A 576,716-nucleotide genomic window follows, 5' to 3' on the forward strand; every position below is an offset into this window, starting at 1 on the left:
ATAGTATGCAGTCTTACATTTAGGCCTCACAGATTTAGAGAACAAACTTATGGTTACTACGGGGAAAGGGTGGGGGGGGAGGGTTAGACTGGGAGTGTGGGATTGACATGTACACACTACTATATTTAAAATAGATAACCAATGAGGACCTACTGTATAGCACAGGAAACTCTGCTCAATATTCTGTAATAACCTAAATGGAAAAGAATTTGAAAAAGGATAGATACTTACAAAACTTGCTCAATGATAGACATATCTGAAGATGATCTCATTGTTATGATAACAAAGGAAATAATGCAACTTGAATTCATTTTGAAGAGTTTTCAAGAATTACAGTATTCTTTGACACAGCCTAGTCTCGTGTGTTAGTGGTAACTCTGGTCCCTTTTGTTACTATATATCTGTGTGTGTAAGGGTTTTTAGCATATGTTGCAATAAAAAAGTGAAAAATTATTGGACATCAAAATAAGTGGACATTGCCAAGACATAGACTCTTCTACAATTGCAATTTTATTTTTATTATAGATAAATAAAAAAAGAAAACAAAATTAAGAGGATTTGTATTTTGTAAGTGGCCACTAAATTTGCATTAAAGCAGAAGAAAAGGAAAAAAATCAAACTAGTAGAAACAGAGTAGAATAGTGGTTGTCAGTGGCTGGGTGGTGGGGGAAATTGGGAGATAGTGATCAAAGGGTACAAACTTTCATTTATAAAGTGAATAAGTTCTGGGGTCTAATGTACAGCATGGTGACTATAGTTAACAATATGGTATTGTACACTTGAAAGTTGCTTAGAGAATAGATCTTAAATGTTCTCACTACACACACATACAAAGGTAACTATGTGAGGCGATGGATGCATTAACTAACTTTTATTGTGGTAATCATTTCACAGTATATACATATATCAAATGGTCATCTTGTACAACTTAAATTTATACAATTTTATTTATCAATTATACCTCAGTAAAGCTGGAAAAAGAGATATTACTTTGGAAAGATTATTTTTACATTCAATCTTATGAAAGGAATACACTAATACTACAACCAAATCAATTGCATACAAAATTTTATGTACCTGCAGCCATCACCGCTGCTCGGCAGTTCCCATAATTGCTGTTCTTGCGTTCATTCTAATGTAACAGCAGCTCACTTCATTTCTTAATCACATAGACATAATTCCACTTGGTTCTAATTAACAAATAACCTTTGGCAAAATCACTCAGAAGATTTCTCATTAGTAAACAGAGAAAAATCTTCAATTTTATTCAGAGCTGTGTTTGTGATTCTAGAAGTTTAATTGGATTCTTCAGGTTAATCTTACAAGAATTGTGCTTTTCTCTAGCAGACACTCATACACCTCTAACATGCTTATAATCACATTACCTTCCTTAATTATTTACTTTTGGAAGGGTATAGATTCATAGTAATTACAACAGATCAGATATACAGGTTTGGTCATTTTCCACATGATTTAATAAGTCATTGAACTGTCTAATCTTTGTGCCTCTACCATGTTCAGAGTAAAAAAGGCAATTTAATTGGATGACACAGTCGTTCTTCTTTTTATACTTGTGAAATAGTTCATACAAAAAGGCATAGAAAATAGAAATATAGCAAAACACGTCTTTAATGTGTGGTGTGCTGGGTCTTTTCAGCCTCAGGCAGCATATACACTCTAGCAACCCCATTCCAAAATTTTGATTCCTTTCTCCACTGTCTTCCAGGGCAGCTCTGGCATTTCTTCATCACTCAATGTAGGCCGTCTTTTTCTCCACGCTTTCAAGAACCAGCCTAGCATATGTTAGCTATACTTTCCAAGGTCCTTGCCCAGGTATTAAGTCTTAACTCATAAGAGAGAAATCCACTTTTAATAATTTCCCCTTTATCCAATTTCATATTCCATCACCCTCAACCCAGCACTGGAGTATATGCTCCTGGGTCTTGACATTATATATTGGCTTATCCTGCATCTTCTTGGTGTATGGTTCCTTGTCTTTCTTATCCAGTCCAGCAATTTCCTGATCAGGCTATGTTGTGATTTATTCCTAGTCATTAATTTGCTGATATAGAGGGAGAGGGAGAGGGGATACTGAAGTGAGTTGGGTCATGTTGACTTGGAAGGCAAACACCTCTGATCGTCTTCAAGCAAAGAGGAGTGAGTGACTTCTGTATGCTTAGAGCCTTTTGGAGACTCTAGAGATTCAAGATTTCTGAGCACAATGACCTATACATTTCCATTCCAAGTCTCAGGGCTTACTTTACCAGTCATGATCTTGGCATAGTAGGGTTGAAAATTAAACCTTCTCTGGAGCCCTTATACCTTTATAACTAAGGGTTTTGCCTGATCCTCACCTCTTTCCATCTGCCTGCTGCAAGAGGTGAGTCTTTTTATATATTTCCAAAGAGGTCCCCTGGCTTTCATCATTCATCATAAATTGACCATCCTCAGCCTAAGCTTGTCTTTATCTTATGACTTAATAATCTTCATAGCCATCTAACTCCATAATCTTTAAAGTGAATACTTTCACCAACCCCCTCAATTGTCTGGTGTCTATCAAATTATTCAATTATACCTCATTTTAACACCAATGAAAATTCTAATAATTGCACTACTACAGTATTTCAGGTAATATCAGTACTCTAAATCCAGTCATGGGTAACTGGCCAGAGGGTGATCTCGTTCCAAAATCTTATTTTATAGTTTGCTTCTTAGAATCCCTTCCATTGCCAACATTCTTTCTCGTTTTGGGGATTTTAAAACAATTGTTTCTGTTTTGTTTTGTTTTTCCCCAGTAAACTAGCTCTATGAAGGAGATTTGTATGCAGGAGTTTTATTAGTGTGTGTTTTGGGAAACAAAACCTTTAAGGAAGTAATGGACACGGGCTTGAGAAAAAGAACGTGAACTTTCATAAATTTTAAATAGAAGCAACCAATCCCTCAGGAAGCCCTAGGGCTGCAATGGCTCTTCAGAGTCGTTCTAAATTGAGGAAAGGGGGCTAGAGTTTTTAACCACACATCTCTCAGTCACTGGATGTTGCCTTCACCAGAAAGGGGCCATAATTTTGGGCAAGATGACTCTCTTCAGCCAACAGAAATTCCTAGAGATGGACTCTGTCCTGAACTATTAGAAACTAACATTCCTAGCAGTTACTAGGAGTAACTGGGGAAATGAGTGACTTGGCCTATAAGAAGTAATCTAGGTAGTGGACCACAGTATCCACTATATATGGCTCCAGGGCAAGAAATAGCTATTAAAGATCATATTTTTAACAGAGAATAAAATTACTTTGTTTGGGAAACCAGGTATCTTGGGGACTGAAACTCTAAGACAGCTAGCTTTTACAGCTACATGTAATTTAATGTTGTTATGTGTAATTATGAACTAGTAATTTTTTATTCTAATAGAGTCTACTTTAGCAGAGAAAACTGTATGTGAATGAAACTAGTTTAGCATACATAATGCAACCACTAAAATTGTGCTTTTGTGGCATTTATTTGGCTTATCACATCATATCTATTGTAAAGTAATTTGCATGTTAGAAGTCAGAGCAAATATCAAATATGCATGTAAGATATGTTTTAAAAATTCAAGATAAATTGACTCTAAGTAATAAAAAATAAATGTGTATGTATTAGTTTGCTAGGACTTCCATAACAAAATACCACAGACTGGGTGGCTTAAACAACAGTAAATTATTTTCTCATAATTCTGGAGACTGGAAATCCAAGATCAAAGTGTTGGTAAGTTTGATTTCTCCTGAGGCCTCTCTCCTTGGCTTATAGATAGCCTCTTTTTTTGCTGTGTCCTCACATGGCCTTTTCTCTTTGCATGGATATTGCTGGTGTCTCTTCCTTCTCTTATAAAGACACCAGTCATATTGGACTTATCTCATTTAACCTTAATTTCCCCTTTAAAGTCTTTATCTCCAAATATAGTCACATTGGTGTTTAAAGGCTTTAACACATGAACTTTGGAGGACCTAATTCAGTCTATAACAGTAAGGTTATACTAATATGCTCATTTTTCCCAGAGAGGCTTCTGCACGTATTGGTAATTCTCTCACACACAAGTATAAATTCTGGGTCCTTCTGGTAATATAATAAGGATGAAGAATTCTATTTCCCTTTCCTTTCCTACTCCACCATTGTGTTTTGTTCATACACTAACACACACACACACACACACACACACACACACACACACACACACACCTCACCTCCTTGGTCCAATAGATTTTTTTAGGTCAGAGGCAGGTTGAGAAGTGAGACTACAAAGTCATCAGAACTGGAAAAGAGATGAAAGGAAAAGGGCAAAGAAAGGAATCAGAAATGGATTGGTCTCTTTATGACCAGCTCCTAGAGAAATGGAAATAAAAACACAAATAAACAAATGGGACCTAATGAAACTTAAAAGCTTTTGCACAGCAAAGGAAACCATAAACAAGACCAAAAGACAACCCTCAGAATGGGAGAAAATATTTGCAAATGAAGCAACTGACAAAGGATTAATCTCCAAGATTTACAAGCAGCTCATGCAGCTCAATAACAAAAAAACAAACAACCCAATCCAAAAATGGGCAGAAGACCTAAATAGACATTTCTCCAAAGAAGATATACAGATTGCCAACAGACACATGAAAGAATGTTCAACATCATTAATCATTAGAGAAATGCAAATCAAAACTACAATGAGATATCATCTCACACCGGTTAGAATGGCCATCATCTAAAAATCTAGAAACAATAAATGCTGGAGAGGGTGTGGAGAAAAGGGAACACTCTTGCACTGTTGGTGGGAATGTAAATTGATACAACCACTATGGAGAACAGTATGGAGGTTCCTTAAAAAACTAAAAATAGAACTACCATAGGACCCAGCAATCCCACTACTGGGCATATACCCTGAGAAAACCATAATTCAAAAAGAGTCATGTACCAAAATGTTCACTGCAGCTCTATTTACAATAGCCAGGACATGGAAGCAACCTAAGTGTCCATCATCGGATGAATGGATAAAGAAGATGTGGCACATATATACAATGGAATATTACTCAGCCATAAAAAGAAATGAAATGGAGGTATTTGTAGTGAGGTGGATGGAGTTAGAGTCTGTCATACAGAGTGAAGTAAGTCAGAAAGAGAAAAACAAATACAGTATGCTAACACATATATATGGAATCTAAGGGGGAAAAAAAAGGTCATGAAGAACCTAGTGGCAAGACGGGAATAAAGACACAGACCTACTAGAGAATGGACTTGAGGATATGGGGAGGGGGAGGGGTAAGATGTGACAGGGTGAGAGAGTGGCATGGACATATATACACTACCAAATGTAAGATAGATAGCTAGTGGGAAGCAGCCGCATAGCACAGGGAGATCAGCTCGGTGCTTTGTGACCACCTAGAGGGGTGGTATGGGGAGGGTGGGAGGGAGGGAGATGCAAGAGGGAAGAGATATGGGAACATATGTATAGGTATAACTGATTCACTTTGTTATAAAGGAGAAACTAACACACCATTGTAAAGCAATTATACTCCAATAAAGATGTTTAAAAAAAAAAAAAAAAGAAATGGATTGGTCTCATTTTATTCCCAAAGTCAATATAAGGCTTTTCTCTACAGCACCTTGTCAAAGTATAATTCTCAAAATAAAAAGAAATAATTGTCACACACTTAGATAGTAAGCACATGCCATGACTTAGGGATCTAAAAGGATGACAGAGCTATTTACAAAGACATTTTGAAAAAATGGCATTATATAGTTTATAAAAACAAAATAAAATTTGAAATACAATGTTAAAGTACTACAAAATTGATTACCTACAGAACAATAAAACATAACTTTTGATACAATCTTCTTTAATAGACAAAAAAGAAAATCACTGCATTTTATCAGTTTTCTATAAGTTAGTTTCTAGAGTTAAGAAATGTCTAGACAATCAATAGTAAGTAGTATGTTAAACAAAGTTACAATTCCCTGAAGAGTAAGATGACCTGAGGCAGGCTAGTTAGACAATGCTATAGGATGACATTAAATGCTTAAACAATCATCTTTGCCTTATTTCCTATATTGTAATATTTGTTTCTTTAATACTCTGGTATCATCTCCATGTAACCCAACCAAAGTGTGGCCAAAATTACAGGAGCAAGAAAACATCAAAATGTTTTTGTTTTATCCATTCTGGTAGGCCTAGATTCTTATTATTAGCACCGAAGAGGCTGTCATTATCTTGTAATTATAGTTGATAAATTTTGAAGTAAATAGGTCAGCCATGTTTACATTGGTAGAACTGTACAATCTAAATGTTCTTCCTCCACATTATAAATATTGAATCCCTACTGACAATAATATTGGATATATTATAATCAATAAAAATTAAGGACATGTGCAAATCTATTTTACTGCTTTATAATAATTGAACTTAGTTCTGTAAAATATTGAAAGCCAATCATTAGGGAAAAAATCCCCACAATCAATTGCGTGCAGCATATTTTAAAAATTTAAGAAGTCATTGACCAGATGGCCTTCACATTTCCCTCAGCTTGACTAAACTTTAGATGCATTTCTTCCTGCCTCTAAGTCCCTGACCTCTCTCTCACCCTGGCTTTATAAGAATTCTATAAGCATTCAGATGGCCTAGACGTAGAGGTCCTTCTCCTCCCTTTACCTAGAGAATTTTTTAAGAAACGTATGATTGTAAGTTATTTCTCTGCCTCTATGAAAGATAAATATCTTTAAAAGCCTCTTGCCAGTTTTACAACCCAAGGAATGTCTTTCTCCAGGTCCTGGGCGTCATCCCATTGAAATATAATCACCAAGGAAGATAGCACCCATATCTCCCAGTCTCTGTGTAAGCGTAGGAGCCTACATTTCATGGACACTGATTAGCAAAAACAGACGGCCTAATCACAGAGAAAAATGTTTGCAACTTCAGGAAACAACTCAATATACTTAACACGTGCCATTGATCAACCTCTTCTCTGACAACTTCCAGTACTTTTCCACTAGCTCATCCCAGTCCGTCAAGACCCTCCCATGCTTTTTTTTCAACAGCTGAATCCAGATTGAGTTCTGTTCTCTCTCCCTCTGATAATAGCTTTGTATAAATCTTTGCCTATTTAACTTTGATGAAATTTTTGCTTTAAAACCATTTTCTGTAATGACCTCCTCATTCCCCAAATAACATATTTCTAAAATTGCTCTATAGTTTTCTGTCTCCCTTTCTGTATACTAAACCAGAGTAAAATATTCAATCAACATTTTCCCTTACACTTTTTTTTTTTTTTTTTTTCCCCCTTACACTTTTATTCATAGGAAAGAAAATCCATTCAATGAGCTGGGTAAATGTTGTGATGCTTATTACTTAAGAAAAATAACTTTAAAGATAACTCTTTGATATTCTAACTCTAAAATGAAAGGAGAAGCAAAAGTTTAAAGTTTATTTGAATCAGATGATTCTTTAAGTTAGACTCACAAAAACATATAGTATGACAAAAATTTACTTTTCCATAATTTTAACTCAAAAATAAAAATAAAAAATAATTTTTTCAGTTCAGCATTTTTTTCAGAGAATTTTGAAAATAGCACACTGTTTAAAGATGCAGCAGATAATTGCAAGCCCATTAAATTTTCAATTAGTTGAAAATTATAAGATAATACATTTTTACCCTTGAAAATTGAGAGAGTATATGTGATTTTTATGATTTCCCAAAAATGTTTGGAAGAAAGGGTAATGTCTAAAGAAAGAAATGTTGATGATTCAATTATTCATTCTTATGAAAAATTAATAGACTCTACAATAGAATTGTATAAAAGTGGAATTTCTTAATTCTGGTCTTGTAATTTTCTTTTCCCAGCAGTAGATAAAGATGTTATCCTCTTTGGAGAATTGTCTGTTCAGATCTTCTGCCCATTTTTTAATTGGGTTGTTTGTTTTTTGATGTTGAGCTGTATGAGCTATTTATATATTTTGGATATTAACCCCTAATCCGTCATATCATGTGCAAATACCTTCTCCCATTCAATAGGATGTCTTTTCATTTCATTGATGGTTTCCTTTGCTGTGCAAAAGCTTTTAAGTTTAAATAGGTCCTGTTTGTTTATTTTTGCTTTTGTTTCCTTTGCTTTAGGAGACAGATCCAACAAAATATTGCTACGGTTTATGTCAAAGAGTGTTCCGTCTATGTTTTCTTATAGGATTTTTATGGTTTCTGGTCATTATTCCATTTTGAATTTATTTTTCTATATGGTGTTACAGAATGATCAAATTTCATTATTTTACATGTAGCTGCCCAGTTTTCCCAGCACCGCTTATTAAGGAGACTGTCTTTTCTCCATTGTATATTTTTGCCTCCTTTGTCATAGATTAATTGACCATAAGTACGTTAGGTGTATTTCTGGGCTCTCTATTCTTTTCCACTGATCTATGTGTCTGTTTGTGTGCCAGTGCCAACAGGCACATGAAAAGATGCTCAACATTGCTAATCATCAGGGAAATGCAAGTCAAAACCAAAAAGAGATAACACCTCACACTTGTCAGAATGGCTATCATCAAAAAGAACATAAATAACAAATGTTGGCGAGGATGTGGAACAAAGGGTATCCTTGTGCACTGTTGGTGGGAATGTAAATTGGTGCAGTCACTGTGGAAGACAGTATGAAGGTTTCTTAAAAAACTAAAAATAGAACTACCATATGACCCAGCAATCCCACTCCTGGGTATATATCTGAAAGAAAGAAAAACACTAATTTGAAAAGATACATGCACCCCAGTGTTCATAGCAGCATTGTCTACAATTGCCAAGATACGGAAGCAACCTAAGTGTCCATCAACGATGAATGGATAAAGAAGATGTGGTATATATGTACAATGATATACTACTTAGCCATAGCAAAGAATGAAATTTTGCCATTTGCAGCAACATGGATGGACTTGGAGGATATTATGCTAAATAAAATAAATCAAACAGAGAAAGACAAATACTGTATGATATCACTTATATGTGGAATCTAAAAAATACAACAAACAAGTGAATAAAACAAAAAAGAAGCCGACTCACAGATATAGAGAACAAACTAGTGGTTACCAATGGGGAGAAGGATGGCGGGAGGGAAAATACAGTAGTTGGGGATTAAGAGGTACAAACAATCAGGTATAAAATAAGCTACAAGGATATATTGTACAACACAGGGAATATAGCCAATATTTTATAATAACTATAAATGGAGTATAACCTTTAAAAGTTGTGAATCTCTATATTGTACACTTGTAACATATAATATTGTACATCAACTATACTTCAATTTAAAAAAAGAAATTAAAAAAAGATGTTACCCTTTTTGTATCTTCTCCAATTCATGGAAAAAAAGAAATAAAAGCTCAATGAATAGAACCAAGTTTATCTATCATCAAAGTGGCAAATATGTTATTTAAAACAATTGATTTGGAAAAATTGAGCATTGACCATTTCATTACATTAAGAAGAACTCACTTAAACCAGCAGGGGTTCTTTAAATAGCATGCTCTCTTATTGTATTAAAAATGTGTACTTACACATCCTTAACTGCTTGAAAGAGAAAAAGGGATAGAGAAACAACACTTAAAATTTAAGAGCCACTGCTATGTAAACAGAGATAAAAATGAGCAATTGGTCATATAATGCTTCTTAGTATTAAAGTGAGTAAATTCACAAATAATCCATTTATACCCAACTTTACAGACAGTAAAGTTAGTACAGTTTCTAATATTCTGGCATCAGCAAGCAATTTTGGGTCTCTCTGTTTTATAATTAATGCGTTTGTTACAGGTAATCAGAGGCCATGACTTATATAATCTTTAAATTATTTTCACTAACATACTGGAAACTTGTTTTCTCTCCTGTCCACCATGCACCCCACGAAAATAAACAAATGAAGACTTGGCCTCTATTTCATTCAACCATTTAACACATATGTATTGAATACCTACTATGTGCAAAGAAGGTTCTGTAGAATCTATAGCAGTAAACACGAGAGATAGGATCACCATCCATGTGAAGCTTATATTCTAGTTATAGGTGATAGTCAAAACTAAGAAGAAAAATAGAGCAAAGAAATGTGAGATGGAGCTGCTATTTTTGGTTAGGTGATCAGTGGAAGCTTCTCTTATCAAGTGGTATTTGATCTGAGATTTGAACAGAATGAGTAAGGGAGTCCCCAGATAATTGGGGAAGAGTGTTCAGGCAGAGGGAATAAGTCCTAAAGAAGAGCTTAGCATGTTTGAGAAACAGCAAAGAAGCCAAGTCTTTCTAGAAGCTCATTGCATTAGTTTCCTGTGGCTACTATAAAAAATTAACATCCATCTAAATATGATGCATTGTTTGGGCCATAAATAAAGCATTTATTCTCCAAAGTTGACATACACACAAACCCCCAGACACACATATCATATGAAGATATATGTATATATTCTTCACATAGTTAAAATAAAACTTTGAAAGTTTGAGTTTTCTTACTTGCCTGCATTTGAGTTGAGCAAGTCAGTGCAGAGCAATATTATTTTCTCTTAGTTCATATCATGTCAAACGTTGAAAGAAAAATTTTCTTCAAAGGAGCAGAGTAAACAATGCCATGAGAGATTATTTATGACTCAAATAAATTTCCCAAAAGAAGTTTGAGATTTATTTCATTTCCAACAAGAACTTAGCATGAAATATTTATAATTACCCCTTTTACCTCTATTTGTAATCAATAAAGGGAACAATAAGGATATTTTTAATACTGGAAATAAGAATGCAAACTCAAGTAAGAGCAGGTATTAGGGAGGGTCAGGGCATGTAGAAGCCTTGCTGATATTCAGCTGACAGAATGGTACAAAATGTACTTTTGACAATTACATGATGAAAGAGAAATACATGGAATTGGTTTTACATTGTTTACTGACCTTTATACTACATAAATGTTGAATTGTGGCTCAAAGGATAAAGAACTATAATTATACAGGATCTTAGGATTAGGAAAGAAAAAAATGGACCTAAGATACAGAGGTTTGTTAAACTTCAGAAGTTATGTTAATATGAATACATTTTCTTAATCTTAAAATTCAGAAACTAAAAATAATTTAAGTAAAAATGAACATCATCTTGAGCCTAGCAAATTCTTTCCAATATTTATCTAAAAATTCTTCCTAACAACCAATCTAGATGGTCAATAGAGATAGGCAATAACGGGAAAAATAATAAAAGATGCTTTTTTCATCAATAATTACTTATAAAACTTTGTCCTGAATGATGGCCAAAATGTTGTGCTTCCTCTTATGGGATTCTGTAGTCCATGTGCATTCATTAAAATTGATTCTGTTTTTTTTTTTTTTTAGTGTAGGCCTGAGGTACGCTAATTGGACATATAAAGTATGTAAATAACTCTGAAGCTCTAGTAGGGAAGAGAAATCAAATGCAACAAAATGTTATAAATGAGTACAGGTAAATGTGTTTAAGTGGCCAAAACAATGTTAGTTTAAGAAAGAGAGAGGGAATCTGATACTTCCCTGGAATTCAGCAGAAGCAAATTATTTCAGGACTTGAGAGAGACACAACAGTTTAGCAAAACTGTGGATTGCACCAGTGGAATACTGAGTTAGTGTATTTCTAAACCTTAGGTCAATTATGGACTGTCTCAGGGTCTAGAAGAAAAGGGGGGTCTTTAAACTGCACATAGATCTAGCCTGGCAACAAGGGCAGAATCCCTACAATTCTACCATATATTTTGGGCTAACTCCCTCACAGTCCATTTTCAGAACTGGTTTATTTCAAATCTGTGTACCACTTTATTTCCATTAAGATCAAAAAAAGACAAAAGACATGTTGCACATAAGAGAAGAGGTTCCACAGAATATTGGTTAGCTTTCATGGGTTTCTTTAAGCTGGCTTCCATGGAAATGGTCCCCTGTACCCTGGTAGGCACTAGGGATAAATTCCAAACAGACACTGGTCCTATCCTCATGGGGTTTATAGATTATCCTAATAAGTCACTGCAAACAGTAAGAAGGACTGTAAAGGACATGGCATTTGGGTTGAGATCTGATGGTTAAGAGTTAACTAAATGAAGAAGAAGAAAAGCTTTCCAAACCGAGTGAAGCATATGTGCACAGACTCTTAGGCTGGAAGAAACATTCTAGGAAACAAGTGTATTTACCTACCCATTTCACACAATGGCTTTCATCTGAAGAGCAGGTAAATGTCTAGCCCTTGACAAAGATGCCAAGGCAATTCAATGGAGAAAGGATATCCCATTTACAAAGACTGCTGGAACAATTCAGTGACCATTTGCAAATAAATGAACCGAGACACAGAACTTATATCGTTCAAAAAATTAAAATCAATCATAGATATAAATGTAAAATATTTACAAAGCTATGAAACTTCTGGAAGGAAAGATAAAAGAAATGCTACATGACCATGTGTTTGGTGATGAGATTTTAGATACAAGACCAAAAGCACTATTAATAAAAAACTGATTAATTGAACTTTATTAAAATTCAAAAAATTGGCTTGTGAATGTGACACTATTAAGAGAATGAAAATAGAAGCCATATACTGAGATAAAATATTTGCAAATCACATTTCTGATAAAGGTCTTGTATCCAAAATATACAAACATCTTAAAACTCGAAAGTCAGAAATGACAAACTGAGTTGAAAAATGGACAAAAGATCTGAACAGACACTTGCCAAAAAATAGATAAACGACAAATAAGCATATTGGAATTGCTTAACATTATATGTTATTACATAAATGAACATTAAAATAATGGTGAGAGACCATTACACACTTATTAGAATGACTGGAATTTAAAAATTTGACAATAGCAAATGTTGGCAAGAACGTAGTACAGCAGAAACTCTCATTTTTTGTTGTTGGAAACGCAAAATGTTATGGCCACTTGAGAAGAGAGTTTGGCAGTTAATTACAAAGCTAAATATAGCATTACCATATGATCTGGCAATAATACTCCTAGGTACTTACACAACTTATTTGAAAACTTATGTCTATACAAAATCCTGAACACAAATATTTATAGTTGCAGTATTAAAATTGTGAAAACCCAGAAGCAGTCAAGATGCCCTTCAATAAGTGAGTAGATAACAAACTTCTTTCCTCTGCCACCCGAGAGGGTCTAGAAAAAAATACCTCCATAGCAACAAACACATCTTACACTCAAATCTTTTTTCTAATATTATTTTCCAAAAAAAAGTAAGGGAAGCGTCCTTCAAGAAATAGCTGATTCTAGTGCTGGAGCAATAAATATATCAAATGAGCCTGAAACATCAAGCATTGTCTGAAAATATGGAAGTACTCAAAAAATTACACTGATGGGAGTGTGTTAAAAGGACACAGGAACCAAATGAAAGAGCTCCCATTGGCCAAAGTGGAAAAATTTGAGCAAAAAATATATATAGTAATAATAAATTATAAACCAGAGTATAAGCACCAATAAGTCCATACTTACATAAATGAGTAATTGAATAAGTAAATAAATTGAAAGAATAAACACACCTCCCATGGAGAAGAATTCCAAACAATTTTTGTAGATGTTCTGTTCTCACAGAGGTGGAGCCTAGCTACTCATCCCTTAAGTGTGGGCTATGCATAGTGACTTGCTTCCAAAGAGGATGGTATGAGAAGGAAGAAAAGAAACAGTGCAGTAACCTGTCAAGCACCACCTCAAGCCATGTGATCAAGGTTCACATAAACAGTGATGTCATGTTGAAATATGTACCCTTGATATGATGTGATGAGAATGACATTTTACCTCTGTGGTCATCCACACAAAAACATACAACCCCACTGTAATCATGAGATAAACATCAGATAAATTCCAGTTAAGGGACATTCTACAAAATACCTGACCAGTATGCTTCAAAACTCTCAAGGTCATCAAAACCAAGAAAACTCAGAAATTGTCACAGCCAAGAGGAGTCTAGAGGAGTCACGATGATGATATGTAATGTGTTATCATTAAGTAAAGGCCGCATTAGGTAAAAATGAAGGAAATCTAAAGCATGGGCTTTAGTTAATAATAATGTGTCGAGGAGACCTTCAAGATGGTGGAGGAGTAAGACGTGGAGATCACCTTCCTCCCCACAAATACATCAGAAATACATCTACATGTGGAACAACTCCTACAGAACACCTACTGAACGCTGGCAGAAGACCTCAGACCTCCCAAAAGGCAAGAAACTCCCCACGTACCTGGGTAGGGCAAAAGAAAAAAGAAATAACAGAGACAAAAGAATAGGGACGGGACCTGCACCAGTGGGAGGGAGCTGTGAAGGAGGAAAGGTTTCCACACACCAGGAAGGCCCTTCGCGGGCGGAGATGGGGGTGGCGGAGGGGGGAAGCTTCGGAGCCACGGAGGAGAGCGCAGCCACAGGGGTGCGGAGGGCAAAGCGGAGAGATTCCCGCACAGAGGCTCGGCGCCGAGCAGCACTCACCAGCCCGAGAGGCTTGTCTGCTCAGCCGCCGGGGCGGGCGGGGGAGGGGAGCTGAGGCTCGGGTTTCGGTCGGATCCCAGGGAGAGGACTGGGGTTGGCTGCGTGAACACAGCCTGAAGGGGCTAGTGCGCCACAGCTAGACAGGAGGGAGTCCAGGAAAAGGTCTGGAGCTGCCGAAGAGGCAAGAGACTTTTTCTTGCCTCTTTGTTTCCTGGTGCGCGAGGAGAGGGGATTCAGAGCACCGCTTAAAGGAGCTCCAGAGACGGGCGCGAGCCGCGGCTATCAGCGCGGACCACAGAGACGGGCATGAGACGCTAAGGCTGCTGCTGCCACCAGGAAGCCTGTGTGCAAGCACAGGGCACTCTCCACACCGTCCCTCCCGGGAGCCAGTGCAGCCCGCCACTGCCAGGGTCCCGTGATCCAGGGACAACTTCCCCGGGAGAGCGCACGGTGCGCCTCAGGCTGCTGCAACGTCACGCCGGCCTCTGCCACCGCAGGCTCGCCCCGCCTCCTCCGTACCGCTCCCTCCCCCCGGCCTGACTGAGCCAGAGCCCCCGAATCAGCTGCTCCTTTAACCCCGTCCTGTGTGAGTGAAGAACAGACGCCCTCGGGCGACCTACATGCAGAGGCGGGTCCAAATCCAAAGCTGAACCCCAGGAGCTGTGCGAACAAAGAAGAGGAAGGGAAATTTCTCCCAGGAAATTTTCTCCCAGCCTCAGGAGCAGCGGATTAAATCTCCACAATCAACTTGATGTACCCTGCATCTGTGGGATACCTGAATAGACAACGAATCATCCCAAATTGAGGGGGTGGACTTTGGGAGCAACTGTAGACTTGGGGTTTGCTGTATGCAACTGACTAGTTTCTGTTATTTATGTTTATCTTAGTATAGTTTTTAGCTCTTGTTATCATTGGTGGATTTGTTTATTGGTTTGGTTGCTCTCTTCTATTTTTTTCTATTTTTTAATTTCAAAAATATTGTTTATTTTAATTATTTTATTTTATTTTATTTTTCATTCTTCCTTTTTTTTCTCCCTTTTCTTCTGAGCCATGTGGTTGACAGGGTCTTGGTGCTCTGGCCGGGTGTTAGGCCTGAGTCTCTGAGGGGGGAGAGCTGAGTTCAGGATATTGGACCACCAGAGACCTCGCAGCCCCAAGTAATATCAATCGGCGAGAGCTCTCCCAGAGATCTCTGTCTCAACGCTAAGACCCAGCTCCACGCAATGACCAGCAAACTCCAGTGCTGGACACCCGATGCCAAACAACTAGCAAGACAGGAACACAAACTCACCCATTAGCAGAGAGGCTGCCTAAAATCATAATAAGTTCACAGACACCCCAAAACACACCACTGAACATGGTCCTGCCCACCAGAAAGACAAGATCCAGACTCATCCACCAGAACACAGGCACCAGTCCCCTCTGCCAGGAAGTCTACAAAACCCACTGAACCAGCATTACTCACTGGGGGCAGACACCAAAAACAACGGGAACTACGAACCTGCAGGCTCTGAAAAGGAGACACCAAACACAGTAAGTTAAGCAAAATAAGAAGACAGAGAAATGTGCAGCAGATAAAGGAGCAAAGTAAAAACCCACCAGATCAAACAAATGAAGAGGAAATAGGCAGTCTTCCTGAAAAAGAATTCAGAATAATGATAGTAAAGATGATCCAAAATCTTGGAAATAGAATGGAGGAAATACAAGAAACGTTTAACAAGGACCTAGAAGAACTAAAGAGCAAACAAACAAAGATGAATGACACAAAACAAAAGACCTGTATGCAGAAAACTATAAGACACTGATGAAAGAAATTAAAGATGATGCAAACAGGTGGAGAGATATACCATGTTCTTGGATTGGAAGAATCAACATTGTGAAAATGACTATACTACCCAAAGCAATCTACAGATTCAATGCAATCCCTAACAAACTACCAATGGCATTTTTCACAGAACTAGAACAAAAAATTTCACAATTTGTATGGAAACACAAAAGACCCCGAATAGCAAAAGCAATCTTGAGAAAGAAAAACGGAGCTGGAGGAATCAGGCTCCCTGACTTCAGACTATACTACAAAGCTACAGTAATCAAGACAGTATGGTACTGGTACAAAAACAGAAATATAGATCAATGGAACAGGATAGAAAGCCCAGAGATAAACCCACCCACATATGGTCACCTTATTTTTGATAAAGGAGGTAAGAATATACAATGGAGAAAAGAGAGCCTCTTCAATAAGTGGTGCTGGGAAAGCTGGACAGCTACATGTAAAAGAATGAAATTAGAACACTCCCTAACACCATACACTAAAATAAACTCAAAATGGATTAAAGACCTACATGTAAGGCCAGATACTATGAAACTCTTAGAGGAAAACATAGGGAGAACACTCTATGACATACATCACAGCAAGATCCTTTTTGACCCCCCTCCTACGGAAATGGAAATAGAAACAAAAACAAACAAATTGACCTAATGAAACTTAAAAACTTTTGCACAGCAAAGGAAACCATAAACAAGACGAAAAGACAACCCTCAGAATGGGAGAAAATATTTGCAAACGAAGCAACTGACAAAGGATTAATCTCCAAAATATACAAGCAGCTCATGCAGCTTAATATCAAAAAAAGAAACAACCCAATCCAAAAATGAGCGGAAGACCTAAATAGACATTCCCCAAAGAATATATACAGATTTCCAACAAACACATGAAAGGATGATCAACATCACTAATCATTAGAGAAATGCAAATCAAAACTACAATGAGGTATCACCTCACACCAGTCAGAATGGCCATCATCAAAAAATCCAGAAACAATAAATGCTGGAGAGGGTGTGGAGAAAAGTGAACCCTTTTCCACTGGCGGTGGGGATGTAAATTGATACAGCCACTATGGAGAACAGTATGGAGGTTCCTTAAAAAACTAAAAATAGAACTACCATATGACCCAGCAATCCCACTACTGGGCATATATCCTGAGAAAACCATAATTCAAAAAGAGTCATGCACCACAATGTTTATTGCAGCACTATTTACAATAGCCAGGACATGGAAGCAACCTAAGTGTCCATTGACAGATAAATGGATAAAGAAGGTGTGGCACATATATACAATGGAATATTACTCAGCCATAAAAAGAAATGAAATTGAGTTATTTGTAGTGAGGTGGATGGACCTAGAGTCTGTCTGTCATACAGAGTGAAGTAAGTCAGAAAGAGAAAAACAAATACCGTATGCTAACACATATATATGGAGTCTAAAAAAAAATTAAAATATTTCTGAAGAACCTAGGGGCAAGACAGGAATGAAGATGCAGATGTAGAGAATAGACTTGAGGACAAGGGGAGGGAGATGGGTAAGCTGGGACAAAGTGAGAGAGTGGCATGCACATATATACACTACCATATGTAAAATAGATAGCTAGTGGGAAGCAGCCTCATAGCACAGGGAGATCAGCTCGGTACTTTGTGACCACCTAGAGGGGTGGGATAGGGAGGGTGGGAAGGAGACGCAAGAGGGAGGAGATATGGGGATATATGTATACGTATAGCTGATTCACTTTGTTATACAGCAGAAACTAACACACCATTGTAAAGCAATTATATTGTGATAAAGATGTTAAAAAAATAATAATGTGTCATTATCCTTTCATTAGTTGTGACAAATATGCCATCGTAATATAAGATGTTAATAACAGAGGAAACTGGGTTTGAGGTATAAAGAATGTCTCTGTACATTGCTGCAAATTTTCTGTAGTCCTAAAACTTTTTAAATAAAAAATTGTATTAATAAATAAAACTGTGGTTATGCTTCAGTAAAGCTCTTTAAAAACACAGAATAAAATTCCAGAAGTACTATAAAATACTTATTATTTCCAATTTATTTAATATCCAGGAATTTCTTAAAACATATTTGATATTGAAAAGAATGCCAGCTATACATTAAAAAACCTCAATTATTTTCAAAAATGTACTGGAAATCTCAACAGAGAATCACGTCAATAATTTTTGAGGATGACTAAATAAATAATGGAATCTCCACACATCTCTAGTCATGCATATTCATAATTATTTCTTTATTCTGACCTGTGAGGGTAAAATTTAAATGCAAATGCCATGACTTTCTGATTAAAGCATACACAGTTCAAGCTCTTCAGTTATCAAATAAGTGCATTCCATCTTCTGGGTAAGCACTAAACATGCTGCACCAAATTATCTTTAGACATTTAAAGTGGTGACTCTAGGGATCACTTAATTAGTGAAGACTCCTACAATCAATTCAAAAGATTGTTTTTTCACTATGAGTAAATGGAAAATGCTTACTTTTCCTTTACCCAGGGAAAATCAACTGAGATACAGAGGTGAATTTACAGTAATTCAGTTTTCATCCAGTTTTCTACCTGTGTTGACAAGGTTGAAGAGGCCAAATTACTTGTCACATCACGATGATCCAGTTGGGATTTCATCTAATGAGGGGTGAAGCCCTCTCAAAGATTTCTGAGCAACTGCAAAATGGCAGTGAGAAGGCTGAGAAATTCTTTTTTATTTAATGGTACGTTTCATGGTTCTCTAATTAAACATGTCTACTAGAAATGTTCCCTCTGAGTTTATTTTGTTCACTATGTTCTAAAGGAAAGTTTTGATTGTTTAAATATTTAAATATTGAAATATTTAGAAGAGGTCCTCAGTGAACTGCAGCTAACTTTTGAGTCGAGAGCCACCAGTGAGATGGGTTCTGCATTCTTTGCAGCCAAATCCAATTACCTAAACAAACCTTTACCAACCACCTTATAATAAAAGGACCTTTGCTAGGCAGGAACTGTACACTTTCATGAACTAAGAAATCAACAAAGAAGATATACAGATGGCAACTTAGCACATGAAAAGATGCTTCACATCATATGTCATCAGCAAAATGCAATTTAAAACAGCATTGAGATACCACTATGCACCTATTAGAATGGCCAAAATCCAGGACACTGACAACTGCAAATGCTGGAGAGGATGTGGAGCAACAGGAACTTTCATTCATTGCTGGTGGGAATGCAAAATGGTACAACCACTTTAGAGGACAGTTTAATGCTTCTTACAAAAGTAAACATACTCTAACCATATAATCCAGCAATCCCAGTCATTATTTAAATAAAGGAGTTAAAATCTTATCTCTACACTACAACCTTCACACATGTTTCTAGCAGCTTTTTTCATAATGCCAAAACCTGGAAGCCACCACAATGTCCTTTAGGAGGTGAAGGGCTAGATAAACTGACGTACATCCAGACAATGGAATATTATTCAGAAATGAGCTATCAAGCCATGAAAAGACATGGAGGAACTATACATGCATATTACTAGGTGAAAGAAGTCACTCTGAAAAGGCTATGTACTATATGATTCCAACGATACGACATTCTGGAACAGGCAAAATCTATGGAGACGGTAAAAAGTTCAGTGGTTTCCAGGAGTTGGTGCAGAAGGAGGGATAAATAGGTGGGGCACAGAGGATTTTGGGGGCAGTGAAACAATTCTGTATGTTACTATAGTGGTGGATACATGTCATCATACACTTATCCAAACCCATAAAATATACAACATGAAGAATGAAACCTAGTGCGAACTATGGACTTGGGGTGTTTATGTTGTGTCAATATAAGTTCATCTTTGGTAAAAAATGTACCACTCTGGTGGGGGATGTTGAGAATGGGGGAAGATATGCATGAATGAAGTCTGGGGGTATATGGGAAGTCTCTGCATCTTCCACTCGATTTTGCTGTAAACCTAAAGCTGCTCTAAAAAATAAAGTCAAATTTTAAAAAAGAAAAAGTAAAAAGCACATATTAATTTTTGCTGTGATTATTTGGATTAATTAACTTATTGGCATGGACAAGTCATAGATTAATAATACATCCTCTACCATATTGTTGACAAAAATTCCACAGGCCTTCTCCTTTTCTTTAGAGAGGGGTCCAGAGAGTTTTTGATGCCATAAATCCTTTCAGCCCCCTGATGAAACTATGAGCTCCTTCTCAGAATAATGTTTTAAAGGCATAAAGTCAAAAAAAGTAAACCAATTATGACGACATAGTCATCAAAATATTTTAAAGAAGTTTGTTACAGCAATATGTATGCTATTTTTATTAAAACATTAAATAATAACACTTAGCAACAGACATAATAGCTACTATAATTTTGAAGTAATGATGAGCATAAATATTATTTAAATATAGCTGCAAAACCTATAATTTAATATGAAAGTGTGTGATTTCTAATGATAACAAAATAAGACACTTCAAATAACTATATTGTTTCTTTTCCTAGGTTCATAATTTAAGAAAATGATAGATTTCAGTTGCACTGCCCTCCTATTATTTGCTATAACAGAGCAAGCTCTTCACCAAGAAAACTTGTACTCATTTTTCATCCTGCCTTGAATTGTCTTTCTCTAAAATCAGTAGAACTGACTCCTACTTGCCCTTCACAACTGAGCTTCAGCTTGTCTTCCTCAGAGAGGCTTTCCTTGACTCCAAAACCAAAGCAGCAATTCAATTACTTCCCATACATGACCCACCCTAAATCCTCTGCCACACACTTACTCTTATTCCTTGGTGGCTTTGGTCCTTCTCTTTCACCTCTATGCCTCCAGTACTTAGAATGTTTCCTGGCATGTAGTAGTTAATGAATATTTGTTGAGTGAATAAATGGATGGTATCTTTCCATTTGTGCCCTACAGTACACAGATGCTTCCTAAACTTATAATGTGATAATCCAAGAAGGCTAATGCACAGTGGGAGGAAAAGAGGAGAAAATTCACCACGCTGCCATCATGCTCTCCAGGGGGAAACGCTCTTTTTTTTTTTTTTTTTTTTTTTTTTTTAAAACAGCTGTGTCTGGTCACAGCCTAGTGGAATTTTAATAGGAATAGTCCGATTTCTTACTCATCACTAGGACTTTTTATTTTTATTTTATTTTTTATTTTTTTTTTTTTAAAGATTTATTTATTGATTGATTGCTATGTTGGGTCTTCGTTTCTGTGCTAGGGCTTTCTGTAGTTGCGGCAAGTGGGGGCCACTCTTCATCGCGGTGCGCGGGCCTCTCATTATCGCGGCCTCCTGTTGCGGAGCACAGGCTCCAGACGCGCAGGCTCAGTAGTTGTGGCTCACGGGCTTAGTTGCTCCGCGGCATGTGGGATCTTCCCAGACCAGGACGCAAACCCGTGTCCCCTGCATTAGCAGGCAGATTCTCAACCACTGCGCCACCAGGGAAGCCCGGAAACACTCTTTTAGATATGTGTATTCCTATTCTTCTTTGCCCTTTACTTTAGCATAAGTCCAAACAATTATATACTAAAAATAGAAACACTGTAGAATCTCCATATATCTTGATGTGTGTTTTCTTTCCTTAATTTGGCTTTTCCTCAAGGGTTTAAAAATACCACAACAAGAAATAGAAAAACATTAAAACTCTGATACCATGATTTCACTTTTATAAAATTAAAGAAGTAATAGTTAATATAGGAAAAATTTCCTGTACATATATGATTGTGGCAGTGTGATTGATACCAGGAAAAAAGGATAAAGTGAATCTAGATAACAATTTGGAAATGGTTAAATAAAGAAAGAATATGTACATAGAAAAATACAAGGCAACCATTAAAATTATCTCTATAAAATATTTTCAGTAAATAATTTGCTTATGTTGTACCCGTCAGTGAACAAAGTATATAAAAATTTTATATATGGGAGAATGACATTATCTATCTATTTATCAATCATCTATTTATTTTTCTTGTATTCATTTATTAACCAACAGACTACTCAAAGCAATAAGCACATATAACTACAAAGAAATAACACCAAAATTTTAATTATCTTTGGTTGGTAGAAATATAGATGCTTTTATCTTCCACTTGCTCCTTTTTAGAATCTTTTGAATTTCTGAGTCTGCATTATTTTATAATGTGTAAATATATTTAAGTCAGAGGCAGTACTAAGATGTTTATGGGTCACATCCTTTTCCCTGCTCCATTATTACTGTCATCTTGTTCTGAGATGGTGTGGCCTGAAAGAGATAATAGAAATCTTGATTTTACATATTAAGCCCCTAAGGAAGGATGTCAGCAGAGGGTGGCTCTGAGTGGCCAAAAGATGACATCAATTCATCTGCCTCATCATGCGTATTAAAACTAAAAAGTGTGCCCAGGAGATTCTAGGACAAATGTGATTCATGCTTTTATATCTCAGAGTTCCTAAACCCTCTTTCTTATATCTATTTCCCTCACTCTTTAAAACTTTGGTTCCTAAAATTGCAAAAAAAACCCTGCTTTGTCTGTACCTTAGTTTATGAGTTTATATAACATAATTAAAACTTCTCAGAAGTGAAATTGAGCAATGCTGAAAGCCTGGCCTCTCTGCTCATGTCTGTGTCTTCTCTTGAGCTCATCTCTAATCATGACCCCAGAGCCCATGAGAACTGAGACATGTCTTTTTTTTTTTTTTTTTTAAACATCTTTATTGAAGTATAATTGCTTTACAATGGTGTGCTAGCTTCTGCTTTACAACAAAGTGAATCAGTTACACATATACATATGTTGCCATATCTCTTCCCTCTTGCATCTCCCTCCCTCCCACCCTCCCTATCCCACCCCTCTAGGTGGTCACAAAGCACCGAGCTGATCTCCCTGTGCTATGCGGCTGCTTCCCACTAGTTATCTATTTTACATTTGGTAGTGTATATATGTCCCTGACACTCTCTCACCCTGTCACATCTCACCCCTCCCCCTCCCCATATCCTCAAGTCCATTCTCTAGTAGGTCTGTGTCTTTATTCCCATCTTGCCACTAGGTTCTTCATGACCTCTTTTTTTTTTTTTTTCCCTTAGATTCCATATATATGTGTTAGCATACTGTATTTGTTTTTCTCTTTCTGTGTTTGTAATGAGGTGGATGGAGTTAGAGTCTGTCATACAGAGTGAAGTAAGTGAGACATGTCTTTTTAAGATACCTTGTATTTCAGGTGTGTGTGTCATTATTGACTCCTGCTGAGTCCTAACTGGGAAATGGAAAGATGTGAAACTTAAATCAATCCGTTTTCTCATTTAGTACCAATCTATGATAGGAAAATATTAAGTCTATACCTGAAATGATGTATAATTATAGATTTTATTTCTGTCTATAGAACTGTCCTCAATCACTGGCAAATGGAAGTTGTCAAATTGAGTGAAGCGATTACGTACAAAACCTAAAAAGTTACAGTTGAGATATTTGGGAGGCCATCTCATAAATATCTTCTGTGAGAAACAACGAAAGATGAGCTTTAGTTGATGGAATTAGATCAATAGATCCCAGGGCAGACTCTGCCTTTAAATCACAGGAGAAATTTTTTTAAAACACAGAATATTGGGTTATACCAGGTGTACTGAATCACCAGTACTCAAAAGATAGAACTGTAACATATTTGATTTTTTAAGTCTCCACAGGTGATTCTGACACGGTCCATTCAAAGACTGGTACATGAGGACTACTAAAGTAAATGATCTTTAACAATCAATCTGTTCATTTGTTCATTGATTCATTTATTCATTCATTCAATACTTATTGAGAACAAGTATGCATAAGGCACTAGAGATTCAAAGAGGAAAAGATAAACAGCGTGTCTGCTCTCACATGCACCATATGTCTTACTGTCTGCCCTAGTGTATTCTCTGATTTGAAGGAGCCAACTCATCACAGCCTGGAATTATGGAGCAATCCTCAACAATGGTGGATAACAGCTCATGGATATATGATCCAGCTCCTGTCCTTTAGGAAGAAAATTCTGGGAGTTGTTTATATCCTTCTCAGGAGGTTCTGGCAGAATGGAGTCCCCATTGCCCACTACAGTAATCTTTATAACACATCCTTATATTGGCTTTGCTTCCTTTCCTGTCTCACTTTCTCTGCTTCTCCACTCCAGCACCCTGGGATTATCTTCCAAATAAATTGAACCCAAGAAGTTATCTCAAGTGTTGCTTTAGGGAGAATCCAGACCAAGGCAAAATTGAACGGTAAGCCTCTCTTCTTCTGTTCAGGTCCTTCAAGAAGGCACCAAGATATGAAGATGGTAAAGTGTTTGGGGGAAACACCTATGAGGTAAAGGGAACTGACAGACTGTGATACAAGTCTAAACCCTGTGATGAAGATTGGGTCAGAAAACACATAGACTGATGTGCAGTTCTAAGAACATTTTGACAAAGTCACTAAAAAGTCCTTGAGCCAAGGTTGCCAGTCAAGCAACCCCACATCTCCCAAGGATAGACCTACCTTACTATCTCTTCCTGCCAGTCATTGAGAAGTATCAGCCAGTGAGAAATGTAGCCTTGTTGCAAACTCACTGATGAGTTTCAAACAAAGAGTTTGAAAACATCTATATCTATATCTATATCTATATCTATCTATATCTATATCTATATCTATTTATATCTATATATAGAAAGAGAGAGAGAGAGGGATTTATTATAAGGAATCACTTTACATAATTGTGGAGGCTGAGAAGTCCCAGATCTGCAGTCAGTCAGTGAACTAGAGACTCAGGAGAACCAATAATGTAGTTCTAGTTCAAGTCAAAGGCCTGAGAACCAGGATAGCTTATCTAAGTTCCAGTCTGAAAGGCAGCAGGCTCAAGACCCCAGAAGAACCAGTGTTTCCATTTGAGTCCAAAGGCAGGAAAAGACTAATGTACCAGCTTGATCCATCAGGCCTTCAATTGATTAGATGAGGCCCACTCACACCAGGGAGGGCAATCTTCTTTACTGAGTCTACTGACTCAAATGTAAATATCATCCAGAAATATCTTCACAGACACACCTAGAATAATGTTTAACTAAATGACTGGGCCTTCCATGGCCCAGTCAAATTGACATACAAAATTAAGTATCATACGTATCTAGATTTAATTTGCCATTCTGCCTCTGTAGAATCTAAATGAATCCAGGAGAGTGACAATGGAATGTAGACCAGTGTAGGCTTAACTAAGTAGAAGCCCTGCTTGCATCCATTGCACTAAATGTGGGGTCATTGCTAGAGTATAATCTTGAAAAACAGCTCCTGGTGTATAACTGGGTCCTGATAAAGAGAGAACACTTGACCATGGGCACCATGTGCCAGAAGTTCATTATCACCTGGCTCTGATAAGCCATTATTCTACCATGATGAACAGTTTTGGTTCTCTGGGTATCAAATCAGACACTGTGTCTAACTGTCTTCAGAATGTCTGGATATTCTTATTTCCCCAGGGTAAATACACCTAAGTAAATAGCCATAGGTTCCTTTGGGGAAGAACTGGGAGAATCTTCACAGAATCTCTTTGCCATGGTGTTTCATGCTGCTTCCATTTAGTGAAACAACCACCTCTTCTGTCAATGGGTTCTGAATTTGAAAAAGGGCTTAGTTCTAGGGTCTAAGCAAGAGAGTGACTTTTTACCACTTTCAGTCTCTTGTTCCTCCATTCTTGCATTCTTTCAGTTTTTGATATTAACCTTAAAAAAATACTTGCCACCCTACTTTTTTGTAGGGATACAAAGTTCTATTAGCCACCTCTGCAACTCTGCATGGGTCAAGTAAAGCCCACTGATATCCCTTCAACATTGATGGCCATTACAGAAATCGTTAGGCAATTATGCACCAACATTTGCGCTCTATTACTTTGGGGCCTCATCATCTCCATGGATATTAATGATCCCAAGTCTATAACTGCTTCCCCTACCATCAGCTCTGACCTACAGAGCCACCACTGGACTTCTTAGTGCTGCTGATATTCTCTTAGATCATTTCGGATAGATTTTGTAAATAGCGTGTCCTCTGAGCCCTTCCATGGCACACAATCCTCTGGGCGATTTTCTTAATTTGCATAACATATCCATTCCAGCTTTTCCTCTTCCCTCAATCTCTCTATTCCTTCTTTACCATCTTCCTAGGCAACTCAAGCATTCTACTTTGCTCAGCATTGGCCCAGTCTTTCTTTAGACCTCTAAGAGCCACCTTAGCAGTGAGTTTGCCACATTTCTGGACATCTTTGCCAGAATTTCCAGTACCATATCCTGAGAAGATACCCCAAGACAGTAAATTATTGCTTATCCCGTCTTATATTCTGCCCTTTCACCCAAATACATTTCCAGGGAGTCTCCTGGCTCCTGCTAAGCAATCAAAGGCTATGCAATAGTTATATTGCCGAGGTTCAAATCTTAGTTCCATTTACTTAGTTGTGTGGCATTGGGTGAATTAGTTAATTTTCCTATGTCTCAATTTCCTCACATGCAAAATGAAGATAATAATATTAGTACCTATCTCAGGTACTAAATTTAATAACATATGCAAAGTGCTTAGTGTATGTCTACACACGGTAAATACTGAAGAAATATTAGATGCTGGTGGTGTTATGGATCCCATATAAAGGATGAGGCCTTTATATGTGGGGCTTCTCTTTTGCCTACCATAAATGAGGTACTGGGATTTGAAATGACCCTGGATATTTCAACCACTTACCTAAATTACTGGACTACAAAAATAAGCTACTAATGACCCCATTCTAAGAACTCTGTGATGGTTATTACAAAAAAATTTAAAAAGCTGATATTTGTAATTTGCAGCCACTTTTCAAAACATTGCAGAGTAGAACTGCTACAGTGGTGTCTCTTAGCTTCCAACTCTATGTAGCCAGCTCTCATTATGGGGGAACGCAATGCATTTTAGAAGCTTCTGTCAGCTTTCCTCAGGAGTTACGGGTTCTCACTTGATTCTAAGGCTGCAAACCATGAACTGTCTGTCTCTTTTAGCACATGACCAACTGACCTTTCCCATGTAACAGGGGGTTTCAGTTGTGTGTCTTTGAAGATTAGACTGAGAACTTGGGCAAGAGAGATGTCAGTAAAAAAAGGTACAGATTGCATGTGAAATGACATGGCCCAAGAGCAGAGAATGTTAGGAAAAAATTAAGTACCTCCCCAGTGCACCAGATGAAGACATACATATAAATAGGAGTTAACTAAGTATTATGAATTAAGCTGCAAGGGGGGATGGGTATAGGACACACACAAAGGTGCACCAGAGCATACTGCAAACACGCCAAGTAGGACTTTTTCATTGATAGATACAATGGCACCAGCCAAACTGGACTGGGGTGCAGTCATTAGACAAAAGGGTGGTAAAAACAGTGAGGCTTCTGGGAGGCTACTGGGAAAGGCTTGCAATGAAAATACTAATAAAATGAACTGTGGGTATTTCCAGAATTACTCTGGAGGGTTTATGATCTTGTTGGCTACACTAAGCCCCTAACAACTCTACACTCAACAAATAATTGTTTATTCAGAAAATATTTGCGGGCATACTGCACACACTCTAGTAAGGAGTAACTGATGACTTTTACATGACTTTGAATCTCAACTCCACTATTTACTAAGTGTATGAATTAACTTCTCCGTGTTTCTGCTCTTTCACCTATAAAAACATAATCATCCCTCACAGAATTGTTGTGAAGACTAAATGACCTAATGTATGTCAAGCGACTAAAATTTTACCATGTACAATAAACTTTCAATAAAAGCAGCAATTAATATCATTATGATTATTCCTTTGGTACTAAGCTCTGAGTAAAACATGGCCCATCCCAGTTGATAATCCATCAAAATGAATAACAATCTAATAGTTCAATAAGGGCTATGGTACAACAGAACTCTAGAAGTATTTTAGCCAGGGGTAAACAGATGGCTTGATGGATTTGCTTGATGAGCAAGAATGGATGTAAGAAGTGAAAAGGTAAAGATAAATTTTGATAAGAGAAGTTGAAATTTTCTTTTTCTTGTAAAAGAAGAAAATTAGGATCAGGGACTGTCGCAGAAAGCTGTCAGAAATTGGAAGTTCTTTTCTTTAAGGAGGTCCATATAGAGATAGCACTTTGCATACATAGTACTAGATACAAGTTTTGAAATGTACTTTTTCTTGTATCTTATTACTTATTAAGTGTGGGGAAAATTATTCCCCAAACTGTACTGCCCAAAATTTAGGAACTGATAAACGGCTATAGAGAAACCTTATACTAATACTAAAGACATACTAAGTAAGACAAAAAGCTAGGGAGCATCTCTAACTCAGGCTGGGCATCGTTCATGGCTTTTAATGGTACTTTGCAAAAAGAAGCATAACACTTTTTCCTGCACTGGGCACCCTGCCAGGCTGTTGAGAGCATCTGTACACTTATGTGTAAGACTAAATCAAGAATCCCCTCCCAGAAGCTGGAAGGTAATATGGCACTGCTGGGAACTTGGGATCTTGGAAGTTGATCCTTTGTCCCAGGACGTCCTTGTGGTCCAGTTTATGCACAGCAAGTCTGAAAGGGTCGTGGGACCAGTCAGTCTTTAAAAAGCAGGTCAAGTCAGTGTTTATTGATGGGCTGAAAAAACCTATATCTGTTAGAGCCTGCTCAAGGCCCTGTTTCTATATCTTTAGAGAAGACAGAAAGTTATTTTTAAATTGGACCTTGAGATGGAAGACCCTCAGGCCTTATTGTTCCATTTAGCTGTGCTTTTTTGTTGAGAAAATTGTCATCACCTCTGACCAAAAAGTTGTGTCTTCAGTGAAATGAGGAGCAAATTGAAAATTTTTTTCTAATTCTTCTATTAAATTTCAACTTATTTATCATCCAATAGTACACATTAGCTTTATATTTTATTTTGAGATCTAGGGCTTTCTCATAATCTCATTATTAACAATTAGAAGGAAAAGTTCACTGTCTTTCTCAAAACATCCCCACAGATATGCAAGAAAGTATAATAAGGCTGTACCATTTGTTTATTTCTTTATTTTTGGGTTTTTCTTTCAGAGCTCTAATTAGAAAAACAATTTTTGACTGGTTGTCAAATTCATGCTTTCATTAATGCATTTACTCAATCAAAAAATATTTATTAAGTGCATATTCTTTTTCACAGAAGATGATCATATAAGCCACTCTTAATTTCTGTTTGTAAGTCTATATCTGTGCCTATTATGCTGGAAGCAAGAAAACAAATGTGTATGATAAAGCAAACCATCATGTTTTTCAGCTGTTTCTATAATCCATCTCTCCAGTTAGGTCATTTATCTTTTATTCAACAAATATTATTGAATATCCACGAGTTCCAGACACTGCTTTAGGCACTGGGGTTGCAGTAATAGATAAAAGCAGAGTCCTTGCTCATATTTTGAGGGAGGGGGGAATGGAGACAAACAATAGCTGAATAACAAATTATAGCATAATGGATCAGATGGCAAAAATACAAAGAAGAAAATTAAAGCAGGGTAAGGGAATAGAGGATCATGGTTGACTAGAGAAGGTGACAAAGCTAAAGTGATAAAGACTAGAGTACTGAATGGAATAAGATCCCCATTCGATCTCCAGAATTATTCCTGAGAAGGGGGTCAGCAAGGTTATGCATGATTAGCTCCATTTCTGTCTGAGTTCTCAGGGAATTCACATGAACAATGAGTCCAACTGTTAGGTAGCAGTATCCTGCACAAGGGTCTCCTCTTCCACCCACCTGAGAGGTGAATGTAAATTCGTCTTGGGGAAGAAATAATGATGGTAGTCAGAGAAGTCAGCCGTGGCGAGCCTGCAGAGCCGAATGGGGGCAGAGTGAAGCTGTGTAAGCTTTTCAGAGGACAGTCATTCTTGAGAATTTCTACTCTCTTCCGAACACAGCCTAAACTCATTTATTATCTCAGTCTTCTGAGTCAAAGCTGTGAGAAGGGAACATGTCAAGATAACAATGGAACAAGATAATGGGTGTAAAATGACAAAAAACAGGAAACCTCTTCTTGAATGATTACAAGTATTGTCACAAAGAAGTCTGTCAAGCATAGGAAAGGCAGCTAAAACTGTGGTTCAGCATCTATGAAATGACATGATAACTTTGCCTGGGTAAGAGTTCTGGTGAGTTACTGGCACAAATCATATCCAATTAACACAATAGCAGGATTGGAGGTGGGTGTGTGGATACAGTGAACTGAAACAGCAGAAGCTTTAAGTGACATACTTTTGGTTAATGATTAGCTGGGAGGTGCCTCTACTTACATTATCATAATCTTTATTTTAAACTAAGACAAAAATAGGCTCTTAACAGAATATCAGTGTTGTGTTCTAAATTATAAAGTATTTTATACAGGATATATATTTTATACAGGATTATCGATTGATCTTCTGAGAATACAAAGTTATAGTTTTCTTTGGTGAGACTGAGGGTCAATAATTGCATATTTCATGATGTACAGGAACAAAATAATTCTAGCCCTAACAAAGGAGACCCCATTGTAACAAGACAGGCTGATAAGGATGGTCACACTTACTGTGGGCACTCTCAAATTTTCCTGTCATTTCCTGTCATAAACAAAAAGTTTAGCTTGATGATAGCTTGAATATACCTTCTCATTCATTCTCAAATTCAATAAGAAAACTGACTGTGAGAAATAATTAATTTGAAGAGTGAAATAAATTCTAATAAATAACTTTTATTCAACTGTTTCAGGGGAAAACGTTTTCATATTCCTGGGATTATGCATAACTCTTTTTCCTTTCAACTTCTTTCAATTTTTCAAAATTTCTGCTATAAATACCTATCGATTTTATTACTTTCAAAGTTTGTATAAAAAAACAGTAAAATTTTTCCATATAATGATTCAAATCTGTTTCCAATTAAATTCCTTCTGCTGGTTCAGGTTCAAACTTGTAGGTCTACAACTAATTCTTTTTTAATTGACAGCTAGACCACTTAAATATTTGAAGAGAATTCTTTTTTCTCAAGTTTCCTCTGACTGTTAATCGTTTATTAATCAGAACATTTTTTGTAACATAATTAACACTTACTAATGATTGCCCTTGCAATTGACATAGCAACTTTAAAAATAGGTAGTGAAGAATACTGGCCCTATTTCTACTGAGAAAATCAAAGCGTTAAGATGGCAAGCTTGGTTCCAAATCTAGATGCTCTGACACCCAAATGAAGGTTTTTAACCTCTGCCATCCATAGCTGTCAATGATTCTTCCCCTTAATTTCTGGCTTTGCATCGCTGTCAGAAACCTCTGTGGTTGCTTTGCTTTGCTTCTCATCTTGCTTCTCCAGTTTCTTCCTCTTATAACTGGTTTAGCTCCCATCCACTGCTTCATGACTTTTCTATAAAAATACAAACATGTTAGGCTATCTTGAAAATTAGATCCTGTTATAACATCTGTCCACCTTGATTTAGGAATTAAATACATTTGCATAAGACAAAGAACACCCTCTCTTGCTTAACCTGGATTCAGTCAGAGCTCCTTGTTAGAACATTATAACATTTAAATCTGTACCAGCTGATCTGAGACATAAGGGAGAATAAAAACCATTTGGCGAGAGTCCACCCTGGAAAACTATCATATAGAACGATAATCAAGTAACCAGATTGGAAACCTAGAGAATGAGGGAATTCGGGGCCTTCTGCCATCTGACTGGAACAAGTCAACAAAGTTCAGTCTGGCATACCTGGGAGACTGAGTGGAACAACTAGCTTGTTGATGACAGGAGAAAAATATGCTTCCAGCTGGTGCTAGAGAAGAACTTTTGCTCAATGTATCCCTCCGTTCCTTTACCTGCTTCCAGAGTTCTTGAGAATCTTTCACCCCCAAATCTCCAATCATAATCTCTGCTTCCACCTTCTCCTACAGCCCCCTCACTTATTTCTGAGCAGAATTCATGGGAGGGGAAAGGAAACTGGAGGATGGATCAAGCCAGGGAATCCAGGGCAGAAGCCAAATTAACTACATGACAATGAGAAGCCCAGGATTCACACCTCATCAGTAAGAGCTCTGTGGGCATTTTTGACATTCTTTTTAAAAAATGCAGTGTTTTAAAGTTCTTAAAAATTCAGGCAATATGTATTTCTGTTTATTTATGAGGCAAATTTAAATTTCTAAAAGTTCATCCTTCATATTAATACCTGAAAATTTGATAATTATAAGTAATATAATGACGGTCACAGTTTCAGATTCTGGATATTGATAAATTCTTCCCTTTACAAAAGTAAAGAAAAAAGTAGAAAAGGATATTTGTATTTAATACACACATATCCCTTTGACCATCAGTCCTGAGTATATTGAGGTCACACAAAAAATTTCCCAGAAGTGAAATAATGCTTTTCTAGGTCATCCATATCCTGTAGAATTGAGAATAGCTAAGCTCTATCCGAATTCTTGACTCTGCCATGTGAAGATTTGGAGAGAGAGAGAGAGGAAAGGTCTCAGAGTATGTCACCAAATAACATTATTTCAGATCCCTACAAGACGCTAGACTTCTCGCATCCAAAGGCGGTGTATAGACATTCCCATACTACCATCTAGCCAGAAATTCACACTATTGTTTGAGCATTATCTACCCTATCATTTGTATAATCTCTATGGGAGGCAACAAGGTGGAAGTGTAAGGATGGCCCACTGCTTCTATAGACGTCTGACTCCTTCCCTTTACTCCACCCCACACTAGAGACTCTGTCTTCTCCATTATGATGGTGAGATCCATATGGGTCCTGACATTTCCTGGGACCAAAAACATGCCTGTAGCTTATCAGGAGGTAGGGTCTGTTGTCTCCCTCTCTGTGTCATTGTGCAGTGGACTGAGCCTCAAGTATCTACTCTAACTCAGGATGGAAATACAGTCTCTGTTCTTCTTACATCCTTTTGGGGAATTTAATTAGCAAATTCATCCCCATGATTTTTCTCTTCGAGGAGCTACATTCAAAACACTAAACAAATGATAGGGAATATGTTCCAAAAACAAAGATAATTTCATTAAGATAGTTTTGAACATCAGCATTCTGAATAACAAATAGTTAATGCTAATTTGGGACTTGGAAATTCAGGAAAGAGGTTCTTAATTCTGATTTCACTTGATTGTCTATTCCTTGGAGACATTAATTCAAACAGTGGAAACAAATACACCATGATCACTGTATGTTTAGCTTCTGAATAAATTAGTCAGTGATGGGAAAAGACCCTCCTTTTTCCTTACACAGTATGTTCTTTTAGCATTCCTGTTTAGACTAATGATTTCCCTTAAGACTTGCAAATATTTAATTTTCATTTTTATCCAGCTATCCTAATGTGATTGTCTATTTTCCCAAGAATGAGAATTTTCTTCTCTTGGCAGATATGCATCACATTTAGCAGTTCTCCTAGTTTTTTTCTTTTAAGGCACAAGAACACACATTTAATAAGAAGACAATTTTTCAAAAAGTGTCAAATTAACTGCTTTCATTTCTGCAAACAATTTTCCCGTACTACAAAGTCATATAACGTGTTGTAAAGAAAAAACAGAAAAGTTGAAACTACAAGTAACCTTGGAAATGTTTCATTACTAAACCAGTGACATCTTTTCCATTTTTCTTGACATAATGGAAGGAAAGGATCATATTCAGTTCTAACTTAAAATATGTTAAATTTCTTAAAAATATATTAAATTTTTTACCAATTTTTCTTTGTAACAAATAATCTTATCTCAAGTTTTCTTTCAGTTTTGGAACTAAAGGAGAAACATGAGAACATCTTTATAATTTTTTCTCTCCTCATCTACCTCTTGTTATCCAGTGAACAATTATAGCAGAAATATACGGGATAGGGAGAGGACTTAAAACTTTGTTTTTAATTTGGCTCAAGGAAAAAGGCCCTATAGTTATTGGAAGTCTGATCATCTCAAGTTAAGGAAAAGAGAGACCCCTCATGGAAGTCTAAAGCGGAAGTATGGAAATGATCTATGAAGCTGCACCAATCGAGTACCTTCTCCACTCCCCTGTTTTCAAGTAGATATAGTGGCACATATGAAGTGATCACTAGGTGTTCTGTATACTGTAGAAGGTTTTTGCAGTATCCGGTCCATTTTCACCCCTGCTGTATAGCAGCTTGTGGTTTGGGTAAGAGTGACCCCAGCACAAGCTCTAGTGATAGATATTTTAAATAAGCCTAAGACAATAAGTGTGTGCAATCATCTGGCTATATTGTCTGATTCAATGTAGAAATGTAATCTAAGTTGGCCCAGAGTGAAGCACAAAACTATTGCTTAATAGTTAGTGTATGGGATGTAGTCTCTCCTGCTGGAGGTGAACAAGAAAGAACAAGGTGAATAGTGAGTCGTGTTTGCTGCTTGGAGACATCCTGCAAACATCTTGGTAAAAAAACTGATACTATTGACAGTAAAGAAGAGAGACAGAAGAAATCCAGTTCTTGCAGACCAAGTTAGTCCATTGGATCAAGCCTTTTCCCCAAAGTGGAAACTTTTTTTTTTTAAACTGGCCAAGATCTTCTTTTTTTTTTAAACTGGCCAAGATCTTCTTTTTTTTAAAATTATTTTTATTGGAGTATAGTTGATTTACAATGTTGTTTTAGTTTCTACTGAAACTTCTGATTCGAGTTATTTGAGCCAATAAATTCCTTTTTTTGTTTAATCTGGTTTTTGCTGTGTGTTGTTACTTGAAGATGCAAGCATCCTTACTATATAAGGAGCATAGACTACTGATCCCAGCTGGAAGACACTTTTCCAGAGCAGAGGTTTTGTCCTGTCTTTATCTGTCTGTGGGGTCACTTCACCCTACAAACTTCTTACTTAGACACCCCTTTATTGATGAAGAGGTTTTTTTATTTAGTAATATAGGTGACATGATTCAGCTTAATTTTAATAGCTTCAGTTAACATGCTTTTCAGACTCTATTTTAGTAATTTGTAGAGGCATTATATGTATATAAAATATATAATATACAATATATTTCCTATACTATATAATTACTATAAATATATAATATACAATAATATATAAAATATAGAATGCGTAGTATATTATATCTATATATTGTCTGTCTCTGTCTCTCTCTTTCTCTCTCTGTATATAAACTTGGATATAGACTGGATATAGACTGCTTTACATTTTTCTCACATAATAATTCCTATTATTGCTATTGTTCAGTTGTATGCCTAACTTCTTTTAGTTTTTACAGATGCTTAATACTTAATTAGGATATACATATAAGGCAGAATATACAGCTAAAATATTCAGATATTTAATTTGGAAATATTCAGAAATTTAATTTACCTGTGACATTGACGAAATGCAGAATTGTGTACAATGAATATATTGCACAACAATTAAAAACTACATCTTACTTTCTTCCTACAAACATCTAAATCCATTATGTTGATTCCTTTCTCTCCGCTCCTAGATGAATTTTTAAATAGGTTCCATTTCTGAGTGCTCACTTGCATATACCAAAAGAAATCTCCAGTCACCCTTAGTTACAAGAATAAATTTCAATTATTTCAGTAAATATTTTGTTCACTCTCATGTAATAAGCAGAAATCTGAAACTTATTAAAGTTAAACCTTCTGAAAAATGTTGGGAACAATGCAAATTTCCAGAAAATGGTTGAATAACCTGTGTATCCACTCAACAGAATACTATGCAGCTGTATAAAAAAATGATACATTTCTATAAATGAATAAGGAACAATTTCCAGAATATGTTTTAAAGCAAAACACATAAAGGCAAAAAAGTATCTAAAATAAGCTGTTTGTGGGAAAAAAAGAATTATGAAAAAATATAAATATCTCTTATCCTTTGTGCAAAAACTCAGGAAAAATAAACCAGAAATCAATTAAATATGTTGTTTAAAGAGAGTAAGAATGAGGTGGAAAGGATGAAGGATGGATACAGGATAGAAAGGATGGGAGGAGGGACACTTCTTTGTGTATTACTTTTTGCATAGTTTTAACTTTTAGAAACATGTTATTTTTTCCACATACTCAAAAAATGTAAAAACAAACACAATTAGCCAGGTTGGGAGAAAATCTGAAAATGAAAAACTGTGATAAATGAAATAAGCTGTGCTTAAAATAAATTATAAGACTACATAAAAGGGGGTGTTAATCCAAGTAACTTTGAAAATAATATGTTGAGTGTATACCCTAAAGCTGAAGACAAAATATACTATAAACATATATTGAATTCTACTTAGTAAGTTTGTTTTTTGTAATAGTATATATTTGAAATTCTGAATTATTTTATGTTTATTCTTAGAATAAGCAAATATATAAATGTTGTGTTCTTTATGAGGGTGAGATTTATTACTGTTGAAAGCTAAACATATAGAAAGGAGAAAGGCTAGAATAATCCCTATGATGCCAGAGTGAAATTGAAGGCACAGTTAAGAAATCATATTTTAAATTTAGATAGATAGATAGATAGTGTGGATACAGAAATAGATATAGAGGTTTGTGTGTGTGTGTGCGTATTTCATAACATTGTCTGTGCTTAGGCCTAGAAGCAAAACACTGCAGTTACAATGAGCACACCTGTCACCCAGATCTTGATTTCTAAATATGATTTTCCAATAAAAGCAACCTGTGCTCTCAAACAAATGATTGAGTCTTGAATTGGTGGAAAGAACATATAAAGATCAGCTTAGAACCAGAAAGAAACAGAGGGCTCAGCGAATGATGGGAAAACAACATAGGAGTGACCCGGAAGTAGCTTCTACTGACCAAATCTGGGAGAATGTAGGTATCAAAAAATAGTGAAACTGGCAGATCATAACCCATAGAGTAAATTAGGACCCAAGAGTCCATGCAATATAAATGAATACAATAAACAAATGGAGAGAAAGGAAATGCTTACTTACAGTAGAATTTCAATAAACATAGAAGAAATGATAGGATTATAAAATTACCATTTCTCAGACATTACTATCATAATATTTGTTTAGGTAGGAATTATGTGGGTGAACTATAGTGGATGAACTTGTGATAAGAAACAGGATATTTACCATCACATAGAATTTCCCCACAAGATATTTATTAAGTATGAAGAGTTATAACAACCTTACAGTGCACGAATCTGGTAGATATCACCTAAGCAAGTGATAAAAGTCACCCAGTAATGAGACAATGTGAGGTGCTTCCTGATATCATTCACTGAAAAGGACACATATCACTTTTTGGGATACTCTTGCCAAAAATGCAGATCCTGAATCTAATCATAAGAAAATCTCAAAACAAACAAACACATACAATAAGAGATAGTTTACAAACAGTCTGGTCCAAACTCATCAAACATGTCAAGATCAGGTAAGATCATGGAAGACTTTTCCAGGTTAAAGACATCTAAATATAAATGACCTATAAATGTAATTTGTGATTTTGCATTGAATGTTGGACCAGGAATAAGTATATACATTATTTTGCTGTAAAGGTGACTAGTGAGACAACTGGTGGAATTTTCAAGTAAGGTTTATAGATTAGATAATAATATTGTACCAAGTAATTTCCTATTTTGATCATTGTACTATCATGTAAAAGAATGTCCTTGTTTTTAGGAGATACACATTGAAGTATTTAGGAATTAAAAGGTCTGCCATAGATTTATGAAATAAGACATTGTTAGCTTCTTTATTTCTTCCTCATTTATTCTCCACTTAAGAAACTGCCTTTGGCTCTTCCAGGGATGAAACAGGAGAGGGAAACAATGTAAGGGACAAATAATATCTTTTTAAATTGGTACCAGTGTAATTTGCATTTGTGCTTGCTGGGTTTAGTGGGTTCAACAGAGAACAGAGAAAGAATGCTTCTATTGCTTCACTAGAAACCTTCCTCCAGGACCATTTAACTGGGCTTCCCAAGAAGTGGACTGTGTATTTTCAGTTAGCTAAGTACATTTCTTTTTTTCAGTCCCTGGAATTTAGTACTTCAGCATGTATACTGATGTTGGGCATATACCCAGAGAAAAACATAATTCAAAAAGACACATGCACCCCAATGTTCATTGCAGCACTATTTACAATAGCCAGGACATGGAAGCAACCTAAAAGTCCATCGACAAATGAATGGATAAAGATGTTGTACATATATACAATGGAATATTACTTAGCCATAAAAAGGAACGAAATTGGGTCATTTGTAGAGGCATGGATGGACCTAGAGACTGTCATACAGAGTGAAATAAGTCAGAAAGAGCAAAATAAATATTGTATATTAACGCATATATGTGGAATCCGGAAAAATGGTGCAGATGAACCAGTTTGCAAGGCAGAAATAGAGACACAGATGTAGAGAAAAAACGTATGGACACCAAGGGAGGAAAGTGTGTGTGTGCGGGGGGATGAACTGGAAGATTGGGATTGACATGTATACACTAATATGTATAAAATGGATCACTAATAAGAACCTGCTGTATAAAAAATAAATTAAATTAAATTAAAAAAAAAACAAACATGTATACTGACGTTACATCCCACTTCCTAGAAGTACTACCAGGCAAGGTTTAAAGTGCCTCCATATTCTTCTGTGAGAGGTGAGTCTTTGGCTTATGGTCTCATAAACGACCCTCTGTCTTGTCCTTTATAAATACTGCATAAGATGTCTACCACCTCTCTTTGAAATGTGAGAATATTTGCCATCTATTTTTTGTTGTTTTTGGCTTTCTGACACCTTAGCTAAAACTGAGAAAAAAGTTCCATCTTAACATCTTATTGTATGTGTTACAATAGTGCTCATCTTTAAAAGCAGCAGGATCTCCTGCAAGTCGAAGATGTACTGGGAGATGTATCAGGAGATGGTCTAGAGCACATATTTATTTCCAAAATTAAAATGCATGAAATAGTAATTGTATCATGTCTCTTGGGACTTGGTGCTTTGTTCTATACAGTTTTTATGTGAAACACAGATGAAGATAGAGTGTCTAGTGGGCATCAATAACCATGTTGTCTCAAATGACAAGATCTCCTCCATTTTTATGGCTGAATAATATTCCATTGTCCCGTCAATCTCTTAATGGATGTTTGAACAAATATTTAAAGAATATTTAATGACTCCAGATTTTCAGCTGCCCCAGGCACCAAATTATTATTCTGCTTGGAGTTTTTATTTGTTTTGTCCCCTCTGGTTCTAGGCAAACCTTTGTTGTGCTAAATTTCATCAATCATCTTCCCCTCCAGGCATTAACTAAACTTAGGCTCTTTCTCCTTTCTCTTTTCTTTATACACACACACACACACACACACACACACACACACACACACACACACGCCTGCCTGTGTGCGCAGGCACTCTCATACATATTCCCTTCTTAAAACTTGCTGGCAGCAAACAATAACAGTAGAAAGGCTCTGATAAAGCAATTAACACCAGGGTGTAAATAGCCGACAAAGCCTGAAATGTGCCAAGACAGAAGTATTTACACGTTAATAAAGGACAGAGCATTTTCCCCAAAGACATAAGCTTTAATGAAGGAATTTTAACAATAGGAAAATAAGGACAATTTTGGAGTTAGGGTCTGTGTAGTTTCCCCTCTAGGTCTGTTCAATCCAACAGACAAATACTGAGCAAGGGAAGAATGACAGGTTTAGAAAATTCAGAGATATATATACAACCCAGATCCAGCTTCCAACAACGCATAATCTAATGGCAGAAGTAACTATAACAGAACATAATAATTGCCATAATGAGTAGAAAAGTACAGAAGGCTGGGAAAGAATGGGGAAAAGGAAACTAATCAGCCTTGGTAATTAAAACAAAAACTTCTACGACAAGGCAATATCTCATAGTGGTTGCTTCAGTGTTTGTGGTAGACATCTTTAACTTACTACTCTATCTTCAAGTAATACACCCCTTCACATACCGACTTCAGGGTTGTAGCAAGGATCAAATGCATTAATATTTGTAAAACGTTTAGAACAGCTCCTGACACATAATAAGTGCTATTTGTTTGTTAATAGATACATACATTTTAAAAGTGTTTGCCTTTTCCCTGTAGACTACAAGCTTCAGGAAAGAGGCATTTTTCTCTATTTTGTTCAATGTTGCATTCCAAGTGCCTAGAACATTTTGCTGACTAATTTTAATCAGTAGTTTAGTTTCAAAGATACTGATTGAGCCCAAATGCTTAGGGAACAATCTATTTTATAATTCCTTTCTTGGAATTCTTACTATCACTTATCTCATAGTGATGTGGTGAAAATGAACTTAGCTCTACTTACAACCTGAGAAACTGGTTGCTTAGGAAAACATAAAGCTATAGAAAAACTTAGCAAAGGAGAAGAAATCCTTTGTGTTGGCATGCTTTTCCTTGAGCTTATCTTTCTTATCTTGGATTTAGCTTGTCTTGTCTTTAGATATAGAGCTTGAAATATGAGTATATGCCTTTAGCAAAGATGATTTTGTCTAGTTCCTAAGTCTTTCTACTATAAGATAGAGGACTCTTGCATTATCATGTGAACAACATAGGAGACCCAAGTTGTAGTTAATTTCAAAAGATTAATATTCCTTATCTTGTCCTCTCTCCTTCCATCCCCCACCTTCCCTTCAGCCTACCAGTCAATATATTATTAATTGTTACCTGAAATAAACCTTGCAAGATCTCAAGAAATAGACTGACTTTTGAAGATTGATAGAGTTCATGCCTTAGATTGTCTCAAATCTGAAATTGACAGTCTGGTATATAAGGCAGTTTCGGTATAATTTTAATTACAAAAATTCATTCAAGCAATATGCCGTTACTTGTAATAGTAATCTACTTATTCCCTGCTGGTGGACACAAAGGCAAGAGATTGTGCTATCACTTATCCTCCTCAATATTCCAATTCTAAAAAGAAAAAAGAAAAGCAGAAGTGAAAAAAGTCCCACAACAGCTCTAATTTACTTTCTAACTGATGGAAATGGTAAATTATAAACTCAGACATTCCTGCAGTTCAACCATTAGTTATTTTTAAATGCTTTGGGGTCTAAATATAGTTAACTGATAGGAGAGTATTGGCACATATACTTTTACTTTTAATCCTTCAACTTGGGCTTCTTCCTACAGTTCTCATATTTCAAAAATCTTATGCATAGGTTACAAGGAGAGTGTGTTTGACAAAATACAATGACATCTCCAAGGAGATCAAGCAGGTGAATTTAGCACTCATCCCAAATTAAACTTTTATCATGGTTTAATGCATCTGTGCATTAAACTATGCACCTGTGCATCTGTGTGTGCGTGTGTGTGTTATGGCATTTGAAATCAATTTCATTACCAAATATTATTCAAGCAATGGTTATTTTTCATCACTCATCTCTCAGAATCCATAAACTAAATATTGAGATTATGGCCCATGACCTTCTGGTAACTTTCTGTTCTGCCAGCGTCCTGCATTTAGAACATTAGTCTCATTTCATGCCACCTTCCTAAGCCAAGACTTCCATTAGGTCAAGATTGATGTAACTAATGAGCATTCTGTGCCTCTATTTAAACCCCACCCCACCCCAGCTCATCATTTGTACTTCCCCTTTGTGATCTGTCATTATGACACAGTCACCTTTGAGATAATGGATGCTGAGCCAAATTAAAAATCCTGTCACAGGCTTGATTCTCCTTGCTCTCCTCCACCTCACTCCAACAGCCACCACCCTCTAGCGTTTATGCTGTGACTTCTGATTAAAATAATAAATGCTCCTTTAAGAACTCAGGAGAAGATAAAACATTTATTTAAATGTTGCAAGCTTTGACCTTAGTTTACCTGGCTTCCTGGTTATTTTCAAATCCTTCCTGCCTTAGAGTTGGAGGCACTAATGAGAAGAACAACTACTCCTTCCTCCCAAAATAAGTCTAATTGGAAAGTTTACAAAAGTAATTGCAAGGAATTTTTCAAAAAGTTCTTGTCCAAGCAACGGTCAAGAATTTGGTAACATAAAGGCATTTTTTAAAAAATTCTAATCCGTTGAAAGCGTAAAGCTACCTTGTCCACTTCTCTACCTAGTATCTGTGGGCAAAACTCCACTTTAAAAAGCAGTAAACTAGGCAGCTGCTGTACATAGTTGAATTAATTATATGATCTGATTTGATACAGAGTAAGCACTTCCTGAAAATGACATGTAATGTATGGGAAATACATAAGCAAAGTCATACAAACTAGCTTGCAAGCATGTAGCACATTTATTCCCAGAAATAAACAACTTTTGCCTTGGCTTTTTTTCAGTCTTCCTCAAGATGACCCCCACTTGTTTAGGTGTCAGAAGGTTAATATAGAAATTGTGTCTGCTTTCTTCAAAATGAAAGAATCCAGACTAGGCATCTAATTCTCTTGGAATCCTCCCAGGAACTCATTTCTGGTCTCATAATTTCCCTTGAAGAACTCAGATGCTGAGATGATAAAGAGGAAATGAGAGGGGAAGAGCAAAGTGGCCTTGCTAATCCTTGTACATCTCTTCCCATTTCTCACTTGCTTTCTGCCTCACTATAAAAGCACCTGGAACTGGAGCGTATCTGAAAGGCTTACCTGTGGATAAGTTCAGTGTAGAATGGAGGAAATTCAATAACTAACATGAAGCATAATTTCCATTAAGTATCTATTCCTGCAGGTTCTTATCATTCTACCACCCCCAATCCCTTTCACTTTTCTTCTTTTCCCCTTACCTAAAATCCTGATGTGAATTGAGAATCAGCAAAATACAGTTCCAACACTTAAACCTATACTGTCTTGTGTAGTTGCCTAATTAATTCTTGGTTATATGTGTCATTTCTCCAAGTCTATTAAAGTTCATTGAGAGGAGGTTATGTTGTCGATAGCACTGAGGTAGTGTAGGTAATTAACAAATGCATGTGTTCATTTGATTGATTGAACAGTATTGAAAATCCACTGGACTTGGCAGAGTGAAAGGTATAATTTCTTTTTTTTTCCTTCTCAGGTCCTTACAAGTACTACTTGACTTTTATGAAGTAAGATGTTTGTATCAGGAAGTCACAGTGAAAAATCAGAAGAAAACAGAAATATAGTGGGTTTCTTTTCAGGCTCTAGAGCATCAAAACAACATAAGGGTAGGAAGGGAAAAAGTACATGGTGGTGGGAAGGAAATCAAGTTAGGCTGGTGTCTCTTAAGGTCATGAAATGTCTCCTATCTTTTACTTGCATCTCAAGGTTGCTCTAATTTTTAGAGTAGAAAGCAGTGAAATGAAGAATCCCTGACCTCAAATTTTCCTTTAGTCTACTGAGGGTAAAAGCACATTACCAAGTTTAGGATGTCAACATTATAATAATTTGCAACCCGAATGTGCAAATTCAAGTCTTATCAAACTATTTCTTAGGTCTCTGGCCAGACTTTCTTAATGCCATCCATTTGCAGATCAATTAAATTAACTGCTCAGAATACTTTAAGAACACTTAGTAGCCCTTTAATGAATACCCAGGCATAAATAGTCCTTAAAAACACTATTTTCAGACACTAACCCATCAATAATTAGTGTGATATTAGAGAGCCTTCTCTTTAGCCTAAAAATATCAGGAAATCAGATCCACAGATAATGTATATTTTCATTTGGAAAATGAGAGTGTGTAACCATTAAAAATTTCCCATCTGTCTTTTATGATTTAAGAATCGCTTGTGTTTCAGTGTAGACTTTGATCAGTTCTGTGTGTATAATTTCACACTGGTTTGATTTTCTCAGGGATTTTTTTTTTCCCTAGCTTTCTACATAGGTATAAAATTATACATTATATCTGATAAAAGATTGATGATGCCCATGTAAATTATTTTGCTTGGTTAGAGCAGGTTTCTCCTAGCTTTACCCTTCTAGTAGTTCACTGGGCTCCCAGGATTGCCTTGAGAGATTAGCCAAACACACTTCTTAATATTTCAAAAGGCAACTTTTCTGTCAATCCAGGAATGAGACTCAAAAATTCATTTGACTTTTCTACGACCCCATGAAATATTGGACAACACATAGAACTACAGTTGTATACCTCCACCTGTCATCTCACTGTTCTGATTGAGGCATTACTGTCATTCTATCATTTAGTCTTCTCTTTTTCCCCTAAATTCCCTTACTCAGTTTGCATGTGTATTGGCATGAATGTTTTCTTCTCCTTCAGACCATATTCACTACTAAGAATTCTTCAGTTGTATATCTCAGTCTCAGGAAACCAGTCCACTATCTAAAATCTTTGTATATATACTATGTATTGTCATGAGTAATTGATCTGTTATTTGTAAAGATGGTTCTGTTTTTTTTGTGCATTTCTTCTGATTTTGGGGGGTCCTAGTGGAGGGTTCTTTGTGTGTCCAGATTCAGGCAATGAAGAATAGCAGGAGACTGAGATGGGACAAACTGTGTCTTCTTTATCTTCAATCTCATGCTTTTTTTCCCCTTGGCAAACTCCTGTTCACCATTTTCAGTATCACCTATAAGGTTTCAAAACATAGATTTCTCAGCTCTTTCCCTGAAATTTCTGATTCAGTGGGTTTGAAATGATGCTTGAAATTATCTTTTTAAGAAATAATCCTAACCTGAGGACCAAAACTGTCTCGGATTTATTCAGCATGGTAATCTCAGTCCTCAACATAGTGTTTATTCAATAAATAACTTAATTAATTAGAAATTGAGGTATTACTCAACAGTGCTGTACCTATTTTTCCGTTGATTGAAAATTGAGTGGGGTACAAAAAATATGACCAGTTTCTTGACCTTGAGGGGCTATACACATTAAATGATTAAGCAATAACTAAAGGCAGCACTTGCTTAATTATCAAAACACTGAGTCAAAGTGCTACATTTTTCAAAGACCAAGAAATTCAGAGAGCCTAGGAAAGTTACACCCATCCATTAGCATGCCATTATGAAGCACCTACTATTTGTGAAGCTAGTTTTGGGGAATCAGCAAAGAATAAGACAAAAAGTCTGATCTACAGAAATTCTTAGGCTAATGTGAGATAAATATTTAAAGTAATCAATAGTGCTATGATATCAACAAAATTCTATGGGAAATCAGAGAAGGGAAAGATTATCTGTGGCTGTGGTGGTAGTGATAGTGTTCAAGGAAGGCTTCATAGGAGAGGCTGGAAGTGAATCATGTTATCTTTAGAGGTACAAGGTCACTTATGCTTCAGTACTGCTAGTATCTCCAGGGTAACTTTGCATGCAAGCAATCTTTCCCTACTATGAAGTTGAGGGATCCCAAGGAGATAGTAGATCACTTAAGTATCATTCTTGCCTTTATAGATTTAGAAATGTCAGGCATAGAGGTCCAATATCCCAAACTTTTATACATAAATAAGTTATTTTATCACCTCTAAAGACCACCTGAAATATAGTTTCAAATCAGTTGTAAACAAGATTATTCCATTTTGAAAGGAATTTATGATGCTAATGTTAAGCTTGTAGGTTAACACAATCTCTTGCTAATTGAGAAAGATCACAGATTATTCTGGTCAGCGAGTTATGTGGCAAACAGTAATTATGAAATGAGGACATAAATTCCAAGACAAAATTATATAGTATAATTAACAGGCCTTAGAGTAGTTAAAGGAAGATGTATCTTTCTACATAGCAAAGAATTATTCTTGCTATTTTTTTAGTTGTTGTTATGGCATAGAGTTTAAGAATATTATTGTCAAAGTACTTAATCTATTAGTCTAAAACTCAACCACTAAATATTCCTCAGTCAGCCTAACGTCCACACAGGGCTTCATATGATACAAGGATTAATATAAGTGTACCTTGACGAGTGTAACGCTGGTTGGGAGCTGGGGTGAAGAGGAAAAAGAGCATGCTACCTTAGAAATAGAAATATTTTCAAAATGGAGTCCATTATGATGGTATCCGCGTTGTGTATGTGTGGGGCGATTCTCTATGGAATGCATTTTGGGGCAAATTTAGCATATTAATGGTATTGACGTAGTCTACTCTCTTCAAGACAGCTCACCCTGTCCTGAATGAAAGCAGAAAATTTACTTAGACCATTTTAGCTGTCTGGTGAGATAGCAGAAAGAAATTAGAGTAAGATAAGAATGTTTAGCATGGGACTTCCCTGGTGGCACAGTGGTTAAGAATCCGCCTGCCAATGCAGGGAACATGGGTTCGAGCCCTGGTCCAGGAAGATCCCACATGCCACGGAGCAAGTAAGCCCGTGCGCCACAACTACTGAGCCTGAGCTCTAGAGCCCGCAAGCCACAACTACTGAAGCCCGCGCACCTAGAGCCCGTGCTCTGCAACGAGAAGCCACCGCAATGAGAAGCCTGCGCACCGCAACGAAGAGTAACCCCCGCTCACCGCAACTAGAGAAAGCCCACGCTCAGCAAGGAGGACCCAACGCAGCCAAAAATACATACATTTATTTTTTAAAAAAAAGAATGCTTAACATGGACACAGGTTATCAAGAGTGGATCTTTAATCTTAATCCTGAATATTTTTAAGAATAAGATTGACTAGGGCGTAGGGAATATAACAGAATGATAAGACAGGTAGCATAAGCCGAATCACAGTACAGGAGCCTTAAATACAGGTGAGAGGATTAACATTTTATTCTGTAGGTAACTGGAGAGTGACTGCATGTTTCTGATCAGGGAAATTATATGATTGAACCTGGGCTTTAGTTGTATTATTTTATTAAGACAAGAATAACAATAAAATCTTCTGTGTTTTATCTAATTAACTATTACAATAACGTTTAAGAAACTGCCAGAATTAAATATTTAAGAAGCTAAATTATAGTCTTTCAAATATAACCTTCCTGGCAGTGCTGAAGATTTAAAATTTTCAAACAGTATCTCTAACATCTAAGCCTGTAGAGACCTATTAGAAACTGTATTTCTAAGATAATCAAAACTATCCTAGGGTTTACTCTACACTTCTTTTCTATGTAAGTTGACAGTTCAATTCAGGTTTAAATTAAGGTTTATTTTTCCTATAAGTAGGACTTCAGCTATTCAGGACACAAAATAGGAGCCAGATACTAGCAGGAAAAGAAGGGGTTAAACGTGAAACACTTTGAGGCTAAAGGAAAGTAATAGTAGCATTATTCAGTAATGACGCTTTGATTTGCTGTTCAGCATTTGTAATGAGCATACACTATTTTTTTTACTAAATATAGGAGATTTTGTTCTCATAAAATATAGCCTTGCAGGAACAAGAATTGCAGAAGGCATACAGGGAAATGAAATTCACACGTGGTTGTATATTCACGATGCTTCCTACAGAAGCATCTTCAGAATGTATTTCATGAGTCTGCTGACACAAGTGTTGTGTTTGTACATCCGAAGCTGGTACGCTGTGAAATAATCAGGGAAATTACTTCCATTTGCACAGCCACTTTTTAAAGAAATCAATATTTGCTTGACTTTTAACATAAAAGCTTGAGTAGAAAATTTGAGGCAAAAAATTATTATCATTTTATTTTCAAGTTAAAACTAGAGGGGAAAATGCCTTTAGTTAATTGTGGCAACCTGAGCCATATTTGAAACAATGTGGTTGAGAGGACAATTCTAGATTCTCTCTGAAATAAAGGAGTTATACTAAAAGTCCTTTGACTTAAGACAAGCATGTGGAGTCACTGTGTGACAGTGAGCATGGTCTACAACAGCTGTCATCCCTTTAGCAAATGTCTTTAGTTTCCTTGAATCTGATGTCCTAGAATGGAAGGTTGTATGATGAGAAGCAGCGTGTCATTAGAACCGTTATTCAGAAAGTAAGGGAAGAGCCTGGTAAATGGTCAGCAGTGAGCAGGTCAGAGATCCATTTCTACTTCTGAAGCCACTAAAGACAAGCAAAACCTAGATAATCATAACTTGTCCAACCTGTATGGCCTTTAATCTAATCTGGGAAAGGAAAGTTGGCAGGCTAAGTGCAATGGAGTTTGTATGATGTAGTTTTTCACATGAATGCATCTTGTCTTTTCTCAGGGAGAGAGAAGTAGAAAGAGAGAATCTTTTATTTTAATTTTTAATTTTTTAAACAATTTTTTAAGAGCACTTTCCATTTACAGTTATTACAACATATTGGCTATATTCCCCCTATTGTACGATACATACTTGTAACCTATCTTACACCCAATAGTTTGTACCTCCCGCTCCCCCATCCCTATATCACCCCTCCTCCTCCTCCCCACCAGTAACCACTAGTTTGTTCTCTATATCTGTGAGTCTGCTTCTTTTATGTTATATTCTATAGTTTGTTGTCATATTTTTTAGATTCCATGTATAAGCAATATCATATGGTATTTATCTGAGAAAGAGAGAATCTTAACATAAATTCCTAACTGATTTAAGTGAATGGAATGTATAAGAAAGGACATCCTATATTTGGCACCAGTACTTCGACCTTGGGAGTTTTCAACATGAATAGGTGTGACTCATGATGCATCAACTTTAATTTTGTCAATGTCAGATCAGTTTCTTTTATAAAGAAATTGATTAGGTACTCATTAATTTTTAAGATACATCTAAGATATCAAATATCTCTTAAAATGCATACAAAGAGTTTGACATTGCTAACTTTGTTACAAAGTTAATCAATTGGTTATTTCTTTGTATAACAAAAATAGCCCCATGCGTATCAGCATTCAGTAACAGGGACAAGGTAATGGAAGTAAATATGTAAAGACTTTAACTGCGATGCTTAATAAATGTCCTGAACTACAGAGAAATACAAATCCACCATTTTCCTATGATAATATCAAAGCAAGCAAACAAACAAAAAGAAAACAAAACAAAAGCGATAGGTAAAAAGAAATCCACCAGATTGAAAGGTCAGAAAGAGAAAGTGAAATATCCTGAAGCTTGTCTGGAAGGGGTGCCAGACACTGAGCCCATAACAACATATTTTGCCAGAAATGCAGTGGATTTGCTGAAAAAGATGCTTTAAGCTCACTAGAACAACATTATTTCAAGAGTTCATTTGAGCACAGCAAGCATTATCGTCGATGAAAACATTAGGCGCACACTGCCTTTGACTGACGGTATTCTGTACTTTGCTTTCAACTATAAAATATAGTCATTTGTTTTATACTTCACCAGAAAACTGTCATAGTCAAGAATATATACTGGAGGCAAACTCTTGGGGTTCAAATCCTTTTTTTGCCACTTACAAGCTGGTATCTTTGGTCAAGCTTTAACCTTTTCATGCTTTGTTTTCCTTGTCAGTGTAATAGAGAAAATAGCACCTTCTTTATTGTTATGATGATTAGATGAGTTAATAACTGTAAAGGGCTTGGAACAGTGCTTGGCACATGATAAATGTCCAGAAGGAGTCAACAATTATTACTCATAAGCCCAACATTATGAGAGTGAGATATACGAGTTAGATTGTAAAGGTCTGAGCGAATTTATTAATCTCTGTAGGATCGTATGTTCTTCATCTCTTAAATATGAATTCGAGCTGTGCTTTCCAATATAATGGTCACTAGCTATATGTGGCTACTGAACACTTGATACGTGACTAGTTTGAACTGAGATGCACTCTAAGTGTAAAATGCATTCCTGATTTTGAAGACCTAAATTACCCCTTCAAAAAAAGAATGTAAAATATCTGAATAATTTTTTAATATTGGTTTCACGTTGAAGTAATTATATTTTGGTTATATTAGTTAAATAAAATATATTTTTAATATTAATTTAACTTGTTCCCTTCTTACTTATATTAATAGGTATACTTATATTTTACTTAGGTTAATATGGATACCAGAGAATTTAAAATTACATGTGTGGCTCATCTTAAATTTCTGTTGGACAGGACTGGTTTAGAGTGTCTCAGCCTATCTCTAATATACTAGGACTGTCTGGTACCACGCTAAAATTGAGGTATGGATTACATATTTTTCTAAATAAGCCAGATAAATACAGAAGGATAACCTTAATGTCTGTTACAACCATTCATATCGCAATTTTTATTGTAAAATTTCAGGAAATTTGGAGATTATGAAATCACCAGCCCATTCCTAAAGTGAGAAATGTCAGGTCAATTTAATTCCTCAAATCCTTCAACTTCACATCTCAAAGAGAGACATTTGTAAATATTTTTGTAAATGCAATCAGCCTATTCTTTTGTTAGAAGAGCATTAAATGCCTTCATACTATGTTATCTTTAATGAAAAATTTATTGTTTATGTGTATTTCATTGACATTCCTAAATTTCATTAGGAAAATTCAATCTATTTAGTTCTACTTAGCAAAGGCGTTAATTTGGAACTCTAATCTCTCACCTTCCCATGATGATTTAAGACATTTTATAATGCAGACCCTAATATACTCTAATGTATATTATATGTTAGTGTATATTAGAAGTAAAAACTAAGAGTCATTCTCTACAAGTGCTTAGCTAATATGAAGGCTGACAGCCAAAGATACCTGAAGGTTATAGTGAAAATGGAGCCAGCACTTCTGGCTTGCCCATAACCCATTCAGGAGATGAGTTTGAGAGAGAGAATCCTCTCTTGCTCTTTGAGAGGATACAATAATCCAACTCCAGGGTGAATCTTCAGCTAGCTAGAGAATTAAGCTATTAACAGGACAGATATCAAGAAGTGGGCCAAACCTTAGTGTATGCTACTGTTAAATGTCCTTTTCTCTTTCAACCTGGTAAATTCCTTGATAGCTCCCAACACTCAGCTCTAGCATTCATTCAAAAGTTATTTATTAAGAAGCTACATATCAGATAATCTTTGGTTCTCTCTTTCCCTGCCTTACTCCAACAACTAAACTGTCAGCCAGTCCTGTCAATTCTAAATTTTAAATTCCTCTAAAACCCATCCTAAATCTATTCTCTTCCCTCTATTTTAACTTCTACTAACATAGACCCAATCACCATCATTTCACATCTGTAAATTAACTCTTCATGCTGCTTCTTCCAGTATTATTCTTCTATACTCTCCATAAAGAAATAGTAGTAAAATAAGTTAAAATGGAAACTAAATCATTTGCTCTCCTATCAAAAACTGCCTTAGAATGAAATCTCCGCTCCTAACTTGCTCTGGCTTTGTACGGTCCGGCTCCTGCTTACTTCTTTGTCCTTGTGATATGATACTCTGTCATTCAAGTTTTGGCTGCAGCCTCAAAGGTCTTTTTTGGCCACATCTATAGAGCTGTTTCTCAGTCACTATGACAAAACACTATTATATTTTAATTACAGAACTTATCACCAGCTGGTATTTTGAATACTACCTGCCTATCCCAACTAGAGTTAAAACACCTGGAAATAAGAATCTTTTTTTTTTTTTCAAAATTATAAGTCAATACCTAAAATAGTGCCTAACACATAGCAGATACTTAATAAATATTGTTGAATAAATACTGAATGTTACTCTGGTCTTTGGTACCACGGATGTCTCTAACACAATGGTTGTATCCAGAAAGATACTCTCTGATGTTTATATGTTTTCTTCTTTTCAAAGCACTTTTATATGCATTATCTCATTTGATCATGACAATCCTTTGAAACAAATAGTCAAACTATTGATCTGTTTTGTCCTTTGTAGATAATGAATTACTCAAGGGAGTCATTTTTAATTGATATATTCCACCATCTTAAACACTCAGATATTTATTACTACTGTTAATTTAATAATCCAAGTAAGAATAATTGCCCTCACCCACATGCCTTTACAACTGGAGAGTGCTATTTTTAGAAGAGTACCCAAGAGAACTCTGTGATTAAGAACTGAAAGAGAATTTAATGTTATTGTCCTTAACAGTCCCATGTACAATCACTTAAGTTGAGGTCCAGAGAAGGTGATTTACTTTTTCAAACATGTTAGTAACAGTTGAGGACTTGATTTTCACACTCCCTAACTAGTGTTCCTTTCTCATTACCAATTAACCTGTCTTAGAATTGGCATCTGATTTTATATTTTAAAAAATATGCTCTGATTCTAATTTCTTTTAGAATGCTTTCACGGATTGTATACATCAAAGCTCTTAGAAGCATCTGTAGCAGAAAACACAATAAAACTTTGGTGTTCTTCAGTCTATTTGAATGAAATATTTCTACCCATTTTAAAACAAACACTTTCAAACAAATGCAGTTGTTTTTTTCTGTCATCCTGTATAGCCAAATCCTACTGATTTGATTTCCCAAAATATCTTTCCAACCAATATTTTATCTTCACTTCCATAGGAGAGGTTCTCATTCTTTTTTATGTAGAATTTTCAAATAGCTCTGTTTTCATCTTAAGCCCCTGAAATGCAAGCTTGATATCATTGCCAGACTCTTATTCTAAATCAGCAATATTATATTATCAATATTACCCTCTTTAACGTATTTCAATAATGCTGTAATGGTTACAAGAATAGTTAAACTCCACTATATGGCACACAATACATTTGAATACGCTATTACCCCCCTCAAATTCCTTTTCTTTGTTGCCTGCTTGTCAAATTTGTCATCTCTCCTGATATCTGGGACTTAACTGCCTATGTTAATTATGCCAATAAGACTTTTCTGATGCCTTGTGTAGATTTTGGTTTCATTTTTCTCTGATGCCATAGAACATTGTGGACACCTCCATGATACGATGAATATATTGTGGTTATTTTATATATAGTTTTATCTCATTCATTAAGTTCGGTTGTGGATATTTGTTGATAGCTTTATTTCACTTGGTAGATTATTATCTCAAGGTTAAAGGCCATATCTTCTGATAATTTTTGTGACAACTATCTTTTAGTTTAGAAAGTTTAGATTGCATTTTAATACTAGATGAACATGGCCTGAATTTGTTTTTCTAGTCCCATTGGTTTCCAATACATTCTTTGGTTTCTAATTCTGTTAGTTTCTTCATCTGAAAAACTGAGGTGATATTTTATGATAGTGTTGAGAGAATTAAATGAGTTAACAGATGTGAAGTGTTTACTGTAATACCTAGAATCAAATTTTGTGCTTTTCTTTGTTAATGATGAGTAACATGAATAATGCCTTAAGTAAAAGGGTCATTCTATTACCATGCAACTTGGTTGAGATGTAATTGTATGAAAGCCTTGAAGTTGGGATTATACTTGCAGTTTAATGATGAATACTGACCAAGAGATTTTTTTCTTTTCCATTCCATACATTATGCTTATTAATCAATTTTATTACTACCTGATTTTCTGTATATATGCTTTCTTAGTAATCAGCTACAATTTACTCCACTGCATCTTTTACAGCTTTCTTTATTGGCTTCTTTGGATCAAGTGAGGCATTGCTTCACTTGACAATGGCTGATTACAGTGGCTAAAATACTTAAAATTAGGAAAAGATACCAAGGAAAGTGATAAAATAGTTTTCTTAAATTATTTTCTAAATTTAGCTTCTACCAAAGGTAAAGCATTTTCTCAATATTAAGAGGATGTACAGTCACAAATTATTATAAAGGGGAAAACAAGTATATTTTATAAATACTTCTTAAGGTGAAGTCTATCCTAGTTTACCAAATCAAGTGATGCACTGTTTGTTTCTGGCAGGTTTATAACTTTCATGATTTAAGTAATGGAATATATACATTATCTGAAGTCTTCTAGACTATGAAAGATTTTACTGCCCATTTAATCCACTTATAAGCTCAAATAATGGATTTTCTTGGGAACTGTATGAATTCAGGAGTAGAAGTTTTACTTGTTTCTTTTAAGTGCAGTTATTCCAAAGTTGATCAAAGCCGAAATAAGCTTGGGAATAAAAATAGAGGACATTTTTATCTGAGCATTCTATATTTATTCTCCCTTTCAACTAAAAGAAAATGTATTCTCTATATTGGTGATCCAAATTTGGTCATCATGCCCATCCTAGACATTAAACTGAAATAGCTCTAACACATTTAGTTTCATCATTTTCTGTATAGTATTCCAACTCTTTTAGATAATGTGGTTGTAAAAATAATTTTCCACTGAGCACACACAGAGTGCTCAAAAGCCCATTTTACAAAGCCCCCCAAATGTTGGATCAACTTTTACTAGCTTGAGGACTTTGCAGACATCCTCAGAGATGCTGATATTAGCTCTGTGGCCTGGCGCCACCAGAGAGTTATTAAACAGACTTTACTCCTGGTATGAAATGGCAGGTACTCCTTGTTATGTTTGGATGGTCTACCAGCAAAACTTGTATCCCTAAGAAACAAAATCCCAATCCATATAAATTAGTACCTGTTCCTGAAAATAAAATGGAGATATGGGTTAGTTTCTAAAGCATCACCAGTATTAGAGTGAAAGGGATCCCAGAAGTTGCCAAGAGCATGAAATTAGCATCACAAACTGACAAAAAGAAAGATGAAATAGTGAGTGTAATGAGTTCCAGCCTTTGACACAATTCAAATCTATAAGATGCCCCTACTAGCAATTAGCTGTACTTTCTGGATCTATAGCATCTGCAGGCCAGTTACAAAGTATTTCAAAATTAGACCTCCTTATTTTAAAATCCTGTTCTAAAATAAGAATCTGAGTATATCCAGCTGGAGAGATCCAATGAAGTTCAATTTAAACGAGCAGTTTGGAGACACTATGAAGCAGGTTAATTCAAAATGTGTTTTCCAAATCTTTGATATATCAAATAGCCTTAACACTGGGAAGTGTTATATATAGTGTGGATAGAAAATGTCATATCACTTTTGAAGATGGATTCTTCTCTGCATATGCCTATTTTCCATTTGCACAAATGCCCACAGATGGTCCTATAGAATCATGGCAAGCATGAAAAATATTCCAGTGACAAATTTCCATCAGAACTGACTTTCTCCTTGTGTCTTTTGTTGGAAAATGTTGTTCAGGGTCTTCTTCTCTGCTTTGAATGAGCCAAAAAATTAGCCCATGGCCTTTTCTGATAATAAGTTACACTAGGAAAAAACTAATCTGACATATGGAAATGAAAGCCTCATTACTTCCTTAAAGTTCCCTGGGGTACATCTTTATAATTTACTCAGTGAGAAAGCCTGAAATTGAAATTCTGAAAAAATCACTCTTTTAATTACCCTCAAGGCTGGCCAAGTCTAGTCTCTAGAGCCATTATCATCCTAGACAATTGTACTTCATTCCACAGTAAATCAGTGATTATTATTCACACTTGATGGAGGCTTGGAGAAATAATATAAATAATTTAAGAATAATATTATTATATGTATTATGTTACATATAATATTAATGATATATAAGTAAAAGATAAATTTCTATTTTAAACTCTTCATTTGCGGGAAACACTTTCAAGTAAGAATGTGAGGGCAAGTGGTACTAACTGACTGCTATCATTATGTAACGTGATAATTTTCACATTGGTTAATAACACATAATAATGGTGGTAATCAGGGCCACAGATGGATACTTAGCCACATCAGGAAACACAACTGAGTTTAATTTAACTCTATAGGGAAAAAATGCCAGGGGAATCCATTCCCACGGGAGAGGTGGGAGGTGGGTAGATAATTTCTGCACATGATTCCTGAAATACATTTATTAGTGTGGCTGTGCTGATTTTTTATGTTTAATTACTATATGTGACATGGAGAAATGTCCTTACTTGCTACTTTCTCTTTGAAACTTATAGGGGCTATTCATCTCAGAGTGAACTTTTAGAACACATTGCAGAAAAAAGGCACACTAAAAGACTACCAAGGAAAATAATCTTTAATCCTCATATTTCCATTACAGTCTGCATGGTTTCTGAGAAAAAAAAAACAATTAAAATAAGTATCACTTTTTATTTCATTGAGAAAGATAGCAAGAGAAAAAGATGTAGAGATTCTTTATTATGTAATGAAGCTCCTTGGATGTCTCAGACTGTTCTCTAAGGAAGCTTTCAACATGGAAAATATTCATTACAGAAGACATCTAAAGCTATTTACATAATGCACGTGTGTGCAGCTGAATATTAGCAATAGTGTATATTAATGCTCTATTTAGTGAAAAGCACCAGTGGTAACATGATATCTGAGGTGATGATATTATCTTTCCTACATTATTGCCTTTCTGCTACCACATGAAACCTGTGGTCCAACCAAACTAGACTGACCCATTTTGAGCCTGTCACTTTCCATGATTTATTTCATGCTATTTCTTCCATAGATGGCTCACTTCTACTCCCATGTGCTAATTCTATTCCTACCAATGCCTCAAATGTTTCACAGACTTTATAAACCCTGCCTTAGCTTCCCAGCTCTTGGCACTCTGTTTCTAGACTTAAGCCCAGAGACAAAAAAAAATTAAAAATTAAAAAATAAAGTCCAGCTTTTTAAAGAACTAATCACCATCCTCCCACCCCCTCAAAAAAGAAAAAAAAAAAAGATACGCAGCAATCATTAGAAGAAATACAACCATAAGTTTACCAGGGTGCTGTTAGTCGTGTTTGTAATTGAAAAAAAATTTAAAAAGCAAACAAATATGTCAGTCAGTCTCTTCACATGATTATGCATCTACAAGAGTTATCATATATCTTCTGATTCATATTGCAGTATTCAGGAACAGATTTGTTTTTACAAGGGCATTAGTACCTTTCAGTAAAAAAGGCTCAAACCTTCATTAATTTAGGGGCTAGTTCTAGACAGGATGGCCCTGTTTCCGTTTGCTGCTTTGTTTGTATTTATTTCAGAACCAAAGATTACTATGTTTCTATTACTATGTTGCTTTTACTATGGTATTGATGTGCTTAACTATAACAGAGGCAGAGAACAAGTCAGTTTTGCTTACTCAACTTCTAGAACTTTTATTATTTTAATAATCATTTGGAATTTAATCATGACGATTAGTATTATTATTGATGTTTTTGGTGTTGTTTTACCCTGACTAGAGCTCTTGAAATGGCAATACAGTGTTTTTTAAAAGAATTATCCAAAGAATTTTTGACCATATTTTGAACTCTGAGCTGACTGATGTGTGCTTATGGGATGGATCCCAGCTGATGAGAGGTATTAATCAGTAGTTGGGCATTAGCTAGTGGAGATAATAATGGAATGTATTAGTGCAATGGAGTTAGAAAGAATGAGTCACATCATGTGAGTCTATACTCTAAAGAGGCAATGATGCTTAGAGGATCTGATCAAAACCACCAGAATTAGCCTTTTATGTTTGCTTTTTACCTCCTCTCTCTGCTACCCTAGGCATAACTCATGTGGTTGGCTACTGCTTCCTTCTCCATACATAGTGCCCAAGACTTCTTATAATAACTTTGCTAAGTGAAAATTCTCAGTACTAATTGGTATCTATGGAAAGTATAAGAGATGTATCTCAAAAAAATTTTTTTTCAGTTTAAAACAGTGAGACCAAGGCAAAAAGTTCTCTAGAAAAGAGATACCAAAACATCATGAAGCTTTGGAAGACATAAGGAAATAGAAATATAAAGCCAAGAGAAAGTGAGACAAGTTATCTAGAGGTGGCGGGAGCTGTATGAACAGTCGTCAGAGGCAAGTGACTAGAGGCAGGGCACTGGAGCAAAGACTTGTAGAGGTACATTGTATTCTCGTATATTGCTTATAGCCCTGGAAAGTCTGGAAGGGAGGCCAGTTCCATGATATCTTTACTTCCATGAATATTTTTATCCACTAAATGAAGGTGTTCTGCTCCTCTCTTCCCTGTTACCTGGAAGAGGCTATCATAGACTAAAATTTAATTTCATCAAACAGTGTCAAACTTTTGCATCGGATCCAGCAGAAAGTGCCATGACATCAGTCAGTTTGCTTATTTAATGAACAGCTATTTACTCACTCATTCAATTAAAACCTGAATCATTCGACTAATAAAGAACCTACTGAGTGCTGAGAACAAAGTTTCAGTGTTTGTCCTCAAAGTGTAGAAGACAGACCAGGAACTAGAGAAATACAGTGGAAAAGGGTAGTATGTTGAAAGCTGACATGGATTGTTATGGGAATACATACGATGGATACTTAACTTCATCTGAGGAGTGATGGAAGCATTTCTAGAGGAGATGACGTCTGAACTGACCCTAAAATGATGTAGAGTGGTCACCCTGGTGAAGAAGGGGAATTTCTTTGGTAAATCATTCTTTCCATTTTTTTATACCAAATTTTTGGGCCAAGTATATTGCTTAACACTACAGAATTGCTAGCTTAGTGAGAGCAACTTAGAAACAAACAAACAAAGTACATTCTATTAATTCAAATTCTTCTGTAATCTATGTCAATCTCGTTTCATTTTCTTCTCAGTACAAACAGAGAATTCATCAGACCTGAAGAGAATGCAGCATGTTTGGGAAGCACTCCTCATTTTCCCAAGTATCAGAGCTTTAATACACCTAGAGTGCAGGTTTAGAGCCTCATCTGCAAGTATGAAATTCAAAAAGCTCTGAAATTTTTTTCATACCTTATTTAAGAGAAAAACTTGATCTGACAGGAATCAATGGGAGGTTATTTATAGTCTTTATTTATCCCATTTGTTGTAAATGTCTATATATTTCAGTTCAGATATATTAATATATTTGATTATGGGGCACCACCCATGCCACTTTGGAGATATATTTAAGGCATATATACATAACACACCTTTTTAAAATCTGAAATACTCTGAATTCTGAAACACGTCCAGCCCCAAACTTTTTGAATATCAGAATGTGACTTGTTGATGTAGGAAAGGGAAGAGAAGGGGAGCTAACTCTACCTCTTGAGTTGTGTAAAGGGGGAGGTACTGCTGTGCCCTCCTTCCTCACAATCGCCCTCCCTTCACCCCACCCAACATATACACCCCCCCCACACACACACATACACCACAAAGGGAAATCCTAATGAATAAATGGTAAAGGTAAGAGTTAGAGTTAGGTCATATTAGAAATGATCACCAGCTTGTGATCAAATTTCAAAATCCATTAAACTTCCATAAATGATGTTTCTTGAAAAGAAAGGAAAAATTGCTTATTTATGCCAGATACCACACCGTATCCTAAAAACTTGCACATGTGTGTCTCAAGCTGGACTTACTTCATATTAATTGAGACTAGAACTAGTAATCCAAATGTAAACATTAACTAATAAAAGGGTCACCTCTCTAGGAGTCAGGAAATCTGAATTAAGCTGTGATTCTGCCACTGACTAGCTATGCAGTTTAGCAGTCCCCCTATCCATCTTGACTCTTGATTTTATTTATCAAATTCATTCCATTCATTTACACAAAAATTATTTATTGAGTACAATAATCTGCCATGTAATGATGAATTTGTGCTTTATAAACTTCAAAGCTTTTTCTAGCTCCAACATTCTTTCTATTTTACCCAGTATTTAATTTTAAAAAGAGAAAGTTATGTATTTCATAAAGTCAAAAGCATCATGCAGTGAACCATGATATACCTACCACCTAGATTCTTTAGTGAATAGTTGGCTATATCACATATATACCTATCTACCTGTCCATCTTTCTATTCATCTGTCATTCCATCTTTTTTGTGTGTGTTACCCTATTTCATTTTGTGGGGCAGTTTGATGTCCACATGGATTGTTTTTAAACAAGATAAGAATACTCTCAGCTACTTCACTGCCTCCATTAAGTTAAATAATCAGCTCCTTATATACAAGCGTTTTTAAAAAAGTGTTAAGGGTGCCACATATCATAACTCCTTCTTTCAAGAAAATCAAGAATTGAGGAGATTGGAAATGGTAGAGGACAAAGGACAATTCATCCAGTGCATTAGTCATCGGGGAAAAAAAACAGCAGAGAAAAAACTATGTATATTTATATATAAATTAAAATTTTTTTCTTTAAACAAGAGGGTTTAAGTGATGTCACAGCAACAGACTTTTACCTTGTTTTGCCATGTTCCTTAGATTTATTAACATACTGTGTTAGTCAGTTTGGCCAGCTATAACAAAGTACCATAAACTGGGGAGCTTATAAACAACAGAAATTAATTTCTCACAGTTCTGGAGGCTGGGAAGTCTGAGATCAGGGTGGCAGAATGGTTGGGGTCTAGGGAGGGACCTCTTCTGGGTTGCAGATTGCTGACGTATTATAACCTCACATGGTGGACAGAGAAAGAGAACTCTCTGGGGCCTCTTTTATGAGGGCATTAGTCCCATTCATAATTACCCTGAAAGGCTCCACTTCCTAATACATCACATTGGGGATTAGAATTTCAAAGTATGAATTTTGGGGAGACAACAACATTCAGTCCATAGCACATATACTGCTTGAAAAGGTAGTATCTGGATTATAAGAGCTAAGTTTACACTCACAATTAATACATCTCCCCACCCGCTCACAATTTGTCTTACATCCACATTTAGCCCTTCAAAGGTTTCTCTAAATAGCTTTATAATATCACATTAACTAATCAATACCCATTTGAGGTAGGCTCATTACCTTTTCTACACTTGACGAAAAAAATGTAAAATGGCTAAGTAGAGACACAGCTAAGGTCACCTCACTTGAGATTAAAAGAGAACATTTTATATTTGTTCCACTACTGTGCTTCTATAATCTCTGTTCTAATGATAAAACTGTCTTACTGGGAAAGAGGCAAAAATCAGATTTTAACTAAACATTCTCAGCATATTATCTATGATACCTGTAGCCTCAGACAGTTTAAAAAGTTGAGGAAAGATTCTGAAACTTTTATCAGGGATCTGAAGGAATCTAAGATAGGACTTCCAAAAGCTTTAGGCAAGTGAGCTAAATTATTGGGGACATTTGCTTGCCCATCCTTTGAAAACTCTTCCTCTCTGGAGTACTCCCAACTACATGGTGATCGGCAGAGATCATCCCTTTTTCTAATGCCTGACAAGAGTAGATGTCACTTTTTCAGCTGCCAGGGCAGCTCAAGTATATGCACATCAACTAGGTATAACCATACAAGTGCATCCATTTCCAGATGTTGAATTAAAAGGCAATAATGACATAAAAGAGCGACCATACAGACTAATTTCTAGCGATGGTGGTGGTGGCATTTGGAAGCAGTTGCTAGGAGCAGTGGGGTCAGTGGTTAAGACTGTGTTGTCCAGTGTCTAGAGCTGGCAGAATCAGCAGAGCAAGCCATATTGTTCCATGGGACGGATAGCGATGATGTCATTATCACGTTAGTTCTCAGGCATGTTTTTGGCTAAGGAATTTAACTTTTGTTCCTTGTCATTTTCTGAACCTGTTTCTTTTCCTTTCTCTTGATATCATGAGGTACTTATCTCTTTAATAAATCTATATTAATAATCTACTTAAACCAGGCTGAATAAGTTTCTGTTAATTACATTAAGAATTCAGATTGAAATAGGAATTGGAATAGGTACTAATTTCAGACACAAATTTTCAGGAAAATGATGATTTTAGTTTTCTGTCCTTGCCACAACAAATTGCCAGAAATTTAGCAGCTTAAAACAACACCCATTTATTATGTCACAGCTCTGAAGGTCAGAAGTCATAGTACTGTATGGCTGAGCTAGGACTTCTCCTTAGAGTTTCACCAAGCAGAAATCAAGGTGTTGTGAGGGTTGCATTCCTTTCTGGAGGCTCTGGGAATAAATCTGTTCCCAAACTCATTCAGATTATTGACTGAATTCAGTTCCTTGAGGTTGTAGGACTGAGATCCCTGTTTCTTTGCTGACTGTCCACTGGAGACTGGTCTTCACTCCTAGGAACTGCCTACATTCCTTCTCTTGCTTCATTTGTGGTCCACTCAGCAACAATGGGTCACATACCTCTCATGCTTCAAATGCCTCCAACTTCTTCTCCTGAATCTCTCTTACTTCAACTGAAGAGAGTTCTCTATTTTTAAGGTTTCATGTATGCTAAGTCCCACTGGATGATCTAGGTTAATCTCTTTATTTTAATATCTGTACCCTTAATTATATCTGCAAAGTCCCTTTTGCCGCATGACAGGAAGTATTCTCAAGATGCAGGAATTAGGGTGTGGACATCTTGGTGGCCTTTCTGCCTACCACAGTGTGGTTTCAAGATTTGTTATCTGGTTCAGTTAGGGCTGAAGATAGTAAAAAGGGAAGGGCTCTGGAGACCCATGATCTTTAGGGGCAAAGTTAATTACATTATCACCCATGATTTTCTGGAATGCAATGCCATAGAACACAAGGCTTTCAAGGTGCAAGACATGCAAACCTAAAAGAATGAATGACAAAAATTCAAGATCCCTGGGATAGGCTGGCTTCTTCTAATTGCTCTGTAAGACTTAACAAAATAGAATAATCAAGGAAGTTTCCTTAATTTTGACTCAAGTCATAGATAAGAATTGAATGAGTTTCTGTAAATGTGTTAATATTTTTTGTCATTTAAAACTAGAAGAATGAGGTAGCTTAAATCCAAGTGCAAAGGTTGATTGTTAAGGTTACCTCATAACAATGTCAACTGAGTTTATAGGTTCCCTGGCTTCTTTTTTGTTGTTGTTGTTTTGTTTTGTTTGTTTTTTAATTTAAATCAGTAATTAGGAAATAAGGAGCCCTTGAAAATTAGAATGGAAAATATATAGAAAGAGGAAGAACAAACCCAACTACCACAAATCTTCAATACATTGTCAACTAAAATCATTTTCTTACCTTAAGACCTTGATTGAGATAATTACCTTGCAAAAGAAAGTCATTTCCTATATGTCTAAACTCCATCATTCATCACTATCTCCAAAGCTTAAATACTAAATACTGGTAGATCCCCCTGTGAGGGGTGTGTGTGTGTGTGTGTGTGTGATTAGGTCAGTAAAGCCCACATCAGATGAAGAAACATTCATACCAAAAAGAATTGCAAGACATTGATAATTACAGTAAAAATCAGGAAAATACATGTGAAAATTGCTTCAGAGAGCATTAAATTTGGTAGAGAAGAATACAATTGTCAAGTGAGTTTTGTTTATCAAAATATTACCTGAGATTTTAGGTCTAATGTTCTTGGTTAAGCAATTTAAAATATTTCTAATTGTCATCTTGACTGATTGACAAAAACCTGGACTCAGTAGTGACCTACTTTAAAAGAATTCCAAGTGTCAGAAGTTCTTGATATATTACGGAAACATGGATCTAAAAACTTATACACTAAGGTAGAGTTATCATGCATTACTCTTCTCTCCACCTCCTGATCATGACCATGAGAAGTACCTTGGTCAGACTAAGAAGGCCAGCATCTGTGAAATACGCTTTAGTAGTTGTTCTCTATAGGCCAGCACTCCTTAGTAGTTAAAACAGGTTGCCTCATTTATCAGTGTGATCTTAAATGAGTTTCTTATCCTCTATGTGCCTTAGTTTGCTCATCTATAAAATGGGTGGGGAGCAGTGGCTACCTCACAGGGTATTATGAGAATTATAGAAATTAATATTTGCAAAGCACATAAAAAGTGATTGACATATAGTAAGCAGTATATGAGAGTTGTTAAATAAAATAATACGACTCGGACTTCTGCTCCAGGTCAAGATGGAGCAACAAGTACCAAATATATCTGCTCACCTGAAATGATTAAAATATTGGGAAACCTATATGAGAGAAATCCCATTCAAGTCATTGAACAGCATGCAACGAGGGACAGCAATTCTTGAGAAATAGGAAACAAAGGAGGTGAGACCTATAATTGTCCCGGTTTACTGCCTGAGGAAAGTTTCCAGGTGGTGACTCAGGAAAAGGATCCCAGGCAGAGCCAGGTGGACCTCTTCAGTTGAGGAGACAGTGCTGTGAATCTGGGGATGACAAGGCAGATAGAACTTACAGGTCAGAGTATTGGAGAGAAGGAAGATGCACCCGAAGACAGCTCCAGACAACTGCAGGGTCACCCTCAAGTACTCAGATACAGATCACCACGTGAAGGTGAGGAAACTATTCTGGGCTGGGGAACAACAGATGAAAAGATTAGAGGGAAAAGTTTGGAAGCTTACACAGGGCAGAAGGAAAATGATAAAGATGGAAACCTGGATCTACATAAAGGTATGAAAAGGAATGGCTAATACATGCTTAATTATATTTTTTCTTACTTTATCCCCTCCATAGATAATCAACTGTTCAGACATCAGCAATATATGCGAAGTTTATAGCATATATAGAAGTTAAATGTATAAATAGTAAGAGCAAAAAGGTCTGGAGGAAAGAGATGAAAGTATAGAATTGTAAGGTCCTCCTACTATATGTGAAGTAGTATAAGAAAACTTGAAGGTAAAAGTGATTAGATAAATCTATATCATATAAACCTTAAAGCAACCATTTAAGTAGGGCAACAAAGAGATAAAGCTAGTAAGTCACTAGACAAGGTGAAAGACAATCAGAGAAAGACTCAATCCAAAATAAAGCAATAAAAGAGGAGAAAATGAGTAAAACTAAATATAATATCATAAACTCTCACTTTGCATTTTCTTCCATTTTAGCTCCTTGGAGAGTTCTATGTTCTATGTTCTTTTTGTCTACCAGTTCAAAGGATTTAGAGTGGGTGGGCTCATGCAAATTTCTACAACTCCATTGTGTAGTATTTATAGCTTCTTAAGAGCCTTTCTTGATCCTGGTATAATGGAGCAGTGAAGTGAAAATTCCTTCCTTGATGACATCCCAAGTCTCCTTATTGTCAAGGCTTTTGTTGCTACCAACTCACGCAACGGGGAAGTTTGACCTTGGCTACATTTCCAAGCCTTACTATTTTCATTTCTATTCTCTTCCTCAAGCATGGTGTATTTTACTTCAGCTACTTTACTGGAGTTAAAGTAAATCAAAATAGTACCAAAAAAATATAGGTAAGCAAATCGGAGACACACAGAGTGTTTATCGTCAATCTTTTATCTATCTTGTCCATTACTATTTCCCCAGAACCTGTAGAAACCATGGAATGTTTAATGTTGCTCAAGTAATTTTTGAATAAATGAATGAATCTTAGATTGTATAGTTTATACATTTCCAAACTTGTATTTTCTTCTTTCAGGCCCCGTGAATTTGTGATTCTTACTCTAGTTGCCTTTTTGGCAGAAAGAAATAAACATGAAATTTGGGTTTAAATATTGAAATTCCATGTAGCAGCCACGTGATCTTGGATGAATCGTTTAACTTCCCTGAGTCTTAGATTCCTCATTTGTAAATAGAAACCTGTTAAAAGATAAACTGAAGCATATTAAAAATTTTAGGAGTTTATTTGGGTAAAAATTAATTGGACTCAGGTAACAGAACCAAACTGGAAGCAGGAGCACTCCCTGGACAGGAGGTAGTGGAAAGACTTACAGAGAAAAGGAGGAAGCAAAGCAAGGAAATTATCTGATCGGTTACAGCTTAAGCATTTGCCTTATTTGGAAAGCCTAGTTGTCTGTGATTGCCTTTAGGTTTTGATTTTTTTTTTTATACAGTTTCCTTTTTTAGTATGTGTATTTTTCTTTTTTTTAAAATATCTTTATTGGAGTATAATTGCTTTACAATGGTGTGTTAGTTTCTGCTTTATAACAAAGTGAATTGGGTTTTGATTTTTAACTTTGAGGCATTGACACACTTAGGTTTCAGTTTGCTTGCTAGGCTGCTAAGGTATTAGAACCACCTCAGTCTCAGGCCCACCTTGTTTAATTGACTTAACAGACCACTATAATTACCTTAAATAGTGGTTGGAAGGGTAAAAGAAGATTATTTTCTTAAATGTCAATGACAACTAGGGATAAAAACAACAAATATTTACAAATATTTCCTTTTCTTTTCATTTTTCCCTGGTCCATGAAGGACTGAGAAAAAAATAATGTGTCCTCATTCTCCTAAGTCACTAAGACAAAAATTATGTCAATTTCTCACTCTCTTGAGTTTACAGTTCATGGAGCACTTCAGTTTCCTTCTGATGCCCCAGCTCCCCATATATTTTCCACTTGTCTCATTAATGTACTGTCTTCTACCTGCTGACTCACAGTGAGCTTAATTAACTCAGTTCTGGGGTTACCTATTTGCTGACTCATTTTATCTCTTACAATTCCCCCACAGTCCTTTGACTTTGCACCTGGCTTCCACTTATCTCTCTAGGCTTATTTTGTATCCTCCTGGACTCATGAAGTAGCTTTTTTTAGTTCTTCAGAATGAAACATATGTTCATTTATAAGCATAAATTTATAAAATTTAAGGTGATAATAAGTTGACTAAGAGAATCACTCCTATTTAGAAACAAAAGAAAAGTTAATGTCTTCTCAATAGTGAAGATAGGAAAGTGGGAGCTCATGACATGAGGAAAGTTAGAGAGACAGAGAATGCCAGCAAGAAAATATGTTAAGAACATGGAGGAGAGAAAATGGACTAGTTACTTCAAGAGCACTCACTAGTCGAGAGGAGAAGACTGGAGATCCAGGAATAAAAAGAGAAGAAATTGTTGGAGGCATGGCAAAATAGATATTTCTGAATGACTTCTGATTTAGTTCTTGAATGTCTAAATAAAGACTATTTAACATTCAAGGTTGTGGGTTGTGTCCAACAGGGAAAGATTCTGCCAGGCATGATTTGAGGTTGTGATTTGAGATACATATAGAAGCTATATCTCCAGGTACCATATCTAAGTTTGAATGGTAGCCATCTTTAAATAATTTCTGTGTTTTCACAGAAGTAGATCTTAAATGATATGGAATTTCTGCCATTACAGCATTAAAGGATTAGTCTGGAAATGTCAATAGAACTTTCAACTAGCTTTCCCATAGAGTATAATTAAGCCCAGAAACTTTTAATTCAAATGAAAATGCACAATTCAAGAGAACCAATATTTGGAAACCAACTCCATTTTATTTCTCCTTAAGGCATTGTTTCTCAAAGTGTTGTCTACCACCTACCTGCTACACCCTGGACGTTTGTTAAAAATGTAGATTTCTAGGCTATACCTAGGTCTCACAGAATCACTGACCTAAAACATTTAAAAAAAAAAAAGATTCCTCAATTAAGGTAGTAGTGCTTGATTTAATAAGAGAGTGATGTTCAAAGTACCCAAAAGACATCTGACTGTTGAAATACTGATGCTACACTTGATTTAAGTTATTTTTAGTTTAGGAAGCAAGCAAAACATCATGTTCTAGTCCTAATTACGCTAGCAGGTGTGCACCAGGTAATCAACTTGATTGAATATCCATCTTGGGTTCATACAGGCTGTATGAAAATGATTAAGATAAAACTGCCAGCCTTGCTATCATGGCCACGGGGTTGAGGAGAGGGGATCATAGAAAACAATGCTCAATTACAGCAGTATTTGTTGGGGGAAGACCTGCTTGTCTCACTAGTTATATTTCAAGATGCTGCTTCATGGACATAAGTTAGGGGCCTATGTTCAGATGTAGTTACAAAGCTTAGTTTAAAGAGTTAGGTCCCTAATGAGACAAAGAACATTACCAGATACTCTGAGTGTGGGAGGATTACAGGTAGTTACAAATTGAGTATTAATTTTATAATTCTGACCTCTTGAGCCAGTGGGAGCAAGCCTACTTCTTAGGTACTTGCAGACAGAAATCTCTCCACTGTTTGTCCAAATCTATGACTGAGACCGTTCCAGTTATGACAAGTCTTTTTAATACAATATGGTTTTCAGTTGTTCAACAAAAATCTACTGGGCACCTGTTCTGTAGGTACTGGGGAAACTGGTGAACAAGGGAGAAAAATTTTGCTGATCTAGTAAAGCTTGCATTGAATGGAAGACATACCATTCCTGGTTGCTCCCTTCTCATAGTCATCAGAAAACAATATGCTGATGTTAGCACTCTCCTTGTTCTGGACAAAAACCTCTACTAGGTTGTTAGCGTCATTGGCAACCATACCAACCTTGTTGTTCTGTTAATCCTATGGTCAGCTGAAACTTCTGGTTGTCAAAGCTCAAAAATCTGAGGATCATTGATAGAGCAGGCTAATATAGTCTGGGAACTAGACTCTTCCCAAAACGGCAATGAAAGTATTGAGGGGATTGTCTGAGTAATACATGCTGAAAGAGAATACAGTCTACTCTGAGTTGAATGGTTTCCAAAGTGTCTTAGTCAGGTATCATTTTATTTCCAAGTAACAGAACTCTTTCAATGCAACTTAGGGATCTAAAGGTGAATTTACTTGAAGGATGAAGCTATGTTTCACAGAGCAAAATGGCAGCAACAAAGGGTTCATAAGGTAATAAATTTTGGGTCCAGAAAGTCAAGAGGTCATGGTCTCTGGTTTATACTTTGTTCATATTGCACATGCCTTTATTCTTTCTGCTCATACACATTCTTTTCTTTGTTAAATAAATGACTAATCCATCTCCAGCTTCACCTTGCCTTTTTTAAGCTTTATTAAGTTATAATTGACATACACCTTTAGATGAGTTGGATATATGCATATACCCATGATACCATCACTACAATCAAGGTACTAAACATATTCATCACCTCCAAAAATTTTCTTGTGTTCTTTTGTTTGGTGTGTACGTGTGTGTGTGTGATAAGAACACAATATGAGATCTACCCTCTTAACATGCTTTGAAGTACACAAACATTGTGTTAACTATAGATACTATGGTGTATAGCAGATCTCTAGAACGTATTCATCTTGCAAAGCTGCAACTTTATACTCACTAAGTAACAACTCCACACTTCCTCCTCTCAGTCCGGAGCAACCACCAACTCTATTTTCTGCCCCCATGGGTCTGATTATTTGAGAGACTCCATACAAGTGGAATCATGAAGTACTTATCCTACCAAATAACCAACAGAAACTACATAGTCACTTCAGTCTCAGGAGAGGAATTGGTACAGTTTACAACCAGGTGTTTACCCCTAGTCCAATCCAGGATGATCATAGTGACAAGTTATATGCGCTCCCTGCATCAATCATACTTGGCAAAATGCCAACCCTTGATAAACCTTATCATCTAACTTCTCCATACCTAGAGGCAGTAGTTGAATTTTGCTGGGGAAAATTATACAACAGTGCCAAATATTTCCAATGAAATATGTCATCAAAAAAGTCAAAAGACACTTGAATGTGACCAACATAGAAACAGTTCTTCTACAAGGCTCCCTTTTCTGCATTTCAAGATTTCATATCTTTTCTCTCCATGAAGTTCCACCTTCCCTCCTCACCCTCACTTGGGAATGACAGGCTGGTCTCAAAGTTCATTGAGAAAACAGAAATCATCACCTGTATCTCCAGGCCACCCTGGACATCACCATTAACATCATCATCATTGTTGTCATCAATCACAACATTAACAGTGGTATCAGCAATAACAAGAACAGCAACTGCACCTGTATCATTTCTTTTTTTTTTTTTTATCTGTTACAATGGAAAATGTCACTTATCAATTCTTCTACTGGCACTCATGGCTCCATTTCCTTTTACTTTTTAAGAGACTTTTTTTCCTTCAGCTATCCTTATTCTTCCGCACTATTAATCTTTCCTCTGTTAGTCATAACCAGAAATCTATCTATCTGAATATCTATCTAGTCAAATATTGTAAAGCATTATATGTAACGGCTACAAGCACAGGTTGTATCGTTCTTTTGAAATTTTTCAGAACTATAATTTTTCAGAACTATAATAAACTCCTAGAAGAAAACATAGGCAGAACACCCTTTGACATAAATCACATCAATAGCTTTTTAATCCATCTTCTAAAGCAAAGGAAACGAAAACAAAAATAAACAAATGGGACCTAATTAAACTTAAAAGCTTTTGCACAACAAAGGAAACCATTGACAAAACAAAAAGACAACCTACTGAATGGGAGAATATATTTGCAAATGATATGACTGATAAAGGGTTAATATACAAAATATATAAACAGTTTGTACAACTCAACATCAAAAAAAAAAACCAATTAAAAAATGGACAGAAGAATTGAATAGACATTTTTCCTAAGAGGAAATGCAGATGGCCAACAGGAACACGAAAAGATGCTCACCACCGCTAGTCATCAGGGAAATGCAAATCAAAACCACAATGAGATCTCACCTCACACCTGTCAGAAAGCCTATCATCAAAATGAGCACAAATAACAAATGTTGGGGAGGATGTGGCAAAAAGGGAACCCTTGTACACTGAACGTAAATTGGTGCAGACACTATGGAGAACAGTATGGAGGTTTTTCAAAAAACTAAAAATATAACTACCATATGACGCAGCAATTCCACTCCTGGGTATATATTCAAAAACAATACAATACAAAAACACTAATTCAAAAAGATATATGCATCCCAATGTTCATAGCAGCATTGTCTACAATTGCCAATATATGGAAGCAACCTACGTGTCCATCAACAGATGAATGGATAAAGAAGATGTGCGTATATATATGTAATGGAATACTACTCAGCCATAAGAAAGAATGAAATTTTGCCATTCACAGCAATATGGATGGACTTGGAGGATATTATGCTAAGTGAAATAAATCAGACAAAGAAAAATACTGTATGATATCACTTATATGCAGAATCTAAAAAATGTAACAAACTAGTGAATAAGACAAAAAAGAACCAGACTCACAGATATAGAGAACAAACTAGTGGTTCCCAGTGGGGAGAGGGAAGGGGGTAGGGGCAATATAGGGGTAGGGAAAAAGTAAAGATTTATTATGGGATTAGATGAAATCATGTGTGTGAAACTTTTGAAAATCGTTCAGCACTATAGAATTTAAAGAATTTTTCATTCAATAAAAAAAAAAAAAAAGACTAGGTTAGGGAGCTTTCCAACGCCTCTTGTCTCCTGATTGTAAGGCTTAATTATGGTTGTACAGGTCTATCCTTCCTACTTGAATACAAATCTTTTAATAATAGATCATATTCTCGTCTCCTAACTTGGTGTCTTATTTAGAGTGGATCCTAAACAAATGTTTATTGATTAACTGGTTTATTTTATGTGTGAGGTATTGGGTTGTTCAGTAACTCAATTACATTTTATTTTGTTTCTTCCTGATTGGCTAAACAGTCTGAGTAGGGCTCTTTCAATTGCATGTGATGGAAACCTAACTGGAACTAGTTTAAACCAAACAGAGGAATTTATACAAATTGACTTATAACCAAACTTCAGTAAGGAGGCAGAAGTGGACTTGGCCTTAAGGGGAACTTTGATTCAAGGATGGACACACTGTCAAAAAGGTCCTTCTCACTCTTTCTGTCTCTTGTTATCATTTCCTTGTATTTAAGATTTTTTTCTTTTTTCTTTTTTTTTCTGCAAATGGTTTTCTCCACACAGCAGGACGCCTAGGTTTATATGTACTCTTATACAGCCAGTTTGACAATCCAAGATAAAAACAGTATCTCTCGCCCAGTTCCAGTTGAAAATGTTCTGAGGAAGAACTTGTGCTGATCTATTTTGGTCTACCACAAGGCTCAGTCACAACAGCTGGGGAAATGAGACTTTATCAATTAGCTCTCGTTGCAAAGCAACAAACCCCAAAACTTAGTGGATTAAATGGCAGCCATTCATTTATAATATAATTCTGTAGGGTGGTCATTTCAATTGGGTTTGTTGGATGTTTTTTCTGGTCTTGACTGGGCTCATTTATATAGTTGGGGTCAACAGCTCATCACTGGACATTTGCTGGCCTAGAATGGCCTCAACTGGCATATCACGTCTCTGCTTAATGTGGTTCTGGGACTTCCCTGGTGGCGCAATGTTTAAGACTCCACACTCCCAATATGGGGGGCTCGGGTTCGATCCCTGGTCAGGAAACTAGATCCCACATACATGCCGCAATTAAGAACTCACATGCCACAACTAAGGAGCCCATGTGCCACAACTAAGGAGCCAGTGAGCCACAACTAAGAAGCCCGCAAGCCGCAACTAAAGGAGCTCACCTGCTGTAACTAAGACCTGGTACAACCAAATAAATAAATAAATAATTTTTAAAAAATGTGCTTTCTCATACTTTAGCAGGTTATTTTGGGCTTCATATATTGTGGCTGGACAGAACTCCAAAAGACAGAGAGTATAAGTGTGCAAGTATTCTTGTAGCCTATGCTTGGATCTGGACTTTACCAACTTGTACTGTACTGTGTCCTACTGGCCAAAAATGTCATAAGGCCAGGTCAAATTGAAGAGGGGGAAAAAGAGATAGGTTTAATGGTAGGTTAATTGTAGGACTTGCAACTAGTGAGGATACAGGTAAAAGTAAAGGGTATGGCCATCTATGTAGTCTACAACAGATGTACAGTTTTGATAATGTATCACTTGTATACATTATAAAGTATGGGTACAAATCAGAAGAAACAGTACAGCATATACATAGCTAGTGGGATAATTCCTTCAGCTTCACATTTACTTCTGTTTCTGTCACCTATTTTTCTTCTATGCATTGTTCAACAAATATAACTTGTGCTTTCTTGCCTTAGTGTCATTCTTTGCCTAACTGCCCATGTTTCTGATGTTCCTGACACCTCTCTGCATATCTGTTACCTCTCTAGCCTTTAAACTCAGTTTGACTGTTTGTGTATGGAAAACCCACCACCTGTGGGAAACTTTCTATGATTATTCCAGGTGAAGGTGACTGTTTCTTCTCAGGACCTATAGCAATGGTTCTCAGTTTTGGCTACACATTAGAATGTTGTGGAAAAATTAAAAATTCTCAATGCCCAGGTGACACCTCAGACCAACTAACCCAAATCTCTGGGAGAGGGATCCTAGCATCAGCTCTCCTGGTGATTCTAATGCACAGCTAAGGCTGAGAACCACTTTTCTAGATTAATTTCTGATAAACTTAATCATTTGTTAATTACCAATGTAGGGTTACAGTGGTTTATTTCCATTTATACTGTAAGCTCTTTGAGGGCAAGAATCTTGTTTGTTGCTTCATACCTAGCTGGCACTCAGTATGGGATTGCTGATAAAGTGAGCTAGAATTAAGATCCATTTTTATAATGAAATTCAAAGTGGCCATATAAATTTTAAATGAAACATCTTTTCAAAAAATCATAACATATTCTTATTTTAGAAAGTCAGTACGTAAGTTAATTTCTCAGAAATATTTGTAAAGTCAACAAAAATTTTAACATTAAGAAACTGATGTGTATTTATGAGCTTCCCTGGTGGCGCAGTGGTTGAGAATCTGCCTGCCAACGCAGGGGACACGGGTTCGAGCCCTGGTCTGGGAAGATACCACATGCCGCGGAGCAACTGGGCCCGTGAGCCACAACTACTGAGCCTGCGCGTCTGGAGCCTGTGCTCCGCAACAAGAGAGGCCGCGACAGTGAGAGGCCCGCGCACCGCGATGAAGAGTGGCCCCCGCTCGCCGCAACTAGAGAAAGCCCTCGCACAGAAACGAAGACCCAACACACCCAAAAATAAATAAATAAATAAATTTAAAAAAGAAACTGATGTGTATTTTTTAATATGTTAATTTGCAAATCTATGTTTTTTTCTCACATAGATGTATTTGATTTTGTCTTCCCAACTGCTATTACATTACAGGAAGTCTTATTTTACATTCCTTTGCAGCTATCCCCCTCCTTGGCCCAGCATAGTGTTAGGTGACTGATGTATTTCTTGGTATATTTTTTAAATCATTTTTAATGGCCAGAATACAAATAATTACTGTATATGTAAAACTTCCATAGAATTAATAATTGATTGTTGCAATGGCAGTGTGGGTGGCCTTTAGAAAAAATGTGAGTTACACTTGCCTTCAGACATTAAGAAACAGTATTCAGCTAAGCAGGAAATCAATTCTAAAATACAAATGTACCTTAACAGCAGCAGTTGATGAAGAAATGATTGACTTGAATTGCTAAGTCATTTCACACAATGATACCAGGGTAAAATATTCCAAAATTTTTCTCACTGAATATTCTTCTATTCCTCCCACATACACAGAAGAAAAAGAAATCACAATACAGTCAAAGTTAATTTACATGCATATATACAATCTGAACTTCCTCAGAGGAACAAGAACAAGAAAATTTTTCTTTATTTCCTTGGAATATATTTGCTTGAAGAAAAGAGATCTTGCTCCTGTTATACTGAGTATTCATGTCTTCTATATCTAGGGGATAATGGTGGTTAAGAGAATAAAGAGGAAGGGCAAATATAAGATTTCTTTATGTGGGAGTGTCTGTAGGTGGTGTATGTGTTTACACATATTTGACCTACACTTTAAGAAGACATTAATTCATCACTCAATAAACACTGTACTGTTTCCACTTCCCTCAAAGTAAAAAAGTAAACAACAACAACAACAAAAACCCAGTTAGGTATATCTAACAAAAGGCAAAGAAGGACCGATGTTTTCGAAAAGAAAAAATCGTCCTCACTCACAAAGTCCTTGAAATACAAGTGGCTTTAATATATATCAAAACTTGATTTAAGACCTTCAGATTTCATAACTGAGAAATGAAAAAGATCTTCTACCTAGACTCACTCACCTAGATTTGGGAAGAGATGGGCAAAATGGTACAGCATATTTATAATAAATATTTAACCTGCTGTTTCCCCATATCCTTTGACTTTCCCATGATTTTGGTATAATTAGTGATCTATATGAAAAGAGTAGACTAGGAAAGACTAGTGGGGAGCCACGTCAGGAAAATCAAGTGTTTTATAAAAAAAAACAACACTGTTTTTCTTTATTATGTGAGCGGAAGAAAAGAAATATATAAAATTATGAGTTTTTACAATCACCTCCCTTCCTCCCTCATAGAAGAGAGTTTCTGCTAGTACTTGATCACCCAGGTTTTTGTTATACATAATAAAGATAACGGGCGATGGAGGAGGAAACAAAAGACTGGCTGGTTTTACTTTGGAAAGATCTTTTGCTCAGAGAGGTAGTCGTGAAGTAGAGAAAAAGGATCCAAAAAACAGTAATAGAGTAGAACTGCTAATACTAATGGAATTGCTGACTGCATGAGGCCAAAGGAGAGAAAGTGTGGGTATGATTTTCAGATTCAAGGTTTGGGCACCTATGGTATAGTGGTATTAAAATATAAAACATAGGAAGAACAGTAGGTTTGAGCATAAAAATATAGTTTAGTTTTGGACATCTTTGGGTAATTGTGGAATAAACATATGAAGAAAGCAGTTGGATGGATGAGTCTGAAGTTCAGAAGAGAGGATTAATTGGAGCTGGAGACTTGGCAGTCTTCAGTATCATAACAACTAACACTTGAATAGTGTATGCTGTTTTTTAGGTACTGTAGGAGCATTCACACCAAAGGTCTAGTCATTCAATACAGGAACCTTGTGAAGGAGGTGCATCATTGTTATCATCATCTGCATTTCACAGATGAGGAAATTTAGGCTCAGAGAGGTTGAGTAACTTGCTAAAAATTACCCAGGTAGGATGTGACAGTGGGAATCGCAATTGGTGGGTAGAATTAGTAAAAAGAAAGATATGAGTATGTCTATGCAGAATAACTTAAAGACATTAACTTGATTACTTTGGAAATCCCCTCAAACCTGGGTAGCAAAGTGAAATAAGTGGTATGTTAGGAAGATTATGTGGAACATAAAGAGGTAGGAGAGTGTAGGTGGAGGAAAAGTTTTGCAGAAGCCAAAACTGGGAAAAACAAAGTTAGGGACAAGGGCTTTGATTGGGATAACAATAGTGAAAATAGAGTTGGCTGATTGAATATAAGACAATTTGGAGGAAAAAAATAAAAAGGGAAATGTGACAAACTGTATTGAGGCATAAAAACAGGAAGGGGAAAAAGTCTAATTGTAGACCATAGTTTCTAGTTTGAGTGTTGGTAAAAATCTGGTACCACTAAAAAATGTAGGAACATTGAACAGGGGACTCTTGTGGTTCAGGAGAATAAAATAATTCAAACCTGAACACTTTAAAACTGAAGGGGATAAAAGACAACAACAAAAAGTGTGCTATAACTAAGGTACTGGAAAATTGAATCATGGAAGTCAAGGGAGAAATTTCAAGAAAGAATTGTATGGGGTTTAAGGGTGGAACAGAAGATTACTTCAAAAGAAAAGAGAGATTTATGAAAATGAGAACTGTGAATAAATTGAATGAGGCAATAAGGAAACTTTTATAAAATGGTGGCAGAAGCAGAATTTTAGAAAATGAGGCAAGAAAGACTTGAGAATGCAAAGAAAACAAGTCTGAAGTGAACTCAGAGAGAAAGAAGCAGGACTGGATTGCAACTATAATGTGTAAAAGAAAAATTTCATCTGACCAGTGAACTGAGCAAGGAAGACTTTATTTGAGACTATTGCAGTAGGGGAGAGATTGTGCTCAACTATATTGAATGAAAAGGTGGGAGAATTTTTAAATGCTAGGGTGAGCTAATGGAAAAGTACCAGAGGACATTGCAGAAAGATTGGTCAATGTGATTAGGCCATCCGTGTGTTTGTTAACTGGCACTTACTGAAATTAGTTTCCTACCCTCCCTTAGGGACTGGGAGGCAGGAGCTCTAATTTTCTCGATGACTACATTTCAAAAGAGATGACATCTAGTTCATTGAGAAAGACATTACAGGTTTGTAGGAGATTCACATCTCAAAAAGGGAGACAAAGAATTTACAGAGCAAGTTTTCTAAAATAAAGCAAATGCTCTTAGAAAAGAAAGTCAGGGGCCTACAGTTAGGAAGAAGGCTAATTAAAGTTTAGTTAAGCTTAGAAGAACACTGAGACTATCTTGGTCAAATGGGAGCCACAGGTAGGTTTACTTTATTTAAGATGAAAAACATGACTCTATCGTCAACTTTGCCTGATGAAGTGTGACTAATGATTGTCTTCTTTGGTACAAAAGATAGATGCTTTACTTCTCCTGTGAAATGATTATCAGGTCACAAAAAGCTACCATTTTATATTCAATACATAGCTGTTTTTGAAACCCTTAACTTCAGATTTATCAGTTATTTCAGACTCAAGACACAATTTCTGGAAGCTAACGTATGTTGCCGAAAATACTGAACAATAAAGGATGATGCGCTACCTCAAAGAATTTTGGTTTTATAGATAATATCTTAAATGGCTATATTCCTCCAGTTATTCTTTAAGAGAAAGAAGCAACAACTCCTAATACAGACACCAAATATTTATTTTTAAATTTCTTCTAATAGGATATTTAGGATGGTTAGGATGGTTATACTTCATTCATTCATTTATTCAATCAGTCAATCATTATTTATTGAGTATCTACTATGTAGTTGACACTATGCTTCAGTTTTTTAAATTTGTGATTTGTACAAATCAGGAGATCATTTGTATAAATCACCAACCTCACTGAAGTTCAAACCGCAAATTGAACTGCAACTCTTCACAAATCTGTTAACTTTTCTGTAAGATTCAGGCCTCTGCCACCTAACTCATCCTTTACAGTCACCCCTTGGTATCTGTGAGAGATTCATTCCAGGATCCCCAGCAGAAACCAAAATCTGAAGATGCTCAAGTCTGTTATATAAAAGGGTGTAGTATTTGCATATAACCTATACAGTTCCTTTGTATACTTTAAATCATTTCTAGATTACTTATATTAAATACCTAATACAATGTAAACACTATGTAAATAGTTGCCAGCAAGCAGCAAATTTATGTTTTGCTTTTTGGAACTTTCTGGATTTTTAAAAATATTTCAATCCAAAGTTAGTTGAATCCATAGATGTGGAAACCATGGATACAGAGGGTCAACTGTAGAATGATATTCTTTCTGAAAGGTTTTGGTTTTCTACTCAAATGCCATCAATGGCGTTTGCCTATCTATTAAGTTGAATGTTTTTAGGGTTACAATGAAGGCTTTCCTTAGTCTAATACCTTCTTCTGTATAAAATTACTTCCCTCCAGTCAAATACACCTGGAAGAATTAAGAGCTAATTAACTCACTAAGTTTTTAGCAATATCAGATATATTTTATTCCTGGTAAAAGTACTGAAAGATTGCAAAAGGATGGAATAATATAGAACAGGGCAGTTTGATGATTCAAAGATGAATCCACTTTTATCATATCTACACTAAAATATAAATTGTAGGTTTTGCTTATGCATGACAGAAAGGAACTTGTCACTGAAGTAAGAAGTGTGCTAAAAAAAATGACTCAAGTGTTAATAATTGGCCAGTGTCTAGGAGAATCAGGTATGTTAAGAGCATGGGAAACATTTAAGCTTTTCATGTCATGCCCAATGTCAAAAATTCACGTCTATAAATTTTAGGTTAAGCTAAACTGCTAGTCTGTAAAAGCACCTTGTTTTAAGGCAAAAAGAGGCAAAAAAAAGGGTCACAAAATACTACAATTGATACGTGTAGTAAATTATCTCCCTAAAAATTGTATGTCTCTTTCCTAGTTATATCACCAGTAAAATGAAGTAACTAAATTTAATCTTTAAAAATAAAGGTAAATTTAAAAGTAAATTTCTCTTTCTGTCCTAACAGGGATTCATTCCCTCCACCCTAATCTATTAAATCTTAATATCTATTTTAGCAATAAACAGTGCATGAAGTGAACAGCTCTGGCCTTCTACTGATGGGCCAAGTATTTGATTCAATAGATGCAGCTGATTTGAAATTCCTGGAAGCTTCAATTTTCAGACTTCATAATTCTTTGATTATTTTAGTTCTATACTTTTATCACCTGTCTAGAGATCTCTAACAACAATGTTCACCACAGTAACAGTAAAGCACTCTGAAATGAGATGGGTGTATATATATATATATATATATATCTCACAAAATAATAGTGAGAAGTTTAGATCTCAGCTCCTGCTGGGAACAAAGATTTAAGAACTAAGTTCAGATGATTTCCTGCAGGGTTTACGCACCCAAAACATGTTATGGTTTTGCAATTGCAGTAGGAGATTTTAAAGTATCAGTTCTAAAAAATGGTCTTATATCTCCTCTCTAAGATCTTGCTGCCCAGCCAAGAGCCTGAATTTAAAGGGAAGGGCAGGACAGAAGGTCAAATTCTTAGGGGCAGGATGCTTGCTTCATGCCGGAGGAGTTGGACTACACTTAGACAGCTATAGAGCTTCAGTTGCACAGTTGTCATCTCTCTCAGAACATCAAATAGAAATAGGCACTAGACACTTTAATTGGATCTGTACTTCAAAGAGGAGAGTACTTGGAGTGTGATGTCTTTCAGAAACCTTCCTCTTCCTAAATAAGTCATAAAAGACAAGGCTTTATATGTGGAACCAAACTCCTGTGTGTGTGTGTGTGTGTGTGTGTGTGTGTGTGTGTGTGTACTCACACATTTTAATCATCATCATTACCAACAACATGGTGACTACTGCATTGTATTACAGATTCTTACTTTAAAGAGGCAAGATTATAATAATGTTTATCATCCCATGTGTCATACATGCTGTCCTGTTTGGAGCTTCTCCTCTCATGCACCATGCCTACCTGGCAGTAGGATGAATTCTACTGTCACAAAGTTTATGTTAAGAGCAGGCTTATGCTCCCATATCTGTCTCATATCTCATGGAGACTCTTGCTGGGACCAGTGTGCCAGTGGAGGGACATTGCCTTATCAGTAGTAGGATTGATTGACATCAAGAAGACTGGATATGTGGTTGTCAGCTGTTTACAGAAGGCATCTGAAAATATCAGCTGCCTAACACCTGGAGGTCTTGGGTCCTGAGGAATGTTGTAGTGGTTAGAAGCCTGAATTCCCCTGGAAAATCAAGACTGCATGCATAGCTCCTTCCTCTAGGAAAGCTGGGTTGGAGATGTCGGCCTCACCTAGTTCATATTCCAGGTAGCCCTGTATGACTTAGAAAATTCTGCTCATTGCAACTAGAATGTTTGATGTGAGTCGAGAGTTGGGATAAAGTTTTTTGCAAAGTTTATCTCAGTTAATACTCCTAATCACCCTAGGAAGCAGAATCTATTTCAATTCTTCATTTTCCAATTATGGAAACTGAAATATAACAAGATTATATAACTCTACCATGGGTACATAGTGAGTAGGAAAGCCAGTTTTTGTAGCTGGGTTTTCGAAGCACTGCAGATATGTGCATATGGCAGATGAATAGAAGGTCATTTACAAAGCATTGACCAAATATATTTATTTTTATAGCATCAATGTATTATTGTTAGAATTAAAAATATTACAAAAAGCAATAAACATGTTGGATTGATGTGCGATTAAGAAATATGGCTGCTTATGGCACCAAAATTTATCCCAAATAAGGAAATAACACCTAACATGTATGCATTTCTTCCTATTTATTTCTAATTAAGAATGCCAGGAGGCAGGCCTAGAAAGGCAATGTGACCAAGAGTAAGTCCACGGATAGTCATGGGTAAAATTATTAAATAGGTAGTTTGTCATCAGTTTCAGTATCTTCATAAAAACTTCAAAATTCTTGGCATGAATGACTCTGTCCAACAACCCCATAACCCTTCACACAGTGAGATTCGACCAAACTCTAGCATGGCTTCTATTGGCCCAAGTCCATCTCCCTAGAAGTGACCCCAGCCACCTTCAAAATACTTGCCTGAGAAAATTCAGCATTGCCAAAGAAATTTACTGTTTGTTCTAACCAAAATATGACTATGGCCCCCTCTCTTCCCTTAGAGTAGCTACTTTAAAAAAACTTGCAGTTATAAATCATTTCTCTCCCCTTCGAGATGTAAATTCTCTACCACACTAGAAATATCTCCTCAAGGACCTAGGAGTCATCTCTTTGAAATGTAAACAACTAGAGACATAGTTGTCCTGCCTCCTGGTTCCTGTGGGAGGGTAAGCCCTTAACTATGGTGGGCACCTTGCCCAATTTGCAAAACTAGCTTCTCTCCTAAAGATATGAAAAGTTGTTTCTCTATCAGATAAGTACCCATCAACCAACCACACTGACCACCTTCACCCCTCTTGACATCCTTACTCCTTTTCTTTAGCACCCTTCAGCATTTGAAAAGCCTCCCACATTTTTTTTTTTTTTTTTACCTCTGGTGGAGTTGAGTGAGCTCAGTTTACACTGAGTCTCTCTCCCCTACTGTAGTTGTCTGAATGAAATCTGACTTACTGGCTTTCACAAGTGTTCAGCTTTGTTTCTGTTTGACATTCATGCTTATGTCAGGTCTTGACACCCTTCCTGTCTAGCCTAGATCCCTTGCAGTGATATCCAACATTTGACTTGGTATCTCCAGAAATGTCCTTATACCTGGAATTTCCCTAAAATGCCCTTATAATGTATTTACCTCTCCTAAAACTTTACTAGCCCTGTACTTTTCAAATATTAATCCACTTATGAATCACCTAGGGATGTTGTTAAAATTCAGACTCTTGCTAGTAGGTACAGGGTAGGCTCAGGAGTCCGCATGTCTTTCAAGGTCCCACATGATACAGATGCATGAACCTACTTTAAGTAGCAAGACACAGGAGGAGGCCTAGTTATATTGATTGATAGACCCTTTTGGGCCATTGTTTAATGTTCAACTCAGTGATGATCTCCTTGATCATGCTGCTTAAAATAGCAAATCCTCCTCAGTCCCTATTCTTGACTCTGCCTTTTCTCTTTCCTGCATTGTTTTTCTCCAAAGCTCTTTTCACCACCTGAATTATTATATATTTTCTTATTTACTTATGATGTATTCCTTCCCAGAAGGATATAAGCATCACGAAGGAACACATTTATGTCTTTCTGGTCCACAGCCATATCCACATCATCCAGAATACTTCTTGCCACACCATATGTGCTTAAGGAATGATTTTGATGAATTAATTAAATTCATCATTAATTAAATTCATTTAATTAATAAATTAATTAAATTAATGGTCAATAATAGACCATTCTAAATTATATAGTTCTAAATTATAGGTAGAACTAATGGCTTAGTGTGATTGAACCACTAAGGTGACATGTGTACAAGAAATGGACACAAATGAAACCAAATGGAGTGATTAAACAGCAGAATTCTCAGCAACACAAGGGAAATATTATGGATAAAAGGACTAACAGACCTTCTTTAGATGTTACCATCCTGGTGAGTCCTCTGGCTGTTCAAAGAATCAGCTACTACTGGGCAGTCTGCAAGATTGAGTGGTTGATTCATTGATTAATTAATTAATTATTGCAAAATAAGGCCCATGATCCTTCTATTTCTAGGTTATTTTTAATAATTATATTCTGCATTTTAATTTTATAAATCTGATAATAGGAAATCTGTAGGAAATATAGTCCAATTCTTATTTTCAAATTAATTTGACAACGTTTCCCTTGCTGGTGCCTATTCTTACTCACGTTTATTCTTCCCAACTCCATATATTTACTTTCTATTATAAAATGTACTGTTATATAAAAATTAGAAATCTGTTTAGCAGTAATGCTAATACAGAGAATGCAGCACAAATCCCTATACATATCAGTATTTAGGAAAATGATTCTTAACCCCATCTATACCCCTTTTTTATAACTAATATTTTGTAATAATCCCATTACTCTTCTGAAATGAGTGTCATTGATGGAATAAAACAAATTTTTAATGAATACATGTTGTTTGTTATGTGTAATGTGAATCAGACCTTATAAAAAGGTATTTGTGGTAAAATAGTTTAAAAATTAATGTATAAATACTAGTACCTAGGTACATCAGAAAATTTTTTTTTTATTTCCCTTTTTGCCTATACAAACCCACACACTCTAGGGATTGGTACCCATTAGATTGGAGCTCTTAACAAAAAAGAATTCTGCTGTTGTAAGTACAGGAGACGATATGTATCTTTGATAGTATGCAGTTTTGTGTGAGTGTATATAGTATTAGTGGATTTCTTGTGTTTAAGTTCTGTAATCCTTTGACAACCTTTCACTCTTGAGTATGCTCTAGCAGTAGCAGAAACCCTCTGTGTGCCCTGCCCTAATCACCTAGAGATATCCCCTCCTGCTGAGCCATTCTTTGTCCACCAATGGGTTTGCTTTTTTTTCAGTTGAAAAGCTGCATTTTAGTTCTTTCTTATTTCTGAACAGGCCACATTTTCAGGCCTTTTCACAGTCTTAGTTCAATCTATACCCTCCCCTCTCCAAAATAGTGACTTTTTTTTGAAGGGAAGTACCCAGGATTTATATTGATGCTCTGGTTAATATCTCATGGATAAGATGTAAGATTAGTTCTGAAACATAGGCATAAAAATATCTCAATGCTTTCCAAAAATTTCCTCCTTCCTAATGTATCTTATACTTCTAATATGTTGAAACTGAGTTCTTATAACCTATGGCTTCTCCCTTCACTTTCACTGTTATAAACGAACTAGTTCTGCCTCATTATTTTATTTGTTACTTATAAAACTTTGTGACTTCCTTTGAAATGCATATTTTTGCTTAAGGAATACATTTTTAGCTACATTATAAACAAGAGTATGTGATTATTTGAGAAGACTTGTCATAACAAATAAGGAGATTATTAGATACATTGTTACAAAAGGTTCATAGAAAACATCTTTAAAGAGATTGAGGAATCTATGAAAATATACCAGAAAGGAAGTAGGAAGAGAGAATGTGGTAATAAGTGAAGACAACAATCAGCCGCTCCATAATGAACCAAATTCTATGCCACATATTCTAAAGTAGATCTTCATAAGCTCGTCTATGTCATATTCCTTTTTGTTCTTTAGAATTAATAAGGTGACACTCTTCACTATCAAAATGAATATTTAAAGCTCTTTTCATGTATATATTTGATCTCCTTCAGTGTCACTTTTCCTCTTTTCATGCACTGTACTTGAATTGCTCCTCCAATGTATATTGTTGGCAAGGTTTGTTTCCTTGTGAATCCAAGGGCCTGTAGCCCCTTTGGCTCCTAAAACAATTCGTGGTAGGGTGGGGAGGTAGAAGTCTTGAATTGCGTTGATGTATAGAAGATTAGATTAGGATAGCTTAAGAACGGAGATGTGAAGTGTCAGTTTTTGGCTGGTGGTCAATTCCCCTAATTTTTCTTCCTCTCAGATCTAAAATAAATGAAAAAAGTCAGTTTTCAAAATTTTCAAAGTCATGATCTCCTTATATAACATAAGCCTTTCTGTCAAATACTTCCTAATCTGGAGAGATGCAGCATCTTTAGAAGTGTCACAACTTTTTTTTGCAAGGAACTATGCTATTTTTTGCCATGAAAGAAACATGTGTTTTGAGAATATGCTGAGAAAATAGGAATTACTTTTGATGGGCTATCACAGACACAACATTTTGCAGCTATAAACTAATTCTTTAGGTAGATATAATTATTGAAGTCACTTGAAAAGTGTGCAGAAAAGTTTACCTTTTACTGTCATACAATATATTTTACAACTTAAAGGAAAAAGGTATTTCTTAGACCTACTTAGGGCCAGAACTTTTTCTGGGACATATTTTACCGTCCTTTTGGAAAGCAGTTACCATTCATGTTAAAATGCTTCAGCAATTTTCTGACAGAATTTCAGGAAGTTAAGATCTTTACTGGGAATATTTCCTCACTCTACTAATACTCAAATTTATAAAGAGGTTGATAATCTTTAACCAGATAATTTTCTAAAAAATGATTGTTAAACTGATCTTTTTATTTTTCTTACAAAATAGTTCAACCTAGATGGAATGTTTGGATTGGCTTATTCAGAACTCTCTTGTCAAGTTTGAACTAATTTTGACGTATGTTTGTAATCAATTTATATGACAAATTGTTTTAATGAAAAGATAAAGTCTCAAAGCTTGCAAACATTCATATCTTGGAGTAATTAACAAAATCATGTAGTGGAATTCTGCTTATGTGGTTCACGTAAAGGCTAATAATAAACTAGCTTGGGAAAGACTAAGCTTTCATTACAGGTACCAACTTAAGAAGCTATTATCTGAGAGTTTCAAATATGGAGAAATTAAAATTTAACACTGTTTATTCACAGAAATATAGGATGTCATATGTAAGGTAAATAATCATCCCTTCAAAAAGAACTATGCAAAACAAGCCCAAATCAATAGATTTGATCATTGTTCTTCTATTAGAGTAAAAAATAAACAAAAAACCTTAGGTTGTATATAAAGCTATAGTTACTAGACCTTTATAGATAAATATTACAGATGTTTAGAATCTTGAGAGTTTGAATTTTGGAAGCTATACATATCTAAAGGGTCTTGGAACATGTCTAAAAGGCCTTCAGAGACAATTTATGAGCCACACATAAAAATAATCATAATTGTTTTTGATCGCAAATAGTGATGCCAAGCTAGATCATTGACTGTATGAAGAAAATTGGACTTCAAATGAGTTTTGGCTGACTCCCAAAGTGGAATTTACTGTTACCAAGTAGAGATAAACCACAGTTGAGGATACTCATATCAACTTGCTACTGGTCCTTAGATGTTCTGAATTGGGTGGTCAAATATATTTTGACTCATGCTACTGGCTTTGGGATATATGTTTAGCATTTTAAGGTAATTACTGTGAAGAGGACAATCACTTGAATCTTTCCATATGCTTGTTTATAAGCCAATATTGTTAATATCTATTTTTGATTTTTAGCATGGAGTTATATGGAGACTATATGCTATATAGTGTATGCAAGTTTTTTATCCATTAAATGCTATTTAATATTTCTCAAATGAAATACTTCATTATGTTAGATATCAGAATATCATACTTTGAGCCACTCAAAACTGCACTTTTTCAATACAATTGAGGGAGTTATCAAAACTGAAAAGCAATCAAGTATTACAAAATCACTAATATTTTCTTCTAAACAATTATAATAAAATTATCTTTTTCTGGTGGCAGATTTGTGAATATATCATAAAATTTTTCCTGTATAGAGAAGTTCATGCTTTCACACCCTGAAGCTATGAAGGAAATGATGAAGAACAAAACGACAGATATTAATGGAAATGTCAATTGCTCCCAGAGAAGGAAGGAATGTGGCCTCCGGTGAAAAACTCCAAAATGGGGGGAGGAGGAGGAATATGGCCAGTATGCTTCTATTATAAATCCTTGATGAATTTAGGCAAGGTACTTTCTACTTCCTTTGTTCTCTTTTAAAAGCGGAGATTTTCTTCATGATTGACTTCACTGTGGGCCAGTTTATAAAATATAGATGCTATTTTACAGCAGGTATACTTAACCCTGAATACAACAGCAAATCTTCTTTCTTCCATCCTATTTTCTTGGAAAAAGGACAGAGTGAATAAAGTTATAGAGCTAACAATTCAGGGACTTCCCCGGTGGTGCAGTGGTTAGGAATCCACCTGTGATGCAGGGGACATGGGTTTGAGCCCTGGTCGGGGAGGATCCCACATGCTATGGAGCAACTAAGCCCCTGTGCCACAACTACTGAGCCTGCGCTCTAGAGCCCATGGGCCACAACTACTGAGCCTGCACTCTAGAGCCCGTGCTCTGCAACCAGAGAAGCCACCACAATAAGCCTGCGCACTGCAACGAACAGTAGCCCGCCCTCACTCGCTGCAACTAGAGAAAGCCCGTACACAGCAACGAAGACACAATGCAGCCAAAAATAAATTAATTAATTTAAAAAAAGAAAAGAAAAGATCTGAGTTAGAAGCACATGATGCTCAAAAAAAAAAAAAAGAACTACAATTCAGAGCATGCAGCCAGTCACACTTTTAAAAATTTCTGACCATTCCTTTCAGCTATTGATGCTCAGCATCCAATTATCCTATAAGGACCTCATTTCTTTCATATTGTATAGTATAAGCAATTTTTCAAATAGAGCATGTAATAAACCTTTGCTAGGTGTAGCGCATAGGAGCAAAATAATCACATCTGGGTTTTATGGCACATATTCTAGAAGGCTAGAGGTAGAAGGGAGAGAAACCTTGTTATAAATGATGAAAGTGAGATCCACAGTAGCAAAGTAGCACAGTAAAATTAACAAATATAAACAAGTGAAAAGAAAAGGCGTGGAGTCTTTAAAAATAAGCCTGAAAGACAGTAGAGATCGCTTGTACTTTGAAGCGTAAATAATTCAGGATTTGAAATAATACACCTAAAATTCAAAACACATCATATTGTTTAAATCACCCAAGTCCATTAGGATTATTCTAGTAACTCGACTGTGTATTTTATAGTGTCTTCCAGATGTTATGCTCGTTTAAGTTTGTAATTGGAAAAGCAACCACCTTTGGAAAGTGGGGCAGCATCCATCTGGGAATTATTCACTTAAGAAGTGGTGATAGAGACTGGGAGACAGGCTATTTATTTGATGACTATAATCTATTTGCACTCCTGCCATTTTTCCTGAGAGTTTTTGAGAACCCTTCACTCACTGCAATATACTCTATCTCACGTTTTGGGTTTGATTCAAAATCCACTTGTATACGGAGGTTCTGTCACCGTCCGAAGCCTTTGCAAGACCGAAGGCTATCATAGAATAGGTTTGTATATGTAAAGTATAGGGCAATTATTTCTCATCTCCATATCCAATAATAGCACAGAAATGCCTGTATTTTGAAATTGGACAACCACCACGTGCTAAGGAAGTACAGTGTGAAGAACTGAAAAAAAACCCTCAACTTGTACATTACAGAAGAGGTAAAAAACACAGGAATAGCTGGAAAATCCATGTTCTATTTAAGTTCTTTTCTTTCCACAGTTAGAGAATACCTATAATTAATTTTACGATGATTACCAAGTAAAAGCCCTCTTGGAAATCTTATGATGTAAAGATAGAAAGAGGCAAATCTGTACTCTTTAATAAAACAAAATGTTTGATTAGAGTATATTGATAAAATAAAATATTCATGATTTTAGTTTATTTTCTGTTGAATTTATTAATAATCTTTATATATGTATGGCTTTGAGCAAAGACAAAAGAAATTCTCTAACTCGTCCCTGATCATACAGTTGTAAGAATCAGCTATTTTACTATTTTCCCAGCAGCAGAAAGACCAATCTTTTCAATCATACATTTCTTTCTGTACAGTTTAAAACTCCATACTTATGGGTTTACCTATGTACAGAGAAAAGAGGTCATTTTTCAACTAGCAATGGACTTTTATGTTACAGGAATGTGAGTCAATTTTTTTTAACCTAAGTATATATATTCATACATATATATGTATATAATTTACCCTGTACCACTTTATTAGTTTGACATATAAACCTTAGGGGTTTTTTTTGTCCATTCTATTACAAAGTGAATAAAAATTTTATGGTTGCACTGAAAGACCATGCAATTCAATTTTGCTTCGGTTTCCCAATAGTGCTCAAAATAAAAAAAAAATTTATATATAAAAATATTTCACTACCAAACCCGTTAGTCCTATCAAATGTAAACCTTTAATAATTTAAAGGACCAATACATGATCTTAATAAATCGAAGTTAATTCTCAATATTTTAATAAAATAAAAGAGTTTTGTACTGATATATAAATGGTCTTGCAGCTTCCACATAGGTTCTAGGTAGACTGAACAATCCCTTTTTCACACTGTCCCTGATGCGCCATCAGAGGTCACCAGCACATTCATGATAACATCACACTGACTAGCATGGTTGATTCCTTCCACACAAGCTGGGATCTGTTAGAAATTAAACATAACAACTCATTTTGATATTATAAGTATTATATCCATAAAAGGCATAACAGGCAGCATGGATCCATTTTAGAGTTTTTGCTTTTGTTTTTGTTTTCTGTCCTCAAGTCTATCTGGAGGCCCTGCCCCATTTAATGTGTAATCTTTGTTAAGTTCTTCTTAAATGTATCACCAGTGTCAGAGATACGGAAGACTTCCACTTTAGGTCATTCTCTTAACTGGGGTTATTTACAGAAGTCGGTTATTAGGAATCTTCCAATTGTGTTCCAGTCATCACCACATTCGTGGGATGTGTTAGGCACAAATGCTTTCTAAGGGACTTCTTTGAGAAGAAGCAGATGTTCACAGATCATGAAAAGAGTCAAGGAAACAGACAAACAAGAAAAACGATGCTCACAGACATTCAGTTTGACCCCTGCTTGCTGTCACCATGTCTGTACTTTTTTCAGCACATATAAAATAACAAACCTCCCACCTAAGGGCTAGGTTAGTCACCACATGTCTTAAGATTTACTAACCATTTAGTTACAATACACAAAGAGCGAAGTGTGTGTTCCCAAACAGATATGATGCTGTAGTGTATTTATTTTTTTAAATTAACACCGCAGTAAACTACCAATTACAGTGAAGACACAGAACACACTGGCAACTCCAAATCAAGCTGTGGCTTACAAATCATTATTTAAATGATAATAACAATAATAATAATAACATTAAATGAAAGTGAAAACCTCACTTCTATACTTAAGTCAGAGATCCAAGTCAGCCTTATAGGAATTTTAAGATAGGCAATTAATGAATGGTTATACTTTTCCAGAAATGAGAAATACTGTAAGCCTTTCCCTACAATGACTGCTTTGAACGTATTTTTTTTTTTTCCCAAAAAGCATGCAGGGACTATTTTCAGATGCTTGATTATGGCAAGAAGGAAGAAAAGTAATGATTTTTGGTGTAAGACAAGCAATTTGTAGAATCGAGCATACAATTTTGCATAAAACATTGCAGGTTAAAATAATATTGTAGGTTTCAAGCCATTGCATTACAGTTGAATAACTGTCACAATTAGGTTTTGTAAAATTTAAAACTCTAAGTTTTGAAGTGAAGCAATAAAACTAAATTCTTAAACGATGACTTTTACCTTCACACAGCACAGAATAGCTATCTTTGTTTGGGTTGAAAAAGTTATTTACAGCTAACATTGATTGAGTCTTGGTAAAAGTCCGATAACACATGAAGAGAAATATCCCCTCAGCTTTCTGAAAGATCAATGGACATGTTTGTGGTTAGAGACAGTCATAACAGTGGCAATGCTAGTCTCCTACCATGGCCAAGCATATGGTGTGTTCTTTAACCTAATTCAAAATTCAAAGCACCAAAATACAATTGAGATCTAGAAAATGGGACTTGCTATTTAATCCTCCGTAACTAATGATTAACAATTTAGATGCAGAGACACTGCTAATGAGAAAAGTTTTGATTGGTGCTGTTGAGTAGCTCACTTGAGTTGCCTTTTTAAAATCAGAGTTTTGTTTCCATTGAATCCAAGAACTCTTCATAAAATAGAGAAATACATATATCAAAGGAATTAAGTAAAAGTAGGTTAAAAATAAATAATCTTACAACAACATTTTAAATCCTTTAATGATTTAAAGAAAGGAAGACATAAAACACTGAATGCTAAACAAGTCTTTTGAACTTTTCTTGAGATTTTTAGATATAGATTTAATAGCATATGTGTATATATATATATATATATATTTTTTACATTTTGCATGTAGGCCAGAGCTGTCTAAAATATCTCTTCATAGTAGGCTATAGGGATCTATCAGGCGATAGAATAAAATAAGATCTGAGAATATTCTCAGTTTATTAGAGTATTTCTTTCTGCTTTGACAATCAGCAGGGATCATAAATTTGAAGCAAATCGTGGCTTTTCTGTCTCTGGGTCTGTATGTAAGACTGAGGAAGACTCCCTCTGATGAGCGGCTGCTGGTGGAGGGGGTGCCGGTGGGACCCCTCGGCTGGGGGGGATGGCTCCCGATGACATCTGTCGGAACAGGGTGACCCGCTGGGGGACCGTGCCCCTGCTCCCTGCCTGCAGGCCCGAGCCGTGCACCGTGGTCACGGGGGGAGGGATGGATGCCAGGGACTCGCCCACAGTGGGATGCGGTCTGGAAATCAGGGTGGAAACCTCATGGGGCAGCGAGGGCTGCGAGGCCGAGAGGGGCCTGACTTCTCGGGTCAGGCTGGTGTTGTGAAGCGCCTGCGTGCTCTTGTGCACTTCGTTTTTCGGTGCGGAGCTGCCGGGTGTCTGCGGAGCCTGGGGCTGCTGCTTGGTCTGCGGTGGCTGCTGTGCCTGCTGCTGAATGAGTGACAGCTGGGAAGCAGTGGGGGAGGCGTAGTGGAAAGTTCGAGTGGCTAGCGGGCTCTGAACGGGAGGGCTGCAGACCGCAGTGGTGTAGGAGCAGGGCGAGAGGATGGCCGACGGCTGGGGGGTCTGTGTGCTGGGGCTGGGGGAGTGCAGGTTGCCGTGAGACAGACTGGTGGCTGTGTACACCGGCGGAGATTGTGTCCTCCCGCGAGAGGTCGGGGTGGTAGCTGAGGACGTGGAGTTCAGGGCTGTCATTTGAGGGTAACTGATGGGAGCGATTGCCTGCACCATCTCCCTGTCGTGTTTCACAATCTGCTTCAGGATCTCGTTCTCCTGATTGTTGAAAACTCCAGTGTTCAGATCCCTCTGGAACTTTTGCAGAAGAATTGAATTTTTCTTTCCTGTCAGCGAAAGGAAGATAGGCACTTAGAAAGTCTATAAGTGACTGATGACAACTCCAAGCGCGAGTGGCTCCTGCAAACAGAATGATGGCAGTGTTTCATAGAAGAGGCTTAAAAGCCAAGCACTCACCTTTAGACACCAAATAGACACACGGCTCCTGTCTCTCACGCTTCCTGCATCTTTCTGGGAAATCTTACCTTCTACACGAGTCAAGTTGAAAAGTCTGTAACATGGCAAAAGCCATCTTACAGAAGAAATGGAGAGATTTGCATGAGGGCTACCTTGGGAGAAGAAAGGGCATTTGGATCAGGATGGGCCTGAAATCAAGATTTCAGTTTAAAGCTTCTTTTTCAAGAAAGGACAATGGAATACATACTATGTGACAGGCACCCTACCCAAGGCTTTAGGCAGATTTATTTTATTTAATCCACAACTCTTTGCGGTAAGTGTGCTCATAATCCCACTTCACCCAAAAGGAGACTGGAACATAAGAAGGTTAAGAGTAATGCCCAAGAAAACATAGTTAATAAGTGACAGAGCTGGGACAGGAAACGAGTAGATCTGATCACAGATTTACGACGGACTATGAAGCAGCCACATCTATATCACGTTGAGTGTTTGCTGGAAATGAAGTCTCCTGGGCCTCATCCACTTGCTGCACCAGATGCTGCCTTTTACTATGATCCCCTGGTAATTGTCACATGCAAGTTTGAGAAGCAAAGGCCTTTGCTTTTGACCAGTGCCCTACACCAGTGATTCTCTACTCTACCTGCATATTTTTGAGACTTTAAGAGTCTCAAAATCGCTAGAGCTTTAAGAGTTACTTATTTCCATCTGCACCCTAACAATTAAATCAGAATAAACAGACATGGGTCCAGATTTTGGTACTTTAAAATAAACTTTCGCCAGGGGATTCTTGTGTGCAGCCAGATTGAGAACTATTTCATAATCTTTCCTCTTCTGAGAGGTTGTTGTGAGGATCCAGGGGCATAATGTATGGCAAGCTCTCAGCTCATTCTAGAACCTCAGTAAGTACTACCTCTCCTTCTCACTATTGTCTTTGGAGTGGTTTGCAATAAGGAGATATTCTCTGGCAAAATAACAATTAGCACCAATTGTAGGTTGATGTAAGAGGGGAAAATCAGTGACTTTTTAATGGCATCATCACCTAAGTAAATATGGTAACTGAAAAGTAAATCAATTTGCCATATCACTAAATAAAGTATCACATCTAAACTAAAAAGGAATATTTTCAAATGGAAATGTATGATATAATTTACTTGGCTGCTGGGAAAGGCAATCATTTTAAATGACTGCCAAAATGAATAGCTATCTCTCTCCTTACAGAATTGTCCTAATTTCCCAAAGAACAAAGACTTCTACGTTAGTAGAAAACATAAATGCTTACTTTGCATATTCCCTTAATTAACTATAATATATGCATTTATAAGCAATGGCCACAACACTGAGAAGGATAATATTTCTTTGTGATCATGTGAATAGTCAACATTTCATAATCTAAGTATCTGGGACCTTGTGGAAAAATACTATAACTTTTAATGCACTGTTAGAATTTTGTGAAGATTAAAAATGCAAATTCTGGTGCTCACTAGCAATTTTATTGCCTATATTATTGATTGCAAACCGTTTCATGCAAACTTTCTTATAAAAAATTAACTGTAATAAGTTAGATGAAAGTGATGCTCTATCAGATTAACAGAAATTCTCTATTGAAATATCCTGATTTTGATGCTTTTGCAAAATATGTTTAGCTGGCTTAGGAAAAAAACTCATATGCTCAGAAATTAGTCTCTGGCTCTACCATGAACACTCACATACCACAAAGAGGGAAGTTATTTTCAAATTAAGTAAAGATGCTTTTAGGTATACTCGCTTCTTTTATGGGCACTGTCTTCTGGATACTCCATCCTGTTACATCTCTAAGTTATCAATAAGATTTTTAATATGTGTGCTGTGTCTAATGGTAATGTCCAAATACTACATTTACTTCTCCTAACCTAATTTCAGATCCTTATGCAGTCTGTTGTCCTACCAATATAGAAGAAAAGAAAGACGTAAAGTGCAGAAGAAAAGCTGACACAACCATACGTCAATCAAAAGTCCTTACCTTTAATAAAAATGAAGCAGTTGAAGTATCTCTTTGTTTACTTTCCAGTGATCCCAACCCCAATCTCCTTTGAGTTCATTGATTCCTTCATCCCTCCCTAACTCTCTTCAACAATATTCATTGTGTACTAGGTACTGTGAATGTAATAGTGAATTAGACATGATCTCTACATTCATAAAGCTTAGCATCTCTAGAGCAATTTAAATAATAAAAGCAGTGCTGTGATGGAGGAACTTCCCAGGAGTACGGGAGAACATCTCCAGGGTACTCAGACTATTAAGGGGGTGGAAGGTCAAAGAAGGTTTCTACAGGGAAGTGATGTTTAAACTGAGATATGAAGGCTAGTTGAGTTAAGCAGGGAAAGGGAACAGAGGAGGGTAGGGTGCAGGAGGAGATCTGGGTGTGGAAGATGAATGCATAACACCTTCTGCCATCAGAATGTTCTAGCATATCTTGGGAAGTTAACAGCAAGCCAAACTCATCTAACTTTACTATGGCAATTATTCAAATCTTTAAACTAGTGTAACTAGTAAGGTCTAACTTACATATTTTTATTTGAGAGCAGAGAAGATTTTAAGATAAGTTGATGTTTGCAAAGTAAAGCAGCTATGTGGGCACTTCTATTAAGGCTTTTTCTGATTGAGTCTGTATTACAAACATTTCAAGAAGTTTCTACTGAGACAATGAAAATGCACAAGTTTTCAATTCTTAATATAAGAATAAATGTAAAGTTGATCCTTAAAAATGAAAGAAAAAACCTTGTGATAAAATTTATTTTGTAATGTAGACTCATATTACTGCATTTTTAGTTCTATTTTAATGCTGTGTAGAATTTTTAATCATTGTTTTTTACCTTAAGGTTCAAATTGTTTTGGTATCACTGGTGAAATCAGATTGCGTAGCTAGCAAAAATAGAGATGAATAAACAAACCTAGAATACTTAGAAGAGAAAGTTAGATAGAGCCTCAGATCTTTCTAGAAATATGGCTAGAGCTAATTGCTATTTCTATATTTCTATGTTAATTAATAAGCAATCTATATACTAGCATTTGGGACTTATGATTGCAAATATGTATCAGCCCACTAGATTAAAACTGAATTGTGCACAAAGAAGAAAACTGAACAGAGTACCTATCCGATCTAGTCGGTCAATGGCTACCGTCTCAAAGGCTCTTCTCATCATTGGATATTCCTCCAGGACCTCGTTGAAATTGTCCACAGAAAGCGAATAAAGACGACAATACGTATCAGCTCGAACACTGGCAGTGCGCCGTCCCTTGGTCAACAGGCAAATCTCTATAAAAACAAAGAAGAAAGATTTGTTTGGCAATTTTCTTTAAAAGGTCATTAAGACCTACCACAACTAAAAGAAAAAAGTCTCATGGTGTGAGAAACCAATGATTAGTAACATTTTCTATTTTATCAGGAAATCCCTTCTGATAATTAAAAGTGCCCAATTGCTAATACTCAATCTTAAAATATTCTTTTTTTTTTAAACAATTGAGGCGTTTGGTTCAAAGGGAAGGCTGTAACAAAATTATCTTCTTCCAGCTCCCATTCCAATTCACCTGAATCAAAAATATGCAGAAAAAAGAATAATAAATCCAAAATGGAGTTGAAAACAGGAAGAGACTATTCTCAGATAGAAGTTCTTATGAATTCTGAAAGGCAGAGAGCAGATGGTATTATATAGACAGAAACCAAAGCGAGCCCAAAATCATTGGCTTAGAAAGTCTTATGATTAAGCAAAATTGAATCACAGGTTCAGATGTATGCATTATAGGCATGCTTTATGTAGTTCATATATTCCCAGTAAGATCAGTATAAAAATTATATTCCAAATGCACAGAGGGGCTTTTCATTTAAGTAATTTCTAAGGAAAATCTTTTGTTGAAATTTTGATTCCCAATATATGGTAAGCAAATATTTGCAAACTTGGATTTTCTTATTAGCTAGATAAATAAATGATAAAAGTGAAGATTTTCTATTTCATTTCCCAAAATTTATGTATTAAAATCCTATAGACTTTGCTTCTTTAAAAAATTTAAAATAATTGAAAAACTTTGCTCCAAAATAACCTATTTGAAAAAAGGAATGGGAGAAGTGTTTCTGAAATGCACTGTCTTCTAACAAAAGGAAATAAGCAAAATAATTATTGACAGGGGCCTAAATTCACACTCCTCTGAACTTATTTAAAGAATTTCAGTTCACGTTGATAAACATAGTGAGTAAATTATGTGGTAGGCATTATGTCCTTGGTGTTAGGGCTGGAAACACGAATCAAACATCATATCTACTTCTGTATTACTTACATGCTGGTAGTAAAAAGAAAAAGTTCATTTGAATTAAGATTTCATTTAAAATGTAAGCTGGTGAGAGCAATAATATAGAAGGCAGGCACTCTGGGAGTACTAAAGAAGTGCACCTGAACCAATCTGGCAACTGAGAGGATTTTAGGAAATGCCACCTAAGCCACCAATTATGTTGTTACTGTTCATGCTTGTAAACATTTCAAATTTAATAAACAGTATTGTGGTGGGGCCAACATGGCAGAGTAGGAAGACCCTGAGCTCACCTCCTCCCATGGGCACACCAAAATTACAAATACATACAGAACAACTATTGATGAGAATGACCTGAAGACTAGAAGAAAAGATTTTCTACAACTAAAGATATAAAGAAGGAACCACAACGAGAAGGGTAGAAGAGGCAGACACACTGTATAGTCAAGACCCGTTACCCTGGGTAGGTGACCCACAAATGGGAGGATAATCACTATTGCAGAGATTCCCCTTAGGGAGAGAGGGGTCTGAGCCCCACATTGGGCTCCTCAGCCAGCGGGTCCTGCACCAGGAAGATGACCCCCAGAAAGTCTGGCTTTAAGGCCAGTGGGGCTTGCATTCTTGAGAGCTGGAGGGTTGTAGGAAGTAGAGACTCCGCTCTTGAAGGGTGCACACAAAATCTTACACCCTCCAATACCCTGCGCAGAAACAGTAATTTGAAGGAGCCTGGGTCAGACCTACTTGCTGATCTTTTAGAGCCTCCTAGATTGGCAGGAGGCAACTGGGACACACCCTGAGGACACAGATGCTGGTGGCATCCATTTTTGGGAGCTCATTATACCCCAAGGACACTGATGCTGGCAAGCACCATTTTGGAATCCTCCCTCTACCTTATTAACACTGGAACCCAGCCCCATCCACCAATGGGCCAGCCCCAGCCCTGGGACTCTCTGAGCCATGCAGCCCGCCATGCTGGGACCCAACCCCACCCACCAGCAGCCAGCAGCCTCTGAACCAGCAGGAATCAAAGGTACATTAGATGATACAGAGGACTGGATCAGTAAATTGAAAGACAGAGTAGTAAAAATCACCCATCTGAACAGAAAAAAGGAAAAAAGGATTCTTTAAAAAAATTAGGATAGTTTAAGGGACCTCTGGGGCAACATTAAACATACTAACATTTGCATTTTTGGAGTCCCAGAAGGAGAAGAGAGAGGAAAAGGGGGCAGAGAACACATTTGAAGAAATAATAGCTGAAAAATTCCCTAACCTGGGAAAGGAAACAAACATCCAGGTCCAGGAAGCACAGAGAATCCCAAGGAGGATCAACCCAAGGAGGACCACACCAAGACACATTATAATTAAAATGGCAAAAATTAACAATAAAGAGAGGATATTAAAAGCAGCAAAGTAAAAGCAACTAGTTACACACAAGGGAACTTTGCATAAGACCATCAGCTTAGTTTTCACCAAAAACTTCACAGGCCAGAAGGGAGTGGCATAATATGTTTAAAGTGATGAAAGGAAGAAACCTACAACCAAGAATACTCTACCCAGCAAAGCTATCATTCAGATTGGAAAGAGAGATAGAGATTTTTACAAACAAAAAAAAAGCTGAAAGAGTTCAGTACCACAACCAGTTTTACAAGAAATGTTAAAGGTACTTCTCTAAGCAAAAAAGAAAAGGACAGAAATAGAAATATGAAAGTTATAAAAGAAAAAATCTCATTGGTAAAGGCAAATATATATTAAAGGTAGTAGCCCAACCAAACATAAATCTAGTAGAAAGGTTATAAGAGTTGTGCACCTAGAACTAACATAGTGTTGTAGGTTAATTGTACTTCAATTATTAAAAAAAAATATGTAGACACTGGGAGGAAATGCATCAGAATGCTAATGGTAGTTATTTCTGGGGGATGGGGATTATGGGTGATTGTTCTTTTTTACGTCATGCTTTTACGTAATTCTAGTTGTCTGCAATGAACATTCATTACTTGTAAAATTAGAAAGAAAACAATACATGTGATTAAAAATGAAAAAATAATATTGTGGACTGTTCATGTTTGTGTGCATGTTTGTGTGTGTGTGTATTTGTGTGTGTGTACCTTTGGTGTGTGTAGGAAGATAAATCTCTATTGGTCAGTGTTTAAGCATAAAGCATATTATCATATGATGGAATTTGTCAGCTACTCTAATTAAAAAAAAATGTAATAAAAGTATTTTCAACACTACCCCAAAATTAAACTCCTGTGTCACTATAGTACTAATGCCATATTATATAACTTATGATTGCTAAATTATGTCAAACATACTGATGAGAAATGTTTTTATTGCTAAGTGTTGCTTTCAAATCTGTACAAGTTGTCATATAGAATGGTTATAAGCCTCATCCAATGATACATAACAAAGGTCTTAAAATGTATCCATACACTTTACCCAGAAATTTCACTTGACAATCTAGCCTAAGGAAATAGTCTGTAATCAGAACAATGTTATTTACATGGTGATATACATTATGCATTTATGTATGCAACTGAAAATATGGGAATGCCTTAAATGAATAATAAGTCAAGATTCATAATCAACTATGTGGCAATTATTAAAAGTAAAGTTTTTAAAGTCTATGTATTAATATTAATAGTAGAATGGTCATGAAAGTTTAACAGAGAAAAGCAGGATACAAGGTTTTAATAATAGCATGATAAAAATGATCACATATAGTACGAAAAAAATGACAATAAAATCCACCAATATGCACTGCTCTCGTTGAAAAATGTTCCTTTATGTAGATGTACTGTTTATATCTTTTTTCAACTTTCCTTTATCTAAATTATTTTTATTTGTGGATATATAACTTTTATTTTTTAAAAGTTACTTTAAAATTAATATCTAAGTGCACAGAAGAGAAAAAAACCCCAAGATATGAAGGAATATAAACAAACCTAAAAATAGTGATTACTAGTGTAGGAGATTTCCTCAACTTTACCTTTCATTGTTTTTAATGTATTTTTAATTTGGTACTTATATTTTTAATTTACAAATGCTTTCCATTTTCCTATATTTGTTGCTTTCTCATTGTATCATTCTCTTTTGTTGTGGATGTAATATCCTCTATCTTCTGGTAGTTGTTAAAGAGATCTGGTTTTGAATAATGAATATATGCTACAACATGGATGAACCTCGGAATGTTTCACAAACACAGTGAAAGAAGCAACACATGACAGTCCATATAGTACATGCTTCCACTGATATAAATAATCCAGAAAAGGGAAATCTATAGTGACAGATAACATAGCAGTGGTTGCTTGGGGAAGTGGGTGGAAAAGGAGATTAACAATAAGTGGGCAGGAGGAATCTTATTGGGGTGATGAAAACCTAAACCTGTTTGGTTTGGCTTTCATAGTGTTGGTTTCATAATTTGGGAAATTTCTAAAACGATTGAATTGTATACTTTGAATTATATATACATGTTGCCATAACACTGTAAAATGGAAACAAAAAGAAGTTTTGTCTTTATATTTTATCTTTATTATATTTTATATTTTAGTTTCTGCTGTGTTTTCTGAATTCTTTCTCTTTACTCTGGAATCATTGTTTCTGTCTCTGTGTCTAGATCTTTCCCTTGTATATTGAATGTTTTCTTCAAGTTACCTGTTGATGTCCGTTTCTATTGAGGATGAAAACTCTAGTGATGTGGCAGCATTTATTGATCTGGAGTTTCTCTTTAGGGTGAATAGGTGGGAAGTTTATCCTCATATTTCCCTAAATGCCAGAATGAGGAAGGCTGTACTCCAAGGTTACCAACATCTCTCTTAATTGTTCTAGTTCTCTGCCTTGTTCAATTACTTTAGAACCACTTGCTTTTTTCTCTCCTCAGGAAAATAAATGCTTGGTTACAGGCTGTTCTGCAATGTCGAGGGAGGGACAGAGAGTCCACTGTACCACACAGAGACCTTCCCTAAGTCACTGTTTCCCCTCACTTTTCAGTTGGCCCTCTGCCATCACACTGTCTCTTAGCTAGCAGCTTTTCTGGAGTTTTGCCAGGAGCTTTGCTCCCTTCTTGGTCATAGCCCTCAGCATTATATTCCAAGTTCCCTCTACTTTTCCTTCAAGTTTCATCAGTAACCACCAGCATAATTTAAAAAAAAAAAATTGTCTTAAACAACAGAAATTTATTTTCTCACATTTCTGGAGCCTGGAGGTCCAAAATCAGGGTGACAGTATGGTTGGGTTCTGGTGAGAGCTCTCTTCCTGGCTTGCAGATGGCCAAATTCTCACTGTATCCTCACATGGCAGAGAGAGCCCCCATCTCTTCCTTTACGAACACTGTCACTAATCCCATCAGGAAGTTCCCACCCCAAGTCACCCCATCTAATTCAACTACCTAAGGCTCCACTTCCAAATACCACCACATTGGCGATTAGAGATTCAACTTATTGAATTTGGGAGAGACAAGGACATCCAGTTCATAACACCATTTCTCTTGTCCTGAAATACTATTTATGTCCCTCTTGCTCTTCAAAAAAAACTAAGCTAAGAAACAAAAACCAAAAAAACAGCTTTATTGAGGTATAATTGATATACCAAAAATCTGCACATATTTAATGTATACAGTTTGATGAGTTTGGACATCTCCATGTACCTCTGAAACCATCAGCATATCCGTCACTTCCAAAAGTTTTCTTAACTGCATGTTACAGAATACCTGAATAATACTGGCTTACCAATAAAATAACTTAATTATAAAAATCTGGGAGGCAGGGCTAGTGTGGATTTAGTATCTCAGTGATGCTGAGGCACTGTGCTGGCATGACTTTATTTTCTTGGCCAACCTCTCATGATTACAAGTTGAAAGCAGCAACTACAAGAATTTACATCCTCATACAGTGTCCCTAGAGAGGGAAAGACTTCCTTCCCACATTTCTTTCTTTTTATTGTGAAAGCAAAACTTCACAATATTCCTTTACTACTTTTAATTTGGTCTCTGGAAAGGGAAGAGATAACGACATGTATTGAGGATCATCTTATGTAAAGAAATGGATTTGTATTTACTTTTCTGTATGCTTAAAAATTATTCGAATACTTTTTACAACGAGCCTGTATTTATATATTACTTTTGTACTTTAAAAAATAAATTTAAAAATTAGAAAAAATACAGCTACTCTCAATACTTATAGTCATTTTGGAGATATAGTAAAAATAGATTTATTTCAGCATAGATATAAATATATTCATGTTTTCTCTAAATTATTCTTTGCAAATGATTTTCTGGTTTCTATTGTCTGGAGTCCTCATATAATGGATATACAATATATGTAGCTAAATGGAGTAGATGGACATGTGTTACATGGTATAGGTCCCCATAATTAACTGATGAATCAGTTAAATACTGCCTTCGGTATGAGAAGAAATCTTCCTAGAGGATGATGCTTAAATAATATTTTAGGCCTATATAAAAAAAATGAGTACATGTTTTATGAGAAAACTTCAGAGGTGTTATTGTCCAGCAAATCTTACTTCTTCATTAAATTCTATTTAAAATACAACGTACTTATGTAATTCTTTACCTTTTGTGATTTTTTGAATGAAAACTGATATTTCAATTTGGTTGATTTCTTGCCAACTAATGAAGTAGAATGCTATTTTGGTGATTTTCTGCAGCAGTGATGGTTACCTGCCGATTCTGCTACCTTAACATACATCCAATTTCTTAGGTTATTTTTGAGTTTTTTTTTTCTTTTTGGTGTAGTATAAAGAGTATTGGCCTGGGATTAGGAGTCCAGTGTTACAGTCTCAGACTGATTGATCTTGGTTGTGAAGATTTGGACAAATACTTATATTCTCTGGACCTTCATCTATGTATCTGTAAAATGTAAAATTCAATTATATCTCTAGCGTTTTATCAACATTTAATCCATAACTTCAGACTTCGGTCATATTTTATATCTAAAGTTCCACTGATTTTTATATCTTTAGTGCTTCCATGGCATCTGGTAGGTGCTTAATGTTTGCTGAAATGAATTATTGAACCAAATAGCAACATGTTCTACAAAATTAGTTTCAATCACCGGTGGAAGAACTAAGGGCTAAATATAGATTTTCACTAGCAAAGTCCTTTCAGAAGTTATCTAGTGAGCTGTGTTCATTCCCAACATAAAACTCTTCAGCCTTTATCTCTCAGCATCTCTTCGATAATTTCTTAGTGAGAAACAGATCAAATGAGGGTATATTCATGAGGATATATTCTAGAAATAGTCACTGGTCAGTGTGAAAAACAATTTAAATAGTCCTTTCTTCTTTTAATGCCTCCATACTCTTTGTTTCCACCATGAAGAGAAATAAACAATGCCACACACTTAGCAATGAGAAAAAGTAAACCTGATCATAAAAGAATCTTAGATTTCATGAATTGAATTTCCAGATTCCATATGAATAGAGTAGGTGTTTCTTTGTAAATTAATTTTCTCTTGATAATAAGTTATTTTGGGGATCTACTTATTGAGTGAAGAGAGTCCTGTGTTAGGTGTTACAGATTGAGTTTTTGTGTATTTACTCTGTGTGTGTGTGTGTGTGTGTGTTTAAAAGACAGAGAGAGAAAAACCAGTTTAGTCATTTGTATCTCATAGTATCCTTTGGGTTCCTTAGGAATTGTGTAGATATTAGTTCATCACTATTTTTAATTTCCTGTATTGTGTTTTCTACTTGTTTCCTAACTATTGACTTTATCTCCCTAGCTAGTTTAAGACATTTTAAAGACAACAACCATACAGGAACATTATTTTATCCCTCGCGGTGCCTGCTGCCTTGGGTTCTTAGCCCAGAGAAATTGTTTTAAAATGCTGATGAGTACATCAGTGAGAGTGGACAAACCCCAGATTGACACTAAGTTCTAGTCTTAAGTTTTAAGATGGCATAATAATGGCTCCCCTGCTGAGTATCTTCTCTTTGTAACAGAACTTGCTGAACACTTTAAGCACCTTCTTTAAGCAGCACAATATATCTTTGAGGTTTTTGTGCAATGTGTATAAGGAAGAAAGTATCTAGAAGGTCTGGTAATGTTTTCTTCAAGGTGGATATGTTATTACTCACTACCTAGAAAATTAGCTTGCTTTGGGGTGCTCAGATTGACTTCTCAAGGAAAATAAAATAAAATATAAAATGAAATAAAATTGGACTCCCAAAGAACAAGCTGAGTGCAGCTTACAGATATAACCTTTTTAAAACAGAGTCTTCTGGCATATTTTCTAGACTCTGTTGCTTGTTTCAATCTTTCTGCCTTTTTTTCCTTGTTTGTCTATTCTCTGAGAACTCAACTAGGAGTTTCCTAGTGGTGTAATCACTGCTTTAAAAATCTTAATACAAATTTACTTGGAAATATATCCTTTCATCTGGATACAAATTTCTAAATGATAATTAAGTGCACAAGTAATGGGAACTTGGCATATTAATTTTATTTCTGCATTATTCTCCTGTTTTTCCTCTACAAGATAAGTTATTTTCTTTACAGGTTAAGTTATTTCACTTACCCAAGAGGGAAACCAAGAGTAACACATCCCATCACAGGAGTATTATAAATCTCTGTTTCCGTTTTTCAGCATCATAAGAAATGTGTCCCGGGAGATTAAATTTGGCCTACCACACTATATATATATACTTTTAATAATCCTTAGGGTATGAGATATATCAACCACCCAATGCTATTTTTGCTGACATTAGTTAACCCTGATTATAAACATTTCAGTCCACCTGACATTACCATCACCTATATAAACAGTCATTTTATAAGGTAGGGCAAATGGCCTCAAGAATTTTGCAATTCAGAAATATTTCTCTGACCTCTAAAACAGAGCTTGATATTGCAGGAACACAGAGTTAATCATGAACTTATGACAGAAATTTGTAAGGTAATGAAAGTGTTTAAACCTGAGTTTCCAGAATTTATGGGAAAATTTGGGCTCGGCTGCTCATAGTAACCTAAGCAAGAGCTGCTTCCTTCTTTTGTACCCGATATGATGAACTAAAAGTAATTCTCTGCTGTGCATTAAAATACTAATTTCCTAGAAATTATTTGGGTTTCTAATCCAGTGCCTCATAATAATGTGCAAGAAGAAATATCACTTTTTAGTTTTCTATTTGTATTTGTAATCTTTCCATATTTATATTAGTGAACTAGTAAAATATCACCTCTTATGGCATGGTGAGGTAACATTTGGCTTAAAGCAATTTGTATATCAAACTTGGCTGGTAGAAGAAGCACTTTAAGTGTCAAATGGATCTAAATAAGGATCTAAAGAAATTTAGAGTAGGATAAAACATAAAAGAGATGTAAATTTTGTAGTATTGATATTTGATGTATTTTGAAACATTTCACATTTTTAAAATAATTTTCTGAAAGAGAGATTAGATATAACATATTTATTTCCAAATACAGATATTGTATTTAGTATATTATATATAGGTAGATTTTATAGCATGACAGCTATTCTAATAAACAGAAAAACCAATTCTGCTTTTTTTTCTAAATATCTAACTGAATATTTCAATTCCCAGAGAAACAGTGGTACTTGCACAATTATTAGTGTCCTCTGCTGCAGCTCATGCTATTATTTATGATTATTTATTCGTTTAAAGTTATTATCTTGGCAAACTAATCTTAGCTCTCCCCATATGTTTGGTCAATTTATTTCTCTTAAAACACAAGATTAGGGTGGTCACCTGGGGCTCTGAGTATTGACTCTAGTAGTGACACCTCAGACAACTTATGCACTGGCAAAATTGTTATGAGGTTTACCTAAAAAAGTGCCAATAAAGTGCCCGATACAAGCCTAGTACAGTATGGACACTCTCACAACATGAGTTCCTTTTTCCCTTATGTTTCTACTCCTTTCTCTGTTATTTTTTCCTGTGATTTTGGCTCTACCTGCTAGAACCAAGGAAAAAGTAATGCTTCATAGATCAAGTAACCTTCCAAATTTGTGAAATATAACAACCATCTCCCACACCCTCCACCCTCTCATAAACAATTTGTTTATAAACTAACCATCCCAATTCTTTAGACTTGTCTCAAGTAAGATGGCTTCACACCGATGGACACCTTTTCTTAGTTCACCAGAATTCATCTTTGTGCCTCTACTCTACTTTGATCATCTTGCATCTTAGCTTCTACAGCACATTATTACACTTATTTGTCTATATGATATTTCTTGATGTTAAACTATAAGGTATTCAATGAAAAGTACAACAATCACATTTGCAATGTCTAGCCCTTACCATAGATTTAGTCACACAATATCACTTGGTTCACGGAACAAGGAATGAATGAGTCAATCAACTGATGAGAAGCAGAAAGACTTACACCGGATTGGAAACATTCTTCATAAAACAAGGTGCTCACATTTGAACACAACATCCCAAATAGCCGGATCTTTTTGAGGAGCATTGGTCCTATTCACCAGATGCTATGTCGCGCTTATCTTTTATCTGGTTCCTATTGATTACAAACACTTTTAGGACATGACTGTTCCATTCTGTTGGATATGTGGAGGTTTCCATTAAGGTTTATACTTTTCACCCCTTAACCTCTCTCCCCTTCCCCTTCCTTAGGATGTCTGTGTCTTTAAATTCCTTTGTGACTCCTTCAACTACCTAATGTCTGCATAAAATCAGCTTCACACAATACTATTTATAAACTGATATCTACTATACATTTATACTACTTGTCATTGGCAAATTACAATACTTTATGGACTATCACAGTGATTTTCAGAATATCTATGGGGTAGATAAGAAACAATCACTGCTAGCCCCATGTTAGCCCACATGATGTACAGAAGATTAAAGGGGATGTGTTATGTGATTGGAACAAAAATCACATAAAAATATCAACGCTAAGAAGAGTGAGACTACAGTTTTCCTGCTTCTATCCATCTTTAAAAATCTACCAGACCATTCCAAATCTTTCCTTCTGATTTTAAATCTACCAACACTCAACTCTTTAAAAGTTAATCAAACACCTTGAATTATAAATGCCTTTAAAAAGCAGCCAGCTTTTTAAAAATTCATCAAATGATTTCGGCTCTTAGATACCTCAAGTGTGTCTTCTGAAGTAATATCTTGACAGCTCTGTTTTCCTATGTGGTTTAACATAAAATTTAAAAAAAGTATAGCAGGAATAATAGTCTAAATAGAAAATATATTCACTAGATAATTATGAGGTAAGTCTACTACAGCAAAAAAGTTGTTTGTCTCCAAAATTTCCCCCGGTTCTCTCTCTTTATTCTCTTTTTCACACAACACACATACACATGTGGATGATAAAATAGAGATTTAATACACATTTTCTTGGCTTATTGAATGTAAAAGTCAATGGTCAACTGATTCAGACTGGATTCTTTAGTGCAGTGTTTCCCACATTTTAATACGCATAAGATCACTTTATGCACAATACTGTCTTGCTGAAAAGCAGATTAGGATTTAGTAAGTCTGGAGTGGGGCCTGAGACTGCATTTCTAACAAGATCTTAGGTAATGCCAATGATGGACTTTTTTTGGAAATGAATTCTTGTAGCTGTCAAATTTGCATCTAAAATAGGGTTCTTACTTTAAGATAAGTTGGGAAAAGGTGACAAAAAGAAATGGAATTTAAGGGATAGCATAAATTCAAGTCAATGAATGATTTCCTTGTACCAGCACGTTGGAGGAAACTATGGGAAATATAAAAGAAATGAAAGATACTGATCCTGACTCAAAGCTTTTATAATTAATTAGAAATTCAAGTACAATATATAACAAAAGCTTGAGAATAAGTCCAAAGCTAAATCGTTTGCTAGTGACTTTAAAGTTTATAAAAATCTAAAAATCCAGTTCTGTACAACATTGGTGGCATTAAAGGCCTTAGGCTCTGAAAGAAGTGTAGAAATTGCACTGCTTAGACCATGAGGATGGAGAGGACAGGAAAAAAAGGAAGGGGGGTGGGGCAACAAAGGACATTAGAATGAAATAATCACGAGCACAGGTTAAGAGAACAGTTTATAAGGAGGTTTTCATGGAATTGCAAAAACAGCAGCTTCACAGGATCGTAGGATTTTGATTAGGCATAGAGAATATTCCTCTAAAGATAAGAAGTTGGGTCTCAATCCACAATGGTATTGCAGTGCTCTTAAGGAAGAAATTTGTTTATAAAATATTGTCTTAGGAAAGGAGATTATATGAAACAGAGAGGGGAGTTCTAACTCTCTAGATATCATGCCAAATATGGGAAAGACACTCAACCTCTTTTTCTCTTGAAGGCAAATTTATTCTCTTTCAAATCTTTTGTTTTATGACACAAGAATATTAATTTATAATTGGCTTATAAAATGAACTAAGAGGGAGGTTCTTACCAGTTAAAATAAAGAGTTGTAAAGAAGTTTTGATAATAATTTGGGATATGAGGTGATGGGAATTTGCCTGAAATAAAGCTATAGCACCCAGAAATGATCTCTTCCAAGAATTCCTGCGAAATGAAGCTTCAAAAGAGCTTGAAAGGTGATGAGGCATCCACAATTTTGAACCTAGATGTAAAGGAAAACCACTAATGGGTAACTGTGCTGTGAGTGAAGATAATATGAAAGGTTGTTTTGGGAAAAAATCAAGCAAACCTTTGGCATCCAGAGAAAATCATGCAAAACTTTGGCATCCAAAGAAAATTTCATTCCTCAGAAATCTACCTGACATTAAGCCAGTAGCTCGTGTCTATCAAATTGGTTAGAAGCAGTATTTGTGTGTACAAGTTTGTAAGCTTTTATCATATGACTCTGAATATCTGTGAAAACTGATTCCAAGATTGATGCCTATCTCAGAAACAGTCATCTGTAACCTGGTCAGCAGCCCATGGGATGGCCTGGCTTGAGAACTCTTCTCGATGGGGATGCTTTATATTGGATTGTGACTAATAGGCCTAATTATACCTTCTCGTGGGGAGACTGAAACTAAGGTATGAACAGCCAGAAAAGCCAGAGAGTGCATCAGTTATGGGACTGGTGTATCCCTAAAGTGGTTCTTGGACCTCAGGAATCACTGCATTTCCTAAGGGGCATCCCTGCTTGCCACAAAGTTGGCCTCTGACTGTCCTGAGGTGGTGTGCTGTGCTTCCTTTCTTCATGCGCTCCCTTACAATAGACTCTGTCACCTCAGCTGACCTGAGCTTGACTCTGTGCCTTTCAGCTCAAAAGCACCTCACCATCCATGACCTCTTTCTAGATGTTCACAGCCGTCCATTTTATTAAAAGCCTCTACCTTTTCTTTTCTTTCCCGCTCTTGAGAGACTGCAGTGAGTTCTTCATCCATAGAGAGGCCTTGAAGTGAGTTGAAAACTAATATCCTACCAATGGAGTTTTCATTTTCTACTTCTGAGTATTCCAAAGTATCAGAAGAGAGGTCAGCTGGAAATCTCTTTTTGTGCAAGATAATAGCAAAAATTTATTAGGCAAAAAAGCAATCCTACTAACATCTCCCCTCCAAAAAAAAACGAAAAACAAACCAAAAAAACATCCCAGGCACATTCAAAAATTAATCCTAACAAAAGCAAATATCTGTTTATCTCTTCTCACCCCAAGAAACATTACTCTGTGACAACAAATGAGCAAATTTAAGGTAATAATTACAATCATAAAAATGACACTGAAGTTTTGAATTTAAAAGTTTGTGTGTAGGTTCAAGTGTGTACTGAAATAATCTATGATGTCAGTAATTAGTTGGTTTAGTTAGCAGCATGTATTAGTTGACAGGGGTAGAATGCATTAAAGGGATAATAATAGTAAAGTATGTTTTATTGAATGCTTTTACCTATATTATCTTATCAGAATGAGTTAAATTTGGAAGAAAGGCTAGTTTTAAAATGAGAGGTTATATCAGGAGTCCTTCAGGCAAATCCAACCATCATTTTTTTTGCTACTGAGTTACAAACTTAAAGGTTTGTAAAACAGTAAATAAATAAAAAGACAAATACGTGACAGAGAACACACATGGCCCACAAAGCCTTAAATATTTACAATTTAGCTCTTTTCAGAAAAGGTTTGTCAACTTCTAGGTTAAATAGATTGTTTTCCCTTCCACATAGATGACCTTTACTATATCTTAACTTAGTCAAATAACAAAATCTGGAAGGAGTAGAAATCAGTGGGCTAAAGATGCATGAACCATGTTTTAGCTTGTTATTTTAAGCAAAGTGAACTGAAGAATTGGGTCAAATGCCCCAACAGTTTATCTGAACTACGTTTTAAAAAATTCCTCCCTGACCTACTTGGTCAGTATGATAAATGGACACCAGGACACTCTTCCACCAGAGATGGTCTGGCTCTCATCCTGGAGAAAAGCTTTATAAGCCTAACTGAGATGTGATTCCATCCTTTTCAAACCATATCCAATAAAAGCTTCACTTAACCAGATAGTCAGTCAACCAGTATTTTCTTCTCAGGTTTGTGGAGAAGTTTGGGGTAGAGGGAACACATCTAAAAAGATAAAAGATACAAAAAGGGCTAATTTTTTCTTAATATTTTGATTGTCAAGGTTTTAATTTTGGAATATTTTAAATATATAAAAAAGAAGAATAGTATAATAGTATACTATTAAATATTAGTAGGATAGTATAATATCATAGTCTAATAAACTTGTATAGTAGTGTAAATAATAACAGTAAAATAAATCCCCATATGTTCATCACCCAGCTTAAACAATCACTGACTCATAGCTAAACTTGTTTCACTGATACCTCACATACTTCCCATCTCCTTTATTATTTTGAAGTAAATTGCAAATATATTAATTCAACTGCAAAATTTCTGTATGCATTGCTAACATATAATCCTTCAATAAAAATCACCATAAAAGCTAACAATAATTTCTTAATATTATCAAGCATTCAATTAGTGTTCAAATTTCTAAACAAGAAGAAATTTTATATGGAGGCAATTTCCATGTCATGTCACAACTCTCTCCCCTTCCTAGAGGAGCCTAAATAGAAATGTCCCCTAGAACCTATACACTTAAAATAATTAAAAATACGTTTTGTAAGATGAAAGATATGCAATCCATTAGAATACCATACCAGCACAAAAAAAGTATATTCATGTGTTTCAAAAAAGGATATTAACCTATTTTAAAAGAATATCAATTGAAAACAAAAAGGGATTTTGTTGCTGTTGAGCACGAGTAAAATATAACTCAAATACCTTATGCCTGGAATGTTGACTTATCAAGGTATATCCTTATTTACTATTTTTTTGCATCATCATTATGATCTTTAGCAGAAATCCATAAACAGAAGGATGGATGACAGTTGAAAATTCAGAGGTCATGTGAGAATGAAGGAAGAGCTGAAACGATCTCAGGAGAAAAAACAAATGCAAGAAACCTAGTTCTTCTTGTTATCGGACTTGTATTTAGTATTGGACCTGTGTTCTAATATTATAATCAAACTGAATGAGAGTCTTTAGACCAGGGTTTCAGGGTTTCTCAGGGTTTCTTTGCCCCTACTGGCATTTGGATCTGGATAATTATTCGACGTCGGGAGTTGTCCTCTGTGTTGTAAAATGTTTCCCTGAATCTCTGGTCTCTGTCTACCAGATGCCAGTAGCAAACCAATCACACTAGAAGCACCATTACTACTGGATTGACACTAGTGTTGATGAGGACATAATTTTCGTCTCACATCTCCATAAACCCTGCTCTAAAAATCTAAGGTGGCAAAACACTGTTGCTTTGTGTCTCTGTACAACTTTTACATCATCTCTACAACAGAAACTTAAAATTATGTTTTAGATATCAAAGTATTCATAATTAAACTCTTTGGGACATTTGCTTTCGTTATGCCGTCTTTTTTGTATAATTTTGGAACACTGTAAAGGGAATGCTAATCACTTTGTTAATGAGAGAAAGCTATTTAAACACATTAAAAATGCTTTTTTGAAAGCTCCATCGATTTTCCTTTCCCATTCAAGTCTCCCGTAACTCCAGTTGGTTTACTAGTTTAGTTAAACAGGATAAAAGAAATCTGCTAAAGAGTCCATGACATTTAGATACAGAAAAAAAAAATAAGAAAAAGGATAATAAAATTTATATTAGTGTCAATAAATAGTAACCAATGTGCAAACTGTTTATTGCAGATAAAGTTTGATTAAGTTGGGGCTTTCTGACAGTGTGTGGGGATACAAAAGCATTTTAAGGTATGCAAACAAAGAAGAGAGGGAAGCTCTATTATGTGGACACAGCTCACATATGAAGGTGTTTCTTTACTGTTGGGATGCCTGGTTAAATTTTATAGTATTTTCTCTGATATAAAAACAGAAACTTTTTTTTTGGTAGGGAAAAATGAATGAAATATGTCCACTATGTATCATGTAGCACTATCATATAATATCACGAGCAAGAGCCCCAGCAAATTGCTTATTGTCATGGTGATGACTGATTCCATGGAGTAGATGGGTGGGTAATCTGTGTTAGCCCAGTTAAAAAAGGTGCAGTGTTGGTGCAATATCTGTCAATGGAAAGCCCTTACCCAGAAACTGGTTTTTTGTTGTTGTTGTTCTCAATGCATTTACAACTATCTGGAATTATCTTACTTACTATTTCCCATTTTTATTGTCTGTCTCCTTTGATGAGAATGTAAGCTGCAGGAAAGCAGGCTATTGTTTCTCTTCCTCACTACTGTATTGTCATTACCTATAATAGTAACTGACACTTTGCAGATGTTCAAAACATATTTGTTGAGGAAATAATTAATAATTTCATGAATGAAGTGGTTATGATATATTTAGATATTATGGACCAGTAACATTAAGAACTGTTTAATTAGGATGAAGAAATTGTCAGTATATGTTTTTTTCTAGGTTTGGACACAGATTAAAAAACAAGAAAAATCAATAAAATAATCATCCACCCAATCACCATCAGTGCATAAAAGAAAAAATATTTTAACAGAGAAATAGCGAGAGTAATTTCAAAATAAAAAATAAGCACAGAATAAAGGACAGGACAGTTAAATAAACTCATCTTTAAAGGATAACTCACTCCATTGTTATGATATTACTTATTTCATCATAGACCAGTGATGTACGAGCTTGTCCACTGGGCTTTAGGGAGACAGCTACAAAAAGTGGCTTTCCATCAAGAAACATGGAGATGAAATGAATAACTATTAATTGTTATTTTTATCACGAGCGCGTATGTTTCTTCTGAGCCCCAAACTACTGAGTTAGTCTAACCAAAAAATGTCAAAATACATATATGGTAAAGAGTGCTCGGTAATTGGTTTTAGGGTCAGAGGTTTGTTTTCATTCTCCTTGTTCTCATTGACAAAGCCCCTTTTGCTGAATAACTTTCCCTAAGGTCTGGTACATCTTCTCAGCTCCCTTCGTTCTCCTACATAAAGGTTTAATGATGGCCTGTATCTTCCCACAATAGGAATAAATTGTCTTTTCCTCTGCAGAGACAGAGGCATTCTATCAAAAGTGTTTTCATAGCCTAATTGACAATTAGCATATTAGAGGTCATAACTGGATAGGGACCTCTGTTCCCTCTCTCCTATTATGTAACTTCAGAATTTTATATAAGAATTCTGAATGTTGTGAAGTTCAGGTATAGACTTGGCCTTTTTGAGAACAGAAACTTCTAGTAATATATAGAATAGTTATAGAAAAAAAGATAGTGTCATAAACGTGGATCCAGAAACTCACGAGAGGTGGGTAAGGAAACTGAATTGTACCCCTAATGATAGGTACATCAAAAGCTTCTTTTGTTTTCCCTGTCAATAGCTCAGAGCACTTCCTATGGGAACTAGGTTGTTCTAATATTAGGCGGAGGAGGAGAGACTTTTTCAGCTAGGGCTTCTAATCTAAACCATACAACACAGAAAATCATTTCAGTGACTATTTTATTAATTCTCACAAGGATGGTACATAAGTAGTACCATTCTAGATACATAAGTGCTAAGTTAATTCATTACTTGTGATACACGCTTTAAGACAATAGGGCTTGATTCTGTCTAGGCTCTGGTTCAGAAGGGCTGGAGAGTAGTAGACTAAATTGGGAGAGGAGTTAATAAGTTACAATAAGTTGGAATAGGAACAGAGATACACTTATAATTTTGTGAGAATTCCTCATGTTTATGAGGCTGGTGATCATCTTTTCTGCTCTCATGTTAGTGGCAGCTTTCAGAAGGGAAATTAATTTTCCTAATTTATTGTGAACCAGGTTCATCTTAATCTTTATTACGTGATTTCAGGCCCCTGGCACTGCAAACAGACTATTGATCCTCCTGGACATTTACAAGCTGCTTGTTCCACAGGCATTCATTCATCAACTCAACACACAGATACTGGGCAAACACTTGCATTAAACAGCTGCAAACACGGCAGATGTGGCTGATATACTATATGATGCATTCTTAGAATGTGTAGTCTACCAAGCCCAAAACCCAACTCATCTCTTATTTCCTCTCACTGTAACCTAGCAAACCTGCTTTATCTATACTCACTGTCATGGCAAATGACATCACATCCACCCAGTCATCCAAACCAAAAATATGCTACCATTTGTGAATCCTCCCTTTCTCTTATTCTCCATAAAAAGCAGGACTGCAAGTCCCCCTGATTCTTTTTCTTTAGTATCTTTCCTAATCCTCTGCTGAAGATTAATTTAAATCCTCATAACTTCTTGACTGGGTTATTTTAAGACCTTTCTAACTATCTATTTACTTGTGCAAGTGCCTCCCTCTATGAGGATACTTATTCCCAAACGCAAATTTGACCATTCCAGTCCTCGTTTTAAAGGGCTTCGATTCTTGTCCATTGCCTGTAGGATGAAATCCTAATTTCTTGCAAAGACATAGATCCACAGTCGCTCATCTGCTGCAGCCTGGCTCCCACTCTACGTCCCAAACATTACGGCTACTGTACGCGCATTTCCTCAAACCGCCGTGCTCTCGCCGTCCTCTGCTTTTACACTTGCTGCTCCTTCCCTTTGGAACGCTCACTCCACAAACATCCCCTCAGTCTGCCACCTCCTATTCAGCCTTTGGAACTCACTTTAGGTGTCACCTCCTTCAGAGAGAATTTTTTAAATTTTTTACAGATTCCTCCATCTTAAGTTGTCATTTTATCTGACGCTCTTAATGCACTGAATTGTGCTGATCTGCATATTGGTTTGACTTCTTACATGTTGACTTTCTTGAAGGCACACTGATTACAGGACACAGTGACTGGCATAAAGTAGAGTCTCCATAAAGCTTGTTGAACAAACGAATATTAGTTAAATCAGAAACTGTTAATATTCTGTTGATTATATTATTCATAACATAATTGGTATTTAATTTTAATGATTATTAGTATGCAATAATAGGTGGAAAATAATTTTATGATGATAAATCAGTTAGGAAGATATTGATATGGAATGGGGAAGCAAATGATGAATGAGAAACAAAATACATTTGTATGTATGTATGTATGTATGTGTGTATATGTATATGTATGTATGTGCATGTATATGTATGTATGTGTATGTATGTATATGTATGTATGTGTGTGTGTATGGTTATTCCAACACACATTATTGAAGATCTGCAAAAGCCAGGGCCAGGGAATAGAGTTACAAAGTTTAAGAAGATCTAGTCCAATAGTCAAGCACAGATAATTTAATTGTAATATCTTCAGTAAAGCGATAGAAATACGCTGAGAATACTATGGACCAGCCTAGAGGTTCAGAGCAGGCTTGTTGGGAGACTGAATATTTTGAAGAATAAATTCAAAGTAGACAAGTGAAAAAAGAGGAATGACAAGTTTGCGCCACATCTGAAATGTTACTAGCTATTACCTTTGACCATGAAATCTATCTAAAGAATTTCACTGGAAAGTGTTATTTTTTGGAGTTACCCAGACCTTGGGAGAATGAAAAGACATTGAAAGATAGGGTCAATCATAGCAAGCACACCACCCTATGGCAAATATTTATTTAATGAAATGGATATTCAGATACATGTGAATATGCTGATAGAGATATGGACCATTATAACAAACGAATGTTTGAATTTTATGTCTGAATCCACTTGCATCCACTTTACCAAACCATGTCTGGTATTTTACACACACATACACACACATACACACACAGAGGTATATACATACTTATTCCTTGCAACTGCCCTACAAAGTGAGTAGTATTATCCTGATTTTACAGACCTACCGTGCTCAGCTAAAAGAATTGAATTAAGCTACTTTAAGGCCAAATAACTAGTTGGTAACAGGGTCAACATTTGATTCTCTGTCTGTGCGAGGTCATTCCTGTTCCATCATGCCACCTTGACAGATATTTTATTGGGCTGATTAAAATGGCACTAATAAAGAAAAGAATATTTTAATACATGGTCAGCTCTTTCTTTCCCTACAAACATTTTTGAAGTATCTTAGAGGAGGAAGACTGCATTCATATAAATTGCTGTAAAGATGAAAATTAAAAGGAACTGAAACAAAAATATATTTAGTTGATAGCTAAGTAGGAGCAAAGTGATCCAAAGCATAGCTCCAAAGAGACTTAGCATCTGTGCACTGAAACACTTGTTTTAACAAGTCCAACTGTGTTTCCTAACTATGCCAATCCTTTCCCTTGGCTAATGCAGAATCCAGTTTATAGAATATATCAAACTGCAGCCTGCTTGCTGAGAGGAGCTGAATGCTGCTTTAATTTCCCAGCCAGGAGCTGGTATTTCATCAAGAACCAGGCATATTAAATTGTTGTGTAAATGGAAAGACCACAATGTCGGCCATATGGCAGTTTCTCTTTGTAGAAAAGGAGAGACCTTCAAATCAAACTGTTAAGTCTAATGTCACAGTTATTAATTTGGAGATATGGACAAGAGATTTCTTTATCTCTTCTAAGTGTTCTTTCCTCCTTCCTATGCCCCCAAAGAGTGATGGGTCCATTTAAAGTTGAAAAAGCAGTGTAGGTCAACTTTAAATACATTACATTATGAATAGGACTTTCGGAAGTTTCCATTCTATAACAGAGGGAAAAATGCTTCTTTAAAATCAATTTTCCAAGTCTATGTTTAGGGTTGTACTTCCACTGGAATGAGCTGGATAGGTTTCAGACTATCAGAGGAGGGTTTCCTGAGGTGAAAGGGCAGAAGTGGGTCCATATCATTTCATAAAACAGGCCACCCTTTCTTTTAATTTTCCTCTCTCCATCCCAACTTTTCCTTGGCTCAGCACACTACTGTCTAGTTTTTACAACTCAGCTCAGAAATTACTTCATTTATCCATCCAAGAAATTTATATGACAGTCTAGTGTGTGTCAGATTTCATTCCAGGTGCTGCAGGTGTAAGACAAATTCCTTATTCTCATGGAACTCACACTCTAGAGAAGGAGATGGAAAACCTTAAATAAGTAAGGTGACTTGAATAATGATGACTGCTGTAGAAAAGTGAAACAAGGTAATGTGATGGAGTGATAGTGCTTGTCTAAGAACATGATGATCACAGGATTGTGGGTGTTTTAGGACTTTTGATATCTATATTAATCATTTTTATTTGTTTTAATGATTAGATTTTTCTTCAAAGATTTTCTTCTCCTCAGTTCAAAACATGTAGAAGTTTCTGAAGCTTTGATCTAGATCGAAAGTTCCTCACTGACATGTTCACAACCTCCCCTTCTCTCCCCACTGCTGCCGTAGCAAATTCTAGTCCAAATCCCGGCAATGATGGCGATGCCATTACAGTTACTGATGGGGATCTTTTGAGAGAAGGCAAATCCACTCCTTCAGAGTCACTGCAGAGTCAAACCCCTGAGGGTCATCTCTTTCACAGAATAATCACTTCTCTCTCACGTGGGGCTCCACCTCTTCCCTCTCCTGGATCCTCTCAGGCCCTCAGGAATGTGGTTCAGGCACAAGTGAGCCAATGAAAACAGCAAATGCAAAGAACTGAGCATTAAATCCAAGATCTCTTTCTAAATTGTTATCCTCTGGGCTGGAAATGAAATTTCACATCCCCTGGTGCCATTTGTTTCTCTCATTTTCACTCTGCTTATATCATTATAGACTTCTCACTCAGAAGCTGATAGGAATTAGGTTTATTCTTAGGTATTCCTGAAGCCCTATAGACTTAGACACTTTAAAAACACTAAATTTAATTAGGAAGGGTATTCCACTAAAATATTTTTACTGAATCTTTTCAGCTTTCAGTTATTAAAGGTGTCTATATTTTGACTTCTTACTTGTTGCTGTGGTCTCTGAGAAAAATCTCAAGACAACAACGTGAAAATGTAGCCAACAACAATTATCACCTGTTTCTCTTTTTTCACAGTTTTAGTGACAAAAGGTTTTGGCTCGAAGATGTTCAAATTAATGATGGCAGGGATGTTGATTTTTTTCCCCTAAAACAATACATACCTTCCAGCAAAACTGCAAGGTATAAGGCTATATCCACACAAAAACATGGTAATTATGACACACGAGTGATTTAGAAGGGCTCCATAAACCGGAAATGACCTAGGATTTGTTCAGCTGGATTCTATGATTCCCTTATACATGAGATATCAGACACCAACCATTCCCAATTTTCTCTGATAAACTCTTTTTATTGTTTTGGGGAGACCTACAAAAGGCAAATTTAAGTTTTTAAACAACTGCATAGTTTAGGAATTTATAACAACTAAGGTTTTGGACAACAGCAAACTTTTACTGGATAAAGTTCCTATTTAAGGGGGAGGAGTTATGATCCAATTTTTAAATTTTCTTTCTTGATCTCTCAATAATATATTCCTCAGTAGAAGCCCAAGATGCAAAATGATACTTTCAGAATGTATTTGCTCAAGTACAGTCATTTTCCCTAATTTAGCTTGCCTGAAATTTTCCATGTAAGATTATCTGTCTGGAGCAGAAGCATTTTGAAATCCTGTAACATATATTATTCTTTACTGTAACACTCTCTTGTCCTTCCGCAGCTGATCTTATTGCAGCTCAGAGAAGTCACGTCTAGTAAGAAAGTAAACCTCCATCTATGGTTCCTTAAAAAACTAAAAATAGAACTACCATACACCCCAGCAATCCCACTACTGGGCATATACCCTGAGAAAACCATAATTCAAAGGGAGTCATGTACCACAGTGTTCACTGCAGCTCTATTTACAATAGCCAGGACATGGAAGCAACCTAAGTGCCCATCAACAGATGAATGGATAAAGAAGATGTGGCACATATATACAACGGAATATTACTCAGCCATAAAAAGAAACAAAATTGAGTTGTTTGTGGTGAGGTGGATGGACCTAGAGACTGTCATACAGAGTGAAGTAAGTCAGAAAGAGAAAAACAAATACCGTATGCTGACACATATGTATGGAATCTAAGGGAAAAAAAAATGGTTCTGAAGAACCTAGGGGCAGGACAGGAATAAAGACGCAGACGTACAGAATGGACTTGAGGACACGGGGAGGGGGAAGGGTAAGCTGGGACGAAGTGAGAGAGTGGCATGGACTTATATACACTACCAAATGTAAAATAGATAGCCAGTGGGAAGCAGCCACATAGCACAGGGAGATCAGCTCCGTGCTTTGTGACCACCTAGAGGGGTGCGATAGGGAGGGTGGGAGGGAGACGCAAGAGGGAGGAGATATGGGGATGTATGTATATGTATAGCTGATTCACTTTGTTATAAAGCAGAAAGTAACACACTATTGTAAAGCAATTATACTCCAATAAAGATGTTAAAAAAAAAAAGAAAATTAACCTCCATCTATAACACAATGTCTTGGTAAAGCTGTGTTCACACAATGCAAGGACGTGAGCAGGCACCTGTGTGTTTAATTGAACCCAGCATAAAGTCAAATCAGATAATTCAGACTCTAGAATGATCAAATGGCTTAGTTCAAGTCCTTTCTTTACTCTGAACTATGCAGTTATAACCAGAATGCCATGGTACTAAAGGCACTGAAGCCAAAAAATAAGCTAGACCAGGTCAAGATTCTCAGAAACTAGGAATCAACTTTTCTCTAGCTCACTTCCTTCCTAATTAGATAGAAAAAGGGGAAGATATATAGAACACAAGATATGGAAGTACTATTTTGGTTGCTTTCTCACTGGTAAATTTATAATAATAATAATGATACATTTATCCATTTATATTGTTTCTTTAAAAAGAACCTGTCAAAAATTATGAGGCCAAACACTGATATTGTAGCATCTCTCTTCTCCAACTTATAACAATACGTGTACATACATGCATATTACTCATATAAAAATGATTTCAGTACCAATATTTCCAGTTTCTTGTTGAGGCAGGAAGCATTGGTGAATGTTTTACAACTACAAGTATCTCATAAACTCCAAGGAAACAAGAACTTTTAACGTGCTCATATTAAGTCCTTACAATAAGAGGATAAATAAATACGAACTGAATTAATAAGTGAACAATTGCATTGTGCAATAGATTCAATTAAGATTTCAGATGTTCTTCCTTTAAGGAGTCTGATCTGTACTAGACTTTAATTAATGTTCTCATTCAGTCCAGTGTGACTGTGTAAGTGTGAGTGGCTGTTAGTTGACTCGCTAACATCAAGAATATTTAGACACACCCTTGGAACCTTGATTCCTTTCTTTGGGGCACCCATACATATCCCAGCAAAGGGAACCACTCACTGCATGCCCCCTGAAACATCAAGTGCTGTTAATGTGTTTATAGTATGAGGTACAAAGAAACTTTCTAAATACTTCTGGCATTTTTAATTTGCTAAGGATATTAAAACATTTCAATAAGTTTACTATACCCTGCAAAATAGGTGATGAAAAGCAATTTAAAGTGACTAAACTTTTCCCACTTCCTTATCTGTTTGCTGAACTATTCTGACCGGTAATTTCACTCTTCCCTTCTAAGTAAATTTGACCATGGAGTAGTATCTCCACGGATAACAGATAGGTCAAAACAATCCCACTTAAGGGGAGCATGCTTAGAATTAGTAAATGCAGCTTGTTTAGCAATAGGCTAGGAAGAGGGAGTTGTAGGTGTGTGTGTATGTGTGCAATGTGTTTCACAATTCAATCTAACAGGAAAGAATTCTTGTTTTCCGAAATGCTATAAAGTAATAACATTGTAACAACTTGCAGATAACGCACCTGTTACTGTGTGAAGAGCAGTGGCCTAAAGTGACAGTCCATCCCTGTCACCACCGATCTCTGTGGCCCATGTACCTCTTAGGCTCCTCATTTGCACAAGGGAATGACATAATGCATCCCTCCTAATTCCAAAGTTTACAAAAATGTTTCTGAATAATCTAGTTTTTGAAAAATATATGTCTGTTCTTCCATTTCCCTTCTAATGCATTTGGGAAATTCATATTGAAAATGATAAAGATTATATACTTTTATAGTTATGCTAATCTAATGTGGAGTTATATGATACATTTGAAATTGGTACAATGCCTGGCACATTAAACTCTGGTTATTTGGAGAATTTGGATGTTACGAAATCTTAAGTATTATTTCTTGGGTGTGTGTGTGTGTGCATATGCACACACACACACGTGTATATACAATGAGGGAATCAGGATTTTCCGAGTTGAGGTTACCTTTAATTTGAAAAGGCTTTCAAGGTTATTTGTTTCATCCTCACATCCTCACCCTCCACCATACACACAAATTGATTTCTCATGAATTTCATTGCTTTTGCATTAAGACTAACTAACAGTGACTCAGGAGAATATACATGTTGATTATTAGATTCCCTAGTGTTGATTAACTTGACATGAGCACCTATTCAAGAATACCTCAGTAATGTCGTACACACGTGTCTGCTGCTCTATACGACACAAGCCCGGTGGCTTTTGTTGCTACCTAACATCATAGCACACATTATGTTCCAGGTGCCATTATAGGCATTTTGTGTATGTTAAGTTACTTAGTCTTCTAAGCCAGCTAAATGAGGTAGAAATTATTATTATCCTGATGTTACCGATTTGGAAACAGGGACATGGAGAAGATTGGAGACTTTCTCAAAACCCAACAGCATCTCAAGACCCGACTCTAACACCTACACTCTTAAACAGTATCCTTCTGTCGCACTTCAAAGAGCTTCACAACCAACCCCTGACACTTTCTATTTTTTCACTACTCATGAAAAAGAGTTGTAGTTAATTTTCATCCACTAGAATATGAATCATCACAAATATCACCTGCCTCCATTTTTTAAATGCTGGGGTCTTGTCCTAAAAAATATCCTCAGTGATAGTACTTCAAAAATACTGTGGACTCTAGAATAAGCAAGAATATATTTTAGATACTCAGAAAGCTATTAAAACAAGCAAGCTGGCCAAGAAGGATATGCTTCCCAAAGTCATCCCATTCCAACAGAATCATAGACCTGGAAGGCTGCAGATAGTGTCTATTTTAATAACCTCATTTTACTGATGTTGATCCCAAGCGCTAAAATGTTAAACAAGATGCCTGGGGACATGCAGCTGGGTTGGGTCTTATTGACAAACATGGGATTAGTACCCGGTTCTGTGGCTGCTGAGTACGCTGCCACATCATGTTGCTTCCTAATCCTCCTATAGTTTTGTTCCTAAAGATAGAATTTGATCATTTGATTTGCAATATTATGAGAGGGGAACAGTCAAGCAATGAAATATGCTTAAGCTACTCAGACATAACCTTTTAAATTGCATATCGTGCACAGTTCAAAAGGGGATGCCTAGTTACATAGTAGTTGTATAGTTTCAGCAATGTGGACCTTCAGACTTGAAGGGAGGGTCTAAATTTAAGAGTAAATAAAACCTGGGCACAGAATAAAAGGCCTCTGTTATCAGCCCAAGTGGATGGTCACATAGAAAAGGAGCAAGCTAGAGACAGAGTTGAAATGAGGACACAGTGAGAACCTATCCATCTGTCCATCCATCTGTCTGTGCATGAACTAACCACAGGACATCACTCCAAATGACCCTGTTCAAAGAATGGACTTTTTAAGATCATAATCACTATGTGTTGGGGGCATTTAGCAAATAAGACCTCAACAATGTTTTACACTGAAATAATACATTATGATAAAGAGCCCGGCATGTTTCACATGCATACCTGTTAACTCTTTCATAGGATAAATATATGACTTTGAGAACGTCATAAAATTTTTAATTGCTTCCAAATGTATACCTAATGCCTCAAAAGATAGCACTTATTATTCCCACAGAAAGATGGTCTTACTTCACCTCACCCCACTCTGGGCTGATAGTATAGAATAGAAAAGGTGAGAGGAAAACAAGATAATGTTAAAAATAAAAATTTGAACTCCAGCTCTTTCCATGCTGTTGCTGTACTTTTGTGCTTTATTGAATGTGCCTACTCAAAGACACGCTTCTCTCTCGTTTTCTCTCCTAGACTACACAAATACAATGAAGTATGATAATGATCCTTAAAGAAAGTGTCACAACAGACTAATAGTTTGCACAACTTTAATCCAAAGAACTCAAAGTACTTTACTAACATTAGTTCATTCATCACACCAGGTTGGGACAGGGGGTGAACAGATCTGCTGAAGTAGGGCAAGAAGATCTTAGCGATGTGTATTGAGTCTCTGAAAGCTAAATGTGAGGCTGGAGAGCAAAATAAAAGAACAAAACCAAGAGCCTTGAAAGAAGTAACCAAGAAGAAATCTTGCTACTCTATTCAGCACTAAGTAAAGTATTACCAAAATACGAAGTGTAATGACGTGGCTCACATTTATGACGTCTGTTACAAACTGATAGGAGAAACAAAGAAGAGCAGACACCATAATTTTATGTTTGAAAAATTGAAAAGAAATATGAAGAGAGATCATTTATTAAAAGCTTGATCACCGACTTCGTGATATAGAATATTATTCAATTAAAGATGACTTCAAAATTAGACTCAATGCCACAAATATTTATTCAATAAAAAAGATATATCAGGGAATGTGCTAACGATCAAGATACAAATAAAAACATAAAATGATTAGTAAAATTAGAATCTTTAAGTCCTGTAGTTTCTGTGCATCTTTTATATAAACATTGTAAATAAATCACAGAGAAAAATTTGAGATGGAAAGAAAATAAGGAAATGAGTATAAATAATATATGAAAGAAAAAAGGTATTAAAAGTATAATATCCAGGAATTCTAGCGTTTTTATCTTATTTGCTACTCTATGACAAATACTTAGAATTCTGTCTGGAATGTTGAAGATTTTCAAAATCTGTATGTGAAAGAAAAAAAGGAAGGCATGAAGGAAGGAAGAAAGAAAGAAGAGCAATATAATTTATTCCATTTATGGGATAAATTAGCCTTTAGGGATATTTGGGGATTAACATGAAATAAAGATTTTTTGGAAGACTGGAAAATTTCTAAGAAGATAATAATAGAGGAGCGATAACACCCCTATATATTGTACTATTCTACATACAATTGCCTTGTAAAGCCCTTTCACCCCATCCAATATAGTGGGCACTAACCACATATGGCTATTTATATTTAATTTAAATTAATTGCAAGAGGAAACATTAAATTCCTCAGTTGCACTAGCATCAAATGCTCAATAGCTACGTATGACTTGTGGCTACTTTTTGAACAGTATTAAGCAGAGAAGATTTCCATCACCACAGAAAGTTTTTACTGGATGGCATTACTCTAGATTCTATTGTTTTAAATTCTAGAACCATATTATCTGATCCTTAATATGGTGAGATTCATTTAAAATTAGACAGAAGGTAATTTAAAATATTAACACTAAATTTCTCAGAAATAGGCAATGCCTTGTGTTTCATTTAGTTTGGTTTATAATTTATCATTATTATTTGTATTGGTTTCCTATCTTGAGATAAAGGTAGTGAGTTTTAGCACAGTATAATACCAAAGTGAACGGGATGTTTGACTGCTTTTCTTATTCTAGGGCTGGAGACACAGCAGAAGAGATAGAGATAAAGAGTAGAGACAAGGGAAAATACATTCATCCATCTGTCCATTCATCCATTGACGCATTGTACAAGTTCTCCTTGAGTTTGTGTGAGAGTTCAAGCACTGTTTTTTGGTGCTGTACATTTGAATTGGAAAAAATTATAGTGTCAAAGCTCAGAAAATTCATAATCTAATATGGAAGACTGACATAAAATTATAATAAAAACAGCTCAAAGTCAAAGTGCTATGAAAGCAGAAAGAACAAAACATCTGCCTGGGAGAGACTAAAAAACTAACATTTGAGTGGTATCTTAAAAAAATACGAGAAGTAAAGTGTCAGCCTGAAAAGTGGAGAGGGTTTTTTGTTTTATTTTGCTTTGTCTTGTTTTTTAAACCAAAGGGATCAATCTTTGCAAAGGCAACTTTTGTTCTTTGCCAGTATAAGAACTAGTAGTCTTGGGGGGTTGGTTTAAGGGTATCTGGAGGGAAAGATATGCATTGAGATTAGGAAAATAAATCGGGCCAGATTGCATAGGGTTATGGAGATTTTGTTAAAGAATTTGTATATTATTCTTCTTCATATAAAGGGCAAGGGACACAATTCAGATGAACCTTCTTAAAAGAGGAATAGCTGCAAATGAATGAAAGCACAAAAAGCTTAGGGTTGGAGCCTCTTCTGGAATCCTGGGATACAGGCATGAATGGGAAATGTTGGGCTTCAAAATAAGAGGCCCATTGGTCACTCTCAAATCACTAATGCAGATTCACTTTAAGGAGAACCCTTAAAGAAAACATCAATCCAGGAGATAGTTTTTTCTTAGACTATCCTTACTGGTGATGTATATTCTGCTTAAAAAAGTTTTTCTTCCAGTTATGCTTGATAGAAAGCCCTGCTTCTTTCTACCCCCTGAGCTATGCATACAAAGTGAAAAAAAAGTCTTCCATCTGTTCTTTATTACCAGAAATTCCCTTAATAGCATTACAGAGTTCATTGTTACAGAAGTTAGCATTTGAATAATACAAGCAAAATGTGAATACCAAAGAGTATTGGTAATCAAAACTTCACAATTTTTGTTTTCAAAAGAAGGAGAAAGAATATTTTAAAATATTCAAAACAATTTTGTATTCTAAAGTGAATCATAACGTGCTAGATTTGTTTTACCTTGCAACAGAACCCCATACTTTTCACTAAAATCATTTACCCCAGTTTTTGATAGATATTGAAATTTAGGAACTAGGCAGAAGCGCATTTTAGAAATGAAGTGCATGGATTAGAATGACACATTAGAAATTAGAATTAGAAAGTACACTCGCCTTATAGAGTTTTTTTTTTTTTTTTTTTTTTTTTTGGACACGGCTTGCTTGTGGGATCTTAGTTCCCTGACCAGGGATCGAACCCATGCCCCTTGCAATGGAAGCATGGAGTCCTAACCACTGGACTGCCAGGGAATTCCCTGCCTTATAGAGTTTTTATTTTAGTAGGTTCAAGATATGGCCTGGCCTCTCTAATTATAAAAGCTCCAAAGGTGGTGCCTTGTGAAAAACCACAAGAATACAAGAGAACCCAGAATTATAATAAGGACTTTTTCGTTTTCCTTTTCTTTTACCTCTTCCTCCTTTTCTATTTTATTAAAGAGGGAAAGACTTTATGACTTCAAAGTAAAATGTCTTAATGCTCATCCTGATTTTCATAAGTGTCTCAGACATTTGGATTTAATCCTTTATTATGCACTGATGTATTTACACATGACTATAGAATCATAGAACAATAAGGCGAAGATATAGATGGGGATTAACACCTCTCTCAACCCAATGATTTAGCAAAGGTTCATCCTGCGGTTGTACATTATCTGGTATTTCTAGGTGGGATAGGACCTGCAAAAAGATCCAACAGAGTTGTCTTATCAGTGTTGAATCAAATATTTCATTAGCCTGGCCTAAGGAGAAAACAAATGAGGAAGCAAAAGAAAACAAACGAACAAAAATCTTTAAGAAGATTCATTGTTTTTCTCTGCTTCTGCCTCCTCTTCCTCATAAATATAATGGGAGAACTGAACTAATCAAGTTGTAAATTATTATCAACAGATTCCTCACATCTTCTAGAAAATCAGTAACAGCTTTTAGAAATGTACAATGGACTAGATGTAGAGTCAGCTATGGATTGGCAGATGTTTTAGTCCTCTTACAAGTAATGAATAGTCACTAAGACAGGGATTGCCTGTGGTTTTCCAAACCTGCAGCTCTTCATTTAAAAATGCCAGGTGATTGTAATCTGGCCAAGTGCATTTGGGGCATAAACATCATAAATATGCATTCTAACTACATAAAGTAACTGGCAGTCTCCTTAAGCTGGCAAAATGTTAGACGTGATTAAGCAGCATTTAATACCAAATGATTGAATGGCAAGCATCATGGAAAGTACTTTCTTTCTGGTGGCTTTATTGTACACTACTATACTGTAAGAAGAACTTATGGGACAAACATTTGGAAAGAAGTGAAGTCAAGCGATTGAATCAACTGGAACACTTTGGTGTGGAAAGACAACCGCTATGAGGTGAGTGGACAGAAATATTAACGATGAAACATTATATTAGAAAAACGAAAGCTTTTCTTTAAAATCATGAACTATTGAATACAAAGATACATTATTTGAAATTTTAATATGCATACTAATGGCATTTTATCTTAGTGGATAATATATTAATGATATGATTACTTTAATAGGAGGGTCAGGTGGAACATATGAATAGATTACAAACTGGCTTAACAAATGCATGTATAAAAGGGCCATGGATAGCTCTGAAGAGAAGATAAGGTGTACTCATGTTTAAAGGTTATATCCTAGGGGAGCATCATGCCCTCTCTTAGGAAGCAGTGAGGTACAGTGGAGAAAACACAGGCTTTGGGTTCAAGATTCATAGCTGAGTTTGGAACCTGGCTTTGTCCCTTTTCAGGTACATGGCCTTTGCCAGGTTAACTTCTCCGAGGCTCATTTCCCTCATACGTAAAAAGAGAATTATAAAAACTTTCCTCATAGGAGGAGACAAGAAGGAGACTAGAAACGCCTTTTCCTACAAGCAAGACCCTCACTTCTTAAGCACCCCAAACTCATCGTCCACCTGGCCTGAGCCATGAGGACCAATCTCATTAGGTTTTTTAATCCCCATTCTCCATCACTCTCAATAGGAAGCCTAGAACTCCTATGTAATCCCACATGCCTGAATGCTAATCCCCACCTGGCTGTATGGGCAAGGAGGATTTCCATATCTTTCTTCCTTGCTTTAATTTTCCAGGAAGCATTTATAACCATTTGGTAATGTGGTTTACTACTTCAGTAATTTCTAGGTTTCTTTATTACATTCTTGTTTCTAAAATGTAAGTATCCAGTAAAATATAAGCTCCATGACTGTGGATAATTTGGCCTATTTTGCTCAATGCTCTGTCCCTAGGACCCATAAACCTGCCTAATGCACAGCAGGCAATTATCCTATATTTACTTTCTTCCACTCTGTCTCCTAGAACATTACTTGGGACTCTCTGTTGGTGAGAACACTGAATACAATGATGCATGGGTTAATCTAACACATTCTATCTCCCACCTCCACAAAAAAAGGAAAAAAAAACCTTTCTGGGTTAATACATATGCATATATATGTGTATATATACACATACATAATATACTAGATATATATATATCTATATGGATATATATGTATATCTAGAAACACAGTCTTATATTATTGTAGAAATAAATCAAGTCAGGAAGTTAGGTACAGAACACAAAACTCTGAATTTGATCTTTGAATGTCTCCTTATCTCAATATTTTGCTTGTCATTTAGCTGGGAGTGTGTTCTGTGCACTGATTATGTTTACTCAGTTCAGACACTTTAGAAGATTGGAAAGCATAACTCAGTTGATCCCAGGCTCTTCTGCTTAAAAGTACTGTGAACTTGCCATGCTCAGCTGACGCAAATGTAAAATTAGTATACTGCAAAAGTCTGCTCTATCAATTTCAAAATTTCATATTAGATACTTAAAGAGGTATAAATTGTAAACCCTAACATGCTAAATAAATACAAGTTATTATTATTAGATTCTAACAGCCTTTCTTTATCTTCTTTGGTGTTTAAATTAAACAAATATCCACTGTATGTGTGAAAGAACTGCAAGTAATACAGACCTATTTTTTTTCCATTAACTGTCCATCAAAAGACAGGTCCACTAATAGCCATTTCAGGTCACCATAGTAAAAATATGAATAACACTAAAAGCACTGAGCCTAAACAAAGTATTATTTTACAGAATTTCTTACTGAAGTGAGTTGGGTTGAATAAGTAGATATTTGACTAATAGGAATAAACTATAGAGGAAATATTTGTTAAATGTTTAAAATAAGGGATAACTTCAGTAATTTTATAAAGCTAAATTTAGAACTGATCATTTATGTCTTAAAAATTTAGAAGGAGGATGGAGAAAAAATTTATTTTATATAGAATTACATTTTGGTATTTATAATTACGTTTAGCAATTGAAGACAATCTCTTTCCTCTTTTAAAATAAATCTCATTTAATCTCATCTTTCTTACACATCATGTATTGTCAATACAATTTATCTAACATCTTTGATATTCTGTAATTCTCCTATTCAAACATATTATATGTGTTTCTTTTCTCTCCACCATTCCATCTCCAAATGTTTCCATTTAAAATTTTTAAAAAGAATTTAAATGAAAGATAACTCATGTACTATACAATGAATCCAGACGGAAAGTGTAATCTATTTTTAAAAAGCAATATTGAACCACTATATTAAAAATGCAATGGAATTTAACCAAAGCAGTATAGCCAGATTTATGTGTACTATAAATTGCAGTCATCAAACATGAAGAGTGGTTGAAAATAAATACACTAGTTTTTAAACTCAAGAAGCTAAAAGAAAAAAAGCAAAAACTAAAATGAAATGAAAGAATAGATTTAATACAGAAAAATATAGAAATTTCTGAAATAAAAAGCAAACGTAAACTCTTTCTTTGAAAAAATAACAAATATTTAATATAAGTAATTCTGAAAAAAATTTTTAAAAATAAAAAAGTACAATATTAGGAAGAGAAAAGGCATAGAGATCTAGAGGAGATTAAACAAATAAGAAGGGACTTCTGGTTTTAGTTTCGACATGATTGGAACATATCACTCCCTTCTTTCTGACAAGAAAAAGCTGTACAAACCTAAAAGCAATGACTTATCCTGGACCCATCAGAGACTCAGGTTTCAGAGCAAATGACCAACCAAAAATCTGGAGAGACATGAATCTAGAGTGTCACAGCAGATCTGTTCACTGGAGCAGAAGCCAGTGGAGCCATAAAGTCGGGCAATTACAAAAGATGTGACACATGCATAATTTAAATTCTATAAGGAGAAAAGAGACCAAAGCAGAATAAAATTTAGAAGTAATAATGGTTGAGAATTTTAAAAATTAATGACAAACACCAAACGCAGATTCAGGAAGCTCAGACCAAAAAAAAAAAAAAAAAAAAGTACACCTAGGCTATCATATTCAAACTGCAAAAAACCAAAGACAAAGAGAAAATTTTGAAAGAAGTCAGAGGAGGGAAAACATCTTACCTATGGAGGAACAAGGATAAAAATCACAGTGAACTTCTTGTAGGAAACCATACAAACAAAAGGTAAACAGAACAAAATATTAAAATGTTGAACATAAAAACTCATCAATCTAGAATTCTATATTCAGCAAAATTATCCTTCAAAGTGAAGGAGAAAAAAATTTTCTCAGACAAATAAAAACTAAGCTAATTCACTGTTAGCAGACCTGCACTGTAAGAAATGTTAAGATTTTCTTGAAGTGGTTGGAGATAATATAGATCAGAAACTTGGACCTAGAGAAGGAAAGTAAGGTTGAAGAAGGAATAAATGAAGGAAAAATAAAATATCTTGTTCTTTTCCTTAATTAATCTAAAATATAGTTGTTTGTTTAAAGTAATAATAGTAACAATAAATAAAATAAATTAAATGAAATTAATGAGAGCAATGCTCCAAGAGATAGGAGGGAAGAATTGCTAATACTTTAAGGTATCTGAATCACATGTGAAGTAGATAGATGGTTAAGATGGTGAATTTTATGTTTCAGTATTTTACCACACTCAAAAAAAAAAATTGAAAAAAAAAAGTAACTGTCTATAAAAAGATATATCATGCTAATATTAACCAAAAGAAAGCTGGGGTAGTTATATTAGTTTCAGACAAAGCAGATTTCAGGACAAGAAATATGATCAGGAATAAGGCAGGGTTTTACATAATGAAAAAGGGTCAATTTTCCAAGAAGATATAACAATCCTAAACATGTACGCACCCAACAATAGAATGTCAAAATACCTGAGGAAAAAACTGATAGAGCTGCAAGAGAAATAGACAAATTCCCTACTATAATTGGAGACTTCAACACCCTTCTTTTACTAATTAGTAGATCAAGCTGCTGAAAATCAGCAAGGATGTAGTTGGCCTGAATGACACCATCAGTGAAACTGATCTAATTGACATTTATAGAATGCTCCATCCAATAACAGCAGAATATATATTCTCCTTAAGTTCACATGGAATATTCATCAACATTCTGAGCTATAAAATTTATAATTTAGCAAATATAAAATAATGGGAATCATACAAAATAAATTCTCAGGCCACAGTAGAATTCAAGTAGAAATTAACAACAGCAAAATAGCTGGAAAATTCCCAAATGTTTAGAACACTTCAATAGAATACAGGTTAGGGAAAAAGTCTCAATAGAAATTAAACAAATATTTTAAACTAAAGAAAATTAAAATATGACATTGAATTTGTAGGAGACAGGAAGAGCAATGCTTAGAGAAAATTTTATAGCCTATACCATTAAATACATATATATTATGAAGAAAGATATTAAATCCATGATCTAAGCTTCCACCTTAGCAAAGTAGGGAAAGAAGAGCAATTTAAGCCTAAAGCAAAGAATAAGGAAATAACAACAATTAGAGGAGAAATCAATAAAATTGAAAACAGAAAACAATTCAGAAAATCAATAAAAGCAAAATATAGTTCTTTAAAAGGGTTTAAAATTTTTTCTAGGAAAGCTAGCTAAGAATAAAAGAGAACACACCAATTATCAACATCATAAATGAAAGAGTAATCATCACTACTGGTCCTGGGAACATTAAAAAGGATAATTAAGGAATACTGCAAACAACTCTACTCCTAAAATTTGATAATTCAGATTAAATGGAGCAATTCCTGGAAGGTACAAACTAACAAAATTCACACAATGAGAAATAAATAACCTAAATAACCTTATATCTATTTTTAAAATTGAAAAAAATAATTAATAACCTTGCAGAAATTAAATCACTAGATGCAGATGTTTTCACCAGTACATTCTACCGAATATTTAAGGAAGCAATGATACCAATTCTCCATGACCTTTTCCAGAAAATAGAAGCAGAGGGAACACTTCCTATCCCATTCTCTTAGATGAGAATTATCCTAAAGCAAAAATCCATAAAAATACATTACAGGAAAGAAAAAGTACACAGCACTATCTCTCAGGAACAGAGACATAAAAACTGTGATCAAAAATTCAGAAAATTTAATCCAATTATTTTTGCCTACTTTAATACATTTTTATACATTAAAATTATTTCAGGTGTGCAAGGCTAGTTCAATATTCAAAATCAAATTCAATCAATGTAACACACCACATCAATAGGCTAAAAAAGAAAAACCGTATGATATTAGAAATGGCACAGAAAAAAATGATAAATATACAAAATCCATTCATGACTAAAAAAAAAAAAAACTCTCAGAAAAGTAGTAATAGGGGAGAATTTCCTCAATTTGAAAAGGAATAGCTATAGAAAAAAAACAACACTTTCAAATAGCATCATACCTAATAGTGAGAAAGTAGATGCTTTACTCCAAAATCAAGGGGAAAAAATTCTCTAGGAAGACTAAGGATCAGGGCAAAAATCTTCTCTATTTCCACTCCAGTATAACGTAGTACTGGAAGTCCTCTCCAGTAAAATAAGAAAATAAAATAAAAGGTATATAGATTGGAAATGAAGAAATAAAATCCATAATCATGGGGTATTTCAGAGGGACACAGGGGCCATTTGAAAGAGGTCCAAATGGTCAAAGCTGAAAAAATTTGAGCAAAACAATTAATAAAGTAGTATTGGATTATAACCCAAATTACAAAATAAATATCCTGGTGTTCATACTGATATAAAAAAGGGCTAAATAAATAAATAAATGCAAGAGAGTACATAAATTGCCTGTTTAGAAAAATTTCAAATAATTTATGTACACACTCTGCCCTTTTGGAGCATTACTCCTCAATTCTTAGTCATGAACTGTGCAGACTGGCTACTTTCCAAACAGCAGAGTATGGAATGGGAGGGAAAAAAAGAGTAACTTTACAGTGGAGAAGTCTGACAAACACTACCTCAATCTAGGTGATCAAGGTTAACATCAATAGTGGAAAGACATATTGATCATATATACCACGGATATAATGTGAAGAGAAAGGCACTTTATGTCTAGGCTCTTGCTCATAGACAAGATCAAACTTACCCCAATCTAATCATGAGAAAATCACCTGGCAAATCCCAAATGAGGAACATTCTATAAGATAACTTACCAGGGCTCCTCAAAACCGTCATGTTCATCAAAACCAAATAAAATCTCAGTAACTTTAAAAACTGAGAGCAAACTAGAGGACATTACTGCCAAATGTAATGAGGTATTGTAGATGGGATACTGACAGAAAAAATACATTGAGTAAAAGCCAAGAAAATTTGAATAAGGTGTATGCTTTATTAAGTATTTATTAATAATACTGTAACAACATTGGTTCATTAATCGTGACAACTGTATTATAGTAATGGAAAATAATAATAGGGAAACTGGGTGTTGGATAAATAGGAATTCTCTGTATAATCGTTGCAATAATTTTGTAAATCTAAAATTATTCTAAAATTAAAAATTAAGTCTATTGAAAATAAAAAATAAAAATTATATGTACAAACATATAATTTGAAAATTATTTGGAATCTTCTGGGGATATTTGTTTTTTTACATGCTGATGTTTGGATCTCAACTTTACTCAATTTCATCAGAAACTCTAGGGTGCAATTTTGGCTCAGGCATCAGTTTTTTTTAAAGCTTTTCAGTGTTATGAACAATGGATTTAGATGAACTGAACAATTACTCATAAAGAAGTAGAAAACCTGATAATTCTAATGCCTATAGATGACAGAATCAGACACAAGTGGTTTTACTTGTGAAACCTAATAAACCTTCACATAACAGGTAATGCCTAGATTATTTCAACTTCCTTAAAAAAGAGAATATATTTCCTCTAAGGTCAGGAACAACATATTATTCAACATAGTTTTGGAAGTCCTAGCCACAGCAATCAGAGAAGAAAAAGAAATAAAAGGAATACAAATTGGAAAAGAAGTAAAACTGTCACTGTTTGCAGAAGACATGATACTATACACAGAGAATCCTAAAGATACCACCAGAAAACTACTAGAGCTAATCAATGAATCTGGTAAAGTTGCAGGATACAAAATTAATGCACAGAAATTTCTTGCATTCCTATACACTAATGATGAAAAATCTGGAAGAGAAATTAAGGAAACACTCCCATTTACCATTGCAACAAAAAGAATAAAATACCTAGGAATAAACCTACCTAGGGATACAAAAGACCTGTATGCAGAAAACTGTAAGACACTGATGAAAGAAATTAAAGATGATACAAACAGATGGAGAGATATACCATGTTCTTGGTTTGGAAGAATCAATATTGTGAAAATGACTATACTACCCAAAGCAATCTACAGATTCAACGCAATCCCTATCAAATTACCAATGGCATTTTTTACGGAACTAGAACATTTTTAAAAAAGTTTTCTTGCTCTCTCTAAGAAGTGAGGAAAACCTTACATCCAAAGTCATCTAGCTAGGGGATCACAAAAATAACCACTATAACAACAAAATTACAGACCAATCTCACTTACAGATAGAGATGCTACAATGTGTTAAAGAAAGAATACATTATGACAAAGTAGTTTTTAATCTCCCAAACGATCTTATGGTTCAACACAAGGACATTCAGTAATGAAACTGACTTTACTAATAGTTTAATCCATATAAATCCAGAGAAGCACATGTTCCAGTCTTTGTCATATTAGCAAATATAATTGTCTAGTAATTAAAGCTCCTTTGAATTCAAAAAAACACATGCCAAATGTAGAAATATATTCTTAATGCATAATAACAACTTTCAGAAATTCCTTTCTAAACTTTTATGTATTTGTCACACCTCCATTAATTGCCTCAAAAACCTTTTCCCCAAAACTATCTTCCCACAAAGCTGGACTATACTTTTATTTCTTACTATCAGCTTTTATTTATTTCCATCAGCTTTCAATTTCTCTTTTTTTCTTCATTCAAACACTAATTCTCTGTGCTTTCTAAAGTAGACTTTTAAAAGTTCTTAGCTTTTCCTAATTTTCTCTTTTTTTTCTTAGCATAATCTGCACAAAAATGTAATAGGCTGATGAGGCAATGCAGAATCATGACAAGGAAGAAGAGGAAAGATGAAAACTTCAAATTTATCCTTAGCGAATGAGGAGAAAGTCAAAGAAGCTAATTATTTTGAGCTGATATGTTTACTCAGCTGCAATAGATTAATGGATAAGAACCTTATGGTCATTTTGATAAATTCCAAAAAAGCATTTGATAAAATTAAAACCTTTCCCAATAAATTTTTTTCAGCTGTTACTGAAGAAATCTTCTTAAACTCAGTGTGTTATTGTTGTTGTTATTATTATTATTATTTTAAAATCAAAATGAATTTATTGCTTGGTTCTCAATTCTTATTAATTTGATTTGAATACTTTCTTTCTATCATTACCAATTTTTAGGGGATCAGCTATACTGGTTGTTTATTCTCTAATGAACAAACAACTAAGATATTATCTCTAGTCTGGATTTATTGAATCAGAATCTCTGATGGGTGAAGCCTGAATTTAAACAGCTTCTCTGGTGATTCTGATGCACACATTGTTTGCCATCTAATATTAGAAGGAAGACAGGTAACTAACTACAGTGTTAATTTCAATATGAGACAGACTGAGACCAGGACCCTGGAAAGCTGTGAGAAGCTATGGAGACACAGGGCTGGGAGCCATTAATTCTGACTGAGAAGCCTTCTACAGGCATACTATAAAGTCTGTGAAGAATGAATACAAAGTAATAAGAACCATTTCTTCTCACTCATGAGAAGAAAAAGAGTTTCACTTGAATTCCTCCTGTAGGATAAACCTGAAAATATTTGAAGGCAGATTTCCTGCCTTTTTTCTAAAGAAAACATTTCAGTTTCTGGCTATTGAGTAATATTTAACTATTAAGCTTGCCAATGCCTGACACTGTGGTATTAATCACTGTCTTTCATGTTGTAACAGAACTGGCACTAAAAAACATGAATAGTTGTTCCCCATCACTTCCTCTAACTTGTTCTAACAAGTTAAAATAGTAATAAAAATGTAGTGAAACTAAATAAAATACAGAAGAAACAGGAGAAACATTTTTACAATTTTGCAGTGTACAAAACCCAGTTAAGAAACACAAACTCTCTAATGCCTTAATGCAAAGGAGAGAGATTCAGATGAAATCAGCAATAATGAGAACAGAATGATGAAAGAAAAATTAGAAAGAAAGTTAAAAAAGTAGTAACAATTTTGGAGAAAATAGTTACAGCATATCAAAAATACATTAGGGATGTTTCTGTAAATTGGTTTCAAAAAGACAAACAACACATTAGAAAAATATGCAAAAATAGAAACAGAAAAATAAAATACAAATGATCCATATCTATGAAGAAATGCCTCAACATCACCATTAATAGTGGAAGTGCAAACTAAATATTAAGGGGATGCCAATTTTACTTATTAAGAGGATAAAAGTAAAGATCAATGGGCAAAGCCATGTAGAAATGGGCAGTCTCATCAAAGAAATAATTTGATGTTTATTTCAATCTGAATATATGCATAGTCTTTGACCCAGTAATTCAACTCATAGGCAAGTTTTGTACATTTGCACAAATATAAATATATATCTTATTAGAGTAAAAAGTTGGAAACAATTCAAATTGTCAGAATTTTTAGCAAGGCAAATTGCCACTTGTGATGGTTAATTTTATGTGACAACTTGACTGGCCATGGGGTGCCCAGAAAAATATTATTTGGGGTTTGTCTGTGAGGGTATTCCTAGGTATTGGTATTTGAATCAGTGGACTCAGTAAAGTAGATTGGCCTTTCCAGGGTATGCAACCTCCAAATCCACTGGGGGTCTGAATAGAAAAAAAAGGAGGAAGGAGAAATATTTTTTTCCTGTCTCACTGCTTGAGCTAACGTCTCATCTTATTTTCTGCCCTCAGATTGGATTTACACTGTTGGTTCTCGGCTTTTGGAATCAGACTGAATTAAACGACCAGTTTTCCTGTTCTTCAGTTTCAGATGGCAGATCATAACATTTGTCAACCTCCATATTCACGAGTCAATTTCTCACAATAAATCTCCTTTTATGTATATATATCCTGTTGGTTTTGTTTCTCTAGAGAACACTAATACACCACTCAACTAGAAGCTACATTTCCCAGCCTTCCTTATACCTAGAGGTACTTTTGTAACTAAATTCTGGCCAATCAGATGTGAACAGCAGTGATGTTGGCCATTCTGGGCACACATCTAAAGAGAAACCACTCACTCTTCACTTCCTTTGTCCCCTCCTCCCCATACTGTGGTCCATATTGTGGAGAGAAACCAATTCCTCTCGTATAAATGAGGAAAACACTCTAGAGGATGGCAGACCAGCAAAATAAATGAAATCTGGGTACCTAAAAACTGTCTTGGGGAGAGCCATCTAACCCTCCTGGGACTTTTGTGTGAGAGAAAAATATACTTTTGATCTGTTTAAGCCACTGTTATTTGGTTCCAGTTTAAGAGGATGAAAGGATACTCTAATACAGTAGTAAATGCACATGCACTGAATGTGTGACACTGAAATGTGAAAACATACCACGTATCAGTGAAAAACTGTTGCCTGCCATATCAGTAAACAAAGGATTTGCAGCCATCGAGCCATCACATTACAGCCGCTCACATTATGGTGAGCTCTGAGGGAAGTCAGGATAGAAAAAGGATGCCTGCCACCTAGCCGTCAACTCCTGCAACCACCCCAGATGGTGCACCCTGAGGAGACTCAGGATGAGAAAGCACAGGATACTGGCTCCAGATAGCTGAGGTGCACATCAGAGGAATAATTGCAGCGAGCCCAGACTCTTGCGTTTTCCCATACATAGAAAAGCACTAAATTCCTTAACTTGAGATATCTGGTTTTCTTTAATTAACAGTAATCTTTCAGTGTTCCTACTACCTGGTCTTTGTTACAAAAATTCCTATAGATACTGGCTACTCCCTTACCTCTTTGGAGCAGTCTCTCAGAGCTAACTGTGATGCTGTGTCCTGGACTTAAGTCCTCAGTTTTGTCTGCCAAATCAAACATAATTCTCAACTCTTAGGTTGTGCATTTTTGTCAGTTGACACACTATAGACACTTTTATCAGAATTCAAATACAAGTCCATATTCAAACCTAAAAAATCAACATTCTGACATCTCCAAAACTCTGATAAAGATAAATATTGTGAGCAAATTAGATTTCATCTCAGTTACATTTTCTTTTTTACTAACCTCCAAAGTAAGAGCCATCCGTCAGCTTCATTTCTTTACTGGATTTTGTGATGACACCAGCAACACCATGTTGAATGAAATACATTTTTTTACCCACAGCTCCTTCTCGTATGATATAATCTCCAGGTTGAAACACCTCAAATCTCAACTTGCTCAGCATGGCAGTCACAAAATTAGGATCCGCATTAGCAAAAAGAGGCATTGTAGCCACTAGTTTTCGGCAGTTGAAGTTGACTATCTCCTAAAATGGCAAGAGTAAACAAATATTAAGAGAGAGATTAATCTTATCAGGAAGAAAAACATGTGCTGAAATTAAAATCTATACATAACACTGCAATTTAAATTAAGGACCAACAATACATAAATTCTAATAATCTACGTATCTCTTCAAAACCAGGGATCATGTTTTATTATTGTGTTGAAATGTTGTATTCCCAGCACACAGAGTAGTATAGGCATATATTAGACATCAATAAATATGACTTAAATATATACAAGTTTACCTTTTATAACTTCCCATTCATTTATTATTCTTTATATAAAATTAGAACGAAAATGTGGAAGAGTTTTAGTCTCCCTTTTATCTGTTTTTATGAAGAAAAGAAGCCACATCACTTCCTCTTAGCCACGATGCTACCACTTCTGTGGTCCATTGTGTTGAACAATCTAATTTGTACCTACTGACTAGAGTTCTGAAACCAGGGCCCAGCTGCCAACAAATTGCCAACAGTATTTTGATGTTTTTTCCTAATGTCATTCACATGAAAGCAAGGAGACTTGATGTTGTTCACATTACACAAAAGACACTCTAACTATAATCTCTAATTATAAATTCAATCTGTTTCAGGGTTAGATCAGAAAATTACTCTTTCCAAACCTCCTGGGTTTCCATTGGAAGTTTTGGACTGGACAGAGGCCATATTTTCCTTTTCCTAAATTGTTTGTTTGTTTTATTTCTGGGATCAGGCCAATTCTAAATTAGGAGATTTATATGTTTGATTTCATTCTGTGGATTCTAGTTCAGATTAGACACAGTGCTATCACTATGAACCAAAACAGGGATATGGGGCCAACCAATTTGAATCCTGAAAGTTAGATACAGAACAGAATAAACAATGGGAATCTAAATTTTACCACAATGCCATTTCTCAGAAATATCTTCTCCAGTGAGCCCCCAGAAGAACAGGGTTGGACCTGAATTTGTGAACTTGCTTAAGAGACACAGAAAATGAAGTCACCTCTGCTAACAGATGGGAAAAGGGCAAAAAGGTTCAGACGTATTAAAAGAGTCTGAGATCGGAATTCCTGCTTTGGTAATACAAACTTCTAGATTCCAAGACTGGGAAAGAAAGTTTCCTCAATCTTCTTCATAAAATAATCTGATATTATTCTAGGATAGTTTAAAAAATTCCAGCTGATGCAGAGGGCACAGAATTTTGGGTCCAACATGGAAAAGAAGGTGTTTCATCCTCAGCAATATGTTGTGAGTACAGCAGAGCAGAGAAGTATCTCTAACAGTGGAGTTTCATGGAGACTGGTAAAATATTTAAAAATCAGCAGCGATAACCAGCAAGTGAACATAACAACAAAAAGAAGAGAAGGATATAACATATGGTACTTCGTGCAGCATCATCCAAGCCCTACAATGCACAGTTGACCCGATGGGTAGCTATATCTAGGGCAATTTGTGGTCAATTTTAACTGGTGCTGAAGAGCTGTGGTGGGAGTGGGGGACTACAGTAAGTGCTCAATAAATATGCATACATGTATGAGTAGACCGAAGGAAGGAAAAAAGAAGAAAAGAAGGAAGGAAGAGGGCAAAAAGGGAAAGAAGGAAGATGGAATTTTGGCATTGGAAAAAAAGTGTTCACAAAGCCTAGTTTATATTCCTGGTGGGAAGTGGCTATTTAAAACTCTTAGAATGCTCTCTCAAGCCAATAGGTTGAGAAACAAGTCTTACATGTAATATAAAAATGTGTTTTTTACTATTCAGAATACTTCCATATAAAAACCACATGAAGATAAAAGGTGAACCATTCAAGGTACCCAAGGTAAGCACATGAGTTAAAAGAAGACAGAAATATGTCATTAAAATGATCAGAATTGTTGTTTCAAAGTTAATGATTTCATGTGTAAAATGACATAGAAGGATCCTGCGCAGGAAATTGAAAATAAATCATGTTGCAGAGAAAATAAGAGTTTTCAAACAAAAATAATAAAATAATCTTTTCATCTGTGTTCTTTGATTTGAACTACACAAATTTTTCTCTTCATTGTTTTCTTACCTTTTATTTTAGAAAATAATTTTACAAACAATTAAACTGTCTTTATTTATATGAACAATTCTTTTTCTATGATGCATCACATATCCAGGTGCACCTTGGAACTGCCTTGATTATATCACTGCGAAGATAATTTCTTATTATTGTTAACTTGAAGGAATCCATTCATTTCTTCTGTCTCTGTGGAACTTTTACCTCCACTTGAATACTTTCTGATTTAAACTGTAAATTCTAACAAATATTTGACAGAAAAAGATGTGATGGGACAGAAAGTTATTTGCATTTAAAGGCTCTCCCTCTTCCCATGAAATCTGCTTGCTTTGAGGGTGTATAGTTTAAAGGAAACAATCAAGTGAGCCTAGAAGTTAAGCAAAACTTCTAAAAGCTCTTCTCCTTCACATTTCTTTATAGCACATTTTCTTAGGGAGAACATATTTAGTTAAGTTATTAATATCTCTCTATTAGTAAAACAAGACTTTTAAAGCTCTTCCTCCATCAATCCCAGGTCCTATAGCACACTGACTTAAATAAAACACACAGTTAAGTTATTAATATCTCTACTCTCCATCCAGATTCTTTATGGCAGTTGTTATAATGAGCTTTTTTAGCGATACGTCTGGCCTGAGTTAGGAGTATTGTCTATATGAAATAAATTGAGGAATGTTCACTCCCTAAGGGAATCAGACACGTGACTCTGACCTTAATAATAAAGTACTCCCAATTACCAGGTTTACTTCATAACTTAAAAATAGACAGTTATTTCTCTCCTGAAGCATCTTATCATACCAGAAAGTATGGCAGTGTTAGAAAACAAATAAGCAAACAAGCAAAAACACCAACAAAAAACCCTCACAATGAAAAGGATATTTCAAAGAGGCCAACTGAAAGAGCTACCCGACTAATGCTGTAACAATTGGAGTAACAAAACAAGTAATGTAATATTGGCTTAACCCCAAAGCATAAGATAAATATGAGCCTATACTTATATAAATAAATGATTGAGTAAATTAAAAAGTAGGGGAGGGCTTCCCTGGTGGCGCAGTGGTTGAGAATCTGCCTGCCAATGCAGGGGACACGGGTTCGAGCCCTGGTCTGGGAAGATCCCACATGCTGCGGAGCGACTAGGCCCGTGAGCCACAACTACTGAGCCTGCGCATCTGGAGCCTGTGCTCCGCAACAAGAGAGGCCGCGACTGTGAGAGGCCCGCGCACCGCGATGAAGAGTGGCCCCCGCTTGCCACAACTAGAGAGGGCCCTCGCACAGAAACGAAGACCCAACACAGCCATAAATAAAATAAATAAATAAATTTTAAAAAATTTTTAAAAATTAAAAAAAAAAAAGTAGGGGAAAACAGACAAATCTCCTATTCAAATTCCAAATAAATCAACTTTTACCTACTAAAAACAGCATAATACAACAATAAAACAACAACAAAGAAGAACCCTGCGTTTGATCTTACTTTGACATAATGTCAGTTTATTTAAGATGTGAAATTCTTTTTCAGCAGTCCTTCCCATTATTTTGCTAAAGTACGACAGGATTATTCACATTCATTGTTCGGTCACAGTGCAGAGAGTATCTCCGTAAACTATAATATAGATATAGTAAAGTACACAAATCTTAAACATACACAGATCTTATGTGAATTTTTCAAATATGTGAACCTATATAACCTCCCGGATCACATACAGAACAGATTTCAGAAGGCTTCCTTTTTTCCTTTTCAATCAAGCCCAGAGGTTCTAGCTCTTCTGATTTCTATCACTATACGCAGTTTTACTTGTTCTTGAAATTCCCATAAATGGCACCACACACTGCAGAGTCCTTTGAGTCTTGCTTCTTTTGCTCATCATTATGGCAGTATGATTCATCCATGTTGTTGTGTGGTGGCAGTTCTTTCTTTTTATATTTCAGGCTGTATTTCATTTTAGGACTATGTCACAGTTTATTTCTCCATTCTACTCTTCTTGACATTTGGTTTGTTTCCAGTTTTAGGCTAATAAAATAAGCCTGTTATGAATATTCTTGAAGTGCCTTATGCACTGATTTCTCTTGCATATTTACCTTATGTTGGAATTGCTGGGTAATAGGATAAGCATATATTTAACTTTGGGAGATACTGCCAAAACTTTTCTAAAATAATTGTATTATTTTTCTCATATACCAGCAGTATATAAAGTTCCAATTGTCCTACATTCTTGGAAAATTTTGATGCTATCACTCTTTTTTTAATTTTAGCCATTAGTAGATATGTAGAGATACCTTACTAAAATTTTTTTTCTCATTGTTGTTTTATTTTACATTCCCCCAATGATTAATGTTGTTATGCACATTTTCATAGGCTTATTGGTCAGATGAATATCCTGTTTGGTGAAGTGTCCAGTCAATAGTTTTCCCTGCTTTCTCTATTGAAGGAGTCCTTTTTATATTCTTGACATGAGCTCTTTGTTGGGATATGCATTGCAAATATATTCTCCTCATCTGTGGCTTGCCTTTTCGCTCTCAATGGTATCTTTTATTGTTATTGTTTTGCTGGTAATTTGATTTCTAGTTTGTTTAACTTTATGACAATAAGGAAAAAATGGGATTTGATATACTTAAATTGCTTCAAGAAGGATTTGTTTTAACCATAAATCTGTGCTTTGGAATCATGCATATTCTGAAACCCTGGGAAATTTTAAGCAACATCTTCTTTGTTATTAAAAAGAATAGCAATAATTTAACGTTCCTTCTAGCACTACAATTCTTTATTGATAACTTAAGTATCATTGTGGAAAGTTCCACTTTGTGAAACATTTAGTTCTCTTCCATTCTACATTATTTTATTCCACACAGTATAGTTCTAAAAAGTTTTAAGCATGGTCACTATAAATATAATTATCATCATTACAATAATGAATCATAATCTTAACAAAACAGAGCTGCTGTTACATTGCTAAATTCCTACACCCAACACACTCTGTGTATTTTTAGACTCTGTGGAGCACGCAAGCACTTCCTTCTAAGAACTTAAATCAGACATTCAAATGGCATCCAATGTTCAGACTTCCATGTTAACTTCAGAAACAAGTAAACACATATAGTCAAATCTATATCAAATGACACTTTATGACCTAGAACATCTTATAAAACCGTGCTGCTGATGTTGTCCTAGTTTTTTTTCAGTTCTGTAGCCTGGGGTAGTTAGAATCAAAACAGAGTCACTGGATATGCTAGGGATTTCTTTAAGGCAGAAATAATTTTAAGAATGAACACAATAAAAATGAGGCAATATTTATTGAATTCTTGTTGGTTCCAGGTATTGCTTTAAATAAAGCTCTACAAGTATTAATTTATTTTATCCTCACAAAATCCTATGCCTTAGGTATTATTACTACCCCACTTTATGGAAGATATTGAGTAATATGCCAAAGACCACACACTTGCAAGAAGAACTATGGTTTGTTGGCCCAGCTCCCTAACGTAAGGTTTTGATGGATTCTAAGAAGTCATCTTAACTTTGCACATATCTAAAATCACTACAAACCTGAAGATTCTGATGTTAACCATAAATTTGTTCTTTCAAACTTTACACATTTTCAGAACCTGACATGTGAGGTGGCAAACTGATAGCTACACACTTGGCTGTTTTTATTTCCCCACAGCAATTATTTTTAGAGATCTGAATAATACGGTCTTTACATTGGCATCCATGCTCCAGGTTGCCACAGTTTTTAAAACGTGCTACTTCATACAATTAGGCTATCTGACTGGCTTCATAAATCAGTAGCATCTGAGATCTTTGAACCATAAAGCAAGGGAATTCAAGAAGAGAAAGAGAGACCAGTATTTGATGTTGTTGTTTGTGCGGGTATGTCTTATGTTACGGGGACAGGGTCAATGTGTGCCCTTTACTTCTCCCTTTTAAGAAATGTTTCTTCAATGATATCTCTGCTTCTCCCTGCATAGCCCCCAAAGAACATTGTAATTTAATTTGACAAGTTCAAGATGGCATGTGGAAGGAAAAGGAAAGGGAACAAGATTTAGTGAGCAGCCATTTTAAGCAGGTACTTCACATATTATGTCTCACTTATTCCTGGAGGAGAACAACCAAAGAATAAATTTGAATTTGGTTTTATTTCCCCACGTATACAAAAGAACGAAGATAGTGGAGCCTAGAGAGAGGAAATACATTGCCCAAGCCTCAGAGCTTGAATACATCTAGAGAAACTCATCATTCTAGTTGACTTCCAAACCATTGCTCATTCAACCCTACCATGGGACCTCCCTATTACCTGGGTCAAAGTCACAAAAGCTTAGCACTAAAATTAACCTATGCCCTTATGTTTTGCAATTCCTTGTGCTTTGGAATGAAAATAAAGTCACTTTTAGTATTTCATAAATTTTTAAATCTAAAACTTTCCCCATTTCAGACAAATATCTATTTACCTTTTTGCTTCAATACATTTCTAAGAATATTTACATTTTTAACTAATTTGAATGCCACATTTTATGCAGTGTATGTATTTTCAGGGCAGATTATTACATGGTAATATATTTACTGTTATGGAATTCTTCAAAAACACAAAATTCTAGTTAAAAAATATATAAAAAGGATCTTGTTTGTGTTTATTATATGTGACCCAATTGCTATGAAAATATATCTGCTTGAACAATAATTAGTCAAAAATTATTTTGAAAACTAAGATGAAAAGTTTTATTTTGAAAACTAAAAACTAATTAGTTTCAAAAAAACTAATTAGTTTGAAAACTAAACTAAACTATGTATTAATTTAATTTTATCTTCAATTATCAACATTCATTTATGTCTGGTAAATAAGAAGCATTTCCTCTGTACCAGAAATTAGGTAAGATGTAACTATGGAAGAAAACAAGTGAGATCTTGAAGCATGACTAAATGATTTGGAGTGATATTGATAAATAAGCCTCCTAGTCAACATGAACTCAGTTCCTCAAACAACCCCATGACATAGTCACAAATGATGAAGGGAGATAACGGGGTATTGGTAGCTGAATTTATACAACAGTTAATAAGAAAGTAAGCATTGTAAACCTGGGGCCTAAAGACACTTAACAAGGGTGTTAGGCTTCAGGTGGCTGCCCTGAACCTGTTGCAGTTTTATGTGAACAGGTGTACACTGTGTTAGTGTCTTATGTGAGACAGATGGAGCGTTCACAGGATCTTCAAAGGAGCCATTATCAGCAAGAGGGTAAGTACCGCTGGTCTAAATGTAGTACAATGACTGTGATGATGCTGATAGCTAATATTTATTGAATGCTTTGTGGTTTTGCCTTTAATTATAACAACAACCCAATGAAATAGCTATATTATTAACCCAGCAGTATAGATGAGCCAAAGCAGTTTCAAAGAGGTTGTCATGTCACAAAAATCACAGAGCAGGTAGGAAGTGAGCCCAATACTTAAAAGTGTATAGTCTGTTCCTAGAACGACATTGTTTAACATGGTAGCCATTAGCCACATGGAGTTATTGACCACTAGTAAACCTTTAATTGATTTAATTTTAACCATTTAGGTTTAAAGTTAAAAGCTGATAATTCAGTTATTAGAAAATGTTAAACTGTTTGGAAAAACTTGCATAGGTGAATATACTTTTCAACTGTAAATTTTATGAAATCTATATACAGATCAAGCAGTTCTAAAAAAAATTAACATTCCAGTCTAAATGTTCTGTCAGAATAGTCTTTGTCAAAAAGTCTACAGATAATAAATACTGCAGAGGGTGTGGAGAAAAAGGAACCCTCCTACACTGTTGGTGGGAATGTAAATTGGTACAGCCACTATGGAGAACAGTATGAAGGTTCCTTAAAAAACTAAAAATAGAGCTACCATATGATCCAGCAATCCCACTCCTGGGCATATATCTGGAGAAAACTATAATTCGAAAAGATACATGCACCTCAGTGTTCATTGCAGCACTATTTTACAATAGCCAAGATATGGAAGCAACCTAGATGTCCATCGACAGATTAACTGATAAAGAAGATGCGGTGTATATACACACACACACACACACACACACATATATATACATAATGAAATATACATATTTATATTTATAAATATGTATATATATTTATATACATAAATATAAATATGTATATTTATATTTATAAATATTTATATTTATATTTACATATTATATTTATATTTCAGTATACATAATGAAATCTACATATACATATACACACACACATATATATACATAATGAAATGGGAAAGGAAGGGGAAGGGATAAATTAGGAGTTTGGGATTAACATAACACACTACTATATATAAAATAGATAATCAACAAGCTCCTACTGTATAGCACAGGGAACTATACTCAGTATTATGTAGTAATCTACAAGGGAAAAGAATCTGAAAAAGAATATATACATCTATATATTTATATATGTATAACTGAACAACTGTGTTGTACACCTGAAATGAACACAACATTGTAAAGTAACTATACTTCAATTAAAAAATACACCAGATTCTGAAGACTTAATATAAAAAATGAATGTAAACTATCTCATTAATGATGTTTTTATATTGATTACATGTTGAAATTATAATACGTTGAATATATTTAGTTAAAATTAATCATACTTAATTTCACATTTTTTTTATTTTTAAAATGTAACTACTAGAAAATTTAAAATTACACATGCAATATGATTCACATTGCATTTATACTGGACCGAGAGCACTACTGCAAAAGTAACATGATGTAATATGTGAGGGGATATGGAAAGTAGAATGCAGTTCTGCATTTTTAAAAAATCTTCATGTTAAATATATTATTTATTGAAGAATCCAACAAAACAAACAAGGTATAGTTTTTTGATATTTATTTATACTTTGAAGAGAGAGGTGAAACAGAATGTGAAACTTTCATAGAAGACTAAAATAAGGTTTAGTTTGACTCTTGGAAAGATTAGATTTAGATCCTAAGACTTCTAAGAAGAGTAGATCAATATCTGGAAATTGCAACCAGTTTTTTAAGTAACCTCACTGAAAAGCTCTAAGGAAGTCATCTGCAATCATTACCTTTAAGACCACTACATGAAGTTTGTGAGGCAATAAATAAATAAAATAAAAAACATCCATATCGGCTAATGAACAGTCCTTAGTGTCCTAGGAGAGGGCACGTCTGAAATGACTGATGGAGTGTCCAACACAGAGCGGGCTGCATAGAAAATGCCCAGAGTGTGGTAAAGTTTGGCTCTGTGGGTATGATGTAGAATGATTCTTGGGAAATAACAGAACATACTTAGGATTAGACTGTGGGACCTCGCCCTTATCATGGCTCTCAGGATGACAGTGTCAATAAGGGGGAAAAAAATGGCTTTGATGACTTGCCAAAGATGGCATTCTCCTCCCTGGATGTATTTATGATATTTTTCTAAGATACAGTTTGCCAGGCTCCCATCCAGATTCAGAGAATCTGAATTTAAATCTTCAGGGGATATGAAAAAAATCTCTGTTTTTAAAAACACATTTCAAGTCATAAGCAGTCAGATGTGGAAACCACGGTTCCTAAAATAAAGAAGTATCTGAAAGTTTACATCTAGTTGAGGAAGGAACATATATATGTATATATTCAGTATAAGATAATGGTAAAAAAATAAAATAAACATGGGTTAGACTCTCTCTCTCTCTCCAGTGTGCAAGTGTGTGTGTGTGTGTGTGTGTGTGTATCTGGGCTCAGTCCCTGATACCAAAACTAATTGACTCAGGGCCTGTAGAAAGTGACTCATACTCTTCAAATCTTAATCTTTTTGCCTGTAAAATGGAGATAACACTAGCAACTCTATCACAGATAATTGTGATGATTAAATTAAATAACACAAGGAAAGCATTTAAGTTCACTAAATGTTATCTATTATTTACTATTATAACTACAGTTGTATTATAAACCAATATCTGTTAAAATCAAATGAATGGTAAAGACTATATATTCTACAAAATTTCAAAGAAACAAGACTTCAGGGTAATTTGGTAAGAAAATATTAGGTCAGATTTTTAAAAAAAGGCTGAGTGGGGAACTGGTTATTAAAGCCCAAAGTCAAGGTAGGTGCAGGGGTTCAGAAGATAAAAATGACAAGACAGTGTTAGGGCATAGTCAGTGAAATTCCCTTTTGGCCAAACTCAAGGAATAAAATATAGGATTCTTATAATGAAACTGTCCTAATGATAAAATAAATTTGGAAGGTGAATTGTAAATTAAATACACATTCTATTTTTTTAAAGGAAGCACATGGGGGAAATTTAAAAAAAAATTCCCTCAGCATTTCCAGCTGGCTTATATTGATCTGGTGGTTTGTCTTCTAACTAACTTGCAAGATAGTTGCATGTATCAGTACATTAGCCCATACAAATCTTAACGCTTGAAAATGTTTTAAACATTTTTCCAAACATTGACTAACAACTTTGGTACCTGCTTCAATTTCTTAAACTCAAAGCATTTCCCTTGATTTCTGTGTCCCCATTAGGGAGAATTTATGTTGAGCTGTTTCTCTAGTTGGGATAATCTGTCCTATTTTTTTTAAAGAAAACGTTTAACTCTCTTTATACCTCCTAAGTAATTTGAATATAAAAAATTATGCAATAAAATTCAAAAGTAAGAAATACTTACTTTTAATATTTATTTTGGGGAAGTTAAAGGAGTTAGAGATAAGATAGTGAAGACTGATGAATTAATATAGTGTGCCTCAATTTTAGTTTATTGTAGTTTTCCATCTCATTAAAGAAGAAAGAGTAATCAATTTTTGTATTCACAAATTGTATTTTTAAAAATCTTTAAAAACAAAATGAATATACACACATCCCTCAAAATATATAAAAGAAAAAAATCTCTACAGTTTCATCACCTTAATGAAAGTAATTTAATATATTTATGTATTCTTTTAATATAATCTCTTATTCACCTTAACATAGTTGTAATCATAATATACATTCAATATTTGTTTCTTTTCCCCCCACATTTATAACATAAAATATTTCCTATTTTGATATATGATCCTCATTGCCATTCTTTTTAATGGCCACACAATATTCGATCTTGTGTTAATCATAGTTATATTAAGAAAAATCCAATAGAGATAGAGAGAAAAATAGTCTGCAATGGCCTCTTAAATATTGGCAAGCTTTAATATTTTTCGCGATTTCTTATTTTGAAACTCAGCTATAGCATTAATTGCTAGATTCATAGTCTCTTCAAATTATGAGTTAAAAGGTAATTAGCCTAAAATCTCTGCATATACAAATGGCAAATTATCATTAAGTGGCTTAAGTGAAATCTGCCTGCTTGTAAAGGATAGACCAGAACAGGATGGATTTTGAGAGATACAGATTCAAAAATTTAAATGTTTTCTGTAGTTACAGCTATCACATCCATCTAATTTGGTTTTGAGATATTAAATCACATTTAAACTTTACAATATGAATGCAAATGAAGCTTGAAATTAATTTGGTCTTAGCATACTCCTACTGTTTTGCCTTCCTAGAATATAGGAACATGTTACTCTGTTAGGTATCATGCAGGATGTCAGCAGATGACATGAAATTCTCTTAGCATTCACTTAAATTTGATTGTACATGAAAGAAAAGACGTAGAAACAGACCAAAAAAGCCTAAATCAAAAAATTGTATATTGACAATGACAGTGTTCATTAGTGACTTAGTATCTCTGCCCCACTTTGGAATCCCAGGTTTGAAGCTCACTTAGGATTTGTGTAAACACCAGCAGAGTGCAGCTCCAGTGGCCTGCAAACTGTAAACAAGGTGTAAGAGTGATTTGCAGAATAGGAATGAAGCCTACTTGACCAGGTAAAAACAGATTAATTTGGACTGTCAAATACAGCAAATATATCAAACAGCTAAACTAAAAAAATATTATAAACAGGACCAGCAGATAGTACAGTGAGTTAGAAGACAATTCTGAAAGGTGATTTGGAGAATTTGATAAAAACCTATATTTGAAATTTTATAATAGAATCCACATAAATTCCTTTTCATCATTAACAGGTCAGCAATAGAAATAACCCCTGCATAACAGTATGTGTACATGTGCCATGGACATGAGGAAATCAGGCCACACCCTAAAACCAGGTAGTCATTCTAAGATGCATTAAACATTCATTTATCTGTCACGTTAGTTAGATTTGTGTGGAGCACTGCATGTGTTGACAAGCATTATGGGCTGAATTGTGATGCCTCAAAATTCATATGCTGAAGCCTTAACTCCCAGTACCTCAGAATGTTCCTGAATTTGGAGATAGGACCTTTAAAGAGGGGATGAAGTTAAAATGAAGCTGTCAGGGTGGCCCCTAATCCAATCTGACTGCTATCCTTATAAAAAGAGGAAGTTGGGCACACAAAAAGAAAGGTGGCCGTCTGCAAGCCAAGGAAAGAGGCCTCAGAAGAATCCAAACCTGTCAACATCTTGACCTTGGGCTTCCAGCCCCCAGAAGTGTGAGAAAATAAATTTCTGTAGTTTAAGCCACTGTGGTATTTTGTGATAACAGCCCTAGCAAATTAACATAGCAAGTTAGGCTGGACAAAGTGTGGCAGGAAAGATGAAGCTGCCCCCTCTGAGTATCTGTCGGGACATAGCAGCACCTCAGCTCTGAAAGTAAGGTGGTGGCAGGAGTAAGATACATGAGCCAGCCAGGCTCGCTCTGAGGAGGTGTGGAACACAATGCACACACTGCAACAACATCTGAGCTCTTCAGTCTGGGGTGAAATAAAATAAAATAAAAAATTTAGTTACATGAAAAAAGGATTTTGCTTTATTTTTGTATTGAGTGTGAAGTATCATGGGCATTTAGTTGACAAGAGCTCCAGGCAGATGGAAATGGCTTTAGAGTCAGGACTGTAGTTATAAGACTGGATGCTGTTTTACAAGATTTTTTTAGATTTTTATAAAATATATACAGCAATATTTATAGTTTTAACCATTCCCAAGTGTACAATTCACAAGAATATTCACAATGTTGTATTACTATCACCACTATCTATCTCTACCTAGAACATTTTCATCGATCTCGACAAAAGTTCTGTAGCCTTTAATCTATAACTCCTGCCTTCTCCCTCCTCTCAAAACTTTGATAACTTCTATTCACTCTTTGTTGTTATGAATTTGCCTATTCCAGGGCCCTCATAAGTACAATTATGCAATATTATCATAGGACTAATTTTTGAAGTCCTAGAAATAAACATTGCCTCCCAGAAAAATATTGGGTGAGGGGGGAAGTAGTGAAGCAATGTTAGGAAAAAATCAAGGAAAAGGCCCAGTAATCTGGCTCTTGTTCAATGATACAAACTGTCTTCTCCCCGACCCTTCCAGTTTCCCTGATTCCCTATTCTCCACATTCTCCCCAGCACTGGTTATATCTTGTCCTTTGATAACAGGTGTGAGGTGCTATCTCATTGTGGTTTTGATTTGCATTTCTCTAATGATCAGTTAAATTGAGCACCTTTCCATATATCTGCTGGCCATCTGAATGTCTTTTTTGGAAAAAAAAGTCTATTCAGGTCCTTTGCCCTTTTATAATTGGACTATTTGTTTTCTTGCTATTGAGTTATGTGAGTTGCTTATATATTTTGAATGTTAACCTCTTATCAGATGTGTGGATTGCAAATATTTTCTCCCATTCCACAGGTTGTCTTTATTGTGTTGATCATTTCTTTCATACTGCAGAAGCTTTTTAGTTTGACGTAGTCCTACTTATTTGTTTTTGATTTTATTGCTTGTGCTTTGGGTATCCTACCCAAAAAATCATTGTCAAGACCCATGTTAAGAAGCTTTTTCCCTATGCTTTCTTCTAGGAGTTTTATGATTTCAGGCCCATACATTTGTCTTTAATCCATTTTGAATTTTAGTGTGTAATCTCTGATTTTCTCTGGCAATTAGTCATATGTGACTTCCTACATTTCTTGTATTTTTAGTAACGTATTTTAACTTTTTCTTCATAGTTCTTTTCATGTATTTCCATCTTGACTCTACAAGCACACAGTAAGCACTGTGAGACTGGAAACCACATTTTATAATTTACCTTCCCACACTTAAATCAATATCTTGCACACATTAAGAATTCAATAAATGTTTTTTGTCTGTTTGTTTTCTAGAAACAAGGGATGCAGGGGGAAAGCTCTAGACCAAAAGAGAGAAGAAGACCCAATTTCTTTGCTTGGTAATGGAACCAAGATCAGGTCACTTACATAAATTTTCTAGCCTTTGGTTACTGTGCCTCTTACATGTGTATATGATAATTTATAAGATCCCTGTAGAGCTTTGCAATACTATGATTCTAGCTTATTTTAATTAATCTGAACTAAAGACATTTTTAGGAGACATTTCAAAAACCAACAAGCATGTACTTTAAAAAAATTATTCAGAATTGCACTAAATAAATATGCATGCAAATTATGATTTCTTCCCTAACAGTGTTTTCCACAAATTAAAGGTCAGAAGGACAGTATTATACTCTCAGCCCGGTTCATGTTCTGTGAAAATGAAATATACTGACACCCTATATTCTACTGGGACACTGATCTGTACCTATTTTCAGTCCACGGCCCTTCACACTCCATTGTTTAAAAATAGATCAGTTCTGAATTTTGGAGACAGACACAGAAGGGCATTAACCTCTTTCTCGATTGTTAAGTTTACATTTTGCTGTAATCGAATCAGTATAAATCTGATCATGATAAAAATAGACCTTCTTACTTTGTACACATTCCAACAGGCTCTCATAAGCAGAGGGGTATGGCTCACTGAATTTTTCTAATTAGTTTTTAGTTTTAAATATACTCTTCCTTTTATTAAAGCGTCATCTGTTTCTGATCCTAATATTTCAATGCCAAGTTTTGATGCTAAGACACTGTCTCCAGAAGGCTGGCTATTAAAATGGAAGAAGGGCTTATTAGCAGATTGTTTGAATAAATTCCCAAAGAAATGAGACATATGATAAGGCTAGACTCGGTGCCCCTCTGGTGTATGGCCTAACACCCTCTGAATTACCCACTCATAGCACTTACCCACAGTTATAATTGCTGATTAAATTTCTGTCTCTCACTAAGTTGTAAGAGCCATGAGGGCTGGGACTATCTTTGATTCTTCACTGAATCATAGTTATAACAAGAATCAAGTTTTACTGTGTACTTACTATATGCCAGGCACTTTCAAACTTTTAATATTTTTTTCTCATTTAATTTTAAAACAACTCTGTGAGGTACTTATCATCATTCATATTTAAAGATGAGGAAAGTGAAATATGTACAAGTTATGAAATAGCCCAAAGTTGTACAGATACTAAGTTGTGGAGCTGCATTTAAATGAGGTTGGTGGCACTATGGAGAACAGTGTAGAGGTTCCTTAAAAAACTAAAAATAGAATTACTGTATGATCCAGCAATCCCACTCCTGGGCATATACCCGGAGAAAACCATACTTCAAAAAGATACATGCACCCCAATGTTCATTGCAGCACTATTTACAATAGACAAGACATGGAAGCAATGGATTATTACTCAGCCATTAAAAAGAATGAAATAATGCCATTTGCAGCAACATGCATGGATCCAGAGATTATTATACTAAATGAAGTAAGCCAGACAAAGACAAATATCATATGACATTACTTAAATGTAGAGTCTAAAAAGAAGGATACAGATGAACTTATTTATAAAACAGAAATAGACCCACAGACATAGAAAATAAGCTTATGGTTATGAAAGGGGAAAGGGGGAGAGGGATAAATTATGAGTTTGGGGTTAACATATATACACTACTATATATAAAATAGATTATTAACAAGGACCTACTGTATAGTACAGGAAACTCTACTAAATACTCTAATAACCTATATGGGAAAAGAATCTGAAAAAGAATAGATACAGTATCTGTATATGTATATGTATAACTAAATCACTTTGCTATACACCTGCAACTAACACAACATTGTAAATCAACTACACTCCAATATAAAATAAAAACTGGGAAAAAAATGAGATTGGTGGAACCGAGGCCAAAGAAATGAGACATATGATAAGGCTAGACTTGGTGTCCCTCTGGTTTACCCATGATGCTGCATAGTTCCTCCAAAGTAGGTTTTCACTGATGATTTGAAAGTATACATATAAATATTCATGGCACTGAGAATATCATAAAGGCAATTTAAACTATTCAGAGCAATGAAACTGAAGGCTTCTGAGCAGCCAGGGGAAAACAGGAGCATATTTTAAGCGGATGGAAGGAGAAGAAAAGGAGGGAAAGCCAGGGCAGGTAACAACTGGGAGGGAGAGGAGGTCTCTAGAGATCATTGAAGTCCATCTTTGCAGACTCAGAATTTTAATTAGACACAGTCACAGAGCAACTAGAGAGTGAAGATTATAGATGATAGATAATGGATGCATCACATAATAGTGGCTCTAATTTAAAATGCCAAGTTTCTGAGTACCATCATAAGTATTTTTCTCAGAAAACTGTAGTTGTTCCTTTACTTTCTGGTCCATGTATATTAGTTCACAGTGACACGAAGATAATTTTTTAAGATGACTTTATAATCACTTCTCAGAATGCTGATAATGCCAGTGGGGTCAGTGCTCGGGTCAAATGGTCTAGTGCGAGGATGAAGAACACACAGATTTATCTGCCACACTGAATCTTCTACGTCTTGAGGTGGCTCACTACTTAGGTTTGGACAGGGAATCCAGCAACTTTTGTTTTATGCGCCACTGACAATATGCTAGGCACAGCTGGCGTAGCCATGTAAGAAAAATAGTATTTATTTTCTATCCCATGGATATTATTATAGAGATTGGACAAAACATTTACATACTTCTTATAATGGTACTCTATTGGAATATTCCCCCACCCCCCGGGTTTACTCTGCAATAAATCACTAATGTGTATAAACCTTGAGAAAGTTAAAAAGAAAATAAAAACAACCACATGCAAAATAGGTCCTTCTGGCTTATAGTGTATATATCAAAACAAAATCACAGAGGAATCTAAAGATGCCAGCATCCTTTTGTTATATATTAGAGACCATATTCTCCATAGTATAATCTAAAGTGATACTAAGAAAGTTCTGTGGCCACAGTACTTCATAGTTCTGGGCATCACTTTTCTTATGCATGCCAGCATCTCTGTTGTGTCTACAAAATGCTCCCTCCAAGTTCTAATAATCAATGATTCTTTGAGATCCTTATTTAATTTGCCTTTGTTTGTTTATCCAATAAGTAGTTATTAAATATGTACTATCTAGGGAGTAGAGCTATCATGGAAATCAAGAAAGACAAAGTCCTTGCTTTCTTGGATCCCGAGTTCCAAGAATGGAGAATTAACACATAAATAAAAAGGGACAACAAGGCAACAGAGTGATGTGTACACAACAACATGGATGATGTGATAGAGAATGACTGCAAGGAAATTAATTTAGATGAACTTCTCACGGAAGGCCCCAGGTAACATTTGTATTGAGATTTGAACAATGAGTCAGGTATTTGTTGAAGGCTTTTCAGCAATTTGTCTCCAACTGATGAAAAAGATAAATCACCTAATTTCTGCACAGAAATGCTTTCTATAAAGTAGTGCTTTCAAAATATCTACTAGCTGAATTAATTTGCATATGCATGGTATGAGTTTTTGGTAAGAGCTTTCAAAGATCACACAAATGATATTCTTCCTGCCATTTTACATCTTAGAGATTCTTCATATTTAAAAATATTCAAACACATTGAAAAAAAAGTCTGGGGAATAAACCGGATATAACATAATATAGATTTAATTGATTATGAGTAAGGAATAATTTTCATATTCATAAGCATTGCATTTTACTTTCTTTCTATATTTTAAAGCAATGGGTTTTTTGCATAAGTTTTTTAGAATCTGAAGTTTGACCTGCCCTTCACTTTTGTACATTCCTGAGTACCCAGAGTTGTGTTAGCAGAAATCACTGCTCTTAAGTATACATTAGCATCTCAAATTATGCAAAATACTTTCTTAAAAATGAGCCTTCTGGACAATGAAGTATTTTAAGTTAAAAGTCTTGTTAAAATGTAAGATGGTTGTTGGCTCTAACTTGAATATATGATTAACAATTATATGTGGTGTGTGTATGTGCACACAATGCAAGTCTTACATTTTTACCTTTTATTATAAAATACATATCAAATAATCTAGCTTTCCCTTTCTAAGTATCCTAGTTTCATTCATTTTATATTTATTGTATCAATCATTCAATGTCTTCTATTGTGTGCCTTCAAAGTGCCAGGCACTTTGTGGATACTAGAGGCACAACCGGGACCCAAATACATCTTTGCACAGATTAATGCCTCATCTTCTAAATTGGAAGACAGCTTTTGAAAGGTGGAATGATGTATTTTACTACTTTTAAAATATTTCATGTGATCTACCACTATGACCTGAATATAGCAGGTATATAAGACTACAATTTAATAGGGAGCAAGACGTATTTCCCACTGTTCTTACTGAACTTTTCTGCATAAAACATGTCTGGCTTTTTTACATCTAGGTTTCATTTTGAATAATGACTTCTGTTATCTCTCTGCCAAAGTCTTTGCTTACTTTCCTATTCTACTCTTCCTGTCCCTCTAAAGTCTTAATTCACATTAAATTTAGGCTTTTGTGTGACTCTGATGCCAGAAGAGCAACAGCTGAAGAGCAGATGAACAAATGGAGAACATGGTTTTCACCTTTTTAAGGTGTTAAGTGTTTGAGCATTTCATGCTTCTACTTCTAGGATCTCTAATTTTATTAAGTAGCCATGATTCTTACCCTGTTTTCCACTCATAATTCTGTTAAAGACCATTCACCCAATAAATATTTAATGAGCTCCTATCAAATACTAGTCATTAGAGATACAGAGATATTATGGCACGGTCTCTATCCTCAAGAAGCTCACAGTCTTGAAAGAGACAAACAGTAAACTGACAAATGAAAATACAGTGATAGACAATGGTCGGGGAAAATGTATGAAGAAGGTTCTGCCTGGTAAGACTGTTGGATGGAAAGCTGAAGGTAAGCTGGGTAGAAAGGATTGAAGATAGAGAGGGTAGCATGAAGAAAGGCAAAGAGGCAATCAGCAACATTTCTCCCCACCCAGCCAGGAAATTATCAACAATTTTCTGTTGATGAAGCATGAATGTAAAGAAATGAAGATGGAGGCAGACCGGGGGCATCTCAGGTGCCATGTCAAGCAGCTTGAACTTTTTCTTGAAGAGGATAGGAGGTCATGGTTAGGCTCTGAGAAGAAAGTAATGTCAAACTAGTGTTGTATATCAATCAATATGGTAGCCATGAGATGGGATGCATTTGAGCTAATTGACATCAAAGGCAGGAAGAAAAGTGGTGAGTGCACTTCAGAAGTTGAGGTAAAAGATGCTGAGACCCTGAACTATGGCATTTGCAAATATAAGGAAAACATTAGTCTAACTTAATGATAGAATAGTTGTAGGAATTGAGGAAATTGGAGGTATGTCTATTTATGGCTTTAAGGGGATAAAAATGAAAAGTGGAATTTTTTCCACTGAAGATCAGAGTAAATTAAAGTATGGCAAGATAAAGCACATGACTAAGAACATTTTCTTGTTATCCTGATTTTACATTACATTGAGCATTTTTAGCAGGGAGGAATGCTTCCCGTTTAAGCATGCAGCTTCTTAGGGTTCATTTTTATGTTCACTTTTTCTATTGGCTTTCTGTATTCCCTCAATGACATTTTATGCTAGAATCCTTACTTTTCTGCTTCTTTGAAATAAATTTTTAGTTTTACTGTGTCCTCCTGCCTATTGATTCCATCTTAATCCCTGATACTGTCTCTTCAATTACCTTTGTCTCCATGCTATGCTCTGTTCTACCCTGCCTTTGAATCCCACCAGGGCCTTTAGAACCCAACTTGGTTCTAGTGTCCTGAACTTCTGCCTCTTAGTGAAAGGAATTTGGATTTAAAATAAATTCTGTAATCCTACAGAGAGATAAAGCAAAGCATATTGATAGATGTTTTTTTTAAATGATGCATTACTTCTTTTTTTTTAACATCTTTATTGGAGTATAATTGCTTTACAATGGTGTGTTAGTTTCTGCTTTATAACAAAGTGAATCAGCTATACATATACATGTATCCCCATATCTCCTCCCTCTTGCGTCTCCCTCCCACCCTCCCTATCCCAACCCTCTAGGTGGTCACAAAACACGGAGCTGATCTCCCTGTGCTATGCGGCTGCTTCCCACTAGCTATCTATTTTACATTTGGTAGTGTGAAAAATACAAAGTTTTGACTGTATTTCTCAAAGCAAAAATATTTGTACATTCTTAATTGATTGAGGACTCTAGAGAAAATAAGCTAATCAATAGCAGATATTTAGCTCCTCTATTTCCAAAACTCTTAACTGATGTCTTAAGGCTTAAAAAAATACAAGTAACTTTTAATGGATGCAGATACTTAGGGATGGTTATAAATGGTAAAGATGTTAGTTGAAATAGAAATATTTATTGACTCTTTAACATATGCTACATGTAGTAGGAATTCCAAGAAAAATTTAAAATATAGATTAAATGGTCTTTGCTCTTAAAGAACTTTCAAGACAAAAGTGGAGGAAACTAATGTGGAAAAATCGTGATAAGAGACAAAATGGAAAGTAGCACACAAGCATTATGGAGTCAGTGCACTGGGGGTTAGGGAAAAGAGAGACCAGATCTAGTCTGGACAATCAAAGGAGGTATAAATAAAGAAATATTATCTATTACCTTTGCCAACAGATGACAAATATCCGGAAAACGTATGATGCAAGTTGAGAAATTAGAATTGGTTTTTCAAAACAGTAAGTTGCACAATTTGGCTATAGGCCACTTTGGAACGTGTACGGCAACAGGGAAAAATAAAGCTGGAAATTCAGCAAGGATCAGAGCATAGAAGGGCTAGAATATGAGTCTAAGGAGGCTATAGTTGAGTTAATTTGCAATGTAAAGACTGAACATTTCTGAGCAGAGACATGACTAGCTCTTACACATAAAAGAAGATTAATCTGACATCGCTGCTTTAAATGGTAGTTAGAGAGAACAGACCAAAGGTTGGAAGGTAAACTAAGGGGATATTGCAAATAGTCCATGTGAGAGGAATAAGGTTAGGGTAAGGGCCTTGGGAAGGGAGACAAGGGCATAGGTGTAAGATATACTGTCACAGTGAATTGACAGCATTTGGTAATTGACTGGATGTGCAGAGCAAAGAAAGATTTTTTAAAAAGACAAAAATTTTACATTCCAAATGACTCGAAAGAATAACTAAAACATTTACAGAGAGAGAGAGAGAGACTTCAAAGGATAAATGGTTTAGTGATGGAAGATAATGACTAACACATAGCTTACTATACATACATACGGCAAGGGTATATCATGTAGCTTTTAAGAAAACAGAGGTTATGGCAAGAACTTGGAGCTCAAATTTATAGAACCGCAGAGTGAGATGAAATAAATATGAGAATAAAACTCAGAAATTCGAAATGAGAAGCCAATGGCTCAGTAATGGCTTAGTGTTAAAGAAGCTCCCAAAAGAGGTTCAGGATATGTGTTTTATTGAGTTTAAAAGAACCACCAATGGCTCAAAGACAAAGGATTTGATGCCTAAATGTTCACTTATAATTTTCAAGGAAACAATTTTGGTAAAGAAGTGGAGATTGAACCACAATGCAATAATTAGAAAGTAATCTTTCAAGAAGGTTGGTAGTAAAAGAAAGGAGAAAGAGAAAGACAGTGTAAGAAACACAAACACTCAAGAGAATGTTCTTTTGATCTAGGGGTGACCTGTACATTCTAGTGGGCAGAGGGAAGACTTCTAGGGAGGGATGGAAAGGAGATGCAAGGCCAAGAAGTGGTTATTGATGTTGCCAAGTGTTTTAATGAGGTCACAGGAAATGAATTACTCCCAACGGGTCAGGTCAGTCTGTGATCAGGGTCCAGGAGATGAGCAAGGAAAATGAAGATAGGAGGAAAGCAGAAATCAAAAGGAAGTTAACGAAACAGTTTGATGAGCATGAGATGAGAGAGTGGAAAACTGGAAAGATATGGGCAATGAGGACACAAGAGGGGACTTTGTAACTAGGGACACAGAAAACTAAATGATATCCTGAGAACCATAATTAGAACAATTTCCAGTCTTTTTTTAACATAAGTGCCTGTAAATGGGAGAACATAAGGGCAAAAACCAAGATGTTTTAACATTACATTTTAATTTTTCTTTTAAGTAGTGTCAAAGCATGGAATGGAGGATTTCCCAGGAAAGGAGAAAGTAGACAATGATCCTGCACACGGAGACTGAGGACTGTAAATCTTACCTCTCTCAGAGGATCATTGAGTTCATTGAGAATATTTTCCTCATCAAAGATTTTGCCTTGGTATCTGTGTTCATAGTAATCATGTATCTTCTGACGCATATCAGCTGGTAACTTATGGAATGACATGTATTGTTCCACTTGCTTATACTGTAAGGAAAGGAAAAAAGGAAATTAGAAAACATTGTTAGGCTGTATGAGAAATCGTCATGTTACTTTGTGGTGCTATATTCAATAATATTTGAGTAACAGTAACAAAAAGAAGAAATCCTTTAAGGGAAGGAAATAATGTACTAGGTTGTAATGTACTTACTCTGTGTCACAGACTGTAGAAAGCATTTGTTTAGGTGAACATTTCCTGTAAAGACCTGAGATGTTATAGAGAGGAAGAGTGGAAGGAGCTCATAGGTAACTGGGTGCAGCCCCAGAAAAGCCAGTGATGAGGCAAGAAAACAAAATGTGATGCTATTTTTTTTTTTTTTGGATTTTTTTTGAGCTGAGTTCTAAAAGAAGTATGAAGTTGTTGTTTAACTCTTCATTTGGAGAAAGAATCCCTTAACTTTGGATAGTACAAAAGGTCTTATCTTAGACCTTTATAGCAAAAGATCAGACCTAATTAACAATTGAATCTGGAGGCAGAAAGCTTGGCAGCTATTTGCAAGTCATAGATACTCAAGCAACACTCGTGCCCTATAAATTAAGAGACTATGTCAGGCTTCAATTTAGGATGTAGAAAAAATATCAGAATGAGACTAGATCCACATAATTTTATAGCTGAAACTTAATTTAGACATTTAATTTCATTTAAACAAGTAGTACTTAAACTTGATTGTTTATAAAACTTGGGGTGAGGTTGTCTTTGGGAATGCAGATTTGCATTCTTAACTCCAGATATTGACTCCGTTGAGGTACCTGCCTTTGTAAATTTATACACATACTCATATACATATACATATACATATACATATACATATACATACGCACTTAAAAAAATCCCTGCAAATCAAACAGGAACATAGAAGCATGGAGATTACTTGCAAGCTTATTAGAAGAGAATTTCAGGCTTTACCTCAGAGCTATGAAATCAGAATCTGCATCTTAAGAAAGATTCCCAGATGATTCATACACATTTAAGTTTGAGAAATATTCCCTCGATGTTTCAAATGCAGGTGGTCATAAGACTATACTTTGAAAAAATTAGTTAGACCCCCAAAATTAGTTTCATTGTATGGATGATAAAACTGAGTACAAATAAAAAGGCAGGTAATAAAACTGGATGAAGATACTGGAATAAAAATCTTTCCTTAAACACAACACATTTGACATATTATCTATCAAAAATTTTTTTCAAATCTTTTCCTGATAACAGAGCTCAGACTAGAAGATCTAGGTGACTGACTCCTTGCCCATAATTACCGTAATTATAATTGGTAATTGATAATACATATATCTAATGGGAAACAGCAACCCATTGTATTGTATTTCTTCAAATTTTTTTACATAATTTCCTTACACATAACATTCATATTTTTGGACATTCCCTTTTAGAGTTTAGTATTCTCAAAGGAAATACAACTTTGTCATGAGATTCCTTTATTTGGTCACCAGACTGTTCCCTGAAGTATTTAAAGCCTGCAGGCCTACATATATATATCTCTGAAGCAACTTGATTATGATTTAGGCATTCTGAATTTAGGCACCAATGCTGTCACTGTCATTGTGTGTAAGTGGCTTCTAGTATATACTTGAGAAGGACTGGGTTAATTTTTCCTGAAGAAGTCAGAATCTGTATGCTAACCTTGGTAGCCTACCCTTAGCTAGAGGCCTCAGATTCAGCCTGCCTTGACCCCTCATGCAGCTGGTCCAAAGGAAAGATGCTTCAGTGGCCCTTTCTACAAGATTGCTGTGTAGGATAAAGTTGATTTGCAGCTGGCCTGGAAAAGCTCTAACTTTATTTTTAGAGACATCTTTGTATCTGATTTTTACTCTTAGCCAAGAAGAGGGCAGTGGGATATTTGAGGTACTGTTTAGGTTCTGAAACTCCACTGGAGACCCACAAGGCTAACTTCTGCACTAATGATTTGCAAATAGCCTGCTTGGTTTGACTAGTTTGGATGGACTATTTAAAGAGCTACTGAGAGCTTTGTTGGTGAGCTCTCCCCAAAGCAAGGCTCCTTGCACAGATCTTGGTGGTTCAGGCCAGTGAGTCAGCATGCTCCAGGGTCCCAGAGATTGAGCCCACAGGGAGGGTGCTGGGGAAAGGCCCTCGGGCCTCTGATGCTTGTTGGCATTCTCTTTCTCTGTTGCACTGACCTTTGCCTTTAAACGAAAGCCTCATATGAGTATAATCTATGGAGTCTGGTGAGCTCTGTCAAATATCCGAACTTGGGAAAACAATAAAACAACTTCAGACAACAGGGGTGTCACTTACGGCATTGATGAAAGTCCTTTCAGCTCTGGCCAAATAAAGGATTCAGTGTGTTCTTCAAAACCAGTAGGTATCAAGTAATCTCTGCCCACTTTTCTCAATAGAGTGCTTGCCCAAACACTCTTGGGGTGGTGAGAACCTTTAACTTTAACTGGCATACTGAAGCTCTAGATTTCTCCCTTTTTTTGCATGTATCTCAGGGTTATGGGAGACAGCATTAAAACTTAGTAGCATTTTAATCATTTGGGGGAAATTTGTGCCTGTGTTTGAGGGAGAGTAGGGGAAAGAAAAGAAATTCAGTTTCTGACAAGTTAAGTTTAAGATGCCCATGGCACATCCTAACGCTTATATGTAGGTCAGGCACTTAGAAGAGAAAACATACGCATAGTCAATGACTAAGGGATCACTAAGGATGCGTCAAGTGAAGACATAAAAAGACAAAAAGTGGAACTTATATTTTAAAAGCAGTTGAGTCATGGAGTTTGACAAGTTAAGGGAACTCACATTAGCCAGCACGATGTGAGAGCAGGACCAGAAAAGCTAGATGAGCAAAATCCAAAGAAGGATAAAGTTTCAAAGGGGAGGGGGCCACTCAAAAGCAAAGATGCAAGTACAATTCTTTCTTGAATATATAAAATCAAAAATTCATTGTATCAGATTTAAAAGACTATAAAACAAGTACCATTTAAAATTCTAATGTACTATTATTTTTTAAATGTTCTCTGCAATTAAAATTTTATGTATATCTATATCTATATCTATATAGATATATAATGTATGTACATGATATTTTAGGGGTTCAGAACAGGCTTCTTCAAGATGTGACACTTTGGCATGTGGGTTATTATGTGCTAAAAGCAGTGGAGACCCTACAGGCTCAAGAAAAACTACTGTCCCTCCCTTAACTACTTAGGATAATTTAAATTGGGGATTTTTCCCAGAAAAAGGGTTATTACCAGAGATAAATTTTATCTAAGTGGTCCCATCTGTATGGCAGGACAAACATCTAATTACTCAACAACTGCTCTTCTTTTTATCATCCTATGAATCATCCTCCTGTTTTTGAGAGCTCCAGGTCCCTCTCCCATTCCTTAGCCCAGGATGGCATATACCTTATTTTACCTCTTTGTCTCTGAATCTCTCCTGTATGTGGGGTCTCTGACCCTATCAAGTATGTGGGATTCATGTACATATGAGAAATGAAATTTGATTTTCACCTGTTAACTGCCTCATGTCAATTTAATTCTTAGACTGGACAGAAGAACCTAGAAGGATAGAGGAAAGTTTTTTCCGCCTTGACAATATTAAAAATGTGCCCTAGTAGAGTGTTTATAACAAATGGCAACATTCCATTGTCAAACCCACCAGTCTCACTTCTCCCGTGTCACCATTTTAAAAAAGGTGTTTAGTTGGTATCACCAAGCAATATGCTTCTGTCTCTATTTCTTATATGGATTAATAATAGGCATCATTTATTGACTCTTTGCCATAACAAAGTGGTTTAACTACCTACAGTTCCCTGTATCTTCTCACCCCCTTTCTCGTACTATAACTGTGTCACTAGTGCTAATTGTTCCCTTGATCTCCTTTGTAACTTTACATAATCTATTTATACCTTTATTTCTTGTTCAGAGAACTCTAGGCAAATTTACCAGATGAAAGTAACAAACTCCCTCCTTCACTCCTACTTTCTAACTTCTGTCATCTCTACTTTTATGATGTAAAGGTGGATTATAATTTTGTACCCGTAATTAAACCTACCAAACCCATAAAGTGTTTACATTACTTTGACCATGTATCATGATGCCAAGTGGAACATTTGATGACATTTCCTTTTGTTTCATGGATTTTTAATGATTTTCATTTCTTGCATAATTAGCTCTTATTTTAGTTTCATTTTTTTTTCCCCAGCCTTCTTATCCTACCCAATATTTGTTGAGTTTTCTTTAGAGATTTTTCTGTAGGATTTCTCTTTACAACATCCCTGGTTGGGTTCACTATTCTTAGACCCTATGTTTTTCCTTTGGTTTAGTTATTCATGTTGCTGGAACCAATCCCTAAGTAAACAACTACGAAATATTGAGTGGGATATAGTTTTTTGGAACCATTTCTTCTCTGAAAATGTCTCTGTTAAACTCAAAGTTGATTGATAACCTGACTGCATACAGAATTCTAGGCTGAAGTCTAGATGGATGCTGAGCCTTTGGATAATTGATGCACTTTGCTGGATATGGTCCATGTTTCTCATCACTTATTTCATATATTCTTTCCCTGCATTTCCCCCTATGTTTCCCTAGATTTCCCACATTTTCTCTACATTCCCCAGTATTTCCTGAAATTCTTAGAACTCATTTTAATTCCAAATATCTTCTCAATTCTTTGAGCTTTTATCTTCATAATTTTATTGCATTCAGTTTAGAAATATATTAACACATGAAGTTAAAAAATAATTTTAAGGCATCCTTTTATTCCTGAAAAATCTGGATGTCTCAATAGAGGGGAATTGAAAAGTATCCACTGGATTTAGGTTCAGTAAAATTTTTGGTGTCTTTGCACTCAGGGCTTTCATTGGACTGTGTGTGTACATCAGGAGTGGGGGCAATTCAAAACAGTTTGCAAATGTTAGAAGTAAGAAGTGAAAATGGAAATAGCAAATGTAACCATCTCTCTGACGCACTCTAGTTAAAAGCAGAGAGCTAAAATGATAGCATGGTAAATGTCAACAATTCCAAAAATCTAAAAAAAAGTTTTAATCACATTTATATTGTTTTTATATTCATGAAATGATATCCTTACCAGAAAACTGAATCACCCCTACTTTAATATCCCCTACTCCTTCATCCTAATCCTCAAGATAATATCAAATCATGTAAACTCTACCTGCTAAAGGTTTCAATAATTTTCCTTTCCCCTGCATCACCATTGTTATCAATCTAGTCAAAGTAACTTTATTCATCCTCTAAACTAATTCCTAGCTTCCTAACTACATTCTCTGTATCAATTTGCACATGCCTTCTTACAATCCTAATTCATTTTCCATAATCCAGACAGAGAAATCTTTTTTTTAACATCTTTATTGGAGTATAATTGCTTTACAATGGTGTGTTAGTTTCTGCTGTATAACAAAGTGAATCAACTCTACATATACATACATCCCCAGATCCCCTTTCTCTTGCGTCTCCCTCCCACCCTCCCTATCCCACCCCTCTAGATGGTCACAAAGCACCGAGCTGATCTCCCTGTGCTATGCGGCTGCTTCCCACTAGCTATCTATTTTACATATGGTAGTGTATATATGTCCATGCCACTCTCTCACTTGATGGACCTAGAGACTGTCATACAGAGTGAAGTAAGTCAGAAAGAGAAAAACAAATACCGTATGCTAACACATATATATGGAATCTAAGAAGAAAAAAAAATGGTTCTGAGAAATCTTTTTAAAATGCTAAGCTTATTGTCATTCTTTTCCTTAAGGCCTTTTAATGGCTTCCCATTGCCTTCAGGATCAAGTCCAACTTCCTTGGCCTATGTGGGCCTCTCCTGCTCTATCACGTGCATTTCCCCTTTGTTCGCTATGCCCTGGTATATTAAATGTCTTTCATATTCTTAAACTTACCTTGGTAGCTGTATGCTCATGCTGTTTCCTCAGTCTGAGATGCTTTTGCACCACATAATTTCATGACTAATATCTATTCATCCTTTAACTCTCTCCTCAAATGTACTATGTCAAGGAAGTATTCCCTGACTCCCTAGGCCACGTAAAGTCGCTAGGCATACACTTAGAGACAATGCTGAGTTTACCCCTTAGTTATGCTAAGGGCACCTGCAATTACTTGTTACATGTCTGTCCTTGCCTATCTTGCTCACCACTGACTCTGCTAACATATTTGCACATAGTAAGTTCTCAAGTATTCACTGATTGAAAATCTGGTTTGTTACACACTTTCTGAAAATTCTTCTGATAAAGGAAACAAAAAATGTGATCTTTGCCTTCTTTCAGTAATAATAATGGTATCAAATGGAAGATGCCAGATAGGGAGGTTCTTCCACATGGATTGAAATTGTGGATTTGTATTTTATTATTATTGGTTTGTATTGTTTATGATTCAGAGAAAATTTATTAAATATGAGATTCTTAACTCTAACTTATTGCAATTAAAGTGGATTAATCTGTTCTTTAAAGAATCTGTGGTTTCTGTCTGAATCTGTATCAGTCTTTATGTCAAACACAGCTATAAGGAGGAGGAAATTATTGACTGTAAAAGAGAAACTGCCTTCCTATAATTCCAAAATGCTTATAACAATTAGGAAATAGCAGAAGTTAATAAAAACATGTGCAAGGTATATGTATTTTGATATTAAGTGATGAAATACTTGGTTGACTGCCAGCACCTCTCATGCTTTTTTTTTGAAATTTTCCTCTCTATCAAGATTTTGAAATTGTGACAGTTCCTTTAAGTTGGACATTATTCAATAAGCTATTTTTTTGGAGCTGTGGAGAGTAACTAAGAAGTATAGGATAGAATCATTGTCTTAAGCTTAATGGCTAATTAATTGATTAGAACATCAGCAGTTATTTAGAAAAGGGAGTGATTTGTTAAGACACCCTCCCTATTAAATAAGTATTCTATTAAAAAATAAAAGGAATTTTCTTCATCACTGAGACAGCCACGTGTACACCTAAAAGAACAGATAGTCTTCAGGTATCCGGGCATTGTTTTATGTACTGAATATTCCTGGGAGATAGGAATCAGAAGTTATACTTTTCATTTTAAGAACAAATTACATAAAAATGAAAATTAGCAAGTAATTCATAATTACTAATCAAATCAAGTGGACCTCTCAGTTTCTGATTCTAACTCTAGTCTTCAAGTCTATAAAACAGTGCACATAAGTAGTTGACTTTTTACTGAAATCTCTCAGGAAACACTGAATTACTGTAGAGTAGTGTGTTTTATGATAGCTCAGGACATTGTTTAAAATGTAGCCCATGCCCACGGCAGACTCTTAACCTGTGGGTATCTATGTGTAACTTAAGATTGCAATGATAACTGTCATTTCATCACTTTTTAAAGTTTTTATGTAGGGAGACCCCAAATGATTCCGGAAACAATTGTTAATGGTAAGATTTTGCCACCAAAACTCAGCTTCCTTCCTGCAATGCAGCACAGTCTTTGGAGATTATAGTAAATGCTCCCAGGTAGCCTAAGACAGGAAATCTGAATTCCTACATTTCATTCTAAAGTCAGTTTATTTATGCATTAATATTTTAAAAATGGTACAACCTAATAGCCTATTTATCCAAAACTCTACCAATTTTATGACAGATGGCTAAGAATATACTTTTCTTAATTAATATTAGCATATACAAACACTACATTCCTCAAGACATTTATATGGAATCTCATTAGATAATAAATTTAGCTTTAGTTTAATAAAATGTTTGGAAATAGCAGTACTTCAAATAGTAAACTTATTATGGATAATTATCAGTAGATATTTGTGGATATATCTATATATCTATATATCTATATATACATATATGTAATGAGTTTCAAAAACATATGATATCCAAAATAAGTTACTCTGTTCTTTTTAGAATATATTTGATCATAACTATTTTACCAATACGTTTCCAGAATATTCTACTTTACTCACATAATTTATAATGTTCATTTAATTGTTTTATAAATAGGCAAAAAAGAAAAGTATTACATAGATTATTATACCAAATATAGCCAAAATTAGAGATATTTAAACTATTTACTTATCATTACGTATACTTTGTATTATGCATTTCCAGCATACATGAAAAAGAAATTTTTAATTGAAAAACAAACAAGAGAAAAACAAAGGTGTACTCACTAAACACCTTTTGTGTTGCTTCTAGAACTTGTTAAACCACAAGGGCTTTTTGCAGCCCTTATTTCCTGACCTTAGTACAGGTTTGCTACAAAGATAGATGTTATCATTATCATGAGACCCTTTTTAAAAACTATATACTTATTGTGATTTTCAAAATAATATGGCTGTAATTCTTATTTCTAAAAACATATTTTTCACTGTCTTATTTTTGTAATAGTTTTATTTTAAAAAATACAAGAATAAAACATCTTTGTAAATGAAAATAGACGGCAAGGAACAACAAAAAAATGAATTACATGTTTAGTATAAACCATTGCATAATTTAGTCATGCTATTAAAACATTGCTCTACTTATAGGCAATTATTGGGAAAATCATTAAATAGCAAATAGTTTAAAAATCCAGTTGAATTAAAATACATCTCATGCTCAATATAAATACAACTTATAAAAATGGTGCCTGGGGCTTCCCTGGTGGTGCAGTGGTTGAGAATCTGCCTGCTAATGCAGGGGACACGGGTTCGAGCCCTGGTCTGGGAAGATCCCACATGCCGCAGAGCAGCTAGGCCCGTGAGCCACAAGTATTGAGCCTGTGCGTCTGGAGCCTGTGCTCCGCAATAAGAGAGGCCCACGCATCACGATGAAGAGTGGCCCCCGCTTGCCACAAATAGAGAAACCCCTCACACAGAAACGAAGACCCAACACAGCCATAAATAAATAAATAAATAAATGGTGTCTGAAATGATGTTCTTCTTACAGAATAAAAAATTAATGTAAGTTTTATATTCAAATGATTATACGTTGTAGATTTTAACCATAATTACAAAATAATAATTAATAAAAATAAAATATTTAAAATTTCCTTTCAAAGACCAATAATCAATCAATTACTTTTTTCATTTTTAATGTTTAAGCCAATCATCGTTGGATTTATGACAAAGCTATCTTAATTTTTACAAAGATATTTTTAATATTGCCATTTATTTACATGGTAACTGAAGCTATTTTGATCCTACATTTAAAAATAAATGAATCCCTTTTTATATATACATTATAAAGCTAGGTTGTATGCAAGTGAGGTTACCAAGTACTATTTTTTTTATTAATTTTTATTGGAGTATAGTTGCTTTACAATGTTGTGTTAGTTTCTGCTGTACAGCAAAGTGAATCAGCTAAATGAATACACATATCCCCTCTTTTTCGGATTTCCTTCCAATTTAGGTCACCACAGAGCACTAAGTAGAGTTCCCTGTGCTATACAGTACTCTTTCTAAAATATTTACAGCAGATTGAATCATTTTCAAAAACAATGTTATAAACAGCAAAATGTTCAATTCATACTTACTGAGGAAAAAGTTTCTTTTAGCAAAAATGGATTCCTAGTTATTTTGTGAAATTCTTTTAAGCAGCATAGTCATATCAGATTAAGTCATATAATAATAAAGGAATCCAAATACACCTAAATTTGACTTCCAACATATTAAATGGAAACAAAATTAAAAGCTAATCATACATGAAGAAAATTCGATGGTTGCAAAGTTATTTTTTTCTGCAGAAGTTTGAGTGGGATAATTCCATTTTTATCTTCATTCTACTTTGTCTTTTTGGAAAGCTGGGTAATCAAATATGGGTTTCTTTGTAAGACAGTGAATTCTTCAGCTGTCAGGATATGGGGAAAGCTTTTTGTGATAGTGAATATGTATCTATTTGACCTGGAAAACTATCAAAATGACAACCTAACAGGTGATCTTAAAATCCTTACAGAAAATATTACCAGATAAAAATGGTTATTCTTCCATCCAGAATGATCTCTTCCATAATAAACAGACACTTGCCATCTTATTTATGGAATCTAGCACTCACTATCTATTTAGATATTTCACAAAATATATTTGAATGTAAAAGCAAGATTTTTAAAAAGTTGGAAATTGTATATCATAGCTCTTCTTTCCTCCCTCCTTCCCTCCCTCCCTCCCTTCTTTCCTTCTCTCTCTCTCTCCCTCTCTTTCTTTCTTCCTCTCTTTCTTCTAATAGTTTGATTTGAAAATGGCCAGATTTCAAAAAGTTTTCCAAAAGTCAGAGTAACACTGTTTAAGACTTAACTAAGTAATTGAAATCCATAATAGTAATGAGAGTTCAATGTATTTAGCAATTAGAAGAAAATGCTTAACTACAAAGTAAATAAATTGTTCATATAAAATATTTTTAGAAAGTTAATTTTAGCAATTATAGAATAAAGGTCAGGGGGGATAGATGACTGCTGGAAATTGAAACAGTCATTATTATCATTATAATAGAGTTAAAATGTGTGCTTGGTTACTTTAGAAATCCTTTAGAGTGTCTTCCTGCTCTGAATGGCTTTGATCTCTATTACTGCAATTTTTCTTGGTGTGTGTGTGTGTGTGTGTGCACTCACACCTGTGTGTCTGTGTGTGTGTTTGCAAATAAGAAAGTGATTTTGAACCTTAATTCAATGAGTACAGATTGACATACCATGATCACCTAATCACTCTTTCATTTTTCAATAGGACCATTTAAAACATACTATGCTGTTTTATTTCCCTCCCCCAACAAATTCTTTCATTCATAGATAATGACCTTACCTAAAATTTCAAAGAGGAATAGAAGACTTCACACAAGCACATCTATTAACTCATTTAGAAACTCACCTATTTTTTCTCCCTCTTTCCTTCTTGGTCTTGCAACAATGAAAGAAGTGTCTTTTCTCTCATTTGAAACTAATCTTTCAACTGGGTTTGAATATCCTCCCCTCATCCCTCCACAGAACCATTACCCTATCTGCTATACTTTCTATCTTATATCTTCAGTGTTCTCTATACATGTTGGCTCCAGCCAAATAGCTTTTAAATATACTCATTATATTTTAAATAATAAAATATATTATTTTATTAATAATAATAAAAAATAATATCTAACCCTTGGATATTACAAACTATTTTCCAGGAACTCAACTCAACAGTTTACTCATATTTACTTGTTTACAACCTTATGAGTTGTTACCATTATGTTTATGTTACAGATGATAAAACTGAGGCACAGATAATTTAAATAATGTGTGTAAAGTCACGCAGCTAATTAGTGTTGAAGCCAGGATTCGAACCCAGGCAATCTGGACCCAAAGTTTGTGCTGTTTACTCACTACATGACATTCCTGTCTTCAAAAAATGGCTCTCAATTGAGCACAAGTAGTCCTCCATCTCCCACCCTATTTTTCTCCTTCCTTTTGTCAATCAGTTTCTTGAAAGAGTGGTCTACAGTCATTATCTCATTGTCTTCTTTACATTGAAACTTTAAATATTGAATTATAACTTCCATTCCTTCTATTCCACTAATAATCCCTTACATTTCCATAATTTCCCAATGGTTAGCAATAACTAGATATTTTGCAAAGATTTTCTTATTTTTATATGAACAGCACTGAACACTAGTAGCAGACACTAATGATTCCCCATGCAACCCCTCTATCCTTGCAAGCTGGCCAACTCTGATGTCAACTATAATTATGGTGGAGAGTCCATCTAAGGGTTTCTGTCTCAGGGCTTTCTGAGAAGGCTAGAAAACTTGCTCAGCTCCAGCTAGAGTTGCATGGGAGTTTGGGGATGGAGAGAGATGTAGGTAACATTCAACCAATGAGGGACTTGAGTCTAATGATTAATGTCACAGTCTCCCAACCTTCGAAAAGACGATCATAAGGAGAACTCTGCATGGTTCTTCAGAGGGTCTCAGTAGGACTAAGTTACACTTGCCCACATTAGAAAACAATTCAATAAAAATACACTTCATTGGTTTTCCTTTTTCTCTAGTCTTACTCTTCCTGTTTCACCATTTTGCCTCTTGGAATTACTCCCCAATGAATTATCTACACCCAAATCCTTTTCTTAGGCTTTTGTAGGACAACCCAAACTAAGACATTACTGTTGATCCCTTCCTTCTAGAAAAGCATCTTATCCTTTAGCTTCTTCATCTGTATTATTTTCTTGTTTCCTCTCTTCTCATTGACTTCCCTCTGCGATCTTATTTGTTGATATGTCTTTCTATGTTGGTGTTTCCAAGAACTGCGTCCAAGGCCTTTTTAAAAAATTTTCACCTCACATATTTCCTTAAGCAATCCTTCCCACTTGCATGACTTCAGTCACTATCAATATACCACCAGTCTCCAAGTCAATGGCTCCAGTAGAGAACTAACTACTGATCTCTAGACTCATACGTCTACCTTCCCCTTAATCATTTACCTTCAAAACATGGCTCAAAGGCACATCAAATGCAACATACTCAAAATTGAAATCATCTCCCTTCTCTCCCCACACCTCCTCTATGTAACCATCAGCCTAAGCTATAGATCTGGTTTATAGGGCAATCATCTTTCTGTTTCCAACACATTTTACCTTTATCCTCCACAAACTAACCATATTGCCACTGGGGAGTTCATTTTTAATCACTTCCTCTGAGAATTTTCCCCTAATATCTGGCTCAGACTTTAACGCACATTCAAGTAACATGGGGATCTCACTAACTAGAGATGTGCATACGGCATGTATGGGGTTGGGACTGAGATTAGGTATTTCTAATAATGTCGTGGGTGATGCTTATTCTGGTTAACAGAATATCACAGTAGTAAGGATCTAGATTAGACTAGATGGGCCATTTGTGTTCTCATAACACCAAGCCCATACCCTGGCTATTTTCCCACTATCACAATTGCTTATTGGGACTTCCCTGGTGGTCCAGTGGTTAAGACTCCACGTTCCCAATGCAAGGGGCCCAGGTTCGATCCCTGCTCAGGGAACTAGATTCTGCATGCTGCAACTAAGACCTAGTGCAGCCAAATAAATAAATAAATATTAAATAAATAAATAAGTAAATAAATGCTTATTAAATTGTCTGTGTTCTCTACTAGATGGTAAGCAACTTGAGGTGTCTGCTTACCGTTGTACATCTATTCTCTTGTACAGTTACTCATGTACAGTAAGTGTTCAATATTGCTGAATTGATTACTTATATACATTCAAAAATATCCTTTTTTGTAAAATATATTGTTCAGTTTTGATTGGGTACCAGATTTAAAGTATTTTTTAAAGTACTAGCAAAAATGTTATTTTTCTTTGGTAAGGTAAATGTATGTTAAACAGTCAAACTGTTTTACTTCTTTTTTTAATTTTAATGAAAGATTGCAGAGGAAAATCAAATACCTATTCACTGTGACAAAATGCCTAGTCTTCTGTTTTTTTTTTCCATTTGAAAAAATGCCTTATTTGAAGCAGCTGAAAGATCCATAACATAGTTCTTCAACTTTTAATTTAAATGATTTGTCATTTAATTTTTAAAAATTAGATGGTGAAGGACAAAGTGTTTCCTAAAATATAAAGCCTGTTAATCATAAATCTAGAGGTTATATTTCACCCCAAGGTTGAACCTTACAGGCTACCCATGATTGCAGCTCTTATACTAATAATTTGGGCTAAAGTGATTAAAATGGTATAAATTTAAAATATATTAGGTGTATTGATTGTTGTCACATTATGTCCTGTGTGTGTATGTGTATGTGTGTGTGTGTGATTCTTCAATGGAAAAATGCAAGTTTAGTTATGTTGGGCCTCCATGGAAGATCTAGTCACCCTGAAATGAAGAGTTGAACATTTCTTTTAGTAGTGTATTTCCAGTATCCTGGTTCCACCACCCTCAACCAATTTTTTAAGCTTTTACAGATGGGTAATAAATTATTTACAAAAGCCCTATATAAGTGCATTGAAAAGATTAATAGTTTGAAACTAAGGACGTTGTTTAAATATCACTGATATTTTTCTTCATTATTTCTGGTCAAAATATTTCTTAGCATTAGTAATAACTTGATTTACATTGAAAGTCTCTCTAGTTTGTTTTTAATACAAGTGTTTCCATTTCACTGTACATAGTTTCCAAATTTAAAGCAACTGAATATCTAAGGAAACACAACAATTACTAAGAGTAAATATCTGAGAATAACTAAAAGAAGACAATGAATTAATGACCCACCAAGAAATTACCATGGAGAAGCAACATATTTGGTAAAGGAAGGAGCTTTTACAATGCTTAAAATTTACACGCCTTTGGATTAATTTGTTTTTCAAAAGTGAACAATTCTGGCAAAGATAACATTCCTCCTGTACAAATTAAAAGCATAATATTCTTTTCTTTTTTTTTTTATAGGTATCTTTTTTTTTAACATCTTTATTGGAGTATGATTGCTTTACAATGGTGTGTTAGTTTCTGCTTTATAACAAAGTGAATCAGCTATACATATACATATATCCCCATATCTCCTCTCTCTTGCGTCTTCCTCCCACCCTCCCTATCCCACCCCTCTAGGTGGTCACAAATCACCGAGCTGATCTCCCTGTGCTATGCGGCTGCTTCCCACTAGCTATCTATTTTACATTTGGTAGTGTATATAAGTCCATGCCACTCTCTCACTTCGTCCCAGCTTACCCTTTCCCATCCCCGTGTCCTCAAGTCCATTCTCTACGTCTGCATCTTTATTCCTCTCCTGCCCCTAGGTTCTTCAGAACCTTTTTTTTTTTTTAGATTCCATATATATGTGTTAGCATATGGATTAAAGACCTAAATGTAAGACCAGACACTATAAAATTCTTAGAGGAAAACATAGGCAGAACACTCTATGACATAAATCACAGCAAGATCCTTTTTGACCCACCTCCTAGAAAAATGGAAATAAAAACAAAAATAAACAAATGGGACCTAATGAAACTTAAAAGCTTTTGCTCAGCAAAGGAAAACATAAACAAGACCAAAAGACAACCCTCAGAATGGGAGAAAATATTTGCAAATGAAGCAACTGACAAAGGATTGATCTCCAAAATTTACAAGCAGCTCATGCAGCTCAATAACAAAAAAACAACCCAATCCAAAAATGGGCAGAAGACCTAAATAGACATTTCTCCAAAGAAGATATACGAGATTGCCAACAATCACATGAAAGGATGCTCAACATCACTAATCATCAGAGAAATGCAAATCAAAACTACAATGAGGTATCACCTCACACCAGTCAGAATGGCCATCATGAAAAAATCTACAAACAATAAATGCTAGAGAGGGTGTGGAGAAAAGGGAACTCTCTTGCATTATTGGTGGGAATGTAAATTGATACAGCCACTATGGAGAACAGTATGGAGGTTCCTTAAAAAACTAAAAATAGAACTACCATAAGACCCAGCAATCCCACTACTGGGCATATACCCTGAGAAAACCATAATTCAAAAAGAGTCACGTGGGCTTCCCTGGTGGCGCAGTGGTTGAGAGTCTGCCTGCCAATGCAGGGGACACGGGTTCGAGCCCTGGTCTGGAAGATCCCACATGCCGCGGAGCGACTGGGCCCGCGAGCCGCAATTACTGAGCCTGTGCGTCTGGAGCCTGTGCTCCGCAACAAGAGAGGCCGCGATAGTGAGAGGTCCGCGCACAGCGATGAAGAGTGGCGCCCGCTTGCCACAACTAGAGAAAGCCCTCGCACAGAAACAAAGACCCAACACAGCCATAAAGAAAGAAAGAAAATAAATTCTTAAAAAAAAAAAAAATTTAGGTGTCTTGGGTTGGAATTGAACACCTATCTTTAAAAAAAAAAAAAAAAAAAAAGAGTCATGTACCACAATGTTCATTGCAGCGCTATTTACAATAGCCAGGACATGGAAGCAACCTAAGTGTCCATTGACAGATGAATGGATAAAGAAGATGTGGCACATATATACAATGGAATATTACTCAGCCATAAAAAGAAACGAAATTGAGATATTTGTAGTGAGGTGGATGGACCTAGAGTCTGTCATACAGAATGAAGTAAGTCAGAAGAGAAAAACATAATATTATTTAAGTACATAATATAAAACAAGATTGAAATGGATGTTACAGTACTTATCAAGTCTGACATGATGTCGTATAAAGAAGCAATGAAGCAGCACACACATAAATAAGCACAACCCATCAAAATCCATGTTTCAGACCTGAGTATTGATCAGTTGTCAGTTTTACCATGGAACAATTTAAATATCTCTTTTAATCCAATGGAGAAGTTACATTATATAATTACTATCGTAATTTTTGGTAAATACCTATCAGAGAGTAAGGAGATGTTATTAGAAAAAAAGTGCTAAGTATAGCACTGCAGAATGAGAAAAAGCATAGAGGTCTTGTTTCAGCAAGGCCCAGCCTTTAACCAAAGGTGCGTATTGGTGACTGATATTAAAAGAAAATACACACACATATGTATGTGTGTATTCTGCATATATATATATCAACATGCAGAAATATGGATTTATGAATATAAGTTTATATATGTAATTCACATTGAACAACAGTAGTTTAAACTGGCCATGATTTAATAATATCTATTGACACTGCTTTGAGTCTGATAGCAAACCAACATAATGCATAATAATATCAAGGGAAAGGAAACAGTTTCAGAAAACCAGTCATGGAATTTATAAAAGAAAACTTTCCAAACTTTATTAACTCTAACATTATGAAACTAATACTCTTTGGCTGATATAAAATTTGACTAGCTTTCCAGAACCAAGCCAACATCATAAGTTCCAAATTGTTTCCTGAAGTGGTGAGAGATGACAAAGACTTCCAATCTAACTAGCATAAATTCACAAGTGCCCTATTAAAGTAAGAACTATTTAGCAGGACACTACAAAATATGCTTGCCAGGGAAACATCTTAGTTGAAGGTGAAAGCAGCTGATTATTAAAATATTGGACCTACCACAAGGCCAGTGGCATCAGATACAATATGAAGATGAGTCAAGACACATGTGTTAACAGGCTTGCTATTGGCCAAGCAAAGTGAAGAAGTAGATCCAATAAATGGACCTATGGGTCATCAGATAACCATAGTCAAAGACAGGTGAGCAGAGCCAGCAAAGTGAAGTAGTTTCCAATCCAGTTCCACTCAATCATAAAGAGATCAGGGGTTTGCATTGTTCCTAATAATCAATAAGATTTTTTGGTAATTCATTCTGATAGAAGTAGATTCTGTTTCATTTGGTAAGTATTCCTGGCCTCAAATGGTAATTACTCAAAATCATCTGAAACTTCAAGATGATGAGACTAGTTTGATCTTTTTCTTTTTTCTTTACTTCTCAGTGCTGAATGATCTTAAGGAGGTATATTCATTCAATCAGTAGTCATTGCTAATGAGTATCTTTTTAGCCAGGCATTTTCCTATAGTTTAGCTGGGCAGCTAGAGTGGGTTATAGACATTTTAAATAGAAATGACAGGTGATAGAGGAATTTGGAAATTATTCTAGTGTCCCCCTTCTCGTTTGTGTCAACATTCATTGACAGAGAAATTGTCTTTTTTCTAGTTTCCTGGCTTTAAGTTATATATATAATTTATACAGAGTGAAGCCCTCAATGTATATCTGCAGACTAGATTTCTTTCAATCCAGATTTATATGTCCAATCGCCTAATTGTCATCTCTACTTGGATGTGTAATAAGGATCTCACATTTAACGCATCCAAAGCTTAAAATCTCCCCCAAAATCTCATTTTACTATATATACACCTCGTCTCTGCCTGTTAGATAATGATGACTTCCTACCGGTAGCTGGGACCAAAAACACTGCAGTTGGCTTTGCCATATTTTTTTCTCTAATACACCACTTCTGTAGGCAAATCTTATTTGATGCACATTATTTTTCTTTACAGATTTACAGAAGTATAATTTACATACAATAAAATTCACACTTTAAGTGTACATTTCCATGAGCAATCACTGCCATATCCACATTTTAGAACACTTCCATCACTCCCAAAAGTTCCCTCATTCTCCCTTGTGGTTATCCTACACTCCCACCCCTGGTCCTAGAAAACTACTGATCTGTTCTCTGTCATTTATTTTGCTTTTTCTATAATTTTATACATAAATGGAATAATACAACATGCAATCTTTTGCTTCTGGCACTTTTTCACTTAGCATGATGTTTCTGAAATACATTCCTGTTGTTGAAGATATCAATAAATATTTTTTAAATTGCTGAGTAATATTCCTGGATCTGCTTTTTTACTATATTCACCCATTCATCCCTACTCCTACAAACTTAGTCCAAGTCATCATTATCTCTTATGTAGTTGACTTCAGTAGTCTTCTAACTGGTCTCTGCTTTAACTTTTGACTATGATTTATTCTTAAGCCAGTAACTAGTACTGTCCTTCTAAAAGGTAAGTCTGACCATGCTTAAAACCTGGTTTGTTTTAAAACATTAAAACATATTTAAAGTCTGGTCTTTGTTTAAAACCCTCCAAGTACTCCAGTCTTAGAGTGAAAGCTGAAATCTTTCAGTGATCTACAAGTCCATATGTGACCTGGCCTCCTGCTGCTTCTCCTAGTACCATTCTCCTTACTCCCTGAACCAATCTGATGGTACCTTAAACCTGGAAATACAGGAGAGAGTACAAGAGTATCAGAGAAGACGTGGAATTATATATCATATATTCCTGAATCATTGGTCTTCTTCAGTGGTGAGAAATTTAAAGCCTTGTAATACTAAAATAAGATAAATTGTAGAATATACTGTAAAATCTGAATTTTTAAATAAATTTTCATATTGAGACAAGTGGCTTTAGTTTATACTCCAAACATTCTAGTGTATGTGTTTAAATTTCTCTGTACTTTAATTGTACTTGGTAAAGAAGTGTGAAAATCATCGACTTAATTGATCATTCTGGATCATGAGCATAACAAAATTTAATTATAGCTCAAGTTGAGCTAAGGCTGATGTAGGAGAACCTCCAGGAATGGATAATTTTAGCTCTGAATTTTGTTAAGTTTTCAAGTTAGTAACAACAACAGTGACAGCAACACAATATACTATGCTAGAGGATTCAATGTTTGACTAGAATTTTACTTTCATTGCGTGGAATTCAAACAGCATCAGCTAATTTTTACTTGAGAAAAATAAAAATGGTATGAGATTCATCTTTCCTTTAAAAATATAACACTGTATTCATGTGGGTCTATTTCACTGCTAATGGAGTATGTTAAAATACCACAATGTGAAAAACAGAACTATTCACACATTTATTTAATAACAAATATATTTTCCTAATATTATCAAATTAAAAAAAAAAAAACAGAATGGAATAAGACCCCTGAAAATGAAAATAAACTTGGGATCAGCAAACTACCATAAAATAAAGTGTTAACTATAACACATGACTCATTTGGAGTCCCAATTTTCCCAATTTAAAAATAATATTCCAGCACTTTAATATTTTTCTATAGTAAAGCAGATATTTTTAGTGCTTCAGAAAACACTGAGCACATCTCCAATAGCATATTATAGTTCTGATTAGGAAAACTGTTGAAATATAAATTGTTTCACATCTTTTCTGCACTTTAGCATCAAGTCTTTGAAGAAGGAAGAGGAAACTGGAGGTTATAAATAAATGAGAATTTAAATCGAATGCTTAAATATTAGAACCTCATAGATTTTTCTTGGTATTTGAAGGTGTTAATGATTATAAATTGTTCTTTTTCTAAAGCCGACTAATATTTACCATTTATTAAATTTATACACCTCATTGTTCTTTTCCAAGTACTTTCTCTACAACTCTGTCAGCCCACAGAAGATTGTTATTAACAGAGCAAAGATTCGAAAAATTTTCTCTTGACTGCGGAATGGTGCTCTTAGCTAAATACAAAACACATAAAGATGCAAAAGATAAATATTGTTTCATGTGTATATAGTACGAAAAAAATAAAAAGACAGTAGAATGATGACTAAGCCAAGTGGTCCATTTAATAACTTAGATTCTCCATTTTATTCTTTTTACTGACTTTCCACAAATGTGTATATCTGTTGAGTAGTTCTGTGGTTGTTTGATTTTCACTTAAGTAAATAATGAAGAGGGGAAGACTCTCAAGGCTAGAAAAGAAAAGGCTACAGAAGTCAGAGAATCTACTGAGTCAGCAGACATGTGGACAATAAGATTTATTAGAAAGCCATCTACGGCTTTAAAATTTACTGGGTGATGATAATAACAGTGATAACATTTCTATGATGATTTACAGTTTGCAAAGAACATTTGTTCTTCCCAGCTACCACATGAGGTAGGTGGGCAGACATGGTTATGTTTATATCTTCATGAAAATATTGAGACAGGAGGGAAAAAACATGCCTAAGGCCATACAATAATTTCATTGAAGAGCTGAAACTCTGAACCATGTCCTTCAGACACAGAACATGTGTCCATGTTTTCTGTGGATTATGTGTTCCATAATGTTAATGAAGCCAGTGAAGATATGTTGCAGCTTCCTGACATCATTATTTCTAAAAGGAAGATGTGGCACATATATAAAATGGAATATTACTCAGCCATAAAAAGAAATGAAATGGAGGTATTTGTAGTGAGGTGGATAGAGTTAGAGTCTGTCATACAGAGTGAAGTAAGTCAGAAAGAGAAAAACAAATACAGTATACTAACACATATATATGGAATCTAAGGAAAAAAAAAAAGGTCATGAAGAACCTAGTGGCAAGACGGGAATAAAGACACAGACCTACTAGAGAATGGACTTGAGAATATGGGGAGGGGGAGGGGTAAGATGTGACAGGGTGAGAGAGTGGCATGGACATATATACACTACCAAATGTAAAATAGATAGCTAGTGGGAAGCAGCCGCATAGCACAGGGAGATCAGCTTGGTGCTTTGTGATCACCTAGAGGGGTGGGATAGGGAGGGTGGGAGGGAGGGAGATGCAAGAGGGAAGAGATATGGGAACATATGTATATGTCTAACTGATTCACTTTGTTATAAAGCAGAAACTAACACACCATTGTAAAGCAATTATACTCCAATAAAGATGTTTAAAAAAAAAAAAAAAAGTCTTCAGTTGATTCAAATGTTCAGCCCAGGTTGAGAGCTACTGGTCTAAAACAAGAAGAAAGCAATCAGGAATTTGTAACGTGAGAAAAAAATATGATACTAGGACTTGTTGAGAAAAATGGGCATGCTTTCCTGGAAAAGAAAATATTTGAAAGAAAGGGTTTGATTTAGTATTGTGCTCTGCTGTCCCTGGCAGAACTAGGGACTGTGGCTAGAAGCTAGAGAGAAAGAGAGATGCCAAATTAATAGATGGCTTGATGTTCATAAAATTAAAATATTTCAAAATAAATGTGTGCCTTGTGAAGCTGTAACCTCCCTGTCAAGGAAAGTGCTCAAGCAAAGATGAACAATTATAGATCAAGGAAAATGGCAGAAACCAGGAATGAATAAATTGAAACATATAAGAGATCACTCAAAGACTCTTAAGATTTCGGGATACTTATCCACATTCTCATTTATCTTGAACCTAATTTCCATTCTTCAGTTCAGATTAGTTGAAACTTTGTGCATTGGTTAATTTGTTAAAAACAAATGTGTTCAATTTAAAAATGGCTTCTGAACTCGGTCTTGTAAAATTTAAGGAAAAAATGTGTTCCCATGGACTAAAGAGAATGCCTTATGCCCAACCTAATTAGTAACAATTTCCTGCACTGGCACAAACAAGGACACTATGAAATATGGCCAAAGAAGTTCAAATATAAAAGGGCACAAAATTAAGGTACTTATATAAACGTATTAAAATTTTAACTACAAAGGAACATGAAGATATTTCTCTATTGCCCCCCAAAATCTCAAATTTAAAGGTCTCTGCACAAACAACATTAGAATTCTGCAATTCTAAATCTTTCTCAAACCCTTTACTTCATGACCAGAGTAAATACAGCACACTGAACATAATTTAAATTGTTTTTGATGAATCCTGGTAATCATTAGGAATAAATAACACTTCCTATACTATACATAGTACAGTAGTTACTGCCAGGATTTTTCCATATTTCTGGATTGCTTTTTCCCTGGGCTTCTGCTTCATTTCTCATTTCAGAGGCTCATTATGTAGTACTGTTGGCTTTCCACTAAATTGTCCTTGCCTACTGCTGTTGGTGTTTTTCTAGCTCCTTTCTCTGTGATCTAATATATTTTAAATGATAACTTGCCAAATAGTTAGGGGTCTGTTTTGCACATGATCAGCTGCAACCTGACCTTTAAGGCTTTACTTGTCAGACTGCCTGCTCAAACTAAACTAGAAACAAAGGCTTTTGGTAAAACCAGCTAAAAAGATGTTAAGTATTTGAGGAGGCAAGAGATGCAAACACTTCTTTTTTTTTTTAAATATTTATTTCTTTATTTGAAGTATAGTTGATTTACAATATCATGTTAGTTTCAGGTGTACAGCACTGTGATTCAGTTATGCAAACGCTTCTTATACCTATATGTTGACACCTATTTCCCTAAGACTCAGGAGTGTTTTAGCTTAATTATTTTTTGGCTTTGTGAATGACCGACTTAAGATAGTTAGAAGTCAGGTAGCTGTGTGATTGGGTGTTACTATAAATGCGTAATGCCATAACAAACTAGGTTGCAGCTACAAACCCAAAACTAGTGGAAGAAAATCTCCCAAGAGCACTATATAGAAATATAGTATTCAATATTAAAAATAATTGTTAGCATAAGCCCTGAAAGTCATTTACATAGAATAAAATGAGTCATATAATTTTAAGAAAGAGGATTTCCTTACCCTATATCCCCAACCAGTACAATACGTTAATGAATTATGTTTATAAGGGTGACCCAACAGGCAATTAAAGTGCCTTTTGGATCATCCAAGGGAAATTAACATATATTTAGTCCAAAGGGAGACACTCAGATCTTAGGGCACCACAGAGATAAGAGTTTTCAATCCTCTCATCTCACAGATGAAGGAAAGAGGCCTAGAATGGCAAATTCATTTATACAAGTTTCACAACTAGTCAGTAGATGTCAGGAAAAAAACCAGGTTTCTGAACTCTTAATGTAGTGCCGTTTCGTTATCTCCATGGCCACCATACTATTCAGAATGTTTTATTATTCTTTAGTACTTTGAAAAAGATTAATTATTGGGTCAAATTTTTAAAGCTCTAGCTATGGTTTGAATATTTGTGTCCCCTTAGAATTCATGTTGAAACCTAACCCCCCAAGGTGATTAGGAGGTGGGGCCTTTGGGAGGATGGAGTCCTTATGAATGAATGGGATTAATGCCCTTGTATGGCCCAAGAAAGCTCCATTGCCCCTTTTGCCATGTGAGATTACAGCTAAGAAGGTACCATCTAGGAACCAGAAAGCAGACCACATAAAACATTAAACCTGCCTGTGCCTTGATCTTGAACTTCCCAACTTCGAGAGCAATGAGGAATAAACTTCTGTTTCTTATAAGCCACCCTATTATGGTATTTTTTTTAATAACAGCCCAAATAGACTAAGATAACCCTGTTAACTACAATAATGAATAAACTAGAACACCAACTTCATTAACAACACCAGATAAAGAGACATTTAGAAAATGTTCCTTGAAGTACAGAATTGTTCCCTCTTGGTGCAACAGCTTGTGTTTCCTCCTGAGCCTGAAGGTGAGGCTGGAGCCAGGTAACATCAGAACATGTTCTCCAGCCCTCACTGTGAGCGTAATTACTCTTCTCTCCATGTGGAGCTCTATAAGTAACTGGTGTCTGTCCATCCATCTATCCATCCATTCATTGATTAATGTTACAATGTTGGATCACTAGCATTTTTTTTTCTATTATGTACACTTTTCTATGATATGCTCCTCTTAATCTGCACATTACTTAGGAAAATATTTACTAACACAGTCTCTAAACTGTGTATCTGAGACATACACTTTTTTTCTGAAAGTAAAACATTATAATGATTTTATTTTTGTGTGTTTGAAGCCACATACAACATATTTTTATTTTATTATCTGAATATTCTCCAAATACAAGTTAATAATTTATTGAACCAATTTAGAAACGTTACTAGCTAATAGATTCTGGGTTAATACTTTAAAGTTATTTTTTAAGAATAAAATCTTTATTACACCAGCAAAATGTGTATCTCTTTCCTTCATATTTTTGTTGTTAAATTGTAAGTTAAAAATAATTCATCCCTATGAAATAAGAGGGAAAGATTTCAACAATAAGAATGATAATAGGCAATAATTGGTTTCAGTCTTTAAGCAAGTCTCATTTGAAAAGGAATAAATCAATCTTGACTAGAGTTAAGATAGAAAAGAGACTTTAAATTGATAATCTCAGTGGTCAAAGGCAAATTATGTAGATATCTGATTAATTTTTATTCATTTTATTTGAGAAATAGACTAAGCTGTAACTGTGCACCAATGCCATATTTATTTGGTGCTCCAGGAATTAAACAGAATTTAAAATCATTCTTTCTGGAATGTTCAATACAGTAAAAAAAATACTGTGATGGCATAAATAGACTGAGAGGAAAGAAGCCCTAACTCTAGTTAAATTTGAAACACTAATATTTTATGTATAATTTTGATTAATTATTTGAAATCAAGTTAAATTTATAGATGTTTCTTAACTACGGCTTCTGTATCTCAAGTGAACTCATTCTTTAACATAAGTAGTGATGACAAATTGCCAACAAATAACAGTCCAAAATAGATAAAAATGAGATTTTGTTTCATACTTATAATTTCAAACAACCTATGAGACAACAGTCAAAGATGGATTAATCAAAATAGCCTTACATTTTGGTTAGAAATGAAATGGAATCTCCTGGATAAAGTCTAAAATTATATTATAAGAAAAATAAATAGACTTTTATCTTTATAATTAATCCAAAGTAACAAGGTATTTCTTGGTTGCCATGAATATCTTATAAAAAGTCCCTATATTTTTACTTGCCTTCTCAAGGAAATAAAATAAATAAAAAAATCATGATTACCATAAATCTATATAAGATCTATGAAGAAAGCTTAGACTAACAAATATTGCCCTGCAAAGCATAACAAGGAACTTGGGTAGCACCTTAAGGCACTATAAAACACAATCTTAGGTTCCATTTTTTTATTGACATATCTACTAATTTATTCAACTTGATAGCAAGCAGAAGTATAACTGTATATAAAAGTTAATAGTAAAAACAAAAAGGAAGGATGGGAGTTATTGTTTAATGGGTATAGAGCTTCTGTTTGGGATGATTAAAATGTCCTGGAAATGTATAGTGGTGATGGTTGCATACCACGATTAATAAAAAAAGGAGTGAGGTAGATTTACAAGGGACTCCTACAACCCAATAGTAAATAAAACAAAACAACAACCCCCCCCCCCACACACACACACAAACCAAACAAAAAACCTAATAACTCAGTTAAAAAATGGGCTAAGGGCTTGAATAGACAATTCTCCAAAGAAGAAATACAAATGGCCAAGAGGTATATGAGAAAATGTTTGAAGTCACTAATCACCAGGGAAATGCAAATCAAAATCTCAATAAGATATCACCTCACACCTGTTAGGATGGCTATTATCAAAAACAAACAAACAAAACAAAACAAAAACCAAAAGAGTGGATAAATTAGAACTCTTGCATCCTGTTGGTGTTAATTCAAAATGGTGCAGCCCCTATGGAAAACAATATGGAAGTTCTTCAAAAATTTAAAAGTAAAACTACCATATGATCCAGCAATCCCACTTCTGGGTATTTATCTGAAAGGACTGAAATCAAGATTTGGAAGAGATATTAGCTCTTCTATATTATTGTATCACTATTCACTATAGCCAAGAGATGGAAACAGCACGAATGTCCTTCAACAGATGGATGGATATAAAAATGTGGTATATACATACAATGGAATACTATTCAGACTAAAAAAGAAGGAAATTCTGCAATATGCTAGAAAATGGATGAATCTTTAAGACATAATGCTAAGTTAAACAAGCTGGTCACAGAAAGACAAAAACTCCATGATTCCAGTTTTATGAAGCATATAAAATAATCAAATTCACAGAATCAGAGAAAAGAAAGGTGGTTTCCAGGGGCTGAAGGGAGGAGGAAAACGGAAGTTACTAATCAATAGGCATAAAGTTTCAGTTAAACTAGATGAATAAGCTCTAGAGATCTGCTGTACAACATTGTATCTATAGTCAATAATATTTTGTATACTTAAACATTTGTGAAGAGGGTAGATCTCATGTTAAGTGTTATGACAATGGAATAAAAAATTTTAAGTCTGGCTTCTTTTACTCAGCATAATGTCTTTGAGATTCACACATGTCATTGCATGAATCAATAATCTATCTCTTTTTATTGCTGACTCTGTAAATTTAAAAAATCAAAAAGTAAAGTATTAAAAAAAGAAAAAGTAAAATAAAAAAATTTAAAAAGGACATATATGGAAATATATATAGATATATTATCAAGTGAAAACGCAAGAACTCAAACAAGTTGAGGTGTATGAATTCATTATTTTCTGCATATATTATGGACATCTAGGGCATGCTAAGAAGACATTCTGGAGGAAATTAAGTTACATTGGGGGTGATGTTATGAAGACATTAATGTTCTAAATTGCTGAGTTCTGGATTATTAAATATGTTTATAACACGTGAATAGAAAAATATGGTTAAAATGGTCAACTTTATGTTATGTACATTTTACCACACACACAAAAGGAAAAACTAAAGAGTGTAATATTTCATGGCTCTAATACCTGGTAAGACACTTATGAGTTCCTTGTACATCGTGTGGCCTTGCAAGACCTGTACCTCCTTTTACATACTACAGATATATTAATATTATATTTTGGAGTCAGATGATTGTAAGGAAATCTTTTTGTTATTTACAAAAAAGGAAAATTTCTGGGACTAAGAGATTAAGACATCCTGTTGCTTGTTCAAATTGAGGTTAATTTCCTTACTCTTTGTAAAACTAGAAACTATTAAATGTTATTTCTTTTCTAGAGAAAATGGCACAGTCAAGATAAGTGTGCTGTGAGCACAGTAATTATTAGCAGCTATCTTCAGCTACACTGAATCATACAGTGTTTCCTTTAGGAAAGAGTTGTTATGATGTTGCAAAGCTCTTTTCAAGGGAACAAAGTTAGATTCCTTACACAATTTCTTAAAATTAGTTTATATAAAAATCTTAACAAGTGTAGGATTATCAGATGCAAAAAATAAGATAGCTTATTAATAAGGTACATTCCTCATAAAACTTGATACCTTTGAAGATAATTTAATATTTTTTTCTGAAAAATCTTAAGAGAAAATTTTAGAACTCACAGAAATCTAATCTATAATGTAAGAATTTCAGATAAATTTCTATAGAAACAATAGATCATAGGGTGACCTTTCTATCACTGTGGAAATGTCAGGGCCAACATTATCACTCAAAAATTCTAGTAATTTTTAACAGATTACTATGCCGTGATACCTTTTGTATGTCTAATGCCACTATGTCTTCTTTTGAATTATTATAAAATTTTGGACTAATTTTCCTGGAAAAGGAAACCATTATTATTTTAAAACATGAGTACATAATTTCAAAATCTACAACTAAGTTTCAAATTCCATGAGGAAATTTTAAAAAAAACTATTAATTTTCACTCATTTAAAATAATGGATTATTTCCAGCTAATGTCAAAATACTTAATATTTTAGCAACACTTTAATAGTAAAACATAAAATAATAAAATACTAACTACAGTAATATTTCCATAGACTTAGCCAGAAAAAAAATCAGCTTATACAATATCTGAGAAACATGTACTAAGTTGCTAGCAAAACCTGTGGAATTGACTTATTAATTTATATTCTAAAACAGTGAAATGCTCTGTGTCCTGAGATAAGTTTTGTAATCCATTTCTACCACCGTTTCTCCAACCATTAAAAAAGAAAAGTAACTCCTCTACAGGTTTGTTGGGAGATTCTAATGATAAATGCTTAACAGCCACAGCATGCACTGTTTCCCTTTTTCATCTCTATATAGTATTCAGGGTTTTTGTAAAGCTGCTTGTAATGCCAAGTACGTCTTCTTTTAGATAAATGCAAGGTTTGTGTATAAATTTTATTGACAAATGTAATAAGATATTAATAACCCTCATAGGCATCTGAATGTGTATATTACATCAAATTTGGCCAAAGAAAAACTTTGGAACATATGAAATCTGTGGGATACTATTTTATCGTCAATAAAAACCACAAAATTGATTCTAAAGTGTAAATTCACTGTTTATAAAGCTAGCTGCACTGGCAAAATAATTTTTTTAAGTGAAAAGTTATTCATATTTTGATACAATGCCCACTTACACTCTAGTTCACCAAACACAAGGGCTCAACCAAGGAAGAATGTAATTAATCTGCTTATCAAATGTTTGACCTAAGCATCTCTGCCTTTTTCAAAAAAATTGTTTATATAAATGCTACAATCTTAGAATAGTAATTTCAGCTCACAGTATGGTCGTCTTTGGATGTTATGGCCTGTTTTTGGAGGTTGAAAGAAAAGCCCAAAGGCTGTCCTGCAAAGTGCTTCTGAAAATTTTATCCTCTTTAGTTACCTATGCACCCCTCCAAAGCACAGTGGATTGAAAAATAAGAATGATGTTTTGTCCATTTGCCACTCTGCTAGTTAGATGTGTGAATGTGAAATGTAATTTAACCTCTCTGGATCTCAATCTTATCTCTAAAATGTGAACTGATTGAGAGTAAAATCATAATAAAGATATCTAAATAGGAAAATCTTCCTTCTTTCCAGTTAAAACCAAAGAACTTTACTAAACAGCTTTTAAGCTAAGAAAATGTTTATGTTAATGTTGTCTAGATAGTATTAACGATCTGGATGATAATCTAGTGATTTAAAAATGCAGATATGTCCTGTTGATCAGAAATAAATAGACTGCCAGGTATTTCTCCAGGAAAGATGGGTATATTCAGGATCAGCAGAGAATTGCAATTTGGGGTCTGCAACCGGGGCGAGCCACGTGCAAGTCCCTGCACAGCAAGGGGAGGAGAAGGCTTTTATCGAGGGGAAGAGGAAGTCGTGAGGGCTAAACAAAAAGTCCATGCTTTTCATGGCTGAGACCTTCCCAGGAAAGAAGAGTAGTCTTTCTTCTTCCTGTTGGACGCTGTTACTGCTGTGGGGTGTCAGAGATACCCCCTCTGGTCTCCCAACTCTATTTAATTACGGTTTCGGATTATTAATTTTTTAAAACTCCTTACAGATATGTTGTAATACTGATGAGCCCCATTGCACACTCATTCTCAGAATACTATTTTCTTTGTTATGATTCTTTAGAATTGTGTAGATTCAGCTTCCAGTTATTAATATCTAAATCCGAGATGAAAAGGGCATGCTATTTTATAATATCTTTAGAAAATATGGGGATATAGCATTCTTTATGCTAGATTTTTCATATTGCTAATAGAAGGGATTATCACTGTGACTGCATAAATACTTTACTAATGTTTTAAAGTTTGGAATCTAGTCATCTGACTCATTTCTATAAAGAAGAGAGAATTGATTTGTAAATTTAGTTTCTTAAATTTTGTGATTTCTCCAACATACAACTTCCTGGAGCTTATATGACTAGAACGCTATAATATTATTGCCAAGAAGATGGGAAGAATGAGTCATTCAATCAGGGAACAATGTTCCAATAAAGAAAACTTCCAGACAATTAAGGCTTTTACCCCTTCACCTTTTAAGAACATTTAAACATATTTCAGAATAATCATTCTTCATATCAATTGTAAATTTTCCTGACATTTCAAGTAATGTTTGCCGCCTTTAAAAAAGTGTCTTCAGGTGTTTTTCTGTTTGTTTGTTTGTAGAATTTCTGATTTGGGTTTTTTTTTAATGTATTTATTTATTTTTGGCTGCGTTGGGTCTTTGTTGCTGTGCACGGGCTTTCTCTAGTTGCGTCGAGCAGGGGCTACTCTTCGTTGTGGTGCGCGGGCTTCTCATTGCGGTGGCTTCTCTTGTTGCGGAGCACGGGCTCTAGGCATGCAGGCTCAGTAGTTGTGGCTCACGGGCTTAGTTGCTCTGCGGCATGTGGGATCTTCCTGGACCAGGGCTCGAACCCGTGTCCCCTGCACTGGCAGGCAGATTCTTAACCACTGCGCCACCAGGGAAGTCCCTGGTTTGTTTTTAAGTACTAAACATTTTGGCTGAAAAATCTGGAGGAATTAAATGGCAAATGCAATTAAAAATAAAAAGTAAGGTTGGGCAAACTGGAAAACGAAATTCCACAATTACCTTCTTCCCCTTGTGCCCCATGTGGCTGTCTGAGAATGTTCACGGCTACTGGGAGCAGCATAAACTGTGCATGATTTTCTGGGCACTGCCATTGTGTGATTTGGAACTTCCTCACCTCTAACAGCACCCGTGACCCCAGATTCTCATGTCTGTAGGACCAGCTGAGCTTTACAATCTGCCTGCCAGATGCCAACCAAACAGAGGGAACTCTCTTTGTAATACACATTTTATAAATTGATCAAAATTTGGTGGAGCCCAGATGCGGGATGGGAGTCCTCCAGCCAGAGCCTGATCTAAACCAGTTGAAAGCTACCCTCACAGAGAGGCAAGGTGTGGTCTTACACTGCATTGTGCCACAGGGCTGGCTTAGTTGCTGAACATGGTTTTTATCATTTTCCGGTTCCTGCTCTTGCTTATAGATTCTTTTCCCCATTCCTCTCTATGCACCCACCTTTAGCAGCTCTGCATCTACTTCTAAGGTGCTGCTTTTCCACTAAATTCAGGTGTGGAGCTTAATACAGGAAGTCATGATTACTAGCAATTTGAGCTCCAAGTAAGTGAGATATTTGTGTTAATAACTGAAAAATAAGTTGGTGCTCTAATGATCAGCCCACCACCAGGAAATAAAAGAAGAAATCATAACATTAAAATGAAACAGTATTTTACGTTCTCATTGGGGAAAAAGTTGAAATAATCTATTTTCATCATTTATTAGACATCTTGGATCCTCTCTAATTGTCACTTAATAAAACTACAATACTAAAGTTGAAGATCACTTTTCATTAAATATGCTAATGCTAGGTATTTCAATAGTGGCTTTTCCCCAACTGCTTAAATAACTTTCAAAATTTTAGTTCATTAATTTTAATAATAACTTGGTGAAAGTAGGAGGACAGCAAGAAATCTTTTAAAATGAATATACTATTCTAAGATAATTTCACTTGGCAAAGCTTAAGTAGCGAATGTGGAATATAATCATTTATCTTATACTATCATCTGAATTACATTATGTCATATTATCACCTGATAATGGTCATTATCCTATCATTATATATTCAATTGATAAAATAAGGTACACTTTAAGTAAAATTTGTGTTATTGTATTTTGTTATTGTTAACAATAGGATAATAATAAACACAATAATCATATTGTATTTTGTTATTGTTAAATATTGCATTTAAGTAAAATATTGTTTCAGTAAAATACTGCTATAGTCCAAAAAAAGTTGAAAATATTTTGCATCAAAGAGGTTTATACTTGCTTCATTTGTATATCAAAGTTCTAAATTTGTATTTCAAGTTCAGACTATCAATATACTCAGTTCTAAATTCATGAGTTCTTATTTCATTTCATATAATCTTTGGGAAAAAAAAATCCTACTTCAGATAGTGAATAGTGAATGCTATCTTATGACACATCTGGTGTAATTCTGTTTTATATGAATTATTTTTCATTGAAGATGACAGAAAAAAATCCACAGTGGTGATTCAGTATGATCAGATCACAATTGAAAAGCAAGGGAAGATAAAATTATTGGTACCTAAGTTTTTGATATAATAGATTTTTTTTAACAGTAATATCTTTTTAAATAAAGAATATACATCCCACTAATGTTTTATTTAAGGACACTTCATTACCCCTGGTAGATAAGACACAGTGCATTAGAAGCATTCTAGATAACCCATTTCAATTTTACTAACAGATGGCTTAATGGAAGACATAAGTTCTTTCTTCCATTTTATTCTATCATCTCTTGTTCCATATATCTCCCCATTCTCTATCAGCTTTCTTCTTACAGAGTCAGGATATATTCAAAATCTCAATGGCTCTCCATTACTTACCAAACCAGTACAAATGGCTTTAGGCCTTGTATCTACTATTGTTTTTCAAGTATGCTATAACCCATCCAAAATGTATGCTTTCTAGAAAATCCCAAGCGTTTTCCTGACTCCTCATTTTTGCTCTAGTATCTGTGGCAGAGGCCACCAGTTTTACACCAAATCCATTCTCTGCCTCTTTTATATTGTATAGAGTTGCTAGTTGGTCACAAAGTTACCCAGCTAGACTAAATTTCTCAGCCTCCTTGAGTATCAACAGGTATAAGTTCTCATCAACGGAATGTGAGTAGAAGTGATGTGTATCTCTCTCCTTCCTCTTGTCATGAGCTAGAAGGCAGACATGTCCAAAGCATAGCTTCAAACGTGCAGACAAGAACAATACCCTAGGGAAGTGGTTCTCGAAAGGTGGTCTCTGGACCAGTAGCAGCACCTGAGATATTGTTGGAAATAAAAATTCTCAGGCCCTACCCTAGGCCTAATGAATCAGAAACTCTGGAAGTGGGGTCCACAAATCTGTTTCAACAGGCTCTCCAGGTAATGATAATTCATATAAAATGTTGGAAAATACTGTTCCAGGTGATAGTAGAGGAACAACGTGGAAGAATCTGTTCTGAAAATGACCACCTGGAGCAGTGTCATCCCGCTGACCTGGCCTCTCATCACACAGAGTTTATTAGCAAAATTATATAGTTCTTTAGGGCACTGACTTGTTGGATCTTCTTCTTATAGCAGCTCAACATTTGCCCTGAGTACTATTTATTCAATGTGGAATGGCCTGCTTAATATTTCCACCCAATTTAATATTTCCACCAATCCGAGCACTGGCCCATTTACCTAATGACAAAGAACCCTAGGCTATTTTTGCTATACTTTAATCTATTACGCACACTGTTGACTGAACACTCTTTAAAAAAAATCTAATCTAATTGTACCACTCTTCTGCTTCAAATTCTTACTAGACTCTCATAGCATTTAGGCTAAAATACAACACGGTTAAGTAGGCCTATGAGGTGCCATCCACCCTGACCCATGTCAGGCTCTCCAGTCTCATCCAGAGCCATTTCACTTATCTCTGTGCTCTAGTCACACTTTCCCTCTGTCTGTTCCTGAATCACGGCAAGCTTTTTCACACTCAGTGCTTTTTCCCATGCTGTTTACTTCACTATCTTACCTCTAATTCATTCTTCAGGTCTCTTCCTAAATATTAATTTTTCTTCTCTCCCACTCCCACCACATCCCATATGAATCAAGTCGAAGACTAAAAATCTCTTAGCAGACCTTTACATTTCCCTTCTTAGCACTTTAAAATTTTTATAATTTATTGCTTTCTGTGAACCTTGTTACTGTGTCATGCCCCTCCCCCACCCCTACTGTACTACAAGAATCATCATGAGAGAAGGTACCATATCTGTTTGCTCACTTTGTATGCGTAGCACCCTGTACCAGGCCTGACACATAGTAAGCATTCAATAAATATGCATCAAATGGATAAAAAGTGGATTACTTGAGACTCAACTCATGTGACATCTTAACTCCGAAGACTATTCGGAACCTACTTCTTTATAAAAGACTGTTGTTTCCAGCAGTTTTATTGATCAGAGTGTCCCTATCTACTTAAGAGGCTGGCATTCTTGTTCTGTTAATATATTTGTGCTAATGATTCTATCAGTAAGCATTTACAAAGTGATCTCCTTGCTTTTGGACCCTTACAATCTAGGTTAGGAGTACCCCATATTTCATGCAGTACTGTGATTTACTTTCTTAAAAGACAGTTTCAATGACTACCTCCCGTTGCTAAAATTTTGCCGGGTTATCCTTTTCCCAACGCAGAGTCTCATCACTCCAGCGTTGAAAACTATTCTTAGGTGGACCACAACCTAAACTAATTTCACACTTTTTCCAGCAAGGTAGTTTTCACTTCATTCAAACTAGACAATTCAATATTCCCCACACAGAGCCGCCTCTGGGCCTTTGCACATTTTGTTCCTGTCTGCCAGAAATCTTCTCACAATTAGGTCTCTTTTCTGGGACATTTCTCCAGTGGTGATCATCTCTGCCTGTTGATCTCCTCTACATTCTTCAAGGCCCATTTCCAATGGATCCCAGTGATCTAACTAAACAAACCCAAGTACATGCAGTGATTCTTGCCCATTGTGGGTTCTTGTCAGATTAGTGGATCCCTGGTGACAAGCTTTTGCCCTGTAAAAGTGCTTAATAGTGTATTTATGTCTTATGACATATAAGGGACACAAATACTATACAGCAGAACACTTGAAAAAGAACTTCAAGGAGGACATTCAAATGAAAATTCAAACATTTCTAAAAAATTATATCCATACATCAACCAATAAAAGAAAATAGTAGAAAATACAACTCTACTTTAGAGCCATTAGAAGCAGGTATCAGATGTGCTGTCAATGATAAATGTAAACTGCAAAGAACTAAAGAAGGATTGGTGAGGACAAATCTTTAGCAACTCGTACAGTCCTGAAACCATGAATACCCACAACAAAGAAGCAGAAATTTCAGCATATACCACTGAGTTTTGGTACGGAAAGTATCACCGAGTGAAAGGGATACCACTGGGATATATTAAAATACAAAGATTGAAAATCGTTAGTATAAGAGATTTATAATAGGCAAAATTCTGTTTTTCTCCTTGGTTAAATTAACAGCCTCAAGCTCCCTCCCTTTACTTGTACCTATCTCTATAACAGTACTTAGTTAATGTAATAATACTTTTCCAAGCTGATCACGTAAAGTATTATTCTGCCAGGAGCCCAATTTGTTAGCAGCTCAAGTGGCCACATGAAGCTAACCCAAGGGCTATGGCACTGCTATTTTTCTATGAGAAAATCTCGCAGATATTCCCAGTCTGAGGTTGCCCTGGCCTGAGAATGTTTGGCAGTACTACCACTTTAACATACCAGAGTATGTAAAATTCAGCTCCTGGGAAGCAAAAGTATATAGTATAGCCGAATTGGAAATCTTTCCAACTAATTAAGGAACCATGTGGGAGTTTTGCTCATGGCATTCTCATTTGCAAAGGAAGGAAGAAGGCATTTACTAATAACGAAGAAAACCCATGAAACATTTTGCTGAATGCACATTGATTTTAGAGCTACCTCTTCCCACTAAGAATGTGCTCAGTGAAAATGAGGACATCAGGTCAGTTTTCTTTTAAATACTGGGTTGATATGATTTTCCAAGTTCAAGATCATTATAACTTCAAAGTCCCTTTGTTTTCTGAAGACAAATATTATTATAGCCTACAAAACTATTAAACCAAATTAGAAGCTCAACTGACTAACTTCTTGATATAATGAAGATGGGTTGCAAAATAGGATGTAACATTTTTTTTTCTTTTTAACTGAATAATAGTATTATTTGTAAACCATCATGGCCAATGAACCATTACTCCAAAAATTTCCCCTTTGATCTGCCATTGGTCTGGTCATAGAATGCTTTTTTTAAATTGAAGACTCAGAATTGCATTGACAATCTCTCCCATCTTGCTTTTTGGAACAAAGGGTTCCATCATGCCCTAAAGCAGAACACATTCCTGATCAACCCAGCAACTAAGAAATGGCTTCAACCCTGATAAAAGACATTTTGATAATATATCTTTTACTTACAGGAAGTCAATCTCAGAATTCCAGAAGGGAAAGCATACTGAAAATTTAGTTTCCAAAAAGTGATCTGTGTTTGAGCTAAATGCATACATACATACATAAATCTGTACCTGCTATAACACCTGAGGCAATATGTTTACATACATGTAAATAAACAACAGGATAAACACTTTTAAAAAGATGCTCTCACGTATATTCAAGTGACAGAATTCAGAAAAGTTCAAAGGATGAACTCTTATTCCCATTTATGTGCTAGAAAAAAGGCTGGACACCTGTAAGTATTCTTAATCCTCACTGTTCCCTCTGAGCATCGCAGCACTGAGGCTTCTATGTGTGTGGCTGAAATACACAATAACAAAGACACAGGTCTTCCCATCATGGTGTTATATTCCCTCTGAACAGATAGAATATACACAATAAACAGATTATTATAGCTTGGGATAATCAGGGAAGGTGTCACAGTCTTCCAAAGGGAAGGGCAAAACCTGTGTAAACAGTAAAAGGGGTTAAAGTATGTAAGGGGGGAGGATGAAAGGTGCTGGAGGCAGGTCAGAATCATTTGGTTTGTTGCGAGAACAATAATTACGTGGCTGGAAGAGAGATTTGGCCTTAAGATCCATAAGAGTTTAAAAGTTGGTTTGGCATCATTCCTCCTCCAACCAAACTCATTTTGAAGGGCATATTACCATGAAAGTATATATATTAGCCATAATCACTTTATTTTAAATGACCTGAAATTTGCTTTCTTGCAAATGGGATTTAAGTAGCTTGAAAATGAGAGCAGGTCTTAGTGTCCAGTCTTTTGTCTCTGGTCATAACCTTGCCTTATACAAATTTGGAAGATTAGACTGATTAAAAATATTTCTGGGGAATAAGAAATTTATATGACAGTCCTGACTATAGCCCTTCCTTTACAAGGAAAGAATAAGTATCTATGGATTATGAATTAAAACCAAAGAAATAATATTTGTCTGAACTGACTTGGCTTAGGATATAATGTATTTCATATGATTACATAAAATTGTATAACTCAATATGGTTTCATGCAGGATTACATATAACTCACCTGTATGGTTGAGAGACTAGTTACATTAAACTGTACCTCCTTATTCCAAAGGGATTTTAATGGACATCATATAAACACTTGCCAACATGATAAAATTTTCTCCATTTGGATAAATTTAGAATTTCAATTTATCATTATTAAATGAAGAATCAGTAGTTTTTACAATTTTAGGCAACATAATCAATATTTGAAGCCCAGGGCAGCACTGGCTCACCGCCTTGTGCCCTATCACTAGAAAGCACAGTCTATTTAAACAAATCATTCCTGCACCTGCCTTAGATTTATATACACTCTGCTTCCTGGATTCAGAAGCTATTCAGTGTATAAAGTTATTTCAATTTGATCATTTCCTCATACAATTAAATATTTGTCATGTTCAAATTTCACACTAAAAATCATTCATGTACATCAGGTACACCAAGGTGAGTTGAAAACTTCTTACTCTAAATTCATAATGTGTTTTGTGTTAAAATTCTTGCTTATTACAGAAGGAAAATTGAACACCTAAAAGCTGCTATTACTATAATTATTTGACAGGAAAGAGAGTGACAAGTTTAGAAATAATAGTAGGCTTCCCAGGGGTGCCCAAGTGTAAGGACTAAGACACAATAGTATAAAGATACAGTGATCTAAAGCAGTTTCATTTCAAGACTAGATGAACTGTGGATATATCTAGAGAACGTAGTAACTACCCAAGGTCAGTTTAGAAAAAAGGAATGGTCACTGTGAGGAGTATTTCTAGATAGGTATCTCCCAAAGTGTGCATTAATCACCTAAAATACATGGGGGTTTGGCATAGAGGGCAGAGACAAAATGTTCAATGTTCAGGGCACACACATTTATAGCAAAAACCTTTTCAATTCATTGTTTCAATCAACATTTCCAAACTTATTTGACCAGGGAACAATTATATATGTAATTCAACAATAAACCATATATATACATGTGTAGTATATATGTATACATATGTGTATGTTTATGATTTATTTCCATTATCTGTGGAAGAGGCTTTGAGAAGAGCTGAGATTTAAAAAAAGGTCTAAAAAGCTGCTAGACTAGGACTTACTCTTCCTTCCTCATGTTCACTGAACTGCTCATCTGAGATATCAGAATGGTGGTTATGTAAGAGGCTCCTCTCTCCTACATGGGTTTACAATTGTAAACGATGATCCAGAGATCAAGACTTCTGGAGGTCTACAGAGGTCAGAGAGTAGAGTGAGAATTTTCCTGACAACGATAGGGAACCGATTTCTTTGAAGAGAAATGATTGCTCTTCTCTGAGTCCCTTTCCCAGCCCGCTTTGGGATAGGGGAGGCTATCTTCTAAAACTTGACCTGTCGGGGGAGCTTCAAGAAAATCACTTGGGGATTTTTGAAGTAAGCTCACTAGTTGAGAGACGTGAGTCTGGGGTCTGATTCACCTCCGAAAACATGTAAATAGCCTGTGGACACTGGGGCCTGACTCCTGCCAAGGAATTGAAGAAGGCTAGGCACAGGCTCTTCATTGCTTTGGTGGAGGAGGCAGCAGTGCTGAGAGATGGGCTAAGAGAGGGATGCACGAGGGCTTCTCTGTGGACCAGACCTGAGTGATATAGGAGGGCCAGCATTACATCTTCGGTCCCGTCCAAGAGCGCCCATTGGCAGAGCAAGGAGCCCTCAGCAGAAAGAGGCTGCAGATGACTGGCAAATTCTCAGGGCCTCTTCTAGGGAAGTGCAGGAGAGGGACTCAATGGGGCTCACCTAAAATGCCCAAAGGATCTCTCAAAGAAAGTGCCAGTTTTAATTATCTGCCAGACCCACCCAGGGACACTAGTTTAACAGCTCTAGCAGGTGCATTCAAACTGCCTCTTCCCTTCCCTCCTCACTGCTATCTTCCACCTTGATGAGAAGACATAACAGCAGCTCCTAGTAGGCTTGTAATAGAAGAGAGAGGTGAGCCTACAGAGCAAGCCCAGCTTCCTCACTCTTGGCTCTTCCAGCCCCAGAAAGTCCTGGGTGGGGATGCGGAAAGATTTAATTTGCCCGGGAACGATGAACCTCACTAAATAAAAACAGTAACTGGAGATAAATATAACAAAACAAAACCAAACCACTGTGTTTGGATATTTCAAAGTTGAGCTTGTTCAGTAACCAGTAACAGAAACTATGCGACTGCTGGTAATCCAGAGCAGAGCCTCAGGAGAGGCACATTTTAAATACTACCCATTTTACACCATAAAGTCTATACCTAAGAGAAGGGGGAAATACAGCTGTCTGAAATGTAAAAGAATACAAAATGTGATAGCTCATGAAATGAGCAGCATACAATGCGCTTCAAGTCCAAGTTTAACCTGCAATGTGACAATATAAAGATCATCACACATTTTTTTGGTCAAGAGAGAAAATAATAATAATAATAACAATGAGGATGATCGACACTATAACCCTGTCAGATTACCAGCACTGGTATATTGTGTAGATTAGGATCTCATAATCAGAGGACCTTATTCTACTGCTCGGGATTATAGAACTACTTAAACTTGGGGGATCCAGATTGAAGAGATGTTCCCTGGGAAGGAAGAATTAAATGACTCTGAGATTACAAACTAAAACAGTGGGCTAGTTGACTTGTAGCAGACTAGACTTAAAAATATGTTCATCTGAGACAAAGAGTATGGTAAGTGATGGAGAGGAATGAATTCTGGAGCCAGATTAGGTGGTTGAAGACCAACACATTCTGAAAGGCTACTATAATAGCTATTGGTTACAGCTCGCTTCTTTTGCATCAAAAATATGTTACTGGATACATGGCAGTGAAAGTAGTATCACTATTAATTTTGCAGGTATCCACGGCAGATATTTCCAATACCTAAAGACAAATGCTAACTACAAAAATAATTAATCAGTTCCTCAAAAAGTTAAACCTAGAATTATTATATGACCCAGCAATTCCACTCCTAGGTATACACCTAAAGGAATGAAAATAGGTACTCAAATAAATACTTGTACATGAATGTTAACAGCAGCACTATTCACAGTAGCCAAAGGTAGAAACAACTCAAAATCCATCAACTTATAAATGGATAAACAAAACATTAATTAACTAATTAATGGAACATTAATCAGCTGTAAAAAGGAATGAAGCACTGATACATGATACAAACTGGATGAGCCTCAAAAATATTTTAAAAGGTCACATATTATATGATTGTATTTATATGAAATATACAGAATAGGGAAATCAATAGAAAGAAAGCAGACTAGTAGTTGCCTTGGGATGGGGGAGGGGAAAATGGGGAGTGACTGCTTAACGCTTAAAGGATGAAAATGTCTTACAACTAGATAGTGGTGCTGGTTGCACAACATTATGAATGGACTGAATGCCATTGAACTGTACACTTTAAAACAGTTACTGGTGAATTCTCTATTATGAGTATTTTACCTAAAAAAAACCCCAAAGTGGCCAAATCACAAAGGAAACTGCAAGCCAATCATACATTATGCAGAACAATTCTATAAGACTGAATTGAAAATAAGACATTTATTGTTCATGAAAGTATAAATTTTAAAAAGAAACACAATGTCTTTAAGACCTAAATTATGCTGAGTAGAAAATGGGAACGGTATTCTAGAACCAAACTTCTTGACAGATCTTGGTTTGGAGACCAAAAAAATTATATTTCTTTAATCAGCTATTCCTGACTAAATTGCTTCAAATGTCAGAAAGTAACAAAAAGTTACCCCAGTATCCTTGCCGTCTATTAAGCACTTGTAAGATCAAGAATTTGATGACTTGAATTATGAAAAACATCATAACATATTTGCCTATAAACGTTTATGACTACATAGTTGAATAAATTGGGTTGCCAAGTTAAACGTGGCTTATAGAGCAGGTCTAAAAACATAAAAATGGTGAATTGACTTAATAGACAATACAATGCTAATAAACGCAATCCTAGAAATTAAAGATTTGTTTATTTTTAAGAAAATATGTAGCAATGATGTAGGCAAAAAGGAAGTGGGAAAGAGCATTTTTATGAAAAGCAATACCCACTGAAAGGGAAAAAGAAATAGTGTAACAGAAACATATATGTAGTCTTATCTCAAATCCCCATAAATTTAGCCCAAATTCTATTGAGCATATAATTTTTACTCAAAATCACCATTGTATGAAGTTTCTTTCCCCTTACTATGTGCTTTGTTCTTTGCAGTTTAATTGGAGGCCTTATTTTAAAATGAACCTTGAAGCAATTTTGGTGGTTCATCTTTTCATTACTTCAGTAGTAAAACATCAGCTTGCTCACTGTAATAGTTGGTGGCAGCGTAATTAAATTCAAGGGAAATAAAGTATCTAGGTTCCCTTTTTTCCTACTGTGTGATGAAAGTGTTGAAAACTTCTGTAAATAAAGCCACAAATGAAAGATCTTTGGCTGTTTTGTGAGTAATTATGAGTCTAAGCTGTTATCACTCACCAGGAGACGTATTCTAGAACTATTTTAACCATTACTTTCAGATATGTTCTTTGGCAAGGTGCATATTATATATTCTGTCATGTTCAACAGAGCTCCCACATTAGAAAGTCTTCCTTCAGTTATAAAACATTCTTATCTGTCAGAAAGTTACTGATATTTGGTGAAGAATATAAGTACTGGCTGATTATCCAAGGTCTAGTCCCAACCAAAGTAATTCAGCATATTAAAAAAATCCGATGAATAAATCAGTGAACAAATTTACTTTTTGTCTCTCTTTTGAGAAAAGTTTAGAGCACCAATCATTTTAATTAACATATTGTGCGTGTGAATGTATGATAGCAGCTGTTAATATGCATTTTAAAGAGGGTGTGTGGTGACTTATCTAGCTAGAAGGGCAACATATGTTCAGCTATGCATATGGACTTAATATAAATTATGATAGTAACATGCAGAGAGGCACAGAGAGATGTGCAATGGCTGCCTGTCTGAATTTAATCAGCTAACAACATATTTTTCTAACTGTATAAGAGAAGTCTTTATATTATCTTAACTGTCGAAAAATTATAGAACATGAACCATGATAATACTTTAAATTAGCTTCATACATTTTGAAACAGGTAACTTTTTTTCTGTGAGTGAAAATTCAGATTTTTAAAAAAAAAAAATGTATTATTTAAGAGAGAAATTGGAAACAAAAGCTACGAGGACCACCTTAAAGAAACTTCAAAATATGGAAAGAGATTGTGTTTTCCTCCTTTAAACATTTTATCTCATTGCAGTTTTGATAGAGGGCATAGTTTAGTTATCTGAACACAATTAAGTTTACAAACTAGCTGATCGAACGTATTAGAGATAAAACAAATTACCTTCTCTTGATATTGCCGCCTTGAAGAATCCAAAGACTGGATTAGAGCTGTGGCGTGGCCAACAAACATGGCGTAGCAGGTGGCCCCCACGATCATGCTCAGCATGGTGATCCAGAGGTCAGACATGCTCACGGGGGCCTGGGCTCCGTACCCGATGCACAGCATGTGACTCATCGCTTTGAAGAGTGCGTATGAATACTGCTTTCCCCAAGAGTCATTCTGCAACAGAAGAGAAAAGAGGAAGTAGACTGAACCATTAGGATCGCAGAAGAAAAACCATGAAACAGTATGACCTGTACACAGAAGCATTATAACATGCTTGTAATGGAGCATTTACACGGGTACTTCTCCCCAGTAGCTAATCAAATGACGATGTTTTTCAACGCTTGCCCAGCAAAATGAAATAGAAATAGTCTACTGTTATAATACACAATCCTAGTCAGTTTTTGATGTGTTGTTTTAAAAACTAAACATTCTTTTTGGGATAATGAATGAACTCTGATGAGCTCAGTTGAAAGTTTCCAGGAAATCTGGTCATTCTCTAGCAATACATTTGCAAGCTGAGAAATGCTGCAGATAGATGTGAAGCAGATAGGCCTAAGTATAGGAATTTTTATCAAAACTATGATGTTAGATTTTGAAATTCCAAATGGTATACTTGTGTAGTCCTTAGTCCTATATGTCTTAAATGAAAAATAAACATAATTTGGAAATACAGATCTGATAAATGAAAAGACTTCCTTGAAGCCTTCTCTGAGTAATGTGAGTAATGTTTATTGAAATTCAAATGTCAGGGTTGTTGATGGATGAATCTTGTTGGCTTTCTATAAAATAATAAAATAAAATAGAATAAAATAAGCAAAATAATATCTTGGCAGACACTCTGAAAAACAACCCTGACTTCAGAGATTAGTTATTAGATGCAATTTCTGATATCATTTCAAAACTTGATTCTAAGCTCAATTCTACAAAACTAAGCTGTTCAATATGTCTTATATAGTGTCTGATAAAATTTAAAGGACTTTTTTGATCAATTTGTCTCAAACTCCCTAGTCCAGGATGTACATAATTTATGAGACTCAGTGAAAAATAAAAATCTGAAGCCCTTTAGTGCAAAATGTAGGGAAAAAGGATACTGTTAAAGATAATAATATATAAAGACTTTTCCTTAAAATATTTTATTATTTATAAAACTTAGGATAATAGTGCTAGTTGAGTAACAACACAAATTTACACATTTCAAAAAATGAAATTTTGCTGTCATAATTATATAAAATACAAGTAATACTACTATACTATTGTGATATCTTGATTGGTCATACAATTCTTCTGGCTCAATTTTCTGACAAATTCATTCCTTAGGTCATCAAAACTTATACAATTAATAATTTCATCTTCAATGATAAAATTGAAAATGACATGTTGCTTTTGGCTAATGCAAGATCACAAATAATTTCTGATACATTTGTAATTTTGAGGAAGATCTTTCTGTTGATGCAACTGTTACTGGAACTATTAAGAGTATTTTATAGCCTGGGACAACATTAGGATAAATTTTTGATAAATTATTTTAATATATAAATTTTAGTACATCTGGAGCTGATAATTCTCATGGAATAATTTTTAATAAGGATTGAACTCTTCATATAAATCACATTCATGAAACTGAATGTGATTTTTTAAATTACAGTTTTTATTTTAAAATAACTATAGATTAACATGGAAATTGTAAGAAATAATAGAGAAATATCTCATGTACCCTTCGTCAGTTTCCCTGAATGGTGACATCTTGCAAACTATAGTGCAATGTTACAACAGGAAATTGACATGGATACAATCCACTGATCTCATTCATATTTCACTAAATGTGTACTCATTTGTGTATTTAGTTTTATGCAATTTTATTACATGTGTAGGTTCCTGTATTCATCATCACCGTCAAGATACAGAACAATTCCATCACAACACAGAACCTTTACACTGCTTTTATACTGAATTTAATGTTAAATGTAAGTGTATGCAATGATAGTTTAATATTTCCTCTGACATTTCCTATAACTTTCCCAGGTCATACAAGAAACCAAAAGTAGTTTCATGATTTTTATATAATCCATAATGCCTGTTTATGTATACTATTCCTGTATTTTCAATTACAAGGAAAATTTAATTTAAAAATTGTCTTTCTTGTTAATAACTGGCTTATTTAAAATTTCATATGAAAATAGTGTTATTTTCCATTATATGTGATGATCTGTAAATTTAATCCGTATTTCTAGGCTTGTGTATATTTGCTTTGCAATGTTGCAGGATTTTTCAGATCTGGACATTTCAAACTCAAGAATTCTAATAACTCCCTGATAACCTTTATTTCAATGGCCATGTGAACTCCTTTATTTTGTAATAATTTATTGATAAAGTTTATTGCTTGAGCTCCACAGGTTCTGTCTTGGAACTTAGGCAAGAGTTTAAATATTTGTGTAGATTCTTTGGAGATGGGCTCCTGGGACTGATAGGCAGGTGGCTCTTACCATGGTCCTATCCTTGCTGGCATGGGAAGCCACTCCTATGTCACACTGCTGCTGCCTTTGCCACTGCTAACCTGAGCCCAGTTCTGGCTTGGCCACACTGGGGACATATAGCACTCCAGACTGCTGAGGCGTGCATATGTGTGCCTTGCTGCCTGGCCCGTTGCTTGGCTTCTGTACTTCCTGCTGTGCCCTCAGGCCTGGACCTGTGTATGCACAGCTGCCACCTTGCAGCTCCGATGCTCATATTCATGCTTTGTTGTCCCAGTGGACTTCACATACAAAACATAAATTCAAAGATCACATTATTGTGAATTTCAAGATGGCTGTAGCAGAGCCTTAATCCAAGCACAGGGTCCTTCCCAAAGAAGGTCCCTTTGCAACAGCCAGGTCATACACCACATACCCATGAAGCCATCCCTGCCTCTGTCAAATTAACTCTTAAATTATCATAAATTTAAGAAATATATTGAATCTATATGGATATTTTTGTTCATTGTTTTAATAGGGCTTCCTAAAATCAAATTTATAGATTAAAATAGAACATGATAAGGTTTAAAAACCCAACCTCATAAACTTTGGAACAGCATGTGGCTGCTGACAAATGAAAACGAACTAGTCTCTTTTAGTTGGAAGAGTTAAGGTTCTTAAAGTGAAATTTATTTTATTTTTTTATATAACAAAGGCATGCTGCCACAGTAAACTATCCAGAGAGAGAGAACTATAAAATAAAATTTAATTTTAAAGAAAGAAAATTATTTGTATATTATATTATACAATGCAAATTGTATAATGAACCCATGCACAGTTTTAATTTTGGGGAATGAACAGAGTTCATATGTGTGTGTATATATATATATATATAAAATTACTTTCAGGAATACACTTAAGGTTCCCCAAATTCTAGATGTTCCATGAACAAGAAGTGGAATACTTAATTAACAAGCAATGTGTTCTATAAAAATTTTGAATGTACATGTTATTTAAAATGATATTTAATTCTTGAAATCCAACTCAATAACATACTGATAATACTAAAATTGGATTCATTACAAACCATACTATAAAATAAACAAAAAGTCTTTTATCCCTATGATCCATTCAAAGAATGGATAGAAAGAAAACAAGCTTGATTAATTTCTTTCTGGCTTTAAATCTCTTTGGGGCTCCTAGAGAACTCCAGGTATTCACAGATCGTGGTGACTTCTATCCCGTATATGATGATCTTCTCATGCGCCTGCATCTCCTCATAGATTAGGGCACAGCCATGACACATTGATCATGTTCTAGAGTCTAAACTGCATGATTCAATGGAGACACTCAACACTTTTATTATTGTCAAAAGAAAGAGTGAATAAATAAATTTTGATTATGATGTTAAATCTAATGCAAGATTTCCTTCCTTTATACAGGGGTATAGAAAAAGCATGTTGTTCATGTTGATGAAATTAGATATAATGCAAATCATTCAAAAGTCCAATGGGATGTCCAGTGGAGATTGCACTTTAATTCTGTTCATATTGTTTAGTTTTGAGGGGAAGCAGCATGTGGAGCTGGAGTATTATTTCACAAAATAATGCAGTTAGATAGTAGCCAAACTATTTTAAATAAGAATGTGTATTTATGTTCATTTTCATTTATCTCCTTAGGCACACACAGCAGGCATACTCTCTTAAACGAGTTAAAATAAATTTATATCACACATGCTTCATGATCCTTTCAAATCACGGAAAACTTTTCTACTCTTGTTTTATCCATATTTCTCTCCCTTTCTCTCCACCTAAAAATCAGGTATAGATTTCTCTGTACCTTTTCCCATGCTGACATAATTACATGCACACACACACACACACACACACACACACACATTCTGAGATTCTGGGTTTTTTCCCTATAAAAATGGATTATATCATTTTTTTTTTTTCTTCACATTGCTTTTATCACAGAAATATCCCTCCAAAAATCTAGTCTTCATATAACTTGTTGATGCCATAGTTAATTCATCCATTTGCCTATTGTTTTCTAGTTTTTTTCCACTACAAACTATTCTGTAGTAAACAACCTAATACATATAACCCTTACATCTATCAATCAGATTCCCAGGAAAATGTTTATTGGGTCAGAAGGTAAAGTTTTCAATTTGATTTTAAAATATATTGCCAGACTTTTTCAAAAGACTGTAACTTTTCCAAAAACAAGAAAAAATATACTGCATCACTTTCTATAGTGAGAAATAGTTACCCATTGTTACTCTTATTTGCATTTCCCTGACTAGGGGATTTGAGAAGATGTTCATATACTTATTAACCAACTAAACCTCATTTCTGATGAAATTCTTATTTCTCCTTATTATTTTGTAATACTGTAATATTTTGAAGACTTGATATCAATTCTTTAACTATGTGATTAAATATTTATGCCTTATTTACTCTTTGCTATACAAACATGTCATTTTATGTAGAAAAATAAATTGTAATTTCCTTGACAGCTCCTGGATTTCCTGTATTGTTTTAAAAAACTCCCTAAATCTGAGATTATTCATATGTCCTAAATGTTTTTCTTGAGATTGTTATTTTTATATTTACTTATAGTTACGTCTTTTACTTAAGTGATTTCCATTGGTATATGGAATGAAGTTCACATTTTCTTTCATTCTAAAAGGATTCTCTCTTGAGACAGCACACTAATGAACAACCTGATCTCCACTGACAGAAAAATGCCTCCTTTGTTATATATTGTCTTCGTATATCATTGGTATTTGTTTCTGGGCTCAATATTTTGCTCCATTGACCTGACTATTTCTATGCTGATACCATATGGTTTTAAATTACAGTGACTATATATATATATATATATATATATATACACACACACATATATATACACATATATATATCAAACACCCCTCTCAATTCCAACAGGGGTTTAAACTAAGTTACTATGTGAAGAAATTTGAGCAAGACCATGTTTTAAGCAGGAAAAAATCTGGAAAGATGATGCTGGATGTGGGACACGGTACTTGGGAGAAAACTCTGGTTGAGGACAGTCATCAAACCCAGAAAATTCATCATCTATCTATCTATCTATCTATCTCTCTATCATCTATCGGAAGAGTTTTTCATGGATCAGCCAGTCTAAATTTTAGCGACAATATGTAAGAGAATAAGGAATACACTAGGAAACACAGTGATGGCCAGATCTGAAGGGTTCAGAACATTTTTTCAGTATATGAGAAGCCTCTGAAGTTTTTCAACAGGGCATGATATGATTTGAACTATACTTTAGAGAGACTGATCAGGAAGCACTGATGCGCAGTGGTTCTCCACTGAGGATGATTTTGCTGCCCAGGGGACATGTGGCAACACAGAGAGACCTTTCTGGTTTTTACAACTGGGGGAGGAGCTATTAACATCTAGTGGGTAGATGCTAGTGAAGCTGCTAAATGTCCTACAATTCACAGCAAAGTTCTCCCACAGCAAAGAATTATCTGGCCCAAAATGCTGACAGTGGTGAGGTTGAGAAATCCTAGTGTGGACGGTAGACTTAACAATAGATACAGAAGTCAGTTTAAAAGCTATTACAAGTTTAAGGGAGGTGAAATGAGAGCTAAAATAGCGTAAAAGTATAAAGTATAAAACAACAACAAGAGATAATCTTGAGGAGATAAGACCTATAGAATTTAGTATATCAGGTCTTTGTGAAATGGTAAAAGAAAGAGGATAGTAGAATACCTTAGGGGGTTATAAAAAAAATAGAAAGAATCATGCAATACAGGCTTTTCCTATGGGGGAGAATGATTAGGTGGAGGGATCTTTTCTGTTATTTCATGAGACCAGTATCATTCTCTTCAGATGCTGAATTTCCTCTACATTGTGTGTACAAGAGCCAACCCAGCCCTCACAGTGGTATGTGAGTATTTAGGTGGCAACCATGATTATGAGGCTGTCGTTGAAAGAATCCCAAGTGGAGGAACAGTATTTTATACCGTTACCTTCATCGTCTTTTATCCCCTCCTGCTCTCCCCACCATCCCCACCCACCATTACAGTCCTAGCAACAAAAGATGCAAGCAGGAAATTTAGATTGACTGTGATAAAAACACACATACAGCGTATTCTTGAAAAATAGTATGATCAAAACAACATGCATGGCTCTAAATTGTTCAAAGCACCAATTATTATGTTAAGTCAGAATAGTCTTATCATCACACAATTCTTATCATCACTTGATAAATGTTGACATTGAGGCAGAGAACATAGTGACTTGCCCAAGGTTACAAGTTTGTAAGTGGAATATTCAGTTTTTTTAACCCAGGCAGTCGGGCTCTAGAGACCATATTATTAACCACTGTATGATACTTATCTCAACTTTACAAACCTATTATATTTATAATTTCAGGCACAGTATTGAGGGTGAAAGACTAACTGACCAGCCCAAATTTCACATTTCAACCCTATTTAACGTAGTAAATTAAAATAAGGCAAAGAGCAGACATAAATAAAGGAAAGACAGACTCTTAGAGGGTTTTGTGAAAAATCCAGAAAGGTTTCTATTCCCAATGTGTCCTATTTATTTTATTATGTAGCTGTTCTCTTTTCATCTTTTAAAAATGATCCTATCGTATTTTAGTGTACATCAATAATACCATGAATAGGAGACTGTATACTAATAGTGCTTTACCAAACAATCCAAATATTACCAACTTACATATAATTTGAATCCTATTGAAAGTAAACAAATAAATTACCTGTGAGCTCTGATTTAATTAGGGCTTATCTTTTTTTTTTTTTTTTTTTTTTTTTAAACATCTTTATTGAAGTATAATTGCTTCACAATGGTGTGCTAGCTTCTGCTTTACAACAAAGTGAATCGGTTACACATATACATATGTTGCCGTATCTCTTCCCTCTTGCATCTCCCTCCCTCCCACCCTCCCTATCCCACCCCTCTAGGTGGTCACAAAGCACCGAGCTGATCTCCCTGTGCTATGCGGCTGCTTCCCACTAGTTATCTATTTTACATTTGGTAGTGTATATATGTCCATGAGACTCTCTCACCCTGTCACATCTCACCCCTCCCCCTCCCCATATCCTCAAGTCCATTCTCTAGTAGGTCTGTGTCTTTATTCCCATCTTGCCACTAGGTTCTTCATGACCTCTTCTTTTTTTTTTTTTTTTTCCCTTAGATTCCATATATGTGTGTTAGCATACTGTATTTGTTTTTCTCTTTCTGACTTACTTCACTCTGTATGACAGACTCTAACTCCATCCACCTCATTACAAACACCTCCATTTCATTTCTTTTTATGGCTGAGTAATATTCCATTGTATATATGTGCCACATCTTCTTTATCCATTCATCCGATGATGGACACCTAGGTTGCTTCCATGTCCTGGCTATTGTAAACAGAGCTGCAATGAATATTTTGGTACATGACTCTTTCTGAATTATGGTTTTCTCAGGGTATATGCCCAGTAGTGGGATTGCTGGGTCATATGGTAGTTCTATTTTTAGTTTTTTAAGGAACCTCCATACTGTTCTCCATAGTGGCTGTATCAATTTACATTCCCACCAACAGTGCAAGAGTGTTCCCTTTTCTCCACACCCTCTCCAGCATTTATTGTTTCTAGATTTTTTGATGATGGCCATTCTGACCGGTGTGAGATGATACCTCATTGTAGTTTTGATTTGCATTTCTCTAATGATTAATGATGTTGAGCATTCTTTCATGTGTCTGTTGGCAATCTGTATCTCTTCTTTGGAGAAATGTCTATTTAGGTCTTCTGCCCATTTTTGGATTGGGTTGTTTGTTTTTTTGTTATTGAGCTGCATGAGCTGCTTGTAAATCTTGGAGATTAATCCTTTGTCCGTTGCTTCATTTGCAAATATTTTCTCCCATTCTGAGGGTTGTCTTTTGGTCTTGTTTATGGTTTCCTTTGCTGTGCAAAAGCTTTTAAGTTTCATTAGGTCCCATTTGTTTATTTGTGTTTTTATTTCCATTTCTCTAGGACCTGGGTCAAAAAGGATCTTGCTGTGACTTATGTCATACAGTGTTCTGCCTATGTTTTCCTCTAAGAGTTTGATAGTGTCTGGCCTTACACTTAGGTCTTTAATCCATTTTGAGTTTATTTTTGTGTATGGTGTTAGGGAGTGTTCTAATTTCATACTTTTACATGTACCTGTCCAATTTTCCCAGCACCACTTATTGAAGAGGCTGTCTTTTCTCCACTGTATATGCTTGCCTCCTTTATCAAAGATAAGGTGACCATATGTGCGTGGGCTTATCTCTGGGCTTTCTATCCTGTTCCATTGATCTATATTTCTGTTTTTGTGCCAGTACCAAACTGTCTTGATTACTGTAGCTTTGTAATATAGTCTGAAGTCAGGGAGCCTGATTCCTCCAGCTCCATTTTTCGTTCTCAAGATTGCTTTGGCTATTCGGGGTCTTTTGTGTTTCCATACAAATTGTGAAATTTTTTGTTCTAGTTCTGTGAAAAATGCCAGTGGTAGTTTGATAGGGATTGCATTGAATCTGTAGATTGCTTTGGGTAGCAGAGTCATTTTCACAATGTTTATTCTTCCAATCCAAGAACATGGTATATCTCTCCATCTATTTGTATCATCTTTAATTTCTTTCATCAGTGTCCTATAATTTTCTGCATACAGGTCTTTTGTCTCCTTAGGTAGGTTTATTCCTAGGTATTTTATTCTTTTTGTTGCAATGGTAAACGGGAGTGTTTTCTTAATTTCACTTTCAGATTTTTCATCATTAGTATACAGGAATGCAAGAGATTTCTGTGCATTAATTTTGTATCCTGCTACTTTACCAAATTCATTGATTAGCTCTAGTAGTTTTCTGGTAGCATCTTTTGGATTCTCTATGTAGAGTATCATGTCATCTGCAAACAGTGACAGCTTTACTTCTTCTTTTCCGATTTGGATTCCTTTTATTTCTTTTTCGTCTCTGATTGCTGTGGCTAACACTTCCAAAACTATGTTGAATAATAGTGGTGAGAGTGGGCAACCTTGTCTTGTTCCTGATCTTAGTGGAAATGGTTTCAGTTTTTCACCATTGAGGACAATGTTGGCTGTGGGTTTGTCATATACGGCCTTTATTATGTTGAGGAAAGTTCCCTCTATGCCTACTTTCTGCAGGACTTTTATCATAAATGGGTGTTGAATTTTGTCGAAAGCTTTCTCTGCATCTATTGAGATGATCATATGGTTTTTCTCCTTCAATTTGTTAATATGATGTATCACGTTGATTGATTTGCGTATATTGAAGAATCCTTGCATTCCTGGAATAAACCCCACTTGATCATGGTGTATGATCCTTTTAATGTGCTGTTGGATTCTGTTTGCTAGTATTTTGTTGAGGATTTTTGCATCTATGTTCATCAGTGATATTGGCCTGTAGTTTTCTTTCTTTGTGACATCTTTGCCTGGTTTTGGTATCAGGGTGATGGTGGCCTCGTAGAATGAGTTGGGGAGTGTTCCTCCCTCTGCAATATTTTGGAAGAGTTTGAGAAGGATAGGTGTTAGCTCTTCTCTAAATGTTTGATAGAATTCGCCTGTGAAGCCATCTGGTCCTGGGCTTTTGTGTGTTGGAAGATTTTTAATCACAGTTTCAATTTCAGTGCTTGTGATTGGTCTGTTCATATTTTCTATTTCTTCCTGGTTCAGTCTCGGCAGGTTGTGCATTTCTAAGAATCTGTCCATTTCTTCCAGGTTGTCCATTTTATTAGCATAGAGTTGCTTGTAGTAATCTCTTATGATCGTTTGTATTTCTGCAGTGTCAGTGGTTACTTCTCCTTTTTCATTTCTAATTCTATTAATTTGAGTCTTCTCCTTTTTTCTCTTGATGAGTCTGGCTAATGGTTTATCAATTTTGTTTATCTTCTCAAAGAACCAGCTTTTAGTTTCATTGATTTTTGCTATTGTTTCCTTCATTTCTTTTTCATTTATTTCTGATCTGATCTTTATGATTTCTTTCCTTCTGCTAGCTTTGGGGTTTTTTTGTTCTTCTTTCTCTAATTGCTTTAGGTGCAAGGTTAGGTTGTTTATTCGAGATGTTTCCTGTTTCTTGATGTAGGCTTGTATTGCTATAAACTTCCCTCTTAGAACTGCTTTTGCTGCATCCCATAGGTTTTGGATCGTCGTGTCTCCATTGTCATTTGTTTCTAGGTATTTTTTGATTTCCCCTTTGATTTCTTCAGTGATCACTTCGTTATTAAGTAGTGTATTGTGTAGCCTCCATGTGTTTGTATTTTTTACAGATCTTTTCCTGTAATTGATATCTAGTCTCATAGCGTTGTGGTCGGAAAAGATACTTGATACGATTTCAATTTTTTTAAATTTACCAAGGCTTGATTTGTGACCCAAGATATGATCTATCCTGGAGAATGTTCCATGAGCACTTGAGAAAAATGTGTATTCTGTTGTTTTTGGGTGGAATGTCCTATAAATATCAATTAAGTCCATCTTGTTTAATGTATCATTTAAAGCTTGTGTTTCCTTATTTATTTTCATTTTGGATGATCTGTCCATTGGTGAAAGTGGGGTGTTAAAGTCCCCTCCTATGATTGTGTTACTGTCGATTTCCCCTTTTATGGCTGTTAGTATTTGCCTTATGTATTGAGGTGCTCCTATGTTGGGTGCATAAATATTTACAATTGTTATACCTTCCTCTTGGATCGATCCCTTGATCATTATATAGTGTCCATCTTTGTCTCTTGTAATTGTCTTTATTTTAAAGTCTATTTTATGAGAATTGCTACTCCAGCTTTCTTTTGATTTCCATTTGCATGGAATATCTTTTTCCATCCCCTCACTTTCAATCTGTATGTGTCTCTAGGTCTGAAGTGGGTCTCTTGTAGACAGCATATATATGGGTCTTGTTTTTGTATCCATTCAGCCAGTCTGTGTCTTTTGGTGGGAGCATTTAATCCATTTACATTTAAGGTAATTATCGATATGTATGTTCCTATTCCCATTTTCTTAAATGTTTTGGGTTTGTTATTGTAGGTGTTTTCCTTCTCTTGTGTTTCTTGCCTAGAGAAGTTCCTTTAGCATTTGTTGTAAAGCTGGTTTGGTGGTGCTGAACTCTCTCAGCTTTTGCTTGTCTGTAAAGGTTTTAATTTCTCCATCAAATCTGAATGAGATCCTTGCTGGGTAGAGTAATCTTGGTTGTAGGTTTTTCTCCTTCATCACTTTAAGTATATCCTGCCACTCCCTTCTGGCTTGCAGCGTTTCTGCTGAAAGATCAGCTGTTAACCTTATGGGGATGCCCTTGTGTGTTATCTGTTGTTTTTCCCTTGCTGCTTTTAATATGTTTTCTTTATATTTAATTTTTGATAGTTTGATTAATATGTGTCTTGGTGTGTTTCTCCTTGGATTTATCCTGTATGGGACTCTCTGTGCTTCCAGGACTTGATTAACTATTTCCTTTCCCATATTAGGGAAGTTTTCAACTATAATCTCTTCAAATATTTTCTCAGTCCCTTTCTTTTTCTCTTCTTCTTCTGGGACCCCTATAATTCGAATGTTGGTGCGTTTAATGTTGTCCCAGAGGTCTCTGAGACTGTCCTCAGTTCTTTTCATTCTTTTTTCTTTATTCTGGTCTGCAGTAGTTATTTCCACGATTTTATCTTCCAGGTCACTTATCCGTTCTTCTGCCTCAGTTATTCTGCTATTGATCCCATCTAGAGTATTTTTAATTTCATTTATTGTGTTTGTCATCGTTTCTTGGTTCCTCTTTAGTTCTTCTACGTCCTTGTTAAATGTTTCTTGCATTTTGTCTATTCTATTTCCAAGACTTTGGATCATCCTTACTATCATTATTCTGAATTCTTTTTCAGGTAGACTACCTATTTCCTCTTCATTTGTTAGGTCTGGTGTGTTTTGACCCTGCTCCTTCATCTGCTGTGTGTTTTTCTGTCTTCTCATTTTGCTTATCTTACTGTGTTTGGGGTCTCCTTTTCACAGGCTGCAGGTTCGTAGTTCCCGTTGTTTTTGGTATCTGTCCCCAGTGGCTAAGGTTGGTTCAGTGGGTTGTGTAGGTTTCCTGGTGGAGGGAACTAGTGCCTGTGTTCTGGTGGATGAGGCTGGATCTTGTCTTTCTGGTGGGTTCGTCCACGTCTGGTGGTGTGTTTTGGGGTGTCTGTGGCCTTATTATGATTTTAGGCAGCCTCTCTGTTAATGGATGGGGCTGTGTTCCTCTCTTGCTAGTTGTTTGGCATAGGGTGTCCAGCACTGTAGCTTGCTGGTCATTGAGTGAAGCTGGGTCTTGATGTTGAGATGGAGATCTGTGAGAGATTTTCGCCGTTTGGTATTACGTGGAGCTGGGAGGTCTCTTGTGGACCAGTGTCCTGAAGTTGGCTCTCCCACCTCAGAGGCACAGCCCTGATGCCTGGCTGGAGCACCAAGAGCCTTTCATCCACACGGCTCAGAATAAAAGGGAGAAAAAATGGAAAGAAAGAAAAAAAGAGGATAAAATAAAATAAAATAAAGCAATTATAATAAAAAATAAGAAAAAAAATTATTAAGAGTAAATTTATTAAGAAAAAAAATTTTTTTTAATTTTTAAAAATAGATTTATTAATTTTTTATACTAAAAATAAGAAAAAAATTATTTAGAAAAAATTTATTAAGAAAAAAAATTTTTTAATTTTTTAAAATAAAAAATATGAAAAAACTTATTAAAAATTTTTTTAAAAATAGAAAATAAGGAAAAAATTATTAAGAAAACATTTATTAGGGAAAAAAAAAATTTTTAAGCCAAAAAAAAAAAAAAAAAAAAAAAAACGGACGGACCTAACCCTAGGACTAACGGTGAGAGCAAAGCTATACAGACAAAATCTCACCCAGAAGCATACACATCTACACTCACAAAAAAAAGGAAAAGGGGAAAAGTTAATATATCCTGCTCCCAAAGTCCATCTCCTAAATTTGGGATGATTCGTTGTCTATTCAGGTATTCAACAGATGCAGGCACATCAAGTTGTTTGTGGAGCTTTAATCCGCTTCTTCTGAGGCTACTGGGAGAGATTTCCCTTTCTCTTCTTTGTTCGTACAGCTCCCGGGGTTCAGCTTTGGATTTGGACCCGCCTCTGCATGTAGGTACCCTGAGGGCGTCTGTTCCCCGCCCAGACAGAACGGGGTTAAAGGAGCAGCTGATTCGGGGGCTCTGGCTCAGTCAGGCCGGGGGGAGGGAGCGGTACGGAGGAGGCGGGGCGAGCCTGCGGCGGCAGAGGCCGGCGTGACGTTGCAGCAGCCTGAGGTGCGCCGTGCGCTCTCCCGGGGAAGTTGTCCCCGGATTACGGGAGCCTGGCCGTGGCGGGCTGCACAGGCTCCCGGGAGGGGCGGTGTGGAGAATGACCTGTGCTCGCCCACAGGCTGTTTGGTGGCGGCAGCAGCAACCTTAGCGTCTCATGCCCGTCTCTGGGGTCCGCGCTGATAGCCGCGGCTCGCGCCCGTCTCTGGAGTTCGTTTAAGTGGCGCTCTGAATCCCCTCTCCTTGCACGCCGCGAAACAAAGAGGCAAGAAAAAGTCTCCTGCCTCTTCGGCAGTTGCAGACTTTTTCTCGTGCACCCTCCCGGCTAGTTGTGGTGCGCTAGACCCTTCAGGCTGTGTTCACGCAGCCAACCCCAGTCCTCTCCCTGGGATCCGACCGAAGCCCGCGCCTCAGCTCCCAGCCCCCGCCCGCCCCGGCGGGTGAGCAGACAAGCCTCTCGGGCTGGTGAGTGCTGCTCGGCGCCGAGCCTCTGTGCGGGAATCTCTCCGTTTTTCCCTCTGCGTCCCTGTTGCTGTGGGATCCGCGCTGATAGCCGCGGCTCGCGCCCGTCTCTGGAGCTCGTTTAGGCGGCGCTCTGAATCCCCTCTCCTTGCGCGCCGCGAAACAAAGAGGCAAGAAAAATTCTCTTGCCTCTTTGGCAGCTGCAGTCTTTTTCCCGGACTCCCTCCCGGCTAGCACCGAAGCCCGAGCCCCAGCTCCCAGGCCCCGCCCGCCCCGGCGGCTGAGCAGACAAGCCTCTCGGGCTGGTGAGTGCTGGTCGGCACCGCTCCTCTGTGCGGGAATCTCCGCTTTGCCCTCCGCACCACTGTGGCTGCGCTCTCCTCCGTGGCTCCGAAGCTTCCCCCCTCTGCTACCCGCAGTCTCTGCCCACGAAGGGGCTTCCTAGTGTGTGGAAACCTTTCCTCCTTCACAGCTCCCTCCCACTGGTGCAGGTCCCGTCCCTATTCTTTTGTCTCTGTTATTTCTTTTTTTCTTTTGCCCTACCCAAGTACGTGGGGATTTTCTTGCCTTTTGGGAGGTCTGACGTCTTCTGCCAGCGTTCAGTGGGTGTTCTGTAGGAGCAGTTCCACGTGTAGATGTATTTCTCATGTATCTGTGGGGAGGAAGGTGATCTCCGCGTCTTACTCTTCCGCCATCTTGCCCCTCCCTCCCAGGGCTTATCTTGTTTTTATTTTAGGTAATGATTTACCAACAAATTGCTCCTTATAGATTAATTTTTTATTATTCAGAATGTTCACTCATTTAATTCATCACTTCACTGAGGCATCATTGAAATTGATTATTTTTTTAAGGAAAATGTACTGAGCCAAGTTAAATGAAAATATATATAAGATCACTTGATTATTCCATCAGGGAACTTTCATATAGAAAAATTATATTTTGAGCTTTCCCTAGGTTTACTTAAAATCCTTTCTAGGCATTTATTTTGACACCCTGGTTTGTACTGCTACTGAATTTGGGACAGGGTTAAGGGCTATGGCAAAAGAAAAGAAAAGTTTCTTCTAGAGTGTCCTAGATCTCCTGACATAGGACATTCAAAGTCAAACTAAGCCACTTCGTAACCCACCATGGCAACAAAAGTTGTCCAGTTCATCATCTATCACATGAACTAAAATTTTGTTAAGTTAGGAGGCCAAAATATTCCATTGTTGAATACCTGAATTAACTCTTCATCTCTTGAAAGCAAATATGAATATGTTAAGTAGGTAAAATCTTAGCAAAATCTGACACATAGAATTTAGAGACTCAAAAATTCACACATCAATTGCTAAATTAATAAAAATCAGAGAGATAACAAAGTAGTGGAACTAGAAATCCAGGGGGAGAATGAGCTTGGCTGCGCTAGGTTACAAAATTTCCATCAGTGTGTTCAATTTACTTCTTCAGTCACTGAATACACTTACTACTTATATCAACTATAGCAATGCCAATCAGATTGAAAGTTGCATTAAAGAGTCCTCAAGACAAGGAATACAGCACAACATAATCTGCCTGAAGTCATAAGAAGTGTCAGTAAAACAGGTCGCCAATTCCAAAGATACTGTGTTCACTTGAATATGCCATGATTTTACTTTATCTGTATATAAAAGAACAGAATCAGGGCAGTAAACAGTTGTTCTCCATCAGTTTCACAGTGCTGAAGAATGATAACCATCAACAGACTTTGGGAGCAAACTTTATACTGATTAGTAATTGAAATAGAATTATCCCAGTTTTTTAAGTATTAATTTAAATTTTTTTGTTCCTTGAAATACGTCCCCTAGAATTATTGGATTCATATATTTATTACAAACCGAAACATTTAAACAACATTCTTGAAGAGGTCCCTATCTTAGTTGAATGAAACATAGTGACTTTTTGTTACAGATCATATTAAGTGATAATGTCACTAGGAAGACAAGTAGAAATCAACTCAATGAGTGCATGCTAAATGAATTATTCAGTAGGAATACTGTGCATGCCATTTCTAAGGAGACTCGTGGTAAAGACTGCCAGCAATGTTGGGTGTAAGGTCAAAATGGAGATAGCCAACAGAAATAACATTTCTTAAAAAAAAAAAAAAAAAAAAAAATATATATATGATGCAGCATTTCCCCTATAGCATAGTGCTGTGCAAAGCGAATATTAACTCTAAAGTGCACAAGAAGAAAGAGACCCTACCAACACCGTCTTATATTGATTCCGTGACTTATCAACCTTGTTACGTAACATTAGCACTATATTTTTAAACGTATTAGGAAGTAGTGAGTTATTTCTCTTCCATTCACATGATAGAAGCTCTTGAATTCTTGGAATATATATTTGTATTCTTGATAGCAATATCTCCAAATAATTTAAAAGCCATGATTTTTGGCAATGACATGGTTACATGTATTTTTTCAGTGGGAGAAATTTATTTTTCTTATTTGTAGTATTATGATCTGCTTACAAACATTTGCACCTCTGACATCAATGTTTTTGCATTATAGGAGGGTTTAACAGTTTTTAGCAATAAAATATAAAGCTACTGAATAATAAATTGCTGATACTGTAAAAAGAATGATGTCTGGTCATTTTAAGAGCTTGTTCTAGACATGTTCTCTGGTCAATTAATCCTTTGAGTTCTAAGTGTACTCTCTCCTGTTTCAATAATGGTGATAAAATACAAAATTTGCATTAAGTAGATTTATAAATTAAAATTTAATAAAAAAAAATTTAATGATACTTGAGATCATGGATATTTTTTCTCACATTTCGTTTAATGTTGGTGCATTATTTTAAAATAAAAATTAAACAAATCAATAAATTATTTTTAAATTTGGAGTTTCTATTAACTCAAACTTTTGTGCTAAGAGTTCCTTAATACTTATAGAAAGGTCCTAAATCAGACATAATTTCAAGATTTTAAGTGTGATTTTTCAATTATAATTAGCATTTCAAGAAAAATATTTTCATGCGATACCTCTTTGCTTGTTTGTACAAGTTAATATACAGAATTGTATTTTACATATTTTTCTATATATAAATATTGGTAAATATATTATATATATGCATAAATATAAGGGAACAATGGAAGATAGCATACACTAAGCACTTAATTCCTTGCAAAGTAGTATTACATCATCTCATTGCTCCTTACAACATTCTTGAAACCTGATGTTGTTATTACAGGTAGGGAATGCAAAGCTTGGAAAAATTAAGAAACTTGCTCAAAGTCACACACCTGTACGTGGCAAAGCTGGAATGCAATCACAGGTCTGTCTGAACCACAGTATAATCCTCTCTATTTCAAAGATCATAGCCATATATCTCATAACCATTTATATGAGTAACATTCATGATAATTATAATGCAGGATTTTCAAGCATTTTAAGAACATATCCATAGTACAGAAATTCTTTAAGTATGTACATATTTTCATTGCAACCAGTGAAAGGAAACCTCTACTACACTAAGGGAATTTAGAGGAAAAATCTCAGGTTTTCATCAGAGAAGACCTCTGAGGGGAAATTCCCTGGAGTGTCTGAGGTCAATAAAGATGGCTTGGTCATATGGTTGTATTTCACTTTTATTTTTTCCTATTGGCCAAGAACTCTCAAAGGGCTCTCCTCCTTTCCTCCTATCCCCACAGCCAGGGATGGAGCAAACTCTCCTGGTATCTAATAGGAAGGAGTCTTCTGGAAGGAGATCCTTGTCTGAGACTTAATCCTCCAGAGAGCTGGAAGGTGCAGGTGACACCAGGAGGCAAGTTCAGTGCGAAGCACTAACTGATGCTATGAGCTGTCATTCAACACCTGGCTGAAGTAAAATATGCAATTGATGCATACGCATATTTTCTAAGTGCTATTGTTTAATATGCACTTTAAATTAGTCGTATGGGTTTTAGCAAAGCAGCTCTGCCCTGATTATCTTCAAATTAGTAGAACATCTCTTTCGATGGCATTCTCAAGTTGTTTAACTCGCTAATTAGAGGTTTTAGCATCTCACTAGAGTAAAAACAACTAAAACTAAAGTGAAATTAAAATGCAACAAAAAACCATAATCTTTTAGCTAGGCTCAAACTTCTGCTCTTAATAAAGAAAGTAGCCACCTGAGACATTAAAGAAGCAGAGAGTTAAGAACATCTTTTCAGCCTGAGCATAACCCTTGGGTGGTTATTGTTAATTATTAGATCATAAAATTTATTAAATATGCAATTTTTTGTTTATGTAAATGTTTATGTTACCATATAAAAACAAGGAATTAGGTTTTCTTCCTAGATAATTTGCATATATGTCAATTTGTATGACAGATGGTGGAATGTAGAAAGAATTTGTACTTTTTATGCAGGTTAAATGAGAGGCTTTATACAAAAGGCTGACACAAAGAGTGGCTGTATATGAAAGGGTGGATACCTAATAAGACGTTTATGTGTTTTCCACATAACATAGTCCTATAAACGAGGATCTAAATTTATTAATAGCTTGTGTACGTGTGTGTGTTTTAATTTAACAAACATGTTTATAGCACTTTCTACTGCTAGGTACAATTCTAACGTTTTTACAAATATGTAAGTCATGAAGAATTTTATTAAAATATAATGTTCAGAGACAAGCATAACTAAAATATTTTAAAAATTAGACCATAGAGAAAAGAAATGTGTAAGCTGACAAGAAGCTTACTTAGTAATTGGTTACTTATGTTGAGGTTAAAAAAGAGCTTTCCCATTCTCCCAAAAGTCAGGCTCTCACTTATTACATATTCTGAAATCCCATCTTAGTGATGGTTGAATTTGCTCTTAACATTTAACAAATCCACGTAATTTTGATGGTATGGTAAATAAACGTCTCTGCTTTTTCTTTTTATATCTGGATTTGCTACTGGGACAGGGAGTCCACTACCATTGGTAAGAAGGGACAATGAAATAAAACTAAAGCTTCGACACATTAAACGTATTTTTTTATGGTAGACTGCCTTTATGAGATCTGGGCAAAAATTTAGTCTATCCCCTGTGAGCAAACTGAGTTTCAGAATCTCCATGATGATAAGATGAAAATGCAGAAACATATAAGTAAATAAACAGATAGTTACATAAATGAAAATATTCAGACTACCCAACTTTATTTTAATCTAATATGCAAGGAACAATATATCTAAGGTCTCACCTGATTTGTCTAATAATTGAAAAACAAAAGGAAGCTCTCATGTCTCTACATGCTTGCAAATATCACTTCCACTGCAGTTGCATAATGACAATAATAACCATCACACCACCAGCAGCGACAACAACAAAAACACTGGGTTCAGTTTATATAGATCTCTTGCAATATGAATTTAATTTGTCCTGGTGATTATCACAGCAGCCTTATGGTAGCTAGAACAGCCTTCATTGTCTTCCTTTTACTGAGGAGGATGAAATTCAGAGTTTCATTATCTTGCCCATGGTCTCATGGTAAGAAGCAGTACCTCTCCATTGGCTCATTGCAGATACACCGCATTTTAAGATATAGCTTAATAATTGCTGTCCTGTACTCTGCTCACATATGGGTATTTAAGAGGAAAATAAAATCAACCATGATCTGGTTAAACTATCTCCATTCTGAAAGTGATAGTTACAAGTCAAATTGTTATTACAGTATATCTGGGTAAAATGATGAGGCCATCCACTATAATCTGTATTGAGTTATCTACTTGATAACTTATAACTTATCTTGCCCTTGAGTTATCTACTTCAGGGAAATATACTTTTATTAGATCACTGGCTAATTAAATTATATAGAAAACCATTCCCCTACGCTCAAGTTATTTCAATCACAAGTTTGAAAGATAAATGACACCAGTTAAAATTATTGTGTTACTTCAGAAAAATACTTTTAAAATTCATCTTCTTATTTATAGCAAAGTAGTAACTACACAGATCAGCAACAGTACATGTTATTTAATTCTAAAGGCATGACCTTAAATTGCAGACAAACAAATAAAGCCTTCAATTATAAGTAACGTTAGAACTTGGTGTATTGATTACACAATCTAATAAAATAAGCCTAGGAAATCCTCCACTGTGTAAGGCTGTGCAAAAGGCAGAAAGTATTGGGCACTTAGAGTTATTTTTAGAAGCCTAACCCACAACTTAAAGCTCTTATTCTATGACTTGTATTCAGTGTTTTCTTAGCATGCAAGGCTTCTGTGTCAGAGCTACTGATCTGAGAGAATATTCTGCTTTGACTTCTAAATCCACATAAGCCTTATACAAATGTAAGTCTTATAATGTGTGGACTCCTTGATGTCACCTACAACTTCACATAAAATTCAAATTCAAATATTTTACTTAAGAAAGGCAAAACATATTTCTTGATCAACAGAATCAAACCAAAAATGCTTTTTACTAGTACCACAAAGTTTAAATGCTAGAGTCTCAGTTGTCTGTGATAAATCAATTCTCCACTCACATCACATTTGAGTGTATGTGTGTGTGCGTGTGTGTGTCTATATATATATTAGAAAGGCAGAGGGAGGGAAGGAGAGAGAGAGAGAATTTCTTCTTTTCAAGGCTCAGACTATCTTCTTTCAGCCATATCCCTGAATTCAGATACAGGCTGACTTGGAAATATGCATGCAAACAAACTATAAAAGAGAAAGAAAAGAATTTGAAACGATCTGTTTTATTTTCCCCTTCTTTTTTTTCTTCCAGCTTTTGGTTCTATCAGCTTACAAGAAGACTAGGAAAATGGTGATTCAGACATAATTCCCATCTTTGATGAGCTCCTTTCAATTCTCTAAATCGGAACAAAAATACATGGACAATTGTCCCATATTCAACCATGGCATTACTATCCAAAGAAAATATTAATGTGAAGTAAGTTCCCACTGAACTTCAGTAGATTCCTTTGAAATTCTGCTAATGAGCACATTCTAGCTATTTTCTTACGGCATGGAGAAGAAAACTAAGGTTATCTTAGTTTTAGGAAAGAAGCAGGTTTTACTCTATTTCTGCATGATAAAAAATATCATAATAAAAAGGCAAATGCTACCAGAAATGAAGTGTCCCTAAATCCTTTGGTAGAATTCTTACTTGTTTTCAAGTCTAATATTACCTAATGCCAACACAGCCCACAATTCTAACCACTTTGGGTGTGGGGCATGACTTAGTGCAATTCCTGTAGAAGACTGATCTATAACATCTTAATCAGGCAAAATGTCAAATTTGCCACAAACTGGCAGACTGATTTTAAGGTACACAGCCAGACAGGCCACATATATGCCTTCCTTAACCTCCTCTGATGCGGAAGGAAACAACGCCATGGCTTACTGGCAAAGCTAGAGAATGCCTTAACATTTAACAGCATGCATTTCTCAGTCAACAGGGACTGTTCAGAAAAAAGAAGTAAACATTCAAAGCTTAATGATTTCTCTTGTGCATTGCTTCCATGACTCATGCCAAATTTTCCCAAGCTAGTTCTAAAATGATTAATCTGCTCCAATGAGTAAATAGTCTTTCATCTTCAATTTCTTTGGACACTAGTGACACAGGTTAACAAAATCATCTGTGTGTATTTCAGTGTGGGTATATGTGTATGTGTACCCAAGGCTTGCCTAGAAAATGTGTAGCATAGTTTACAACCTGTGTGCTGTCCCTGGTAGCACTGTGACACTAGATTTTCCAGACAGTGGAGACTGAAGCAGCAGTAAACCACAGTGGAGCCAACTTCTATCATATTGCAGATGAGGTTTGGAAGAAGAGTACCAAATTCTCCAATCAGAGAAACAAGACAATGAACGATCTACTCAAAAATCTCTCCCATATCTTCTTCTAAGATGCTAGAAATTACCTTGAGTTTCTCTGTTTTAGGTAAGAAAGTAAAATCAATGACATTGTCTGGAAGGTCATGATTTAAATGCCTGTACATTACCTAAAGTCAGTATATCCTTCTGCTGTGGCCTGCAGGTTCCTTGGCTGGCCCCAGTAGGGTTCAGGGTTGACTCTCAAGACACTGGAACTGGATGTGTATTGGATAGCATCAAGCAGAGAAGGCATGAGGAGCATCCCAAGATGAGTTCTTTAGGGAATGACGAGGCATGAATGCCATAAAATTGAAAGCAAATGTCAGAAGTAGGACCTTTCAACTGAAAAGAGATAGGATTGGAGTCAATGTGTATCAGGTATATATGATGAGGTGCAGGCAGATTGCTGTTGCTTTGGAATGGTCCATGGCTTGCCTTTGGCTATCATTGGAAATATATTATGTGGTTAGAATGGAATGGTTCAAACTATTCTCTTTATCCTCTATTCTGTTAGAGTGAAGTGGCATGCTGGGTTAGTGGAGAGTCACCCTTGAAGGCTGGCAAAGGATAAAAAGTCAAATATATATGTCTCCATATAAGGAATAGAAAGGATTATAGAAACTTAGAGTAGAAAATGAATAACACCCAAAAGAGTAAATCCCAGAGCATCACTTACATTAAAAGTGAAATCTGAGCAATGGGGTAAGGTGAGTATCGATAGAAGTCAGAAAGAAAAAATTAAAATATTTTAATTTTAATTATTTTTATAAATTTACCTGACATTAACACTGTTGAGATATAGGGCAGCTTTATGAGAAGAGGTAAAATGTATTGACATTCTTTGTAAACCAATAGGTGCCATGAAAGTATAAATGATAGTATTACTGTTATTATTATTATTAGTCAGCACTACACACTGACAATGACATGGTTGCCTGAGGATCTCAATTGTACATGCCAATTTGAAGACATTCAGATTTGGTTCTAATTATGTATTTTTCTCCATATTTTGTTAGCTACATTATGCAGGAGTAAATTGCACAAGTACAATGGACGGATATTTCTACAAAGTTTAGATAGAGAACTTTCAGAGGTAGAAAAAAAGGTGAAGAATACTTAGTATTTAGAATGGTAATACAATCACAGGAATAAGAAGGGACAGGAAAATTGGGTTAAAGTAGTGATCTTGATAACATTGTCAAAAAAATTTGTTTCAGAATTCACTAAAACATTTCTAAAGACAAATTCAATAGTGAATTAAGGCATTTTCAAAGGCAATGATCTACCCCTTAAATTAAATCTTCATAAAGTAGGTTCATGGTATATTATCTCTTGATCGAAAATACACCTATGACCACAGAACACAAGGGATTTAGGCTATACTAGAAACAGAATTCACATATCTAAGAGACCAAAAAGTTGTCCCCAAAGTTTAAGAAAAACAACTGAGCCTTGTTGTGTATTCTGGATATTAATAAAGTGGACCATTTGAAAAGGAAAGAAGTTCCAGAAAACAAACCTTCATAAGCAATTGACCTTTGTTATCCTATCAACATATAAATCTGAAAGCATCACAGGGGTTCTGATGCCATTTACTAGACTCAGAAGGAGTTGTTCTTTACATACTTTTATTCACTATTGAGTAAACCATGACAGGTTTCACTCCAATCAAGAACGTATTTATTTGTTAACCTATCTCCCTCTTCCATGCTGCCTCTTCCCATAAAACAAGCATCAAACGCCAAACATATTGATTCATCAAAATAAGACAGACCACTCTCCTGACCTGTAGCCCTAACCATTTATGTGGATGTCCTCTACTTGGCTTTAAACAGATGTCCCAAACTCTGTGTGTTCAAACAGAACTCATGTAAACTGAGCCTACCTGCACCGAAACCCACTGTTCCTGAATCCCCCAGCTCAGTTTACTTCCCCTCTCTCCACTGGGTGGACCCAAAGCATTGGGCAGATAAGCAGCTAAGCAGTACCTGCTTCCACTTTACTACCCAAATAGTTCTCAGGCTAGCAGGCTTGAAGGTACATATTTATCACAGAACAACCAACCAAACACCCGTAAACAACAATTAAAAAGAATCACTCTTTGCCCCCTTTCTTTATTGCATCCAGGCTCCCATTCTCTGCCCAGTACTTCCCTCCAGGACATCTTATGATGTCATTTGGTTTTAGCCCATATTAAGCCCTGGATTTTGTTACTTCTATTATGAAGTATTTATAATACAGAAAATAACTTGGCCTCCTTAATAATCATGATTGTCTTCTGTGTACTTCTTCCAGGATTGTGACTCTGGCCAGTTGTTTCCCCTCCAAGTTTTTAAAAATCAAATTACACTTCTGTGATGAATGCTATGTCATAATTAGATTATATCATCTTGTAAGATACCAGATACTACCATCTTGTAAGTGGTGGTTGATATTAAACTGATTTACATGGTGTTGTCATTTAGCGTCCGATGATTCTTGTGCATATTAAAAACTAAACACAATCCCCCACACTATTTTTACTTTCCAAAACATAATTAATCAGATATGATTGTTCTCAATATGCTCCGATTTTCTCTTTAGGGTCGAGAATAAAATGGCAGAGGTTTCTCCATATAAGAATAAGCCATGCATCTTTGGTGAATAGAGGGCCACTGAATTTTATCCCTTCCTCTACTCATCCCCCTTACCCCCAACAAATTAAAAAAGGATAGAACAATGCAAACATTCTATATTGCCTAATCTTAGAATTTCCTGGGCTTGCCAGAATCATTCCCCATGTACGGACCAAATAACAGAGAACACACTTAAATACACTAAAGTTTGAAGGTGCTTTACCAAAGTCCCTGAACTAGTTTGACATTGTGTAGGACTCAAAACTCACATGCAGTTTTCTCTTAGATCAGTGTCAGGCACTTAGTGTATAGCCATTAAATATTAGCGGACTGTTTTTGATGGACAGCCTGAGGTATTAAGTGGCTACTAATAATTTAGTATTAAACAAATTACCACTAATGATTTACTTTTCTGCCTACCATGTTAATGTAATGTTTCTGTAACATATTGTTCTCTGGAAAAAATACAGCAGTTATCAGGGAACCATTTTTTATCAGCTTTTCACACTGTTAGGTCAAGCTCAGAGTTAGGGGCAGCATCTATAGTTTGAGTTTACTAGGCCCTGTAGTATTTGACCTTTAAACTGCTGTTTTGTTATGCCACAGCTATTGCAGAGAAAGCGGTTGTGTTATATCCAGTTTCATTGCTAAAATAAATACAAGGTCATGGCTTCCAGCAGGTGACTGGAAAGCATACAGTATAATCTTCTTGATTGTGACACTCAAAACAAAACTAAGAGTTTTTCTCAAGGCCTTTTGAACATACTGAGAAATATAAATAAATAAAACAATGCATTACTCATAGTCAGCTATGATCAATTTAATTTGGCCAAGCATACAAAAGCAGCTTCCTTAAATAAGAGCTACCCAGGGTCTCATTAGTGCAGAGGAAAAAAAAAAAAAAATCAAGGTCATGCTAAAGGTGTATGACTTCATGGTGGAAAATTTCAATCCTCTAAACACCTCCTGCATAAGAAACCAAAAAGCAAGAGGAGCAACAGCCGTCAGGCGGATTTCAAAATCTCGTTCAGACCACTGGACAAACACTAAGTTGAAAAAAGTAGAAACTCTAAATATACTGTGGTATACATTTTTACAAAGTAAGGTTGACAAGGGTGGAGGTGGGCAGGGAACGTCTTTTATTAGAGTGGCACAAAGCATTATCTCCACACAAGTGTGCATGGGGAAAAGTGGGCACCTCAAAATTCCAAAGTGATCTTTTCATGTGAATTATATCTTAGGGGAAAAAAACAACAACAATAGTTTGTGAGTTGATTTTATGAGTAGATAAAAACGCATTTTTCTATTTATCTTTTAATCCTGTCCTGCCATATTTTGAATGACAGAAGAAAAAGTGATTATAATGTTGAAATGCAAGCAAAGAAAGGTGAGAAGACATATTCATTAAACTATATTTATTGAATAATATATGCAAACATAAACATTAAACATGTCTGCCCCATTATACATGCTTCTATTTACTTTAATATATAATTAACTATATATCATATATATTATACATGAATATATAAAACAAGGATAATTACCTATCAGAGCTCATCTGAGCTAAAAAATAATGCTGAAAGCATTAATGGACTTGTAATCTATTTAATATTGTTTTACATGCAGCTTTTAAACCAAGCAATCTGATCTTTTCCAAATGACGTTACAGTAGGAAAAAGGTCATGGGTGTAGGTTGGCAAGCCCATGAGGAAAATAATAGTAAGTTTCCACTTAGATTCTGATGCTGATAAATCAATATAACTGTCAACAGCTGGATCCTAAGATTAACGCAGATGTGGGAAGAGAAAGCAAATGCAGTCGTGGAAATGGAAGAAAATACTATGCTTAGGGACATCAGCCATCTGTGAATTGCTTCTTTGAGCAGAAGGTGTAAATCAAGCCAGTTTGCCTTCTCTGTAAAAGTATTTTATTTTAATTTGGAGATTTATATCTAATTCTATAAGCCATTGGCATAACTGACCAGAGTAATACCAGAGCATAAATTGCACATTTACACTGGAGTGACTTATCTTCAGCACAGAATATTAGGAGATAAATAGTGGTGTCCTTGGGCTCTTTTTGCATGTGTCCCTTTGTGCCAGGAAGCCCCAATGATGCAAAACTTATGTTTTTGCCAGGTTATCTCGTTGGACACTTTAAGGAATTTAGGAGGAACATTGTTTTGTGGCAGTCTGGGTTTGCTTAAAAGTATCAAATACCTTGTGCCTTGTTTAGGGGAGCTCAGAGTGTGGTTCACTATGACACTATACAAGCTTCCTTTGATAGACAAACTTAAAAGAACTATGAGTTATTTCTTTTTTTTTTCCTAGTTCCAGAAAAGCTTTATTTGTGGACACTGAAATTTGAATTTCATGTAATTTGAATTTATAACAAAATATGTTTCTTCTTTTGATATTTTTTCAACCATTTAAAAATGTAGAAATCATCTCAACCTTGTGGGCTGTACAAAAACAGACAGTGGGCCAGATTTGGCCCACGAGCCATAGTTTGGCTTGTCAGCTCCTGGCCTAGGGCTCTGGCTATCAAATTCATGCTCTCCACAGCATCCTTCCAAATGTAGGAACTGAGATTATCCAATCAGAGTAAAAACTAGTGTTTTTACCAGTGTGAAGTAAAAGTTTGAAATAATCATTGTTTTTCAGAGGAAAAACATGAGTCTCTATTAGTTTCTATATAATTTTGCATCTTTTGATCCTGGACCAAAAAAGGAAAAAGCAGACTATAATGGGGATTATGTTGCCTATCATCTATTTGTCTTTCCAGATTCATTTTCCACACTGCTCTGGGACCATATGAGCTATTATTTCATATCCTGAAAGAGCTATGGCATAGTTACTAGGATGGGAGACTCTTGTGGAAACATTGGAACAGTTTACCAAGTGGCTGTTTATCCAGTACTTGCAAGTAGCTATTGGGAGGTACCTCGAATGCAAGAAATCAGCACCCTATGGGAGAGGCTGATACCCTCATATCATAGGGAATGAGAGAGGAAGAAGCCAATAGTAGAATGTCAACCAGAAGCCCAAAGGAGTGCTGATAACCAGGATGCTAGAAAAATTGAGAGCCAGAAGTCCCCTAAGATATTTGAGTAAATGAGTGAGTGTTTCTATTGGAGATCTCAGAATTAGCTGGAAATCTGCCTGCCCTTCCATGTCTGTCCTTCACCCCTCTCTACCCTATCCTTTGCCCAGAAAACTGACCCATTTGGATTACACAGTAACTTGCTCCCTTGCTTCTGACTTCCAGTTGGATTAAGTCAACAGGAAACCCTGCCAGATAATCAGAGGGAAGGAGAATGTGGTCAGTATTTTGGGCTTCCTCTTTGAAGAGAGTGCATGGGCTATGTCTTCTGTTAAAGGTGACTACTCCTGTCAATGCAGCCCCATCTACAAGACTCCCTTTACTGGGTTTTAGTGTTGGGAACAGTTCTGTGATTACCATCCTGGGCACTCTGCTATCTCTCGTGGTCCCCAAATTCCACTCACAACTTGGTAAATAGTCCTCTTTTTAAAACTTCCTTCAGCTTTGCAACTTGCGAATGCCATGTGTTCTCTGTGGGGACCCTGCCTGTGTAGTGCTTCTGGTAGAAAGGGGAGAAATACATGGGGAAACAGAAATAAACTTGCCTGAGAGTCAAGAAATGTTGGCTTAAGAGATCAGTCACTAATGATTCTAGGAACTTAATAAAGTCATTTACCTTCTCTAAGCATTTTCCATTTTAAAAAAGCAAATTAGAACTTCTGGAATGAAAGGTTTATTTTTGCCTCTAAAATTTTATATTTCTATTATTCTAGACACAGAAACAACTTGTTTGATTATAAGACAACAGATGCCTATTTTACACTCTTTTTGCATCCTGTGGCACACCACTGATCACTTTATCAATATCCATCCCCTTTTTCCCTGCAGAACCCCATACAATTTGGGGTGACAATATGCCCAGCTTAATTAAAGACATTATTTATACTTCCTGAAAGAATGGGACAGCCAAGTGATTCACTACTTGCCAATGAGGTGAAAGTCCAAGTTACTGGGTGGAGTTTCTGGAAACCTAAGAGGCCATCTCAATTGGAGTTGCCCTTTTCTGCCCTTTGCCCTTTCTCTTCTTCTTGCCTGAAATGTGGACTTGATGGCTGGGGTAGGGAAGTCTTCCCAAGAGTGACAGTAACAGTCTTACTCTGTGGCAGATGGAGGCCGGGATCTGATAACATCATGGAAGTGGCAACCCAGCCTTGATCACCTACCTTTCTACCTACCTGGTAGAGCTTACTTAATGCAATCTCTTATGTTTCTGTAACATAAAGTCTTCTGTGTTTCTCTAACTCATAACAGAACGTAATCAAGTTTCACACAAACCATATACTCTTGGATACATTCAGGTCAGAGTTCTACTCAGGTGCCCTAGTAAACCCTGCTTCCCCTTTCCTTACCTTGTATTCAACCTATTCCCTCAAAATTTACCAGGACTGTGCTAAAACCACACAGGGTTCTAATTTCTAAACCCAGAAGTGACAGCTAACTTGTTTAATTCATGTGATTTACATATCTTACAATTTCTCAATTCCACTTACAGTTAGATACCCAAGAGGAACTCCTGCACAAATAAGTGTGTAAAGAAGAATGTTCACAGCAGCATGGCTTTTAATTGGAAAGAACTAGAAACAGTATACGTGCATTGTGGAATATTATACTGCATTGAAAATAAGTGAATTACAGTAACATTGCAATGACAGGGATGAATATGTCAACAAAATAATGAGTGAAGGAAGCAGATCCAACAAGATAAATATAGAGCTTATTAAACCTTTCCATAAAGTGAAAAAAACCAAACAGTATGCTTTGAAAAATATACTGTTTAGATATGCATGTATGTTTTTACAACTCCTTAAAGGCGAGGATCTGAAAAATAGAGTTCAATGTTGAATATAAATTTTCTAATTTACAATTATTAAATAATTATAACCACAGGTATGTATGTGTGGATAGTCTCCTTATCAGTTTGAGATACCTATATATGCAGTATGACTTAAACAGGCTAAAAGTCTAATATCTATCTCATAAATATTTTTTAGGCTCACTTTTTAAACTAATCCAATGTCAGCAAATTGTCCTTTCACTTGCCATAATTTATCAACTCGAAAAAATATGTATCCATCAACTATCCCGTCCCTTTTACAACTCTGCCATTCACAAATTTCCTCAGTTACCTTGCAGCCACTTTTGCATTGCTCAGATGTTAATGGGAGAAACATTAGGCTCAAACAGGGGACTAGGCAGTGATTACTGCAGGCAGTTTAAAAATAAGAGTCCTTCAGTGACTATCTCCTAAACTCAGCTTCCTTCAGCCCAGCACTCAAGGTCCCCCACAATCAGGCCTCAGTCTACTTTCCTATCTTGTCTAACTTTATCTCCATGCTTCTCCACAAATTCTCCATTGCAGCCAAGTTCCTCCTCACTCCCAAACAACCTGTAGACTTTCCTGAATCAGAATTCCTCCCAAGGGATATTTTTGTTCACTATATTCTGTGTGTCTGTGAAGCGCTCCTCCCCTCTTTCTACAGATTTAAAATCTATCCATTCTTCAAAATTCAGCTCAGTCTTTGCCTCTTCTGTGGCAATATTTCCTTGGAACCACTATGACGATTTGCATTTGTAAAACATTCACTTGCTAACATATCCATACAACAACTGCTGCTCCTGTCTCCCTTGTTCACCATCATGTGCCTGGACTTATCCCAGGTCTGGCACGTGACAGAGGTTGACTAAAGAGTTTCTGAATGTAAGAACTCCAAAATATCTTCAACTACTCTCTTGGGATATTCTTTAAATTATGTATTTTTATCTTTCTCTTTTCTTCCCAGCTAAACCTCTTGGAGAGTGAAAACTATGTCGATCACATACTTATTTTCCCTGATCTTGCCAAGTTCACTGTTTATAAAAAGTACTTCATAAAAATTCTGATTTACTTTTTTTTTTTTTTACTTCTTATTTTATATTGGAGTATAGCCGATTAACAATGTTGTGATAGTTTCAGGTGCACAGCAAAGCAAGTCAGCCGTGCATATTCATGTATCCATTCTCCCCTAAACTCCCCTCCCATCGAGGCTGCCACATGACATTAAGCAGAGTTCCCTGTGCTGTACAGCAGGTCCTTGTTGGTTATCCATTTTAAACATAGCAGTGTGTACATGTTGATCCCAAACTCCCTAACTATCCCTTCCCCCCATCCTTCCCTCCTGGTAACCATAAATTCGTTAAAAGAATAAAAACATTAGAGTTGTGATTAAGAGTTAACTCTACATATTAATTGCTTCATTTTAAAAAATACACCAAGAAACCAAGTGCTAATGACTTCTATAGAAATTAGGAAATTAATATTTATCTTCTGAGTAAGGCCACCTAAGGTTCAGAATCAAAAGTTACAGGGACAAAAACCAACTCTAAATAGACAAATTTGCCAAAATGTTCCAAAGACTTTGGGAAAAATATTACATTCACTAGTAAGGTGGGATGGAATGCCACTATTAAATTACAAATATTATCAAATTATTTTCTAAACTGCATTTGGGGATTTGTTTTCTTTAATAAACCTTAACATATTCCCAGTATATATATTTTCACTTTGTTTATTGGTGACAATGTTGAAAATTTATCTAAAATACAAAATGTAGTCTCAGTATTTTAGGTCTTCATTAATAAATACATTTATTGAAACGTATAAATAATAGAAGAACAGAATGATTTCTATTGCTACTGTTTATCATGGAAAACATGCTCATTTTTAAAATGTGCATATTTTATGTATTATATCTATAAGTTCTATAATATATATACAGATTTATAAATGTATGTGCCATGACTCATAGGAAATGATTTGCATCATCCCTAATGATAAAAGATGTTTGTAATCAAGGAGTCATTTCTTATAATTCTCATGAACAGTCCTTAGTTTGGGTACTTAGTATGTAAACATAATGAAATCAGGGAAGATGGCATTGATATGTTACTACAATTACTAGCATATAGTTCCTCACACATAATGAGTAATTAACAATGGATGCATGGTGGTTTGATATTTTCTTGCCAAACCTTTAAACTTGCCCATTGTTGATAGGAATAGTATGAAATCATTATCATAAATTCAAACACAGTGATGCATGCTCTCAGTTAACAGTTTGTATCTTCTTACATTGTGCATCACACAATAAAGCACTTATAAAATTTATATTCACATAATAATGATTAACATCCTCTGTGTGGTATTTCATTTAATACTAAGAAATTCAATTATCGGATAATTTGATAAACTCAAAAATCCTGCATTAAATACTTGGAGATAAATAACAAGAATGCATGAAATAACTATAGGTTAATTTCTGGAAACATATTAGTAATGATGTCAGGTAATACTTTTAAGCACTACAGAGTGATTTAATAATTTTAGCTGGGAAGATGGCAGAGGATATTTCATATGAAGATCGTAGTGAGAAAGGGAGAGCAAGGAGAAGGCAGATATACAGGACAGAATAATCTAATTCCATGTAAGTGAGAGCAAAGGATCAACTAAGCACGTAAGGGGCTAAGTAATGGACCAGTGAGAGATGACACGTTTGAGGCATTTGGGGAAGAGCTTTGAAGTAATTCCATGCTGTAGGATTAAGGTTAGGGTTAGGGTTAGAAATGAATTAGAGTCTGAAATGAATTAGAGTCACTGTGATCCTGAACTGAAAAACTGATTGATTTTTATTGATTGATTCATGAATTGATTAAGAGATGTGATATGGAATCATGCCAGGAGAGAAGGAGAGGCTGGCAAATTTACTAAAAGATTTTACCTACAATTTAAATATGAAATAATGATGACTTGAAGCAGACCAATACTTGGGAATAGCAGAAGGAACACACAGAAAGCATATGACAAACTAAGATTTAGAACTTGATGACGTGGAAGCAAAAATGAGTGATGAACAGTGTTGCTGTAATTGTGTAAGAATGAGATAAAAGATAGTAGACATTTACTTTCCTGAGCCTGGACAAGCAAGTTTCTTCCATTCTTTCTCCTCATCTAAAGAATGGCTTCATCTCCGCCTGCAGTTAATTTTATTTAACTGTTTGGAAAGGGAAAACTTGTTTAGATAAAGTGTGATGGATCTAATAGGTATGACTCTTACACTGCAATATTTACATGTACTCTGAATGCCTTTTCTCTCCATCTCCTTTAAGGATCATTTCTTTGGAACAATACAAACAAATGGATTATGGAGCAAATGAGAAAGATAAGTCAAATAAAGCTCCTCTTTCTTTTCATGGGAGCACGAATTTTAACAAGATATGTTCCCTGAAGAGCGTACAGAAGCACTTATATCTGCTCACCATACGAACCCTAAAAGTTTCATGTGTTTTTGTATTTAACTACAGAGGAAAAAAACACATTTCTTCTTCAATCACCTATTAACCGAAAGAAAAGGAAATTTTTAACTACAGAGCATATAAAAGAAAAATATAATCTAACTTCACAAAACAACAAAAACTCAGCAGTGTATATGCCTATTTTATGAAAGGCATAGTTTAGTTGTCTTGCTGTGCTTCATATTACATGCCTATAATTCATTTATATGCCTATAATTTACAATATGAATTACACTATAATATGAAAGGCATATTCAAGTATTCTTGCTGTGCTCCAAATGAAATAAGGTTAAATTGCTTTGGCATAGCAGTATTTTCTATGAATTGACTCCTACACAGCTAGCTGACACTGGTCAGCTCTATATTTTTAAAAATGTTTACTTCCTAAGGTGTGTTTTACAGCTGCCCATTTCCAAAATACCAAGAGTTGAATACTGTACCTTGCAATTTCCTACCCTTAAATGTCAAATAACAACAAAAACCAAAACCCTAATGGCTGTCCCTTGAATGTAGTTCACTGGTTTATCTTTTTAAAAAAAATTTTTATGACCAATGGTCTAAAACCCAGCTTTTAGTTTATTAAAAACTCTAAAAAAAAAAAAAACCCAAAACAAAAAACAAAAACAAAAAAACCTCCACCCTCCACAATTTTCTGTGTTTAACATTTAAGCTTTATAATTGTTCTGCTGAGAGAAATCCTTTTGCCTCTTTCTAAAATATCTGAATACTTATGTATTCTCCAAAATCTATTCAGCCTTTTCTTTTAGATAGCCCTACTTTCTCCTGCAAATTAGCCTGCAAATATAGGGGTGTTTTATTAGGTTTGACCGAATTGTGGACTTTGATGGCATCATTTGTGAAGAAAATTTATTGTCTTAACATTGCATTGATTTAATTAGTAGTGGAAAAATATGATATTCCTAATATATGGATCTGTATATCAAATGCATAGTTCCACTAAATTACTTTTATTTTTACTTGTGCTTATTGGCTACAAGTTATTTTTTAAAATCTGTACAATTAAAACAAAGTGTAAAATGCTTATAAAGAATAAAGGTCACCTTGAACTTTGATATATAAACTAGAAAAGCACTTTCAATTTAAGTATTAACCCATAAAAACTTTAATTATTTAGCATTGATGAAACTACCTGATTGGATTTATGGTACAATACATAATGACATTGTTTCTAAGTCATTTAAAGTACAGGGAGTATTTCATGTCCTTGCTCAACTAATCTTTGACTCCGGGAACAAATCCTACTTTACTAAGATTGTATGGAGGTAATTCTTGATTACTTCCCATTTTCAAAATTTCAGGGCATTTTCTGAGGAAGAACATTTTGTCTTTAGCCTGTAAAATCTGCAGTATGGTGGAAAGAGGGGGTATACTTTAAAGTGAGATGGTCCTTAAAATTTGTGTTTGGCTTCTCACTAGCTGTTTTACACTGGAGAGGCTGCTGAATCTCTCTGAGCCTCTGTTATCCTTTATAAAAATGCAGATAAAACTTGCAGAATCACTACAAGGATTAAATGAGATAATGAATGCAAAGCCCCTGGCACATATTAGAAACGTAACTGGTAGATATTTTTTAAAAATTGCTCTACATATTCTCACTATATGTAAATTAAGTAACACTGTACAATTTGATTTTAGACATGATTTTAGTCAGTTTCAAATTTTCTACTCTGAGTTCATTTCTGCTTTGAATTTTCTCCTATTTAAATTTTTGATTATCCATGTCAAGGTCATTTAGGTGTTTATTTTTCCTTCCTCTCTATTAGGATGTCTGCTTTTTGATCATTTTAATGCTAACTTGAAGCAATGCAGAAGCATTAACTTTTTAAAAAATATTCAAGTCACTCTACTTTAGCATGTACAGTTTACAAATTTGTAAAATTATATTAGTAAACTTTGTATTTAAGTGGTTAGCAGCTAATTTGTACACACATTTAATTATTAATTTTGATTTGCTAGCAATAAAGGCAATTGCACATTTTCATATTAAACATTTTGTCTGATTTGTAATGATTTAACATATTTCATGTATTATTAAATTCATACATTATTACCACACTACAGCATTTGAAAATCAAATTTGGCCTGGGGAATGATACAGAAGAAAGATACAAAGGCAGGAATGAGTAAAACAGTCCACTAAAATGAGAGAGAACAAGCTGAATTAGAAACAAAACGATAGGAAAGACCAAGAAAAGATTAAAAATATATTATTACAATATAGATATACAATATATTTTATATATAATCTGAAGAGAGAAAGGAATAGAAGATTGAGAGAAAAGATGGAAACAAGATTTTATACCCTGAAGAAAATACTTATTATACAAAGTAATAATCACCAAAAACTAATGAGAAATTATTATAAGCTAAGTGACTATTCTAAGAACTTTAAATGCATTATCTCATTTAGCTCTCAAAATAACCTTAAGAGGTAGAGATTATAATTGTCTTTTTTTTGCCAGACGATGAAATTGATGCTTGAAGAGTTTAAATGGCACTCTAAGAATCACAGAGTTTCTGAGAAATGACAGCAATTAAATTATCAAGATTTTGTCCCTATAACCAAATATATATTATTACATAACAAGTCATTGTAAAACTTACTGGCTTAAAATACAACAATCACTTACTTTGCTCAGGGATCTAAAATTTGGGCAGAGATCAGCAAGAATGGTTCATCCCTGATCTGTGAAGCTTTATATGGGGTCTTTCAACTGGGACTAGATAATTCGCTTCTAGGATGTCACACACACAGCTGACAAGTTGGTGCTGGTTGTCTATTAAAACTTCATCTGGTGCTGATAGCTGGGGGGGGAGAGCTCTTACCTATTCTGGAGGGACAGTGAGGACATGAGTTGCATGAAAGATAAGGAAAAGAAAGTAGAGTCAATTAATTGATGAAAGGTTCCAGTGGGCTGTAAAAAGTGTTGGAATTTTTGGAATTGAGGAAATGTAGTGAGCTGGCAAACTGTGAGGTGGTGGTTTGAAAGCAGGATATTTGAAGTTGAGATTGTGAAGGAGACATAGATTGGTAATGAAAATGTTTGCCTAAAGACTAGCTGTGCAAGGGAATTCCCTGGTGGTACAGTGGTTAGGGCTCCGAGCTTCCACTGCAGGGGGCACGGGTTCAGTCCCTAGTCCGGGAACTGAGATCCCACATGCTGCATGATGAAGCCCAAAAAAAAAAAAAGACTACTTGTGCGTGAAGACTAGCTGCGGTAGAGTGGAGGATAAGTTCACTGGAGGAGATAAGTTTGAGGTGCTGGAAGAGTCATCTGTTTGGATATTGAAATCCACAAGAAAAAAATCAGGAGTACCGGTGGACACAGTGATAGTGAGCATGAAGCTGAATCCTTCAAGGAACACAGGAAATAATTTGCATGGGAAGGAGAGGCAGTGGGGTAGACTAGAATAAGGAGTGGTAGTCAACAACAGTGAGGACATCAAAGCTGGATATGTTAGGAAGAAGGGCAAGAGAATGAACTGTAAGCAGCAATATAAATAAGAATGGAGCCAATTATAAGTCCAAAGTATTTTTTACCTCTAGGCATAAATAAAAACAAACACATAAAAAATCCCCCAATTTTGTTTCTTGTAAATCTCTGGATAATTAAATGAGTATAGAAGAACAGAACATCCAATATTCATCAAATTCTGTTTTATAATTAGGGAAATTTTCATTACAAAAAGCATAGGTAGCAATGACATCCCCAATGGCATCAGCTATCCAAAACAATTTGCTGATTCGTGATGAGATCATACTTTAGTCAATGTTTTCTTTCCAGGTACTAAGGCATAGTTGCTTGTGTTTCTTTCTCTTCCTTTCTCCTCTTTTGTGGCTAGCCTGGTGAAATGTGCAAATATTATGTGCTTTTCTGAAGGTTAAAATGCTCAGGAAATACACCTTTTTCAGATTAGTTGGTTTCCTTTCTTGAAGTGAATCTAAAATGCAAAACATGTCTTTCATTTCTTCATTGTTTGCAAGACTTAGCGAATGCCTGATTTATAGTAGGTGTTCAATTAATCTTTGTTGAATGACTGAATTCAAACTGATAAAATATCACACATGGAAAAAATGCAAAAACGGTTGGTATACCCTCAGATCTAACCAATGTGATCTGAGGGGGAGGATTATACATGCACGGTGCACTAGTCAATCAAATTGGAGTGGTGTCCCAGTGTTAGAGAAACATGAAGGTGAATTGCTCTCTCCCTATAAGGTGTATTCAGTAGAGGTGATTTAATAGCAGGTGTCAGGTTACAGCTCAGAGTGCTTTTCACTTCTCTGGAGAGAAAAAGAGAAATTAATTTTAAGTTGGTTATGAGGATTTATAGACTTAATATTTGAATCTTGTGACACAAGGTAAGGATTTATGAAGAAAGTGGTAAAATTTGCATCTTTATAAAGGTGTACAAGGTGGTGGGTTCCTAAATATTGATAACATCCCCGGAGAGACACTTGGGGTCTTCCCCCTAAAACATTTGCCCCAGAATTATTTCAATCCAAAAGGCTTACACAGTACTGGAATGAATACCCCCAGGCATCCTTCTGAAATGAAACAGACTATTATTCCTTGCGCATTGGACAAAGCTTAGTCAGTAGGGATCCAGGAAGAAAATGGAACTGAAGAATTCCAAAAAACAGAAAACAGAAATTAAAGTAGATACAACCGGGAGGGATAGGGGTGACATTTTCCTGATAATAAATTAAATGAGAGTTAGAATTGTCAGTATCAAAAGGTGTAGGCTGAGAAGGTATTTGGCCAAAGACTGAACAATGATGAAGAATATGGATGGATTTGAAATAGACAGTTTTGTCAAATTTTGGGACTAAAGACTAAATTGCTAATGGCTAAAATTTTTGAGTGCTGACTATATGCCGCATGTGCTAAGCATTCTATAGACAATGTTTATAAATTTTACAACAACTCAATGGAGAGGGCATCATTGAGTCTTTCGACTTTGAAAAGGAAAATAGAGAGTAGTCAAAATAAAGTTTTATTTTCATAATATATCATAGTAATGTTCTAAAAGAATTACAGTCCTTATCATCAAAAGAGCCAACAGGGCATTAAAAAATATTGTAATCATAGATTATTGTTATTCTCTTAAAATGGGACTTGCCATATTATTTTTAGGTTAAGACTAATGCAAGAGGGCCCAAAATCAAGGCTAATGAAAAATATCCAATATATTAGAGTAAGAATAACATTAATTATATTTTTGGCAAGATGTAAGAAAATGTCTAATTTGAGATATAATTTATATTACAAATATATAAAGTATGTAATGAAATCACTAGTTTGTGTATTAAACAGGGAAATTTATTAGTGCAGAAAAATTTTAAAAGACATGAATTTGATGACCTAAGCTTAAATATTATCAAGGCATTTTATTCCTTTGATGTATCTTTTGTAGAAAAGAACTAGTAGATATATACATATATATATATTTCACTTTAAAAAGTTTTAAAAAGTTGATTTTCTTTTCTGACCTCCTCTGAAAAATTACTCATCCCAACATACAACACTTTTTTTAGTAAAGTGATGTATAAAGAAAGAAGATTAGATAGATTTTGCTTTTTGGTAAATAGGTTCCAGCAAAACAACTAGAAAAATCTATCAATAAGATAATATCATATTTATATTCTAGAAAAGGCTCAGGCAACTAGATTTTATTAATGACAAGGACTAATTTTTTTAAAAATCAAAAGGATCTGTTAGACATAAAAGAATAAACTAGCCATTCATAACACTTTTGGAGATGGGGTGTGGGTTTAAAAATCCATGAAGAGAATAAAAGGAATTACATGAGACTTTGATAATGTGAAATCTACTAATCAAAATTCTCAATGACATTTTCTTTTAACATTCTTTAAAGAAAAGTCAATTCACAACCTCTGCAAAAGATATTAAAGATAAACTCACCCAAACATGATAAAATTAATAATTATGAGAGCTATTGTTTTCTTCTATAGAACATTTAAGGAAAAACAAACTGCAGAAAATGAAATATTCGCATGTTTTCAAGAGAGTGTGCATTTCAGATCTGCTTCACAGACCACCACCACCCCTGAAACCAAAATGGAACTCCTGCTCATTAGAAGATTTAATCATACTGAAGATCCCATCATTTGAGCATTTTATCTGGACTTCCTGAATTATCCCATGCATGCTAACAAAAAAGACTAAGCTTCAATTTCCTCTGTATTTACAAATATTTAACATACATATATATGTATATAAATACATGATTTGAAGGATACAGAGACAGTACTTGTGTGCAACATGCTGTATGGCTTCTGTGAACATCAGCAGATAAGCCTCCTTATGGCACAGATCTGCTCATTCCCACAGTTTTTACTTTATGTTGGCAGTAGATTACTCAGAGTTTCAGGGTTTGTCCAATGGGCTTTAAGCCCAGCACACACAGCCAATAACGAATTTGTTACCTAAACCCAACAGACTATACGAGATGGTCCAGATGTTCTTCTTAGCTCAAACATCTGATGCTTAAGACAGAGGAGGTTCTGCATTTTATCACACCTGTGTTACTTGTTACATTTATTTATTTCACATGGCAGGTTGGTTGAATTTTGATATAGGCCTATGTATAGAGGTCACTAACTATGATATAATGATAATGAAACGGTAATATTGATTCATAAGCTAGTAAAAAGAAGTGGTTATGAATTGACAAGAGCGCCAAAAGAAAAGCACTTTATTCAAATTTTATTTTCCACGGCAAATAACATAGTTGTTAACTGGTTTCTACTGAATAAAATTTTGTAATATTATAAATACGATAGTGCTAGAGAGCATCTAACCCATTAGGTTGTCACACCATGCTCCCACCAACATTGACGGGGCCTTTGAAGGACTTGGGGAGATGGAAGCCTAGACTCCAGGGCTCCACCTTTACTTCAGCCAGATCAGTTAGACTTTATTTTTTATAAATATTCATTTATTTGACATATTCGTCCTCAGTTTTTCACTGAATACTAAGAATTCTAAGGCTAACTACTAATAGTCCAACTTCCTCATTTTACAGATAAGTAAAGAGAGTTCACAGAAAATAAGTTCTATTTATAAGATTAAATAGTGCAGAAAGGGAAAACTTGGATTAAAGCTCAGTTCTTCTAATCCTCTATCTAGTACTCTGCTTGGCATGATGTTGCCTCCTCAATGTCAAAACATCAAAAATCCCTACTCTAGACCCAGGTGAGTGTGTTCAGGAGTGTGGGATTAACAGATACACATTACTATACATAAAATAGATCAACAACAGGGACCTACTACATAGCACAGGGACACAGGGGACTATATTCCATATCTTGTAATAACCTATAATAGAAAAGAATCTGAGAAAAATACATATATACATGCACATGTATAACTGAATCACTTTGCTATACACCTGAAACTAATACACTAAATCAACTATACGTTAATTTTAAAAAATTAGTGGCAAGTCAGAATCAGCATATTTTAGAAAGAAATGCAGTTTTGATGCCAGTTTAAGTATCAATTGGGAATTACACTAGCAAAGATATGCTTAAGTATACACATTAGGTTAATAATGTAATGCATATGCAAATTTTAGATATAAATAAATGGGATATGCTCAAGCCACATAGGAGAATCAGTTCCATTGTGTTGTAATCATTGACATGAGTAAACTTCCTATTACATGATTACAAAGTATAAATTATGAGATGTTTTTACTTAACATGTTTTAATTTATTTTTACAAACAAATGTTTTTGATTTATTTATTTATTTATTCATTTATTTATTTATTTTAACATCTTTATTGGAGTATAATTGCTTTACAAATGCTTTTTAATTTGCTTAGTAATAATTTCTTCGAAGGTAGTGAGAAGACAGATTTTATTCTGGTTCCAAATAACCACAAATTCTTAATTTATAGTGGAGGCATTTTATTTATTTTATTATTTTCAAGAATATTTCCTAATGACCTACATTCACATTCATTGTATGCACATGACAAATTTGTCACATTATGCATTAACCCAGGACACAACTTTAAAATCTGAGAGTATCAAAGTGAATAAAAACTTTCATGAAGAATGTAAGATTTGAGGGATGCCCTCAGTGGAGAAGAGAAATGACTTGAAGGCTGCTTTGGCTAGGTTGACATAAAATAAAATAAAAAAATATAATGCCAAGTGCATCAGTTATCTATTGTTGTGCAGGAAAATGTCCTCAAATTTACCAGCTTAAAGCGACAAACATTTGTTTTCTCATACAGTCTCTGAGAATCAGGAATCAGGGAGTAGCTTAGTTGGGTACCTCTGGCTCAGAATCTCCCATGAGAGGGTCAGTCCAAAAATAAGCCAGGCATGCATCGTCCAAAGGAGTGCTGGAGGACCCACTTTCAGCTACTAATGTCTGTTGGCAGGACACTTTAGTGCCTTTCCACAAGGCATCTCACACATGGCAGGTGGCTCCCCATGCGCACCCTCCCCAGCAAGGGATGAGAGAGACAGAGAATAGAAGATGCACTTCTACCACTTTTTTTTTTTTTCTGGGTAACACAGACCAACCCTGGTACAATATGCAAAGTGTGAATATCAGGAGGCAGGATCATCAGCAACTGGCTGCCACGACAGGTGAAAAATTAACATACTGACACATCCAATTTTGATCACCTGAAAGATGTGCCTGGCTGGGGTTAAACTGGAAGGAAGGATTAAAACAACCTAGATGCTCTGTACTGAATTGTGTCTCTCTACCCCCCTCCACACACACCTTGCCCAAATTCTTATGTTGAAGCCCTAACCCCCAATGTGATGGTATTTAGAGATGGAGCCTTTGGGAGGCAATTTGTTTAGACGGGGTCATAAGGGTGAGGTCTCCATGATGGCATTAGTCATGAGACCTTATGATAAGAGACCAGAGAGTTTGCTCTCTCCTCCACGTGAGGATACAGTGAGAAAATGGTCATCTGCAAGCCTGGGAGAGAGCTTTCACCAGGAACCAAAATGACACACACCTTGATCTTGGACTTCCTAGCCCCCAGAACAGTGAGAAATAAATACATGTTGTTTAAGCCACCCAGTCTGTGGTATTTTTTTTCTTTTTATAATGGCAGCCCCAGCTAAGACACTAAATAATCAACAAAGTCCTGATGTTGAGACAGAATGGCTAAGCCATAAAAGAGCTTTTGAGGCATGGAATTAGACAAACCCGACTTAAATCTCAGCTCTACCATTTACAGTAGAGATATTAAGGACTCAGAGCTCAAGTTTCTTTATTATAAAATTGAGATTAGCAATGCACACTTTAGAGTTGGTGAAGATTAAATGAGATGAGGTGCGCATCAGGGTTCCTAACATATAGTGAGCACAAATATTAAGTAATATGCCACATAAGATGAAGAACACTCTAATTATTTTGGTCCCCAATAGTGCCAAATATGTTTCTTATAGCCGTAGCTACAGAAAGAATATGCATTTAAATTATGTCTCTCTTCCTAGCAACCTCTGTGAAAATAATCATGCACAGCTATCAGATGCTTAATATGACAGCAATTGCACTCAAAGAATTTTGCGATTTTCTACATACTGCTTAAGCTCCATGAATTGCTTTCTTTTGTCAAAAGAAAATTTGTGACTCTTCTGCAGAACTGGAAGATATATTTCAGTGAATGCTCTGTGTGCATTCTCACTTCATGATTATATTTTTAATAGAGCCCTATCTCCATTTAATAAATTGATTATTTTATGTTTTCAACTACCAGTAGTCAATTAAAATTTCACTGGAAGATCCCTAAGAAATAGTTTCCTTATGAGTTGAATTGCAGCTTCCTCTCTTTCAGAAGAGTGTTAGGCGATGGAGTGAGGAGAGAAAAACAAATAGGAGCCTGAATGTAACTTTTTTTTCTTAAACTGAAGTATATGACTCAAAGAAAATCTCTCTCTCTCTGACATAATTCCATATATGTTTCAGCTTCAGAGTGGCTATCATGCAAATCTGATAAAAAACTATATCATTATCAGAGAAATGGTACAGGCCAAATGATATTTTAGCCTTCAAATTAAATACACAGAGTGATTTAATACTTTCTAGTAAGTTTTTTCTTCTAGGAAAAGAAAAAAATGAAGTATAATGATTAGCTAAAATGAGAAATACTGCAAATTAGTATGTTATCTTTTGTCTTTTTTAGAAGGAAATGAGTCAAATTCAAATTTCCCTTTTATTTAAACAGGGTTTCGTTTGACCTCGGTGAAGCTGTTACTCGGTATCACTACGTAAGAAGAGTGAAATAGAGCAAATGGCTCATAGAGACATGGAAGATGCTCTCCAGGGCTAAAAGAAGATGGCCAGTTAACCAACAGGATATTACTTTTACAATTGTAGCCTAATTTTTTAAAATGGATTCCTAATGACTTCATTTGATATAAATGCAAGTACACAGAGTACTTTAGCAGAGACTTCCTAGAAGTAGTGATATTAAAGGAGATTAAAGGAAGGTAGAAAGAAAACTCAAACATTAATGTTTGATGTCATTATACATATTGACAAAGCATCAGCTTCAATAGGCATACATGTTGAGAATCTTTCAAATAATGAAGACAGAAACAAATCAAAGAGCTCAAGCATCACTAAAGTTCCAAGACTGCCAGAAATCAAACATTTGTTTTGGTTTCTCTTCACTGAACATGATACTTGAGAAAATCAAGCTTACTCCCAACTATTCCTTGTATAGGAACAAGTTCAATTAGAATGTAGAATTCCCAAGGCAGGATAATAGTACCTACAATAGTGCCCGGCACAGAGCAGACAATTCATTAATATTCGTTGACTGACCGATGTAACAAAAGAACAAATCTACCCAAATTATCCCTCCTTAGAAAAACATGAGGTCAGCTTAGTATTTATATCTAAATTAAGTTCTTAGCCACTCCCACCTTCATGACCACAGAAACTCAGCCCCTGTCTTCCACCTGAAATGTTAAGGAATATGTCACATATGTTTCAGATCAGTCTGACCTACTTACGTAGGCCACCGTGCTTCCTCGCTCTCCCCAGGGGAGGGCAGCTGCTGCCCCATGGCCGGACCTCCCTAGTCAGGTCCAACTCCCTGGCTGCTGCAGGTTGCTCTGCCCTGCAGAGCTTTCATTACACACAGCCGACCTCGGCACCGCTCTGGGCTCCACTGCTGTGGCGCAACCACTCGCCTGCTGTCACCTTACTTAGACATGTTCTCACACGGCTGCCCCTTAGTGCCTGGTGCTGTGACTGGTTCTGTGAAATAGGAAAATAGGACTCCTTTCTCTGCATTCTGCAGTGGGAGGGGTTTTCACAGCGTAGGCCAATGGGTCTCATTCAGTTCTCCATTTTACAGAGAACAAAAGCCCAAATCTTCCAGCGGTTTACAAGACCCTTGGTGATTTGGCTGGTCCCTGGGTATCTTTCCAACATCATTTTTGTACTCCTCTCTCACGCCACTCCAGCCACACCAGTCAGCTGTACCTTCATCCTGGACTACGTGCCTTTAAATAGCTCTGCTTGACCCAGGTCACTGTATTGTGCTCCCTTTTGAGGTTTCTTAATAGGATTTGTGCTGCCTGGGATTATCTTTTATAGCTCTTTATTTTGTTTATTTTCTATATTCCTGGGAAAAAATAGACGACTATTAGGGCAAGATTTTGTTTGATTATCGGTCTATTTTCCCACTTGATCAGTGGGTACAAGAATAGTCAGTCAATAAATAAATAAACAGGTAAGCAGGTAGATAAGTAGACAGATAGATAGATAGACAGATAGATAGATAGACGATAGATAAATGCTACTAATGCATCCTAATCTCATGCAAATAAGTGGATGCAAATTGATCCTGTGGTGTGGAGGGAGGAGGTCTTATACTTAATTACTGTACGATACTCTTCCAAATCTTATTCAGTACAGCCTGGACACTACAAACTTAAAACTGAAAAACACCTTTAGTGATAAATTTAAGATGCTGGATATGTTTTCGATTTTATCACTAACAGCAGGCTGAGTCACTAATGTGGACAAATTCCCATTCTCCTATGTTCCCCAGGTCCCTTTTACATTAATTGATTTTTTTCCCTTTTGTAAATGGAGGAAAAAGGAGGAGTTCTGTTAGGGCCTGAGTCTGAAAGGACCAATGCATGCAGAGACAAAGCATGTAATCCTGGTTTCAACCACATGAACTAAATGATTAATTTCAGAAGTTGGAAACTGATGGCCTACTGGACCTAAATCAAGTTTGCTGGCATTTTTCATTTTGGCATACATTATTTTTAAAAAATAATAATGATGTAAAATGATACATAAGTATATATAATTAAATAATATAATATATATTTTGTATATATACTTGTGTATGTATATATATTTTTTGTGCTTATAGGCACACCTCAGAGATATTGTGGGTTTGGTTCCCAACCACTGAAATAAATCCAGTATCACAATAAAGTAAGTCACAGGGAGTTTTTTGTTTCCCAGTGCATATTAAAGTTATGTTTATACTACACTGTAGTCTATTAAGTATGTAGTAGCATTATGTCTAAAAAATGTACATACCTTAATTAAGAAATACTTTATTGCTAAAAAATGTTAACCATCATCCAAGCCTTCAGTTGTAATCCTTTTGCAAAAACAACAAAAATCACTGATCAAGATCACCATAACAAATACAATAATAATTTTTAAACATTTGAAATATTGCAAGAATTATCAAAATGTGACACAGGGACACAAAATGAACAAATGCTGTTGGAAAAATGGCACTGGTAGACATGCTCAATGCAGGGGGTTGCCACAAAACTTCAATTTGTAAAAAACACAATAAATATCTGCAAAATGAAATAAATTGAAGCGAAATAAAACAAGGTATGCTGTGTGTGTATGTGTATCTGTGTACGTCTCTGTGTGTCCATGTGTGTATTAGTTGCTATATCTAAAAAATTATGGCATTTCCCATAAAAATCTGAATATCCAGCTTTCCTTGATAGTTCTGGGCAACACTGGGTATAAACTTCCATGTGATAATTATCAGATGAAACTGAGGAGCAGGTGTGTCCCTCAGACAGGATAAGCTTTGCCTAGCTCACCAGAGGCAAGACGTTGCTTTTGTTTTACACTGGCTCTAATTCATGCATCTATATTACTGTATTGGCTCATTAGGCATTTAAGTTTGCTATCCATTTTGAAGTCAATTTGGTTAGATCAGATGGTGTTTGGGTAAAACCTTTTGATTGAACTGACTGCATTTTCTTTTTTAGTTATTTTTATTTATTTTTCAAATGCTAGTTTAATTTGATAGCCTCAAGTTTTCATGTGATTATTAAAGAATTTTCTATGTGCAGTCAAATTTACATATTAAATTATATATTTAGAAAACAAAAATTTCTGGTTATTTTTGCTGACTTAGTTGACTCTTATAGTAACACGCAATTTTTGGTTTCAAAAGTTGGTGAAATATTTGTCATTCCTGTCATGTTAAATGTAATATTCTAAAATATATTACATAACTATTTGATAAGCAAGATTTTTTGTATTATGTTGTATATGCAACTGTAGTATGTCCCATGAAGTATAGCTTGGGACATTATGCTAGACTGGGCTGAACTTGCATTAATTCCATAGTCAAGAATTATTTTTTAGAATAAACTTCAGATACTTTCCCCATTTCTCCTGACGTTGAACTCTCTTGCATCAAATTATTGGGAAATAAGTGAAAAAATGAGCCATATAAAGGCTGTGATTAGTTGTGTTCTATTAATACTGATGAAATTGGTTACAGGTGTTTGGTTGATTGGTTGTTTATTTCATGTCCCTTCTCCCAACTTTGTTCTGGATTCTCTAAAGAAATGTAATTTCACAAATGAAAGATTCATAGAGAGAGGATGAGTTAACTTATGATCTAGTATCTCTTTTATCTCTAAATAAAGAGATAAGCATTTTAAGCCACTATAAGTTCAATTTTCCATAACTTGGCTGCAATGAAAATAAACAAACAGATGCATCACAATTATATTAAGAATGGCATTATTTTTGGTGAAGTCAAATGTGAAATATGCAGCTTCTGACTTTCTTCCGGCAACCTAAACAATAAGTAATCTTTTGCTCTGATCATGCTCCAGATGGAAACTGGCAAATGACTAATTATTCTAGGAGAATATTTTTGTTATAATTTTAAAGATTTTTCTTATTACAAGTAATAAAGAAAAATAGAACAAATGAGACAATATGTTAATGGTTTGTGGAAGCAGGGCCACATTACTTCTAAGTCTCTCAATCAAGGAATTCATCAGAGTGATCTGTCAAAATGAGTGATATAAATTTATGAACTAAATTCAGCTACAGAGTAAGTGATGTACTACAAAGAAAGACACATTGCAAACAAGGAGGCTTTGTTTCCTGTTTACATAATTGAAAAGATTAAGTGTAAAACTAATGAAATCTCTTTTGTTCAATTTGGCATAATTCCATTCTCTCGGCTGCACTCTCCCTAGGTTTTTACAATATGTAAGTGTGCTTTAATGCTTTCTTAATGCCTATATACTCTGTTAAATAATAAAGTGAGCTATTTGAGAAAAATGGTTATTGAAAATCAAAGTTAATTATTAATGTGTCACAATGTCCTTAATTTGTCTTACATACAAATGAATTTATTAATGGGTCAAAATTAGTTTTAAAAGCATAATTTCAGGAATAAAAGATAACCAGTGAGGATTTATATTTCACAGGAATAAAGACGAGGATGTAGAGAATGGACTTGAGGACACGGGGAGGGGGAAGGGTAAGCTGGGATGAAGTGAGAGAGTGGCATGGACATATATACACTACCAAATGTAAAATAGATAGCTAGTGGGAAGCAGCCGCATAGCACAGGGAGATCAGCTAGGTGCTTTGTGACCACCTAGAGGGGTGGGATAGGGAGGGTGAGAGGGAGATGCGAGAGGGAGGAGATATGGGGATATATGTATATGTATAGCTGATTCACTTTGTTATACAGCAGAAACTTACACACCATTCTAAAGCAATCATACTCCAATAAAGATATTAGGAAAAAAAGAAAGAGATAATTAATTGGGTATCTTCTGATCAGAAAGTAATTGCTGGGGCTTCTCTGGTGGCACAGTGGTTAAGAATCCACCTGCCGATGGAGGGGACACGGGTTCGAGCCCTGGTCTGGGAAGATCCCACATGCCGTGGAGCAACTAAGCCCATGCTCCACAACTACTGAGCCTGCGCTCTAGAGCCTGCGAGCCACAACTACTGAGCCCGTGTGCCACAACTACTGAAGCCCGCGTGCCTAGAGCCCGTGCTCCACAACAAGACAAGCCACCGCAATGAGAAGCCTGCGCACTGCAATGAAGAGTAGTCCCTGCTCGCGGCGACTAGAGAAAGCCCAAGTGCAGGAACAAAGACCCAATGCAGCCAAATAAATAAATAAATATTTCCTTTTTTTAAAGAAAATAATTACCTGTAGAATTATCAGATCTTAGAATTTGATACCCAAAATTAATTCTTTTTCTTTTAAAAGTATTGACGGTTAGGATTTTTTAATTTATTTAACATGGACGGTATCTCAATTATTGACATATATTGAAATTATAGTCACCAAAATCCTATGTATTTTTCATATCCTTTACTGAGCCATGTCTGATTCCTGTACTCGTCTTTTTCCTTTTTTTTTTTTTTTTGATTCTTATTATAAGACCTTATGTTTGGCCACATTAAAAAAAAAATCCATTCTATTAGATTCAGTTCATTTTCCTATATAACAAGATCTTCTTAAATACGAATCTATAACATGGTATATTAGCCATTTCTTTTTTGTTCTGTGTTGGCTGCATCTTTGGTGGCTTCAACCAAATTATTGTTGATATGCTGAAAACACCTCAGATCACATTAATATGTTGAAAATACGTCATATCTTGCAAGCATCCACTAAACATCTTCTATATTGACATGAATCTATTAATCTGCATTTTAGTGTGTGAGAGCAGAAAACATGCACTCAGCCACTTATTAACCCATCCAATTCTATTTTTGTTAGTCCAAATATTTCATAATAAGATGTCATGAAAAACCTTGCAGAAAGCCTTCTATAAACTGCATGTACCAGTCTAATGTTCATCTCAAAAAGGAAATAGTGGACTTGTATATGTCCTTAGCAAGGTTTTCAACAAATCTTTTTTTTTCATATCTTATATATAAAAGAATAAAAATGAGAAAAAGGCTGCTCTGTTATGACTTGCTTTCATTAAATAAACACAACCTTTTCTCAGTGCTCACAAACAATTTATTTTATAATTTAGTGCAGAGTCGTGTTTGGAATTAACATCAAACACATCAGATTGTAATTAGCAGCATCTTTCTTCATTCTCTTTTTGTCAATTCATGCATTATTTACATATACCATGGACGATCAGTGCTTTGCCCATTTTCATGGTTTATGAAAGAACCTATGCAATCAGTCCACCATTTCTTCTCCAAGATATCACCATTTTAAGGTGCAATTCACATGGGCCAGGTGTCCAGCCCATTTGGAGTACCAAAGTATTGACTTGGAGTTCAATTTCCCTAGAGTTTATTTCTGTCTACTCAGTTTAAAATATTGATATTTCACTTCACAAAAGACATTATTAAACAAAATTGAAAGTATTCCACATTCTGTCATTTATTATCATTTATTATCATTCCATGAATCCCAAGTGAAGGGGGTATCCATTTCCTGGTCTTTGCTCCAACTTTTATTAATGTCATTAATGTTTCTCTCATTCTAAATGTTATTTACAGCTATCATTATGGGTTCAGACCATTTTCTCTAGTATTTCCGTAGGTGGTAGGAAAATAAAAGCAAGGGTTTACTTTCAGATTCTGTTTTTTTCTTTTTTTGTTTTTGCCCAGGCTTATGCATTACAAACTTTTTCTTTCCATGCCATTTAATATTTCTAGGTATATGGTATATCTGCTTCTACTTCAAGCTCTCAAATCATTATTTTTTTTAATGGGAGGGTTATGCACAAATTTACAGACTAGAAAAATCAACTCGAGTTCACACACGACTACAACTATTAATAACTTATGTGTATTGAGCTGAGAAATGTAACAAGAAGTGTTCTATATATTTGGCACATATAAATTCCTTCATTTACTCCAAACTCTGTGAAGTAAATATAATCATCATCCTCACATTACAGATGAGAAAACCAAGGCATAAATAGGCTAAGTCTCTTATCCAAGGTCACACAGCTGGTAAGTATGAGAGAACCAGTAGATGAATCTAACCAATCTATTTCCAGAGCTTGACCATGCTCAGCCAGTTTACAATAATACCATTTCTCATATTTAGCTCAAGATTATTTGCATGCTTCCTTTCTGATTCTTATCACTTATCACTAACCAACAAATTCTTCAATTTTGTTTGAAATAGACGCTCATCACTGCTGCTTGCTTTAGGAAATAATTTTGTCCACTAGGCAAGAATTTGTCAATATTCTGCTTTAAGGAGAGTAAGTGTGCAGTCTCCATCACCGATACCCATTCCCAGTGCTATGATGTGCCACAAACCCTCCCCCATTGAACTAGCTTAGAACCTTCTGTATGTCCTTTAAATAATATCTCTTTATTAATGTTTTCTCTATACCTCTTTATTTCAATCTTCTCTAACATACTAGATTTCCAGTAAATGGGCACCTACTTGACACATGGTCTGCTCCAATTAGGTCAAATTCTTATTAAAGAAACCCATATTTCAATCACGTATCTTAGCCCACTAAATTTGATGAGTTACCATAGAATTTGTGTCATTATGCCCTTATCTACACATTAGAATATTGGCAATCCAAGGCCATGTGTTTTACTTATGGCTATCCTTCAAACTATTTCCTTTAGAAGGGTCTTGTAAGCTCTATATTAAGAAAGCAATGAAAAGGAAGGGAATTTCTATTTTACTGAATCATCTGGATGTATGATTTCTTCATTCAAAGTTTTCAACAAGTCTTCATTCATGCACTAATAGAAAATAGGGGTGAGTGCAAGTAAGGAGACTCCTGTCCTAGATGTAGTTCTGTCACCAACTTTCTGTATGAACTTTGCCAGATCTTTTGAATGTCTCCTTTAGTCATAATATATTCATAACATTGGTTATTGTATGTAAAAGTATCTTTAAATGGTAAAGAAGCATTGTTAAGCTATGCCATTGTAATTAATCAGCACTTCATTCATAACTGAATATAGACAGTTTGCTGAGCATGGTTGTGAATGAATGTCACAAAACTGATAGATGCATAAAGAATCAAATAATAATAATACCTGATTGCATATACTAATTTTTTTTTTTGGCCACGCAGCACGCGGAATCTTAGTTACCTGACCAGGGATCAAACCCATGCCCCCTGCGGTGGAAGTGGGGAGTCCTAACAACTGGACCACCAGGGAATTCTCGCATATACTAAATATTAGATACCTGGTAGAAGTTATAACTCTGTACTGTAATAGGTTATTATAAAAAAAGTTGGTAGAAATATACCCATGAACATATTGTTACTTACTAGATGAGAAATAAAAGATCTTAATGAGACTATAGCTCAGCAAAAGAAACCAGCTATCTTAAACAATAGCTGGTGATGATAAAGATATGTTTTCTTTCCTTTGGAAGAAACAGAGCTGGCTTCAAAGACATCTAGTGAAAATGGCCAATGACCTCAATGGTGGAAACAAAGCCTAAAGGAGAAAAGGCTATCTATCTTTATTGTATTAACTATTTGGTTCCTATCTTCTACTTCTGTCTTTTAGTTTTTATTCTTACGTAAAATAATGGGTTTATCTTCCCCTTTCTCTTTCAAATTTTGTGGTCATTTAATTCTTATAGAACACTAAATTTGTTCACACAATGCATTATGATACAAATTAAATGATAGAGAAATACATTAGGAAACATTAGAACATGTCCTTCTCATAAATTTTCAGATATAAATGGTGTCCAGACCTATCTTTTAAAAGGTTTCCGTGTTTATAAATTTCATTGTATAAAAATTAATACATGGAATCTTTTTCATCGTTTTCTAAAGAGCTATTTTTTTAAAAGTTCTGATCTTCTGGTAAAATAATAATGAAAACTTATAGACAAATTATAACATCAACGAGTGAAATGGAAAGTTACCCTCAGGAGAACGACTTGTACAATCGTTATAGAATAATACAAACTTTAATTTGATTTACTGATTACATGCCTATGCCAAATTTCTGGTTTTTTCTTCTTCCTTAAGAATTGATAACCTAGTTGAGAGCAGAATTACAAAAGTGCGAGACAGAATGTAATCATTTAATGGAGCATTAATGCTTTAGTTTTAGTTTGGGAGTAGTGGAGAGCTAGTAATGGGTACTGCCTGAAATGGTATTTTTCCCAATCATGTTATAATCCTATTTAACTAAATATTTTTTAAAAATATGAATCAATAGCTGACCTTAGAACAAACAAATACATTTTTTAAAAAATCACCTAAAGGACGAAAACATAGTTTACTCCTAACTGAAACGGTCAAACTGAATAATGTCCTCATTTTAATACAATTGAAATTAAAGAATTTTTTTTTTTTTTTTTTATACTGGAAGGCCTTTCCAAACATGCAGGAATCATGATCTTAGATTACCACATTGACCACAAAGGCAAAGGCTAGCTCAAAATGCTCTGTGTACGTAAGTCAATTGCTTTGGTGGATATTATAAATAGATATTACAATTAATATTTATTTCTATCATTAGAATACATTTAGAGAAAAATTTTGTTGGCTTTATGATATGCCCTGGAAGATGCTATTGGAGTATAGAGACTATATGGGGGTTCACTGTTATATATCTTTTTATAAATTACAAAGATGTGGTGGTGGTGGATTCTCAATTTTCCTGTGTGATTTTTTCATCATAATCAAGCTTATACAATTAGAATAAGTGGCTACAGTCCACAGATGAATGTGCTCACCACTCTAGGCATGGAGTATGAGTCAGCAGGTCGTACAGCAGAATCAGGTGTTAATTAACTCTTGCTTAGGTAGAGCTATGTTTCTGAGGCACCTGGCTGGTAATACTAGAAGAGTATTTAAATGCTGGTCACACTGTACCCATCTCTATATTCTCAAAGCATAAAGAAGACCAGCCAATGATTCTAGTTCATATTCTTAACATCTTATTTGATAAATTGCCTATGCTCTTTGGCATATTGTAAATATATATATAAAATAACTGAAATAAAATAAAGGTTCACAAGCCAAATTCAGTTTTTCATAGGGATTACTCATTTCCAGAATATATTGCATCTTTAAAAACAACAAACTACTTCTCAGAAATAATGGAGTATATAATGGGACTATGAAAATGTTTACGCTAAGATTCAGAAAATGTTCCCACTGTTGTTTTCTTATATCCCTCACTTATCACATGGCTTTCTTCATGTCATGTGATACCTAAGTAAATGAGAAATTCAGAATAAATGGGAAGTTTAAATTTCTTTTCTTTGCCAGATTCTTTCAGTTTTATGAAAGTAGTAAAACGAGAAACCTTAAAAACGAACATACACATACAAAACGCAATGAGTTTTTCAAATATTTTCATATATATTCCAAGTTCTTCCACTGGTACAATCAATTTATAGTTGTTTTCTGTAAACATGAATTGACAATTAATAATGGATGAAGGTCTTTGGGGTGCATGAAGTAAAATGCTATGGTAGGTTCAGCATTAATTCAAGGGAAAAAATTGATTTCATCATCAGTTCCCATACTGTCTGCTTCTGGCTTTATGTAAATCTAATAACAATTCTCTGGGTCAGACTATTCATTTGCAAAATGGGAATGAATGTTTTCCTTTTATTTAGAATAGATGCGATAATGTGTTACATGTACCATTATATTACATCTGTGAAAGTCTCCACAATATTCATATATATTATATATATAATCTCTATATATTATATATATATGGAGATGGAGAACAAAGTCTAGCAAATTAATCTTCCTGGAGAAAATATTGAACTGTAAGATATTTTGTTTCTTTTCCAATTTTAGTAGGTGTCACTTGTTAAAGTAACGTCATGAACGGAGCTTGGTCTGCCATTTGTTGCTTAAAATTTTAAAGCTAGGCTATATAAGAAAACTTATTTTAGAACTTATGGATTGGTCTTGTTATCACTGAAGCATCTTACTATAGTCATAGCTAATATATAATTTAAGTAATATCCTTTATCCTTCTCTATTATGGAACTATAATTCATGTTAGAGGTTTTCTGAAATGTACATTTCATTTGAAAACAAAATGTCAGATTATGATTTATTTCCATATGTTGATTCCCCTGAAAGAATACATGTCTGACAAGGAAGAAGACACCATGTGAATTGTTTCACTTTTGTGAAGAGGTTGTGTTCCTATCTAATAGAGAAGAGTCACCAGGCTGGCTTTCCTAATAGGCAGAAACAGGACAGCGAAGGAGAATCACAGCACGCAGCAGTCTGCTGACCTACTTTGTTATTATAGCTCATCGGAGCTATGAATGCACTTTTTTTCTCAGTTAAGCTACATAGTGATTTGTCAGCAAATTAATTACATCTTGCTAGGGCTTTAAAATATTCTGTTAAGGCAACACATTCTACTTAGAAAAAAAAAAATCAGTAATATAATACTATAATTTGTAATGTATAGAATTCAAATCTGAAATGCATTGCTAGACCTCAAGAGAGGAGAAATATATTTTTAATTAAGAGATATCTAGTTTCATGTCTTTTAATTATATTATCTCACTTGTATTATTTCAATCAGTCATTATCTAATTAGTTTATGGGCTTTGTAAAACAAAAGGTGAAACTATTTTAATTTTATCTTTATGCATTTGCTAGAATATCAATAGATAATAATATAGTCATCCTAAGTTTCAGTATTCTACTTGTATATGGGGACTTGCATATGAATAATATGTATTCCTTTTTTTTTTTTTCCAAATCATTCACTTAAAACCAATAAACAGCTCTTTTTACTCTAGCCCCCCAGCACACGTTTATTTTGACTATTACAGTTTTTGAGCTAAAAGTGACTGAAGAGTCTCAATCCCCACTCTTTGTCGAAGGTTCCTAATCGAAAACCAGTGGACAGTAATGGAAATACAAGTCTCCCTATTTTGTGTCTCCACACCCCTTAGTTTATACCCCCTATAGTCTTTAATCTCAATCCACACAAGGCTGCCACTAGCACACTGTCATGTGAGTTAAAAAAAAAAAAAAAAAAAAAAAACAACAACAACAAAAAAAAAGCACTCTCTGGGTGGCTAAATTAGGGAGGGAAAAATTGGAAGAATGGCCACATTTTCAAGTGCACCTGTCTTGGCAAGCAGAAAGAGGGCAGTATTTCCTTATCACTTGTCTCCTTGCTCTTTGGGCAGTGCATACATTACAGAGGCCACAATTCAAATTTATATTAATGACTTCTGTACATAATTTTCTATGCATTTAGATTACAAAATCGAATTATCTAATCTCTGTATAGTTTTCAGCACCTAGGAAGAAGTACTATGAATGAAAGCTCGTTAGAATGTAAGCACTATGACGGCAAGGACTTTGTGTCATTCTCTACTGCTTGTTCAGCACCTGCAACAATGCCTGGCACAAAGCAGGTACTCAATAAGATTGATTAAATGAAAGAGTAAATAATATACCCTCATTTCATAGCTGAAGTACAGTAAAGTTAATCGATTTGCCTAAAATCACAGAGGTTGCAGTGGTAGACGCAATTCTGGAATGTGTCTCTATAAATTCAATTCTGCCAGTTTTTTTCCCTCTCTATTCTGCTGTCTAGGAGAGTCAGGATAAGCTATATTATGTTGTGGTTTACACATTAAAAGACATGTCTCTGGAGAGGAAAAAGATAACTGGAGGACTGCATAGCAGCTCTTCACTGCTTAGACTTACAAGTAAAATATGATACTGTCACTCAGAGCCCACTGACCATCACTATCACAGGGCCCCATCCAACTGGAAGGGAGCTAGAAAATGTGCATAGTGTGTGGGCTCTTGGTTATTAGTAAGTGTCCCTGACACATTGTCTCAAATGAAAATAAAATTGCACAGTAATCTAGATTTTTCAATCAAATCTCTTATTTTCTCCACATAGATTTTATTAATTAGACTCTTCCAGACATTTTATATCTCTTTTTTCCTCTGATAGTCTTAGTTAGTATTGTTCATACATCTTAATGTTTTGCTGAAAAATATTGTTATTTATATAGAAATGAAAGGCACTAGAAGCTCATTGATTTGGATTTCATGAATTTTGAGTATGTTATATTGCCCACAAGTTGGTCAAGTGATTACATATTTTTGAAGAAATAATTTGATGTACAAATTATTATAACACAAATTATCCAAGGAACAACATTTAAAATGCATAATAGAATAACTCCTTTACACATAATTTTCAAATGCTGCTGTTAATTACCCATTCTGTTATAAATAATTAATATTTATTTAGTAATATGTGCAAGATTGGTACAGGACATGTGGGGTACGCAGATACTTATAAGGCACATTGCTTGCCCTCTAGAATGGCATCTCTCAAGATGAAATAATGCATAGATTCCCTCAAATAACAAGAAAATAAAACATTATAAGGAATGATCTTTGAGTTGGCTTAAATCATTTTGAGGATGATATTACTCAAATAAACACAACTATAAAACTAGATATAAGTTTCTTATCCTTATAGTTGTTGTAAAGTTGAAACAAACATAAATTTACAAACAAAATATTAACAAAAATAAATTAATAAACACATCTCAATTTAAATTTATTGTGATGGATGATGTTTTGTTTTGTTTTGTTTTGTTTGCTGAAACCAAATAGTTGTATACAAGGTAAATATAGTGCTGATTATTATAGAACTCGTTTTTCTAGAGTATGTAGTTTAACACACAAATTATGTACTATGTAATGAATGACTTAGTTTTCAAACCTATTACTCCATTTTGCTATGGTGAAAAATTTGTACAACGTCTAATATCATGTCATTAAGCCTTCATTTGGTATAAATGGATCATGTATTTATTAAGCCTATATGCCAGAATTATTTTATATAGCACCTCATGGCACAATGCACTTCAACCACAAAGGTAAATCCAGATGCTGTATTTAGGTTGATACTAAATTCATAATATGCTTACATTGAAACATTTCCAACTATTGCCAACATGTATCCATATATTTACCAGATTCCTGGGAGAAACCCTGTAGACTCCCTGACAGTAAACCTAAAGATTTCAATTAGAGAAGCATTGCTCTAGGAATGTATTATTTAGCTGCAAATCCTTCTTTATTCTGTAAAGTCATTCCCTAAATTATGTCAAGATTAATATGCAAGTTCAGATGCATTGTATTTTTTATTTTCTTAGTTAGATTCTCAAATGAGTATTTTATAATATTTTATAATTTAAACCAAAAACCCATTGCCTCTGATCCCTTTAATTATCAACTGTTACAATTTTAGTGTGTGTGATACACCTAAAACATAGTCACAAAATATCATGGGAATGACAAGATTTTCAAAATTAATCTTATTAAACATTAATTATCTGGCAAATCCAAGATTTTCATTCAGACAGAAATCTATAATTCAAACATTTCTTGAATGAAACAAAAGCAAATACTACAAATGCAGAGCAAGATTAATTCCTATTCAGGTTGCATTTTGCAAGTCAGTATCTCTTACCTCATCAGTTCAAGTAGTCCACCATGGTTAGTGATTGACTTTTTTAAAATTAATTTTTATTGAAGTATAGTTGCTTTACAATGTTGTGTTAGCTTCTACTGCACAGCAAAATGAATCAGTCATATATAAATGGAGTGACTGACTTTTTACAAAACAGCATTTAAGCAATTACTTTAGTGGAATTTATAAGGACTGGAAAGGAATTAGCTAAGAAGAATTGAGCTTACTTCTATGGAATAAAATGCAGATTAGAAATAGTTAATATAACAATAAATATATTGAACAAATTACCAGTTAGTGATATAGTATAGTTATGGCAATGCCTCTGAATTTCTCATCATAGGGCATATATGGATAACTAGCTAGTAATGTATAAATATAGATAAGGATATAAATACAAATGTAAACATCATTAAGGAGGATTTAAATATATATAGAGATAAGGGTATAGATATGCATGCAAATGTGTTTAAGAAAGATTTAAAATATATATATATGAAAATAAGAATGTAGATATAAATGCAAAAATGGTTAAGGAGGATTCAAAATAGTATTTAAAAATATAAATCATTTAAGAGCATGATATGGAAAAGAAGGAAGGCATAAGGAATTCACTGCACACTCTACCTAATCATTATCTTAAATCATTTAGTACCAATGTCAAATGTTAAAGCACAATTGTCAAGCCCATACCCCAAAATGACTAGCATCAATCATGTCCTGCATCCACCCTGACCTGGCTTCCCAATTTTGGCCTTCCCAATATGATTTTGTTTTTCTACATCTACGTCTCATATCAGTCTTGCCACTTTTTAGTGTCAGAGCTCAAATGCTGATTTTCAAGTGACTTTTTACTATAATTGCTGTGCTGTGACTACAAGTTTCTTTTTTTTGTAACTACTTTTTTAAACTGTTTTCTATAATCTGTGCAACATAAGGTATTCTAACGTAGTTTAGAACAGAAATTATAGAGTCAGATAGATATGCATTCTAATCTTGATTCTATAATCTACTACATGTGTGACACTGAACAATTAGTTTAACCTCTAAAAATCCCAGTTTTCTGAACTGCAAAATGGAGGAGAATAGTGCATACCTCATTTTTCTGCTGTGAGGACCAAACAGGATAGCCTTTCTCAAAGCACTGGGGTTTGTGTACAGTAAGCATGATATGTAAATATAGAGTACTTTTTTCTTATATTGGATTTTCATTTCTCCTTTATAACCCTCTTTGTACGTAAATACACTTTTCTCTGTTTTGTTGTGATGGATGGAAGTTTTTTGAGAACTCAATAACTTTAGGATAGAAAATAACATCTTCAAGGTCAAAAGATACTGTTGAGATTCTCTATTGATTAAAAATTGTCTTTTTTATGGTTATTCTCTCCTTCATATCACTAATATTCACAATATAGAAGAATTTCTGGTCCTTATAGTTGAATGTAAGACTTAACTCTTTCCTACGCTCTACGTTAGAGTTAGACATGGAAATAATATTAAATAAATGTGAAAGAAAATAGGAGCCAATTTCCTAAGTAAAACTGCAGCCTAAAAGAAAAAAACCCAAGAAGCAAACTGCAGATTCAGGAAAGGTGTTTTGTTCAACATCAGAATATAGCAAAGGTTTGACTATGTTAGATTAAAACCAAACACAGACACAAATGGGCACATACGGAGGCATTTAAAGAAAAATGAGAAAGACGTTAAAATTTTTCTTCATTAAATGTGTTTACCACTGCACATATTAACTAGTATATTTCCTAATATTATAATTATACAATTATATGCCATTTATGGACACCTAATAACAATTCCTTTACTCTTTCAATAATGACAATTGCTATTTTTTAAAAGATACATAGGGAAAATTTAAAATAATAATTATTTGCAAACTTAAATATTAGTCGGTGCCAATGATGAATCATCTTTTGGCAGCGGTGTTAGTGTTTTTTATAACTATTCACTCAGTCAGCAGTGAGTTTATAGAGCCGTTGTTTTTTCCTCATCCCCAAATATCTTGGTACTGTCTTTATGTTTGCCTCTTCAGTGATAAGAAAAGTGACAGATCTATAATCAATGAGACTACACAGATCTGGAAAGTGAGTTGATCAAAGTCCTTGGTTTGTGTTTTAGATACAGAAAGTTCCATATAGAACATTTCTCAAACTTTTGATGATAAGTGACTAGGTAACAACAAATTACTGTGTTTGGCACTGTTGTAGGCAGTGGAGATAAAGTATAGAACAAAATCCAGACAAATTCTTTGACTGAATGGCACTTATGCTCTGGTGTGGGGAACACAGAAAAATATAAATAACAAATAAATGTGTGTGTGTGCATGTCCATGTGCGTGTGTGTTGCTAAATTCTTTTAAGATAAAATATAAACCAACTGGGTAATATATTAGGGTGGTTACGGAAGGCTTCTGTGAGGCAGTGACATTTAAGCAGATATGAATGAAATGAAGGAGAGATCCAGGTGAATATTGGGCCTCAAAGAAAGGAGTGAAAGAAATAAAGAATGGAGGAAAGGAGGGAAGGAGGAAGGAAGGGAGAAAAATACATAGGCAAGAAGAGACAAAAGAGAGAAAAAAAGACATTCTTCTCAACATGTGCTATAAACCCCTCTTGCCTTCAAACACAAAGCCTGAGCTTCATTGGTTAGGAGACAAAAATGTATATTCTTAAGATGTCTATGTTATTTTTACAATAACAATCTATGAAATTAATAATAGAACAGTCCGGAAAAGAAGAGGGTGTTCGATCTATGCCAAAGTTAAAATTCTGTGAAAGTCTCATAAAATTTACCACCTATAAAATGTGAAACATAAGAGAAGGCTATTCTGATGTGCAGTTAACTTAAATAACATTTTATTAAATATAAGGTAATTAAAGTGTAATGCAAGAAGAAAATATGAGAACTTAAAGGGAGAACAAATATCTGTGAATATATATATTAAAAATATTCACAATTGTTTCAATTCCTTTGTGGGTGTTGCACTATGTATATCAAAATGTATTCTCCTTAAAGCAATCATACTCTAATAAAGATGTTAAAAAAAAAAAACAGTTAAAAAAAAAAAGTATGCTCTTAAAATTAAATGTGAATATAAGTACACCTAACTATGTAAATCAAATTTCTATTTCACAGACATTTTTATATTTACATGTCTTTTATGGTAAAGTTTAAAGGCTATCTTTCCCATGATGTTTTCACTAGAAGGAAGTACTATCTGAAATATTGCATGTCGTACGTATCTCATTTGCATTTACACTGATGTAACGTGTCTGCATGTTTACAACGCCTAGAATTGCATGTCTTGAACACAGTAAATGCTAAAATCATGTTGAAAGAAAGAAGTTATTCTGAGCATTAGGCATTTTTAAAAGAATGTTGTACGATACTATGACTCTATGTGTGTGTGTTTGTATGTGTACCTTTGAAATAAAATATGTCTCATATACACAGAGTGAGATATCTAAAAATAGAGGCTGTAACATATACATCCCCCGGAACATTTCACGTAAATAAACTTTAGTTGTAGAAACAGAAACATCTGATTTTATATCCATAGAAGCAAAATTAAGTTTTCTCTCACCATTTATGGAGGCTAATTAGATCATTCTAACATAAATATTTAGAACTTTTTGGCAAAACGTAGAAAACACAGTGTAAAATAATACGAATTACTTACAACCATCTCATTTAGAGACACCCAGCAATCTGGTGGAAAGTCCTGCAGCAGTGGTACCAAGAACTGAAGACAGCCATCCCAGTGGCACAGGAGCAGCATCATGCCGATGAGGTTAAAAATTCTCACCACGGCGCTGGCGAGATCATATGTCATGTGGAAAATCTGTTGACCAAAATATAAGATCAATTCTTATAATCAAATTTTTAAAAGTCAAGAATACTACCAATGTCAGTAGACATTGACATTATATAGTGCAAGTATCGATTTAATAAAAATACAGAAAGAACTTTTACAAATAGAAACAGAGATTGCATGTCTTTATCCTTACATTGAGGTCTGGCACTCTATGAGTATTACCACCAACTGTGGGTTCTCCATGAGGAGCAGAGGTGACATGACTACATTAAATCGATGAGTCATGTTTTAAAGAAAATTGGTTTTGCCAGTAGTTTTCCCTTACTGTCCTTCCAAGCATTTTAGCAAAGGTGCTTTAAAAGAAGTTAGCAAATTTGACAAATGATGGGCACACACTTCTCTGCTTCTCATTCCTTGTTAATAGATTTGTTGAAGAATCAAAAAAATAACCCAGGGACTGAAAACCATTAGCAAAAGTAGTTTAATTGCAAAACATAAAGGAAGATTGACAATTAACTGCAGTTAACTTTATAGGTATATGAGTTAGAGCTACTTCTTTTATTGTGCAGATTGAACGTGAATAGTGGCTTTTGAGATAAAAGTTCTCTGAGTGGTTAAAAAACTACCGTGCAGCACTTTTTAAAAATTAAAATTGTTATTTCCATTGTATTATCTGTATGTTACAGGTTTCCCTTTCCTGGGAAACTTTATTTGTATTTTCACAAAATCCATTATGATAGGTTAGATTATTTCAGAAAGCACAAAAAATTATGACAAATGGACATTCTCCATCAGAATTTTACAAGTGGAAACTTAACATACAGTTTTATATCTATAACTTCTCATTCAGAACTTGAATCCTTTCTTTAGTAGCTCATGTGTTATATCACTCTTCCATTGCTAATACAGTTTCTGCTTATATTTCACCTAGTCTAGAATACCAAAACCCACTTGGGAGCTGATCTATAACTGTTAAATGGCTACTGAGTTAATAAAATTAATAAATATGTATAAATACACAAAGAAACGACACCTTGAGATACTTAGGATCACATTTGGTATAATTCACCAAAAGAATGGTCTATTTTTGAAGTAATGAGGATACCATGTATTGAGAAATTAACTGAGAAACAGGAAAAAACCCACAAATTTAATACTTTGATTTAGAAACTATATCTTGGTAAGGAAACTTCTATAATTCTTAAGAAATGCGTACTGAAGTGTGTAGAGGTAACATGACAGCACAGCTGGGTTTTGCTTTTATAAAATCAGCAAATCTATCTTTAATTAAATGTTTTTCACTTTGATATATTTCTATTAGCCATTAATTCTTTCTTTAAACAATCTTCCTTTTTGACACAGTAATTAGAGCGAGCAAAAAAAAAAATCCTTCTTTGTGGGAATGTACACACTGTTCTGAATTTTTTTTAAAGTAAGATTGGGATCCTGGATTTTGAAGTCAGCAGATCACGTATTTTGATATCAGACAGCTATATGAGTAGCAACTTATTTTAAAGCAGTAAGAATTTTATTTCCTTTAAAATATTTTTATTTTATTTTATGACTTTCAAGTCTTGTTTTTTATTTTTTTAAATTTTTATTGGAGTATAGTTGATTTACAATGTTGTATTAAGTTTCAGGTTACAGCAAAGTCAATCAGTTATACATATTTTTAAATTTGGTTTTGTATTTGGCAAACCCACAGAAAAGTCCTTTTGATGTTATTTCCTCTGATATTTCTTGGTCACTGAATTTGAAAATAAAATAGTACCAAAATTTTTATCAATAACTTTTCATTAAAAGTAACACAGTAAAATACAATAAAAAAGTTTTTTACTACTAAAGTAGGGAAAGAAAATCACCATGGATTTCATTTTTTGTTTAGTAATAGAATTCTATATTTATATCTAAGCATTTCCTGACAAAATGGACATATTGAACAATATGTCTTTTGGGTAAGTGTTACATAGTTGAGAAATAGGGTAAAACTGCAGAACATAAACTTCTGGATCAAACAAGAAACTAATCTCCTTTCAACCTTATTATCTGAAATAAACAATATCTGAAACTGTCTGCCAATTATCTGTAAACTATAAACATATGGGCAGCAACCGGCATTCAACTATAAGAGTTTAGAATGTTACAGAGAACTAGGGCCCATCCTCAGTACAGCTGACTTTTATGGATTTTCTACTTTCTTTATCAGGAGTTAGATTCTTTTTGTAAGATCTTAAGTGATTATTTACTGAAATAAGATAACATATTCTAACAGTTATTCACCAATTCCTTTAATAAAACCCTGTTATTTCTAAATTGTTTTCCAGAGAAACAGAACCACTATTTTCATAAAGGAAGTTAATGGGGTTATAAGGCCTTTCATAATATATTAGAAACACATTTTTTTTGTTTTGCTTCCATGTGATTACTGAACTCCTATTGTACAGGATAATCCCTAGAATTAAGCCTAACCTCTACCCCATTTCTATTCCTAACTTCACAATGTTAGTATACTATACTCATGCTAGATTTATATACTAACTCTGCTGTATAGTGCTCACATAATTAATTTCATAAACAGTCTCCCTTTTTGGCCTTTAACATTATGTGTTCAAAAGTGATCTCACTTTCTGGGGCTATTCCAAAATCTAACATTGGAAGAGGCACAGCAAGGTGGCTATTTTGACACTGGTTAATATCAAAAGCTAATCACAAATAGTCAAATCCATGTAGCTCCATCCTGATTTATCTACCTGACAAAAGGACATCATAGTGTATATAGCATTACTTTTGATGCATACATAAATGTGTGTAGTTGCTTGGGCCTGATTTGATTGTCTGTTGAGCTCTTATAATTAATATACCCTGGAAGGCATAAACTTCACATGTGACCAGTTGCTGAGATATTTATTTATTCATTCATTTATTTAATATTTATTATTTTTTAATTGAGATAACCTTGGTTTGTAACATTATATAAGTTTCATGTTTACAACATTATATTTCTACTTCTTTATACACTACAGCATGCTTACCACCAAAAATCTGGTTTCCATCCATCACCATAAAGTCAATCCCCTTTACCCATTTTGCCCACCCCCTGCTGTTTCCCCTCCGGTTACCACTACTCTGTATCTAAGTGTTTGTTTTTGTTTGATTTGGTTTCTTCATTAATTTTCTTTCTTTTTTGTTTATTTATTTTTTTATATTCCACATAGGAGTAAAATCATATGGCATTAATCTTGCTTCATCTGACCTATTTCACTTAGCATAATATCCTCAAGGTCCATCCATGTTGTTGCAAATGGTAAGATCCCAACTTTTTTATAGCTGAGCAGTATTCCACTGTATTTGTATACCACATCTTTTTTATCCATTCATCCATGGATGGTCACTTAGGCTGTTTCCACGTCTTGGCTATTGTAAATAATACTGCTTGAATATAGGGGTGCATATTATCTTTTCAAAATTAGTGTTCTTGTATTCTTTGGATAAATACCCAGAAGTGGGATAGCTGAATCATATGGTAGATTATTAATGGCCCTGGTAAAACCTTGCTCATGGAAGATTTGGAATGAGAAGACTACTTCCTTATGGAGCATATACATCTGCAGATAGTCACGCTAACCAAAGAAGGAAACATCTGGTCCACTTTAAGCAAAGCCATAACTTCTTACTGTCTAAGGGTAGCTTGTAAGATAAGTCTCAGTGCAACTTTGCTCAACTTCCTGATCAAGTGGCCAACATCATTGATTAATTAATTAATATTTTCAGCTTTTTTCCATCTATGAGGTAGAAATCCTAAAGTGATAAATTCCTATCTAAATCTATTATCTTAGCGCTCCTGCATGTAAACCTGACAACACAAAAACAGCACTGTAGATGACACTCAAATTGTTAAATGAACTGTAGTTGTAAATTGTTAAATCAATTGTAAATTGTAAATTGTTAAGTAAATTATTCAATGAATGAATGAGACTGTTGCGGGGGCTTAACAAAAACAGCAAAAGTAACGTTTTATGATCTTAAGAGTGGAAAGTTTTCGCTTTTGTGTTTTAAACCAAGGAATTAAAAAAAGAAAAACAACTTCATTATTTTCTACCTTCCAAGTAATCTGAACTTGAAACCTGATTTGAGTGCTCAGAGTGTGGGTAACAGAAAGACAGACCATTCTGACCCACCAGCAATATGTTTTAAGTGGTACTTACAAGAGTCAACAGAAAGAAAATAATTAAAATAAGTTTGAAAGGTAGCGCTTTAATTTTATTTTCACCAAAACTAGACTACAAAATATGTCAGTGGAAGGCACTGTGCTTTACATTCGCCCAGCTCAGAACATTGTGTTTTTCATATGACTTCAAGGAGAGGAAAGAGCCGGTCACAGATACTCATTGAATTACTTTCATAATACTATAGTTCTAGAATGCTGCCCAGATGGAGTCTAATAACTCCAGATAGAATTGTTGGAAGAATTATCTGAGTAAGATAATTTGATTCCGAATCCCAAATCCTGCCCTAATATTTGCAGATTTGTTCACCATAAGTATAATTTTTTGTAATATTTTTCCCAGGAGCAATGTATAAACTATCCTGTTCTTAAAAGGGCGAATCCCTAACTGTGTTATATGGAGATATCCATAAATTAGCAGAGTGATTCCAAAATGCTTCCACACTCATTCTTGATAAGCTGGATTCAGGGGTCTCTCAATCTAATAACCCACCTATGAAATCGGTGAGACTTAACCAATCCTTAACTGTTTGGTTTACTATGTTTTACTTAACCAAAAAATGGTCAATTTAAGACTTTTCATGGAATATATTGATCTGTCCTTAGTCTTTGATTTCACAGATGGGAATCATTTATAGGTTAGGCTGCTTCTATGATCTCAGTATTGATTGAAGGCTTCAAATATGCTTTCAGAATTCTTATCGATGTAACATTAAGAAAATCAAATGGGTCAGAAATGGCTCTCTTGACACAGAACATTCTTATTTTTAAGGTATTAAAATAAGTTCAGGTTCTTTGGTTTATCTTTATGTATTTGTACCTGCATAACTTGATATATCTTTTAGATGGAGTATCTCTATGCCATGTTGACACAGAATACAAGAAAACAAACATTTAGCAACTCAGTCTGTTTCATAGCTAACACATATCCAGAATTCAATATGTAGTAGTCCTAATCAATAGTAAAATAAATATTTTAAGAGTCCTTTTGCATCTTCTGCAATTCTTACCTTGAAAACTATCCAGATTATCCTACCATGCTTTAGGTAAAGTGCAGAAGGTTTCATCTGGTATATGAGAGAAGAGTATTCTTCACAGCGGTCTCTTTGAACACTGATAATGACTGCACTCATTGGACTAATTTTATCAGTCCCTACTCTGTCTAGGATCTCATTCAAATGACCAGCCCATAACCTTCAGAAAAGTCAACCAACTGGGCATCTCATTTTTGTCAGCCTGTGTCCATAGTCAAAATGCAGTTATCTACTTCTTAGCTTCCCATACCTATTATCAGATCCTCTTGCTGTGGAGTGCTTCTTGGAGGGTTTCTCCTTTCCACTGTCACTTCAAAACTCCTCCTACATTGTCGATTAATTCTCTTGTACCCTCAGCCTCATCATAAAATTCTTCCTCTCCTTCTCTGCTTTTTCCTGAGACTTATGACTGCACCTTGTCCTCTCCCCAAAGACTCAGTTTCTCTGGTAACTTTCTCAAACGGAGTTGGTTCAATTCTTTCGTACTTCATAAGCCTTAGGTTTTGATGTCAATGCCCTCATTTTCTGAGGTCCCCTTTGCCACTTTCAGACAATAATTTGTCTAGCTGTAGCAGGAAAATTCCTTCTCTTCAGTGTCTGTTCTATTTGGCTATTCCACCCATAACTTTCTCTCACTCCTGGCATCTTACAACCTCTCAATCCCCACCCACCACACATCTCCATTTATTAAGGACTCTGTATTTTTCCACTGCCCTTTTCTGCAAAATGTCAACTTCTGAGTAATCAAAACGGCCACTTTCTGTACCTGAGCTAATGAAAATTACTGGATAGGAAACCGTAGATTGTGTATACTAATTTTTTTTAAAAAACAGTAACCTATTTGAAGTCCTCAGCTCTGGTCTATGCATTTCTCTATTCTTAGTACCTATGATTTTCCCTCTTACCATCTATCCAATATTTTTTCCTCTCTTCTCACGTCCCCAAAGACCATGACTATCCTGCTGAGTTTCAGCTTAAAATGTTACCTTTTCCAAAGGAAACACATTCTTATGTTTGAGTTCCTTCACCTGTGATCTCTCACGCTTTCCAGCAAACATATAACTGCAGCTTTTCTTACTGGCTTTTTCCTAGTATCAAAAGATGTGTCTTTTGATATTAATCTGATCTTCTTTTCTCCTCCAGGAACCTAAATAATTAGTTCAGAGCTCTTCAATCTGTGATGAAAACCAACTCTCTCCTTTGTCAGTTGTGGACACTTTTGTAAAGTACAGCAAAAATGAATTAATACAGAAATAAAAGTTTAAAAACCAAGACACATGTAATACAAGCCTTCTGCTTATCCCTTATCCTCTTGGATATGGCGGCAATATCAAATTACTATAATTACTAGATTACGTTTTCCTCAGAACTGTTAACTTCTTCTACACTAGTTTTACTCTGTATATTTAGAAACAACAAAATTTCTCACTTCCTCCAAAGTGTTTTAATTTGAAAAAGAATCTTCACTTCCTAGGTACTTTCCTAATTTTTTTTCCTTTGTATTCTTCTCAGTTTAGCTTCTCAAAAAAACTCTCCTCACTGGAACTTTGAGACAGAAAGAGAGCAGGCCTGCCCTAATGGGTAAAGTGGTTTTCTTTTCACAGTTAGATGTGCAAATGACCACCTGCTACAAAATCTGACTTCCTGAAGGACGTATGTGTCATAGCTACCCTGTACTTCTTTCCTTCTCCCTCCTCCCCACATATTAGGGGAATGTAGAGATATTTAAGGCTGACTTCATTTCCTGAAATGTGGGAATGAGACTTAAAAAAAAAAGTGCATCTATTTGAGCATTCTTTTTGAAGTGGCACAGATATTACATCATCGGAACTATAGAGAAGGCTATGTTTTATCACATAACTCTGCAGTAAACTAAACAGTACTTATAAGGTCATAACAACCACATACTTACAGAAGTATAGTTATGGAATAGAATATACTAGTTATCAATCATGACTGTCAAAGATATATAGCTAACTATGCATGTGTTATTTTGATCATGCCCATATAGTTCTTTAACAAACATATATATATATATATATATATATATATATATATATAATAGAAAAGAAATAAATTTTAACTATTTTAGTTGTAAAAAAATTGTCATGTTTCTTAACTATGATTTATCTTGACTATCACCTAGACTTTAGGAATTTGTTTCATTACTTTCATACTATAAAATATATCAGCCATTTCCAATCATACATATTTTTACATAGGATTTTAATTCCTTATACTAAACATTTAGGAAAAGTATCTCTTCATGCAAAAATTGCTCTTTGTTAGCCTTACTAGCCTGAGAAAAAGCAAAGATCATGAGTTATGAAGAAAACATAAGAAAAATGATAAAATAATATGGATTCTTTGAAGATTTTTGGTAGGAAACAATAGGAAACAGTTATAGTGGAAACTATAAAAGTACAAACCTTGAAAACTGGGAAGCACAATGTCTGGTGGTACAGAGTTTTGATCAGCAAATGTTTTTTCTCCCACAGAGGTTACTCATCTAACAGTGAATTTGCATAAATGGGTCAATGTTAATGAGTACCTAACTGAGATGAGCATTTCTACTAAGATCACTCATTTTCCTTGGAATTTCAAGTCAGTATCATCTGACGAATGGCAATAGGTCAGAAACAAAAAATGCTTATGATAGGTTACATTTTGTTAACTGAATATACCCAAATCGTCACATTTTTAAAACTCCTTAGGAAAAAGTAGTACATCTTTTTAACTTATATGAGGACTGTGTAGTATAACAGAACATCTAATTATTGGACAGTGCCCTAGAAAAATGAAAAAGCAAGCATAAACCCCATGTGCTTAATTTACTTTAAGAAGTAGCTTACACATGGGGAAAATAAAATTACAAATGAATATTGAAAATGGTCCTATTAAGAAGAGAGTTGAATGGATTAGTACTACAGAAAAAAAAGAAATTAATTAAACAATTTAAGATCGTTGTCTATTCCTCTATTACAAATTTCAAATGGCAGTAAATGTAGACAATATATACAAATTGTGCAACTACTAAAATATTTAAGTGAAGAAAATAAAAACAAACACATACTGTATGATGGATCTTTAAAACTTATTTTAATGATGGTTGTATGAAGGCTATCTGCTGCTTAACACACACTTAATTTCACTAAGTCAGCACTTACTTTCATGCAGTTAGCACTAAGATATCGATTTAATGAAATATGATTAATTTTCTTTTGAACTTTTTTTTTGCAAATCTTGCCTGGAAAATTCAAATACAGTTATTTTTAATAAAAAAAATTAAATATTCTCTTTTTATTGTCTAGTACACAGGCATAATGATAATCAAGAAAACAATCGTTAAGTGGCTATGTAAGTGTGTGTATGTGTGCTTGTGTGTATGTGTAGAGAAAGGGTGAAAAATCAAACTAATTAGCAATATTCTATCAATTCTGCCTAGCTCTTGTGAATTAATTTCAAATGATATTTCTCTAACATTGTACTTTTTGAAGAGGATTGGGGAATATTTCATTTTAGAAATAACATAATGCTAATAATAGTCCCATTTTTATCTTTACAGTTTCATGTCAATCTTTTGCTTGCTCTCTCTCTTTTGTATAACTGCTCTCTTAGCATATTTGTAATATGTTACATGCTCCAATAAGTACAAATTTAGTTATCTCTGCATTTTGAGCTACAGATAGTAAAAGTATTCCAGTTTTTATTACTATGTAGTTCATTTCCTCAGTATACAAAATCAATCACATGAATTTATGCTTTTTGAATTTATGCTTTTTTGAAAAATACACCATACAAAGAAATAGAGAAATGTACCTAATGTTGTTAAGAACAGATATTTTATTTTGGAGACTTCAAGTCAGAAATTTGTATTTTAAAATTCATCTAAATAATGAACACTCTTAAAACAGAGAGACCACTTCAGTGTACCATCTCTGGTAACTGAACTATAAAAGCAAATAAAGTAGAGGATGTTTAAACTCATTTTATATATTCTGTAAATTGTTTTCCCATAGATAGTATCTTGTAGATATTACATAGTCAATAAACAACTGTTGAACTGCTTTGAAATTATCAAGTAAGAATATGACATATTTTTCCATTCTATTCATATATCTATCCAGAAAGAATTTTTGTACTAATCTTCAGTTAATCAAGTTCCATTAACTTGTCCACTAGTGATCTCTTGATAATATATTTTTAAGTATACCCCAAAATAATATTATATATTGTTATATCTTCCATTTTCTATACATTCTGTGAGAAAGAATCTACTTCAATATTTTTGGTCTCACATCGTGTAATTTGTTAAATTCACAAGTGATGATAAATGTTTGGCATCTCAACCAATTTATTTTGGCTGAAAATATTGAAAATTGTAGTGTTTGTAGTGTGGTAAAAATCTTTAAAATTTGTCATATACATTTGCATGGAACATTAAATTGCTTCACACCTAATATATAGTTTTCAAATCTTTGAGCAATTATTTTGTTAAGTACCAAAGTTAAGATGAAATCAAAAGACACTTACTAACCAAAAGTTTTGCCATGTAAGGACTTAAAAAACTTGTCTATTGGGGAAATGCATAATTTTAAACCATAAGACTGAAGTTCTGCATTAATCAGTTTCTAAAAATTTGCCTTAGCTTTTCAACTAAAAGAAAGAAAATGGGGCAAGTGAACTCTGAAGTACATTCTACACATAAAATTCCATAATACCTTTACTTTAGAAATAAAAAGTACAAATTTTTAAAAAGTGAAACACACAAGGAAGCCAACATCTCGCACACACACCCACTCCCACACCCACACACACACGCCAAATGGAAGAGAAACCAGAGGTAAAACATTATTTTATATAAGTAATTTCCCTACGCCTTTGTTGATGAAACAAATAAATAAAAGTATAATAAAACTAATGGCAATATAAATGCATGGTAAAATAAAACGTGGTAGAGGCCATCATATTTAGATAAATTGCACAGTGTCTTTCTCAACATCCCCAGCCTCCATTCATCATGCATGAATGGTCATGTGCAACCAGCACATTCTACCATTTGCCATAAGTCAACAGGGGAAACAAGAGAAAGGGACGCTGACTTCTGAAAGAGACTGTTAAGATGAAAATGCTTCTTCATAATTTTTTAGCAGTGGCCATCAGAGTTACATCACACACTGGCATGTCAGCTAGCTGCTCTGGCTAGATGAGCCAGTCAAATTTGAAATATTAATTTATTTGAGTGGATTTGTGTCAGTGATGCTCTGGAAGAGGAAGTGGTGCTGGTTCACTGTCTTGGCAAATGCCTTGGAAAGAAAGCACTAAGTACATGATTTTGGGTATGAAGCCAGTAAAATAGAACTAAGAATCTTAGTGAACAAATCACCTTATGCCATTTGATGAAACCTAATAAGTGAGAAAGATATATTATTATTGCAACCTCCTAAAAAGAAACTAAAACTTTATTATTTTGGGGTTTTTCTGGCCATGCCATGAGGTTTGCAGGATCTTGGTTTCCCCACCAGGGATTGAACGTGGGCCCCCTGCAGTGGAAGCTCAGAGTCCTAACCACTGGACAACCAGAGAATTCCCAGAAACTAAAAGTTTAAAAATAAGCAAGAGTTGGAAAAGTTGCTAGCGACCCAAGAAACATTTGAGTAAGATTTGATCTATTGGAAAATGGCATGGTTTCAGATTCACTAGTTGGACACCTTCCAGAACTAAGCATGCATTATAGTGCTTCATCAATTCAGATAATAGTGCATCACGGTATTTGGCAGACCAACCAAAGTGCTGAAAATACTTAAGTATCAGAATTATTATAAGAAGTACATAAACTGATATATGTGGAAGGACTCTTAAAAGCAGTAAGCCATTTTTGTATAAATTTGATTTTTCTTGTCACCAAAACCCACCTATCAAATAATGGCTCTATGCAGAATACAATGTTAGGCTCAGGATTCTTCAGTGCTCATGGCATCACCTTCACCACACACTCACACACACAAACTCTTTTTTCTCCAGAGACCACCCACCTGTTTTAAGCAGGATTCATTTTTCTCTAGACCTGCTGCAGAACTCTCATAATTGTTGTTTCCTTTAACACATCTTGTAGTAGTCATACTTAGTCTCAGTTTATACCTTTATTTGGGGTGGGAATATGGTTAGGGCAGTAGGGACATGGGTGAGATCATCTTTCTCTTCTACTCCTTTAACAATAGCTTGTCTGGGTATAGAATTCTAGATTGAAAATCACTTCCTTCACTTTATTTGAAGACTTGACTCCATTCCTCCCACTGTCTAGTGAAACTGTATTTTTCCCCAATTATGAGTTTAATTTCTTTAGTGAAAAGAAGAGGAATTTTACATGGGGATAAGTGAAAACTGCCCTAATTCTTTGTGTGTGTGTGTGTGTGTAAGCGGGTGAGAGATGGGTTATGAGTAGTGACTCATAGAGTTGTCATTTGACCTTAAATTAAGCACCGTTCCTGTGTTAGCCCTACTGCTCAATTACATGCTGCCCTATGCATTCTAACTCCAACTCCAAATGTCTCAGAGGTTTCACAGTACAGATCGGCTCTCACTTCCTTTGCAGACCCTTTTGTAGCATATTCCAGAATGTGATTTTCTCTCCTTGTGCCATCCCTTGTTCTGTTCCCTTTGGTTTTCAATCTTTTAAAAAATTTGAGGACTTTCTCTTCTAGATAAGAGTCTCCTGCTCTTGTTCCCTTCTATTTTATACACGCATTCCTTTTTTCACTTTGATTCTTTAATCGTGCTGGAGTCTTAAGAGGGACAGAAGGCCCACCTATGTGTCTTATCTATCTTCTGGAATCAGAAATCTTTATTTTATAATGTATCCTTTCTGTAAACCCCTAATATAAAAGGACTTACTTACACAACTCAAATTCATAGTTACATATTCTTTCTGGACTGACTGATTTGTTCCAATGAGCTGTTCATCTATTCAAATGCCAATAAGTCGTTGATTAGTTTATCTCTGTAGCATATTTTTCAGCCTCTAAGTTACCCACTCTCAATAATTCTCCTTGTAAATAGTTTGTATTTCATGAACATATTTAAAAATATATTTAGAATCACTTTGTCAAGTCCCTCTCCCATTCACAAAATTATGTTAGGCTTTGTTGTAATTGATTTAATTCATGTTTCTCGTTTTTTCAACATTAATTACCTCATATCTCCAATCTCCAGTCTCATCTTCTCTGAAAATATAGTCTACTTGGCATACAGAGCTACCATTTTATGACTCAAACTTCATCATGGAAGTTCGCTGCTTGAACTTTTGTTAGAAATCCAGAGAATCTTCATGATGTCCAAACTCCAAAGGCCCCTTGTGATCTGCCCTCTGTCTACCATTTCACTATCACCTCTCACCCTTCCTCTGTAGGTATTCCATACTGCAGGCAGACCAAATTTGTCATTGTAGTACCCTTTACACAACATGATTGCATCCGTTTACATAATATTCTCTCCTGGTATAATTTCTTTCCTTCTATCCCCTTTCTGACTGATGAGCTTATTCACACTTCAAAACTTGGCTCAAACATACCTTCCTCAGGAAAGACTTGTTTGACCTCTCCAGGGAAAGAATTAAGAGCTTCCTCCCATAGGGTCTAGTCTATAACTCTTAAAAGTGTTTGATACTTGACTATAATTATGTGTTTATATATTTGTGTCCTCGCTGGATTGTGAGCCCCTAGAGGTCAAGGACTGCATTCACAAAGCAAATACTCAATGCATGTTTACAAAATAGAAGAAAGTGAACAGAGAGGGAAAAAGGAAGGAAGGAAGGAAGGAAAGAGGGGGGAGGGAGGGAGGGAGGGAGGGAAGGAATTCCCAGTTTAGAAATAAGTGACACAGTTTACTAAATGGAAACTTTGGGATTATTATATATTTTTCCAAATTCTTTTTTTGTGTGTGGATAATAGAATGGAGATTTTGATTTGAAGAGAATTCTTATCATGTACCTGTAATGAAATAAATGTATATACAAATTTTGTTTGTAATTTTGGTACCTAGTAATTCCAGAATATGTCATCCTTTGTCACATCTCAGTTGCATGATCAATATCCATATAGACATTGTCATCATTGTAGCTTGTCCTTATTCAAGGTTTTAATTAGCAAAATTAATTCTCTGATGACATCTTTCTATCTAGTTATTTTTCATTGTCTTACTCTCACTGAACTTTTTTTTTCAATTGTCTGAGATGAGCAGTCTTTGAAAAGTTCTGTTTTCTTCCACTTTCTACTCTGCTCATCATCACTTCCTTCATTATGCAGTCTGACACAAAAATCCATTATTTCAACAAGTATCTTATCAAAATTGTCAATTCTCTCCTCCTCTGTTCTATTCTCAGGGTAATATCCTGTTTCAAGATTAACTGACGGTCCACATGCTCGCTCTTATATATGAGCTTCTATATACTGCTAGAGAGAACCCCACAACTGCACAGCTAGCTCACGGTTTTAAAATCAACTAGGTTTTCAGTGCTGTTTAATGAGATTGGCATGTCCCTAGACTGCACATATCTGATTGGCAAACTTTCCCAGGTCTCCCAAAGTCTACCACACCTTGCCTGCTCACTTTATCACAAGAAAATATTTAACATCCAATTTTATTGAAAATATACTGTCATTTACAAACACATTTGCATCCTTTCTCCTTCTTGCTTTTACAGCACGACATGTCTCTTTTTTCTCTGTTTTTTTTTTAATCTTACTATATGCTCAGTGACCTTGCTTTATTAATTATCCCTTCTCTTCCTTCTCAGACTCTTCTCTATATTTTTCCTCATCAGCATTTAAGCATGCTTAAATCTTTACTACATGTATTTAAAAAATTGTACAGTGTACCTATATTCTACTCCATCCACTTTAATAACATCTACTTCTCAAATATACTAAAAATGTGTTAACACGTTCTTCAAGTTTTCTCCTTATATTCAACTTTTAAACATTTTGGAACCTGGTGTCACCTATCTATCAACTGAAAACATTCATGGTAAAATTGGCATAGATCTCATGTTGCCATCCACTGAACAATTTCCAAATCTCATTTGCTTGACCTTCCTTCATATTCACCAAGTTATATCTACTCCTTCTTGACACTCTGTTTTCTCTGTTTCTGATAATTCAAAGTTCCTCATTGCTCCTTATTTACTCCCATTTCTCTGGTCAATTCTATTCAGTGTCCTTAAGCTACACATTCTCTGCTTTCTCTAGGAGTTGAAATTACTCAGTTTCCACTCTACACACTTTCCCTAAGGGATCCTTCCACGTCCATAACTTCAACTATTACTTAGAGTCAGGGGACTCCATTACCTTGACCTGTACTAAAGACAACCCTCAATTTTAAAACCCACAATCCAGTTACTCTGAAGATGTCCAAAATTGTATCTCCCACCTTCCACATCCCAGCTGAATTCTTTGCAGGGACTAATGCATATCAAGACTCAAAGTAGCCTTTCATCAGTGTTATGCCAGACTTAACTCGGTTCCCTCACGCTCCACATTCAATTAGTAACTACATTCTATAAATCTTCCTCTGTAGAAGTTCTTAAATTTCAAAATCCTTAATTCAGACAATCTTCATCTTTCACATGGGTTATTTCAAAACTTCCTAAATTATTTGCGTCTCTCTAGATTTGCCTTCCTGTACCCTGCAACTAGAGTTTTCTTTCTAAAACACAAATATGATGACGTCACTTTCCTGGTTAGAAACTTTCAACAATGCTCCAATTGCTCCTTTGACTTAAAGGCCAAAGTCCTAAGTGTAGCATATGTGGCCCTTCATGATTCAGCCACTGCTTACTTCTCAAGCCGCCTATATCCCTTTCTCTTAGTCTCCACATCATTTACTTCTGGTCATCATATTTGAACACTTCTATGATTCTCTCTTGCCACTGTCTCCATAAACTTGATGGGGAGGATCATATCTTACTGTCTTAGTATCTCAAAGTCTTTGGTACACTGTTAATTGTAATAAACATGTTGAATGACTGGAGAATGGATGAGTGATATTTACTACCTGTTAATATTAATTTAGTTTCAGGTCTATATAAAATAAATAGCACACAAGGATTGCAATACAGGTGTCACTCAAAAATAACTTATATCATTTTTAAAAATCTGAATGATTTCAATCTGATATTTATTTTTCTATTAATTCCAGTAGAAACTAAGTGAAATATATGTTTTTTTGTTGTTGTTTGAGTATCAATAATGCAGTATTGGCTTGCATAATGAGTGTGTAAAATAAACTAGTGATTAAATTTTGATTACACATAATAAGTGTATGAAAATAATTCTAATTACATTTATGGTCATTTTCATATGTTCTATTAATCATAAAATTGTTATTAAACAGAAGAACTTGGTTTCTTTGGTTTGAATCCATGTTATGCTTGCAGAATTTTTAAAATATTGCAGGATTGGCAATATTCTTTTTATGATGGTGCAGACTGTTTTGAATTTTTGAGACTGTTTTGAATTAACCAAAAATATTTTTCTCCTCTGATATTGGATCCAACAACATAAATCCCACTGTGTTTTAAGGCATTCCAGAACCATTATGAATTTGAGCTAATGGGCTAACCCTGTAACAGACACCTAGGCTGAGCCAAAATTCACTCTAAAAAACTGCAGATTTGGATGTATTCCTATCGAATTGGCAAGAGTTAAACTCAGTAGAATTCAGTATTTCTGACAAGTTCTAAATGGAGGAGTCCAAAAGGTTATTATTATCTGGGCTTTCACCCAGCATTCAAACTCACAAATCACTGTCATGTTTTCTGCTAAAATCATCATCGATTCTGGACTCCACAGTATTTCATTCATTTGGTATATTTATGTAGTATAAGAGTTTATAGAAGAGAATATTTTTGTATTATGCTCAGTAGTTTATTTAGAAAGAAAAACATGCATTTTTATTTAAGACTAACAAGGGTGAAAAGTTTTAATATGTCTACCTCTATAGATATATTTCTGTAACCCCTTTTCCTAAAGCTCCTCAAAAAGAATCAGCATTTCCTAAAGGAAATGTTCTAATCTCATTCAATTACATGTAGATGTCCAGTTTTCCCAGCACCACTTATTGAAGAGATTGTCTTTTCTCCATTGTATATTCTTGCCTCCTTTGTTGTAGATTAGTTGACCATAAGTGCATGGATTTATTTCTGGGCTCTCTATTCTGTTCCATTCATCTAGGCGTCTGTTTTTTGTGCCAGTACCATGCTGCTTTGATTCCTGTAGCTTTGTCTTAAGTCAGGGAGCATAACATCTCTAGCTTTGTTCTCTTTTCTCAAGATTGTTTTGGCAATTTGGGATAACCAAAGAGAATAAATGCCTTGACCATCACAATTATAAAAATCAAGGACTAGTATTTCCACCACCTTAGATGATTTTTCTCATTACCATGATGAATTTCTCTGACTCTGCAACTGGCTTTTACTTTCAAAATACTCTGAGAGGTGTGTCTGTGCATGTGTGTGTGTGTATATTTGTCTTACATTTGTAATACATCTATTTATCTTTGACACCCTGATCATCTTGAATAAGAGACATTTGGGGGTTTATATTTATATTTTGTTTAAACCAGTTTAAATTAATCTAAAATCTGCTAGCTAAATCTCTCACTGTGCCCTTACAATGATATGTGTATATCTTACCTAGTCAGGCAGTAAAGTATATAAGGGAAAAGCATATTAACACATTTTGGCTTTTGCACATTTTTTGAATTGAAACCTGGATTTATTCACTCTTTGAAGTATCAAAATTAAAATGCACAAACTCTAAAGACTGTCAAATTGTTCATCATAATTTATAAAAAATATTTTTAAAATATATTCATTGAAGTTAATAGAAAAATGCTTATCTTCTTGGCAATTAAAGTGGATGATGTATTTTCGACAGAAAATTCAGGTTCTACTTGTCACTATGAAAGATTAAAAAACAAATATGTTTTCCACTGTGACATAATTGTAATGATATTATTAAATATACACACCAGAATTTACTGCAAAGTATGATTCTGTTTAATTCTAAGTGCCATCAACATTCTTTTAGATAAAGATAAGGCAATTTTGCATTAAAAAATAATTCCTTGCTCTTTATTAATAGTTTTGTCTTAATTCATAGTTATTTAAATTTACTATATAAATTTGTCCTTAAATCTATCATATCACTTTTACTAAAACTAGGATGCAATGATAGAAATGGTTTGTGATGCATACCTTTTATTACATTTTGGAGATTATATATATAAATATATATAGACATATTTATACATATATAATATATATATATTTCCCTAAAGACAGAAGACAATAGCTATAAATTAGAATGTGCAGAAAACTTAATTGTATTTTTCAGCAAAACATTTTTTTCTTTATTTAACAGAAAAGAACTTTATACTTATATAAAAAATATAAGCTGGAAAAACAAACAAAGTAGCTTTTTACTACACTTAATAACATAGAGTTTTAATCTTTCTAATAGACTTCTTTATTAATAATGAAAAGTGAAAAGGGTGCTAATCTGTACTATTCACAAACAGAAATGTAATTTTCAAATTACACATCTATGCATATAGAATGAGCTCAAAAATAAAAACAATAAATAGTGCTCACCATGAGTCATGTTTTCACCACCACTTATTTTTTTAAACTTCTTTAAAATATCTCATCATTTCATCATTTAAACAAAAAGCTTTAAAGTGGCCATGGTGGCCTGTGAATTTCTTGCCCTTTTTTTCATCTTCTCTACAACTTCGTCTAACTCCTTTACAAATTCGGTCTCAGCATAGCCTTTACTTCCTCTAGATAACCTTCCCTGTGTCCCTTGGGATTGTATTGGAAATCCTTCCTTATGTGTTTCACAGCACCCTTATGCTTTATTTTAGCACTTATCATGATGAGACATAATTGACTTTGTTTGTCCTCTTCATAAGACAGTGTGTTCATGTACAAAAGGACTATGATTTGTTTTTCATTATATTTCTAGTACTTTATATGTAGTTTTAGCTTTGCATACAGCTGGGTAAATATTTGTTGAATTGAAAATAATAAGAATTTAAACAAATTTGCAAGATCATGTATCTAGCTGATTTTACTCCATACTGTTTCCAGGATGCATTTATACCACCCTAAGACATACTCAAATGAGCCATTAGAAACACATCAGGACATGACATCCAACCTAATTTCTAAATCTTACCGCCTAGAATAAACCCTCACTGTGTCAATGACAACACTTCGTATTATATCATCATCTCTCAAAACCAATTAAACCATTCTTTCCAGAAACAGAAAACCTCTGTTCTCTCACTTTATTGAGATCTGGAAGTGACAAAGAGAGGTGGTAAGTAGACTATGCTATCACACCAGTATTGCTCAAGGTTATGGGCACAGGCACATTGTTCATGGAGCGATTCTTGAGGAAAAACTTCTAATCATTCAGAATGGTGATCTAAAGTTAGTTTACAGAAGAAATATGACAAAAGCAAGTACCTAAAAAAGTGCTTTGAGAAATAACAGGAAAAGCCAAGACTAATTCTTTCAAAGTCAAAAGCAGGTTTTGTACAAAAGAACAGTAGAAAGAAAAGCTCAAAGAGAAAAGATATACCCCTTAGTTTTGTTGGTGAGGAGGTCAATAAACTTGGTAAAAAGTATTTATGAAGCTAGCATAGGCAATAAACAAACAAAAAAGGCAGAAGACAAATTATGAGAAAAGTAGCAATAATTTTTAGTCAAATATTTTTAAGTTAAAGGGTTAATATAATTAATGTGCAAAAATATATTACAAAGATACAAGGAAAGTGCCAAGATTCAAACAGAAAATTATGCAAAGATTATAATTATGCAAAGATTTTTCCATGAAAGAAAAAATTTATCTGATAAAAAAATACAAACAATGTTCAATCTCTGAATAATGAAAAATTATAAAATAATTTTGAAATGAGATGTCATGTCTCACCAATAATATAGGTTAGTTTGTAATATTTCTTTTCTAATGAAGACTTGGAAAAATGGATTCATTCACTATTGGTTGGAATATAAATTGGTATATCACTTACGTAAAAAATTGACAACAATGCATCAATATTTCAAAATATTCCATATACTTTGAAATAATAACAACATGTAAGGGTCAGCTGTGTGAAAATACTCAGGCCTGTGTTCAAATATTTATCTGTGGCTCTCAGGACACATCAGTGAACAAAACAGACAAAGATGTCCACTCTCATGAAGCTTACATTCTAATGGTGGAGAAGGGGGTACACAGATAACACAAATAAACCAAAAAAAATACTTAAATCATGTAGTATATTAGAAAAGAGATTATACGTTTTATGGCAAACAAAGTTGGAAAAGAAGAGCGATATCAGAGAGATCAGTAAATGCAAGTGGCTTGGCTAGAGTGGGGCAAAGGTTGAGCAACTGCAGTATAAATTGGGATCATCAGGGTAGGCAGGCCTCATGGAGAAAAGGCTTGAATGAAGTGGCAGAGTTAGTCAATTCTGGAAGAAGGAATCACAGTGAGAGAGCTCAGCCAATGCATGTAAAGGCCCTAATGTGGCTGCATATCTGGCACATTCAAAAATTGCTAGGCTACTAATGTGGCTATAACGGAGGGAGTAGAAGAGTTTTCCCCAAAAATAAAGTCAAGGAAGTAATGATTGTGGAGTGTGTATGTGTGTTGGTTTTATGGAGGAAAACAAGAACCTGACTGATGTCAAAAAGTTAGCTAATCCTAATGGTGGTAGGAATGGACACTGAGGAAAAACTGAGGAAAAATGAGCTAAGCATAGAGATGAGCGGGTAAAGATCCTGGAAGTGAGAGACCCTGGTATGCAAGAAACTTTTAAAGAAATTCAGTATAAAGTATCAAAATGCTGAGTAATGACAAGGAGAGGAAATCGGGATGGAAAGGATGGGCTGTGATGAAAGATGATATTGAAAGTCAAATATGAATGGCTTTAGAAGCCTTATTTAGGAAAATAAGAATGTTATCCTATGAGTTTTGAAAAGGGGAATGAAATGACCAGATACCAATTTTTAAAAATATCACTCCAGTAACGACATTGGAGAATGATTTGTAAAGGAGAAAATAGAGCTAAAATGAAATCGACTTCAAACTGCCATTGGAGTAACTCAAGTTTGAGATAATGTCGTCCAAATAGTGGCAGAGGGATTAAAAGCAATTTAAGAAGCAGAACTAACAGTTCTTGATGATGAATTGGATGGATGCAGGTGACAGAGGAGAAAAGAGGGAGGCATTTAGGTGAGTGGAAGTATCTAACATCTAATATAGAAAATATAAAGCAGTTTTCAGAGGGAAAATAATAGAATTTCAGTTTTGTACATTCCGAGGTTCAATTGCCCATAGCTTACCCCACTGGAAATATACAAGGCAGCTGAAAATGTGGATATAACATTCAGAAAACGGATTGAAAAGAGGTAAGAATTTGGAAGGCACTGGAGTTTCTGTGGTCAGGATCACTGTTAGCCTATAATTCATAATTTAAGGGGAAAAAACCCAACATTTCGGGACAGATGATTAGACAAAGTCACCCCTCCGTGAGGTCTCAGCCTCACAGGCGTGAGATTTGGAAGCTGCAGACACCTTTGTGAAAAGAAAACAGCACTCCTCCTCTTTGGCTGAGGGAAACTGTAACAAGGCTCATGACTTTGGAAATGGAAGAGGCTGGATTTTACTACCATCACAAACACCCAACAACTGCCATGTAATTTGTGGTACCCAGTGAATAATAAAAATACAAGGCCCCTTGGTCAAACATTTTTAAGAATTTCAAGATGGTGTCAACAGAGCATTAAGCCAAGCACAGGGCCCTTCAAAGCCTGGGCCATGTGGGACTGCACAAGACACACTCAATGAAGCTGGACTTCCAACTTCCCATCCACAAATAAAATTGTGAGAACTAATGAGATATCTACGAGGACAGAGTAGAATGAGAAAAGGTAACCTAAGACATATCCCTGTAAATTAACAACATACTGTAAAATGTAAGTGAATTTCTAGAAAAAAGGACTGGAAAACGCAAAAAACGAGTATGATATCATGATTAGATTGATAGTAACACTTATTTTCTTTATAATATTTTTCTACATTTATAGAATATAAAATGCTTTTAATGTCATATTTTATAATCAAAAAATCAATAAAGTTTTTTAAAAATTTCTACCTCTTTCCTTTTAGGAAAAAGTTTAGAACTGAAGTAGCATCAATGCAATAGAGTGAATTTATAAACTAAAACTCTTGGTTTATCATATTGCTCAGGAAGCTGAAATGAGGCTAAGATTATCAAAATGAGAATCTAACAAAAGAGACATTTTTCCCCTCAGGTAATACAGCAGTACAGTTTTAGTTCTGTGGTCATTTAAATTATGAATCATTCTATACATTTAAAAAAAAATTATTCAAGGTAGGCTGAAATGTGTGACAAATTATCAAAATAAGCTACCATATAGCACAGCAACAATTCTTTAGCCTGTGCATATCCTGCTTATAGAATAGAAAAAAATAAGACAACTTAACTCTGACCTTCCAGATAATGCTAGAATATTGTCTAAAATACAAAGTAGACAATTGGTACATTCATTGTGAATAAAACTTAAGGCATTCTAAAATCCCCTTTTTTAAAAGCAAAATGAATTAACATGGAAAAACATCCATGTATTCTTTTTTCACCACCATTTTCCTATATTGGCTTGGTCACTATTCTCCCAAGTTTTCATTTTCAGAGTTGGTTTCCTCAGGAGAGGATGTTGTCTTGACCATATGGAGGAACCCTCCAGTACAGACTTGTGCTAAATGAAATTGCCAAACACTCCCTGCTAGCAATAATGACGCCCATTATGAAAGGGGAAACAGTCCATCATCCATGAAAATATTTATCTTTAGAAGGTAAAGACAGAAGTTGATCTGAAAATCCCAAAAGCTCAATGTTTGATGGAGCTTACAGAAGTTTATTTTGTTAAATGTAATCCAAGTGTTTAGTCATAACAGGAGTTAGATTAATGGCTATGTTGGCAACTTTCTCCTTGTGATATAGAAAGAGAGCAAAAAAGTGAGTCTACTATGAAAAAGCATGTTTTCCCCTGTGATATTATACTACACTCAGATTTTCCCATATTGGTCCACTGAGATCCAGAATTCATGAATTTATTTGAATTATTTTGAATGTAGAGTTTTAGGGTATGGCCTAAGATGGTATATTTCAGAGTTAATGTAAACTTCACATTTTGCATAGATTTTTGGAGTCTGTAAAATCACGATTTGACTCATAACACTGTCACTTCCTGATGAGAGGTGGTTAAGTTACTTAATCTCCCCAAACCTCAGTCTCTTGACCTGTAAAATGAGAACAAAATCCCCTACTTAATTAAATTACGGTGATCAATAAATGCAATAACACTTTAGCAGCAGTATGCATTCAATGAGTGGTAGTGATTTTTACTATTGACTATATTTTTTAATATGCTGAAAAGAATACTGGCAGACAGTATTTAACAGAATTAAAATACTAGTGGCTTACTATTATTATTTATTCTACAATGATCTTGTTAGTATATTTTTTAATATGCTGAAAAGAATACTGGCAGACAGTATTTAACAGAATTAAAATACTAGTGGTTTATTATTATTATTTATTCTACAATGATCTTGTTAGGCTAGTTTCTAGCAAATATTAAATAATTCCATATTCATTTCATATTTCCCAGATACTCATTGTGATCTAATAAGCCATTTTTTTCAAGGGCCTGTGTGTGTAGTATGCTGCAGTACCTAACTTTTGAAATCCATATTTAACTGCCTAAACATTTTACTTCTTTTCTCTGAACCATTACTAGTTAGTTCCAGTGCGTGTAGGTTTGTGTGTGTGTACACATACATATTTACATGTATATACATACATATGAAGTCTTGTACATTTAAACATTTTCTTAAACGTGTTTTCATTTATTACATAAAAGCTTATAACTAATATTAAGTTTATAATTTTCACTATTATCAATAAATAAGTCATAAATATCTACTCTTAGGGATACAAGGGTAACAACTAAAAGATGTTTTACTTAGTTTTATTTGCTTAGAAATAATGAACTGTTCTAGGGGAAGGGGCTTCCTGCCCAAACTGGATGGGACATGCCCTGGGGAAGGAGCATGGAGGAGAGAGAGGGGATATTTCCAAAGTTAATTCCACAATAATTAAGATAGATTCATCTCTGGCAAAGGCAAAAAACGAAAAACAACAACAAAAAAACTAAAATGTGGTTCCTATGTAAAACAGCTTAGATATGTTCAATTTTTACAAATCCAAGCAAAATTATAATAATAGTAAGAATAAGAGGAAGAGGGAGAAGAAGAGGAGGAGGAAGAAGGAGAAGAAAGTGGGAGGACGAGGAACACCAGCAAGAGTAAAAACTGGAGGAGAAGATGACTCCTCAGATACAGTCAGATTGATCTACTTACACTGCCAATATATTGATATGAATGAGGAAAATTAAAGAAAATGAAATTCATTGTAGTGTCAATAAAAATTACATTATATTTCATAAAACATGAACATCCATCAAATCCTGGCACTGCTAGAACTTTCTCTAGCTTCTAAAATTTCTTAGTAGATTTGATATTAATCACTAAGTTTTCTACAATAACCAATCAGTTATGAAAATAGCTATTCCTGGGAAACTGGAGTTTTAAAGCTCTCACTCTACAGCATGTGGTGAAGAGAATGCTTTCCTATGGTATTCACTGTATCTGCAAGTGCTATAATTGTTAATAATACACTTAAATATTACATTTAGCGCTTAGGGTTAGGAGAAATAGTCTTCTGAGACTTATGATTTTAAAATGCAAAAAATTTGCACTCTTTACTGGCCATTTTAATTGACCATTTTATACCTCATACTATGTCAAGAGTCTTTAACAGCTAAAATAAATATGCAAAGTATATGGGTATGATGATCAAATTAGTAGTAAGAAGTTGTCAACTTCAGTTTCACTACAATAATTTAAAGTCTTCTTTCTCTGTTTCCCATAGAAATTGCTTATCTATTTTTGACCCCTCTAGCTCTTGGGACTCTGTTACATGCTGTCCATACTTATTTTATAAAACCATCTTTCTTTTCATTTTGTAATCAATTTAAGGGCAAGATTTTCATCTCAATTGTCCTTTGATCCAGATTGCCTAGCACAGTGGATGAATGGCTGGTTTGTATACTGTAAGTGCATCATATCCCAGGAGTGATTTTAACATGAGTAACATTTTAACGTTAGTAATTGATTTCAGTATGGTGATATAAACATGAATGGTTTAAAGACAATGACAAAAGGTAATAATTTCATAATTTTTTAGCTGTCATACTATTCACCCCCTTTATCCCCAATCTTAAGTCTCTGTTGAGACTATGCTCTCGACTTGGTCTCATTCCAGCCTCCATTTAGTTCTCCACTGAGAAGATTTATGGATTCCTGTCCCTTTCCCTCACTCCTTGTCCCATTCCATACTGCCTGACCCCTCGCCACATTATTCATAACTCACACATTCTTCACCTAATTATTTGTCAATAATAACTTTAATGCTCTGTGGTGACCTAGATGGGTGGGATTGGGGGTGGGGAGGGAGGAGGTCCAAGAGGGAGGGGATATATGTATGCATATGGCTGATTCACTTTGTTGTACAACAGAAACTAACACAACATTGTAAAGCAACTATACCCCAATAAAAAAAAAATCTTTAGGATATGCTATATATCAAAGTTCCTTGTTCAAACTATAAAATGCCTATTCCAATAGACATAAATACCAGTGATCTCACCCTGTGGAAAAGTTTGATAAAAATCTATTTCAATCTCCAAATCATTTCCTTCTCCTAATTCCCACTAACTGTCGCTAGAATGATACTTCATTAATGGGTTGAATTTAAGTTAAACAAAAGATAAAATCCAACCAAATTCTCAGTTTGGCATGCATTTGGATGTGTGAAAAGCTTGTTCAACATAGAAAATGTTCCTGCCTTGTGGACTTACACAACTAAAGTGGCCCTTATATTTGTTGGAGGAAAGATACTTTAAACCCGGCTTTTTAAAAGTGTGGTCAACAGACTGCTTACATTAGAATCATCAGAATCTCTATATATGGTATTTATTTATTTATATATTTACAACTGCTTTCATCCTAAAAAAAATTTAAAGTGGTTTACAACGCGAGGTAAGTTTAACAATGAACTAATTTAGGCGATTGGGGGGAATTAGAAGGGTAGGAAAAAATTCTAAAGTGATGAGGACAGTACATAAAATATCATACTCCATGAGGGGAGTAGCTTTGCTAGAAGATGAATTACATATATGTCTACACATTTTAAATCACCATTCCTGAGAGCAAATGAAAAAAGAACAATATAAAATCATTCAAATAAATTTTAAAAGTTAGCTATGTAATGAATGGAGTTTTCACGGCTACATATGATTTGCTAATCTCATAACCTATCCCTTCTTCCAGTCTCCATTCATGATTTTTAAAATTAGAATTATCCAAATACCATTTATATTTAACTTATTTCTACGACACCTCTTTAGCCAGTATTGGATTGAAAATCATTTAGATCAGTGTGAATTTTGTCGTTGTTGTTCATTTTGTTTTTCTTTCAGTCTCCACTAAATTTTGGAATTGCACAAATAATACAGGAACACATTCTCTTTATAAATGTTCAAACAATACAGAAATATGTAGAATAAAAAGCAAACGTTTTCTTCCTCCTTTATAGCTGTCTTACATTTTTAACTTGTCAGTTCACACACTCATACATTTTACCTCACTATATTCTGGAAAACAGTGACAGAATCAATGACACATTAAACTTCCTAAAACACATCTCTGGTCATCTGATCCCCCAGCTTCCATGATTCAGCATTTTCTTCTGGAGTAAGTAAATCGTCCTAGCCTATCAATTAAGGCACTCATGTCTCAACTCCTAAAATGCCAAAATAAACTCTTAGATGTCTCTTTGCTTAAGACTAATTGAGTTATTTGTATTCTCACAAAAATGCTTACACACCTTCCCACATATTTACACCTTCCCACAGTTTATACCTTTCCACATGCGGTTCTTAATAAAAATCCACATCACCAAACCTTACTTATTAAAAGCCTGCTCATTCTTCTAGGTCTAGCAACCTCATCCCTAAAGCCAACTATAATACAAAGATCATCAGTTGTTTCCCTCTTGAACCCCTGTACTTTTATTCTGTAGTCTTCATATGCTGACTTGTATTCCAATTTTTTAAATAAACATCTTATATATTTCTCTAAATTTTAATCACTTGGCATACCTCTAGCTCTTAATACATATTTGTTAAATAATGCATTGCATAAAAAGGATAGAGTTTAACATCCACTGAAAACTCTGACAAGTTAAAGCATGCAAGAGACAGCTGGGAGAGACAGCATTTACATGCCAGCCTTCAGAGAGAGAGAAGATGGACATGTCAGAACTGGTGATTTGTTCTGGGACTGAAAGTCTCAAATGAGAAGAAGGAAAGGAGATCATGCCTTAACTCTTAGACAATATCTGTAATGGACATAAAACTGTCTGGGAAGGTCAAGAATAAAAGTCCAAGGATGAAGTAGGGTAAGTTTTTAAACTTGAATGTGGTACTATACAATGTCATTAACAACGTGCTTCCTAACTCAATCTTGAGGGAACTTGCCCCTGATTTTTTTCCACAATCAGTGGACTGTACAAAATTTAGAAAGGAAGGTAATTAAGAGAGATCTGCAATATTAGGAACATTGGGTTCAATGCCACCTTTGGAAGTATCCTAATAAAATTACAAAGTTGGCATGGGGAGAGTTCTTGTAATATAACTAGAATTTTTTGAACACTGTCAGGTGGGTTTTGGGAATTATCCTTCTACATATTCAGAAAACTCCAATCTCCAATGTTATAATGTTTGAAGATAAGGCTTAGAGTTTAAATAATATCCACAAATTTATGCAGTTTGTTAATGTCAGAGAAAAAAAGTTTAATAACCATACTATACTGCCTTACTAGGGTCTGAAAGCTCAGGTTAAAAAAAAAAAAGATGAAGATGATAGAAATTATGTCAACAGAACAGCAAAGCACAACATGGTGTTGACCTATCCCATTAGGAGACTAAGAGAAGAACACTGCAGTTGATATAGTGGCAGAAGATAAATTAGCACCGATGGCTGCTGACATCTATCGCAACACCAACGAGGATATACACATCATCACCTGTTCCTCCTGTCAGAAAAATGAAGGATTTAAGCCACTTGCATTTCAATGATTCTTCTAATAAAGTTTTAAAGCTAGATATTAATCTGGTTGGGTACATATAACTTATTTGCATTTTCTCATATTTCAATCAGGTGGAAAGTAGGAAAGCACTGGATGTGGAATGATGAAACAAGGTAGGATCCAACGTGACAGGGGTTAGTGAGAGGGTGATAGAGTTTGGAGAGGAAAGAGGATTGATTTCAGACATGACTGAAGATTATGGTTGGGCTGGTGCCTGGAGGACTGATGGATGGAAGGAACGTGAACTCTGACGTAGCAGCTGAGGGTAAAAGGAAATAATCCGTGATGTTGAAGAAGGAACTGGAGTAAAGAGTGAAATAAGACCTCTCTTGGGGAGGCGTGGTCATGACACACAGGCTTTCCTATCTTGCTCTCTGCCACACGCATCTATTCCATTTTCCTTTTACAGTCTCCTTCTTTTCCATTATGCCAATTAATCCAGAGGAGGATGCAATCTGGTTAAGGTAGGGAGAGGGGGATTATCAGATTTTTTTGTTCTCTCTCATTTTCCCATAAAAGAATAAGTTTGGCAGAGTCAAAGGAATATGGCTTTGAAGATCATTCATTCATCCAGGTATGAATCTATCTTTTTCTGTTACTAACTGTAATTTTGAATATTTAGTTTACTCTCAGGGTCTCTGTTTCCTCATTTATAAAATGGAGATGATAAAATATCTATTTTGAAGGGTTGTAATTGAGGATTAATTGAAATCTTCAAAAAAAAAAAACCAAACAAACACTGAAGATAAGCATTTGATAGGCACTCAGTAAATGATCTTGGTTAGGCTTGTTATTGTCTTCCTTTTCCCTTCAATTGGCCCATCTGCTCCCTTCTTGTTTTGCTAACATTCATCTGATAAATAACTCTGACACCACTAGTATCGAGGACCTGGCAAAGATGAAAAAAAGAGGACAAAGGCTGAGTCTGAAGCATTTCAGAGATTTGCTGGTCTTCCGTGCACTGCAATGTCTGGAATTAGAAGGTAAGCAGGTTCACAAACAGTGGCAGCACCAAATGGCAGGGAAAGGGGCTTCATACTCCCCACTCATAAACTGGGTCTGCTCTATTCTCTGATATAGACTAGAGGCATTTCTCAATTTTATAAAAGGCTTTGCCTCTGCAGCTGCCAACATTCTGTATGCCTCCCGCCTCCTTCCAAAGATTCCCACCCTTAAGGTCCAATAGAAATTTTGGATCTACTACTTTTGAAAAAGTTCAAAAAGAAGACTTCCTGCAGCAACACAGCTGGGGGCCATCAATAACTCTAAGATGGTTCAGGGACCTCCAAAGAGATTTCTGAGCCTCACCAGCCCTGTGGATGAGAATCTCTGGAAGCCGTGTTCTCATGCAAACTAAACTTTGACCATTATTTGTATACGTATGTTGTTCCTAAACTAAGGCACAGCATTATAGAAGCTCCTAGCTCTACCTATGTGCTGGAACATTTTTAGATACTTGATCTAGTTTAAATGTAAACAAATAAATCTATATACAAAATTGAAATGACTCACAGACACAGAAAACAAACTTATGGTTACCAAAGGGGGAAGGGATGGGGGTTGGGGGGGAGGATAAATTAGGAGCATGGGATTAACAGATACAAACTACTATACATAAAATAGATAAGCAACAAGTATATACTGTATAGCACAGGGAACTATATTCAATATCTTGTAATAAACTATAATGGAAAAGAATCTGAAACTGTATATATATAACTGAATCACTTTGCCATATACCTGAAACTAACATAATATTATAAATCGATTATATTTCAATTAAAAGAGAAAGAAAGGGTATGGTAGAAATTCCTGATTGCCTATCCAAGAGCCCTTCACACTTTCTTCCTTAAAGTAACTTCATTTTGATAGTGTCAGAAAGGTTTCCAGTTATAAACTACATTTTTCAGGCTCCCTCATAGAAATAGGCAATAAAATATAAACAGAAGTACTTCACTGGGGCTTCCAGAAGAGCTCTTTAAGGAGGGAAAGGAAGTGACTCAGAGGGGGCTCACCTCTTGACCTTCCTCTTCTTCCTTTTACAATGAGAATAAGAATGTGAGGGCTCCAGCAGTCTTATTGTGATTATAATGTAAACTTGATCATGGAAACAACAGGCTAAGTTGGTGGAATGGAGAGAAAGAACTGGCCTGGGTCCCTGAGGACCACACAGCTGTCATGTAACCCCTGGACTCTAGTATTATTTTGGATCTCTGATAATAACAGCTGAACCTGTTCCTAACTGATACAGAGCTTATACTTTTATTATGTTAGAACTTTTTAAAAAGAGATTAGTAAATGTTCAAAGTCAAGGTGAATGCCAGTGTTTGGTCCAGAAGCGAGTATCTGCGATGAGCTCCTGCTGGGTATGTGGTAGCACTGCTGGCCCAGAAATCATTAGGGAGAGAAGCTGCGCTGAACGCCTGAACACCTGTGGTATATAGGGCACAGGTGGCAGTTTGGCAACTGTAAGCCTGGCCTTTAGAGTCATGGCCAAAAACTCAATTTGGGTAAACTCATTACCCACACATTGCCCTAATTTCCTGATAGATTTCACTCAGATATGGTAGTTTTCTGTTAGTGTCCTTATGTTATCACTTATTATATTTGTTAATAGAAAAAATATTCTAAGGAAATATTCAGAAGCAATTGATTGGTTTGTACTTCAATACAGGCTCTAAAGGAATTCGTTTACTTCAAATAAGTGATGATCTTCTGCCATGTGAATATCTCCTACACACACTTTATTCCAGTTCTTTTTACTTAGGCAAATGACTATCAATACTATTAAACCTTGAATGAAAACCGTATTCTTTTCCCCTCTTCCTCTCTTCCCCAGTTTTCTGATTTGTCTCCTTTTTCTTTTGGATGGAAGAAAATATTTTTAAAATAATTTTTTACAGTAAAAAATGTTGGGAGATTACTACAACAAAAATGATGAAAGTACAGACAACAATAACAAAGTGAAATTTTAGTCTTATTGCTTATTAAGCAATAAAACTGTTTTCATCTTGTTTGAATCATTCTATTTTATAAGTTCCCAACAACTTTTGCAGTAGGGAAATACTTATATTTTAACTAAGCCAGTCATTCAATGGCACCTTAAAGATTAATTTGTAATTTATTTTTTATAAAAGCTATTACCTCTTTTTCTTTGAAGAAGAGTCAAAAGGAAATTTATTCATATATTTAGAAAAAACTAAAATTCAGGGTTAGAAAAGAAGAAAATGGGCAAAAGATGATAGTGCTGTGGTTCAAAGCTTTACATACTAGGGAATATTCAAAAGGTCAAGATCAAGTGTTTCTAAGTACTGAAGCTATCTTCTCCTGTGTGGTGCAGGGGTGAAGGGCATTAATAGAAATAGCATGGGGAGAGAGCGTCAGTGATGGTAACTCCATGTGTTCAGAAATAGGTTTGGAAATTATTCTCCTTCATGGATTTTGTAATAGGAAGAACCATAGCTATTACATATTGATTAATTTTAAGTGCTTACGCATTTAACCCTCCAAAAAGTCTCAAGATTTGTATCATCCAATTATCTCCATTTCACAGGTAAGCAAACAACAGGTCATGGAAATTAGGTAACTCATCAAATTTTACCAAGCTAGAAGAAGTGGATCCATATTTCAAATCCATTCTCTCTATTGCCAAAACCTTGTTTTTTAACCAGTACCTCAGGGATAAAGAGCTATTTTTTCTGCTAAGAATCATATGAAAGATAAATATTACATATGATGTTAAATAAAAGATATACCACTCAGGGATGTAACCAGAATTATACACCATCAATTATTGTTGCACTAGCTATATCTTTATCCTTTATGAAGGAATCATTCATTCTCTATCATTTACAACGCATATTTCAGGGTGAATTTTTAAGTCATTCAATAGAATTAACAACAAAACTATTAAACAACAAGATGAAGCACTAACAAATAAATGATGAAAAAATAATTATCTTACTATGCTTACATAGCTTGGCCTAAGTACAGGGAGTAAACTTGTGTCCCTGTACAAGAATAATTTCTCATCAAAATCTTTAATCTATAACTTAAGGGAAACATTTTAGGAATACTGTAAAGGAATATTATTATAAGAAATGACATAGTATAGGAATATAGATATCTATATAAAATTATATTTATACATATAAAATAAAAATCTTTATGAGTTTTTAAAATTAAGAGATAATTCATACGTATCTTCAAATATGTAGACAATAATAGTAACCAAACAATTTTAATCAGAAAAGCAGATGTTCACAATTATCCTAGTTGTCCAAAATTCAACCTCTATGGTCTACTTTTAGCATCTACTGAGCATCTCTTCTACGTTTCCATTGGGGGGGGTGGGGGGGGGGTGCCTGTAATTCATCAGGTGTTTTGCATCCCCTCTAACAGTAACTTTTTCTTACTTTCTTAAACTGCATAATTGTAACCAATATATTAAAACTTTGAACATTCCTCTACCTAAAGCCAAAAGAAGTTGAAACAGTAACATCACTACATTAACAGTTTTAGGTCCTTATTAGCCACAGTGTATTTAACAATAATTTGGGATACTGAAAATATTTCTGATTAATACACTTAAACTGAAAATCTAGTACATGATATCAGTAGCTACTAAGAATTTGAAAATGGTAAGCACGTATCTTTTGCCATGCTCTGCACTTGGTGAGTTCATACAAGAAAAATAAAAGTTCTATCTGGTGACTCACACTGAGGCTTTCTTAAAAATCTTTCTTGTTCAATATCAAATACATTTTTGAGAACAGCACTGTACATTGAAAAGATCAGTAAAATGAGGGAAATTGTGCAGAATCAGCTCTATCTATTGTTTTGGTTAGAGCAATGTATGGTGGCCCAATCACTATTTTTGATATATCTAGGCCATTTCAAAATTAAAAGGCATATTCTGTCAGAACTTTGCCCTAATGTGAGCATCACAAACATGAAAATCTATTGTCATAAATGACTTTTTAAAGACATACGTGCATACACAAGGATTTCTTTTTTTGGGGGGGGACAAGGATTTTTTTATTCTACTGATTTTTTTATTCCTCCTGAGAAAATAGGCAAAATAATGTGAGTTCTTTTTCCAATTTCTGACTTGAACATTTTTTAATATTTTCAAAATAACTCAAGAATATTATTGTTATGAAGCAGCGTGTTACATGTATCAAGATTTGAAGAAAAATGCAATGAAAACTTAGTGAAATTATTTCTTTCAGATGCGTATGTCTAGATCGATAAATAAAATAAAATTAATATATTCAGGCCAAGTTGTTAGAAAATGCAAGATTGACATGTGCACCGCAGGGGTGAATTAATCTTGGAAGCCTGGATTAAAGTCGCAGCCAGATCCTATTGGCTGAGGGAGAGAGGAGGAAAGCAGGTTTTGAACTAGAAATACTAACTTAACTTTTGCTATTTTTAAAAGATACAACACAAATGATTTTCACACTCATGAGAAGCTGGACTGCACTGTGAACATAGTAATCTTGACTGGAGAGTATGCAACATGTATTAAATAAGGACTGTCTAAATTTGGATGAATGCATACAGGACTTACCAGCAACATCTGCCATTATTCCTTGTTCAAGTCTTGGCTCAAATTTGACATTTCACTGAGGCCTTCCTGATCATCTGGTTTATTACTGCACACTGCCTTCTCCTCACACTTCCCAACACCCCTGCTCCCATTACTCTTGATCCTCTTACCCTGCTTTTACATTTTTTTTTACATAAAACTTTTTGAGTTCATAAAACTATGTCATTTACTTTTTATTATGTTCAGTGCTATATTCCTCTTTGTTAAAATAGAAACTTCATAAGAAAAGGAACTTTTTTTCCATTTTTTCACTAATAGATCCCAAGAACTTAAACACTAGAAGACAGTTAATAGTAGCTCAATAAATATTTGTTAGAAGACTAATAATACTTTGCATTGAGGAACACTGGACAAAAATATTTACTTTTCCTATGTTACAGAAATTCATAACGATCAAAGAGCAGACTGTTGATATTCATTGTAATACAAAAATAATAGCACAAGTCAGTTGTACTTTCACTGAATTCAGAATACTATTGCCTTGAAAAATATATGGCATTTCCATATTATCATAAAATATACTAAAATGCCCTTGGGGGCTACCAGAGTTCATAAAAGCCAATCTTTGAAATCTGCTATAACAATATGTATACTGGGAAAAAATGGAGGCAAATCAGAAATTCCAAAGGTTGCAGTCCTATTGGGCTTGAAAAGGATGTATTAAGTCAGAGAATATAGGGGAAGGTACACAGAAACATGTAACTATATGATAAATAAGATCACAGCAACTGCTATTCCTCCATCCGTTCCTATAATTAATGTTTAAGTATTTTTATTTAGTCTATGATTTGATTCCAGCTGTTGTGACCACATTTCTATCAAGAAATTAAGGAACCAGAAGCCTTCCAAGCTAACCTCAAAGGCAACAAGGTTTGTGTTATGAGAGGTTCTAGCCCTAAAGCCTTGATTGTACAATTCACTGGGTAAAACAGTCACTGAACATCTACCGCAAAAACAAATCAGACCACGGCTTTGTCCCCAGATAATTCATCATGTTGGGAAAGGCTGGCATTACCTAATTCATTCTAACACAGGTAAGGCCTCAAGAAACTTCTGAATAGAGAATCGTTAATATTGAGTTCAGAAGAAGGACAGTGTGCATGGGCATCGCAGAATGTATGGTATTTTGCTTGAGTTGCAGTTTGGAGTAGGATTTCTGAAGCAAAGAAAAGGCAGAAGTATAGCATGAAGTTGCTGAGATGTGAAGTTTCACTGTGTTTTGGGGGAGAAGTAATAGTTTTGTCTGATGGGAAGCCAGGGCATGCAAGAAAAAAACATAAGCATTATGGATGAAAAAAAAAGGTTGACGTGAAGAGCCATGAAATACACAGAATAGCATTTAGATTTTATTCTGGAAGCAATAGTGGGGAATCCCTAAAGGAATTTAACAAGAAAATAAAATCATATTTGGAACAATTCCAGAAAAAAAGTGTTCTGATAATAAGCAGCTTGACAAGTACACAAGAACCACAGGACTACAGAGAATTGGTGATTCTTCAGAAATGCCATGTATCTCCCACACTCAAATCCACCCATAAAAATTGTAAGGCATTCTCTGTCCCCAAAATCAATGACTAAAGGTATGGTCAAACTGGACCCTGGCTGCTTTTTAGCTGAGTCCACAGCCCCAAGGCAGCCAGCTTAAATTTCTCCAGTGAAGGGACTAAACTATTTAGCATGACGAGCCCATAATGAATCAACCTATGATGTGACAGGCATTGTCTACGTGATGAATCTACCAAGGTGTGTCCCTAGTCTCAAGAAGTTTGATCATCTAATGGGAGAGACAGCCAGTCAAGATACAGAGTAGTAGGCAGTATAATATAGTCTACTATAGTGGATGCTATGATAGAACATAAAAAACAACTAACCTAGTCTATCTGGGGCTTACGATTAGGGTTGTCAAGTTTAGCATATACAAATACAGATCATCCAATTACATTTGAGTTTCAGGTGAACAATTAAACTCGAATAAACAATGAAATCATATTTTTACTATAAGTATAATCCCAAGTATTCACATTTAACTGGGGATCCTATCTTGGCAATCCTACTGATAACACTTCTTAGAGAGAATGTTTCTGGGACAGTATCTTGAAGGATATGAACTAAACAGATAAAACATGGTAAAGAGACAATTTGAAGTAGAGGGAGCAAAATGGCAACATGGGCAACATATGGCAGCATGAGAGAGAATTGCTCATTTGGAAAACTGCAAGGAAATCCAAACATGACTAGGTCACAGAATTCCAACAGGGCATGGCAAAGAGATGATTTACAAGGGTAGTCACGAGTCTGATCGTGTTGGAATTGGCCTTGCTGATAGATTAACTATGAATTCATGCTTAACTGAATTGATTGGTCCCTCAGTGATGCCTGACAAATGTATGTGTCATGGGTTCTTTACTTAATACATCTAAAAATACTATTACTTGTTTCTCAACAGTTATTTCAAACTTTTGCATGTTCTTCCAGCTTCCTTTTGCCCTCTTCCTTCTCAGCATTCTAACCAAAGGACTTTGCTTCTGTCTTCCCAGAAATAAACTATGATGCTACAATTCCCAGTCTGCCCCTACCCATTATCGCTCCTCCCAATCTCACCTCCACTGCAGTGGCCACTGCTGAGGCTGACGTAACCATCAGCAGCAGTATTGAATTGTTTGACCAACTTTTCTTACTATTCTTACACCTTCCTCAGTGGAAGAGGAATCTTTCTTTTTATCTAACATGTACCTTTGCTCTATAATTGATCCCGTCCTTTACTAATCACACTTGACCTTGCTCCACCAATCATCCCTTGCCTAATCTGTTATACAACTTCTCCTTCTCAAGTGGGTCTCTATTCCGCTTATGAACTTGTCCAAGGATCTTTCATCTTAAACAGAAAACCTTTCCTCGTATTGCCCACCTTACCCACCCACTGGTTTCCCTGCCTTTTGAATCTTTTCTGTAAAAGCCCATTCTCACTTGAATTCACTGAGATTGGGTTTCTGCCACCTCCTTTACACTGAACCATCTTACCGCAAAGCAAGGTAATAAGTAAATAAGACTCAGAATCCATATACGAAAATTAAAAATTAGCATGTACTGTCCCAGAACTCTAAACTATTACACATATTTTGGAAATAACTTTTTTATTTCCATAAAGGTCTATGCAAGCTAATTCATATTTGGTAAGCCTTTGTCATGCCAAACTTATCAAAAATCAGCCTGAAATTCATCCCTTAGGTTAGCAGACACAAACTATTATATATAGAATGGATAAACAACAAGGTCCTACTGTATAGCACAGGAAACTATATTGAATAAACTGTGATAAACCATAATGGAAAAGAATATAAAAAGAGGGACTTCCCTGGTGGTACAGTGGTTAAGAATCTGCCTGCCAACTCAGGGGACATGGGTTCGAGCCCTGGTCCGGGAAGATCCCACATGCCATGGAGCAACTAAGCCTGTGCACCACAACTACTGAGCCTGCGCTCTACAGCCCGCGAGCCACAACTACTGAGCCCGTGTGCCACAACTACTGAAGCCCGTGCACCTAGAGCCCGTGCTACGCAACAAGGGAAGCCACCGCAATGAGAAGCCCGTGCACCGCAACGCAGAGTAGCCCCCGCTCGCTGCAACTAGAGAAAGCCCTCGCGCAGCAACGAAGACCCAACGCAGCCAAAAATAAATAAATAAATAATTTATTAGGAAAGAATATAAAAAGAATGTATATATATGTATAACTAAATCACTTTGCTGTACAGCAGAAATTAACACAACATTGTAGATCAACTATACTTCCATAAAATTAAAAAAAAATTGATCCCTTAATCTCTTACAAGGTTTGCACAAAATGTTATCCATGCTCTAAATAATACATAATACTTTGGGGAGCATATTCTAATTTTATGCAATCCTTTGAAACACTCAAAGAAACTGAATTTGGGATTTTTTCCAGGGGTCTTTAACCTCCCCTCCTTGTGCACAGGTCTTCACACTGTCCAAACCTTTGCCACTTCCTCACAGTTTCTCCAGTCTCTCACTGAGTTCCTTGGTGAGTTGCTTAACCTCCCTGAACTTGTCTGACTTCCTGTATGCTCAGGCATTTGCTCATTTATTCTGCCAATATGAGACGTGCTATTCCACGCATTATCTTAAGTTGAATAACACAGTTATGACCCTCAAGGTCTCTCATTTTAGCTGGGAAAACCAAAGGGGGTATTGTGAGGAACAAATGAGAAAAATTTAATGTATGCAAATGCTTTATGGAATAAAATTGTATTTCTTACAGAAATGATACAGAGCTTCTATGAGAAGGTAAGGAAGCAGTGAAAGCTAGCCTCAAATTCATTATTTTTCGTGAATTCAAGATCTGACATAGGCTTATTAGATAATTAATGAGCACTACCTACATATAAATCTAATAGCTGGCCATGCTGAGACTTAGGACGTTTTGTCACAACATGTAAATACATCAAAACAGGTATAACAAACCAAGAAAAGCATTTCAATTGATCTCACTTCTTCACCTGAGAATTCAGACAATCACTGAATTTCTGGGCACTGTGTATCATACTACACAAGCAACAGATTACTCTCAAACCTATCATTGTGTCATAATGAGTGTCAGACCAGCTGGTCTCTCACAAGTAGCCACCATGTATAGCATATAACCCATATTTAACCACAAAGCATTTCTTAGAAGGGTCCCTTCAGCATAGGGTAATAAGCACAAGGATAGGGAGCTATTTTTACCCTTCCAATTAAAAAAGATAATCATCTTCTTCAGTAGGTTTGACAAACAAGCTCAACCAAGATCCTTAGACTTCTTCAAATGAAAGAAGAATATGTATTTTTAAGTAAAACCCTCTTTATCTGAGCATGCCAGGGTCCTTTGCTAAACTTGTATGAGATTCTGGAGTGGCCAGCAATTGCTCTCTATTTTTAAAATAATAATATTACATTACATTTTAATATATTTATTTCCAGGTTATAAGTACTTTCCATAATCCTCTTATTTTGAATTTTATTCTCACAACAACCCTTTGAGGAATGAGAAGGAACTAGATAGATCCCAAAAGTCAATGGATTGGCAAAGCTGGGACCTTCATTTGATTTAATATAATTTCTAACCCAGAAGAATTTATAGAATGTTCCACATTTTACATTTGATATGTAAAATATAGAGAGAATATTTCTTTCTTATGTGTCAGAACAAAATAATTGTGGACTACTTCTCATAAAGATTTTTGTAAAAGATTTTGCTAGACTTTACAAATAAACTGAGGCTAAAGATGGACTATTGAAACTTTATAGTTCAGTTGATTCTGTTTTTTGTTTAAGTATTAAATTTCACCTTTATAATTAAATAAATCTACAGTGACAGACTGTTGATAGATAGATAGATAGATAGATAGATAGATAGATAGATAGATAGATAGATAGGCAGATAGATGTAGATATAGGTTAATTTTAGTTACCGAGAAAAAAAGGAATAATGAGACTTCATGATCACCTGAAAACTTAAAAAATATTTTTAAATGGTAGACTATCACAGTTGGTCTGGAATATTTTGCAATCTAACAAAAAATAAATCTGTTTTGTTTTTAAAAATTATATTCTAATGTATCCACAGCCATGATTTTACCCCTATTCATGCTGTATTTTTATATATTCCTTTTATGTAAGTGAAAGTTTATGTACTAAACTATATATGCTTTCTGAAAATTTATAAAAATTTACAATTATAAGTTTCACTATTTTGTTTGCTTTTAGCATTTTCTCTTTACAACCTAATTTATTGATAATTTTTACTCAGATCTAAGCACACAGAAATGCTAGCATATGTACAGATATACACATAAAAACACAAACACACACTGCATTGGTCATTTATAATTTTGAAACATTAAATATTTGGCAATTATATTATAATTTTGCAATACACAAATTATATGGCTATTATAGTATTAATAAACATCTTCTCTTGAAATAAATTTATCCCTTTGGAAAAATTATACCATGAATGTTTATTCAGACAAAGATACAGATGACATTTTCATCTGGTGAAATTTCAAGAGTTTGGACAATTTCAAGGAATGCAAATTTTTTTATTTTAAAATTAATGTGCTCTAATCTAGATAAGACACGCTAAGTCCAGCCCTGGTCAGAGTACAAAGTTTAAGACAAGCAAAAGTTTATGCCATTTTCTGGTGGATTTTGACAGTGCAAAAACCAATGGTTCAGGTCAAAAATTATTGATTAATTCACTTAGAATAACTTTTCAAGATTGTGAAAATCAAGTTGAAATTAAAGAAATGTGTTTATTACAGACAAAATATTTATGAAGAATTCTTATGTACTTGTCATAGACACAAACAATTATCATAGTGCCTAATGTGTAATACATACTACGTAGATGTACAGGAAGGACTTTTGGATTAGGTGAATAAATATGAGGTACAGTAGAACTACCTAGTAAATTATCAACTTGTCATTTCACAATGTAGCTTCAATAACCTATAGTTCTCGTTTAAAATTGATTTGCATTTGTGCAATAATTTATCTGATCTTGGCACATAATTTAACCATTATTGATCACCATGGTGATACAGGTTAAAAGGTATGCATAATCATAAGTACATCCTAAAATTAATAGCTTGGACATACTACCTCTAATTCAAACTATAGTAGATGTAAGTCACTTCACTTGAGAAAAAGTAATATATGTTCTATGAGCTAACTCATGTTTTGGCTTAACAATTCTCAGTAAGGGGTGGCATAATTTCCTCCTCAATTTATTAAAATTCCCAGTGGCACTTTTTCTAGAATGTAAGAAAATTCACATCATTAAATGTGCCACAACTCTTTTGATAATTTTTTTCTACTTCACCCTCTATCCTAATAGTTACTGAAAAATAAAATCAAATGCTACCAGAGAGAGTAAAATATCATGGATTGATGACCAGTAACATTATACAAAGTTTGATATGCAAGCTCAAATTTGAATAGGTGGCAGTTCAAAATAATGACTGAGGGAAGCAGAAGCAAAATGATGGTTGATTATGATCTTCCCAAGGGCAATATCTACTTTTAGAGAGAAAGATGCTAAATAATCCCGATTCTACCATGTTATACTTGTAACTAATTTTCTTTAGCAGTGTAAAGTCAGCCAAAGTCAACTAGCATTGGTCTTTGGGTGCATGTGTGTGTGTTGTGTGTGGATATGAAGTGCTGACAACTAATCACCCCCTCCACCCTCTTTTTCTGTCATAATTTCCTAAAATATGAATGTCTACTAGAGAATATTTTTAGAGATTGCTGTCCTCTCTTACTGGGTCCTTTACATGGAATGAACAATGACTTGCCTTTTTGGTTATTAGATCACATTGCTGTATTGAGTAAATCTGAGATCTGGCCTCTTAACTCCTATAATTGTGAAAAAAAGATTACAATCTTCCAAGGAGTAGTTCTATTATTTTCTAATATTTTAAATGCTCCTATTTTCTTTCTGCACCCATTGCATTGTCCAGTATACACATTGGAATGTACACATCATAATTTGGAAATCACAAATGTAGAAATAAGAACTAATTCCTTGTCTAGACTTAAACTCATATAAACAAAAATTTTGAAGTCCGTGTTTATTCTACTCTTTCTCTCCCACTCCATACCTGAGGCATCTGAAGGCTCTAACTTTAAAATATACCAGAGCCCAGCCTCTTTCACCATCCTGGAACATACTGGTCTGACCATCCTCAACTCTCACCTGTATCACTAGAATAACCAAGGCATCTGTCCACCTTTACACCATTATCAACATGGCAGCCAAATCACTAAAACCTAAGTCATATCACACCATTCTTCTGCTAAAACCTTCAAATGATTTCCCAACACAAGTTAGAAGCCAGTCTTTACAATGGTTTACTAGGTACTAGAGCTACATTGTCCACATGAGGCTACTGAGCACTTGAAAGGTGGCTAGTCAGCACTGAGATGTGCTGTAAATATGAAGTACACACTGAATTTCAAACACTTTGAAAGAAAAAAGAGTATAAAATATTCTGTTAATAATTTTATATTGATTACAACTGAAAATAAGTTTGCATATTTTGGGGTAAATAAAAATTAATTCTATCTGCTTATTTTTATCTTTTTATCTGGTTGTTAAAAGTTAAAATTTACACATGTGGCTCACATTATTTTTCTCTTGGAAATCACTGTACTAGAGTGTCTGGTGCCAGTTACTTCTGTGACTTCGTCTCCTAATTCCCATCCCATCTCTGACTGAGCTATGGCCACTCAGGCTTCCTTGTTCTTCATTCAACATGCCTTAGGGACTCTATCAGTTCAAGAATAATATCAAATTTTCTGTGCCTTAAAGCTTTTTGTGGGTCAATCAGCTAGCAAATTTCTATTAAGTGTCGACAATGTCAGACAGCCTTTTAGCCACTGGAATTTTTACGGTTAACATAATGGACAGATACTCTGCACCCAAGAAGCCTGCCTTCTATTTGGGATTTGTTACAGTGCTTGTAAAAATGCAAATTCAAACGATCTCCATGCATTCAACATAATGATTCGTTAAATATCTGAAACTCTGCAAAGTGAAGTCTAATCTATTGAAATAAAAATGTAGAGAATTTTGCTTCAGAAAATATCATTGCCACAGAAGTGAGGATAAACAATTCAGATAGACTCAACAAAAATCAGTCTCTCTCTCTCTGTATATCTCTCTCTTAACTATACAAAATCATTACCCAGTTTTAATTTTCTCTGCAGCTCTTCTTTCCACCTAAGATTATACTTGAATATTGTTAATTTTTATATTCCATTTTCCCGCAACTGAATGTAGGGTCTATTCTAGTTTATCATGACATATGGTAAGCACATATGAACATATATCTTGAACATATTAATATATCATGAACACATTAATTAAATGTCAAATATTGATATATTGAAAACAGTTGTTACTCTAAGTTTTCTGAAATAAAATTAGTATCCTAATTGAAAGTGGTATTTGGCATTTTGAAAGAGTAATTGAAAGTGGTATTTGGCTTTTTTGGAAGACTAAATGAATATTGTGAATTTTTAAAATTACTTTGATTATTTTTTAGTTATTCTGAACGTTAAACCAAGTGGATTTAAAAGAAGTCCCTATCTATTACAGAAAATATTTGATAATAAATTAATGAGAAAAATGATGTTTAAAGGACAGTCAAATGTTAATACATTATAATACATACATAAATCTTTTACATAATATACTCTTTAAAGCTTCTTTTAGATCAAATGTAATTATTATGTTAAATAATTATAATTAAACAATAAAGCTTATTATATAAAGGAATTTTTTGGTGAAGCTTTATATAAGGCAAAACTTTATTTTACATACTACACACTCGTTTAGTTTTTACTGATAATCAGTTTTTTACTGCATAGAACTATTAATAAAAACTATACTTTTATAATAGTATTTTTGACACTAAGATTGTCATTTACAAATATCCTACTGATTGATTCTTTTATTCTAAATGGACAGCAAATTAAAAAAATAACTTTATTCAAAATAATCTCATTTTGGGAGCCAAATAATAAAATGGATAGAGGTGTATAATGAAAGTGAATACAAAGTAGAAAAAAAATATTAATTATTATTTCAATCCTTCATATCTTCTCAATAAAAATATTCTAAAAATAACATCAATAAAAATAATATCAAGAATGTCTTAGAACATATTTGAGGGAAATGGACATATGAAAGGATACTTTTACTGCAGTTGATATAGGAAAAATGCTATTGTGTTAATTTTCTAATATGATATAGAGATTTTTTTTCATAAATATTGAAGCATCTGGTGTCATCTAAAGGTTCCTGGATACCTTTGGAATTTATATTATTACAAAAGAATGTAACAATGTGCTTTATCTTTTCAGTAATTCAAATTTTTATGCTTAATCAAATACTTTGAACATCACTGCTGATTCTTATTCTAAAAGAAAAATAAGTACGCATTTATTTTCCTAAGAATATTACTAATCAGCAAACAAAACTTGTACGTATTGCTTTGGGATTTTTAATAATTATATGGATGTCAAGTAATGAAATACCTAGGGATTAAATTGAAAGGTGGCAAATTGCAGGGACTCCTAGATCACTTTATCTTACACAAGGACACATAGTGTAGGACCACAGAATTGTATTTTTCACAGTTCATGAAGAAATATATGTATATTCCCATTAAGACATCAGTAGTAATAATTGCTTACAAATTTAAAGTATATTAGTCCCAAGCATATCTTTGTCTCTACGTTAATAGCATAGTTTCCATAAAACACATATTTCAAATGTCTTAAATTCCTGCTGATTACATAACATTATACTTTTATGACAAAATAGCTGATAGCACAAGATTTTAAAAGTGTACAATTCAAAAGTTTATGTCTTTTCAAAGGTAACTCTAAAGTCACTTCCCAGAGGTAACCACTGTCAATAGTTTATGCTTCTAGAATTTTTTATGCAAACAATATACACATACATACAAACACATACGCACAAGCATACAGACCTTTTTTTAAATAAACATAAACAAGAATACTTACACATGCTTTAATTACCTTGTTTGTATTTGTGTCTTAAAAGGTTTTCTTTATCAACACATAGAAAATTTCCTCGGTAGAGTTTTAACATTTTCATAGTGTTTTGTTATGAATGTCCTAACATTCATTTAACCAGTATTCTGTAGATGAATACATTTTTTAGTTTAAAAAAATGCAAGGTCATAAAAAGCATTTTGAAAATATAAATGTAATAAAAGAAGAAATTAAAACATTGAACCACACACATATTTCCAGCTTCAAAAATTTACTCACTGTTAACATTCTAATATATAACCTTACAATATTTTTATAGTGTAAGGATAATTAGCATGAACTAAAGTTATTCATGGATTATTAAAATCAGTTCATTTTTGTTTACTTTGTTTTACCAAATAGTGCAGTCCTTGAGAGAAGATTATATCTTATTTATCATCTCTCCAGGGTTTAGGACAGAAGGAATGCTCAAAAAATAAATTTGAAATAGCTTTTATTTTGAATAGCTAAGTGCTAATTTAATGCTAGGTTCCCATTATGTTTGTTTTCCTAAGAAGATATTAAAATATTTAAAAACTCTTCTGAAATTCAAATTTTCAATTTTTCAGTATAGAGTTACATTATGCCCCCATTACCTAGACTGTGATTATATGCTCCTTTAAATCATTCCCTAATTTCATTTGTGTTGGAATTTTCCCCACAAACAGATTGTAAATCTTAGGATAGAAACAATGTTTTATTAGCCTCCTGTTTTTTCCCCACATTATTTGACACAGTGGTGAACATGTAGTTAGCTTAGACCTATTAGAAGTTTAAAACTACGATATATATTTGTATTATATTAAAGATAATGTCAATCTCAGGACTACTGTACACAGTCACAGCATTTAAGAGTCATAGTCTCTTTAAGAGTCAGAAGGATATGGCATCACAAATTAAAATCCAAATGTATAGAAAAGATTTTACTACAGCTACACTTTTATTCAGTATTTATATCCCTAAGAAAGACAAAGTTAAGACTTCTGGAAAATAGATGGACTGAGGTTAATGTTGGTCTGAAGCTGATGTATAAACGAAGATAACCTAAGAAGGGGGGAAAAAAGGTAAAGGGTATGAACAGGCAAAATACCAAAGAACAAATCAGAATGGCCAATAAATATATGAAGTGAGGTTCAGCAGTAATCAAGGAATGCATCCACCACTGTTTAATGTTTAAGACAATCTTGGGTCAAATAATTTTGATTCTACTCCTTACTAGCTATGTACAAATTATTTAATATTTGTTCCTTCATTTTCCCACTTGTAAACTCAGAATATTTATAGTATCTATGTAATAAAACTGCTATAGAAATTAAATAAGATTAGCCAACAAAATATCTAAAATAAGGCCTTAATACATTGGATTGGCCAAAAAGTTCGTTCGGGTTTTTCCCTCTTACCAAAAACCTGAATGAACTTTTTGGCCAACTCAGTAGAAATCACTCAGCAAATGTCAGCCAACAATAATGATAAATCAGTCTATACACATGAAATTAACAATAATAATAATAATGAACATTTCATAGATAAAAACTAAACAGAGAATGTTGGGTCATGAGAGATTTTTATGTCCTGCATGTGAGAAAAATTTGGAAATGTTAAAGTAGAAATTGTCAAAACGTGTATTAGCATTTATATGGCAGCATTGCTTAAATCTATAAAAAATTGGAAACAATGCAAATATTGGCATATACACATGGTAGAATACATCGCAATAGTCAAAATAAAAAGCATGTAAGTTAACAGAAACAATCAAGCATTTAGCTCTTCTTTCCTACATGAAACTTATTGTAGGTTAATAAAATATTTGATAAAATGTTAGGTATTCAGCAAACTAATGAAGGAGTACTTGAATTAGAATATCACTGTTTTGAAACCTTTATTAAAATAATGGATTTAGGCAATGGCTGCTAACTTCACAAGGAGAGAGACATTATGTTCCTTTTGAAGTAAGTACACACCACTACCTGTGATTTAGTCTTGCCAAAAAAAAAAATCAAACCTGAATCTCACTACCAATTTAAAGGAAATAAAGAGAAAAGAAGAACATTTTGAAATTAGCAAACTCCAGACCTTGGAAAACTCTAAAGGCCCATGAGTAGGTTTCTCCCACAAAGAAACAGCAAGGGAAAGCGAGAAACAGAGAGAGACAAAGACAGAGATTGATTTTAGATCTAATTCATATTAAAAGATATTTAGGAGACATCTTTGGATTGGATTTGGTTTGGATTCTGATTAGAAAAAAGCTTTATATGGAAAAAAAAAGGAGGGCAATGTGGAAAACTTGAGCAGTAAATATTTAATGAAAATAAATGTTGATTTTTTTAAAGCATGATATTTTATATTTTTTAAAATCTTAATTTGTAACAGTTATATGTTTATGAATGAATGGAATTATACCTGGGATTTTCTTTATCATCATGGAGAGGGAAGTTTGCCTATAGATGAAGCAAGACTATCCAAGTCTTGAAAATGTTTGGAACTGGGGAATGGTAAATTAAAGTTAGTTATACCATTCTATTTTTGAACATGTTTAAAATTTCTATAATAAATTTTTTTTAAAGTGGATGCATATGTATTTAGTAAAAAATATTAAAACAGCAACTAGAAAAGTACACACGTGGAAAGTTACTTTTGAAAGGCTTAAATCTGGAAGCAAATACCTTGCATATGTATTTAGTAAAAAATATTAAAACAGCAACTAGAAAAGTACACACGTGGAAAGTTACATTATTCTCTGTACTTTCCACATTAAAATGTGTATTAATATATATTAAATATATATATTATTTTATATGTATAAGGAAATACACAATAATATTTTACCACTTTCAAATGCTAATCTGATTATTCATCAATACAATATGACTATAATTGAGCACATATTAGAAACAAGGAATGTTGGCTAATGGAGCTTGCCTCAACACATCAACATCCTGAACTAAGAAGTGTTATTATGTCTTAGCAAGTTCAAGTAACCTAAATAACACAAAGTGCAATCTTGCTTGTCCTCATTTTGTTGAAGTAACAAGAATAGTATAATTATGTGCACCAGAATAAAATAAAATTGGCATTTCTCCATCCTGTTAGATAAAAAATGCAATTTTTTAGTTTTGCAGATAATGCAATTCACACACAAAAAATAAAGTTTACTTACAGGTTACACTTATTTACCTACTAAAATATAGCTCAGACTTAGACAGTAAGATTGCCGTTTTCCATGTGAAGATTGAAATAACTTTTTGGAAAAAAGAATTATTTTATTGTTCTCAAGACAACTTACACATTTTACTTCTAGGAATCAATCTATAAACAACTACATTTTCATGTTTGTCAAATAAATCAAAGGTGCCGGTTACCATTGACTGACACCAGCCTGTGGGAAACAAAATCCACCTCAAATTTGATCTTCAATTTAAAAAGTCTTGAAAAAAATAATAAAGTAGTATGGAAATATTAAATAATAATTGAAAATATTACGTGTTTGTATCTGTTTTTGATATTTTTCTCATTTTAATAAAATAAAAAGAACAAATTCAAGCAACACAAATATAAATTGCATTTTATTAGTAAAAAATTATAGCTCAAATATATCTTTTTTAAAATGTTTTATTTTTATTTTGTTTTTCATCTTTATTCATGAGTAGGAAAGGCTTTAAAACCTCTCCCTTAGAACAAACTGTTTGCTTAAAAGTACAGTTCTCTATAGAGATCTGGTTTTTATTATTAAATCAATTGTTACTCTTCTTTTCCATTCATTTAATATTAATCTTGATTATTATATCAGAAAGCTCACTATAGAAAATCATTATTAACTCTAAAGAAACATCTATAAAAATATTGGTAACAGAATATGTTACACATTTAGCAGCTATAAAACTGCAAACTAATGGTGATATTGCCTAATAAAAAGAAATATTCCCACTGTCACTATCAGTAATAAAGAGATATATCATTAGTAAGAATTCAGGAGATCATTAGTCATGAGGCTAAGGAGGTAAGATAAAAAACTAATTTGTAGAGAGGAAATGTTTCATAGCAAGGCAATTAGAATAGAAGTTATATCATGAAGTTTGGGATTTTTTAATAGAGCATAGACATTAGCATGTTTTACATCAATTAAAAAAAAAAAACTGAACAGGAAATCTAGATTTCACATTGATGTGGACCACACTAAAGTGAACAATTGCTCAGCTTATGTGATGCTCCATGGTTTCTGCCCTTTCCCTTCCTTTTCCATATTTCCTGTCTATTGGAGAGGAACACAGCCAAGTTCAATTCACCATTGCTATACACAGCTTCCCTGCCATGCTGCCACTGGCACCTACTCCCTCCATCTGGCCTTAGTCTAAGCAGGGTTTCCTCTACAACTATTGCCACTCTGTTGCCATAGCAGCAGCTAAGAGGGCTTTGACAGTATGGGAAAAGAAGGAAAGCATACTTCATTCCATGCTCCTTGGTGAGGTTTTGAAATGGTTCCAAGGACCTACTGAAAATGTGACAGAAAAAACAGCTTTACAAAAGATATCCATGATAGAGAAACACCTTTTCCAAAGGGCGTTAAACGTGTACTAGTGAGAAACATTTTAACCCTGCAAACTGAGAGTTAAGGAACACCCACCCATGGTCAGAAGGAGACCCATGGACTATATGATGAAGAGGTGAAAGTGATGAAGGAGGGTTTTTAGGCCTTTATTCATGGAAGGGTAGAAAGATAAGCTACAAGCAAAAGTGTTAGATCAATGTTTGGGAATTCCTTTTTAACGAAAAATCATGCACTGACTTTTCAAACTGCTACATCAAAATTTGAATAAATATAAGGTAAGCACTTTCCAGCTACTATATTATAATTCCATGTTAAAAATCATAATTACCAATATTTCATTCCTGATTTTAAAGGAAAAATAGTATACCTTCAGTTTCCAGAAAATTATATTTTATCAGAATTTCACCAAAAACTTATTTTAATTTTATAGATTCTAAGGGTAATTAAAGGTATATACAAACATTGTGTGCAGAAAGGTAACATGTCATAAGCCAAGCATTGAAAACTAAAAGGACAATATATATCGATGAATTCTAATCTTAGCTTCAAAAAAGCCTACTGTGAAAGCTTTTGACAAGTAGGAATATCACTAACACTTAAGGTTCCTGTGATGATTACTGAGTTGGAAGTATGTCTTGAAAGGTCATCTTGTCTTTCTCCTCCCTCCAAGTAAGACTGCAGAAAAATCCCAGACAAAGGCCTCTCTGTCCTACTTTTGAAAGCCACAGGGAGTCAGATTACACCACCTGTTTTATAACCCAAGTTATTCTCCATGTTCATAATTTTCACATTTTGGTAATTTAAATAACAGAAGATAGATGGCCAACTGCTCCTTAATTAATCAACATTACCTCTGTTTCTATAATCAAACCTGTGAATTGTCTTTTCTGGGAAGAATTAGGAAAAGAGAAAGATAAGGAGCATGTTGGACTAAGAATCATAGGACTGAAAAGCTCCAATCCACAGGGCAGCCTCAATGAAAAGACTGACATTTTCAAGCATTCTCATTAAAGGTCAGACTTTCCTATATAGGATATCTGTGATTTAATATTAGCCAATAATGTAACTTTACTAATAAAAGAAAGGATGGTTTTACTGACAATGGGTAGATTTGAGACATTCAGAGAATATGAGTGGGCTGTATTGCAGTAACAGTTTGAGAAACTAACAGATAAAACCACAAAGCCCATTCATAAGGCGAAGGTATTTGCTTCCAGATTTAAGTCTTTCAAAAGTCAAAGTCAAAATTGCTATGGCTGGGGCTTCCCTGGTGGCGCAGTGGTTGAGAATCTGCCTGCCAATGCAGGGGACACGGGTTCGAGCCCTGGTCTGGGAAGATCCCACATGCCGCGGAGCAACTAGGCCCGTGAGCCACAACTACTGAGCCTGCATGTCTGGAGCCTGTGCTCCGCAACAAGAGAGGCCACGACAGTGAGAGGCCCGCGCACCGCGATGAAGAGTGGCCCCCGCTTGCCGCAACTAGAGAAAGCCCTCGCACAGAAACGAAGACCCAACACAGCCAAAAATTAAAAAAAATTAAAAAAAAATTGCTATGGCTGGTGAACAAATAGTTTATATCATCATCTCATTTGCTATAATTTTATCTGAGTGTTCAGCCTGCTTTTTAAAAATGCCACTATTCCACTTTGTCAAACCTGCAAATATTTACTAAATGTCCATCCTGCCCAAGGCACCTGGATAAAAAAGTTATTTTCCTTACTTTCAAGGTTAAAACATTATCAACGTACAACAAGCTTCTTCTTTGAGTCTTACAAATTACTATTAATGCTAGTATTAAACATGTTCTCAACACTGTGTCATTTTCTGCTAAATTGATCTTTTACATTTCTAACTATGAGGGCACCTCCACTCAAACAAGAACAGTGAGATTACCACACAATAAATGTAATATCCCAGAAGTGAAAGTAACCCAAGAGATTTGAATTGGTTGTTCAGGGGAATGAAACACATTTAGGCTATTTGGGTTACATAATGCTGCATGATAGAGTACATCACATGGATATTAAACTTACAAATTCAAGTATAAATGCTCACAGGCTGAGGAAGACAGACAGATAAAGAATGAAGAAAGGAAGAAAGGATGGAAGGAAGGAAGGGAAGAAAGGAAGGGAGGGAGGGAGTGAGGGAGGAAGGAAGAAGGAAGAGAGGGAAGAAGGAAAGAAGGAATGGGGAAGGAGGAAGGGGGAGGCGGAAGGAGAGGAGGGAAATTGGGAAGAAAGGAAGAAATAGAAAGCAGCAGCAACCATTGGAACAGTCCAGAAGATTCCAGTCATTGCCACACTCCAGGCCTGTGTGCTGCAGTGTGAACATGAACTACACTCACAAAGGTCCAGGGTCCTTCCTCTCAGTTTACATGTGCCTCTCACCGTAGGAGCATCTCAGTGGGTCAAGTGTGGGTCCAGTGTTTAAACACAGGACTTCTTCATCTAGTATGGCCCCCAAATCCAAGCCAATTATTTCAACTTGTGTTCAACTAAAATAGAGTGTTATATTGTAATTTGCATGAGAAAACCGGCTGCGTTAAAGCTATTGACAGATATTATCTATGACGCTGTTTTGAGGGATTTTCAAGTTTGTTTATTTTTTCACTATAATGAGATATAAAATGGAATCTAAAAAAGATGTTCCTTCCTTAACTGATCTTCAGACTTCACCATGCCCTGGTTCAAATGCCCTCCAAGCCATACAGGAAAGCTATATTCTGATTCTAGAATCATCACGCAAACTTCTGACCATTCATCGAGATTTCCTGCAACCTAGATAAGAGAAAGGGAGTTCCCTGGATAGTACAGTAAATACTAATATTACCTTCTTTCAAATGGAATGTCATTCATTGTAAATTAATAAAGTTGAATTATACCAGCATCTTGCATCTGCCAGAATTTTGGTAGATGACAATAATGCTTGAATGAAAATACACAACCAGTTTTCAGGAGCTTGTGGTCCACTAGATAAATGATCCAAGAGTTTAGATGAAGGAGTGACTAAGAGTACCTGGAGAAGTCAGGGAAGATTTCCCTAAAGAGGATGCTTCTGTCGAGTCTTAACAATTAGGAGATTTCCACGCAATCTCACAAAATGAAGGGCATCTCAAGTAGAAGCTTGTATACAAACAGGACATAAGAACTGAACTGTGTGTTCAGGAAACTTCCTATCATATGACTATAACACAGCCTCAATAGGGCAGGGACTCTAATTTCTTCTTAGCCCCTACTACAAAGCCTGGTTCACAGGAGGTGTTTAATAAATCTTTATTTAATTAGACATAAGTGGCTGGAACACGTAATCATCCGAAGTGGGAAGCTGTTGGGCAACTGATTAAGATGTATTCAAGATTCATATCATAAAAAATCTGATATACCAAATATACTTAGGATTAGGTTTGAGTGTGAGTGACAGGAAACCCCAAATAACAAGGGATTAAAAGGGAAATTTTTATGTCTCTCACTTTTTAAGTGCTGGCATCCCAGGCCTTGTATGAAGACTACATGAAGAACAGGGCTCTGTTCCTTCTATCATGTCATCATACTTAACATGGCTGCTCTTTCTTCCACCATCATATCCACATTCTAGACACAAAAATGAAAGGGCAGAAGAAGGGTATGCCTCCTCCACTTAAGGACAAGAAGGATACTTAAAGATACCAGGTTCATCGCATCTTCAATAACTGTCACATGGCTACACCTAACTGCAAGGGGCTTAGAAATGTAAGATTTATTTTTGATGTCCAGATCCAGTTAATACTTAGGGGTTCTATTAAAGAGAACAAAAGAGGAAATAAATACTAGCAGACAATTAACAACCTCTGCCACCCATTTAATGGCGTTTGGATTTTATCATATGAAAAACATATTTTAAGCAGTTACTTAGATTAGTGAAAATTTCTGAAATATGCAAAAGTTAATAACACCCCAGTAGCAATGAGTACACCCAGTGCCTAGATGTTGGTTTCTTATGCCATTTTTCATGAGCTCCCAATGACAAAAATTGGAACAATTTAAGCAACAAAATAAATAGCATAGCATTGGACTATAATCCAAAGTATAAAATAAATATCCATGAGTCTTTAAAAATATAAATGAATAATTTAATCAATAAACAAATGCCAGAGAAGAGAAAAATATCCTTTGCAGAAGAATTTCAATTAATTTATGTGGATATACTCCCGTAAAGAAAATAGAGCATAATTTCCCACCCCTTAAGTGTAGGCTGCACAGAGTGACTTCCTTTCAAAGAGGACACTGTAGTAAGGTAAAAAAAAGAAACTTTATAGTGGAGAAACCTGAAAAACACCATCTCAGCCAGGTGATCAAAGTTAACACCATCAGGTATAAGTCATATTCAGGGCATGTACCTTCGATATAAATGTACCATCAGAGAACAGTATCTTACCTCTGTGGTCTTCTTCCCCCAAACTCATAACTCTTACTTATCATGAGAAAAATATCAGACAAACCCTAATTGAAAGACATTTTATATAACAGTGTCCTTAAAACTGTCAAAACTGTCATTAAAAACAAGGAAAGTCTAAGAGAATGTCACAGTCCAGAGGAGCCTAAGGAGACATGAGGACTTAATATAATGTGTATTTTGCATGGAATCTTGGAACAGAAAAATTTTTTTAAAACTAAGCAAATCTGAATAAAAGTATGGACTTCAGTCAATAATAATAATGTATCAGTATTGGTTCATTGGTTTGACAAATGTATCATACAACGTAAGATGTTAATAAATAAAGAGACTGGGTGTTGGATATATGGAAACTCTCTTATCTTTGCAAATTTTTTGTAAATATAATACTATTCTAAAACTGTTTATTTTTAAAGTTTTGAGGCTGAGTTTAATAAGTTATGCAAAAAGAAGCCAAATTTAATTCATGGCCTGAAAAGTTAAGGATAAGATCTTCATCTTCACACTGGGTATTCACATCTGGTAAGTGTACAAGCAACTAGCTGGCTTTCTCTTCACTCTATTTTACACTCTATATATGTAATTTGTATTACATGTTCTACTGGTCAAAGTCATTTTTTTTACAAAATGCTACTTGCTCAGAACACCTCAGTGTCTTCTGAAGACTCAATGACCACGTCTTCTAGAATATGATATGGTTAATGTGATCCAAAGCTCTAGAAAACTGTTGAACAGCACTTGTGTCAGATGTAACCCATCTTTTTTGTCTTTTCCCGGTTTATGGTTCAAGATCTAATTTCAGGCCAAAATATTAGAAAGCTAGCTCCATATGGCTAGTTTCCAGACCCAACTTGGTATTAACATGCTAGTATAATACAATGAGATAATTTTATTGATATTTATGTAGTCAATAATTTAGGTAAAATGTAGAGTTATACAATCTAATTTTCTCTGTAAGACTCAACAATTTTTAAAAAGCTATGCCCCAGGCATGTTTTTATATTTTTATTGAATTGCCTCTCTTAAAAAATATTACTATAGAGGACAAATGTTCTAGCACTGAATTCCACAGTAGCCACTATCACATTCATAAAAAGGATTCAATAAAACTCTAAATCTTACAAAGGAATTCAGAAGACTTAAGATGAATTAGAAAAAGATACTAAAAAAACTATAAATTGTACCAAGTTGCAGTAAAGCAAGCTTGATTTGCCAAAATATAGACCACAAGTATACCTGATTGATATAGAAGGTGAATGTGAGGTTTTAGATAGAGAGAAGTAATATTTAATAGAATAAAAACATTTTTATTTATCAATACTTATTTACTATGTTCCAACTCAGGCCACACACTGACTTAAAAGATGAATACAGTACTGCCCCATTGTTCAAAAAAATGTACTCTTCTGGTGAAATATAAAGATGCCAACATAACATTACAGTATAATATATACATTATATACATACATTATAATAAATGTAATGTGAATTACATTTGAGAAATGTCCACAGAGCATTAAGAAAACCTATGGCACAGTGACAGTATTCAAAAGAGATACTTTAGATTTGAGTATCACCAGTGAAACGTGAACACATCAAGAAATGACTGGAGATTAAATTTTGAGAAGGAGTAAAGAACGAAATACATCATCTACTTCTGCTTTAGAAAAGGGTACTAAGTATGATAAAGCAAGAATAAAATTATAATGTAAGTAATTCAGTAGAAGCTTGGAATTTAGGCTCATGGGAGGGTACATCAGATTTTTAAAAGCAAGGAAGGAGTGGAGTGGAAGGGTGAGAAAGAAATATATAAAAACTACATTTCCTACATGATTAAATTGCAGAATCAAAATAATCCCTACCTGCATTAAAGATACTTCTTTCAAATATATAAAACCATTCAGGTTAGAATAAGCAGTTATGTAGATTCACTATCTATAGACCTCCATATAATTAGGGCAACATTAAGGTAAATAAGTAAATATTAAAAACTTGCAAGTTTATCCATAATATAAATATTTTTAAGGGAACACAGATTCTTTGGGTCTAAAGGGATACCAAGAGACAAGAAGAAAACATCCAGCATATTGATCAACTTCCTTGTTTTCTTTGGTAATAAATTTTCACCTGCTAATTGTTCCCAGAAAAGGACAAGTGAGGAGTTTTATTTCACAGAATGGTCAACAGTAGGGTTATCATAAGCCCAAGAGACAAAATATTAAAACACTGAATGAAATTTCTCAAAATTTATTCCCCTCACCTTCTAAATTAAAAAAAAAACCCATAACTACCCCTATATCTATATATCCTGTGACTTCTACTTAAAAATCTTATGCTATTATTCAACATCGTTAGAAATCAGTATGCTAAGTTTTAAAATTCTACCTCAAATACTCTGTCCTGTCTTTTCTTCTTTTTCCTTACTACCTTCTATCATCCCTCATTTGAAAACAGCCTCCTAACCTTCTCTTCACTTCCAGTATTTCTGCTTCAATCCAACACTCTTATAGTAGCCAGAATGATCTCACTAAAACACTAATTTGATCATGTAATTCAAAACCTTTAAGGACTACGCTTCAAAGAATAATTAAGTCTGAATTTCTTGCTGAGTTCAAGACCTGATATAAGGCGGTCTGAATTTTTTTTCAAGGATATTTCTCCTTCAATATTTAATCATCAGTTATCAGGACACTACCATTCCCCCAATTATTTCCTTCTTCTTAATCTGATCAGTTGAAATGACCTTGTCTCATCTCACCCTAGCTGCTGAATTTCTTCCCATCTTTCAACATCCAACTAGGAGGAATATTTTCAATAAAACCTTGAATGGAATACACATTTGGTGAACGTCTACAGAATTGATTTGAAACCTATTCCCTCTATTCATATAAGAAACTCCTGGCAAAAAAATTCAGCCTCTACTTGAATATTTCAAAAATAATTCATTGTGGGGGATTTCCCTGACAGTCCAGTGGTTAAGACTTTGCCTTCCAATGAGGGGGGTGCAGGTTCGATCCCTGGTCAGGGAGCTAGGAGCCCACATGCCTCGTGGCCAGGGAACCAAAACATAAAACAGAAGCAATAGGGCTTCCCTGGTGGCTCAGTGGTTGAGAGTCTGCCTGCCAATGCAGGGGACACGGGTTCGAGCCCTGGTCTGGGAAGATCCCACATGCCGCGGAGCAACTAGGCCCGTGAGCCACAATTACTGAGCCTGCGCGTCTGGAGCCTGTGCTCCGCAACAAGAGAGGCCGCGATAGTGAGAGGCCCGCGCACCGCGATGAAGAGTGGCCCCCACTTGCCGCAACTAGAGAAAGCCCTCGCACAGAAACGAAGACCCAACACAGCCAAAATTAAACAAATAAATAGAAATACTGATCTAGAAACTATCTTGGGGTATAATATGAGATGTAAAAAAATAAATAAATAAAAATAAAAAAAAATAAAAATAAAAAAAAACAGAAGCAATATTGTAACAGATTCAATAAAGACTTTTAAAATGGTCCACATAAAAAAAAAATCTTAAAAAAATAATAATTCATTGCTTCATGAGGCAATTCCTTGTTAAAGATTTTTCTTTACTTTTTATTGAATTGGAATTTGTCTTCTTGAAACTTCCATCCAGTTATCCTGAAAATTTTGCTTAAATTGGAGTGTTTTTAAATGTTCTTCATATTAAGTTTCATTGGTAATAAAATTCCTTATTTATTTTCTGTTTATCCGATGATAGTTTAGAGATAAGAACTATTCATAGATGTATGCCCACAAAACCTTATTATGGTATATAGACCATATGTGCACAGTTTTCATTTTAACATATGGAGGGCAGAGGGAAAATCATAGTTGATGTCAAAACATATGACAACTGCTGTTAACATTCTGTGAAGTCCGTCATCCAGGGTTTTTTTCTTATAGAGAACCTAGTTAGTTGCCCAAAGACATTCTGATTATCAGTAATGGGGGCTACTTAGTTGCATGGTGTCAGACTAAGGAACTTCAAGAACTTAGCATATTTGCCCAAAGCCATCGGTAGAGTCATCGTTGAAACTACTGTAGTCAGTCAATGTATCCATTCAACAAAGACACACTGAGTATCTGTTGATGTCTTACAGAAATGTTAACAAAATCATGTAGCAATAAGTACCATTCAAGAAAAATGTATCAAAGCTTCTTCTCTATACAAATCACTTTCTTGATTAAAATGATATCACTTGTCTTCATGGTTGTTATCACATACCAGGAAAGCCAAGTATATGCTATTTTAACAGCTAGGATTGTCTAATGTACAAATAGATACAGTATTCATTCAATGATACCATAGTGAGTAAGGCCACAGTTCTACTAAAGTCCCACGTGTAGTAGATATAGAGAAAGAGTTCACTGGTCCAGCCAGATACTACATACTCAATCCATGACCACTTTGTAAATATATACACTTTGAAATGTAAATTTAAAAAAGTAATGTCAAAATGTACTCCCCATGATAAAACAAAATATGAATCCATCAAAATACTTTATTAAATTTACTACGAAACATTGCTCTCTTTCTTTCTTTTAAGAAAAACACAAAACATTATCTATAAAGACAGAAAGTGTCTCTCCAAGATATAAAAATGCAAGTCACCTTTTATTCATGACTCTAAGTTGAGAAACTCCAAGCAGCTATTTTCTTAATATCTCAGCTCTACTTATTTGACATTAGTATCCATCAAATATACCTCATCCAATGAGATTGTTTACTTTCATTACACAAAACATAGCTCATTCCCATGTTTGCCCTTTGGTAAGGTGTCTCCTCTTTAGACTTGATATATCTAAATCTGACCCATTCTTTTAGGCACAGTTCACATATTTTCTCCTTAATCCAGCCTTTCCTAGTCATTTCAGCATTGAGCAATTTTTCTCTCTTTAAAGTATGAGAATACTTGTAGTTGGAAAAAACATTTGGCATTTCATTAAATACAGTATACCATCCATACCCCAGAAGAATGGTTCATGGAAAGTAACACACATATTGTTAAACTTATTTTTTTTAAAGGAATAAAAACTGAGAAGTGATATTACTTTGTTTTGTTTCTTTCTTTTCTAGTCATTTGAGCGTTTCTTGAGATGCAAAGATAAGATGGCCAGAATTCATAAGTAAAACCTCCTCCAAATGGAGTAAGTCAAGTCTGAATTTGGTGAGTTTATGGTAATAGAGAATTTTTTGTAACTGTATTTTCTGGTTTTATAAACTGCTCTAAACTTTGTCAATTTCAGGATGATTTGCAAATAGGTCCATGGAATACATCATCATAGAGTAATTTGATTAATAAGCTCAAGCTAATAATGCCTCTGGGGAATGCTTATAGTCTTGAGAATTACTGAAGACCCCCCCCCCGTGATTTTTTTCATCTTATCACATTAAGATTAAATCTTATTAGAGTCAAAGTCTTTTACGCATTTAAAATTACACTATTCTCCACATCATGTCCCATATTACAGATTCATTAACTTATTGGTTATCTCATACAAGATGTAAGCAAATTTCTTCTTGTAAAGTTTGTCAGGATAACGCTGGAGAGTAGAAGTACATAGGCTTTAGACATAGCTCTTGCATTTTTAATTTATTCTAAAGAGAACCTTAGGGCCTTGTGGAAACCTATGTTAGGGAAAAAAAAAGGTAAGACCTCTTGGAGTTTCTATTAACATATTCTGAGGTCTTTAATTTCACAAACAAGAATAAGCCATGGGCATAAGTTGTAGGACCTCAATATAGACTCCTGGTTATTGATGGTTAATAACCTGTATCAAGAATCAACCACGATAGTCAGAATTAGCAGGAATAGACTCTAAATAAATATAATTTCTATTGGGACAAAATGAGGATACATTCTGATTGCCCCTTTTTTTTTTATTTTTTTTTATTTTTGGCTGCGTTGGGTCTTCGTTGCTGCGCGCGGGCTTTCTCTAGTTGTGGCGAGCGGGGGCTACTCTTCGTTGCGGTGCGCGGGCTTCTCATTGCAGTGGCTTCTCTTGTTGCAGAGCACGGGCTTTAGGCGCGCAGGCTTCAGCAGTTGTGGCTCGCGGGCTCTAGAGCACAGGCTCAGTAGTTGTGGCGCACGGGCTTAGTTGCTCCGCGGCATGTGGGATCTTCCCGGACCAGGGCTCGAACCCGTGTCCCCTGCATTGGCAGGCGGATTCTTAACCACTGCGCCACCAGGGAAGCCCCCCTTTCTTTTTAATTCTATATCGATTAGTTGACAATATTTTTGGATAAGTTAGTTGCATGCATCTCTTCTGATCTCCACCGCCCCTCCCACACACAAACATATATAAATGCGTATTCACATATATCTGTATTGTGGAAAACAAAGACATACTTTTCCTACACATAGATTATAGCCTCAAAAGTTATTTGATCTTCTATGGCAGAGACTGTATTCCCAATTGGCCCCTTCTTTAAAAACAGAACAATGATTTTTGTTGGGGTCAGCGCATTGCCCAGTTAAAAAGCTATGTTTCACTCTAATTCTAATAAATAGAAGTGTCTATGTAATGTAAGTCAAAGTATTAGCACTGAGGTTCCCAGGGAACTGACTCAAGCAGTCTGCATCCTATTACCACTGGCTCTTTAGTTTTCCTTCTTTTTGAAAGAAAAAAAAGGGGAGGGTGGAGCACAATGGTTTGAGTTTCAAACATCTTGTAAGCACGAGGACAAGATCCACACCTGGAGGTGGCTGCTCAGAAAGCTGAAAAGAGATTAGTGCATTTCTAATGAAATTGTGTTGTTACCATACCAGCTATTTACTGCCTATCTTTGGACTCGTCTCAGTGTAGAAAACAAAAAACAAAACCAATCTTTAACCTACTGTAATCTGGAGTTTTTGCTATATGTAGTCTAATGCAAGCCCTACTGCTACACCCTCCTAAGTATTGCCAGAAATGAAAACTTCAGATAAACTCATCTTAAATCCAACGAATTAGTTTTGTTTGATGACACTCAGCCTTTAATTGGCTCATAGCTAAAAGGCTCATACCATAAATTAATTTATTCAGTTGCCACAAGTGACAAAGAGACAAGTTTATCTCAGAGGATTTACCAGGAGAGTGCATCTCTTTAAATTAGAGACTTTCTGGGCACTTTATTAACATTTTCTTTGGATAACTAGTACATCTGGTAAAATCTCTTTAATTTTTTTCAGGCTAAAATTATTGAGAACATAATCTATGATGTTGAAGATTTGCCACCTTAATCATTTATTTCTCACTGCATTAAAGCAGACCCGAAGTTGTTATGGACAAGATCTCAATTTTGTTTACAGACATTCCATTGATCCACATCTACAGAGCAGCTGAAGAGTCTTCTCTTCAAGCTCACGTGCATGTCAACCTCCTCACATTGTTCAAGAAGTCAGCCCCTGGGTGCAGGCATGCTGGTGTGACAAGTCAATCACAAACTGGAACAATTACACTGGCTGCTGGGAAAAGGTTTCTGGTGCCACAGAGATGACGAGGGGTCTGAGCAAGATAAAGACTTGGTGAAGGTCATATTGAAAGTAGAGATAACCTAAGATATGTACAGCTTGTGGAGAAGGCAAAGAAAGTAAGTGCTGTGGCACTGGTGGTGTGAAAGAAGATACAGGAAGGAACGATTCCGTGGGCATTTCCTTCAGGAGATGAAGACAGAATGGCATGTGAGGACAGATTAGGAAAGAGGGAAAATTCAACCTGAGGGTCATTATTCACCAAGAAGCAACAAAAAAGTCATATGGTGAAGTACTTGGAGCCAGGAAGTTTTTGAAAAAGAGGAAGAGGAAGGGAATCTTGGCATATGAGAAGCAAAAAGTACACTGAAGACATAAGTGAACTTTTTATAAGCTCCCAGAAACATCTGCGTTTCCTAAACTAAGAAAAATTAAGAAAATGCCTTCATACAAGATGGTGAGTGGCCTAAATGTAGACACAAGTACTGATGTTTAAAAAAATAATATAAATATAATTTTCACAGAGAGTACTAAGACCATCCTGGTGGCTGAATAGTAGAATAAGAAGAAAGCCATCACGATCAAAGTATGCTACCATATATCATAGCCATGTTAATTACAGGCAGTACAACCAATTTTATTACAAGGAATTTAATGCTTCCACATGGAGAAACAAGAGTCAAAGCCTGGCACCTGATTCTGAATGACATTGAAAAGTCAGAATCTGATTTTTCTCCTCCTAACTCATCAAGATAATAAGACCACTGACCACTGGCACTATGAGAAGTTCAAGCTGCCCAGCTGAGATTGAGAGAAACTGTTGGGTCCTGAAAAAAACTTTTGACTTCTTTTTCTTTGACAAGTATAGGGTATACTATAAATAAAGCACACATGCGCACACACACATTCTTCACTAGAGGCCTGCTAATTTGTAAGTCGACTCGACTTACATGTAGAATAAGATTAGTACATGAAAGGTCATAAGTAGAACTATCATGAGCCATGACAGTTCTGCTTTTTATGTGCTGAGATTTGTAAGCATTGGATTTGTAATCTTCTGAAAGAAAGTAATGTGTAGTTTTCTCATTAAGGACAAGCAGTGAGCATTATTTGAACTTCCCCCTGATATGTTTCCCCTCTCAGGACAGCAAAAAGAAATATGTGTGGAGTGTGAGCTTTCATTATATAGACTTTTAAAAATTATTTATTCGATAATATGTTTCATCTCAAATAACTGATACAGGGCTCAAAATCCCAGTAATCATTGAAACCTGTTTTAGGAAGGACACAAGGGAAAATTGTATTTTCTGGCTTTTACAAACTTGCTTGTATTCATTCATTTTAATTTGTATTTCTATTTTTTATCACTTTTATCTCTTATTTTGTTTGTTAAGCACAAAATAAACTTAACCAGGTGATTAAAAATATTTATAAGCAGTTTCTACCTCATAGCCTGGCTTTCTGTAAAAACATGTGTTCATCTATAACAGTTAACAAACGGTTATCTGCATTCTTAGTACTTGTAAGACCTGAATTCATTGCTACAAAGTACTTATAGAAATAATAATGTGAAAAATAATATTTATGTATAATATTTATGATATGGATATCATTGGCATGGATCATAGTGTTATCAAAATTATAGGCAGTTCATATATTCTAGGTCTTCTGAATATATACTTAGACTTATCCATTCTGGCAGGGCACCTGATCAATACTGCTTTGCTTAGCCCGCTTTACTGGAATCATCTTTACTGAGCATTATTTGGGTATTATACCATTGGTCACAAGAGAGTATGGTGCAAAAATATCCTTATGAAACTGACTTTTCAATTATCTGTAGGAGCATATTGAAGCCATTGTTCATTACATGACATGCTCACCTGTTCCTGAAGATTCACTGGTTGCATCTAGTCTCAGTATTTGGAATATGTGAGCACTGCCTAAGTAATTAGTTTGTATTTGAGTTATGGACACTGTGATTCATGTAACTGACCTTCTTTTGCCTCCACATTGTCTATTACAAAACACAGAACCATATGTGTTATCTACCTCATGCAAGTACATAACATATTATGACCTTTCATGTACTAGTCTTATTCTACATTCACATCTTTCTCTAATGTTATTATCCTTTAATTTCTTTACCTATTAATTTTTAATATTATATGATGCTTATTTTTGCTAGGCACCTGAAGTCTCTTTTTTGTGGACAAGACAGGATATGCAAACATTTTAAAAATAAATATTCATCTATGCATCCATTCAATAAGTATATTTTGAGGACTTATATTATGCCAGAACCTGTATAAGGTGTTGGCTTTAAAACGGAGGATAAATAGCTTCAAGGAACTTCTCTTTTAGATAGAAACATTTACTCAAGCAAATCATTATAATACAATGTGATAAGTGCTATCACATGTACCATGGACAGTAGATGTATAAAGTAAAGGGTAATCAATTCTCTTTAGGAAGAGAGGTACTGTACCAGTCAAGATCCTGCCATGAAAAAGATGTCACACCCAGAGCAGATGTTCTCATAAGAGTTTAATAAAAGGATTACTTTAAGGGGTGTGGGAAAACACTTTGGTGCACAGAGATGATGCCTGGGCCTGGGCCTTGCAATAGAAAGGAGCCCTTTGAACACCTGGACCTGAAGGGGCAAGGAGGGAGGGCGGCTTCAGGAACCCAGAGGGGATAATTGTGTGGAGAAGGCACCACAGAGGAGAGGGTAGCCAACCCAAGGGTCTTTGTCCAGAGGGAGCCTGGAGAACAAATGCCCTGACCTGGCTTGCCTCACCCTCTCCTCCCATCTTCTGGTGCCTCCCACTGGCTGAACTTAACAGGAAGTCAGAGGGCAGTGTATCAGTTTCCAAAGGCTGTGGTAACAAAGTGCCACAAACTGGTGGCTTAGAACAATGGTAATGTATTGTCTCCTAGTTCTAGAAGCCAGAACTCTGAAATCAAGGTGTCCTCAGGGTTGGTTCCCTCTGAAGACTGTGATGGAGGATATGCTCCAGGCTTCTCTCCTTGGCTCTATCAGCCTCAGCATTCTTTCTGTTCCTTCCCACCATCTTACCTGTGTGCAAGTCTGTCTCTGTGTCCAAACTATCCCTTTTTGTAAGGATATTAGTCATTGGATTAGGGCTAACCCTCATTGTAACTTGACTACCTATGTAATCTCCCAATTTCTAAACAAGGTCACATTCTGAGGTACTGGGGCTTAGGACTTCAACATATTTTGAGAGAGACACAATTTAATCCTTAACAGCAAGAAATCTCATTGAAGTGGTTTAGATATTAAATGATTTTTATAATTTTACTTATTGTCAGTAAAGATACAACTCAGCAGTTTTCAATAATCTGGAATCAACTATATTATTAAAGAAGGAAACTATTACCTTTGGCAGAATAGTATTACAAAGTATTAGGGACTTTTTAAATATAACTGAAAACTCAGATGACTTTAAGAACATTCTAGAGTCTAACTGTTCATGGATGAGATTGATTTAACTCAGCTTAAATTATTCTTAAATTTTAAAAGTCTATAAACTAAATGACTTTGAAATTTCATTCAATCCTAATAGTCATACAGCTAAAAACCTTGATCTTATTCCATTAGTTTAAAATACAGAAATTTACTTTCTTAACAGTCTAATTTGATTCCCCTAAATTATTACAAAAGTCATCTATCCAGAAATAGTTTTGCTTTTATTATCTTCAGCTCCATTTTAGGCCACATATTTAACCTCGCTTTATAAATAATTAAATATCTGTGACAATTTTAACAAGTTATAGAAATTATCTTTAAAATCTTTGGGCAAAATCCACACTGTCTTAAAAATTAATGTTAGATTTACTCATTTGAATTAAATCATGCATTGATTTTCAAACCTGTGCACAATGAACCATAGTGTGGCCCTTGGCAGCGTCTCAAAGTATAAGCATTAATCAGTACTATTCTCCTACCACCATGATTTAGAAGGAAATGTAACTTGAAGGGATAAGTAATTTCGCTTACATTGCCAGCAATTTTACCCAGAAGATTCTTTGATTTAGGAGAAATCCTTAAAATGTGAGTCTCTTTTTATTAGCAAACTGAAAAGAAAATTTTAAAATACAAACACTTATTATCCTAACCTTGATTAAAGTTCCCTTTTTCCTAACTTAAAAAGGAAACATATAAAGTGTAACAGTTTTTCATAGTCAATTAAACTTGTAAAAGAAAACTGCTCTTGTCTACAATGAATACAGAAAATACCGGTGACACTTTGTTTTGCTTTCAAGTTAGAAAGAGTTGAACATCTGCCTCAAGTAACTGTAACAATGATGATGAAGATAAAGAAGAAAGTATTATTTCACAAAGTAAATAAAGTCCTGTACAAACTCAATTGCTTCTTTAAATCCTATTTTTAAATGGCCAAAATAAATATTAACCAATAAATTAAAAGTAAATTAAATATGTTTAAAAAACCCATTATTAAGTCCTCCAAACAAAGTTCAAATGCACATGAGCAGTGTGAAAATAAGGGACGGTAACTGATTTTCTCATAGCCACAGAATGAGTCACCAGCACAAGCTAGGGTTTAAAGTCCACTGCTGCTCTGCTCTGCCCACAGGTGCTATTCATAGTATTTAGCCTTGGTCTTCTTGTTGGCTAACTTTCAGTGAGTCAAGGAATTTATTATAAAATATCAGATTCTAATTTCCACTTTGGCCAGCCATTTCTTCCACTGTTGGGGTCACTTGAGACCCTCCTTCACATTTGTCCCAACCCCAATTTCTTGATTAGTGCTTATCTAAAATGGGAGGATAAAGGAGCTTTGGCTAAATTCTCAAGGATGTAGCAGTATAATGGTCATTCTTTACTTGACACTGACCATAAGTCCCAGTTTCTGCAACTGGCCTTCAGCCTCCATACATGACGTCAAACTTTTCATCCTAAATAATCTGTCTGTTGCCTTCTAGGTCCTTGACTCCACCTTTCTCTTGCCTGCTCCAATCCCACCATTCCTTCTGTGTAAAGGCTAGACTCCTATTCCTTTATCCAGGCCTGGTGGCTCTGGCTTTGCCAACCAGCTCTTCTGTAGATAACCATTTGTTCTGATCCCTTGGTCTTGGAAAAATTCTCTCTCCTAGTGATATCCTTCTTTAGGTTTTTCCCATTGCTCCTATCTTTTAGATATCATGATTCATTTAATGGACTAAATTTCTTCCTTCCTGGGGCCCAGAGCTGGGGATTTTGTGCCAACATCTCCTTGCTTGCCATTCTATACCAGCTTTACTTCCCAGTTCCTTATCTTCTTACTGTGGGCCTTGGTTTAGTTTCTAGCCTCTTCCAAGCCAAGCTGTCATGCTCAGTCACATAGGTTTTCAGTATATAATCCTGTTTAACCCTGCTGCCCTCCAGAAGTACCCTCAGTGCTGTTTCCTCCAAATTGCAGAAAACAGAAGGAAAACTAAGTAAAATGACTAAGGCCCAACCTGGGTTTCAGCTCTCTATCAGAAAGTTTTCTACCCCTGCCCACACACACACACACACACACACACACACACACACACACACTGACATTCACATCCTTTCACACATAGACTGAGACAAATACTCTTCCTTTGGGACCAGAAACTTCCTTTACATTTTCATTATCTCTTTTCTGATTTATCTCTAAGAACACAATGTGAGAAGACTGCGGGTAGATGCTGGGTCATGTTAGTTTTTATATTTCCATTACATGGCACATACTATACATTTAATAAATACTTAGTAGTGTAAATTGTTGAAAATGACATGGCCCATAATGGTGGAGATGGGGTATAAACCAAACTACATCTGATCCAAAGTCAGGGCTGACTATGTTTTTAACCCATGGATACTCCATAGTCCTAGAAAAAGAATAAATTTTAAATTAAAAATAAAATCAATAAGTTAGCTTTAGTTTCATTATTTCTTTACCAATATGTAGGTGGATTTTCTGGTGCTTTAACCTTGTAAATAAATTAAGGCTAAGCAAAGAAAATATTCACCTGTATGCCAGTGTGTTCTCGAACATAGTAAACAGAACGATTAACTACCTATGCAATTTGATATGATACATTCTCAAAGAATGTTTTTCCTTCAAATACCTGACTACCTTCCTTAAGTCCCACCGTTATTGATTTGTACTTATAAATTAAAGTTCTCTGTTCTGTGAGTCATATACAATATTCTTGTGAGCAATATTACTAATAGCTTATATTTCATATGTATAGCATTAGAGTTATAGCAAGTAGTTTAGACCAGCACTGACTTTTAGCCTATATACACCAGTACTGTAGATCAGTTGGCTTTCATTACTGGGTTTAACTGACTGATATTAATACCCCTCTTCTAATATAGAATTTTTCTTTTTGATTTTTGGTTGTTCGAACAAGTTTAAAAGGAGGAAAAATCAGGCATCATTATATAATTTTATCAGTGTGGGATCCAGACCTCAGGGAGGTTAAGTAACCTTCCAACACCTCATGCTGCTTAATAAATGTTAAAAGTAAGCAAAAGTCTCCAGAAAGAGGAAATGGAAAGACACCAAAGAAAACATTGTCTCTTTTCAAATTTTGCCTTAGGGAAAAATCTATGAACTATGACAAGATAAGTCTCCCAAAACATCTTTGTTTGTGATTTTGACTCTCAATGATAAGAAAAGTGTAGACCACGTCATTAAAATTGAAAGCATAGGTTCTGAAAGCAAATTTAATTGGCATGGTAATTAAAGATCACAGACATGATTATGAAAGTAAAGCCAAGTAAAATTTAGTGAAGTTGCCACTAGCTTTACGGAATCTAAAAGTTTAAATGAGGGAAGAAATATCCTACTCTTAAATGAATTCAAGCACAAAAAGACTGGCATATACTTTTAAGCTTTAAAATAAAAATAGATCATCCATAGGTCATCTATTCTCTCTTCATTAGTGCTTAATGTTCCTTAAAGTTTTTCTTAATGCTTCTTAAAGTTCCTAAGATCTTTTTTCACTCAGCATAAAGGAAAAAAAGAAGTTCATCATGATGCATTAATATTATTATTTTTTTCTCTAGTTTGATGAATTCAAGAATCCCTCTCCTAAACATTTCCTTCTTTTACTAGACACTAACTCTAAAGAAAGCAGAATGCACTTTCTCTCATTCGACTAAAACACATAAACACTGTATTTTACTTTACTCTTTCAATATGTATGAGCTAATTAGTCACTAATTAGGTAGATAATGAATAATGAGAGCAACCAAGAGCTTAGATAAAGCCAATTTTCATGATTTCATTAGACAATTGAGAGGTGGAGGCAAGTATAAAGGTCTCTGTGGAGGTTTATTCTAATAGTGAGTCTGTCTTATGTATCTTATTTGAGACACAGCCTCCTATTCACCTAAAATGTGTCAAAGTAATATAGGAAATACTGTGTAGCTTGAGGGGATGGAGCAAGTAATTAATGGTGACGGTGGGAAAATCCAGAAATGAGGAGTGTATTGAAATCAAGTCATTTCGATTGGATCCAAATGGTGTCTTGGGCAGAACACCAAATTGAAATAGGCAAAATCAAAAGTACTCACTTCAATTTAAAAACAGCTGAAGATAAACATTTTCTCATAAAACAACTCTTAAGAAAATCTAGTATTCTCCACAGTTGCCAAATCACGTTTTATGTTTTATTATGAAGATTTGGTTTGTAATTTTACAGCTTTATTAATTGCAACTAAAGCAATTATAAATATTTCCATATTTAAAATTGAGTTAACCTTTAGTATTTTCTACAAATTTGCCAAATCTTCCCAAATCAAGGTGAAAAATTATAGATGTAACTATTTCATAGTATTGTGTAGATACTCTAGATTCTTTTAAAAAAAAAAATTGTAGATTGCAGTAAGGCAAATTTCTGGAATTCTTGTCTCTTTGCATACTTACCCTCCTACACTGTTGGTGGGAATGTAAATTGGTGCAGCCACTATGGAGAACAGTATGAAAGTTTCTTAAAAAACTAAAAATACAGTTATCATATGATCCAGCAATCCCACACCTGGGCATATATCTGGAGAAAATTCTAATTCAAAAAGATATGTGCACCCTAATCACAGCAGCACTATTTACAATAGCAAAGGCATGGATGCAACCTAAATGCCCATTGATAGGTGAATGGATAAAGAAGATGTGGTATACACACACACACACACACACACACTGGATAACTACTCAGCCATAAAAAAGAATGAAATAACACCATTTGCAGCAACATGGATGGGCCTGGAGATTATCATATTAAGTGAAGTCAGACGGAGAAAGACAAATATCATATGACAACACTTATATGTGGAGTCTGAAAAAAATGATACAAATGAACTTATTTACAAAACAGAAATAGACTCACAGACATACAAAACAAACTTGTTACCAAAGGAGATGGGAGGGGAGACAAATTAGGAGTTTGGGATTAACATATACACAGAACTATACATAAAATAGATAAACAACAAGGACCTACTGTAGAGCACAGGGAACTATATTTGATATCTTGTAATAATTTATAATAGAAAGGAAACTGAAAAAGAATGTGTGTGTGTGTAAATGAATCACTTTGCTTTACACCTGAAACTAACACAACACTATAAATTAATTATACTTCAGCTATCAAAATTTGATACTATAAAGTAAAGCCACTAAAGTATAACCTAGGAATAATTTACATTCAACTGTTTTAAAAAAAATTAGAGAGAAATTACATTTATAAATCATGACTTTAGGTATTAATTCCATCTACCACCTATTCTGGGAATGAGAGAAAATCTACCCTTGAATTAAAACAAAGAAACAGAGTGTTATATGTTTTATTTTTATCACAATATATGGTACTAAGGCACTTCTCAACTGAGTATTAAGAGATTATCCTACAGTATTTGTTGTCCTTCAGCCAAGGTGGTCAGAATTTCTCTACTATGTTCATTTGGACCAGTGTACAGTATTCTGAGTTGAGTTTTTTATAGAAAAGATATTTTTATTATGCACTATTTAATTTATTTAGACAGTGCTTAACCTGCACTTTTCCTTGCAAATGGAGCTTTGTAAAGAAAAATTTATGTAATTCCCTGAGATATAACACATTCCAAAGCACAGGTTCTCTTTTTTTCTTAAAAATTGGTCTTCTTCAAAGTGGCTGTGAGACAAAGCAGCCTGGCATGAACTGGCTCTTGAGACGTCACTGACAGAGACAAATGGGTCCTAATGAGTTTAGGGGAAGTTTGACAGCTAAGATTTTGAGCTTTAAGAGGAGCTACTGCACTGAGGACACAATTCTAAATTGTGTCAGGTTCAGAATAAGCTTTGGAAAATCAGTGCTATTGGTGTAAGGGGTGCATTTTTTTACATAAAGTCTTTTCCTTTTCAGTAAACATTGTACATTTGCTAATGAGAACTGATTAGAAAAATAAAAATCCTTGCTTGTTCACAGCAACTCAAAAATACAAGCAATAAACAAACAAACACATAAATAAAAGCAAAATCATCTCACTAAAATCTAGGACTCCAAGTCAGTTCCTTCCTACCTCCCCCAAATTTAGGCTTATTCCAGGGAACTGCCTTATTAAAATGTCATTTCAAGTTTCTCTGAGTGATCTGATAAAGCCCTTTCTTTGCAAGGATTCTGGAGAGACAGGGTCATGTACTGATTTGCCTTTTTAAGGTGGGTGGTAACCGGCTGATTCATAACCTCACTAATGTATTCCAATATTGAAAGGAATAGGGAGTATTTTCATTATACCAAAACTTCACATGTGCCCTCTGATATGGTCACAGACAACCATATAGGAGTGTGGTAAGAGTTAGAGAGAGGTTCCCCCTCTGGGCCAATAAATGTAGGAGAAAAGAAAAAAAAAAGCCTTCCCTTTGGGCAGCTTGCCAAGTGAATAAAACTTGGGGAACAGAGCCTGAGTTAGAATTCAGCCCTTACTCACCAATCCGGGAAGGGCCTTTGTGTGCTGTGCAAACTACACGATTCCTCAGAAGATAGAGTGCTGACAACAGACTTATTAGTGGAATGTGGCAGGGCACAGTTCTGTTGGCTTGAAGCCATCTGCTAAGTGGCCAGTGGAGGGGAGAAGAGAGAAGAAGGAATGGCAAAATGCTGGCATCCTTTTAAGATGCACTAGCTAAAAGTGTGAAATTTTTAAGATAATTTAGTTCTACTGAGCACAGATTTCTGCTCTCAGCCACCTATGGATAATTATCCAATGTCCACAGCATATGTTCTGAGATGCTTGTTTAAATACGGAAAGTAATAAATTAATGACTGTGGATGGGAACTGGTGTGCTTTGCAGGGGTTTGCTTCTGCATGAAATTTTAGGGCAATCCTGAGATGCTCCAGAAAGGGAGAAAGACATTAACTTACGCAGTATGTAAGAAACTGATAAGAGTTTATGAAGGAAGATGGGTGGAGATGTGGGTCTAGCTTAACATAGCCTGTAGGGAAATTCTAAGCAAGAAAAAAAAAAGTAAGAATCAGGCTCAACATGCATCAACTGGTTCAGCAAAATTAGTTGGGAGGAATGACTTTGGAAATAAAAGAACTAACCTTACGCTTTGAATTCATTTACTAAATAGCCCATTTTAATGGTTAGAAACACATGGTTTCTTTTCAGAGCAGAGAGAAGTAAAGGTATCAGTCTAAATTAAACATTTCTTCCAAAGTATAAAATTCAAAACGTGAAAAACCATTTTAAGCATAAATACATATTTTAACATACACATACATAAATTATATGCTTGACTTGAAAGCTATTGAAGACCTAGCAATACTATCTTTTCAAAATAAAATATTGTTCTGCTCGGTGCTACAATTTACCTGCTGTGAAACTAAACCATGTACTACAAAACGGAAAATAAAAGCATTATGTCCTCCTTAGTGTAAAAAAATCATACAACACTGTGAATAAAGAAAATGAGCTTTACGTAAAACAGAAAGATGAATGACATTTAGGCTCTCCTACATTAAAATACAAAACAGTAAACTATCTTATAGCACAAACATAAGAAACCTGTTTGGCCCTCATCAATACAATGGATGCAAATATCTTAATGTATTCCTTAACGATATCCTCCCAGATGAGAAAGATAATAGAGAAGCAAAACTCATCATTCAAAAATGTTACGTATAATTCAATAAATCTCATTGTTTTACATTAAATAAATTTTAAAGTTAAAGCATTTTTCTTCATTGTCTTTTCAGTGTTAAAGCTGAAAACATACAGTCTGCAATATGAATGTATACACATATACACTGATTGCATACATTATATACATCTATTATTTTTAAACTTTCCTGGTAGTCTTATTCCTTCTTGTAGATCTTGATTTCCATCTGGTGCCATTTCCCTTCAGATTTAAGAACTTCCTTTTCAATATCTTGTAGTATAGATCTCTTAATGATGAAATCTCTCAGTTCTTGTCTATCAAAAATTGTTTATTCATATTCATTTCTGAAGGAGAGCATGTCTGTATATGGAATTCTGATCGCCAGTTATTTTTGTTTTTTTAGTTATTTACCATATTCCCTATGTAATCAAAAATTTTTCCCTTTAATTTTAGACTTTAGCAGTTTGACTATGATGTGCCTAAGATGTGGTTTTCTTTCTTTGTATTTATCATTCTTGGTGTTCACGGAACTTCTTGGATCTGTAAATTGATGTCTTTTGGGAAGTTTTTAACCATTATTTCTTCAAATTTTTTCTGCCATAATTCTTGTCTCATTTTATTCTGGAATTCCAATTATATTATGTTAGACCATGTGAATTGTCTGTAAGGCTCTGTCAGTTTTTCTTCAATCACTTTTTACCTTGTCAATACCATAAAACCTTAACTGATAGTCAGACCAACAGTACTGACAGGCTGCAGGAGTTTGAATCACCAAAGAAGGATTACTTCATGTTCATTAAATATCACTGTGTTTATTGAAACTTGAAGTCGAATATAAGAGGTGTGTGTGTGTAAGAGAGAGAGAAAGAGAAAAGAAAGAGAAAGAGAGAGGAAAAAAAAACTACGAAGAAAAGCAAGATCATAAACAACACCTAATTTAAGATAAAGACTACCTCCAAAAAAATGGGGAGGCAGGTAATACAGTTGCAGAGGGTCTTCAAAGGCAATGACATGGTTCTATTTCTTAAGCTTATGTGGACCCCTAGATATTTATCATTATTCTTTAAAGAGCACACACGGTACAATGTGAACTTTTTGCACACTACATTATAATAAATTAAATAACACATTGAAAATGGAATTTCAAAGAGGTTTAAAATGAAGATTTTCTAGTGAAGAGGCAGATAAGTCAGAGAAAAACATTCTTTTCCTGAGTATTACTGTTTCATTATCCTGGACATAAATATGCAGAAGTATGAGAAATTGTCATCAAACTTTTATTGTTTAATACACAATTTTCCTTACTTTAGCAAGAACATACATAGTCTTAATTGGTAAAAAAAAAAATAGTGTGTTTGATTACAGAATACAGCTTCATTTTTTCCTCCCTAACCATTCACATGGGGACTAGAACTTTGGTTTTTTGGGGTTTTTTTCCTTCATAACTATTCACATGAAGATTAAATCTACACAAAGGCAATGTTAAAATAACCAGTTACTGTACAATAAAATATAACCAATTTTGTTCTACAGTATTCATAATGCCCTGAACTCATTTTGCTAAATAACTTCCCCATAAGTTGATTAATGCTTTTTCTTTGTATTTTAGACTAGGGTAGATATATCCTATCATATCCTGATATCTGACTGTTGTGTGTTGGAATTTTTTTTTTCTAGTGCATGTCTTTTCTTCTTACAATATCTGTTGACATAGTTTTAGTGCTTTTTTAGCCAAGGGAAAAAGAAGTTAAAAAAAAAGTTATCAGTTCTTTGGGGACACTGCTGTGCTTTCTCTCTGAGGTGTTATTCTGATGACTACTATAGTGGTGACAGAGAGTAGAAGAGCAGCTAAGTGTCCTCTAATAAACTTAGCTAAGAACTATGACAAGCAATAGGCCGGGGAAAGTCACTTGAGAGGTCTGAGTTTCCTGCGTATTTTTCAGTGACAGGATTTCTGCTGTTTTTGTTAGGTTTGTGTTCCAACAGAGCTTAGCTGAAATCAGATCTTGATCAAGTTGGGAAAAGCTATTACACTGAGATATTGAACAGCATCACTTAAAAGAAAATGTTCTGGCCATTTAGAGTACAGTGTATGTTCAGGCAGTTGGAGACTTGTTCCATACAGAAGAGAACTGGGCTGTGTTTTTAGAACATATTTGATTGAATATGAATATGTACAATAGAAAAATACAAATGTTCTTATCCTTACGTCTTTGCATTATAATTATTATTTTTTACCTCAACCCGTGTCAAAGTAAAATAACTCCAGTCAAACTGTTTTTGTGGTACAAATTAAATTAACTTGATTCTAAAGTACCATGAAGTTTCTAACAAAATCCAAATATGGTTACATTTTGAATAAAAGATAGTCCCAAAGGTTGCTAACTGATGTCTTTCTTTCCCTCTCTGAAGAGTAATATCACTCTTCTAATTTTAGATTCTTCTTATTCCCATAAGGAAGAACATTTTGAGTTTAGATGCATATTCAGAATGATTGCTGCTAGCGTTGAATTTGGTAAATTAATAAGGAACTGTTTCATAATCAAAATGACAATCAAAACTGATGTATCCGAAAGCCAAAAGTTTACTTTTTACAGTGACTCTATTAAAAGGGAGGTATTTTTTAAAAAATAAACTCAGAAGAAAACATTGGGAAAAATCCTATGGAAATGTGTTACCTTTCTTACCTAACTCATGATAAACTAATCACTTGCTTTAGAAATCATTTCAACTGTTACTATCATTTTACTTATATATCTCTCTTATCACTTAAAATTTCTACACTTTATTCCAATTCTCTTACAATTTTTTATCTCCTTATTGGGATATACATCCTTGAAAACACAATCTTGTAGCTTGTATTCAATAACCATGTTTTCAATTATTCGATGAAGGAATGAATGAGTGAACAAACAAATGAATGAATATTGCTATTTTGCGCACTTCCAAACCAGCTCTAAATAACTCCAACTGTATTGACAGAATACACCGTACCCATTGACTAACTATATGAAAGGAGTGAAGAAATTGAGGCAGATTCCAAAGCTTCCTGAATGAGCAAGTGAGGAAACAGGAACTGCTAGAACAGTAAAAGTAGAAAAATGGACAATTTGGGATCTTGAATTTCTGGACTTCTACTAAGTTGAGTATGAGTTAGCTATGGATATTAAGGGAACAATATAAGCTATTGAACAGAAAAAACATACTAGCAAGAGTATACATTCATTAAAGCAGCTTTGTGAGATCAAATAAGCAGTTACCCTACTCAATCAGACTGAAAATTCATGTAGAACCTACTGCTTACTGAGTTTTCTTAATATGGCTTCATATTCATATATATGAATATATCCATATTGCTTATCTATATTTTAACATTTTGAGTGTGTTTTGAACCCAAGTATGGAACATACATCAATGTTTATTAAAATCTATCTGATTTGAGTTGATGGATCATTCTTGGTTGCTGCAGTGTTTCAGGTCCTGATTCTTGTGTCAAGCCATTTTTTAATACGTCAAGAATCTGTTTCATCTACAAATTTGGTAAATAAACATTCGATGTCTTCATCAAAGAAATATATAAAATGTTGTGATAGATAGGAGAGATAAAAGAGTCTCTCCAGAAATTATCTTTGACGCAGACATAGAGAATTGACTTGAGGACATGGGGAGGGGGAAGGGTAAGCTGGGACGAAGTGAGAGAGTGGCATGGACTTACATATACTACCAAATGTAAAATAGATAGCTAGTGGGAAGCAGCCGCATAGCATATGGAGATCAGCTCGGTGCTTAGTGACCACCTAGAGGGGTGGGATAGGGAGGGTAGGAGGGAGACGAAAGAGGGAGGAGATATGGGGATATATGTATATGTATAGGTGATCTACTTTGTTATAAAGCAGAAACTAACACACCATTGTAAAGCAATTATACTCCAATAAAGATGTTAAAAAAAATTGTCTTTTAATAATTTTTTTTAAAAAATAAATTGTCTTTCAAGTTGATATTAATCCTTTTAATTAGGAACTTTGTTGTTACGCCAATCTAATATTTTATCAATCATCTACCCATATCTCACTATCTTGTCAAAAGAAGTTCTATAAAATAGACTCAGACTTAGAAAACAACCTTATGGTTACCAAAGGGGAAAGGTGGGGGGGGAGGAATAAATTAGGAGTTTGGGATTAACATATATACACTACTATATATAAAATAGATAACTAACAAGAACCTACTGTATAGCACAGGGAACTCTACTCAATACTCTTTAATGACCTATATGGGAAAAGAATCTGAAAAAGAATAGATATATGTATATGTATAACTGAATCAATTTGCTGTACACCTGAAACTAACACAACATTGTAAATCAACTATACTCCAATATAAAATAACAGTTTTTTAAAAGAAGCTCTGTAAAATGCCTATTCCAGACATAATAGATTTTCTGTATTTTTTGCTTGACCAGAATAGAAATTTTGTCAAAGAAAAAATAGGGTTATTTAAATACATCATGTTCACATAGTACAGTATCATAAGTATCTACTATCATCCCTTTTTTGAGCATTCAAAAATCATATATTTAATAAACGGTTTTAGAATTGCCTATAGTCTATCATCAGTCTATTGACACATATTTCTTATCTTCCCAAGAACTTTATAAACTTAAAAAAGCCATGTATTCTGGATTATTTTGATTTTTTCACTGAGACTACTAAATAACAATGCCTTGCATATAGTAAAAATTCAAATAATACACGTTATATAAATAAATTTCATAAGCCTAGATTTAACAAAAGAAATGTTATGATCATCATCCTTCATTAAAATATGGGAGTTACTAGTCTGTGTGAATAAATAACACTTTGATTTAGATTTTAAAAAACAGGTAGGGGCTTCCCTGGTGGCACAGTGGTTAAGAATCTGCCTGCCAATGCAGGGGACACGGGTTCGAGCCCTGGTCTGGGAAGATCCCACATGCCGAGGAGCAACTAAGCCTGTGAGCCACAACTACTGAGCCTGCGCGTCTGGAGCCTGTGCTCCGCAACGGGAGAGGCCGCGACAGTAAGAGGCCCGCGCACCGCGATGAAGAGTGGCCCCCGCTCGCCGCAACTGGAGAAAGCCCTCGCACAGAAACGAAGACCCAACACAGCCAAACATAAATAAATAAATTTATTTTTTTAAAAAAGGTAAATATTGTATTAGATGAGCTTTTCATTTTAATGGACAACTGCTAAAGCTTCCATTGCTAAAACATGTATATTTGTTCATTCCATAAGGAATTCCAAATGTATATTTAAACATTACATTAAACTTGAAAAAATGTGACCATCATCTTCAAAAAATATATTTAATGTATTTTGAATTCACAAACTTCCCATCTGCACATGCTTAGAAGCACAGTATAAAACTCATTTGTGGACTGAAGTTTCCTTCAATGTAGTTTCTAGGAAGCCATTCATAAAATCACAGCTGCAGCTAATTTTCATTTCTATGGATTTTGCATTTGTTAGAAAAAGAGAAAAGGAATCATACTATTTTTGAAAGCCATACACATAAATCTAAATTACATCATCTTAAGCATACAGATCTTAATAATTCACAAAATGGCAACTCATTATCCCTATTCTTAGGCAAAACTCTGATACATACTAGCATTCTATAATAGCCATTATATCTCTCTTCTTCACTGACCTAAATTTGGGAAAGTCACTTTGTATTCTGTGATATGCATATCTGACTGTCAGAATTTTCTGCCCAATTGCCTGGCTGGGTATTGCAATACAGAACTGGCCAGTAAACAATAATGCACAACTAATCCATAACCAAATGGTAAAAAATATATCATGCTCTTATCTATTACACATCTAATTTCATATCAAACACACAACAAAATGATACCACAGATTTTAGTAAAATCTGATAACACGGTTTTTTGTTTGTTCTGTGAAAGAATATGTATATAAGTTCGAGTCTAGATAAAAATGAATAATATACCAAGATATTAATAGAACTCTCAGATGTCACAATGGAAATGATACCTTTGAACAATCATGAGGAATTAGAAAGTGGTAGAAAGTTGGAGATGGGTAACTGTTATCTCTATTTTCATAAAGAAGGCAAACCACTGCCCACAAAAAGAATTGTTGATTCAGATTATAGTCAACATCATGATACAAAATGTCATTGCTAAAGGACATTCATATTCACATTGTATTCTTCTTAGCAGTGATACTTATTTCTGGCAATTATCTTTTGCTTTTCGGCCTGTACAACTTAGTAACTGGAGGATGACTCTGAGTAACTCCATCAAGAATTTATAATAATACGCTTTCATTAAAAAACAGAAAGGTGATTGAAAAAAAGGACTATATACTAGTAAAAAATAATTTGTAGATTAGTGGAGAAAATTTTTTAACAAATGACTATTTCTCAATTATGTATAAGGTATAAAAACTGGCCATTTTTGAAAAGTAATTTTATCATATGTAAGTACCAAAAGGGCAACAGATTAAGAAGCATAAGGGTATTAGTTTTATATTAGAATATGTCCAAATTCCAAAATAAATTTAAAATATATACACAGTGATCACTGATTTGCTCTCTGACACTTCTGCTCAAATTTTAATTACACCTCAAGATCATCTTACATTCTTCAAGAGAAATCCATGAACAAGATAATGGCTAACAGAAGCAGATTCATCCTGAAATTCTGCATCTGCGCTTCAGCTAAGGGAAAGGCTGTTCTATAAATAACATCTTTAGTGAAATCTATCACATTTCTCTGAAGAACTGCAAAGTCTTCATTATATCTGACTTCTCCATTAATTTCCACAACAGTACTTTAATGTTTGAGCAGTACTCCCCATCTTTCAAACTGTGAACTCATAATGCTGTTGTTGTTGACACAATTTACCTTTAAAAAAAAAGCAGGAATGAACTCAAAAAAAAAAATACAATAGTCAACAAATTACCATAGCATTTTATTTCAACTGGCAGTTGAAGTTTTCCTGTGCAATGTAGTTACATCTTGAAACCTTGCAACCAAGAAAACTACAATGTCCATAATATTATTTTATATTACTTAAGTATTTCTACCCATAAGTATAGTCAAGTAAGAGCCTTGAAATATGACCCTTGAATAAACAGAGCAGATTTCTATGACAAAGATATCATTGCATTTATTTTGTATTGGAAATGTCATATCCAAAACTGTTTTTATTTATCAGGTCTTTGCTTTAAAGGAGGAATTGAAGGTAAGAGCTTACAAAGACACTGAGAAGGATTTGAAAAGTCTAGACACATGCTATGTTTTCCTCATGCACTCATTTATCTGACAGAAGTAAAATCTCAGGAAGGTCACGATAACTAATGACAAAGCTTCTTTGACCAAACTTTAGTGGAGCGTCTCTAAACTCTTTTCTCAAGTAGGTCCTGACTTTTGGACTTCTGTGTTCATTTTTTCATTGTCCAATTTTAGCAAAAATCCTACTAAATCAATTTAGCCAGAATCCCGCACCCTCGATATATGATCACTTTTGGTATCTGATCAAAGCCCTCATCTTCCACCACCTCCCAGGTGATGTCTGATTACTTTGGCCTGTCTTCAGCAAGAATCCTGTTAGGCTCATTTGGCCAGAATCCCCTCTTAGCCCTGATGTTTCCTTTTAGTAATTTTTTAAAAAATTTTTTAAATGGGCAAGATATTTATTTTTTTTGAATTTTATTTTATTTATTTTTTATACAACAGGTTCTTATTAGTTATCTATTTGATACATATTAGTGTATATATGTCAATCCCAATCTCCCAACTTTTTATCCGCTGACCCCCAACCTAACTGTGGCTATATATCCCCATATTTCCTTGTTGTATTAGGAACTGAGCTTCATCTCTTTTCCCTACTGCAAAATCTCATTTCAGTAGTTCTTATACCTATGGTGATCATCCTCCTGAATAAAGTCGGCCTTAATTCTTTAACAAGAGTCATGGGGCTTCCCTGGTGGCGCAGTGGTTGAGAGTCTGCCTGCCAATTCAGGGGACACGGGTTCGAGCCCTTGTCTGGGAGGATCCCACATGCCGCAGAGCAACTAAGCCCGTGAGCCACAGCTGCTGAGCCTGCGCGTCTAGAGCCCGTCCTCCGCAACGGGAGAGGCCGCGACAGTGAGAGGCCCGCGCACCGCGATGAAGAGTGGCCCCCGCTCGCCGCAACTAGAGAAAGCCCTCGCACAGAAACGAAGACCCAATACAGCCAAAAAATAAATAAATAAATAAAGTATATAATTAAAAAAAAAAAAAAGCACAGACTCTAGAGACAGACTGCCTAGGACTCAAATACCACCCAGCTCCTTCAATTACTAACCACGTGACCTTAAACAAGTCACTTAACCTTCTTGTGCCCTGGGTTCTGCCTCAGTATAATTGGGATACCAATTATGCCTATTTTACATGGTTGTTAAGAGTTTAGGTGAGTTGATATATGTTATGGGCTGAATCGTGTATCTCAAAATTCATACATTGAAATCATAATCCCCGGTAACTCAGAATGTAACTACATTTGGAGCTAAGATCCTTAAAGAGGTAATTAAGTTAAAATGAGGTTATTAGAATGGGCCCTAATCTACAAGCCAAGGAGAGTCTCAGGACTGAGAAGAAACCAACCCTAGTCTTCAGAACTGTGAGAAAATTAATTTCTGTTCTTTAAGTCATCCAGTTTGTGGTATTTGTTACAGCAGCCCTAGCAACCTGATAAAACATACTTAGGTACTTAGTAACTGCTACATAACTGCACGCTCTTATTCCAGAATTTATGTTTGCACGTGTTCACTGCTTAATATCCACTTAGTGAAGGTCTCAACCAAAACTAGCACAAACATACAAATGTGTTCATAGTGCTTCTTGTATTCAAATTTAGGAAAGGGGGCATCTGGAAAATTTTAACTTTGAAAAGACTATTTGTTCATGGCACACACCTTATTGCTATAGGATATTTGGAACATTGGCTCTGAATTTGGAACTAGGCTCAGACCCTTTCAAAGTACCCTTGGCACTCTAGTCAGTCTAAACTTATTGAGAGTCTGACACAATCAAGAAGAATAAGTGGGCTCTCTTTCCAGTGGCCTCCATTTCTTTCTAAGAAAGGCAGTTGAGTGATCTACCTTTAAATAAAACAAAACCAAATAATCTTTATTCTAGCCTTTCTGCCTGGAGAAATCAAGCAGGATACAATGCCATCATGATAGCAATGATAATCTTTTCCTGATACTTGTATGAAAACCTTTTTTTAAATGTCTACCAGGAGACCATTCCCAAATTATGTTACGTTTCAGTGATTGCTAAAATGAAAGATAAAGTAATAAATTTAACGTGTGTGAAAGATCAAAAGTGATATACCCTTGTAGGTAAAAGGCATTCTCTTTCAGAATGCACTTGTCCTCCAAATGCTCTACTATAAGATAGAAAAATCACTGTTAGGACTATTTATTCTGTTTGAAGGATGGGGCTAAATTATTTAAACAAAAATTTGTTCAGTTTATAATCACAATAATCATGTCAAAAGAAACATTGTCATATTAAATTTTATTGGGTAATTTACTAAGACATGAATGCCTGTAGTTTCTAAATGGTCATATTTAATAACTAACCATTATGTAGGTAATTGCAAATATGCATCTACCAGTAGGGAAACCATTAAATCTTGTTTCCAAAGTAAGACAACTTTGAAAAATGAAAGTGAGCCCTAAAAATAATGAAAATTATCTATTTTTGAAATATTTATATACTGATAATAAATTGGTTTTATTATATGGATGGAACTAAAAATAGTCCTACCAAATTATTTTTGAAAATAAAATTATTTCTAACAAATAAAAATAATGCATGTATATTAATGAAGAAAATTAAAGTGTCTAACATTTAAAAATTAAGTAGAATAATAATTTTTGGTACATACTCTAATTTCTGTATCTGAGTCTAATATATATCTAAGTATTGATCTAAAGACTGTTTTTTAATACAGTCATATTGTTTTTTATGTTTCCTTCAATGGTTCATTTTATGAAAAATTGCTTGTACTTTTTATTAACTTTTCTCAATAGACTACAAGTTTTTTAATTGAGAAAAAAAATCTCTTTCCATTTGCTAAGACATCTGCTAAGCTCATATCAAATTCTGAAAACTTTAGGATATCCTGAGTTTTTCATATCAAAAATGTAAAACTCTTTCAGCCCGAATATTTTTGCAAGTCCTATCTCTCTGGCTCTACTCAGAGTGCCTTTCTTCAACAAATATTTTTAAAAGAGAAAACATGTCAAATCAGTTGTCTGTTAATGATCCTTTTGAGTGTTTCACCAAATTTATATTTTGTAAAATTTCAAACCTTCCCACTTTTATTACACTCTGGTATAAAAAAAAAACAAACTTTAAGTAAACATAGAAACTCCATCCAAAATTATTCACACAATGCAAGATATTCCAAAGCTTTTGAGCTATCTCCATTTAGTCTGACACTAACTCCAGGTGGTGAGCATCACAATTGTATCAGAGTGCACGCAATCACACACATTTTGTGGTTTTCTTTTCTTATTATTATCTCTGTATGTACACATGTCATAGAGTGTATTTCCAAGCTGCTTTCTCTGAATATCCATCAGCAGAATGATATCAGAGAAAAGGCCCTCGGAAAGTCCGTTGACTTAAAATTTAGGCGAATTTTACACACATACACACACACACACACACTCACACATCACAATAAGAAGCTATGAATGAATATCTGAGTAAAAAATAACCACAAAGGTAATTGCTTTGAGATGAAACCTGTGATTTGGAATATTAAGAAAGTGAGAATTGCCAAAATGAAAGTAACAGAAAAACCAAAAGGAGAAGTATCACATTTCCTTCCTACAGATTACCTCAGAATAAAAATAAGCTTAATAAATGAAAAACACTCTTGTGTAGATCACACTTCATATAATTTTAATGATTTCCTAACACCAGTGGTGACATATTGTTTTCTGGATGGGCAAATAATAAAAGGCAACACCAATTTGATTCAACAAAATAAATAAGGTATGTGATGAACCGTGTAGAACTAGAACTTGAAGAGAGGAAGAGTATACTGCATTATAGCACAGTATTGCATAGAAGAATACTGTACTGTAACAGTTTAGCTCAGGGAAAAATTCATATGAATAAAATTAAGTATTTTGATGGCTTTTCCTTAAACTCCCTTAATCAACCTAGGGTAAATAATTTAATCTTTAACATACCTAGATTTATTTTTATTTTTATACAATGAATTTATGTAGTAAATTTAAGTTATGTAGTGAAATCCCTGTATTACTATACTTCTCAATTGAACATATGCTGAAAGTAATATAAGATTTACAAACATAAGAATTCCTACATTTTTAGGAGCCAGATTTAAGAATTCTAAATCAGGAAATTAAGAGAATATAAATTATTCCTGCAAAAATTACAATAACATTTCACATTAATCCATAAAAAATTTTTGAAAATGCTAAAATTACGCTTTTTAGGAAATTTATGATAACTATTTATGAACACTCATCATATGCCAGACACTTTTTATAAGGTTTCTTATAAACATTATCTAAAATCCCACCAATAATCCTGCAAGGTAGGCCTTTTGATCTCTATTTTACACATGAATAGCTGAATCTCAGAAAAGGGAGCGGCATACCAAAGAATATATGGCTCTGAAGTAGCAGAAAGGGAGATTTTAACCCTGGTCCCTCTGCCTTCAAAGCCTAAGCCCTTTAAGTTAATTATACAGGTATTTTTTCCTATTTCCTATGAGTTTTGTTCCAATTTCTCTCTAGGTTAGTTTAATTTTTACTTGGTATTAGGTGTTCTTCCATCTCTGCCCGTGTGTTAGAGCAACTTTTTTAGTTGTGAACGTACAAACGCATAAGGCCCCTGGGCAAAAGTATTGGTCTCACCACTGACCATCTGTATCCTCAGACTCACTCATACATATAGTAAAATTCTTATCTGACAAAAGATAATTTGTTAACTAATCAAAACTTAAACACTCAGTTAATTTAACTTCATTCTGCTCCACAATGACATTTTAAATGATTAATCCCCTTCTGGTACCTCACAAATGCATCTCCCACTCAGTATAAGTACTCTGAACAAGGAAATTAAGAGCGGATGCACCCGCAGGAAACTCTTACCTCCAACTCCAAATGCCTATTCTACCGAAAATGTCATGTCCACATTAAAAAAAAAAAAAAAAAAGTCAATATGTTTTCTTGGCTGCTTTTATGGTAGACTCTTAAAATAGCAATTAATTATGTTCTGACTATACAGTCCTTTAAGCAAGTCTCATTTTATAAGAGCAAATATTCCAAGCATTATTTTCCTAAAATAAGCTTTCCATAATTATCAGTAGTAAGGAACATGAGATGATAAAAAGGAATCATCTCAGATAAACAAGGGACAGGTGGCAGCTTGCATTACATCTGGTATTAATCTGTATCAGAGGGAAAAGGAAGAAAGGACAGCAGAAGAAAAACATAAAGAGACTTGTAAGGCACAATGGAGCTACACATTTGTATTTGTTAAAAGCTTCCTTTCTTTCTCTGCCCTGTAAACTAAAAATACCCTATAAAATAGCCCAGAGTAATTATCTTGTCAGAAGAATCTTGTAAGTATTATAGTCAAATTAAATTGAACTGAAATTTATCATGGGAAGAAGATACCAGAAAAACAATGAAAATGTAAATTAAAATTGAGCTGTCAGATTTAAGGGTCAATCCAATGGAACTGACAATAAACTCATGAGTTATGATACACAGGGTGGGTATCTTCTCCTTCGATCCCTCGAATCCTCTGCTACATTCCTTAATGTTCTATCCAGGTGATAGTATCACATTCATTATAGATTTTTTTATCTGCAGAAACAAATGGGAACAATGAACGCAGGAGGTGTGATCATTAAGCTGACATCTTCTCCGGCACATATTCATTCTGTACCCTTGGGTGGCCTCACAAAACTAACTGACATAAGACAAATGATTTTCTCCTTAGAATATATTTGTGTGTACGATGCTTGTTCTACCATCACTAAACAATGTTGTAATGCAGAAGACAGTTTCTTTGAGGAGTAATATCTTGCATGCATAGGAATCAATTTATTGTAAGATTGTTAAAGAGTTATAAAAATAATAAGTAAGCATTCTATTTGATAAGATCACTCAGTTTAAAGACTGTCTTAATTGAACCTGATTTAAAACCTTGCGAGAAAATTACTGTGAAGAATATTCTCATTCCGGCAACAAAATAAGACTGAATTGCATTCTTGGCATAAATTGATACGGTGTTGGAATGAGTTGCAGAGAAGCAGTAGAACCTGAATGCTGCTATTTCATGGTGGATCTATTAAACGGAAAAGCTCTCACAACAGGTCAGTGTTATTCTCTCTCCAACAGAAGCCAGTGTTGATTCTATCATCTTAACAATGGAATTACTAATTTTTTCTGCATCTCTCCCAATCTGAGATTCTATTAACACCAAGCAGTGTAATACCATCTTAATCCTGCACATGTATGATGCTCCTTTTTTGATCTCTATAATTAGTCATCCCTTTTTCAAGAATGAAATAGGCCTAATAACTTAATTTGGGGAAGGTAATTATTTTAAATAATAACACTCTCTTGCCATTATTCTCCCACATTTATAAAGTCTAAAAGTTAATATTCAAATACTTACTTTTCATTACTCCACACTTTTCTGCTACTAGGTACTTTAATATTTCAGTATAGAGAGAAGTTTTCTACTTAAATTATACAAGGAAGTCACAGTTATATTTCCATATATCTTAAATTACAATATTAAATTTTTCATCCAGTATTTTTAAATAGCCTTGTCTCAAAGGACAACTACAGATTTATAAATCAAAATCCAGAATAAAAAAGGGTATACTGACACAATTCAAATCAGTAATCACAAGGTGGAAATTGATAATTTTTCCCAAAGAAAAAGAAAAGAATAAAAAAAGCAGAGTACTGAGGCAGACTAAAATAAAAGATTCTCTTGATGACAGGCACCATGCCTAAGTGGAATTTTCCCATCATAATGGCTCTCTGTAAGATTAGGCCTCCTGTACTCTGGGGTGGGTTTCTCCCTATGAGGGAAAATGCCTGAGCAAGAACTCTCAGGTAGTTTCCTGTGCAACTAATACTAGCTTTACAAAAGCAGAAAGCCTTTGAATAAGGACACATCAATGTTGGGGTAAGCCATACACACCAATAGTAAAAGTGTCTATCTGTCCCCCTCATTGTTATTTTCTCTCTGATGCAGGTTGAGAATAACAAAGAACTCAGGCCCACCCTCAAGAGGAACTGAGTTGCTGCAGATTTGTCCCCTTGTAGCTCATGAAATGTTTCAAGATTTAATATTATTGTCCCTAATTCATAAGGAAATGTCACTTAATTGCTTTTAAAATTATGCATAGCATACAAAAGAATTAAGACAATCAAGATGAGATAATTGCATTAAAATGGAATTGAAACATACTGAGTTGAAATGTACTCATCTGCTGTCTGCCTTATAAAAATTTCTTCCTCTTTTTTTGGTCTTCCTCTCTTAGTACCTCCCTTCCTTCTTCAAAAATTATTCCATACCTACTATGTGCCAGAAACTGTTCTTGGCTCTGAGAATGCAAAGTCAAACAAATAATGCTCCTTTTTCATATAAAGGAGAGGAGAAGCTTGGTAATAGAACAAAGTCTTGCGGGGTGAAAAGTGCTGTGATGAATATCCACAGGAGGGAAGGAGCTGAGGGAGTAGAGAGCAGGGTAGCTCTGAGCTGTCCTCAGAACTAAGCATTGGCACGTAGAACTAAATCTTAAGGATTAACAGAGGTTATCTAGACTTGGAGGGTGAGGGAGAAGACAGCATTTACTTTAGGCAAAAAAAAAAAAAAGTGCAAAAAGCATGATGGCACAGAAGAACACAGCTTCTCAAAATGACTGAATTGGAAAATGTGCTCTATGGAAAATACCCACTGAACAAGAGTCCTCATCTAGCACAGCACCTGTCAACCAACTGAGGGTAAAATTGAGTTCTAACTCTGAACCCCATTGAAAACAGCCATTTTTACTGTCCTTGGCATGTTTTTAAAATGAAACTGGATTCTGGATTCAGCCTTCTTGGCATGATTCTTAAAAGTCTATTCCATTTGCTTGCATTCAATATGACTATGTATTTATACCTATACCATCTCTATTCTTACTTTCATATATAACCAAAAAATGATTATGGTACTTAAATGTTCACTGAAAGACTTGCCCAAAATTATATTGTCAGTAACGCGTTAAAACCAGTATTATCCTAATACATGATCGGTCTTTCTTTCCACTACACTCATGTGTAGCCAGTTTTTTTGTTTTTGTTTTTGTATTTGCTATCTCTACAATTTTATCATTGTCATTTGTAATTGTACATTGAAAAAATCATTTTTAGAAGCTTTTCCCCTTCTTAAACTACTTTTGCATCACATTTTTTTTAAAAATTACATTTTGAACAAAGTCTTTTTAAAAATATTTGATCTTTGGTTAGCTCTTTACCTTAATAAACAGGATTGATTGTATCATGAACACAATCCAGTCATCCCTGTATGATTTAGGAAAGGAACAAGGCTTTGGGTTAATTTCCTGATAGCATTCATTTTTTTTTAAATTATTAAGAGCAAAAGTTGGAAAAAACATAGTAAGTTGAACCAAAATAGTACTGGTCACAGAACGACTCCTCCATACCTCAGTTTCTTCATCACTTAATAGGCATACTAAAAGTGCCCAATGCACAGTTATTGTGAGAATTAAATTATTTAATATGTGTAGTTCAGAAGATTTTTTAGAAGTGCACAGAGTAAGCATGTATTAAATGTTAGTAATTTTATTATTATTATTAATTTTTAAAACAAATCATATTAAGTACTCTACCATCCACTAAACTGGTAAGCAAAACAAAACAGAAAAAAAATTTTAATGTATGCTTTAAAATCTTAGAAGAGTTGGGACAACCAAAGAATTTTTACTCAAAACATTCTTTTTAAAAAAGTAGCTTTATTTTTAAATTATGTAATTCTGAAGATTTGGCCATGTGGAAAGATAGATTTATGTTTTAGAAATGCATTTTGGAAATTCAGAAATGTTGGTAAGACTGTTATGTACAGCTCAAAGTCTGTTTGACATGTGAAACCTCAAGACTTATATGAGTTCACACTTTAAAACTTCAGTGTATAACTTTTCACCACGTTTAGCCTTACATTTAATTTATTTCTTTGATTAAACCTCATATTTTTGTCCTGGTTGTTAATATTTTACAACAAAAATAAAAACTACTCATTATAAAGTTCTTCAGTAATATATGATTTATCTAATTTTCAGTCTTTTGCCTGTTCTCATAAAATTCAAATATTCAGTTTTTAAGTGGATACAACATTGTATCTGTCATACTATTGTCAATGGAAGCTTAAGATTAGCAAGTACAATTTTAATTAATCTATATTTTTTTCAAGGTGGTTATGTGGGCCTTTTATTGTTAAAATTTGCTTTGGGGCCAAAAATAAGGCATATCTTCTTATGCTAGTATATTTTAATGACATACAGAGGATGACTGATTTATATAACTTGATGGTAAAATCAAAATTTTAACTACCAAATCTTCCAGAAATATTTGACTAGTAGCAACCCATTGACTGAAGTAAGGAATTAGCAGGTGCTTGCCAGATGAATTATCTAAAGTTGTGCTATAAAGTGTTAGTGTGAATTAAAATTCTATCACTATTTTTAATTATCAAAATTATATTTTATTTTTAATTATGTGAGCGTAACCATCTTTTATCCATATTTAATTCAATCTGATATTCTTTCTTTCCCTCCCTTCCCTCCTACCCTCTCCCTTTCTCTATTCCCCCACCACCAGACAATTTTTATTGCATCTTTAAAAGCTGCTTTAAATTCTTCTGTTGTCTCTGTTTGTGTTTCCTTCATTTTGCGTTTTCCTAGATTCCATGTCATCTAGACCATGGAATCCACTGACACATTCACTTTCCATCTTATCCCCTCCATGGTTAGCAGGACAGCTAATGTATTATTAAAAGACTTTCAGCAATAGTCTTTTCAGCAGCATACTAGCTCTCCAGTTGGGAGAGAAACTTTAGTGAAGCAATAATTAAAATAGAGATAAGGCATTCTACTGTTGCTCTCATGGTTTACATAGAAGATACGGAAATCAGCAGACCAAATATCTTCTACACCAGATGTCTAAAGCATTACTTAGATCATTCAACTAACTTTTATGCCTACATCCTTTCCACCCTAAATTGTAATCCAGATAGTTGAATTGGCCTAGCTATAAGCAAAATAAAACAGAACAAAACCCAAAATACCTGACATTATTATTGCTTTAATTTTTAAAAGAGTAAAACATTCAGAAATCCAAAGACAAATTGGAGACTAATTCTTTGAGGGTTTTATTATCTTTATCCTAAAGTTATTTAATGTTTCTAGCACAAATGTACAAAGAAATTTAATGTGTAAAAAACCACTAAGGATATTTCAAATTCTTGTGTGATAATTTGTCCTTGTGGCAAGTATCCTCTTTCTTCTGTCATGCTCACATTTTATACTCCTGGAATTAGCATTGATGAGGATATTGGGCAACCTTGCTCACTTGATAATCTAAATATTTGCTCTGTTTGTACTGTTGAATAAAACAGTGCAGAGAGCTATTTGTGTATTTCACCTTTCGATTTGGTCCATATCGGCACTGATTTAAATAAGTAGTCCTGAGTTCTAGTGCCTCTTGCTTCCTATAGCAGGCACAACTGGTTGTCCAATTACGGCCAATTCCTCAGTCTTTCCTAAGGGCATGGAGAAGCTGACTCTATTGGTGTGTCCACAGGTCCTCATGAATTCATATGAATCCAGAGTAGTAAACAAACCTGGTACCCATTCCCCCGTCAGTGACTGGTGTAAAATCGAGCATGTGGGGGAGCTTTCATGTATGTTTCTTGAAAATATCTCCAGACTCTGTAAAGAGAACCAGAGAAGCTATTTTTCTCTTTCTTCTGGACATTATATTACCTGGAATTTCTGCACCATTTTGTGCCCCAAGGCAAGCTGGACTGAAGACCAAAGCAGACACATTAAGGATGGTGGGGCTGAAAGATGACATAAAAGAATTTGGATGTGTGATGAGGATTTTGAGTCACTGAATTAATCAATTCCATTCCTGCCCTATCTCAGGATATCTAGTATGAATTATAACAAATATCTTAATTTTAAAGTCAGTAAGAGTTATGGCCATTTGCATTTTATTTATTAATGTATTTGAAAGCATGCAAATGCCTTTCTCACTAGGCACTGTGGCATTTGATCCAATTAAAGCAGAGAAGCCTGTTTAAGCCGTGACATATTTTCCACTCTCCCCTCCATTCTCTTGTAGAGATGATATCCATTGTTATCTTTCACTCAGATATTCCTCACTGTAGAAACTTTTTTGACAACTAATTAATATTAAAGGATAAGTAATAAATACACACCCTTCAAGAGACACTTCCTTTCTAACAGGGGACTTTAAATCAGACCTTAACCAATTGAACATCTAATCGAAGAATTACAGGAATTGTGAAAGACTTGAAAGGACTTCTCTTTGTCCTTTAATATTCTCCCAGTGGTATCTACATATTTAGTCTATTCCTTGGCCTTAAAACTTCATTCTGTCAAGAGTCCTCAAAATGCTATAAAGAGAATGAACATAGATATCTTGCAGTCTACTCAGGGCTAATATACTAAGGATCCATTCATTTGGAAAATATCTGCAAATATTTCTCCCAAGAAAGCATGGCTTTGTCATTTTCTTATGGGTGGATGTACAACAGCTGCATTTCAGCCTATGTATAGCCAAGCTTTGTTTAATTGGAGAAACATGTTTATTCACTTTTAATGGTGAAATAGTCTTATCACATATAAAAGACTGTTGATAAAGAATTTCAAGGACTAATAATTGACTCAGGACTTATTGATTCATTCAACAAAGTGATGAGCACCTGTTATGTGTCTGGCACAAATTTGGCTGCTGGGGATACAGCATTGAACTCAAGTCATTGCCTTCATGGATGGACTATATAGGGATGTGAGTGGGAGGAAGAGATAAAATAAGTGCAATATATAATGTCAAATGGTGATTAGTGATACAGAGAAAAAAATGCAGAAAAGTAGAATAGGGAGTGTGGAGATAAGGTAAAGGGCTGCTTTATTTATTTTTTTTAACAAAAAGAAGGTCAAGAAAGGCCTTCTTGAAAAATGACATTTGGATAAACACCTGCATTAGCAATTGCTGTGGCATGTTGTGCAAAATATTTTTGATACACAGGTTTTCATGCTTGAGAGTTTGATGACAGGAGCTTGTTAGCTTTAAGAAATTGCCATGTGCATAATAGTGTCTATGCATATAAAGTGTCTATTCAAATTTCCCAATAGAACCTCAGCTTCAAAATATTTAGAATTTAAGTCATCTTCTCCCAAATCTATTTCTCCTTTCTCCCCTCTTACAACTTAGTATCGTACACAGCCACCTATGCATTTCAGTTAAAAAAATCTGGACATCATTAAGAAAGCCTTCCTCTAACTCAACTCCCAGGCCTACAAAAGTGTTATCTCATCAGGGAAGATGCATTTTCTACTGCCAAAATCCCATTGCTGATATTATCTATGAACTTCCTTTATCTTTTTGTTTATTTTATAAATTTGCTCATTGTGTCACAGAACTAAAACCAGTAACAGAAGAAAAAAATGGTTTTGTGTGCTACTAACAGGAATAGCGCCTTCCAGAAATAGACTCGCAGAATGCTCCCCAAGTGCCATTCCATTCACCATAGTCTCTTTCAGAAAAAAACTATGTGGATTGAAAAATGTTAAGATGATTGATTCAAGATATCTATTACTTCTGACTGCTAACATTTAGCCTTGGGAAATTACATTCTGAGTCGTGTTTTAAGAACTAATAGGTGAAGTTTCTGAAAAAAAAATGTATTTATATTGTAAGAAATGTTTTTAGGATTTGTGTTTTTAAAAACCATTAAATGAGGTTTCTGAACAACAAAAAAAGTATGTATTTATAAGAAATATTGTAAGATCTTGTCTTACAATATTAAAATTTGTAAGTATCACTTAAATTTAAGATAAGTAGATGCTCAATAGCACATGGTCAATGGAACAGCTTACAACGGATCATTAAATGTAACATTCCATTTGAAAATGCCATTAAATAATAAAAATTAATTTTTGCTATTTATGATGCCATGAGGATACATAGCTATTACAGCTGAAAAATATTTACATAAATTCTTCCAAACTCCTCAATTAGTCCATCTTCCAGATTCTTGAATCATCCTGAACCTAATCCTTTACCTCTCCTGTCCCCAAGGAAATATGCTAAGGCATTTTTTTCTTGTATTTAAACTTAAAGTAGTCTTAATGTTATGTCATGTTTTTACATGTCTTTGTACCAAATTAATGACTGACATCAATATTCTCTCCCTGAATCTACACCTTTATTTTGGCTGGGTTGGAGTATCACTAAACTATTTACTGGCCCATACTCTCACTTCAAAGACACTTAATTGACAAATATTATTAACTTGCTAGTACAATTAGAGTGTTGTGGAAGATAAATAAAATGAGTAAAATTACTCTTCCTTTCAATGTTATTACAATATAATATATGAAAAAAACATACAGAGAAATTATAGCAACATGAATGGCATATGCAAGAATTCCTAGAGGTCAGAGGAAGATGAAATTCTTCTGGCTGGGATCATCCAGAAAGCTTAACAGAGGAGGTAACATCTATGCTGGGCCTTGGTGGTTAGATATAATTTTAAAATGTCAAGATGGGGAATTAGCTGTGCCGTGTCATATTGCATTTGGTTAAATGTACATAAAACTAATTTCACAAATTATCATGTATTCAATTTGCAAAACATCTTATAATTTTAAATATATTCACATAAGGATGTTGAAAGTATTAAATTATAGGCCTAGCATAGATATATTATAATGATTACTTATATAAAAAATAATGCTCAGTTTTACAAAAGATTCTGCCTCCAGTCCTTAAGTAGCAAATCTTCATATGGATAAAAAAAAATCATTTAAAATATAATTAACATAACTTTCTAGTTATATTAAAATTTATATTGACAACTAATATGTAAATTATAAAATGAGCTTGGAAGGACTCTTCTCTCACAAGTGTGGTAAGGAAAGATTACTTGTTTTCATTGCTATTACTTTTCCCTGTTTGTCCTTTTGGATGACCCACCATTGGGTCCTGAGAAACCAAATGGGATGAACAGGCTCTAATGGAAGCCCAAATTAGTACAGCAGAAGGCCTCTCCAACAGGGCTCACAGGAGTACATCAGGGATGTCAACACCAGGCTCTGAGCGCCTTCCAGGCAGTGATTAGGTGGTCTCCTCTTGGCAGTGAATATAAATTGACTTTAGATTCAGGCTTGACAGTAAAATATCTGAAGCCTTTTGACCTCACACACAGCACATATTGTTCCTTCCTTATTGCCATAGAGAGGAAAAAAAGGAAAATGCACCTAGTCAACCCCACTCCAGTGTGTTCACAGCTTTATTCCAGTGTTTCTAGGAAGCATTAGATAAGAGTGGGAGGTGGTGAGGCAAAAGTCCTACAGTGTCACACTGTCTCTGTAGTGCCACACTGTTTCTCAGCCAATTTTGGAGACTGCATGACTCCTGAATCATACTAGCTCATCAGTACTGAGCATTTGTTTTTCTAAACAGGCAGCGTTCTAAGTGCTTTACATGTACTAACTCACTTAAATTCTCCCAGCACTCTACAAGGTAGATACTATTAATAACCCCATTGTACAGGTGAGAATATGGAGGCACAGAGAAACTAACTAACTTGGCCAATGCTGCACAGCTAAAACAACAGGGTTGAGATTCAAACGTGCCAGTTTTGCTCTAGAAAAAAGAGTAAAGTAGATATTCTTGTTATTCTGAGATGGAAGGAAAGATACACAAAACAAAAATAATACAGTAAATTAAAAGTGACATCTGAGTTACATGCCCACTATACTCTGTTGCCCTTCAGGACTTATCAGTATGTGCAACTAATTTTTTGCAGATGTTATTTCATGACTTCAAACTTCCTGAATTAGCCTATCATATCTAAAAGGATGCTTTTAAACCAAATTTTATTATTTGTCTATTACATATAAATATATGTTTATAAAAGCTAGTCTAGTAATTCAATACACATAAAACTATTAAATAAATAGAGGAGAAATAAGACATGAAGTTACTAATTTTAAAACTTGAAGTTATCCTGAAAAATCAGTCCAATCCTCAAAGTTGACGAATTAAAAACAGAAATGCCACGTTACTGATAGTCAAATAAACTCCTCATAGCTGATTTGGGTCAGTCTTTTTTCCTCTATACCAAGCAGTGGGGTATAAAGTCATATTTTTCCTACAGTCATCATCAAGTTCTAGGTTGTAAACTACATCATAAGTTGGGCCCACTAACACCAACTCAGACAATCTCTCATGTCCTGTCTCAAGGCACACACAGAGAGCGAGCCCCTTCCCTTCCTCCCTTTGATCATGTTTCTGTCTCCTACAAATGCCTGCCAGGGTCCCTCAAAAATCCTGCAACAAAATTAACAAAGAGTGAAATCATCAAGGGGAGAATTTAGCTGTAGACGGTACTCAATTAAAACAAAAAGAGCACATACACAAAAAAGGAGGAAGTTAAATAAGTGCTGATTTACAGTTGAGTTTTTAATTGTTCACATTACAAGTCATGGCTTAGATACTAGATACAGAAAGAAACACAAAATATTTTTATATTTTAGAGGGATGAAAGGTATACCACATCAACCTGAATGATAAATTCGAAGAAATCTTTGAGTTGCATATGTACAGATAGAAGAGGAGGGAAAAAAATATGACGGTCTTTGCTTTTTGTTTTTGTTTTTACAACAGTGCAGCCATGGGGTAGAATAAGTGAGAGAACTTCTCATTGTGGTAAAGGATTAATTTATATGACATAATGTACCTCTATAGGTTGACAGTTTGCCTTTTGCACTGATAAACTGTAAATATGCTAGCAGTCAGAAGAGTAGATAGCCTTTATGACCACGTTCCTCTGGAATATTACTTGAAAGGTATAGACTAAGGTGTCCTATTTAAAGCCAGGATCCTGCTGACAGCTTTAAGGATTCAATCCATACAACAATGTGAAAGTCGTGAAAGGCTGAATAATGGCCCTGCAAAGATTTCCATGTCTAAATCCCTGGACCTGTGAATATATTCAGTTACGTAGATAAAGGAGAATTAAGGTTGTACGTGAATTATGGTTGTTAATCTATGGACCTTAAAATAGGGAGATTATCCTGGACTATCCAGATGGGCCCAATGCAATCACAAGGGTCCTTAAAAGTAGAAGAGCGAGGAAGAAGAGGAGAGTCAGAGAAAGAGATGTGACCAAGGAGTCAGGTCAGAGTGATTCGAATTGAGAAGGATGCAACACTCCACTGCTGGCTTTCGAGACACCAGGCAGCCACAAGCCAAGGAACACAGCAGCCTTTAGCAACCAGAAAAGGCGAAGAAATTGATTCCCCCCTGGAGTCTCCAGTAAGAAACACAGCCTGTCAACACCTTGATATTGGCTCAGTGAGACCACGTCAGACTTCGGATCTATAGAACTGTAATATTTGTTGTTCCTGTAAGCCACTAAATTTGTGGTAATCTGTCATAGCAGCAAAATAAAACTAATACACAGGCCTAGCACTGTCACCAGAAAATAAATCAAAAAACATTTTTGAACTCCTAAGCTTATGTGGTTTTGCTGTTTGTAACAGAATATCTTCGGAAAGCTTTTGGAATATTTTACGTTTTAAAGATAAATTCCAGAATCAAAAAAAAAATAGACATTTCAATTCACTGGCCATCAATAGCCAAGGCTAGCTATAGTCTTCCCATCATATCTTCAAAATGGCACAGCTCAGTGACTTTCAAATCTATAAAATCAATGCCTCTATTTGTAAGAAATATTAGCACCATTTTTATTAAATAAAATTGAAAGAAATAGAATGTATAATCTATCTATACAGATACATTTTAAAATATATAAGCCTCTATAGGTAATACATAGGATACATAACAAGAAAATAAGAATAATGAAATAATGGGCATTTATGTGCAGGCAAGGCTATACTAGTAGACAGGATGGAGTAGTTATGTGTTTGCCCCTCAGGTGGAATCACCAAGAATGCAACTGCAGACTGCATGAGTCAGATTTGTTGCACTGGCCGCTCAAATACTGAGTGGAGTGATTTTGTGTGATATTGAACGATACATGTTTAAGTTCCAAACCAAATGCTATATAATCATTTGTTGATTTGCACAGCAATTCCTTTACTGAAAAAAATGCAGTGTATGTTAACTCCAGGAAAATTTTTAGCTGTGTAGCATCTGCGGGATGGCTAGAAACTCAGCCCTACCCTTTAGATACCACTACCCCTCCCCCACCCCCATCAGTCATTCAGATAATAAGAAAAGGCCCAGGATTCCCTCTCCAAGCCTTTTATCTTTTGACTACTTCCTATTTATCCTTCAAGTCAGGGGTCACTCTCGCCAGGAAGAATTCACTGGCTGCCTGGGAGGCGAGGTTAAGCCATTATACCTCTCTGTATCCCCAAATCTGTGTTTTGTCTATTACTGCTAATAGGAACAAATAAGAAAACAGCATAAACAATGGGTAACATTACCCTGAATGTTTATCATTTGCTGGGCTTTCTGAATTTTCCCATGTCTCACTTTGATAAAAATACTTTGGTTATAACAATGAGATATGATAATAGCTTGAAGGACAGCTTGTGTGCAGGGAGAAGGGAATGTTGATTTTGTTTCGTTTGCTTTGTTTAAGGTAGAAGAAAATCAAGTTTGTGTGGAGGTAAAGGTAGCGGCAGTTCAGAGGGAGAGTTTTATGAAGCAGAAAGCAGAGTAAGGTCTTAGAAAAGATGAAAGAGAACACTTAGGAAGGCTCATCTTAGAAAGACTCCTCTCCCTCTGGTGACAGCACTAGCAATGGGAGGTGTAAGAATCAGCTTCAGAAGCTGTTTTGAGCATAAAGAACGGCTGGAGTGGAGTATGTGTAATTGACAGAGAGAGGGCAATGGGATTAAGGAAATGATGAGACTATAATTCAAAGATCAGTTGCGGGGTCTGGAGTAGTAAGGGAGAAACAAGTATGTTACAGCAGGTATAAAACTGGCTGGATAAAGAGGATTCCAAGTTTGAGGTCTTGAATAGAGAAAAGATTAAGTTTAATGAGAATAAGTGTGGTAGGAGACATTGGTAGTGATTAGTGCAGGTGTAGTGTTTGGGGTGATAAAATGGCCATGAGTGTGGAGAACTGACATGGTGTTGAAGTCATTGTCATGAAAGAAGTACAGACCCCGGGACATCTGCATACTGGTTGGTTGTGGACCAAATGATAACCAATGATCCCCAAAAGGATGAGGATGTGAAAGGATTTCAATCTAAAATGGAACTGGAGGGTATGAAATGGAGAATCTCATGCATGTGCCTTCAGAAGAACAAAACTTAAGAACTGAGAGATTGATTTCTCATAAATTCCTGATTTACAGAAGAGGGAGATTTATCTCCTGACCAATGAACATCTGCCAAGGATCTCTACCCATCCTCAAGCCAATGAACTTACTGCTTGGACTCTGGCTGGACTTCCCCATCATTGCACTCCTTACCCATAAATACAGCCTGCCCCAAACCCTCAACGAACTCACTTGTAGCTTGTACAGCACTCATTTCCTGAATTGCAATTACAGAATAAACTCAATTTCTGGTAATGTGAGCTTGCCTCAGTTTACCTGTTATTTAGGTTAATAAGGAGGAGGTGGTAGAACATGAGGTTATAAGCTCCAAAACAGTGAAGTTCTGTCTATCTTATATGTGCTTTCTAGAGCATTTGTTACCTCCATGTAAATGGGAATATGTACTTCTTACAACCAGTAGTAATATTTCAACAGATTCTGGCTTTCTATTTAATAATTCTTATTTAATCAATGGTTGCAAGTATCGACAGTTAATTAGAAGAAAAAAATCACTTAATAGTTAAGCTCCTTTAAGTAATCAACTGACATTGAGACAAGTAGTCTAAGCAGGGCAGCCCCATGACCTAAAAATGTGCAGGCTCATGGGTATACTGGCCACACCTTTGACACACTGCAGCATCTTTATCCTTGACTCTGGATGCTGTGTAGTCCACTCAGAAAGTAATATCAATCATCAGAGAGAAAACACCAGTTGGATGGGTGTGGTATTTATTTTACTTATAGATATGTTTTCTCCTTCAATTTTCTTATTTAAGTGAAGAAAACTTCTTATACTTATGCACCTCTTCAGGCTATAAAATTCCTGTAGTTCCAGGTAGATTGTGACTAATGGAATTGTTTGTATTGATATTTAATTTCTAATCTTTTTTCACATTATTATTATTTTTTAATTATTTATTTATTTATTTATGGCTGTGTTGGGTCTTCGTTTCTGTGCGAGGGCTTCCTCTAGTTGCGGCAAGCGGGGGCCACTCTTCATCGCGGTGCGCGGGCCTCTCACAGTCGCGGCCTCTCTTGTTGCGGAGCACAGGCTCCAGACGCGCAGGCTCAGTAGCTGTGGCTCACGGGCCCAGTTGCTCCGCGGCATGTGGGATCTTCCCAGACCAGGGCTCGAACCCGTGTCCCCTGCATTGGCAGGCAGATTCTCAACCACTGCGCCACCAGGGAAGCCCTCACATTATTTTGTTTAAAAGTTTGCCCCATGAAATTTCTCTTCATATTAAGTAAAATAGTACATTGTGAATGGGGACCCAAATATTTTTAAATATTTAAAATCTTAAAGTGTTTAGGATTTGTAAAGAAAATAAAAGGAGAATGAAGGAATTCTTAAGTGGAAATGTAAATAATTGAAGACACTTCACAAATGAGACTGATCATGGAACATCAATGGGAGTCATCATTTGACTGACTTTGAATATTAGCATAATTGTTCATTTTGCATAGGAGCCAAAAATATCTTACAGAAAAAAATAAATATTAGCTGCTGATTTTCTATTATCCATGTAATCTTCTTTTCACACATTTCAATGGCTTTAATACATTTTATTTTATTATATCATATTTTCTAGATCAAAATGTTTGGTTTTGCATAGGAACTTTTCTTTTCCTGGAATGGATTTTTTTCCTTGGATTGTTTTGTTGCTGTTAATTTCCTTCTACTTCACTCAGTACATATAAATGCGTTTAAAGAAATGTAGTTAAATAGTTTTAGTAAAACTATACAAATTCAGGCCATCGTTATTTTAATGCTTTAGAGGAATCTGTATTTGCATGTCATAGAATGTCATAGAATAAGACATTACAAGCCATCCTATGTAGTGTCCAGTTCAATGTAAGGGCAAGAGAAAGACTACTGAAGATTTAGAAACAAGGAGAAGTTGTTTTCTTGCTTCCCTAGATACCTTCACTAAGGCATTGTCAGAAAATTCAGGCTACTTCTTTTAAAAAAAAATCATCAATCAGACTCTTTCCATTTTGGAAATTTTAAGAAAATGTGCCTTAAAATACTCTAATGCTTTTATTTTTAAATATTGTTTAATAAAATCACATTGTTTAATTTTCAGAAAAGAAAACTAATTTTGAAATAACAGATTTTTCCCTCAAATCCTTTGGTTCACCAAACAAATGTTTTTCATTTATTCTACACATACCTTTTCTTACTTTCAGAATAATGACTTTATTAGTCCTTACACGCACACACAGACACACACACACACACAAACACCAGCAGAGAAAGCCAGATTGACAAAGACATAGACACACACACACACACATATCTACGACACATGGAACACAGCGTGCTGCGTTCATGTTAGCAAACCACATGTTCAGTTTTCTCATGGCAACCTTACTTATCCCTGACTGTGAGCCATATTTAGCAAGATAGTAAAGCTGGTAAATCTCTATAACACCTGGGCAGAGCTCCAATGGGAATACCCACATGTTTAACAGACAGGCAAGAAACCTCATTTAACTTTGCTACTGCCAACACAAAGATGCAGAGGGGCAAAACAAATGTGTTCTGGGCTTTCCAAAAGGCTACAAGAAGATATTGATGTTTGTTATTATTATTCCCCAATTCTCCCTAAATTTAGAGTATCTTTGTTTCACCCTGAGCCTGAGCCAGACACTTTGGAGGTATATTAACACTTGCAGAGTTCTCAGGGAACTCTGAGTATTCAGTGTCAATTTACTAAATAGCTTCATTTAGTGAAAGGAAAGCGCTGTCATGCCTGTCTCCCCAAGTGCCCTCAGAGTCCCAAGATTCAGAGGAAAAAGGTGTTCCCTCTGTTGTTGGATAATGATGCATCTTCTTTGCTTTCAAGTGGCCAATATTGCATCAAGATATCATGATTTAATGATTCTGTTATTTTAAATTCAGATAAATTGCTGCCTCTGGCATCCTCTCTTTGAAATGAAAGAAAAGGCATCAGTTTTACTGAACCAGTCACAGATACCAGCCCACTAAGGTATTCCTGACTTGTCTACTGAACATGAGGAGCCCTGGAAACTAGTTGTAGCTCAAAATGTGGACAGTTGCCTAATTTTCCTGAGTCGTAGTTTTATCAGCTGAAAAGCAGAATCATTAGATGAATGATTGCCAAGGCAAATTCTGGCTGTAGCATTAGCTGACTTTTAGGCAATGAAACTCCATCATTAGCAATGCTACAAAGGAGTCTGAGAGAGAGAGAGAGAGGGAGGGAGGGAGGGAGGAAGGAAAGGAGAAAGGAAGAGAGAGAAAGGGAGGGAGGAAGGGAGGGAGGGAGGAAGGGAGGGAGGGAGACAGAAAGAGAGAGGGAAAGGAAAGGAAAGGAGAAAGGAAGAAAAGAAAGATGGAAAGGAAGGTAGATATAGACGCACGTTCCACACATAGATTCTCTATTTCTCTGAACTACAACTCTATCTAATACAACATCCAGCTCTTTACTCCAACTGGATATTAGAGATGTCTCCTTACACTAACCACATTCATCATCTCTCTCACCCCCAAATAACCTCCCCCCACCCCTCCTCCCCAGGCCACCTTCTCTCATTTGAATAATGAAGAAAGGACAGAAGTTATATCAGTGTGGGTGTAGAGAATGGAATTAGAAACTGGGAGGAAAGCGACCTGGAAATAGTGGCCTGTAGAATGCCTAAATTAAAACATCTGAGAGTAATCTGGAATTGGAGCTCAGGGAAGAACTGGAGGTGAAATATATATGTGGGAGTCGTTATCATGGGAAGTTATGTATTGTGGAATGAGTTCACCCTGGGAGAGAAATGCAAATAATCAAACAGGTATTAGGGGGAAAAAAGGAGGAATTTTTTTTTTAAACGAGTCCAAAAGGCACTGAAATGCAGATAAATCCAAACTTATAAAAGTTAAAAGCCAGAAGCCTTCTAACATCCTAACTGTCAGGACCAGTCATGCACAAAGAGAAATTCAACCCTCAGGACTACATTATCAAACCTGATTAGTTCACTCAGATTCTGATCGAGTTGGGGGCTCTACGGGTAACCAAAGTGATATATAAGTTAAGAAAGAGATGCTTAAACACCCTGTGGAGCTTTAATTTTTTCATATAATTTTGTTAAATCAAATATGTTTATCTCTTGATTATTCCACATTTAAATTTCAACAAATCATTGTATAACTCTCAAAATATGTTTAAATACAACTTAATGAAATGAGCACAGACTTTGAAGTCCTTTAGTCCAGTATCTTACTCTGGTTCTACCACGAGGTACGACAGATGATTTTACAGTTTTTATTTGACTCTGTATGAAACAATTAAACAATAAACAAACAACCAAAAGGCATTCTGTGTCACAGTGTCTTGTGGATAATTACGGCATTTGCCTCATTGCAGTTACTGAGAATTAAATAAGTGCACGAACAGAGACTTGCCCATAGTAAGTGATCAAAATTATTAGCTATTCTAAGTTGCCATATCATAGGAATTATACACAGTGGCAATGCCTTACACAAAGGCTGCAGTCTATAAATAATTCATTCAATTTGACTACCCATTCAAGAGAAATTCAGCTGACCAAATAGGAGTATCAAGGAACAAACAGTTTATGTACACAATCATGCATGGATCTGCAGTACACGTGCAGACAGACATGAAACACTTAAGTGGCAAAAGCAAAACTCCAGCTGCTGCTTTTTCAGAACAGGGCATTAGAACATGGACCAGCTGGGTGAAGCTGTGTTTTCTCCCTGTCAAATGGCCATGTAGTGACAGTTTTTAAACAAGGACCCCTAGGTGGGGTTGAAGTTGCCCATGAGTCATAAAATTACGTGCACAGTTCTATGTTCTGCTATGCCCATTTTTTTTTTCATGGAAGAGAGTCCATAAGTTGCACTAGAATTACATACTGAAGGGAAAGTTGCTGACTGGGTAAACTAAATGAGACTAGCTCTGGAACTTTTGCATCATCCAAAATAAAGTTAGAAAAATATCTAAAGTAAGACAAGAAAGAGCTAGAAAATGAAAAGGTGTTTAAAATTTCCTTCAAAGCAAATAGTACTTTTATCTAGTTGGCTGTTAATTATTTGTTTGTTTTCTTAAAAGAGAAAGTTACTTCTTAGGGGGTTCAGATAAAAACTGCTGAGGTTCCACTAAAAAAAAAAAGACAATCCCTTTATGTTTGGGGTTTAAAACAGTTTGAAGTTCCTCTGGTATCTGATGGTTCTTAGAAAAATCATAGTAAGTTGCTTTTTATCTCTGTTGGGAAAAAAGTTTTGTAATGTTTTAGATTCTGGTGATGGTTGCCATGGTGGTAAGCGGCTGTGCTACTGGGTAAGTAGTCCCTGTGGGCAGGTTGCACAGTATTATTTTCTATTTTTTTAACCTTTTTATTTTCTGTGCTATTTCACTGAAACAAACGTGAGGCTGAATTCACTGCAGAACTTAACATGGAACTTTTTCTCTCTCATAAAGGACACACAGAGACAATAAGCTTATTAGAAATGATAATTAGATCATTACCATTTGTCCAGGCCTGCTCACAACTCGGCACCTACTGGCTTCAGGAGGATAAAGACAAGAAACATCAAGCTAGCAAGGGTAGTTACCATAATTTGTTTAGATATGTGGCCATGCCATTTTATAAGAAGGACAGATTAAGTCTCTTGATTTGCTGTATAAAAATAGTAACAGTTATAAGCACAATTTCCCATTGTGCACTATTTCTCTCTCCCTTTCTCTCTCTTCCTCCACCCCTGCGTGCGTGTGTGTGTGTGTGTGTGTGTGTGTGTGTGTATTCCTCTCTCTCAATAATGTCAACAGAACAGCCATAAGAAACAGGTGAGTTCTGAGCAAAAATTTTTGATTAATTGAACCAAAAATATCTGTCCTACTTTCTCCTCTCTCTTTTCCCAAAAATCTCATATACCCTAGATCAAAATATGTTAAATTGCATTCTTCAAATCATGGTATGTTTCAAGCATTTAATAACTAATGTAGAATCACTGGAATTCTCATTTATGATGAAATGTTTTAGTAGCTATACGAAACTCAGAGCCTTATGAAACTGTAAAATTATGCTAAAAAATGATAACACCTGTTAGCAGATCCCACCAGAAATCTACAAGCCAACTCACATGGAAGGAGAGGTCTTAACAGCATCTCACTTGGAAGCTATCAGACTGGAAACAATTGGAGGAGACAGAATGCACTTTGTTGGCAGCTCCTGACCTGGGAACCAGAAAATTCATAAGGATATTGAACAGACCTCCTGCTGCCAAGAGGTTTGCAATCCATTTAAAGAAAAAGGCACACATCACCCAAGATGAATGCCAAGTGAGTGTTCCAGACAGTAGGTATCACTTAGGACTCCAGAAAAGAGAGCTCTGTGGGTTAGAGAAGTTAGGAAACACTTCACACACAAAAAAATGGTATTTAAACATACTTTAAATAGCCCAAATTTTTGTCTGTGAAAAAAGAACACAGGAAAGCAAGATGGGAAGAATCTAAAAAGTGAAGCTGAAGCACTTCACTTCTCTCCTATTGTTAAGAAGACTGAAATAATACTGGGTATGGGAGATGGGTACAGGGTTGTCAAAAGAGAGCTGTTTTTTTTTCCTGTTTATGCTTTTAAAATCTCTGGCCACCTATCAGAAAGAGCTAAAAATGAATAACACTTCTGGAAATTAGAGAGTAGGGAAGGATTCACACAGATTAGCCCATCTTGGGTGATGGGTGAGCATATCTGGCCTCTGTCACATATCTCTATGGCATTCGACTTATTGAGTAGATTTTTCTTCTATGGTGCAGAACAAAAGATTCAAATGAAATTTTTTGTTCCACTATGGGGATGTAATTACAGCAGCCTTTACCAATAAGGAGTAACTTCTAGAACCTCAGGTGAAGGAACGCAATCCCAAATAGGCAACCGGCCCATCTGAGAGCTCTGGATATGCAGCCAGTAAGACAGGTTTTAGTGTGGATTCTGCCACTGACCTTCCGGGCCCATGTTTCTCACTTGTAAAATCAACAGCTAAAATCAGCTTCCTTCTAACCCTAATCCCTTTCTAATGTTACAATTCCAGGAAACCAGATTATCGTTTCTGTTACAAATATGTATAAATTAAAAATAAATCAGATCTGAGTTAGAGCCTAAAATATGTTCCTATGAGTAAAGCAGATGATCATTTGCACATGGATTTCATGGTATCTATTTTGGCAGCTCAGCATCCTTTAAAAAATGGTTGTAGAGTTCCGGTTATTTGATTAGTTATAATATCTAGGGATTCTAACTACTGCCTAATATTTTTGTTTAAAATGGAAAACAAAACATTTACATATGTGTTCTGATAATGCATCCATATTTTCCAAATAGAAAGTGAGAAAGAATGGGATGTGTGCCATTATGGGCTGAGTTCTGTCCTCCCCAAACTCATATGTTGAAGTCCTAAACTGCAGTGTCTCAGAATGTTATTGGATTTGGAGATAAGGCCTTCTAAAAGATTAAATTAAGTTAAAATTAGGCCACAGGGTGGGCTCTAATCCAATATGACTTGTGTCCTTCTATAAGAAGAGGAAATTTGGACACACAGCGACATCAGGGAAGCACATGCACAGAGGAAAGAACATGTGAGGAAATAGCAACACGGTGGCCATCTACAAGCCAAGGAGAAAAGCCTCAGAAGACACCAAACCAGCTGATACCTTGACCTTGGACTTCTAGACTCCAGAACCGTGAAAAAATAAAGTTCTGTTGTTTAAGGCTCCAAATCCACAGTATTTTTGTAGGGCAGCCCAAGTGAACTAATACATTTGTCTTCCTCACTTTCCATTTACCAAAATAGTTAAAAAACTTGCCTGCTTCTTATTGAATACTTTTGTGATTGCTGGCTGGGAAAGCAGTGCCAGAGTTTCTCTTTAGCTCTCCTGTGATTAAGACAGAACATGTATTTATAACTTTGCAACCCTCTCTTCCAGATTCAGGTGTCTGAGAAGCACTCTGTCTGAGTGTTCATTAAGTTACTGGCAAATACACATGCACACAGCTTTGGCACAGTGGCACAAAAAGCTTGGGTTTTCTGTGATCAGATTTCATTTCTATTCTTATAAACAATCACTGAAAGTAGATGTGTGTTTAAGCTCTTTTTTTTCTATTGTTTAGAGGTAACCTGTGCCCACATAATATCAACACAAACATCTATCCAACTCAATGGGGGAAACAGTCAAAGTGGTTATACAGAAAATTGTGGAATTTAAAATATCTGTTTGGATGGATCTTGACTAATTATTTTCCATAGGTCACTATGAGTGTTGCAGTGTTCCTACCTCTCATCCTTTTAGAAGTTTAGGAAGACAGGGACACATAACCGATAATATCATAGATGATAAATCTATATTGTCACAGTATCTGATGTACTCTCAATCCATTTCCTTTTCTAATGTTGCCAAAAATAAATTTCCCAACCAATTCTCTCTCGGTTTTCAGATATCTTTTCAAGCATATGGATCATAGATTTATATGGATCATAGATATTCTAATGGCTAGAATAATTGCCAATTTGTTTCCAGCACTTTTCTGAATAGAACATGTAAGAAAATCATAAAATGTTATGCTATGATAAATATGAACAGGACAATTTGGCCTGGAACGGCATTTAAAACATGATGCAATCTAGCTTCTTCCAGATGAATATTGGATGAAAGTAGGTGACAACACATCTCCCAGGTAGTTTTTTTAATGTAATAATTATTTTATGCTCTCTGTATAGAATGTTTAAAATGGATTCTAAATATAGCATCAAATCATTGGATTCATTATGAGAGAAAAACAGATATATGGCTTTCTGTATGCAATTTACAGCTGAAAGCCTTGTCCACAAAATCTCTGCTACCAGAGAAACCACTAAAGTGGTAATCAATTGTGGAGGACCGTGCCCAAAGGAATAGCAGAAAACAAAATGAAACCTAGCCAGTTACTGAAACACTGCCAATGTGGATTTTAAAATATGACTAGTCGTATGACAAACTTTTCATATTTGTTATTGCTTGAAGCTACAAAGCTAAGCCTTTTTAAAGAAAAGAAATGGTTTCTGGTTTTCCTTTTGATCACTGCAATAAAATATCGTGTTTGCTATTGAACAGCTTTTTCTTCATTTTCCAAAATCACTTCTGGACTGTTGCTACACATTTAAAGAAGAAGTGGATCATTAAGATTGCTATTCTGATAATGTAAAAATAAAACATTTAATGTCATCATTTCTGGACAATTCCAGATAAAATTTTTGGAGAAAGCATAGCCATAGTGACCAATTTCATCTCTCTCTCTCTCTCTCTCACTGCCAATAAGATAGAGTCTGACTTAGTCTGGGGAGAGCAATGAATGCAGTGAAACTTTAGGATCCAATCTATAAACAGTTTAAAAAAATAATTGATGACAAAAATCTTATATAATTAATTTTTCTTAAAGGGGAAAGGCTGTCTTTTAGTACAGCTGGGATTTTTCTGCATGTAAACTTTTAAGTTTCAGTATTATAATGGGTGTTTCTTTGATTTTGGTTGTTTTTGTGCTAATACGTTTTATCAATAGTATATACTCAACTGTCAATTGCAATATGATGAAGAAACCCAATTTTGTGCCCCCATCCCAGACACCTTCCTCCCTTTCTTTCCTTCCTTCCTTCCTTCCTCTTCATAACAACAGAATGAGAAAGATACTACTCTTGCTCCCATTTCATAGATGCCATTAACCAGAGGAGATAAGCAAGTTGCCCATGTCTGAGGTGGTACAGCCAGCTAGTGGCAGAGCCAAGGTTCCAACACACAGTCTAGTTGGCAAATTACACATTCTTAACCACTACTAATGTCATTATTCAACTTTCAAGTTAGGAACATTAGAAAAAGTCTGTGCTTTTGACACACTAAAGAGGTCCTATCAATAAATAGTGGCATTGTAAGAAATTAGGGAGCCAGTCACATAGGTGACAAAATATCTGTTAACTACTGTTCTGCGGTCTACTGATAAATAACCCTTCAAAATGTATTAATAATAAAGGGATAGAAATTGCATGTCATATGTTCACAGAAGCTAAATATATCAAAGTTTTAAAAAAGAATACACTTGAGTCAATGAATGCTTTAACATTAAGAAATGGCAAGTAAATGTAAGTGGACAATCTTCTCAGATAAGACATTTACAGAATAATTGTAAAAGCAATAACAACAAAACCAAAGACACAACTTCAAAATATCAATGATTTTCATACCTAATTCATAAATATGGGCAAAGAGGGATATAGCTTTATAATCAGCAAATTACCCAAAGTCTACATGTAAACAGTAATTTACTAATTATAAGTTACAAACAACACTATTGTGTGGTTGAGTTGGGCAGAGAAATAAAGGGAGTTAGCCATGTTCTAGCAAATATACAAAGCTGGATTTTGCCTTACTATGTTTTCTGATGTATTTTCTGCTCTGTTTTCACAGAAATAAAAAGTGAAAATGAACATTGCAAATTTTGACATTTAAGGCTTATCAAGAGCTATTGAAAATGAAAAGAGCATACTATCTTACTGTGTAAGCATATAATCGAAATAAAATAGGCAGTAAAAGCAAGGCAAATATTTGCCTATTAGTTGGCATATATTTGAGACAGGTGTTTGAGATATGTAGGTGGTTGAAATTAAATGGGTACCTCTATTTATTTGTGACTATAACCAAACATTTAATGATTTTAATATCTCATTTTAATGGTGTCTCTACAAAATTAAAAGCACTTACGTCTTTAACTCAGTAACTCTTTCTCTAGAAGTTATTCTACAAAAACAATTGTAGAACCGATCAATGATCTGTGTGTGAAAATGCTTTTTGTAGCATTGTTTCTAATAGAATGAAATGGAATCAATCCAAATACCCATTAGTTAAGGAATAACTATATTGTATTGAAAGCGATTAAAATTCTGTGCCATTATTTTAAATATTATGGTAGCTGTAGGACTAATATGAAAAGATATACATAATAGATTTTTAACTGAATAAAACTAGTTTCTGAATAATGTGGGCAGCATGGTGAAATTTTTTAAATTTACAGATTTTATGAAGTCTTTATATATTGTAAATGACTGCATAAACAAAGAATCTGGGGTTGTATACATTAATTAACAGTTGTTATCTGGTGAATGAGAATGATGGAATAAAGGAAGACTGATTTTTCACTTTTTAGCATATTTATGATTTATGTTTAAAGTTTTTTAAGAAAATAGGATGGTTGCATTACTCTTGTAATATTTAAAAAGTGAGTAAAACTTAAGGAACAAAATTAAACTCATCTGTGAAGATTACAGGATAAGTTTTCAAAAAGATTTTTAAAAAGAGAGAAATCAATACATTTAAGGAAATAGCATTCCTGTGTTCACATTTCTAACTTGTGTGTGAACAGTGAAAATTATAAGAAGTAAAATCAAAATTCACAGATAAGAATGTCCTATAATTTTTTTAATGTAAAACTTTTGCCTCAAACTTTGTCTCGTATTCTTTCCGAGGCAAGGTTAGAAATGCTAAGTCAGCCAATTCTTCCAGTTACGGTCCCGCAGTCAAATACACCATGACTCTTCCACAGTTTAAGCATCCATTGCCAGAAAAACTGTCTCACTTTTTAGAAATGTTGCTGCATTTAAAATTGATTTACAAAAGTCAATTGCATTTCTACATACTAGTAATATTAAGAAATAAAAGTTTAAAAGAAGGTACTATTTAAAATAAAAACTAAAATATTAAATGTTTAGAGACATAGCTAATTAAATACGTACAAGCCTGTATTTAGGGATTTATCTAACAAAATATGTGCAGACCTAAATTAATAGAAAACATACCATGTTCATGGCTAAAAATACTTAATATTGTAAGGAAATCCATTTTCTCCCAATATACTTATAGATTCATTACGAGTTTAATCAACATCCCAAGAAGGATATGTGTGTGTATGGTGTGTGTGTGTGTGTGTGTGTGTGTGTGTGTATGTAAATTTATGATAAGCTGCTTTCTTAAATGGCAAAAAACTTCCAGAAGAGTGAAATCAAGTGGGAAATCTTGCCCTACCAGCTTTAAATACTTAACCTAAGGCTACAGTAATTAAGATACTTTCGGGGGGGGTGGGGGTGGGGGTGGGGGTGGGGGTGGGGGTGGGGGGCTTCCCGGGCTTCCCTGGTGGCGCAGCGGTTGAGAATCTGCCTGCCAATGCAGGGGACACGGGTTCGAGCCCTGGTCTGGGAGGATCCCACATGCCGCGGAGCGACTGGGCCCGTGAGCCACAACTGCTGAGCCCGCGCGTCTGGAGCCTGTGCTCCGCAACAAGAGAGGCAGCGACAATGAGAGGCCCGCGCACCGCGATGAAGAGTGGCCCCCGCTCGCCGCAATTAGAGAAAGCCCTCGCACAGAAACGAAGACCCAACACAGCCAAAAATAAATAAATAAATACATTAAAAAAAAAAAAAAAAAAACCTCATAGAACTGTACACCAAAAAAAGTCCATTTAAAAAAAAAAAAAGATACTTTGGTATTAGCAAACTTATAGACAGGTCAATGGAAGAAAAGATAAAACCATAAAACTGACCTATGTATTTAACATACGTTTATACAGTTTATGAAAATCAATTTCAGATGGAAAAATGATATAACCCATTATGAAATATATATTTTAAATTGGAAAATGATAGAACAAAACTTTCTGACAGTGGAAAAGATGCATGCAAAAAAGCAAAGACTCATAATGGAAAATATTAACAAATTGATTCCTATTAAAATTAAAAATGTCTATACATCAAAAGACAAAATTAAAAGGGTACAAAGAAAAAAATACAAAGGTAATCTACAAACTGGGTAAAGACATTTGCAAAATGTATAATTATGTCTTATAAGTAACTCCAATGAAACAGTAAGTAAAGATGGAAAAAAAAAATTTAAGGCAAAAGACATTCAAGAAACTTGAATGACTCACAACTTGAAAACATGTTTAACCTTCTTAGTAATGAGGGAAATGCAAATTTAAACTAAAAACTTGAAAGATAAGACAATGTGTTTGAAATGATACAAAAAAGACAGTAACTCTCTCATCTGCTGGTGGGAGAATATATCATTCTCTTCGGAAGACAATTTGGAATAATTTTGTAAAGCTGGAACTGCCCATATCCTGTAACTGGCAATTCCTCTTAGGTATACTCCATAGAGACAATCTTGAAAATGTACACAAAAAGACATGTAAACAATGTTTGCAAAAACAGAACAACAAAACTTGGAGTAAACCAAATGTCCATCAACAGTAGAATTAGAGCTCTGTCATAAGGGAACCAAATGACTACTCTCCAATAATTGCATTTTCCCCTTTGATTTGTTGCATTGTGGTGAATACTGATGCTCAGAATACCTTAGGTGAGGTAGCTGTTTCACAATGGTAGGATAAGGTGAAGAGCTTATTCAAGTCAATGGGCATACCTTAATACTGTCCTTTTGTTTCTACAGTAATTTTGTCCATTAAGCCTTAAAAAGAGCTATTGCCATTACAATATTATTTCTATCTAGGCTGGTGAGAATGAATTTGGTAAACTATGATGAAGTCCCTATCTGTGCCACACCATATACTAGCTGTAGGGCATGCACAGGTGAATAATGGAGTCCTTGAGCTCCAAGATCCTTTAGTCTAGTGATAGGGACAAACTTGTAAACAAAATTTAAGTACACTGTCATAGTATTATACTTTGGAAAAGGAGCAGAGAGGAAGAGCCAACTAACGCCACATGAGAGGGAGAGTGAAATGCCACGGCTCCTTTGAGAAATTGAGAGTAACTGTGTGAAGCTCGAATAAAAAGACTTTGGCATGAGGTGGTAGCAAAAGTTGCTTCCAGGGTAAACTGAGGTCAGATCAAGAAGGGTCTTGTATGTGCTAATAGGTCAGAATTTCAACCTGCAGAAGACGGGAAGTCATGAATGGAGTTAAGTAAGGAAATGAAAGGATAAGACATGTGTTTTAGAAAGATTTGAGGGTGGTATAGAGGATATATTAAAAGGAGCCGAGACTCTCAGATAGAAATGTCCTCTCCAATGCTTAGTCTCTCTTTAGCTTGAACTCTTTTTCTTATGGGTTTTATATTCTGGCATCAAATAGCCCTAAGAATGTAAGAAATACAGAACAAGGGACACTGAAGTAATGATCTCCCTATGAAATTATCTGTGAAAATATAAAATCATGAATTGGCATAACAATATAATTGTGAATGCAGAAAGAATGGACTAAATAGCTTAAAAATAAAACGTGGTGTTGAAATATATGTTGGTTATTTATTCTGAAATGAAGACTGACAGTCCGTTTTAATTTTACCCAACTCTATTTCAAGCAGATACACTGATACACACACACATATATATGTATTGACTAATATATGTTCTAACTCCACACTTCTGATGATAAAACATTTTTAAGACTTTTATGTTATTAAATTTAATGATATACTTTTCATTAAGATATTAACTTGTACTTTTGTATACCATAATTAGTTTAACAACTTAATGGAGAATGAAGAGAATACTAGATGAATAGAGAACTTGAAATAGTCTTTAAATTGCATGCCTACTTTGTTTTGTAATAATTAAATTACTTCTGCACAGATAAAAGGTGTGTCCATAAAACGATTACTATAAAATTAAGAATAATTGGAATATTCTTTAAGACTATTTTTTTTTAGAACAACCTAAAAGAGAAGTATTTCTGTTAACAAAAAACTGGCTTCATTTTAGATTTGTTTAATGATAATAAAATATAACTTGTAAAAGATGAGCAAAAAATACAATGAGCATTTTGAGCTATGTTATCTTAGTTTTGTCACTAAAATTTAAGTCCTACCCATTAAATTCCCAATAACAAATTTCAATTAGTTTCATTCTTTTCAAACTTACTTATTGTTAAAAATGAGAGCCATAAATAATCTTAGAATTTATATATTGTATTATTTCAGTATCATGCCATACAGCTGATATTAAAATGATTCTCCCTTTTAACAATTCAGTTAACTATTTGGTAAACTAGGGAGACAGTCTTTGTCAAAACTTTGCTATTTTAGCATAAAACATCCAATAACTTGGATAGTCAGGTTTAAGCAGACTAATGATTATGAAAAAGTCACTATCTATGGAAGAAAGCTCTGAACATAGAGCAGAGGTTTTCAACCTTTAAGGGAAGTTAGACCTCTTTATGAAGCTGGCAACAATTATGGACCTGAAGTACTTCCTATAAATATTTATGTTGCCCATACACATAAATGTTTGCAAATAAATTTTGCAGAGTTATACTTGAAGCCTATTCTCAGATTAAAAACCTTTGACACGTGAGTAACAAACTCTATCACACTCATAATTGCAGTAACTAATCTGATAATTAAATATCACTATCCTATTCCTGATGTCTTATTTTTCTGTCTCCTCCCTCTTATCTAAATAACGTTTTTATTTTCAAGTAGTAGATCAAGTCCTAGCTCCTCCAGGAAATCATCTTTGATGGTCAGTGATTTCCAATCTTTAATAGCAACTGTTATCTGTACCAGTAATATACCTTTTAGCCTATAAAAGATATTATTCTAAGTTTTGGACTCAGTGGGCTATAAGCCTCTTGAAGGCGGGCTGTGTGTATTATAACAATTTCCAATTCCAGTGTACAACTTAAAGGACAGTACAGTCATAATTGGAGTTAACACATATTTATTAAAATTTAAATCATTTTATTCTTATTTCTATAAATAACTACATTTTTATATAATCCCAACACTATGATGTAATCCAAATAAATATTTGTTTCCAGAGACCTAAATGTGTATAATTTGCACTCTGTTGATTTGTTATTTTGTGAGTTCTTATACTCCTTTTGGTTTATGTGTATTTACTCAATCTTCCAACTACGTTGATGAAGCCTGAAGGCAAAGTGTGCATGTTTCAAACCCAGTGGGCACCAGTTAATGTCACTGACAAATATAATAGCCATTTCTTTTGATTATATTACCTTTGCCCTATTCTGTTTTCAAAAGGCTAAATGAAAATGACTTTGGAAGACAGAGGGGTACTTAGCTTTATGCACTGGGTATGTTCCAGAAAAACAAAGAGAAATAAAATGTTGAGAGATGCATATTTTTATTTTAGGCTATTTTCAATTGGCCACGATCCCTAATGATTATTTTCAAGTAGTTAATTATTTAGAAAGACAAATAGTGTTCAGTAGAAGAATCCACTATCGGATGTAATTTAAATTTACTTTCTAATTCCTCAGTGAAATTTTTAAAAAAAAACAAAAAAAAACAACTTCTGCTATATCAATGGTCACCAGCAAATTAGTATGTTTTGCACTCTGGCAGAAATTTTCTCAAGTATGATCCAGGGTATTGTAGATAATTACAGTTTTATGGGCTCACCAAATTCAAGGGTAGGAAAAAATGATTACTGTGATAAACGAAGTTTCAGTAATGCATTTTTTAAATTTAGCTTTTGGACTCAGGTTTACTCTTGTCAAGTACAGCAGCCAGGGGAAAACATACTAATGGCACCCCAGATCCTGTTTTTTCCCTATAGCTAAGACGGTTAGTAGCAATGGGATACTGCTGTTCACTGATAATCAGGAATCTTCTATTAACCCAAACTGCCATTTTTCAAATGTCCCTCCCTCAATGTCTTACCTTGAAGATCAAAAAAAGAACCAAAAAAACTCTATATTTTCATTTCCACCCTATGAGGCATTTCCCTCATTTATTCATGTTATATATAACTGTCTATTCATCCATCTATCTCTTAGTTTTCTAGGAAAATAGAAATCTATTATTTTAATAAAACCAGTGATAAACATTCCTGAAAAAAATAGGGATATATTTGTAACATACATGTCTTAAAACAAACTAGGGTTCTCATGTATTTTTTTTATGCTGGGGGTATGCCATGATGTTCAGCCACAAGAGCTGCCAAGGGGATAAAGAAGAGAAAGGGGAAACTTGAACTACATCACTTCTGGTTGACAATGGTCAGAGCTTTGAGGTTACCTAAAGGTTTCTTGCTGTGGATAAGACTTTCAAATCTAATCTCTCAATTATTTAGGGACCGATTATCCAACTGATTGGATAAACGGTCCCTAACTAAGTCTCCCCTTTCTCTTCTGATTTTTCTGCTTTGGCTATTTTCCTTTTAGTACTAAATGAACTGGACAAAAACAGACAAGAAACCGAAACCAAAGCAGTAAAATTTGGTACATATAATTAGTATTGTGCAAGAATTTCAGATGTGCCCATATGTTTTTGGATTTTCAATTTTTTGTGTTATATCATTTACATTTTACACATTCCAAATGATCTCACCCCACCCCCAACAATTATCTTCACACAGAATATGCAAAATTTCACTAATATCAGGGTGTTTACATTGCCTGTTTCAGTCCTTTTGTTTATAATAATTTACATAGAAAATATTCATGATCATTTCTGGAAGCAGTAGTTATCAATGCCATTCTAACATATAATCAATGTTATCTTTAAAAATGTAAGTTAACCCTTTATATGCAAATGAATCTTTAAGCTAGAATGAATTACAACACGTGGGATTTGTGTGCTAAAAGCAGATTAGTACAGCCACTGCGGAAAACAGTATAGAGGTTCCTCAAAAAAATTAAAACTAGAACTGCCATATGATCCAGCAATTCTACTTCTGAGTATGTATCCAAAGGAAACAAAATCACTACATGGAAGAGATATCTGCACCCCCATGTTCACTGCAGCATTATTTACAATAGCCAAGACATGGAACAACCTAAATATGTATGCACACACGTGCACGCATGTGTGTTAGTGTGTGTATACTATTCAGCCATTAAAAAAGAAGGAAATTCTGCCATGTGTGACAAAATGGATGGATTTTGAGAGGATTATGCTAAGTGACATAAGTCAGACAGAGAAAGACAAATAATACTATATGATCTCGTATATGTGGAATTTAAAAAAATGAAAAGAGATCAGATCAGTGGTTACCCGTGTCAGGGGGACAGGGGATGTGGGGCACGGGAACCGAATGAAGGTGGTCAAAAGGTACAGACTTTCAGTTATAAGATAAGTAAGTCCTGGGGATGTAACGTACAAGATGATGACTCTAGCTAACACTGCAGCATGGTGTATCTGAAAGTTGCTAAGGGAGTAATCCCTAAAAGGTCTCACCACAAGGGAAAGAATTGGGGGGATTAACTGTATGAGGAGATGAATGTTAACTAGATTTATTGTGGCAATCATTTCACAGTATGCGTATGTCAAGTCATTATGCGGTATAACAAACTTATACAGAGCTGTATGTCAATTACATCTCGATAAACATGGGAAATAAAAGAAATAAACAGGATGAGATCATGTTTTTTTAAATGTAGGGAAATACAAACCTTTGTGTACAGCATATGTAACTACGATTAACATTTGAGTTTTATAATTTTCATTTGTTGAAAGTTGCTTTATTACTGATTGAATTTCATTTCTGGTAATTCGTCTGTTCGTATTTTCTCTTTCTTTCTGGTTCAGTCTTCAGTGACTATACATATCTAAGAATTCATCCATTTCTTCTACATCGTCCATTTTATTGGTGTATGATTGTTCATAGCTATCTCTTATGATCCTCTGTATTTCTGAGGTGTGGGTTGTAACTTTTGTCTTTTAACCTTCCTACTAGATTTTTACTTGGTTGATTTACTACCATTACTGTATATTTGCCTTTACCAATGAGACATTTTTTATCGTAATTTTCATATTTCTAGCTGTGGCCTTTTCTTCTCTGCTTAGAGAAATCCCTTTAACATCTTGTAAAACTAGTTCGGTGATGCTGAATTCTCAGCTTTTGCTTGTCTGTGCATTTTTCAAAGAATTTTCATATACATTATATCACTTTGTTCCTCATAAAAATGTTATGATGATAATGGGTAAGGGTACTGTGGTGATTTTAAATAACTTCTATCACTTTATGTGGCCAGGAATTATGAGAGTCAGACCTCACACCAGGTCTTCTCATCTTCTCAAATAATATACCTACAGATGTATAATAGTAGCTTGACACATGGACTTCCTGTGCTCAGGCTAATGTATATAGAATTTTGTAAATATACATTTCTTAAATACCCTTAAAAATATATATTTGTTATTTTCTGTGGTATTTTCATATTTGTCACATGCATTTTAAATTAAGTGAAATTTTGCTGACTATTGTTGGAACTTAATTACCAAGTATAACAATATTTCCATGAGAAATGTGTAGATGAGCTTAGTAGCCAATTCAAATTTGGAAACTCATCCATTGGCTATTTTAGTTGAAAACTGCGCATTCACTGGTGGAGAGTAGAATATGTTTCAAAACCACAGAGCATTTCGAAAAAAAACTAAAAACTAAAAACTTAAGTCAACTTTGTTAATTTGGTAATAATTTCCCAAAGCTGATTTCCCTATATCTCAGTTTATAGGTTTCTGAGCTAAAAGCCATTACTTCTTATAATCACATTTTTGCTGCCTTCAACCTAAGAGACAGTACAAATAGCAATGAGTAGATAAGTATCTGTGCACTTAAAAAGAGAAGCACACTTACATTAATCGTTAAACACAAATCCTTGCAATTTAAGCACTCTTATAGTCTCCTTGATAAATCTAGGTGTCTTAATATGGTAAATTGTGATCTTTTGGGGGAAAAAAAGTGAAGTGGTCTCAGAGAAATGGAATTTAAACATTTTTAATGTGAATGGCCATATGACCTCCTCTGGATGCTTGGTATCTTCTTCCAAATATAAACCAAAGCCAGAAACAATACTGGGATATGTTTTATGCCTTAACTAAAGAAAAGCTTTTTGCAAACATACTGCAACTTCATAGACATGCTAATGTTGGTACAGAATGCAGCATTTAATGGCAAGACTCCAGAACAGAGTCTAATGAAAGCATTCTCATTGGATCGTTTTAGCCTTTGTCACAATTCTTAGCCAAAGTCCCTTGGTATAACTTACATACTTAAGGAATAAAACTATATTAATATTTGTCTAAGGATGACATAATTTAAAAAGTAAATCTATTTCTCAAAACTCTCAGCTCATTTTAAAGCCAAATATAAGCGGCTGGGGGTCATCTACTATGTTCTTATTATCTGTGTCCTGTTTCTCTTCTGATCACATGAACGACAGGATGAATACGATGCAATGATCTCATTCCTCTCCTCATTTAATTCTGATTATAAATGATTCTCCTATGGTGATGACTTGTAAAATGGGTTGAAATACAATAGTTATTTTATTTAAAACACTGAAATTATTTTTCCAAAATGATTTTGGAAAACAAACTATAATAAAAATTTTTAAAGACATTTTTAAAGTACTATTCCAAATAACTTTACATATTTATGAAGTATACAAATGATAGTGACTAAAAGATGTATTTGATATGTAATGATAGTTTTTTTAAAGACAGCACTTCTATCCAAAGATATATATAGCTAAGTACTGGAAGACTGATACTTCATGTATATATATTACAACTAACAAAAAAAGTAAGCTGTGGAAATAACTCTTCTCAGATAAATCCTCACAAAGCAATGCCCAGAGCTATGGTGTACAACATGTGATATAATACAATGGAACACTCTTTTCTGTAAAATTATGCTTATTTGTGTATAGAAACTTTTAGTATATTCTATATAATGGAAAACCAGGAAAACATGTCAGACAACCCATAACCAGTAACCAGAGTTAGAGAGCAGTTCATGTTATTCAGATTGTTGAGACTATGCCCAAGTGAGTAAAAAAAATAAAACAAGAGTAATAATAATAAATGCTAATATAATTTATTGACTTAGCTCCTATGCACTGTCTATACTTAGTTCACCTCATTTATTCCTCACATTAATCTTATAAGCAAATTTTTATTTTCATTTTACAGATGAAACTCTCTCCTATGTTTAAAGAAAATCTTCAAAGTGATATGTTCAGTAATGTTGGAACTATGCTAGAAAATTCAAGTTTTTCACATTAATAAACCCATGATCTTTACATTACACTAAAAATCCAGAAAAAGAAAATAAGTTAGTGAAAAGATCTTTGGTTCCCTCAGTAAATTAAAAAGAAACATGGTTGATAGAAATATATCATCTAGCCCCATTTTTCCTACAGCTTTTAACCAAAATAAAGTACCTATATTACCACGAGTGCACAACCACACTTCCAATACACAATGAAAATCCTAGAAGTGTCACTGACTTTAATCAGTCACCAAATACTACTATGTCCCACATCTAATCAGCAATCATTCTAATATTGAAGATGCCTGAGGCAAAGACACCACTGTGGAAATTGGTAACATTTGTAATGACAAAATTTTTAATGGGAGCTAAATGTGAGAGCAGCGATGAGGGAAATATCAATACTTGTCAAGACCTAAACAAAATTTTGAAAAACAGAAAAATGTATATTCACACTTAGTAAGGGATGCCATATAAGTTAAGAGAACATAAACTATGAAGTCAGATCAAACTTGATCTTTGATTGCTTGCACATATTTTACAGAAATGTGTGACCTCAGACAAGTTAAATAACCACTGTTCACCTCTGCATTAGTTAGGGTGATAGTAGTAGTTGTAACCACTAAATTGAAAATCTCGGGTTTTTAACAAAATAGAAGTTCATCATGCTCATTGAAAGTCGAAAGGATGTTCCTCATTAAACTAGTGTCTCTGCTCCAGGTAGAAATTCCGGGACTCAGGCTCCTTCCATTGTGTGGTTTCACTATCTGCCACAAGCAGTGACCATGGCTTAAGCCAGAAAAAGGAAAGGAGAATGGAAGAGAGATTGTGGGAAGGTTTTCTGGTCCAGGCATAAAAATGAAGTCCATTATATTCACTCACATTCCACTGGTGAGAACTCAGCCCTGACACTTCATTTCCCCCCTCTAGGTAGAAGGGATAATACAGTATTGTGAGCCCTAGAAGCTCTAAAAACTCTGCCACGGCCTTAATTTCCTCATTTGTAAAACTTGGAAGAAAACCTATTTTGTGGTGTTTTGTGAAGGTTAATTGAGAAAATGCATGTTCACAAATTTAGAAGTATTTTAAATATTCACTAAGGAATAAACAGCGCTGGTTTTTATACTAGTTTTCTTAGCAGCAAACATGATGAATTTCTAGGAATAGAAATTGAATTCAAAAAAGGACATTCTAAGAAGACTATAATTGTTCTCCCTCCACACCAGCCTGCTCCAGAGTCTACGCATCCATTCACTACAAAAGATATTACAGACCTACCATCCACCAGGAACTGTGCTCATCATTAGTGACACAACAAAGGGAAGGTCTGGTGCATTCCTCAGGTGCTCACACTACTAGAGAAGGTAGAAACAGATGGGAAATTATGAAACAGTAATTAAAGAAAAGTGAAAAAGATAAAGCAGGTAATGCACTTAGCAGATATCTTGGCATGTTTTAAACAAACAATAATAACAATAATGACAAAAATGCAGGTAGCAATGATTGCACTGAAAATCCACTAAACCAACCTAAGAGATGAAGTCAGAGAAGGAATTCTAGAAGAGTGTGTGTGTGTGAGTTTGTGTGTGTGTGTGTGTTGTCATGAGGGGTAGGAAGAGACAGGGAGGCATTCTTGCTAAGAGTATGCAACAGGCAAAAGCACAAAGCCAGTAAGAAACAGAAGCCAATACCCAAACTGCAAGCATTCAGTGACTGTGGGAACACTGAGGTTTAGAACACTTTGTATAATATTTTAAGGAGCTGGACTTATTTAAGTAAATAAATCTCATTTGAGACTCATTTGAGAGAATTTAAGCAGAGAAAGTGTAACATGATAAGATTTTTGCTGGAGCCTTGAGAAGAATGCATTTGGGGAAAAAAAGGCTATATAAACAAGACCAGTTAGGGAACAAGTGCAATTCACCTAGTGAAAGACAGTGAATTTCTGAGCTAGAACAAGATTAGGAGAGTGGAGAGGGAGGGAGAGAAAGGGAAGGAAAGGAAATTGATTATATTGAAAGAGAAAGTAAGATCAGCAGGACTTAGTCATTGATTAATTGGGTGAGCTGATAGAGTCTAACTTAAATGACTGTCATTAAGATATATAAAAAGGGGAAGGATCAGTTTATAGGGTGTGTGAAGAATGCACCTTTCATCATACTAAATTTGAGGTACCACGTAGATTTTCAGGTAAGAACATTCAACAGGGAGTTGGACACAATTCTGAAACTCAGAAAAGTGATTTAGGGTGCAATTTGGGGAGTCATTATTTTGAAATCTTACTCTTGCTGATATTTGCTTTAAAAATAATTTTTAAATTATTTTAACATTTAATTACTAGAAAAAGTGGTAGAAGAAGTGGAGAATCTATAATCAATCATATTAAAGTCTTCAAGTGGCAAAAGTAATGAGAAGTGACAGAAACCAAGCATCCCAAGAAGTGTTTTCATATGTAAATGCTAATCTAGATTAAAACTGCTTCCATTGTCTGTCTGCTAAGAGGGCCTAGAAGCAGTGACACCTTGGTAGCAATGAGCACACCTGAGGCTCAGATCTTAATTTCTAAATACCATTCCAATAAGAATAGCTAGGGTTCCCTGGAGAAACTGCAGATTCAAAAGCTAGAGAAAGGAAAATACAAGATGAATCTGGAACATCATGTAATGTCAGAAAGTAATGTTGGGAAAAAAAGGTTAGGGACATCACAAAAGGACACAGGAGCCAACCTAAAAGAGCTGACTACCGCTGCAACAATCTGAGCAACAAAATAAATAACAATAGTATTGGACTAAAACCCAAAGAATGAAATATATACTCATGAGTCCATACTGATGTAAACAAAGGATTAAATAAATAAGTAGAGAAGAAGGGGCAAATTTTCCTTACAGAAGAATTTCAAATAATAGATGTAGAAGAAAGCGCATTAGAATACCACAGTAATATCTGCTGCAAGCAAGCTCCACTGAAGGTTGGTAAAATGAGTGAACCAAACGCTAAAGGTAAACAGGATAGTCACATAGCCTAAAGCCATCTCCTCTTGAATACTATTAATTATCATGGTGATTTAAACTCATTTCCACAGATTCTTTGATATCTCTCCCTCCAGGTGGCAAAGATCAATTTCTTTCCCCTTGAGTATGGCCTGTACTTACTGACTCACTTCTAATGAATAGAATGTGGAAAGGTAAAATAGTAGCTTTACAGTGGAGAAACCTGGCAAACACCACCTAAATCAGGTGATCAAGGTCAGCACCACCAGTGATAGGTCATGGTGATGTCATATACCCCAATAAGATGTAAAGAATAGAACACTTCAGTAATATTATTTCTTTAAAAAAAAAAAGCCATAATTCAAGTCTAATCATGAGACAACTTCAGAAAAAATTTTCTACAAAATAGCTACCAGTACTCTTCAAAGTATCAAGGTCATGAAAAGCAAGAAAAGACTGAAGAAAATTACATTTCTCCAAGGAGACATGATGACTAAATGGGATGTAGTATCCCAGAATCTTAGAATATGAAAAGGGCATGAGTGGAAAAACTGGTGCAATCAAAATAAAGTCTGTAGTTTAGTTAATAGTGTCGTAAATGTACAATGCACCAAAACTAACTTCTCATTTTTAATAAATGTACCATATTTGTGTAAAATTTTAACATTAGGAGAATCTGGGTGAAAAGTATATAGGAATTCTACCCACTATCTTTACAATTTTTCTGTAAATCTAAAATTATTTCAAAAGAAAAGTTAAAGATATACGTCACTGGTATCAGAAGACAAATATGGAGAGGATTAAGGGACTAAATTACGCAAGGAAATCAAACAAAACATACCTGCATGATTGTTATGCCAAGGTCAGTTCTCTACTACATAAATCACAGTTTTGCAGTTGAAAGAGGGTTAGGGTCAGAAACACAAATACACGCAATAAATGACCTAGATGACAAAGCAAATTTCAGCAAATTTCCAGAAGCTCAAACCTCCTGTGTGAGCACAGTAAGAGAAAATCATTAATTTCATTCAAACATTCCCCCCATAGTGCTGCTTCCTCACAGGTATCCTTGTAGTTTCTCTATCTGACACACCTATACCACCTCATGTAATGAAGCAAATGAAGGTAGTGTAATGACCCGTTTATTCATTCATTCCACCTAGTATTTATTGAGCTTCTATTATGTGCCAAGCACTATTCTGAGAGACTGAAACACATTGATGTTATTTAAAGTTAAACTAGATAATCAATCCCTGATTATTCAAATGAGAAAACTGAGGTCTTAGAGTTTAAATGATCTAACCAAGGTCACACAGTCAGTTAAAAACAGAAGTAGACTAGAAATGTCTCTTCAGCAATTTTCTTCTTAACCTAAACAATGATTCTGGGTGGAGGAGAGACACTGGGAGAGGTACAAAAAAAGTCTGTTTCCTTTGTGACTGGAAAAAAATTCTCCAAACATTAAAGGTGATTTGAGCTTATCACAATGATTTATTCAAAGAGCTCTGGGTTCTAGCAACCTTTATTCCAGGAACTGGAAACTCACACCGTTTAATCTTCCGAAAACCCTTGTTAGATAAATCTCATAATTGTTCTACTCTTTTTTTTTCTTTCCCCAGAAGCGGAAAGTCAGGCTTCGAAAGGTTAAGTGCTTTTCTGAGCTCATTTAATGAGATAGTGACAAAGCTGAAAATAGAAGTCCCTGATTCCTCAAGTTTGCCTTATTTCACCTCGTTATCTCACTGAATTAAATTCTATTTTTCTGTAGTAGTACTTTTACTATCAGAGTCAGGTGTTCTGAATCACTGTAACACATAGAAAATGGAGACCCCCCCCAACATAGCATTAATATACTATGAAACTCACAACATGTGTATCATCAAACACTTTTCCTTTAAAAAACATTTTTACTGATTTCCTCTCAGGTTTCTTAGTTTCTCTGAAACTGAGTTTCCTCACCCTTGAGAGGCATAAATAATATCTACCTTTGTAGTTATTGTATTTTTTTTTGACTATACAACTCTTTTTTTTTTTTAACATCTTTATTGGAGTATAATTGCTTTACAACAGTGTGTTAGTTTCTGCTTTATAACAAAGTGAGTCAGCTATACATATACATATATCCCCATAACCCCTCCCTCTTGCGCCTCCCTCCCACCCTCCCTATCCCACTCCTCTAGGTGGTCACAAAGCACTGAGCTGATCTCCCTGTGCTGTGTGGCTGCTTCCCACTAGCTATCTATTTTACATTTGGTAGTGTATATATGTCCATGCCACTCTCTCACTTCGTCCCACCTTACCCTTCCCCATCCCCGTGTCCTCAAGTCCATTCTCCACGTCTGCATCTTTATTCCTGTCCTGCCCTTAGGTTCTTCATAACCTTTTTTTTTTTTTTTCAGATTCCATATATATGTGTCAGCATACGGTATTTGTTTCTCCTTCTGATTTACTTCACTCTGTATAACAGATTCTAGGTCCATACACCTGACTACAAATAACTCAATTTCGTTTCCTTTTATGGCTGAGTAATATTCCATTGTATGTATGTGCCACATCTTCTTTACCCATTCATCTGTCGATGGACACTTAGGTTGCTTCCATGTCCTGGCTATTGTAAATAGCGCTGCCATGAACATTGTGGTACATGACTTTTTGAATTATGGTTTTCTCAGGGTATATGCCCAGTCGTGGGATTGCTGGGTCATACGGTAGTTCTATTTTTAGTTTTTTAAGGAACCTCCATGCTGCTCTCCATAGTGGCTATATTAATTTACATTCCCACCAACAGTGCAAGAGGGTTCCCTTTTCTCCATACCCTCTCCAGAATTTATTGTTTGTAGATTTTTTAATGATGGCCATTCTGACTGGTGTGAGGTGATACCTCACTGTAGATTTGATTTGCATTTTTCTAATGATTAGTGATGTTGAGCATTCTTTCATGTGTTTGTTGGCAATCTGTATATCTTCTTTGGAGAAATGTCTGTTTAGGTCTTCTGCCCATATTTGGATTGGGTTGTTTGTTTTTTTGATATTGAGCTGCATGAGCTGCTTGTAAATTTTGGAAATTAATCCTTTGTCAGTTGCCTCATTTGTAAATATTTTCTCCCATTCTGAGGGTTGTCTTTTCATCTTGTTGATGTTTCTTTGGCTGTGCAAAAGCTTTGAAGTTTCATTAGGTCCTATTTCTTTATTTTTGTTTTTATTTCCATTTCTCTAGGAGGTGGGTCAAAAAGGATCTTGCTGTGATTTATGCCATAGAGTGTTCTGCCTATGTTTTCCTCTAAAAGTTTTATAGTGTCTGGCCTTATATTTAGGTCTTTAATTCATTTTGAGTTTATTTTTGTGTATGGCGTTAGGGAGTGTTCTAATTTCATTCTTTTACATGTAGCTGTCCAGTTTTCACAGCACCACTTATTGAAGAAGCTGTCTTTTCTCCATTGTATATTCTTGCCTCCTTTATCAAAAATAAGGTGACCATATGTGCGTGGGTTTATCTCTGGGCGTTCTATCCTGTTCCATCGATATATATTTCTGTTTTTGTGCCAGTACCATACTGTCTTGATTACTGTAGATTTGTAGTATAATCTAAAGTCCATGAGTCTGATTCCTCCAGCTCCGTTTTTCTTTCTCAAGATTGCTTTGTCTATTTGGGGTCTTTTGTGTTTCCATACAAATTGTGAAATTTTTTGTTCTAGTTCTGTGAAAAATACCATTGGTAGTTTGATAGGGATTGCATTGAATCTGTAGATTGCTTTGGGTAGTATAGTCATTTTCACAATGTTGATTCTTCCAATCCAAGAACATGGTATATCTCTCCATCTGTTTGTATCATCTTTAATATCTTTCATTAGTGTCTTATAGTTTTCTGCATACAGGTCTTTTGTCTCCTTAGGTAGGTTTGTTTATTCCTAGGTATTTTATTCTTTTTGTTGCAATGGTAAATGGGAGTGTTTCCTTAATTTCTCTTTCAGATTTTTCATCATTAGTGTATAGGAATGCAAGGGATTTCTGTCATTAATTTTGTATCCTGCTACGTTACCAAATTCATTGATTAGCTCTAGTAGTTTTCTGGTAGAGTCTTTAGGATTCTCTATGTATAGTATCATGTCATCTGCAAGTATATGACAAACCCACAGCCAACATCGTTCTCAATGGTGAAAAACTGAAACCATTTCCACTAATATCAGGAACAAGTTTGCCCACTCTCACCACTATTATTCAACATAATTTTGGAAGTTTTAGCCACAGCAATCAGAGAAGAAAAAGAAATAAAAGGAATCCAAATCAGAAAAGAAGAAGTAAAGCTGTCACTGTTTGCGGATGATATACAACTCTTTTATTGAAAGCACTTAATAGAAACACTGTTGAGAAATGCTGAATCAAGAAATTTCTGAATTATCGTACAATACCATGATTCTATAGTGATATCCAGGCCATTGTTCTAATCCTTTAGGGACCACATTCACATCTCGGTATCAGACTTTAAGTCTACTGTCTCAGAAGTTTGTCCAGGGAGCAAGAGATGCAGGTAAATGGGCTTACAAATTTTTAGTAATGTAGACTTGAATCCTAAAATATGTCTGAAGAGACACATAAAGACTTATGCTGTTACATTATTACCATTTATGGGTAAAATACAATTTTTCTGACCATAGGAATGAAAAATTTTAGACTTTACATTAATATTTTGCTCTGACTTTACTGAAGTTGTTGAAATAAAAGTAAATTGTCTGGCAAATTTATGGTTACCAGGGGGTAAGGGGGGGAGGGATAAATTGGGAGATTGGGATTGACATATATACACTACTATATATAAACTAGATAAGTAATAAGGACCTACTGTATAGCACAGGGAACTCTACTCAATACTCTATAATGGCCTATATGGGAAAAGAATCTAAAAAAAGAGTGGAGAGATATATATATATATATGTATAAGTGATTGGATTTTTTGATATAATGTATGTGAAGTGATAGCACAATATCTGTACATGCTAAATTAAGTTTTCCCTTTATTTTCCTATCAATTTTAGCCCCACAAATCAAATTTAGAATGTAAGATAATTGAGCAAGAGTTATTTGTATAGCTACAATATGAATACAGTAAAGGGAAAATAAAATATCTGATAAATGAAGTTTTCTGGAAACATTTTGAATATCACATAAGTATAGATGCTGAACTGCCATAAAAATAACGTATCAAACAATCTGAATCTTTGATATGATCTACATGAGACAAACTGTATTATCTGGGACAATATAAGTGGAATTTTGTGAACAGTTTAACCTAATATAAGTATTTAAACATTAATATTTGGATAAACTGAGCAGAAAAAAATATGTTTCATTTACCATTTAGTGTAATTTCATTTACCATTTACCATTTAGGGCCAATTGTAGACCAATAAAGTACATTAAAATAAATTATTTCCTCAAGTTCAAGTACATGGAACAAAGTATTTTAGAAACATCGCATATGTGTTAACTTCATATTTTTCTTAACATTCATCCAAAGACTTCCATATGGTAGGACTTATAAACCTTTTTCTCGAGTAGGTTAATCATTCTCCTTTCAACATTTAAACAATGAATTTACTTGGAAATCTTGTTTCATAAATAATAGAGAGGAAATTAAATGATTTCTCATTAATTCCAAATTTGATTTCTCAGTTTAGTTGTATTTTTACTTCAAACCACATTGCCTTTGGGAAAAAAATGCATGACTCAAATTTGAATTAATCTAAAATTTCTGAAAAGAACTAATTAAGTAACAAATAAAAATCATGTAAAAGGAATTTTTTAAAAATATTTATCAGTGAGAGCAATGGGTAGCTTGTGATAGGATAGTTCAGAATCTATTGGTCACCATGATGAAAGGTAAAAGATGCTAATCATCTTCTATAACTTCAGAATTCACCATTAAACTCTAGCTATGTCCATATTTAGGCACTCATATTTTCCTAATTTTAAAAAGTGCACCTGGAGCAGAATTTTTTCTCCCAAAGGACAGAGCCAGCTGGAGAGACAATTAAGCCTGATTGGATGACTCAGCAATAAAAATAGGAAACTAGCTGGATGAGAAAAGACGAGCTACAAAGAACTAGATTGTCAGGAGAGGGCTCTTTGGAGAGGTTGAACTTTTCAACTAATGGCAAACTCATTCCTGAAATTGAAAGAAGAGGCAAAGAAATGTTTTATTCATAGTTAAATTGTGTATAGGGCTATATAGTTCTCAATGTCTATTATGCTTTAATAAGTAGTTAACATAACAATAATAATACCAAATTGGGAGTCTAGCATTATCAAAGGTCACCCAAGCCTTTCTACAGTCAGGTGACAGCACTGTGCTCCTTCCTGCCCCTTCCAGGAACAAGTGTCTGGTCTTTTGGCCAGAAAAACAATCCCCTCCTCTTCCTCTTGCTAACTCCTCCTCATCACTCAAAAGTCCATTAGTTTCCTGATTATACCTACCCAGGGAAGAGTTGCTTTACCCTTCAGATTGGGTCATTCTCCTCTCATAAATATATCACTTTTTAGATGCTGCCTTCTTCAGAGTACACAGTCCAAGAATGTATGTGTTTAACGTCAATATTTTTAACATTTATCTCCTTTCCTACTGTTAAGATCCATCAGAGGAGATCTTGTATCTGTTTCCTTGACCACAGCATACCCTGAGTACGTGCTCAGTGAATATTCACTGCTGAGCGAATGAATCCTGAATGGAAAATAATGAGGCAGAGATGCAGCCCTGCCTGCCAACTGATTAGTTCCATTATTTCGGACAAGTTCACTTTGCCTCTTTACGTCTTAGTTTCCTCTAAGATTACGTCCATCTCTAAACTTCTAAGCCTTAATAAATAGGTTATATAATATCCTTTTCTTGACTTAAACATGAAATTTTCAAGAAACTTTTCTTAACTACTATAATATTATTTTCCTGTATTCATTTTCTTCCCATCCTCTATTATTTCACTGGAACTTAGTAAAGGTAGTTTTTCTCTGTAGGTAGGAGAAACATCCCCTAGTAATTAAAGTGAAGAATCCATTCTCTCTAATTCAGAAGAGTAATGAGATAATTTAAACATTCATTCAACAAATAATGAATATAAATCTACTAAATCCTAAAAATTGTTCTAGGTGAATAGGACAAAATAATAAGTAAAACAAAGTCTCGTTTCTCCTACAGCTTTCATTCTAGGGGGGATGTGGTAAATAAATATATAATATATGAAGTTGTGATAAGTGCTATGAAGAAAAAAATAAACCCAAGCAGGATGGATAAAGAACAGAGGAGAAGAGTGATGCTTTATATACAGTAGTCAAGGAAGAGCTCACTCATAACTTGACCTTCTATCCATAACATGAGTAGGGACCTGAAAGAAATGAAAGATGAGAGTCTTATCTGGTGAAAGAGAGTTCCAGATAGAGGAAAGAGCTGGTCCAAAAGACATGAAAGGCATTCTGGGCAAAGTTCTAGATATAGCAGGGAGACAGTATGGCTAGAAGGAAGTAAAAAGGGACTGTGCAATAAAAGATGAGATCAGAGGGGTAGTCAAGGAGTCAGATAATGTAGGAGGACCTTATGGGCCTCTTCATGGGATTGAAAACCATTGTATGGTTTGGAGCCATGAAGTGACATGATTTGCCTTAGGTTTTCAAAGGAATACTTGGACAGGTATATGAAAAACTAGCCCAAAGGGTACAAGGGTAGAAGTTAAGAAACCATTTAGGAGGTGTTACAATAACCCAGGTGGCAGACGATGATGGCTTGAAACAGAAGGTAAAGGTGGAAATGGTGCAGAAATGGTCAAATTCCAGATCTATTTTGTAATGGAGTCAATGGATTGGATATGGAGATGTTGGGAAGAGAAGTCAAATGAGCAGCTGGCTAGAGGGAGGGGAATGGGCTATAACTGACTAGGATCGACACACCTCTCTCACTTGCAGCGCCCACGGATGAGCAGAGGAAAAAAGTCACCACTTGCATGGTCTGCGGGGGAAATAGTGTCCTCAAGTGAGAACTAGGTTTCAGTTTGAGCAAAAAAAAAAAAAGTGCATGGAATATTTAGAGGAGAACTAAAGGTCAGAGGGATTTTGTTGCTAAGACCTCTAGATCCATAGGACCCAGTGGACAGTGTGGAGGATGGAGTTGGAGAGGAGAGGGTCATGAGAGGAAGTCAGGGTAGTGGATGTCTGCAACCTTATGGGATGGGAAATGTGGTAATCTGAGGCTTCTTGCATTTACAGAGGCAAACTGGGATGCAAGACATACTGGCATTAGTCTGGATGATGTTTCAGGAAACCTGTGGTGATGAGGCTATGAGTCAGTCCTGGAGGAAGGAGGCTTCTTCCTGCCAGGAAGCTGTGATGCTCTGAGATGATGAGGAAGTACATGCTCTGTCTTCTCTGCCCTCAGGTTCCTGGCCAAAATATTATCCTTGGTTTTTCTCATGGGAATGCTTGATCTAATAGCATGTAGCTATTTGAGGTACTGGGTTATATGTTAGCACTAGATAAGTATTGAGCTGCATGTGCAGTTAGTAAGGGTTTACCTTTTCTTATAGAAAGTGCAAAGATAAGGTAGGCCACCCCAGTTCCCCCAGGCTGGCTTACTGCCCATATTTCCCAACACCGCACACCACTACCCTCTTCAAACTTACTGCCTGCACATACTATAGGGCAGTACATATTTAATTTGTGGTGCATCTGTTCTTGATCAGATATGAAATGGGAAAAATATACATGGCTCTAATTAAAAATTTTAAAACGCTTTCAGCTAGGAAGGAAAAACAGAATCCAAAACTACAGATTTTCAGAAGCCTAGAAGGGTATGCAAAAACATATATCAATAATATATTTATAAAATATATCAATACAATGCAAAAAAAATTAACATGCAGGATTGTATTGAGCTAAGTCTTGACCTCAGGGTACTTTGTGAAATGTATTACTTAATTACAAAGACCAGAACAGGATAATTAAATACTTCAATGCATTATTAAGCCACTCTTTTGATTCATTAGTATTAGAATCTCTCTGTTTTTATTTACATAGAAGGCATATTTACAGCAAAAAGAAGAAAATTTGGAATGATACAGACAAAAGTTTTATGTTAATGATTCATAAAATTCCTTCTATGCGGCAGGCACTGTGTTCAGGCTCTGTCCTGGGCTCTTTACAGACACACTAGATTCAATATTTACAGCCCTCTCATGAGTTATCTATTATTCCTGCTATATAGATTGGGACATGGAGACTTAGCAAGGTTACAGAGCTCATAAGAAGCAGAAACAAAATTTCAACACAGTCGTGTACCTCAACCACACCACACTGCTGTCACTTACCAAGTTTATGATAATGATGAAAGACTATTTGTGTCAATTGCAAATAAACAGCTAATAATGCTTCTTTGTTGAAAATAATTACATAACTATCTAGACCATCAGTTCTGAATATTGATGTGGAAATCACTGCGGTACCACAGGCAGCAGTGACTGCTCTCAGGAAACATCCTTCAACAATCACTACTGTGTTCACTGTGTGCCACGTACTACTGAAGCACTGGGAATTCAACACTAACAGAGAAAACTGAAGCTTATGCTCTCAGCCAACTAACATCCTAGTGGAGACACGCGGAGCAGCAAATCAGGAAACACATAAACAAAACCATTCTAAGTGCCAAGAAGCAAAGACCCACATAATGTGAAGGTGAATATAGAGGAATAACAACTTGAGCTAAACGTGTCCATGAAATATGGCTCTGAAAAGATAACATTTGAGCTAAGTTTGGGGAGGCAGAGAATACAACCAATGCAAAAATTCCTAATGAGGGATCCAGCTTCAAGAAGAAGTCTAATGAAGCCAGTGAATGTTCTGCAAAGGAGAGAGTGATATAAGCTGATTTTGGAGAGACAGGCAGGGGTCAGATCATGTAAGGTCTTGGTGGTCATGGTAAGGCATATTCAGACTTTATTTTAAGTCATTGGAAGGCTTTAATCAGAGGACTTAGAGGAGTTACAAGATGCAATTTGGAAAAGAAAGCTAATACAACCTCACAGAAAAGACATTACTATGTAAATTATATGTAAATATATGCTTATATGTATGCCATATGCCATGTATATATATGTTATGTGCATATATATGACAAACAGGGTCTATCCATTTGCCTACACTTCTACTTCAAATAGATTTCTCAAAGTCAAATGCTTAAGAACTGATGCTGAATAAGATGACTGTGCCTTCAGGCAGGATGGAATACAATTCTGTAATTCTAGTAATTCTGATTTCATCTTGTTCTTCCCCTCTAGATGACAGGTTTCTTTTTGGTAACTGACATTGAAATGCAGAACCTGCAAAATCAGCCATTTATCAGTCCAAGTCACTGGAAGCCTTCATATCTGAATAGCAGGAATGTCATCTCTTACTAAGTTACACGTGTCATTTCTTTCCCAGAATAATTGGGATATGATTGCATATGATCAGTTTGCATCATGTGAAAAGGATGCATAAAGTTCTCTCTCATCCTCTTGATGATTCACTTTAACTGAGCCATCACTACAAAGGCTCCTCTGTGGACCAGGAGCAGCCATGGTGATTATTTTCACTGACCTGGGGAAGCAAGAGTTTTTTGTCAACTGTTCGTCATGGCCTTTTACATTTCTAGTGTAACAAGAATACAAGAATTCCCCCAACTAAATACATTTTGAATACAGACAAAAAGAACAGTAGTTTGAAGAATCTCCAAAATATTTGCTTTCACAAATCACGGCAGGGTGCATCTGATGAGTTGGGAGGAGAAGTATGAGAATCAGAGAGTTCCAGGCCTGAAAAACCTATTCAAGATCACCCAATTCAACCTCTTCTTTACAGAGGTGAAGTAACCAAGACCAAAAGAAGGACATTAAGAATATTTTCCAGTCTAAGGATAGTCTCACTAATTTGATCATAAAAACGACTAAAGGTTAAAGAAACTAGAGGCATTAAAAGGATATTTATTGGATAAACATAATCATGATGGAACCAGTTACTGAAATATGTTTTTTCAATGTTTCAAGGTTATTTAATGCTTATAATATTACTTATATTACCTGATTATTTTTATTTTTGTTATGCTATAAAACTATATTATATCAGAGAAAGCATTTTATATGTCATAATACATGTACAAAATTGAGAGATTAAAAATGGAGCATCTGATGCATGCTGATATATTTGGAGGAAGCAGACTGTGAAAGACTGTAGTCTGCAGCTTCCTTCGAAATGCATCAAAGAAAAAAAATTGGTATGTGAACTGAAGAATAAATATGTGGTACAGAAAATGTACTAAGATGTTAATTAAAGAATCTAGGTAGTGAATATATGTAAGTATTCACTGGCAAATTCTTTCAAAATTTGTACATTTGAAAATCCTCATAATACTTTTTTGGGAAAAGTTCAATGCCTAAAAAGATCTGCTATTCTAGAAGAAAGTAACCAAGCCAATTGTTAATGGATAAATCCACTGTAACTGCAGGGATGAAGCCTCATATTTTTTAATTCTTCAGAGGGGTTCATCATTTGTTTTTCTACAAAGGGGCACAAAATGTGTATGTACATTTCCACCTAGATCCATAAAAACATATTCTTGATTATAATTCCTTTTGTTTACTATATTAATGTAAAATATACTCACTATCCTCACTGAATATATTTTATCCTAAAGTATTGTTGTATTGGCAGATCCATTTAATTGAGATTAGAACCACTTCCCCTGAGTATCAGGAGAACAAGGTTGAGAATTGGCTAGAACTATGTCTGTTTTGAAAATGGTTATTGGTCGCAGAAATAAAAACACAGTAAAAAAATTTGTTTTAAAAGTATCAGTTAAAAAGGAATGAAAAAAAAAATTTAGCCAGGACTGTCACACTACCTCAACATTAGCTCCCTCTAAAAGTGCTAAGTTAGAGGTAAATAAAGTTCAGTTATTCTATCATAATAAAATTATTTGATATTTGAATTATTAAGAGAAGCCCTAGGCTACTTCAATGTTTTATATTCTTGAGAGAAATAGTTTTGACTTTTCATGTGCCTTTTCCAGAGTGTCCAAAATGACAAATTGAACCCAGGTGTTACTTTGTATTGTAGCCAATAATTATTTTTTGAATCCTTTGTCCACAAAAGGGGCATACCTTACGCCTGGCATATAAAGTGCCCACATTGAGCGAACTAACTGGGAGAAGCTAACCCAAAGCACTGGGTATCCCAGTTGTAGAAGCCAGGACCTAACAAAATACAGTTGTTAATTTAAGCCTAATCATGGCTAGTTAAGCATGCAAGGTCAATTTAATGGCCTTTACTTTTTCCATAACAAAGTTTTCTATGATGCATGCATTTATTCTGTTTGTCTGAACCTTCTATATAGACATAACTACATAAAGAAAATTATGCCATATATCACAATTTTGTTGCATCCATAACATAAAATTAGTTATGTTATTATACCATATAAATTGCAAAAACTATGATGACCTTATTGTTTCAAATTATATCATACCCATCTCTGAAATCAAAAACCTCTCTATGAAATAGGATATTTAAAATTTTGAAACAAGGCATATCGTCCTGCTTCTGACCATAATGGAATAACAGGGAGCAGGTTTCCCTTCCTGCTTTAACCAACTGGAAAACCTGACAAACTGTGGGAAACAATGGTTTTCAGATATTGGATCACAGGCAATGCAGAAGAATAATTCCTGGAAGAAGGGAAGCAAATAAGGTGATCCCTAACCCTGCACCAGCTCCTTGCCTAGAGTGAGTTTCCAGGGGACAGTGCAGAGAAAAGAAACCCAAATAGAGCTTAGTGGTCTTGTAGAGTTGAGAGACAAAGTGTAGAGCTAGGAAGGCCATGGTGGCTGGAACTTGTGAGTCAAAATACCAGAGCTGAGGGAGCTGCACAGAGCGAGAGCACCAAGATCAGCAGAGGGATCCCTGCAATGAGTCTGTGAGCACAGCACATGCATGTGAAGTCACTACGAAGGCCAAGGAAAGAATTATCAAAAAAGGGTAGATGAAACAGAAAATACATGAAGAAATAATGGCCAGCATTTTTACAAATTTGATGAAAACTATAAACCCAAAGATCAAAGGCACTCAACAAATACCAAGCAGAAGAAAAATGAAGAAAACCATACTAAAGCACTTAAAAATCAAATTATTGAAAAGTAATGTTGAAGAGATAATCTTAAAAGCAGCCAGAGGAAAAACGTCATATTACATACAGTAGGACAAAGAAAAGAATGACATCAGACTTCTCATCAGAAACAGTGCATGCAGGAAAAAAAAAAATCGACTGATATCTTTATAGTACTAAAAGAAAAAAAAAAAAAAACCCCTAGACTCCTTTATGCAGCAAAAATACTTTTCAAAAATCAAGACAAATAGTGACTGTCAGGCATACAAAAGCTAAGAGAATTCATTAACAGTAGACTAGCACTACAAGAAATGTTTAAGGAAGTTCTGCAGAGAGAAGGAAAATGATAACAGATGGGAATTTGGATCTATACAATGCAATGGCAACAGAAAGTATAAAGGGCATTTTTTTAAACTCACTTTTAAAAATACTTTAAAAGACAAATACCTGTTTGGAGCAAAAATAATTACAATATATTGTGGCATTTATAACAAACATAGAGGTAAATTATATGATAACAACAGCACAAAGGCCAGCAAGGGAACAATGGAAATATACTGTTTTAAATTTCTTATACTATATGTAAAATGGTATAATATTATTTGAATGTAGACTGTGATAAGCTAAAGATGCATATTGTAAAACTTAGAGCAAGCATTGGAAAAAAACTGAGGTATAGTTCAATAGTGGAGATCAAATAGAGTCATAAAAAATACTAAATTAATATAAAAATAGGGAGAAAATTGGGAAAAAAATAACAAAATACATATGGGATAAATAGAAAACAAATACCAAGATGGCAGATTTAAATTCAATTAAAGCATTTACATTACATGTAAATGCTTTAAATTAAATGGTAGAGATTATCAGATGTGATTAAAAAAAACAAAAGGAAAATTCAAAAGCTGTATACAAAAGACTCACTTTAAAATAAAAACAGACTGAAAATAAAACATGGAAAAAGATATACCATACAAATACTAATTATATAGAGATGGAGTGGCTTTATTAATATCGAAGTATATATCAGAGATAAAAAGGTCATTTTATGATGCTAAAGAGAGTAATTCATCAAGAGGACATAACAATCCTAACTATGTATGAATCTAATAGGACAGCTTCAAAGTACATGTAGTAAAAACTGTTAGAACTGAGAGGAATGGATAAATCCAAAATTATAGTTGCATATTTTAATATCCCTCTCTCAAGAATTGCCAGAACAAGCAGTCATAAAATCAGTAAGACTATAAACAATTTGAATAACAGTATTAATTGCCCTAATTGATAATTGTAGAACGTTCCAACCAATAACAGCAGAAGACACATTTTTTTCAGTGCATATAGAACATTCACTAAGATAGACCTATTCTGGGCCATAACACAAGTCTCAATAAATTGGAACAAGATATAGAATTCAAAAATTATTAAAGATATGATAATATTTAGTGGTAATATCTACAGAGTCTATAATTATATTTGATTTTTAAGTACTTTTCAAGTCTGAATTATTTTAAAAATGAAGTCCAAACAAAAGTAATATATTCTAAGGAAAATAGATATATTATGAGCCACACTTAAGATTTGGTTGTTTAATGCCTGCATTTCAAGAGTTCTCAAGATTTCCAGTATAATAAATTTTCTTTGTAAAATAATTATTCTGATACCATCACATATTTGTAGCACTTATTGTTCTATATTTGATTGGGCAAAGGTCTAAAATTTAAGCATTGTAATTCTTTTTAGCATGGATAAGAGACTGAATTATGCAAATATTCATCCATATTTAATAAATGACTAAACTCACACTAAATCTGATGTTTTAAAGCTTGTAAATCAGTACTTCCATTAATAGAGTGATTTAAATTCCTGTTAAGGTTGAGTTCACTTACAAAACTAAGTAAAATAAGGATTGCTTTGTAATTGATACACCCAAGAGGCATCTCTGAGGGAGTCACCAAGGGTAAGTGTCAGTTCCCTTTGATGCCTAAAGAAATGTCCATCAGCTTCCTAAGCACTTCGTGAGTTTAGGAAGAATGTCATGAGGTAGTACTAATATTGGCACCCCAATACCTCATCTCTTGTCTAAATTACAGCACATGCCACTGATTGGAGACCCTACCTCAAATCTTATCTGTCTCATTTCCAGACCATTTGTATGCTGTTTTTGGTCATGTTTACACCTAATACAGGACAGCAGAGAAGGAGCAAGACCTATTCGTTAAAATTTTGGATCATGTAGTAGACTGTAAGCTACTATTTAAGAATAAAAACTATTTTTTGTGTACTGTTATAATCTATATGCATAGCATATAGTTTGAGTCCATGATATTTTTATTCAATAAAACAAAAAAGGACTAATAGGGGGCTTCCCTAGTGGCGCAGTGGTTGAGAATCTGCCTGCCAATGCAGGGGACACGGGTTCGAGCCCTGGTCTGGGAAGATCCCACATGCCGCGGAGCAACTGGGCCCGTGAGCCACAGCTACTGAGCCTGCGCGTCTGGAGCCTGTGCTCCGCAACAAGAGAGGCCGCGATAGTGAGAGGCCCGCGCACCGCCATGAAGAGTGGCCCCCGCTCGCCGCAACTAGAGAAAGGCCTCGCGCAGAAACGAAGACCCAACACAGCCAAAAATAAATAAATAAATTAATTAATTTTTTAAAAAGGATTAATAATTTAATAAATAACTGATATAATCACTATATTATAGAAAAGTACATGTTTTCTCCATCATGACATCATTCACTAGCTAGAAGGTTGTTTATCTAAGACCAGAAATATTCATGACAGAAAAACAATGGGATGATCAAGCAGACCCCTGATTTTATTTTGAATAGACCCAAGTTTATATGCAAGTTAGCCACAGGCCAACTTAGTGATCCATTCCAGACACACCCTGTCTCCATCCCTCGGCTATTCCAACTCCTGAAGTAATGCTATCAAGCAGAGAGCTCCAGCTCTTTGCCTCCCAGGTACACGGTGGGATTGCTCTTCTTGACTTCTTGTGGCTAGGTGAGGTCATGTGACAAATCTGGGCCAAAGAATTATAGAAAGTAATATATATCACTTTGAGTCAGATCATTTAATTGCCCACCAAGACCCTACGAGAAGCTACTAAGATATCTTGGGCCAAGTGATAACACTCTCAACACTAAAAAACAAAAAGAAAATTTTGTCTTCATGAAGCCATTAATAACTCACAGACCACACACTGGGGAATATTGAATAAGATTTCTAAAAACTCAGAGCATGAGGGAAACACTTCTAAGGAAACCCTCTCCCAAATTTGATGACATCTTGATTTTGTTTTGCAGCCACAAGTTTGTAATGACAACACGCTTACGTGACTGAACTGTGAGAAAATTATTTTGATTTTTTTCTTTGGAAAAAACATTGAGCTATTTTCCTTTAAGAAAATTTTAGTAGCATAATTTGGGAGAAAATGTTTATAGAATAATTGTGAAATTTTATCACATTTAAATTGTATTTTTAACCTGAAGCATTTCCTTTCCACATCAAATAAAATAACTGAATAAAATAAATTATCATCTGAAGATCTGTATCAGGTGAAAAGGAAAACAATCTGATAAGTTTGGTCTTGCAAATTGAGTAAGTTATTTTGCCAATTTGGAAGTGTTCTATTTTGAATTAGTCATCTCTTTAATTGCTTTTGTTTTTTTCATAAGAGTATTTATTTTTTCTCTGTTTTGGAAGGCAGAAATAAAATGATATAGCAATTAATGAATAGATAAAATAAATGGTTCTCTAACCAAGGGGTGGATCACACTGGTTTTTTCACCCCCAATACTCCATCCCTCAGATGAAGAAATAATGGGACATATAGTACCTTAAGTCCTGAAATAGGATGTATTGGCCTTATGTGAAGGCTCCACAGTGTCTGTGTCCCTCCTGACACAAGAATTATATTTCTTTTTTCCCAGCTGTAATAAAATGACTAATAAATATTTTCCTTACACTCTTTGTTAGCAAATCTTCTAATGGGAAATGTGACAGAAGAGGACAGGGAAAAATTTCCGCTTCCGTAAAGTAAAGATGATAAAAGAAACTCATAGTATTGACAGGACCTTTCTTTCTCAGGAGGCAGGGAAAGGAGTTGATTTCCTGAGGGCTACAAATAGAGCTAGGGACATCTGACCTCTCAGTTCTTCAAAGAACAGGTATCTAACCCAAGATTCTGGGTAATTTCACTGCCTGCTGCATCTCTCAACAAGAGTAACAACAACAACAATAAAAACAATATTAATAAACAGTTGTTCTTGAGAATAGTTTTGGGTGGAAAGAATTCATTCCCTTTGAAGGTGGAATCTATCAACACACAGATTCATGAGGGAAAGAAAGCCACGCAGTACCTGCACCAGTCACCCATGTTACAAGTGACTCAACGCAGGAAGAAGCTGGGAGGCCACAAAGCGAACGAAAATATACGTATGTGCGAAAGTGGAGAAAACTCAAGCATTTTGAATGGAGCTGCTGTTTCCATAACTACAGAATAACTGATTTACTCTTGGGCACCCAGGTCCCTGAATGCATTTCAGCCTCTTGATATCTGATAGGGATTGTTCATTTAGTAATTGTGAAGACACATTTTCTGGTTAGGAGTCTTGCGCAAAAGCATCCGTACTACAGAAAAGAGGACAACAGAGTGAGCAACTGAGAAACTATGTTCCTTTTTGTTAAATTCTCTCACTAATTACAGGGTTTATAATACTATGTATGAAGTTTAAATATAATGTCCTTTCTGCTTCCTACAAAACGTTCTACATTTAGAAATCTTTCATAAATTTGTATGATTTTAATGAAATGAAAATGTTTCATAGTCCAGTAATGGGGACTCATTTTGCAATCTCAACACAGTATTAATATTACTTTAAATAAAATTGTTTCTACTGTTTGTAAAACTCAACAAATTTTACATTTTAGTGAAGCATGGTATTTTACAGCTCATTCTATTTCAACTCATTAATCAAAGGAGATTAAATATCTGACCCAGACACCACCACTCCCCACTCCTGCTCCTTTAGCAGACTTAGTGAATTGATTGTGGAGGCCTTTCTGCCTTAGCTGAGATACAGTCTTATAATCATTCTCAAAATCTTCCATTCAAAAATTTCTAATAGATATCTGACATGATTGTTGATTTCCTTTTCTAATTCCTCCACTAGATTACAAAATCCCTTTTAGCAGTAGTCTTGATTATTCATCTTTGTATCCCTATATGTAGTACAGTGCTCAGCAAATTAATTGCTCAGCAATTAATATATATTAAATACTATATCTGATAATAATATAAAGATATGAAGTTCACAAATGAGGAATCAGGAAAGTAATTACCTAGTCTCTTATTTTTCGTTAGAATGGTTAGTATGTGATTATACATACAATGTTTAATTGGATGTACAGAATCATACATTTAAGAAATGTGCTACTAAACAGAATTCTTTCAAAAACAGTAGCATTTTTCTAGGACATGTGCTAACTAGAAATTTTTTCATCTGTAACCACAGAGTCAGCTTCTAATTTGAAGACACGGGAGATTTTTGGAACATCTGAAATAACAATTCAACTAAATGGAAAAGGGGATGGATGATTCAGCTGGTAAAATTCCCAGAAATAACAGTTAGAAACATTAAAACATTTGTCTTTGACATTAGGCAAATACTGGTAATACGGCAACAGGGAAAGACTTCAGCAAAACTGTGAATTTTTTTTTTTATCACTTCCTGGTGTCTTTCTGTCTCCTCTGCAGCCCAACTGAACTTCTCAAATGTGGTAGAACCCCTCTCTCACACACATGCACCTCTCACTCAAGTTGTGAAACCCATATCCATATACCTATATTTTTTTGTGTAAGAATTACTCTCAACTACTTGCAAATTACTCTCACTACCTGCCAACAAATTGCCCGCTAAAATGTTACCTGGTAATGGCTTAAACTGTATTTGAAGTTCTATAAGAACTTTTGTTTCTTGAAGAAACAGAAATGAATCATTCCCCAATGGTGAAATTTTAGTCATTAATATCACAAGTCTCAAGATATGTCTGAAAACAGAAAACTAGTCACTTAGAACTTCTAGAGTCCACTACTCATAACTTGGCTTTGTGTGTGTCAGGGTAGTAAATACGTATACAACTTTTTGAATCCATTCATGTTCTAATATTTTTCTAAAATGATTAATATATGTGTGCCTAAGATATCATAAATCTATCAATAACTCTTTCCTAACAAATTTTATTAGCATTTTTTACTAATTATTGTCATTACAAAATTATTCTGCTTCTACAACAACCATATGCCAGGGGGGAAAGGGGAGGTAAACCTACGCCAGGTTAAGGACTATCTAAGTTTGCATTTCTCTGAATTTCAGATTGAATAAAAATGGAGAAGCATTTTAAATTGTACAGTTTTTTTTTTTTGGTTTTTTTTTTTGGCTGTGTTGGGTCTTCATTCTGCGCACAGGCTTCCTCTAGTTGCAGCGAGCGGGGGCTACTCTTCGTTGCGGTGCGCGGGCGTCTCATTGCGGTGGCTTCTCTTGTTGCAGAGCACGGGCTTCTAGGTGCACAGGCTTCAGTAGTTGCAGCATGAAGGCCCTAGAGTACGTGGGCTTCAATAGTTGCAGCATGCTCAGTAGTTGTGGCGCGCAGGCTCAATAGTTGTGGCTCGTAGGCTCTAGAGTGCAGGCTCAGTAGTTGCGGCGCATAGGCTTAGCTGCTCTGTGGTATGTGGAATCTTCCCGGACCAGGGATCAAACCCGTGTCCCCTGCATTGGCAGGAGGATTCTTAACCTCTGCACCACCAGGAAGTCCAACTGTACAGTATTATTAACACCTGTGAATTTGAATGCTTGTGATTCAATGTCAGTCAGTTGGAAGAAGTCGTTCTGAATGTGTATCCTTCTCCTCAGTATCACAGAGATTATTATTTTCACACAATGGAGAACTGCTTCCCATACTAAAACAGTGTAGCCTCCACAAAATTAGTTGATTCCCCAAACATTTCTGTTAGATACTATTAGGGAGTTACAGCTCTTGGATTCTACACACTATCACAATCCGAATTCTACCTTTACACTCTGGTATGATGCCAAATATTGAAGAGGATAGGAATTTCATTTTTTTCAGGGATTCTGTGAAAAAGATAGTAAAATAATTTGACTGGCTAATTATATCTCACATCACTATGCTCTTTAGACTTTCAATTTAAAGTTTACAAAGCACTTTCATATGAATTTTCTTTTTTATTATTAAAACAACCATATGAGCCAAGTAGAATCTATCATCCACATTTTTTAAATGAGAGAAAAGTGTCTAGAAATGACTTGTGCAAGGTACTCCTGACTTTCATTTCAATTCAGCTGAATTTCCTTTATTTCATATGTTCACCCAGCTCATATCTCCACATCAGTAACAGTGAAAAAAGCAGCACATTGAAATAATCAGCATATAATTGCAAATATTCCCACTGATAACCAACCTTAATGGAAAACCATTTTGATTCCAACACTCCTGACAAATAAGATTATCTCAAAATAGCTACTATTCTCTTCCTTCACAACTGCTTTAAATTATATGAAACTGTGGGACTAGTTTCCAGAATCCTTGCTCAATGTCTACTTTCACTTTAAGACGTAATAAGAAAAAGATTTTGCCTCTCTTTTTAAAAAAATGGCCTAAATGGTAGACGTAACTCAAAATAGCCACCAGAATTATATAACCAACGAAATGTACTTCCCTTTCACACTAAAACACGACTTCTCTAATACAAAATCTAAAGTGTATACATCAGCAAGACAGAAAGAGAAGTCACAGTAGGTCTCTCTCATCCATTACTCAGTGCAATTCAAGGGTTCTAATTTTATTTATTCTTGAGCTTTCATAACACAGTTAATAATGTCTTATAAAACTGACTTTCTGTGACAAATTCTCATGTATTTCAATGACTGTGCTTTGCTCAATGAAATTTGAATTAACTACTACTTTTGACATAATGCAAGCAAAATTTTGTTTTCCAAAATATTTCAAATTAATAAAAACACTTTTGACATTGTATCTGACTAAAGTGAAAGACTGACTTGTTAGAAACTGACAATAAAAAAGCACATATTTTCCCTCTGTGATTAGATATTCAACATTTCCTTCAGAGATGAGTTAAATTTCACCTCATTGTTTGTAACAACAAAATATTCTTGGGTGCCACTGTATCATTTTCCAATTTAAGTCATGTCTCTTCACACCTCTTTTTTGTAGACAGGTGCATCACAGTATGTATACAAGACTAAAAACAGTGACCTTTTCAGTTGAGATAATTATCCCGATAATTAAAGTAACACAGTATAAAATGTTTTTATGAAACACTCTGGCAGTTGAACTAGAATTCAAGTTTAAAACAGAATCACATCACAAATTTTGGGTCCAGTACTCAGGAACCAATGGCATTCCCAGTTTGCACTCTAATAGCACACAGATGAGTCTAAAATAGCAGCACACATAATACATGTTATGTCTGCATGCACAATGAAATGAAAAACTGATACATTTCTCTAGAAATTCTGGAGAAATGAAAGGCTGAATGCACTTTGTCCTAAATTAGCCTGACTCATTTACTGCTTCAAATCTTTACTTGGTATATTTTGGACAGAAATAATGCATAATAGTATTTATAATGCTTCTAATATTTAGAAAGGCAGTAAGCACACTAAAGGGCCAAGAGTTGAACTGTCTGTTGAGATTTTACATATTTTAAACTAGTGGAGACTTTTATGATAACAATAATGCACATTTCTATAAACGTTATAGTTTCTAAGTATGTTCAACAATTACATCTCATTTGAGCCTCAAAGCCATTCTATGAGATTGGGCAGAAAATCACTATCATCCCCATCTATAAATGATGAGCTAGATTGAATTCATCCATGATTTCTCAGTTCTCTTAGAATATTTCCCTGGCTTACCCACTCGGAAGGATATATACTTTCAAGCTTGGTTTTCAAAGTGGCCACATTTATTAGGATGCCTTATTTAGAGCCTCTCCTCTACTCTCTACCACACTCTCATAGTACATTTCTCTCTTTTGTTTTTTTCTATACTATAAATGCTTCTAATATTGGATTTAAGACACTCTACTGTTTTTCTTACATGTTTGATTGTTTACATATCTGCTGAATTGAAATTCCCTTGAGGGCATAATTTAACTCATTTAGCAAGTATTCTTGTGCCCCATTATTTTCCAGACACTACACTAGCAGCTGAAGATACAGGAAATCTATGGTTTCTGCCCTTCTGGAGCTTAATATATAGTTGGGAAGGCAGAGTTTAAGAAAATTACAAAAGTGATGAATGTTACAAAGCAAAAGCATGTGAGGCTATTTCAGCATACTACAGTTGGAACTAACATTACCTGAAAGATTCGTTAATTCCACCCCAGGGTATCTTAAGTTAAAGTCAAAGTCATAGCAACAAAATGTGATGGATGAATTGGGGTTGGCCAAAGGAACAGAGTTCTAGGAAAAGTGAACAACACTTGTAAAGGCCTTAAATCAGTATATGCGACAAACATAAAGAGGTTCGGACTAGTTAAAAATTAATGAGCAAGGGGCTTCCCTGGTGGCGTGATGGTTAAGAATCCTCCTGCCAATGCAGGGGACGCGGGTTCGATCCCTGGTCCAGGAAGGTCCCACATGCCGAGAAGCAACTAAGCCCGTGTGCCACAACTACTGAGCCTGCACTCTAGAGCCCGTGAGCCACAACTACTGAGCCTCCGTACCACAACTAATGAAGCCCGTGCGCCTAGAGCCCGTGCTCTGCAACAAGAGACGCCACCGCAATGAGAAGCCCGTGCACCACAACGAGGAGTAGCCCCCGCTCACCACAACTAGAGAAAGCCCGCGTGCAGCAACAAAGACCCAACGCAGCCAAAAATAAATACATTTATTAAAATAATAATAATAATGAGCAAGCAGTTTTCCAGGCTGACATGGGAAAAGAATCAGATTTCAAAGGACCTTGAATTTTGGAATTTGTCCTTATGATACTGAAACACCATAGAAATATTTTCAGCAGGTAAATGATATGGTAATATTTGCTCTTCAAAAATGTCACTTTTGAGGCCCTAGGAAGATAAGCAAGGGAGAATTTTTAAACCTAGTAATGACTCTACTATAAAAATGCAAATGAGAAATGACTGATGTTGGCTTGGACTAGGATGGTGATAGAGAGGACTGAGTGAAGGAATATTAGAATTCAAACCACATTCCAAGAAGTAGAACCAGTAGAACTTGGTTACTGTTAGCTATGGAGAATGAAAGCGGAGAAGTCAAGGATACCTCTTAGATTTCTGAATTGAGCAACAGGAAACAAGAGAGAAGGAGGAGACTTGAAGGGGAAATGAACGTACTGAGCTTGAGGAACTCACAAGATATCTTTATAGAGATGTCATGTAGATTTTGAGGCATAAGGGTACATAGTTTGGAAATTTGGGATTTGAGTCTAGTTACCAACATATAGCCAAGGAGGCATATAAACACATGCAAAACAGGAACATAGATTGGGCAATGATGGGGCATTAAGAAATTCTAATGTTTTAATATTAAAATAGAGTCCTGGACATTTCAAATTTGATCTTATATTTTAGCGTTAAACTGACATCTCCATGTCAAAAGCATCAGGATTATATAGATCTGCTGCAAGGCACTAACCAAAAAGCATTCATAAAATTATATATCTTACCCCTAACACACATGCACACACACATACACCCACACATACTTTGTCAATCTTTTTTTAATTGTCTTGACTTAATAATACTGCCTATCCAAATAGAACTCATTACACCGTACATTAGAACTTCAGGGTGTCTGTTAAAATACCATCTTAAAAAAACACACAGTATAATATTGAAAACAATTCTCTTGGAATAAAAATGATTTTTTAGAGAATGAACTTAACAAACTCTTTCTTTAACCTGAGGAGAAAGTATAGATAAAGAGAAATAATCTTTACATATATGAATATTCATTGTCATCTATTTTATCTAGACATAGATAGCCAAGCAATTAGGTGATTCTAAGAGAGTATAAATGAATAATTTCAAAGAAGACAGTTTTGGTATTTCAGAATATAGAACTCTGAAGTAATACAACCAATAGAGGACACCTAGTGGTCTTTAGCAGAATCAATATTTGCCTGAAAAAAATATTACGCAACTCACACACACATAATAATGTTTTTGTTAGTCAATGTACTAATCTGAGAAAGATGACATCGTGACTACTCATATGTATAAATATTATAGGCATACATCAACTTGAATACTTCAAATAATTTCCATATATCTAATTTCCTTTGAACTTCACAACTGTTCTATTAAGGTTGTAGGCATAAAAAAGTCACTTTAAGCGTTTTTCCCTAGATTAAATAGAAAATAAAAGGCACAATTTGAATAAACATCCGTAAGTGCTAATTTCTAGCACAGGATCCATTTTACACTATCACATTTCTGGTGGTGTGAAATACAAAACTCAAATATAATTGTATCCATAATATAATATAATTATATTAACACATTGTTAATATATTATTCTATTAATGATTATTAATTATATCAAATATAATATTTAAATTTTATAACATTACAAAAAATACTTCATATAAGGCCTTATCATATTTTATTATTTGATACATATATTTCAATGGCAAGAATACTTGGCAAAGATAAACCTCCCTTTAGATATCTAAAAAGTATCCTGCCTGATGCTAGCTATATATAAAAAATGCAAATGTGTGATGAATCTCTCTCTTAACTGATATTTTTAGTTCCATCCTCAGTTGTCTCCAATCCTGTTGACTCTGCAGTATTCTAAAATGCAAATCCCTCAGCTAATATGCCTCAGTGACACCTTACTGAGTGAGCCCATCATTAGCACAACTTCTTGTCTATACCTCCAAACTCACTGCCTTTGCAACCTAGGTTCTAGAGATGCAGAACTGTGCTAGGCTGCTTATGCTTCATGTCTTACTGACTGTACTCCTCTGCCCCCTTTTATTCACCTTAGTAATCCAGACTCCAGCTTCAAAACTCAGTTCGAGTATCTCTGAGGCTTTCTTCTCCTGCAAAAAAAGCTGTGTTGTTCACTCCCTCTTTTATGCCATCACTTACCGCACCATCTGTGATTATTTGTTCACATGTCTGTTTTTCCTGCAAAGCTGAGATATGCTTTGTATTCTCATGTTTAGCATCTGCATATAGGAGTTATTCAGTAAATGCTTGGGAGTGAAGAATGAATATACCTTTGCAATTATTTAATGGATTTAGAACATGGAGCATTGCCATGTAGTAAGCAGATAGGTATACTCAGATAGCCTATTGTGTTTAGAACTCTATACTAGTATACAAGGAGATTCAAGGGCAAAAAGTTGACCTTGACTCTTCCCTACAGACATTTATGCCCAGGAAAAGAAAAGGAAATGCATATATAAGTAAGTATTCACAACCCAGCTATGGGCACGAACAAATGCACGCAGAGACAGTAGAATTGTTCAAAGTAAAATATTGACCATTATAACGCAGTCCATCAATGCAGAATATTTTCTGGAGATGAGTTTGAGCATAAATTTTAAACGAATAATAGAAAAAGAAAGGCTTTCCAAATCTGAGGTGTGGCACACGCAAAATTACCAGAAGCAGAAAAAAAAAAATCATTCTCTGCCAGAAGCATTATAAAACTAAAAAACAAACAGAAAATAGCTGTTGGGCGCAAATATGAAGTGACAATGGTGAGACGGGAATGGTTTGCTGGAGAGCCTTGAAGGCACTGCAAAGAAACACAGATTTGACGTGATAGGCAATAGGGAACCTCCCTAAGTTCTAGCAGAGGGCAGGTTTAGGAAAACACTGGTGTTTGCTTATGGCAAGTCTTAGAATTCTATGTGTTTTCTACAAAATGGAAGTAGTTATAATATGAATTGCAATTTATAGCAAGAGTTAGTTTCTAATCTAAACCAATTAGAATGCTAAAATTAACCAAAGACAGAAACTACAGTCTGTATTAGCTCCCTGTAGAATAAATTTCCTTATTAATGTTCTGTTGTTAAACATAATTTGTACATAAATCTGCCTCTAAGCCAACATAAAAATCTAATACTGATTGCTAGAAGGGCATTGCAATGTTCCAGACACATTATTCATCTGAAATTGCTATAGACATATTTGAAGATCAGAACCACAGCCCTCTTCCTTGCCTCAAAATAAGCAAGTTATTTGTGATAGGTCTAAAATCTATACAAGGAAAGTTGAGGGGATAGCAAATGAAGAATGAAAAATAAAATATTATAGGTATGTATTCCAAAGCCATAGTTATTATAGGAGCTTCATGTGTTTGCCATCCATTTTTAACATTGCCCATGAAGAATTTCCACTTTCTGTGACATTGAAGCCTACAAATCGATAACCATTACAGAGTAATATATCAGCTATAGCATTCAAGGTTCCTGGAACTCTTCACCTTTAAATAATCTCCTATTTACTAAGCTCTTCATCTACGCTTTATCTCTTCAGTGGCTGGTGATTGTCAAAAATTGTAAATAATATTCCATTTAATTTCTGAGGATTTCCTCACCATACGTCTCTTTTAGGAGGATCACAGAGAACGGGTTCCCTGTGATAGGTTACAAAAGAGCACTCTGGCCCGGGTCACTGACTTGACTTGAAATACAACAATAAAAACAACGTTGAATTAAGGGAATGATTTTTTTTAAGCCAAAATACAAGAGTGGGAGAGATTCACCTCTGTTTTCGGGCGATTACAGGAAAAGGAATTTTTTGACCTGATTTATCTAAACAATTGCCCCAGATTTTCACCTCACCTGGCCATACATGTAAAGTTTCAGCACAGTGTCAGAGAGCTCTAATTTTGCATCCTAAAGCCATTGATCTTATCATTGCCTCATGAAAACAACTTTCCCCCTGACTTCTTAACACCATGTGTTTCATAAATCAGTTGGCCAAATCAGTTCTTTCCTTCTATATTAGTCACTATATTCAACTTTAGCAAGGATAGTAACATAAGGGCTAAATTTTAAAGTTTCTGTATTTCATTCACAATATTTCTCTAATTTATCTGGCTTTGGCACTTCCTGTTGTTTATCAGTTGAACTAATTCAGATCGGAAAAAAAAATGTCTCATTGAAGATGGAAGCAGTTTCCTATAGAAGGCAGCCACTTTCCTTGGGAATGATTCATTTAAAACGGTGGCAGCTCCCAGACTTCACACATTACTTCCCCAAATTTGCTGAATTTAACATTAGCCAGCTTGGTACTAAAACACTCAAAACTCAAAGACATGTGGGTGAACCCACATCTTCCTCTGTACTCTTATTCCAAATGCGCATAGAGCAACCTGATTATTTGTTGTGTTTCTACTTGTAAACACATCCTGGTGGCATTTATAAAACTCAGGTAGAGCTTTACCAATTTGGAACCATTCAAGTTTCTTTGTGACTTTGGTTTCAATCACGCAGGTGATGAAATAATGAATCCATATTAAATTTTGGGTTAATTACTACTATATTTTTTCTCTGCTTAGCAGTGTTACTAACAGACATTAAATATCCATGATATATGTGATATTATATGAGGATATCAGATAATCAAGAAAACATTCTTCATGAAGTGAGCTTATGATACATTTATTATCAAGGTCATTTATTTATAAGAAAGATCTTGCCAACTCACAACTCTAGCCTGAATGGGTTTGGTTACCAAACGTCTGTAAGTGCATATTAAATTGCATTTTACAGGAATGATGGCAGTGAGCTGATGCTCCTGAATTATATCCTGGCATCTTTGAAACACCATCAAGTTACACAGACCTAGGTGTCTGTGACCGCTGCCAGAAACTAGAGGACAACACTATTAAAAAGTGTGCTCTTCTATGACTGAATAGCCTGCCATTTTATCTGGTAGAATGCCATCTGTTCATCCTTCTGCCATTCTCTAGGGTAACTGGGTTCAAACTACAAGACACTGAAAATAGTCGCATTGCCCACTGTATTTTTAATTGACTGAGTTTATATCAGTGACTTTTCTTCTCACAGGCTACTCATTACAATATTTTTTGTGACCATGCTTTAAGAGGCAAATATTCAGATTTTATGTTACTTGGACCACAAAGTTTAGTTAAGAAAAGTTTCCTACAATTTTTGATTATATATATAAAATGGTACAATATTAAGGTATTTCTCATTAAAAGAATATATATGTTACGGTGAGAAGCTATATGGTTATGTGGTTAAGAGCTTTGCCAAGGTCAGGTCAGGTTGTCAAGGTCAGGTTGCCAAGGTCAGAATCCCAGCTCCACCTATTACTAACCCTGTGAATCTGGGCAAGTTACCAGAGTTATTAGGAAGATTCAATGAACTAATCCATGTAAAGAATCAAACATATTACTTGACATATAATAAGCCATCAATAAATATTAGCTATTTTTATCACTAATCACCTTGTTTTGATATTAACATTAGCATAATAATGTTTGAAAACCAAACATTTTTTACATGTTAGATGGAATGTGCTATATAGAGACACATTATAAGATGAATCCAATTTCTCACATGTGCTTCATCTGATTTTAAATATAATCCGTATCCATATTTTAAGAATGATCCATTTTTACGTCTTTTTAGCAGTGTCTTATGCAGTGTCTTATTATTGTATGTCATTTCCTGAAATCCTAGGAACCAAAATGTCATCAACAAGCACACACAAAACATTGTTACAGTCTCACAGAAAGCAGAGCTAATGTTCACCGAAGTTCTATTTTATGACTTGTTTAAACCTAAATTCCAAAATATAATTCATCCTAAAAAGCATTTCTGTACCTAGTAAAGTGGCGATTAATTCCTAGCCAATGTATTGTTTTCTTTAGTGCAGGTTTAGGCACTCTGGAGGCCTCTTTGACCCTCATTTTTATGCAGACAATAAAGTTCAAGTTATAATTAATTTTCTTAAGATACATTTAGAAGGAAAAGAAAATCAAAAAGTTAATATGCAGACCCTGAAATCAGGGACATAACCTCCTTTGCTTGGTGATGGTACATTTAACTCAGATCTTTGGAAACTCCAGTTGGCTGAGCCCTTTCAGGTCCCACCAATTGCCTAAGAACAACAGATGCCCTATTCAGCAAAATATTGGCCAGATTCACTGTATTTATTCACTGTAGTATTTGTGTTTTCTACGTAATAATTTCCCTCCGGGGTATGCTGTTCTTCAGTATTATGAAATGAACTAGTAGAGAAAACCTATAATAAATAATTATAGGCAAAGAATAACATTGAGCAAAATTATTATACTAAAATCAGTCTTTACACCTACAACTTGGAAATACTAAAAAAAAATCTGTATTCTTCAAACACAAATTCTCTGAAATTTCAATATTAGAGGAAACATATTCCACATTATTTCACAGAGCTAATGATACAAGCTAGGTTAGCAATCAGACCCTACAGCTTTGTCAAAGATGGTACTTGATGTGTTAGATAAAACAAACTAATATTAGATATTGAATAAAAACAATCTTCCATGGTGGAAGAGGGGTAGCACTGGTTAAGATAAAAATTTGTTGATTAAAGTAGATTTGCTTTAAAAAAAGACTAGTATGGAATCTAAAAGAAAAAAAAAATGGTTCTGACGAACCTAGGAGCAGGACAGGAATAAAGACGCAGACGTAGAGAATGGACTTGAGGACACGGGGAGGGGGAAGGGTAAGCTGGGACGAAGTGAGAGAGTGGCATGGACATATATACACTACCAAATGTAAAATAGATAGCTAGTGGGAAGCAGTCACATAGCACAGGGAGATCAGCTCTGTGCTTTGTGACCACCTAGAGGGGTGGGATAGCGAGGGTGGGAGGGAGACGCAAGAGGGAGGAGATATGGGGATATACGTATACGTATAGCTGATTCACTTTGTTATAAAGCAGAAACTAACACACCATTGTAAGGCAATTATACTCCAATAAAGACGTTAAAAAAAAAAAAAGACTGAATTGGCATAAGACAATTGTTTTACAATCACTAATTTTTTCACTTCACTCAAATCCAGTATTCCACCATATCTTTTGAGGATACAAATATACCACTTACATACCAAAAAAAAAACAAAACAATGAAATGAAATTTTTCTTTTTGAATTTCATAAAACTCATTATACATAGCACAGTTGTTCATTTTGGAACAGTTATAGTTTAAAATCGCATGATATAGTAGCTTTAAAAATGTAAAAGATATGTCTTACCTCTTCCCACTGATGTATGTATCTAATTAACCTTGAAAGTCGTAATAAACGCAAGAGACTGAGAATTTTTGTAAACCTCACAATGCGAAGTGCCCTGGCTGTCTTGTAAACTTCTGAATCCATTCCTTTTTCTACAATGAGAAAGATATAATCCACTGGGATTGATGAGATGAAGTCAACCACAAACCAGCTTTTTAAATAATTCATCTTGATCACTTTAGGGTCCAGGATGATTTCAGAACTATCTTCATTGACAGTCCCAGTCCTGAAATTCATGATCAAGTCCAAAAGGAAAACTGTATCTGAAGCCACATTGAAAATAATCCATGGTGTTGTTGTCTGTTCTGTAAAGAATGTGATTCCAACTGGTATGATGACCAGATTTCCAACCATCATTATAAGCATTATTAAATCCCAATAAAACCTACAATAAATAAAAAAAATCAGATTTTAAGATGTAGACAATGACCAGCCTGTTCTCCCTGCCCCCCACCACCATAAAAATTATTACTGACTTATGGTTAAATAAATGAGTAGAAGAACAAAATGTCAGTTTGGTAAATAAGACAGCTCCTTCAGTGGCCATAAAGTTAAATCTAAGTAAAATTAATATATTCCTAAAGCATGGCATTGTGATTATAGAATTCTAAAAATTACTTTCCATAAAATGTTATAGAAATAAATTCATGAACACCCATACCCCCATTTATCTGATAAAGCAAAAATAAACTCCCCTATAGTTAACATACAATATGGATGAAAACAAGGGAGAAGATCCAGAAGATCTATCTTTAAAAAAGCTACCTTTGAGAAGACACTTTGGAGGTGTTTTGAAGTACTTTATATGTAAAATTACCAATCATAGATTAGAATAAACAGTAATAAATAGGGCACATGAAAAATATTGGTACTGCAGATTTATCTCTAGAACTACAGATTAGGTCAACCATACATTCTAGAACCGCCATAGCTTCACAGCACTCCAAATATTTATGCTTTATTCTTCTTAATTTGAAATGAGAAAACTAATTTTGTTCTGAGGCTGAAAATACTTGAACTGACTCTAGGTTTGAAACTAGAATCTAGCTAATATTTGCACTTTTGTCACTGCTTCATTGAACAACTACTTTAAATATATTGCCACTATTTTTCCAAACAATACTTTCCTTAAAATTTCTGATTTAATTTTCAACATAGCTATGATTACTAACTACCTTTTGAAACACTCTTATCCCACCTTATATTAAAATTAGGAAATTTATTCCAGGTTAATATAGCATTAATATATAGTTAATATTTATTAATATAGAATAAATTCATCAGGGATTATTGTATTATTCTCATTTGGTTTCATTCAAAGTCTATTGACACTGTAGTTAGACTAGGTAATAGACTATACTTGTTACAGTATATACTTATAAAAATAAAGAAACAAATCAACTAATACAACTCTATAGTCATAAAATAGTCTCTGGAAACATGAGCTACTTCATTCTAGTCAAAGGTGTACTCTCTTAGCAGTTGTGTTACAAAAATGGTATAAACTTTCATGACATTTCTGTTAACCAAGATATTATTTTACATTAATTCTCCTACTTAGACTATTTGGGCTACATTTTGGTAAGGTATACATTTGCATGAACCTTTCAAAGTTATTATCATTCCTAATTATGAGTGACTCCTGGGTTAAAAGTAGTAGTACAAGAAAGAACTATAACAGTCCCACTCTGCCCTTTTTTCTACCCCCCACTCCAGGATTATATAAAAGATAAATGTTTGTCATTTTGAAGATTTCACCAGTCTTTCTGTCAAAACTTACCTATAGAGTTATGGACAAGTATACAAATACCCATGTCAATCATACATCATGCCCTGGCAATTTCAATGAAATTTTTTCTCTTTTTTTTCTCCTCTCCTAATGGAAATGCAAAATGTGCCATTTAATACACTAAGGACAGAGGAGAGATGTAGGGCAGATGCAATATTGTAATAGCTGTTTCACAAAAAAGTGACATCACTGAACTCTAAAATGAAATTGTGTGTGCCCTGAGGATTTTCACTTCACTGGATACTCTTATCAGTCTCTTCTCTGCTCTCCTCTCTGCTTTCCCCTGAAAGGCTGCTGTTCCCTTGGGTGTTACACATAGCCCTTTTATCTTCTATTCTACACATGCTCTTTGGGCAATATTATACACTCATCCATGTCTTTAATGATTAATTCATAACAGATGACTACAAAAGCATTATCTCCAGTCCATGCCTGTATTCTAAGCCTCCTAATCCTTATAATCAGCAGTCTATTAAATCTGTCCCCTTGCATATCTCATACTCATGTCAAACAGCATGCCCAAGCTCAATCTCATCACCTTCCCTCCCACAGACATCCCCCAGATATTCCCTGTGTCAGGGAATGGAACAAAGCTCTACCTGATTTGCAAGCCAGAAACCTTGGAACCATCCTAGATAACCCCTGGCCTGAAATCTACTTAATCTCATTATTCAATCAATTACCGAGGCTTTTTGGTTCTAACATGTAGATGTAAGTTGTATTCATCCATTTGTCCTTTATCATTCCCATTGCAGCTGTCTTCAACCAGAAATTCTCAACAGTTGCTTAATTTAGAGACAAGTTACTTAAATTCTCTAATCCTAAATTTTTTCATTTGTAAAATAAAGATTATTATAGAACCAAATGTGTAGGGTTTTACAGATTAAAAAAAAAAAAAACCACTATATGCAAATCACAGCTCCTAGCATAGCACAAGCTGTGGCACATGATGCTGGTAGCATACTTAGTATTCATCTACCTTTCCTTGCTTACCAAAAGAAATCCAATTTGGGGAAAGCAGTCAGGAGCCCTTTGAAAAATACTCACTTTTACATACATGCTTGTATTTCTGTTACTAAGATAGAAGCTATTTTTAAGGAAAACTCATACTCTATCCTTCTCAGTCAACAGAAATGAAAAGGATAAGGTGCCATCCACTCTTTATTTTAGCAATAATGTTTGCCACACCGTAGCTTTTTATGTGGTGCTTACTATGGATTGAAGCCATTAGATATCTAAGTATCAATATGAAGCTCAATTAAACCTTATAATTTCCTTTTAAAGTATCATTGACCATATTTTGCAGTCATAAACACAATTCTGTAGACTTTGCATAATATAACACTTTCTTTGGTTAACATGGATTCATTCCTCAGCTAGCCAAGGAAAATACAGTTATCACCCACTCTAGAAGTTGCTTTAAAAAACAGCAATGAATATGTTCCTGAAAACTGACCTCATGAGACTCTCATGCCTCCCTGCCCACGAGTTTCTCTTAGCTTTTTGCTCTGCAAATTTCTCTTGGATACTCAGGCCCTCCCTTTTCCTTAACGCTCAATTTCTATGTCTTGTACATTTTATTACAGAATCTTCTTTCCTACCCACTCCCTCTTTGCATTCCCATTGTTACCTCTTTAGTTTGGGCAGAGCTAGCTCTTGCTTGGAATATCTCAAAGAGTCTCCTGTCTATGGAATCTGATCAATTCTACCCGCCAGTCCCAGAGCGACCATTTAACATGTAACTTACCAGGTCAAAACCATCATGGACCCTCTCAATTAAGTAAAAACATCAAGGCATTCCCTGATATAGCCTCCTCCTCCCTTCCCCGTCTCTTCTTTAACCCTTTATGGCAAGTACCTCATAGCTCAAGCAAGAGAGTACTTGCTCTTACCTTGCCATCATGCACACCTAGGTACACATACAGGAGATATGGTTACTTCCATTCTACCTGTTCCTTTTCGTATCAGCATTCTACTTATCCTTCAAGTCCCATTCTGGCAATGAATTTCTTAGGTTTTTTTTTTTTTTACAACCTCCAGAGCAACATTTATTTTCAGTATGCTTCTTATTTCACTTTTGCTTTTGTTACTAACTATTTGCCTTTGTTTCCTCCTTGGATTTAAGTTCTTTGAAGTTCAAAACTATATTGTCTTCTGTTTAACTTCTGTGTAATGTAGACAGTATCCAGGACAGCAAGTGCTAAGAAGATATATTAATTAAATTTTAAGTGGAAACATACACTTCATGAGGATATTTAAAGAAATCCTTTTTTAATAAGTCAAAGGCCATTAATGCAGTAAATACTTTCCTAATATATCTTTTATATAACTCTAGATTTTTACTCATTGAGGGCTTTTATAATATAGAATACATTAAAATAAATAGGAAACAAAGAGATTAAAAATATGTTCTGAGGTCAGACCGCCTGCAAACTAAACAATTTTGGATTTACACCTGGTTTTGAATGTTACAAAAACCCCCTCTTATTCATCTTGCTCTAGAGAGACCGTATTTGTCAAAGATCTTGATTGCACTTTGAAGGCAGCCTAGGGTTCAAATCCTAGTTCCACTAGCTGTATGGTTTGGAGCTGGGTATTTAACTGCTGTGAATTTCAATTTTCTCCTACTACTCTCAGAGTTTCTCTTCCAGGAGGACTGCATACAATGATGTGTGCAAAGCATATAGAACCTGTGATATAGAAACTCAACTTTGTCTGTAAAACCAACACTCACTGCAAAACCAAGTCTTGACAATTACAGTAGAATAATAACCTAGGTAACCATTTTTACTTTATAGTAAAAGTAGATAGAATATACAAAATAAAATGGTATTTCAGTCATAATTAATAGATCACTAAAACTATGGTCACTTTAATTACTAATAAATAATTTTCACAGACAAATTATTCTTATGTTAAGAATTCATTTCTTCCATAAGTTTTTAGAAGAGAAAAAGTGGCATTGCAAAGATTAGTCCATGATCTTAACTGTGAAGAATTCAGAATTCAGTCATGCTCCTTTCTTTTTACCCACTGGGATCTCTCTCAGGCTTGTGGTGAATAAAGACCACACTCCTGTCCTAACAAGAATTTCCCACTCTTTCAGGTTCCCCTGCCCCCTTATGACATCTGCTCTAGTTGAAATAATCTGATGTCAGACATTTCTACCCCAAAGTCTTAAAGAGATTTAAACAATTCCCATATTTCACTACTGAAGATTTACTTATCTTTAAATTTTTGTCTCTAAATATTGAGTAAAAGGTTCTCTTCTCCCTTCTCTCTGATGAAATAAATATTTGTCATTAAATGGAATGGAGGAAGGGACTTCTGGTTAAACCCTGAAATGGTACCAGATTTATATATGGCTATTCTTTTACCTGTTGTTGAAATCAACTGAAGCGACAAACCTGTCCCACTATTCACACTTAAGAGTCACTCTTAACAATTATGTCGGGCTTCCCTGGTGACACAGTGGTTAAGAATCGGCTTGCCAATGCAGGGGACACGGGTTCAAGCCCTGGTCTGGGAAGATCCCACATGCCGCGGAGCAACTAAGCCCGTGAGCCACAATCACTGAAGCGCGTCCACCCTGGAGCCCGTGCTCCGCAACAAGAGAAGCCACCACAATGGGAAGCCTGCGCACCACAATGAAGAGTAGCCCCCGCTTGCTGCAACTAGAGAAAGCCCGCATGCAGCAACGAAGACCCAATGCAGACAAAAATAAACAAAATAAAATTAATTAATTAATTAATTAATTAAAAAAAAAAACACAATTATGTCTTTAGATGTCAAACATAAATTGGGCATACACTTGTAAACCAACTTATTTACCAATCTAAACAAATAAATAAACAAACGTCCAGCTGGATTTACTTTTTATAAAACACATAGTCCTTGCAATTATATTTTAAATTTTATTTAAAACTGATTCAATTTTCAAAAGTCCAATTAACAGCCTGATTATTAGGCACATATCTCTTGAATAATAACAAGAAGTGTCTTCTCTTAAATGCTATGTCCTCTTCCTAGTACTATCAGTGGCAATTCACCCCACCAAGTCCCAGCAGCCAACACCTGAGCTTTGGTCTAATGGGTTCTCAGACATCCTTTGTCACCTTGCAAACATCATTATTTAGAATATTCACACTGGGGTTGACGTTCTGTAGGACATATGCCTATCCTAAACCTTGCAAAGAAGTTTTCTAGGTCAGGTCTATTATTCAGTCTAATGCCTTGCTATCTCGCAAGAACAAATTCATTGTCTATGGGGGGTGGGGAGTGAAGAGATCAGAAAACACAGACAACTTAAATATGGGTATTTTGAAGTGAAAATACACTAGCTTTCTTAATAAACATCCCAGTTGTAGGAAAGTTTAGCCTAACTTATGGATAAAACTAACTTAACCCATATTTGAAGACAAATGATTTCTGGTAAATAGCAATTTACCCAATAAGAACTTGAGATGGGTGGGAGGTACATTAGGTTTTAGCTTATCTTATTTATTAAAATGAGCTAATGGGACAGAAATTTAATCCCTACGAAGGTATTAAGATCTGCACCAGTCCAGGAAAAAGTAAACATGTTTTTTCTACTTCCCCCTTCCTCTGAAACTGAACTTTTTTCTTCGTGTGTTAATCTTCTAACTGCCAATATTAACAGCCTTATATTGGTCCATGAACTCTTGTTTGTGGCACTTTACAACTTTGTTCACTCCTCCTACTTGAAACTTTCCCACATCTTCAGTTTCTATGATTCTGCATTTTCATAGTTTCTCACTCATATTTTTATATTAGCAGAAATTAATTTTCCTCAAGCTTTACCTGACTTCTCTTCTTCCACCATTCAAGTTGGCATTCTACATTACTATCTCATCCCACTTTTCATCCCTCTGTTCACTCGCTCATTGGCCTCATCAGTCGCCACAGGCTAAACTGATACGGTAATGTAAATTGTTCTCAAATCTATCACTGGCCTTAACCTCTGAGATGGAGTCATGCATTTCTAACTACATCCTGCATAGTTAGTGGCCTCTAAGTGTTCCAGTGGAATAGCCATCTCAACAGGCTGAAATCCAAACCAATGAACCTTACGGCCCCAAAATAATTCTCCTGATATTTGTACGTCTGTTTATTGTAGCATAGCTTCTTCCTTTTTTTTTTTTTTCATTAGCCAGCCACTAGGCATAAAATTTAAAAATTATCCCTGATTCCTCTGTTGGCCCAGCTCTGACCTTTGATCCTTTGCCCAGCCTTACATTCCTTCTAATACAATAGAAGCTTTTCATTTTGTTCCATTGCCATCATCTTCTATGAAGTTTTTATTACATCATTATTCTGCTTACTAATTTTCCTGTTTCTACCTGCCCCAGGAAATTACTTCCTATTTATATCCAACAGACTTTTCCTATTGCTTGCAAAATGAAATGTAATCATTCAAAATCCTCTAGAGTATGTCCCAATTCTATATCTTGAAGCTTAACTTTTTGTACATGCATGATCCTCAGCTAAATTAAAAAAGACCCTGTTTTTCAGATTTTTCATCTTTGTCATTGCCCAACAAATGTCTGGGATTTCCTTTCCTAAAACCCAAACTCACCCTCTACACTTCCTAACATTATTTCAATGGTCAACTTAAATGCCAGTTTCTTCACAGTATCCTCTTTTATCCCATCCCCCGATCAGTTGGAGTTTATCTCCTCCTTGCCCCAACTCCTATTTCAATCTCTCTCTGTGATTTCCAGCATTTGAGGGCACCAACTAGTGAACACTGAATACCTCACCATAATGAAGTGTCGGTAATAATTTGATAAAGACCATTTAATAAACGTTGTCTGAAAACACTGCTTTTGTGCTCATTCCAAGTCAAACTCTATGCCAATTTTCTTTACATTGAAATTGCCTAGCAAATAGTATACATGTGTCTGATTTCCCAATGATCAAATTCCAAATTAATCACATTTATGTTAATGAGGTTTTATTACAATATTATAAGATTTTAATTAAAACACATATGATCATTTGTTTTTTTGGACGGTTTGGAAATTAAATAGGTACAAGCCTTTTTTTTACTTCTTCTTGAGTGGTATGGCGTATCTTTAAACTATGCTAAATTTCTTGCTTTAGACAACAGGAAGAAAGATGTCGTTCAAGGGTACTTTCATTATGTCATTCAAATTTACTTCAAATGAAGCCCACAACTTTCATTCCTTTGAACCAAAACATCTACTTATCCATAAATGTCCCACACGAAATACATTTCTATAAGTCTATAGCTTTTTTTAAAAATAAATTTATTTTATTTATTTTTGGTCTGGTTGGGTCTTCGTTGCTGCGCACGGGCTTTCTCTAGTTGCCGTGCTCTAGAACGCAGGCTCAGTAGTTGTGCTGCATGGACTTAGTTGCTCCTCGGCATGTGGGATCTTCCCAGACCAGGGATCGAACCCCTGTCCCCTGCATTGGCAGGCGAATTCTTAACCACGGCGCCACCAGGAAAGTCCCAGTCTATAGCTTTAATCAGAAGTTACAGAATGAAGCAGAACTCCCTGAGAATTAAGCAGGTCTATACTGCGGTACTCTCCTTATGATGACATATAGACTTTCCATAAAAATAAAAGTCCTAAATGTATAAAAGGTGAGTAGAAAATGTGTAAAATAGCTCCTAGTGTTTAAATTTAGAGTTCTTAAAGAAGTCCAACGTAAACCTACTCCTTAGCTTCTTAGTAATTTTTTTTTATTTATCACTGAGTGATTTTTTAAAATTTTATTATCTCCTTTGACTGTCAGCACTTTAATCCTTTAAGGAAAGCAGAAATATTGTCAGAGGTCATGTCAACCAAAATGTGTCCTAGTACCATTCACTCCAGTATAAAATTCAGTAAGTTGAGTCTATTTTTTAACTGTTTCCAGGGACAGACTAAAGGACATTAGGTGATCACACTGATGGACAGTCCCATGACATAGACAATGAACACACATTTATTTTGAAGCTCAGTTAAATGACTATCAGTTGATAAGGGCTTTATATTTGTTGATATACTTTCATCCAACCACTCTGAAATTTTGAAAAGGAAGGTGACTGATTCTTCCCCGTCTAAATACATAGCTAACTTAAGGTGTATTCAGGTTTGGAAGTTTCAATTTCAGAATAATTCTTCTCTCATAAGCTTCCCATCACATTGCTTATTTTCAAATCATCCATTTTATCTTCCTTGTGGCTGATAATACATGCCACTTCCCTTGTGTTTCTTGTTACTCTACAGATCTCAATAAATCCTTATCCTCTTTGTTCTTTCTAAGCTGCCGATGCCATGTAGATCTTCTGCATTATTGCTCCAGTTTGAGGATGCGATGGAAGGTTCAGAATCAATGTCCAAACACATTATTGTGTCCGGAAGTCTACAAAATGTCTACATTTTACGGAAGTTTTGGAATGTGCCCATGATTCTCATTTTTATATATAATAATACCTCATTGAATTTTGAAAAGGAAAGCAGCATCAAGGCAATGAAGTGTAAGTAATATTTATTAGATAATAGGCATTTTGTAAACATTGTTTCATTTGATATTCAAAACAACCAAAGAGGTAGGCAGCATAACCTAAATTTAACAAGAGGAAACTGAATCTCATCCAGCAAAAGACTTTGCTTAAATTCTTGTAGACAGGAAATGAGAAAAATTGCTTTGAACCCACGACCAATTCCCATGCTTACACTCCTTCTACACTATTCAATGCCTGAATAAATGATTCAAGGATTTTAAGAGTAGCATTAAAAAAAAACAACTTTCCCACAATATAGCCACATGTTCACCTGTCCTTATCAGTCACCCATCTGAAATGAGAACAAAATTGTTTCACAAGGAACAGTCTAAGCCCTGAAGGGAAGTAGACTGTGGTGCTGCAGATATGGTTCCATGGCTGGGCTTTGGTTTCTGTGCCTTTCCATGCAGAAACCATTGAGAGTTTACCTACATCCCCAGAGAATCAACATGATAGTTCATCTGTCTCTACACCCATAGAGGAGCACACATCTTCAAATAAAGGAACTATGGGATTACCTGCTTCAAACTCTTTCTGCCTTGACCGACAAAGATATCTCACTACTGTATAAACCGAAGTTAGTTCAGATGCTCTATAGTTAAAAAGCGCTTGGAAAGCAAGAGTCAAATTTAGTACCAACCAAATATTTTCTCCAAATAGTTACATTATAATAATTCCAACAAATATGTATTGGCTATCTTCCACATAGTACATATTGTTCTAAACATTCTGAGAAATGCAAACATAAATTATAAACAAACTCTGCAATCAAGAACTTCCAACTTAATAGGAAAACAAAGACTTGTACTTATTAAATAAGACTAGGAGAGAATTTAAGACATGTTCATAAATAGTACACTACAGGTACTCTGGGTTTCCAAAAGAGAGAAACAATTGGTCATCTGTTTAAAGAAACTACTATTATTAAAGAAACTCAAAGACAGCATTTGCTGAGGAGTTCCTAGGTTGCACTTTACTCACAGCACAAACATTAATTTATGAACATGTACATGCAGCTTCCTGGGCTTGTCATTATATATACAAAGAGAATTAGACACGGACCCAGTCCTCAAGAAAATAAGGACTAGGGAAGACAAACAATCAATAATGTCTTCTAAAACAGGCTTATAAAAGAGCAATCCTGAGGCACACAAAGGAGAGAGTGATCAAGTCTTACTCCGGGGAAGGATAGGAGAAGTGGGCAGGATTTCACAGAGTCAGAGAGTTGATACTTCCCCTACGCAACTGTAAAAACTTGTTTTGGTGTATACACTACACCACAAACATTTATTGAGCACAAAAACGGTGCTAGTTTCTAGGTTGCCACTAGGCACCCACTAGAGTTGCCACCAGGAATACCAAGAGAAATAGACACAAAATAGGGAGGTAAAGAGAATAAATGCCATGAAAAGTTAAAAGGTCTGGTGATGGATCTACTTTTTAGTTAATGCTTTAGCTCCAAGGGTATATCAAGTGTTTTCTCTTCATAAATTTTAAAATTTTGCTTTCCCAGTTAAAATGAAGGACCATGATCAAGGACAGCCAAGAATATGATCAACTAAAAGCTCAATTAAAAAATGTTAAGTTCTGTTTATAGTTATAAATTTTACAGTACCATATTTTTTCTTCAAAATACTTTTTTAAAATAATCAATATCTACTTATCTATTTTAACAGTAGACTTCTGAAGTTAAAGATTAATTTCCACAGGTTTTAGGTTCTATATGCATAAATAGGAATATCACTTCCATTTAGTTGATGTTTTTTCCCTAAAACAACAATACCTAAAGATGGTATTTCATACTTGAATTGCACTGAGGTTTTCACCCACTTCCAGCTGCATATTATCTGAGGAGCAGAAGGGGTGAGGTGTCAAGGAAGAAAATGCTTCTACCAGGAGCATATGCTCCCAAGCCTGTAACAAGTATCACGGGTGTGGGGGCAGAGTGGCATTTGCTGTGGAATACTTCAGAATTGAGGACCAAAGTTCTTTAATTGTCTGGGCAACTCACATAAACATTAGGGCATATATTAAGCAGAACTGCCAGTATAATGAGAAATTTTCAGTCACCTACAAAGGAATCAAATAAACACGCACTCCAATCCACTTCAGTCCCCACCAACAACTCATATGTTTGTTTCTGCATAGCTGTAACTAGAAATGTTTGGCCTCTCTTCATTCATCCCTTCCTTCTTCATTCAGTGGCACTTATTAAACCTTTTTTTTTTGCTTCAAAAAGGAAATATATTCACAATAGGAGGTTTCTCAGCAGATAACTGAATCCCATTAATAGGTTGAAGTTACATATGCTTTTTTATGTAGCCCAGTGACTTGAAAGAAAATGTTACACTTATTATAAATTTACTAAATTCTGCAAGAGGTTTTTGTGATTTGTACATTTCAGTTCACTTTAAAAGATATGGTTTCTACCTTCAGGTAAGTGACAGGTTGGGTGTTTAGTTTCTTCAACAGCTAAACAAGCAAATAACAAAAACAGGAAACTTGTGAAGAAATATAATCTCAGACTTCTCTTTGTACCAGAGAGGTAATTGAAAAAAAAAAAAAGTAAAGACTCAAGAACTTATCTTATATATGTGTCAAAGATAGCAATCCTTGAAACAATTATTTTGTTGTTTTGTGATGACTAATTCAAAAGTCACGACTTCAAAACCCACATGGTGCTATATAACAACATAAAAGATTAAAAGGAAATATCAACCTATAGAATACTCTTATGAGAATTAAATCATGCCAAAACTGTTGGCAATTTAAAATTGGTATAAATGTCAATTTACATTTCTACCTATCTCTGACCTTTTCTTTCACTAATCCTCAACCTGATCCCAGAGCTTTAGACAGGCTAATTTAATTATTTATCCTTCATGCCTCCTTTTCTTAATTTCTTCTGCACAACTGCTCCCTGCAAGAGCTTGGAATACACTTCACACCCTTCTTCTCTTCTCAACCTTCTCCATCCTCAAGTGTACCAGCAAATCCTCTAGCCCAGTCCTGAATTCTCTAAGCCACAGGCTCTCCTCTTTTTCCTCCACCTGTGTGGCACATGAACCTTAGAATGTGTTAAGCCTAATCTAAGAGCAAGCAAGAGCATCTCCAAAATATCTTTTTGGATGGGACTGAGGGGGTGGCAAGCTTTCAGTATGGGAAAGGGATTTAAGAGGATTTGAAGTAAAACTATTTCCTTAGCCAGCCATTGTTTTTGCTGAATTAGTTTAATTATGGGTCGATAAAAAATAACAATATATCCTAAAGAGACTTACACTTCACACAAGATTGCAAAAATCATTTGGGTGGGCATAAGCTCTCACAAGCCATCCCTTGATATTTTTATGGAGAGCAATGATCATTCTATTGCATTTGAAGAAAACCTGCAACAGTGCAGTGCACATAGTAAGCCCTAGAGAAGCATTCAGGGACTGAATGAAGAAATCACCTCCAGGCTTGGCCAGGTGCCCCAGGCATACACAGTCCCTAAGTACCTTGGCTTTTCCTTCACACACAGAAAAATGCTTTGTATTTTTATATGCATGTGGACAATTTCTCTAAGGTCTGTTTCTCCAACTACAGTGGATGTACCATGGTCAGGAGCCTCATCTATTTCTCCTTTCCACTATGTCCCCATTGTCTAACACAATGCCTGCAACTAGAGTGAATTCTCTAAACATCTACTGAATAAATGGATACATGAATATTCAGGGCCTTAAGAAACAAAGGCACTGTAGTGGAATTTCAGTCTACAAGTATCGGTCCCTTGAATATTTTATTCTGTTTTGGACATATTAATATCATAAAAATATGGACAAGCTAGAAAACGTCCAAAAAGGAATAAGGAGGAAAAGATAATTAAAGAAATGGGAAGCCTTACTTGTGAGGAAAGACTCAAAAAGCTGAATACGTAAAACTTGGCTAGATTAAAACTCCGAAGAAATGTGAACAGATTCCAAACATTGTTGAAAGTAAACAAGGACTTAGTTTAACCAGTACAGTAAGAGGGTAGAGGAGGAGCCATGGAACTCATACTGGCTGGTCTTACAAACCCCAGCAGCTTCCAAGAAATGAGCCACAGAAGAGCACTGTAACGAAAGCTTAGAGGAATATTTTTCAAACGTCAGGGGCCACTGATCCTAGTGGTTTGTCTTGAGATCAGAACCCAAGGATTGTTTGGTCTGCAACCTGTCAGGAGACCTATGCTGGTACTGGTGAGAGGAAACTGTCATTCTCACATTGCTTGCTGAAAAACAAACATCCAATGGAAAACTATTATATTTGTTTCACACCCATTTGTCTTATACTGCTCCTCCTTTGAGTAGAAACTGTAAGTCAGATTTTAAAAGAATTAAAGCTATTATTTTAGAATATCAAACCCCTTCACACTGAAAACTCTTACGTTTCCAAAAAAAATTCCAAAAAATATAACCATGTGTTGAGGCATTTTAAGTACTAGTACAGTGTCAAGTGTGCTGGAAAAATATTAGAGACTGATGCCCTTAACAAGTTTATATCACATTAAATTGTAAAACATGTATTGAAAGAAAATCGTGTCCAGTATCAACATGAAATGTTTTGCAAGTTATCAACCTGAACATTCTAGAATTCTCTGAATTATAACTTGATGAAATTCTAGGAACTAATACTAGTAAGGTGAATCAACTCTACAGCACTATTTTGTTACCTTTCCAATTGGTTGTCAAAATACTATGACATTGTAGGAGTTTGTCAGACAATAGCTATTTCGCAATTGCTATAAAACAACTTAGTAGTCACAAAGTATGTTCACAATAATCATTTTCATTTTATTTACTCAACAGTTCTGTGAGACAAACATGTTTTATTACCTCTATGTTTACAGATGAGAAATCTGAAACAAAATGGTATGTGACTTAGCCAAGATCACTTGGCTAGTTAGTAGCTTCTGAAGCTTGAAGCCAGGTTTTCTGGTAACTAAACCAGGATTCTTTCCAGTCTAACATCATGCATCATATTTATTTTAATTTGTATTTATTTGTACTTCTACATAAAAAGCAATATCGTTTATGCCATAGCCAAAGCACCATTTTCCTTATATGCTCAGGAATGACTTAATGGAAAATAATTAGTATTAATTATCAAAATAGATAGCCACAAATGCAAAATTATGTATTTCTCTCTGGCTCCACTCCAAATATGTTCTACTGAAAATGCACCCTAGATAGCAGATCCATAATTTGGACTTAGATGATATCCATTTATTAAATTCCAACCTTTATGGATATTAGCAGACAAGCAAGCATTCTACTGAGAGACAGGAGTCTTATTTAATAAGCAGAATGTTGGCTTTTTGCTTTAATATTTTCCAACTTAACTGCTCTTTCTTTTAGGATAAATTTATAGAAAAATAGTAGTTATGTCTTTAAGCCAAAAATAATGGTCTGTTATTATCTTGCTGTCAGTTGTATTTTTGTTTATTATTGACCAAACAAATTTACTGGTGCTAGGGGAAAAAACCTACCTAAGAATAAGCAGAATAATATAGCAGGAAGAAGACTAGATTGGATGCAGAAATGCTGAAATTCTGATATTTAATACTATCTAGACCTTATAATCTTGAGAAAAATCCCCTCACTATGGGTCTCTGTCTTCCCCCCTGGAGAAAGTGAACCTAGATGGGCCCCAACAATCTTCTCAAATCTAAGTTTTATTTTGTAGGAGTTATCTGTGTATCAGAGCAAGAAACTGAGAGAACTGAAGCAATTTTTAAGAAATTTAATTATGAAAACTGACTTGGGGAAGGCAGAGAAGAAGAGACAGAATAGTGGAGTGATGGGGCAGGGATAGACTGGGAGTTTGGGATTAGTAGATGCAAACTATTACATATAGAATGGATAAACAACAAGGACCTACTGTATAGCACAGGAGACTATAGTCAATATCCTGGGATAAACCATAATGAAAAAGAATATAAAAAAAGAATATATATATATATATATATGTATAACTGAGTCACTTTGCTGTACAGCAGAAATTAACACAACATTGTAACTCAACTATACTTCAATAAAAAATAAAGTAAGAAAAAAAAGAAAAAAGAGAGTAAAGAATCCTTGTGAGGGAAAAATAAGATATAGGACTGTCTGGATTTGGGGAGAAAGAAGTTAAAGGAGTCAAATACACTCCTGTGTCTCATGCCAGAGAAACTAGAAAATGACAACATGAAAGTCTGGAGAGTAGATGTGGGAAAGATTATAAGTTCAGTTTTGGAGATAATGAGTTGAATATGGTTCATATTCATATGACAGACGACAGTTGGAACTGTAATATTCTAGAACTCAGAAGGGATGTCAGGGCTGGGGAAACAATTTTAAGAGTCTTTGTGTAGATTTGAAAACTGAAACTACGGGAGAACATGAGTCCTTTAGGGGGGACATTATAGACAGGAAGGAGGAAAGAGCCAAAGTGATGGTCATGAGCCAAGTCCATTCTCGGGCAACGAGAATATGAACCAGGAAATGAGGTTGAGATGGAACTTCTGAGAGAAGGAGGCAGTGGCTTGGCATGGAGAGTACAAAGAGACATCTTTCTAAGAACGAAGGAGTGACTAACCCAGGAGAGTTATATAAATTTAGTTCTTATATCTCTTTACAAGTCTTAACAATTAATATATTTCTCTGTCACTTACTTGCACCATTGTGACAGTGAAGTTTTTCTAAAATGAAAGTTGAATATGTTATATGATTCAGTTTTAGGAATAAACACATATTTGTACAAGTCTGTCAGTAGGCTAGATTTCAGTAACCTATGCCAAAGAAGGACAAGTCATCATGTAATAATACTGATCAGTGTGAAATGCTATGTTTGAATAATTCACCTAAATTTAGTATTAGTAGTGGCATATTTTGACTTCAATCCAACAAAATTTTATTTCAGTTCAGTAAAATTTTTGATCTTTTATACTTTGCAAGACATCATGAGAAGTGTAAGTAAGATGTATGAAAATGACTAGAATACAAGGTACAACATGATCAATTTGTATGACAATAGAACATAAACAAAGCACTTTGGAAATTCAGGAGAAAGAGAAAGTACTTTAGTTAGTTCAGGAGACTGGAAGAAGCTGCAGAGAAGTGACATTTAGCTGGTCCAGGGATTTTGACAGGTGAAGATGATGTCGGGGCTAAAGGAAGCATTTCAGATGGAAAAAAAATGAATTAGGAAAGGCCCAGAGGGAGTAAATACAGAGACTGCAGCTTCAGCATTTGACTTATTCCTGGCAGATAGTAAGTGCTCCAAACATATTTGTTGTATTGATGAACAAATAAATTAATGAATTAGCAGACAAGCCTTGGAAAGTCAGGATTCAATTAGGATGTAGATTGCATCAAGGTGAATGGAGGTAGTTTTGGTTATTGATAATACTATTGTTCTCTGCCCACACAGAAGAGTTAAGAAGAATCACTGTCTTCACTGAAAAACTTGAGCTTGTCAAACTGCAGAAGCCTGACTTTAAAAATTAAGTGAATTATTAAAAATTGTGATGAGAATATTTGCCCTGAAAATATAATTATAATTTCTCACATGATACTACAGACACTTCAATAGCTACTGTATCAGCCAAATCTTGAAAATGTGCATATTGATCATCTAAATTTTTCCAAAACTTTAATGTTGTTTTGACATTAAGTGTGTATGAAGACTGCATTCATCTTTATGTGCACAGATTAGTTCTTCACCCAACAAGGGGGTCGTGAGCAGTGATGCAAGTTGAAGAATCACAAACATGAAGTAAAATGAGTGACAAAGTGAGTGTGAATAACTGTATTATTGATCTTAACAGCTGGCTGATTTTCCTAGACTCAGCCAATATTTACTACCAGGCTTTGTGATGAATTCCTAAAAATTCAGTTGAAGACAAAAAATGGAACACACCTGCCTGGAAGGGAGAGAGAAGGGGTTGATGAAGCTAGATCTGACAGGTGGGATATGGACAGGCAAAATGAAAGGGGCAGGGAGAATAAAACATGCCAATATGTAAACAAGTGTGGAAGTATTTGAAAGGCTGGGCAGAAATCAACCCTTGCAAAGCAGAAGAATAAATTCTGGAAAGAAGTTGGAAATAGAGAGGAATACATACAATGGAGTTCCATTAGAAAGGAATTAAAAGTAGCTAAAAGAATTTGGAGTCAATATGGAATACAATAGGACAGTTTGAAAATTCTTGAATAACTGAGTGGCATAATGAAATATGATTTTTTATTTTGGAAAATTTCTGTGAAAGCAATGTAAATGATAAATTGGAATGGAAAGCGAGTTCCGTTAGAAGGAGGTTATGGTAGCACGAGGTGCTGAGGATGATGAGAGTTTGACTTGGTTGGAGACAGTGGGAATAAAGGAGAAAGGGAAGAAGTTCTGCTTTGTGACGATCCCTAGTGCAAAAGTGGAAGGAAGGACGGAAAGGGAAGCTGATTCTAAGATTTCTAACTGGAGAACATGGAATAAAGGTGTTAAAGGTGATGCCAGGTACAGAAATGAGTAATTAGGAAGATCTAACTTATGGTAAGATTTCATTCACATGTGGACATGTTCATTTTCAGGAGTCTGGAAGAACACTCTGGTAAAAATGTTCTGTTTCAGTTGAAAAAAAAATTTGTCTAAAGAGTAAGGAGACTGGGGGTCAGGAGGGGATGTGCTGGTTTAGGAATCATGTGAGTAGGGATGATGAGTAGTGAGTGTAGGGGCAATAAAGGAATAGAGGTTAAGGATAGAGAGCAGAAAGTTCAAGGTTGGAGAAGCACAGATAAAACTAGGAAAAAGCCACAAGGAATGATGCTCAAGATTTGAGAAACATAAAGATGGAGAATAAATTTTTGGATTAATCATGCAAAGATAGGATACCATTATAAAAGCAATGGTAGTTAAGCTATTATGAAGAACAAATTACAAATTGTTTATTCTTTTTATTATCTAGATAAATCTCCCTCTGTGATTGGAGTGAGCGGAGGTGTGTATATTTGCTTACTGTTTTTCAAAACTGGGAGAAATCTGATCATACTTGAAAGTTGATTGTATAGAAGCTACTAATAAAAAAATTACTATGAAGAGTAAATACACAAGAAATGAGGTTGTAGATGAGGGGTGAAAATGGAATACAGACCAAAGGGGAAGAAATTTGCCTTGAATCATGGATGTGATATACTCAGTCGACACAGATTGAAGGAAAAGGTGGAAAGGCAAATTTAGAAACACAGAGCAAAAAAAAAAAAAAAATCCCTGAATCTTCAAATTATGCTTTATCAAAGTTTATTTTTTTCCTGAAAAAAAATGTTAATTGAAATATTCTAAATCTAACACATTCTATATATTTTTGAGTTAAACCACAGAAATGAGGAGAGAATTTTAATTCTTAGTGCAGACCCTGGGCTTCTTTGGCTTCCTTAATATTTTAAGGAACATAGCAGTGCATTTTCCTTAAGTGATGTAGATGGAGGCTGCTAACAGGGAATCATATTCCAATAGAATATGATATAATTCCAGACCATGCATTTGAATAGGAATACTTTGTTAAACTGTCAGGTTCCTACACTACTGAAATCCAAGGAAGCTTCCATTTTTACTATGGTATAACCTGCAAATTTCTCCTATGTTTGATCTACGTCCGACATAAGCTCTATTAGTTCAGGATTTATCTACTGGGAAAAAAAATCTCATTTTTTTTCAGAAAATGATTAAATCCTTTTAATGCATGTTTTTCAAAGGATATGAGCAACATATATAATCACAAAATTCTACAAGGTAATTAATTACAATGCATTTATCAATAAGGAGATCTCCTCCAAAAAAAAAATCAGTTTTTATTGGAAAAATGCCAAGTAAACAGCACATGACAAAACAGATTCAAACAAATATTCCTAAATCTCACTTTACAAGAGTAACCAATACATATGGATGAGACAAGAAATTTAATTACCCTAAATTACATTTGAAGTCATACAATCAAATTATTTTTAATATAATACCAAGTGCTTCAATTCCTTGGAAAGTGGCAATACATGTACTTAAAACATTAATTAAATGCATTCTCAATCAGAAAACCCAAACACATTCCTCAGTCATTGTTGAGAAAAATTAATTTTCCATATACCTTCCTTGGTATCTCCCACTACTCTTTCTTACTATTCTGTTGTTATCACTCATGTTCTACCATGTGCCTTAAATTCCTGTTCTCTCCTCCCTATCTCCACCACCCAAATCCCACCTCTCACCAAGGTCTAGTTTAAACGCCACCTCCGTTAATTCTTTGGAACTTCCCAGTTTGAAGTAATTATTCTGTTCTATTAACCCTAACGTTTATTACCAGAAAACTATCCTCAATACGCATTAGATTATCAGAACCACATGTATGATGATATATTATTAAATTACCTTATATAAATGCTACATCCCCCAATCCTATCTCTATTAGACTATAAGGTTTTTGAGAGCAAGATTCATGCCTAACTCTTCTTTGAATCTATTTCAGTACCTAGTACACGGTTATATATAATTATAGCTGCATACTTGTATGTTGAGTAAATTTTGATTATTCTTGGATAACTACCACATTGAAAAAATATGAAGGTGGAATCAATTCCAGTTGTCAAATAATTATTCAGTTCAATATAGTCACCTTCAGCAGAAAAACTTTGAATGAACGTTTCACTATACACATTAGTTAAATATTAAAACTGTGTCTTTATGAGACTGGCATGGTTTTGGTTCTAAGTTACCACTAATATAAAGGAGTCAGAGGTAGCAGAGAACCTGCTATTGCTACATTCAAGGATCTGCTTTTTGCAAAGTCATTAAATCTGACTTGGGAGATAATACATTTTTTCTTAGCTGGTTTAAGGTTTATAATACATATAAGAAAGATGTCTATGCCAAGAGTCAAAATACTTTAGTTAAAGCCTACATTTTAAAATATCTTTTCTCCTGAATTTCAAAAATGTCATGGGGAAATGCGAGGAGGGGAGAGAAAGAGAGAGAGAAAGATTGCTGTGGGATATATGTCATTCAATACTGCATCTATCTGTATAAACTGCTTTGCCTATTGAATAACACCAAAGAACTGTGGATCACTAGGCTTGTGCCCCAAGCCTCAAACCATTTGAGAGCGTCCTATCAAGCCACATTATCTACTGTGCACAGACAAAGGCTACCTTAATTATTAGAGTATTTGTACAGAAAATGCTGGATGTTATTGTACACACATCTACAGAATTTTGGGTTTTTTAAATGCTATTATTAACATCATGATAATGAACTTCAAAAGCTGGGAATGATAGTAAAATCTTCCTTCGGCTTCAGTAAGCTTGTCTGGTCACCGTGTGTTTCTAGAGGACCCCTCTCTAAACTAAGTGTATGGCTAGTATTCACAGGCATATCACTAGCATTCATTTGCAGACCCAGCTTGGAACAAAAGAAGTGAATTTCATAAAGTAATTAAAAATTGTTTAGGAACATCAGTCAAAATATCTGACTAGAATAAAGAGATTTATTTTGCCTGAAAGTACCTGCTTTTGGTGTAAGTATCTGGAACAGAAGGTTGCCATAGTAAACAATTCAGAAATACAGCATCATGAAAAAAATGAAGAAAAATGTTATGCAAAAGAGCATTATTTTTTTTAATTTGAGAGGCTTGTAGCTCTTCTTATGTTCTCCGAGTGTCTGGTTGTTAAAAGGTTGTTCTGATTGTCTTTTTAAAAACTAAACGTTTGTTTTAGAATAATCTTAAATTTAAAAATAATTGCAAAGATAGTACAGAGTTCTTTTACCACACACCCAATTTCCCCTATTTTTACATCTTGTATTAGTCATAAGGAATGAACCAATATTGATATATTACAATTATCCAAAGTCCCTAATGTATTCAGAGGTCCCTATTTTTTACCTAATGTCCTTTTTCTGTTCCAGGATCCTATCCAGGATCCCACATTACAGCTTAGTTGTCATGTCTCAGCTCCTCTTGGTTGTGACAGTTTCTCAGACTATTCTTGATTTTGATGACCTTGATATTTGAGGAGAGTACAGGTCAGATATTTTATAAAATATCCCTCAAAATTAGATTTGTCTGATGTTTTTCTCATGATTAGACTGGAGTCATGGACTTGGAGAAGGAAGACCACAGGGATAAAATTAGATTTGTCTGATGTTTTTCTCATGATTAGACTGGAGTCATGGACTTGGAGAAGGAAGACCACAGGGATAGAAACCACAACATGTCAAGTGTATGTAACTAGCAACATAACTTACCTCTGTTAATCTTGATCGCCTAGCTAGCGTTGGTCAGGTTTCTCAACTGTAAAGTTACTCCTGTTTTCACTCTCATTTTGAAAGAAGTCACTATTAACAGCCCATAATTAAGGAATGGGGAGTTACAGTGCGCTACCTTAAGGGATGAGTAGCTACATAAATTATTTGGAACTCTTTGACAGGGGAGATGTGTCTCTTCTAGATTTATTTATTGATTTAGTTATTTATTTATATCAGTATGGACTCATGAATACTTATTTTACACTTTGGGTTATAATTCAATACTATTTTATTTATTTAGTTGCTCAATTTGTTCCATCTTTGGCCACTGGGACCTCTTTAGGTTATCTTTTTAAATTCCACCAAGCATCCCTAGTCATTAGGGACTTTTTCAAGTAGCACGATTCTTTGCCTATATCAGCGTCACAAGTGGGGGGTTAGAGGTGATAGAGAAATGTGTTTGTCTTCAAATAAAGTTTTCTATAGCTACAATCAACTGATAAGACATTCTAAAATAGACTCCTAAGCAACCGTCACAAACTTGACCTTATGCTCTCTACCACAAGAAAGGCACAGCAGAATCATTCTAGTACTAGCTTTTATTTCATTACTCACAATTTCAAGATGAACAAATATATTCCCCCAAGTTATTTCCCATTATTTATTTTCATTTTTAAGTGATTTTTCTTTTAATGAATAGAGTACAATACTGTTTTTCTCTTTGATGAAACAATGAACTAGGATATTTAAATAATAAATGAAAACCTTTTAAGTATTATATTAAGCTTTCCATGAGATAGTTATGCTTTACATTTTAATATTACAATGTTAATTTTCACTGACTTTTAGTCTATACACATACACAATTTTGCCTTAAATTAAGTTGCTCGTTATGAATTATGTAAATTAGCTCTTTGGGATACATACTCAAAAAACTGTTTAATATCTGCAGTTAGAATCTAATTATTTAAAACTATTTTATGAGGAGAACTTAGAGGCTTATATTTTTTAAGTGCCACAGAACTCTCTGAGGAGGCAATTATTAAAACTGCTCAATAAAAGAATAATGAACAAAAAGAGGAAAACATACCTTCTACAAAGAATATATTTCTTCACTGAATATTTTCTGTCTACATAATTTACCATATTTGTTCATAATTTTATGTTAAGCTTACATTATGAACTCTAGCAAAATTTTATAAGGATGAAATAGAGAATATTTATTTTGTGACTTATACCAGGACTAATAGTAATGCATTTTTATTAGATGTAAGTTAACTTTTGTGTCCACTTCCAACTTTTAGAATTAATCTAATATTATCATAGGTGTATTTTTAGACATTGCATGTAAATCAGGAAATGATGTTAAAACTGACAAGATTCTTCAATATCATGAAAATTGAATGCTTTATTAACATATTTTAGAGTACAAGTATTTATGGGATTTAAAACAAGAAAGCACAGAATGAATATAATGCATTTTCAGTAAGAGATATGTGGACATAAAAGCACATATTCTATGTTGTATGTAGGTAGCACATAACCTCAGAATTCCCAAACAACGATTATTATTTGGAAGAAACAAATAAGTGGCAATATAATTTCTGGGAAAATATGATTCGCTAACCTTTCTGGAATCAGTACTCTCACTACCACTCTGAATTTTATAAGATACATCTTGGGAGATACATACAGCCACATACTTCCAGATAATTTGCAGCACCCCTCTAATATAGAGTCTGATACTAGCTTTGCTCCTAATTTAGGTATGGTATAAAATCAACATTTGTCCCTTAAGATATCTTAGGCCAGCCAAGTCCTCTCTTTCTATTAGATAGTCACATTACGTCTTTTACCTATTCATTCAAACCTTTTTCTCCCAAACACACTAGACCTCATCGTGGATCACCTTGAGCACTCATTCTCTAGCCCACTGAGTCACTAGCGATCTTTCATTCAAACACATCCACCAGCCAAACCTAAATGTGGATCTAGGCTACAATCTGAATTCTCTCTGTATACACAGAAATGCCAAACTGTTAGAGAAAAACCACACAACCATGCCAGGGATGGCACTACAAATTTATGTTCTTCAACCTCAGCCCCATTTGTTATACTCGACTGTACTTTCTGACCTTTCCTTGGATCATCCCAAAGCATTAAATCAGCTTTACCTTCAGGAAGAGCCAAGTAAGCCTCATACGATTTAAGGGTCTTCTCTGTACAGCTCCCATCACCCACCTGCATCCAAGTATAATTTGCTCACTTCTTTCCACTGTGAAAAATTTCTTGTCTACCATTAGATATAAAAATGTAAGTAGAAAAATAGCATAAAGTTACTTCAGTGTGCATACACTTAAGTCTAAATATCATTAATAATGGTTAATGTCAGCTACTTTTCTGTTTTAATGGGAAAGAGGCTCAAGAATGAAAAGGAAAAATGCTGTTGGAAAAGACACATTATTCATACTTCACAACTTTGCCCAAACTCTGCCCTGTTGGTCATGAAATAGATCAAGACAAATAGGGAGCTCTCCACTGCAGTTGTGTGTGTGCTTCCCTGCTTCATACATTTTATAAAGTATGTAGGTGCATGTATGTGAATGTGTGAGTATATTAACATGGCTGGACTTTATACACACAAGCTCTATTCCCAGAAGATTTGTTTCTTGAGGTATCACTTTATTTCAAATCTTCATATACATTTAGCACTCAGCTTTTCCAGTATAATATGCTTTGTCATCAGGAATACTAGCCAGATTGTCTATGAAATCTTCAGAAAAACTACCACATATTTTTTGTAGTTCCTCTCTGTTTCCTTTTTTTTTTATTAGTTATCTATTTTATACATATTAGTGCATACATGTCAATCCCAATCTCCCAATTCATCCCACCCATCCCACCCCCCACTTTCTCCCCTTGGTGTCCCTACATTCGTTCTCTACATCTGAAACCACCACATTTTTAATATGTATCTTATCATTACATAAAGAGTAATACAGGTATAACTTGCACTAGAAAAACACACATACAAGCAATTCTATATAAACCTATATAGTTTTATTTATCAATCAGATAGATTAGAAGTCATATTAAACAAAATAAAATAAAACCATAATTGCACTATTCAAATATTTTTGTTATCTATTTCTCTATAAGAAAGTCAGAAGAAGAATTTTACCATATTTGGAGTAAGATATGCTTGAAGCATGTCTTAGAACAAGCCATTCAAGTTATTCAGATAAATGGTACGGGAGGGAACAAAACTGAAATGAGGTTGAAGACATAAATGCTCTGAAAGGAATTTGAAAAAAACAGAGGAAAGAATAGAATGGCTAAAATAACCAGAAAGTGTATGCAGTCTCAAGATAATGGAATATGAATTATAAATAAATTCCAAGTGAATGCAGAGTAAAGGGATGGTCATTTATGTGTTGAAAGATTTGTGGGAAATCTGAGCCTTGAATGGGAGTATATTCAAACACAATCATGCCAGAGAAAAAATAGACAAAGGCTGTAAGAACACATTATAAAAGAAATAAACATGCGGTGTGATCCTTAAGAGGTACTTAAATATTACCTGTCAATCTATCTATCTACCTATCTATCTATTTATCTATCATGAGCCTATCTTATCTGTCCAACTAATACTGGTGGAAAATAACTCAAAATATTGTCAGCAGTTGCTTCCTTACAAGTGTCATTTATCAGATTTTTTAGTTCTATCCTCAACCATACCTGAAACTACTGGTTTACCTCACTAATTCCTATTTGTCTTTGAATTCTAAGCTCAATTGTCACATTTTCATGGACACTTTTCCTAACCCTCTGGATTAGACTAAACCTCTAGCTCTATTCCTTCATATATTACCCTGTAGTTTATTACAGTGATCATCTCTCATTACTCACTTAATGCATGTCTTTCACATGAGATTGAAAGCTCAGAAAAAGCAGGAGTGATGTCTGCCTTCTTCAGTGCTCTATCCTGGGTCTAGCTTAGTGGCTGGCACATACTAGGTGACACATACTAGGTGATTAGTAAATCAGTATTAAATTGAATCACATAGCTGTGGAGTTTCAGAGAATTTTTCCAGAGCCCTGCCTCCTGAATTTCATTGCAAATTGTCTGGCTCTGGTTTATTATCTCTAGTTTAATTTTGTAACCCAGCACTGTTTCTCTGCCTAACTCCAAAGAATAACTAGGTAAAGTTGTCTACTTAGGTTTTAATTTTGATTTTGTCCTTAGACTCATATTAAATAGTTGGGAAAATGTGAAAAAATATAGACACATGAAAGACCATTGTATGTGTGCTGACAAAGAAGCAAAATGTAGTAGGTACAATGTGGTGTTGGTCTGGAAGACAGAAGTGGAGCCACACTAGAAGCCAATGGATAAGTCATAACAGAAAAATAAGAGAGGAAGAGGACATGATCCATGGTAGTGGTAGGATTATTCAGGAGACATTTAGGAGGTAGAAGAAGTAAGGCATGGTAAGTCATGTGTGTGTGTGTGTGTGTGTGTGTGTGTGTGTGTGTACATGCCCATGTGCACACCTGTGCAGTATAGGCTGAGTGCCAGGGAAAAACAAGTAGGAGCCTAGGATAATAATGAGATTTAGGGTTAAGTACCATTGTTAATCACTCCATTCTTAAGGAAACATAAGTTGAAGAGCAGTTTTAGCCATCAGGTCAAAGGTAACATCATAAATCAAAGAGGCAGTTGGATACATGGTCTGATGCTAAGGCATATACCCTGGGCTGGACTAGATCAGAGAATCACTAGCATATAGGCAATAGTAGTTCAAGACATGGCAATGGATGACATTTCCCAAGGAGAATACGTACAGAGAGGAGAGAAGGGGCCTTGAAGCTGGATCTTGAGACTCAACAACATTTAAGCTAAGGGTGAAAGAGCTAGAGCCTGACAGGGACCTGCAGAAGCAGTGGGCAGAGATGTAGGAAGATAATCAGACAAGAGAAGGGTCAGAGAAGTCAAGAAGGAGTGTCAAGTGCCAATAAGCGTTCAAGTTAAATAAGGTCTGGAAAGTGTTTACTAGATTTAGAAACAAGGAGGTTAAATGGCATTTACAAGATTTGTTGTTTGGTTGGTTGGTTGGTTGGTTGGTTGGTTTTTTCAGCATACTGCTCAAATGGAAAGCCAGGTAATGCAGGGTTTAGGAGTAATGATAAGCAAGGGAGAAAGAGTGAAAATAAATTCATCTTTACAAAAGTCTCTAAAGGTAAAAGGTAAACTATGGAAGTAGCAAAAATAACCAAGAGCCAAGGGTTTGCTTTGTTTGGTGTTGCTTAAATTAAAATGCTTTGAGCATGTTTTTGGTTTTTTTTTAACATCTTTATTGGAGTATAATTGCTTTACATTGTTGTGTTAGTTTCTGCTGTATAACAAAGTGAGTCAGCTATACATATACATATATCCCCATATCTTCTCCCTCTTGCATCTCCCTCCCAACCTCCCTATCCCACCCCTCTAGGTGGTCACAAAGCACGGAGCTGATCTCCCTGTGCTATGTGGCTGCTTCCCACTAGCTATCTATTTTACATTTGGTAGTGTATATATGTCAACGCCACTCTCTCACTTCATCTCAGCTTACCCTTCCCCCTCCCCGTGAGCATGTTTCTTATAGACAAAGAATTTAAATTTACTTAGTTAGGGAGGATCAATGATGAAATACATTTTTAATTATTCATCATTATCCAGGAAATTCTGAACTTGATGATTGGTGATAATACCACCTATCTCATTTTTCCAAAAATTTAAAATTAATTCTATTTTTAAACAGAGAAGCTTCAGAAGGATTTTTCCTAATTCTCCAGTATCTCTGTTTTTGGTGCTCCTAATTCTGTTTGGGATTTAGTTTCTCAGGTTATTTCTAGCTCCACAGTCCCAGTAAGTAGTGGTGAGTTATGAAATAATTGTTTTTGGAAACAGTGATTCCATTAGGTAGACCATCCTGTTATCAGACTTCAGGAAACCTGAGGAAATGGTCTCAGAGGTACAGCAGGACTATAGTTTGGGGGGAATTTCTTGGGCATCTGCCACATAAAACCGTACACTGTTACCTTACATTGCTTCTTGCCTTTTTTCAGCAGACTCAAAGTCTAATAAAAACCCTTCTAAATTTTCCCAAGCAATTGTAATCCATTATTATTCTAATAAACTCCAATTTATAAGCTAACATTTATATGGTAGTAGATTGCAATCTAATGGCAAACCTTGACCTTTTTGTGCAATAACTATATCTCTCTTCAACATTACCTAAAACTAAAGTTTACAGCGTCTTTCTATTTCCAAATACCTTCTAATGCCTTCCTCATTAGTACAGCTCTTCATTGCTATTTTCAGTTGAATAGTCTGTTCATTTTGGTATATAAGCACTATCATTGAAAAGAATGCAGAAAAACATAATGAAAGGAAATTACAAGTATTCTTAGGAAATAGAATTGTTTTCACTGGTTCTTATATTTTCTGGAGTATTACACTTGAGTAGAGTCAAAAGAAGTCATTATAGTTTTATTTCCATTTTATTTGCCTGCCTGGATAAGAACATTTCAGTTTTTAGGATTTACCTTAAACTCTTTACTGTCAAACATTTAGCTTTTTAGAAAAACAAATGAGCATCTGAAATAATTAGGTGTTGACACATAGGATCCAATCCAACATGATGAACTAGAAATGAAGCTCTCAGAAAACTGCAGCCAATATTTGGCTAATGGGGCACCATTTCCCACTCAAGACTATTAGCTGAATAACTAAGATTCTTATGGCCAGAAAAAGAATATATGTTCTAACAGTACATTTTTGTAAAGTCAGAGAAAAAGACTGAGTCACTGGATCAGGACATGACTGAATTCCTCTGGGACAAAAGATAGTGGTTAATATCCTGAGTTCTCACACAGATCCCTGGGTTCAAATCCCAGCTTCTCCACTTAGAAGCTGTGTGACCACTTAACCTCTCCATAATTTGGTTTTCTAAGCTGTAGTATGACACAAATAGTATCTGTTGCAGGGCTGCTCTAAGGACTCAGTGAGATAATATAAAGACACTTAGAACAGTGTCTGGCACACAGTTTGAACATAGCAGGTAAGACTGCATTCTGACCATCTTTTGTAGAATAAAACACTGTTGCTTTTCCCATGTGTGACCAGTTAAAACATTTCAACAGTAATCTTTCCCCCACTAAGTTAATATAAAAATAACAGTGACAGATAATGGTTAATTTCTTGATTTACTGTGGACATTTAAGTCAACATAATAGCATGCTTTTCAAAGAAAACAATGGACAGTATTTCTAGGCACACAGAGTGCATATTTTTTTAACTTTATTCTAACTCAAATAAAGTAGAACCACCTCAGGTATAGTTATTGATGATGAAAAGAATTTGAGACTGTGTGGGTATTCAGCTTCTTTAAACACTTGATAAGAGAAATAAAATGTATAAAACTACAAAATTATATATGTAAAACATCACAGTGAAGTTATGTTTCTAGGAAGGAATCCTATTTTCAAACATCACTAGCTTCTAAGTATTACCTTATATAGTGGTATTTCCTAGTCACTAAATGTTTATAGCATTGTGCTTGTGGTATCCTGGCACTGATTTAAGAAGACATTTTGGTCATTACTATCTCTTGCTGTTTGCCTATAGTGAGCTCTCACATAATTAGGGCTGAATACACGACACTTTTAAAATTAAACCAAGCCTCCGGGAAAGAATCATGGAAATAGACGGCTAAAGGACACCCAGACAATTAGCAAGCACGATAAAGTTAAAAACTGAAGATAGGAAAGTAGGTTAAGAGCTTTTCTCTCTCTTTCCAACATGATTTGTTAATACAGAAGGATAGCCATTAGCTTTATTTTACATAGGAAAGAGATATAGAGGCACTCCACTTTTCAGTCAATAAATAAATCCCTTTGCTATTTTCCAACGGATTTTTCTCTCTTTTAAGCACACAATTCTGAAATAATTCTCCATTTGATTGATTTTTAAAACAAGCCTGAAAATACTTTATGATTTCTGGAATCACAACAGTGTAACAATGGACTAATAAAGATTTAAATGTTAAAAATCTGAGAGAATTTTACCCCAGCAGGGTAATTGCTTTTTTAGAAAAAAAAAAAAAAAGCAAAAGTATTGATTATTTGTAATCATTTACCAAAAAGAAATCTGAGAAATAAATAGTGAAAAATACTAAAATTAGGCTGATGATTAAATATTATGGAGTTAATGCATCATGATTTTCTCTAATGGTATATTATTTTATACAGTTTTCCTACTGGCATTCTTTCCTTCCATTAAAATTACATCCTTATGTGCCTGTCTTCTTTAGTAGACAAAAAGCCTCTGAAAGCTTGTGACTTGGCTTCATTCTTTTTCGTATCTAAAACACCTAACCATCCCTGAAAACGTACTCAGCACTCAATAAATATTTACTGAATGAGTGAGTTCATGTGTGTAATCTCATGTCTTTTAGAAAAACCACTATGATTTATTTATTTGTACTTATATAACATTAACAGGATAAAAAAAGAAAGTGAAAAGGGAATTTAATATTTATCACATATTGGCTATGTGTCAGGCACTTTTCATATATTATCTTATTATCATAACATTCTTAAGGGGACAAATATTACTTTCTCAAATTTTACAGATTAGCTTCAAAGAGGCTGAATATCTCCTCAAATCAAGTTAAAAGACTTAAGGTTCTGACTTTTCTGAGATTATGTCTGAGTCGTTTTTCCCACCATAAAGTTGCATCCCATTGCTTTGCCTTAGCATTGTTAGGGTTTTGTTGTAAATACAAATCAGATCTGTGAGTAAAACAGAGAGATAAACAGTAATATTGTACTTCTTTTCATTATATATTGATCTTTCTTTTTGAAAATTAAGACCTCTTCCCTTTTTTCCTTTACTTTTTATTATAAAATAAAACAAATGCAGAAAACTAGAGAAAACAGTGATTTATCATGAACCAAACAACCTTGAAATCACCACCCAGGACAAGAAATAGAACTTGGCCACCCACCCAAGAAGCCCACCCACGTGTATAGTCCCAATCACAGCCCCCTCCCACCCTCCAAAATAACAGCTCTGCTGCCTTTCATAGTAGTTGCTTCCCTAAATTTTTCTATAGTTTCATCACAATTGTGCATCCCTAGATTGTACAGTTTGCTCTGTCCAAACCTCCATTTTCAGAACGTCTCTTCATTTACAAATTCTCCTTCATCCCATTCTTTTCCTTACTATTTATCTGTTAAAGAGCCTGGGTGGCAGGCCTGACAGTTCTCCAACACTGGATTCTGCTGATTACACACTCCAGGTGCAAGTTCATCGTATTCCTCCACCCTCTGTATCTGAATACCTATGGATGCCAACATCTAGATGCATTCATTGAATGGGGGTGGTAAAATCGTGATTTTCTAATTGTATCATTATCTTTTCATGTATTAGCTTTAATAATTTTATAAGGACACTCTTTTCCTCCTCTACTATTTGGTTATACATTGGTTCAGATAATATAGGAAAAGCAGGGTAAATGTTTGATTCTTTCCTTTTACTCACCCAGGTTTCAAGGTAATGAATTGGGTCCCTATGAGCTGCAGTGGGTAATGATTTCTTATACTATTATGAACTTAAATTTAAACTTCTAATAAGTTTGAACTCATTGAAATTCTTATGCTTTCTGAAGCCCATCTTGGCTTTTTCAAGTTGATTCATATTTTTTAATATTACCCTGGTTCTCTTTGACAGCTTCCCTACTATCTGGTATGTTAAATTGTTCCAGGCCCTTAACATGTATTTCCTGCCACAAACCTGGCAACAGCATTTTTCCTCTTCAAATGACTGCAGAACTCCCACTACTGGATTGTGCAAATCCCATCTCAGTTTCAGCTGCTCTTCCAGCAAATACCTGTTGGTTATGCAGGAGGTCTACCTGTCCTCAGGTCTATCAGATGACCTTGCTTCCCATTACTTCCTTCCTTTGACGTACATGGAGGTTCACAAAACACAGGTCTTGCAGTTGTCACAGGTCGGTCCCAACTACTTATCTTTTAGGTTCAGGGGATAGTTTTGCTATAAAAGTTGTCCAATGTGTTTTTCATTTTGCTCTCTATTTGCTCTGTTTTTTATGTGCAAAAACCAAACTATCACTGTCTTCTCAGATCCAAGTTCCCTTTCCTTTTGAAAATTATGTCAACTTCAATTTTCTTGTATCAAGATATATGATATCCTTTCCATTAACTACACAAGGACCAATTTAATAGTGCTTACTCAGAAAATTTTTGGTTGGAATTTTTGTTCTTTGGTGAACACAGTAAAAGAACCTACTTACCACAGAGTTAAAATTCAAAATTAATCCTCTTTCAAAACACTGACTCAATCTTTTATTAATTATACCTATAGAGACAGTGCTAATTTTCCATCTCTACACAATAGGGCTTGAAATGAAATGTGCACTGCTGTTATACCAAGCAGTGCGATTTGGCAAAAGCAAAAAAAAAAAAAAAAAGATACATACAAGAAAGTAAATGTGTCATTCTTTCTTAATGTCATTACCCAGAGAGATATATTTCAACTATTTTGATGAAGACAGCATTGATTACAAAGGCAATGACATTTAAATAGTTTTTATAGGGCTGTGAAACAAGAGCCATCCCAAAAGATCCACAATATATATTCCCCCCAAATTTTTTAAACTACATAAAAACAAGCATTACAATAAATAGAATTAATACAAGTATGTATATATGTTATTTTAAATGGCATAAAATCTTATTTCTAAATACATGTCTCTGTATGTCAGATTAAGCTATCCACACTAAATTAAAATAGTTTCATTGTAGGAAATATAGGGGAAAAGACCATCTGGTTGTTGGAAATTGTGTATAAAAATCAAGATTAAGCATAATGTTCCTAAAATTTCTTCATTCATTCATATTTATGAAGCGCCTACTTTGTGCCATGCATGCATCTAGCCCTGGGAATAAAATGGTTAAAACAATAAAAAAACCCTCCTCCTAAATTAGGCTTAAATTATAGATAAGGGTAGATAATCAAATGAGATAAACAAAACATTTAGTATAATAAACTGTGAGAAGTTCTATGAAGAAAAAGCAGGGCAGAGATATGGAGAATAACTGATAACCAGAGGTTTAGGATAGGGTTGAAATTTTACTCAGGTTATATTTGTTTATAATTTTCTATTATTATGAAAAGTATTTATAGGAATCATCCTTGTATCCATGTATTTACATGTGTCATATTTTTTTCTCTAAAATTAGGTAGTGGCCTATACATTTTCAAGGACTTTTTCTATAGGTTCAAACTGACATTTAGAAAAGTTGCAACAATTTACACAGTCTTTGGAGTCATATGTTGGAAAGCTTTCCCCCATAGCAATATTATTAAATAATTCACTAATATTTTTCTAGGAACTCTGATTTAAGTTATTTTTACCTTTTATAAATTTAAACCTGTTTGGATTTAATTTTGTTGTAAACTGATAACAATGGATTTTACTCAATTATTTTAGTTGGTTAATATTATCTATTGTATAACTCATCTTTTTATATATAGTTTATATTTTTGGTTTTTGCAGTCAGTGGTATTTTTTTCTATTAAATATCCTCAATCACAGTTGTTAACATATAGGAAAGTTACTGATATATTTTAATATATTTATCTTATAATAAACTCTCTTAATGAACTTTGCAGGTAATGCTATCATTTATCAGTTCAATTAGCTCTTTAAGGCAGATAAATATCTTCTGCAAAAAAATAATTTAGCCTCTTCTCATCCCAAGTATGTTTCTAGCTATAATTCTGTGCTTGATTATACTGACTGACCCAACCACAGAACGATCGTCTTTATTCAATCCCTGTGGATGAGGTATCCAGCCTCAAAAGTGAACTAACTTGGCTGATGGAATTCTCTCCCTCTCAAGGCAAATCTTTCTAACTACGGCTTTAATTCTTAAATGTCCAAGCAAAACTCTGTCTTCCTGTGTCTTCCATGCATTGTTTTTAGTATCATATTTCTGTGTAAACATATTAGACAGTTCAAGAAGTCTTAAATTGGGGTCCGAAAATAAATGTGCTTGAAGGGAACCACAAACCTCTTAAAATCACAAACAAAAATTTTGTGAATACATGTACTTTTCCAGGCTGAGACTCCACAGATTTCACCTGATTCTTAAAGTATTCTCTGAGCCTGGAGGCCTAAGTGTCACTAACATAAATGGATAGCCAATGAATGATTAGTATAATCAATAATTAAGTTAATAGGATTCTGGGGTTATTTATATTATTCAATACATGTACAATCGTAACTAGGTAATTTTAGCACATATTTCTGCTATTTTATATATTTAGAAAAATACATCTGAATCCTGGACAATATATCTGTTTCTAATCTTCATCCTAATTCACTTACGTGATTTTCCAAGACAAATACCAAACTTATTGCTCAGAACAAAGATTATTTTTAAAAATAATTATTTAAACAATGAATGACTCTTCTACAAAAAAAATAAGGAATACTCATTCTCCCTATAAATATTACTCATATAACCTTCAATATTCATTTTCTCAGCCTCTGTTCATGTCTCTCAAACAACCAAGATTGTATAATTTTTAATAAAGTATACTCTCTTTAAAAAATAACAATGTTAACATATTCTGCAAGGGCAATAAGTGACATCTGCTCTAAAATGATGTAAAAAAGAATTTTTTCTTAAATTATATTTCTAAATAACCATTTTTCATAGACTATTACATTTGACAATAAATAATAAATAGGTGATGGGGATTAAGAGGTACAAACTTCCAGTTATAAAATAAATAAGTCATGGGACTATAATATACAGCATGGGGAATATACCCAATAATACTGTAATAACTGATGATAACTAGACTAATCATGGTGATCATTTCATAATGTATAAAAATATTGGCTTACTTCGTGGTACCCCTGAAACTAATATAATATTATAAGTCAATTACACTCCAATGGAAAAAAATTGACCATAAAAAGGAAAATGAAAGAAATTAGCAAGTTATGAATCATCTTATTTGACTCATATATAACATTTAACTGATTTGAAATAAGATCCCAAATGGATTATGCCATTTTCTGATGAAAATAAAGAGTAACGGAAAGGATTAATGGCAACTCAGTGTCATTAGAATTTTCCCTAAAAGCTATTTCTAAATGTTCAACACTGTAGCATTCTATACCAACTTAGAAGATAATACTGTTACATCTTGAAAATTTTGCAGATAGAAGATGTATTAGATGTTTTCCAATGCTAATTCCCTCATGAGTGAACTTATTTCACAGAGCACACACAAACACGGCCCCTACACATCAGGGCTCCTGCTGCCCAGACTTCCCTGAAGATAAAAAGAAAATAGAACAGCATAGCATTTACATGGCCCTGCCTTCACTGACACATTTGCTAAAGGAATTCTGAAGACTGTCAAGGGTCTACTTAGTATTCTCCTTTCTTAAATAGTTCACACTCCTTAATTCTGCTCCAATTTTACTTTCATAATTATAGCTAACACTTACATAGCATTAAGAAGCAAAGTGTACTATTTCTAAGCACTACATATCTAGACACTATATATTCATAATACAAATATAAAATATGTATCTTCCCAACAACCCAATAAGATATATATATATATATTCTTTTCCTCGTTTTATAATTAAGGAAACTGAGGCCCAGACACTAAGGTGGTAGACTAGGATTCTGACCCAAACAGGCTGGCTCCAGAATCTGTGTTCTTAACAAAACTATATGTCACCTCAAAACATACCCATAATCTTTTTTTAACAAGTAAAATAGCATTAAAGGATTATAAGATTATAAGCTCCCTTCCTTTCACTCTACATGCCCGCTTCTTAAACACCCTAATTTTTTCTTTTGACATTAAATTCATATTTCAAAAAGAAACTGATACATCAACTTTAAACCCTGCTAATTTCCAGTTATGGCAGATGAGGATTTAGCTTTCTTAGGACACCCAACCCTCATCTACCTTTCTCTTTCCTTCCAGAATCACTGGACCATAATCTTTGTTTAAATCAGTCAACCTTGTTTACTTTAAAATGGCCAGGTAAGCGTTATTCACTGATGATCCAAGCATTGTAATTTTTTTTTTCCTTTTTTATGCACCTTCAAATCATCCTGGAGTTGATAAAGATCTTTTGTTTATTTGTTTCTATTTAATGTACCCAATAGGTATTCATATGAAAGTCATAGATATTTTGTTCCAAAGGATCTGTGGACCACCTATTAACACTACTTTTCAACTGCTGATTATCCATTTTCTCTCCCCTGAAGGCCTTTCTCCAGAGGCCTCTGCTTTCTGGTCCCTGTCTAGACTGGTTTCCTTCAAGACCAGCTAGCTACTCAGGAGTACTCCTGGGACTTTCTTTCAAGGTTCTTCTTTGTTAGATCCCATATCCCGTCTTCCGTTTTTACGCCATTTGGTGTGATTCCTTGTTTTGATGAAGCACATCATCCAATAACTTTGTAAGAAAGGATACATGGGTGGTTAATATTAGAGTTCTTGAATTCTAATTGGCTTTATTTAATCTTCATATTATGGCAGGGCATACAATTCTTTTAGATGTCACTTTCTCTCCGAATTTTGTAAACTTTGTCACACTATCATTTAGCTTACAGTATTTTCTCACTTCTTGAGAAATACTGTAAGCTTATAACTTTCTCTTAGGAAAGTTTTAGGGTTTTGTTTTGTTTTGTTTTTTTCTGATTCAGAGGTGTTCTGAGGTGTGTGATGTTCCTTGATGGGGTTTTTTCCTTTCATGGTGCTGAGTGCTCTATGACTTTCTCAGAAAAGATGTTTCACTCCCTGCTATCTGGAAAATTTTGTTTAAAATGCCTCTGTTAATTCCATATGTCAATTTTCACACTATGTTCTCATCTTGAAACTCCTTTTATGGAGTTTGACCTTATAAATTATCCTTTATTTTGCTTATATTTTCTGTTTTCTCTTTTTCTTTTTGCCCTAATTCTGAGAGGTTTCCTAGACTTTATGTGCCAACTTATTACATCCTGGGTATTCTTTTCATAGCATATTGTTCTTACTGTACAGATAAAATATCTTTCTGAAGATATAATTTTTAGACTATTTTTAAATAATGTTGAGTTTCCCCTTATCCCAAATGCTTCTTTGTTCTCGGCCCTTTCTTTTGCTGTTTGACTTAGTTTTTCTCTTCTATGATGAAGACTTTTCTCAAAAGTCTCGTAACCTTTTGCTTTTAGATCGATCATATCAGATTATGTAATACCAAAATATACATACAGTCTCTGTGTACAAATGTGAGCCTTTTTGCAAGGTCATTAAGTAATAAATAAGAATTTTTATTAGAAGACATTGAACTGTCTCATCTCCCATTGGATGCATTTTTTCCCCAGTGTCCTGCCCGGGGAGAATTGACCAGGCTCCAAGCATTCTGATGTCAGGATTAAGAGTTCTAATGATGAAAAATCTGAAAGATAAATTAAGGAAACACTCCCACTTAACATTGCAACAAAAAGAATAAAATACCTAGGAATAAACCTACCTACGGAGACAAAAGACCTGTATGCAGAAAACTATAAGACACTGATGAAAGAAATTAAAGATGATACAAACAGATGGAGAGATATACCATGTTCTTGGATTGGAAGAATCAATATTGTGAAAATGACTATACTATCCAAAGCAATCTACAGATTCAATGCAATCCCTATCAAACTACCAATGGCATTTTTCACAGAACTAGAACAAAAAATCTCACAATTTGTATGGAAACACAAAAGAGCCCGAATAGACAAAGCAATCTTGGGAAAGAAAAATGGAGCTGGAGGAATCAGACTCCTGGACTTCAGAGTATATTACAAATCTACAGTAATCAAGACAGTATGGTACTGGCACAAAAACAGAAATACAGATCAATGGAACAGGATAGAAAGCCCAGAGATGAACCCATGCACATATGGTCACCTTATTTTGATAAAGGAGGCAAGAATATACAATGGAGAAAAGACAGCCTCTTCAATAAGTGGTGCTGGGAAAACTGGACAGCTACATGTAAAAGAATGAAATTAGAACACTCCCTAACACCATACACAAAAATAAACTCAAAATGGATTAAAGACCTAAATGTAAGGCCAGATACTATCAAACTCTTAGAGGAAAACATAGGCAGAACACTCTATGACATAAATCACAGCAAGATTCTTTCTGACCCACCTCCTAGAGAAATGGAAATAAAAACAAAAATAAACAAATGGGACCTAATGAAACTTAAAAGCTTTTCACAGCAAAGGAAACCATAAACAAAACAAAAAGACAACCCTCAGAATGGGAGAAAATATTTGCAAATGAAGCAACTGATAAAGGATTAATCTCCAAAATTTACAAGCAGCTCATGCAGCTCAATATCAAAAAAACAAACAACCCAATCCAAAAATGGGCAGAAGACCTTAACAGACATTTCTCCAAAGAAGATTTACAGATTGCCAACAAACACATGAAAGAATGCTCAACATCACTAATCATTAGAGAAATGCAAATCAAAACTACAATGAGGTATCATCTCACACCAGTCAGAATGGCCATCATCAAAAAATCTACAAACAATAAATGCTGGAGAGGATGTGGAGAAAAGGGAACCCTCCTGCACTGTTGGTGGGAATGTAAATTGATACAGCCACTATAGAGAACAGTATGGATGTTCCTTAAAAAACTAAAAGTAGAACTACCATATGACCCAGCAATCCCACTACTGGGCATATACCCTGAGAAAACCATAATTCAAAAAGAGTCATGTACCACAATGTTCACTGCAGCTCTATTTACAATAGCCAGGACATGGAAGCAACCTAAGTGTCCATCGACAGATGAATGCATAAAGAAGATGTGGCACATATATACAATGGAATATTACTCAGCCATAAAAAGAAATGAAATTGAGTTATTTGTAGTGAGGTGGATGGACCTAGAGTCTGTCATACAGAGTGAAGTAAGTCAGAAAGAGAAAAACAAATACCATATGATAACACATGTATATGGAATCTAAAAAAAAAAAAAAAAAAGATTATGAAGAACCTAGGGGAAGGACAGGAATAAAGATGCAGACATAGAGAATGGACTTGAGGACACGGGGAGGGGGAAGGGTAAGCTGGGACGAAGTGAGAGAGTGGCATGGACATATATACACTACCAAATGTAAAATAGATAGCTAGTGGGAATCAGCCACATAGTACAGGGAGATCAGCTCGGTGCTTTGTGACCACCTAGAGTGGTGGGATAGGGAGGGTGGGAGGGAGACGCAAGAGGGAGGAGATATGAGGATATATGTATATGTATAGCTGATTCAGTTTGTTATAAAGCAGAAACTAACACACCATTGTAAAGCTATTATACTCCAATAAAGATGTTTAAAAAAAAAGAGTTCTGTACTCACTAAGGAGACCCTTACTTAATCCTCCTGGTTTCAGCCTGGCTTTCCTGGAAACTATCTCTTAACTGCTCCCTTCATTTCCTGAACACTTCTGCAGTTCAGTGGTGAAGGATTGTATAAGTAGAATAATTTCTCCATTAGCTTTCTATTTTCCAAAATGTTTTTGAGATCCCTTGTTCTCTGCTTTCTCCTCTTTCTTCTAGTTGTCTATGTATTTTTGTGTTTTTTTCACATTATTCTGGGATGGTTTCGGGAGGGAGGAAGAATAAATGATCAGGTCTAACATACTGTTTTCCCACAGGTGTGGAGAATTATTTATATCGGCAGCCTCGTTTCTTTTTAGGTAAAAGAGTTGGAGTGACAGAATCAAGATTCCGAAGAGCTGAACTCCTGGCCCAGTTCTTACTATCTATCTATGTCACCAGGTTTATGCTGCTTAACCTCCCTGCAGTTTCATTTAGTCCTCTGTATATTGGGCAGGAAAATGTAATAGTTGGGACATGTACTTGCAGGTGGCAACAGGAGGGGATGCCAAGGATTGCTGTAAGGGAAGAAAGAGCTTTCTTTATCTGGATTTATTAATGTAAAGAATAAATGTGGCACACTCTGGCTGGAGACTAATTCTTTGCCCATTCATTCAGTAATATTTTTTAAAAGTCTGTTATGTCGACCCAGAAATTTCACTTCTAAGATAAATGAAAATATACCTCTGCACAAAAAATATATAACAGTGTTCATACCAGCAGTATTCATAAAACCAAAAGCTAAAAATAATCCAGATATCCATCAACTGATGAATGGATAAAATTTGGTATATCCATATCAAAACAAAGTACTGAAACATGCTGCAACATGGACGAAACTTGAAAACATTATGCTAAGGGAAAGAAGCCAATAACAAAAGGTTACATATTGTATGATTCCACTGATATGAAATTTCCAGAATAAAAAAACAATTCTATAGAGGCAGAATGTAGATTAGTGGTTGGACAGAGCTGTGAGGGGAGGAAGGGAAGGAGAAAGACAAAAGTGAGCGCTAATTGGTATGGAGTTCCTTCTTAGAGTGATAACATTTTCTAAAATGGATTGTGGTAATGGTTGCACAACTCTGTGAACATACTAGAAAGCAATCATTCCCTTTAAATGAGTGAACCGTAACGGTAGGTAAATAATATCTCAAAAAAACTGTAAAAAAATAAAGCATCTGAGAAAGCTTAGCAGGAAAAAACAAAAAAGTCTATTATGTGCATTTTTATGGCATTAGGAAAATAAAATTGAATACTGATGAGGTTGTGGAGCTTGAATTCTAGTGGAGGGACATACATAAAATATAAATTCTGATGAAACAAGAGGCCCAGAGAGAAAATAAAATAGGGGGTGGTGGTGGTGAAGGTGATCACAATGATTAAACTGAAATCCAGATGACAAGGAGAAACTAGCTATGATGCAGAATGACAAAAAGTGAAAGGAGAATTTCAGGCAGTGCGGTTAAATGTCACATTAAAATCTCTGTGGCAGGAGAGAACTTCAGCTGGTTCTAGGAGCTGAAAATTTACCCTGGTGGCTGACGACAGGGAGGAAGCGAGTGGTGTGTGACGAGGTTGCCCAGATAGGTTGAAATTATGCAAGGTCCTGTAGCTCATGTAAGGTTTATCAAATGTATTCAAGAGGGCTTCCCTGGTGGTGCAGTGGTTGAGACTCTGCCTGCCAATGCAGGGGACACGGGCTCGAGCCCTGGTCTGGGAAGATCCCACATGCCACGGAGCAACTGGGCCCGTGAGCCACAACTACTGAGCCTGCGCGTCTGGAGCCTGTGCTCCGCAACAAGAGGCCGCGATAGTGAGAGGCCCGCGCACCGCGATGAAGAGTGGCCCCCGCTCGCCACAACTAGAGAAAGCCCTCGCACAGAAACGAAGACCCAAGACAGCCAAAAATAAATAAATTAATTAATTAATTAAAAAAAAAAGAATTGTATAATATAAAAAAAAAAAAATGTATTCAAGAGTAATGGGAAGGCCTCAAAGGACTAAGCAGCACGATAACATCATTAGACACTGGATAACAGGACATGACATAAGATCACTCTTACCACTCTGTGTACTTTACGATGAATAGAATGGGGGACAATTTTGACTTTCCGTCCTAAAACTGCCTGTGAATATCTAAACAGGAACATCAACACTGGTGAACCCACGTCACTTATAATTTTAAGAAGTGTCTCAATTGATAGCAGTATTAATTGGTAAAGTCAACAGGTACAGAATATAATGAAGAAAAGTCATGCGCAAAGATGTTTGCTGCAGCACTGTTAACAATACTGAAATACTGGAAACAAACTTGAACATATAAAATTTGTAAACAGTTGCTAACTCTATGTGTATGTAATTAGCCTTACTTCTTTAGAGTTATAAATAACATCTTGAAAATAAAAACAGGTCTATGTAAATAAGACTGTTAAATTGTAAATCTGAGGCATGCATAATTTTGCTACCTTGCTTTAACTGAGTGGTGAGTTATTAGGTGAAACGGTTGAAGAATATTATGAGGAAATTAATGAATAAACTTGAAAAGAGTCACAAAATCAATTTTTATCACTCAAACTTGGGTGAAGTGTGTCAGATAAAGGAGCATTTATCAGATGTCCCTTGTATACAGATGTCCCTTGAAGAGTTTCTCACTCTCTCTCTCTCACGCGCGTGCGCGCACACACACACACACACACACACACACACAAATTAATAGAGCCATGAGGTTTATTTTGCAAAAACAGAAAATTCCAGGATGAACCAGGAAGCACCGCCATTTTCCCCTGATTTTTTTTGGGGGGGTGGGAAATAATGCTAAGTTGTACATCAAGATGCCTTCACACACACACAAAAAAATTATTTTTAGAAGAAAATGTAAGTGAAAATAGTTTTTTACCCTAGTGTATGCAGACTTTTTCTTCATTACCACTACCTCTCGTCCTAAAATATATGGTGTCAGCCTAATTCACAGTTTGCTACTTCTTTGCCCAAAATGATAAAATGGAAATTTGTCACAGACCCTGAACATGTTCAGTACTCTTCCCGCAGTGCTGATGGTCTGCCATAATTTGTATGATACCTACAAGAAACTCTATTGGAAAGTCTTCATCCTAAACCCAATTTTTGTCTCCAAGTAAGGGAGTGAATTATCTGCTAAACATAAGAATTACACTCAGGATAGCAAAATGCTCACATCAGGATCACAGATATATTTTGCTTGCCTCATACTCACTCGGGGACACAGGTTCATTGAGTGGAATAATGCAGAATTACAAATACTATTTAAATTGTTTTCTGGTGTTGGTGTTATTTTGATTTCTGGTTTTCGATCAAGCAGATATAGTTTAACTAGATTCTGTTAAATGACCCTATGATAACAATGGTAAGTAATATATGGTTCCAATGCATTTGAAACTCTTTCATTATTATTCACCATGCAAGTTCATAAATACAAGCCCACATAATTAAATATGAATTGGTAAAAGTGCTTCTGCCCAATGACTCAATTTACACCATGTCCCCAAAAGTAGGTTTAAAGGCAAAGTTGCTCAGAAAACAATGGAAAATATCTCATAATATTTTAATAGTATGATCACTATATCTATTAACTGCAATTAAATAATGAAATATTTAATAAAATTTAAAGTTTTATAGCTTACATGTATACTAAGAAAAAGTAACTGAATAAATTCATACCTCCGAATCTTTCAAATAGTTTCACTTTAATTGGGCCTAACAGTTGCTAGAGCCACTAAGAAGAACTTAATTGAATTTATAAGATATAAAAAGGTTCACCTAACAGGAAAAAAAGTAAATTCTTATGGTCAATTTTGGCTGTGTTGATATGGAAAGCAAATAAAATGAGCATTGCTGGGAGAATACAGTGTATTCAGCATAAAGATAACATAGCAGTAGGCTAATTAGTCCTTAAACCCCAGAAGGTTGAACTGTTTTCTCAGGAGAAGCTCCTAGAAACAAGCGTTCTCTCTCTGACCAACTGTTATATGGAGGAAGCTTCCCTTCACTAATGAACACATCAGTGATCTCTGACATCAGCACAGTTGTGGATGCAACATGAGGCAGAGACGGAAGCCCAGATATGGCAGAATCTTCAGGAAGTGACTCCCATCTCTAGAGTCCTTGTGTACTTACGACACAATAAGCTTTTCACAGTTATTCACACTAATTGATGAAAAGCAGTGGAAGAAATAATGAGTCAAGATATAAAATCTCCTCCCTTACCAGAGGCAAGAGGTTTGCTGGCAATATATATGGAATGGGAGCATTATTTTTTAAAAAAGTACTTATGTAAGCATGATCCAACAAAATAATGTCAGAATCTCTGAAATGACAAATAATCTGTTGACAAATTCTTCTAAGGTAAATTTCTCACATAATAACAAACATCCACAAAAGTCCTCTAGCTATTCTTTCAATGCACTTGAATGATTATATCATAACTATGGATTGGCTACGAAAGCACAATGCTTGACCAGTGTCACTTTTTTATTTAATGAATGAAAAGTAAAGTTTTAGCTAATAAATGTAAAATCACTATTAGTAATCTCAAAATCATATTTAATCTTCAAATTAAATATTTGTGTGTGTGTGTGTGTGTTGTTCACATGAAACTCAGTAAGACTGAGACCATGTCCTCACCACACAAAAATCAGTGTAATCTTATTTTTTAAGTAACTATATTTTCCCTAGTTTGGGTGATTATACACCTTGGTATAAACAAAAACATACCATTTTTTTTTACTAAATTCTCTAGCTCCCCCCCAGCTATTTCCAACAGTATTGATGGTATTTGACGCCTCTTTAGTCCCTGAAGGTTTCTAACATCATCCTCCCCTGAGAAGGAAGGGAAATACAGGGCCTCTGCCCTACTTACACCGGAGATAGGAGAAAACTACCCTCCAGACACAGCAATAGCACTCTTGGGCCCAGGCGGGTGAGAGCAGCACCGAGCTAGCTCTCTGGGAGTCTCAGTGGCAGCACAGCCCTGCTGCCTGAGGGAAGGAGAAAGGAGCCTGACTTAGAAATCAATCATCCTGAGAAGGGCCTAGACGGCTAGCCACAGCGTTAAAGTCCTGACATGCCCTGGAGTGGCGGGCTCGTGCTACACTCAGCAGTGTGGGGCTGACCAAAGAGCTGCCTGCAAAACTTCCCTGGCCCTGCAAAGGCTTAGGATAGTGAAGGAAAAAGCCTTGGGTATCTTTAATTTCTGGTATCTCCCCCGTTCTCCACGGAAATCTATTCTTAAGTGTCACTTTCTCAGCCACTAAATGATTACTGAGCTTAAGTTTGGCATTTGTATGAAACATAGCAAAGCACTTCCCTTAAAGTGTCTTCATCAGGGAAGGGTCTGAGGTGAGAAGATCATGACTATAACATTTCTGTTGTGTGGGTGATTACTCCCATATGGCTTTTCCTTTAGGAAAAAAAAAATATACTGCCAGAATTGTTTTTCTTATTTTTGCTTTTTTCATTACGTTATCCTGACATGTTATAGATTCTGAGAAATCTTATATTGGTATTGAGATCATGTAAAGACATCAATGAAATAATAATAAGACTTAAACATATGCAAGCAAGTATTTATATTTCTCCCTTAGTTTGTCGTTTTAGAAAACCGGTGTATATAGTACTTGTGAGTTTTTAAATCTATTTCTTTCAGATTCCTTCCAGTTAAAAACCTAAATCATAGTAGCTGTTTAATTTATGTCTATCATTTTCTTTTTCCAATTACGCAAGGGAAAATCAAATATTCCAAACTGTTCCACAGCAGAGTTTGTTTAGGGTATTAGTGCACTCTTTAATCATCTCTCATTTCTTTAAAATGCATGATAAAATTGAACCATCAACTGATTTCAATTTCTTCCTCTGTTTAGTAACAATTTTTTTGTTTTAAAGAGATATTTTGTCTCACATGATTCATTTGGGAAAATGTGGAGAATCTTTAATTTCATTAATTTCATTCATTCAAAAGATTTTGGCACAGTATGCCGATTCCTGAAAGGTGGCCCCATGGTTTTTATGTAGTAACTGATGAAAGTTTAATTATTTGATATAGTCTACCATTTTGAAAAAGTGTAGTCTCTTTTCACACTGTTCAAGAAATAAAAGTATCATAAGTAACCATTTAATTGAGTGTGAAATTAAATAAACAAAGTTTAGCATTTTATTTGCATGTAAATATTGAACTACATATATTTCTGGAACGCTATGCTTACTTTTCTTATTAAGACTGAAGGCTGTTTCCATGTAAAGTTTTTTCATGAAAAAATTATAATATGGGTTGCAATATATTTCCATTGAAGACTGAGGTACAGATAGTATTCTACATTTTATGTCAACCTTTAAAATTCTAAAGAACATGAAAATCTTATACACCTTAGAACAGGGTGATTCATAAGTTTGCTTCTGTAAGTATCTCCCTAATGGAGGAAATATGTTTGATTATTTAGTAGATCCTTTTCATATGAACATTTTTTCTGTCAAACTCTTAATTTTCCATAGACTATAAATGTTGTTAGGTTTTATAAGTCCTCCTTTGGACTTTGCTATGTGGTTTTGCAAGTAAGAACCTTACACATCCCACACTTCCTAAAATCCATTCGGCCTATCCATAAATAATAGTGGCTACTTATTTCTGAGAATATATGTTGTGTATATATATCTCAGAGAAGTTGAAGACAGTTAGTTGCTCCAAGGCTTTGTGTGGCAGGAGTATGGGTTTTCCATAGCTAATGTCATTCAGAACTGTGGACAGCTCCCATTAAGGCGTGGAGTTGAAGGCAATGTCCCTTAGCTTCTAAACATAACTCAAAGTAATGCTGCTTTTTATTGCTACATTCGTTTGCTGTTTAACAGCCGCCTATTAAAACTTCTTAGTTTGTGCACACACTCTTTTTCTTCTTTTTCTTTTCCGAACGATTTCAGCAATAAATGGATAGATGGATGTCACTCAGAGTTTTAATTTTGGGGTTTTTTTGTTTTTTGTTTTTTAAATTAAAAGCCCAGCCTTCTTCCGGCGCTAAGATAACGTGACAGCAGGGTGTTCGCGCACTAATAAGAGGATCTACTTCACGACCTTCATTTGATAATCTCTAAACATGCTTATAACCGAATGAATACTTGGGGGGCAAATAAGATCAGGAAATGTCTTAATTTTAATTCGCCGAAGCAGAGTTTCCTTGACAGCTGACAGTTCTCCTGCCCTTGTTCCCGAGTTGGGAAACGGGAAAGAAATTTCTGAAACAGACTAGTAGCCAAGGTCAAGAAAGGGTGTCCCTCTGTTTCAGGAAGGGGGCTCTGGAAACGCCCCCTGTCTCCGTTTCAGGAACTCAAGGCTTCCTGTCACGCTCCTCCCCCACCTGGCAGCGCCAGCTCCACTGAAATCTCAAGTCAGGGACTCTCCAAGCGCAAATTACCCTTCCTCAGCCTGCCAGCCACTCTCCTGAAGCAAGGGACTGAGGATACCCAGCCACTATAAGCGGATGAGAAACAGACTAATAACACTCCCCACAGGCGAGAGAGGCTGGACCGGCTGGGACCTGTGAGTCACTGTCTCCGGCCGCCCCATCCTCTCCTCAAACCCAGGGGCGCCTGCTTCCCCTCTGGGAGGGACCCACTTCTTGGGGGAGTAGCGCGAGGAAGGGTGGCACCCCCAAGACGACTTTCTGGCCACTTTCTTACACTCTCATCTCCGAAGGGAAAGTTTGCCTGCACAACTTAGCAACCTCCCATCCGGGGGTCACCGTGGCCTTCTTCCCCGACCTGGCCCCAAAGTTCCCGAGGCAAAGCAGGAGAACCTCCCCGGCGTGCCCGGGCAACAGGAACACATCAGACAACCTCCTCCTGGGTGGAAACTAGTTGTGGAAGAGTCGAGCCCGTCGCCCGAGTGCCAGCCTCCGGCGGCGCCGCCCGCCGCCCGCCCGGCACCCCCTCCCCGCGAGTCCCCGTGCGCCCCCTCCCAAGAGCGGGGAAGCGCGTTAGCGGGCGCGCCCGGAAGGGAGGGTGGGGCGGCGACAGGGAGTCCTCACCTGAAATCGCTGTAAGGGTGGATAATCCAGAAGCCTGCAGTTTTAACCCTTTCCTGCTCCTTCTCCACCGCCTTCTGGCTCCCAAACATGCGGAGGGAGAATTTGTTGACCCCGGGCTGCAGCATGGAGGTGAACTGCCGCTGCATGAAGCCGTACTGCCGCCGGGGCCCCTCGGCGTCCTCGAAGCCCCCGGCCGGCTCCTCGCCGCCGCCGCCGCCGCCGTCCACCTTGAAGCACACGGAATTGCCCTGCTCCTTCCCGCCGGCCCCGCTGCCCCCCGGCGGGGTGCCCAGGCGCTTCTCGGCCGCGGCAGGCCCCGAGCCCGTCGCGGGCGCCTTGGTGGGAAAGACGTTGTTGCCATCGTCCCGGCTGTTGGACGACGAGTTGGGCTTGCCGCCTCCTTCCATGCCCGGGGGACGCGGCCGGCGACGGCGCGGTCTCCAGACTCGCCGGCCGCCCGGCGCCGGGGACACGAAGCGGAGGGGGCAGGGGCCCGATCCGGCGGCCGCCGAGCCCGGCTGCCCGTCGCGGCGGCGGCGGCGGCGGCGGCGGCTTCTGCTTCCCGCCCGCGCCGCTGCTCGCTGCGCGCCTGGCTCCCGCCGCCGCCGCTGCCCTCAGTGGCTGCGCTCCCCGCTCCGGCGCTCCTGGTGCTGAGGCTGAGGCTGCCCGAGCGAGGCGAGGCTCCGCTCAGCCCTCGCGCGCCAGCGCCTCCCGGCGGCTGCCCTCTGCTGGCCGGAAAGGGACTCTCCCCGCCCGCACGCCGCACGCTCTCCCTCCACTCTTGCTCCACTTCTGCCCAGCGTGACATTGAACTCAGGAGCCCTTCAGACATTTATTCGCACGTGTTGTGAGAGACTCGGTGTATGTTTGCATGAAAAAGGAGAGAGAGTCAGAAAGACAGAGGGAGAAAGACTGAGCCAGCGGATGTGTATTTATCCAGAAGAAACAAACATCCTTGAACTCATTGAGACCTTGTCACATTGAATGCCTGTTTGAATGATGTTACAGATCGGGAAAGGGAGATAGGCTGTCTCTGCGTGCAGAAAATTCAGCGTACAGCTAGGTGTACATAAGAAAGTAAGATTTGACAATGGATGATAAATTTAATGAGTAGAAGTGAACTTTGTGTGTGTGTGTGTGTGTGTGAGTGTGTGCACTTGAAGGAGAGAGGCAGACAGAGAAAAGAGACTAGATTCTGTGTAACCCAGGGTAATCAGCTGCTTGGGGCTTTTCAGATGAAGCTCTGCACCTAGGGACCGACAGCTGACCTCCTTACACTTATCCTTGTTTATTCTCTCCGAGCTTGTTACGCAGAAGATGGGATTTCTTTCTTCCCAAGGCCACTCACATCACTACGCAGGTCTTCCAGCGGCCAATACTGAAAGAAAAGTGTGTTAGGGAAACCTCACCAGAGCTGACCTAACTTTTCATGTTATGTAATCAATAAAACACACTGAGAGGCATGTATGTTGGGCAGTGTTCACCTATGCCTCACCAGGAAGGCCAAGATGTCTTAGAATCTAGGCAGAATGTCATCACAATATCAGACGGGGGAAAGTATTCTCAAGTGAAACTTACAGCATGCTGCTGATGCTGAAGAAAGCCTTCTGAGATTCCTCTTATTCCCTCGGTGTCTCCCAAACCCAGTGGATCAGCTAAAGGAAGCAGGATGTGCTGCCAAATTCACCGGTCCCTCAGCAGGGCAGCCCCAAGTCTGAAGAGCTTCAGGACTCCCAGATGTCCCAAAACATCTGTTCCAGACACAAGCATCGCCTTCCTGCCAGCAGACTCTTTAAAGGAATTCCTGCCCTGCCAAGAGTCCCTGATCTCATGGGTCCTGTTGACTACAGCCACATTTTAGGGGGAGAGGAGTGGGCACTTTGGGGAGGGAATCTGTGACAAGCTGGCGACCAATGGCCTAGCATGAAAAAAATGAGTGGGGTCAATCAAAGTGCTTTCCTGAAAAACTGAATGGGGATGAAGCCAATTGAGAATAGGAGAGGCAGGGATAAAGACAGAGGAAGACAACTAGAGGCCCCCATGAGGGGTTAACAGGGGCTGAGAATGGAAGCAGAGAACAGAGAAAAAAGAAGAGAGAAGCAGAAACTAGAAGCCTTTAGGCCTAGCTGTGCTCTAATTCTGTAAGATTCCCCTTTCCACTCTACTTACCATAGTCTATGCTAAATCTCTTTGTTCAGTGAGCTCCACCCTGACTCGGACACCATATGTTTTCAGCTAATCAAAAACCCGAACCTTAAGAAATAAGCCTAGGTGGCCAAATTTCAATGGTAAGAAATAAGGAAAATAGGAACAATATAGTGCTGCGATCTATATCAAAGTAGGGACTTTGGAAATCCAAGAGGTCAGGTGAGGATACCAGGTGCTGAGGGAAGAAGGAAGCCAAGGGGATGGATAAAAACCAACACTGCCTAAAGCACAGTTCTTCCTAAGAAAGGCTGGATTACTCAGGAAGCTTCTCTTTATTAGACTAAAGATGTTCCCTACTTTCCTCCCATTCTGCAGGCTTCTCCAATCCCTCTATTTTCAGTCATGAGTGTGACAATGTATATTTTAGCATAAATTTTAAATTTTATAATAATTTAAAAATATACCATCAAAAATCTTATGTTAACTGAGTTTAAGTCACTTTCTGTTTTCTTCAAGCCAATCCTTCTATTTGTTCTTTTTCAACTTAATCTTAATCATGATCAGGCAGTTATTTTTGTCAAAATTTTTCTCAGTTTCAACATCTGTACTAAACTAATACGACAGAATTACTGAAAAACAAGTTTTCAAAATAGAACAAAGAAATGTTTAAACAGGGTCACAAACCATTCATTTGTTGTTCCAGGTATAGCTTTTAGGCCATTTTTCATTCATTTAAATTCTCAAAACAATATATTGTTTTTTAAAATTTGGAGACTATGTATATTATACCCATTTATTAACTTAAAGTTGCCAGCAATAGAAAAAGTCAAGTTTCTTCACTTTCCTTTCAGACTGTTGATTTAAAGTCAGTTAGAACGTGGACTTACATTAAAAGCTTCCTTATAAAAAGTGAGAAGTTACAAGAAGATTAGAACAGAGTGAAAGCTATAAAAGAATGAAAGCAATGAGTGACAGACAGATAGACAGAATTAGCAAATGTGTTTTAGAATGTGACCCAATAGTGAAACAACTTCTGTGGCTAGCACAAATTTCTTTCATTGTTTAGTTGTTCTATTTCTGAATTCACTGAATGAATTAGAGAAGTTTTTGACCAAGGAAGAAATTAGGGACTGATTATTTGCTCAGTGAAATTGAGGAGATAAGGGCAAGTTTATCTTCCTACTCTCCAGCCCCAGACCTAAATTTTACTTTCCTATTTTCACTTCCTCCTCCCATCATCCTATCCCTCCTCTAACTGCTCCAGACACATATGTATCATATCCAGAATAGGCCTGAATTTTGAGGATAACCTCTCCTCAGCATGTTTCCATGTCTGTTCATTGATAAACCATCTCAGGCTGAAATCCATAGAGCTAAATTAGAGTGGTTTTTTTTTTTTCAGTCATCTTAGAAGTAGGACTACCATCATGTTTCATTCTATGTCATTAGATGCTCATGATGTCAAAGTACCTTGTATTTCAAAGGAATTTGATTTCTGAGGTCTCATCAGAGAATATCAATTATGAATTCATTTCATGAGACTGTCCCATTAGTAGTTATAATGAGTGTTGTGCAGTACATACAAGGATCATGCATCTTTTTAAATGTTCCCTGTTTCCTTTAATACTCTGCTTAAAATCAAATTGCAGGCAGCAGCAGCAGATTAATATGAAACTAAAATAAAATCTCCATGCAGCAGACGCAAGCACATGTGAAATGAGACCAAAAAAAGATAGATGGGCAACTTGAAGTTTGACAGCTTATTGGAAAATTCTTAGTGAAATTTAAAGGTTTAAGGGATAAAACATTTCAGTCCCCGTACTAGGACAGAGGAATATGTTAAATACACATTTCACATGTAAGGAAATAAAGTCAGTCTGTCTCTGTTGAAGAAGGCAATGGCTTACCATTGCAGTGAAAAGAACAGCTGACGAAAGGCAACCTCACAGCCTCTCTGTCTCGTGCACAGGCAAACTTGAGTGTCTATTTGGAAAGCAACTGCCAATATCATGCTTAATGTGAAACACTGGTGCTATTAAAGTCAGAACAAGACACTCAAACTCAGCATGTCTGCAATATGTAGTATTTTCAGTTGATAATATTGCCTCCCTGGAAAACCAGAAGAATCAGCTGCATTACCATCACAATTAATAATAGGATTTAGAATAATAGAAATTAGAAAGTTCATACAAAGTAAACATGGAAAATTCATTGAAGGTGAAAGGATGGGAAAATATAGTCCATGCAATAGTAACCAAAGGAGAGAAGAGCTGGCTATATTAATATCAGGCAAGATAGACTTTAAATCAAAAGTTATAAGAGACAAAGAAGGACATTATATGTTAATGTACAATACAGCAAAAAGGCATAACAATTATAAACGTTTACACACCTAATGACAGACCATCAATATATATGAAGCAAAAACTGACAATTGGAGAAGTGGACAGTTCTACAATAATAGTTGGGGACTTCCAAACTCTACTCTCAACAATGGACAGAACAACTAGAAGATAAGTAAGGAAACAGAGGACTTAACAAAATAAAACAACTAGATCTAATAGACACATACAGAACATTCCCTACAGCAATGGCATACACATTCTTCTCAAGTGCACAGGGGACATTTTCCAGGATAAACCATATGTTAGCCCACAAATTAAGCCTCAATAGATTTTAAAAGATAGACATCATACATAGTATCTTCTCTGACCACAACGGGAAGAAGTTAAAAATCAATAACAGAAATAAAACTGGAAAATTCACAGATTTGTGGAAATTAAACAGCACACTCTTAAACAACCAATGGATCAAAGAAGAAATCACAAAAGAAGTTAGAAAATAGTTATGATGAATGGAAACAAAAATACAACATACCAAAACATACGGGACACGATGAAAGCAGTGCAAAGGGGGAAACTTATAGCCATAAATGCTTACATTAAAAAACAAGAGGGGCTTCCCTGGTGGCGCAGTGGTTGAGAGTCTGCCTGCCAAAGCAGGGGACACGGGTTCGAGCCCTGGTCTGGGAAGATCCCACATGCCGCGGAGCAACTAGGCCCGTGAGCCACAACTACTGAGCCTGCGCGTCTGGAGCCTGTGCTCCGGAACGGGAGAGGCCGCGACGGTGAGAGGCCCGCGCACCGCGATGAAGAGTGGCCTCCGCTTGCCGCAACTAGAGAAAGCCCTCCCACAGAAACGAAGACCCAACACAGCCAAAAATAAATAAATAAATTTTAAAAAAAAACAACAAGAGATATCTCAAATCAACAACCTAACTTTACAAAGTAAGGAACTAGAAAAAGGAGAACAAACTAAACTCAAGTTATCAGAAGGAAGGAAATAATAATTAGAGCAGAGATGAATGAACTAGAGAATAGAAAATAATAGAGAATATTAATGAAATTAAAAGTTAGTTCTTTGAAAAGATGAACAAAACTGACTAACCTTTAACTAGATGGACTATGAAAAAAAAGAGAAGATTTAAATTATTAAAATAAATTGAAATGGGGACATCACTACTGATTCTACAGACATAAAGAGGATTATAAGAGAGTACTAAGAGTAATTGTACGCTAACAAATTGGACAACCTAAATGAAATGGACAAATTCTTAGAAACCCAAAACCTACCAGGACTAAATCATGAAGAAATAGGAAATCTGAATAGACCTATAACTAGTAAGAAAATTGAATCAGTAATAAAAAAAAAAAACTCCTCCCCCAAAAAGAAAAACCCTGGACCTGATGGCTTCACTTTGGTGAATTCTACCAAACATTTAAAGAATAACAAATGCCAGTACTTAAACTTTTCAAAAAAGTTGAAGATTACAGAACACTTTTTAACTCATTCCATGAGAATAGCCCAACCCTGATACCCAAACCAGACAAACTACAAGTAAAGAAAACTATATACCAATATCCCTATGAACATTGATACAAAAGTCCTCAACAAAATAATAGCAAACCAAATTCAGCAGCATTTTAAAAGAATTGTACACTGATCAAGTGGGATTTATTCCTGAATGGATATTTCAACATAAGAAAATCATTCAATGTAATACACCACAGTAACAGAATAAAGGAAAAAACTCACATGGTGATTTCAATTGATGAAGAGGCATTTGACAAAATCCAATGCTCTTTCATGATTAAAAACCTTGAACAAACTAGGATGGAAGGAGACCACCTCAACATAATAAAAACCATAGATGAAAAACCCATAGCAAACATTGTATCAATGGGGAAAGATGGAAAGTTTTTCCTCCAAGATCAAGAACAAGATAAGGATGCTTGCTTTCACCACTTTTATTTAACATACTACTTGAGGTTTGTTTTGTTTGTTTGGATAAATTTTTGGCTATTAATTCATTTTGTATATCACTAAGCATTTCACTGCTATAGGGATGACCACAGTGCCTTATAATTACTGATTTGTATCTTTTATCCTAGAGTGTGAGCAATATTAGTTCTGTAGCTTCTAATGATAATACCAGCTTACTCAGTGCTGGGCCCTGTGCAATGTGCTTTACAGATATCTATCTCACTTTAAGTTACTAAGGCAAAGATTGTCTCTATTTTACATGGTAGGATGGAGGATTGGGACTAGAGAAATGACCTGGCCTGGCTTCTGTTGTAAATGACTCATTCTGGCTGGAGAGTTTAACTGACATAAAAATTTGACACAGCTTTTATGTGACGGAGCTACCGCTTGACCATGGTCCATCTAACTCCAACACTGCCTATGCCCCTAACTGAAATGAAGCGCCTCTTACTTTAATAATAGCTGGGTAGATAGATAGATAGATAGATATTTTTTCAAGCTCACATGTTTCTTGGCATTAAAAATCATTAAATATCTCATCACCAGATGAATGAATGAATGGATAAACAAATAAATGAACAAGACAAAATGGGGTTAATAATTTGCTAATGCTGAATTGATGGATTTTACTTTCCTTCTTAAAGTTGTATTTTCCTTTAACCTTTCATTTCCAAGGCCAAACCTCATGACTCATTGTCTGAAGGAGAGGAGGTGGTACTGTCACCAACAAAGAGGCCATTGATCACCTTTGAGTCTCAGAGCTGACTTTCTCCACCTCCTTAGCAAGAAATTTCAGAGAAAGTCTGGAAATGAAGTTGCATACTATTATAAATGAGACTATTATAGTTCTGAACCAATTAGAATGCATAAGTTGGGTTAAAGAAGGTTAATTTTTGTGATTCTTGTTGTCTCTAGCAATTGACAGACCCTACTTTTTGAGATTTTGTTTACCTGTTTTGTCGCCGCCCCTCACACCCCAACAGTGGCAATTATTACTAAACTAACCCATTCACATATCCTCGTCTTAAGATTTTTATAAACAAAAGCTTTTATTCTAAAATAAATGACCTTGAATTAGGGATAAAATTTTAGCTGGAAAAAAAGAGGGTAAAGAATCCCAAAAAAGGGCAAATTTTTGACCTTATTGGAATTGAGAAATGAATTAAACAACATCACTGTATTCTGAAACATTGGTGTCCATTTTGAGAAACTTACTTTTTTGTTAAAAAAATATTGGATATAAATATTTTAATATTGCAGGAGACAGCCTTCTGCTGATTTTCTTGGTCTATAATCCCTTTCTTTTGAGATGGAGCCCTTTTCAAATTCCACATGGTTAGGATTGGGCTCTAATCCCTGGACCCTGCTACCCTTTCCTCCCATCACAAGTGTGGGTGCTTGACTCAGAGCCAGGTCATGGAAGTTATTCTCCCAGAATCTGAGCTCTTCAACACAGACTAAGTGAAATTGGCAGTTGGGGCTGAGTTTTCCACAATAACAATGTAGAGATGCACTCCACGGATTCTCCTACAGGAATTCCATAGGGCTGCCCTCATTTGTGTCTCACTGTTCAGATCTTCCTTAAATTATGTGAATCTCTGGGCTGTATATTCTTTATTTCTCCCTCCAGATTTAATCTCTGTCCCCTTCTCATCTCCCCGTGCCCCAGAGGCTGAGAGCCATGGCCTGCCCATCACCAGGACTCCATATACTCTGACCTCTCAAGGCCAGTAGGAGGGACCAAGAGAAAACAGAAGGGCAAGAGGAGAAAAAGAAGCAGGTTTTTATTCCCCTTATGCCACTTTACTCCCTTCCTTTCCATGATTCTGTCCTAGGCTGATTTACTCTGTGGCCACAGCACCTACAGCCTTCTCAAGGGCTATAGCTTTGTGCCCAGTGCGGTAATAACTGCCACTTTAGGAACAGTAATGCCTCCCAACTGTGACTAGTTCCCATGTGGCTGCTTTACCATCCTTGTGGGTCTCCTTAACTCTGCCCATATCTCTGCAGGCCACATCTCCTCTCATTAAAATATCTTCAATGAAATCTGCTGAGTGTGCCACCTTTTTCTTGCCAGGATCTTGACTGGTAAAGCTTCCTAATACATGTCTAGCAAATTCCTAATACATGTCTAATAAATTTCTAATAAATTCCTTTGTCAGCGTTGGCAGCTTTTTTGTTTTTTGTTTTTGTTTTTGGCTGCGCCACGCGGCTTGTGCGATCTTTGTTCCCTGACCAGGGATCAAAACCAGGCCCCCTGCAGTGGAAGCACGGAGTCCTAACCACTGGACCACCAGGGAAGTCCCAAAGTTGGCATCTGTTTCCCACACCAGAGAACCCACAGATCCATCAGCATTTTTGTCTCTCTATATTCATCAAAATTGTTTAGTTTTCATTATATGTATATGTGAAATTATTAACTAACTATATATAATTCAATACACATTCTCTAAGAATATTATTCAGCAACACTTGTTTTTAGAGAAGCTTCTTAACCCATATCTGCTTTGGTTAACAATCTTTGTGAAACATCAACTATAACTCTAATATACATTCCACCTGTTCAGATTAAAAAATGGTTTTATCATTGATCTCTCTGCTTCACTTCCACCTTTTATCCAATCTGTCAACAATTCCTATTTTCTCTACATTCTAAATCTGACCTCTTCTCAATCCTTTGCCTCTTTATAATTTAAATTCAAACTCTCCAGCCAGAATGAGTCATTTACAACAGAAGCCAGGCCAGGTCATTTCTCTAGTCCCAATCCTCTCAGGGGATGACTCTCCCAGTAAAAGCCACAATCTTGACAGTGCCCTCCTAAGCCCTGTTACCTCTCTGACCCCATCGCCTACCACCCCACTCCCTCAAACTCTGCTCCAGCCACACAGACCTCCTTGCTCTTCTTCAAACCTCCAGGCATCCTTCTACCTGCGATGTTTTTCTCACACCTCAAACAGGTGTTTGCTTGAGGTGATCTTCTCAGTAAACCTTCCCTGACCATTTTACGTAAAAGGCAACCCTTCTTATTTCTTCCAGTCTCTTCCTTGCATTATTTTCCTCCTCTGCTCTTGACCCCAAGTGACATGCTCACTATTTTACTTCTTTATTTATTGATCGCTTGTCTCTCCCACTAGAATGTGAGTCCATAGGCTTTATTCACTGCTGTGTTCCCAGGATTTAGAACAGTGACTGGCAGCTATTCTTATTCAATAAATTGGTTTTGAAAAAATGAAATAATAGGTTTATTTTCTCCCTTCGAGGTAAGAAACTTATAACAAAATATAATTAATTATATATTAGTAATTACATAATTATTGCAATTCTTATTTTTAATACAACTGACTAAAGGCTTAAGAAGATCCTCTTACCAGGTAGAAGAAAATTCACAGACTACTGTTCTTCTATCTTCATCTATATTTTTTGCTGAAATATCACCTTATTGAACCAGGATCATTTCATGACAAATCATATAATAGCAATAAAATTACTGAGTCAATATTATAATTGAAAATGATTCAGGTGACTTAATGCAAAGGAGAACGGACTCTAAATTTTAGATTTAACAATATTTTTTCTAGAAAAAAGGAGAAGAGATATTAGTATATTATTACATAGACACTACATAGAATTTGGGTAAAGAAAGTGCTATTTATAAATAATATCTTGAAAAAGTAAATTTTCTGTAGAAATAGACGTTGGTAGCTTATTACAGCATATATTAGAAGTTGAAGGAATTAACAGTAAGTTATATTGGGGTCTTTAAATGTGTAATAAATGAACGAAAGATCCTTATTCATCAGCAGCCTTGGAGATAGTTAAATGGTACAAATCAAGTCATTTATCCAGGATCATTGATTGACCAGACTTCTCAGGAATAGCAAGGCTTGAAAATAAGGCAAAGTAATCATCCCAAGGGTGGTCCAAAGAGTCAGAAACTCACAGATTCACAGAGTACCAGAGCCTGAAGTAGCTTTAGGCAACCTGAGTACTGGCCCTAGAGTTCAGCTGAAATAATTGGTACTATTGGTTATGAATTAATGAAAAACACTTTTTATTTTTGTGGGTTGACTTTGGATGGAAATTGGCAGCGTTAGTAAGCAGTGCATGGAAAGTCGGTCAATGAGCCATCAAAAGCCTGCTTGTGTGAAGACTGAGAAGCTTCTTAGGGAAACTCATACTAAGGAAAGAAGCAGGCGTCATAAACCTGAAGCTCTAAAACAACCATAAGATGAAGGATGTAGTGATTCTGAGACCGTGTTAGTGCCTGTTGCTCAGCTGTACCCCTACCCACCTTCATGGATGGCTGAATATCCTGGAGAGAGGAAATGAATGGACTGTTCACTAACAAGCGTAAAACATACGGGAAATGGATTATTGGGGTGCTTATATCAAAGTGTAATGGGGAGAGGATGGTCCTCTCTACTCTATACTGACTCACACATACTCATATATACCCTTGTCACACGCAGAGCACCAGCAGCTTTGACAACACAGTGGCCCCCAGCATTAGAGGTGTGTCCTCTAGGAGGAAGCAGAGACCATGGCGCCCACTCAGAGATGCCCTGTCTGCCACACACAGGCAGCTCACGGCAAGGTCTTCCGTGCTCGTGCCCCCTGGAACAGCAGCACTACTGAGTGTGAACTTATTCTTGAGCATAAAGGCAACACCCTTGGGGACCCCCAGAAACATGCAGTCGGGAGGAAGGTGGTTAAGAACAAAGAACGTTTGAGTTGCTTCTGAAGATAACCTCAGCTTTACTTACCAGCTGCTAAATAAGTGAATAAATAAGTATGGGTTACATAAGGAGTGATTTTTCCTCCTCTCAAAATCAGGCCTTTCAAGAAAATGATTCTCTATGTGAAGATCTGCAAAGATTTATTATTATTATAGTTAACATCATTGAACACATGTATCTTCAATCAAATGTGTATAAGTATAGGTGTATAAGAAAAATCTGGGACAACAGACTAGCATAGTAATTCTGCCCTTTAATTATTTTACTTAATTAAGAAGATAGCAATAACTCTCCTTCAAATGCACGTGAATGAATTTTAAACCCAGTGAGTAATATCAAGTCAGCTCTAGTTTATTTGGACTAATTGGAGACAGCAGCTGAACGGTGAAACTGACTTCAGTGATTTTTTTTACTTCTTGGCATCCAATTCTCATATCTAACAGCCTTCCAATTTCATTTTGAGAAATGACCTCCCTGATTATGAGCTATCTTGGTGGCACGTTGCATTAAGTTTCTCTGTCCTCCCCTGTGAAATGTGAAATAATACAGAGGCTTTTAAGAGACAAATCTCTTTTCTCACCATTCCAGGACAGCCAAGGGAAGAACACATGATCTGAGCTCTTTCTCTCCAGCGATTTTGAATCCTAAGTAGCGTGGGGTAAGGACAGGAAAAAAAAAAAAAAAAAAAAAAACCATATGATTTTGCCTACATATTCCAGCAATGGCACATGAATGAAACTTTTAAGCTCTTCCTGCCTCAAAATACCCTGGATATACTCGGTTTCTGTACTCTTCAAGCTGATTTCCTCAGCTTTCTCTTCAATCTTATGGATTTTCTTTTTGCTAAAGTTAATTTCTGTGACTTATAACCAATTATCTTGACATGGACATGAGGTAGCGCCAGAAGTGTGTGGTGCCAGAGTGGGGTACAAATATAGACTACTATGGTTTGAATGTTTGTGTCCCCCAAAATTCATATGTTGAACTCCTAATCCCAAGGTAATGGAATTAGGAAGTGGCCTTTGGAAGGTGACTAGTTCATGAGGGTGAGGCCTCATAAATGGGATTTGTGCCTTTTAAAAGAGGGCAGAGGACACTCCCTAGTCTATACTGACTCACAGAGCTCCCTAGACCTTCTACCATGAGAGGTCACAGCCAAGAAGTCAGCAGTCTGCAACCTGGAAGAGGGCTTTCCCCAGAACCCCACTGTGCTCACATCCTGATCTTGGACTCCCAGTGATCTTTCTCCAACAGTGAGAAAGAAATATCTGTAGTTTATAAACCACCAAGTCTGTGGTACAGTCATCTCTTGGGATCTGTGGGGGATTGGTTCCAGGACACCTCTCCCCCTTCCCACATGTATACCAAAATCTGCAGATGCATTACGTAAAATGTCCCTTATATAAAATGGCCCTCCCCATGCAGAGCTCCACATCCTCTGATTCAGCAACCAGCAGACTCAAATCATCTGCGGTTGGTTGAATCCACAAATGGAGAACCTGAGGATCCAGAAGGTTGGCTGTCTTTTATTATAGCGGCCTGAACAGACTAAGACACAGACCACCAGAGAGATATGAGGTATTTGAAATTGATTAAATTGCCGAGACAGAACTAAAAGCAACAAAACTCCATTCATATCCTTGTAATGGAATCGAGAAACTCACAGTACCAGGGGAAGTGGCCAAACAGCTAATTAAGTGCTCACCTGTGGCCACTTAGAACCAGTTGCCCATTGAGAGCAAACCAATGGATTACCAGATAACTAGGTTGCTATGAAACAATATAAATAGCATAAGGGGTTTCTATTTTGTTGTTTTTACAGCACTTATTTGAAATGTTATTTTTATTTGTTAAAGTTGCTATTTTTGGCCTTTCTCCACTAGAACATAAACTCCATGAAGACACTTAGTCCATTTTGTTCACCATTCTAATCTCTAGAGTTCCTGGTATATGGTAGGTATTAAAGAATATATACAGAGGAATAAATTAATTCTAGAACAATGAGATATACCTGCTTCTGACGGTGTGCTCATTATTAAGCCATTGTCTCTCACATATGAACTGGTCCTTCTCTGCTTGTATCTGGGACTCCGCAAACCACATTTCTTTTTTGCCAGCTGAATCACTGTTAGGCTCTCCCAAAAGGGAGTCCTAGAGGGGACTGGAAATCTGGAAGGGGGAAAAGAAACACACTTCTCCTATGTCTCCTATTCCTGTCACCATCACATAGCAATGGTTCTTCACCGTGACACTGACAGTGTTTCTGGTAGCAGCAGGGTGTGCTACTTTGCAGATTTTCTACACCCCAGGACCTCCCCAGCCTGCTCTCTAGGAGATACCAGCAGCAGCTGAGCATCCACCCTTCCTCAGAGGTCAATGTCTCAGCATCACAGGGGGCTGAGTGAGAAGAGGGGAAACTTCAGTCCTTGCTTTACACAGTTCCAGTGTGTACGAATCTTAGTTCCAATAGCAAAACTATAGGTCTGATGAACAGAGAACTGATTTAAGCCAGTACAATAAAGTCTAGGCCTCACATGCAATTCCCACACGAGCCAATTCACAGACCCTGAGCTCCTTGAATGGAGGCGAGAAAGCATCCATTTAGGAAGGACTAAATTATGGAGCTAATTAGATAGTTTGCGGTTTGATCTCCTGGGTTTTTCAGCTAGTTTGCTTTCCCCCTCACTCACAAAATGGTCCTCCTATTATTTCTCTGCTTTGTCCTTCACTGACCCCTTTTCTTCTCTTGTGCACACCACTTCCTAACAAACCCAGTTCCTGGGGATTCAGACACCCCCTAGTGTCAGCTGGTCAGCCTGGGGCTGAAGACAGTAAGAGGATCACAGGTAGATTTACCATGATCTTGACAAGCTTCAGGGTCCTTACCTTGCCCAGCCTTAGGAGGACCCTAGCAGTGTGTCACTATTTTCTTTTAAATTTTGTAAACATAAGGTATTTTTATCTTCTTTTTCTTAAAGAAGGCACTTCATAGTGTATAAGCTTCAGGCCCCACCAAACATGGATCTTCCCCTGAAAAGATGATGAATGGAGATTTAAAGTAAGTCCATACAACCACAGGCCCAGTGGAAACACTGAACATGGTAATTGCCCAGTTCCTAACTGTTGCCAAAAGTCTCTGTTGGCCCAAGACAGTGGTTCACACTTATTGCCCCACTGTGCTCTTAGACTCTGAATTTGTCCTGAATTTTTCATTTTTTTAATACAGTATGGAGTATATTATTAATATTTGCAGCAGAATAAATCAGGAAGTATGTGGTATATCTGTCTCATCTAGTATGTGAAACATGTGCAGTTAGTTAAGTTCTTACTGTAGCGCCTGGTTGACTCTGCCAGGTGACCAGGAATGATGTACATCTTTTCCCCCAGCACATTTCAGAGATGATGCATCCAATACCTCCCTTTCAAGGAGAGCAGGAAGGCATTCACTGATATAATAAGTTTACTTGGACATGACAGGCTAGGAACATCAAACACCTTCAAACCTCCAGTGAGAGTAGAAGAAACAGGCAATGATGCTGCTACTACCAGTCACCTGGTGTACTGGGCGGTGCACCGCAGACCATGCTGGAAACTGCAAGACACACGAAACCACCAAGCTGCACTTGGTGAAGTCACAGTAATTACATGTGACATTTTTTGTTATGAACGTGATGTTGGATACAAATGAGATTAAATTTGAGAGGTTCTATGATGCTGTAGCATCTAAAATTTGACAAAATAGAATCTCAAAATCATAAAAATCATTAAGCATAAGTCAGTCATAAGTAGCGACAATACTGATGAGTTTTAGCTTGTGAAATATTAGCTTAAAATGATATCCTGGAATGGTTAAAAATATAGTACCTTCAAAAATATTTGAACAGAAATATTTAATATCAAATTGATAAAATCCTCCAAAAATAATTACTGTTCTACTTAATTTATTTTTAAAATTCATATAATTGATAGAAGTATTTTATACTATACACAGATATGCTGTTTTAAAATATTACAAATAACTGTATTTTTGAAAAGGTGGCTAAAAAGAACTATAAGTTCAGCAATATAATAAATTTGCCAGTTAATAAGTAAATACTCAGAAAATTAAGTACTTTTAATTTTTAATTTCTTGGTGCCCCTTTTCTCTGTTAAAAGTGTTCAGTCTGGTTTTGATAATATGGTTGGCTAGAACAAGACCTCCTGAGCAAGAGGCAGGAGTACCTTAGTAGATTCCTGACCTATAAAATAAGCTATTCTGGTAGGAAGGGCCAAGGCTAGGCCCTAGAAGTCTTTCTCCCAATCAAAAATTTAAATCAAAAAGTTTCATATTCTTTGATGGGTAATAGGGAAAGCTGTGCCACTATTAATACTTGAAAGATGCAGAGCTGTTGATTCATAGAATATGCCAATTTCCCTCTCTAGTTTGTCCAGTGCATAAAATGAATGGGTCTCAGAGAACAGGAGGTGGTCATCATAAGCTTAACCAAGTGTGGCGATGCCAGTCCCAGCTGCTATTCCAGTTGTGGTTTCCCTGCTGGAGTGAATCACTATAGTCCCTGGCACATTGTACCCAACTTTTAGCCTAGTGAATATTTTCTTTCCTCGGTCCAATTTAAAGAAGTTGCCATACCTCCAGAGCAATTTGTTGCACTTTGGGACCACATATGTCCCTGTGTTCTGACAGAATCTTCATTATACAGAAACATTTTCAACACTTCCTTGTACCATGAACTAAGAAAAACACTAATCAGAGAGATATTATCTTAGCATACCTGTAACATTAGATGCATCTCTGATTTATTTGACAACCATCCATCCTAACATCTTTTCATAGTACTACTTTGAATCCTTTATCATTGAACATGTCTAGCATATTTCATCTGCTTTTAGCTAAATTGATTTCCTGGATGTTAGATAGCTGACTGAGGCCCCTCTGGATAAAATTACCTACTGCCATTCCAATCGCCATATCTTCAAAGTCTTTGTCTTGGTATTTATTTATTTTTCAATGAGACAGAATGTGTGACAAGCATTTGTTTCATGCTTCTAATTAGATTCAATACAAAAGTAGGAACAGCTGACTCAGAGATTTATCTTGTGAGCTTGATTTATGCTTTCATGAAATCATAGTGCGCTAGATGAAGGCTGGTCTCCCAGCTCAACAGGAATTATAGTGGTATTTGTCTTTTCAAGTGGCATCATTTAACCAAAGAAAAAGGAAGGCAGCCTTCCAAAGCCTATTGGCTGCCAGTAACCCGAAGTGCACTTCTGAGGGGTAGCTTCCTGTTGAGTATTTGCTGGTAAACTTGGAACTGATATAGTGCATACATAAATTCAAATTTAGCTGCTTCAAAGAACATTTTTACAATAATACCATTCAGAAAGGAAGAGAGACTAAAGAAGATGTGGAAGGTGGGGGACATAAGAGAGTAAAAGGAGAGAAATCCCCCCCAGAGGACGAGTAGTATAGATTTTTTTTTCCTCTGTCAAGACACTCTGGTTTTTTCATTTCCTCATTCTACTGCCTCATCAAAATCATAGTCTTTAGACAACACGAGAACTAGTAGTTAGTGATATAACAAGAAACTCTAAAAATTGAATTTTCCAGTCTGTCATACAGAGCGAAGTAAGTCAGAAAGAGAAAAACAAATACCATATGCTAACACATATATATGGAATCTAAAAAAGTGGCACTGATGAACCTAGTAGCAGGGCAGGAATAAAGACACAGAAGTAGAGAATGGACTTGAGGAGACGGAGAGGGGGAAGGGGAAGCTGGGATGAAGTGAGAGAGTAGCATGGACATATATACACTACCAAATGTAAAATGGATGGCTAGTGGGAAGCTGCTGCATAGCACAGGGAGATCAACTCAATGCTTTCTAACGACCTAGAGGGATGGGATAGGGAGGGTGGGAGGGAGGCTCAAGAGGGAGGGGATATGGGGATATATGTATACATATAGTTGATTCACATTGTTGTACAGCAGAAACTAACACAACACTGTAAAGCAATTATACTCCAATAAAGATGTGAAAAAAATTGAATTTTCCAAACTCTCTGTTTGGACGAGTAGAAAGTTATTAATAACAAATACTGATTGTCCCATGAAATTTTCAAGTCATTAAACACTAGCAATGTGCTAGGTCAGGAGTGGCAAATACTTAGCAAAAAACCAGTCATTCCTTTCACCCATGTCTTTGGCTATTACTAATGGATCATGGCATTATGCTTCACTAAACACAGATGAGTCCTCGAATACTTTTTTTTAATACCACACTGGGAAGACTACCACCTGGTTATAGATATCAAACAGTATAACGTTTACTTGCTCTTTCTTTTCTAAATGAAATATTGAATGCAGCATAAAAGTGTCTCCTTTTACCTACACTCTTGTCCTCCCATCACCTCCATAAGTTTGTCATAATTCATAGGAGGAATGAAGAGGTACATATGAAGAGGAAAGAGGATTTTTTTTTACAAAGCTCATTTGAACATTCTTATATTATTAATTTCTGTTCTCTAGAAATCAAGCTACTTTATGGTAAATACTCCCACTTTTACCACAGTACACCACTCCTACATTACAGGAAACTAACCATTTTCATTTCTCACCTCCCATTCATTAAAAAAATAATAATAATGCTTTAGATGCTTTGAGTGTCTCATAACAATCACAAAGGAACCAGGTCGTTTCAAATCATAATTCTATATTTATTCATGAAACTTTCTCCACAGCTTCCTTCCACTGCAGAAGTCTGCCTTTGCCATGGTATCTCTTGTTTCTGGCATTTATTCAATGATTGATATCTCTAAATTGTAAATTATTCTATTCATTCTCTTTGTATTTAATAAATTTCAGATTTGGGATAACTAGAGGTTCCAGAGAATGAAAATGCTGTGGGGAGATGAGAAATAACAACACTTGAGTTTTCTCCTTCCAGGCAAATACATTCCAGTAAGTGGAAATCCTGTGCAAAATGTAAAAAATAATTTTGGAACATATAATGCACATTATACACACAAACCTGCCTGACTTATTAAAGGAAGCTAATGCTTCTAATTTTGTGTTGACTGGTTAACATGTTTAATAAATTATAGACCATCAGAAGATACTATGATTGAATCCACTAGAAGACTTAAAGCCACTTCCCAAAGGAACATAATTCAGAAATACTAAATTATTTCTTACCTTTCCAATATTTCTACTGTAGGATATTCTACACCAAATTGGTATTCTGTGGGAAATTTTTCTCATATACCCAGAAGGCCTTACAGTAGATATATAATAATGTCTGGATTTTTTTTTTTTTTTGACTAATAGAAAAATCTGTAATTTAAAAAATTTTTTATGTTTTTATTATATCAAAAAGAAACTTGACAGCACTTTACCAAACTTACTTGAAAGCAAGGCGCTTAATGTATATTTTACTTCTCTTAATAAATGATCAATACAAAGGAAAATGAACTTTATTTGTACATTTTTGGGAATATTTGATTCGTAAGTCATGGCACATATTTTTTGTTACATATAGATTTTCAAATATTTGGAATTTTGCAGATACAAACCTCCTGAAGAAGGTAAGGTGGTATTGATGTAAATTCTGATAGCAAAATATAGTTAAAAACAAAAGCTTATCCTGTTTCTTACTTTTAAGAGTCTTTTTATTTAAGTATCAGCAGTGTTTATTGATTCATTTATAGTAACACACTGATTATAAAGTATTTTCTTTTTCCCCCAAAATAATAAAAATACAGTTCCACCTGTGGAACTCAATCAACACTGAAATGTAAACTTAGTCATCTCGGAAAGATAATGGCACTTAATTGATACATTTCTTCTGGTACCTTTCTTTTTTGTTAATCCCATGACTTGTTAGAGCACTCAAAGATTTGAATTCTACGGTTGTTTTTGTTGAAATTTAATGATTTCTTTACATAAAATAGTATAATAACGCTACAATTTTTTTTTCCTTTCATTCTTCTACTTTTCCTTTCCCTTCCTATTCTCCTTTCCTCCACACTCATCCCTTGCCTCCCAATTAATAGGTAAAAGGCAAAAACAACAGCTATCATTATGGAATGCCTACTACAGCTCAACCACTGAGATTTTATATGTTATCTCTTTTAATCTTCTCAATCATCCTATGATAGAAACAAAGTTTAGAGTCTATTTAATTATCCCAAATCCCACAAAGTAGCAGACACAGAATTAAAACCCTTTCCACCCCTCCAAGAAAGACATTGGTTTGGAATATAGGTGTTTACTGACTTCAACACACATTCCTAATGTAGTTAAATTTATAATTAGAAATGCTTATGTTCCAAAAGTTTGTTCGTCTAGCCATTAGTTTAGAACTTAGAAAATAAAATAAGGTTATGCATGCCATGCTAAAAGTAAATAGCAAGTAGGTCGATCTTTTAAATTTATAATGTAATAGAAGAATGGGATTAGCGATATCTTCCCTGCACGTCTCAAAGGCATCGTTCCAGTCTCCAAAATGGTATATCTATGTGATTTATCCACTATTTTTCTTCAGTGGAAAAGTGCTTTTTGCCTTAAAAATTTTTTTTCCTTGTTTAATTTTAGGCTGTGGATAAATATGTTGATGTCATTGAATAAGAGGTATAAACACTAACATGAAATAATTTTTTTAGAATATTTGTGCATGGTAAATGGAGTGGAAATGCCTAGTCTTTACATTTTACTATAATTGAGGTTAGTCCTGTGTATTGCTTTGTTTCTCCCACTCTTTTTCTGAAGGTTGAAGTCTTTCTTAGTGAACGCTGCACACTAAGAACGCTGCTCTTTGTCTGCACTCCCACAATGCATTCTTGCTTTCTCTCCTTCTTCCCCCAAAACACTCACAAAACAACTGCTCCTTTGTAGCATGTGTGTTGCTTCTGAGCCAAATTTAGTAGTATTTTATAAAGGCCCACAAAGCATGGGTGGGCTGGCAATCCAAACGCATTATAAAGGCCCACAAAGCATGGGTGGGCTGGCAATCCAAACGCGATGGCCATGTTCTTCATTTTGTACAAGACTTCCAGAACCTCATACACAGAAATCATTTCTTTCTTTTGAGATGTTGTATGAAATATATGCAAAGAACAGTCCATTTGAAGTCACACAACATGGATTAGATTTCCACTCCCTCAGCTTACAGTTGAGTGACTTTATTCTTTATCCTCATTTGTAAAATTGGGAAAATATTAAATATTTTCCAGGATGGTGGTAACGATCAAATGAGTATATGTCTAAGGTATGTAAACATTGTGTGTGACAATAACTGAGAGCTCCGTTTTTACTGTCCCATTTAGCTTCCTTTCCTAATTGGCTATATATTTTTAAAATCTTTCTATCCTCCTAGCCATTCATATATAATTATATGTAATGATTCTGCAGTGACTAAAATAAGTCAGGAGTCAAACTGTAAAATATTCCATAGAAATTTTGTATATGTATGTTTGGATCATTTGTATAATGGCAAATTCAGTGTGTAAACAAAGGTGAAGGGAGTTAGAGGGATTTTTTAAAAATTCAGGTATGAAGTAATTTCTTATGGAATAATAAAATAATAGCTTGAAACATGCCTCAGAATATGGATGTTTTATCCCTGGCTGAGGCAGAGCTTGATACCACTTGTTAATTTTCTTGCACTTCCCTATCTGTCTACTGTCCTCTGTTGAGGTTGTCTTTCCTTAGAAATGTCAAAAAAGAAAATCTCTTCACTTTTCTTTTCCCAACCCCAAAGCTCTTTTCATCCTCCTTCATTTTATTCTTGTTTCCTGATGCCAGTGTTCCAGGCAGTATTTGGACAAATTAATCTTCATAGCTTTGCCCTGATAACGTAACATACAAATAATGATTTTTCACATTCTCGGAAGATAGGATTAGAAAATTGCTTCTATAGACTATTGTACTGAAAATAGTCATGGTTAAATCTCTGTGACGTTTTCCAAAAAAAAAAAAAAAAAAATTTCACTGGTTGCAACAAATAAAACACACAGTGCTTACAAAGTGCCATGTGAATACTCTTCAACCAAAATTAAAGAAGCCAAAATTAATACAGTAGATAGAAGAAAACTACTTCTGACTTTAGCCAATATTTAAAATTATACTATAGGTCGTCTAAGTCAAAAACCTGAAATCAGTCCCAACTGGTCTCTTTCCCCTACCCTGGAAGTACAGTTGATAGACAAGCCCTGTTATGTTTTTACTTTTAAATTTGCTCATTCAACAAATTTTTATTGTGCCTGATACTATCCTAAATACTGGGGAAATAAACATGAATAAATAGACAAAAATTGATGTCATCGTAGAGTTTACATGCTGGTGTATGCATTGGTGGAGGGTTAGAGGGGGATGAGGAAGTGGGACAATCAAATAAGTAAAATATACAATATGTCAGAAATGCTTGGAGAAACAAATTAATCTTGGGGAAAGAGCACAGGGAGTGCCAGAAGGCAGATGAGTGGCTCATTGTTCAAAGAGCCAGATGGGGTTAGAATCTAGGGATGAAGAATGACCTGGGAGCCCCTGGGCTTCTTGTGATGACTGATGTAAATGGGGATAAAGGGCATAATGAGATTTTTACTGATGTTGTCAACAGAGATAATGGTGGTGCCAGGAGGGAGAAAGCAGGGGGAGAGTTTCCTGCCAGGAGAAAAGCTAAGACCTCTTATTCATTCTTGCCAGCAGTGATGAGAGGGCCAGGGAAAGGCATTTCCGAGAACCTGCAGAATTCCTAGACCCTCTCTGGACTCCTGCCAGTGAAGTCCATTCCTCAAATATCTCCCCTCCTTTCCATCTCTCCTTAGCCCTCTTCCAGTTCAGGCCCGTAACAGCCATTCCAGGGCTTTATTAGTCTTGCTTCCAGGAGTCCATTTTGCACACAATGAGAGAAAACTACCTGAAAAACAAATCCGGCCATGATACTCTCACTTCAAACCTTTCTTGGTCAAAAATCGTGAGCACATAACCTATCCCCTTGTTCCTGGCTCATACTTTCTGTTCAAATAATACAAAGCTGCTCTTAGTTACAGGCCTAGAGCATCCTTTCATCCTAAATATTTATTTCTTGCCACTCCTTTGATATGAAATGCCCTTTCTCCTTTCTTAACCTGACAAAATCTTGCTCAGCTTTCAAGACACAGCTTCAGTGTTCTTACCTCCAACATGCTTTTCATGAAGCCCAGTAAAAGTGCTGTGTCTCAGAACCACCATTCTACCCCGAGCACGTCTTTTGTGTGGTTCCTAAAGTATCCTGGACTGCTAGATCCACAAGGGCAAGAATCATGCATTATTCATCTGACACTCTTAGAGGACAGCAAGGTGTCTGTTTGTTAAACAAATAAAAATCAATAGGCTACATTGAAACCCTGTTTGCTAATCCTGTTTTCTGACCTGGAATGCAGTCTCTTCAGGTTGCCATTGATATGGTGAGAAATTAGTTTGAAATATACATTCTTATTATTTTCTTTTCTCCAAGTCTTTAGTTCATCAGTACCATCTACACTACTTCAAAGAGAAGTAGGATTGTTACAAAGGAATGACAAAAGAAAAATAAAAAAGGCAAGGAAGGATTCATGTTGAGTTTTTTAACTCCCAAACCAGGCTTTGAAGAATCAAACAAAACAACCAAGAAAACTGGGCACAGAGTTGGGGTCACACTGATAGAATATAAAAGGGAATTGCAGAAAAATATCCCCCCCTTTATCTGTCTTTGAAAGGAGTGTCAACCTAGGTTATGGGCAGACTTGCAATGAGGTTTATCTTAGGGAAGAACAAGAGTTGGAGAAGAGGATTCTGACATATGGTGATTCAGTACAGAGAATCAGGGCCAGCCTCTGGGAGTGCCAAGCATTTTAAGGGGACAGCACAAAAGAGGAAAAAAGTCAGCGCTGCAGACTATCCTTAGCATACGAGAGAAAGCCAGAGCACATCCATGCTGAGGGGCCATGTTAACCCTTCACTGTGAGGGCCATGGTCAACTTCATGTACAGCAGCCTTTGTCCAGAAACAGGGTGACTTCCTGCTCTCGAAGGAATTATGTGACTGAATTGGCATGTCGCTCCTCCTAAAGAGATACAGTGTTAAGCTCTGGGCAACTCTTTAATAAAATTTTATTTACTTCTTGATTAAAATCACGCTGAATCCAAGATTTATGTATGTTTTTAAAATAAAAGCTTATAGTAAGAGAAAGCAGCCTCTTGTGTGGGGCTTTAGTGTACACTTGAACTTTGACTAAAAATGAAAATTCGATCAAGCCATATACACTATCTGGCCCTAATTCTGCTCATTGTTAAAATGAACCACTATCTCTTTCCTATTACTTAAAAAACAAAATTAAAAAAAACAACTTAGTTTTACAATTCTAAATATTCAATTAAAAAAATCTAGACTCTTTGTTCTGATATAAGGATTTTATTTTTTGACCTACCAGTATCTCCCTCTGAAATCTTTGGCAAATCAGATAACCACAGAGCAGGGAGGAACCAGAGAGAATCTTGTACAGGGATTTATAACTTTGTTTTTTAAAGTAGAACCTATTTTTTAGATTAAATTTTATAGAGAATTTTGATTTATAGCCAGACAGAATTAAGGCTGCTTTGGTTAAAGAAAGAAGCCCAAAGCCCCAGTGTCCTGAGGCAGCCCTAACCCGCCTCTGTGAAATTTAGGTCTCCAGAGGCCATGACTTGAACACCACTGATCTAGGGCAACTTTTGTATTTTGTGGATGAGGAGATTGGGTTATGATCAATTTAAATGATTTGTCCTAGAGTAAAGGAAATCTGGATTAATGATATCTAGGGCTACATCCTAGACTTTTTTTATTGATAGCCCAGTTACTGGGTCACATTTACCTATGTATCTCAAAGGCATCCTCTCTAATTTAGAAGTAAATATGCATACACTCCTTCACTTGAGGGATTTTTGAGAGGCTCCAATCAGTAAGTGTGAGAAACATTGAAAACATAAACATTATACAACATATCGATATCCGTTTTGCAGCTTCTCTACAAGTTATAAAAAATCAAATTGTCCTATTCTTAATGAGCTAAGGCAGTACACTACAACACTATTAAAAAATCGTTTATCAACCAGATGATAGCACAATTAATAAAATTAAATTTATGATATTTAATAGGGATGTATGCCATATGTTATCTACAAAAACAGCTCACATTTGACTTTTTAAATGTAAACTAGAACACCCTCAGTCTCTTGTAAGAACTCAGTGTAACACATGGGACATTACATCATAAAAATGTAACACACATTAATAGATTTTGGTTAAGGAGCCTACTTGGTTCAAAATCTGATCCTCTTCATTTTCCATTGTGTTATACGTTTATCCCTCATAGATCACAAATCAACAAAAGAAGCTTTTAAACAAAGAACTTAAATTTTTTATTGAAGGCTGAATCTCACAATATCATTTTTTGAACATAATTAGGAAGTAATTCTCTGATAATTTTTTACTGTTCTCTCTCTTTCCTTTAAGTGTTACCAGAAATTATAAATACTTATTAAGCAATTTTATGGAACTCAAAACAATTTATGAGGCAGCTTACTTACTTACTTAGAATGACAAATATAAGGGCAGAATTCATTTTAAAACTACATTATAGAAGTTTCCAAATATTATATCCACAAATATAGTATTACTAAAGTTTTTCCTGGTAATGTTCATCTTAACTAAGTGAACAGTGAAATGTCAAAATTCCCTCCCAGTCATTCTGAGAGTTTAAAATAAATCTTAATGTGACCTAGGCACCAAATGCTTGTCCCACATAAAATTACAGGAACAAATTTTTACTGGACACCTTGGTAAAGCTCTTTCTTTTCCCTAAATAGCTTTTCTGAGGATAGAATACAGTTACCTTAATAAGAACTGTCACTTAATAAATTTTCCTCCGGGCATGGGGAAGAATTCTGTGGTTTGGCAGAAGGTACGGATTCAGTAGTGGAAAAACCTAATATTTATAAACTTAAAAATCATGATAACTACTATTTTAAAACACTGATATAAAGGGCACCTCAGAGTATAATCTGCTGCATAGTTAACTCTACAATATCATGGCTGTAACTATTTTTGTTTTAAGCCCATGATTTACCAAACTATATCCCAATGCATTTATCTCAGAGCTACATACTAAATGATAGTTTACTCTATTTCTAATTTGTTTTATGTATTTGTTTCAACTTACCAATAAATAAATTAGCAGTTATTGAATTCTTCATATACACTTAAAATTGTGTGTGATACAAAATATTTAACAACAATAAACAAAAAATCTCTTCTGACTTCTGATACCAGGAAGACAGAGTAAACATATTTTTCCTATTCCTTCCTAAGTATTACTAAAAAACCTTTAATATTATTCATAAAACAAACATAAATAGACTCTGAAAGATAGATGAAGGCAGACTGGCTAGAAACCTTGGAACCCAAAGAAGAGATTATGGTACTTCCCTAGGTTGTCTTTTTACCTCATATATCTCAGACTGAGAGTTTCAGAGACTGGCAATCCAAAGACACAAACAGGTACAAACAAACAAAGAAGCCCTAACAAAAGTATGCTCTCTCCCTAGCCATAGAACATCCAGGAAAACAGAAACCTTTTTGACAATAACCACTCTATTTCAGGAAAACACCACAGAAAAAATACCCCATGTACAACAACAAAGGCCAAATTAGACATCAAAACAAACAAAAAATTATCAGAGACAAAGAAAGATTTTATATGATGATAAAAGGGTAGTTCCACAAAAAAGACATAGCAATCCTAAATATATATGCACCAAGCAAAATATACAAAGCAACAATTAATAGAACTGTGGTATAGACAAATCCACAATTATATATGGTGATTTCAACTCCCCTCTCAAAAGTTGAAAGAATAACTAAAGAGAAAATCATCAAAGATATAGAAGAACTAAACAGACGATCAAATAACAGGATATAATTGACATTTATAGAACAGTTGACCAAACAATAGAATTCACATTTTTTTTTCCAGTGCCTACAGAACAAATACCAAGTTAGATCATATCTATAGACATAAGATAAACATCAATAACCTTCAAGTATTAAAATCACACAATATTTTTAATAACCACAATGGAATCAAATTAGAAACCAGTAACAGAAAGATAACAGAATCTGCAAACACCTGGAAACTAAACAACATATCTTTAAAAAAAAACATGGTTTAAAGAGAAAGACTCAAAAAAAAAATACACTGAATTAAGTGAAAATTAAAATACAGCACATAAAAATTTGCAAGACAAAGCTAAAGCATCTTGAGAGGGAAATTTATAGTACTAATTACATACATTAGAAAAGATTTAAAAAAGTCTTAATTATCTATGCTACCACTTCAAGAACCTAAAAAAATAAATGCAAACTAAACCCTAAGCAAGAAAAAAGAAGGAAATAATAAAGACATAAGCAGAAATCAATGAAATTGAAAACATAAAAACAAAAGAAAAAATTCAGTGAGACAAAAAGTTGGTTCTTTGAGAAAATAATAAAATTGACACATCTCCAGTAACACTGCCAAAATAAAAGAGAGAAGACATAAACTGCAGATATTGAGAATGAAGCAGGCAATATCACTACAGACCCTGCAGACATCAAAAGAATAATCATAGGATTCTAGGAATAACTCTACACACATTAAATTTGACAACATAGATGAAATGGACCATTTCCTCAAAAAAACAAACTACCACAAATCATCAAATATGAAATTCATCATTTCAGTAGCTCCATAACTACTAAAGAAATTAAATTCATAATTATATATACTCCCAAAATAGAAATCTCCAAAGCCAGATGGTTACACTGGAGAAGTCTACAGAATAGTCAAAGAATTAACACCAATTCTGTACAATTTCTTCCAGAGAGTAGAAGAGAAAGGAACACTTTCCAATTCAGTCATAAAGATAATATTACCCTGACACCAAAATCAGACAAAGATGGTACAAAAAGGAAAACTACAACTCAATAACCCTCATGAATATGGCAACAAGAATTCTTAGCAAATTCAACTATTCAATATATAAAAATAATTATACAGCATGACCAGGTACGATTTATTTCATGAATGACAGTTGATTATTTGAAAATCTATCAATGCAATTCCTCATACTAACAGGATAAAAAGAAAGATCACATGATCATATCAATTCAAAATAAGCATTTGACAAAATTCAGTACCCATTCATAATAAAATCTCTCAGAAAAATAGAAATAGAGAACTTCCTCAATTGATAAAAAGGAAATACTAAAAAAATAGAGCTAACATCGTACTTGATGAAAGACTGAATATTTCCTTTCTCAGATTAGGAAAAGTCAAGCATGTTTGCCCTTATCTCTCTTATTCAACAGACTGCTGGAAGTTCTAGCCAGTGCAAAGTACAAAAAAAAAAAAAAAGAAAGACAAAAGGAATACCAATCAAACAGGAAGAAATAAAACTGATGCATCGCTAAAGAACTATGCTGAGTGAAAAAAGCTAAGTCCAAAAGATGTATAGTGTGTGGTTCCATTTATGTATCATTCCTGAAATGGTAAAATTACAGAAATGGAGAATAGATTACTGATTGCCAGTGGTTAAGAAGGAAGTGGGGGTGGGAGGGAAGTGGGGATGGTTATGAAAGGGCAACACGAGAGATCTTTGTGGTAATGGAAATGTTCTATTGTCAGTCTTATCAATGCCAATATCCAGATTGTGATATTGAACTACAGTTTTGCAAGAGGTTACCACTAGGGGAAATGGTAAAGGAGATATGAGATCTCTGTATTATTTCATATATGTGAATCTACAGTTTTGCAAGAGGTTACCACTAGGGGAAATGGTAAAGGAGATATGAGATCTCTGTATTATTTCATATATGTGAATCTACAATTATCTTATAATAAAGAGTTAAATTTTATAAAATGGAAACAAAAAAGTCTCTTCTCACATGGAGCTGTCATCTAGTTAGAACATAGGAGAGAAACAAAACTTAAAAAAGTAAAAGAGAAAGAAAAAGTGAGAGATATGCTAAGTTGTATTACACAGAATCTTAGTACAGAAAGAACTAGAGAAAGGAAAAAAAAAATGTGTCAGGTGTATTTATCTTAGTTTTTATAGAGGAGGGAATGGCCTGGAGCTTGAGGACTGAGTGGGCTGTGCACAGGTGAAGATGGCCATCTTGGGAAGGTGAAGAAGAGCAAGACTAAGAAATTAAGTAATCAACTGAGGATTAGAGGACTGCCTCTTAAAACTACACTGGCACAGGCAAACAAACAGAACAAGCAAACAATCGCATAATACAAACCTGTCTGCCTCAATCTTATCGAAAGAATGGAGAATGAGGAAACATTGTTCCAGTTTTGAAAATTCAAGTCCTCTTACTGGATGTGATACTCTTTTCTTATATAAAATTGTTGAGAATCTAAATTACTTAATGCTTTAGGGCTGAGAAAGTTTTCTTCAGATTAAAAGCAACCATGAAGTAACCCCTGGGCTCTAATTATCAATGATTCCTCCAGACATTTATTCTTGGAAAATTCTTAGATCTGTTCCCCAAAAGCAGCCCTGAGATCAAGATCTGTGTGTAAGTCATTTATTGAGGAAGCACTTTGAGGAAAACCATAAGGGAGTGGTGGAAGCAAGACAGGGAAGGGAAAGAAACCAGGGACATTTGCAAATTCAGGCAAGATCCCATAAAGGGAAGCTTCAGCCTGATTCTGGAGGGGATCTCAGTTTATCCTAACCAGAGGCAAGGAAACTGAACTTTTATATCCCACACCAGTCAGTCAACATCTAAGGACCTTGAGGTGATGGTGGGTGGAAGTAAACCCCTAGGTACTTTTGTCTCTCTAACTCCACAGACACAGCAGCTTTAGTAGCCCAAGGGAAGTCTGTGAAGAGAAAGTAAATGTTGGCCAGAAACAGAAGCACTGAGAAACCTGGGAAGGCATGCACAGAAATGGTAGAAGACATCTAAGGGAATCTGAGTGGATCTTTGCCAAAAGCTGCAGTAGACAATTTATATGCTTAATATCATTTAATATTTATAGCAATTACATGGATAAAATTATCATTGCCATCTTGCGGAAGACAGAACAAAGTCTCAGAAAGATGAGTAACTTGTCCAATATCATACCACCAGGAAGTCACTCACAAGTCTTCCTGATTCTAAACTCCAGGTTCTTTCTATCACCCCACTATCAGCCACCCAGGAGAGGAGTAAGAAAGTGGAAAAGGGACTGAAGGAGAGCAAAAATGAACAAGCTTCCTTTCTGATTTTGCCTATGTCCAGCTTTTCCTGTTCTAATACAAATCATTTCTTCAGTCTAACTATTCATTAATTTATTCAGTGAATAATTACCAAGCACTCGCTATATGCTATCTGTGTCTTGAATCCAACCACTTCTAGGTCCTGGGAATCGAGGAATAAAACTGGCAAAGTTCTGCTTTCATGATGTTCATATTTTTCTAGTGGAGGAAGGCAGATAATGAACAAATAAATAAGTAAAATACATGTTAGATGTTGATGAATAGACAATCGGGAGAGACTTCACTGATATAAAGTTAATTTTGCAAAATTGAGGATGATTTTGAGAGAGAGCATAGGCCATATTATGTGCAAAGTTTCTGAAGCAAGAACATATTTGGTATCATGGAGGAATTGCCATACAGAGTGAACAAGAGGAAAGGGCAAAATGGTAGCAGTTGAGCTCAGAAAGATAATTCTGATATGGTCGTGGATGGTGGAGATACAGAAATTGAATAGATAGCACCTCATAAGCCATACTAAAGTCTTTGATTTTCATTTCAAGATGGGAAATCATTTGATTTTTTTTAAGCAAAAGAGTGGCATGACGTTTTTAAAAGAACGTCTCCCGCTGCTTCATTGAGATTTTGACTGACGGTTGGCAGGGATGGAAACATGAAACCAGTTAGGAAACTAAAGCAAAAATCCAGGCATAAAATGATAGTACTTTTTACCAACGTGATATTGATAGAGGTAAAGAGAAATCACACGATTCTAGACATTTGTTCTGAGTGTAGAGTCAACAGAATTTGCAGATGTGGTATGTAAGAGAAAGAGAGGAGGCCAGGGTGATCCCGAGGTCTCCCAACTGTGCAGTTGGAGGAATGAGGTTGTTAATTGCTGACATAAGAAATTGCAAGAACAGGAGTTATGGGGGAGGGGGAGTATAAGAGGGCAGAGGACAGGTAATTTTGTTGCTAATTATTCGTGACATGGCTTTACATCTCTTTAGAAAAAATTCTTGATGAGCACAAAACAAATGAAACTACTTCATTGAACTCTTTCCCTATTCTATTTTTATGCCTTTATTCTGTCCTTTTCATCTTCTTGTCTTTCTTTCTCTCTGTCTCCAAAACTTTTTCTCTCTCTCTCTCTTTCTCTCTCTCTCTCCCCCCTCCCTTTTTTTCCCTTTCTTCCTTCCCTCTTTTCCTCCCTCTTTCTTCTCTCCCTCCATACAACTTTTCTATGTGTTTAAAAGACACCACTGTGGTCATGATTGTGGAGGATAGAGGGTTAGGATAGCATTCAGATAGAATGTCACTATTGGGAAAATATTCTGGGAGGTTCCCCTCAATATGAAAAACATGAATAGAGGCATTGTTGGGAAGCTTTCATTCATCATTTGATTTTTCTAACTCAGTCAATTTTCTTGCTTTTGTTAAATGGAAAGACTTTCAAAGACAATGATCTTTATACACCTGTTTTTATATACCAGCTGATTTGTTTAGAATACCAAGTTGTCCAAATTATAAAGCCAATTAGGGGGGAGCTATTTCCAGAAAGAAACAAAAAGGTTGCGAATTTAGTTCTTCTGAATTTTTTTCACTTGTCTTACCCATAATTATTAACAATGAACGTTAATGTATTCTATTAGTATGGAAATGATAACTAAAGAGCATTTTTCCAGTATACATTTTCATATTTTTGACTTTTTAAATCTTTTTTGGAAACTGTTAATTTGCTATGCTATATTCTTACACTTATACTTCTCCCTAAAGTTAAAAATGTAAAAAAAAACGCAAGCATAGCTAAAAATAATGGGTCTCATGGAAACACATAAAAGTGGAGTCTTTTAAAACCTTTTTTTTTTAAAGTGAGATGCAGAATGTAAGTCTTGTTTGGTCTGATTTGACTACCCAAGGTCAGAAGCAATGTTGGCTTCCTTCCAAGCTATCCACCCCTAGCCTTTGAGCCCTTTGGGTATCCAGTAGATCAGGACTTATGACTCCTAATGAGTAATGCAGTGGTACTCAAGCTGTTGCAGATGGGATGGGAATAGCAAAAAAAACGCCTCTCTAATTACATGTGTTAGCCCTCTTGCATTGGGATGCCTTCTAACATTTTAGGATGGGGGGAGCCAGCTGAATAATCACATGGAAAATACAAATCTGTAGGAGCTTCCGAAGTTGCCCCAGATTCTAGCTGCCAGAAGGTCTTTGCACTATTCTGATGTCAGTATTGACAGCCTGCCTACCTCCTGTGGATGTCAAAGCCAAGGTCAAGGCCAAGGGAAGTGAACAAACTGTCAACCAAGCATAAGAAAACAGGTAAGCACATCCTGAGAAGGATAGGGAAGTCTCCATAACTGGCAGAAAAGTTGGGCAGAAGCTATAGGTCATGACATTAGTGGAAATCTATGAGATCACTCCCTCCTTAATGTTCCCACAGGAAAGCAAAACAATCAGTACTTGATGAAAGGTCAGCATTTTATGGACTGACTTCCTCTCACCTATATCTTTCAAAAGCCTTTCTTTTTTTAGACTTTACAACCTTTTTATTTTTAAGATCAGCTCTTTATTGGAATGTACTTGAAGAACAATGAATCTATGTGCTTGTTAAGAGTTAGGTAATCTTAAGGTTTTAGGCAATTGCAAATGATGGAGTTATTTTATAATAAACTAATGGAAGAAAGAAATTAAAAACTGGCCCTATCACATCTCCTCACGAAATGCTGTGTTAATGAAAAACATAGCAATCAATATACTAAGTGAATTTCCACTCTGAAATACAGGTAAAATGGGGAACTATAGCATCACAATTTATAGTAAGGTACCAAGATTCTAAGCGGGTTAAACTGTGTATGCAGGTATTACATACTTTACATAACAATAATACTGATGATCATTAAATTCTTCTATTCTGCCAGACCCTAGACTTAGCCCTGTTACATAAATTATTCATTTAATTCACAAAACAAGTCTTTCAACTAGGTTTGTATGAATGGTTGCTTAGAGAAGACATTCATCTAGTAAGTGGTGAGTTAAGGCCTCAAAACTAGACTTGTCTGACTGGAAAGTCTTTACTCTTAACACTGCAGTTTTCTCTATTTCTTCACAGATGACTCTGAAAAGATAGTGCAAGTGTAGAAGGAACATTCAGTGAAGTAGTGGTTTGAGAATATGGCAATAAACTGAGGAAGGCTAATTAGGTAAGTACTGCTTTGGTCTCTAATTCGTATTATAATTTAATCTTTCTAAGGCTCCTTCCCATAAATTCCTCAGAGTTACTTAAGAAATGCTTGATACAAATTCAGATACTTGGGAGAGAAGATATTTTCCCATCAATACAAAAATAAATATAAAACCAAAATAACCAGTGGGTGCTAGCATATATCTTCTTCGCAAGATGAAAAAGCAGGCTCATTTTCAAATAAAAATAATAAAGCATACTTCTGCTGGATCAGAACTGGAAAATATGCTAGTAAGGTCAGAGTTACCTAATTAATAATTATGAAGCAATTCTAAAACTATTTTAAATATGTTATAGGATGCGCAAATGTGTTAACGTGGTTGGGAGCCCCATCACACATGAAACGGAGAAAGACAAAGAAAAAAAATACTCTGGGAATAGATTGGAATTGTATATTCCTGTGCAAACTCCTGATTTCTAAAATATGTATGTTTGCCTTGATATGGATGCAAGTCAGTATATGTATATATGAGTATGTATATGTGTATATGTGTGTGTGTGTGTGTGTGTGTGTGTGTGTGTCTGTATTTTTTCCTAGGTCTGGCTGCTGAAAGGGCCAAGAAATAAAGATACCACAATAAAAATAACCATACAGTGACCAGAGATTGTATCTTTATTATTATTCTCCACTTAAAATAATCCTGGGTTCCTTGTAAAAACGACTGCAGGGCTGGAGCAATTGAGGTGGAAGATGAGCCTGGAACATCTTGTTATACCAGACAGTAAGGAAGTGATCAAAAAAAAATTATGTAGGCTTGTCACAAGGATATGGGAGCCAGCTTGAATAGGCTCTCACTGGCAAAATCTAGGTCACTTTGAGCCTCAAAATAATTACAAACAAGAATAAATTATAAATTTTAAAAAGATAAACAGATAAATAAGTGGGAGGGAGGAGGAAGACCTTTTGCTTACAGTAAAATACCAAAACAATTGCTTACTAGTATGGCCTAGTATGTACCACCCTTCAGAGTACTTATTAGTTGTAAAGAAAGTGTAGTAACAGTAGGGTGCAGAAATTAGACAACTCCTTGACCCACTGATCAAAACTGTCATCATTAATGAGGATTGGATACACATCATGTGCCTACAGATGTGATTCCCTGAACAACATAACAATATCACTTTGTATCTTTCCAGTCAAGAATGCATAATCTGACTCTAGTTATGAGAAGATATATCACACAAATCCCCAAATGAGGAGCAGTGCTAGAAAAAAGAGACAGAAGGAGAGAGTTCTTCAAAAATGCTTACATGAAAAGGAAAGAGTGTGAAAATGTTTCAGATTAAGAAGACTAACTCATCAAAACTAAATGCAAAAGCTGATTCTAGACTGCATTTTATACAGGAGGAAAAACAATTCTATCGTGAACATTTTGTGTCAATTAACAAAATTGTAATATTTAGGGTAGATTAGATAAAAGTATTCTATTGATATTAAATTTACTGGAATTGATAACTGTGAGAGAATATCCATATTTTTGCCCACATCTCTGGATACTGTCAGCATCGTGCTTAGAGAGATAGGATGTTTTGTTATATGAGGATAAATAATACCAGAAAATGGCCATTTAAATTGGGTACTCAATTTTTTTAAATGGTTTGATTTGGATTTTCTATTTTGAAATTTTCAAACTATTTTGTATTTAACAAAATGAGTAATTACCAATGAGCTTAATATTTGAATGATGAATGAATCAAATATTTATTTGTCTTCATTTATTGAAGAATCATTTATCTGACAAAGTTTTATGGTATCACAAATTTACAGTCTTTACATCTCATTTAACTTTCATGGCTAAATTACCTCTCAAAAATCATATTTTTGTGCACAAAAAGATTCATCAGCATTTTGTCAAATATTTTAATTCCTTGATGGTCAAAATGTTCTCTTTTGTGACACCTACTGTTCTCTCATACAACTTTGTCCAAAAATTTACCTGATTCAAAAACACACACTCTTCATTCATTTTGTTTATTCTTAGAATTAGTGGGCTTTTTTCTTGTGTGTCTATTCGAACTCCATTGTACCTTTACTGGGTAATCGTTTGGCATCGAATTTCAGCAGTTGTCCAGCATCATATTAGTGGTTTCATAAAATCTTGACATTGCCAATTTTACTTTGTCATCAATTTGCTCTGTACTGCATTGTACTGTTGCAAGCATCCAACATTTAACAAAACAGTGACCATATAAATACTAGGGGGAAGGGAAATTTGAATTCAGACTAATTTTATAAGTGCTCAGTTCACTAATGAATTATGTTGTCTTGTGCTTATTTTGCTTCACCATTTACCTTGTAACCATGGAAACATGGAAAATGAATACTGGAAAATTAGAACCACTTGTATATGTTTCCTGGCATACACTGCTACTCCTAGCTATTCTCTGAAAGATTTTGATCCCGTCCAGAATGCCTTGCTCCAACAATTAGAGCATAGCTCATATAAGACTTTATTGCACTGGATCGGAACCTGGATATAGAGCAGTATCCTACCTAATTTGCATATGGACTTTCAGCTAAAACGGCTCCAGTAGCCTAGGGAAACCCTGGTGTGGTTCTAGTCTCATGCAAGAGGACAGAATAAAATGCCCTTGAAAATAAAGGACAGAGTGACAGCAAATTACCAACTTAAATATGATTACATTTCATCTTCAAAAGAAAAACCTATGGGCAAGTTGTTGTTCTCTGTTAGGATCCATTTATTGGTTAATTCAGTCAATGAATATTTAGTAAATATCTTCCATGTACCAAACACTGTTGTGTTCTACAAGTCAAAGGTGGTAAAGAGGGACTGCATAAAATGAAAAAAGAGTGGGGAAGAAATATTGTTTACCTGATGTTCTACCTTTACAACGCTCTAAGGAATTCTAATACTACTGAACAGTGATTTAGAGTGAAAAAAAATTATTCTGAAAATAAGGTTGAAATAAATGCTTTCTAATGTACAAACAAGTTGAATTGTTTTAACATGCCTCAAATAAGTCATTTGTTTAACTGAAATCAGTTTTTATTTAACACCGATTAGCAGTTAAGAAGATATAGCTGACTGGTTAACATACAACAGACTAAATTGTTCTCTGGGAGAGGAAAACACTGACCTGACACACCAGTGTGAACTGAGGATAAACATTTAAATTACACAGACCCAGGATGAGCTGAAGATACACGTGATTATGAAATCATACTTCCATTTGCAGGCTTCTGTCCTACAAATGTGACATAAGTAACCATTTATACAAAACTTCACGGGCAGTTTAATGTAATATATTATATTCTTTTAGCAGCTAGAATATAATGGTCCAAAAATCAACTCCCACATGTCACATGAAGAATTTAGTGGTTTCAAAATAAGCAAAACTACATTCTACAGAGAGTACCACAGCCTCTAGAAAATGTTTGATTCTAAGTTTTGAGGCCTATTTATCACAACAAAAACTTGTTTTATCTGTTCTTATAAACTTTAGATCTTTGTAGAATCTACAAATTGAAAACTATGCTTATACTGCCAAGGCTTCTTTTCAATTTTCAATGGATTGTTTCTCAGTGTTTGTTATGATATTTATAGCTGGATTATGTAACAGAATCACGCTCACTCACTTTCTTTAAAAAGTATCTAAATAATTTCATGAGATTATCAGTTGGACGCCTCGTGTATGTACTTAATATTATTATAATCATTCATTTGTTAACTGTATGTGCACGGCATTATTATAGGACTAGAGGATTACTGAAATGAAAAGAATACATTGGTCTCTGCATTGGAAGGTCATAGTCTAGGGTGGAGACTAAGTCAAATATGAGGAAGTTTATTGATTGTGAGCAAAGCAGAGTGTTCCTTGTAGAAATCAATAGAAAAAAGGGAAAAATAATACAATCACACCCACAAAAATTTTTTTTTTGTAAAATAACCATACTGAGATTCCCTGAGCTTGATTTGTCCCTTTATTGGATAAAGGTCCAGGTGCATATTGTGTGACCTTAGTGCCCGCTTGCAAACTTCCCTCATGTAAGAAGTGGAGGGCAATGCCACATAGAATCAGGCAGTTATCAGCACAGTATGTCAAGTGTTCCTCCTCTTCCTGCTTTTGTCTTTCTCCCTTTTGACAGTCAAGAACTTATGATGAATTAGAACCTCTGAAGGCAGTTAGTGCAGTGAGTCTCCCACCAACAAGCTCGCTGGCAAATGTCCCTGGCTCTGGGCGAGAGGCACTTTGTGAGAGATCTGTCCCTGTTTCCTGCTGGGCAGGGAGCTTGGTGTCTGCAGTCTGGAATTTCTGTTTGAGCCAAAGCCTTACTTGGCTCTCTACTGAACTCAAAAAGAGCTGAAAAATAATAATAGCTAATATATATTGAGCACTTACGAAGTGCAGACCTTCTATTAATTGTTCCAAAAACATGGCCTTACAGAACAAATGAGTCCCACACACCCTCAACTCATGCCTGAGAAATACCCGAAGACTAGTCAACTCCCATTTAGAAAGCAACTCAGATAATCTAATATCTATCTCATTTATGGGATTCATAATTGATTGATGACAATATTATCTAATAATACATTGCTTAGACTTTAATAAAATAAATCTGATTTCTCTAACATCCACTGTCATCAGCTGATGACAGATCTAGTCAGAACCAAAATATTTTGCCCTGTAAGACTCACTATGTCTCATCTGAAAGAGAAAGCATCCTATGATCAAAAAACACTCAGTTTGGAATTCAAAGACTTATGGTTCCAATGCCTGCCCCCTCTTTTACTAACTGGCGATAGCAGTCAAGTCATAACCTTATCTGTAAAATGATTAATAATATGGCATGGTTATCTATTTTTCAGGATGACAGTACATATAAAAAAGCTTTTTGAGATTTTATATACATGTTAATTGGATTTTGGGTTATGCTATACTAATTTACATATTTGTCTTAGTATATTTTTCTTAGGATCAAAAACTGTCTTCCTCATCTTTGTATCTTCCTGTAGCACTCAGTACTATGCCTTATCCTACATAGGAACTCAGTAAAATGTTGACATTTTTATTGTTCAGATTCAACACTTCAATAAAGCTAAAGTTAGCATATGTGTTAATATGCCAACTTTACATGAAAATTTAATATATCTAACACTGTAACTTATAAGAAATGTGTTTAGAGCTTTTGAAATATTATTATCATTATTACAACTATTCTGATTTTTCAAGGTGGCTGTCTTATCTAGCTCCACCCACATTCTCTCAACTTTGGCACATAGAATGATCCAGTCTGTGCTCTTAAAGTCTAATTATCCTAAATGAGAATTCAATTAATAATAACTATTCTATGGTTGAATAATATATCTTACTAACTAAGCAACTATTTATATCAATTTACGATTAAACTTAGATTTGCTTAAGAAAAAATTTTTTAGATATATAGTAGACTGCAAATTACACATTATTTAATAAAAACTTTTAGACACAAATTGTTAGCATTTTCTGTAAAAAATCTTGGGGGCAGATTATTTATGATATCAATGTTTCTGAATTATGCTGGGTTTCCTATGAAGTGATTTGTAAGTGTGAAAACATATATATATATGTCATCATAATAGTTGTAGAGGTTGTTTTTACTGTTAAAAATTATCGGGAAAGAAATAACATTATCGAGATGTTAAGTGTTATATCCAAAGGCTGGAATGAGTTAGTGAACCCCTGAGAACTGAGTGATTCTCCAAATCATCGGCATGACATAGTTTACCAGTCTTGCCCTCAGACCTGGGTAACAGGGACCTTTGCTCTGGATGCCAGTCCTGAGAGGATCCCACATATTACAAATATTGACACACAAAGACACCTAAGAAAAGTTTTAGAAAGTTTGGTAACAATTTGGACCAGGATGAAATGGTTAAGAGATGAACATTCAAGCAAACTGAGCCACTAGGGCCAGAGGGGTGTGTGTGTGTCTGTGTGTGTGTGTGTGTTGGAGGGTGGTGAAATGAGAAAATCATAGCTCTTGTCTGGAGAAAACAAAAAAAGTGACTGTTTTTGTTCAAGTTTCACTGTCTCAAATCTTTGAAGATGGGTGGCATAGCTCTTAGAACTGCCCAGAAATTTTGAGTCAGAAAAGTGATGCAGCTACTCTTTCTGGCTCTCTGGGGACTCTGGCTTGGTCAGTCTCCGTCACATTTCAGGCAGGTCCTGTCACCACCAAGGCCCTGCCTCCACCCTGCCTTGTCACGTCAGGTCCTTCCTACCACTTAGGCTTCTAGACAGCAGAGCTGGCTGGGGAAAATCGCTGCCCCATCAGGCTCCAGATCCCAAGTAACAGTTTTGGATGAGTGTGGAGGAACTGAGGGAAACTAGTCCAGGCCATGAGAATAGTTTGATTTATAACTTGTATATATTTAGAAATATGTCTGTGGGCTTTTTACCCTGGGCTCTGCAAATGTTGGGAGAGGGCCTATGGCTTTGCACATCGTCTCATTTACTCTCCTCCTCTCAATCGGAAAAGAAACATGTTTCAAAAGTCTTATTCATCTCAAAGAGACGTTAGTTGGGGAAAAAGTACAAATCTACCCAAAAGCTTCCCAAATTGCGACTGTTGAATAAGCTAACAATAATGCCACTAAATCAAACTAAATCTGACAAATGCACATTCATTACAAACTTATGTGGATATCTGAAGGTTCCTAGAAATTGATTTGTTTAACTCTTTTGTGTTTTTAGATAAGAAATTTGAAGTCAAAGGACTGAGTGAATTTCCCCTGTTCATTTTTTTAATCTAATACCTGTATAGTGTGCCAAGTAGTAAGTGAAAAATAAGAGGATACAAAGTGACTTGGGGATCTTAGTTCAGTTACAGTGGTCATTTGAAAAGGTGAGGCCATTTGAAGGGACATATGCATAAAGGAAAGAAGGGAGGCATGTGAATATACAGGAGAAGAATACTGAACACAGAGAGAATAGGAAATGCAGATCCCTGAGGTACAAGGCAATGCGTTTGTTGGTTTGAGAAAGGGAGCAAAGCGATAAGAAACGGGATCAGAGAGGTAACCAGGGCCAGCTCATGTAGGGCTCTGTGCACATCGTAAGGGTGTTAGTTTTTGTACTGAGTGAGATGGGCGGAAAGGGAAGGCTGAGACCAGAAGAAGGACATGCTCTGATTTATGAGGATGAAGGATCCTGGTGGCTGATGTATGGCAGAGACTGGAGGAGGCTAGAGGGAAGCAGGGAGACCAATTAGAACCCAGCATATTAAGGGCAGTTTGGTCACCCAATGTTCTTTTTGCACACTCTACTACCTTCTGCGAGAGCAGCCGTTCTTGGAAAGTCACAACCCTTTGCTATTTTTGAATTTATCTCTCTAATATTTCCCTTCTAGAGCAGGATGAGATATTATTTCTTTTGCCCCTTCTTTCCTTTTCTTTATTCCTAGTTGGAAAAGCGAATTTGTTAAGATGGTATAAAAATACAGCGTTTTTCTGATGCTATTGTTATTATTATTCTATAAAATGCAGCAAAATTAACATATTAAGTTGAAAAATATCAGTGATAGTTTTTTTATTCTCCAGAGTAGCCTTTGATAGTACACTTCTCTCAGTTAAACAAACTGAGCCTGCAATATATGTACATCTATGCTACATTTATGCATCTATACTTAATCATATTTTATGTACCACTATATTCATGTATATATTGTTACAATATAGAGCATTATAAAGATATATGTTACAAAGTATTTATAAAAACTGAATATAAATAGAATTGTTAAAATTATATTCCTGAACTCTGAAAGATCATGCTGTGCAGCCCTGTAGGGTATGCACTCCACTTTGGACATTGTAGAGGCTTAATTCTAAATTACATGAAAGTCACCGCTAATGAAACTGTAAGGACCTACTGCAACTCTTCCTGGGAGCACAAACTCTGTGCACAATTTTTGAGATTTTGAGGCCACCTCTAGGACAGAGATGAATAGGACAGGGGTATGGAAAAGACTGAGCAGGTGAGATTGGTTGAAAAGAGGGATGAAGACAGAAGAGAAAGGATGCAGAGGCTCATTCAAGGGAGCTCTGTGTGAACTGAAAAGTGACTTGAAAGAGAAAAGTACAAAAATATTCTGCTCTACCTTCCATGTTCTATGTTTCTGACTAGCTAATCATGACATTGCTTTCTTTCTGTATTATAATTATATACCTTTCTAGATACTGAGGCATTAATCAAGTGTTTTTTCCCTAGCTAACTCTGTCTCCATACATCTGTATATATTCATGCCTCCCTCTATCTCTCTATACCCATCTCCATATCACTATATGTAGATATATATGAACGTCTGTCTGTCTGTCTATCTGCCTATCTGTCTATCTATCTATCTATCTATCATCTAGCCATCTGTCTATATTTGTGAAATCCTTAGTGGAGTACTTCTCTTAGTATATAGATGTGTCAAGATTTATGTAACAGGCTCTACATACGGCTTCCTGAGAATGGGAAGGAAACATATTTAACTATCTCTTCTGCCTTCATTTTCCACTACTGACTTGAAAATGAATAGGGACATGTAACGGATGTGTAATTTGAAAAGTGTCCCAAATGTACAAGAAAAAAAAATAGTAGAGCATTTCACAATGACTTCAATAGGCAAAATGACTGAAATTTCCCATTATTACAGGCACAAACTAAATGCAATTCTGAATACCCTTAAGATTCTCGGTGGATCAGGCAGATACTACACAATTCTTTAGACCAAGTCGTTATAGTCTCTTTATTCCCAATTCATTAAAGAGTTTACCCTTGAGGCAATAAGCTTCATCAACAAACAGACAGATTGACTTTACCATCAAAAGGTTTCCCCCTCTAAGGAAGTAGGTAAAATCCCATATGAACCTAGTATATTTACTGGGCTTCTCTTATGGCTGTTTAGTGTTTGCTATTTCTCATAAATGTGCCTGCAGCTACCTCCTCAATTCCACTCTGTTTTCAATTTTTCCCCCCAATATAATCTCTCTAGGTTCAATTTTATCAGTAGCAATAGACAAGGAGGAAGAAACATTACTTATAAACCTGCTTTTGAAAGGCATTTTCTCAGGAAGTTCACGGTAATAGCTATATAGTTAGAATTTTACTTTATTTTAAAAATTATGAATTCTATCAAATTTCATTAAAACATATAAAAAATATAACAAATATCCTTGAATCTACCACTCAGCTTTATCAATCATAAAATGATGGCATATTTGCTTATCCTTTGTTTATAGAGTTAATTTATGCTTATCGTTCCCTTGCAAGTCTTTATGATTTTGCTCAATCTCAGTACATCTCATAAAGAATATATACTATGGTTTTAAGTGTGTAACATCATATGTTATAACACTGCAATATAGTAATATTGCATAATGAAGAATTTTCAATAATGGCAGCAAATTTATCAGTATCATTCTGCAACTTGCTTTTTTCTTTTTTTGTTTGTTCTGGAAAAGAAAATATGCTGATAAAATATTCTTACAGCCCACATCTTTCTCTCTTTTATTTCACTAAAATGTTTTTGTTCCTGTTTTTCTCCTCACCATTTATTTGCTCTCTCTTGCCTTTAAATCTATTGTTAGATAAATGCTGGGCTTCCTGGCTTGATTGTCTACATTGCTTACATTTTCCCCTGTTTTCTATCTCTGTGTTGTTTTGCTCTGCATTTTAAATTTCCTCCTCTATGTCTTTTAGTACTGCTATTAATTTTTGGGGGGAAGTTACTGGTTTTTTGAAACATCTTTTTCTTGTGCTCTCATAATTCTGTTTTAAGCAGTCCATTCTTGTTTAATAGATGTACTGTTTATTCAAACCAATGTGAGTATGGAAATTACAGTTTTATTATTTACTTAGATTCTCAAAGTGATTTGAGAATTAGCTGTTCTGTTTGTTCATCTAGGTATTTCTCTCTTATGCTGTTGATTTTCTCCAAGTGTCTTGTGATTCTTGGTTGTCAGTTCATATTTGTGAACAAAGGACCTGGTCAACTAATATGGGTATCTGGTGTGGGAATCTTCCACCACTGAGTATGTTTTTTTTCCCTAACAAGATCTGTCTTCGAATGGTAGTACTGACCGTTGTTCTGTAAATATGGGTAGACTGTTTCAATGGCCAACTTCATCTTAGGTCACAGGATACAGATCAACCCTTCCCCTAATCTCTAGTACCACAACAAGCCCACCTTTATTCTACTGTGTCACAATTGGAACCTCCCAAGTATATTATTAAATGTCCTAAGTATATTACTAGATTTTTTAAGAAACAGCTCTCTCTTTTTAAACTGGGGGCAAATAAACTCCATATCATGACATCCATTTGCTTTGTAATCATAAGGATAGATTTGTAGAAGTTAATGGAGCTGACTTGCTGTTCCCACAGATTATCCTAAATTAAATACCATGAATTCTTCCCGATAGGCCTGCTGTCAAGACAAGATGGCAGAGTGCTCTGATTTATGAATAGAACACTTCTACTCTCAAATTCAGTCTTTTGGTACACACAGCTTTATGGTCTGCCAGATTCTTTTGCTGGTAGGTGTTCCCTTATTTTAAATAGTTTTATTTCGATGAAATGAAAAGAAAAGCAAAATAAAATAAAATAAAATAAGCAAACAAAATCAGATTGTTTGTGGAGCTTTTAACTGCTTGAAAAATAGTATAAACTGCTTCAAAAATCCTGAGTAATAAATTTTATGCCCATAAGGAGGTTTTACTATCCAAGCTGCTTAGAATCACACTCCTTCAATCAGCCCCACATCCAATAGCCACCTGGGCTTCCTAGGAGCTAACTTCCATGCTGACTGACTGCATCCCAATATCCCAGGGTTGGAGATTCTGCCAAATTATCTCGGGCAAAGAATGTTTTGTCAGTGACACTGACAAACTGGACGTTAGACAACTGGAGAAGCCAGCTGTGATGTGAGTGGAAAATCCATGCTTCACTATCATGGGGAAGGTTGGGCTTTGTCGGCTCTCAGCTGCCCTTAAATTTGGCATGGAGCTCGATGGCACTGTTCTCTCTTTGCCAGTTCTCAGAAGGCATGAGGGCCTACTTATTTTTGAGCAGTTCTCACACATCCTGCTGCCAGGAAACAGAATAAATCAGATCCTAGGCCCTGAAAACATGATTATACAGGCAGTCTTTGGCCTATGAAAACATTATTTGTTCCCCAATTTTATGAAGCTTAGATGCCATAGACGCAGATGTTATCTTTCTAGACCAGTCCAAGTTAAATCATAATCTAGATGTATTGGATGTAAAAAGAGCCATAGTTCCAAGCTTAAGTGATGAGTTTAGTGATTTTTTTTTGTACATCAAATCCCTCTGAGCCCCAAAGGTAGGAGGACTGCACCAGTAGAGTGATGGGGAGGGAGACTAGTGATCTAATCCTTAGTCACACAGTGACTATGTCCTCTGAACTGTATCACTACTGTCTCTTATTTACCCTTAATTTTTTGTTAAATTAATGTATCTAAAAATTAAATTTGATTTGTATCTTCCTTGCTTAAAAATTTCAGGGATTTATAGTTTCTGTTTCTTCTGACTGCAATGCTCTTCCTAACCGTTTCAAACTAATTTTTTTCCCCCAAATCTTACATTCACTTCCTCTGTGAATATGAATGCCATAATTGCTTGGCAAAGTCAATCAGTCCCTCCTCTTTACTATGCTTTGGAGACATATGAACTTTATTACTACTGAATGTATATTTATACTTGTTATGGTTCATTTTGATGGATTTGCCTGTCCCCTTCTCAAAGGTAGGCACTATGACTTATTTATCTTTACATTCCCAGACCCCAGGGATACAAAATTTATGATACAAATTCATGATAACTCTACCGTGTTTTGGTATTTCTCCATAAGTGTGCTTTATGGAAAAAACAATTAGAAAATCTTGTGCTCTTCTTTTCTATAGAATTTTCAGTACCATTTATAAGGTGCTGTGAACAGAAGTTTCTCAATTGAGGTGTAAACTCACTTCACAAATCACAACTTTTTGTACACCTATTTACGTACCCTGAAATAGTGCTCTGTAAAATATGTCTAGAAACAATTAATCTACAGTATAATTCTAGCTAGAAAAGAGCATAAGTATTTTATATGTTGTTATATATGATTTTTAAAAACAAATAAAATTTTAAAACATCATCTCTTCATTGATTTTATATAATAGAAATGCTAGATTCTGTCAGAAAGTCTCTTTATTTATTTATTTATTTTTCAGCTGAAATCAGTCTTGGATCTGTTTCCACACTATTCAGCTTGCCAGGAATTTGCTACACAATTCAATTGTAAAAAGGCTTGTTTTGACAAATTAATTAAAGGATTAATTACGGACACCCATTCTATAACTTCTGAGTGCCAAAACGACGAGAAAAAGATTGGCTTATATTCAGTTCAAAGTATACTCATTGTTAGGGGATATGTTTAGTACAATAATGATGTCTGATTTGCTCACACACTCAGGAAATAGCTTTAAAAATTATCTATAGAGACCTTCAAGATGGCGGAGGAGTAAGACATGGAGATCACCTTCCTCCCCACAGATAAATCAAAGGTACATCTACATGTGGAACAACTCCACAGTACACCTACTGAACGCTGGCTGAAGGCCTCAGACTTCCCAAAAGGTAAAAAAATCCCCACAAACTTAGGTAGGGCAAAAGGAAAAAGAAAAAACAGAGACAAAAGAATAGGGACAGGACCTGAACCTCTGGGAGGGAGCTGTAAAGGAGGAAAAGTTTCCACACACTAGGAAGCCCCTTCACTGGCAGGGATGGGGGGCTAGGCGGAGGGGAAGCTTTGGAGCCACGGAGGAGAGCACAGCAACAGGGGTGCAGAGGGCAAAGTGGAGAGATTCCTGCACAGAGAATTGGTGCCAACCAGCACTCACCAACCTGAGATGCTTGTCTGCTCACCCGCCAGGGCGGGGGGTGCTGGGAGCTGAGGCTCAGGCTTCAGAGATCAGACCCCAGGGAGAGGACTGGGATTGGCTGCATGAAGACAGCCTGAAGGGGGCTAGTGTACCACAGCTAGCTGGGAGGGAGTCCAGGGAAAAGTCTGGACCTGCCGGAGAGGCAAGAGACCATTGTTTGGGGTGCATGAGGAGAGGGGATTCCTGCTCTATGGGCCCACAGAAGGCAGAGCACCACCTAAGCGAGCTCCAGAGACGGGCACAAGCCACGGCTGTCAGCTTGGATCCCAGAGATGGGTATGAACTGCTAACGCTGCCACCACTGTCACCAAGAATCCTGTGTGCAAGCACAGGTCACTACTCACACCCCCCCCAGGAGCCTGTGCAGCACACCACTGCCAGGATCCCATGATCCAGGGACAACTTCCCCAGGAGGACCACACTGCACACCTCAGGCTGTTGCAATGTCATGCTGGCCTCTGCCGCCCCAGGCTCGCCCTGCATTCCAATTGTGACTACCATAGAGCAAGAGAGCCCTGATCAGCTGCTGCTTTAAGCCCCTCCTGTCTCTGCAGGGAACAGATGCCTGAGGGCAGCCTACATGCAGAGGCAGGGCCAAAACCAAGCTGAACCACAGGAGCTGTGCGAAAAAAGAAGAGAAAGGGAAATTTCTCTGTGCAACCTCAGGAGCAACAGATTAAATCCCCACAATCAACTTGACGGACCCTGAATCTGTGGAATACCTGAATAGACAATGAATCATCCCAAAACTGAGGCTGTGGACTTTGGGAGTAACTGTAGACTTGGGGTTTGTTGCCTGCAACTGATCTGTTTCTGATTTTTATGTTTATCTTTGTATAGTTTTTAGCGCTAGTTATCATTGTTGGATTTGTTCATTGGTTTCATTGCTCTCTTTTTTTATTTTTTATTATTTTATTTATTTTAATAAATTTTTAAAAATACATTATTATTATTATTATTTTTCTTTCTTTTCTTCTCCCTTTTCTTCTGAGCCGTGTGGCTGACAGGGTCCTGGTGCTCCGGCCTGGTGTCAGGCCTCAGTCTCTGAGGTGGAAGAGCCGAGTTCAGGACACCAGACCACCAGAGACCTCCTGGCCCCACATGATATCAATCAGTGATAGCTCTCCCAGATATCTCCATCTCAACACTAAGACCAAGCTCCACCCCATGGCCAGGAGGCTTCAGTGCTGAAACTCCCATGCCAACCAACTAGAAAGACAGGAACACACCTCACCCATTAGCAGAGAGGCTGCCTAAAGTCATACTAAGTTCACAGACACCTCAAAACACACCACCTGACGCAGCCCTGCCCACAAACAGGACAAGATTCAGCCCCACCCACCAAAAAACAGGCACCAGTCCTTTCCTCCAGGAAGCCTACACAAGCCACTGAACCAACCTCACCCACTAGGGGCAGACACCAAAAATAATGGGAACTATGAACCTGCAGCCTGTGAAAAGGAGACCCCAAACACATTAAGCTAAACAAAATGAGAAGACAGAGAAATATGCAGCACATGAAGGAGCAAGGTAAAAACCCACCAGAGCAAACAAATGAAGAGGAAATAGACAGTCTACCTGAAAAAGAATTCAGAGAAATGATGATACAAAATCTCAGAAATAGAATGGAGAAAATACAAGAAATGTTTAACAAGGACCTAGAACAACTAAAGAGCAAACAAACAATGATGAACAACAAAATAAATGAAATTAAAAATTTTCTAGAAGGAAGCAGTAGCAGAATAACTGAGGCAGAAGAACGGATAAGTGACCAGGAAGACATAATAGTGGAAATAACTGCTGCAGAACACAATAAAGAAAAAAGAATAAAAAGAATTAAGGAGAGTCTCAGAGACCTCTGGGACAATATTAAATACACCAACATTCGAATTATAGGGGTTCCTGAAGAAGAAGAGAAAAAGAAACGGTCTGAAAAAATATTTGAAGAGATTATACTTGAAAACTAACATGGGAAAGTAAATAGTCAGTCAAGTCCAGGAAGTGCAGAGAGTCCCATACAGGATAAATCCAAGGAGAAACACACCAAGACACATATTAATCAAACTATCAAAAATTAAATACAAAGAAAAAATATTAAAAGCAGCAAGGGAACAGCAACAAATAACATACAAGGGAATCCCCATAAGGTTAACAGCTGATCTTTCAGCAGGAACTCTGCAAGCCAGAAGGGAGTGGCAGGACATATTTAAACTGATGAAAGGGAAAAACCTACAACCAAGATTACTCTACCCAGCAAGGATCTCATTCAGATTCAGTGGAGAAATCAAAAGCTTTACAGACAGGCAAAACTAAGAGAATTCAGCACCACCAAAGCACCTTTACACCAAACGCTAAAGGAACTTCTCTAGGTAGGAAACACAAGAGAAGGAAAAGACCTACAAAGAAAAACCCAAAACAATTAAGAAAATGAGAATAGGAACATACATACTGATAATCACCTTAAATATAAATGGATTAAATGCTCCGACCAAAAGACACAGACTGGCTGAATGGATACAAAAACAAGACCCATATATACTCTGTCTGCAAGAGACCCACTTCAGACCTAGGGACACATACAGACTGAAAGTGAGGGGATGGAAAAAGATATTCCATGAAAATGGAAATCAAAAGAAAGATGTAGTAGCAATACTCATATCAGATAAAATAGACTTCAAAATAAAGAATGTTACAAGAGACAAGGAAGCACACTACATAATGATCAAGGGATCAATCCAAGAAGAAGATACAACAATTATAAATATATATGCACACAACATAGGAGCACCACAATACATAAGGCAAATGCTAACAGCTATAAAAGAGGAAATCGACAGTAACACAATAATAGTGGGGGACTTTAACACCTCACTTACACCAATGGACAGATTATACAGAAAGAAAATTAATAAGGAAACACAAGTTTTAAATAACACATTATACCAGATGGATTTAACTGATATTTACAGGACATTCCATCCAAAAACAATAGAATACACTTTCTTCTCAAATGCTCATGGAACATTCTCCAAGATAGATCATATCTTGGGTGACAAATCAAGCCTTGGTAAACTTAAGAAAATTGAAATTGTATCAAATATCTTTTCTGACCACAACACTATGAGACTAGATATCAATTACAGGAAAAAAACTGTAAAAAATACAAACACATGGAGGCTAAACAATACGCTACTAAATAACCAAGAGATCACTGCAGAAATCAAAGCGGAAATCAAAAAATACCTAGAAACAAATGACAATGAAAACACGATGACCCAAAACCTATGGGACGCAGCAAAAGCAGTTCAAAGAGGGAAGTTTATAGCAATACAATCCTACCTCAAGAAATAAGAAAAATCTCAAATAAACAACCTAACCTTACACCTAAAGCAGTTAGAGAAAGACTAACAAAAACAACAAAAAAAACCCCCTGAAGTTAGCAGAAGGAAAGAAATCATAAAGATCAGATGAGAAATAAATGAAAAAGAAATGAAGGAAACAATAGCAAAGGTCAATAAAACTAAAAGCTGGTTATTTGAGAAGATAAACAAAATTGATAAACCATTAGCCAGACTCATCAAGAAAAGAAGAGAGAAGACGCAAATCAACAGAATTAGAAACGAAAAAGGAGAAGTAATAACTGACACTACAGAAATACAAAGGATCATGAGAGACTACTACAAGAAACTATATGACACTAAAATGGACAACCTGGAAGAAATGGACAAATTCTTAGAAAAGTACAACCTTCCAAGACTGAACCAGGAAGAAACAGAAAATATAAACAGACCAATCACAAGTACTGAAATTGAAATTGTGATTAAAATTCTTTCAACAAACAAAAGCCCAAGACCAGATTGCTTCAAAGGAGAATTCTATCAAACATTTAGAGAGGAGCTAACACCTATCCTTCTCAAACTCTTCCAAAATATAGCAAAGGGAGGAACACTCCCAAAATCATTCTACAAGGCAACCATCACTCTGATAACAAAACCAGACAAAGATGTCACAAAAAAAGAAAACTACAGGCTGATATCACTGATGAACATAGCTGCAAAAATCCTCAACAAAATACAAGCAAACAGAATCCAACAGCACATTAAAGGGATCATACACCATTATCAAGTGGGGTTTTTATCAAGGAATGCAAGGATTCTTCAATATACGCAAATCAATCAATGTGATACACCATATTAACAAACTGAAGGATAAAAACCATAATCTCAATACATGAAGAAAAAGTTTTTGACAAAATTCAACACCCATTTATGATAAAAACCCTCCAGAAAGTGGGCATAGAGGGAACCCACCTCAACATAATAAAGGCCATATATGACAAACTCACAGCCAACATCGTTCTCAATGGTGAAAAACTGAAAGCATTTCCTCTAAGATCAGGAACAAGACAAGGTTGCCCACTGTAACCACGATTATTCAACATAGTTTTGGAAGTTTTAGCCACAGCAATCAGAGAAGAAAAAGAAATAAAAGGAATACAAATTGGAAAAGAAGAAGTAAAACTGTCACTGTTTGCAGATGACATGATACTATACACAGAGAATCCTAAAGATGCTACCAGAAAACTACTAGAGCTAATCAATGAATTTGGTAAAGTAGCAGCATACAAAATTAATGCACAGAAATCTCTTGCATTCCTATACACTAATAATGAAAAATCTGAAAGAGAAATTAAGGAAACATTCCCATTTACCATTGCAACAAAAAGAATAAAATACCTAGGAATAAACCTACCTAAGGAGACAAAAACCTGTATGCAGAAAACTATAAGACACTGATGAAAGAAATTAAAGACGATACAAACAGATGGAGAGATATACCATGTTCTTGCATTGGAAGAATCAACATTGTGAAAATGACTATACTACCCAAAGCAATCTACAGATTTAATGCAATCCCTATCAAACTACCAATTGCATATTTCAGACAACTAGAGCAAAAATTTTACATGTATGGAAAGACAAAAGACCCCGAACAGCCAAAGCAATCTTGAGAAAGAAAAACGGACCTGGAGGAATCAGGCGGACCTGGAGGAATCAGGCTCCCTGACTTTATACTATACTACAAAGCTACAGTAATCAAGACAATATGGCACTGGCACAAAAACAGAAATATAGATCAATGGAACAGGATAGAAAGCCCAGAGATAAACCAACGCACACATGGTCAGCTTATCTTTGATAAAGGAGGCAAGAAAATACAATGCAGAAAAGATAGTCTCTTCAATAAGTGCTGGGAAAGCTAGACACCTACAGGTAAAAGAATAAAATTAGAACACTTCCTAACACCACACACAAAAATAAACTCAAAATGGATTAAAAACCTAAATTTAAGCCCAGACACTGTAAAACTCTTATAGGAAAACTTAGGCAGAACTCTCTATGACATAAATAACAGCAAGATCCTTTTTGACCCACCTCCTAGAGAAATGGAAATAAAAACAAAAATAAACAAATGGGACCTAATGAAATTTAAAAGCTTTTGCATAGCAAAGGAAACCATAAACAAGACAAAAAGACAACCCTCCAGAATGGGAGAAAATATTTGCAAACGAAGCAACAGACAAAGGATTAATCTCCAAAATATACAAGCAGCTCATGCAGCTCAATATCAAAAAAACAGACAACCCAATCCAAAACTGGGCAGAAGACCTAAACAGACATTTCTCCAAAGAAGATATATGATTGCCAACAGACACATGAAAGAATGCTCAACATCACTAATCATTAGAGAAATGCAAATCAAAACCACGATGTGGTATCACCTCACACCAGTCAGAATGGCCAGTATCAAAAAATCTACAAACAATAAATGCTGGAGAGGATGTGGAGAAAAGGGAACCCTCTTGCACTGTTGGTGGGAATGTAAATTGATACAGCCACTATGGAGAACAGTATGGAGGTTCCTTAAAAAACCAAAAATAGAACTACCATATGACTCAGCAATCCCACTACTGGGCATATACCCTGAGAAAACTATAATTGAAAAAGAGTCATGTACCACAATGTTCATTGCAGCTCTATTTACAATAGCCAGGACATGGAAGCAACCTAAGTGTCCATCGACAGATGAACAGATAAAGAAGATGTGGCACATATATACAATGGAATATTACTCAGCCATAAAAAGAAACGAAATTGAGTTATTTGTAGTGAGGTGGATGGACCTAGAGTCTGTCATACAGAGTGAAGTAAGTCAGAAAGAGAAATACCGTATGCAAGCTCATATATATGGAATCTAAAAAAAAAAATGGTTCTGATGAACCTAGGGGCAGGACAGGAATTAAGACACAGATGTAGAGAATGGACTTGAGGACACAGGGAGGGGGAAGGGTAAGGTGGGACGAAGTGAGAGAGTAGCATGACATATATACACTACCAAATGTAAAATAGATAGCTAGTGGGAAACAGCCACATAGCACAGGAGATCAGCTCAGTGCTTTGTGACCACCTAGAGGGGTAGGATATGGAGGGTGGGAGGGAGTCGCAAGAGGGAGGGCATATGGGGATATATGTATACATATAGCTGATTCACTTTGTTATACAGCAGAAACTAACACAACATTGTAAAGCAACTATACTCCAATAAAGTTTTTAAAAAAAACACACAAAAAAATTTTTTAAATAAAGGAGAGTAAACAACCACCATGACTTGCTTACCATTCATTATAAATGGTTCCTTCATGTCACTAGGAAGTCCAAATACTAGGTCTTAATACTGGTTTGACCCATTTTATATGTGCAAATATAAACACATGAATATATATTTTTAATAAGAATCACCTTATACAGCATTCTAAAATATTTTATGTAGACTTTAAATAGGCAGCAAAAGTAAATCTCTTATTTACCCTTGATAGTCTATGAAAATAAACTTAAGGAAACTGACTCACCTTTCTTTCAGTTAAGAAATAACACCTATCAACAATCAAGGCTCTAAGCAAGCCTCACATTTTTCAGCTGAAAAGATCTAACAATTAGTAAACACCAAAATTATCAACTACACACAGGCAAAATTGACGCAATAATTCTGTCCTTTGATGTTAACTCATTGACATCATTTTCAGGAGAGCTTTCATATATGTTATCCAAAATATGCAGTATGACAAGCAATGGAATGCCACAGAATTCTCTGGTAACAGTATAATCTCATTAACACTATAATCATTTATTTTTCTTTTTATACTAAATGTTCAATTAATCATGTTTACAGGAAGATGTTTTCTGGTTAAGTGATTTTCTGGATTACTAAGAGTTAAAAAAGAATTTCTTGTGTATCAATTCCCCTTAGCCAGAAATGGTGAACAAATTAATCTTTCAGGATAGAGATGATTGCAATGCCTCAACCTCAATCAGGGATCAATAGTCTACAGAAAACAAGGTTAAAGGGTTTAGGTAACCAGTGTCCTGACAACCTAGAGGTTTTGTTTTCCATATTTTGCCAACATATGCTCATTGAATCATGTTTTTCCTTATTAATAAAAAGTAAGTTAAGAAAAAAACAATAAAAAATAAATAAAAAACTATCTATGATACTTATATGTGTATAGGTATGATACCTAGGTATATATAATAAATATATTTTTTTCTCCTCCTCCTCCTCCTTCTTTTTCTTTTGTTTTGAGAATTGACTTCCTCAGAGTATTTTTTTTCCTAGGGTGTTATTCACTTTTTTAAAGTCACACTTGCCTCTAGTGACAGAATGTCTGCCTGTGTTAATCCACAGTGCACCAGAAAGAACTTGGAGATTATCTTCCCCAGCATACAGGTGCTCTCCAGAGAAATGCAAATTTTCCCAGAGCTGATGTGTTCTTGAGTCCCTCAGTGTCTGAGCAGCCTGGACTATGCAGAGCACCAAGGGAACCATGGCTTATAACCTCACATAGACACTTTCCTAAATGATGACTCCCATATCTCACGGAAGGATGATGGACCATCTCCACACCCGACAACACACCAACCCAACCAGGGTCTCTTTAGCCAACACCCCTTTTCATCAGTGGAAGTCAAATAAATTATTCAGCACTGTTTGGTCCCAGGCACGTTCACTGGATTCTGCATAGTCTGTGTGGAAAATAAATAATATCTTGTAAACCAAACAGACTTTAGGTTAAAGGGCATCTTTAAAGCACCTATTTAATTATTTGAACCTAAATCTTGAAAATTGTTAATGCTATATCCTAGTTATCCAGGTCTTGAAGACAAAGAAGAAATATATCCTACACTGGAGCCACTTAAAGTTTCCCTCCATTCTCTAGCACCTATTGTCTCTAAAATTGTGGTGTTCATTCCTAGGCTGCCTTACAATGAGTAGAAAACTCTACACACTTAAAAATTATATTTCATTCTGATATCATGCCACGCATAGACGATATTCAATAAATGCTTTTTGGATGAACACTAGCACAAAACCACATTGTCATGCGCAGCTTTATGAGTAGAAAGGGACAAGAGCTTTCCTAGGTCACAGCAGATGTCTCAAAGTAGGGCTAATGTGCCAACTCATTTCCAGAGTTGAGATGCTAGTTTTTCTGTTTTGTCCAAAATGAGGAAGAGAAATGTAGAGCCAGGAACTATGCAGAATCAAACTCTTCAGCCACAGAATTTTGAACCCTCCATGACAAGCTAGAGCTTATTTTATATTCTGTAGAAATTATGCATAGGAAGATGATTTATTTTCCAGTGGTACATTAATTATCAAAGTATATGACAAATCTTTTTGTTGATTCTATCTGTTTATATTCAATCTTGGATAATTCAGTTCAGTCAATTGGACTAAAGAGTTAATTACCATATCAGTCTAAGGTGACATGACCTAGAGTTGCCATTATTTTTAAAAGAGAACTTCAGTATAGACTGTTGCTTAGAATCTGTCTGAGAGGAGATAGCATATCCTGTCAGCAATCAGCATGCACAGAAAGTAAAGACAGAATTATGAACAGTGTGGTAGGTTGAAGGCAAAAGTTAATAGTCCCTTAAGTTCATAGTCTCAAAGTATGACAGCATCATTTCACTATTTGTTCTTCTGAGTTATCAAAAGAACAAAGAAACCCACATGCAAATGTATTATTACAAAACATCTCAGTATCCAACTTGAGTTGTACTCAGATTATTTAATCTTTTTTATTCTCTCTCTTTTCTAGCAGAAGAAATATAAAGAAACCTCAGCAAGTGTCCACTGGTTTTCCAAAGAGAAATGGATATGGATAGAATGATTTCAGTGAAACTAGGCAGAAATGATTAAAGGGCTATCTCCTTTCCACATGTAAGGGAATATATACTGTTTATAACATCCTGAATTCAAGGAACAAAACTGGACTAGTCATTGTTTACCTAACATAGAATTTTTTACTTTGTAATCAAGTGAAATTCACTTTGTTTGCTATACTTGCATTAAGAAAGAACTCAACAGTACCTTATTATACAGTGGTCATTTCTCCACTAAAAGCCAATATTTCCACATGTAGAAATAGTACTGCACTGTGACCTAGAAGTAATTGATGCCATACAAAATTATCATAAATGCCAGTTAGCTTTGGCCCCATGTTAGCTTTCTTCAAATAAATTTACATAAATATCATTTGATTTAGGAAAGTTTGAGACCCATTAGATTTAAAATATCTTCGGGATAAGCCATTTTGAGGAAGGTTTTATGAGTAAAATACCATTCCAAAGGTACACCCCGATTCAGGCATGGTTCATTTTCTCCATACCTGATCCACTGAAGCAAAGACTGCTGGAAAAATACAGAAAACACGGTGTTTTGGTTCCAGTATAAAATCATGATTTCACAAGTTTAAATGGATATTCGGCGTAGCAACCCAGTATTTATCTTCGTGCAGTTCATTTTTCCCATTAATTCTTTATCTCATTTTCCACTATCCAATTTTTGCAAAATTTTCAATTTTCTTCCAATGTCCAATTTTTCTACTTCTTGGCATAAAACCTACATCTACATCCTTTATATCTTTCTTCTCTCTTGTCCAAAAAGAGAGTTCTCTAGCCTTTTATTTAAGGTCAGTCTTATGCTGAGGAATCCTGTTGTCTCCAGAAGTCTTTACAAAAAAGCTTATTATCAATTAGCCCTACTCTTAAATATAAAGTATCTCCTTCTCAATGGGATCCATTATACCAGTTAAAAAAGAATTTTTAAAAAACCCTCTTTTAGTTAATATCCCACTTCTCTATCTGTGAGTCGATAATACCTATGCTCCATTTGATTTTCTCATAGAAGAATTTTCTTGGAGTGGCTACATATAAGCTGTGTGTGAGTGTGTGTCTGTGTGTGTAGAGGAATTATTAATTCATTCCCTCCAACTTTTAAACGTATTGAATAAACCCCAAATCAGACTCCTCCTGAGGGCTTCTGGGTATGTGTATGTGTATACATACACACACACACATATACATATATTACTATATATTATATATAATATATACAATTTACTCTATATTATATATAAATGCATATAATTTACTATACCTCTTTATATGCAATAAAATATAAAGTATGTGAAGTATATGGTGTGAGTTCTGATATCACATTTCAATCTTCCCTATACATCCGTGGCTCTGAAAACTGCCTCTGCCCTGAGCTTTAAGTTCTTGTCTCTTTTTAAGTACCCTACAGCATTCTTCTGCCATCAGAATTATCTTTCCAGAATTCTCACTTCCTGCTACAGGACCCTTATTATTGATTCATTCATCAACAAACATTTATTGACCCTCTATACTGTGCCAGGACTTGTTCTAAGCACAGCAGATCCAGAGAGCTTCAAAGGGCTTAAAACCTCATGGAAGAGGTTACTAACAAACAAGAAAATAATTATGTAACATCACTTTATGCAGTTTGTAGTTTTTTTCTTATTTACCATAAAATGTTTACATAGTGCTGTAGCTCTGAAATTTTAACCTGAGACTTTTGTGTTCTCTGAATGCTGGGATGATGATGGTAGAAAGAATCTCCTTCTCCTTAGAAATTAAACAAAAACCTTATCTTTACATGCAAAAAACCATGGTAGGCAACACTATTAAACTTCCCTCAGCCACGGTGGCCTGGAATGATACTGATTAATGGCATCAATTACAATTTTAAATGGGTTACATTGGATAACAGAGAATAGAAGCAACAAATGAATGTTTTTCAACAAGACAGTCTGGGCTGACTTCCCCTAAGACATTGAAATAGGTGACCCTAAGAAAGGAAAAGGATCATAGCACCTCTTGGCCTGTACGACACTCCTCTAAGCAAATTTCTTGCTGTTCCTAGGGGTGGGGTGGGTTAGGTGTTTTCTCCCTTTGATACAAAAATATTGGTTACAATAGTTTGTAGTTTTGTAGCCAAAAAAGAAGGTGGTTGCCTTCACTTTTCACCTCTAATGAGTCCTTAAGAGAGAGATTAAAAGAATAAAAAGAGGCCTAATATAAGTTCTAAACTTTCTGCTATTTTCCATCACTAATGGAGTTCTGGGATTAAAGATGAGGCCAAATTAGCCACTGAATATTCTGAATCCTTAATTATGAGTAACTCAGACTACTGACGTCAAATTCAGTGTTAGGAACGTGCTATGAATTAACCACAGAAGTGGGGAAAATACAAAAAAATAAACTTAGTTTTTTCTTTTATTGATTATCCACCCTAGTTTTGATTATTGAAGATCAGAAATGCAAAAGCAGATATGAGTGCAACCCATATAAAGGTAAGTCCATGTCCCATATGCAAATCAGTTTTCTAAAGTTTTACTGAAGGTATTCACCACAAAAGATTACATGAACTTGGTAAACACATACACAGTATTTCAAAAAAGAGCTAGAGTTTTTCTTGGTGCTTTTAGTCAATTCAGGAAAAGGAGGAGAATGTTGGCTTTGGAATGGGGAAGCCATGATCCCTGGATACCTGGTAAAATTGTTTACAATCATTGGCCCCAAAACTAAAAGGATGAGAATTTCAGAAGATATGATAACAATAAAATGAGAATTTCAGAACATATGATAACAATAAAATGTATTTCTGTATATCCAAAAATAGTTTCAGTGCAGTGACTATTTCTATTGTTTGAAAATATGACTTCATTCATTCTAATGATTTCTAAAATTATATTCACTGGCAAATATAGCATTTGAATTGCCTGGATTCAAAGGGAGAAAGAAGTTCTCAAATTTGTTCATGATATAGCTATCAAAATATTTGTAGAATGCTTATGAATGTAATGGCCTCAAGCTCTTCTACTTTGTGCAATTTCTAAGCCAAAATCTTGGCTAAATGTGTGAAATCATTGAACTATATCTGAGTTTCATGCACTGATGCTTGCATTCCATTCCATTACAAAAAAGGCTTTAAGAAATGGGAAGGATTAATAAAGTCAGTTATGTTTAAATTAAATATGATGTATAGCTCTGTAATATGTATATTCATGATCTCCACTTTAGAAACAAAGGGCAAGCTTAAAACTTGCATCTTACTCACATGAAACAATTTTTATGGCCGAATTAGTAATTTCCTGTCTCTAAATGCATATAGTTATTATCTCCAAGATGCTTTCTTCCTGGAATTCCAAAGCAGTATTTTGCACATTCACTGGGAATTTAAGTCAAGGATAACACAGTAGAGCTTCATCTAGGCAGCAAAAGGTCAGAGTAATTCCAATCCCAGCTACTAACACTCTTGAATTTAAAATGTCCCCAAGACATTGTTGTTGTGATTGTTGTCATTTTAAACTTGGGCTGAATTTTTATGTCCATCACTACATAAATGAACAAATTTCTTATATACCAGGTTTCTGGAGACATGAAAGGGAAAAAGAAGCGAGAGAGGGTGAAAAATAGTTAAAGGGTAAAAAAACAAATGAATATCTCTTTTTCCTTTTCAAAATGTGTGAATATATACTCACACACAGTCACACAAATATATCCATCTATACACTCATACATACATATCACATACACATTGATTTATTCAATATCCTTCTAATAATATGATCTTTACAGTACAGAGGGCTGATGAGCAAAAATATATGACTTAGAGCAAATACTCCTATTTTCTCTCTTGAACTCATCTTCTTAGGGCTCTATGCTTACTTACCTGACTCATGTTTTCTGCTCCACCATGCAAACCCCTCAATTCATTGGGAAGAAATTCGTTTACAACCTCGAATTTGTTGAACATTCTCTCTACCCCCTAACAGTTTAGTTCCCATCATAGAAATCTCTTAAATGGTGACAGAGAGGCTCATATTATCAAGCATAATTTCATATCAGCCAGATATGTAAATCAGAAGACAAAATATCATTATTTCACACTATCCAAACCCCGCCCCTTGCTAAGTAATACCACACTATAGAACAAAGTCATACTACGTATAATAGCTTCAATTTTTGAGGATGACCTGTGTCAGGCACTTCATCATTATCTACCACTGCTTTGTTGGAAAAATGTTATTATTCACATTTTACATACAAAACGTAAAGGTTAATTACTTGATCCTGATCCTGACCCAAACTTTAACCCTGATGTCAGGGTAAGTAAATCCATTTTTGAGCTGAAATTTGAATTTTGTTGAGTCTTACTCTACAACCCTTGTCTTTCCCACTATTACATGTCCTACATTTTTTGATGCATCAGCCACTAGCTTTTAATTGTCAGGTACATTTAAGAGGAGAATAATAATACAGAAATCCTAATACAGAGCATTTTGACTGTGTCTAAAATAGAAAGAGCACATGTATGCCTTAACTGTCTGGTCACACTGAGATGAATTATAACAATAACTTAAGTATTTAAACTAGAGGCACTGCACAGTTTTCCTCTGTATCTCTCAGTCATCAGATCATTCATACTTTCCCACAGTCAAGGAATAAGAAGTTTTAGTTAATTGACCATGCACTGGGGCCTGATACTAAATTCTATGAGATCTTGTTTAAGCCTGGTTCCAACAACGTGTCAGGAATCATAAAATGCCATTTTTGTTGACAATCCACTTATTTCATTTATGTTGGAGGTCACCAGAATTTTGTTTTTCTCATAAATGTTTTTATCACAAGAAAAATCTCCAAAGACACTTACATCCTAGCTTTAAATTTTGAGATAAATTTGCCACTGGAGCGATGGCACATTGACAGCTCCAGTGACTGAAAATGTTTGAAAATCTCAAAGAGTATACAGACACGAAGGTTCAGCAATACACTCATGAAGCAGCAATGCCTCCATATCTAGTTGAATCCATTTTGTAATTCCAGAAATTATTGACCAAGATTTCTATTTAAGTTTGAAAAGATATACTAAATTTGTTGATTGCATAATTTTACATTTTTGTCTAAGATTTCAGGCCCTAAAACCAAGGGAAAAAGAGGTTATTTAATTAAAACTCAACCACAGTGAGTCAATGTAGCTTGGATCCATTCTCTGTATGTACCACGTTTTTTTTTGTTTTTTGTTTTTTTTATTAAAGAATTGCAACTAAGGCACTAATGTTTGGGTGAATGGGTGGAATAAGGAGATAGAGAAGCAATTTATATAAATAGTTATCTTCTTTGAAATAGAAGGAAATAGAGGGCCCAATGTTTATTTTGTTTTCGAGAAGTAAAGTAAGTAATCAGGATTTTCCCCATACAATTTCTATTATTATATATTCTTACATTTGGCCCCCATTTAATAGTGTTTACTATGTACATAAAATATACATAAAATATTCTGTGTATATTGATAATAAATGTACAACCACCCTATAAAGTAGGTTTTATTATCTTTATTTTACAGATTAGAAAATCATGAGTGATTATACTAGTTGCCCAAGTTCATTCTGCTAATGAATGTTGGAATTAGTATTAGAACCTCAAAATGATTTGTTATCTTCACTATACAACAGAACACAAAGGGACATAAGGGAACTTTGAGGGGTAATGGGTATGTAATTTTTGTTATGGTGAAAATTCTATGTGTGTACACACAGGTCCAAATTGTTCATCAAACTGTTTTCTTTAAATATGTGAAGTTTACTGCATTAAATTATACCTCAATAAAATTATTTTTAAGTTCAAAAGCATGCATTTTATGAAAGGAAGAAGAGGCTGAAAATTGGCAAAAACCATCATACCACTAAAAAAGATAAAAGTAACAGCTAAGTTATGTAGTAAGTTGAAAAGATAGGAATCTGGATCCCTGTTGATAGTATTCAGCTGATCCTAACTCCAGACTTCTGTAGTGGAAGAAAAATAAATAACGAATGACTAATTATTTAAGCAACTGTTAGTTGGCTTTTCTGTTACATGCAGCTGGATGCAATCCTGACTGATAAAATGTTAAGGTATAATGGATGGAGCTATGCTTAGATATGACAAGATAGAATCAATTTGTTTCAGAAATATGGGCCAATAAACAAAAACAAATTGGAAAAATAAATATAGCAGAGCAGTGCAAGGGAAAGATAAATGATACCGGGAGCCAAAGAGGATTAATAGTTATATTTTGAGATAGTTCAGTCCCCTGAAAATTCTACATATTTGGGTTTAGCAAGTGATAAAGGGGAGGCAAGGAGCTAGAACTGAAAAAATTATAGCCAGGCAGGATATAGAAGAGTAGGGGATGGCCAGGAATGGGAACTGCACTCAAGTAGAACCCAAAAGCTGGTCATCAAGGCAAAGTAGGGGTTCTGTATAAGAACCCTGGTGAGCTTAAAAGCATCACCAATTCTTAACAAAGATGGTTAAGCCAAATTAAGGACATGAACAGAGTGCAGGAATTGAAAAAGATCTAGTAAGAGACAAATGTCAGAAGACTGAATCTAGATAAATATTAGGAACTGGAAGTAGCAATTAAGAGCAGAGATAATTTTATCAAGAGAAACAACATAAGACAACCAAGCCAGGAAAGCTTCATTTTTAAAGCAGAATGCATCCAAAATGTTTATTAATTTTGAATAACAGCTGAATGAGATGGTATATGTGGATATAAATGCAAACAAATTGCATAACACAGATTCTGATAGTATAGGATATGAAAAAAGAAAAAAATTTACTAATCGTGCTTTATAATTTGTGCAACTGTTTTTTTACAACCCTTTATAAATGTTGCCTTTTATATAGGAATAGTAAATTAGTGAAGATATATAAAAGATGCCAATTCTTCTTCTTTAAAGTAGAATTTAATTAATTAGTTAACTAATTAAATGTAATAATTTCCATTCTTCATTTCACCTTAGCAGTGTAAAGTTAGCAAAAATAATTTGAGGCTGTTGTTTTACCCATTGTCTTAAATATGGTATAACTGAATTCATAGGAAATTAATCTAGATCAAAGACAAAGTAACCTAACAGAAGTATTCAAGTTACAATCATAACTGTAAGTAAGTATATGGATGTATGGGAGAAACCATCTTATCCAATGAGATCAAAATTCATCAGTTGGTTCATTAAAAAAGACAATTCAAGTGAGGAATCATAAACTAAATTTTGCTATATTGTGGAGTTATTTTCAACCAATAAACAACTTCAATGTTTCTATGAGATGCTGAGTAGCAGGTTGATAAATGGATACCTCTCCTCCAGGGTTCAATACCATGATTTTTTTTTTTAACTGAAATTTCTAATTTTCAAACCAGCTAATAAATGTTGTGTTAATAACTGTAGGGCCAACATTTTTTCTTTAGACATGGATCTGCTGACTGAAGTAACCTATAAGGAGCTATCTACAATTGATTTCAAGTTTTGTTTTCTTTAAAGTGAAATGAAGATCTACCCTAAAACCACTGAAAAGCAATCTAACTGCAGAGTCTTTTTTAGAGTTTAATGATTTTTCCACCCACACCTAATTTAATAGTATTTTTAAAGCAACTCACCTTCATCAGGTTTTTTCCAAATTATTCCACAAAGTTTTCAAAGAAATGGTTTTCTCTTTTATTTATCTTCTTGTTATGTGTTTATATAATACTTGTTTAAACTATGTAATTGCATAAGGAAATCAACATAAACTGCTTTGGAAAAAAAACCACAATTAGCCTTAAGGCTAATGAACATTAAGTATGTCTTTGGGGTCATGCAGAAATACTGAACATTCTTCCTGGATTTGGAGAATTTCCCACATTCTGAGTTAGGCTTCCCTGAAACAGAAGCTAGAATTTTTCTTGGTCATACCCCCTTGCAGTTAAGATGTGGGCACATTAGAAAGGAGGTAAATCACCTATATTCTCTTTCTGTGGAAAAAAGGGGGGAAAAGGATTGATTTTCTAATGGGTATAGTGGTGAAGATTTCCAACAGCAGTGACAGAGATTCTGATATGAGGTTGCCAGTTCCAAACACTGACTGTCAGTAGTTCCAGTGTGCCTGACTGCATTGCCTCCAAGCAGTGACCCTAGGAACTGATGCATTGTTTTGGCCATGCCCCTCCCCATGAAACAAGGGGTCCAAAGGACAAAAAGGAAGTACCCACCTAAAGCATGTGTTTCTGGAACATATTGTGGCAACTCAAAACCCCAACATTTCCTGGCCAAAGGGCCTTTTGTCAGTCTTTTTCAAGTTTCCTGCTGGGTCAGTCCTCCTGAAGGCTAATTGTACCATAGCTACGTATCTCTAGGCCACAAGAGGCTTACCATGGACTGCGGTGTCCACACAAATGTCCATGAGGCCCCTCTTGGGTGAGAAGGAGTCAGGCGTGTAAAGAGAATGGAGGTCATGGCCAGAGTTCTACTCCTAGTCAACAGCTCCATCTCCTCAAATGTTGGGGCAATCATGCCTCAAAGGCTGCAATTCTGGCTTCTCTGGAATTTCTGTGGGCTGTCACATATTTCAGATAAGTAATTTTTCTACTTAACTTATCTGTAAGATGCTCCATTACAGGAAACTAACAACCCTGACTGATGCACAAGATAAGCATGTGAACAATAGATAAGGGTAGAAGGCTGCAGGTTTACTGGAGGGCAAACTCCTTGTTGTTCAGTGTCAGAAACATCAGTCCATTGTGTTTTCAAGGATAATGGAGAGACTAAATGATCTAGGGAGTGAGTTATGTGATGGTTAGTTAAGAGAGCTTCTACTCTATTTCTGGTTATCATATGTTTGGGCTTTCATTATTTGAATTCACATCCAAGGTTGACCTGCAGAGCTAAGAGGGCATATTCTGGTACTTATATAGGAAGATTTGTGTAATGACAGGAGAAACTAAGCCCGTGAGCCACAACTACTGAGCCTGCACTCTAGAGCCTGCAAGCCACAACTACTGAGCCCACGTGCCACAACTACTGAAGCCCACGTGCCTAGAGCCCGTGCTCCACAACAGGAGAAACCACCACAATGAGAAGCCTGCGCACCGCAACAAAGAGTAGCCCTCACTTGCCGCAACTAGAGAAAGCCCGTGTGCAGCAATGAAGACTCAACACCAATTTAACTAATTTTAAGTTCTAATTCACTTCCTTCTCAGTACTTAGCCAAAAGTTAATTAATTAATTAATTAAATTTAATAAAAAACCTAACCCCAAATTCTTCAAGCAAAAAGTTTTTTATTTGACCTATCTAAAATTGGCAAAAATTCAAAATATTTGACCCTTTTAAAGGCACTAGTCTCTACAGGGAAAAAAAAATGCTTTGAGGTTAATTTCACATTAATAAAGCTTGAAATACCATGGTATGAACAGGAAATTGACTTACTGTGGTGAGTCTCCACTAGATCTATGCTGTCCAAATTTCCAGTAATATACTTTAGTACCAGTAACAATTTAATGAATATTAAAAGAAAATCTATGCAGAGCAGAGATATATTTCCACTGGGATATTATATGTCAGGCCTGTAAATTAGCTTCCTATATTAGAGGTTATTTTCTAACTCAGGCATGTAACCATAACTATTTTTGTTTCTAAACTATTCTCAGGTTGAACATAAATAAGACTTCCTCTTATTCAGTTTTTCAGAAAGTGATGAAGATGGCAAAACGTCAAGTATTCAGCATTGTACGTATTTCCCACAATGGAAAACACTAACCTCCAAACACAGCATGAATGGCATTTGTTTGCTTTGTATTATTTAGTTTCTGCTGTTCACCACTTTGACCATAGTTATTAATTACCTATTTTAACACCAACTTAGTGCAAATAATAAAAAATACTATCATTAACTTCAGGTAATATGAACTCTTAGTTTATAACTTTACACACATACAAAATAATGAAAACACAATACATGTGCTACCTCCCAGTGGCTACTGATAGGAACTACTCTATTAATTGCAAAACACAGGTTGAAGCCAGTAAGTTTTATTATGTAATCTTGAAAATAATTATTCAAAAATGAACTGCTCTCTACTAACTCTTAAACTAGTTGTTTGTTCTGACCTATTTCTATCACATTTTGACCACTGAATAAAAAGTTTCTCAAATTTTTTACACAAAAGAATCATCTGGGTGGTTTTTTTTAATAGCATAGTTTCCAGATTGCTACCACTCCTCTACTCTCTGGAAAATCCCAAGTCAGTTAAGTCTGAGGAGGAAACCAGAATTCTGGATTTTAATATGTATTTAACATGGTTTTGGGGTCAGAGTTGAATAAATATTTACCCATCATTGACCTATCTACATCTTGCTGTGTTCTAGCAGCCTAATAATCCAATAGTAGTTTCCACAATAGTGTAATATTAAAGTTATTCTCCAACCCTACACACAAACTAAGCAAGCAAAGAAACAAACAAACAAAAAAAACACCCACAAAACTGAGACTAATACTATAGAGGCTGAAATTTGCACTGAATCCTAGAAAATAAGAGTGCCTTTGACCACCAGGAGTTATTCTATAGATGTGTCTCAGTGTTTCTGAGATGTCACATAACCTATTAATTAGTCAGCTCTAATTAATTTGCCTCACCTGCAGATTCAGAACCTCTCATTTTCTGAGAAGATTAGGTGTTCCCTGGCAGGAGAATATCTTGAGAATATTCTTGCTCAAACAGCCGTTAGCTCTGTACGAAATTCCATTTACTTATTCAAATTGATTACAGTCTAAATTCCTATTGTCCAACTTTTTTTACACTGGGTCCACAGCTCTTTGTCCTCTTATTTTTTAACTTGGTTCCCCTTTTTCTTTTTCCCAGCACCCTAAATTTGATTAGTTGCCTGACAGGACATATGCTATCTTATTCTTCCCTGGCTTAATTGCCCTCACTAGAGTGGCCCACATAATCTACAATAATTGTTATTTCTCCATTATATCGATGAATTCCAAGTCTTGGCTCACATCAACTTTCCTGATACAATTGCTGCCAAAATTCTAGTTTACCATCAAACAATCATTCCATCATGAATAGTCATGACTTTGCCTTGCAGTACCTGCTTCCTGAGAAAAATGCCCTTCAGGTAGAAAGTTCAGGAAATTCAAAAGAAGCTTTGCTTGCCTCCTGTATCCCTCAACCACAATCACTGCCCTCTTAAATGACATTTCCATTACTACTGGTAGGCTTCTTTCATGAAATCTTATGTAGTTCCATAACCTGTACTATTTAATCCCACCAGGGACTCAGCCTACCCGGATCCCTCAGTCAATATTATTCAACCTCTAAAGGATGAACACAGCACGCTGAACCTTCTGTGAGTCAAACTGAAGGCATAGGGTATCCAACAGTATTTGTTAAATAACCCAAGGAATACCAGAATCTTTTATGAGCCAAGGGTCAACCAATGCCTACAGAGGCTAGAACTCAGTGGGAGTGACTTTTAGGCCAAGAAGAATTTCCCTAAAATGAACAAAATGAAAACATATCTACACTCAAGTTAAGGTCCTTGTTGACTAAATATATTAGAGGAGTAGTTGTAATGAAATTTTAGAACACTGAAATGAAATACGAACTTCGGTAATAAAAATTGGAGGTTACGACACTAAAAAATTTGGCACTGGTAAGAACATGAAGTAAATTGTATGGTAGACATAAAACTTCATTTTTTTTCTGTCAGTACAGTGAATCTGTAAAAAAATTTCAGGCAACTGAGGCACAATGAAAATTGTGTTTTATACAGATTGCTCTATTAAAATTGGGGAAAACTGATGGTATAGATAGATTAAGGCAGGAAGACCAGTTCTGAAACCACATTACTAGTCCCAATTAGAAATTATCTGAGCCTGATTTAATGAATTCAGTGGAACTAAGGCTGAAGACTGCATATTCGTGAAATATTTTTTAAAAAGATCCATAGTGTTTGACCCAGAAATACCACCCCTAGGTATATACTCAACAGAAATGCTTTGAGTATTTCTGAAATCATCAAAAGACATGTATAAAATGTTTATAGTCGCATTATCAGTAAGGAGTGAAAAATTGGAAACAATTCAAATGCCCATACCAATACAATAGATTAATTGTGGTACTTTTATACAGTGGATTACTATGTAGCAATTAGATTTAAAAAACTATTGCTAAGACATGGTTCAAGATGGCGGAATAGAAGGACATGTGCTCACTCCCTCTTGCGAGAGCACCGGAATCACAACTAACTGTTGAACAATCATCAACAGGAAGACACTGGAACTCACCGAAAAAGATACCCCACATCCAAAGACAAAGGAGAAGTTGCAATGAGACGGTAGGAGGGGCACAATCACAATAAAATCAAATCCCACAACTGCTGAGTGGGTGACTCACAAACTGGAGAACAATTATACCACAGAAGTCCACCCACTGGAGTGAAGGTTCTGAGCCCCATGTCAGGCTTCCCAACCTGGGGGTCCAGCAATGGGAGGAGGAATTCCTAGAGAATCAGACATTGAAGGCTAGAGGGATTTGACTGTAGGACTTCAACATGACTGGGGGAAACAGAGACTCCACACTTGGAGGGCACACACAAAGTAGTGTGTGCATCAGGACACAGGGGGAAGGAGCAGTGACCCCATAGGAGACTGAACCAGACCTACCTGCTGGTGTTGGAGGGTCTCTGGCAGCAGCAGGGGGTGGCTGTGGCTCACCACAGGGACAAGGACACTGGCAGCAGAAGTTCTGGGAAGTACTTACTTCTTGGCATGAACCCTCCTGGAATCTGCCATTGGCCCCACGAAAGAGCCTGTAGGTGCCAGTGCTGGGTCGCCTCAGGCCAAACAACCACCAGGGAGGGAACTCAGCCCCACCCATCAGCAGACAAGCGATTAAAGTTTTACTGAGCTCTGCCCACCAGAGCAACACCAGTCTCTACCCACCACCAGTCTCTCCCATCAGGAAGCTTGCACAAGCTTCTAAGATAGCCCCATCCATCAGAGGGCAGACAGCAGAAGCAAGAAGAACTACAATCCTACAGCCTGTAAAACGAAAACCACATTCACAGAAAGATAGACAAAATGAAAAGGCAGAGAACTATGTACCAGATGAAGGAACAAGATAAAACCCCAGAAAAACAACTAAATGAAGTGGAGAGAGGTACCCTTCCAGGAAAAGAATTCAGAATAATGAGAGTGAAGATGATCCAGGACCTTGGAAAAAGAATGGAGGCAAAGATCAAGAAGATGAAAGAAATGCTGAACAAAAGACCTAGAAGAATTAAAGAACAAACAAACAGAGATAAACAATACAATAACTGAAATGAAAAATACACTAGAAGGAATCAATAGCAGAATAACTGAGGCAGAAGAACGGATAAGTGACCTAGTAGACAGAATGGTGGAATTCACTGCCACAGAACAGAATAAAGAAAAAAGAATGAAAAGAAATGAATACAGCCTAAGAGACCTCTGGGACAAAATCAAATGCACCAATATTCGCATTATAGAGGTCCCAGAAGGAGAAGAGAGAGAGAAAGGACCTGAGAAAATATTTGAAGAGATTATAATTGAAAACTTCCATAACATGGGAAAAGAAATAGCCACCCACGTCCAGGGAGCACAGAGAGTCCCAGGAAGGATAAACCCAAGGAGAAACACACCAAGACACATAGTAATCAAAATGACAAAAATTAAAGACAAAGAAAAATTATTAAAGGCAACAAGGGAAAAATGACAAATATCATACAAGGGAACTCCCATAAGGTTAACAGCTGATTTCTCAGCAAAAACTCTACAAGCCAGAAGGGAGTGGCATGATATATTTAAAGTGATGAAAGGGAAGAACCTACAACCAAGATTACTCTACCAGGCAAGGATCTCAATCAGATTTGATGGAGAAATCAACAGCTTTACAGACAAGCAAAAGCTAAGAGAATTCAGCACCACCAAACCAGCTCTACAACAAATGCTAAAGGAACTTCTCTAAGTGGGAAACACAAGAGAAAAAAAGGACCTACAAAACAAACCCAAAACAATTAAGAAAATGGTCATAGGAACATACATATCAATAATTACCTTAAATGTGAATGGATTAAATGCTCCAAGCGAAAGACACGGGCTCGCTGAATGGATACAAAAACAAGACCCATATATATGCTGTTTACAAGAGGCCCACTTCAGACCCAGGGACACATACAGACTGAAAGTGAGGGAATGGGAAAAGATATTCCATGCAGATGGAAATCGAAAGAAAGCTGGAGTAGCAATACTCGTATCAGATAAAATAGACTTTAAACTAAAGAATGTTACAAGAGACAAGGAAGGACACTACATAATGATCAAGGGATCAATCCAAGAAGAAGATACAATTATAAATATATATGCACCCAACATAGGAGCACCTCAATACATAAGGCAAATACTAACAACTATAAAAGAGGAAATCGACAGTTACACAATAATAGTGTGGGATTTTAACACCTCACTTACACCAATGGACAGGTCATACAGAAAGAAAATGAATAAGGAAACACAAGCTTTAAATGACACAATAGACCAGATAGATTTCATTGATATTTATAGGACATTCCATCCAAAACCAGCAGATTACACTTTCTTCTCAAGTGCACATGCAACATTCTCCAGGATTGATCACATCTAGGGTCACAGATCAAGCCTCGGTAAATTTAAGAAAATTGAAATCATATCAAGCATCTTTTCTGACCACAACATTATGAGATTGGAAATCAATTACAGGGGGAAAAAAACGCAAAAAACACAAAAACATGGAGGCTAAACAATACGTTACTGAATAACCAAAAGATCACTGAAGAACTCAAAGAGGAAATCAAAAAATAACTAGAGACAAATGACAACCAAAACATGACGATCCAAAACCTATGGGATGCAGTAAAAACAGTTCTAAGAGGGAAGTTTATAGCAATACAATCCTACCTCAAGAAACAAGAAAAATCTCAAACAATCTAACCTTACACCTAAAGGAACTAGAGAAAGAAGAACAAACAAAACCCAAAGTTAGTAGAAGGAAAGACATCATAAAGATCAGAGCAGAAATAAATGAAATAGAAACAAAGAAAACAATAGCAAAGATCAATAAAACTAAAAGCTGGTTCTTTGAGAAGATAAACAAAATTGATAAACCTTTAGCCAGACTCATCAAGAAAAAGAGGGAGAGGACCCAAATCAATAAAATTAGAAATGAAAAAGGAGAAGTTACAATGGACACCGCAGAAATTCAAACCATCATGAGAGACTACTACAAGCAACTCTATGCCAAAAAAGTGGACAACCTGGAAGAAATGGACAAATTCTTAGAGAGGTACAACCTTCCAAGACTGAACCAGGAAGAAATAGAAAATATGAACAGACCAATGACAAGTAATGAAATTGAAACTGTGATTGAAAATCTTCCAACAAACAAAAGCCCAGGACCAGATGGCTTCACAGGTGAATTCTATCAAACATTTAGAGAAGAGCTAATACCCATCCTTCTCAAACTCTTCCGAAATTTGCAGAGGAAGGAACACTCCCAAATTCATTCTATGAGGTCACCATCACCCTGATACTAAAACCAGAAAAAGATACTACAAAAAAAGACAATTACAGACCAATATCACTGATAAATATAGATGGAAAAATCCTCAATAAAATACTAGCAAACAGAATCCAACAATACATTAAAAGGATCATATACCATGATCAAGTGGGATTTATCCCAGGGATGCAAGGATTCTTCAGTATACACAAACCAATCAATGTGATGCACCACAGTAACAAATTGAAGAATAAAAACCATATGATCATCTCAATAGACGCAGAAAAAGCTTTTGACAAAATTCAACACCCATTTATGATAAAAACTCTCCAGAAAGTGGGCATAGAGGGAATCTACCTCAACATAATAAAGGCCATATATGACAAACCCACAGCAAACATCATTCTCAATGGTGAAAAACTGAAAGCATTTCCTCTAAGATCAGGAACAAGACAAGGATGTCCACTCTCGCCACTATTAATCAACATAGATTTGGAAGTCCTAGCCACAGCAATCAGAGAAGAAAAAGAAATAAAAGGAATACAAATTGGAAAAGAAGAAGTAAAACTGTCGCTGTTTGCAGATGACATGATACTATACATAGAGAATCCTAAGAATGCCACCAGAAAACTACTAGAGCTAATCAATGAATTTGGTAAAGTTGCAGGATACAAAATTAATGCACAGAAATCTCTTGCATTCCTATACACTAACAACAAGAGATCAGAAAGAGAAATTAAGGAAACAATCCCATTCACTACTGCAACAAAAAGAACAAAATACCTAGGAATAAACCTACCTAAGGAGGTAAAAGACCTGTACTCAGAAAACAATAAAACACTGTTGAAAGAAATCAAAAATGACACAAACAGATGGAGAGATATACTATGTTCTTGGATTGGAAGAATCAATATTGTGAAAGTGACCATACAACCCAAAGCAATCTACAGATTCAGTGCAATCCCTATCAAATTACGAGTGGCATTTTTTCACAGAACTAGAACAAAGAATCTTAAAATTTGTATGGAGACACAAAAGACCCCGAATAGCCAAAGCAGTCTTGAGGGAAAAAAATGGAGCTCGAGAAATCAGACTCCCTGACTTCAGACTATACTGTCAAGCTACAGTAATCAAGACAATATGGTACTGGCACAAAAACAGAAATATAGAACAATGGAACAGGATAGAAAGCCCAGAGATAAACCCATGCACCTACGGTCAACTAATCTATGACAAAGGGGCAAGGACATACAATGGAGAAAAGACAGTCTCTTCAATAAGTGGTGCTGGGAAAACTGGACAGCTATGCGTAGAAGAATGAAATTAGAACACTCCATAACACCAAACACAAAAATAAACTCAGAATGGATTAAAGACCTAAATGTAAGGCCAGACACTATCAAACTCTTAGAGGAAAACATAGGCAGAACACTCTATGACATAAATCACAGCAAGATCCTTTTTGACCCACCTCCTAGAGAAATGGAAATAAAAACACAAATAAACAAATGGGACCTAATGAAACATAAAAGCTTTTGCATAGCAAAGGAAACCATAAACAAGATGAGAAGACAACCCTCAGAATGGGAGAAATATTTGCAAACGAATCAACAAAGGATTAAACTCCAAAATATATAAACAGCTCAAGCAGCTCAATATTAAAAAAACAAGCAGCCCAATCCAAAAATGGGCAGAAGACCTAAAATGACATTTCTCCAAAGAAGACATACAGGTGGCCAAGAGGTACATGAAAAGCTGCTGAACATCACTAATTATTAGAGAAATGCAAATCAAAACTACAGTGAGGTATCACCTCACACCAATCAGAATGGCCAGCGTTAGAAAATCTACAAACAACAAATGCTGGAGAAGGTGTGGAGACAAGGGAAAACCATTCATCTGTCGATAGACACTTAGGTTGCTTCCATGTCCTGGCTATTGTAAATAGAGCTGCAGTGAACATTGTGGTACATGACTCTTTTTGAATTACCGTTTTCTCAGGGTATATGCCCAGTAGTGGGATTGCTGGGTTGTATGGTAGTTCTACTTTTAGTTTTTTAAGGAACCTCCATACTGTTCTCCATAGTGGCTGTATCAATTTACATTCCCACCAACAGTGCAAGAGGGTTCCCTTTTCTCTTCCTGGCTGGCAGACTGATGCCTTCTTGCTAAGTCCTAACATGGCCTTTTCTCTGTACATGCACCCTCCTGGAGTTTCTTCCTCTTATAAAAAAATAGTCCTATTGGATTAGGGTTCCACTTTATAGCTTCATTTAACCTTAATTACCTCCTTTAAATCCCTATCTCCAAAGACAGTCACACTGGAAGTTAGAGTTTCATCCCACGAGTTTTAGGTGGACACAATTCAGTCTGTAACATATACATAAAAGCACAGTAAAAGGATATACAGTTGACCTTCTGTATCCATGGTTTCTGCATCCACAGATATGATGTATCAACTGTACTACACCATTTTATATAAAGGAATAGAGCATCTGTGGATTTTAGTATCTGTGGGGGATCCTGGAACCAATTCCCCACAGATAACAAGGGACAACTTTGTAATATGTGTGTGTACATTTTTCTGGACTTTTCTATGTGGGTATTCTGCAGAGAAATAAAATAACAAAAACATTTTACAGTCAAATGTTAAAAATTATATTAATAACTGCTGCTTCCAGAGTTTTATCTCTTAAAATTAATAAATGACTTTTAGAGCACTTCTAGGTTCACAGCAAAATTGAGCAGAAAGTAGAGAGATACATCCTGTATGTCCCCTATATCCCGTCCCGGCATGTGCATAGGCTCCCTCACTATTGCCATTTTGCACCACAATGGTACATTTGTTAGACGTGAAGAGAGCCTAGGGAGGACCAGCAGAGGACAGTCCATACTGAGCAGTAAGGCAGTTGTCAAAGTAACCACATCAACAGGAAGGAGGACCTTGGATAGTTCAACTGTCGGACAATACCCACGGATCACTACAGCACATTCAGAGAAGAGATTCACAGAGAACTCTCCCACAGAGACTCATCAAGGGGTTGGAGTTGGAAATTTTCCTTTCAGAGGGACACTGGGAGGCTGTGGCATATTTGGGGTTTCATTTCACTGTAATTTTCCTGCTGCAGGGTAGAATTATCTATTGAATATTTTTAATAATAATGTTCTGTGACATCATTGTTAATATACTTGCAAGCTGGGATTCAGGATGGTGCCATATATGAGGCTGTCAACTGGTGAAAGGATTCCAGGATTCTGGATAAGGAATTGATCTGAGTTAAGGCACCTTTCTCAAGTAATCGAGTTTTGTTCATTTCTTTCTCTTTTTGTTTGTTGTTTTTGTAATATTGTCACCTTTGATAAGGAAGATTCGTAAGTAGTGACTGCAGTTCCCCAAAGATATGAATCCCTTTTAATAAAATATTTTAACTACACTAACAGACTACTTATAATCTATACTACAGAATAAAATTCATTTTGACAGCACCCAGTAAATTGTACAATTATGTGACTTCTTACCCAACAAAAATATATTAATCTGCAAGTAAGAAATAAGTTTCCGTAAGAGCCTAGCATAATTTGGGAGTCGGCTGGCATTAGAGTAATCTGTCTAAATATATTGAATTTGTGCTATGCTTTTCATTCTCTGTTCATAAGCCTGATTTATGAGAAACATCATCTAGTAAACACTAATAGCCTTCCTATTTTACAGACAGAAAATTGGAATTGTGAGGAAATAAAATGCCACACCCTAATTCATCTTAGAAAAAGATGGAGAAATTGAATAATAAATGTAGGTGTCCTAATTCTTATTTAGTTTAGTTTTAGTTTGTAGTGCCAGGCTACGTCTTTGCTTGTATATTACAATAAACCACCTCAGAACTGCTGGCTCAGGGAAGCTATTTCAGAAAAATTTAATATCCACAAAGAAAATTAATATTGCTATCTTACTAGGAGGATTTGAACGTAAAAAGACTTAGAAGACATGTATTGAACTAGCCACTCAAAGGCTAAATTAAAAATAATAAAAGGGGGCTTCCCTGGTGGCACAGTGGTTAAGAATCTGCCTGCCAATGCAGGGGACATGGGTTCGAGCCCTGGTCTGGGAAGATCCCACATGCCGCGGAGCGACCAAGCCCGTGAGCCACAACTACTGAGCCTGCGCGTCTGGAGCCTGTGCTGCGGAACGGGAGAGGCCGCGACGGTGAGAGGCCCGCGCACCTCGATGAAGAGTGGCCCCCGCTGGCCGCAACTGGAGAAAGCCCCCGCACAGAAACGAAGACCCAACACAGCCAAAAATAAATATAAATTAATTAATTAATTAAAAAAAAATAATAATAATAAAAGGGATTATTCAGGACATATATTTATTTACTTAATGCCCTCCACTTAAAATCTTGATAAAGACTCAAACTCTGCTCATAGAAATTGCCTTTATTAAACTTTTGTTTCCTTTAAAAATAAAGCTTCCTCTATTTTATTATATCTAGAGAGCAGTAAATATGATTTAGATAAATGTAATATTTATAAGAACCAAAGTTGCATTTTATAAACTGTGGACCATGGAACACTGAACCTGTATATTGACCTTACTATATCAGCTACGAGTTGTGTGTGTCTCTTGAATGACTTTCAGGCTATTGCTCATAGGCAGCTGGAGAATTGGGGGCAGCTCTGTGATATGGGAGTGGAAAATACCATGCTTGTCCATACAAAGTTGTTTAGCAATGCTGGATTTAAAGCAGATGAAATAAGGTTACCAGGATAGGAGGAGATGAGATGTGAGCAGCCAGAAAGGAGACAGGAAAGAAAGGGAGGAATGGGTTATTGGAATTGGAGAAGTTAAAGGAAATTTTAACTCTGGAGGTAGAGCCACTAAAGCCACTGTCAAATGAGCTAGAGGCAGCTGCCCCAGAGCAGCTTTAAAGGAGAGGCAGAACTTCTTCATTAGTTTATCAAGTACCTTTCCCTATCTCTCAATTAAAACTGAAAAAAAAAAAAAAAGAAAAGAAAAAGCTATTGCCATGTATTTAGCATCATTTAAAGTGGCAAAAAGATTACAGCAAAAATAGATCTGTGGAACTCCAAGTTAAATAATTTAAGGAAATTGTAGAATCTTTTCAAAACATGCTGTTTCAATTTATATGATTAATGAAAAAATTGAAGACCATGGGGGGCCTAGCACATTCTTCCTATAAAGAATTGCCTATAAAGAATTTCAAATTCAGTTTCCAGGTTTGCGACAGTGATGGAGGAAGACACTGAATTCACCTCCTCCCATAGCCACACTGAATCTATAGCTATATATGAAGCAATTTCCTCTGAAAAAACAAAAACAAAGCAAAACAAAAAAACTAGATGAATGACCCATATACATCTGGCAAACGAAGAAAAAACCCACATTGTTGCAGGTAGGAGAGGCTGAGGCACAATCTTGCTATAACCCTACCCCTGGTGTGGCAAGCCAGAATGGAAAAGGAACTGAAAACCCCAGCTTCTCCCTGAGGAGCAAAGGGATTGGACCCCACACTGGGCACCCCAAATTTTAAGACTTGCACCTGAGAGACCAGGCCCCAAAATGTCTACCTTTGACAGCCAAGGGGAGCCTAAGGAGACACGACTGCTAAAGGTGATGCAGTATCCTGGATGGGATTCTGGAACAGAAAATGTCATTAGGTAAAAACAACAGAAATATAAAGAAAGCTAATTTAGTTAATAATAGTGGTAACAATACTGATTCATTAGTTGTAACAAATGTACCAAACTCATATAAAATGTTACTAATATAGGAAGTGGGTGTGGGATGCATGGGAACTCTCTGTATTCTCTTCCAATTTTTTCTGTAAATATACAACAGTTTTAGAATAGTTTGTCTAAGTAATAAAAAAATCCACTCTTCATTATAAGGTAGTGAAATCTTAGAATGTTAGAGATAATTAAATGGCTCTGAAATCTTCCAGAAGGAAAAAAAGAAAATCAATTCCCATAGAAATAATAAAAAAGCAGAGTGGCATATTGGATTTCTCTAGCTGCAACATTAGAAATCAGAAGTCAGTATGAGATTAACAGATACAAACTACTATACATAAAATAGATAAGCAACACGGATTTACTGTATAGCACAGGGAACTATATTCAATATCTTGTAATAATCTATAATGGAAAATAATATGAAATATACATATATATATTTAACTGAGTCATATAATATATATATATTTTATATATATATATTATATATATATATATATATAATATATATATAACTGAGTCACTTTGCTCTACACCTGAAATACAATATTGAAAATCAACTATATTTCGATTAAAAAAAAAATCAATGAAACAATAATTTCACAATTCTGAAGGAAAAGAATTCCCAAACTAGCATTATTAAATAATCATACTGTCATTTACTGATAAGGATAAAATGAGTAGTTTATTAGACATGCAATTTCTTGAAAAGTTATTTGCCCTGAATCCTTTGTCAAGAATCATGATCATTCCATCAAAATAAGGAAGAAACTGAATGAAGTGGAAGGCACTGGCTCCAGGATACAAGGGCTCTGACCCATGAGAGAGATGAAGGAAATTCCAGGATGCCATTTGTGCAACAGACCCAAAGATCATCTATACTAGACCAAATCAAGAGGACAGAGGGCTTCAGGAGGAATATCTTTAAGAAAAAGAAAAGATGCATTTTATTAATTTCCAAATTTGTTAGCATATGTTAAGAGGTGATATATATTATTGCAGAGAGTTTGGTGATTACTGATAGAAAGAATTGAGAATTGAGCAAATAAAAAATGAGGCAGCTGTTAACTCCTGGAACACCAAAGGAATAAAGAAAGGAAATAAAATCATCACACACTGTTGGTTCAGTTGTGAATAATATTTATATAATCTTAATATGGTAAACTTTGAATTGTGATTTAACCAAAATTATGATATAAAACTCATTGGAAAAATGAAAGAAATGAGGAAATTTGTTTGGGGTGGTAGTATAAAAAAATTATATACCCATCATCCATACTGGAAGATAGATACCATCTAAAACTGAAAAATAATAGCAAGATATCATTGTACGTATGATATTTAGAAATTTAGAGGCATATATTTAAGGAAACAGCTAGACAGGTGGGAAGTGTTTTCCAATGAATAGTGAAACTCAGAATGGGAGGGACTTGCATTTTGGGCTCTAAGCCCATGCAGAGCTACTTACTTTTCTACACTAGGAACATGTGACATTTTCATCAAGAAACCTAAATAAAGTTGAACATGTTGAGGTTCAAAAACCTAGAATTGTGTCAATCCTTAGAGAACAGATACGAATTAGAAAGGAGAATTTAATGTAATGAGGAAATGAGTTCTTTACATTTATCAGCAAGATGTACAAAAAATGAAATTAATGATATATGTTCATCGCTTTTATCATTAAGAAAAAAGGTGGTGGGAGATTTCTTTACTGGGTAACCAGTAAACAACTAGTGAAGGCATCAGAACACTGTTTAGTGTCAGTTCTTAATGAACAAGATTGTAAAAAACCTCCCATAATATGGGAGGAGCTTTAGGTCACAAGATTTGCAGCATATAATTCTGAATTGACAAGTGATTTTCTTTTTTGCAAAAGTTGAAGGAGTAGAGGAGAAGTGCAAGGAAAATGACACTGAAGACTATTTTTTATTGCTTTCATCACTAAATTGAAGAAGCGCACCTCTGGGTAAGGGAAGCAAAAGTTCTGACCTCAAAAAATAACAGAATTGCATTTTAAAAGTTCCTTTTGTCTCCTAAAACCTCATACAGAAATTTCAGCCTACTTGCATTTCCATTACCCTCCAACACAGTATACAACAACCAAAAATAAGTGCTATTTAAGGTAATTATATTTGAAAGCTAAGGAGGTAGAAGTAATTAATCACAGCTTCAAGGAACCATGAAGTTACCTGAGCCAGCAAAGTATCCAGAGAGAGATGAAGTTTAAATTATTAATATGTAACCTATGAATATATAGGTATATTATTATTTGCAAAATTATCTAGGTATTTTCTGTATACCCTTTTTGAATCATAAAAGCACTTCTTAGGAAGGCGTATCCATGCATATTCCAATATTCTAAAATTGGTTACATGGACTCTTATAACAATTAAAAAACATAAGTTACATTAAACAATTCCTTAATTGTATAATGGGTATACAGAGAAAAATTTTTTTCAAAAAATCTCCAGGATTGAAACTTTGTTTCGGAAAAATATTACTAAACATGTGCAATTTTATTATGCACTGTCAGACTGAAGTAGTTTTACTGTTTTGAAGTTTATGGCACAGTTACTACCCAGATAGCTTCTATACTGGTTTCTGAATGGTCTCAAATATCACTTTTCTAAAAGTCAACCTTCTAATATCTATACTATATGATTTAGTTATAAATGGAAATGAAGACTTAGATGCATAATATGTCATCTTTTCATGGCTAGGCTTCTCTTCTTATCCATAGTGTATAATATGCCATCTTTTCATGGCTAGGTTTCTCTTCTTATCCATAGCTGTCCAGAGACAGAGGGGGAGAGTGGAAGGGAGTCAAAAATCTAATACAACTAACTACTTCCACAAACACTAAGACCCAAAGTATTTCATTATGTTGCTCCTTTTTCCTGGAATACACTTCTCATCCACCCACTTTGCTATTACTGACCGTTTCATTACTTGACAAATCTTTTTACGGCCTCCCTCCACTAAGACCCTTCCCTGACTTTTCTCAGTGGTTTGTTAATGTCTTTGTATTTTAAGTTGTATTTTTGCATTTCTATCTATCTCTAACAAAGTGACCAGATGTTCTTCAAGAATAAGAAACCCACCAAGGTCACCTCCACACCCACAGTGCCTAGCAACATACCTGGCAAATCTGTTATTCAACTAAATATCTGTCAATAGAATGAAAAATTAAGTTAAAAATTATAAACATAATAGGTATCTACTCATGTCATTTTCCCACTTTAACTGTTGGGTTATTGGTGCTGTTCTTACTGTTTGTATGAGCTCACAGTAGAGTGCTACACTTAATTAGAAGGATTTGTTGCAAATATTTCCAAGGGAGAAGCATATTAATCCTTTTTATGAAGGTCTAATGTATATTTATGATTTGTGAGTTTGGTTTTAAGCACCAAAATGAGTAGTATTTGTTTCATGGGTCACTGGTGCTGTAGACTGGTACCTGAGTCATGGGATGTAGTGAGTTAACTGTTAAGTATTGTTTTCTCCCCGGTTCATTCTTTCCTGCTTTCTTACTCCTCTTCCTTTGCCAATGACATCTGTCATCATTGCTTATCTCTCTAACTAGTAGTCATGGTGTTGACTGAAAAAAATGCTCGATGTGAGAGCTGTGAGTTAAGTTTTATTTGGGGCAAAATGAGGACTATAGCCCGGGAGACAGCCTCTCAGATAGCTCTGGGGAACTACTCCAAAGAGGTGGAGGCGGGGGGTGGAAATCAGTATATATGTGATTTTGGTGAAGGAGGATGCATGCAGTCAAGCACACATTTTGGCAGAGGCTTGCTGCTAGTCACGGGAAGCAGATGTCACCATAAATGATTTTAGTGCTTTTCTAGATATGAGAAGATGCAAGAAATTGGGCTCATAAAATCTTCTCCTGAAAATATCTAACTATCTGAAGGTCTGTTCTGCCAGTTTTTCCCAGAGCACAGAGTGCCTCATTCCTGATCTCCACCCTGAACTCCTTTCAGGGTATGTTGAAGGTCAACAACTGCAGTGGCTAGTAACCTCATTCTTATAGAACCAGGTGGCAAACGACAACTTTTAGTTGGCAGTGGTTATTAACACCATTCTGGACACTTAAAAGGCCACACAAGCTTCATAAAATAGTATTAGAGTGTCTTGTAGGAAGATTTAATGAACTGTAGCAAGAATTTAGTGTACCTAATGGTATACCTTACCTTGGCACAGTCAATTTCATACTAAGCGCAAGGTTTTTCTGAATGAGCTACATGGGCTTCTTATATTTATGTCTGAGCACTTTGATTTCCCTGCATTTGTTCCGTAGAATCTATGTTTGGTGAGGACTTAAGAATAAAACAGATAAGCTCTGGTTGTTTTCTTTTCCTACATGAAATGGAATGGTCCTTTCAATTCTATTATTTTACATTTACAAAAGAAACTATTTTAAATAAAGCTGCAACAATGTTAGCCATGTCTACATAAGGAAAATCAATACAGATTGAATGCATATATGCTTTAACTTTCATCCCCACTTCATTCCATCTTCCTGTAGAGATTCAATGAGCTGTAAAGAAAGTAAACAAATGGGGTTAGTTTAAGTGCTTTCTCCAGTGAGAGAATGCTTTTCTGATGCAATTCTATACACTTACTGGCTCCACTGTTACCCTGGACTGTGGTATATGGTGTTTTTTACATAGTCCAGTGTCACTTGGAGTTCACCAAAATTTGCTGTTTTCAGGAAATGTACATATATATTAACTCAGAGTTCAAAGATACTAAAATCCTATATTTCACTATCAGTGCAAAGAGAGTACCACTATAGCTTACTCTTCATAGTCAGTCTTTTTTTGGTCAACTCTAATAACAGGGAAATTAAGTAGACATTCGACATGGAGTGGGAGCCACTCACTAGCTATTTGGCTCTATTACAAGGTCAACTACTACTAAAATTGAGGAATATTTCTAACTAAGAGACCAAGAAACATATCTTTGCTCTCTTACATAGCCACCAAGTGTTTATTTATTTATTTTTTTACCATTTGCATTATGAAGCTAACAAGCTCTTTAGGCATCAAGGATGTTTAGTAGATACCTATTGGTCTGATACCTATGAAAGAAGCAAGATTCATTCCTCACAGGCAATACACTGTGACTTCAAAATATCCCTTCCTTGTAGGCTGCCTTTTGGTTGTTCCATCCTGCTTTGCTCTTCTGATTTCAGTGGTGGGCCAGGGTAAAATTTACCACTGGCCTTCTCATTCAGAGCACCTAATTTAGAGTATTAGGAATGTCCATTTTCATACTCAGTTCACACTCAGAACTTTCTTTCACAATATTGCCTTGTCCATTATTTGTGCACACATGTATAGAGTCCCTACTACATTATAAGTTCCTCTAAAGATGGAGCTCCTGTCTAATTCATCTTTGTGTTCACTTCTTTATCAGAGCCTTGGAAAATTATTCATATATACTATACATTGAATATATATAGATATATTATATACATGTATTATACATTTATATCTATACATATTCCAAGCAGTACTAGATTGGTTCGAGATGTGCCCAAAGTAATGAACTCTATTAAAATATTCCCCCACTTAATTCTATGGTTTCCTTAGCATGTCTTTGCTTTGAACATTGTGTCACAATTATGATGTTCCTTTAAGTGCTGTTAATATACCCTGTATTAATTCTGTTTTGTTAGCTATGTTGGCAAGAGCTGCCTGTTTTCCTGTAATGCTTTTAAAAGAGCCCAGAGGCTAAAATGTAATTGGCAGATTCAGTGAAAAGCTTGAACATTGTTAAGTTGCATTGCCATGACACAGATAGAAAGGCTCTCATTTGGGACTTCCTGGCTCATACATACAGCTTCCTCACATGTGATTTCTTATGTTTCAAGATGGTAACGCATCTCTAAACTGAAATCAATTTGTAAATTCAATTCATATTAAAAATACCAGGAAGCAAAAGCCAAGGCACAGAATTAGTGAGGCAGATGTAATACAAATATAAAATATAAGTAATTTCATTCTTGTCACCCTGATCTTCACACATTTTATCTATGTTTATCTTCCTTATTCCAGTTAAGAACATTTGAGAATAATTTAAGCAACAGAGAAGGATTTTATGCTCAGCAATAATAAAGGCAAGAAGAGGATCCCAAGGTGATATGACGACTAAGTGAAATGTGATATCCTGGTTGGGATCTTGGAACAGAAAAAGGACATTAGGTAAAAACTAAGAAATCTGAATAATATATGAACTGTCAAAACTTTTAAAAAAGAAGACAAGAACTTCCTGAATCAAACATTATACCTCGCCTTATAAACCTGTATTATAGATCACTGAGATGTTGTTAGATGCCACTTCAATGTTTAGTAAAAGCTATTCCAGTGATTTAATGAAAAAGAGAGAGCTCTGCTTTCTGCTATAAATGAAGGAAATTTTTATGAAAAGTATACACTCCTATATTATATACAGCTTCCTTTTCCACTTTGATAAACATTAACCTATTGCTCCAGTAAGTTACAGTATGGACTTTATGGTATGAATAATTTCATTGCTTTTTGCCTATGATCAGTTTAGGAAGTAAGACAATGTTTCAGTACCTGCCAAAGCCCTGCCACGTATGGAACTTCCATTCCCATCTAAGAGCCATGCCAAGTCACATATTTTATGTTTCTCTGTCCCACCACTCTATAATATGTTCCTTTTCATTTCCTCTTAAAAATATTTGGCTTGTCCACTCATCCCTAAATCTCATTCTTCATTTAGTTTCTCTAGATTTCAGATTCTCAATCTACAAGAAAATTCAAACATACTTCCAGGGTGGAACAATGAATCTCTTATTATTATGATTTATAGCTCTATCAGAATCACTGTTTTTAGAATCTGCACAGATCATACTTTGCATTAAGAAACCAGGCAGGACTGTAGATTTACTCATGTCAGCTCTGAAATATTTACTCCCTCTATTCCTCTATAACTTCAAATACCTTCAGCATCCTTCTCTTCAGCCTTCTGAGGTCAACTAGCTATCTCCAGAAAAAAGTGTGTGGGCAACATGAATTCTGGCATGGGAGGCAAAAGATCTGGTTTTTAAACAAAACTAGAATAGAATTGGCTGTTTATCCTTGGGCCAATTCTGTTTCCTGGTATTACTTTTACGATCGATTGGCTGAACTAGGTTCCTACTAAATCTAACAATCTATGGATCTGGGGTGCAGAAAGTAGAGAGGAATACAATGAGAGGAGAACAAGAGTAAAATGTTGTTATCAGCAAGGGCAGAAAGGTGTAGATCAACTAGTTCACCTGTACTGATGCTCGAGTTAAGTCGTCGCCACCTCGAAAAGCCTCTGTCGGCACACTCCTCAGCACAGATACCAAGAAAGCCGTTCCTCATGCCCCCTACAAGAAATACACTCTCCCTTTCTGATCTCACTTAGTGTGCTGTTCCCTTCATAATCAATGAATGGCTTCTACCTTTGATTGTAATTCTTCATGTGTATCTCATCTCAAAGTACATATTAAATAAGTGAAAAAATAAATTAATATATGAAAAATTATTATGTTAATCTTATTTGGGTATAGTAAGTAAATCAAAATTAGAATGCATCTGGCTATGTCTTCCATGCCTGAGAAAATTAAAAGGTTGAACAAATTGTTTGAAAGGCATTACAGAGTCTTTTCACAAAGCAGAGAAGAAAACATTAGTATCCAAGCAACCCAGATAAAATGCTTTTGAGTCTGGCAAGCTTAAAGTAAAAAAAAAAAAAAAAAAAAATGAGATATACGCTTTAAGAGAAAAAGTACTGGTAATTATATCCCACTTTAAGACAGGCAAAACTAAAGTCTCAGAGCCTTCAGTCTATCACTCAAACGTTTATTGAGGTGCTGGGAAAGAGACAAAACTATATAAAACATAGCCCCTCGATTTAAGACAGTTCTCAGCTAATTAAGAAGATAAAACTGAAGACAGATAATTCTTTAAATAAGGTGGAAGGCAGATCAAGTGCCTGAGTAGTGTATTAGCTCAAAGTAGCATGACTTTTCAAGGAGTAAGACCTGCTTTAGATCTGGCATGGGGCAAGGCATCAGAAAAGACTTCATAAAGAGGAGCAACTTGAATTCTACCTCGAGTAGAGAGATGATACCCAGGACTTGCCTGAGGGAAGAGGAGTAGTGTGTGTGTGTGTGTGTGTGTGTGTGTGTGTGTGTGTGTGTGTGTGTGTGTGTGTACACACATGCTTTCTTGTTTTCTTTGCTGGATATATTCTGTTTGCCCCTTTGGATCCAGGCTTCAGCTGCTTTCTGTTGGGAGAATGACCTGATTGGACTATAGCAGAGGATCCTCTCATGCTTCATGTTGGGTTTGGCTGGACAATGGGGAGCCCATGAACAAAATCAGAGGGTCCAGGAGGAGGAAGTCAGAGTATCTATTCCCCTAGATCCTGTACTGAGTGATTGTCTCAGGCTGACAGTGTTGCTGGACCAAAGTCATAGCTATTTTTCAGACAATCCTATTTACACAACAATTTTGCTTCCAATTTCTAGTAACTACCCTTCCCTAGACCTAAGAGTAGTTAATAACCATACTGTTACTAACCCTAGGGTACTGCATTATTCTCTGTAGATCCTCTGTAGCTTGCCCAAATCTTTGTAAATAGGTTTTTAATAAAATAATTTTTGAGTTATTTTAATGTGAACACGCCATTGGTTTTCTACTGGAACACTAACTGATACCTATGGCCCTAGTGGTGAGTAGGGCTGGGACAAGGGAGTGTGCACACTTTGTAGGACGATCAGAATACAGAGATTCTACCTATTGGGGAAATCAGAAGATGTTAACTTGGAGTAGGTCATGAACAGTTCATCTCCAAAACTGAATGATAGAATATTCAGAGACATCTTTGAATACAGATGAACAGGAGAATGAAGTTTTGTAACTTACTACCATTTTCTACACCTCCTTCCCTGTTTCCTGAGCTCCAGGTTTCTCACAGGTAGATCACGTGATTAAGCCTCCTCAGGCCCTTGTTTTCCACTCATCCTACTCTAAGATGTTCATATTGAAGAGTTTTCTAAAACAAGATTATTGATGTGGGTACTCAGATGTCATAAAATCAACTGAAATTATATGTGAAAAACGTAGTTATATGTAAATTTTTCTTGTGAGAGAGAATCATTGATTTTCATCAGATACATAACAGGGCCTATAATTCTCCACCCCTTGAGCCACCCCCCACACTGTTTCAGTGTGAATGATTGTTAATTTCTGATACAAAACACATGAAGGAATGTAGTGGCATACTGAACACTGTAGATATGTAGTGCACACATTTTGTAGTATTGGTCCACAACGCAGCAGTGTCCTATGGTGCTCTTGAGTCAAACTACCTGGGCTCTGATCATGAATCTAATTAGCTAGGTGACATGAAAATCTTTCTTAACATTTTGATCCTAAACTTTCTCATGTATAAAATCAGAATAATAAAATACGCCTACAGCAGAGGAACATTATGGGAAATAAGTGAGATACAGTTCATGAAAACTCCTTGTAAACTCTAAAGCAATAGAACCCCATCCAGGAGATTTTTATTTTAAATGGGACTTTTGCCGTTTAACCCAGATAGTTAGCATCTAATGTTGGGTCCCAGGTCCCACTGTTTTGTATATATTTGTAAATTACTTTACATCATATCAGAAAGTGATTGCTAATTTAAACTGATCCTGAAAATAAAGGTCTTCTGAAATTCTTCTCATGACAATTTCTACAAAATTAATTGTAGTAATCTCATGTTATTTTACTTGAAAGTATTAAAAAAATTGGATTTAACATTTCTGAAAGTGCTTTGGCAGGAGTAGTATGTATTAAGTCATATATTATCATTTTCTCACCCATTTCATGAAAGTTTATGAGGCATTTGAAAACCACATTTATTTTAGTGCCTTGAATAAATTCATTGTTGTGAATATGAGACAAATTATCATTGTGAAGAATGAAAGATTATTCAAGTTCAACTTCTTTTATTATTGTATTATTCTGAACAATTTGTCAAACTTCTTTCAGTTTCTTCAACTAAATTTTGGATATTAATGTTTAGTTCATACAAAGAACAGAGATAAATTCTGTGGATCTTCTTTAAGCTTCTTTTGCACCCCTCCCCCAACTGTGGAGAACTGCCCGTGGGCTACTGGAGCTGCTATTCAGGGTGAAAGTGTGAAAAGCCTGGGAGTTTATATTCTTCTCACAAAGATCTTTAATGAACGACTGACTGGTGCAGTGCCCTCATCTAAAATCAGGATACACCTGAGGCATAAGTTTCTAGACTTCTCCTGTAGGATCAGGAGATGCTAGCCCCCATAGGGCTTTGCCTAAATCCCTCCAGGTTGCCTTCTTTCCACTTTTTCCCCCTACTTACCCCATCCCCTTACTGGATTCATCTAGGAGCCCTTTGTCAATAAATCACTGGCACAAGTATCCTCATCTCAAAGCCACCTCCCAGGAAACTGCCTAAGACATACAGTGTCCAGAAAACTGTATACAATTGACAAAGAGGGGTTATCATAATTATAGCAATATTAATATCATTAGTTCTAAAAATAAGTAAATTCCAAATGTGCTTATTTTATTCTCATCAAATAACTCTTGGAGAACCTAGATTACTGTATTTTAGGATCAATTAACTGCATTCACCCAAGGCCATATAAATATTTAATAAAAATATAAGTTCTTTGGTAGGAAGGGATATGTGGGAAAGTATCTTGACCAAATAGATGCCAAATGCCATATCTCTGATAATGCTTGTGAAAACTCTCTAGCGTCTGGTGAAATTAAAGTGATTCCCCATCTTTCAGTTAATGTAATTATCTTTATAGCTTTATCTACAGACTAATCAGATAATCAAACTTTGGGTTACATTTCTATACAGAAAACAAAACCACAAAGAATCTTTATGTAGTTAAAGACATAGGGCAAAATATTATTAGAGAGTTGAGTGAAAGGGCCATGAATCAGGAGTCCTCAGTCCTGTTCCAACTGTTGACTTCATATGCTCTTAAGCCTATTGCTTAATCTAATTTTCTCAATATTTTATAAGATGAACTCTGCCCTTTATTTTAAAAGATAAACACATTTCAAATAATGATAAATTGATTAAGCTTCTGTGCTAGCAAGTGTCACATTAAGCTTTAAGATGAATCATGATTTATGAGTAATTAAATATATTTGCAGATTGCGTTACTCTGAAGAACTGCAATTTTTATCTGACTTATTGCATTGATTCTGATGAGGAAGGTTGAGACTTAAGCTGGACAGGGGCGACTGTGGGTTCTGAGTTAAGCAGCAAAGATTTAGGGTCAGAAGTGGTTTATGTTTCCCTACGTAGTTCAGCAGTAGGAACTATTAGAAACCCTTATTACCCAGCATTTCCTTGTCTACTAAACAAGTCCACTCAGTTATTATTTGTACTCCTGAAATATCTTGTTTAACTTTCCTGAGACAGATAAATTTATTATTCCTATTTTATAGATTGGCAAACTGAGTTTAACTTGCCCAAGGTCTCGTAACAAATAAGTAGTGGCGGTGGGATTTAAATCCAACAGTCTGAGTCCACAATTTCTGCTCTTATCCATTATGATATTCTGGTATGAGAAGAGGAGAAAGTGAAATGTTCCCATGGGAGAAGGGGTTGTGTGTTTACACAAACATTGGTTAGAGTTAGGTTGGAAGTATCTATCACCTTGTTCTAATAATTCGAGTATGCATTGTGACATTAATAAAGTAACTTTTTTAAGTCTTAAATTTTTCCTTTCTATGTTATACCACGTCCACAAAAAGCATATGGTGAGAGTGAGTTCCTGAAACTTGTAACAGGTTTCATATATTTTTCTTTCTTTTAAGAATATGAGGGCTTCCCTGGCGGCGCAGTGGTTAAGAATCCGCCTGCTAAGGCAGGGAACACGGATTTGAGCCCTGGTCTGGGAAGATCTCACATGCCGCAGAGCAACTAAGCCCGTGCGCCACAACTACTGAGCCTGTGCTCTACAGCCCGTGAGCCACAACTACTGAGCCTGCATGCTATAACTACTGAAGCCTGCGCTCCTACAGCTCATGCTCCTCAACAAGAGAAGCCACCACAATGAGAAGCCCGCGCACCGCAACTAAAGAAAGCTAGCGCACAGTAATGAAGACCCAACGCAGCCAAAATTAAATTAATTAATTTAAAAAAAGAATATGATTTATTCTATCACGATTGTATTGTCAAACATTAAATTGTTCTATGATGTGGACATTTTTACTTATAGACTTAATGTTTAAAAAAACATACAAATTCTTACTATACTCCCCAATGAAGTTTTGCAATTCCAAATATTGTGTTTCCACAGCACTGTATGCCAACTGGGACAGAGTTTCAATATTTTTCTTTCTTTTGCTGTTTTTGTTTTTGATTTGTTTTACTATACGTGTATTTTCATCAAAGAAACTGCTAAAAAGTTGCTAAGAGATATAAAAAGATTTACATAGGAAACTAAGAAGTGTCCTGGGAGGAAAGGAATAAAATGAAATGTCAGACTATCGCATCTTGAAATGGAATATGAAGTATTTCTGACAAATTGAAGTGACTTAATCTGAGGTCGTGGCAAAAAAGACACTAGGAGCTGTAGAAGGTAAATTCTTCACGAGTGAGGGGATTCCAAACTAGTGCTTCAGACGCAATACCAATCCGAATTTGTCACTAGAGGTGTTGTGGTTTACACACAATGAAAATCCTTCCTGTTCCAGCCACCCTGGCCCTATGTAAATGTTGCCTGTGTATGTAAATGAAAAGAGCTGTTTCAGGAAAGAGCTCAGAATCAAGAGGTCCAGGCAAATAGTGTCAGAGTGGCAGGTGAGGTTGTAACAGGGAAGAGCCAAATCTGACTACATGTTGGATCTATTTCTTTTACTTTAACCTTTGCTTTCTGCTGCTTTTGTTCACTAAAAGGATACTGTCTATACATAATGGCCTGCCTCAGGGAACACTGCCCCTCTGCCTGAATGTTAAATCAAAGTGCCTGTGTTCAGGGAAGCATCCTGACTCTGTCCACCTGTGGATGGCTGCAAGAAAGAAGAAATTAACACATCCCCTCCCCGAGGCTGGCCATTCCAGGGGACTTTTGCAAATCTTATGGCCTTTTTACTTTACTTCCTCATCTCCTCCCCTTCTCTGTTCTATAAAAGAAACTGGCATCCAAATCCCAGTAAGATGGATTTTTTTTTGAGATATTAGTCTGCCATCTTCTCCGTCTGCCGGCTGTCCGAATAAAGTCATATTCCTTGCCTCAACACCTTGTGTCCCGATTTATTGGCCTGTCATGCAGCGAACAGAGCGAGTTTGGACTCGGTAACAAGGTCACAGCCTAGGAAACAACAGGCAAAAGGGTCTTTCCTTTTCTCCTGCATCCTAAAATGAAGTTGGATCGCAATAAGACCTCATGACTCTTTCCTCAAATCACACATTTTAGAAGACGGTGGACAGCACCAGATTACCAGATTGATATTGATAAAAGAAGGAAGATATTTCAGAAGACATGTGTTGGGAAGTTCAGGGTTGCTTAATTTCTAAGGTAGATGTGATATTAATTAATACCCCAAGATAATCAAGGAGACACATAGATTACATTAGTAAGAAACAATATACTCTCTAAGTCACAGGTGATACATTGGACCAGGAGCCTGAAGTCTTGGATTTGAGTTTGAGTCCTACACTGAGAGCCCAACCATGCCATAGGTGAGATGCCTGCAGCCCTGTCATCAGTGTCTAAGAACAGACACTCCTAAAAGCAACAATGAGGGCTGTTCCAACCAGTACGTAACCTTTGCCACTAGGAGGATTGCCAAATGAAAATTAGAGAAGCTAAAAATGTTACAGGACCTCACATGACAAGGGGAGAAAAATCCTTACCCATAAAATCTTAGCTAATGCATATTAAATGCCTGTAACATTCTTTTGATGACATATTTAAGCTTTCTCTATACTTCATCAATTACTATACAGAGGAAGAAAATAATTTGCAATGCTTTATGGAGGAAGGCTCATCCTGCAATAACTTTTTAATTTGAATTATTGTGTCAATTAAATGTAGACATTCAGCTAATGGAGTTTTATCTTAAATCAAGTTATGTGTGGCAACAAGTTTTTACAACAAGAAAGTCTTTTATTACAGAAGAAAATAAAGTTCAGTAGGAGTTCTGACCTATGCAACTCACCAGTAGTTCCCAGCTTGCCTTAAGAGAATTCCATTTTGAATGGCCTCATGCACCACTGAATGGCAAAATTTCAAAGGTTACTTAAGCTAGTACAATCAGCCCAACAGTCCACATAGAACTTTCAAGCATCAAAGCTAAGGAGCTGCTGTGTCCTGAGAACACGGAGCAAACAGAAACAAACGGTAGATATTCAAAGTAGTCAATTAAAGGTTGTTTCTACATAAAAAGAACTCAACAAAATAGCCATGTTTTACTTGGTTATGTACTAATAAGTATCTGGACTAAACAGCTCATATTTCAATACATATTTCCTCCTTATTCTCTGGCTCTTGACTTTCTCCTTTAAAAAGTGTTCAGGATTCTCTTGACCTAAAATTGTCCAACTATGGGAGAGACACCCAATTAAGTCTCCCCATTGGGCTGTGAATGCCTTAGAGGTGTGGACTGGCTCTTACGTTTCCAGTGCATAGCAGAGCACCTGGCATCAAAGCAGTGTTTCAATAACTGGATGAACTGAAATGCCTAGTTCTCCTCTCACTTTTGATTTCTTCTCTTCCTAATCATCCTTTCTTCTTTCTTTTCCTCTTCTGATTCTCTAATTATAAACATTCCTCAAGATTCTGTGTTGGACCTTCTTTGCCTCTCATATATGGTATCTTTTATCAATGCCATTGGTAGTGATGGATCAAACTTGATATGCCATTTCTTCTAAGAGATCTTTCCATATCCTCCTCAATTAGATGAATTTTCCTCTCTCTTTTACCCATAGTATTTTGTACCCCAATGTATGTCAACTCAGTTTATTTGGCCTTACATAATAGTAACTGAAGGACTTGACAATATATTTACGTTAAGAGTGACTGCTGTCAGAAATTATAACCATTAATAACCATTAATCCAAAATAATATAAACCATGTTGTTTACTGAATCTTAAATGAAGGTCCAGTTTTTAATCGGAGGGAACCATTTCAAACCAGAAAAAAAAACACGTATATAGTTCTAAAATCACTGAATGAGAAAAAAATAGGGACTAAAAATTACTCTCTACAAGTAGAGTTAAGTTTATTTGATTATTACCTTTTTAAAGTTTTCCCATTCCGATTACTCCTTTTTCTGCTCACTCTCAGCTGACAACTTTGTTCCTTATTTTACTGAGAAAACAGAAGCAATAGGAGAGAATTTCCACAGGATGCCATGACCATAACTATCAAGGGACCTGTCTCTCTCTGCACATCATTCTGTCTTTACCCGAGTTATTATTGAAAAGCTGTAGTGTCCCTATCTAAAACCAATTCCTCTACTGATGCACTGATCCCAAGTCTTCTACCGCTCAAAGACAATTACTCCAGTAATTGTCCACACTGTCTCTTGAATCATCAGTTCCTCACTTTTCAATATATCCTTCCCATAACAAACAAATGTGCTAACCTACCTCTCATCTTGAAAAAACAAGCAGTGAAGGAAGGAGGGAAAGAAGGAAGGAAGGAAGAAAGGGAGGGAGGGAGGGAAGAAGAAAAAAAGAAGAAAGAAAAGACCTCTGGATTTCACGTGTGCTATCATGCATTTCTCTTTTCACTTTAAAAATAAAATACCGGGCTTCCCTGGTGGCGCAGTGGTTGAGAATCTGCCTGCCAATGCAGGGGACACGGGTTCGAGCCCTGGTCTGGGAAGATCCCACATGCCGCGGAGCAACTAGGCCTGTGAGCCACAACTACTGAGTCTGCGCGTCTGGAGCCTGTGCTCCGCAACAAGAGGCCGCGATAGTGAGAGGGCCACGCACCGCGATGAAGAGTGGCCCCCACTTGCCACAACTAGAGAAAGCCCTCGCACAGAAACGAAGACCCAACACAGCCATAAATAAATAAATAAATAAATAAATAAATAAATAAAATTTTAAAAAAAATAAAAAAATAAAATAAAATACCTGTATATATTTTCTTTACTACTTTTCTCCACTTCTTATACCCCTGTCCTCGCAAACTTGCTTTAATCCAGCTTTGACCTCATTGCTCCACTGAAATAGCTCATCTCAGGGAGCCAAATGAATGCATATTGATAAATCTAATCATTAATTCTCAATCCTCATTTTTTTTTAACTTAATGTGCGGCATTTCACACAACTGAAACACCTTCTTCACTGGGTTTCACAGCTGAGGATTAACTTCTCCAAGTCCAGTCACTTGAAGACTGGCCTTCATAAGAAGGAGATGGCATCCTAGAAAAACTCCAAAGAAATGGGCTACAGTCAAGTGCTTAATGCAATGAATTCAGGTGCTCCCTGAACCATGAATTTGAAAGAGCAGAACAGGTAGGCTAAGGTTCTACCACATCACACAGCTGCAACAATAGGTATGGACCTCACCTTTGCCTCCTGATCATACTAGGGGAGGAGCCAGTGCTACACAACCTAAAAGCTTCACACCCCAGTGGGCAGAATCCCTTTCTCCAAGTGTGGTATCAGCCCACTGGGTCCTTGTGTCCTTCCAGTGAGTGACGTTTTTCAATTTTATTTGGTAGTATTTTATTTAAATGTTGTGTCTATATTCATCATAGAATTGGTATACAGTTTTTAAATATTTTGTATTGCCTTTATCAGGTTTGATATCAAAGATAAATTGGCATGATAAAATCAATTATGGAATTCACTATCATCTCTGTCAGATATGAATGGGAATTGGTACTGGGAAATGGGTAGTCATTTTTCCAAAATTCTCTGCCTGAATCTCAATCACAATTAAAGTGTACTTGAATCAATTTTCTTTAACCATAATCTGAAATTTTCTCAAGGCAAAATATTCCTTAGTATCCTATGAGGTCCTTTAGGAAGCCCAGACTCTTGCTTTCATCCTTAAAGCTTTATTAATGAGTCAACAGTATAAATTTTATTATATTCACATTTCCCACTCTAAAATGCATGAAAATTGACCTCAGAATAAAGAAGTCTAAACCATTATTTTTTGTGTGCCCTGTTAATAAAGATTTCTTTCTTGGGTGCTTTTGGTTTCTCCCAATATCTCTCCTAACCCTGTCTATCAGTGTATATTTTGGGCTCAAGAATGGAGAACCAAATTCCATCTTTAGAAATTGTATCTATATTGGTAAAGAGAAGTAACAGGAGTAATTGACTGATATGTTTGCACTGGTGAATTAAAACCCTAAGCACTACTTTCCTTTTCAATGTAAGAGTTTTGCTCTTAGTTATATAAAAAATATATTTTATTGTTCCTAAGTGGAAAATTACTATATAAAAATTATTTTTTCATTTAATTTTCTTTCATTCCAATTGAAACAGGTTTTATAATTCATAATAACTTAATCCTCACAAAATAATTCAAAGAGAGTTTTAGTGTAGTTAAAAAAAAGCATTTCCTCTGTATTCTCTGTTACGTATCTGCTCATAGATAGGTAAGAGTTCATAAGAGAATTGTAGATTTAATATTCTAGTGCAAATAAGATGTAGTGTATCAATTTGGGGGCATTCAAAATAGCTCTAATAAGACTTCCTGAATCATTGAATTCAATCTCAACATAATTTACTTTAGGAAATGCTAAGTGAATGTCATTAACCACTCAGCATATTATATCTTAGAATGTCTTCAATCTTGTTTCTATTTTATTTTAAATGGTTGGAAGAAAATTGCATTATGAGTTTACTCAAGACCTGGGGAAAAATAAAAGAATTTCTCATAAATACTATGAGTCAAATTTAAAGACATATTAATACAAATATGCTTTTACTGTCACTGAGTAAAATGCAAACTCATTGCTTTGCTGTATTCATTGCGATGACAACCAAGTCAGCTATAGGCTTTGATTGTCTATTTAGAAGAGAATTACTTGGTAATTAATACTAGATAAATTTATTCATCAAGATGAAATGAGAATGTTCATTCTAAATGAGATAATACTATTTTGTCTTCATTTAGTATGTGACTTTTTAGTATGACAGACATAATGAGAAATGGGAATTACCTGGTCCTACTCCCTGTGGAGACAAGACAGAGGACAGGACATAAGTTAACAAAGACTCAGAGGTTAACAACTAAATCAAAGAACAGCAAGGTAATGCACTGAGCTGAGGGGGTAAAAGGGAGGTGAGGGTGAACCAGGGAAAGGGGGGGCAAATAGATCAGTTCAAAGGCAAGGAAGAGCTGAATCAGACACAGGGATGTGAATAAAAGGTCAGAAGAATGACAGAAAAACCTAGTAGTATAGAAGAGAAAAATTAAGTTATAGGAATTTAGGAGACTGTCGAGTTTATACCTAAGATAGGATATATTGTTCTCTGTATTAGTTTGTACACGACACATATATTTACAGAGTGTGGCATGGGGAACCCTCCAATAAATCATACTTTTGTTTTGAATTATTTCATTCAACTTTCCTTTACCAAGTGTGGTTTATCCAATATAAGGTAATAAAGAACATTTTTAATTTTAGATAATCTTCTCACACTCACAGGCTCTCCGAAAATTCCGATATTTTCTGTAGGTGTACAAAAATTAAAGGAAAAATGTATTAAAAGTAATTGACAATAATCTTTTAATGTATTACAAATCTACAAATTAATGAAAGTGGATCATCTTTATTTTACATGTATCCAACCAATTGAATCTTTGCAAATTAAGAATCAAGATGTTTGGGATTGTGATGTTTCATGTGTAATGATAAAATTTTTACTTTAAATCTTCTAATTAATTGATTAGCATGCTCACACACTTTCATGGGCATTATTCTGTAATTCAAAATAATTGACTATTTTTCTCTGTAAATTACTTCATTTGTCATAAGCCATGTCATGATTTATTCTTAATGCACGTTTCAAAAAGCAATAAAGATAATTTGTTCTTTTGTGACATCAACTTAAAATAACTACAGTCTGTAACTACACATGAGGTAAGAATGTACATTTGGAAATTAAAAAATAATGGAAGAGATAAAATAAATAAACATATTTCAATTGAAATGGTGTAAAAATTAGAAAATGACCAGATAAGTATAACAGTTTGCACACTTAAAACAATTATTTTCAGTCACCAGTGTCATTTTTTAAAAAGCATCGTATTTCTCTGGCACCTAGTTGTGCATATGCAAGATAGGTTAAGAAAACCATGCCTCTCGTTCCCTTAAAACCTCCTTCTCCAAAGAATACTTCATATGTTGAAAATGGTGATGGTGCAGAGTGGAAAAGGAAAACATTCTTTACTTCTTTACAAATGAATGTTTGCGATTTCAATCAGAAGTTTATATCTCTTATGCAAGCTAAACAAATATTTTATATGCTATTTTATAATGTGAGATTGCATTTCTATTTCAGAAGATAAAGTAGACAATATATAATAGGATCTCAATAATCTTGACAATTCATTCTTTTGCTCAACAAACTTTCTAAGTGTCTACTTCATACCAGTCATTTTTCAAGGAACTGGGGATACTGTAAATTACCAAGCAGATAAAATCTCTGAATTCGTGGAGTGTACATTCTAGTTTAAAAAGACACAAAATATACAAATACAGAATATGTATTGGCTCCATCTTCCTGTTCACACTTTTTGTCCTCAGCAGTGTCCCTTCTAATTAGTTCATCCCCTGAGGTCAATGTAATTTTAGTAATTATATATTTATTTTCAAAAAAGTACTGTTTATTTTTAGAATAATTATTTTGATATGATACTTTGTCAAATGTGTCAATAAATATTAGTTAGATATATATATATATTGTTTTCTTTTTATTAATTCTTTTCCTTGGTGCTAATTATTCTGTTTTGTTAGCTTGGTGTTCTTAGATGTATTGTCCTATCTCAAAGGAAAGGTCTAGCATGAATTCTGGGAGTACATGCCACCAAAAACTTCCACTTCAGAGAGAAATCTTTTTGGATTTATCTTAGGGGCCAACTCCATAGTCAGTCAAGAACTGTTTCTCTATTTCCTTCTATCACCCCAAACTCTCACCATTATTTGGAATTAATTTAGGCACTGATATGCTTTTCCTATAGCTCCAAATCACACTTGGAGTATTAAGATAAATGTTTTCATATTGTTTAGAACTTAACATCAAGGCTTTATTACAAATTATACAACATAGTGCAAAACTCAATAGCTACAGAAAAGTAGAGGCAGATACAGATCTGCTCTAAATGCAAACTTTTAATTCATTTCTTCTGATGAGCATGCCAGACTTTTCCTGTTTATTTATATTTGTTGACTCTGACCTGATAGTTTCTCTGAGGCTTTTTAAGGAGCTCAGTTCCCTTCTTCCCACCTAGTATGGTGTTGGTACCTTTCTCATCTATGTTTTTATGTATTACCCTGTGCTTACGTATCCATACATGATACGCAATGTTTTCTTAAGTGGTCTTAAATTTTACATGCATTATTTCATATCAAACAATTTTTCCACTCAACATTATATTTTTGAAATTTCTTCACAAGGATACATTTAGCTCTAGTTCATTCAATTTTACCATACGACTCTACAATTAATTTGTTTTTCTTTTCTCCTAATTAGCACTTCCTAATTCAGATGCTTCTTATTTTCCCCAATATATTTAAAACTTAAATTAACCAAATAATTCTTGTCTCTTATGCACATCTGCAAGAGTTAATCTAAATCATCAGTTCTCAAAGTTTAGTCTGAAGCCCTGGGGTTATTGAAGGTTCTTTTTGGAGCATATGTGAGGTCAAAAATATCTTTATAACACTGCTAAAAAATCCTTTGCCTTCTTCATTCTCATAAGTATACATTCTCATAAGTGAACTCACTGAATCAATATTTTCCAAATATCCAATGGGTGATATAACAAAGTTATGCATGGTTATAAGACCTATTCAAAGTACAAGACAGATCAATGGATCTTAGTATAAAAGAGTACAAAATGTTTACTGACATGGCTACAGAATCCACACTGTAAATGAACATTTAAAAAGTAATATTTATTGAGTTCTCGTGTAGCATAAAGAGGAATATCCATAATTATATGAAAAGGCTATTCAAATGTTCCTTCCTTTTCAACCAAACAACATACTGAATCAGCATGAATATAGATGTAATATGAGAATCTAACTGTGTTCTATTAAGCCAGATAAAGAGATGTAAGCAAGGCCACTCTTTACACTAATTTCTCTCTTTTTTGAAAAAAATTATTTTTCATTAAATGTTATTTTAAGATGCAATGAATTTATTATGCTGTTTTAAAATAAATCAATTAATAAACTTTTCTCAAATTTGAGAATTAAACTGTCCTTAAACTTAATTTCTCTAGGAATAGAGAATATATATATTCTCTATGAATATATATATAAATTCATATATTCTACAAAAGCAAAATTCTTAGAGGTCTTCAAATAATTTTTTAGAGTTTAAAGGTGTCCTGAGGCCAAAAAAGTTTGAAAACCATTTAATATAAGGGTATACACCTAGCAGTAAAAATAATAAGGTGTAGGATATGTGGCAACTTTAGCATATACTGAAAATTATTCTTCAGTACTGTTGTACCAAATATAATGCCACAAGCAGTTTGCAAGGATCCTTATTTTTCCATATCTCTTGTAACATTTGGAATACTGAAAAAAATTGTATTTTGTTTTTCAATATGATGAGTGTGAAATGATATCTAATTGTGTTACTTTTTTTACTCCTGCTTAGGAGGAAGGACATATTGCTTCTTAAACCAGATTACAAAGCATGCTCCAGCTCATAACAGCCCAGTTAGCTATATGAACATCATGTACTTGCTTTTCAAAGAGTACAAGTTTCTCTCCCCACCATTTTCATATACTGGAGCTCAGCAAAATATCTCCACAATGTGTGGTAACAAAGAATTTTGGATAGAACAGGGAGATGGCTTTGTGAACATGTTTCACCCTGACTGGATTATCTGTAGATCTGTTTTCCTTAAATAGCCTAGATAATGCAAGATTAGCTGCATGTCCTCACTAAAGTGATGTTTTGGCTTCTCTGTAACAGTGAAGTAGGTCAGACCACATTATTAGAGAAATTAATATGGTCTAGAAGAAATAGTACAGGCTACAGAGATAGGAAACCTGCTTCTAGGTTCATTCCTTAATTCTTGAAAGCAAATATTAAGAAAAACAAAATAATTATTTTATAATTTAAAGTTGTTAAAATTGGTTGACTACATTTTAATAGGAAGAAAACAATAAAAATTTCAGGATAAAAATGTATGTGAGGTCAAATTAAAATGTTTAAAGGAAAACTCTACTAGCTTTTAAAAATAAGAAGAGAACTTGCAACCAATAAAAAATAATGGAAACTAGATATTTTAAAAGATTATAAATGTACAACAAAAAAAAAAATAAAAGAAAGATGGAATTTAGTATCACAAAAATAATGAGTCATATCAGAAGAATAAGATTTGTGGAAAAGATTAAAAGATAAAGGCTAAAATAGTGGTTACGATTTAAAATTTTTAAAAATCAAAGTAAAGTAAAATATAAAAGATGGTTGATATTAAAATGTAAAAAGTACCCACGTTTAAAAAAACCAAATATCTTAATGTTAAAAAATGGGAAAATTTTATCATCAAAATGTGCTCTTATTTTACACAGATAAACGATAGATAGATGATAGGTAGCTAGACAGACAGACATATATAATGTGTATATGCAGAGCATAACTTTTTAAGATGACTATTTTCATATTAAAATTACAAATTAAAGTCAAAAGAAATTTCTAGATTAGGTCTATCCTCCTTCTAGGCAGCAGTTGAGAAAGGGAATTTTCTACTTAAACCTTCAACTAATGCCCCTTTGTAAGTCCAGTTTACATTCTAGGTCATGAGGACTGATTCTACTCCTCTGTTCAGTCCCAGATACTGTGGTGTTCAGGTTTCCTAGGATGAACAATCTCTCAGTACAAACCCAGATGGCTAAACCCGATTATGCTTCCTATAATCTGAAGTCATTTAGAAATAGTAGAAATAGCATCACTAATAACCTGAGGGTACTGACAATGTAAGAAATTTACTCTCTATTCTGCTCAATGCACTCCTCCCTTTACCTGATCCTCAAAACATGTGGAAATCTTGGTAGAAATCAACTATCTCAAATTCAAAGCCACTTCCAAAGGTCATCAATCAGCACCTGTGTTATTTTTCCTATGGCAGGAACTCAGTCTTATGTACAGATCATAGTCACTTGAAAGAGACCATGTTGCTGCAAATTCAGGACAAGAACTGCAAATTGACTGTTTTTATTTTAGCTCAATTGGTGACCTATTTACATGTTAAAATGAATTTAATTTCTACTTATACAGTAGTATAGTCTACATGGAACTTGAGTCCACAAATATTATAAATATAATATCCAAATTATTTAAAGAGCTGAAAACCATAAAAAATCTACTTAATGACACCTGAAGTTGTGTTATGAAAAAAATTCAATATGAAAAGATGCTCCATATCACCTGTCAGTCACCAGGGAAATGCAAATTAAAACAAAAATGAGATGCCAATACACACCTATTAAAATGGCCAAATCCAGAACACTGACAACACCAAATGCTGGTGAGAATGTGGAGCAACAGAAACCCTCATACATTGCTGGTGGGAATTCAAAATGATACAGCCATTTTAGAAGACAGTTTTGACAGTTTCTTACAAAACTAAACATACTCTTACTACACGATCCAGCAGTTGTGCTCCAAAGGAGTTAAAAACTTATGCCCACACAAAAACTTGCATGCAGATGTTTATAGCAGCTTTATTCATAATTGCCAAAACTTGGAAGCAACCAAGATGTGCTTCAGTAGGTGAATGGATAGATAAACTGTGGTATATCCAGACAATGCAATATTACTTAATGCTAAAAAGAAATGAGTTATCAAGCCATGAAAAGACAAAGAAGAAACTTAATGCATATTACTAAGTGAAAGAAGCCAATCTGAGAAGGCTAAATACTGTAGGATCCCAACTGTATGACATTCTAGACAAGGCAAAACTACAGAGACAATAAAAAAGTCAGTGGTTACCAGGGATAGGGGGCACAAGAGATGAACAGGCAGGGCACAGAAGAATTTTAGGGCAGTAAAAATATTCTGTATGATATTATAATGATGGATCCATGTCATTATACATTTGTCTAAACTCACTGAATGTATAATACAAGAATGAACCCTAATGTAAACTATGGACTTCGGGTGATTATGATGTGTCATTGCGGTTCATTTTTGTTTAAAAAAAAAAAATGTACCATTCTGATGAATGATGTTGATAATGGAGAAGGCTATGCATGTGTGGGAGCTGAGGACATATGGAAATCTCTATACTCTCCTCTCAATTTTAGTGTGAACCTAAAACGTCTCTTAAAATATTGTCTTTAATGAGAGATATATATATATATGTATATAAAATTCAAAATACAATTTAAAGTAATTACACCTTGTTGCTACAAAAAATAAAGGCAAAAAACCAATGTATGAATTCATTTAGCATTCAGTAATACATAAAAATTAGTCATAATCACTGCATCAAATCATCCACATCAAAGTGTAGATGGTACTCTATGATTTTTAGACTATTCTAAATTTTAACTTACTAGAATTAAAATAATTCTGTGATTTGGTCATAGATATCCCATTTGTATTCCCTGGTTAAATTTTTCTCCTTCTCTCCCTGTGGATCTTCAGTTGTGTTCTGCCCTTGGAGAGGCACCCTGCAATGCAGAAGATGAGGATTTAACTGATTAAACCCTGTCAAAGATTAAGAGTCTCTGTATGTTCCAATTATGTCAAAATCCACTGGATCTAAGAGCTAAAAATAACACTAAGTCTCTCCTTGTCACTTGGGTTTTCCAATATTAGCACAAACAGATTTTAAGAAACAACCATCTGTGTTAGTAACTTGCCACTGATGTTTTTTATATATATGTGTGTATATATATTATATATATATACACACATATATGTGTGTATTCATATATATACACACATATATACATACATATATGTGCGTGTGTGTATACATACACACAAAATAAGCCTTACCCTGGATAAGGGGAAGAAAGAGCCTCCAAAACGTTATTTTTGGACTTCAAAAAAATTGCTTAGAAATGTAATAGATAATATAAATGCATAAAAAATTGTACAACATTTTTAAATGAACACAAGGATGTCGATTTAATGTATTAACAAATTTGTTTTAAAAATAACTGCAATAGGATTCATGGACTATATTTGAGGGAATTGCAAGAAGTATTCTAAATCTGGGACTCTGTTTCAAGAAGATGAAATTAGCCCACCCGTTTATTTCTCTTGCCTTAAAAAAAAATTCATTGAAATATCCAAAGAAATTTAAAAAAAATTTTTAAAAAACAAACCACAGTACTAATGGAAGATGTAAAGGACATCACTGAAGCACCAAAGCACTGAGGAATTTCTGGAAGAGATACACAAGAAGAGATCAAATTGATGGTATAAAACAATGATTGCTGGGCACACAGCATGTGGCTTCATAAGCAGAAAGGGTCTCAGTGAGAAATAAATAGAAAAGTTTAACTGTCAAGTTCATAAATGTTGGAGCTGAGGTACCAGAGCCATGGGTGGTCAGTGCGGATAACTGAAGGACTTGTGAAATCACAATAGTGTCCAGAATGACTTTACACAGTTCATGCTAAATATACTGAGACATTTTTCTTAACATGGGTGGTAGGGCCATGAAATAGCCAAGATAAAAAGGGAATATTGTCCTACTTAGATTTGGGCAGGCACAAGAAATAAAGAGAAAAACACATCCTGCACAGTATAGTAGCTAACTTCCCATGTCACCATGATAGTTGCTTCCATAATTCTCATTGGCACTAAAGGATCTAAGGGCACACAGCCACAACTAAAAGCCCACCAGCAGAAGCTGGAAGATAAATGGGTTCGCCCATGACATGGATTGGGGGTGAGTGGGAGTGATAAAAAGAACCTGATGGATCCTCCAGTTGAATACTCCCTAGCAACCAAATGTACTAACCTGTTAAATGTCTGTGGACCAGGAAGGAAGGCTCCCAGTCAGTCAGTGCCGACTTGGTACATATAGAGTGAAACTTGCTCAAGAATTTCCAAAAACATTTTTACATTTCAAGGGGGACCCTCAGAAGATAAAAAACTGTAACTGAAAATTTCGCATAGGGCACCCCCCACCTCCTGCCTCTGGCAATGACTAATCTAAAATGAGTAAAGGGGATCAAAAGGTACAAACTTCCAGTTATAAAATAAATAAGTCATGGGGATGTAATGCACAGCATTGTTGCTATAGTTAATAATACTGTATTGCATATTTGAAAGTTGCTAAGGGAGTTCTCATGACAAGAAGAAAAAATCTGTAACTACGCATGGTGACAAATGTTGACTATTCTTATGGTAAACATTTTGCAATATATGTGAAAATCGAATCATTATGTCATACATCTGAAACTAATATAACATTATATGTCAATTATATCTCAATAAAAAATTGCACAGAGAACTCACTCTAGTTATTAATATGTGTCAACACAAACTTTAATTACATGCAAACAAAATTAAACTAATTTTTTAACGACAGGCTTTAAAAAAAAACCTAGCTATATTGTCAATGACATTTAAGAGGATGTGACATCAATTAAATCATAATATTTCATCCATAAAAAGAGTAGGCTAAATAGCAAGGAACACAACTACTTAATCATGAGGTAAAGAGTATGCTTAGTTTTTTAAGAACCGTCAATCTGTTTTCCAAAGTAACTGTACCATTTTGCATTCCCACCAGCAATGAATGAGAGTTCTTCTTACTCCACATCCTCTCCAGCACTTGGTGCTGCCAGTGTTTTGGATTTTAGCTGTTTTAATAGCTGTGTACTGGTTTCTCATTGCTGTTTTAATTTTCTAATGACATATGATGTCAAGCATCTTTACATATGCTTATTTCTTTTTGTATATTCTTTGATGAGTTGTCTGTTTAGATCTTCAATCATTTTTTAACTCGTTTGATTTTTTATTGTCGAGTTTTAATTAAGAGTTCTATGTATATTTTGGATACCAATTTTTTTAATCAGGTGTTTTACAAATATTTTCTCCTAGTCTGTGGCTTGTCTTTCTCATTCATAGAGCACAAGTTTTTAATTTATCCAAATGAATTTAAAATGAAAAAGTGCACACAAATGTTTATACAACTTTCTCCATAATTGCTAAACTTGGAAGCAACTAAGATGTTCTTTAATAGGTGAATGGATATAAAACAAAACAAACAAACAAACAAACAAAAAAGGTAGAACGTCTATAAAAGAGAGTATTATACAGCAATAAAAAAAATAAGATATTTCATTACAAAAAGACATAGAGGAACCTCAAAAGCATATTGTTAAGTGAAAGAAGTCAATCTGAAAAGGCTACACACTGTATGATTCCAAATGTACAGTATTCTGAAAAAAAGAAAAACTATGGAGAAAGTAAAATGATCAGTGGGTTGCCAGGGGCTCAGGGTCAGTCAGGGGGAGGGAAGAGAAGGAGGGACAAAGAGGTGGAGCACAGGAGATTTTAGGGCAGTGAAACTATTCTGTATGATAGTGGTGGATACACATCATTATGCATTTGTTAAAACCTATAGAATGTACAAACAAAGAGTGAACCCTAATGTAAACTGTGGACTTTAGTTAATAATAATATACCAATATTGGTGCATCAATTATAACAAATGTATCACACCAATACAGATGGAAATAATAGGAGAGACTGTGTGGGGGAGGGAATACATAGGAACTCCTTGTATTTTTCAAATGATCTTCCTGTAAACCTAAAACTGCTCTGAAAATATAAAATTTATTAATTTTCAAAATAAATAGCCTGCCATATAAAAAGAATAAAAATAGTTCTTTTTCTTTAAAATTAGCACTTTCTTTTTTTGGGGGGGGGGGCCACGGCACGGGGCATGTGGGATCTTACTTCCCCAACCAGGGATTGAACCCGTGTCCCCTGCAGTGGAAGAATGGAGTCTTAACCCCTGGACTGCCAGGGAAGTCCCCCAAATTAACACATATTGTTAATAGAGATTAGAATACACCCAACTTAAAATCAAAATGTTGTTTAGGAGTTGAACTCTGAGACTTTGTCAAGAGCAATAGGAAAAAGAAATTTTAAAAAAACCATAATAGCTCTGTTGAGGTATAATTTACATATTATAACATTCACCCATTTTAAATGAATAGTTCAATGATTTTTAGTAAATTTATAAAGTTGTATAACCATTACCACAATTTAATTTTTAAAACATTTCTATCTAACCCAAAAATACCCCTCATGACACTCTGTAGTTAATCCCAGTTCCCACTCCTGGCCCTAAGCGACCACTGATCTGCTTTCTGTCTTTATATATTTGCCTTTTCTAGACATTTCATATAGATGGAGTCATTCAATATGTAGTCTCTTGTGTCTCTCTTCTTTCGTTTAATATAATGGCTTTGAGCTTCATCCATGTTGCTGCATATGTCAGTAGTTTGTTCCTTCTTCCTTCTGAGTAGTGTTCTATTATATAGATATACCTCATTTTGTTTATCCATTTAATAGTTGATGGATTTTGAATTTTTTTTCATTCTAGCACTGTTATGAATAATGATAGTATGAACGTTCACAAACAATTCTTTTTGTAAACATTTATATTTTAGTTCCTTGGATAGATAATTAGAAGTGTAATTGCTGGATTTTATATTAAATATACATTTAATTTTTAAGAAACAACCAAACTGTCTTCTCAAGTAACTTCAACATTTCTCATTTCTACCAGAAGTATATAGTTACCATTTTTTCCCCATATCCTTGCCATCATTTGTTATTAACAGCCTTTTGGTTTATATTCTTTCTAGTTGGTATATAACAGCATCTCATCGCAGTTAGAAATGGAAAACTTGAGAGAAAACCACAAAAAGAAGAAAAATTAAAGACATACAAAAACATCTGACAGGATTTTCATAAAATGAAACTGAACACAATGAAAAAAGAATAACAAAGATGTGGTTTCAATGACAAACACTGAATAAAGAGAAATACCCATATACTGAGATATGTTTTTGGTGAAATTTACCAACTCCAAAGATAAAGAAAAAAGTCATGACAATTTCTAGACAGACAAATATTTTACCTGAAATAAAGATAATCAGATCGGGGCTTCCCTGGTGGCGCAGTGGTTGAGAATCTGCCTGCCAATGCATGGGACACGGGTTCGAGCCCTGGTCTGGGAAGATACCACAGGCCGCGGAGCAACTGGGCCCGTGAGCCACAATTACTGAGCCTGCGCGCCTGTGCTCCGCAACAAGAGAAGCCGCGATAGTGAGAGGCCCGCGCACCGCGATGAAGAGTGGCCCCCTCTTGCCACAACTAGAGAAAGCTCTCGCGCAGAAACGAAGACCCAACACAGCCATAAATAAATAAATTAATTAATTAATTAAAAAAAAAATTGAAAAAAGATTATTTCAAAAAAATAAAATAAAATAAAAAAGATAATCAGATCAATATCAGTCTTATTACTTACCATGCTAAATTCTGGGAGACAATATAGTAGCATTTATAGTACTGAAGACAGATGATTTTGAACTTAGATAACCAGCCCAATTACCATTCTGCCCGAAAAGGCAAAAGAAAGTCCCAGTCAACTTGTTTGGGAAAAAAATAGAGAAAATATTATAGTTAAATTAAAACATAAAAATAAAAGTCAGAATATAAGAATCAAGAAATGGTACCAAGGCATAAATGTCATATAAACAAATAATTGCAACAATGTGTAATACTGCTACACACATAAGGTGCTATAAGAACACAAAGGAGAGACATTTCAACAGTGAATATATGAAAGTGGTCACAATATGTGAAGATTTTTATATTGCAAATTAATTCCTATAAGAAATCATCCACAATGAAAGAAACACTAAAAAGCTAAGTAGACAAAACAACTCTACCAGTTGAGAATTTTAATCTATGCCATCCCTAAATAAGGATGGTGGGCATGTGAACTAACTGTCCACAGTGGCCAAGATGAAAGTTATATATCAACACGAAAGCATGAACTTCTACTTACCGAAGCCCATCTAGCAACTGCTGCCTCTGAATGCCCAGTCTAACAGCAACAGAGATCAATGCTGAGCCCCTGATATGGCACTCTTCCTCAAGGATACCAATTTGCAACCAGATGGTAAGTTGACTACAGCAAGTCCCTTTCCTCGAAAAAATCAGAGATTTTTTTTTTTTTTCATGAGGATAAACATCTATTCCAAGTGTTGGTTGGTCTTTCTTGTCCACAGAGCCTCAGTCAGCACGACTATCTGGAGGCCGACTAAATGCCTGGTTCACAGGCACGGAATCACACACAATATAGTATCTGACCAGGAAGTTACAGTGGGCACATGACCATCAGATCCACTGGCCATATCACAAACTACACCATCCCAAAGCAGGCTGGTTTCACTGAGCACTGGAATAACCTTTAGCACAGCTAAACTAAAGCACCACTTCAGAGGCAACACTTGGAAAGAATAGGGTGCAATCCTTTAGGATGCAGCACATGCAGTAAACCATAGACTTCCATATGGCACTCTGTCTCCTATACAAAGAATACAAAAATCAAAGAGGTAAAAGCAGATGTGGCCCCAACTGCCATCCTGCTCAGTGATCCACTGGGGAAATTGAATCCCTGCAACTCTGTTGCTAAAACTTTAGGCTGAAGGTTTAGAAGTCCTGGTCTCCAAAGGAAGCATACTCTTTCCAGATTGCACAGCAATGAGTCCACTGATTTATAAACCATGGCTGCCAGCAAGGCACTTTGTATTCCTGTGTCCAGAGAGCATCAGTCAAGAGAAGTTAACATTGTGGGAGGGGTAATTTATCAGCAGGAAAAAGAGGGCTTCTTTTACACACGTGGTTAAGAAGGAATGTATCAAAGTGATCAGTAGAATCAAAGTGATCACTTGAGTACCTTCTGGTTTTGTAACTTTCCCTATCTTAACCGTGAATGGACACACATAGCAACTCAGCCTGAAAAGAGTTTAATCCTTCATATGCATTCCCAACTATAAATGTATTGCTCATTTAATTTCATTTGGAGGACCCAAATTATCACAGGAGGGATAATGTCTTATTTGTTCTTACATTTTCAGCAATTTGGAGATACAGAAGTTATATGTATCCTATTTTATACGTAGAACCCTACAGAGGGTCTGGCATACATATTCAGTGCATATTTGTTGAATGAATGAAATCAAGAAATGCTTATTGGGGACTTCCCTGGTGGCACAGTGGTTAAGAATCTGCCTGCCGATGCAGGGAATACGGGTTCGATCCTTGGTCTGGGAAGATCCCACATGCCACGGAGCGACTAAGCCCATGCACCACAACTACTGAGCCTGCACCCTAGAGCCCGCAAGCCACTACTACTGAGCCCGCGTGCTGCAACTACTGAAGCCTGTGCGCCTAGAGCCCGTGCTCCGCAACAAGAGAAGCCACCGCAATGAGAAGCCTGCACACCGCAACGAAGAGTAGCCCCTGCTCGCCGCAAATAGAGAAAGTCCACATGCAGCAATGAAGACCCAACACAGAAAAAAAAAAAAAAGAAATGCATATTGAATTAATTAGAGTCATATCTAAAACAGTAACTAACTATAATATAATAAAATAAAATGTTTAGCTTAGGGGCTTCCCTGGTGGCGCAGTGGTTGGGGGTCTGCCTGCTGGTGCAGGGGACATGGGTTCGAGCCCTGGTCTGGGAGGATCCCACGTGCCGCGGAGCAACTAGGCCCGTGTGCCAAGACTGCTGAGCCTGCGCGTCTGGAGCCTGTGCTCCGCAACGGGAGAGGCCACGATGGTGAGAGGCCCGCGCACTGCGATGAAGAGTGGCCCCCGCTTGCCACAACTGGAGAAAGCCCTCGCACAGAAACGAGGACCCAACACAGCCATAAATAAATAAAAAAAAAAAAAAAAAAAAAAAAGTTTAGCTTATAACAATTGCTTTTGGCCATAAGTGCATATCAATGAATATAAACTGTAAATACTTTAGTAATTTTGTCATATGGGAAATATGTATATGGAAATAGATTGGTAAAAGTAAAGGTAAATTAGCATCAAAAAACATATTACTGGGTGGAGAAGAAGATGGCGGAAGAGTAAGACACGGAGATCACCTTCCTTCCCACAGATACATTAGAAATACATCTACACGTGGAACTGCTCCTACAGAACACCCACTGAACGCTGGCAGAAAACGTCAGACCCCCCAAAAGGCAAGAAACTCCCCACGTACCTGGGTAGGGCAAAAGAAAAAAGAAATAACAGAGAGAAAAGAATAGGGATGGGACCTGCACCTGTGGGAGGGAGCCGTGAAGGAGGAAAGGTTTCCACACACCAGGAAGGCCCTTCGCGGGCGGAGACTGCGGGTGGCAGAGGGGGGAAGCTTCGGAGCCACGGAGGAGAGCGCAGCCACAGGGGTGCGGAGGGCAAAGCGGAGAGACTCCCGCACAGAGGCTCGGCGCCGAGCAGCACTCACCAGCCCGAGAGGCTTGTCTGCTCACCCGCCGGGGCGGGCGGGGGCTGGGAGCTGAGGCTCGGGCTTCGGTTGGATCGCAGGGAGAGGACTGGGGTTGACAGCGTGAACACAGCCTGAAGGGGTTAGCGAACCACAGCTGGCCGGGAGTGAGTCCGGGAAAAAGTCTGCAGCTGCCGAAGAGGCAAGAGACTTTTTCTTGCCTCTTTCTTTCGCGGCGCGCAAGGAGAGGGGATTCAGAGCGCCGCCTAAACGAACTCCAGAGATGGGCGCGAGCCGCGGCGATCAGCGCGGACCCCAGAGACAGGCATGAGACGCTAAGGCTGCTGCTGCGGCCACCAAAAAGCCTGTGTGCGAGCACAGGTCACTCTCCACACCGCCCCTCCCGGGAGCCGGTGCAGCCCGCCACGGCCAGGCTCCCGTGATCCGGGGACAACTTCCCCAGGAGAACGCACGGCGCGCCTCGGGCTGGTGCAACGTCACGCCGCCCTCTGCCGCCGCAGGCTCGCCCCGCATCTGTATCCCTCCCTCCCCCCGCCTGAGTGAGCCAGAGCCCCCGAAGCAGCTGCTCCTTTAACCCCGTTCTGTCTGGGCGGGGAACAGACGCCCTCAGGCGACCTACACGCAGAGGCGGGTCCAAATCCAAAGCTGAACCCTGGGAGCTGTGCGAACAAAGAAGAGAAAGGGAAATCTCTCCCAGCAGCCTCAGAAGCAGCGGATTAAAACTCCACAAACAACTTGATGTGCCTGCATCTGTTGAATACCTGAATAGACAACGAATCATCCCAAATTCAGGAGGTGGACTTTGGGAGCAGGATATATTAATTTTTCCCCTTTTCCTTTTTTTGTGAGTGTATATGTATATGCTTCTGGGTGAGATTTTGTCCGTATAGCTTTGCTTTATAATAGCTTTATTTTACTTCACTATATTTTATCCTCTTTCTTTCTTTCTTTCTATTTTTTCTCCCTTTTACTCTGAGCCGTGTGGATGAAAGGCTCTTGGTGCTCCAGCCAGGCATCAGGGCTGTGCCTCTGAGGTGGGAGAGCCAACTTCAGGGCACTGGTCCACAAGAGACCTCCCAGCTCCACGTAATACCAAACGGCGAAAATCTCTCAGAGATCTCCATCTCAACATCAAGACCCAGCTTCACTCAACGACCAGCAAGCTACAGAGCTGGACACCCTATGCCAAACAACTAGCAAAACAGGAACACAGCCCCATCCATTAGCAGAGAGGCTGCCTAAAATCATAATAAGGCCACAGACACCCCAAAATACACCACCAGACGTGGACATGCCCACCAGAAAGACAAGATCCAGCCTCATCCCCCAGAACACAGGCACTAGTTCCCTCCACCAGGAAGCCTACACAACCCACGTGAACCAACCTTAGCCACTGAAGACAGATACCAAAAACAACGGGAACTACGAACCTGCAGCCTGTGAAAAGGAGACCCCAAACACAGTAAGATAAGCAAAATGAGATGACAGAAAAACACACAGCAGATGAAGGAGCAGGGTCAAAACACACCAGACCTAACAAATGAAGAGGAAATAGGTAGTCTACCTGAAAAAGAATTCAGAATAATGATAGTAAGGATGATCCAAAATCTTGGAAATAGAATAGACAAAATGCAAGAAACATTTAACAAGGACATAGAAGAACTAAAGAGGAACCAAGCAATGATGAAAAGCACAATAAATGAAATTAAAAATACTCTAGATGGGATCAATAGCAGAATAACTGAGGCAGAAGAACGGATAAGTGACCTGGAAGATAAAATGGTGGAAATAACTACTGCAGAGCAGGATGAAGAAAAAAGAATGAAAAGAACTTAGGACAGTCTCAGAGACCTCTGGGACAACATTAAACACACCAACATTCGAATTATAGGGGTCCCAGAAGAAGAAGAGAAAAAGAAAGGGACTGAGAAAATATTTGAAGAGATTATAGTTGAAAACTTCCCTAATATGGGAAAGGAAATAGTTAATCAAGTCCTGGAAGCACAGAGAGTCCCATACAGGATAAATCCAAGGAGAAACACGCCAAGACACATCTTAATCAAACTCTCAAAAATTAAATATAAAGAAAACATATTAAAAGCAGCAAGGGAAAAACAACAAATAACACACAAGGGAATCCCCATAAGGTTAACAGCTGATCTTTCAGCAGAAACTCTGCAAGCCAGAAGGGAGTGGCAGGATATACTTAAAGTGATGAAGGAGAAAAACCTACAACCAAGATTAATCTACCCAGCAAGGATCTCATTCAGATTTGATGGAGAAATTAAAACCTTTACAGACAAGCAAAAGCTGAGAGAGTTCAGCATCACCAAACCAGCTTTACAACAAATGCTAAAGGAACTTCTCTAGGCAAGAAACACAAGAGAAGGAAAACACCTACAATAACAAACCCAAAACATTTAAGAAAATGGGAATAGGAACATACATATCGATAATTACCTTAAATGTAAATGGATTAAATGCTCCCACCAAAAGACACAGACTGGCTGAATGGATACAAAAACAAGACCCATATATATGCTGTCTACAAGAGACCCACTTCAGACCTAGAGACACATACAGACTGAAAGTGAGGGGATGGAAAAAGATATTCCATGCAGATGGAAATCAAAAGAAAGCTGGAGTAGCAATTCTCATATCAGACAAAATAGACTTTAAAATAAAGACTATTACAAGAGACAAAGAAGGACACTATATAATGATCAAGGGATCGATCCAAGAGGAAGGTATAACAATTGTAAATATTTATGCACCCAACATAGGAGCACCTCAATACATAAGGCAAATACTAACAGCCATAAAAGGGGAAATCGACAGCAACACAATCATAGTAGGGGACTTTAACACCCCACTTTCACCAATGGACAGATCATCCAAAATGAAAATAAATAAGGAAACACAAGCTTTAAATGATACATTAAACAAGATGGACTTAATTGATATTTATAGGACATTCCACCCAAAAACAACAGAATACACATTTTTCTCAAGTGCTCATGGAACATTCTCCAGGATAGATCATATCTTGGGTCACAAATCGAGCCTTGGTAAATTTAAGAAAATTGAAATCGTATCAAGTATCTTTTCCGACCACAACGCTATGAGACTAGATATCAATTACAGGAAAAGATCTGTAAAAAATACAAACACATGGAGGCTACACAATACACTACTTAATAACGAAGTGATCACTGAAGAAATCAAAGGGGAAATCAAAAAATACCTAGAAACAAATGACAATGGAGACACGACGACCCAAAACCTATGGGATGCAGCAAAAGCAGTGCTAAGAGGGAAGTTTATAGCAATACAATCCTACCTTAAAAAACAGGAAACATCTCAAATAAACAACCCAACCTTGCACCTAAAGCAATTAGAGAAAGAAGAACAAAAAAACCCCCAAAGTGAGCAGAAGGAAAGAAATCATAAAGATCAGATCAGAAATAAATGAAAAAGAAATGAAGGAAACGATAGCAAAGATCAATAAAACTAAAAGTTGGTTCTTTGAGAAGATAAACAAAATTGATAAACCATTAGCCAGACTCATCAAGAGAAAAAGGGAAAAGACTCAAATCAATAGAATTAGAAATGAAAAAGGAGAAGTAACCACTGACACTGCAGAAATACAAACGATCATGAGAGATTACTACAAGCAACTCTATGCCAATAAAATGGACAACCTGGAAGAAATGGACAGATTCTTAGAAATGCACAACCTGCCGAGACTGAACCAGGAAGAAATAGAAAATATGAACAGACCAATCACAAGCACTGAAATTGAGACTGTGATTAAAAATCTTCCAACAAACAAAAGCCCAGGAGCAGATGGCTTCACAGGCGAATTCTATCAAACATTTAGAGAAGAGCTAACACCTATCCTCAAACTCTTCCAAAATATAGCAGACGGAGGAACACTCCCAAACTCATTCTACGAGGCCACCATCACCCTGACACCAAAACCAGACAAAGATGTCACAAAGAAAGAAAACTACAGGCCAATATCACTGATGAACATAGATGCAAAAATCCTCAACAAAATACTAGCAAACAGAATTCAATAGCACATTAAAAGGATCATGCACCATGATCAAGTGGGGTTTATCCCAGGAATGCAAGGATTCTTCAATATACGCAAATCAATCAACGTGATACACCATATTAACAAATTGAAGGAGAAAAACCATATGATCATCTCAATAGATGCAGAGAAAGCTTTCGACAAAATTCAACACCCATTTATGATAAAAGCCCTGCAGAAAGTAGGCATAGAGGGAACTTTCCTCAACACAATAAAGGCCATATATGACAAACCCACAGTCAATATTGTCCTCAATGGTGAAAAACTGAAACCATTTCCACTAAAATCAGGAATAAGACAAGGTTGCCCACTCTCACCACTATTATTCAACATAGTTTTGGAAGTGTTAGCCACAGCAATCAGAGAAGAAAAAGAAATAAAAGGAATCCAAATCGGAAAAGAAGAAGTAAAGCTGTCACTATTTGCAGATGACATGATACTATACATAGAGAATCCTAAAGATGCTACCAGAAAACTACTAGAGCTAATCAATGAATTTGGTAAAGTAGCAGGATTCAAAATTAATGCACAGAAATCTCTTGCATTTCTATACACTAATGATGAAAAATCTGAAAGTGAAATTAAGAAAACACTCCTGTTTACCATTGCAACAAAAAGAATAAAATATCTAGGAATAAACCTACCTAAGGAGACAAAAGACCTGTATGTAGAAAATTATAAGACACTGATGAAAGAAATTAAAGATGATACAAATAGATGGAGAGATATACCATGTTCTTGGATTGGAAGAATCAACATTGTGAAAATGACTCTACTACCCAAAGCAA

The 576,716-nt window shown here is 35.4% G+C and overlaps 1 protein-coding gene across 1 annotated transcript; it reads right to left on the minus strand.

The window, feature by feature from the left end:
• Window positions 1-90,392: 90,392 nt before the first annotated feature.
• HCN1 (hyperpolarization activated cyclic nucleotide gated potassium channel 1) lies at window positions 90,393-463,291 on the minus strand. Its single transcript, XM_061187769.1, has 8 exons — window positions 462,885-463,291; window positions 415,660-416,083; window positions 263,917-264,078; window positions 202,345-202,563; window positions 160,045-160,191; window positions 137,399-137,639; window positions 94,519-94,683; window positions 90,393-91,258 (listed from the first exon to the last, which is right to left on the minus strand). Exons 1-8 carry the CDS (start codon window positions 463,289-463,291, stop codon window positions 90,393-90,395), a joined length of 2,631 nt encoding a protein of 876 aa, XP_061043752.1.
• Between the last annotated feature and the right edge of the window lie 113,425 nt (window positions 463,292-576,716).

Source organism: Eubalaena glacialis, chromosome 4 (assembly GCF_028564815.1).
Source record: "Eubalaena glacialis isolate mEubGla1 chromosome 4, mEubGla1.1.hap2.+ XY, whole genome shotgun sequence".
NCBI classification, from domain to species: domain Eukaryota; kingdom Metazoa; phylum Chordata; class Mammalia; order Artiodactyla; family Balaenidae; genus Eubalaena; species Eubalaena glacialis.

Bases quoted from the DNA above. Each gene is read 5' to 3' on its own strand.
- HCN1 (XM_061187769.1), bottom strand. From the start codon at position 463,291: ATGGAAGGAGGCGGCAAGCCCAACTCGTCGTCCAACAGCCGGGACGAT. The intron at 416,084-462,884 runs GTGAGGACTCCC...TATTTATTGTAG, and splicing joins CACCCTTACAGCGATTTCAG to GTTTTATTGGGATTTAATAA. The intron at 264,079-415,659 runs GTAAGACATATC...TTTGGTCAACAG, and splicing joins ACATACATCAGTGGGAAGAG to ATTTTCCACATGACATATGA.